The 535,150-nt window shown below is 50.6% G+C and overlaps 13 protein-coding genes and 1 long non-coding RNA gene across 23 annotated transcripts; 6 read left to right on the top strand and 8 right to left on the bottom strand.

The window, feature by feature from the left end:
• Positions 1-46,861: 46,861 nt before the first annotated feature.
• On the bottom strand, positions 46,862-125,521 carry SLC8A2 (solute carrier family 8 member A2). 2 transcript variants are annotated; one of them, XM_084612090.1, is made up of 8 exons: positions 125,421-125,521; positions 103,023-104,856; positions 60,485-60,588; positions 59,291-59,308; positions 52,964-53,088; positions 51,973-52,072; positions 51,389-51,664; positions 46,862-50,242 (listed from the first exon to the last, which is right to left on the bottom strand). In XM_084612090.1, the coding sequence occupies exons 1-8, from the start codon at positions 125,485-125,487 to the stop codon at positions 49,866-49,868; spliced, it is 2,901 nt and encodes a 966-aa protein (XP_084468216.1). In that variant the 5' UTR covers positions 125,488-125,521; the 3' UTR covers positions 46,862-49,865. The 2 variants fall into 2 exon arrangements, with proteins under 2 accessions (XP_084468216.1, XP_084468217.1); XM_084612091.1 differs by lacking the exon at positions 59,291-59,308.
• Positions 125,522-131,663: 6,142 nt separating this feature from the next.
• KPTN (kaptin, actin binding protein) lies at positions 131,664-148,590 on the bottom strand. Its single transcript, XM_084612395.1, has 12 exons — positions 148,201-148,590; positions 145,797-145,879; positions 144,668-144,752; positions 141,759-141,813; positions 140,624-140,699; positions 139,506-139,579; positions 138,884-138,993; positions 137,643-137,738; positions 137,074-137,140; positions 136,448-136,583; positions 134,315-134,524; positions 131,664-132,301 (listed from the first exon to the last, which is right to left on the bottom strand). The coding sequence occupies exons 1-12, from the start codon at positions 148,526-148,528 to the stop codon at positions 132,170-132,172; spliced, it is 1,452 nt and encodes a 483-aa protein (XP_084468521.1). The 5' UTR covers positions 148,529-148,590; the 3' UTR covers positions 131,664-132,169.
• Positions 148,591-151,785: 3,195 nt separating this feature from the next.
• On the bottom strand, positions 151,786-175,550 carry NAPA (NSF attachment protein alpha). Of its 2 annotated transcripts, XM_084612254.1 has the most exons (11): positions 175,399-175,550; positions 167,024-167,103; positions 166,259-166,375; positions 161,390-161,436; positions 160,675-160,752; positions 157,361-157,416; positions 156,350-156,434; positions 155,920-156,024; positions 155,524-155,592; positions 154,270-154,320; positions 151,786-153,506 (listed from the first exon to the last, which is right to left on the bottom strand). In XM_084612254.1, the coding sequence occupies exons 1-11, from the start codon at positions 175,494-175,496 to the stop codon at positions 153,405-153,407; spliced, it is 888 nt and encodes a 295-aa protein (XP_084468380.1). In that variant the 5' UTR covers positions 175,497-175,550; the 3' UTR covers positions 151,786-153,404. The 2 variants fall into 2 exon arrangements, with proteins under 2 accessions (XP_084468380.1, XP_084468381.1); XM_084612255.1 differs by lacking the exon at positions 155,524-155,592.
• Positions 175,551-175,713: 163 nt separating this feature from the next.
• On the top strand, positions 175,714-189,738 carry LOC311511676 (E3 SUMO-protein ligase ZBED1-like). 4 transcript variants are annotated; one of them, XM_084612459.1, is made up of 7 exons: positions 175,714-175,850; positions 179,066-180,817; positions 181,263-181,345; positions 182,210-182,344; positions 183,056-183,360; positions 184,546-184,702; positions 185,684-189,738. In XM_084612459.1, exons 5-7 carry the CDS (start codon positions 183,349-183,351, stop codon positions 187,756-187,758), a joined length of 2,244 nt encoding a protein of 747 aa, XP_084468585.1. In that variant the 5' UTR covers positions 175,714-175,850; positions 179,066-180,817; positions 181,263-181,345; positions 182,210-182,344; positions 183,056-183,348; the 3' UTR covers positions 187,759-189,738. The 4 variants fall into 4 exon arrangements, with proteins under 4 accessions (XP_084468585.1, XP_084468588.1, XP_084468586.1 ...); XM_084612462.1 differs by having other exon boundaries at positions 175,716-175,850; positions 185,711-189,738; XM_084612460.1 differs by lacking the exons at positions 175,714-175,850; positions 179,066-180,817; positions 181,263-181,345; positions 182,210-182,344 and adding an exon at positions 182,836-182,890.
• A 1,159-nt stretch (positions 189,739-190,897) lies between these two features.
• ZNF541 (zinc finger protein 541) lies at positions 190,898-247,003 on the bottom strand. The gene is made up of 16 exons (XM_084612089.1): positions 246,935-247,003; positions 244,154-244,559; positions 242,576-242,819; positions 239,554-241,366; positions 226,318-226,376; positions 222,953-223,112; positions 221,716-221,883; positions 220,311-220,647; positions 218,932-218,995; positions 213,429-213,571; positions 212,815-212,918; positions 209,860-209,935; positions 209,218-209,306; positions 200,123-200,206; positions 192,935-193,116; positions 190,898-191,876 (listed from the first exon to the last, which is right to left on the bottom strand). The coding sequence occupies exons 2-16, from the start codon at positions 244,455-244,457 to the stop codon at positions 191,774-191,776; spliced, it is 3,930 nt and encodes a 1,309-aa protein (XP_084468215.1). The 5' UTR covers positions 244,458-244,559; positions 246,935-247,003; the 3' UTR covers positions 190,898-191,773.
• A 12,104-nt stretch (positions 247,004-259,107) lies between these two features.
• On the top strand, positions 259,108-374,083 carry BICRA (BRD4 interacting chromatin remodeling complex associated protein). 4 transcript variants are annotated; one of them, XM_084612874.1, is made up of 16 exons: positions 259,108-259,179; positions 326,580-326,682; positions 340,404-340,449; positions 342,216-342,258; positions 342,981-343,046; positions 344,532-346,529; positions 349,327-349,644; positions 352,679-353,380; positions 356,009-356,204; positions 357,819-357,946; positions 358,476-358,601; positions 359,002-359,063; positions 360,156-360,304; positions 362,456-362,547; positions 363,360-363,462; positions 364,696-374,083. In XM_084612874.1, the coding sequence occupies exons 3-16, from the start codon at positions 340,409-340,411 to the stop codon at positions 365,895-365,897; spliced, it is 5,226 nt and encodes a 1,741-aa protein (XP_084469000.1). In that variant the 5' UTR covers positions 259,108-259,179; positions 326,580-326,682; positions 340,404-340,408; the 3' UTR covers positions 365,898-374,083. The 4 variants fall into 4 exon arrangements, with proteins under 4 accessions (XP_084469000.1, XP_084468998.1, XP_084468999.1 ...); XM_084612872.1 differs by having other exon boundaries at positions 362,453-362,547; XM_084612873.1 differs by lacking the exon at positions 326,580-326,682 and having other exon boundaries at positions 259,129-259,179; positions 362,453-362,547.
• A 1,885-nt stretch (positions 374,084-375,968) lies between these two features.
• Positions 375,969-388,259, bottom strand: LOC311511661 (calpain-1 catalytic subunit-like). The gene is made up of 10 exons (XM_084612441.1): positions 388,055-388,259; positions 386,816-386,858; positions 384,363-384,416; positions 383,289-383,346; positions 382,334-382,398; positions 381,331-381,399; positions 380,635-380,713; positions 379,091-379,207; positions 377,985-378,043; positions 375,969-376,896 (listed from the first exon to the last, which is right to left on the bottom strand). Exons 1-10 carry the CDS (start codon positions 388,243-388,245, stop codon positions 376,870-376,872), a joined length of 762 nt encoding a protein of 253 aa, XP_084468567.1. The 5' UTR covers positions 388,246-388,259; the 3' UTR covers positions 375,969-376,869.
• A 386-nt stretch (positions 388,260-388,645) lies between these two features.
• LOC311511923 (calpain-2 catalytic subunit-like) lies at positions 388,646-407,140 on the bottom strand (the record flags this gene model as incomplete). The annotated part of the gene is made up of 13 exons (XM_084612871.1): positions 388,646-388,765; positions 389,670-389,848; positions 390,432-390,598; positions 391,362-391,436; positions 392,220-392,305; positions 393,204-393,287; positions 393,945-394,113; positions 394,498-394,631; positions 395,820-395,941; positions 396,502-396,571; positions 403,269-403,536; positions 404,461-404,689; positions 407,014-407,140. The coding sequence occupies 13 exons, from the start codon at positions 407,138-407,140 to the stop codon at positions 388,646-388,648; spliced, it is 1,830 nt and encodes a 609-aa protein (XP_084468997.1).
• Positions 407,141-409,011: 1,871 nt separating this feature from the next.
• Positions 409,012-431,878, top strand: EHD2 (EH domain containing 2). The gene is made up of 5 exons (XM_084612458.1): positions 409,012-410,202; positions 415,834-415,931; positions 423,093-423,505; positions 428,935-429,099; positions 429,356-431,878. The coding sequence occupies exons 1-5, from the start codon at positions 409,805-409,807 to the stop codon at positions 429,890-429,892; spliced, it is 1,611 nt and encodes a 536-aa protein (XP_084468584.1). The 5' UTR covers positions 409,012-409,804; the 3' UTR covers positions 429,893-431,878.
• Positions 431,879-434,618: 2,740 nt separating this feature from the next.
• Positions 434,619-444,443, top strand: NOP53 (NOP53 ribosome biogenesis factor; the record flags this gene model as incomplete). Of its 2 annotated transcripts, XM_084612656.1 has the most annotated exons (13): positions 434,663-434,902; positions 436,186-436,250; positions 437,401-437,485; positions 437,871-438,082; positions 439,069-439,139; positions 439,249-439,344; positions 439,656-439,760; positions 440,530-440,703; positions 441,545-441,720; positions 442,181-442,247; positions 443,522-443,598; positions 444,076-444,132; positions 444,373-444,443. In XM_084612656.1, 13 exons carry the CDS (start codon positions 434,685-434,687, stop codon positions 444,377-444,379), a joined length of 1,410 nt encoding a protein of 469 aa, XP_084468782.1. The 2 variants fall into 2 exon arrangements, with proteins under 2 accessions (XP_084468781.1, XP_084468782.1); XM_084612655.1 differs by lacking the exon at positions 444,373-444,443 and having other exon boundaries at positions 434,619-434,902; positions 444,076-444,136.
• Positions 444,444-447,341: 2,898 nt separating this feature from the next.
• LOC311511795 (gap junction delta-2 protein-like) lies at positions 447,342-453,563 on the bottom strand. Its single transcript, XM_084612657.1, has 2 exons — positions 453,422-453,563; positions 447,342-448,420 (listed from the first exon to the last, which is right to left on the bottom strand). Exons 1-2 carry the CDS (start codon positions 453,490-453,492, stop codon positions 447,601-447,603), a joined length of 891 nt encoding a protein of 296 aa, XP_084468783.1. The 5' UTR covers positions 453,493-453,563; the 3' UTR covers positions 447,342-447,600.
• A 14,758-nt stretch (positions 453,564-468,321) lies between these two features.
• Positions 468,322-474,252, bottom strand: LOC311511785 (thyroid transcription factor 1-like). Its single transcript, XM_084612644.1, has 2 exons — positions 473,836-474,252; positions 468,322-469,460 (listed from the first exon to the last, which is right to left on the bottom strand). The coding sequence occupies exons 1-2, from the start codon at positions 474,083-474,085 to the stop codon at positions 468,913-468,915; spliced, it is 798 nt and encodes a 265-aa protein (XP_084468770.1). The 5' UTR covers positions 474,086-474,252; the 3' UTR covers positions 468,322-468,912.
• A 5,847-nt stretch (positions 474,253-480,099) lies between these two features.
• LOC311511924 lies at positions 480,100-484,754 on the top strand. The gene is made up of 4 exons (XR_014709366.1): positions 480,100-480,395; positions 483,096-483,120; positions 483,673-483,726; positions 484,680-484,754. It is a non-coding gene; the product is annotated as an uncharacterized lncRNA (long non-coding RNA).
• Positions 484,755-491,226: 6,472 nt separating this feature from the next.
• On the top strand, positions 491,227-496,588 carry LOC311511793 (histone H3.3A). The gene is made up of 4 exons (XM_084612654.1): positions 491,227-491,364; positions 493,852-494,007; positions 494,975-495,128; positions 495,900-496,588. The coding sequence occupies exons 2-4, from the start codon at positions 493,880-493,882 to the stop codon at positions 496,026-496,028; spliced, it is 411 nt and encodes a 136-aa protein (XP_084468780.1). The 5' UTR covers positions 491,227-491,364; positions 493,852-493,879; the 3' UTR covers positions 496,029-496,588.
• Positions 496,589-535,150: the final 38,562 nt, after the last annotated feature.

Genomic DNA, 535,150 nt, shown 5'->3' with positions numbered 1-535,150 from the left:
ATGGCCAGGCCCTCCCTGAAAACCCTGATCCTTTTGCTCCATCCCTGGAGGGAAAACTCTTCTCTTCTCCTCCCCTCACCCCCCCCCCCCCCACCACCACCACCCTCGCAAGCTGCCAGCAGCCTGCTCAGCACAGCTCCCTGGGAACATGATTAATGGCCAGGCCAGCTCCCCAACCTCTCTCCCCTCTCCCGTCCCTGGCTCCGCTTCGGCCGCAGCCCCCGCCAGCTGTTGGGCTCACATCTGGGCTGGAGCAAGAGGAGGAGGGTGGAGAAGACTCCGCAGATGAAGGGGAGTAAGACATAGGCTCCATCCACCCACTGGGATCACAGCTCAGCCGCTCACCGAGCCCAGGTCTGCGTCTTATCTCAAGCAGCAAGCCCCCAGCCTCTTCTTGCCTGCTTCCCGTCCCTTGAGACTGCAGGAGGGCCGTGATTGATTTTTCCGAACATGGCACCCAGAGGCTACGGTGACGGGCAGCTGGATAAAACTCCAAGAGAGCTCGTCTTTCCTTTTGATGGTCAGAGAACAAGGGAAGGTCTGATTCCCAGCTGCTCCAGCCCCGTGCTTAAGAGTGGGGGGGGAGGGGTGGCTTTAAAGCCCCTTGCTGCCCTGCCTGACCCATCCTGTGTTGTTTAGAGCAGCCTCAAGGCTGTTCCAGCTCACGCACTACCCCCTACAGGCCCCGGGGGGGCAGGAGAGAATGGCCACAGTGCAGTGAGCTCTGGCCCCGCCCCTGATTTGCTTCCTAGGGCAGGGGCTGACAGGAGCAGACTGGCCAGGGAGGCCCCCCAGCATATGGGGGGATTCTCAGGGGTCCATCACACCCCAGAGGGGCCTGAGGTTGAAGCTGCTGGTCTCAACCTTAGGCTCCAGAGTGGGAGAACCTCCCACAAACCCTGCTCCCCCCCCCTCCAGTCCCCTTCCCCCTTTTTCTCTTCCTCCTCCCACCTCCCTCCCCAACTGACTTTATTCCCCATAAATGTGGGGGTGGGGATAAGATGGGGAGATGCAATTGCAGGCCTAGAAAGCAGCTACTGTCCCTTTAAGGGGATCCCTTCCCCCCTGGTGGTGGGGAATCTCACTCCATCATTGTCAGGCACCCATCCCCTTGGCAGGGAGTGGAAATTAATTCCCATCCAGTTTGAATTAAAATGCAAAAAAAGAAAAAAACAAAAACAAAAAGCCCCATTCCCTCTGACCCCTGGCACTTTTTTTGTTTGCAGTTTGACACTAAACTGGGAGGAGAGGTAGCTACGCTGGAGGGCAGGGATAGGATACAGAGAGACCTAGACAAATTAGAGGATTGGGCCAAAAGAAATCTGATGAGGTTCAACAAGGACAAGTGCAGAGTCCTGCACTTAGGACGGACGAATCCCATGCACCACTACAGACTAGGGACCGAATGGCTCGGCAGCAGTTCTGCAGAAAAGGACCTAGGGGTGGACGAGAATCTGGATATGAGTCAACAGTGTGCCCTTGTAGCCAAGAAGGCCAATGGCATTTTGGGATGTATAAGTAGGGGCATTGCCAGCAGATCGAGGGACGTGATCGTTCCCCTCTATTCGACACTAGTGAGGCCTCATCTGGAGTACTGTGTCCAGTTTTGGGCCCCACACTACAAGAAGGATGTGGAAAAATTGGAAAGCGTCCAGCGGAGGGCAACGAAAATGGTCAGGGGGCTGGGGCACATGACTTAAGAGGAGAAGCTGAGGGAACTGGGCTTATTTAGTCTGCGGAAGAGAAGAGTGAGGGGGGATTTGATAGCTGCTTTCAACTACCTGAAGGGGGGGTTCCAAAGAGGATGGATCTAGACTGTTCTCAGTGGTGGCTGATGACAGAACAAGGATCGTTGGTCTCAAGTTGCAGTGGGGGAGGTCTAGGTAGGATATTAGGGAAAACTATTTCACGAGGAGGGTGGTGAAGCACTGGAACGGGTTCCCTAGGGTGGCGGGGGAATCTCCATCCTTAGAAGTTTTCAAGGTCAGGTGTGACAAAGCCCTGGCTGGGATGATTTAATTGGGGATTGGTCCTGCTTTGAGCAGGGGGTTGGACTAGATACCTCCTGAGGTCCCTTCCAACCCTGATATTCTATGACTGAGTCCCCTCCCATCCTGCTGAGCCCTGGGAGGTGCCAGGCACCAGCAGTAGCCTGGAATAATATCACAGGCGTGAGGGAGCAGAGGGTGGCACCCCCCTGTGGCTGGGGCGCTTATCCCCTGGTGCCGTTGGGCTGCCGGCTGGGGATCGATGTCTCCTGGGCAGGTTGTACAGCAGTGACCCAATGCCGTCTTGTGTTTTCCCAGGTGCCGGACTGTTAAATTTTCTACCTGCTCCTACTGGAGGGGGCAGAGCTCCTCGGCCATTCTGTTGGCCTAGGGGCTGCGGAGTGTTACAGGGTCAGAGGCCCATGGTGCTCTCCAAGGGGACTTGACCTTAGTTCTCTCTTGAGGCTGATTTTCCTTATTTCAAAATGAAAGTCATGCCAGTCTGCATGGCCACATGGAGCATGCCCACAGTGCTCTCCCGCTGGAGCACTTTACTTTAGTTCTTTCTTGTCAATGCTTTTCCTGATGCTGCAATAAAGTTGTGCTAAACTGACAGCACTAAGCCCTCATGATAGTGGGTGTGTGGAAACATGAACACACACACTCTCCTCTGCCTTCAGTCCTTTCTTTTCATGCATTCTCCTTGTTGTAAAATGAAAGCCACGCTAGCCTCAGAGCCCCCGCCTCATTCTGGCTCGACGCAGGGTGGAAATTTCTCTGAGTCTCAGTTCCTCCATCTGTAGAACGGGGGAGATGCTTAGACGGTGAGTTATTTGGGGGCAGGACCTGTCTCCCACTCTGTGCTTATGCAGCACCTGGCGTGATCTTGGTCAGGCCCTCCTGTCCGTCATGCAAATAAAAAAAAATGTATGCAAAGTATTATAAATTCTGAGCAGATCAATATTCCATATTCTGTGTGGCGAGCAGTAGACCCGAATAGGGTGACCAGAGGGCAAGCGTAAAAAATTGGGTAGGGGGTAATATCAGGACTGTCCCTATGAAATTGGGACATCTGATCACCCTAGACCTGTATGCAGCATGTGTATTGTCAGTCAGACAATTTGTACGCACACCCCTCTACATACAGAACCCCCCCCAACCTTTTAAAAAAAGCAACTTACCCATTAGACTGGAATTTTATTCTCTCAGTAGCACAGGCCAGTCGGTGGGATATAACCCACCTTTGCGCCATAAGGGAATCCTGGGACTGGAAGGGACCTCGAGAGGTCATCTAGTCCAATCCCATGCACACGTGGCAGGAATGAAAAGCTTTACACTGGATCCAGGGCCAGGCAGGAGCGCGGCCCCGAAGGCCTGTTGGTGTTACACCCGCAAAGAGATCACTCTGCGCTTTCGCTGGGTCCAGCTCAATCTGAAGTAGCCCAACACGTGAGGGGCCCTGGAAACGAAAAAGGGAAAAGCTGCAATGGTCGATCACTGGCTTTTGAATTGGGGGTGTGGGGGGAGGGGAGTCGATTCCCAGGGCGCCAAAAACCAAGCAGGTAACAGACCTGACTGCACACCTCTGGTGACTGGTGGAGCAGTCCCAGGTCTGCTGCTAATGAGTGTGATCTCTAGCAGAGCCCCCCCCCCCGGCCACCTGAAAGCATGGGGGTCATTCAATCAAAGCAGGGCAGAGTCTCCACCCTCTACATTAGAGCTTTTCTGATATAACCATTCTGCCAACCCTGGCCCACCTCCACCTCCTTGCTTCCCAGTTACACCTTCCACTGCTTCCATGTCACCCCAACACCGCCCGGGGGGGGGCTGTCAGTGTGGGGGGTTGAACCGCAGGCCTTGGGGTCATAACATAATTCGCTACGACTGGAATTAGAATACCTGTCACAGGCACGTCAATGGGCATAGCTTTAAATACCTCCTCCATAGGCCATGATGGAGTTCAAGGGAGGAATTAGACAGGAAATTGCATGCTATGGCCCATCAGGGGAGCTCTGTTCATAAAGCCAGCGAGGGGCGGGGGGGCTGTTTTAAGGGGCAAGTGAGAGCGACGGGTCTCTACCTGCCACGAGGACTGGGCTGAGACCCAGCCAACTTCTCCCCTGCAGGGGAGGTGGGTGATGTGACTGAATCGGTCTAGAACCCTGCTCAATGGGGTTAGCTCTCCACTGGTGACCAAGAGGCAAAAGATTCTGTAGCTTCTTCCAAAGCCTATTGACAGCGATTCATAGATTATAAAGCCAGAAGGGACCATTGCAGGGCCTAGAGCATGTGGGGCGAGAGATGGGACTCAGGACATCTAGCTTCCATTCCTGGTTCTGTCACTGATCAGCAGCAAGTCACTTCCGCGCACCGTGCCTCAGTTTCCCCACCCCACTACTTGTCTCTTTAGATTGTAAAACTCTTTGGGCCAGGGACTTCTTTCACTCTGTGTCTATGCAGCGCCCAGCCCAACGGGGACCCTGATCTCGGCTGGGACCTGTGCAGAGCTGGGACAGCTAGATGCTACTCCGATATATATAACAACAGATTATGTCTTTAAAGCTAATTTTGTCCACCCCCATTTAAAAGCCTTTTTGCCTTGTTTCATATTTCAAATAACCCTTCTCCTAATCCCCTGTGTTGTCTCCCCAAGTCCAGCAACCAAGAAAGCACCATCCCTGGGATACTGCATCGTAAATTACAGGCCTGCCAGGTCATAAAATCAACAGGGCCCGAGTGTTTATTTTGCTGCATTAGACCAGCCCCTCCATTACAGACAAGAAAACATGTAAGGAATGCCCCCTTTGAATTTCTCCGCTGCATAAACGATATTTATTGCATGGCAGCTGTGAATTTAAAGGCACAGCGCCCGCATTTATGACCTCTCGTTACATACAATTTTCAGTTAAAAGAAATCCTTTTTTTTCCCCTCCCCTCTCTCTTTCTCCCTGCCCAATAATTCATTCTGGGGCCAAAAGGGGAGGGAGTGGAAAGGATCACTTGAAGTCTGCGTTGGCATGCCGATAAATTAAAAAGGAGAGCATCTCTCTGTACGGCAACACAACCAAACGACACTGAAGAATGAGATCTAAAAGAGACACACAAAGTGCATAGGTGGTTGCATCTGAAACACGGAGTGATTAGTTTTTCAATTAAAATCTGACGTTTGCCAGCTCGCTTGCCAGCGCTGCCAAATTAATGTGTGCAGAAACAGTGATTTTTTATTTTTTTTGAAAGGAAGAATAGGAAATTCAAAAAGGATGGATGGATGAATACAGAGATAGAGAGGAGTGTGCATTGGGATGGATGGATGGATAGATAGATAGATACCATTTCAAATAAAATGGATTTATACTGGCAGATCCACTAGAAATTAAATAGCCAGATCCCATTAAAAATAAAATGGATAGATAGACCGACGGATCCACCAGAAATTAGGTGGGCAGATCCTAATAGAAATAAAATGAATAGATAAATCCCACTTGAAATCAGATAGACAGTGAGGCCAACCAGAAGTTAGGTGGGTAGGTAGGTAGATAGAATAGATTTAGGAGAAAGTTTTCTATTTCTCAGGTCTGCAGCTTTTAAGGAGAAGAAAATCTCATTAGAACTGTGTTGAAACCAACTTTTTTGTAAATGTGTTAACTTTGTGCCATCCAGAATGAGGGTGTTTGGGGAAGTTTGGTTTATCTGTTAGATTGATTTGGGAAGGGTGGGGGGTGGTTGTTTTGAGTCTTGATTGAGTTTTATAAATTCTATCCCATTTGTCTTTGAAGATATCGCCACCTTCTCGCTAAAATCCAAAGCTTATAAACCCTCCCAGACTTCTATCCGCTGTGTTTCTACAGATACCATTTTATGTTTCTATAGCAGCTTTGCATTTGTGGATCTCAAAGTAATTTAGCAATGTGGCAAATAACATACACGCCGTATATTAAATATCTATTTGCCATGATATATCCTCATGTTTGTTTGCCTGCAGAGACACATATGCAGTTAATTCAGGGATAATGCCACTGATAAATTAAGCAAACATGGGCTAAAGAAATTTATCTGCAATTTGAGTTTATCCATTGGTTGTTTGAAATAACATTGGTTAAAGCAATTTTCCCCTTGGCTGATGCAAAAACGACACTAAGAGCTGGAAGTTGACCTCCTTTTTTAAAAAAATCAAATCTCTAGAGGAAAGTTCTTTGGGTATTTTAAGTATTAGATTCCAAAGCAAGCCACTGGTATCGGATCTAAAGTTCAAAGGCCTATGTCCTTGGTATGGTAAATAGATCATGTGGACGCAACAATGTGATAATCTCCTTCCTTCTCGAAAAGGAAAGGGGAAAGGAATGAAAATGATGATTAGGGTGAAATTTCAGGATCAAATGCATTTTCCAGAGTGGCCCTTTAGGACAGATTTGTTCTTAGTGTGTCTTGTTCAGTTGTTTGTTTCTAAACCCTCTAAAAGCCTTTAAACACAAATATTTGCTAGATACAGATTAAAAACTGAGAAAATAGGCCCCTGGGTTTTGCTAACGTGCCCAGAGCAGCCCTGGGAAGTTTGGAGAACATTTCTTTTTTAATGTCCAAAAAGCGGGTTTTGAAAACAATATTTCAGAATCCTCATTACAGGAAAAAGCACCCCAAGATTTCACACACACACACACAAACCTTCTGCTTTCAGGATTTCCCACCGAACACAACAGACCTGTTTGTCTTCAGCTTGCAAACAAATCGGCCGGCGTGCAAAAGATTTGCCAAGCACACAGTGCAGAATCCAACTGCAATTAATGAGGACTCTGCAGAATTAATGGCAAACCGGTGCCACCGTTTCTGGTTTGAGTCCTTCTGACTGTGTGGGCTCTTTGCCAAAGTTGGATCGTGTGGGGGGTGGGGGAGGGGAGGCGGGTGTTTTGTTTTGTTTTGTTTCAAACAAAGTTTGGATCCTCTTGTAAAAGTGACTTATTTTAAAGACAGACTCAGGGAATCCTTTTTAATGAGGATTTAAAACCCCTCCACTGTGGCTTCCAGAGCAAGAACAGGGCATGTGGAGGGTGAAACAGACAGGCCAGTTTTAGACTATTTAAAGAAGACAGTTGCATTTTTCTACCTCCCCTTCCTTAAAAAACAAATGAACAAACAAGGTGGATTTTAAAGCAATCTGGCCGGGGGAGGAAGAAAGGGATGAGAGAAGCAAAGGAGAACAGAAGGTGCTTATGCAAATAATTCATTGGAACAAAAGGGACACACACACACCCCCGCACCCCCAACGCCTGTAATAAAAGGCTGGAGATTTTCAAACAGGCGGGAATGGGGGTGGGGAAGGGTGGATGGGTGAGAGAGACACCGAGAGAGCTCTCCCCAGCCCCTTCCGTTCTGGCGAACCCACAGAGATCTGCTCACTCTGGCAAGAGGCCGGTTTTCAGGGGTTGGGTTTAGTTGCTGGGTGCTGGCTGGCCTCAGTGCCACCCAGGAGGGTGGACAAGATGACCCGCTTCCGGCCTTCTATCTTTCTTCTCCCCCCGTTGGCTTTAACCGCCTCCCTATTTTAAAGGCCGTGCGTGTGCGTTTCCAGCACGGGGAGGGGGCTGGATTCAGAAGTTGGGGGATATTTTCCACGCCGGGGCTTGGGAAACTCAGACGTGATTTGGAGCCGGGAAAAAATAAACTTCCGAAAATAAATCAGTCGCGCCTGTTACTTCATATGCTCTGTGTCTTTCCGTGCCAGGTGGGGCCCAGGCGGAGAGTTTGTTCTCCAGGGGTAACAGCGACCCGATTAACTGCATGGTGCTTAGAGGGTTAGGACGGTTAACGGAGCAAAGACGTAGCTGACCTCTGGCCCTGGCTGGGATCAGAGCTGCAGCAGCAATCCTTTGCAAAACCCTCCAATTTGTTTTGAATCCTGCATCTCTTCCTAGCGTTTTCCAGCCACCCCCCACCCAGGGTTACCCGTGGTTGTGTTTATTATTGTAGGGTTAGCTAGATTACTTTGCTCTGAAGAGGAAGGACAGAGGTTGAGGCCTTGACGGCCTGCTTTGTTTTCCTATTTATCTAAGGCACCATCCCGGTTGGGGTCATTGTGAGGTCAGATCTGGCCCTGTAAAGATCAGCAGATCTGCAAAGATGCCCCCTTCTAAAGCTCTAATCTCCCCCACAACACCCCCCACCCACCACCGCATGCTGCCCCGAAGCATTGAGGGGAAGACGAAGGATTCAACAGTTCTGTTCGGGAATGTAGATCTGCCATCTTTCAGTCGAAACCCCACAAATCACCACCAAGGAGACCCCCATCCAGGTGAAACATACAAACTGCCCGCTCTCTCTGTGAAACAATTTCCCGGCTTGTTTGCTCTTCATCCACCCTGGCTAAGCTGCTGACACACACTCCCCCCGCCCCCGTGCAATCATTTACATCTGTGCAAAAATACAATGCGTGCCCAGAACAGACTGGGGAGAGCTTGGCTGTGGGGAGAAAGGAAAGCCCTGGGTGCGTGGCAATGGAGAATCGAGTTTGTTGTAATTAACCACCGCAACCCACCAAGGGTCAAGGTGGATTTGCCATCACTGGCCGTTTCTCAATCAAGTTTGGGTGGTTTTTTATTCTATCTGTTGTAGGGCACAAGGTGTTACTTTGGGGCAGGCTTCTGGCCTGGCCGACAGCAGATCCTTCTGCCTTTGGAAGCCGGGAAGTTAGTTTGTATGTTTTCCAGAAACTGAGGGGGGAGAACTTGGCTCATTTGTGTCTCTGCACTCTGAGTGTGTGTGTGCGCGTGGGGTGTTTTAAAAATATTTTAGCGGCTGTTCACACACACTCACTAAACCTCTAAATGTTCACACACACACACAACCTCGAAACAATGTGTTCATACACACCCAATAACTTTAGATAGTGTACACGTAAACACACACACACGCAACCCCTAGACAACGTTCAGACACACACACACACACATTTATCTCACTGTAGCCTGAAACCAGTCAGCTTTTGGGACACACCCACTCCGCTTGCTTCAAGTTTATTGTGCTTCATAAAATTTGCAAGAGAAGCTTCAGCATATTACATTACTCAGCTCCCAGCGTTTGTACAGCGGGGCAGTCGGGGGTTGATCTCCAAAGAGGAAGATCCATTACACTTCAGTATTTCCCTCCTGCTTCTTTGGTGTGGTTTTTACTTATTTATCCCTTCATATGTCCAGTGTTGGAATGTATAGATCTTTCCAATGCCTTGAGGAGGGGGGTTTATGTTTCATGCCTGATGAGCTGCTCAATAAAGGTGCTTTTCATGTCACATCCTGAAAGGCAGGCAGGCAGAAAAGAGTGAGAAAAAGAGAAAGACAAAAGGAGGGTAAAAAAAATGAAAGAAAGAATAGAGTGAGAAACTGAAGGAAAGAAAGAAAGAAAGCGAGAAAATGAAAGAAAAAAATAGTTAGAAAAGGGAAGACTAGAGTGAAAGAAAAAATATGAAAAAAGAAATAGAATGAGAAAATGGAAGAGACAAAAGTAGAAAATAAAATAAAAATACAGTGAAAGAAAAAAGAAAATTAAAAAGAGAGAAAATGAAAGAAAGAAAAGACTCAATTGGGAAATGAAAGAAAAAGAGTGAGTGAAAGAAACAGCAGAGTGAGAGAGAGAAAGAAAGATCAAAAACAGAGTAAGAAAATGAAAGAGGGAAAAACCTGAGAGAGAGAAGACGAACAGACTGAGAAAAAGAAGAGAGAAAAACAAAGCGCATGAGAAAAAGAAAGTAAAAGTGAGTGGGGAAAAAGTAAAAGTGAATGTGAAAAAGAGAGAAAATCAGAAACCGATAGCAAGAACAAGAAAAGAGAGAAAGGAAAAGGTGAGTGAGCAAACGAAAGAGAAAGAAGCCGAGAGAGAGAAAAAGAAAAGAAAGAAAGAAAGAAAGAAAGAAAGAAAGAAAGAAAGGAACCCCCCCCACCCCCCAGCCTCTCCGGGGGCCAGTCCCAAGGCTGTGGAGCGGGCTCAGGGAGCTACTGGGGGGGAGAACTGGCTCTTACGGGAAGGGGCGGCCCGTGGGCGGGGTGCGCCGGTCCGGCTGGCTCAAGGGGGCGCCTTCCACAGTCCCAGCCTGCAGGCTGGGGGGCCCTAGTCAGACCCAGTGTTGGGGTTCTCAGGGGCTGGCTTGTTGTTTTGAAATGGGATTCGCTGGACTTTTGGCTTATTGTGAAAGTGGGGAGGCTTATTTACCGCATGAAAGTTGGCAACTGTGCCCCTGGGTCTCTTTTCTGCCCAGCTCTTTTTCTTGCTCTGTTTCCAAGTCAGGGGGAAGTTTCCGGGTAACGGAGGGATAATTGCAGCTTCTCTGCCAGGCCAAGGCAATTAGCAGCGATTGTGGCTCACACCGGGAAAGATTGGGGGGGAAGGCTCGTTTTGGAAGATAAAATGCCTTAACACTCAATTAATTCCTCAGATCCGGGGCTGATAAAGCAGTGGGAAGTTACAGCCAGGCGATTAAATAAACAAGTGCAGGAGCTTTGGGTTCTGGGGGCAGAGAGAGCAGGTGGGGAGGGGAGTGGGAGGCAGGAGAGATTGGGGGCAAAAGAAGACTTTTGGAAAAGAAAAGAGACTTTGGAGAAGTTGACTAGAAGTGCAGAATACAGGACCGCTAGCGAGTGCCCACAGGGGCGGCAGAAGGGCTGAGGGATAAATCCAGAGCAAAGAGAAGAGGGATCTTTCCCAGGAAACAATATATTCAGGCACTGGGTTCAAAACAAGTGTTTTCTTTTAAGCAGGTTTAAAATAGTCATAATAAATAACAATTAATTAATAATTCCACGATCCTTGCAACTGGCTTTTGCTTCTTCCTCGGAGGCCCCTGCAGTCAGAGAAGAATAAAAAATAAAAGCCAGCAGGAGAGAGATAAATAAGTCAGCGCTAAATGATGGACCTGTAAAGAACTTAAAGCCTAGGGAGGTGATCTGGAGGAGCAGGAAGAAAAGCAGGCTTTGAAGGCTGCTTACCCAGAATAAGCTTCTTCCACAGCAGCACAGAAGGGCAGAGTTAGCTGGAGGTCTCTGAGCTCTCGGTTATTGGGATTCCTCTTGGAATCCGGGGGGCTGTTTTTTTGGCTAGAAACTGGAGGTCCTTCTCCTGGCCTAAAGTGGGTGGAAAGCCGCGCTCGCTCTTTGGGGGAGACGGATGAGTTCCCTCTTTGCCTGACCACAAAAGAACAGCCCTAAGTCTCTTTTTATCTGGGCTAAGTTTACTTGAAAGATTTAGAAAGTAGATTGAATTTGATCCAGTGAAGAAAGAAAGACAGAAAATATACTTCCAAGACTATCCACAGTGCGCGTTAGAGCCGGGCTGGCCATTGTAACGAGAAAAGGACAATATGAACTGCCAAAGCGCTCTTAGGAAGCCTGGGATTTGTTAAGGTGATCAAAATTTTCTTTTCTCCTTCACAGCCTGGATTTATTTTACAAAACACACACAGTCCATTTAGTTTCTCTGCTGGGACCCATAAAGTTAATTCAACTAGAAACAGATTTTTAAAAAAAAATCCTCGCACTGTTAATGGCAAACTAATTACCCCGGATAATATTTTGATCAACAACTCCCCTCTTCTGGCTCGCAATCTGTAGGCGAGTCAAAATAAACTTTAAACAGCAAAACAGCCTTAACGTGTGAGGACGAGGGGCCTTGTAGCTATCCAATTATAAAACGAAAAGCCATGCACAATTCAGATTGATTCAGCCGGGTGGAAGTTTATCAGTAAAAGTAAAAGCAAAAGGGAAACGGATTTACTTTAAAAAAAGAATATCCTCCGCCCTGGCTGCTTTCGTCTGGTGTTTCCGTGGTGGTTTGGGGTTGGCTGCCCAGCGGGTCTGTTAAATGTTGATCAGATTTGTTTGTTTAGAAAGTCGATCAGTGTCAGCTACTTCAGACAAATAAACTCTCATGAGGATGGAGAGAGATTTGGGGGGAAACAGGGGAAAATAATACAGAGCAAGAAATTTCACGACTGAAAAGATCGCAGCCTTGCTCCGAATGAAATATTCTACAACCTGACCGGTCAACCGCCCCCCTCCTTTGGATCCAGAAGGACGCAAGCAGGCCGCAGAGACACCCCCCCCCCCAATAAAGCGAATATCCTACAGTGCTGTGTTAAATGTAAACTACTAAAAAAAGGGGGGGGGGTTAAAAAAAGATTTGAGGAGGGAAGGAACCTGTTTCTGTGTTTGCTCCGTTTACATTGAGGTAGCTAAAAGCAGCCCTTGTCTTGTGCGCAGGGATGTTTCAAAGCCGCATTAAGTCGGGGTTCAGTTGTAAACTTTGGGCAGAAGCCCCCCAGCTTCTTAGCGCTGCGGTTCCAGGGCGCGGCCAGCGATCGGTACCCGCAGGACGCTTTCTGCCTAGAGGAGAGGGCGGGGGGGGGCACGTTTTATAAAAATAAGTTGGCCCAAGACCTCACAGTCACGGGGCCAACGGGGTATAACTAGGGTGGCAGAATTTGATTTTTTGGGGTGCGGTCTCGACAGAAAAGATTGATTATTTGTAAGCATTTATTTTAGATTTGTATCTACTTAAATTTTCACAGCTGCCGGAGATTCGGGGGGAGGGGGGGTCAGACAATTATTTAATTGCGGTAGAGGCTGAGGCTGGAAAGGTGAGAGCTTGATCAGCCGTTAAAACGCAAACCACGTCGGGTGTCAAACTAGGCAAAGTAACCAGCCTTACATCAACCACCCCGGCCTGGTGTCAGGGTCCGTTTGCTGCCCCGCTTTGGGACCTGCCTCCTTCGGCACTTGGACCCGAATATGTTTTCAAGCCGCGTTTTTCTTTCTTTGCCTCGCTGTTGCCGATGGACTCGCCCTTCGCCGGGGTCTGTGCGTCTCCGGGGACATCGACGTTCCCCGGCACAAAAGTCTAACCCTTCCCAGCCGGGCTGCAATCTAACGGAGGGGACGAGCTGTAGGTAACCGCCTGGGGATCAGGGTTTCGGCTCAGCTCACCCAACGGTAATTTAGCCCCTTCCCAACTTGCAAAAGCTCCCTTTGCTGCTGGTGCTTTGGGGCAGGAGACGATCCCCCGGAATGGTTTTGGTTAATACGTTTTGTTTTTGTTTTTTTTTTTAAATCCGGATTAATAATAGAAAGCGACAACGAGCCCGAAACGGACACACGTGCAGTGAGAGAAAGGAGTCGGAGTGGATGGGGCTGGAGCGGGCTGGTGGGAGAGACATTTACCGGTTGTGTGGACTGTCCCACGCATATATTGTACTACACACCAAGAGCCCGATCCCTGTGTGCATCTAGTGTGTGAAGACGTGTGTAGGCTATAGGCGTGTATGTACACATCTGTGTGATGTGTCTGTAACATGGTGCAAACAGAGGACTGCCCCCTTTTTCTTTCTCTTTCTTTTCTTTCTCCATGCACCTCCTCAGTCTATCGATTTATCTATCCCCATACACCCTGTCTGTCGGTCTATCCCCATAGACCCCCTCGCTCTATTTATCTATCCCCATACACCCACCCAGTCTGTCTGTCTATCCCCATAGACCCCCTCTCTCTATTTATCTATCCCCATACACCCAGTCTGTCTGTCTATCCCCATACACCCAGTCTGTCGGTCTATCCCCATAGACCCCCCTCTCTCTATTTATCTATCCCCACACACCCTGTCTGTCTGTCTATCCCCATAGACCCCCCTCTCTCTATTTATCTATCCCCATACACCCAGTCTGTCTGTCTATCCCCATACACCCAGTCTGTCGGTCTATCCCCATACACCCCCTCTCTCTATTTATCTATCCCCATACACCCAGTCTGTCGGTCTATCCCCATAGACCCCCCTCTCTCTATTTATCTATCCCCATACACCCAGTCTGTCTGTCTATCCCCATACACCCAGTCTGTCGGTCTATCCCCATAGACCCCCCTCTCTCTATTTATCTATCCCCATACACCCTGTCTGTCTGTCTATCCCCATAGACCCCCCTCTCTCTATTTATCTATCCCCATACACCCAGTCTGTCTGTCTATCCCCATACACCCAGTCTGTCGGTCTATCCCCATAGACCCCCCTCTCTCTATTTATCTATCCCCATACACCCAGTCTGTCTGTCTATCCCCATACACCCAGTCTGTCGGTCTATCCCCATAGACCCCCCTCTCTCTATTTATCTATCCCCATACACCCTGTCTGTCTGTCTATCCCCATAGACCCCCCTCGCTCTATTTATCTATCCCCATACACCCAGTCTGTCTGTCTGTCTATCCCCATACACCCAGTCTGTCTGTCTGTCTATCCCCATACACCCTGTCTGTCTGTCTATCTATCCTAGGCAATGGTGTTACAAGCCCTGCTTATAATATGGCCCAATCAGATAGAGAATGATAGAAGTGGGTATATGGGGTTAGATGGATGGATAGATTAGATAGAGTGTGTAAATGTAGGGTACATTGTATGTGAGTGTGAGTGTGTGTGTGTCGTGTGACACTGTACAAGAAAAAGTACCCAGTCGTGTGTGCATCTAGTATATACATAGTGTGTATGGCTGTATTTGATTAAAGGGCTCAATCTAATAAATAGATGGATAGTGTTTGTGTAAATGCAGTGTACATTGTAGGTGTCTGTGTACATACACATAGTGTGTTTGGGTGTGTGTTGCTAGACAAGTAAAAGTACCCAGTTCTGTGTGTTCATCTATTATATATGTGTATATATGATTGTGATGTGTGTACCTATAGACACACCTGACTATACTCTGAGGATCCTTTGTATGTGTAGATAGATGGGTGAGCTTGGGGCTATAGAGAGAGTTGTGGCGTACAGTGTGTGTGTTTATAATTAATACACATGTGTATAATCTTACACAAATATAGATGCATATTCTGCACACACGAGTGCGCTGCGTGTGACATGCATACACATAAGATGGTTGAAATACGTCTGTTGTTCTGCGATACGTGATGCATATGTTTGTGAGTTGCTGTATTTATCCTGTGTCTGTTACACACACATTCACACCACGCTGGGGTGGTCTACCGCATGCGGCTCTGTGGCGTTCCTCTTGCAGTCGTGGGCTGGGGTACAGGCTCCTGAGAGCCTTCGGTCTTTTCTCATTGGTAGTCAGGGGCGGGGGGAGTTTGATTTTTTTTTTAATTACAAATACCCCCTATGTCTGCCCGCTCTGCGAAAATTTCCATTATTTTTCTGGTAGCAACGGGAGGCCAGGTTTTATTGTATTAAAAATAAATACAACTTGATTTATCCAGAGGGAGGGAAAAATCTTGCCACCAGATTTCTGAATGATTAAAATCATCCAGGGCAATAAAATTTGACCGAAGGTGGGGGGAAGAACTCCTGAAGGAGATTCCCCTCAAAAACCAGAATAGCCCCACTGCTCTTGGTTTGTTTTGTGTCTATACTATGGGGCTAGGCCGGCATAAACTATGGTGATGGCCCGGTAATGTAGACATGGCCTTTGACAGAGATGCAGTCCAAAGTATTGGAATGGGGTATAACTGGTCAGGGAGGGGCTAATGAGAGGTCAATCAGCCCCAGCCGGCTGTACCTTGGGAAGGTGTCAAACCAGGAGGGGGAAGTTAAAAGCCCAGCTCCGTTACGGTAGCCGGGGAGGAGGAGGGGTACTTTGGAGTTAGTTCTGTGATGGAAGATCCGGCTCGGGCCAAGGTATCCTGGGGGTGGGCAAGCCTGGTGCAGGAACTTTCATTCCCTGTAACCAGCTTGATTCCCCTTTGTGGGTGGCTCTGCGGAAGAATCAGCCTGTACCAAACTCCTAGCTGCTGGAAGCAGCCCAGGGATACAGCAGAGGGTCTCAACAAACAGCCCAGGGTCTAGGCCATGTGGAGTTAAGACCCCATAGATAAGGGCTGGAAGGTCCCGAAGCCAGGCCGAAGCTCTGGCGTGGCGCTGCCAGGGTGTTGGTGAGCGTGACTCAGTTTACCCCCGAAGGAGCAGGACTAAAAGGGGCTGGCGGGCTTGGTCACAGGAAGAGCCAGCCAGACCTGCCAAAGGAGAAGAAGCTGCTGCACCACACCCAGCCCCGAGGGGGCGCCCTGGCAAGGCCTGTAAGCCCTGCACTAAACTACTCCTGGGGGAGTTCTGTGCCACTGTGCATGTGCAGAATTCATGCCCCCCACAGATTTCTTTGCTTCCCCACAGAAAAATGACTTTCTGACAGGGAAGCAAAGGGAAGCTGCAAGAGAAGTGCCACACCATTCCCTAACTGCACAGGTACGTCGTTTCAGGCACCCGGAGCAGCCAGCAGAGAGGTAAATCACCGCAGGGCTGGGGACACCCCTGCCAGTGGCTCCTACCCTGAGCAGGGATAACCGCTGCTAATCCCAGCTGGGCTGGAGACAGAAGAGGATGGGACTTCCTCTCCCCCTGCAAGGACCCAGAAACTTCCCCCAGCTGCAGGAAGCTCAGAATCCTCCCCCTGCTTCCTGCCCCATCGCTCCTCAGCAGTGCGGCGAGGGGCCGCTGTATGGGGAGCTGCTCCCCCATCCGCCCAGCCCCTGTGCTTTCAGACCTCCCATACCCAGACGCCCCTGCCAAGCCTCACCCGGTACACCCAGAACCCCCTGGCCCTCCATACCTGAACCCCACCCCACTGAACCTCAACCCTTGCATCTGGAGCCCCCTGTTCCCAGACCCCCTGCCTCCGACCCCTGCACGGAGACCACCCCCCACTGAGCTCTCTGCACTCAAACCCCCACTCTGATGAGCCCCACACCCCTGCACCACTCTGAGCCCTCACATCCAGACCCCACACCACTGGCCCCCAATTAGTTCCACTCAGACCCCCACCCCACCAAGCCCCACTCCCCCAGCACCCGGACCCCCTCTGCTGAGGGCCAACAACCTTCACCTGGAAGCCCCTGCAGAGTCCCATTGCTCCTCCACCTGGAACCCCGCCCCCCAATGAGCCTCTGTGCATCCAGATCCCCCCACACCGGGACCCCCACACACACTTAGCTGCCTGCACCCAGATTGTCGCACGCAGAATCCTCTCACCCCACACCTGGATCCCCCCCACACTTTCATCCTGCCTGGGGGAACCTGCCTGCCCCACACCTGGTGCACCTGGCACAGAGGGGCAGGGCCCCAGGGTGTTTCTGGGGCAGGCCCAGGCCTTGTGCTGTGTCAGGGTTGGGTGCAGCCTCACCACTGAGTCCATGTCCCCGGGATGGGGAGGTTGCAGGGTGATCTCCCACCTTTGTGCACTGCCATGTGGAGTCTCTGCATTTATTTATTGACAAATAAAACTTGCAGAATTTTAAAATATTGTGCACAGAATTTTTTTATTTTATTTTTTGGCACAGAATGCCCTCAGGAGTAACTAAACTCAACAACTGACAGTGTTGGATTTCCTCTCTCTCTGCTTCACAGGGCTAATAAATCCATTCAAGGGTTGTGAAGCACACAGATGCCAAGGACTGGTCCATCTGGGGGCTGGCAGGAAAACTAATCTGAATTAACTAAAGGTTCAACTGCGTGGGAACCCCCTGTGTGGACACCCTCATTCAGAATTCCAGGGGCCCTGATTCGGGTTGAGTGCTGTAGACAGAGATCTGTTAAAACTGACCTGCATGAGCTCTATGGAGTGTGTGTTTCTTCCATGCGGGTGAGGTGAGGCTGGGCATGTCCCCTATTTCAGAGGGGAACTGCTTTACGGCTGGGCTGTGGAACTTGTGCCAAAGCAACCCCCACCCCACTCCTGGGTTTCTTGTCTACACTTAAAAGTTAATTTGGATTAAGGCCGTGTGTGAAGTCAAAGCCCACTAGCTAGGCCTGAGCGTCTCATGTGTTGATACGCTTATTGTGGAATAGTGCAACCTCCAAAGAGAGCTCCTGAAATTGACCTAAGCTGCAAGAACATAAAAGTGACTCCAATTTTGCAGGATCTTTGAACAACCGCCGCCCCCCCGCCCCCGCTGCCTTTGGTGAACTTTCTTTGAACCTCCTCCTCCTTGCTTTCTCTTTTTGTGAGCATGGACCGTGGGAGGCGTGCCTGTCCTGCTAAGGTAAGGCAAAGAAGCCTTGATGGGAGCAGGAAGGTGTTTCCTTACAATCGGCTACTCCACAAAGGAACCTGAGAAGCCTTTTCCTTAAACATCTGTCTGATGCTCACCTCAGAGCAAAAGCCCCCCGGCTGTTTTATACCTTGTACTGCCCAATGTAACAGGAGTGCGGGGAAACAAAGTGGGATACACCTTTACCTGTCCTTTTTCAGCCAGAAGCCTGCAATCCAGCCTTCTGTCCTCCTCGTCTCCCATTGTTGGCTTGCTAACGAATAGACTAGGGCTGTCGATTAATCGCAGCTAACTCATGCGATTAACTCAAAAAAATGAATCACGATTAATCGCCCTGTTAATGGAATACCAATTGAAATGTATTAAATTTTTTTGGATGTTTTTCTACATTTTCAAATATATCGATTTCTATTGCAACACAGAATACAAAGTGGACACTGCTCACTTTATATCATTATTTTTGTTACAGATATTTGCCCTGTAAAACTGATACACAAAAGAAACGGTATTTTCCCCTTCAACTCATACAAGTGCTGTAGAGCAATCTCCTTAGCGTGAAAGTGTAACTGACAAATGCAGATTTTTGTTGTTCTTCCCTAACTGCACTCAAAACCAAAACCATGTAAAACTTTAGAGCCTAGGAGTCCACTCAGTCTTACTTCTTGTTCAGCCAGTCGCTCAGACAAACAAGTTCGTTTACATTGACGGGAGATAACGCTGCCCGCCTCTTGTTTACAATATCAGCTGGAAGTGAGAACAGGCCTTCGCCTGGCACGGTGGTAGCCGGCATTGCAAGGTATTTACGTGCCAGAGATGCTAAATATGCCTATGCCCCTTCATGCTTCAGCGACCATTCCGGAGGACATGCGTCCATGCTGATGATGCTCCTTTAAAAAAAAAACGTGTTAATTAAATTTGTGACTGAACTCCTTGAGGGAGAATTGTATGTCTCCCGCTCTGCTTTACCCGCATTCTGCCATAGATTTCATGTTCTAGCCGTCTCGGGTGATGACCCAGCAGATGTTGTTCATTTTAAGACCACTGTCACTGCAGATTTGACAAAACGCAAGGAAGGTACCGATGTGAGATTTCTAAGGATAGCTACAGCACTGGACCCAAGGTTTAAGAATCTGAAGTGCCGTCCAAAATCGGAGAGGGAGGAGGTGTGGAGCATGCTGCCAGATGTCTTAAAAGAGCAACACTCCAATGTGGAAACTACAGAACCCAAACCACCAAAAGAGAAAATCAACCTTCTGCTGGGGGCACCTGACACACATGATGAAAATGAACATGCGTGGTGCCTCACTGCTTTGGATCCTTATCGAGCAGAACCTGTCATCAGCATGGACGCACGTCCCCTGGAGTGGTGGTTGAAGCATGAAGGGACATATGAATCTTTAGGGCATCTGACACATAAATATCTTGTGACACTGGAGACAAGAGTGCCAGGCGAACGCCTGTTCTCACTTGCAGGTGACATTGTAAACAAGAAGCGGGCAGCCTTATCTCCCGTCAGTGTAAACAAACTTGTTTGTCTGAGCGATTCGCTGAACAAGAAGTAGGACTGAGTGGACTTGCAGGCTTTAAAGTTTTACATTTTATTTTTCAATGCAGTTTTTTGTACATAATTCTACATTTGTAAGTTAAACTTTCATGATAAATTGCACTACAGGACTTGTGTGAATTGAAAAATACTATTTCTTTTGTTTTTTTCACAGTGCAAAAATTTGTCATCAAAAATAAATCGGAAGTGAGCCCTGGACACTGTATATTCTGTGTTGTAATTGAAATCGATATACTTGAAAATGTAGAAAACATCCAAAAATATGTAAATCAATGGCATTCTCTTATTGGTTAACAGAGCGGTTAGTCAAACAGCCCTAGAACAGACATCTCACATCCCAGCGGCATCGCTTCAACCGGCCGCCCTGAGTCTGGCCGTGTAGACGTTCCCTGGCAGTCAGGACTTCTGGGTTCTGATCTATAGGTGGGAGTGTGAGTGTATACGTGTTGCAGTCCTGGAAAAATGCTTCCCCCCCCAACACAAAAAAAATGTTTTTTACCCATTTCCATGACGCATTGTGCTTTCCACAGACCGGCCCTTTCCTGGTGGAGAAACGCCCCTTTGGGACTTTCCCGACGGGTTCCCCCTTGGCAGCGGCTCCCGGCGCGTTTGGCGGGTGGCTCGGGGCCGGTGCGCTGTGGCGGGCGCTCCTTGCGCGGGGCGGAGGTTAACGCCCGAAGAACCGGAGAGGCAGATGAGCCCCTAGCTTTGAAATGGCCCGGGAGCCCGCTGGCCGTCAGCGCCTCTTGAAGGGCTGCCAAGCCCGTCGCGCAGACCTGGCCCGCTCCGCTTTGGCCGGGGCGCGGGGAAGAGGCCGGCCGGGCTCATGAGGGACACTGAGGGGCTGAGGCTCGTTCACGGTTCCCCTTTATCACCAAATGAGCAACATCTGTCAGCGGGCCTCGCGCGGCGCCGGTTCAGGGCTGACTTCGCCTTTTCACACGAGTCGGGAGACGCCGGTTCGCGTCCTTCCTCCCCTTCCTTCTCCGGAGGGACAGCCCAGGGCTGGGGAACGAGCTGAGGATCTGGGCCGGGTGCGTTTTTTAACGGATCATTTAAAGCAACGAAGTTCGTGTGAGGCCAGTGTCGTGCTGTCCTGGTTTCCCCCGGCTGGGGCTTTCACGCAGTGTTTCTCCCCTGGCTTTACACCATCGGGGTTTACACCGTCGGGGGATGGATCTGTCCCTCAGTAGCCAGAGTTTCTGTTTGAAAAGAGTCCCAGATCTGGTGGCGGATGGCTGGGGCCGGTCCTCTGTTGCCCCGCACCTTGCACGGTCAGGATGGAAAATGCTCCCTTTCCACCTGCCGATTCCTCTTTCCCTCCGGTGTGAAACAGGAGTCGCCGGGCAGAAGTCAGAGCCCGGCGCGCCGCTGGGAAGCCAGAATGAGCGAGAGCCGAAGTGCGGCCTTGATTCGGTAGCCCGCTCACGCCCATTTTGGACCTGGTGTAAACTGCACAAGGCGTGAGCCAATGGAGAATCGGGCCCCTTCCGTGGAATTACTCCTGACTTGCGTTAGTGCCAGAGGTGACCTAGAGCCCCCAGCTCTCTAATCAGGATAGCCCGGGGCTGCAAACACCTGCTACCCGAACAGGAGTGAAGTTATTCGGGCCCAGGCCTTCAAAGGGTCTAGGCGCCGGATTCCTCTGGGAATCAATTCCTGGTTGCACCTCCCAGGGAGATCCGAATCTGGCCCATTGAGTTAAAGGTAGAGGTGTGTCTCCAAAGATCTTTTTTCAAACTCAGTGAATTTAGGGCCAGATTAACGCCATTGATCGCGGATTTAGGACCACGCTCTGTGCTGGTGTAAATCCGGAGTAACCCTGACATTCTTCAGTGACGGCGTCTCGCCGCAAAATGCACCCATCAGGGTAGAGCCCGGAGAGATCATGAGCCAGGTTACTCCAGATAAGGATCTCGGGCCCTCGGATCGGAAGCCAGGTCTGGGTCTCAGGGTCGAGGTAGGGCTGAGATCCCCCCGATGAGCTTCCCGACCCCCTGCTTCGCTCCTGGCTTCGCTTCCATCCGGAGTTTGGGCTGGTCCCACCTTCGCTGTTCAAACAGCATTAAGGTCCCCGTGGCCGGAGCCTGCGGCGAGAAAGGTGAAGCAGGGACCGATTCCCCGCGGCCCCCGCTCCCTTCCCACGGGGGCAAAGCCTCTTCATTGCTCAGCACTAGACTCAGCCTGATTCCCCAGCACTGCCTTCTTCCAACCCCGGCCCACCCTACACGCTGGCAATCAAGGGCCTGAGCCCAACACAGCGGGGCCAGGATCTGTAGTCAGCCCCCAAGGCCCGACCTGCAAACCCATCTGGGGCGTCCCGTTTGATTGCAGGGCGCAGGCGAGCAAGACGCTCTGGCTGGACTCATAAACAGCAGCGCTTGTCACCCGTAGGTCTCCAAGCCCTTTACGAAGGAGGTCGGAGTCATTACCCAGATGGGGGAAACTGAGGCGCAGAGCGAGAGGGAGCAACTATGCCCAAGGTCACTCATTCGGCAGAATCAGGAATAGAACCCAGGCGTCCGGAGCCACAGTCTGCTCATTAGACCGCACTGCGGCTGACTCTGCGCGGCTGGACCCCTGGATTTCTGGGGGGCGGGGGGGGAGGGGGCGTCGGCAGGGGGCGAGGGGGTCTGGTGATCGCTCTGCCGCTGGGGGTGCTCGGCTCACTCTAGGGGGAGCCGGGGGGCGAGGGGCCGGCACAGAGGCGCTGCGTGCGGCTGTCTCTACGCCCGGTCCCGGCGGGGTTTGCCGCAGCCTGGGTCTTGCCCTGACGCGGCTACGCCTCCGTCCGAGGGCAGCTGGTTGATCCCGGCGGGAATTGCGGGGTCAGCGGTTTCTTTAAACCCCCCGCCCCCCAAAAAAAATATTAAGTAAACTTTCGGCATGTCCACTTCTCCACTGATAATAATAATCAAAGAAGCCCTGCCAATCGCCCGGCGCTCCGCGCTCCCAGGGGCCGCTCCGCTTGACGGATGTCCCCCTGGCTCTATCAATAACGCACCGGGTTATCCATCACCCGGATTGATTTATTAGCGGCTAAGCGGCGGGGAAATGAGATACCGGCTGCTCTGCGGAGCTGAGAGGCGAGATCCGGGGGCCTGATTCGGAGCTCCTGGGCGCGCATCAGCCGGGCGTGCGATCCAACGGCCTTACTCCGGATTCGGGCTGCGTCCACACGAGGCGCCAAGCATATGAGTCCCCTGAGGGTGCGCGCGCCAGTTCTCATCAGGAGTGTAAACAGCCGTGGTACCAATCAGAGACACCTGTCTGGGAAAAACAGGCCCAGGGAGATTTGAACTGGGATTTAAGGACGATCAATATGTCCCTGACGCCCAGAGGCTCCCAGGGTTGGTAACTGGAGATTAGCTGCCTGCAGGTGAGGGGCTGGCTGCTTTGGCGAGCAGAGTGATTAGTCTCAAATAAAGTCCCGTTTACTCTGGATCCGCAAGGGGAGCGGATCCGGAAGCGCTGTGGGCTGCAGAATAACTGAATCCACCCTGACTCTTCCCGTCCATTCCCCAGCACAGAGAAGGCCTGGGGGGGGGGGTCCTGCTTTGATTCTCTGATTCTCAGAGTCCTGTGGGAACCGATGCAGAAAGTTGGAACTCCTGGGTTCTCTTCCTTGCGCCAGAGAGGGAGTGGGGTCCAGTGGTTAGATCAGGGATTGGCGTGCAGGACTCCTGGGTTCTCTTCCTTGCGCCAGAGAGGGAGTGGGGTCCAGTGGTTAGATCAGGGATTGGCGTGCAGGACTCCTGGGTTCTCTTCCTTGCGCCAGAGAGGGAGTGGGGTCTAGTGGTTAGATCAGGGTTTGGAGTGCTGGATTCCTGGGTTCTCTTCCTTGCACCAGAGAGGGAGTGGGGTCCAGTGGTTAGATCAGGGATTGGAGTGCAGGACTTCTGGGTTTTGTTACCAGATGTGTGCAGGGGGGTTGTCTCTTGGTGGGGGGGGTCAGGATTCCTGGGTTCTCTTCCAAGTTCTGGGCAGGGGTATGATCTACTGGCTAGAGAGGGGGACTGGGAAGCTCAGGACCCTGGGTCCAGCCATGGCCTCCTAGTGTGACTCTCAGCAAGTTGTTCCCCACCTTCACTGTGCCTCAGTTTCCCTGCCAAGGGTCATTCTCTTTGTCTCCCTTTCCCAGCCATCTCCCCTGGCACGCCATAAACCCTCTCCAGCTCTGCAACGGAGATGCGCACGCCCCAGCTTACTTCGAAGTCTGGGTATGTCCCAGGGAGCGTCTAGCAGCCACCATTTCATTAAAGGCCTCCCGAACAGACTCCTATTAAGCTTGACAGGCCGGTTGACAAATCGCCCAGGCTGGGCCCATTCCCTGCTCAATGACATCATGGCCTTGTGGCTGCAGCTGCCAAGCCCCGGGAATGGAGGCCAGGCCGCTGGGCTGCGTTTAACCCATGCCACCCCCCTGTGGGGTGTGCGGCTGAGCCTGTGGGCCCTGAGTCTAATCCCTTAGTATTAGGGGTATATTACAGTAGCACCAAGGAGCCCAGCTCATGGACCAGGACCCCCTGGTGCAAGGGGTTGTACAAACACAGAGCCAGCCCTTTGCTTCACATCCCCTGCCCGCGCCTCTCCACTGCCCAAGCTCCTAGATAGTCATTACCAGCTTCCCAATGTGTCTGTGGACAAAGCAGGGAGGGGCCCTGATCTCGGTCAGGGTCTGTGTAGCACCCAGCACTCCGGGGCCCTGATCTCGGTCGGGATCTGGGGCCTTGATCTCAGATGGGTTCTCTGCAGCTCCTGGCACAAAGAGGCCCCGAGAGAGATCAGGGCCCCAAATTGCTACTGTAATAGGCTGAAACTCTGGCCAGTGAATCTATCTCATTAACCCTCTGATCTCTGGGGAGTTGCAAGCCTGCCGCACCTCCAAATCTCTCTCCTGCTGCTTAGGGCTGGAGGTTTATGAAGGCCCAACCATGCCTTGTGGCCCCCTGCCCTCCCCCCCCCAAATAAATACCCTTTTATTTCCTGGGCCTGCGGAACTGGTTGCATCAAGATATTAGGGAAGCGAAAAAGCTCAGCACTGACCAAGGGACTCAGTGGTTTCACGGCTAATAAGGGTGACAGCTGCAGGGACGCTAGGGAGGGTAGCAACGTAGACGGGATCTGAACCCTTCTTCTTTGGGGGAGGGGCCCAGCGCTTACTGACGGGACTGGGTCAGGGAGTCGGGGGTTATCAGGCTAGCTGGGGACCACTGGTCTGAGCTGGGGGGCGGGGAAGAGAAGTGGGGCAGGGGGGATATCAGCCTAGAAATGTCTCCCTGTGGGGCTGTTAGTGCAGAATTCAGAGGGGCTCATGCTTTCCTCTGAAACCAGTGGTGTCGGCCACCAACTCACACTCCCCTCCCGGAGCCGGGGAGAGAACCCAGGAGTCCTGATTCCCACACCCCACCTCTGACCTCTACACCCCACTCCCCTCCCCTGGGCCCCTTGACGAGTCACTTCCCTCACTGGGTCCCTCGGTTTTCCTGCTACCTTTTGTTGGTTTAGACCTGAACGCTCTCTGTAGACCCATGTGCCAACCATGAGGAAACTCCACTGAAGTGGAGTAAAGCTACCAAAATTCTACCCTGATGTAAATCAGGAGTAGCTCTATGAGATCAATGGGGTTTGCATGGTGTAAATCAGGACTGAATCTGCTGAAGTCAGTGGTCTAAATGTGTAGGTATGCTACCAAAGATAAGGGGGTAACGTTGATGTAAATTAATGAGGTCACACTGGTGTAAATCAAGAGTTACACCATTTACTTCAGAAGACTCAGACGCCAATGTCACCTCCACTGACTGAAGTGGAGTGACTCCTGATTGACTCCAGCGTCACCACCACTGGCTGAAGTGGAGTGACTCCTGATTGACTCCAGCGTCACCACCACTGGCTGAAGTGGAGTGACTCTGGATTTACACTACTTACTTCAGAGGAGTGTGAATCAGGAGTCACTCCACTTCAGTCAATGAAGTTACACCAAGGTCAAACTAAGGAGAGATCTTTGTCAGGTGTGGAAATTCCTGGCCCCTTTCTCCCCCTACCCCTGCCCTGGTGTCTGCCCCACTTCTCCCTCCGACCCCCCAAGATAAGCCAGCAGCCCCAACAGAAAGCTGCACGTTCCTCCAGAGACGCGGGGACAGGGCCCCGACTTTAAAATTCATGTGAACCACCCGCCTGCTCCCTCCCTGGCTTTGATTAATGATCAGAGCAGGGAGAGAACACAATAAATATCGTAGGTGAGTGGAAAACACTGGGGCATGAAGGAAGCCTGAGTTAACCCTTCCCCGGCTGGGCTGAAAGCTGCAGGAGCCTCGTTGGTTCACTTGGGGGTGGGGAGAGCCTTGGTTCCCGCCCCCCGAGGTAAACTGAGGCCGGATGCGGCACCTTGTGCCGCTGTTTACATTAGATGGAGCGATGGCCTTTTTCACTCCCATATTGCACTGCAGCAAATGGCGGGGGAGGGGGGGGGGTCTAACCATTGTCCTGGGACCCTACACAGCACCAGACTAGAAACCCCGAGTCCCCAGTCCGGTGCCTTTAAACCAGGCTTTGTCCCCAGGCAGGGTGAGCCCCGGGTCTGGCGCGGGGGAGGCTGCGATCTCCGGGCATGGCTGGCAGGTTCCCGTTCTCCGACCCCCCCACCCCGGCGCCCGCGTTTGCCCCGCACCAGCCTGCAGCGAGTTAGAAAAACAGGGGTCTTCCCCCCTCTCGATAAACAGTGGCTTACAAATCAAAGGTGGGCGTGGAGTGAAAGGCAGCTACAGCCCGGCTGGACTCTCTCAAGGGGAAGGGCAGACCCCAGGGGTTTGAAAAACATTTGTGGGGACACACCCCACCCCCCCCCCCAGCTCTGGTTGTGGGGAGGGCTCTCTCGGGGGAAGAAGCACAGATGGGACAGCTAGAACCCAGGAGACCTGAACCCAGTTTGCTGATCTAACCACTAGACCCCACTCCCCACCCAGACCAGGAGAGAGCGACACAGGCAGGGTCTCCCGGGCCAGCCAGAGGAGGAGGGGTGAGGCTGGGGGGAGCAGTGGGGCTGTCTGTGGCAGGTCCCAGCCTCGCCCCCCGAAAGGGTTAAACTAGGATTTAATCAACGGCGGCTAATTAATCCCCTGGCTGACATCAGAGCGCGGGCTTCACGGCTGGGGAGGGGGGATCTAATTCACTCCGCTGATTTCTCCGGGGAGCGGGGGGGGGGCGGCTGCAGCCGCAGGACCGGAGACAACCCACATCAATCACCGCGCCCGGGAAGGGGGCGAGGCGCGCGGGGGCTGCGCGGGGGCGGATCTTGGCGCGTGCGGGCAGGTCTCCCTCCCCGCCCCCATCCCCGTAGGTCGCCTATGGGGGGCCACCCCCTGCATCTGCCTGGGCCTGACACCCGCGGGCCCTGGCTTGTTGGGCCTCCTTCCCCATTGCCCGGCCCAGCTGGGTCTGCCAGCCCCAGGGGGCTCGGGGCAGGCGCGCCAAGGGGGCGCAGCCTGCCCCCTGGCTTCCCAAGGCCCCCCACAGTGGGGAAACCAGGACTCCTGGTGTCTCCTCCCAGCTCTGCCCGGGCACTGGGCTCTGGAGGGAAGAGCGGTGGGGTCGGGAGTCGGGACTCCTGGGTTCTTTGCCAGGGACTCCGCCTGACCTTGGCCTGGTAGGTGCCTCAGTTTCCCAATCTGTACAATGGGGGTGTTGTGTGTTCAGTGCTGGGGGGGTTCTTTATTTTCCCTCCACCTGGCTTCATCCCAGCAGGGCTGCTCTCCCTTCCTCAACAGCCGGTCCTTTCATCCCCCCGCCCCCGGGCCCTAGCTGTCCTGTCCCCCCAAACTCTGCCCTTGGGAGCTGGCTTGGCCCTGGGAGAAATGGCTTCCTGGGCCAGGCAGGATTGGGCAGAAGGAGCAGGGGGAATTGGGGTGCTTGTTTCCCCATGTGAGCGGAGGCGATTGGCATGGGGGAGCTGGGGAGATCTAGGGGCTGGGGTCAGTTTCAGACTCCATCTACCACCCCACCCCACCCCCCCTTCATTCCTGCCTCCTTCTATTAGGAAGATTTATGGGAACCTTTTGATCTGCGGAGAGCAGTCCCTGGAGATAAAGCACCAGTTTCCCATCCATCACGTTGGGGGGCTGTCACGGCTGGGGGGGGGGGCTGGCAGACGCGGGGGGGGTGTGTGGAGAAGCGTGCTCCTAGCCATTCTGCCTTGGAAGGGTTAAGTAAATACACTTTATTCCTCCTCTACGACTGCGTTCAATTCCCCCCCCCCCTCTGCCACAGCCTGGAGACCCCGAGCTGGGACCCATCCATCATGTGGGCCGAGCCGAGCGCCGGCCGGGCGTGTGTAAATAAACCAAGGCAGCGCATGGGAACGGGGGGAGAAGCAGGAGGTTTCCATGGGGAAAGGAGCGGGGCAGGGCCAGTGTCCGAAGTGGGACCGAGAGATGTGGATGAGAGAGAGAATAAGAGAGAACCCAGGAGTCCTGGCTCTCAGGCTCCCCCGCTCTAACCACTAGACCCCACGCCCCTCTGAGAACTGGGAACTGCGGTGCTAACGCCCATTTCACTATGTGGCTAAGGTGGTTTTAAACAGAGAGATGGATAGCAGGGTGTGGGGGAGCCAGGACTCCTGGGTTCCATCCCTGGTTCTGGGAGGGGAGCGGAGCCTAATGGTCTGGGGTGGGGGAGGCGGTGCTGGAACCCAGAATTCCTGGGTTCTATCCCTGGGGTCTTGTGGTTAGAACAGGTGGGCTGGGAGCCAGGACTCCTGGGTTCTATCCCCACTTTGGGGAGGGAAGTGGGGTCCAGTGGTTAGAGCTGGGGGAGGGGAGGGCTGGGAGCCAGGACTCCTGGGTTCGATCCCCAGTTTGGGGAGGGGAGTAGGACCCAGTGGTTAGAGCTGGGCGGGGGCCTGGGCTGCAGGACTCCTGGGTTCTATTCCAGTTCCGGCTCTGACTTTCTCAGGCAAGTCCTTTCCCCTTTGTGTATCTGTCTCCCCCTGGCCCCAGGGGGATGAGGGACGTGGCCCAGTTACTCGGCGATGCCCCATGTCTTGTCCCTTCCTTGCAGACGCGGGATGGCACAAGACTGGGGGGGGGGGATTGTCCTGGTTGCCACGTTCCAACAAGAAAAGGTTTCCCGCCCCCACCTCCTTGAATTGCAGCTCGCCCTCCCCTCTGGCCCGCGGCCAGACCCCGCATTTCCCCGAGAAGCCAGCCCCGGCCCCGCCAGCCCGCGGCGGCCACCCACACCCTGGTTATTTCCTGCGCCCGCGGCGGGCGGGCGAAGCCGCTTCAGCTCAGGGGACTTGGCCCGGGTGAGCGTGTGGCTGGGAGACCTCCGGGGGCAAACCCGCAGGGCAGGACGGGGGCTCGGTAGGGGGCGCCCTCCCCACAGAGTCAGTGCTGGCCTCTGCCACCAGGGGGCGCTGTGCGGGAGGGGGTTGAGCGCAACACCGGGGGGCGGGGGAGGGATGGAGCCCCCCAGGTCCTTGGCTGGCTTTAATCCTCCACCCCACCTGCTTGGAGGGGAGTAACCCCAACCCTCCCCCATTAGAGCAGGCCAAGTCTCCCCCCCGCCCCCGGTTCTGCTCCCGCCCCTGGGGGGCTGGGCGGCCGGGTGCGTGTGTGTGACAAGAGTCCCACTGGGCCGGTGCCATCTCTCCATTGGGGGGCCAGACAGTCCGGGGGAGGGAGGGCGGAGGAAGGGGGTGTCCCTGTTTTCCCAGCGTTGGAGGGGGGGATTATAAGATATTTCAATAATAAGGGGGCTGGCGGTAGGCAATCAGCTGGGGGTCCTGGGTCCAGCAGGACTCTGCTGCTATAAGGGATGGGGGGCAGCGCCTGAAATTGGAGCTGGATTCCACCCCCTGGCAAGGGACTTTGGGTGCCGCTGCTCCCCCCTCAGGGGGGTCCTTATCTCCTGCTACGGACTCAGCAGGGGGAGTCCCCATTTCCTGCTCTAACCGCTAGATCCCAGTCCCCTCCCATAGCTAGGGATGGTAGATGGAACCCAGGAGTCCTGGCTCCCAGCCCCTTCCTGCTCTAACCACTAGACCCCCCTCCTCTCCCACAGCCAGGGATGGAGCCCAGGAGTCCTGGCTCCCAGCCCCCTTCCTGCTCCAACCACTAGACCCCACTCCCCCGATAGAACCCAGGAGTCCTGACTCCCAGCCCCCCCCCCCCCTTCCAGCGCCAGGAATAGACACTCCGAGCCCTGACCCCTAAGCCCCACATGGCACCTACCCCACTGCATCCCTCCGCAGCCAGGGAGTGAACCCAGGAGTCCTGACTCCCTCCCGCAGCTCGGGGCCAGTGCCCGTGGAGACCTGGCTGGCTGGGGCGAGCCCCCCACCCCAGGTCCCCTCCTTTAAACCAAACAAATCTGTCCGCAGCCCCTAAATCCGCCGCGGGGACGGAGCCGCGCCCAGCCCAGCCCCGCGGCGAGGGCTGGGCGCTGGGGGAAACATTTGTCTTCCCTCCCCCCGGCCCCCGGCCGGCTCCCAGTCGCCGCCCCGCCGGGCCGGGCCCCCGCGCACGGCCCGCAGCCATCGATTGCCGCCCGGGCCATCCATCAGCCGCCAGAGCCGCCTTCGCAGGCCTCGTTTGTCATCCGCCTTTCGCCCGCTGCTCATGGGATTTTTATTCAGATTTAATTTGTTTTCGCTCCTATTTCCCCCCCCCCCCGCCCCCTTCCCTCGCCAGCTCGGCTGCTCCCCGCCCCGCGGGGTCCTGATGCTCCCCGGAGGCGCCCAGAGGCGGGGGTGATGGGCCCCCGAGCAATGGCTGGGGTTGGGGGGCACGGAAGGGCGTCGATGCTGTGGGGGCGGGGTCGCTAGACAGAGGGAGGCGGGGGGGTGCCCATGGATTCGCTAGAGGGACCCGGATAGGGATGTCCCACTTTTATAGGGACAGTCCTGATTTTGGGGTCTTTTTCTTATGTAGGCTCCTATTACCCCCCTCCTGGTTTTTCACATTTGCTGTCTGGTCACCTTAGTAGGGACAGGTAGGTCTATAGCTGGGTGGGGGTGGAGAGCTACACGGGGGTGTAGGGGAAGGGGGGCACGGATAGCTAAATAGATAGAGAGGTACCTATGGGGATGGTTAAGTAGAGGGGTGTGTATGGGGAGGCAGGGACTGTGGGGTGTGGGGAGGGAGGGAGGGATGGGGCTGTGTATGGGGATGGGTGGGTGGATAAAGGAGTGGGGGGGTGTATGGGGAGGAAGGGAGGACGGCGGGGTGTGGGGAGGGAGGGGTGTGGGGGGGATGGCTGGATGGCTGGGGGTGTGTGGGGGGATGGATGGATAGAGGTGGGGAAGGTAGGGAGGGGTGTGTATGGGGATGGACGGATGCTGGTGTGTATGAGGATGGATGGGTGGATATTGGGGGGGGGGGATGAGAGATCATAGACTATCAGGGTTGGAAGGGACCTCAGGAGGTATCTAGTCCAACCCCCTGCTCAAAGCAGGACCAACCCCAACTAAATCATCCCAGCCAGGGCTTTGTCATGCTGGGCCTTAAAAACCTCTAAGGATGGAAGATGTGAGGGCAGGGGGGATGATGGAGGGTACGTTTGGGGATGTGGGGAAGGGGAGATGGTGGGTGTGGAGAGGGAGGGAGGGATGGGGGTGTGTCTGGGGCTGGATGAGTGGATAGAGGGGTGTGTTTGGGGATGAGGGATGGGGTGTATGGGAAGGAAGGGATGGAGGGATGGGGGTGTGGGGGGAGGGATGGGGGTGTTGGGATGGATGTGTGGATAGAGGTTGGGTGGGGATGGGGGATGGAGGGATGGATGGGTGTGGGGGGAGGGAGGGATGATGGATGCGGGTGTGTGGGGGGATGGATGTGTGGATAGAGGTGTGTGTGGCGATGGAGGGATGGGGCGTGTGTGGGGATGGGTGGGTGGATAGAGGAGAGTGGGGATGGGTGTGTGTGGGGATGGATGGGTGAATGGGTGGATAGAGGGGGGGTGGGGATGGGGGAGAGAGGAATGGGGTGTGTGAGGGGAGGGAGGGAGGGGTGGGTGTGTGGGGATGGATGGGTGGATAGAGGTTGGGTGGGGATGGGGGATGGAGGGATGGAGGGATGGATGGGTGGGGGGGAGGGATGATGGATGTGGGTGTGTGGGGGGATGGATGTGTGGTAGAGGTGTGTGTGGCGATGGAGGGATGGGGCGTGTGTGGGGATGGGTGGGTGGATAGAGGAGAGTGGGGATGGGTGTGTGTGGGGATGGATGGGTGAATGGGTGGATGGGGGGGGTGGGGATGGGGGAGAGAGGAATGGGGTGTGTGAGGGGAGGGAGGGAGGGGTGGGTGTGTGGGGATGGATGGGTGGATAGAGGGGTGTGTGAGGGTATGGGAGAGGGAGGGAGGGATGGGTTGTGTGTGTGGGGTGGGGTTGGGTGGGGTTGTGTGTATGGGGAAAGAGGGATGGAAAATCTTGGTCATTTGATCTCCCCCCCCACCAGGCCGGCCCCTTTCCGGTGTCCAGCGGGCCTCAGCGCCGAGCTGTCCAAGGTGGCTCGCCGGGCCCTGGCTTCCCGAGGGGGCTGCCCTGTGTGTCCAGGCTGGGACGGCCGAGCGTGTGTCTCTTACACCCTCTGTGCGCAGGTGTAAACGACTCTCCCCGGGCAGGGCACTGAGGCAACAAGTCTCCCCTGGGGTATTCCGGGGGTGTGCAGGGGCCAGCCTGGTCCCCAGTGTAACTCAGAGCACTATGGACACAACAGGGCCTGATCCCCGGCGGGTGTCGCTCCGTGGGAGTCAGTGGGGCCTGATCCCTGGTGGGTGTCAATCGTCCGTCACTCTGTGGGAGTCAGTGGGGCCTGATCCCCGGCGGGTGTCAATCGTCCGTCACTCTGTGGGAGTCAGTGGGGCCTGATCCCCGGCGGGTGTCGCTCCGTGGGAGTCAGTGGGGCCTGATCCCTGGCGGGTGTCAATCGTCCCTCACTCTGTGGGAGTCAGTGGGGCCTGATCCCCGGCAGGTGTTGCTCTGTGGGAGTCAGTGGGGCCTGATCCCCGGCGGGTGTCAATCGTCTGTCACTCTGTGGGAGTCAGCGGAGCCTGATCCCTGGCCGGTGTCAATCGTCCCTCACTCTGTGGGAGTCAGTGGGGCCTGATCCCCGGCGGGTGTCGCTCCGTGGGAGTCAGCGGGGCCTGATCCCTGGTGGGTGTCAATCGTCCCTCACTCTGTGGGAGTCAGTGGGGCCTGATCCCTGGCGGGTGTCAATCGTCCCTCACTCTGTGGGAGTCAGTGGGGCCTGATCCCCGGCGGGTGTCGCTCCGTGGGAGTCAGCGGGGCCTGATCCCCGGCAGGTGTTGCTCTGTGGGAGTCAGCGGGGCCTGATCCCTGGTGGGTGTCAATCGTCCCTCACTCTGTGGGAGTCAGTGAGGCCTGATCCCCGGCACGTGTCAGTAGGCTGTATCTACGTGGGAACCGATGGGGCCACATCCCCAGTTGGAGAATCTGGCCCAACGCTCCCCCTCTATGCCCACTTTGTTCCAAACCCGCTGTCTCCCCTCCCTTACACCAGTGTCACTTCCATGGGGTCTGATGCTCAGGGCCCCTTTCCCCGGCTCAGGGCAGCTCCGTGGGGCTGTAAAGTAGGCATCCTGCTCAGTCTGCTTGCCGGCGCGGTGGAAAGGGACCCGAGCCTCAAGGCTAATCCGTCCTTGTGGCTTGAATGGAGTTGCCTCTAGTGTGGGCCAGAGGCCAGGCCAGGCCTGGGGGGTTGAGCGACTGGTGTTGGCCCGGCTGGCCGTGCCGGTAAAAGGGACTGAACGTGACGCGGGAGCGGGTGGCGGTGGTAGGGGAGAGGTCTGGCGCTGGGTGCTCTCTTGGCTGGGTTTTTAAGGATAACGATCCCATTTTCCAGGAACTCGTGGGAGGCGCGGTGATAATTATTAATTATGCCCTTTAATGGAACAAAAGGGGAACTCGGAGTGGCTGAAGGTCACGCCAGCCTCTCATGTGCCATCCACTTGGAAACTGGAACAGAGCTTGCTATTGCAGTGACCTTGCAGTTCTGGGAAGGAGGGGAGAAAGCCGGGGGGAGGGTGATGGAAAAGAGGATGATCAGACGAAGCTAAGGGTCTAGGTGGCTACTTATGTGGTGCAGTGGCTAGCACACAGGGCTGGGAGGCAACTGACCTGGGCTAGTTCCACCTCTGTCTATCATTCTGGGCAAGTCACTTCCCAGCACTGTGCCTCAGTTTCCCCCACTCTGTGGGGCATGGGCTGTCTCTTGCTCTAGTTCTGTGCATGGAGGGGGCCCTGATCTGGCCCAGGGAGAATTTGCTCTCAGCTCATTATGGGAGTTGCTGGAAATGGGGTTTCACAGCAGGCACGTTGAACAGAACGGGGTGAGGCTTTCCAGGGGAGTAGCTGATTTGCCAGAAAAGGCAATTTCAGGTTGGCTGAAACTATTCACAAATTCGTGTTCATTTCGGGCGTGGGGGGGAGGGAGTTCGAAAAAGTCATTGTTTTTGTTTTGCCGTTTTCAGAACGAAACCTTTTTGTTTTGTTTTTTTGTTTCCAAACGCTGTTTCATTTCCACCCGTCACTGGGTGTGTTAAGGAAACAAAAAAGGTGAAAAATGCCCAAGAACTAAATGAAAATAAAAGAACCCCAGAAAATCAAAACCAACACATGAAAACAATATATATATATATATATGGGGTCAAACGAAACAGTTTGTTTGACCCAAAATGACATTTCGGGGCAGTTTATTTGTTTGGGTGAGGAAAACAACCCAACTTCCCCTTTGGGGTTGACCCAAAATGAAATTTGGGGGGGGAGGGGATTTTTTTGGTTTGGCCACCAGGGTGGAAAAACAAGACGCTGGGCCTGGACGACAGGGGCTGGGTCACGTCACCAACTGCCCAGGCCTGTTCGTTCCCTCTCATGCACCAGCCGCTGTGGGAAGAGGCCACTCGGCTAGCTGGACCATGGGGCTGACCCCCGTGGCCGCTCGGCTGGTGGCCGTGGCTGGTAGGGGTTGGCAGCTCAGGCCTTGGGGAAGGAGAATGGAGCAGTTCTGAGCCCCGCAGGCTGGATGCCCCATTGGCCAAGGTGCAGCCAGGAAAGGACGGGCAACTTGGGCTGCATTTTGCTGGTGTTACGGGGGGGAGCACGGGCCCTACTAATTGCCTCTTTCCCTTCCCCACCCCCCCTCTTGCAGAGAGGAGTCCGCTGGGTACCATAACTCATCCTCTGGCTCCCAGCCTCGTCCCCTCTGAATCATCCCTCCTCTCTTCCCCTCTCCCTCTCTCTCGCGCTCGGTTTTAATTTTCTAGGTTGTGCTCCACTCCTGGGTCAATCACAAACATTTTTCTTCCCCATTGTCAGCTGAGCCGTCGCGCTCAGGCAGAGAGCTGCACAACCCAATCAGCCGCTCTATGGATTAAAATCGTTGTTTACGGGCCGGGACCATTGATCACCTAAATGGTTTTATGTTAATGAAGGTGGTTTTCACTTCCATTTTTCTTAGCCAGACTCTGAAAGCCTTGGACAGGTGCTGCAAAGCTGGGGTTTTTTTTAAAGCCACAGTGTCCCCTCTTTCTTGTCCTTTAATAAAGAAAAAGAGAGCAAGGCTCCTTCGCTCTCAGGCTCAACAAAGAGCGATAAATCCGGAGCACAAGAAGGATTCTGCAAAGTACTTGGGGAAGGTGGGAGCTGAATGGGAGAGAGGGGACGGATTATATCAGCCTGGTGACAAACGAGCGAGAAAGTACAGTGGCAATGGCAAGCCGGCCCTTTGGCTTTAGCTGGGGGAGAGCTTGCAGGCCCGGGTATCAAACCTCAGTGCCGTTCAACAGGCACGGGGGCAGAGAGGTAACATTTGGACTATGGTAGCACCCAGAGACCCTGGATGAGTTCAGGGCCCCTACTGTGCCAGACGCTGCACAGAGCCTGACCGAGATCAGGGGTCCCCCTTTGTGCCAGGCGCTGCACAGGGCCTGACTAAGATTGGGGTGCCCCTGTTTGCCGAGCGCTGCACAGACAGCTCCTGTCCTGAAGGGCCGCGATCCCCCTGTTATCAGCAGAGGAAACGGGCACAGAGAGCCAAGGTGACATGACCAAGGTCATACAGAGAATCCACGGCAGGGGAGGGAATTGAACCCGGGTGTCCTGGACGAGATGCACTGCCTTGCCCACAAGGTCACCCGCCCTTTCGGTGAGCGCCTGTGGGTTGCGGGCCTGCACGCCGGCTGTGTGGCTACGCGGAGCTGCCCATCACGGCTGGGGGGAGGGATAGCTCAGTGGTTTGAGCTATTGGCCTGCTAAACCCAGGGTTGTGAGTTCAAACCTTGAGAGGGCCATTTAGGGATTTGGGGCAAAAACTGGTCCTGCTTCAAGCTGGGGGTTGGACTAGATGACCTCCTGAGGTCCCTTCCAACCCTGATAGTCTATGATTCTATGATCACCCCAGCGTCTGACTCCCACATGACATGCGGTCACGCCCCTGAGCCCCCTCCCCGCTGAGGGCGCCTTTGGAACGAAATAACTCTCCTACGGCCTAAATCCCCTTTGACAACGAGACTTGATGCCTCCGTCCGCCACGCGCGGCAACACCCATGCACCTTTAACCATCCGGGCCGGGGAGCCTGGTTCTTGCTCTCTGCCCCCGGGCCCTTGGTGCGCGTCATCACCGTTCGGCTGCACTGGGGCTTTCATGCTGGCTTTGCCCAGGCGGGACGGGCTGCAGGTGGTGAGCAGTGCCGGTGAATCGGCGGAGCCAAGCTCGGACAGGCCTTGGGGCAAGGAGAGGGGCCTCGGGGCAGAGGGCGGGAAGAGCAGAGGGTGGGGCCGCAGTCCAGGCACCCGAGCCCACAAAAGAGTAATCTGGCCCCTATTTTTTTGGGTGGGTGCTTGAACCCTGGCACACCCATGGATTCAGCGCCTGTGGTTGCAGCCGCTCTGTCTGCTCTTTGCATGTCCCCTGCGGTGTTAAGTCCCCCTCTTGGACTAGTGACAGACAGAGCGATTCCTCTGTCCCCCACCCCGGCATGTTCGTCTCTGCATAACTTTAGAGCAAAAGGTTGTTAGACCCGGGCCTTGTTACACATTCAGCCCCTTTAAGAGCAGTATTCCTTCCACCACCCCAGGCACATGCTTTGGAAGTTTCATTATCCCCCTTTTACAGATGGGGAAACTGAGGCAAGGAGAGCAAAATGATGTGACTGAGGTCTTGGCTGGAGCCAAGAACAGGACCCAGGCTTCCTGTCTGCAAGAATGATTAGAGGCCTGGTGTGTTATCCTGTTACCCCGGGAGGTTTCAGTGGCGTGAGTCCTCGGCCCAGCCAAAATCCGAAAGGGAATTGGCGCAGGGCCGGTGCCCCGTCCCTGCCTCAATTACAAGCTGTTTGATCCCCCTGAGAAAACAATCTGGAAAGAGCTTATGGGTGGAGAGGGCAGCTGATTAAGCCCCAGGGAATTAGGCTGGCCAGAAGCCAAGGAGCAGGGAAGGGGCGGGCAGGGAATGGAAGGATGCAGAGGGGCTCGGGAGTTGCTTGGTGCAGGTGGCAGGATGAATCCGCCTTGAATTTGGTTTATTTTCGCTTCTGAAAGAGGGGGTGGGCTTCTGGGGCAGGGGTGGGGCAGCTGGGGCTGGCTGGGAGGGGCCTAGGCTGGTGGTCGGCTCCCTCCCAGCAGTGGGTTTAAAGAAATCAGGTCAGTGGGTCCAGCTGGTTACTAAACAGTTCGCTGCCTGCGGGGCAGGATGCAGCTAAAATGGGCAAGTAATGGGGCCCACGCTGCTCTGGGAGGCGCACTTAAGTCCCCGGCATGAGGACAAACCCCCATGGGGAACAATGACATGCCCCTGAAATGGCCATTCGCTGGGGGGCGGGGGGGAGCTGCTTTTGTTGCTGCCTAGCTGCCAAGCTCCTAATGCCATTTAGCTTCAGCGAAGGGAGGGGGTGAGAGGCTGGAGGCATCACCATGCTCACTGGGTGACCTTTCCCCGGGTCCCCTGGGCAGGGGGAATCTCCCCAGCTGGGCTACCCCTATCGGCCCTGGATTTCCGTCGCCTTTAACTTAACACAACCAGAGAAACCTGAGCAAAGTTACTGTTGTTATCTGAATTATGATAGCACCTAGGGGTGCCAGTCATGGACCAGGCGCTAGGCGCTGTATATTTTTATTGCTATTAGGTGTATTATGGTAGGGATATACAAAAATACTGCCCAGAAGAGCTATTAGGTCCCTATAATAATAACACCCCCCCCCCCGGCTCTTCTTCAGCTGGAGACCTCAAAGTGCTTTGCAGCCCAGTGTCATTATCCCCTTTTACAGCTAGGGAAACTGAGGCACTGAACAGGGATGTGAGTTGCACCAGGTCACTCAGCAGCCCAGTGGCAGAGCTGGGAACAGCTACTTGGAGGATCGGTATAAATGTGCTGTGTAGTAGAATACTCCCAAGACCATCATAATGGTGCCTTGTCTAGACAGCACTTCTCGGCGTACCAAAAAGATGTTGTGTGTATCAGATACTTCTTGGAGCATCAGCCGCATGGTGTGCGTGACAGGCCTGCTCTAGGGAGCGTAACAGGGCTGTAGCTTGTAACCATCCTAAGATTAGCATAGCGCTGTGTATTAAATCCTCCGAAGGGTAAGTGACCCAAGACAGCAGTGTCTCACGGTGCTATATAGTACAATACTCCCGGGGCTCGCCGAAGGGGCTGGGTGTGGAATACTCCCCGGAGTATTACTCTGAAGGATGCTGCGTGTAACAATACTCCCGGGGCTCTCCTAAGGGGCTGGGTGTGGAATACGCCCCGGAGTATTACTCTGAAGGATGCTGCGTGTAACAATACTCCCGGGGCTCTCCTAAGGGGCTGGGTGTGGAATACGCCCCGGAGTATTACTCTGAAGGATGCTGCGTGTAACAATACTCCCGGGGCTCTCCTAAGGGGCTGGGTGTGGAATACGCCCCGGAGTATTACTCTGAAGGATGCTGCGTGTAACAATACTCCCGGTGCTCTCCTAAGGGGCTGGGTGTGGAATACGCCCCGGAGTATTACTCTGAAGGATGCTGCGTGTAACAATACTCCCGGGGCTCTCCTAAGGGGCTGGGTGTGGAATACGCCCCGGAGTATTACTCTGAAGGATGCTGCGTGTAACAATACTCCCGGGGCTCTCCTAAGGGGCTGGGTGTGGAATACGCCCCGGAGTATTACTCTGAAGGATGCTGCGTGTAACAATACTCCCGGGGCTCTCCTAAGGGGCTGGGTGTGGAATACTCCCCGGAGTATTACTCTGAAGGATGCTGCGTGTAACAATACTCCCGGGGCTCTCCTAAGGGGCTGGGTGTGGAATACGCCCCGGAGTATTACTCTGAAGGATGCTGCATGTAACAATACTCCCGGGGCTCTCCTAAGGGGCTGGGTGTGGAATACTCCCCGGAGTATTACTCTGAAGGATGCTGCGTGTAACAATACTCCCGGGGCTCTCCTAAGGGGCTGGGTGTGGAATACGCCCCGGAGTATTACTCTGAAGGATGCTGCGTGTAACAATACTCCCGGGGCTCTCCTAAGGGGCTGGGTGTGGAATACTCCCCGGAGTATTACTCTGAAGGATGCTGTGTGTAACAATACTCCCGGGGCTCTCCTAAGGGGCTGGGTGTGGAATACGCCCCGGAGTATTACTCTGAAGGATGCTGCGTGTAACAATACTCCCGGGGCTCTCCTAAGGGGCTGGGTGTGGAATACTCCCCGGAGTATTACTCTGAAGGATGCTGCGTGTTACAATACTCCTGGGGGTATCACAGCAGTGGACCCAGGGGTCTAGGAGGAACCAGCCCCTCGCCCTAAGTGGCTGCCGTCGCAAGCACTCGCCCCATCATTGCTCCCCCAGGGCGGAGAACCACCCCCCCACCTGGTGCATGGGGACCCTGACTGCACAATAACCCCATTGAGCAGGGCTGGGGGGATGGGAGAGGTGGGGGCTCTTCTCTTTGCAGGATCCCCCCTCCCCAAACAACTACCCCACTACACCAGTTACGCCGCCCTGTCCAGGCCGTTCAAAGGGGCTCAGGTTTCAGGCTCCGTCTAAATGAGGCTATTTGTCCTGTTTGGCTCGGCTGTTAAGGGGGCAATTAAGGGGGCAGGCCAGGCAGGAGGTGGGCCCCTCAGGTTGTTCCCAGGGTTCCTCGCTTGACCCCACACTTCCTGTATTTAGTCTGCCCCGCTGGCTCCGCGAGTGCAGGGCAATTACTGCGCTGGCTCCTGGAGACCGGCTCATTAGGATGATGGCTTAACACCAACCCCGCCCCCCCCCAGGCCACCCAGCTATAGCCCCCTTCCCGATTTGCCCACCTTAACAGCCAGCCAGCCACCCTCTGTCTGCTAGATCATAACACCCTCCTTTTACATAGGGAAACTGAGGCACATGGTTTGCCCGGGGTGACAGAGCAAGAAAGTGGCAGAGATTGGACCAGAAGCCAGGTATCCTGGTTCTTAGTGCCCTGCTCGAACCAGTCATCCCCTCCCAGAGCTGGGGACAGAACCCAGGAGTCCTGGCTCCCAGCCCCCGCAACTCTAACCACTAGACCCCACTCCTGTCCCAGAACCAGGGACAGAACCCAGAAGTCCTGATTCCCAGCCCGCCCTGCTGCTCTTACCCATCAGATCCTGCCAGGATTTTACCCTGGTAACTGTAACGGGTTACTTTAAGCCAAACTCAGTGAAAACCCGGTAGCAAGAGCTGCGTCTCTCGTGCACATCTGGAGTCCATAAATACCACATGCTGCGGAGGTGAAAGGTCAGATCCGTGGTCTTGTGACAAACCGGGGGGCACGGCCTTTCCAATTCCCCATGGCGTGACCCTCAGCCCCAGGCTCACCCCAGTCCTACATGCCCATCGCAGGATTCTGCTCAGCTGGTGTGAATGGGCAGCGGCCTGTTGCTTTTCCCTGCCTAGCGACTTTAGTGGGAAGCAGGACTGGTCTTCCACGTAGGACCATATCTGATACTTAGCACGTCCCGTCCACAGATGTCAACGCAATGTATCATTAACCCCATTTTTTCATTCCAAATCAGAATGAACATCCAGACGTTTGAAACGTGCCGCAGAATGAAAATTCAAACACTTTTTGATTCAGAGCCACCCGCACGTGTCCTTTCCGTAAGGGCGAAACCTGATCATAGCACGTAAAACTCTGACCTGCCATATCGCCGTAGAAAAGACCTGTCAAAGGAATCCAGTTAGCCATCCCCCCCCTGCCCTCCCCCCGCCCCCAAATATATGGCTGCCACTGCCATGGGCCTGCGAAACGGTTCGGTTTGCAATGGGAAATTGTCCCACGAAACATACTCAGGGCCGGCTTGCTCAGGAGAGAGGCCGCGAAGCAGAGCTGTAGAGGCCGGGCTGCATTTCGGGACGCGCACCGCGCTTGGGGGAGGGGTTACTGGGATTTGGGGGGGGGGGCGGGAGGCAGGGCGAAAGGTTGATTTAAGGTCGATCCTGCCTGTGCAAAGACAACCCTGCAAGAAATCAAGGTCGGGTCTATTTCCGCTATGAGTTGGCTGGCAGTGCTGGGTGGGATCCAGGCCCGTGCTAAGCCGGGCAGGTGATCACAGTGGTCCTGAATGTCGATGGGAAAAGAACCCTCCAGGTGCTCCGCCCCGAAGGAGAGGGACGGGAGCCCAAAGGTCCAGCTTGGTCTCAGAGTGGGGTCCCTCCAGGGTGGGGGGGAGGGGCACACATCGGCGGGGGGCCACGTTGGGGGAAGCGTGCCCCATCCCCAGCCACGCTGGGCCTGTGACAGGGAGGTCAGAGCGACAGATACGCCTGGCACGCCTGGTACTACGGCGATGGACGGAGTATTTGGCTTTCCCTGCCCCCCAGGGCCCGTAGGGGGCAGAGTGTGGTTTAGACCCCCCCGTGCAGAGATTCCTTCGCCCCCCCTGCCATAGACAGCTCTACCCCACCTCTGGCTGGTATCTTTTTGGCCACGGGTCACACTCCAGAAGTGGCTGCAATTAGTAACTGATGCAATCAGGCCTTATTGGGTGGTAATTCTCCAGAGAGGGACAAGGCGTGTGGGACCCAAGGATGGGACCTCTTCCCCCCACCCCAAATCCTCAGGGATTAAAGGGTTCAAGATGGCGGGGGGCGGGGTTCCACCGTTCCAGTGAACAATTCCGCCATGTGTGATCCAGCCCCACCAGCTCTTCGGAGCTGGCATCGTTCTTTATTACGCGCCACTAAGGGGCAGCCTCTCACCCTGGTGTCTGGGCGCTGGGCCTCCCTTGCACACACAGGGAGTAAAGGTGCCTTTGAAAGCCAGGCTGCAAAGGGGCCGTGCTTTCCTGCCCAGAGCGGGGAAGTGCCCACCACAAACGGGAGCGTGAGGCTCAGGGATGAATGAGTCATGGGTGGGTAAAACTGGGGTTTGCTCCTGACGCGCCCCCCCGCTCTGCAATCCTCCCCCTGACTTGGTGCCCTCAGGAGCCCAGGAGTCTCGAGTTCCAGTCCAGAACCCATGTCGGCCTGGTGCAGCTTCCTGACCTCACGGAGAGGGTCCGTGCTGGGACTGCCGGGGATAATCCCTTTGCTCGCCACACTCAAACCTCGGCCCTCTCTGAGGGCAAACGGGACCCTCTTTCGTGTCCTCGCTCCAGCCATGGAGGGTTTGTGTTTTTTAAATGCTGCTTTTATTTTTAGTTGGGGTTAAACCCTGCGCCGATTGGAAGTTTCCAGCCGAACAATGGAGGGGCCTTTAATCAGGTTTGCGCCAAAGACACACAGGCCAGCTTTGAATGCAGGGTTTTAGCAGCCGGGTGGGGAGCGGGTGAGGTGGGAAAGCAAAGCCGCATCAAAGCCGAGGTCCCTTTTGAAGTGGCTAATCCCCTTTGGAAATCATATTCGGGGCATAAAAGGCACACAATGAAAAGAGCCGCCAAGGTCAGACCCGGAGTGTTGGGGGGTCGCGGATCCGCAACGACGTCTCTATTATCCGCCCGGCTCGGATGTGGATCCAAATCCCACCATTGTCGGGGGAAGCAGCTGAGCGCGTTAGCCCAGCCATGGGCGGGGCTGGGGGGGACCGGGCCGGGCCGGGAGAACCGACTCCTCGCAGCCTGCAGCCGAGGACAAAGGGAAGGACAGATGCTGGGAAAGGCCGGAAGGTCCCTTCCCCGGCAGGGGGCAGCGCAGCGCTCACAGGATGTGGGTCATGGTAGCATCCCAGGGCCCCCTTTTGTGCCCGGTGCGGCGCAGACCCAGATCTGAGCCAGCCCCTGCCCCCAAAGGGCTGGCACGTAAAAGCGGGGAGAGACCCTGTGACCCGCCTGAGGTCCCACAGCAGGGGGAGGGGCAAAGCCAGGACTGGAAGGAACCCAGGAATCCTAGTGCTCACTCCCCACTCCTCTAGCCCCCTGCATGCCACTCCCCTGGCCAGGCATAGAACCCAGGAGTCCTGGCTCCCAGCCCCCTGCTCTAACCACGAGACCCCGCTCCCCTCCTGGAACCAGGGAGAGAACCCCGGAGTTTATTGATTCATTTTTCTTTTCCTCTCCTGCTTTCCCTGCCCCCCTCCCGGCAAGCCCCCGGGGTTCAATTTGCACCACAGCTCAGCTGGGCAGGCTGTGCTGGGGGTGGGACGGGGGGGTCAGTCGCTCCTGGCTGGGCGACCACTGGGAGGTCAGGCCCCCGCTGACACCGCGGCCTGGCCGAGCCATCCATCACTGGCTGCTCCTGGCAGGTCAGCGGGGCCGCGGCGAGGCCGGGAGCCGCCGGGGATGTGTCTCCACGCTGGCTGCTAATGCCAGGCGTGCAGGGCCGGGGGGCGGGGGGCGGCCACACGCCATAGGGGCTGGATGTGGGGCCCGCCAGGGATCAGCCAGGGGCTCTGGGGAGACCCAGCCCAGTCACACGTGGGCAGAGGCGGAGAGACGTGGGCAACACACACAAAGCTGGGCTCTGCCCCTCCAGCAGGGGGCAGCGTCTCACACACACACACACAGAGCTGGGCTCTGCCCCTCCAGCAGGGGGCAGCGTCTCTCTCTCACACACACACACAGAGCTGGGCTCTGCCCCTCCAGCAGGGGGCAGCGTCTCACACACACACACACACACACACAGAGCTGGGCTCTGCCCCTCCAGCAGGGGGCAGCGTCTCTCTCACACACACACAGAGCTGGGCTCTGCCCCTCCAGCAGGGGGCACCGTCTCTCTCTCACACACACACACAGAGCTGGGCTCTGCCCCTCCAGCAGGGGGCACCGTCTCTCTCTCACACACACACACAGAGCTGGGCTCTGCCCCTCCAGCAGGGGGCAGCGTCTCTCACACACACACACAGAGCTGGGCTCTGCCCCTCCAGCAGGGGGCAGCGTCTCTCTCTCACACACACACACAGAGCTGGGCTCTGCCCCTCCAGCAGGGGGCACCGTCTCTCTCTCACACACACACAGAGCTGGGCTCTGCCCCTCCAGCAGGGGGCAGCGTCTCTCTCTCACACACACACACAGAGCTGGGCTCTGCCCCTCCAGCAGGGGGCACCGTCTCTCTCTCACACACACACAGAGCTGGGCTCTGCCCCTCCAGCAGGGGGCAGCGTCTCTCTCACACACACACAGAGCTGGGCTCTGCCCCTCCAGCAGGGGGCAGCGTCTCCCTCACACACACACACACAGAGCTGGGCTCTGCCCCTCCAGCAGGGGGCAGCGTCTCTCTCACACACACACACACAGAGCTGGGCTCTGCCCCTCCAGCAGGGGGCACCGTCTCTCTCTCACACACACACACAGAGCTGGGCTCTGCCCCTCCAGCAGGGGGCACCGTCTCTCTCTCACACACACACACAGAGCTGGGCTCTGCCCCTCCAGCAGGGGGCACCGTCTCTCTCTCACACACACACACAGAGCTGGGCTCTGCCCCTCCAGCAGGGGGCAGCGTCTCACACACACACACACAGAGCTGGGCTCTGCCCCTCCAGCAGGGGGCAGCGTCTCACACACACACACACAGAGCTGGGCTCTGCCCCTCCAGCAGGGGGCAGCGTCTCTCTCTCACACACACACACAGAGCTGGGCTCTGCCCCTCCAGCAGGGGGCACCGTCTCTCTCTCACACACACACAGAGCTGGGCTCTGCCCCTCCAGCAGGGGGCAGCGTCTCTCTCTCACACACACACACAGAGCTGGGCTCTGCCCCTCCAGCAGGGGGCACCGTCTCTCTCTCACACACACACACAGAGCTGGGCTCTGCCCCTCCAGCAGGGGGCAGCGTCTCACACACACACACACACACACACAGAGCTGGGCTCTGCCTCTCCAGCAGGGGGCAGCGTCTCTCTCTCACACACACACACACACACACACAGAGCTGGGCTCTGCCCCTCCAGCAGGGGGCAGCGTCTCTCTCACACACACACAGAGCTGGGCTCTGCCCCTCCAGCAGGGGGCAGCGTCTCTCTCACACACACACACAACAGAGCTGGGCTCTGCCCCTCCAGCAGGGGGCAGCGTCTCTCTCACACACACACACACAGAGCTGGGCTCTGCCCCTCCAGCAGGGGGCAGCGTCTCTCTCACACACACACACACAGAGCTGGGCTCTGCCCCTCCAGCAGGGGGCAGCGTCTCTCTCTCACACACACACACAGAGCTGGGCTCTGCCCCTCCAGCAGGGGGCAGCGTCTCTCTCACACACACACACACAGAGCTGGGCTCTGCCCCTCCAGCAGGGGGCAGTGTCTCACACACACACACACACAAAGAGAAACCAGAGGAGCCCCCCCCCATTCCTACTTGTAGCTGCTGGGGGGGGGTAGCACCTGCTGCTCCAAGGGGACTCCTGGGTCCGCAGCACCTCCCTTCTCCCCTGCCCCCCTCCCCGCCCTCCATCCCGCCGAGCGCTGCCCAGACCCGACGTGCGGGAGACGACTGGTGTTGCGTAGGGTGGCCATGCACCCCTCACCGAGCCCCCGCCCCACCCCCCGCAGCCCAGCGCCCCCCTGCCCCCCGCCCCACCCCCCGCAGCCCAGCGCCCCCTAGTGCCACACTGGGGCATTGGGCCCAGCACTGACTGCGAGGGGAGAAGCCCCCTGCTGAGCCCACCCACTATTCCCGGCTGCCCTCTCTTTGGGCTAGATTTGCCCCTGGCTATTTTGGCGGGGGGGGGGTTTCCACTGGCCAGGCTGTAACCGCCCCCCCCCCCCAGCGGCTCCACGGGCTGGTCTCTATTCGCTCCAGGCCCGCGGGCACCAGGCGCCTCGCAGGCCAGCGCCGCCCGCCCCACGGCTGGAGCAGCTGCGCCACCTTGTGGCAGGAAGGGAGAACTCGCTGCATGGGTAGCGTAGAGCAACCCCCGAAATAGGGGCTGCTGGGACCCGGGAGAGGGGGGGGTCCCCGCTTAACACCGGCCCCCCCCCAAAAAACCCCCACAAAGGACTAGAGCCGCAACGGGAGTTGGGGGTCTCACACCCGTTTGGGCCAAGCCGCTGGGCAAGCTGGACTGAGTTGGGGGGGGGGGGGCACGATTATAGGCAGGTCAGGACTCCTGGGTTCCATCCCTCGCTCTGCGGTGGGCTCGTGGTTAAAGCGGGGGTGCTGGGAGCCAGGACTCCTGGGTTCTATCCCTGACTCTGGGGGCTACTGGTTACAGCAGGGAGGTCCGGGGTGGAAGCCAGGACTCCTGGGTTCTTTTCCCAGCGGTGGGAGGGGAGCGGGGTCTAGTGGTGAGAGCATGGGGTAGGGGGTTGGGAGCCAGGACTCCTGGGTTCTTTTCCCAGCGGTGGGAGGGGAGCGGGGTCTAGTGGTGAGAGCAGCGCATCCCTTAAGCAAGGCTACATACAAACGCCTGAGAAAATGCAGAACACGCAACCTCAGGCCACAGCTCGGTTTTCGGTGGTGGCGCGTCCTCTCGTGGCCTCCCTTGGTAATGACACCCTGTGTACTTAGCCAGAAAAGGTTTGTACCTCTCCATTACTCACCCAGGACATGGGGCATTTGGAGGGGGGGCGGCACCAGCCTAGCGGGTCCATTGAGCTGAACGAGGGTGGAAAGGGGGGCAAAGATAGTGTGTCAGATGAGCCCCTTGGTCTGATTGTGGGTGTCCGGAAGGGGCAAGGGAGACCAGGTGAGACGGCAGGGGGGGAGCCCCTGATTGGGGGGTGGGGGCAGCGTGGGAACCCAGCCGAGCAAGAAAGCGACTGTCCCCCTGAAGTCAAAACACAAAGTTCTCGTGTCTCTTTTTTTTTTTTTTTTCTTTTCTTCAAAATAAATGTATTCGGCAAGTCAGCCGGCCGTCCCGGAGGGTGGCATGCATGTTTCCCCACCGCGCTCTCTCGGCCACGAAGACATTAACAGGCAATATTCAAAGGTTTATGGCAATTCGTACAGAAAGAGACCCAGCGTCTCAAAAGGTGACGGACAAAACTACCGACAGAGAAGAAAGAGACTAGAAAGAAGGGGCAGGAGACGGCCTCTCTCCCCGCCCTGGCCCAGGCCGGCAAGCTACAAAATCCCTGGTCTGAAAAGTGTCGTCGTCCAAAAAAACCGGGACATGGTGGTAAGAAATCCAGGTTAAAAACCCTGCCCTCTGCATGGGGCCAAGTCTCCCCATGCAGCCCCAGCCACGTGGCTCATGGCCAGGGCCCACGGAGGGTGACCATATGTCCCGATTTTATAGGGACAGTCCTGATATGTGGGGCTTTTCCTTAGATAGGCTCCTATTACCCCCCAGCCCCTGGCCCGATTTTTTACACTTGCTAACTGGTCACCCTACGCCCACGCCTCGCCTGTGCAAAAATTACAAGGCAGCCAATTGCGAGGTGCTTAAAAAAACCCAGGGCATTTGACAAAGAATACACAGCGGGGCCTGGAAGGGTGTGTTCGTTTTGTCGTCTGGCAGTGGACCTGTGGAGGCTTTTCTCTGCAGCTAGAAGGGCTAGAAACGTGTGTTTTTTAAAAAAATATTAAAGCCAAGATTCTCAGCTAATTCCCCCCGTCCCGGAGCTGGGGTTTTATAAACCACACCCCGCATCGTGAGAGCTGGGAACGTTGGCTAACAACCAGCCAGGTTGAAAAGGACCCATATTTCCTCCCCCCGCCCCCATTTAATAAGGCTTTTTTTACTCCTGGACTTTGGGGATACTTCTCAGAAAGAATAAAACTCAATGCTCTAGCGAGGAGTTCCCCCCCCAACCACCCCGCTTTGAAAGACGCAGACGCCTAACAGGGAAATGACCCAGTTGCACCACCCCGACCAAAGCCACCGCAGGCCCTAATTAGGGCTTGTCACTCAAACTGTTCTTTAGAAAATTGGGTTTCTGACAGACTTGGCTGCGTCCCGCCAAAAACGTCCATGTTTTGGTTTAACACTCCCTCCGAATGCCCCCAAAATGAACAATTTTCCAACCAAAATGAAGATATGTCCCGTCTGATCAGCTGCCGGGGAGCCCCATGGGAGTTGTAGTTTGGGTGCCTTCCTCTCCCGTTCTCTATGGGCAGCGCTCCCCGGCCAGACTTCACTTCCCATGTTGCACCGTGGCCAAGCCGGAAGGCTGTGGTGCTTCATGGGAGATGTAGTCCAAACAAGCAGCCCAATTAAGAATGGAGCTGGGAGCTGAACTACACTGCCCATGCAGCGCTGGACTGGCATTTCAGACTTAAAATAGTTCTGTTTGCAGCCAAAATATTATAATTTAGGGTTTTTTTCACCAAAAACTTGAAATTCAGCATGGAAAAAAACCCCATTTTCCAGACCCCCTGTAATTTTAATATATGCATCTTCCATGCAGCCCCCACCAGCCGCTCCTCTGCCCCCTCCTGCTGGAAATTCTGGAGTGGCCCTTCCTCATCTGGGCCTACTTTGCCTCCTCGCCAAGCTCCGACGTGCAGCCAGTGAGCAATGCGGACCTTCAGCGGCTTTACCTGAGCCATTGGCTTTACTGGAGCTCTCTTGGGAAAGCTCAGCGCCGGGCGAGGGCTCCCTGTACAAACAGCTGCTCTGTCCCACCCCAGAGGTGGCTGCATCTCAGCGCCAGAAAAAAAATCCCTGCTATTCGAAATGATGTCACGTGCCCCCACCCAAGCCAGTTGGCATCACACAGCAGGGATCGGACCCTCTGTCCCCCTTTGCAAACAGCTCCCATCAATGGCTTGACCCAGGTCTGTGGGGGCAAGGACAGATCACAGCATCCCCGTGGGGCCAGGCCCCTGGAGTTCGGGGGTTAATGCAATTTGGGACTTTGATCTCCCCTCAGCTCCACATGGTGACTGACGAGCTACATGGCTGGATCAAGGGACAACCCCTCCCACACACCCCCCCCAGCACCACCATGGGGCGGGTCATGCCCTGCCCCATGGAATGATGACGCCCCATGGCCTGAGGGGATGTGCTGTGGAATGGGGCGCACGAAGAGGCGCTGGGAGAGGGGAATGGTGGAGCAGTGGGTGTGGGTGTGTGTGGGTGGGTGGGTGTGTGCACGGTACGTGTGCGTGTGCATCGCACACACACACACACGTCTGCACCGGGGCGTCAGACCAGGCTGAGGAGCAGGTGGCCCCCCCGTCCACGAGCGGCCGGCCGGCGGGCGGGGTGCGGAGGACACACACCACCGGCCTGGCTGGCTGCCGAGCCCCCCGCTGCGAGCGGCCCCCTGCTGCAGGCCGACATGGGGGGGGGCGCTGTTCTTCCGCCGCAGGTGGGATCCGGCGGCTGGTTCTTGCACCTCTCCAGAGCCGGGGGTGGGGTGGGGATCGAGTCACTCCCGTCCGTTCTACTGCCCCCCAAATCGCCCCGCCAGGCCCAGCCGAGCAGCTGCTGCAGCTCGAGTCCGCGTCCGGCCGGCCAACGCCCCAACCCGTCCCCAGACCCGAGGAGAAGAGCACGAGGCTGAACAAAACAAGTTAAACGAAAACGCCATGGGGGTGGGGGGGGACTGTTGTGGCACTCCCCCCCCCCGTCTCCCCCTTCTCCTAAACCTCCCTGCCCTCCAATCCCCCCAAACCTCGCCAGCCCCTAGGGGTCACGCTCGCTTCCACGCACCCCCTGTACGCTGAGGGGGATGTGCCAGATCCGATGTTCATGGGGATTGTTCATGGGGGGGGGGCGGTGACATCAATCAGGTGCTAAAAATTAGGGGCGGGCTTGTCCCCCCCCATATAATGGCTGCACCCATGACAGACTGGGGCGGGGGACGGCTCCTGGTTCCACACAGACCCCACAAAAACAAAAGAGGACACTCAAAGATCTGGGTGCTGGGATGGAGCAGGACCCCCCCCCCTTTCCCCCCAGGAGGTGTCTCTGGGCAAAGGGGACGGTGGGGGGGGCAGCGTCCCCCCCGCCCCATCCCCCCCCCGACGCCGGGTCAGAAGCCCCGGATGTGGCAATAGGCCTCGAGGCTGGAGAAGAGGATGTAGAGGAACCAGAGGCCCAGGAAGAGGCCGGCGGTGAGGAGTTTGGCCGGCCGGGGGCCCCCCAGCTCGCCCCCGATGCCGGGCCGACGGCGGTACAGGAGCACGCTGATGCAGACGAAGGCGAAGATGGTGAAGAGGGTGACGGAGAAGGCCAGCGTGCCCGTCTGCACCTTGAAGTCCTGGCCCTGGGCGGCCCAGTAGATGGCGGCCACCGACCAGGCCACACCCAGCCCCAGGAACACGTTCACCGCGTTGCTGCCGGTCACGTTGCCGATGGAGGCGTCGGCGCACTGGTCCTGCAGGGCGGCCACCTTGCTGGCAAAGGTGTCTGCCGGGGGGGAGACATGGGGCATCAGCTCGCGGCCACGGAGCCGCCCATGCAGCCCCCTGGCTGGGGGCTGGCCGGTGGGGCTGGCACCTTAGACCCCCAGCATCCCTGCTAGCCCAGCCCTGCCCCCCACCCAGCTCCGCTGGTGCCCCTCACTTCCGACCCACAGCCCCTGCCAGCCCAGCCCTAGGGCCCCTGCCCTGCCGATGCCCCTCACTCCCGACCCGCAGCCCCTGCCAGCCCAGCCCTAGGGCCCCCGGCCCTGCCGATGCCCCTCACTCCCGACCCGCAGCCCCTGCCAGCCCAGCCCTAGGGCCCCCGGCCCTGCCGATGCCCCTCACTCCCGACCCGCAGCCCCTGCTAGCCCAGCCCTGGGGCCCCCGGCCCTGCCGATGCCCCTCACTCCCGACCCGCAGCCCCTGCTAGCCCAGCCCTGGGGCCCCCGGCCCTGCCGATGCCCCTCACTCCTGACCCGCAGCCCCTGCTAGCCCAGCCCTGGGGCCCCCGGCCCTGCCGATGCCCCTCACTCCTGACCCGCAGCCCCTGCCAGCCCAGCCCTGGGGGCCCCCCCAGCTCTGCCGGTGCTCCAACTCTTGTAAAATGTCCCATCACATCTTTAATGATCTTGGTGGTGAAGTCTTGGCTGAAAAAGCCACTGTCCCCTAGCGTCGCCCTGGGGCATTGGGGTCAGCCCTGCCTGCCAGGGAACGGAGCCACTCCGGAGCCCCCAACCCGCTCCCTGCTGCCCAGAGCCCCCTTGCGCCCCACTGCCTGGGGAGAGCGCCCCCTACTGAGCCCCCAACCCGCTCCCTGCCGCCCAGAGCCCCCTCGCGCCCCACTGCCCGGGGAGAGCGCCCCCTACTGAGCCCCTAACCCGCTCCCTGCCGCCCAGAGGCCCCTCGCGCCGCACTGCCCGGGGAGAGCGCCCCCTACTGAGCCCCCAACCCGCTCCCTGCCGCCCAGAACCCCCTCGCGCCGCACTGCCCGGGGAGAGCGCCCCCTACTGAGCCCCCAACCCGCTCCCTGCAGCCCAGAGCCCCCTCGTGCCGCACTCTATGGGCAAAGCACCCCCACAACCCCTGGCTTTCGCCTGGCACTGCCCAGCCCCAGCCCTGTGTAGCTCGCGGGCCGTGCCAGGCTGCATACCCGGGATGGAGGTGCCCAAGGCCACGAACACCACAGCGTTGACGGAGTCCTTGAGGCCCACAGTGCAGCCGAAGTGGGAGGCCAGGTCGCCGATGAGGGCGGTGAGGAGCCCGATCACCAGGATGGAGATGCTGAAGCAGGCCCAGCCGTTCCAGTACTCGGTGGGCGGCACGCAGGCGAAGAGCACCTTCCAGAACACCGTCAGGAAGTGCATGACGTAGTCGAAGCAAGACGGGAGCTTCTCCTCCCGCCCGTCCTCCTCCTCTTCCTCGTCACCTGGCGGGGAACGGCAGCATGTCAGCCAGTGTGCCGGCCCCCAGTGCTGAAATGCAACCACTGCTGGGGTGGGGCAGGGGGCTGTTTATACAGGGATCCCTTGCCTGGCACTGAGATGCAGCCACTTCAGGGGCGGGGCGCGGGGGGCTGGTTACACAGAGACCCCTCAGCTGATGCTGGATGGAGCCACCTCTGGTGTGGGGCATGTGGGCTAGTTATACAGGGATCCCTCACCCGGTGCTGAGATGCAGCCACCTCTGGGGTGGAGCACGCGGGCTGGTTAAGCCCAAGCCAGCCCTGGCACCCACCTGCGCTCACGGTGATGGCGTCCAGGAACTGCTCCCTCCAGGAGTGGGTGCCAATGACAAGGGCCAGGTTGGTTTTCTTGATCAGCTTGTCCACGGTGTTCTGTCGGGGACGGGGCTCAGTCAGTTTCCAGGTACCAAATCAGGGGGGTGGGGGGAAGGGAGAGGGGTGGGACCAGCAAGGTCCACTCAGTGTGCCCCTCCACGAGATGAGTTTGCCAGATCTCAGCTCCAGTCCCAGCCTCGAGGGCGGAACGGGCCTTGGAGAGCCACCCCCCTGTCACCCCCGAGCAGTGGGTCCCTGCACTTGGGCACATTGGCAGGGGGGAGTCACACAAGCCCCGAATTCCCACTGTCGTTTCCCCCCCCCTCCCCGAATCATGTGGCCTCTCGGGGAGTGTGTTGGAGAAAGAAAGAAAGAAAGAAAGAAAGAAAGAAAGAAAGAAAGAAAGAAAGAGCGGCCACCCTGCTGTTCTCCCATAGTGTGTGGGGGGGGCAGTTCTACCCCCTCCTGCCCTGCTCCCGGAGGACGATAGTCCCCCCAGTTTGCTGCTGCCCCCTGGGGGGGTGGGAAGACCAATACACCCTATGTCTGCTCCCCGCCACCTCCTTGCTGGGTGCTGTCCGTCAGGCGTGACAGACGCAAGGTGCTGTACCGGGGGGATGGAGCAGTGTTGTGCTGGGAGCTTTGAGGCGGAGAGGCCTGGTCCCGTTTGGTGCGAGCCGGTTGAAACGAATGTCTCAGGAAGGAAGCACGGCCTAGTAGTTAGATCACTGGGGGGTCCAGATGCCCTTTCTCTGCTCTAATCACTAGCCCAGTGGTTCTCAACCGGGGGTACGCGCACCATGACTGAGAGAGCTTCCAGGCGGTTCATCAACTCATCTGGAGACCCTCCATCCCCTCCCAGAGCTGGGGAGAGACCCCAGGAATCCTGACTCCCAGCCCGCAGCCTGCAGACCACGCTAGCCCGGCGGAGGAGCGCGGAGTCATTGCCTTAAAGTCATACGACTCCTCAATGATGACTTCCAGCCGGCAGTTCTCCCCCAGGATCGGCTTGCCCATCTCGGCGATCCTCCAGGCTTCCTCTTCCTCTGCCGAGAGCTTCTTGTCCCCGTCGACTGGACAGGACACAACCAGTGAGCCTCCCAGAAGCCGCCTCGGTTTCCCCATCTACCTCGCGCCTCAGGGACATCGCTGGCCCCCTCCCCACAGCATCTGAGTGCCCCACACACTCCTGTAACGCCTTTATCCTCCCCACACCCGGGGAGGCAGGGCAGCGCTGTTGTAATACAGATGGGGAAACTGAGGCCCAGAGAGGGACTTGCCAGGCCAGCACCCTGACCCCTACTCTGCCTTCCCTCCCTGGGAGCGACTCCCATGAAGTGGACGGAGCCAGCACCGGTGTGAGCGGACCAGCCCCTGGTCTCGCCTGGGACGGGCTAGATGCGGAAGGTGACGCAGCCCATTGCCCGGGATGTCCCCTCCCGCGGGCAGGGCTCCGCCCCAAGGTCCTGATCCAAAGCCAACGGAAGCCAATATCCCCACTGCGCTTGGTCGGCTTTGGATCCGACAGCCCGACGGGGAAGCTGGGGACAGACTGGAGAGAAGGCACCGGTTTGTAACAGGGCAGGGAACCAGCCGCCAGAACAACTCACCCGGGGTGGCAGCGGGTTCTCCATCATGGGCATATGGACCCATCCATCCATCTCCATACGGACCCATCCATCCATCCATTCCTATATGGACCCATCCATCCATCCATCCCCATACGGACCCATCCATCCACCCATTCATCCCCATACAGACCCATGTATCTCTGCACCCATCCCCATACAGACCCATCCATCCATCCGTCCCCATACAGACCCATCTCTCTATCTATCCCTCCAGACGCTCCGGGAAGCCAAAAGCAGGGAGGTCGGCGCCACCAGCCAGCAGGGGGAAATCGGAGGCCCATGCAAGCAAGCGGCCAGCAGCACATGGAACAGAACCCAGGAGCCCTGGCTCCCAGCCCCCCACCCCCTACTCTAACCACGAGACCCCACTCCCCTCCCAGAGTTGGAATAGGACCCAAGAGTCCTGCTCCTAGACCTCCCCACACACACTCCGCTCCCAGGAAATAGAACCCAGGAGTCCTGGCTCCCAGTCTCTGCTCTGATCAGAACCCAGCACTTGCCCCCTAAAGGTATACATCACGGCTCTGAAAGTTTTGTTCCAATATTATTCCTACATCAAATCCTTTTAAAGGGCAGAGCAAACACCGCTTGAAAGGTTTCGAATATTTTATGCCTCTAATACTTGGCCGCAGCCTGTTTCTTGAGCTGCCCAGGGACCGCTCCATAAACATCTGCTTTCTAATTTATTTTTCATCTAACTTAGCATGTATATAAGCTGGTGCGTGTGTAATTCGTACTTCTATGTGGAGGTTTACCGATGTGTGTGTGGTTACATGTGTGTGCATGAGTCCATGTGTGTGAGGGTGGACACGCGTGTGCCAGCATGCTTTGTGTTGGCACGTGTACATATGTTCGCATATATGGCCATCTGTGGTTATGTGTCATGGCCTGCATGTCTTGGCACGTATGTATAGTCATGTGCTGGGAGTAGCCACTGACCTTCATATGAGACAGCCTTCAGAAGCTATTCAGTAGGGACCCTAAAACAGTAGCGTCCACTCAGAACATGAGCAGATGTCCCTGATGAAAACGCAGACACACGCAAGGCATATGTGGGCAGAGAGGACGCTGTTTTATGAAGGTTTGTGCATGCAAGTGAAAGAGAGGCTGGAAGACCAGAGACACGGAGAGAGGGAAGGAAGCAGTGTTGGTAGGATGGCCCGGAGAAAAAGCTGAGAGAGGATTTTTGGGCAATGTGCTGCCTGGAAAGGGGCTTGGAACTGCGAGCAAAGTGGCTGTCTCCTGTTATTTGATTCCCTCCTGTGTTTCAAGGGAATGGGAGTCTATATGCTCCTTGTAATTAAACAGGACTGCATCAAAGAAATACCTGCCTCTTGCCTCCATTTCTCCTCTTCCCAGAAATCACCCCCCAGAGCCCCAAGTTTTGGTTACCGAACTGGGTCAAAGAAATGTGTGTTTTGCAGGTGTGTTCTGCCTACGTCTGTATGTGGGTTACTGTGAGCATGCAGAGCAGTGCAGGGGTGCGTGGGTGCGTGGGTGAGTGCACACCCACACCAGTGCTGTACTGCAGGGAAAACCCATCCTGACGGTTTCCAGGAAGGAAATTAACATCCAGCCATGTGTGCCATTCGCCACGGGAGATAGCGACAATCTGGTTCCCTCTCTAATTACAATCAGCTTGGTGTGATGTGTCCCCTCCCAATAGCCATCTAAGGGTGATGTTGCCAAGGACACTTCAGGGGGCTGGCACCCTCCCCTGGTTGGCTGGCACCCTGCCCCGCTGGGCTGCCAGCTCTTCCTTTCCTGTTTCAGGTTTGGTGCAATTTCAAAAGAATTCAGGCCGCCACTGAACCTGGCCGAACAGTGGGTTTTCCTCTGGTGACTCATCTCCCAGCGCCTGGAATGACCTTTCTAACCCAGAAAGCTGGGGTTGGAGACCAAGTTTAAGTGACCCAATCAATGGTCCCAGATCCCCAGCTGGGGTGAACTGGCTTTTTTGAAAGCTGCTCTCAGGCTTTGTGACACATGAGGGGAGCCTGTCTTTCCACCTCCGCTTGCCTAATGCCACGTTTCCTGCTCTGTTATCGTCCCGTTTCCATGACAGCGACATCTTCCCTGTATATCGTCTGCTGTCCTCCTCTTTGCCATCTTCCGCCAGGTGGCATCCACACAAGGGCTTCTGTAGAGATGCGGTTTTTTGACATCTGTCCAACATGCCCAAACCACTTCAGTCTTCTTCCTGGAATCACTGGCTCTCATCAGCACCGGTTATTTTACGCCAGTTCTTTGCAAGCGTCACGGAGGGACTGCCTTAAGCTGCCCGCCGGGGGTTTCTGGCATTTGCCAAGTAACCACATGGGGTTCACAACAGCATTGCGAGACTTTCCACAAGAACCTCAGAACTGCCCTACTGGGTCCGATCGGGGGCCGTTCTTCCAAGTGCCCAGTCTCCGACGGTGGCCCATACCAGAGCTACACACTTCTCCACGACAGACACACACACACACACATCACCACAATCCACACACCCAGACCCACAACACACACACACATCACCACAATCCTCACACTCCCACGCTCCCTCCCACTCACACACGCTCTCTCTCACACACACTCCTTCAATTGCTCTCAGTCCCAGCCTGCCTCCCGTCCCCAGCCTTGGTTTCCCTGCCTGCAAAGCTCTCTGCACTATGCAAGCAAGCTCTCCTGGGCAGCCCTCTCCCAGCCCGACACCCGTCCACACCAGGGTGCGTTACTGCAGAGACCCACGGTCACTGGGTTTGAGCTGATGGACTCTCCCCCTTCCTTTGCTACCAAGCCCAGCCCAGCAACACTGACATCACCAGCTGCTCCCTGCAGGATGGAGTATTTTATCTGCCCGGGGGTGCCAGCCAGCGGGCAGCTAAACACACAGCCCGGGGGTGCCCCCTGTTAGCAACCGCAGGACGAGGCCCGAGCAGGGCTGGAACGTTTTTAGGGTGAATAGGGAATTGTCCATCCAAACTTTCCTCCCTGACGGAAAACTGGCAAATTGTCCGAAAGAAAGCCCAGGAAATCGCCTGTTTTTTTCCAATCCGATAATCAAATGCTTTAAAATGGAACATTTTCAGCTGAACATGGGATATTTTGCAGTTTGGGGCCCACTTTTTTTGGTGTGTGTGTGTGGGGGAATGTTGGTCACTTTTGGTCAAAATGTTTGCTGTTTGGGTCTCAAGAGGTTTGGGGTTTGGGGGCTGAAAACAATTGGGGGGTTTTGACGACCAATCAACGTTTTCTGCTGAAAACGGCCCCCGGCTGCTGTCAGAGGTGAGACAACGGGCCAGGGGGCTCCTATGTTCCAACAGGCTGGATAGGGCAGTACCCACCTCTCCTCCACCTGGGTACATCTGCACTGCAGAGTGAGCCTCCCCAGGGCTTAGCTGACGTGCATGCCGACTCACGCTTAACACGCCCGCCTGCAAGGGTCTGCAACTGCACATGCCCACACCCGGGTAGCCACGTCCACACTGGCACTGCCATGACCTGGGTTGGGTGCTAGGATTCGGGGGGCGGGGCCATATCCCAGGGTTCTGAGGGCCTGGAGCTGCTCTGGGAATTGCTTTGCAGTGTATTATGGGAGAACTTTTCTGTCCTCCCCAGACCCCTTTACTGAAATGTTCTTGGCCCACGCTACACGTAGCTGGCTTCCGACTGCGCACAGACCTCACTTCTGTCTGTGCCAGCTGGTGCCAAGCCACGGAGAACATGCGGTAAGCCTCACAACACATGGTAAGCCGTAGGGAACACATGTGAAGTTATGGAGAACAGGTGATAAGCCGTGGAGAACATGTGGTAAGCCTCAAAACACATGGTAAGCCATGGGAACACATGTGAAGTTACGGAGAACAGGTGATAAGCCGTGGAGAACATGCGGTAAGCCTCACAACACATCGTAAGCTATGGGGAACACATGTGAAGTTACGGAGAACAGGTGATAAGCCATGGAGAACATGCGGTAAGCCTCACAACACATGGTAAGCCATGGGGAACACATGTTAAGTTATGGAGAACAGGTGATAAGCCGTGGAGAACATGCGGTAAGCCTCACAACACATGGTAAGCCATGGGGAACACATGTTAAGTTATGGAGAACAGGTGATAAGCCATGGAGAACATGCTGTAAGCCTCACAACACATGGTAAGCCATGGGGAACACATGTTAAGTTATGGAGAACAGGTGATAAGCCATGGAGGACATGTGGTGAGCCTGGAAACGTGTTAAGCCATGGAGGACACATATGAAAGCTGCATTATAGACATTCCCATCCCAATTTGTTTCTACAAGGCCTGAATATACAGGTAATTAACCAGTGGGAAAACGTATCCAGGGGCATGGTGGACTCTCCATCACTGGCCATTTTGAAATCAAGATTGAAAGTTTCTTAAAAAGGGTCTGCTCTAGTCTAAACAGCAACTAATTCGGGGAAGGTCTCTGGCCTGCCTTAGAGAGGAGATCGGACTAGAAGTCAAAACACCCTTCACAAATTCAAGAATTGGTCAGAAATCAACAAGAGGAAATTCAATAAGGACAAGTGCAAAGTCCTTCACTTAGGGGGGAAAAATCAAATACAGAACCACAAAATGGGGAAGGATTGGCTGGGGGGGTCATACGGCTGAGCACGAGCGTGGGAGTCAGAGTGGATCACAAATTGAATATAGTCAACAATGCAATGCAGTTGTGAAAAAGGCGCATGTCGTTCTGAGGTGTGTGAACAGGAGTGTCGTATGTGAGACCCGGGAGGCAACTGTCCTGCTCTGCTCGGCGCTGGGGAGGCCTCAGACGAGCCCTGCCCCCCCGCCCCCCGTGCATGGGGCTGTCCTGTGCCCTGACCCTCCTGCCCCCTGCGCATGAGGCTGACCTGAGTCACTGGCCCGAGCCAGCCGGCTCCCTCTGGGGGGCTAGTGTCACTCACCGCCCTGCACGTTCCTCTGCGCTGGGGTGCCCGCCCCACGGTTTTGTGCAAGTGGGCGTTTGTCCCGTTGGCTCTTGCCAACTAAATGCCCACTTTTGCCAAAAGGTAAGTCAGGATGGCCAGGACAGGGCTTAAAAAGGGGACTGGCTTGGCCCAAACAGGGCGTCTGGTCACCCTTGTGGATGCTGGGTGCCATTCTGGGGACCGCAATTTAAGAGAGAGATGGGGGCAAATTGGAGAGAGCCCAGAGGAGAGCGACAAAAATGAGAAAAGCTTTAGAAAGCCTCGTCACGGGAGGTTTTGAAGAACAAGTTGGACAGATCTGTCAGAGACAGTCTAGATTGGCTTGGTCCTGTCTCAGTCCAGGGGGCTGGATTTAATGACCAGTCAAGGTCCCTTCCCACCCGACATCTCTATGAGTCTATGGTCAGAATGATCCCGTCAGGCCTGGGAATCTATGACGCTACTCATCTCTTCTTTATGTATTTCCCTTCCTAAGCTGCTGTACGTGGAACTGTATCAGAAAGCGCAAGCATGGACCCGCAGGCCTCTCCGGCACTTCCCACTCCCTGGGAAACGGCGTGAGTTCTGCTCTTCCGATGGGCGGCCAACAAGGCTTGGGAGTCCCATGCTCCTGGCCCCCTGGAGACACCCGCACTGGGGCGGGCTGGGGGACAGATGGGGGGAGGGCAGAATGGAGGAGAGGACGAGGTGAGGAGAAAGGGTCTTACCTTGAGTTAGCAAGAGAGCTGCAGAGAGAGAGAGAGAGGGAGAAAGAACATCTGATGAGCCCGACCAGCAGATCAGAGCCACGCAGAGGGGAACCAGAGGGAAGATCCCGGCTGAAGGCAGGAAGCCGGGCTCAGAAGTGGGGTGAGTGGGGCAATCGCCCATAAGCTGGGCTTTTCCCAGCTGGGCTCCTGCCCGCAAGGAACCAGGATGAGACCTGGCAAACTTGTTTCGCTGAACGGGCAGCAGGTTGTAATACGAGTTAGTCACAACTGGCACAGTAACCAGAGATGCATCCCCATCCACTACACCTCTGATCTTTCCTGTCCCATTAACTGGAAGGTTTCTCTAGCCCTGCCCTCTCTCCTATGCTGGGGCCGGAGAAGCTGGATCCGATAAACTGGATTCATAATGCACACACATCAGAATCCATGGGCAAAGCCTCCGGCCAGGCGGGATGCGAGCGAGGGTTGTTCTCCAAGCAGAATTTCTCACGTTGCTCCTTAAAGAAATCTGACACATTTGACGTCTCCCGCTGTGCCCCACAGCCCGGCTCAGCCTGCCCTGCACGATGTCCTGAAATCATCATCACCGCCACCCACAACTGGCAGCAGGACCCAGGAGTCCTGACTCACGCTCGCCCCGATCTAACCACTAGGCTCCCCTCCCCTCCCAAGAGCCAGGAATACACAGAACTCAGGAGTCCCGACTCCCGGCCCCGACTCCCACCCTGTTCTACCCACTAGGCCCCACTCCCCTCTCAAAGCCTGGGAGAGAACCCAGGAGTCCTGGCTTCCCCTCCACTGCCCCCACTCCATGCCATTACCATGAGATCTCACTCTTCTCACAGAGCCAGGGATATAACCCAGTAGTCCTGGCTCCCAGCCCCCCTGCTCTAACCACTTGACACCACTCCCCCCTCCCCCAAGAGCTTTGGATAGAACCCAGGAGTCCTGGTTCCCAGTCCTGCATTCTAAGCAATAGACCCCACTCCCCTCCCTACACCAAAACTGGAACCCAGGAGTCCTGACTGCGATGGCCCCCACAATGGGACATGCCCCCTCTCTTCGCACAGGGACAGGGAGCCGGTGGCAAACTGACCCACCCCGGCTTTAGACCAGGAACACGTCAGGTGGGCGGAGAAGCAGGGATCCCCCAACTCCAGCGTGGCAATGGAAGCAGGTACCCCCCCTTACCCGAGATGCCCCGTTTCAGCCAGCGCGGCTGCCCCAGCTCGATGAAGAAGTTGTCCTTCTTCTCATACTCCTCATCGTCCACAATCTTCACCTGCAGGCTTTTCCTGGAGAATGTGAAAGCAGGGTCAGCAAAACAGGAATCCTGGGCAGCAGGCAGGGGAGAGACAGGCGGGGAGGGAATCGCCGCCTCTCCGGGGCCACCGGAGCCCAGTGGGCTAGTTTGCTTCATTATATTTACTGCTACCGTAGCCCAGTGGGCTGGCTTGCCTTTATTACATTGACTGCTTTGCATTATATTCAGCAGTAATGCAAGAAACCAACTGGCCTGTATCCCGTCAGATATTAGCTTCAGCGAGTTAGCATAAGGCTGGAGGCCTATGAACTCTGCACAGAGAAATGGCCCAATGGGAAAACCCCAAGTATTTGAAAGCTGAAAATAGAGTTTAAGGGGAAGTTCTGATCACCGGTAAATAATTCAACCACAGAAGTGTCCTGGCAATGAACTGACGTACGTAATAGGTACGTGAGATACATTTAAGGCTCGCCTGCTTGCTTGCCTATATATATATATATATATATATATATATATTGGCTCTTATAAGTTTCTTATTTTCTTATAGGTTTATTTGTTTGATTATAACAGGGTTATATTAGGGTATATTTTGGCTGTAACACAAGGGACCTGCGGGCCACATTCTGTATGATCCAAATATGGCTGCAACCTTTCACACAGAGGATGCGTTAAAGCAGGTTGGCAGAGGGGCTTTCGTACGTTCAGACCCTTTCAGCTTCTCAGGTGCCCCACAACTTGGAACTTGGAAAGAAGCGAAAGAACCAGTCAGGACAGAAATAGCCAATGTGATAGCTAGCCACAGAAGGGCCGTGGTAATGAATGGACGTGTGTGATAGTAAGTTGAGATCATTGACATACCAGCCTATCGGAAAAAGACAGCCCAATGTTCGTGAGGTGAGGAAATACAAATAAGGGAAAGGGGGAAACTCCCCTACTGAATATGCATCGAACATAGCGGTGTCCGCGTAACGTGGCATCCCAGCCCAGGGGCGGTAGGAGAGAGAGCTGCCGTCCTTGGGAGCCGCCAGGGTGACGGGCACTGGTAAGGATGAGGAAGGTGATGGCGATGAGGAAGACGATGGCTGACATTTCAGGCTGTTCTAGAGGAGATGGGGTGAGGAGATGGAAGTGCAGACGGACGTTCTGTCCTATCTCAATCGGCCTTACTGCGTTGGGGGGGTCGCAACTGTGCAGTATGTATTAACACACGACATTTGTTATTATAAAAGAGTTCCCTTCGTGGGAGCGGTGCACCTGTGCACGTGGGGGTTCCCAACGAGAGAATAATTTAAATAACACTGGGCCTGATCTTGGGACAAGAACCTGCAAACCCCCAAGGTGATAGTGGGGATTCTTAAGTCATCAATATAACGAACACAGAATCTAAGCTCAGGTTACACCACGCCGTCTTGGTTGCTACTGGCCTGGGCTTTGCTCAGTGCTGCTCAGGATTGGCCCAGACTAAGGACTGGGTCGAGGGTGAGATACTTCAGTGGAGCAAGAGGGTTATTGTTATTTAATCAAACTGTGGGTCAGGGCCCCAAAGTCAGTCTCTACCCCATTTTAATGGGTCACCAGGGCCGGCGTTAGACTTGCTGGGGCCTGGGACTGAAGCCAGTTCCTGACCCCCACCACGGGGGGATGAAGGCGATGCCTGAGGAACCACTGCACAGACCCTGGCCGAGATCAGGGCCCCGTCGCACCAGTCGCTGCCCAGACCCTGACTGAGATCAGGGCCCCGTCGCACTGGGTGCTGCCCAGACCCCAGCCGAGATTGGGGCCCCGTCGCGCCGGGCACTGCCCAGACCCCAACCAAGATCAGGGCTCCGTTGTGCCAGGCGCTGCCCAGACCCCAACTGAGATCAGGGCTCCATTGTGCCTAGCACTTGTGATCTTTCTTGAGATATTTGCTGTCTCTTCCTTCCTTCACAGCGCCCCACTCCCTTTGTTCCTGGGACGAGCCTGTGAACGGTTTGCCAGAGCGGTACTTTAATATTCCACAGGCCCAAGATCTCGTTCGGGAAGCATCTCACTGCGGGAGGCAAACAAACATCCGGGCTAGCAGTTAGCTCCTCGCGATCCTGTGCACCAAACCCTGCCCGATGGGATGTGAGATATGCAGGCGCAGGCCTGGCTGGGTCGGAGGATGGGATTATACATCGGAGGTTTTGGAGGCTGGCCAGCGAGGGGAAGTGTGCTCAGTGTGTGTGCTGATGCACAGGCAGGAGCAGGGATCCCCAGCCCATCTCCCCCCACCTTCAGCGCGCCCAGGTCGGCACGTGAGAGATTCGCAGCCCAAATCCACAAGAGGGCTGGGACGCTGCAACGCTGAGCATTGCAATGCCGGGCTCCGAGGGGCCGAGCCCCCCAGTGGAATCCACAAAGCCGGCGCTGGGCACGCGGGATCTCCAGACAGCAAATGGGACAGGGGCGGGAGACAGACCCCTAGGAGCCTGATCCAGAAAAGCCGCCCCGCTTGGCGGGGAGCTACCCAAGCTAGCCAATAGCAGATGCCGAGGGGAGGGGTTTGTCCTACGCCCCACCCCCTGTGGGGAGTTCAGAACCATGCTACTGTCCTGGGGAGGGGGGCAGTTGTGCACCACCGCCACCTACTGCATGGAATCAGAACTTCTCAGCCGCGTGTCAGGCCCCTACGCCGCCAGGGCGATTCTCCTTTAGCTCAAGGCCCGGGGTCTGCTGGAGCAGGAAGGCCGGGAGTTCGGCCTTCTACTCCCCTCTTGAAAGCCACAAGAGCGAGCTCGGCCGAGGGATTCCCCAGGGCGCATTGGGGCTAGGGTGGTACCAGTCTCCCAAAGCACTGAACATTGCTTGCCCAGTATGGTTCCCGAGCAACCAGAAGCAGGAGTGGCCATGGAAACGGCTAGCGTCTCCCCCCACCCCCACCCTGGTCTGGTGCAAAGAGGGTACCTTAGCGGCTATGGGTCTGAGGGTCTGGGCACCCCTTCCCCATGCACGCTCCTCTCCTTTGTGCTCGGTGAGCTACACAACAGGGGGTGTTGCAATGAATCAGCCCCTGATCTTGGGGGATGCCGCGCTGGGGGCCCTCCTTGGATGAGCACTGTCAGCTGCCTCATCTGGTGTCACTCACCTCCCGCCCCGCCCGGGAAGCCAGTCTGATTAAGGGAAGGCTCATCTGCAGGCAGAACAATCTCCAGGCAAACTGGAGGAAGGAGATAATTTCCCGATGAATAATTTAATCTGCGGCTCTGAGATGAGAGTTTTCGGTTTATGTTTTTTCCACCCCAGAAGCCAAAGGGGGTGGGGGAGACTCTCCCTTTGCAAACCTCTTTCTTGGCCTTCTCAGAACTCTGTAAGCTCAGCGAGGCAACCCGGGGGGCAATCAGCTGCGGGGATTGGTGCTAAGCGGGGCAGGGGGGAGGCGGGCGCTCTTCCTGGGAGAAAGGGAAGGAGAAAGACACTAAATAAAGGAGAGAAGAAAATAGACCTTTCAACCCTCTGGGTTCCTGTGCGATAGCGGATTCTGATCCCCACCCCTCAAGCCTCTGCAACTGGCTCTCTATCACACTCAGACCCCTCCACGCGACTCTAGGTGGGAATGAGCCCCTGACAATTTCCACCCCCTCTGGTGTGAGGGCTCTGCTCCTGGCGTAGGGGGCGGAACAGGGGCGTGGCCAGCGCACACTGCACTGTGGCTATTCTCATGCCCATGTGGGGGAATGGAGTATGTGCTAGAGCAGCCTTGGGGCTGCTCTAATTTACACTGAGGGGGAGGGGGAGGCAGGGTGCTGCACAACCACAGGATGCCGTCAGAGCAATGGAGGCTTTAAGCTCCCACCCACCTTGTCTCTGCCCCAAGCACAGGAGCAGAGAATCAGGTCCTCTATTGCTATATTGTCGCTGTCATCCATTCTTTAAAGCAAGACCCCTTGCAGCTCCCCCTCCACACATGTATCCCTGTTGAACCAACCTCTGTGCTCCCGGAAGCACCATATCCCTGGCACCGCACTGGGGCATTGGGAGGGGAGAGCGACCCCTGGTGAGCCCCTACCCCCTGCAGCCCAGCACCCCTAGAACCAACAGCAATGGGAGTTGTGCCCCAGGACACAAAGACAACTCAGTGGCTTTCCTCCCTGCTTCAGGGCTAAGGTGCAAGAGCCGTGACAGCCTCATTGTTACGGCACTGGGCATGGACTCAGGAGATCTAGGTTCAGTTCTCACCTGTGCGATCTTGCACAAGTTGCTTCATGCCTCGGTTTCCTCATCTGTAAAATGGGAAGAATGACCTTCCTATTTAGACTGGAAGCTCTGCAGGACAAGGACTGGTTCTCAGTCTGTCTGTGCAGTGCCTGGCACAATGTGGGCCCTGATCTCAGTCGGGGTCTGTGCAGCGCCCGGCACAAGGGAGCCCTGATCCCATTTGGGTTTGTCTACATGAGCAAATTGACCAGAATGGCTATTTTGCAATATCTCCCCACTCGGACTCCCTATTCAGACACAAAACAGAGTAATGAATCTGGAAGAAAATCACTTTTATTCCTGCAGAGAATGTCCATGTGGGGGGGTTATTCCCGAAGAGGTAGATTATCCTGGAATAGCCACACTAGTCCTTTCCCCGACTCCGTCAAGCCTCTAGTGACTGGATCTAGCTAGGGCAGCAAACTACAGATGTTCTGCAGTTCAGGAGAGCACTCCTTTCCTCCTGCATCCACTCTAACTCCCTGTTCATCCCAGCCACTCTCATAGCCATCCATTCCCCCCAGATCCCTCTCCCATCCTATATCTCTCCCCTCCGCCCCCTCCCCCACAACCCCTCTGACTCATTTTCAGGTCTATGTTCTCTCTGCGGCTCGACAGAGTAGCTGCTTTTCGCGGTAATTATTCATTGCATCCCACCCACTGTTTGTTATTAAAAAAAAATAAATCGGGAACATCTTCATATTCCTGAGTCATGAGAAACTGCCTCTTCTCCCAAGTGCACATCATTGAAGCAGCAAAGCGCCAAGGATTAGAGGCTGTGTGGTCTAGTAGGAAGGCCAATGGGCTCGGGGGTCAGGACCCCTGGGTTTGATCCCTAATCCGTGACTTTCCCCACTCTGTGCCTCAGTTTCCTCAGCTTTGGACTAGTTAGACCATGAGCTCAGAGCACCAATCTACCCTTGGCCAGTGTCCCACCTCCAGCCTTCCTGGAAAGGCTTAAAAATAAAACAGAATACACTGGGAACATTTTCTTTCCTTCCTGACCCCGGCCGGAGACTGGCCGCAGCCCTGAAGCATGAGATTTTGGGAACATAAAACATGGAGTGGAAGGGATGCCCATGTGCCGATTTCGCACCTGAGAATGCTCCAACTCATTCCAACAGTGCAGAAGCTTGCAGCTCCGGCAGCCTGGATCTCAGCACTCCAGCTGCATCCCTTCGGGAGCGAGAACCCCTTCCCACTCCTTCCCCGCATGATGCCCTTGTGTGTTTGGATGTGGATCCATGAAGCCACTGGAGAGGGAGAGCGCCAATATTTCTCTCCGGCTGCACACCCACGCTGCCGCAGCAGGCTTCACCGCCCAGGCATCATAAACTCAAGCAGGGAGGCAAAAATAATCCAGTTTCCCACACATAACATTTAAAGAGGCGCCCGAGGAAGCAACCTGGGGGTGCTAGAGGAAAGAGCTAGGCCCAGGCTGGGGTGAACCTCATGGGGATTCTCTATGGAGCCTGCTGGGCTCTAGACAGACCCCGGGGTTCTCTCTAGCTCCTAGATGACACCACATGGGGGGCTGGGGCTGCATGGGGCGGGGCTCAAGTCATCTCTGCCCCCAGGGGCCCTGGGGGGGGGCAGAGAACAGCCAAAGCGCAGTGCACCCCAGCCATGCCACCGATGCACCCTCTAGCCAGGGATTGTGAGCCGGTTGGGTGCAGGGCCCCTTAAGCAGCTCCACACTGGCCTGGGAGGCCCCCTGCAGGGGGCGGGGGCAGGATTCTCAGGGTCCGTTTCCATTCACCGTAAGACCCCGTTTCGCTATGGGGACATGACAGAGAGCCGGGCTCAGTGTGGGGCTTTGAGGGCAGAGGGGCCCCTGCCGAGGGGCCTGGTTCGCCACTGGGCCCTGGCCTCCCTGCGATGCTCAGGATGGAGCCGGCCAGCAGCGACTCCGCCCCGGGCTTGATTCCCCAGCAAAAGAGCTGCCACGTTTGGCTTGGCTCTCGTGACGGGCCCCTGGGGGCCACTGCTGGGTTCCCACAGGCACCAGGCCCAGCCACACGCACCCCAGAGCACAGGGAGCATCCCTCGAGAGCTCCCAGCCGACTGAAACACGGCTCCCATTGTGACAGGTTTCAGAGTAACAGCCGTGTTAGTCTGTATTCGCAAAAAGAAAAGGAGTACTTGTGGGGCTCAAGTCTGAAAATCCCTGTAACAACTCCCCTGCTCCCGTTCAGCCTTTGTGTTCGCCAAAGCCATTTCAGTGGCAAACCACTGGATCATCCTGGCTCTCTTAAAACCCCTTAGTGGCAAGCGGCCAGTGTTGCCAGTCCATGTGATTTCACCACGAGTCTTGTAGCGGTCGGTGTCCGGAGTTTCCACAAGGATCTCAGATTTTTTCTTTTTTAAGAAGTTTCCAGCCTTCTGGGTTGTGGGGAAAAGCTGGAAAAATATCAGCCCGCAGACTCAGCAACGAGAAAGCCAAGAAAAAGAACCCTGGGTGCATTCTGCTTTTAAAAAATAATCTCATGACTTTTAAGCCAGTCTCACGATTTCGGGGGCCAGACTCATGATGCCGTGACTCCAAACGCTAAGGCAGCTCATGAGCTTGTAAATTACCTCCCTTTGCCAGGGGCCAGCTTGCATGTTGGCTGCTACCCCATCCGTGACTTTTCGTCTCACTTAATTATCTCATTTCCTCCTCTCTGGCTTCCCCTCTCCCCCCGATTTGTTAGGTCACTGAAATCTGACAGAACGCTCATCAGCTCTGTCTGGAGACAGGTCCAGCCACTGAGGAGTTTGCCATTTATTACGTGGATTACAGCAGTCCTGAAAGGACCAAGCAGAGGATCAGGGCCCTATTGCGCCAGGCGTTGCATATACACAGTGCGAGACAGTCCCTGGTCTCAAGAGAAAGCAGACAAAGCAAGGAGTATTACCCCATTGCACAGATGGGAAAACTGAGGCTGTGAGAGATGCAGTATTTTGCTTGTATCAGCGGCAGAGTAAGAACTGAATTCAGGTCCCCATCTAGTGCTTTAACCACCACGCTCTGGGCCTGGGCTTTGGAACAACGATCGCTGCAGCTGGCTCTAGAGACTCCATCCCCGCATTTACCCTGAGGACGCGGCAGGACTTAGGGGGCTGGCCACTGAAGAGACACAACAGACACTGAGCCAGACCCTCCACAGCTGTCAATTGGTGTAACCCCTTCTACTCCAAAAGAGCGACACCGATTGGCACCGGCTGGAGATCTGGCCCCATTCATTGCCACCAACGGAGCTGCACCGATTCCCAGTGTTCGGCTCAGGATTGACCCCTCTGAGCTCACTGTTCTCGAGTCTCCAGCTGACGTACTGCTTGACTCCAATCTGTCCGGCGCCGCTCGATCTTCCGGACGCTTTCCCAGCAGGTCCTCAGGGGCTGGCGTACTCACTCTTGCCAGGACCGTCAGACCCTTCGTCTGATGCTAACGCAGCTCCCGCGCTTGGCTTTTAGAGGGGAGACAGATTGTTCCCAGCTCCCACTCCCCAGAGATGCGCCTGGCCCCCTTCCCTGTCTGTCTCACCCCTGACGTTACCCAAAGACGTCCTTCTCTGCCTCTCCCTGCATGCAGGCTGCTCAGAAAGGGCTTTTCCTTCTCTTCTCTTCCTCCCGCTCTTCCCAGTTCATCCAGTCCAACCCTCATTATTATTAGTAATAGGTGTATTACCATTCTGTCTAGTGGCCCCATTGTGCCGGGCGCTGCCCAGACCCCGACCGAGATCAGGGCCCCGTCACGCTGGGCGCTGCCCAGACCCCAGCCAAGATCAGGGCCCCGTCGTGCCAGGAGCTGCCCAGACCCCGGCCGAGATCAGGACCCCATTGTGCCAGGCGCTGCCCAGACCCCAACTGAGTGACAGTCCCTGCTGTGAAGAGCTCACAGTGTAAACAGACAAGACCAGGCAAAAGGTAGGAGGCGAAACAGAGGGGAAGTGACTTAACCAAGGTCACCCAGGAAGTTGGAGCCAGGAAAAGAACCCAGATCTCTTGACTAGTCCCCACTACCCACCTACCCCAGAGTACACTGCAGGCCTGATCCCGCGAGGTGACGAGCATCTTCATCAGCTGGGCACGTGTGTTTGTGTGAGCTGTAACTCTGCCCCCTACAGGATGTAATCAGAATTGCTCTAATGTGTGTCACAAGCCCTATACTGCTCGTGGGGGTTTCTCCTTGCGCTTAAGGAGCCGGGGGCTCTTGGAGCAGGTGTATCTAAGTTGTGATGCTGCTCTGAAGTTCCACCGGGCATTGTCAGCCCCCGGGTGCCTCACTCACTGCCTTTGCATTCCCCCGTCCCTTACAGATTTGGCCTCTCCGGCGCAGGAGCCGCCCAGCTCTGCTCCAACTGAGGGGAAATCCAGGTGCCTGTAAACTGGAGTCTTTCCCCATCAGCAGGGAAGGATCGCCATGGCAACCCGCATCTCTCCTCGCTGACATTAAGCCCAGAGGAATCAATTACTGAAGCCGATCAGGGGAGTGGGACGGGGGGGGGGCCATCAATTGAGGCTGTGTGGGGAGGGGAGAGGAGAAGATTGAGGAGCGTGCTGGGGGTAGGGAGTGCTAGAACTGAAACCTGAAGGGGTGTGGAGAGACAGACAGACAGACAGATGGGCCACAGGTGAATGATTCATCTGTCCAACCCCCATCCCGGAGGCTAGGTGCTGGGGGAAGGAGGTGCTGGTGTCCTCCATCCCACCGTGCTCTTCTTCTGAATCCCTGCCCTCAGCGTCTCACCCCATGTGACTTTGCAGCCAGGCCAGCTGGAGCTTCCAAGTGTCCCCACTTTCAGCATAAGCCAGCGCCGCTGCTAGGCCCCTTGCCGGGCAGCAGGATCAAGGCAGGGGCATTGGACCAAATGGGCTTTTAATAAAGTGGGACCTGTCAGGGGTGTAGCCACTTAGCACCCCAGGCCTGCCCAGATCTGAGCAGGGGTGTGTCGTGTTGCTACAGTGGCCCGGAGCGCCACGCGGGCACCTGCAAGCTCTGCGCCCGCCCTTCAGAAAGCTACTCCCTGGCGGCTCTGCCGGGCCACGCGGGTGCCCAGCTCGGCAGGTGAAGCCCTGGGCCTGGGGGCCCTAGGGCCAGGGAGAGGGTGCGGCATCGGGGGAGACGCTGAGCTAGCAAGCGCTCGGGGGCAGCTTGTTGCCCGGCGGCACTCTCCGCACGGCTCATCCCCTGCAGCGGCGAGGCCGGTCTCTCTGCAGCGCTCCCAGGAGAGGATGCACTGAGCGGGGGCGACACGGGGCAGAGTCCGGGGCAAGCTGCGCGCGCAGGTGGGCCCCTGTTTGTGCCCCCCGTGGCACAGCCAGAGCCAACCCCGCGCGGCCGGCAGGAGACGCAAGCCCCCAGCTGAAGGGCAGCAGCCCAGACCCCGCAACGAGGCCACGGCTCCCTGTCTTCCCCTGCAGCCGAGTCAGGGTGCAGCCCAGGGGATCAGCGCTCCCCGCCCCGGCCAGGCTGCACCGCACGGTCCATCCGTGCCCGTGCACCCAAAAATCAGCCCCCACCCAAATTTCCACTCCTAGCTATGCCACTGGGGTCTGCGCCCCACCTCTTTCGGAAAGACCCACCTGGCTCCAGCCTCGTTGGAAGGCGGGGCTACATAGCTCCGCCCCTTTGGGGAGGAGTCATACAACTCCACCCTCTAAGTGTCCTAGTCTCCAACCTCTTCGGGGGTGGAGTCATGTAACCCTACCCCCCCTTTGCGGAATGCGTTGTATGACCCCACCCCTTTGGGGGTGGGGCTAGGTGACTCCCCCCTTTATGGGAGGAGGAGTTTAACCCCGCCCTCTTCATGGGCAAGGGCTATATCGCTCCTCCCCTTTGTGGAGGAAAGTCCTAGAGAGCCCCACCTCTTTTGTGGGTGTGACTATGTAACTCCACCCCCTGTACAGGCAGGATTTAGTCCACCCTCTTTAGGGAAGGTCTGTAGTTTGGGTTGGTTATTACCTGATCCTGGGCTGGCCCCGCTGCTGGGTGGCCGCTGTGCCAGTCGTCCATACCATGGCACTGACCGGCTTCTGATCCGCCTGGAGGGGTGAGACCTACCCATTCCCCGCCTCAGTCCCCTGCCTTTGAAAGGCCTGTAGATTTCTGCCCAGCAAGCATCATCTTCGCCCACTTCTCCCCCGGCTAAATCTCCACAGAGCAGCAACAGGCATCGCCTCCAAGGGCCGCCGCGCCCACCGGGATTCCTTCCTCGGCTCGCCAGCCTGAGAAGGGGGGTCCCGGGGCAGGGCCTGCCAAAAAAACCCCTTTGCAAACTCATCAAGGAGAAGCGCCGAAGCTGCTCCTGATTGGATCCAACCGTCCAGCTATGAGATTTGGGTGTGCAGGGCCCTCAGCTTTCACAGCCTGCAGCCGCTACGGGAGCGCTGGGCTTGCATCCCGTGTGCGCTCCAGTGGGAAGACGCTCAGGGAGAAGCGAGAGAGAAATGCACGATGGAGTGACAGAGAGAGATGAAAGGAGGAGAGAGATCTAGACAGAGAAAAAGGAGAGGGAGGCACTCACAGCAAAAGGAAGCGGCAGGTTCCACGGCAGCTAGGACCAGATGTCCCATTTTATAGGGACAGTCCCGATATTTGGGGCTTTGTCTCATATAGGCCCCTATTACCCCCCACCCCCCGTCCTGGTTTTTCACACTTGCTGTCTGGTCACCCTACTAGCAGCTGAGCCGCTCACAATCAGGGCACCCCCAAGCCATTTGGCTTTAACTACTGTGGGATAGGCAAAGTGAAACCGCTCCCCTGGTGTGGCTGGAGTTATACCTGGATAAATGAGCTTGTACCAATGTAGCAAAGGGCACTGGCAAAAAGCTTTCATAGAGCAGGCTTAATGGATGCATTGATCCTCGCAAGCCTGCCTGCGAGCTAGGGAAGCATTCTCCCCATTGAACAGGTGGGGAAACTGAGGCACAGAAACACTGATGTCTGTTCTTCATGCAGGCTTTGTCCAGTATCATTGTGTCAGGCTAGGGGTGTGATTTTTGTTTGCCGATACTGTTACACTGGTGGATGCCCTCACGGTATAGCTTATTCCCCTTCCTCCACAGGGAGGCAGTCTGGCCCAGTGGATAGAGGACTGGATAGAAAAGTGGGTTTTATTCCCAGCCCCATCCCGAGCTTCGACAAATCACTTCCTCTCTCAGGGTGTGTCTACAAAACACACTCAGCCTGGGCTCTGAGTCAGGTCTGAGCCCAAGCCCCACTTCCATCCACATGCAGATCAGCCTGACTCGGGTCAGGCAGCCATCAGGACCTGGGTCCTGCTAGTGCCGTGGGTCAGAGCCTGAGCCCTGCTGTGACCTGGGTCCAAGCTGGCCATTCTGCAATGTGGACGCAGCTCAAGCCACAGACCCGAGGCAGAAGGTGTGCGTGGCACGGTATGGATGTGTCAGCACGGCTGCGAGACCCGGGTTTACAACACAGTGCGGATGTTCAAGCGTGGGCTTGGAAACACTGAGTCCACAAGCCTGGGTCCCACAGACCCGGGTCTACAACGCAGTGCAGATAGACCGTCTGTGCCTCGGTTTCCCCATCTATACAATGGGTTTAACAATACCAACCTCCTTTGCAAAGCGCTTTGAGATCTGCTGATAGGTAGAGCTGGGGATGATTATTAGAGGCACATTTGTACAGTTATAACTGTGTCCAGACTCGGGAGACGATAGAGCAAGCAGCATAGTTATAGCAGGACGACCGTTGTGCGGAGGCAAAGCCTGAAAGGTCACACAGGAGCTAGACACACGGAGCCGTTTGTGCCAGAGGTGGAAAATCAATCCAGGTCCCCACACTCCCAAGACACATCATAATCCCTAGCTCCCAGATAGCCGTGCATCTCAAAGCACTTCACCAAAGGGGTCGGGATCATTATCCCCACTGTACAGGTGGGGAAACTGAGGCACAGAGCTGGGAAGCAACTTGCCCAAGGTCACCCGGAGGGCCAGTGGCCGAGCCAGGCCTAGGACTCCCAACTCTCCTACTTTATCCACTAGGTCGCACTGCCTCCTACCAAGGAAGCCAGCGGCCGGCTGGACTAGAGATGCAGCCAGCCGCTGCTAAGCCGTCTCTCATTCCCACCAATGGCAATCTGTGTCCTGTTGCTTTAAATATCTTGTGATTAGTCACATCTGCTGTCACCTGTGGGGTTTTTGCTTAAACGCTTCCCAACAATACGGTTTGTTTAGGTGCCAAGGCACCAGCTCCTCCCCCCGGCCCCAGACTCCTGCAGCAGGCGTGAGAGCCCGCGACAGACAAGCTGGGAACGTGGGCGGATGCCACTGATTATTCCATTATTCAAGTGCCGTGTGGTCTGCTGAGATTTGTCGCTTTCACACACACACACAGAGAGCGCAGGGAGACTCACTTATCGGCGCGCCCCAGAAACGCAGCCTCACGGCGCCTGATAAGAGCCACCCTCATCTCCCGATGAACAACAAGCAGGGGGATAAACCTCCCCCTCCCCAGCCATCTCAGCCTGGCACTCGGTACCAGCCAGGGCTGAGGAGCCAGGCGATAAAGGGCTCCCTTGCTATGGATCCAAGTGCTAGACAAATGAGGTAGTGGGTAGTGCAGGGCTCCTGGGTTCTATTCCGCGCCCCCCCCGCCCCGAGAGTCAGGACTCCTGGGCTCTATCCTGGGCTCTGCGAAGCACATGGGGGATCTGGGCTGGTACCGAAGGTGGGGTCTGTTCCCAGCTCTGGGAGGGGAGTGAAAGGACTGGGGGTCAGGACTCCTGGGTTTCATGCATAGCTCTGGAAGGGGGTGGGACTGGGAGGCAGGATGCCTGGGTTCTATTCCGTGCGCTGGGAGAGCGGAGTGATGTCGAGTGGTTAGAGCAGTGGGGTGCACGGCCACGAAGGTCAGGGCTGCTGGATTCTGTTGCCAGCCCTTTCCTGACTCGAGGCACTTCCCTGCTCCGTGCCTTGGTTTCCCCATTGATACAATGAGGATGACACCAACCCACCTCCCAGGGGATGCTGTGAAGATCAATTCATATGTTCACAGACATCACTGCGTGTATCTGGGATTCAGGTGAATCTGGGATAGATACATAAAGGGACCGACAGACCGACCGACAGACAGACAGACCGACAGGGTGCTCTGAGATCGGCCCATAGAAGGGTCTCTAGAAAGGCAACAAGAAGCACAGATTGTGTTACCGATCAGTGTTGCACATGGTTTGTATCACCGGTAGAGGCAGCCAGCGACCCCAGACTACAACTGCTCCAGCACGCTCTAGAAACGCAGCCTTTGATTATCATGTGTATTACCATAGCAGCCAGAGCCGAGTTCAGGGCCCTGTCGCGCTGGGCGCTGCCCAGACCCTGGCCGAGATCAGGGCCCCGTCGCGCCGGGCGCTGCCCAGACCCTGGCTGAGATCAGGGCCCCGTCGCGCCGGGTGCTGCTCAGACCCTGGCCGAGATCAGGGCCCCATCGCACCAGGCAGTGCCCAGACCCTGCCGAGATCAGGGCCCCGTCGCGCCGGGCGCTGCCCAGACCCTGGCTGAAATCAGGGCCCCATCGCACCGGGCAGTGCCCAGACCCTGGCTGAGATCAGGGCCCCATCGCACCGGGCAGTGCCCAGACCCTGGCCGAGATCAGGGCCCCGTTGTGGCAGGCACTGCCCAGACCCTGGCTGAGATCAGGGCCCCGTCGCGCCGGGTGCTGCTCAGACCCTGGCCGAGATCAGGGCCCCATCACACTGGGCAGTGCCCAGACCCTGGCCGAGATCAGGGCCCCGTCACGCCGGGCGCTGCCCAGACCCTGGCTGAGATCAGGGCCCCGTTGCGCCGGGCACTGCCCAGACCCTGGCCAAGATCAGGGCCCCGTCGCGCCGGGTGCTGCTCAGACCCTGGCCGAGATCAGGGCCCTGTTGCGCTGGGTGCTGCTCAGACCCTGGCCGAGCTCAGGGCCCCGTTGCGCCGGGCGCTGCCTAGACCCTGGCCAAGATCAGGGCCCCGTCGCGCTGGGCGCTGCTCAGACCCTGGCCGAGATCAGGGCCCCATCGCGCCGGGTGCTGCTCAGACCCTGGCCGAGATCAGGGCTCCATCACACTGGGCAGTGCCCAGACCCTGGCCGAGATCAGGGCCCCGTCACGCCGGGCGCTGCCCAGACCCTGGCTGAGATCAGGGCCCCGTTGCGCCGGGCACTGCCCAGACCCTGGCCAAGATCAGGGCCCCGTCGCGCCGGGTGCTGCTCAGACTCTGGCCGAGATCAGGGCCCCGTCGCGCCGGGTGCTGCTCAGACCCTGGCCGAGCTCAGGGCCCCGTCACGCCGGGTGCTGCTCAGACCCTGGCCAAGATCAGGGCCCCGTCGCGCCGGGTGCTGCTCAGACCCTGGCCGAGATCAGGGCCCCGTCGCGCTGGGCGCTGCCTAGACCCTGGCCGAGATCAGGGCCCTGTTGCGCTGGGTGCTGCTCAGACCCTGGCCGAGCTCAGGGCCCCGTTGCGCCGGGCGCTGCCTAGACCCTGGCCAAGATCAGGGCCCCGTCGCGCTGGGCGCTGCTCAGACCCTGGCCGAGATCAGGGCCCCATCGCGCCGGGTGCTGCTCAGACCCTGGCCGAGATCAGGGCCCCGTCGCGCCGGGTGCTGCTCAGACCCTGGCCGAGATCAGGGCCCCGTCGCGCTGGGCGCTGCCTAGACCCTGGCCGAGATCAGGGCCCTGTTGCGCTGGGTGCTGCTCAGACCCTGGCCGAGCTCAGGGCCCCGTTGCGCCGGGCGCTGCCTAGACCCTGGCCAAGATCAGGGCCCCGTCGCGCTGGGCGCTGCTCAGACCCTGGCCGAGATCAGGGCCCCATCGCGCCGGGCACTGCCCAGACCCTGGCTGAGATCAGGGCCCCATCGCACCGGGTGCTGCTCAGACCCTGGCCGAGATCAGGGCCCCATCGCACCGGGCAGTGCACAGCTGAGATCAGGGCCCCGCGTTATGACTGGGGCTGGGGCAGTCAGGACTAGTGGTGAGAGCACTGGCGGTCAAAGGCCGGGAACAGCGCCGAAGGTCAGAGCTGGAGTCAGGAGTCAGAGCCGGGCCCAGGGGCCCAAGGGCAAGCCAAGAGGCCGGCCCATCACTCCGGCCGGCAGGGCACCTAGAGGGCCTGGACCAACCAGGGGCCATGAGGGACGCTGTCAGTCCAGCTTCCCGGGATAGCAGTAGTCATCTCTGTGCAACGCACCCAGCCCTGCCGGGGCTGCCAGGGAGTGGTGCCGGCCATCCTGCAGACCCCCCCATCCCCGGTCCATGTGATGCCAGCGACCTGGCTGGCATTTTAACCCCGACGCCCGTTGCCGGAGCAAGTCCCTTCTTCTTTGGTGTTCGGCTCCCCACTAACCAAGCAAAACGAGCCAGAGACAGAGCTCATGAATATTTCACCTCCGGCTAAAATACTGATCCGGGCCCCTCACCTGCTGCCGGTGACGGGAGCTGAATTGAGACATCGGCCGTGCCGGTTCTGAGACAGTCCCGGATTTCTCACTCGGCAGCAGCGTGGGAGGACAGAGATTAAATCCGTGGTGCTGGACTCCTTTCTTGGAGAATCCTGCCTGAGATACTGCCAACCTGTCCAGAACAGCTGCTAGAGAGACTAGTCTCTATGCCCAGGCTCAATTCTCCGTCCTGCTCAGTGGATCGGGGATATGGCTGAGTTCTGAGCTGTAGGGCCCGTCAGGGGCAGCATGGGAGTTGTAGGAAGTAGCGTCCTAGTGTTGGAATGCATTGTACGTGTGTAAGGGCAGGAGTTGTGTCTCGGGGTGTTGGGCAGGCAGGGGTAGCCTGCCTCCGTAGGATTGAGGGGTGTGATGGGTAGGAGTGGCCTGTGCATTAACATTAGGGCTAGCAAGTAGCAGGGTCACCGACATGGAGCGGAGAAATTACAGTGACTCACGCATCTCTCATCACTTTGTAATGGTCATTTCTGGACTCGTTGGGCCTGTTCACTGCCCCCCAGCCCCCCACGAGCCCAGCTGCATTTGCAAACTCTTTGAACTGATGTGAACAATCACCCGGGGGAATTGCTAATAACACTCTGCCTCTCTCCCGTCCTCCCCTGCACAGCGCGATTCACTTCCCGGCTGAGAAGGACGATTGCTTTCCAGGCTCTGTCGATGGTGGCATAAAACCCGTTGGAAGCCGTGCCCCGGCTTCGGCTGGGTGAGACCAACGTAGCTCTTTCACGTAGCTCTTTCCAGCCCCGCAGTCATTTCGTTGATCCTCTCTCACCTCTCCAACCTCCCCTGGCTCACACACTTCAGTCTCCCTCCTTTGCTCCTTTTGGTCCCACCTTCCCTTTGGCAGGAGTCTGACAGCCCCTGGCCTCCATTAGCTCCCTCAGCGACGGGGAGCCACAAGACCTGAGGTCAGAGGAAGCGTTATCGGCGCCAAATCCCGCAGCATGTCCCGTTTCCTGCCTGAGTCGTTTTGGGGGGGCCCCTCCTTTTGGGGTCTTTGTCCCACATTGCATCTCAGGCCTGGGTTCAGCCAATAGCCTCCCTGCTATCGGTACCCAAGTTAGCTAGATTAAAGCTAACTCGGGCACGTCTACCCGGGCTACCATCAATTCTCCGATGGCAGTGTAGACACACCCCTACGCCATTATTTACCTCCTCACTTCTCCTGAGCTCTGTTCCCACACAAGGTTGCAAACTAACCAACCATCAAATCATAGAATCGTAGGACTGGAAGGGACCTCGAGCGGTATTTAGTCCAGTCCCCTGCCCTCATGGCGGGACTCAGTATTATCTAGACCATCCCTGACCTGGGTTTGTCTAACCTGCTCTTAAAAATCTACAACAATGGAGATTTCACAACCTCCCTGGACAATTTATTCCAGTGCTTCACCACCCTGGCGGCTAGAAAGTTTTTCCTAATGTCCAACCTAAATTGCCCTTGCTGCAATTTAAGCCCACTGCTTCTTGTCCTGTCCTTGGAGGTTAAGGAGAACAATTTTTCTCCTTCCTCTTGTAACAACTTTCTATGTACTTGAGAACTGTTATCATGCCCCCTCTCAGTCTTCTCTTCTCCAGACCAAAGAAACCCAACTTTTTCAATCTTTCCTCATCGGTCATGTTTTCTAGACCTTTAATCATTTTTGTTGCTCTTCTCTGGACTTTCTCCAATTTGTCCACATCCTTCCTGAAATGTGGCACCCAGAACTGGACACAATACTCCAGCTGAGGCTTAATCAGCATGGAGTAGAGCGGAAGAATTACTTCTCGTGTCTTGCTTACAACACTCCTGCTGATACATCCCAGAACGATGTTTGTTTTTTTTGCAGCAGAGTTACCCCGTAGCTTGTGATCCACGATGACCCCCAGATCCCTTGCCACAGTACCAACTAGAGAAGCACTAATGATGCAAAACTCTGAGGACAGCTCTGTTTCAATTTTTGCTCTTTGGTTCTACAATGTGAGCGGGGGCGGGGGAGGGGAGAATCAACCCACCTGCCCTAAGCAGTTTATACATTTGAATTAACGAATTGACAAGCCTCCCAAGGAGCTGACACTCCCCGCTCTTCCCTGGATAATTTTCCAAAGATAAAAACACACTTTGCAGGCGGGCGTGCTAGCTGGTGGCTTTCACATGTCGTTAATGTCTCTCTCTCTCTCTTCCTAATACCTGAAGTTCTTTGAGCTTGTCAACTTTAATAACTAGCGTCGGATTGCAATTTTTCTCCCCCTCTCAGAAGCCAGGCAGCCATTAATTTCAATTTGCAAGCAGGCAAGCCCAGACAGAAAGTTATCACCGAGTTATTTGCTCTGCCATTGAATGAGATCCAAGAGGAGTGAAATGCTGGAAATGTCATGAGGATGAGAGTGTGTGTGTGTGTGCTAGGTTGGAACTTGGGAAGCATGAGTTCAAATCCTCCCTGTTGTGTTGGGTACATTACTTTTCCTCTCTGTGCCTCAGCTGCCCACCTGGAAAGAGTTTAATTTGCATATCACGGTGACTCATGGGAGTTGTAGTTCACGTGCCTCGTGTCCCCATTCTCCTCTATGGGCTGGGCCCTGCCAGCTGGACTACATCTCCCATGATGCCTCTGCCTCCCCTCATAATCCCATCAGTGAAGCATCATGGGAGATGTAGTCCTGACCTACAGAGGAGACTAGACCTATGAGGCCCCGGAACTGCGACGCCCATGAGGGACCGTGGCAGCCCTTTCAAATCAAAATATTTTGGGATGAGATACTGACCAGAAATCAGAGGGGCTGAGAGATCATGAGCCCCCTGGGGACACTGAGTTACAGAGGGACCAGGTGACTTGCCCAGGGAGTCTGAGGCAAAGCAGGAGATGAATCCAGATTTCCAAAATCCCAGCCGTGATCATAGCACCTTCCTTCCCTCTACCAATGCCCCCCATAGCCGCATGGGTGAGCCTTTCAAACCCCCCAAGCGCCCTCGGCCTGTTGGTTCCGTACAGCCCCACATGATGCTCCGTAACCAACAGAGCCACTCAGCATTTTCCCACGGAACAAGGCTCTTTCCCCCTCAAAAAACCAGGCGGCGTTCTCCCCGCTTGGCCACTATTTCTGATTTTCTGCGGGGAGCATCAAATTGGTTTTTCCTCTAAAATCCTTGGCTCTTTCGACTTTTCAATTCGAACCAAGATCTCAAGAGCTGAGATTCCCCGTGGGATGGAAATGCCTAGTTTCCAGCCACCCTGGGAATACACAGCTGTTGCTGTCCATGGTGCTGAAAGCAAAAACCCAGCTCCCGTTAGATCTGCTACTGCCAAGGGCGACTTTTACCAGCGGAGACCCTCAAGTGACCCTCAGGGCTGCCCGGCTGGCTAACCCATCCAGGAAACAGCTACATAGGAGTAGGTAATCAAGGAAACCCATCAATCTGATTCCACGCCACGCTTCTCCGGCTCGGCTAAACAGAGACCTAGCCATGGCAGCCGCTGGGCCTTTGACACACCGGCCCCATGGGGTGGAAGGGGTCCTGGAGTTGCTAAGTAACAGCTGATCTTTGTTGCGGGGACTGGATATTTTGGGACGCATGTTCTGCCGGGAGGTGGCAGCTACGGCAGGGAGTTATAGTCAAGGGGGTGAAATGTCTGGCACCTGGGGCTCTGTGACAACCAGCTCTGCTGGCCTGCTTGTTTCCATACACCAGTCTAGCACCATGTCTCTGCCTTGCTATGGAGAAAAAAAACATAGCTAGTGGGTAAGATTAGGGAGAGTGGACACCAGGACTCCTGGGTTCTGTACTTGGCTCTGGCAGGGGAGTGGGATCTAGTGGTTAGAGCAGAGGGAGATGGGAGCCAGGACTCCTGGGTTCTATCCCCAGCTCTGGGAGAGGAGTGGGGTCTAGTGGTGAGAGCAGGGAGGACTGGGAGCCAAGACTCCTGGATTCTGTGGCCAGCACTGGGAGGGGAGTAGGGTCTAGATTACAGCACGGAACAGGAGACAGAACCCTTGGGTGCTATTCTCCATTCTGGAAAGGGGTGGGGGGGTCTCATTATTAGGGTAGGGGGAGACGTCTGGACTCCTGGGTTCTGTGTCCCTGTCTGTGTGAGATGGGGTACACAGGCTGGGCTCCCCAGAGGGCAGAAACAGAACAAGCCCGTGGAGGTGGCGACAACAAGGAAAGCCTTATTGATGTGGAACCCCTAAATCCAGCTCCCAGACCTGGCCCGGGCTCAGAGGGCCCCGATCCCCAGGCTGCGGCTGAGCCATCCCCGCCTGGGAGTGCGAGGGGGCAGAGGGGTTTCCCAGGGCGGCAGTCTGAGCACCTCCTGGGCACCTGCCTGCTTGGCGTGTAACGAACGAGACGGACATCCGACGTGCGTCTGCCTCTGAAACAAGATGTCAGCTGCAGCCAGCACCAGGAGCGACGCCAAGAGCGAGTCGCTGATCAATCACGCTGCGGACGGCCCGCCGTGCAATCAATTTGTTTGGATTCGCAGCTACGCCCAGCCCCTCTGGCAGCACCGCGGGGCCTTAATGGATGTGAGGAGAGCTTCCGGAGCAGCTGCCACAGGGCTCAACACCAGAACTGCTCCCAGCCCCTGGCATAGGGGGTGGGTCAGGTGCATTGCACTGTGGCTATTCTCTGCCCCCCAGGGCCCATAGGGGGTGGATCAGGGGTATGGTCAGGGCACGCTGTGCTGTGGCTTTTCTCTGCCCCACAGGGCCCATAGGGGCCAGACTGGGGGTGTGGCTGGGGCTATTCCCTGCCCCGCAGGACCCACAGGGGGCAGACTGGGGGTGTGGCTGGAGCTATTCCCTGCCCCCCAGGACCCACAGGGGGCAGAGCTTTGGGCCTGCTCTAATTCCCACCGGGGGCCTAGCACAGCCCAGAATACAGGGAGCACAAAGAGGATCTGAGAGCCACCTGCCCCAAGCCCCAGGGCGGCATCACTGAGAATCAGGCCTCTGGTCCCCGGGGCGTCCTTCCCTTTACACCCCCTGGGCCTGGTCCAGTGGCAGCCGGTGCAAAGGCTCTGAAATCGTATCCTCGGGCAGCTGGAATCACAGCAACGTTTTCCCGGCAGAGCACGTGGCCAAGCTGCTGGCTGCAGCCTGAGCTCTTGGGCTAGCCTCCCATCTGGCATTACTGCCACCGGGCTGGCTAGCCGCAGGTGCCCTCGCCCTGAGAGGGGCTCGCCACCCTGTTAATTACTGAGACACTTCCCACCTTCCCCGCCACTGCTCCCTCCGCCAGCTAGTCTCACACGTTGCCTAGAACCGTCCCGGTTTGATTTGGGGATCTGCTCCCAGCAAGCCATGTTCTGCCAGCCCTTCCGTGTTTCGGGCCATCGCATGTTCACAGCAGCCCCCAGACGCACCCTCAGCAGCGATGGATGGCGACACATACAGGCAAGGGCTCCTATCGGCCGCGAGTGGCACCTCGCCCACCGGGGCTCCCAGATGTAAGTCCCCAGCCCACCCTTGGCGCTGGTTCCCTTTCTCAGAAGCTTCTGTTTCTTCCCCCAGGCTTTTGGATCAGCCAGATTTGTTTGACCAGGTGCCATAGATCCACTGTCAGAGCAGAGATTAGATGGAGATCCTTCTTCCACATGGTCGTTACTCAGCCGTGGATGCCCTGGGGGTGGGAGCCTGCAGGGGCGGAGAACGTCAATACTAACCGTGCGAGGGCGAGTGACAGAGAGCGTCTGCACACAGCTGTGGGCTTGTGTGAGTAGCCGTGCTTGTGTGTCCAGCGGTGTCCGCAGGCATTTCTGTGCTTGGGTGCGTCAGTGCAGACATGTGTGTGTACCCGGGTTGTGCACGCATGTTCCTCAGTGCGTGCATGCGTGGGTCTGTGTGCGCTCATGTGTGTCCGTGTGCGAGCAGGTGTGTGCATGTCAGTGTGTGGGGAGACTCCGTCCCACCCACTAGACCGCGCCCTGATCTCTAACAGTTGGAGATTGGCTTGAAGCCCGAAGCCGGAGGTTTAACGTCCCTTCCAAAATGGTTTGCTAGCAATACTCTGATAACTCAGATATTCTTGAGATCCATAAAACTGTCCCATCAAGGTTTGAATCTTACTCAGTTCTCGGCCTCAACAATTTCATGTGACGGGGAGTTCCACCGTTCAATTACGCAAAGTGTCCAGTTGGAACGGACCCCCTTTCCACTTCCCTTTCCCTGCCTGGTCCCTCTGCCGTGTGTTGGGAGACACGGAAAAAGGAAGTTCCTTTCTTCCTTCTCTAGCCCAGTCATCATTTGATAGACTGTTCTCACGTCCCCTCTTCTTTGGGACATTCATGTAAGAGACTTTCACTGTTTTAATTAACCGGCAATCTTCTAGGGCGGAGGCATCTCCCCCGATTGGTGTGGCAAGGCAGAGGAGAAAAAGGTTATCATTTTAATTTCAAATCCTATTCCCCTTAGTAACAAAGCATTAAGTAGACTCATGTTCAGAGGCCCATCGTGCTAACTCTGCACAAGGGCCTTTCCCCCTCCCCACCCCCTTCCTGCAGCAGCTTTTCCTGTCCAATTAAGCACCACGGGGCTCTTAACACTCTTTTAATTGGACACCAGCCCTAATAGGAGCATCAGAGGGAACTGCGATCGGTCCCTCGCCAGGACAGTCCTTGCAGGAGTCTGCAGAGGTCGGGGGCTCATATTAAATGCTTTGCCAAGGCTTTGAGGATGGAGGCTTTCACTACCAAAGAAGCAGGGAGGATGTGGGGGGAGGGAGGGACCAACCTCATCATCTTTTCCCTGTTCCTGATTTGTCCTTAATTAGTTTTCGAGACTGGGGGCTATTGAAGCAGTGGTTACAATTTAAAACTTAAGCAGCTCCTTTGATTTATCGCCTTTATTGGAGGGGGAGAGAACAGATTTTTAATTAAAACAATAAAATAAAGTAAAATAAAATAAAATAAAATAGGGCCTGATTCCCAGTCATGCTCACGCTGCACTGGTAACATCGAGAGGTGGAAGTGGCCACTGGAGCGTGCCCCACATGCTGGGGGATGGTGGCATGGCCAGAATCCACTGCGCTGTGGCTATTGTCCGCCCCCGTGGGCCCATAGGGAGTGGATCGGGGGCCTGGCTGGAACGCCTGGCACTGTGACTATTCTCTCCCGCCCCTCCCTGGGCTCCTAGGGGGAAGAGTACAAATTAGAGCAGCCTTGAGGCTGCTCAGGCTGACACCAGGAGCTGAGCAAGATATGAAGAGCCCAAAGGGAGCTGAAAGCCACTTGCCATTAGCACAGGAACAAGGCAGCTGGGAATCAGGCGCTTGGTTCTAATTAGGATCCAACTGAGGCCAAGCATTTAGTAGGATGCAGAAAACGATCAGACATTTATATGGAGGATGAGACCATCTAGCGTTAGAACAGGAGATAGTTAAACATAAGCCTAAGGTTACAAACCCTCATGCTCCAAGGCATGAGACAACCTCCAACAATTAAGGGTCAGGAGGGAACATGCCCTGGGCACCAAGCTATCCCCACCACTTCCCACTAGGGGGAGCACCTCGCACCTTGCTCTGAAGCAGCTGGTGCTGGTCACTGGGGAGCCGGGCTACCCGGCTAGAGGGACTGGTCTGATCCAGTGTTGCGATGGCTACCTTCAGCCGGCATTTTCCACCAGGCATAAATTCACCCCCCAGAATAACCAAAGGAATCCAGTGGCTCTGGTGAAACGGCCAGGATGGTTTTCACTGACTTTTGAAACATCTGTTCCTGGCATTTCCCAACGTTTGTCTCCCCAGATACGGAGTGGAACCAGGACCGGGTGTAAACAAACACCTCCCCCAACCCTGGATTGGCATCCAAACACGCCCTGACATCCGAATTCAAGAGTAACATGAACTGCACGTGGTGACTGGTGCTGGAATCAGCGTGGTAAGTGCTTTACATTCATACCCTGCCTTATTCTGGATTAACTGCCCTGTGTAAATGAGCCAGAATGCGCAGGGATCCCTTTTCTCTCGTGAAATCAGTTAAACCCGTGACCTGGGTTCCTCTGTTCGGGGAGGCAAAGAATCAAACCACCACCCCTCTGCTGTTCTCCAGATCCGCTCTGCCCCCGGGAGGGATCCAGGCCCCGCCAGGACGGTGCTGTGCCAGCAGGAGCTGGCAGGGCCCGGGGACTAGATCATCCTTCTCTGCCAGATGGAAGGCCCCCGGGTAGCAGATCCCAATAGGAAGAGCCATGGTGGACTCTAAGAGCATCTTCTTGTGGAGGGTGTCACAGCACATCATGGAGGAGAGTGAATTCAGACCCACGGATCCCCCGTTAGATCCCTGTTATCTTCCCCATTCAGCAGGAGCGGAACCAGAGGTGAGGAGTGTGGGAGGGGCTGACCCCAGGCCCCGAAGTAAGTCAGTGCCAGGGACAGGACCCAGGATTCCTGACTCCCAGATCTCCCTGTCTTTAACGCCAAGGCCACAATCGTGAGCCATGACATGCAATCCCCCTGTTCTAACCACTAGATCTCACTCCTTCACAGAGCCAGGGATAGAACCGAGGAGTCCTGACTCCCCATCCCCGCCGCGCTCTAACCACTAGATTACACTCTCTTGCAAAGGCACATATAGAACCCAGGAGTCCTGACTGCCTGGACCGTGCTGAAACCACAAGGCGACCCCTCCTAAATCTGCATTTCGCCTTTGAGTTCAACAGCGTGATGGCCGATTCCCACCTGTTGGGGTGGAGTGCAGCAGCTGACAGTACAGGGACCCCTCACCCACCACTGAGATGCAGCCACCTCTGGGGTGGAGTGCAGCAGCTGATTATACAGGGACCCCTCACCCACTTCCACCATCCATGGATCTGGCCCTAGAAATCCTAAAGATGGGACTTACCCTGATTTAAGCACAACCTGATTGGAAACTGGCTGCTCGTGATAAGCCACAGGTAAGGGCCATTTGTGTGCCTCTGGGCTGCCAAAAACGTCCTCCCAAGGGGAGAGAAAAGCTCAGCTCTGCTGTGGGAAGCTCAGAGCTGGCCCAGCCTGGCAAATGCGGACGTCTGGCCCAGCAGAGTCTCCAGGCAGCTGGTTCTGGGTCGCTGGGAGGAGCCGGGCAACAGCCAGACCCTGGAACTAACGAGCAGGAGATTTCGCACCGTTTGCTAACTAACTCAGCCCGGCAGGGCCAAGGAACTGCGGGGCGAAGCGGCCAGGCTTTCAGTGGGTACAAATTGGCATGGCAGAGCTGATGTCAGTGCCAGTTTGTGCCAGCTCGGGGTCTGGCCCCATTGACTGAGTCACTCAAACCTGGGACTTGACCCCAGCTTTCTAGGTTAGAGAAATGTGATTGTGCAGGCACCCCGCTTCTCCATCAGTGAGATGCAGCCACCTCTGGGGTGGAGCACAGCAACTTTACAGGGATCCCTCATCCACCACTGAGATGCAGCCACCTCTGGGGAGGAGTGCAGCAGCTGGGAGCAGATCCTGGACTAAGAATCACTTGCTTCTCCTCTGGGTTTGCTGAAGAGGGAACTGCAGGTCAGGATGAAGGTGCAGCAGATCAGTGTGTAAGACTGGAATAGCAAGGGGGGGTGGCTGTGGGTTGGGAGTGAGGGGCACCGGCAGAGCTGCGGGGACAGGTCTGGGCTAGCAGGGGCTGCGGGTCAGGAGCGAGGGGCACCAGCAGAGCTGGGGGGAGCGGCTTACCACAACACCTACCTATTGGCCCCTCTCCAGACCCACCAAGGAGCTTTCCTGGTTCCGTTCCCTTTGCTTCTTCACCCTCCTGCTGCTCACTTGTAAGCCCCCAGGCGGCTTGTCCCTGGGTCGGGGGGCCAGGTGTCCCGCCAGGGAGCCGGCCCCAGTAGGGACGCGACCAGACAGCCAGGGCAGGGGCAGGGGCTGGAAGCAGCTACAGGCCTCTCCCTCGGCCAGGCGGGTGCGGGGTCCCCGGGCCCCCTTCCCCAGCAGCAGGGGAGAGATGCTTTTTAATAAAGGAGCGAGCGGCTGTGCTGAGCGTGTGGGCGGGTAATGGCTGGTGTGGGCGGCAGGGCTGGCGGGGACGTGATGTCGGGTGTGATGGGGGTGGGAGAGAGTGGGTGTGTTACGAAATGTGTGTGTGTTTGTTAGTGATGGGGTGTGCAGAGAGCAGGTTGTTCTGGAAGAGGGGTGGGGGGGGGATTTGGTATGCAGAGAACAGGTGTTAGGCAATGGGTGTGCAAGGGGGTGTGTGGAGCACAGATATGTCAGGCAATGGGTGTGAAAGAGGTGCAGGGAGCATGTGTGTCAGGCAATGGGTGTGAGGGGGGTGTGGAGCACAGGCATGTCAGGCAATGGGTGTATGTGTGTGAGACAGGGTATGCAGGGAGCAGGCATGTCAGGCAATGGGTGTGCGAGAGGTGTGTGGAGCACAGGTGTGTCAGGCAATGGGTGTGTGAGAGGGTGTGGAGCACAGGCATGTCAGGCAATGGGTGTGCAAGGGGGTGTGGAGCACAGGTGTGTCAGGCAATGGGTGTGCAAGAGGTGTGTAGAACACAGTTGTGTCAGGCAATGGATGTGTAAGGGGTGTGGCACACAGGTGTGTCAGGCAATGGGTGTGCATGGGGTGTGGAGCACAGGCGTGTCAGGCAATGGATGTTCAAGAGGTGTGTGGAGAACAGGTGTGTCAGGCAATGGGTGTGCAAGGGTGTGGCACACATGTGTGTAAGGCAATGGGTGTGCAAAGGTTGTGGCACACAGGCATGTAAGGTGATGGGTGTGCGAGGGGGTGTGGAGCACAGGGATGTCAGGCAATGGGTGTGCGAGAGGTGTATGGAACACAGGTGTGTCAGGCAATGGGTGTGCGAGAGGGTGTGGAGCACAGGCGTGTCAGGCAATGGATGTGCGAGGGGTCTGGCACACAGGCATGTCAGGCCATGGGTGTGCGAGAGGTGTATGGAACACAGGTGTGTCAGGCAATGGGTGTGTGAGGGGGCGTGGAGCACAGGCGTGTCAGGCAATGGGTGTGCAAGGGGGCATGGCACACAGGCGTGCACTGGTTGGTGGACGTGTTGGGCAGCCGGGGGGCAGTCTGGTACAGCTGCCCAGGGTGGATAGCGCGCACAGAGACAGACAGATGGACACTCCCGGCCTATCCCACAGGCCATTTCTCTGGGATCCCAGCAGGGCCCAGCTCATGGCTCAGCCCCATCCCGCTCTGACGAGCAAACAGCGTTCTCAACCCAACCCTCCCCTGCCCTGCAGCTGGGGGGGCACCCGCCTCGGGGTACATCCAACCCCCCACGGGCCCTCCTCCATGTGCAGGTATTACAGACCCTGACCACCAGGGTTAGTGGGGTTTAGCGGCTAGAGCTGGGGGCTGGGAGCCAGGACTCCTGGGTTCTATACCTGGCTCTGGGAGGTGAGTGGGGCCTAGTGGTTAGAGTGGGGTGTCGGGGTGGGAGCCAGGACTCGTGGGTTCTGTGCCTAGCTCTGGCAGGGGAGTGGGGTCTAGCAGTTAAGGCACACAACTGGGATGGTGGCTTCTTCTTGCCTAAGATCACGTGGCAAATCAAAAGCAGGGCCAGGCGTCGCGATTCCCACACCCCTGCTCCCAGAACCGGACAAGAGACAGGACCAGAAGCCACCCGTTCTGACTCCAGCCTCAGTGTGCTGGGCACAGCCAGTGTCCTTATCCCCCTTGCCCACATTGCAAAGCAGAGGCATGCAGCGGGAAGCCAGCCTGCCACGGGCCGCACAGCGGAAGTGCTGGGAAAAGAACCCCGGCGTCCTGCCTCCCACTCAGCCCAGGAGAACCGCTGTTTACCGACACAAAAAAGAGTCTCTGCCCCAAACAGCTAAGTCAGAGAAAACCAAGCCACTGGGGATCCCCCGGGCCACCTGGAGAGGTTGAGAGGGAGTTTGGGTGGGTGGCTCTTCCAGCCTGGGGCTCAGTGGACCACGTTAGTCCAGGGCCATTTTGTAGCGTGGTTCTTTGTCCCGCTAGAAACCGGCTGCTCCTTTCATCCAGGCCCCCAGCTAACATCAACATCCAACCAGAGAGGGAGGAATGCCTCTGATCGGGACTTGGGACACCTGGGTTCTATTGCTGGCTCTGCCACTGAGACACCGGGTGACCTGGGGCAAGTCACTTCCCCACTCCGGACCTCGGTTTCCCCTCCCGCCCTTTGGCTGCACGTACATTGGGCTCCGGGTTTGTCCAGCACCTTGCACACGGGGACTCCAGTCTCGAGAGGGTACCGTAATGAAAGCTGGGCCATAGGGGAGCTGGGTTTGACTTTGGGCACTGTCCCAGCCAGGCAGCCTTTGAGACTGCAGCTAAATCATCAGTGGCTAGGACAGGAGCTGGGAGGCCACAGGGGGTCCTCGAGATCCGTTAAGCCAGTGGGTTCCCACTCCCCAGTCTATTCTGCAGGAAGAGTAACAGAGCTTGGAGCCAGCCCATGAGCAAGCCAAAGGAAAAGCTAAGAACGAGACTGAGACACGTAGCTGCAGTAGTTCCCCCAGGCTGCAAAATTTACACAGGCGATAACCCCTGGCCAGAGCCAGCTACCCACCGCCCCAGAAGGGAGAATTCTTATATTAAAGCATTAAAGAATTAAAGCAGCAGCAAAAGCCAGGCAGTAATTTCTTCCCCGTAAGAGGGGCGGACGGACTAGATTGGAACGACCACCATCCCAGCCAAGGAACCATCAAGCAAAGACCCGGAGCTGCCCACACACAATCTGGCCCTTTTGCTGCTTAAAAAAACTGCTGGGGAAAACCGATACATACTTCAAAGCTTTCTGTGTAGAGACTGTTCAAGCCCAAATCTGATTTTCGTTAGCTCATTCTCTGGGGGGTTCAGAGTCTGATTTTCACAGAGTTCTGAGACTCCCCGACCTGGAAGTGCAGACTCCTTTCAGGGGTCTTCAGTTGGGCCCCTCAAAAAAAAAACTACTAAGGATTCTTGAAAATGTAGAAAGAAAAGGAGGACTTGTGGCACCTTAGAGACTAACCAATTTATTTGAGCATAAGCTTTCGTGAGCTACAGCTCACTTCATCGGATGCATCCGATGAAGTGAGCTGTAGCTCACGAAAGCTTATGCTCAAATAAATTGGTTAGTCTCTAAGGTGCCACAAGTCCTCCTTTTCTTTTTGCGAATACAGACTAACACGGCTGTTACTCTGAAACTTGAAAATGTAGGTCTCTGCTAACATGGCTTGCCTCAGTTTCCCCACCTATAAACTGGTTGGTAACCGTGCTTGCCAGAGGCGGGGAAAGGTCATCCCGATTGAGTAGTTGAGGTCTACAAAGCGTGTTGATGATAGAGGGGAAATTAATTTAGGTGCCAATTCACCGACCCATACGGCACTAACTACGAATTAGTATGATCATTTATTCCAGTAGTACCTAGAGATCCTGGCCCAGATCAGGCCCCCCATTGTGCCAGGTGCTGCACAGACCCCAGATGAGATCAGGGCCCCATTGTGCCAGGCGCTGCACAGACCCCAACCAAGATCTCAGAACGGATCCCCAACCTTCACCCCAAAACTCAGAATGGACTCCCCAGCCTTGTTCCAAAGATCAAACTCAACTCCCAACACTCAAAAAAACTTCCCCAAGACTTCACCTCAAAATTCAGATCCCCTGGCTTTGAGGTCCCCTCCTTCTCTAATCACTCGACCCCACTCCTCTCCCAAAGCTGGGAGTAGAAGCCAGGAGTCCTGGCTCCTAGTCTCTTGCTCCAACCACTCAACCCCACTTGTTGGCCACATCTGGGAAAAGAACCCAGGAGTCCTGGTTCCTAACCCCCGTTCTTTAAACACAAGGGTAAGTCAAAAATGTGTGTTCCCTGGGACAAACATTTGTGGGGTATCCAGACTAGCATGCACAATCATGTTAGTTAACTCATGTTAACTGGCAATCAGTTAAAACAGGACCATAAACTCCAGTCTAGATGCGGCCCACACTGTGCCAGATGCCCAGATTTGGGTGAGCTCCTCTGATACCTTTGGCCAAGAGATTATAGATGTTGTAGGTGCTCGTGTGTCCTGCATCTAATCCCAGAGGCCCCAGCTCCGGAGGTCACAGAAGAGCCGGTTCTTGGTTTTTATTTCAAATGATATTTCTAACACTTGTGACTGAAAATAAAAGCTTGAACACGTGACCTGAGCTTAACCGATGCCCGTCTGAGTCTGCAGAGAGCCTGAAACGACAGCTCTGAGCAGTGCGAACATTCCATTGCTCATCCCGCCAGCCAATCAGAGCCCCCCAAAGGCTGTATGAACTGCTACGCTGTCAGCAAATCCAAGGGGATCCTGGCTGCTGATTGGCTGGTGGGGAGGCCACATGGTTTTGGAACAACGTTTCTTAATGCTGATGTGAAACCATCATCTCCATCCTCTGGTATCCCGCTCTTCCTCCTTCCCTGTGCATGCTCTGATGCCCACAGTAACTCCAGCTGGTGTTTCCGAACCCTGGCGGAGCCCGGCCAGTGCCATTCACTGCCTGGCAACTGGCACTGGTGGCTGCGTTACACATAAATTAAATATTTAGGGCTGCGTCTGGAGGGAAGGAACCATCTCTTCCAGGATTTATTAGCCAGCAATCTCTACCAGTGCCAGGCCCTTCAAGCAGCTATAAATCCACTGGCTCCGGGTCCCGGCTCAGATTAAACCAAAGGCTCGGCTAGTTTGCCGAGGCAGCCTCTCACAGTAGCCAGCTGACTGTGACCCAGTTATTAGTTTTTAAGGAGAAGAGACGGGCAAAAATTGGCATCCAAACGTTTCTTCGGTGAAAAATGCAGATTTAGCAACACGAAGACATTCCGCAAACATAATATTGACTTTGCCAAAGTGTTTGGTTTGGGGGGAGGGGGAGACACCCAAAGCTTCCTCCCAAAACAGAAAGGTTCTATTTACACATTTTGAAGATGAAAAGTTCGAGTTTTCGATTCTAAATAACTTTTCCGCTCGAAAATGCCCTTCCGCTTTCGTTTAAATCCCTTACAAACATTTTAAAATGCTCAGAATTGAAACCAGCCACTTTCTTCAACCCAGGATGGACACATTTGCCATTCCCTGAAAATCTGCATTTTCAGTTCAACATGAAACACGTTTTCCCCAGAATTACCAGTTCTATCACCCATCCCAAACTGGCCTCGAAACACTGGGCTCTGCAGATCCTGACTGAGATCCAGGGCCCGTCGCGCTGGGCACTGCCCAGACCCCGACCGAATTCAGGGTCCCGTCGTGCCAGGCGCTGCCCAGAACCCAACCGAGATCAGGGCCCTGTCATGCTGCACACACACATAGTCACAGACAGTCCCTGCCCCAAACAGTTGGAACTTGTCCCGTATAACTCTGTCGGGTCAGGGTGTGATTTCTCATCCATGTCCTTGTACCCGTGCAAGCCCTGGTCGGGATGCGGTTATACCGGGATAAAGATGAGCCGGACTACAAATGTTTGCCAGCATAGCTCTGCTGGTCAGAGCGTGATAAGATGTGATCGCGGAGTGACAAGCTTTGTGCCGGCTAATGCCCCCAGTGCAGAGGCAGCTACCCCAGCGTAAACCGGTGTAAGCTGTGTCCACACGAGGAGCACTTTGCTGGTATGGTATCGTGGGAAAGCCACACCGGCAAAGCCTTCCACTTGTAGACCTTGCTCCCGTTCCCTATAGCAGCAGAGCTAAAGCAGTACAAATTTCTAGTGTATACAGGGCTGCAGTAGACAAGACAAATAGTGGGTGGGGAAACTGAGGCACGAAGAGGGGCAGTGAGGGGCCCAAGATTACACAGAGCAGGGATCAGAACCAGGTATCCTGGCCAATGTTCCCTCTAATTTTTGACAGGCCGTGTGCAAAAAATTTCTTCTGTGCAAATTTTTGACAGGCCGTGTGCAAAAAATTTCTTCTGTGCAAATTTTTGACAGGCCGTGTGCAAAAAATGGCTTCTGTGCAAACTGTTGTGCGCGGGGTGTTTCGCCGTGTGCGCGGGGTTTAGGATCTGTGCGCACACACACGCACACAGCTTAGCGGGAACAGTGGTCCTGGCTCCTGCCTGCTGCACCCCACTGACTTGCCCTGAAAGCGCCAATTCTGATTTGACGGCGTTTTCCTCCCGTTTTAGGCCAGCCTGGGGGGCTAGAGGCGCCGCAGGAAAAACGTCAGGCGTGAAGAGCGAACGGGGTTTGCTCCCACTCTGCAGACCTAGGGGAACCAACGCGCAGCGGAAACGGAATTTGATTTTTAAAGGCCTCTCGGTTTTCGTCACTGGAATCGCACAGGTAGGGAGTGTTAAGAGACGGGTTTTAATCTCAGAAAGCCCTTTGATGTGCATCCCCGCCCAAGAGGCAGAGATGATCTTTCTTCCTCCTTCTTCTTTGGACTTTAAGGCCAACATTTTCCACAGAGCTCAGGGCCCTGATGGCACAAGGCCAGCACCCTCTAGCAGGGCCCAGCATGCTCACCTCTTTGGAAAATCTGGCCCTGTATCTTGGTGCCTAGCTGGAGGGTCGTGCTACGGGGTATTCCTGCCTGCAGAGCAGTGCATAGACAGTCCAGGCCAGGCTGCTGCAGGTTAGAGCACCCGCCAGGGTCGCTCTAAGGCCACACACGCAAAACTGTGCCTTGCAAAGATTGCAGAAAAGCCCAGGAAACACAGCCCAGGGCCCATTCGCTGCATCTTTAGGGAAATTCAAGGTCTCCTAACGAGGCAACCCAAATCCCATTGGACATCTGCAGGCTCAGATCTCATCAGCCAGCGAAGATGGGGGGAAATGACTGGCCTTTAGAAGGACGAGCCCAACTGTAATTAATTTGACTCCATTTCGTTTCGGCAAACAAATGGAACCAAATTTTGTCTCCAAAGTTGCCTCTCTCCCTCCCTCTCTCTCGCTCCTAATCCAGGAGGGAGGAACAGTCATTAATAAAACAGCCTGTCAGCACCTCCATAATACCAGGCATTAAAAATTCATGAGCGCCTTTTTCCCTCCAGCTCGCCATCTCCGCAATGAGTAATGCCAATCGAAAGGTGAGAGTGGGGGCAGGGGGGTGGAATGAGATGGAATGAAAAGGAGCCATCCAGCGCTGGGGGCTGATTTTCTGTAGGGCGTGAGGACGCAGGGCAAGGGAGGCTGGGTGGGGGATTGAGATCCACACGCCCAAAACGGCGGCTGTAACTCCAGAGTCCCCAGTGGGCAGGGGAGGCTGGTTAGATAAAGGGGCCGGCTCGGCAGAGCGATTACATTACATCGCCAGTTACTGCCCAGTGGATCAGACTCTCAGTCTGTCTAATTAAGGATTTTACAGAGGCTAATGCCATATGCTTCGGAGGAAGGTGCCAGCCACCCCGCCCCCTGGGCCATTATGGAATAACCAGCCCTCAGGGAAAGACCTTCCTGACCCCAAGAGTTAGAGGTTGCTTTGTGCCCGGAAGCATGAAGGTTGCCACACTTTCATGCGTCGAAAGGTACGAATGGCTGTTTCGCCCAGATTGATTTTTCCTGCCTCTGATGGAGGAGGGGGAGAGGACTGAAGCAATGCTAAGAAAGTCTGGAAAACCTCTCTTGGAAATCACAGAGCCTGAAGAGAAGGGGAAAAAAAACAAAAAAAAAACCCCGCAAGCAGCAATCAGAAATGTCAGTGGCTGTACTATTTGGATGCCAGATTTGATGAAGGGTTTGCAAGACACGCACACAGTAATACATCCAGGGAGAGGATTAATTGCTGCACTGAGGGGCGGGAGGAGAATTACCAGCCCCCACTCGTCTACTGGCATCGAGACCATCAGGCGGGTGGGAATGTCGTCTAGTAGTTGGAATGGGGAAGTGAGAGGGAGGAGGGCCTAGTGGTTATAGCGAGGGAACGGACCTAGGATCTGGGCTCTCGGGGGTGCCGGAGCAGGGGGCTGGGAGTCAGGACTCCTGGGTTCTATTCCCAGCTCAGAGTGGGGCTGATGGGGGTACCGCAGTGGAGACTGAGTCAGGACTCCTGGGTTCTCCTCTCGTGGTGGGGCTCCCTCATCGGCAGTCAGGGAGGAGGAGGAAATCTTGTGCCATCAGTTCAGCTCTCAGCTGCGTTCTCACAAGGCCGGCAGGTGCAGGTGGATCAGCAATCCTCGGAAGCTGATGCCAGGGCAGGCTGCTAAAGCTGAGCAAACACACAGGGCGAGGGCGTGGAGAAAGGCCCTTAGAGACAGGACAGGAAGGAGCTGGGAGCTGGATGCTAAAGGGACAATTCCTCTGTTCAACAGCAAATTTAACATTCACAGAGAGTGGTTAGAGCAGGGGACTGGGTTCCATTGTCCGCTTGGAGGAGGGGAGTGGGGTCTAGTGGTTAGAGCAGGGGACTGGGAGTCAGGACTCCTGGGTTCCCTTTTCAGCTTGGAGAGAGAGCGTGATCTAGGGGTTAAAAGGGGGACTAGGCGGCAGGATGACTGGGTTCTATTCCCGGCTCGGGGAATTTGGTCCTGCGGCCTTTAATGGAGCTAATGTTGATCCATAGCAGCCAGGGATCTGACCCTCTCTTCAGCAAGCCTGGGATTTAAGGACCAGCCCGATGCCCTTTGATCCAACTCTTAACTCCTGTGAAAATAGCGACTGCCCCGAAGTACCTGCTGCGCATTTTGACTCAGCGCTGGAATCTAGCCGAACACCAGCAGGGCGCCTCGGCCTTGGAAGCAGGTGGCCTGAGCCCAGGGAGAGATTTGCCCACGCACATCCACAAACGTCTCTTCTGCCCTGTGCTCTGAGGCGGCTCGGCAGGGCCTCGGGACAAGGCCCGGTTTGGAGCCTGCACCCAGGGAGCCGTTCTGAAATACCTCCGCCCAGAGCCCGACCTTTCACAGCAAGAGAGTTTGTCAAGGGCTCAGTCTGTTTGGTTTATCAAAGAGCGGGTTGAGAGGGACTTGATTACAGCATAGAAGCACTTGCAAGGGAGGCCAATTCCAGGCACCCCAGGGATTCTTAATCTAGCAAAGGAAGGTACCACCAGCCGGACGAGAAAGGCAGACAAATTCCAATTAGAAATCATGAACAGATCTGTATGCATCTGGCTTAGCCAGTCACGATTGTGTCTTTTCTGACACCGCTGGGAGCCCGGGGCCAGTGAGGCGGCTAAAAGCAACGCCTTAACCCGCCCGACACCGGCACGAGTTTGCCAGGTCTCGGGGCGACTGATCAGCCCACTCGCTTCTCCAGCTGTGAGGTTGTGAGGACGAGTCAGCCCCAGAGACAGACGCAGCGGTTTCTCTCTGTGCTGGTCTTTCTCCTGCTGCCTTATGTGTGTTTGTCTAGTTTTGTCTTCTGGGAAACAGGATCAGAGCTTCAACAGCTGCACCTGTCTCACTAACATCGTGTCCCTTCCCCAAAAAGGACAATTACAATGATGAGGACCTTTAATGCCATCTGAACGGTGATCAGACGGGGCGGGTCCTTATCAGGTCTCTCTGCAGCTCAACAAAACAAGGGCCGTCATTGGAATGAAACCCTGACTTAATGCTCTCTGTTTCAAACGCTTTAGGCGCTTTTCTGTCTTTTCAGGGATTATTCTGAAAAGGTTAGAAAGACTTTTAATGGGGCTGTTGCCATGGGACGAAGCAGCCAAGGTTTCTGTATTCAAAACCCCACCCTTGTCTGACGATTCGTGTGGGACAGCAACGGGGTCGTGCTGATTCCCTCTGGGCCTGTTTATTCCCTGGAAGTTAACAGTTAGCAGGGAGGAAGAGGAAGACAACTTCTGATGTGCTCCATGCACTAGAGAGGGGATAAAGTGCCACGTAGCATGTTGTTATTCTTTATTATTTGAACTACCGTAGTGCCTGGGACCCCACTGCGCCAGGCGCTGTACGTTTTTATTGCTGTTCAGTGTATGACAGTAGCACTGTGGTGCCCCAATCATGGGCCAAGCCCCCACTGTGCAAGGCACTGAACAAAACCAGACCTAAGAGAAGATCCCTGCCCCAATCACGCTCTTACAGATGGGGAAACTGAGTCACTGAGACGCTTGCCCAAGACTATTCTGGGAATAAAGGTAAGTGGGAGGCTTGAAAGGCAGGTCCATCGGCAGTACGCAGAGAGCTGAGGTCAAGGCTCCGAATCCAGAACCACCGGGCTCCCAGGCCAGCACTCAGCAGAGCTTGTGGAAAAGAGTCCATCGAAAACAGCTTGTTTCTGTGTTTTCACTGAAAAGTTTTAAAGCTCGAAACCCGCAAAATTGCAATGGAAGCGCTGGAAATTTCTGAAGTAAAATTTTAGCAGAGACGGAAAAAATGATCGGTTTCGTCAAAAAACCGTTCATTCAGGAGAAAAAATAAATCTCTCGTCCGTCAGCGCCATTGCTCAGACCTCCCGCACAGCCTGGGCTTGTTGTCACAAACCCTCCACCCCCACCCCCGTGGGACCAAGATCGCAGAAAAACATTGTTGCTCTGCTCCATCCCACACCCCACTCCCCTCCCCGAGTTATCAATAGAACCCAGGAGTCCTGACTCCCAGACCTCCTCCCTTGCACCCTAGCAACCTGCTGATAGACAGGGAGATGGGATGCTGCAGTGTTCTGAGCCGGGCTCTCAGGATGAGCACGCTGGCCCGTGGGCAGAGCTGGGGCTGGGAGCTCCAGGCTGGGGGACAGCGGCTGATCTGCGCCAACACCTCTGGTGGGCAGAGCCTTTCCTGAGCTCGACCGGAGCATCTCAGCTCTGCCTGCAGCTTGCAGGAGAGTCCGGTCTCCCGGCCTCTCTGCTGAGACGCTGCCAATCAGCGCCCACGCTGGAGACCCCCAAACTCAGTTCGCGCGGACGGCCCAATGGCTGTCAGACGGCAACAGCTGTGCCATGTTCGCACCCCGCGGCTGGCCGGAGAAAGGCAGGAACTGAGCGTCCAGGCCTCTTGTCTGCACTTCCTCCTTTTGAAACAGCAGGTTCAGACAAAGCGCTGAGCCCCGTGTGATCTCCAGGCCCCAACAGCTCCTCCACTGCACAGGGAGAGATACTCCATCACAGCAAGGACAGCCGGCCTCGGGCAGGGGCAGAGTGTGAACAAGGCCCAGCAGGAGGAGAGCAAGCAAAGGAAAACCTTGGGGACACTTTGTGACAGTCAGATCTGCGAGAATCGGCTTCTCCAGTGCTAGGAACTGGGCCACGGGCAGGTGGCCTGTTTGGGTTTCCTGTGAGCTGCCTCTGTCTGAGCCTGCAGCACGGTGGGGACCCCAGTCAGAGGCACTGAGGCAGAGACGGGGCCTGATCTGCAAAGCTCAGAGCCAGACCCCAACTTCTTCCCCTTCTCCCCTGAGACAGGAGCCACCCCTAGCCCTAGGCTGAGAGCTGGGTGCCCCTTGCCCCCCACTTGCCTTTGAGAGACAACAAGGGCTTGCCCCAGAGACAGACTCCTCTGGCTCTTGGCCCTGTCAGGCGCCATCACAGGGTGAGAGATCAGCCGATCAGAGTCGGAAAGCGTCAGTTTCTGGCCCTGAACTCAGCTGATCCCGGTTGGGAGCGCAGCTGCTGGGCCGCAGATAAATCCTCACCCCCCTGCTGCGGTGTCGCACTGAACGGCAGGTGCCAGCAGGTGAGCAGGGCACAGGCGCTGAAGAAACGCAGCTGGCGGGGTTAGATTTGTGCCATCGTTGCTTCTCGGCGAGCTGGCGCAAACAGCACGAGACCTTTGCTCTTTGCCTTTCTCCTTCGCCCTCGCGCCAGCCCGGACGCAGGGGTCTGCCCGAGCACCGCTGGGGACCGCCTCCGTTCCAGGACCGGCGCAACTAGTTGGACTAAGAATCTACCCAGCCTCTGTACGGCTGATTTCTCCTCCAGCGGGAAACTGTCCTGTAAGGCTACCTGTGATCTGCTACCTTCCTGCTCCAGGCCAGGAGGCAACTGCTCCTTGGGAGGAAACACGCTTATAGATGGCACCAGATCTCACGCCCCCCGCTCCCCTTGGAGCCTGGTGATGCAGCTGGATTGGGAGGAGCAGCCCCCTCCTTCTGTTTGGAGAAGCACAACCTCGGCACCCCTCCAGAGCCTCCCACCTTCCCTGCCCACGCAGCTCAGGGCTCACCAGCTCCCGAGTATATTAACAACTCGTTAATTTCCCTGGCTTGTCAGCAGGGCCAGATGAGGCAGGGCTGATGAGCCGGACAATCAACCTGGGAAATCAATAGCAATTTCTTGGTACTCGCTGAGGCTGTACAGACTAGCTGATTGAGCCAGAATCTTCCAGATGGTGAGGGCCCTGGAGAATGGGGGAGCTTTGTGAGCCATGGGGCAGCCTGCCTTCACACCCAGTAAACAGGGGTTCCCCAGGTTTGTAGCACCGTCCGCCGCCCACCAGCCCGGTTCCCAGAGTGACGTGGCCAGCTCGGGGCAGAGAGGATTGGTGGGTTCTGCGCAGAGCACGCTAAATGGGGTTAGGCCTGACGAAATCGCGGGGGGGGGGGTGACGTCCCGCGTTGGTACTGAGCGCAAGGCAGCGTTAGCGGGTGCTGTGCTGCGGGGAGCTGTGCGGATGATACACTAGGGGGGCGCTTTCCCTCCTCAGTCAGTGCTGCGGGAGCATCCGTTTTGCAGGGCAAGTTCAGTTGAGGTCATGGTTAGTAAAGATCCCGTGTTATAAGCAGCTGCCACGCCCCACCCCAGAGCTGGCTGCATCTCAGCGCTAGCCCAGTGATCCCTGCACAAATAGCTGGCATGCCCCACCCCACCAGTGGCTGAGTGATCCCCTAACTAGCCACCACCCCGTAAGACTTAGTTCTTCCGCAGGAAATGCTGCGTAAGGAGTGCAGGGTTCAGACCCACATCAATGAGAAGCCCCTCCGAGGGCTGACATTTCCAGCCCAGCAGGCAAGGTGGCGTTTGCAAAGGGGAAGCCACTTTGGCATCACTTCACTCCAGTGCAGGTGCAGAGATTGCCCGGTTGATCCGTGTGCACAAGCAAGGAAACCCCTGGAGAATCAGTAAGTCTTTGCTAGGGCTCGGCAACCTGTACTTGGGGAGGCTCAGAGGGCACCGAGGGAGCTGGGATCATGCGGGCACAAGACAGACAGGCAGGATACAGGGCAGCACACGGGCTGGGCTCTGGCTAGGGTGGCCTCATGGTGCTCTGGGGTTCACCGGGCCCTGGCTCTGCAAAGTGGGGACAAAACGCGCCATCACCTCACCGCCTGGGGAAACTGAGGCACTGGGCAAGGACGCGCCTTGTCCCAAGCAAGTCTGTGACGCAGCCTGGAAGAGAACTCTGTCTCTAAGTCCCATGCCTTAATCAGAAGCCCCTTCCTCCTGCGGTCTTTTCCATCTCATTTCTGTCATTCGCCCACACAAACGAAGCCTTCTCTTTGTTGGCAGCCATGGCAGAGAGAGGGCAAAGAGTGAGACCAACATTGACGCAGATCTTAGACAAGAGTCTCCCCGGGCAGAGAGGAGGCCCCACAGAGCAGCTGGCCCTACTGCTAGCTACGTGGATCTGTGGGGACATCTGAGGCTCTAGATCTGACCTGACAGCAGCTTGGGCACTAAATACCTGTCGATCCAGCCGGGCAGTGCAACATAGCATTTTAAGGATGCCCGATCTCCGCTTTTGGTGACATTCCCCCCCCACCCCTGTTTGTGGGTGGTTTGGAACAGCGCTCATGCATCCTGACAGGCCACAGATCACAGTCGAGCCTGGGGAAGGGAAATCAGCCCTGGAATCAATAGAGTCCGAACGAAAACACCAGCAGCGAGCATCCCCTAGCATGGTCAGTGCTGCCTGGGAATCCGATTTTCATTCGTGCCGCCCTAGAATCCCACTCGAATGCCAGCTGACTCGGGATCACCACCCTTTCCAAACTCTCTGATAGATAAAGGTTTTGCCCAGGCTACACTCCTGGTGCTAGATCCAAAGTAAGAGAACGTTGCCTTTAAAACTAGCCACTCCCAACCTCACCTAAAGCGTTTCTGAAGTCGCTCTATAATGAAAAAGAAATGTTTCATTCAAAACGAGAGCAAGAACGAGGCAGGAAGGGTATTAATTATGCCGTTAAAAATTCATTGAAAAAGGAGTTCCTCAAGTCGGCGCTATGCACACAGAAGCGATCATTTAGCGTTGGTTTTTCTAGGCAGCCATCCAGGGTTTTGCACTGGTGGGAGCGGTGGGATGAGTGAGCAGGATGGGACACTGGCATTGGTGCATTCCAGCGTTTTTTAAACAGGAAATAGCTACTTACAAATAAAGGATTTCGGGAACGGGCATGGTGTGATTATGATTAATTATTTTTATTAGGGTAACTCCGAGGAACCCCAGTCACGGCCCAGGCCCGCTCTATGCTAGGCCACGGTGCTGTACATTTTTACTGCTGTTCGGTGTATTATAGTAAAAAGAAAAGGAGGACTTGTGGCACCTTAGAGACTAAGGTGCCACAAGTCCTCCTTTTCTTTTTGCGAATACAGACTAACACGGCTGCTACTCTGAAACCTGTATTATAGTAGCATCTCAGAGCCCCAGTTGTGAACCAGGTGCTGCACAAACCCAGAATGGAAAGTCCCTTCCCCAAAGAGCTTCTGGTCTAAGGCCTTGTCTACACTAGACTGGGGCTGGGGGTGCAGGTATACCGGCAAGGTTGCCAATTTTGCCTGGACATATTCCTGGAGGTTTCATCACGTTACATGATCTTTAATTAAAGATTCATCTTTAGTTCCTGGAGGGTTGGCAACCCTATATCCCGCCCGAGCCTTTCATGTGGGGACAGAGCTTCTATTGGCAAAAGTGTGCTTTCTTTGGCACCGTTTAGTACAGTTCCCTGAACAAAATCCGCAACCCTGGCAGAAGGACTTTTGGCTGCTGTAACTGCATCCACCCTGGGGCTTTTGCTGGTATAAACACGTTGTCAAAAACTATCACCCTCCTAAATCGACATTCTCCTCCTGGCAGGAGATTTGGGCACAGACCAAGCCCGAGGAGCAGAGAAGAGGCGACAGCTGGAGACAGGCAGGCAGATGTAGGAGCACTGGGAGACAATGATTTCGTCTCAGATTTATATTCTAATGTGGGAAATCCACAAATTAGCCTAATTTCTATTCCAGTAGCACCTAGAGCCCTCAACTGAGATCAGGACCCTGTAGTCCTGGGCGCTGCACAGACCCTCACAGAGCAAGATTGGGGTCCCCCCACTGGGCCGGGCATTGAAGAGACCCCCCTGAACTGAGATCAGGGTCCCTCACTGGGCCGATCACTGCACAGACCCCCCGCAACTGAGATCAGGGTTCCCGACTGGGCCGGGCACTGCACAAACCACCACCCCCCTCCACGACGGAGATTGGGGTCTCCCACTGGGCCAATCGCTGCACAGACCTCCCCCCCCCGACTGAGATCGGGGTCCCCCACTGAGCCAGGCACTGCACAGATACAAGCGAGAGCACTGGGCCCAGAGAGCTCACAGTCTGCACAGACAGAGGAAGGCTGGTTCTCCCCGCGTTACAAGCCAGAGCCAGGGAGTGATTTGCTTGAGCTCCCAGAGTAAGTCTGGGGCAGTGCCAGGGCTCAGTCCCGGGCCAGGCCCCCCCACCACAGGAGCAGGCTGGTTACACCCAGTGTGAACAGTAGTGATCTGGGGGCGCGCTGCATGACAAGCTCTCACGGAGCCGGCCGAAAAACCCTAATAATACAGTCGAAGCTCAGAGGAGAACTGGGTGTTTCCCCGTGTCAGCCAGCAAAGGCAGACCCCAGCCCACCGTATCTAGGTTCTCCTGCCTTTGCTCTCTGAGCTCTGGCCCTGAGCAGCTGCTAAGCGGCTCCTTTTAGAGTCACGTATTTCACGGCCCTAGCACGAGCCCTGGGAATCTCCTCCCCCACCCCCTTTTCCTGCTGCAAACCCAGGAACTCTTCGGGGAACGAGGGTTTCTTTAGGGCACAGGGAGCTGAGGGCTCCCAGCCATTTGCACAATGTGGCACTCAGCACAGAGATCGCTATACGCACGACTCCCTAGATCGTCACACCTGCTGCATACCAGGAACTTGAGTGGGGCTTGAACCCAGATATAGCCCTTCTCCAAAATCCCAGCCCCCTGCGCTAATGGCGAATCCCCCACAGCTTTGGCAGTACAGGGCATAGGACAAACAAGTGAGAAGTTCTCATTTCCCCCAGCAGAGAGCAATAATACCAGCCAGGGCAGTGCAATGCTTTTTCTTCTCTTATCAAAGAGGACCTGGGAGCAGGAAATTGACACTGATGCCAGGGGACGAGTATTTACAGCTGATGTCTCCCCCTCCCCGACCCCACTCCCCAAAAGTCACCAGAGAGCCATAAGGAAGAGGTGGCCTTTAAAGAGCTAGAATACGAAGGGCCCGATTCTCCCTAGCTCTGCGCCTCCTTCAGGCCCAGCAGAAAGCACTGCCAGATCTGAATTTACACCCACCTGCCACCGTCTGTAGCAGACCCACGTCCTCAATAGCTCGGACACAGTGAAGCAACTCGATCCGCACTGAACCACGGGCTACAAGCAATCGAGCCCACCGCCTTGTCTGCACTGAAGATTTGCCCCAATTCCAGCCACTGGTGGGAAACCCCACATCTGGCACAGATCTTGGCTTTCCACAGTGGCTGGCCACTGAGGGGTGGCATCTCAGTATGGCCAGCCCCCATGCCTTCAAAACTCATTAGATTAAATATATATATATATAGGCTGGGGTTTTTTCCCCACCTTCTGCATTTGGGGCCAGTAGGGGGTTGCATTTTCCAATATTTCTCCCCAACCATGAGGGCTAGAAACTTGCTTTTTTTAACTTTTTCACAATAATGAAAGCCAACATTCTCAGCTAATCCCAGGACTCCAGGAGCTGAGGCTTGACGCGCTCCTGCATGCAGGCACACCCTCACCAGGCTGCAATGCTGGGTGCATCTCCAAGGCGGACCAGGCCGACGGTTCGTACTTACACCGTCTCGTCGTCCTTGAATTCCAGCTCCCCGCAGGCGTCCTCGTAGTCGATCCCCGCTCCACGAGCCGTCCCCTCCACCGTCCGGTAGGGGACGATCACCGTCCCCCGCGCCCCAGAGCTCCGCACCACTTTCACCTCCATGGTGCCCTGGCACTCGCTGACACGCAGGAGCTTGTCCTGGAAGGTGAAGATGCCAGCATGGTCGTCGTCCAGGATGGTGACGGTCGCAATCAGCGGGGCCACCAGCCGTCCCTTGGGGTGGTCGGCCGAGTCGGACTCAAACATGCCCTCGGCGTCCCCCACCCGCAGGTTGAGCAGGCGGACGAAGAAGTGCTCGTCTTCCTCGAAGATGTCATCGTCGATGATGCCAATTTTCAGCTCCTTCTGCGTCTCGCCCGGCTTGAAGATCAGCGTCCCCTCGCTATATTCATAGTCGGAGCCTGCCTTGGCTGAGCCATCCTCCGTCTTGTAGTCCACGTAGAAGGTGTGGTTGCCCTCCCCGCCCTGCTGGCAGGCCACGGTCAGCGTGACTGAGCCGCAGTTCTCCAGGCAGTGGTACAGGCAGGGCTCAAAGAAGATCTTGCTATAGTTCTCCTCCTCCGCCTCCGACGGCACCTCCAGGAGGTTGGATGACTTCTTGGAGAACTCCGAGACGTGTTTCTTCAGGATGTTCCCAGCCCCGGTCATCATGCGGGTGGCTTGGATGCGGTAGAAAGCTCGGCTCTTCTGCTGGTGCAGCAGGGCATAGTAGTTGGCCATCTCCACCAGCTGCTCCAGCTCTTTGTCCGGGTGCTTCTGCTTGAGGTCCTTGAGGATCTGGATCACCTCCTTGCGGCTCTCGTCCAGCTCCTTCTCCTCTTGGGTGGAGGAGGCCAGGGCTGGGGACGCGGAGGCTGTCCCGTCCATGAAGATGTTCTCCCGGTGGTCGTTGGCCAGGAAGCTGCCATCCATCTCGATGTCCTTGGGGAACTCCCCTTCGGTGCCGATGATGATGCCACTCCGAGGATCGGCGCGGTACCTCTTGTAGACATACTTGTAGAAGAAGAGCCGCTTGTCAGCGATCCAGGCGAAGACCACGCAGACCGGGAAGAAGACGAGTGTCAGCAGAGCTTCCCAGACCTGCACCACGCCCGGGGAGATGACCGCCAGGATCAGATAGAGCCAGATGTAGGCGAAGATGCTCCAGGAGGCCGTGACGAAGAAGACCCGCAGGTGCTTGATCTTGCGGCTCTCCCCGGCGGGGATGACGTAAACGCAGATGGCGATCACCACGAACATGTTGAAGGCGGCGCTCCCCACAATGGTGCCGGGGCCCAGCTCCCCAGCTTGGAAGTTGTGTCCGCACACCTCTATGACGGAGAGCATGATCTCGGGTGCGGACGAGCCCAGTGCCATCAGGGTCAGGTTGGAGACCGTCTCGTTCCAGATCCGCACCGTGCCAATGCTGGTCTCGCCGTTGGCCTTGGTGACGGTGATTTCCTTCTCTTTGGAGGTGATGACTTCGATGGAGGCCATGAAGCGGTCGGCGATGATGGAGACCCCCAGGAACATGTACATCATGGCCACGAAGTAGACAATGGCCCTAGCAGCTTTGTCGCCGAAGGAGGGGTTGTCCGGCTGCCAGACGGGCAGCAGCACCCCCGGCTGGCACGTGTTGGACCCTTGGCAGCTCACGTTGCTTTCCGGCACTGTCTCCAAGGCTCCCGCTTGGTGGAAGTTCTCAGCCAGGAGGACGGAGGCCAGCAGAGCCTTGGAGAGGAATTTGGGCAGGGGCTGCCATGCCAGCGCCATGATCTTGGACGTTTCGGTGCGGCTGCCAGACCCGGCAGGATCTAGAGGAGAGAACGAGAGAGATTTGTGATAGCACTCCAGGCTCACACCTCCTTGGGGCTCGGAGCATCCCAAAGCACTCTGCCCTCCCAGAGCTGGGATAGAACCCAGCCCTGGCTCCCAGCCCTTCCCCCCAATCACTAGCCCCCACTCCCCTTCCATTGCTGGGACAGATTGCGCCAGGCTCCTACACTAACCAACCGGCTCCCGCCCCCCCTCCCTTCAGCGCCGTGCTCTGCTCGCTGCGACTCTCAGACCAGCTGCGAGTCGCTGGTACGCGACAGATGGATCCCCCCAAACACAACCTACGAGCTTGGCTCTGCGTTGCAGCCCTCCGGGCGATGCGTCGCTGTTTTTATGCCTTCTTCCTGTTCTGAACGCTTCTACGGAGCTCGCTGCCCGAGGCTCGGGCAGGTGCAGGAAACCCGAGCGATTTGCTTGGGTTCTAGGGGAAGTGGATTTCAGGGCATTGCAGGGGCCGCCCTGGCAGGTCGGACCGAACAGGGCCAACGGTCGCTTCTCCTGACCCTTTATTGGGGCAAGATCCCCCGGAATCATCCCTCCGCTATCCCAGCCCTGGGCTCCTCCTTCCCCCAGGGCCCCTCAGTCCTGGCCCGCAGCTCCCTGCTATCCCAGGCCTGGGCTCTTCCTTCCCCCAGGGCCCCTCAGTCCTGGCCCGCAGCCCCCTGCTATCCCAGCCCTGCCATGCACTCCCCTGACAGTGCCCTTCAGTGCTTCAGCCACCTTCCCAGAGGACAGGCCCAGCCACGCCTGCACCTCTGAGACACCAGCAGACTCCCGCTCAGCAGAAACTGCTTCTCTCGCCCGGCCGCCTGCCACTTTCTGCCCCCCGCGGCCGTGCCCAGTGGGCACCGGGGCAGCAGGGCTGAAGGAGGAGCTGCAGCAGAAGGTCTAACCCAGCTGGGCAGGGTTCAAATCCAGCAGCTGGAGGCGGGCAGCTGATTCAGTTATGGTAGCTCAATAGTGGGCTGGGGCCGCAGTAATTGGCTACATCTGTGAAGTGGGCAGGCTGGGAAGGAGGGAAGGGATAACGGTGGCACTGGCCCCTGGTCCCAGCAGGTCCCGGAGGCAGAATGGGGAGCGGGGTGGGCAAGGCACTCCAGCTCCAAGCTGTAGGATTCGGGTGAGCTAAGTGGAGGCAAAGCTAGCCCTGGAGCAGGTAGGAGACACTTGGTTGCTTGACTGGAGTTACCCCCTCAGTTGCTTGCACCAGGAGTAAAACCCAGCCCCAGTGCCCTCTACTGGAGGGCATCAGGACCGTACCTCTGTGTCTCATGAGCCCTCCACTGCTAACAGTTAGTGAGGATTTTCCTTTAGCTCTAATGGCAGGTGGCTTGGGCTTTTGGGGCTGGAGGGGCTGGGTTTTCCCCCCACTGCGTGCACCAGAGCGCCCCAGAGCTATGGATTTGTTATCGGCCGCACACCGGGGGGTCTTGCTGCCCAAAGGGTGAGCCTTGGAGATGGCCACATGTCTGCAGGGGGTGGGGTGGGCTCAGATTTATCCCAAGCGACTAGTGATGGGGGGACACCTCAGAGACCCAGCACATGCGCTGAACATCGGGGCTCCCTTTAAGGTGTCTTCCTTCAGGCCGCCCAAAATCCCTGCCCACTTGTGAACAGCTTAGCTATGGGCCCTGGATCCTTCCCACCGAGCGAGTCCTGGGCTGGGTCCCACAGGGGAAATCCTGGGGACCGACTCCCCTCTCACTCTGGCTGGTGTAGCTATCGGCCCCCAGCCCCTGATTTACCGCAGGGCGAGCGAGAGGGAACGAGCTCCGTTCACTGCCCTGGAGAGACTCTCAGTCCCTGGCTCCCGCTGGATCCCAGCCCGGCTACCATGCCCCACCCTGCGCGCCCGCGAGAGCTCTGGGCAACGCTGACTCTGTCCCCGGGGGCATCTCCGCCCGGCCCCATTCACGCAGCTACCCGCCACCCGGAGCCACCTTCAGAGCAGTTTTCCGTTCATTAGCCCCGGTGGGAGGGACGCGGCCCCTGACCAGCACCGCAGGATCGTGGCCGCTCCAGAAATGAACCACTGTGAAACAAGCACGGCTCTGCAGCTGCGTTCTCCCGGGAACAGACCGGGCCCGACCCTTTCCTCAACAGGACAGAGCATCAGACGGAGACTGCGACCGGCCCCACCATCTGTAAGCACTTCAGCCCCAAGGCACCGCGCGCTTAATGCCTGAGCTAAAGGGGTACGCCTCTTAGCCAACGGCAGCCGCAGTAGTAGGCTGTTATCCTCTCCATGGCCCATCGAGGAGGAAAAGCCAGACGCACACACGGTTTTGTACACACACACACACACAGAGTGTGCCCGCACACACGAGCACTCTGCACACACGGTTTTGTACACGTCCCCCCACCATGCTATAGACAGATGCAGTTTTGTGTACACACACACACACACAGAGCACGCGCGTACACACACCGTTTTGTGTACACACACGCACGCACAGAGCATGCGCGTACACACACCGTTTTGTGTACACACACACACAGAGCACGCACGTACACACACCGTTTTGTGTACACACACACACACACAGAGCATGCGCGTACACACACCGTTTTGTGTACACACACACAGAGCACGCGCGTACACGCACCGTTTTGTGTACACACACACACACAGAGCACGCGCGTACACGCACCGTTTTGTGTACACACACACACACACACAGAGCACGCGCGTACACACACCGTTTTGTGTACACACACACGCACAGAGCACGCGCGTACACGCACCGTTTTGTGTACACACACACGCACAGAGCACGCGCGTACACGCACCGTTTTGTGTACGCACACGCACGCACAGAGCACGCGCGTACACGCACCGTTTTGTGTACGCACACGCACGCACAGAGCACGCGCGTACACGCACCGTTTTGTGTACGCACACGCACGCACAGAGCACGCGCGTACACGCACCGTTTTGTGTACGCACACGCACGCACAGAGCACGCACAGTGCGAGCACACACACGCACGCTCCCGCACGGTTTTGTACACACAATGCCCCCCCCCCACACACACACACGGCGCCACACCGTTTCGTGTACACAGGCACCAGGCATGCCACATACACACACAGGGCGTGCACACGCACACAGCCGCACGCACACACGGTTTCGTCCGCATGGCTCGCAGCCCACGTTTTCCTTTGGCCGCCCGCTCGGGAACAGTGGCATTAGCCAGGCGAAGGGGGTACTAGCCCTGCAGCCAGAGGCGGGCCAGCCCTCCCTGGATTGGGTCGTCCCAGAGAGAAAGCAGGGGGAACTCAGAGAAGCCGCTTCCTCCCAGGGCGAGACACTAATTAGGTTTAGCAAAATGATGTAAAATCATGCCAGTGGGAGACACTGGTTTTTAACTGCCGTTCTTAATAAGAGATCATGTGGGTCTCCGGCTGCTGCCAGCCACATGCATACATCCATGGCGGAGAGAGGGAGGTAGAGGGACAGGAGATCCCCAAGCTACAGGGGGCCCCCAGTCTTCCCCCTCTCCCGCACCCACAGCAGGATGCACTCGGAGCAGGAGGCAGGAGAACCAGGGATCCCAGGGCTGGCGGGCAGCAGGGGAGTGGGAAGGAGAGAGGGAGTGTTTTCAAGCTGCCACGGACTGGCGAACGGGGCCCATCAGCCCCATGAGAGCCCCACGACTTTGCAGCGGTGAGCAGAGTTTGCCGGCTCCCTTGCCTGCCAGGCACCCTGAGATCCACCAAAAGGACCCTGCCAGCGACCAGCCGCCCTGGCATTGTTGGGGTCTCCTGCCAGCCTAGCACGAGTGGCTGAGCCGGGGAGGGCAGCGCATCCTAGTGATCACAACGAGCTGCCGGCGACACGTCTGTGGCTGCGGATTCCCGGCCCCTCGAAGCTGACAGAGCCGATTCTTTCAGCCGGAAGGACCTCATTAAATCCAGAGGCCTCATTAGCACAGGTGAGATGAGAAATCCCGGGCGACTGTAATAAGGGGGGGGGGAGTGAGCGGAGCTGGGGGGTACCCGGTGGCCAGACTGCTGACCAATCTGCAGCTCTCGCTGGTCGCAGGCCCCCGGAATTACTAGGAGCCAAGCCTGCCACATGCCAGCTGAGCCCGGGGGCCGCACCACGGTCGCCGTGCGTGGCTGGTACAGAGACAGTGGCACCAATCCAGATGCCCGGGGTACAGGGCATTGTCCCGGCGCAAATCCTAACTTTGCCTAATCCCCGAAACCCCTGCCTCAGTGGGCATCCCTGGCCATGCTGCTCTGCCGGAACTGTGTTGTCCAGGAGCAGGAATGGGGCAGTGAGCCAGGGCTGGCACGAAGCCTGGGTTGGCAGTGGCCTGCTACAGACCCACCAGGATCTGCGCTTCCTAGCAACAGGTCACCTAGGGACCAGTCCTGCCCGGCCCCATGCGTGCGGTGAGCCCAGTGGTAAGCCGCCTCCTGGAGGTATTCTCAGAGCAGGGGTTGTAAGAATCGAAAACAGGCTTAGTGGTTAGCATGGGGTGGAGGGATTGGAGAGTCGGGACTCCTGGGTTCTATTCCTGGCACTGGGAGGGGAGTGGGATCTAGTGGTTAGAGGGGGTCAGCAGAGGTTAAGACTCCTAGATTGTATTCCCAGCTCCACCAGCGATTGCTGTGAGACCCTGGGCAAGCCACCAACCCCCTCCATGCCTCAGTTTCCCCATCTGTAAATCAGGGGTTAATGATCCTCTCCTCCTCTGGCCACACACTTTGAGGGCCCCGGGTGACATGAGCTAATTATGACAATGAATCTACAGGCCCAGCCACACTCCAATGCTCCCCTCCACCCTGAGCAGCTTGAGTAGCCGCATGGAGCAACTTCACTGAGCTGTGTGAGCACCAGCCAGCTCGGCACCAAGAACGAGGGGAAGGGCCCGACACAGGGGAGTCAGGGCGGTGTCTTTACACTACCTCTGCCAGATGCCCCCAAGCAGGTCTTGGCCCACACCGGGCCTCCCAGCCCCCTGGCCCCTCCTGGCCCCGGAACCGGCCCAGCCCTGCACTGCTCTGGAAGGAGTTTGTTGTAAATAAGCACAGCAGTTAGAGGCAGGGGTCTAACCATGGGTTCCGTCTGGGAGGAGGGCAAGGCTGGGAGTCAGGATTCCTGGGTTCTATTCCCTGGTCTGCCACTACACCACTGTGTGCACAAATCAAGTCATTGCTCCATACCTCAGCGTCCCCGCCCGTCTCACCCCCACACCTTTCAGGCACTGTGGGGAACATTAAAATCATCTGGTCACTTGGGCAGCCTTCATCCTTCCCCATTGTGCTGAGGCAAACTGAGGCAGAGAAAGATGAAGAGAGGCTCCCAGGGCAGAGCTGGGCATTCTGCTCAACCAGTCTCATCGCACAGGAGCAGGGGGGCACTGGACGAAACTGAAAGGCAGCACATTTAAATCCCACCAAAGGAAATATGTATGGCACCACTGGCCTGTGGGACTCCCTGCCACCAGATCTCAGTGAGGCCAAGAGTGTAGGAGGATGCAGAACAAAGGAGCAGCCACTTATCCGGACAATGAAAATATCCACAATTATAAGCTTTGACGCCCGCGGTCTCTTTTCTCACCAGGTGTCACTCACGTGACCCTGGGTACCACAAGAAAAACAGGCCCAGCTGCCAAATGCGCAGCAATGCACGCCCATGGCTCAGGGCAGGGGAGACGGGGAGGGAGGGGAGCGTACAGAGCTCCGTGGGGGGCCGGGGCCGGTGGGAGCCACAGCAAACTCGCCGGCGCAGCAGCTGCTGGGGACTGGGAAAGTCGTCTGCTGCTCTCGCTCCCGTCTCCTGCCTTCGTTGGCCAGGGGGCATTTCGAGATGCAATCTGCGCTGCACACAGAGGCATAGCAGAGACCTGCGGACAAAGGATGGTCTTTGCACGACCACAGGGGTCTGAAAGCATAAGGCGACTGCCGGCCGCCGTATGCGATTTCCTTCCGAGGGACAAACCCCCCAAAGCTCAGCGCCCCGATGTCTGGTCAATTGCAACCCCAGCTCCTGCACTCCCAGCCCCCTGATCCGCTGTCAGATGCCCTAGGGCTGGGGGGAGCTGTCCTTCCCCGTGGAGCGGTGGCGACTGGACACCCTGGGTGCTGATGACACAGGATGGCTTTGCACAGGCAGGAGGGAAGGGCTCATGGTTAAATCTCCGGCCAGGGACTTGGGAGGTCTGAGTCCAATTCTAGCTCGTGCTATTGGTTCCCGTGTGACATGTGGGGGGGTGGGGGTTCCCAAAGGGACCAAAATAAATCCATTTAATTCCATTAAATCTCTTCCATTTTGGGCCCCACCTCCAAAGTCGCAACACTGACAGTGGGGGTGGGGGTTCCCAAAGGGACCAAAATAAAGGCCAGATTTTCAAGCTAAGCCATTTAAAAATCCAGCACATTATCCCACTAGGCCTCAGCGGTACACTGGGGAAAATGAGCCTTTTATGACGATTATTAATGTATTTGTATTGGGTATAGGGCCTCCTTGCGCTAGGCGCTGTACAAACACAGAAGCAAAAGACAGTCTCATTGTCTATTTTGTCTAGTTAGACTGGGAGCTCTTCAGAGTAAGAACTGGCTCTCACTATCGTGGAGTGCTCGGGACGATGGGGCCCTGATCTCGGTCAGGTCTGGGCAGCACCTGGTGCGACGGGGCCCTGATCTCAATTAGGGTCTGTGCAGCGCCCGGCCCAATGGGACCCTGAGATGGGTATTCTGTACAGCACCTGGTGCAATAGGACCCTGATCTTGATTGGGACGATAGGGCTCCTTCTCTGGGAGACGGGCTCAGTTTTCAGAAGTCTGGACAACACTGGGCTATGAGCAGCTTTTACATGGAAAAGAAACTTAAATCTCTTCCGTACAGTGGGCAAAGTGCCTCTGTTTCAGGTCTCCAGCCTTGTATATTTCAAAGAGTAAGTACCTAAAAGCCTTCCAGTGAAGTGATGTATTATTTACATGATGTGGTTTATTGCTTCATTTAAGGACATAAGAGATGCCAGGCTGGGTCAGACCAATGCTCCATCTAGCCCAGTATCCTCTCTCTGACAGTGGCCAGCGCAGAGCTTCCGGAGGAGTGAACTAAACAGGGAAGCAGGAGTGATCCACATAAGAACAGCCATACTGGGTCAGACCAAAGATGCATCTAGCCTAGTATCCTGTCTTCCGACAGCGGACAAAGCCAGGTGCCCCAGAGATCAGGGCCCGTCATGCCAAGTGCTGCCTAGACCCTGACCGAGATCAAGGACCCATCAGGCCGGGCGCTGCCCAGACCCTGACCGAGATCAAGGACCCATCAGGCCGGGCGCTGCCCAGACCCTGACCGAGATCAGGGCCCATTGTGGCAGGCGCTGCCCAGACCCCAACCGAGATCAGGGCCCATCAGGCCAGGTGCTGCACAGACCCTGACCGAGATCAGGGCCCATCAGGCCAGTGCCGCACAGACACATAGTAAAAGAGAATCCCTGTCCTAAAGAGCTCACACTCTAATTAGACAAAGGGAGGGTGGGGAAACTGAGGCACAGAGCAGGGAAGCGATTTGCCCATGCTCAGTGGCAGAGTCAGGAACAGATGCCAGGTTTTCCAGTAGACCACATGACGCCCTCCCAGCCAGCGGGAGCCGTAGAACCAAAATATCTCAAGTCGGACACTGACAAACTGTAGCCAACTTTAGAGTTCACCCAAGAGGCGCGTGCTCCGAATTGGAGACAAGGTGCTTTTGCTAAGCAAACGCAGGCTCTTAATTTCCTCCCATCTGAATATCCCTGCGACTCCCCGCCAGGTTGTCCCCGGCAACAGCTGCTGTGCGGCAATTAGCGGGGACCGAGGCGCTGATAATCCCGAGGAAAAGGAAATTGAGTTGCACCAGGCAACAGGCACCGCACCCGGCAGCGGGCACAGCCGGACGGGTGGGCAATAGCGCTCCTGCCAGCACATCTGGGACCACGCCGCCCACGCCCACCCGCCGCAGAATCCACTGCCTTGGTGCCATGCTGGTGGGCGAACGCTAGGCCCCTCCCATAGCAACGCCGCCGTTTCCACGGCAACGGGAGACAGGAACGGGCTATAAAAAGGCGAAAGAAACGAAGGAATGTGAAAATAGAAACCCTGATGGCTCACGGGACTGGCTACCCGCCGACACCTCTCCCGCCCCCCGTCCCTCCAGCGCGGGCCCGGGGCTCGCCCCCAGCACGGTCACCACTGAGCTTCCCGCTAGCTTTAATGTATTTATCCTCACAGCATGCTGGGGCCAGACCCCCGGCTGGTGTCAATCCGCCGTAACTCCATGGCAGTCCATGGGGCCAGACCCCCAGCTGGTGTCAATCAGCCAGAGCTCCATGGGAGTCCATGGGGCCAGACCCCCAGGTGGTGTCAATCAGCCGTAACTCCACGGGAGTCCATGGGGCCAGACCCCCAGCTGGTGTCAATCAGCCAGAGCACCACGGGAGTCCATGGGGCCAGACCCCTGGGTGGCGTCAATCAGCCGTAACTCCACGGGAGTCCATGGGGCCAGACCCCTGGGTGGCGTCAATCAGCCAGAGCTCCATCGAAGTGGACGAAGCTTTGCCCACCGACACCAGCTGCGGATTTGGCCCGGGGTCTCTCTCACCCAAGGCAGCTTCCCCCGAAAGCCCAGCCGCGGGGCTGTCCGGTGCTCCCGGAGCCAGGGAGCTGCCTGGGGAAACGTGGCTCCAGCCCCTAGCTGCGCTAGGCCCGAAAAACAGGCATCTCCGTCTCCAGCGCCAACATTCCTGTAATTAATTTAATAGCCTCATTAACAGTGCCAGGGTGAAACATCAATTAAACAGTCCAGGAGGCTCATTCTGCGACAATGGGATTGTATTCGTTTTCCCCCTTTTGGAGTGGCGGGTTCCCGGCTTTTAATAGACGCTTTAATCAGGCTTTGTAACTCACACAAAAGGTCCCACTCGCACAGCCTCAGCTTCCCATCGGGATGTCAGGCCGGGCTCTCTGCACCATGAGCTCTCTGCTTGGGGCTGAGGCTGGGGGAGGGATGAGCTGCATCTGGTCCCATGCAGGGGGTGGGGATCCTGGAAAGCCCTGGAGAGGGGCGATGGGCTGGCACCCCGGAGAGCTGGGTCTGATGCTCAGCTGTGCCAGTCTTTGGACTGAAGCTGGGACTGGATTATGGGGGATGGATCACTCGATAATTGCCCTGTTCTGTTCATTCCCTCTGAAGCACCTGGCACTGTCAGGGACAGGATACTGGGCTAGACGGACCACTGGTCTGACCCACTATGGCCGTTTTTAGGCAAACTCCCCTATGTGACCTTGGACATTTCACTTCACTTCCCTGGGCCTCAGTTTCCCCCCCCGTAACATGAGGGTAATAATTCTCTCTCGTTGAGTTAGATTTGAGGCTCCCGGGGGCAGGGGCTGTGTCTCGCCATGTATCCGTGAAGCGCCTGGCACAGTTCAGGACCTGATCTCAGCTGAGGAGGATTAAGTAATAAAAGCCGCAAGTCACTGCGTGGGTAAGCGCAGGGGCTCCAGAGTTTAAGGAGGGTGTTGGGGGGAGTTCCTATGATCTGGTTCCCACCTGTAGCTTTAATGTGGCAAGGTAACTCCCTGGGAATGCACCTCCCTGTCCTATCCAGAGAGAGCGCCGTCCATTAACAGGTGCTCTGGGCTCCATCTGAGACACCAGGGATTCAAACATCCATTGCCCTGAACATCCCCAGAGCACATGTAACTGGGGCGGGTGGATCAGCGTCGCCGCAGGAAACCTGCTTCCTACCAGAGATCAATAGCTGGTCTCAGACTTGTGCACCATGTTGGACCACATCTTAATAGAGAGATCACCCACCCGCACAGTCTCCTCGCCAGCGTGAATCCACAACGACCTGTGAGCCACCAGGGACGGGGCCGAGACCCACCAAACTACTGCAAGCAGCTGGGAACCTCCAACTCATTGCAGCAGCTAAGAATCAACAAGGCATTGTATACAACTGGGAACCACCAGCTGCTTCCCCTTTGACAGCTATTGTCTCATGCTCTCTGCAGACCCAGGCAGATGCTGCTGCACCGATTACACTCAAGGCAGGTCACATTTTCAATCTTTTCTCGACAAACATGAGGGCTAGAAATGTATTGGTTTAATGATCGTCAAGTGCCTGCCATAATCACGTGACTGCAGGAGCTAGGGCACTAGACACCAGAATAATGACCGTACATTAATCCAGCCCTGCCTCTAGTTATCTGAGACAGTAGCTGTGACGGGCAGAGCTGCCCCAAGTCTAACTGATGCAGGGACATTTGCCTGAGTCTGCAGAGAGCCTGAGACAACAGCAGTGTCATTAGATTGTGGGTTCCTTGGAGCAGGGATGGTCTTCCTTCAGTGTTTGGAAAGTGCCTGGCACATGAAATATAATCAGTCGTGATAATAATAACCATCGCTACCACTATGGACTAGTTAGTAAGTACATTCAGTATCGCCATGGTTACCATACCTCTTCCCTAGCAACACAGGGCCAGAATCTGCCACGCTTGCTCATGCTGAGAGTTACTTTTCCTCCTCAACTAGGGTACCAATCTCCTTGGGAAGACTCAAGAACTAACAAACCACTTGTTCTGAGTAGAGGCTGTAGAACGTGGCTAATAATAAGCCCCAGTTTTCTCCTGATTTGCTGCACGTGCCCCATTACGACGGGCCGGTGGAACTCATTGCCACAAGATGTCACCAAGGTCATTAAAAATGGCTGTTGGTTTTGGGATGCCATAATTGTTGGGTGAGCAAGATGGGATGCCTTAAAGAGGTCTGATTGTCAAAGGGTGGGCACCCAGCACTGCCTGGAAATCTTGAGTGGTTTATATTATAATCATAGTATTTATAAGCACTTGTCATCAGTAGATTGCAAAGCACTTTCAAAGGAGGGTGATATCATTGTCCCCATTTTTACAGAGGAGAAAACTGAGGCCCAGAGCAGGGAAAGGACTCACCCAAGCAGGCCAGTGCTAGAACCCACATTTCCAACATCACAATCCAGTCCTCTAACCACTAGGCCACACATAAATCAAACGATGGGATAACCAGCCCCCAGCCAAGGCAGGTCCCCTCCTGACCTGCGATCGTTTGAGATCAGCCCATGAGCTGAAGCAGGGGGTTTTAGAGCCCCGCAAAACCTTTGGATTGAGTTGGTTTCTGGAATATTTACTGTTCTGGCTCTGAATTTCCTTGTTACCCATACAAACATCCAAACCTTGTTCTCAGAGCTGCTAAGCTCGTACACCATGATTTTCACAAGTGACGAGTGAAAAGACGCACGGGAAGGGGCCAGATATTCGGACTAGCCCTGGTCCTTTGCAGGACAGAGGGCAAAGAGCTAGGAGCAAACGATACTGACAGATCGAGAGCAGCGCCCTGGTTAAACCGCACTTGGTGCCCCTGGGAACAGCAAACCCGACGCGCCATCATCTCTCCCTCTTCCTCTCTAAAGACGTTGCCAGCGACGGACATCCTGAACCAGCTGGCGAGCTGTGGACATTAACGTTTCACTGGGTTTGAAAGCGTGCTCTCGAAAGCCCGAGTAGAACTTGCCGGTGTATTTATAGACTAGGGCGGGGCGTGCCTCCTGCATGTCATGCCAGTTGTGATACCGCCTGCTGCTGGCTTCTTTTCCTCCAGCTTGGCGGTAGCGGCCGGCCTAGTAGCCCAGGAAGCAGACACGGGGCAGCAGCAGTGCGAGGCTTCTGCGTGCAGTTAGACCCTCCCGTCGCAGGGGGATGCAAGAGGACATGCTTGGACGAGCAGTCACCTGCAGGGAGTGAAGCTGGGACCGCTGGATCCAACAGCGCGAGGCACCAGTGCCTGGCCTCAATGCCCCGGCTTCTACAGCGCAACGGCTGCAGTGGACTTGTAAACCTCAGCCAGCCCCTAGAGGGGGACAGAGAGGCACACGGTGTGAATGCAGTTCACGCATGTCCCCCTGGCCGGGGAAGGATCTCTGTTCCTGGATTAGCCACCAGAGAGGGATCGAGAGGAAGGATGGTGCAATGGTTAGAGCACCAGCTGGGGACTTTCCTCGGCTCCAAGGCCAGAAGGAAGCGGTGTGAGCACCTGGCCTGACCTCCTGCGTCGCATCGGCCATCGGAGGCCCACAAAATAATTTCTGGAGCAGATCTCAAAAAACATCCCACCTGGATTTAAACGTTCCCTGGGCTGGAGACTCGACCACGGTGCTGGGTAAGTTGCTCCATTGGGTAATTCCCCTCCTTGTTAAAAACGGACAGCTTTCCTGTCTGAATTTGTCTAGCCTCAGAACTATACATATACAATGATGGCTGGTAACAGCTAATTTAGACCCCGAAGGAGAGATCTTGGAGTCATTGTGGATATTTCTCTGAAAACATCCACTCAATGTGCAGCAGCCGTCAAAAAAGCAAACAGGATGCTGGGAATAATTAAGAAGGGGACAGATAATAGGACAGAAAATATTATATCGCCTCTATATAAATCCATGGGACGCCCACAGCTTGAATACTGCGTGTGGATGTGGTCGCCCCATCTCAAAAAAGATAGACTGGAATTGGAAAAGGTTCAGAAAAGGACAATAAAAATGACTGGGGGTATGGAATGGCTTCCGTATGAGGAGAGATTAATAAAACTGGGACTTGTCAGCTTGGAAAAGAGATGGCTAAGGGGGGATATGATAAAGGCCTATAAAATCATGATGGTTGCGGACAAAGTAAAGAAGGAAATGTTGTTTACTCCTTCCATAACACTAGAACTAGGGGTCACCCAATGAAATTAATAGGCAGCAGGTTTAAAACAAACCAAAAGAAGTATTTCTTCACACAACGCACAGTCAACCTGTGGAACTCCTTGCCAGAGGATGTTGTGAAGGCCAAGACTATAACAAGGTTAAAAAAAGAACTAGGTAAGTTCATGGAAGACAGATCCATCAATGGCTATTAGCCAGGATGGGCAGGGATGGTGTCCCTAGCCTCTGGTTGCCAGAAGCTGGGAATGGGTGACAGGGGATGGATCACTTGGTGATTCCCTGTTCTGTTCATTCCCTCTGGGGCACTTGGCACTGGCCGCTGTCGGAAGACAGGACATTGGGCTGGATGGACCTTTGGTCCGACCCAGTCTGGCCGTTCTTATGTTTTTCAACTTCCAGTCACTGGGACCTGTTAGATCGAAGAGGCCGTGATCAAATCTTGACAGGCCTGAGTTCAAGTCACCTGCTTTCTGGGTCACCCTGGCCAGGTCGCTTCCCTGCCCCAGAAGGGGTTGGAAGGATAAATACGGTAACGGTTGGGGGCTACTCAGATCCTGGGGGAACATGGGCCATTGAAGTACCTTTGATTAGTGGGGAACAGCTCCCTGGGGGGATGCTCTATTCTGAAATGAAAGTGACTTGATTCTGGAATAATTACTCCCATCACAAAGCTCTGATGGAATTGCGTTCAGAATGGAGTGTCCACATGGAGGAGTTATTCTGGATTAGCATTGCCGCTCAATTTTCCCTGTGTAGACAAGCCCCGAGCGTTTAAAGTTTGACACCCTTCGATCTGTTGGGAAACCCCGGCCATTCGATCTGTTTTAGAGCTAGGCAAACTGAAGTGCAGAGTGAGGGGAGTGACCGGCCAAGGTCACATGTGGCAAAGGCAGGATGGAAACCCAGATCTCTTAGGGCCCAGGGCCTTAATCGCAAGGTTGTGCATTTTTATTCCCAGACGTTTCAAAACAACAGCAAGTGGGAGGGAGGGAGGGAGGGAAGGAGAGAGAGAGGGAAGGTGCGTGCCCGGGTTCCTGCAGCGATTTATTGTAGGAGCTACATTTTTCATGCACTTTGCAGGGGGGAGAGGAAACACTTCTCCCTGACAGCTGTTCCTCCCTCGAGCCAGTGGGGGGTCCAAATGTACATCAATTGATGCTCCACAGAGGACGAGCGACCTAATGGTCAGAGCAAGGGACCTTCTTCTTCATTGTCTTGCACCTTGTGCAGCCATTTACCTAGGGGCAAAATGCTCCCGGAGGAACTGGTCGCTTCGGCCCTGCGCTCTGCACCAGCTCAGGGCAATGCAGACTCAGGGCCCAGAGGCTCGGTGCTGTTCTGGACTCTTGGAGGGAGTTATTTATAGCAGAGGACCAGGAATCAAAGCCCCTTGGTACCATTCTGGCTACGAGAGGGAGAGAGGTCTAGTGGTTAGAGCAGGGGACTCCTGGGTTTTAGCATCAGGTCTGGGAGTGCTATCTAGGAGTGGGAGCAAGGGAGGGTTTGGGGAGACAGGACTCCTAGGTTCTGTTCGTATCTCTGCCATGGCAAACAGCTTCCCAGCTCTGGGAGGCTGGGTGGTCATGTGGTTAGAACAAGAGGGGGACTAGGAGTCAGGACTCCTGGGTTTTAGCTCCAGAACTGGGAGCTGGGTGCTGTCTAGGAGTTAGAGCAAGAGAGGTTTGGGGCGATATCCCCACTTCAGTAACGAAATAGGCACCTTCCCGAGACCGGGCACTCTGAAAATCAGCCAGCGCTCAGTCTGTTATTCACGCTCCTGTAAACTGTTCCTCAGCACCCTCTGTGGAGAGAACGCTTGTTGCCCCCTTGACTAGCTCTGCTCGGGCTCCAAAGCCGCCAGATCACCGGCAGATCCTTCAGTTCGTCCTGATCGCAGCACGACTGCCGTGATCGGCTGGGTGGAAGGCCGATTTGGAGCTCAGTCTCCTGATGCAGCCTGCGGTTAGTTTTGGGGGAGCAGGCGCAGGATGCGGGGGGGGGGGCGAAGGTTTAGGCAGGGAAACCTTTAAGCCCATTTGGATCAGACAGCTGGGTGCCAAGCCAGAGGGACCTGACAGCATTTCTCCAAGCACCAAGGTCTAGTCTATAAGGGGCAACTCCACCTTGGGTAGGGACTGAGCTAGGTGGGACTTAATGGGGCTAATTTCCATGACGAGTGGTGGGGGTAAATGAAAGCCAAATTTGGCCTTGGGCGCCGGCTGCTTCGCCCTTCCCTGGTGGGTTTCAAGAAGTGTGTGGGCAAAGCAGGGCGGGATCCTCTCCTGCTGGAGGTCTGGTGGGCCACAGGCTGCATGGCCATGGAGCGTGGGAGCCTGGCTTAGAGCCGAGGGAGTATTACTGTACCACAGCAGCCTCTGTTGAAAAGAGACCAGCTGAAGTGCTAACCTAGGTTTGATTAAAAAGGAAAATAGGGTAGGAACCTGGATTAATGCAAAAAAGCCAGTTGCACTAGATACAACTGGGGCCGGGGCCTGGAACCGTGAGGAGCAGCGGCCGCTCCGACCTACACCTGCCACCCCTTCCCCCTGCCTCCCTGCTCGCTTGGGTTACTGGGCTGGCTGCCGGGGTAACTGGGCGAAATTCCCTGGCCTGTGCAATGCAGGTCAGCCTGGACGATCCAGTGGTCCTGGCTGGCTTCATAAGCTACGAAGCCCATTGGGAGCGGTTCTGCACCTTGTGGAATTATCTGCACCAGCCCACTTGGGACAGGAGCAACCGGGTTCCAGCCCTACTGCACAGCGGTCTGAGGGGCTGTGCAGCGTGGACCGGGGGGAGATCAGAGCCCCCAGCGAGTGCTGTCACTGATAGAAGCAGGAGAGGAAGTGGAGGAGAATTCCCATACTCCGGGAGGAGGGGAATACGGGGAGGCAAAGCTAACTCTGAGATGTGGGGATGGGTCGTCGGCAAGGGGGACTGCACACACCACCACCGCATCTCAAAGCACGAGAGGCTGAGCTGAAAGAGCCAGCTCCCACTGCTCCACGGCAGGGGGTGCAGAGTCCCACTACTGCAATTTACTATCATCCCGGGGACACAGGTGAGGAAGTATTTTGATCTTGACTGTGCCTCTTTAAAACCATGCTTCTGCAGCATAGGACTGCCTCGCTGGGTGCCCAATTACAGCTGGATCCTAGGGCTCCAGGCTACTGTAATATAACTAATGAGGGCCCATATAATGACCGGTTAGTACAGGAGCCTTTCCCTACAGCCCTTGGCACAGTCCTGTTTTATGAAGGTTAAGAGGCGACTTATCCCAGGCTGTAAGTACCTAGACAGGGAACAGAGATGTGATAACCGAGGGCTCTTCCCTCTAGCAGGGGAAGGATCCAATGGTTGGAAGTTGAAACTAGCTGAATTCAGACTGGAACTAAGGTGCAAATGGTTAGCAGTGAGGATACGTAAGCCATGGAACAACCTACCAAAGGCTGTGGCAGAATCCACTTCTCCCTCACTGGGCCTGATTAAATCAAGACAGGTTGATTTTCTAAGAGATCTGCTCTGATTCAAACAGGAATTAATGCTGGGAAGTCGTCGGGCCTGTGTTATATCTAGGCCCGGCAGAATTCCATTTTCGTTTTTTTGCAATTTTGGCAGAGAACATGGATGTTTATTTCTAAACAGTTTTCTGTTTTTATCAATTTAAATGTTCACAGTTCCAGGAAACTATGCAGGGGGGAGGTCAGACAATTATTTAATGGCAGTAGATGTGGAGATTCAAAAAGTAAAGGGCTTTATAACCGTTAAAAGACAAATTGTCAACACATCCAAAGTAAATCTTCTTTGGTCAAACCCAAATAAGTTTTCAAGCAGCATTTTTCTTCCTTTGCCTCTCCATACATTTCTTTGAAATATTTGTCCTCAGTTTGTGTGGATACAGTGAAATCGACACTTACTGACACCAATAAAAATCTAATTTTCCAAGGCCAGTGATACAGGAGGTTAGAGTAGATGATCCCAGTGGTCACTCTGACCTGAGATAAATCTCTCAGAGCGTGGGGTTTCCACCCCAGTGGAAGAGGCTTCCTCCGACACCCGCTCTACGTATTCCCTGTAATGCAGCTGTTACGAGTCCCCGACACAGCCATCATCCCTAAGGCCTGGCGTCTCAGCTAAAACGCTCTGGCAGAGTCGGACTTGCCCACACGCAGACAGCGACAGGGCTAGCTATTCCAGAGTAGCTCTCCCTGTGGATGGCCTAGTCCAGATTCATTCATGCGCTTCCAAAGCGGACCGGGCGATCTCCTGGAACAGAGCGTCCACTCGGGGGAGCTATTGCAGAATGGCCTATTTCACAACGGCTATTCCAGTCAGTGTCACCCTGTAGACAAAACCTTGCCACTGAGAATCAGGTCCCTCACAACACACTCGGATTATGAACACTGAGCTCCTTTAATTCCCTGCCCTCACCCCTTAACCACCCTGGGCTCTGTCCTCCTAGTGCCCCCAGTTTGTCTCCAGCTTGTGTAGGCCAGTGAGGAGCCCACAAGTGAGCAGGGTATTACAGGGGGCGGTTACCCCAGAGAAGGGGCCAACACCTCCACACCCACAAATCGCATTGGCCTTTATCGCATCACACACTCAGATCAAATCTGTGCCCCAATGTCCCGCCGTGAGTAATAGCACAGGTCCAAACCCTGACACTGTCTGTTCTGCCGCAGAGGACCCCCGGGGTGTCACAGAGAAGCCAGCGGATGGATTTCACCCAGCGTCGGCATCCGATTCCTTTCCTGGTTCCGCTAACTCAGGATAACACTGTCCCCCGACACAGAGCAAGCCAGATGCCAATCAGCAAAACAGGCTCTGGTGGGGCCCCAGGATTTTGAAGTGGCTGATGAAACGTTAGCTGCCGATTAAATCAAAGTGTGAAAATGTTGCAAGGACCTGGCTGTGAGGGCAAGTCGCACATATTACACGGGCACAGAATTCAGTGCATTACCATGCCCATGAACCCAGGTCAGTACGTTACACACACGCACACATGAATCCAGTTCTTTATAATACGCACACATCCATAAACCCAGCTCACGGTGGTATTCTATTGTGTACGCGTGGATTCACGAGCATGCATACCACTGCTCTCTACCAGACAGAAGCAGGGCAGCTCGGAGGTGCACCGTAACCCCCATGCTGCTAACAACACCCCCAACGTGTCTCCTTGAGCTCAGGCGGTCGGGCCGGGGCTTTTAGAGCCGAAGTATGAGTGCCCTGTTCCCGCTGGCACTGGGTCTTTCCCACAGGCCGCAGCATGTCAGCGGCCACAGATTTGCTACCATACTTTGCGGGGCACGGCAGGAAGAGGGTGGGTTATTTGACTTCTTCTGAAGACAGCTCGAATCACTAGATGTAATTGCACAAAAAAGGCTCCCACTCTCTGAAAACACATCTGCCCCGATTCCAGCCGAACAGATCCACACGCACCACGTCGAGCGGTGAAGGCTCGTTGGCTGGGGGGGCCGTCGAGGGGAGTTTCCCACAATCTTCACCTCAAGGGACCAAATGCATCACTGGTGTAATCCCAGTGGCGTCAATGGGGGCCAGATCCCCAGCTGGCACAAAGCGGTTTCACTCCCTTGCCAACAATGGATCCACTGGAGCCTGTCTGTGGCTCTAACCCATGATGTTACTCAGCTGTTGCTCTTTTGAGGTCAATGGGGCCAGATCCCCGGCGGGTGTAAATCAGTGCCACGCCGCTGAAGTCAACCCAGCTGAGCCAGTTTACACCATGATTTGGTCCAATGGCTCTAAAACTGTTAGCCCCTACAGGAGCGAAAAAGACCTTTAGCTGTCACCACCGAGTGACAGGTACAGGGCTCTCCTACGCATTTCCAGCTCCCTCCTTTCTGGTCCCCAGGGCGTGGGAAAGAGCTGGCCTCTCTTCCCAGGCTTCGGAGGAGAAGAGGAGTACGCTTCTGTTTCAATTCCGGGCGACTCTCTTTGCTAAGCTGGGTGCTATTTTTTATCTAGCGACGTGGATGTACTTACAGTGAGAGGCAAGCCCATTGCAAATAAACACACAGGCTCAGGCCCGGCTCATTCCTCCAGCGGCACCCGCCAGCCCCAGCTGAGATCAGGGCCCCGTCATGCCAGGCACTGTACAGGCGGAGTGAGAGAAAGAGCTCCCAGGCTAACCAGCCCGCCACGGAAGAGACAGCCTTGAAAACAGGATTTCCGGCTGATCCTGCCGTGTTACCAAAGGAGAATCTCGCCCAAGTCCCACAGACTCCGGGATAATGTCTGGAGACAATGTAACTGTATTCTTAATTCAGGTTGAAGGTGGCTTCCTAAGGTAAAACCCAGTTTTCAGGGAGCCTAACTTCTACCATGCTGTGAAATGTTACCGCCCTCTATCTTCTCACCGTGTAAATGATACGCACGGGGCCAGATCCTCGGCTGGTGCAAAGCCGCACCGTTGTGCTGGTTTCAATGGCACGATGCTGACTTACATCAGCCGGGGGATCTGGCCCCACTGACTCCAGTCGGGTAACACCAAGTTACACCCGCTGGGGATCTGACGCGATTGACTCGAATGGAGTCAGATCCTTTTCACACCAGCTGCAGCTCTGGTCCCACAGATTCCGTGGCGTGACGCCAATTTACACCTGCTGGGAGCTAGCCAGCAGCAAATAATTCAAAGTTATTTCACCTGCTGGGCTTTCCCAGTGCATCTTGGTTTCTATCTTTTGGAGCGTAACCCCTGGAGGGTCGGGTCTGCTGCCTACCACACACTGTCAGCACTTTAATCATCATCCTATTTCTTACGACCTGAATTTCTAAAGCGTGCACCGCTGCAGAGGGGAGGAAACCCATCGGATCTCTTCGGCTACGTTTTCAGAGCTAAATCCCTCTCTGGCCCAGTTCAGCCCGGCCACCACTGACATGGACGGCGCCACTTTTCGCCAGCTGAGGATTTGGCCCCTGCCGGTTCAAAAGCGCATTTCGCTGCCTGGGAAATCAAGCCGATTCTGGCAGAACACCTGTCCCCAAACATAACGGGCACACTGCGGGCCTGCCATGCCGCTCCGTCCCATTCAAATCGCCCCTGTTCCAAACACAGGAACCCTTCTCTGGGGCAGCAACATGCACTTTCCAATCAAACGTGGGCGCTAGCATCCCGCTGGCGAATGCAACGAGAAGACCCATGGGCCGCTGGCATTGGGTGGCCCTCTTCGGAGCAGGGCACAGACTGGACATGGAGCAGGCGGGTAAAGGCACCAGGTGGGTCCAGGAGCCGGGGAAGACAGTGGAAGTTTACAGGGGAATTTTAAAAAATGGATTCTGATTATTAAACGGTCGGGAGGAGCCCTGGCAGGATCCATCCCAAGCCGGGGAGGGAGGGGAGATGGTGGGGGATTGTTTTCTGCCGAGGCATCGGTTGCAAATCTAACACTGCACAAGACGGGGGGGGGGGCAGGTTCTCAGGTGGCGTCAGCTCCCTTTGTGCCAGCTATAGAATCTGCTCCCCCCCCGGGACTATAAGGAGAAACCCACTGAATAGGGGAGAGTGGGGGGGGAGGCGGTAGGTTGCAGGAGGTGGGAAAAGGAGCTGAGATGTCAAGGTAACGGAGAGACAGGGGCACGCAAGTGATTTGCTGGTGGAAAATCCAGCACCCCCCCCACACACACACACAGGGCAGCTGCCCCCCCAGCCCACTCCCCCCCCCCCTACACACCCTGCTCCCAGAGCCTCCAGCAAAGAAGCCAGAGGGAAAACCTGCAAGCACCATCCAGTCACCAGCACCCGCCCCCCCACCATGTGTCCAAGCTGCCCCACCCGCCCCCCCGCATACCTGGGGGTCTGCTCCTCTCTCTCCTCCCCACCTCGAGCCTGGGGCTGACCGCGAGCTCCGAAGGCATCAAGTTACTTCTCCATGATCGCCGCCTGGCAGGGCTGGGGCTGCGTGCGGGGGGGGGGGGGGGGCCGCTCCAGCTGCCGGCTCGCTCCGAGACGCGCCCCCGCCCCCCAGCCCCCGCCCTTGCAGCCGGCCGGAGCCCGCCCAGTGTGGGGGGCGGAGCGCGGGGCGGGTCCTGGGGAAAAAGGGGGCACGGGGAGAGCTTGGACAGAGGCCGGGCGGCCAGCACCCAGGGGCGGGGGGGGGGCGATGCCCAGCACCCAGGGGCGGGGATCCCAGTCCCAGGGGCGGGGATCTTGGCAGAGAGGGGGCCCGGAGCTCCCGAGAATTCAGCACCTCACAGTGCCGGACAGCTCCCCCCCCCACACACACACACCCCGCCAGTGCAGGACAGCTCCCCCCCCACACACACACCCCGCCAGTGCCGGACAGCTCCCCCCCCCCACACACCCCGCCAGTGCAGGACAGCTCCCCCCCCCACACACACACACACCCCGCCAGTGCCGGACAGCTTCCCCCCCCACACACACACACACCGCCAGTGCAGGACAGCTCCCCCCCCCACACACACACACACCCCACCAGTGCAGGACAGCTCCCCCCCCACACACACACACCCCGCCAGTGCAGGACAGCTTCCCCCCCCCACACACACACCCCCCACCAGTGCAGGACAGCTCCCCCCCCCACACACACACCCCCCGCCAGTGCAGGACAGCTTCCCCCCCCACACACACACACACCCCACCAGTGCAGGACAGCTCCCCCCCCACACACACACCCCGCCAGTGCAGGACAGCTCCCCCCCCACACACACACCCCGCCAGTGCCGGACAGCTCCCCCCCCCCCACACACCCCGCCAGTGCAGGACAGCTCCCCCCCACACACACACACACACCCCGCCAGTGCCGGACAGCTTCCCCCCCCACACACACACACACCGCCAGTGCAGGACAGCTCCCCCCCCCCACACACACACACCCCACCAGTGCAGGACAGCTCCCCCCCCCACACACACACCCCGCCAGTGCAGGACAGCTTCCCCCCCCCCACACACACACCCCCCACCAGTGCAGGACAGCTCCCCCCCACACACACACACACCCCGCCAGTGCAGGACAGCTTCCCCCCCCACACACACACACACCCCACCAGTGCAGGACAGCTCCCCCCCACACACACCCCGCCAGTGCAGGACAGCTCCCCCCCCCCACACACACACACAATGCAGGACAGATCCCAGCTTCCCCCCCACACACACACACACAGAGTGCAGGACAGATCCCAGCTCCCCCCCCCCCACACACACACAGTGCAGGACAGATCCCAGCTTCCCCCCCACACACACACACACACACAGAGTGCAGGACAGATCCCAGCTCCCCCCCCCCACACACACACACAGAGTGCAGGACAGATCCCAGCTCCGCCCCACACACACACACACAGTGCAGGACAGATCCCAGCTTCCCCCCCCACACACACACACACAGAGTGCAGGACAGATCCCAGCTCCCCCACACACACACACACACAGTGCAGGACAGATCCCAGCTCCCCAGTGCCCGAGCTCCAAGGCACCCAGCGAACCACGCCTTCCCTGCAGCTGGGGACACTTCTGATTCAAGTTTGCTGGCTTCCCTAGCTGGGCCATGAGGGGCAGGAGAGAAACCCAGCTCCCTGCTCCCCTGGCAGCACCCCGGCTCTAACCCCACTGAGGCAAGGCTCTGCGTTCAAAGCAAAGACCCACCCTCCCTAAGACAAGCCTGGGGCACTTAACACAAAGGGGGGGGAACTAGTTCATGCATTTGCCCTTTGTGTGGCTACCTCCTATCCCAGTAGGCATATTACAGTAGCACCCGCAGGCTCCTGCTGAGATCAGGGCCCCACGGGGCCTGGCGCTGCACACAGGTGGCATGAGAGACAGCCCATCTCAAGGAACTCACAGTGTAAAGAGATAAAGGGAAACTGAGGCACAGAGCAGGAAAGTGACTTGCCCATGCCAGGAGTAGAACCCAGGTCTCCCAGTCCAGTGCTCTACCCACTAGGCAACACTACCTATAACTGGAGCCCTAGACACATTATTTAGGGCCAGGATGGTCAAAGGCACCTACGGAGGGAGGAGGGGCATTTCCAAAGGGGTTGCCAACTTTCCCTCTCTACATTTGCTTTAATATCTGTTGCCTTGTTTCCATCCCCACCCTGCCTCTGATTGCCAGCTTTGCTGTGGCTCTGTCCAGCAGGCAAAGGAAGCAGGCTAGGGGGAGAAAAACAGCAGAGGCCATCTCTAGAGGTTGTTGGGGGAAAATGTTCCAAACCCCCCCCATACACACACTTCCTTTGGTTTCCCGGCCACACAACAATCCGCCTCATGAATATGCAAAGTGCCCAGAGTTTATTGGTTCCAGGCACCGCATGTGTCAAGCGGCGGAGCAAGGGGAAGAAAGCCAGAGCCAATTGGCTCCGCGCAAACTGCATATTGATTATGCTCCATGAAACCTAATGGTGAGAAGGGCGATTAAAATGAAACCTGCCCATTTAAAAGAAAAAATCCTCTTGAGTAACAGGTCCAAGCAGGAAAGCGTAAGGGGACAAATCTCCTTAAAAGAACAGGTCCATTTCCATGTGCCTGTACGAAACCAGCTGGGAGAGAAATTCCATTTAAACACCACCCTGCTCGATTTATTTTTAGCACCGCTTTCTATACCAGTCAACGGTGCAGGAAGTTAGCAAGATGCCTACGGAGAGAGGAAATTAAGATCTTTCGCCAATTACTAAAGACTGTTGCCTTTTGTTTTTCAGGTGCACTGCATAACTCGGATTAAAATATACAAAACTCTTCCAGCTTGGCTGCTGAGGCGAGAACATGAAGAGGGGAGGAAAAAGCAAGAGAAATTCAGTGCTAGTAAGAGTCAATGACTGAGAGCAACTCACATACTGCTGATAATGATCATTCACCTCATTCTAACGAAGGCCAGGCCGCATTGTGCCAGCCGCTGTATGAGACACAGTCCTTGGCCTATGAAACTCTCAGTCTAGCTAGACGAGACTATCCTAGGGGAGAAGAAAGGAAGGGTGATTTATCCCATTTCACAGACGGGGAAACTGAGGCCCAGAGAGGCTAAATGACTTACCCAAGCTCTCACAGGAAGACCACTGCAGGACAGGAACTGGTCCCAAATCTCCTGAGTCCCCATCCAGGACTAAGCAGCGGGACAGCCCAGAGATAGAGAATAACCCTGGCCTTTGTCTGGCACGGTACAGACTTCATGGCGCTTTCAGTGACTCCACCCCCTGCTCTGTATTTATTGGTGGTTCCCAAACTTTGGCCCCCCCATGACCCCTGCTGGGCCCCGAGAACAGCTGGCCATGCCTGTGGGGCTAGTCCATCCTCCGTCTGACTAGCGGGCGCTGAAGAGCATTCAAAGCAGTGTAAAATTTAATAAACTCTCCCCAGGCATCACTGTTCCCTGGCAATGTGCGTCTGCAAATAGGGGCAGGGGGCTCTAAAATGAAAGAGGGAGAAGGTGCAAGGGGTGGAATGAAAAAAACCCCACCCCCACCCCGCTTGCAACCCCATTCGATGGAAGAGGCTAGAGGACACTGACTCCAGGGGGTGCAGAACATTTTCGAAAATCCATCCCTGTGTGTTCAAAGTCTTACCCCAGCCTCAAGCCATATGCTGCAGAAAGCTCCTGCCAGGTCCCAGCGGCTGGCCAAGGGAGGCTGCGCTGGAACTCAAGCTGGTTTATCTGTAGTTAGCAGCTGGCTTCTCACTAAAGAGTTTGGGCCCCATTTCAAGAGCCTGGCGATCCGCTGATTCACATCCACTAACCCATCACTGGGGACTGGAGCAGAGGGCAGCCACCAAAGCCCCAAGATTTGTATATTTCATCATTTGTGTTACTGCAGCACGGGGAGCCTCGGCGAGCACCGGACGCACACCTGGGACAAGACGGTCCCTGCCCCAAAGGGCTTCCATCGTAAGCCAGGCAAAGACTGGGAAAAGGAAAGCCGAGCTCCGAGATGGGGCGTGGGCACCAGCAGCAAAGGCAAAGAACAGAAACAGATTTTCCAATCCAGCATTCAGCCTGCTCTGGCCTGCACCAGAATTCATCCTGATGTTAAAGCAATTCTCACTCTCTCTTTCCTACGCACTCCCCCTGCCATCCCATCCCCTCTCCGCCCCCACACCTACCTGCCATCCCATCACACCCCACCAGCTGCCATTCCACCACAGGGAAAACTGGGGGTGGGAGGAAAGAGTGTCTATCTGGCAGCTCTTTTTAAAGACTTGGAGGTGTGGAAAGAAAAGAGAGAGACCGTACGCTGGAGCCGGGGAGGAGAGAGGGAGGAAGGGCAGGACCAGTGTGGAAGGGGATGGGAAGGGAGACAGGAAGAGGGAGAAGGATTCGGTCTATTAAGGGAGGGAGGCTGAGATAACAGCTCGGCTTCATCCTGGTGTTTCACGTGCCATCTGAGAGCCGCCCACAGAAATCAGAGCAAGGGCAGGAGAAATCCTGCTGAATAGCAGAAAGAGCTTTTCCCAAAGCACGGGGGCTGACGGCTGCAAATGGCCACAGCTCAGAGATGCTGGGTTTTGCTGAGATCACTATTCCCACAACCCTGGACGTTATCGGTTTATTTGTAGTGTATGAAGTGACCGTGTTGTCTAGTGGTTAGAGCTCTGCCCCCAAGCCTGCTTGGCACGTTCCTTCCCCGCCCTGTGCCTCAGTTTCCCCATCTGTAAAACGGGGTAATGAAGCCAAGCTGTTTTGTCAAGTGCTCTGTGATGCACCTGAGAACGGCTTGGTGTCGTGACAGGAGTGCTCCCTAGAGGTCATGCTGTACAGATCTGAGGTAATGAGACGTGCCCGAAGAGGTGAGTCGCGTCCTGAACACAGGACGGAGAAATGGCTCCACGGGTGCCTCCTGTCCAACACCAAGACACGTGCGTAGCCCTTTGCAGTGGAGGGTCTCACAGCATTTAACAAGTGTTCGCAAATTCAGCCTCACAGGTGCCCGGCCTCCTGGGTGACAAGCTCCCCATGCTACTGTGTGAGTTCACGGCAGCGCTGGGAATAAAACCGACATCTCCGGACCCCAGCGCCTCTAACAAAACTTCTCTTCCCCCTTCCGCCCACTCATTCGGCCCCACTGCCTCAGACTGGGCAGCTAGAGAACCCCGACTCACATCTCTGTCCCTAGCTGCTTCCAGCCTTTGCCAACCCCTGCAGCCCCCAAAACCCCACAGAGGAGATTCAGAGGGACCCAGCTTAGAAAGAGTCAAACAATCCCAATAATTCAGCTCGGCTCAGCAGCAACCACGGTTGACTCTCCCAGCCGTCTGGGAAGCACGCTGCTCCCTCTTGGCTGCATTGGAGAAGGCAGAACTCCCGGGTGCCCTCAGGGAAATACGGAGCCCAAGGCCTGCGTGCATCATGCAGGAAATTAGTCAGATATTCCCTCCCGGCAGGCTTTGGAACTGACAAACCCTGATGCTTGCCACAAGCTGGTGTCTAATATTAAAGGTGATTTCTTCTCTGGCAGGGGTATATGGGGCTGCTGCTCTGACAGATGGTCCTGCCTGTCCCTGGCACCTGTGGCATGGCAGGCTGTCAGGTGGTGAGCCAGGCCTCCTGGGGAGCTACTCCCTGCTCTCCCCCCTCCCCTGACTCACGGGGTGACCCCAGGCACCCCCTTTAGAAACTGACCAATGTCCATCTTCCTGCTAGTCGGGGGTTTGCCCCCCTGTTCCGTTCGCGAGGCCACTCCGGAACCCACTTGACACAAAGACAGCACGTGATGGCGAATCCAGTGCCTCCCTGCATCGGTTCTTCCATGGGTTAAAGACCCTCACTGCTAAACACAAGCCCATTTCTAGTCTCCACTTGTCTGGCTTCAGCTCCCAGCCACTGGCTCTCACTGGCCTTTGCCTGCTTAACCAAGGGGTTCTCAGAAATCACTTCCCACTTGCAAACCGCTTACCCTTCTCTGGCCAGGGGACCTGCTCCAAATTGAATGCCCAGGAACTCCTCCATTAAAGGATCGCCTCCAATTTATAAGGGGAGAGCCCCAAATGTGCCCTGAAACGTGGCCTGCAGCCCTGTTAGCAGGGACCTCCAACTAGCTCCACACCCCCTTACCAGGGGGGATACAGATGACAGCAAGACACTGGGTGCATGGGAACTTTTACTGGACCGGGCCGGGGCGGGAGGGGGTGTTAATGTAAACATCCATCCAAGGCAGCTGTGGCCCTCGGTGTCACCGTTCAGGGTCTCTTGTGCCACGGGCTGGCCCCTGGCTGGCTGGCACAGCGTGGGCAAAGGGACTGGAGAAGTCCGATCTTCGTTCTTTGCTCTCCCCAGCAGGAGGGGAGCGCCTGGCACGTGCTGCGTGTACCAGGCATATGCTGCATGGAACTGGCACACGTCCACGTCAGGGAGGCTACAGCACAGCTTCCTGGTTGGCTGTTCCACTCTCACAGACAAAGGTCCGTTAGGGCTGGATCCTCCATCATGTCCTGATCTCGCCCTGCCGCCACCATCATTGTCCCCCTGGCCCTTCCCAGGGCAAGGGGCCTCTCTGACTGCCAGCGCTTCCCGGAGCTCCTGCGGAGAGCAGGATCCTGCAACCAGGCTGGCCAGAAATCAGCTGCGATGTGGCGAGCGCAGGCCGTGCCCAGTTATTCCTCTGTTGCTTCCCCGTCCGCACAGGCATCTCGCACCCGCTGGGAGATGCGGCTGTGGCTCACCCGCCGTGCCACCTCCTGGCGAAGCCTCTCCAGAAGGCACTGAGCCGTCTGCTTCAGGCTATGCTGTGTGGGAGGAGAAGGGAGAGAAGCAGTGACCTGGTGAGCGGGATGGGCACAGAGAGGTTACAGCACGGCTACTGACAACCCCAACTTCCTTCAGGAGCCAGCTCATATCGCCCACCTGCCGGAACTCGCTTCAGCCGACCCGACAGGCCTCCTCTCCCGCCGCTCGACTGGCCTAGCGCTCGCTTCTGCTAACCCTGCACATGCATATGCACAAGAATCTTCTCCTCTGCAGTCCTGCCCGCCTGTCTCGCTCCATGTCATGTCAAATCTCCCAGGCCGTGAGCCTGCTAGGGCAGGGACTGCCTTGTGCGTTCCTTGTCTGGACAGCTCCCATCACAATGGATTCCTAGGTGCTGGCAGAATGATAACCAATCTCCGCTGAACGGATCTGCTCTTTCTTTCTCTGCTAGTTGTTCTGCATCCTGGCTCGTGTCTTTAACTCTGGCAAGCAGCCTGGGGTGCGTTGTGCATAGAACGCACGTTGCAAAATCGTCTGGCATTTCTGACTGCACCCCGATGTCTAACTGCGGGACTCAGGCCTGGCACCTTTCCCTTGTGACAGCTGGGTTTACAGGCGGCGTTTGGGGCTGTTCTTAAGGCCGACCATGGGGAGCCGGACTAGGGCAACTCAGACGTTTGCCTTTTCTCAGCCCTAGAGACAGTCTCCCTCTTCCTTCCTACAGTCAGCAAGGGCAGAAACTCCTGCCTCTGTTTATGAGGCTGCGGCTCTCCAGGAAGATTCTCCGAGAGGACAAAACCTGCAGTACAAGGACCATGGGGCTAGGGCGGCCCTCCCGACCCTGGGCAGCTCCTGTTGGAGCAGTGCCTGGTATGTAAGCTCCCCATTGCTGCATGCAACATTCTGGCTGTGCTCTGCAGCACCTGTACTGGGGACATTTGCCACCACTTGGAAATGGGGTTTTTACACCCCCATTTGCTGCCCTTCTCTGTTCCCCGGCATGCAGGGGCTGGCGTTTCTATTTTAAATGAATCGTTAATAGGCAAAGAGCAGAGAGGAGAAGGGACTCGACTGAGCTACGAATTCTGAGCTTGTTACCCTCAGCCTATACAAGCGCCGGTGGATTCCCAGCAAGGTAAGGCCCAGGGAATCTAGACACGATAAAAGGAAATACTCCTTCGTGTGGTGGGAAGGTACAGGAGGTGGTGTTCACAGCACAACGGATCAGAGGGTCAGTTATCACGACGCTTCTATCACCAATAACATTGGCGGCTAAGATAGGAAGAGCCAAATCTACTGCATCAGCAGATCACTGCAAGGAATCCCGCCTGTCTTCCCATATCGTTGGCCTGTGACACTATCAGAAGTTGGGAAAGGTTTTTTTTCTAAATCATCTTCTGTACCCGGCACTGGGCACTGCTGAATGCTGCACCTCCCGACTGGATGGACCAGTGACCAGAGCCAGTACAGGAAGAGGCAGGAATACCCAACTAGATGGCTCAACAGTCTGCAGAGGTCAAACAAAACCAGCTTCCTACATCCCTCCTCTCCAGCCATGCTTGGCATCCCCAGAGTTCTGCAGTATGGATCTTATCAGCTCTGGGAATTCTGGGAGACTCCCGATTGGCTAGTGAGAGGGGCAGACTCCCTCAGGGTGGAACATCTCACAATTGCAAGGGTGGGAGACCCGATTCCCAGAAATAGGGACCACAAGGATACATCAGAAATCTAACTTTAAAATATGACTCACACATTTCTTGCAGTATATTTCTTCCCCAAAGATTGCAGAGGATTTAAGCCACATACGCAAGGATCACTTCACCTGCCACAGGCATGTAACCACCTCCAGGCTGGGATGTGGCAGCTGTTTAACATCTGCATAGCAACCCCACGCACCAGTTTAGGACAGGAAGTGAGGCAGAACCCCGTGTCCAACTAACAGGAGAGTTTTCAGCCAGAGAGAACGTCATTATCGTTGGCCAGGACACTGGGACAGCTAAAGTCGGAGGGCTACTGAGATCTGCTTGGCCCTCTCAGAGGGGCCAACTCACCTGCAGAACATGCAGCCCCTTCAGACACACCACAGCCAGCTCACAGAGCCCGTCGCAGGTCAGGTCTGCGTACTCCATGGACAGCAGGGGGCTGGGGAAACTCCGCTTCCAGAGCAGCTGAAACTCCCCAGCGGGCTGCGACGAGGCTTCGGCCCCTGCTGCACCAGCTCCGGTAGCTCCCGAGTGCCTGTACTTGTAACAGAGCAGCTCCTGCAACGGGGGAAGAGAGAAACGTGCCGGGAAGCAGGCAGGCAAGTCTGCAGGTGGACAGATGGGCCCTGCTAATGATGGCCAGGCTGTGCGGGCAGGGGAGGGCGTAACCCAGCGGGACGCAGGCGCAGTGTCAAATGATCAACATCTGCAAAAGAGCCAGGGAGCTCCTATCAACCCCCATTTCTGAGCAGCCGTCCCGCCTCCAGCAGGCCTGGCATTTACTGGCCCATTTCAGCAGAAGGCATGCACAGGAAACACACACACACAGTTTAAACCTTGTTAACCAGTAGAACTCCCTGCCACTTGATTTCACTGAAGCCAAGAGCTTAGTGGGATTCAACGAGGGATGTTTGTGTGATTAACAAGAAAATACGGCGTTAGAACAGTGAGGATTTGGCAGGGCTAGAGATTTTCCTGCTTTGGGGCATGAGCTGAACTCTAGCCACTAGGGGGTGTAACAGGGTCTTGCCTTATCTGGTGCTCAACCGGACACTGCCTCAGTTTCCCCAATTTTGCAGCCAAACAAAATCACCACAACCTGGGGCTTTGTACTTTTTATCCTAAGACAGTTCAACTTAAAACCAGGCACACCCAACTTCTGTCTGCAGGCTCACCAGCTCAGGAGACCCCTCCCAAGGGCTCCCATCCTCCACACAGACCAGCTGCCACAGCTCCCCCGCTCCTTTGAATCTTTCTCTGAACTCCAGCTGCCCTTTATATCTGGCTAGGGGGTCATATGGCTGAAACAGAGCTGAGGGTTAGAGGGGATCACAAATCGAATGTGTGTCAATCATGTGATGCAGTTGTGAAAAAAGTGAATAGCATTCCGGGGTGTGTTAACAGGAGTGTCGCACATAAAACCCGGGAGGTAACTGTCCCGCTCTGCTCAGTGCTGGGGAAAACACTTTACTAAAGATGTGAACAAACTGGAGAGAGCCCAGAGGAGAGCAACAAAAATGAGAAAAGGTTTAAAACACCTGACCTAGGAGGAGAGGTTAAAAAAACCTGAGCACGTCTAGTCTGGAGAACAGAGTGAGGGGGAACCTGAGAATAGTCTTCAAGGCTGGTACAAAGAGGACGGCGATCAATTGTTCTCTGTGTCCACTGCTGGTAGGACAAGGAGTAATGGGCTTAATTGGCAGCAAGGGAGATCTAGGTTTGGATATTAGGACAAACTTTCTAACTCTAAGGACAGTTAAGCTCTGGGACAGGTGACCCAGGGAGGTTGTGGATTCCCTGTCACTGGAGGATTTAAGACCAGGTTAGGCAAACCCCTGTCTGGGTTGGTCTAGGTTCACTTGACCCTGGCTCAGTGCAGGGGGCTGGATGCAATGCCCTCTCGAGGTCCCTTCCAGCCCGACATTTTGATGATGCTACGGTATGATTCTATGATCTCCCAGCAGCCCTGAACCTGAGTCACATGACCCAGGGCCAGCAGAACCAGGAGGTGGAAATACTGTGGGAGCGCCATCCCAGTGTAAACTCATGCATGCCCAGCATGGAGGTGGGGGACGATGGAGGTGAGTGGGACCCAGGGAAGTGTCACAGGCCAGAGAGCAGGTAGAAACCTCCAGGACCCCCCCGCTTCCCTGCCTGGAGCCAGCTGACCCTCTCCCCCACCTAGCAGAGTCTCAGTACCTCCCCTAACTCCCCCTATTACCCCTCTGCCCCCCATTCGCAGGGAGCTTCTGCCCCCTGGACTCAGCCTGGTAAAAGGGCCAGGCCACCTTCCTCTGAAGCAGCTGGGACTGGCCAATCCCTCGGTGCCCCATCACAGATTCACACAGCGGATCCCACCTGACACATGCTCTCGCTCCCTGCCTGGGGTCGGCCCTAGACCAGCCCGTTTCAGTGGGTTTCACCATGCAGACAGGGAAGCAGCAGCCCACCTCCAGCAGCCTGCCGTGCCCCTCCACCTACCTGTCCGTATGTGCCCAGGAGTATCTCGGGCGCTCCGTCGAAATCGATGTCCGTCACCAAGGCACAGAGCACGCTGTCATGCCGGTCACTGGCTGGCAGGGTCAGCTGGTCTGCCAGCCCATGGGTCAGGACATTCCTGGGGGGCATGGTGGGGGAAGTTACCAAACACAGAGCAGGGATCTCCCGAGGCCCGGCCCAACCCCCTACGCGCTGGGCCACACTGCATCTCAAACCACCCCCCAGGTAGCCTGGGTTAGGGTCAGGACTGAGGAAGGCTCCTCGGGGGGGACCCTGGCTCCGGGAAAGGCTGCCTGTTGCTGGGCTAGGCGAGCTGTTCCCCTCCTGGTCACGGCCTCATCTCCAACGGAGCTGGAGGGGAGCAAAGGCCGTGCATTCCGCGTTCGTAGGCGCACACGAGACCGGGGATCCTGCCGATCCAAGCTGCAGGTGAGCTGGCGGGAAGGGACCTGCCCCCAAGCCAGCCAGGCTGCAGCGGCTCTCCGATGCTCAGCCCCACGCTCACTCTGCCCTCGCGACCCGGTCATCCCCAGCCAGGGTGTGGAAAGGGCCCTATGGTGGGATGCCGGCAAAGCGCGTCTTGGCACATCCCAGCCCCCAGCACTGACCTGTATACCACGGACAGCTCGATGGTGCTAGTGACGAGAACACTGTAGCCCTGGTCGCCTGCATTACCTAGTGGGAGCAGACATGGCAGGTGGTGACGGGGAGACACACCAGCCAGCGGGCTAACGCTTGGCTCCCAGCCATTGCAGAGCTCGGGGCAGCTTCCCTCTCCGCATCTGTCAGCCAAGCTCATCTGGGCCCTCCTCGACCCCACTCCACCTGCTGCCTTGCTTCAGCCTGACTCCGTTGCTGGGGACAAGTGAAGCGGGAAGCAGGACTCCAGTGGCCTGAACCACCCCGAAATGTGCCCCCCAAGACTTAGGGGCACAGAACAAGTGGCTGTGAGCTAACCCACCTGAACCCCAGGCAGCCCCAAAGGACTGGAAACCGGAGCGAGGAAGGGGGCTGGGTCTGTTTGCGAGGGCGAGGGAAAGCATTCTGTACTCTGCGCTGCAAGGGTTAATGTGCATCAGACCCCACAGAGCACCCCATGAGTTACAAATGAACCCCCCAATGTCCGCTTGGTCAAATCTAAGTCACACCTCCCACCCCCAGCTCCCTTCGCGCTTACCATTCTGGGCAGGGTCACCCCCAGGGGACGGCAGTGTGAACAGCAGGACCTTGGAGATGGGGCCGTCCTGCTGAATGCTCCAGCTCTGCAGCACCTCTGCAACGGAGAGACACAGGGCGCTGAGGGCAAGGCGGGCGACCAGGCGACAGCTGGGTGGGACTTTTTGGACAAAATGTTCTCCCACCGGGTCACCAAAACCATTAGCGGGAAAGGATCAGTTTTGACGAATTTCCCGACTGAAAAAAAAGTTAAAATGTTTCAGAAAAGTTGGGGCGTGGGAGAGGGGGTGTGGGTTTAAAATTTAACGTAGTTTACACTAAACAAAGGGTTTAAAAAAAAAAAAAAAAGGTTGTAATCGAAACGTTTGGAAATTAACAAAACGTTTCCACTGACCTGAATCCAGATTCGTTTTGGTTTGTCAGGCTGTAAAATCTGGGGGAGGATTTTGACTTTTTGTCCCAATTCGGGATGGAAACGGCTTCAAAATCTCCAACTCCCAGCAGAGATGGGAATGCCCATCAGATCCTGTCTGGCCAAGCCCCTGTCCCGAGGGGTGTAGCAGAAAGCTCCCACAGTCCACTCCCCAGGGCCATGCAGAACCTCGGTTCAGATGAGTTCCCCTCCTTCTCGAGCTAATTCATATTCAATCTAACTCGTGTGTTAGACAGTTTGCGTTTTTGTTTATTTACTAGGTAATCTGCTTTGATCTGTTTGCTATGACTTATAATCACTTAAAATCTATCTTCTGTAGTTAATAAGCTTGTTTTTGCTTTATCTAAACCAGTGAGTTTGAGTGAAATGCATGGGAAAACATAGCTTAAGGGACAAAGGCTGTTGCCTAATCCTCTCCACATTGAGGGGGAGGCGAACTGGATAATAAAATTCATACTGATTGGGGTTTGGACCAGGGCAGAATGCCACAGCCCTTGGATCCTAGCTTGGGAAGCTGGTGGTTATTTTGGCTGTAGCCTTTCTACTGTTGGTTCGTGCAGTGGCTAGCCAGAAAGCCTGCAGGTAACTGCAGCTGGGTGTGTCCCTACCTGTGTGAATGCTGGTGGAAGTGTAGGGCCAGGAGCAGGTCTGCAGCTTGTCACAGCAGCTCATTGAGAGAGGGAGCCCAGGCTGGTGGGTCAGAGGGCTCAGCAGTACCCCAGTTCCAGGTGGCACCACGGGGGGAACCCATCACACCCGGCTCACCCACTGATGTCTTACATGCCCTTGGAAGGGCAGCCCTGGCTCACCTCTGCTGGCCTGCTCCACCTGGGCCACCCGGACGTAGCCACTCTGGCACCCAAAGGCTGTGAGACGCCGGCCTGAGCCAGGGATGTTGCAGACGTCCAGCCACAGCACGCTGCGGGGGGAAACACAAGACGTGGGGCTGTGCACCGCCGGGGGGGAGGGGACGCTGCCCCGAGGAAGAGGAGGTGGGAGAGGAAAGGAAAAGGCAGTGAGAGAGAATACGGCGGGGAAGGAGGAGAACGTGTCGGGGGGACCAGGGGCCGCAGGGCTGAGAGTAGCAGCAGGAAGCCCTTGCATGTGAGCACCAGGCTGAGCCATCTTTAAGGGTGGCCAACAGCACAGAGTTCGCGACCACACTTCCCACTTGCTACAGCGGGGGAGGAGGTCCGGCTAGGTGGGGCGGGCGACTGGGCGTGGGAAAGGCTGGGAACCACTGGTGATATCGGGGTATAAACCGTGGGTTAGAGCCGCAGCTGCTGTCAAATGGAAGACTCTGCTCCAATGGAGTGACACCGATCGGGGGATCGGGCCTCTGCCCCACCCACGCTAACACGGACACCTCCTCCCCCACCCTGCCGCTCAGCCCCCCGGGAGAATGCACCCCTAACAAACCATTTCTCCTACTTGCTGGGCAGCTCCTGGAGCTCCGGGAAGAGGTTCTGCACGGGCTGCTCCTCGAACTGGTGCAAGCCTTCATTCTGCAAGGGGAAAGCGGTCCCATCATCAGTCCAGGCCCAGCCAGACACTGAGCTCAGATACACTGGGGGCCAATCCCAGTTACTCCCATTGAACTTGCCCCAGTGTGCCTTTGAGGCAGCATGGCCTAGTGATTGGAACACCACACAGACTCAGGAGACCCGGGATCTATTTCCAGCTCTGCCTTGGCCTGCTGGGCGACCTTGGGCAAAGTCACCTCTCTTTCCCTGTGCCTCAGTTTCCCCATCCCAAAAGGGATGATGAGACCAACCTCCTCTGTAAAGTGCTGTAGGATCTACTGACGGAGAGTACTAGGCAACACTTTTCTATAACCACATGGAACTTTTTTTTTTTTTTAAAAGGGATAGCGCACAGTCCTTCCCCAACGCAGATACCAGCAGCCCTGCATCTCTGGGAAGGAAGTGAACCTGCACCAGGTGTCACACAACAAGCCCCCAGCCGTGTGAGGCCCCGGGGAGGGGAAGAGAGCCACAGGGTGCAATGCAAGTGCAACAGAGCAGGGCTCTTAGTATTAGAGAAGCAACGAAGGGTCATGGTGGATTCTCAGCACTTGGAGTCTCTCTCTCGAGACAGGACATCTCTTCCTAAGAGCTCTGCTCTAGCTCAACCACAAGCTATGGGCTGGAGGCAGAAAGAACAGGGGGAAATTCTTCAGCCGGTGTTATGCAGGTCAGCACAGAATCCCCCATTTCCTGTCCTAAAGTGCTGTACAGATGGCTGGGGAACAGCTGCCAGACCTCACCCCTTTGGGGGCCACATTTGGCACTGCATGAGCGAGTGCTGCCACACCCCACTCCAGAGGCAGCTGCATGGCAGCCCTGCGTGAGGGATCCCCATGTTATCAGCTGCCCCACCCTATTCCAGAGGTGGCTGCATTTTAGTGAAGGTAAGTAATCCCTGTGTTGGAAAGGAAAGGTGCCAGGCCACACAGGAATCAATTGTTCTCCAAGTGACCTCCAGAGCACATGGCTCTGTACCAGGGCAGAACCCAGCAGCAGGCGGCTCCTCCTGGGCACTGATCTCACCTCTTTGTACAGGTGAATGCAGGGGTCGTTCCCACTCAGCAGAAAGACTGTCTCTGGCTGGTCTCCAACATGGACTCTAGAAGAGCAGAAAAGGAAAATAATTACCAGGAGAAGTGGCGATTCCACACACTTGAGGATCCAGCTGTGGGAAAGGTGCCGCTGGAGGAAAGATTTTGCTGCCGACGGATCCCAAAGCACTTCGCATGGGCCTGGTTCTGAATGGTGCTGAGCACCCCGATTCTCAGGGACTTCAGCAGGACTTGAGGTTGTTTAGCACTTCGGGATCCAGCACACACAGTACACCGCCACTGCAATGCAGCCAGCTCTGGGGTGGAACGCTGTAACTCTTTAACAGTGAATGGCAGTGCCATTAGGTAGGTTAGGACAGGGGGAGGAGAAATGAAATTGCAAAGGGAATTTAGGAAAGCAGAATGGAATTTCCCTGGGATGGAATTTGGACTGGATTCTGCCCAGGGCTGACACGCCTAACTCTTCTCAAGAAAAGTGCTATCAGATCTTTAAGGAGCATGAACAATCCTAGGTCTGGTTTACACCTAAAAACATAGGTTAATGTAAGCTGCCTGCATCACCCTATTTGCGCATGTGTCTACACTTCCATTTGTCTCTGGCTGTCATAAACGCCCCGTTACAGCAACGCAGTCCAACCACCTCCCCAGGCAGTCTGGTATGATGGCCAACCTACCAAGATCGAGGCAGGGCGAGCATCGACACTGTGTGACCTGTGCTAATCCTAACAGTCCTCCAGCCGCTGTCCCACAATGCCCCATTCCCTGCATCAGTGACCACTCTGGTCACAATTGTAAACTCCACTGCCCAAGGGTCACGGAGACTGGAAGCCACCCCTGCGTGTTTCTGAAATGCCTTTCCTGGATCACCCGCCTTGTTCTGCACAACTGCCCAGCCGACCATGCCCGTTCCACGTACTAGACACACCCGGGCCCCGAAAGACAGGATGGCAAATCCCAGAGTCTTCAATGTCTTTTTTACAGCTGATGTTTAAAGCAGAGAGGGGCCGGGGGGATGGACGGTCATGCCACGTGGAGCGGTGATTGCTAGTGTGAGCTTGCAGGCTCGTGTATGGGAAGAAAAGAGAATGGCGGAGCGATATACGTACTCCGCATGGTACAGCTGGAATGGGGTGAACTGCAGCTCCAGGTTCAAGCAGCTTTCTGGAGGGGAAGAACAGAGATGAGTAAGAAGGTAAATCGGACACAGAATTACCTGCCGGTTCTCTAACAAAACACCACCACAAATCACACCACAGGCTCTCCGAGAGTCACTGTGTGACCCTGGCAAATCACGGCACCTCTCCAGGCCTCACGCTCTCACTGGAGAGCGGTGACAGGGCAGCTAGAGTTAAGGTTACAGTCAGCTTTCTGTTTCAAGCTGGACTCTTCTATGGCCTCTAAAATCGGCAGGGGAACTTAGATTGAACAGGAATGTGGTGTGCCTCATGGGGGCGCAAGATAGGTTAGTGAGCCGTATTGGGGGTCATGCAACAAAGGGGTTTCTGAGACACAGACACCTCCCCATCCCTCAAAAGAGCTTTTCTTAAGGTTCACAGATTTTTTCCAATACGCAACAGGGTTCAAAGCGGGTTGTGAAAGGATAAAATGAGGGTGACAATACTTCCTTCAGCTTACTGTTTGGCTGCCCTGGCTGTTAGCCTGTACGCTCTTTGGGGCAGGGACTGTCTCTTACTAGGTGCATGTGCAGCGCCCGGCACAATGGGGGCCTGATCTCGGTCGGGGTCTGGGCAGCGCCTGGCGCAAATGGACCTAATCTTGGTCAGGGTCTGAGGCAGTGCCTGGTACAACGGGGGCCCTAATCTCAGTTGGGGTCTCTAGGCATACCATAATATTCATAATTCAAATTAGGCTGGGGAACAGACAGTCATTCTGTCAATCTTGCACTGCCCCCTGCCCTCCTCCCCTAGCTATGGGCTAAACGGGACGTAGCAGGAATTAAAGAGGGGAGAGGAACCTACCCAGGATTCTAGGAAAGCTGAAGGGCCTAAAATTTAACAAGAGCCTCCTGATACTATTTCCTTTTTAACATGTTTCCATAGTAAGAAGACAGGGGGACCCGAATAAATCCATAAGTATCTTCAAGATGAGGATTGCAACAGTGTTAAAATCCCGGCCACCCAGCTCAGTTCTGCAGACAGTACATTTAATCTGACTGAAGGATGCGTGCACCAGCAAAAGTTACACTAGGCAGCCAATTCTAGCAAGAATTCTCTGAAGTAACTTAAAGATCTTCATCTCTGGAACAAAATCTTCATCTCTGGATCATTTTTCAGCACCTGTCAGCTTGCAGAATCCCCAAGGGTAACTCACCTACTGTTAGGATAAAGATATTCAGGCCTGTCTGCAAAGGCCTGTACTTTAAGAATTTAGGTGTATTCTTATCACTTGGCTAGTTCTAGAGGTATAAAAGAAAGAATCAAAATCACCGTCTGCTGGTGTAAGGGCCTTCTCTTACTGTGACAGTCTGAGGCCCTGTTCTTAGGCTAAGGCCTTTGGCTAAGCAGCAGAGGCAGCCATAAGCTAGGAAGCAAACAGTCACATCCTCACATTCCAAACTAGTCACATTGAAATAAGGTGCTATTGGGCTGTTAGGCACTATCAGGACAGGATTGTATTCCTATCACCTCCAGAGAAAGGGAAGTGCCTAGAAAATGTAAAAGGAAACTTAGTTTGATAGCATCCTGTCTGGCAAGAACTCACTTATCAATAGCTGGGATGTGAAATCCTCACTTCTGTATTGTCTTGTCATTATAGTTCCCACTTTGCTATTGTTTGTCTGTATAATCTCTGTCTGGTTCTGTGATTGTTCCTGTCTGCTGTATAATTAATTTTGCTGGGTGTAAACTAATTAAGGTGGTGGGATATAATTGGGTACATAATCATGTTACAATATGTTAGGATTGGTTAGCTAAATTTCAGGAAAATGATTGGTTAAGGTATAGCTAAGCAGAACTCAAGTTTTACTATATAATCTGTAGTCAATGAGGAAGTGAGGGGGTGAAGGGGTGGGTGGGGGAGATGGGAACAGGGGTGCGGAAATTGGAATCATGTTTTGCTAAAGGGGGAAATGGGAACAGGGAATGGGGGTAAGAAAATTGGAATCATGTTTTGCTAAAGGGGGAAATGGGAACAGGGAATGGGAGTAAGGAAGTTGGAATCATGTTTGGCTAAGGGCAGGAATGGGAACAGGGACACAGGTATAAGGCTCTGCGGTGTCAGAGCTGGGAAGGAGGATACTAAGGAAGGAAACTGAAATCATGCTTGCTGGAAGTTCACCCCAATAAACATCGAACTGTTTGCACCTTTGGACTTCGGGTATTGTTGCTCTCTGTTCATGCGAGAAGGACCAGGGAAGTAAGTGGGTGAAGGAGTAAGCCCCCTAACACCTACCACTAAAATGCAGCCACCTCTTGGGTGGGCTACAGCAGCTGTTCAACCGCACACAGAACTGCCATAGCATTGCAACTGTTATTTGCAGTTTATTATTTCGATTACAGCAGCACGCACAAGCCAGAGCCCATCATGCCAAAGGCCGTACAGACATACAGGAAGGGACAGTCCCTGCTCGGAAGGGCAGAAAGTTCCGCAACTGGAACAAACGTGGGAACTTTAGGAAGACAATACATTACTCACATTGGCCAGGACCCCAGGGATGACAACCAGAGCTTTAGGGAAAGCGTGGGGGGACCTTTTGCAACCTGTAACTGGCCAGATTTCAGTTAGGTCTTCTCTGAAAGAGGGTGCCTCACAGGGGAGAGCGCCCACCCTTCAGAGCACTCCCAGTTGAGTCATCAACACCACTCCCTGAAGCACCTGTGTTTTCCCTAGAGGTCCCCCAGCTAAGTACTGAGCCAGGCTGATGCGGCTTAGCTTGTAAGATGTGACAAGATCGCAGCCCTTGGGTTGACTGCAGAAGGCCAATTATATTTACTCTCTGCTGCCCCGCTCCCACCAAACAACAGCACAGAGGTCAGAGGTTAGCTTGGTTACTTACGTGCGATGGAGTCCAGGTTATATTCCGATCCAGGCTCATAGTCACAATAAATGTTCAGAAACGGACTCGCTTTATCTCCAGAGTCCTGGAGAGAGAGAGTGAAAGAGGAACCCGTCTGAGGATCGTCAGCGATGTTAGCTTAGGGAGTAACAGAACCTGTGAGGTTCATTTCAAAGCACAACATTTTTAAAAGGACACATTATCATACCATTTCCGTAAGGGAACGGACAGTTCTGGGGACCAACAATGGAGTCTAAATCCTAGCCCTCTGCTATTATTTATTATATAGGACCCCTGGTCATGAACCAGCATGCCACGGCGCTAGGCAGAAACTCAGAACAAAACCACACTCCCTACCCCACAAAGCTTACAGTCTAATTATCTCACTAGAGACAACAGATGGACCTGGACTGAGGAGTACAAGGGAACAATACCGGCCTGTAGAATAGGCAGCTAATCAGGGGCTCAAAGCTGTCACTGTCATGGGAATAACAGCTGGTTCAGTGGCCTATGTAACGTCAAGCACTTTCCATCAGTAGATCTCAAAGCACTTTCCAAAGGAGGGTGGTATAATTATCTCCATTTTACAGAAGGGAAAACTGAGGCACAGAGCAGGTCTCAGACCTCTTTCATGCTAGCTGTCTCAGCAAAGAAGCCAAGAATTTGGGCTGAGATTTTTCATATGAGCCTAAGGGACTTAGGGACCCAAATCCAATTGAAAGTCAGCGGCAATTGGGCATCTAAGTCATTTAGCCTCTCTGGGTCTCCACTGCCTATCTGTACACTGAGGATAATAGCATGGATCTACCTCAGAGGAGTGGTGTAAGAATAAGCACATTAAAGACAATGAGGAGCTCAGACACTACAGAAATGAGGATCATAGTAGGTCGCTAGATTAGACAGATGTGCATGGAGTTAGTTAGATTAGATCTGCACCCAGGACACATGGCAGGACTGTGTACGCAGCGTAGAAGTTTGCCCTGCTGCTGACTGGGATGAAGCAGTTTTGTTGCTCGCTACATGCTCAGGGATTTCACTTCAGCACCTTCCACACAGCTACATGTACTTTAAAATGCAACAAACTCCACCTGTTGAAGAAAGCGGAGGGCAGGAAAGGAAAAGCAGGTACCTTAATGAAAGTTATTCCCACCACGAGACCCCTCTTCGGCGGCGACTTGCTGAAAGTGTCAATCGAGACAATCTCAGCATCAACTGCCAAGAAACAATAAATCATTGACACAACTGGTTACTATTATTTGTACCAGGGAACAGGTCCCCATGGTGCTAGGGTTGTACAGGCAGAGACTAAAATAACAGTCCCTGCCTTGCAGAGTTTACCATTTTAGATTAACAGTTTAAATTTTTGCCAAAGGTCACAAAGTTTAATGCAATAATAATAAACTTTGCACAATACTTGACTCCTGTTTGCAGGCCTTATACAAACAAAGAGTGTTTTTCCATAACCTCTCAGGTGCCTTTAAAAACAATGGCTACATTTCACCAGAGGGAGGATCTCAAGGCAATTTACAAAGATCAGTCCCATTATCCTCATTCCAGAGACAGAGAGAAACTGAGACACAGGTCCAAGGCCACACAAAGAATCCTCAGGAAAGCTAGGAACAGAACCCAGGAGTCCCCGTTCCCTGTTCTAACCTCAAAACCTCACTCCTCTCCCAAAACCCAGGAGTCCTGACTCCCAGCCCCCTGACCTAACAATGACTACCAGACCCTCCCTCTGCCCCTAATCTGACCTCTCTCACCAAGGAAATAACTGAAAAGGTCCCTGTCACCCACCTCGGGTGGACTCACCCCAACCTGAGTGTGCTCCCTAACCCCTCTCCCCAGGAATGGAGGTGAACTGAAGCACCCCCAACCCCAGAATGACCCCCTGACCCCTCTCACCAGGGGTATAGGTGCACTGCAGTTCCGATTAAGTGAGCTGTAGCTCACGAAAGCTTATCCTCAAATAAATTTGTTAGTCTCTAAGATGCCACAAATACTCCTATGTCCTTTTTGCAGTACCCTTGGCCACCCACCCCTGCGTGACCCCTGGCCCCTCTCACCAGGGATGTGGCTGAATTGCAGCCCCCTGGCCAGCCACCCACCCCCGCGTGACCCCTGACCCCAGAATGACCCCTGATGCTCTCACCAGGGATGTACGTGAATTGCAGCCCCCTGGCCACCCACCCCAGGTGACCCCTGACCCCAGAACAACCCCCGGCCCCTCTCACCAGGGATGTGGGTGAACTGCAGCCCCCTGGCCACCCACCCCTGCGTGACCCCTGACCCCAAAACGACACCCGGTCCCTCTCACCGGGGATGTAGGTGAACTGCAGCCCCCGGGGCCACCCACCCCGCGTGACCCCTGACCCCAGAGTGACCCCCGGCCCCTCTCACCAGGGATGTGGATGAATTGTAGCCCCCGGGGCCACCCACCCCGCGTGACCTCTGGCCCCTCTCACCAGGGATGTGGGTGAATTGTAGCCCCCTGGCCACCCACCCCCATGTGACCCCTGACCCCAGAACGACCCCCAACCCCTCTCACCGGGGAGGTGGGTGAACTGCAGCCCCCGGGGCCACCCACCCCAGCTGACCCCTGACCCCAGAACAACCCCCGGCCCCTCTCACCGGGGATGTGGGTGAACTGCAGCCCCCTGGCCACCCACCCCAGGTGACCCCTGACCCCAGAGTGACCCCCGGCCCCTCTCACCAGGGATGTAGGTGAACTGCAGCCCCCTGGCCACCCACCCCAGGTGACCCCTGACCCCAGAGTGACCCCCGGCCCCTCTCACCGGGGAGGTGGGTGAACTGCAGCCCCCGGGGCCACCCACCCCGCGTGACCCCTGACCCCAGAGTGACCCCCGACCCCTCTCACCGGGGATGTGGGTGAACTGCAGCCCCCGGGCCACCCACACCAGGTGACCCCTGACCCCAGAGTGACCCCCGGCCCCTCTCACCGGGGAGGTGGGTGAACTGCAGCCCCCGGGCCACCCACCTCCAGGTGACCCCTGACCCCAGAGTGACCCCCGGCCCCTCTCACCGGGGATGTAGGTGAACTGCAGCTCCCGGGCCACCCACCCCAGGTGACCCCTGACCCCAGAGTGACCCCCGGCCCCTCTCACCGGGGATGTAGGTGAACTGCAGCCCCCGGGCCACCCACCCCAGGTGACCCCTGACCCCAGAGTGACCCCCGGCCCCTCTCACCAGGGATGTAGGTGAACTGCAGCTCCCGGGCCACCCACCCCAGGTGACCCCTGACCCCAGAACGACCCCCAACCCCTCTCACCGGGGATGTGGGTGAACTGCAGCCCCCGGGCCACCCACCCCAGGTGACCCCTGACCCCAGAGTGACCCCCGGCCCCTCTCACCGGGGATGTAGGTGAACTGCAGCCCCCGGGGCCACCCACCCCAGGTGACCCCTGACCCCAGAGTGACCCCCGACCCCTCTCACCGGGGAGGTGGGTGAACTGCAGCCCCCGGGCCACCCACCCCAGGTGACCCCTGACCCCAGAGTGACCCCCGACCCCTCTCACCGGGGATGTAGGTGAACTGCAGCTCCCGGGCCACCGGCCGCAATTTCTGCCGCAGGTCCTGGTAGCGGAAGTAAATCACCTTCCCCTTCAGGGTGGCCACCAGGAGCCCCCTGGGGCCCCCGCCGCAGGCTCGCCCGGGGCCCGCCGCGCCCTCGGGCCCGGGCCCGGGCCCGGGCCCGCCCGCCGCCTCCAGCCCCGCCTCCCGCTCCGGGCCCCCCCCGGCCAGCGCCGCCAGCCCGTAGACGTTGCTCTGGGAGGCCAGGCGGGTGAAGCTGTCCTCCGGCAACGGGCAGCCCCGGCGCGCCCCCGGGGGCTGAGGCGGCTCCATGCCCCCTCGTCCCGCGGCCACCCGCCCTCCCGGGTCAGGCAGCTCAGCGGACACCTCCCCGCGGAGGGGTCCTCGCCGGCCGGCCGGGCAGGCGCTCGCGGGGGGCAGCTCGGCCAGGCGGGCGGGCCTCGCGCAGCCACGGGCGCCAGCGTCGCGGCCGGTGACGTCACGAGGCCGGGCAGGGCAAGGTGCCCGGAGCCAAAATGGCGCCCGCGGGGCAGCGGGGAGGAGCCGTGCCCCCTCGCGGAGGGGAGGGTGGGGGGTGGTCTGGGTCAGCCCCCCCGCATGCATGGGGTAGGGGACGGGGAAGTCGCCCCATGGGGCAGGAGCTGGGAGGGGTCACTTGAGGCAGCCCCCCCCCCAGGGGCAAGGGGGCCACGCCCCCTCTGCGGGGGAGGGGACAGAACAGTCCCCTGGGGCAGCCCCCCCATGGGGCAGGGGAGGGGAGGGCCAGCTGGGACAGCTCCTCGAGGGGGCAGGGAGGGCTCAGGGCAGCCCCTCACACATACACGGAGCGTTAGGGCAGCAAGGGCAGGTGCCCCACACCTAGGGGGAAGGGGCGCTCAGAGTAATCCCCCTCCCCTATGCAGGCATAGAGTCGTAACCCTTTCCAGGGGGCAGGGCCCACTGTACCCATGAGGGGGGAAAAGGACATGAAGGGCATCTGCCCCCACAGAAGGGGCAGGACTAGGGGCACTTGGGGCAGCCCTCTCCCCCCCCCCCAAGAGTAGCAGGGCAGCCTCCCTCTATGGGGCATGACATTGGGAGGGGAACTCAAAACAGCCCCTGAACACACCTCCAAGGCAAGGTTAAGGGTAGTCACTTGGCCCCAGACAAGGGAGTGCTCTGGACAGACACACACCCAGCTTCCCCCCCCCCCCACACACACACACACACTGGACAGGAAGAGAGGGAAGCATTTAGGACAAACTCTCAACATACAGAAAAGGAACAGGTCCACCATCTTGCCTCAGTTTCCATGCTGGTGCCCTGCCCTCACACTGCAGCAAGTGAGAAGTGATGTGACGCCTTTGCAACAACAGGCATTCTCCACTCAGAATAAACTTAAAAGGGTCTAAACTTCTACCTGACAAGACACAAAGCGCAATCACGGGTGTAGCTCGCTTTTTCCTCAGCAGTGGGGATGGTTTGGAGGGTAAAGAGAGGGTCCAGCCTGGCTGAATTCAGGGTTCAACACAACTGTGATACAAGAAGAGAGTTCTATGCTAAAGTCTGTGTTATATCCACTCATAGATTCTGCCTGGGAAAGTTTTGTAAAAATTAGCACTAGCTTTTTCCATACTGTAGGAGCAGAGGTGGATTTTGTCACTACTAAACCCCTAGTTTGAAGATAGGGACCCTCTATCATAGCAGGTTTCAGAGTAACATGTGTGTTAGTCTGTATTCGCAAAAAGAAAAGGAGGATTTGTGGCACCTTAGAGACTAACCAATTTATTTGAGCATGAGCTACAGTTCACTTCATCGGATGTATACTGTGGAAAGTGTAGAAGATCTTTTTATACACACAAAGCATGAAAAAATACCTCACCCCACTCTCCTGCTAGTAATAGCTTATCTAAAGTGATCACTCTCCTTACACACTATCAGAGGCTCGTTCACCTGCACATCCACCACTGTGATATATGCCATCATGTGCCAGCAATGCCCCTCTGCCATGTACATTGGCAACTGGACAGTCTCTACGTAAAAGAATAAATGGACACAAATCAGATGTCAAGAAATAACATTCATAAACCAGTCGGAGAACACTTCAATCTCTCTGGTCATGCGATTACAGACATGAAAGTTGCGATGTTACAACAAAAAAACTTCAAATCCAGACTCCAGCGAGAGACTGCTGAATTGGAATTCATTTGCAAATTGGATACGATTAATTTAGGCTTGAATAGAGACTGGGAGTGGCTAAGTCATTATGCAAGGTAATGTTTTCCTAACCACCACCCCCCCGCTTTCCTCAGACGTTCTTGTTAAACGCTGGATTTGGGCTGGAAACGGCCCACCTTGATTATCATACACATTGTAAGGAGAGTGATCACTTTAGATAAGCTATTACCAGCAAGAGAGTGGGGTGGGGGAAGGTATTTTTTCATGCTTTGTATGTATAAAAAGATCTTCTACACTTTCCACAATATGCATCCGATGAAGTGAGCTGTAGCTCACGAAAGCTTATGCTCAAATAAATTGGTTAGTCTCTAAGGTGCCACAAGTACTCCTTTTCTTTCTATCATAGCAGCACATTTATCCACCTCCACAGAACAGAAATCGCTGCTGTTTGGTCACTGTAACTTAGGCTGCAGGAGGAGGAAGAGTCCCATTCTACACCCAGGATTTCTTGGGCCTGTTAAAAATGTGGCTACAGCATGGCCAGTTCTCGGACGGTGACCCTGGAGCTGTACCAGTTTACTCCAGCTGACCACTTGTGCTTGTTTATGTCAAGACTTGACCAATTGTTGCAGCTGCTTCAATGTACTAATGAACCAAACTGCTGAGAGGGACCATACCTCTAGCTTCTGAGGAGACAGGCTTGTTAATGAACAGCTGGAACTCTTTAATAGGTTAAGATAGAATGTGGTCCAAGGACAGAAAATATCAACGAAAGCATCAGCTTAGAACAAAAAGATAAATCTCAGCTGTTCATTAATTCATGTCTACCATATGTGCTGATGGATGAATGGCTAAACAGCTAAACTGCTAACAGGGTGATTTTGTGAGGATTCCATGCCCAAGGTGAAAAATAATAGCTCCACAGAGCCCAGACAGATGTAGAATCTACCCTAGCTCTCAATGTGTCAACTGAATTAACTAAATTCTAACTGCAGAATACTTCATTCCGACTCGTCAAGAAAATGTTTGAGAGAGTTCAGGTTCAGTGGGTAAGACTGGAAATCAGCAAAACCACTTCTTTCCCCGTCCAATCCAGTGTTACAAACGGTGACTCAATGTAGAATAGTTCTCACGGGGTTTTTTTTTGGGAGGATAACGGGACTGAACCGAACAGACACCTGAACACACAGGGGGAAGATCTGGCAAATGAAGGTGGGGTTTTTTTTGTTCGCTCCATAGCCAGCGTTCAGAATGGAATCGCCACTTAAAGGGATTGCAAGGTAATGGGAAAATGCAGTTGCAACAAGAGGGAGAGGAAGTGGTGCAGGGAGGATAGGACATGCATGCCCACAGTTGCGCTCAGTGAAGCGGCGTGAATTTAGCTGCAGGGTCACAGTTAGAAACAAATCTGCTTCTGCTCATGCAAAGTTTTTATTTTTCTTGTGCAATTTTTCACTACACTCAGCAAGAGTCGCTTTCTGTTGACATTAAAACATGCAGCAAGACTTCCTGTTTCTTTCAGCAAACAATACAGAAGTGGGGATTACTGCAGGGTAAACCCTGAGCTGCCCCAGCCCCACCCCTCTTGGACTAGGTTTCAAAACCAAGAGAATAACCTAGAAATAAAAACCTTTATGACAACACATACTGTACACACACAATACTGAATGGGAGTAACATTCCCTTCCAACCAGGTGCCATACCCACTGCAGCAAGTGGCCTGCTGCGTACAGAATTCACCCACGCTGTAGAGTCTTCTACTGCCTAATCTGAGATGGGATTAAATTAAAACAGTCACCACAGAAGGGTCTGCGAAGGTTATTCATATACCAGAAGCACAGAATATTTTTGGCTACCCACGCGGTGTGGGAATGACTGTCCAGTCCCGCTCTCGCCTCTTTCGGCTGCACGCGAATGACAGTGTCTGACGCCCCTTAACAGCTGGCCATAGAGCAGCACTACAGCCCTGTGGGCAGGGGGAAGAAATGGGGTTATTTCTCAAGCTAGTATGTTCAGCTGACAATGAGAAACGGGAAAGAAGATAATTGTGATTCAGAGCGAAGTGACACTTCCTGTCAGCTCCTTGCAGAGCTCTGGGGATTGAGAGGATGCCCTGGGAAGTATTTGCTGCCAAGATGTTAGACAAGGGTTGTACGGTTCTTCACTGAAATAAGCAGGAGATAGGAAGTGCCAACTTGTGCTTGCCACATTCTCCAGCTCTCTGGGGGCTAGGAGAGGGCAGAGAGTAGCAGAATCTGCTCTCACAGCTCAGGCCATGGGGGAAGTCACTGCACCTGAAATCTCCCAGCCTAAAGCAGGGTTCTGGGCTTGCTGGAGATACTCAAAACTCAGGCTTCTGAGCCCCTACAGGGATGCGATCACAGGCTAGGGAGGGGAAGAAGTTAAGGGCTGAGGGAAAGGCTCTCCCCATCCCCACTCCTGCTGGTACTGAGTCTGAAATCCCTGCCTGGGATGGGCAAGAACTGCTCCATCTGACAGTCTGGGGCAGGAGAGGGGGCAGTGAGAAAGGATCTGTTCTAAACAGCAGGAATTAGGAGGCAAACTGAGTTTGTGCTGTCTTCTGAAACCAGTGTGAAGTGAGTCAGGGAGAAAGCAGGTTTAAGATCTTAATCATACAGAATAATTGTCATACAATTAAATATCTGAAGAGGGAACAAGAGGGATGGGGAAGGGTGTTAGACCATCACACCTGGACAGGAGCCTGCAGGCAGGTTGGGAAGCTCCGCAGACTAGGAATTCATCTGTTTAGCCCAGGGGGAATGAGCTATGTCACTTCAAGACATCATCTCTAGAGCAGCTGAGGCAGGTGGTTACAGCCACACACCCTGTCTTTGTTAAATGAAGTTATGCTCTTTGGGTTGTGGGGCAAAAGGGTTATGAGACAAGGGATAATAAGTCACTGAAGTCTGAATCCTTCTCCTCCAGGCCCTACCCTCCCCACCCCAAAGATATCCATGCAGACTTCCGTGGAGGAAAGAGTTGACGGTGACCGGGAAGGAAGGGATGGGGTTTAACGTAGGTCCTCCTCTTCGCCCTGGATGGTTTTCTTGATACGGAGGAGCATGGTGGTGAGCCACTGGTCCAGCCGTGAGATGGTATCGTACTCCTTTACCTGGAAGGTCAGGGAGAGAATCAGAATGAGTGAGTGACATACCACATGGCTGTATTCACCTGGAGGCTAATTAGCATTATGGAGCAGGAAACCAGCCATTGTACTCGATAAACTATGGAGCCTGGGATTTCTACAAGAAACAAATTCACTCATGGTAAAACCCAGCTTCTCTTCCCCATGTTCTCCTTAGTCCTTAATGTTTCTAGGTTCCATGTTTTTAACCCAACTCGTGTTCTGAAAATTTAAATTTCCCCTCCTCATCCCCCACCCCCAAAAGTAAACCCACACGTAGTTTGTTGTGGGCTGATCTGCAGAAGTGCCATGCTCCTAAGACTCCTGATGAAGCCAACATGAGCTGCAAACTGGGCTGGCACAGAACAGAAGCCTGGACAAGGAAGTCAAGGCTTCCCGGGCAGGTGGAGGGGAAAGAGCAAATTAGTAACAGCCCTACAGAGAAGTTAGGCAGAATATCTGCCCAATCCATTAGTCTGTACCAAGGAAGGGACAGGAGCCCTACTGGCTGGTAATTTATGGCAAGATGGGACTAAGTCCTTGAGAACACCCTGGAGCGAGCAATCCACTACCAACCCTGGGTCTGGCTAGCACAGCGATCACACAAGGCACGCTGAGCCTTCTTGTTTCTGACAAGGACTCCTCACACCCACGTTTGCAATTGCTACACTTGCTTCCCAAGCAGACACTTCACACCAGTCTCTCTCCGGTGCTGAGCTGCATTAGACGCTTCCCTCCCCACTGCACTTACAGAGTCAGTGTAGCTGTCGATGTTCTGTTCTTCATGAGCTTCCAGCAGCTTCTGAGAGGGGGGAAAGAGAGGAATAAGGATCAGCACAAATCTGGACTAATTTCCACGCATGGCAGGAACTTCCAGTAACCTGCTGCACCTCTGATGCTTAAGCTAGGTCACACATGCAAGCAGAGACTCTATAGCTAAGCCAGCCTTTTTAATGGGAAAATCCAACTGACAGGCAGCTCCAACTGAACAGTTGGCCTGTGTATCAGGATTGGATCTGGCATTTTATTTTAAGCACAATAGTTGATTAAAGCAACAGTTTTAGAGCACTGTCTGTAGGAGGGTAGGAGCTGCCCTAGCAATTCACACCAGTCCAGTACTCACTCTGCAAAAATCCCAGTTCTGGAATAGCCAGCCCACAGGGAAAGAGAACTAGTCCAGGGGCCTTTTACAATCCACCTGGGGCATGGGTACCCTCCTACTTCGTTGTCACTTAGCAACACTGCAATTCAACAGGCTTCCTGCATACTGGCTTCATAATCAGGTGATGGGTTCTCACAGGGGTCATGAACAGAGCAGGATGGCTCCTCACCTTGCTAAAGGCAGGAATGGATTTTGGTATTGGTCAGCTGGACTAGAGAGCTAGGGATTCTAAATGACTGGACCAATAGAAGAGAACCACATGCTCCTCAGACCAGCAGCTCTCAACCAGGGGTCCAGGGTCCCCTGGGGGGCCATGAGCCGGTTTCAGACAGTCTGCCAAGCAGCGCTAGCATTAAACTCACTGGGGCCCACGGCAGAATGCCAAAGCCCCACTATGCAGGGCTGAAGCCAAAGCCTGAGCAACTTGGCTTTGCAGGGCCCCCCGTGGCATTGAGCCCCGAGCAACTGCCCTGCTTGCTACCCCGTAACGCTGGCCCTGGCTTTTATATGCAGAAAAACAGTTGTGGCACAAGTGGGATGTGGAATTTTTACAGAATGCTGGGGGGGCCCCTCAAAAAAAAAAAAAAAGGTGGAAGACCCCTGCCGTAGACCATTAGAAGAGTCCTGTGAATGTTAGTGGAGGAATAATTTCACTCTAGATTTGCAGAGAGTTTGATTTTAAACTTCCCCATCTGGACATTTCTCACACGGGTTCCTCTCCCACAGCACAATACTCTGCTTCTGTGTTGGGGAAGAAGGGGGGAGACCCATGCGCAAATGCACCAGAGATTCTAAGGTCTGAGCCACCAGGCAGTGCAGGGACAATAAGGAGGAGTCACTCACTTTAACCAGTTTGCACTCCCTGGAGTCCGAGAAGGCTGGGAACATCTCTTCGTATTTCTGTATGGCCAGCTGGAAAGACAGAGGAGTGAGAGCCCAGCCTGCGGCTCGAGTGACTGCTCACAAAGGGAGCAGGGGAACTAGACTGCTTAGACTGGAGGCTCCTTGGGACAGGGCTTTGATGGGTTTTCACAGAAGGTCACTGCAGTAGCAACAGAGCTTCCCCACGCCAGCTTCATTGCAGGCCCCTCTATGGGCTACCCTTGCTTGAGACATTTAAATGGACCAATGAGGTGCTGGTGAGAGGGGCGTTTTCCCGTTTTCGGGAGCAGGCCCTTCGGCCCCCAGCCTCGCGCCCCACTCGGTAGCACAGCAGCAGCTCTGTAGCACCAGACCAACCTTTGCGTTGAGCATGTCAATGCAGAAGTGGCAGAGGGCCGCCTTGAAGAAATACTCCTTAGCGCTGTACTTCAGCAGGGGACTGTCCATCGCATTAGTGCCCACCTGCAAGGCACCAAAGTGATCAGATTCCTACTGAGGGACAAATATTTGAGTGCCAGTCCAGAATGTACATGGAGCAGGGGGACACCCCATCTGAATCCTTGTCCTCTACATTAGGACAGGAGCGGCTAGCTTCCTGTACAGACCTGCTGCCTCAAACACACCCAGCCCTGCCACCGCAGGGATCCAAAGGTGAGGTTGCAATTGGATCTCCGCAGACCCAGGGAGTCTCCCCAGGAAAGGGAAAGGAAGGGAGACACCACGAGGGGTCTCTTGTGGGATGACAGCAAACACGCCTGCTCTTTAAACACAATTAAGAGTCCCAGACCTGCTCGTAGATCTCGATGGCTTTCTGGTACTGCTCCAGCTGGGCTGCATAAGTGGCCACTTTCAGTAAACATTTGTTGGCAGAGCTGCAAAGAAACAAAAAAGGCAAGAAACAGGCTGATGGCGTCGTCCCGAAGGCTGAGCTTCCCAGGGGCCATTTGTGAGGATCGTGAAGTGTGCTCCCTTTCCGAGGGAAGAGCGCTTAGCGTTAAGTGAAAGATGGCACTGTCTCAGATACACTCAACCAACCACACAAATGCAGTTTTGCTTTTTTGCCCCCCAAGCAGCAGGAGACCCCAGGATCCCGGCTTTAGCACATGCCTTGTTACTGTTACGAAGGAGAGCTTTCTACGCCAGCGAACTGTGGTGGAGGGTCCAGCCCACAGGCTGACTACACAGGATCAAGCAGCCCCTTTAGGTGTGTTCTGTTGATCTGCCACTGGGCCCAGGTGCATAAGAGTTTTCTCAGTATGATTATGCCACTAAAGAGAGGGGAAATGAGTGGTGTCTGCATCATACCCTTTACGGCGACGATCACCACAGTCAAGTCCTTCCTAAAGGCTCAGCCACAAACCCAGCTGTGCACCAGAGCGGGGAAGCAAGGAGGCACAAGGAACCCACTTTTACTCCCATGTGAGTGATCTGCAATGCCAGAGCCTGTGCAGCAGGACAGCAGTTCTAGCCGGGCTACTGCTCACCCTCCCAGAGAGGCGGGAAGAGCCTTAGCTCTGCTGCCATCATGCATGAGCTAGCAAGCTGCACCAGTGAAGGGGTGACGCAAGCAGAGCAAGGGGAAAGAGACAGGATTGTGACCCAGTCCCAACCAGCTCCTGGCCTGGCCAGCTACATGCTACCCCTTATTTGGGCTGGATGGACGGTTACAATACCCCCTTAGGGGAGCTGTGCTGGAATGGCAACCCGTATGCCTACAGAGCGCAGGCATTAACGCATGGCTGCTATGCTGCTCAGCCATGTTCTACAGCAGGAGGAGGCAAAGCAGCAATTGATTTACCTGTTGGATTCTTCCCCTTTGTAGTAATCAGCAGCTTGCTCATAATGGGCTATCGCCTAGAAAGAATGCAACACACCGTGAGAGCTCCCCAGCCAGTTCACTGGCAGCACTAGCAGAATTGAGAGACCAGACCACCACCTCCCGAGGACAGCACCACACGCCAGAACTGCGGAGAGAATCCTACACACAAAATCCACCCACCCCTTCAGCCAGCAGCGCTGCCATCTGCGAGGCAAGCTCCAGAATGCAGGAGCTGAGCTGAGAGGTGTTGATCACCACCCAGCAATGGAGTCCAGGTTCACAGAGGGAGCCTGTGGCTGGAGCCTCACTAGAGCCTAGAACTTCCATCCTCATCAAGCACTCCTGCAGTAGCGGCCCCAACCAAGACGGGCACTGCATGAACACACAGAGTCCCTGCCTGAGAGAGATTACACAATTTAAACAGACCACAAAAATGGTCATCACCCCTGCACACACACAAATGGGGACCAGAGGCCCAAAGATTAACAGACTCTGGGTACAGCATGCAGAAAGACTGGTGGAGGCAGGAATTGACCCCAGGTCTCTCCAGTCCCCATTCAGTGCCTTAACCACAAGGCCATCCTTCCTCATCTTGTCTGAGCTAGATCCATTAGGCATAGTAAACTGGTTTGTAGCTTTCTCTGAGTCAGTACTGTGAGACTGCCATGGGACCACAGCCCACCACCCCCGAGACAGCCCCAGCACTGTGGATTTTCTTCCCATCAACTCCCAAGTAGAATTTTACAAGATACCCCCCCAGCTTGGTTGTGATGTTGCACTCCATATGCTTTATGGAAATATGCTTATGAATAGGATATAACTGGAATATGCTTTATGCTAAATACCCCTTGTATGGTATCATTAGAAAGCTTGTAATCTACTGAGTGTTCATCCTATGTTTCCATGTATTATTTCTAGGTCTGGAGTTGGAAAAAAGATATAAACTTGTATTACTGATGTAAACATATTAAGTGTGCTTCAGAATCAATGAACTGTGAATGGGTTTATTTACCTGCAAGCCTTCCTATGTATGTGTGGGCCAGCCCCTGGGTAATGAAGAATGAGGTGTCTCAGGGACACGTGACCATGCCATCTGATACTGAAATCCATCTTAAATCTTTGGTTTCAGAGTAAGAGCCGTGTTAGTCTGTCTTCGCAAAAAGAAAAGGAGTACTTGTGGCACCTTAGAGACTAACCAATTTATTTGAGCATGAGCTTTCGTGAGCTACAGCTCACTTAATCTTGTACTTTTCCATTTAGAAGGAGGGGTGGGGGGGGTCAAGCACAGACAAAAGATCCCCACCTTGTGCTAAAGCTATAAAAGGGCGTTAACCTGTAATCAGTTTCTTAAAGTATTAGGTTTAGGCTTAGACAGTGGGGGAGGTTTAGATTGGATATTAGGAAAAACTTTTTCACTAAGAGGGTGGTGAAACACTGGAATGCGTTACCTAGGGAGGTGGTAGAATCTCCTTCCTTAGAGGTTTTTAAGGTCAGGCTTGACAAAGCCCTGGCTGGGATGATTTAACTGGGAATTGGTCCTGCTTCAAGCAGGGGGTTGGACTAGATGACCTTCTGGGGTCCCTTCCAACCCTGATATTCTATGATTCTATGATTCCGTGTTTCTGCTTTATTTTGCTTGGTGACTTACTCTGTTCTGTCTGTTATTACTTGAAACCACTTAAATCTTACTTTTTGTATTTAATAAAATCACTTTTGTTTATTAATGAACCCAGAGTAAGTGATTAATACCTGGGGGAGCCAACAGCTGTGCATCTCTATCAGTGTTATAGAGGGCAGACACTTTATGAGTTTACCCTGTATAAGCTTTATACGGAGTAAAACGGATTTATTTGTGGTTTGGATCACATTGAGGAACTGGGTGCTGGAGACAGGTAACCTGCTGAGCTGTTTTCAGTTAAGTCTGCAGCTTTGGTGGTGTGGCCCAGACCCTGGGTCTGTGTTGCAGCAGGCTGGCGTGTCTGGCTCAACAAAGCAGGGTTCTGGAGTCCCAAGCTAGCAGGGAAAACAGGTTCAGAGGTAATTTCAGCACGTCAGGTGACGGTCACAAGGGGATCTCTGTGATCGAACCTGTCACACCGGTTTTGTCAAAGTTGCGCCAGTTTAACTTATGGAGCAATTTAAACCAGTGCCAAAGGCCATCTAGACACTCATTCCCTTGACACCAAGGGTATTTTGGTTTCGCTTAAATCAAAGCGAAACAGGTTTGAACTAAACTGAAAAAAGCCAAAATAACTGTTCACACGGGTCTAATTTACACAGCGCCAGTTTGTGTGTGGGCAGCCTACAGAATCCCAGAGGCAGCAGCAGACGTTCTCCCTCACAAGGAAGAAAGTTATTTCTCCTGGAGAGCATTTGGTGAATCTATTCCCACAAAACAGGAGCAGTGATCCTAGGGGCATACAACTGGCATCGACTGCTCCTTTGGTTCTCAGACACCCATGTGAGCCACATGCGTTAACCTTTAATCAATTGCAACACGAGCCACGCCAAGTGTCTGCAGAGATTTTTTGCTAGTTGACAGCATCCGCATTCCAAGCGCCTGCTATTTGTTCCAGCTGGCGAATTTTTAGTTTTGCTTCTGTTTATAAACCTGGTAACTGTGTCCTGCCCAAGGGGAGGCTTACGAGACTCAATTCTCCACTGCCCAGCAACTTGTGCAGTCATTTACACAGGCATGGAGTGCTGCCATTCTGATTGGCTGAAGTGTTTTCCACCCATGTTGCACTGGTGAGAGTGACCACAAGGTGCAGGACAATAGAGAACCTGGCCCTACCAGATCCAACTTAAGGCCAGCTGGGACCATCTAATATGACCTCAAAATGGATCACCAGTTGCCAGAGCTCCACCTGGATTTGACCTCAGGACCTATGGACAACCAAAGCAAGATCCAGACCCCCTCGGCTACCAAGCCATTGGCATCCACCCACAATCTCACACTTCTGATATTGACTGGTACCAGCAGCTTCAGAGGAAGGAGCAAAAAAAACCATAATGAACAATTGTAACAACCTGCTACAAAAGCCCTGCAAGGGGATTTATATCCCTAATTACCAAGAAGTTACTCTAACAGTGGGTGTTCTCATTAGCCATGAGTGTGTCTAACAGGATTCAAATGCAGGATTAAGCTCAAGTCCTCGCAAGGCTGCACACCCCAGACACAGCAACAACATCAGGCCAATCACAGGAGACTGTCTGCATTTAATCTATTTCTAGATAAGAGAGCTACAAGGTAGACAGATTCCCTCCTCTCCCCCAGCATCCTCAGGACTTACCTTTTCTATATCCACCAGCTCTGTCTCATAGATCTCCGCTATCGATATGTGATGCTTGGCGGCGATGGTGAATCGGCCCTGGAAGAGGAGGGGGAAATTAACGCACGTCCACCGACTGAACAGTGTCAGCTCCTGTGTCTTTTCGCTTGCACTACACTTGCACTGGGGAGGATGCACTGGCGAACTGCAGGGGTGTGTATGATAATTCCACACTGGAGTTCTCTGAACTGCACCACAGTGGGTATAAACACACCTGCCATGGCAGCCAATTCTGAAGTCGCTACAAACCCTTCTTTTGAGTCCAATACTGGCTTCATTCAGCTGGCAAAACTGCAGCAGGCCACCCTGCTCAATTTGATCCACACACAGGTCAGTACACAAGCTGAATTATGTCTAGGGTGCCCATTCACTGCTGTACCCAAGTGCTAGGCTGTCAGGCAGAGGCACCCTTTGCTTCTGCCTCAACTTGGCCAAGAACACAGTAGCTGAATCACTGACTCTTCCAAGAAGTTTCGTGGTACCTTTAGGGACCACAAGTAGTCAGGGCCTTGAGCGGATGTCTGATCCGGCTGACACCACTTCCAGCAGCACAGCACTACAGGGTTGAGAGCCTAGGGAAGAGCGCCAGCTACTGGATCATCCTCCCTGCTGCAGCAGCCCAGAAGCAAAAGAAAGTTCTGTAGTTTGGTCCGCAGACATGGCGGAACAGACTTACCATGTCTGTGTAGATCTCAATAGCTCTGATCAAACAGTTAATGGCCTCTATTTAAAAAAGAAAAACAAAGAACAAAAAACTTTTTTTAGCATAGGCGCTTGGAGAAATAAAGCCATTCAGTAACTCTTCTGACCTGCCTAAAAATGATGAAAACCAGGTGTTTGTTTCTAGCACAACCCCTCCACAGAGATCAATAGCCACTCAAAAGCTGCTGAGGCTGCAAACCTCCAGGGAACTGAGAGCAGGCAAGAGGTGGTACCATAGCTAGAAGGGGCCTGCAGAGGAGCTAATGAATTGATGAAGATTCCCTCTCTAGTGGTGTTATTTGTCCCCCTGCGCCCCAATGTCTCATGCAGCGTTGTCCAGACCAATCCAGCAAAAGAAAGTCTCAGGGGCCAGAGCACAACACAGCAATGAGTGAGGGGATCAGGAAACTGCCACTGACCTGGCTAGGATGGTAGATATTACTAAGCACACAAGAATCCTACAGTATTCCGGTCATCGACCAGACGCTGCCTGCGAGGAAGCCACCAGCTTAAGCTTTAGGAGCTTGTGCGCGTTGTACCCGTAACATTTACAACACTGTAGCACTTCCAGGCCCCTTGGGCTCAGACACTTCATGAGAGACAGTCCCTGCCCTGTAGGGCTCAGTCTAAAGGGACAAGACACAACAAAAGGGCAGGTGGGAGGTGGAAGTGGCTGGCCAGAGATCCCACAGCAGGTCAGCAGCAGAGCCAGGAGCAGAGCTGACATGGCTGGACACTCAGCGCAGTGCCCTCTCCTCCAGACCATGCTGCTGCTCCACAACTGTGAAAAGACTGAGTTGAAAGATGTGCGCAAGCTACTAGTTTATTTGCCCTAAACGACGAGCTTTGTTCAAGGTTAAGGACAGTCACATGCAAAGCTCACCAGCACAATCACTAAAATAAGAAAACAAGGTGCCTCCATAAGATTTTATGGCCCTGATCCTTCAACTGTCTCCATGCAAGTGAACCCCTAACATTTCCACAAAGCCTCACCAATTTCAGCTAAATCAGGGGTGACCCCTGCAAGTCTAGGATCTAAAGTTCAGAGTTCACTTGACATAAAGCAGGGGGAATTCCCTGCTCTTCAGACAGGATTTTCCAGCCAAAAAGATCTGCCAGGAGCTCATATGAACTATGACACAGGGCTTCCAAAGACAAGGCCACCAGCCTGCTCTGGGTAAATACCTCGCAGTGCGGTGAGCAACACAAGATGGCTCCCTTCACTACTACATTTTGCTCTATTACAAGAGGAATTTCTCTCACCAGCATTCCCCAGAAAGATGTGGGAGGCTGTTTTTTCAGCATATAAATACCAAGCTCTGACAGGCAAATTTTTCCTACTGTTCCCAAATGCCACTTGCATTGCTCCCAACAGGAAGCGGAATGGCTAAAAATCAGCCCTAGGATAAGCAGGTGCAGCTGCCTCTAAACCAATAGGTTTCAGAGTAACAGCCGGGTTAGTCTGTATTCACAAAAAGAACAGGAGGACTTGGGGCCCCTTAGAGACGAACCAATTTATTTGAGCATGAGCTTTCGTGAGCTACAGCTCGCTTCATCGGGTGCATACGGATGCCTGCATCTGATGATGAAGCGAGCTGTAGCTCACGAAAGCTCATGCTCAAATAAATTGGTTCGTCTCTAAGGGGCCCCAAGTCCTCCTGTTCTTTAAACCAATAGGTGTTGCACCCGCTGAATCTTAGACTGCATTTAGACCAAGGGGCCTGGAAAGCTAATGCAGGTTGGGGGGGAAGGAAGAGAGACTGGGAGTAACATAGGACATGAACGGGGGTATTTATCAATAAATCAGGTCAGGTTCCATCCACAAGCATTTAAAAGGGAGAACAACAAGTCCCACATATTGGGCTGGACATAGGAATCATTGGGTGAGCCTCTCTGGCCTGGGTTAGTCTGGTCTGATCTTCTGCATGTCATAACGGTTCCATCTGGCCTTCAAGTCATGAAAATATTTCCTCAGTGCTGTGAGCTCTGGCACCTGGTATCAGTACCCAAGGCCATTTAAGCCTGCCAGACACATTTCCGTCCTGTACATTGATTAAGGGGCTCTCTTCCCCTCTCCATAACTTGGAAACTGTATCACAAGGAAGAAATAGCAGCTGCCCTCGTTTCTTCCCTGAGCTACGTCCAGCCAGGCCCCCAGTGCTGTCCCACAAAGCCAGGGATTAAGAGGGGAATTTGGGCTGGTAGATTTGGGGATTTTTTTCCTTTAATTGGGTTTGCCTGCATGTCCAGTTACTGAAACCTCTAATGCCCAGGGTTTACAGCCAGGTTCTTTGGCAAGAAAACACAGCTGCATCAGAGCCACATAACCAGGCTCTCTCCCTTCTAAAGGCAGGCCAGACTTGCTCTGCCTGTCCAGTCAGCTCACAGCAAAAATGCCACGATGCTAACCTCAGGGTCCTGCTACAGGCTGGGGATGTTGATGCTCTGAGCATCAGAGTAGAGGGCATACTCCTGCTCTTGTGTTCCTGCTGGTGGACAAGGAACTACAGTTGCAGGAATTGGTACACTAGTTACATGTGCAAAATTGTCCTTTTGCCTGGTGTAGGATATCTTTAGACAAACAGAGCTCATGTCTTCTTAAGGGCACTCTGCCCAAGTAATGGGATTTAGCAGAGAGGCAAAAAATAATCCTACTGATGAGAGGGAAAAATACCACGAGCCCCACCGGAACTGGTTAAGATCCCTCTGCCCACCATGCCCAGATACCATCTCCCCCCCACCCGCTTGCAAAAATTACTCTGGAGAACAAACACTGGCTGCTCTGCGGAGAGCAACATGGCTGGATAATCAGAATCTAAATCTCCAAAAGATTAGGCAAATCCCCTAGAGGATTAAATTTGTCGTCTCCTCAGGTTACTTCATTATCTTTTCTCCAAAATCACCACCCAAGCAGATCTAACTGCATGTGCAAAACCCCAGCTCAGATAACCATGGTGTAAGTTATCACCCTCAAAGCATGCAACTTCGAGTAGAATCCCTCTTGTGCTAGGCACTACAAGTAGAGGGACACAGTCAGCACACACTGGTAACTGCTCTGAAGAGGCCTGCAGAGAGTCCCACTGATGTCATGAGGAGTCCACAAGGGTCTGCTCCCACAGAACTGCTGGCAGGCTATATGCCCTTCATCAGCAGAAAGATGTAAAGAATAGTTAGTTCTAAGAACTCATTCAGTTCTCTGCTGCACAGGGAACATTTGTACAGAGCAGTCTCTTAGAAGCTTAATTAGGAGACTTTACACTTTTCTGCATGGCCACACACAGCACATCTCTGTGGGCTGCCCAAGCTACCTCATTTTCAGCTGCACTCCTTGCTGTTATCTCTTTTGATAAGGTTAACCAGCCACAAGAAGCTCCACACAGAATTGAGTCCTAAGCTTCCTGTCTTTGCTGGTTAGGGTCACAACCAGTGTGACTTTGCCATCTGTGAAAGGAGGCATGCTCCCAGATGGTAGGTCAGATTTTATTGAGGTCCCCTACTGAGCAGGGTGGTATGCCTGCTGCATCCTAACCCACTAATCCACATCAGAGAGAGTGGAAATTGCAGCAGTCAGCACTGCAGAACATTCACTCCAGCACAATATTCCAGCTGCCCAGTTAACAGTCACATCTGCAGCTTCAGAGAAAGCCCCCACCAAGCACTCAGAGTCAGGGCAGCAGGAGTAGTATACCTGGAAGCTACTGCAATATTCTAGTAATGGGTTTATCCCAGCGCAACGCAATTCTCTCACACACACCCATCCCCACCTCACATGGATTGTGACCAGGGTGGTTCTCTTAGAACAGCAGCACAACACGACAGACAGGCTCTTCAGGTTGCACAAGGATTTCCACTGAACTAGGAATCTCAACGTGTAACTTGACAGGCAAGCTGGCCAGTGGGGTTTGCTCCCCCAGGCTGCTAGCCACATAAAAACGTCCATGCTGGGTCAGACCAAAAGGTCCATCTAACCCAGTATCCTGTCTTCCGACAGCAGCCAATGCCAGGTGCCCCAGAGGGAACGAACAGAACAGGGAATCATCAAGTGATCCATCCCATTGCCTATTCCCAGTTTCTGGCAAACGGAGGCTAGGACACCATCCCTGCCCATCTTGGCTAATAGCCATTGATGGACCTATTGTCCATGGACTTATCTAGTTCTTCTTTGAACCCTGTTATGGTCTTGGCCTTCATAACATCCTCTGGCAAGGAGTTCCACAGTTGACTGTGTTCTGGGTAAAGAAATGCTACCTTCTGCTTGTTTTAAACCTGCTGCCTATTAATTTCACTGGGTAACCCCTAGTTCTTGTGTTATGAGGAGTAAATAAACACTTCCTTCTTTACTTTCACGCAGGAAAGTGCATTGATCAACTTTTGGTGGTTAAGGGTGCAAATCAGAAAAAGAACGTTTCCACAAAGGGATCTGAAGTCTTTCTTTACCCCTCTTCATAGGGATCTATTGGCCATGATATACCTATGGCTGGAAGATGGTGTGCAAATACAGTACATGAATCCAGCTAAACATCCATTTTATATAGTCCCAGTTAATCAGTGCATTTTATGGAGTTAGTGAATCCTCACCATTGTACAAGAACAGACCCAGATGGAGTTACTCAGTCCTAGCAGACTCACAGCCTGCCAGTCTGTGGCAGAGCTTCAAAAAGAACCCAGGAGGAGTCCTGATTCCCAGCCCCCCTGCTCTAACCCACTGTATCTCATCTCTCTCCCCAAGCCAGGAATAAAACCCAGGTGTCCTGACTCCCAGCTCTTCCACCAGAGCCCCAGCAGAACCTAACCCTCAGCACCTGGAAAGCAGAAGAGGTGAGCAGCAGCGCTGACATCTTACCTTGTGGGTCAGCTTTCTTGAAGGCATTGCCAGCATCCACGAAGTTGGTGGCCGCGTCGTGCTTGCTCTGCAGCTGCAGGTGGAGCTGTGCTGCCTGGCAGAAGGCGTTCCCCGCAGCTGGAAGAGAAACCAGGAGGGTGAGGAGCACAATCCCAGCCATTCCCGAGAGGCCCGGGAGGGTCATTTCACAGGCACAGCTTCCTTTTTCCGAAGTATGCCAGATAGTGAGCTAAGGAACCCAACGTGAAGGTGGAGTTGCACAATGGTCTTTGCCCGCACAGAGGGGACATGTTGCCGTGCTTTGCCACTTCATACTCAAGCTCCAGGGAATCCCAGTTTAGTAGCAGCAGCAGCTGCCTCTTACAGCTGCCCCCCAGTTCACAGGGAAAACTGAGGGGAGGCAATCAGCAAGGTGCTGCTTAGAGAGCACTTCCCCATGGAAGAGGCCATGGCGCTTGTTCTCATGCCAGGAGAGACCTAGCAAGCCTTGGGCCTGATTGTCAGAGTTGCTGATCCCTTGCAGAACCCACTGGCTTCAGCAGGCGTTCCGAGTGCTCGCATCTCCCAGAGATCAAGCCACTGATGCAGCATGGTCCCTCACCGACACCATACCGAAATGATGGACTCTGCTGCTCGTGCTGCCGCAGGCTAGTGGCACAAACTCAGCGTTACTGCTCTGTCCTGCTGGGGGACCCTACCCCTCCCCAAGCCCGCCCAGAATGGAATGGTTAACAGAGACAGCAGCATCGGAGCAGGCGTACATACCGCTCCAGTTCTTGACCATTTTGAACATGTTTGCTGCTCGGGCGTAGATATCACATGCTTCTTCTATCCTGGAGGAGCCCCTGAAAAACCAACCAACCAGACACCACTTAAACTCATCATGCTGGAAAGCTCCAGTCCTCCGCTCACATCACTGGAAACTCCAGTCCAGGGAACGTTTTCCCTCTTGGTAGCAGAAGGTCCCCTGCCCTACAAACAGCAGCTTCTCCATGAACACTGGCTAGAATGTTGGCCAAAGGAGCCCCTAACTCCCCAGGGTGCCAATTTAGGAGAGCTACCCCTCACGCCTTCCTGCCTCTGAACTCCACCAACTCATTCCTGCAGCCAAGAATGCTAGACTCCCCCCCCATGGACAGGAAGGCTTCTCGGAGACCAGTCACTAAAAGCCCCAAAAAACTCCAGAACCCTTTTGCTAGAGAGTCAATGAGAAGCAATCCCTGGAGCCATTTCAGAGACCACCTGAAAGCTTTGCAGAGTACCATGCACACATGTGATATTCCAAGTGTTCAATGGGCCACCTTGCCAGACTGTTCTCCAAAGACTATAAGAGCTGAGAGTAAGTGAGACAGATACCCCATGGAAGCAGTGTCGTTTACACCAAGTAAAATGGGGTCAATGATTCAGAGGGCTCAGCTAGTGGGGGAAGAAAGGAAAAACATGTCTCTTGAATGAAGCCATCAATTCAGCCCTCCTCCCATATCTGTTCTCTACTGTTAATCTAGCAAAACAGATGTTAGTGTGGGACAGCCATAAAAGCCACTGATGAACAACCATAGATCTTAAACCAGCTGCGTGGATCCTAGAAATAGCACATTCCCAAGTGCGCGGGGGGGGTGGGGGGGGTGTTCAGCTGCCAACTGCCAAGGCAGCCACGATGCCAGCCAAGATCAAGAAGCGACTTTCAGTCTGCCCGTTAACCTCAGAGGGGAAGTTACGAAGCTGGGGCAGAGTTAGCCTGCTAAGATAAATCATTCTATATTCAGGCATTGCAGCAAGCAGGCACAGTCCCCCCAGCTGCTGTTAGTTTTGCTAATGAACACATCCACCTATTGAAGTTATTGATTCTGACTAACCACCCTGGACATGAGGTGACAGACAATCCAAGCTGCATCATGTCAGTGAGTTTGTTGTTTTTTTAAAATTGGAAGATCAAAGAGTTTATGCTGCATTTTCCCCCCATTCATAGCTCTGCAAAATTAGAGGTAGCAAGAGACCGCGATGCTCATAGCAGGGAGCTGTTTGCTGGCACATCTAGCAAACAGAGAAATAAAGGCATATTTCTATTGTCCTTCTCACCAGAGAGTCTCAGAGACTCAAAATCCCTGTATGCTATGCAAGTGTCACCCATTTTAAAGGTGGCAGAAACAGAGAAAGTTTGGTCTAACATCATAGTGAGACGGGCCGAGCCAGGAATAGGACCCAGTTACCCCATATCCCAGCTCCTCTCTACCCAAACGTGTGGCTAGGACAAATATTCTGCAGAAGTATTTCAACTTTATCCTACAGATAATTTATATCCTGGGATACAGATTGGCAGATGGCTTCGACCAGCGTGCTTTTGTTTGCAATAAACACTCTGCTTTTACATGACAAGCAAGCATTTCCATGTCTCCCCCAAAGACTGGAGTTTCATTTCCATTTGAAAATTGCTTGCATATGGCAGAGACAGACCTTGCCAAACTGCTGGTCAGAGCCAGCAAGCGTTTCCAGTAGTTTGGATCAGCTTGAGGGACAAAGTTATCCTTAAATCCCGAATCAGTTTCCAAAAAGGGGCCAAAGCCACTACATGGTTGCCATGGAACTCATTAACTGAACACAGGCAGCCCAATTCCCCATTGCCCTGTGTGTTCATTTACACCAAAGACATGGTGAGTGTACTACACTGGTATTACACCAGAACAGGACTGTATTACACTCACTTAACACTGGTGTTAAGTGGCAAGGTGCAGGGCAGTGGAGAATCTGGCCCATAGTTCCTAGCAAGAACAGGAAAGCAACTAACTAGCTAATTACCAACTTAGCTAAAGCTACTAACCTGGAAATAAGATTTTTCACAGTAACTGAGGAGTTCACTATTTGGAAAACACAAAGGCAGTCCACTACCACTGCAAAGGTGTGCAGTGAGCCTAGCTCATGTTTACTCCCCTGAAACCAAACGTTTCAATCCCAGCAGTCAGTTGGGCCCTCTATCCTGCCTAGCTTGATAAAGAGAGTCAACGCAATTTGTCCAGTTCTTTAAGTCGGCCCTTAAGAAGTCAGGCCACCTGGTGCAGTGGATGGTGGCAACGGTTCATTGCGTGTCCTGGTCTCCTTCATCAAGTTATTCCCCGATGCTATGCACAGGTGTCTGCCTTGCAGCAGTGCTGCATGTACAGTTTGTAAGGTGCTTTGGGATCCTTTGAGCTGAAAAGCAGCTATGGAAGTGCGAGGCTGGTGAAGGTTTCAGCCGTATCAAACGTACCTCTGTCACAAGGAAGTCCAATGTTTTAGATCAGTGCTAGACAAGAATATTCTCATTAAATATTTCAATATACAAGGTTTTACCCTCCATACCCTCTTTGAGGTTGGAGCCTCCAACTAGTACCAGAGCGTGAAGACCTTGACAGAGAACCGATATGGTTTAGAGAGGAAGGGTGACCTTGTGCTTAAGGCACTGGACTTTAACTCTGGAGACCTGGGTTCCATTCCCAGCTATGAAAAAGAATTATTGGGTCATAGAATCATAGAATATCAGGGTTGGAAGGGACCCCAGAAGGTCATCTAGTCCAACCCCCTGCTCGAAGCAGGACCAATTCCCAGTTAAATCATCCCAGCCAGGGCTTTGTCAAGCCTGACCTTAAAAACCTCTATCATCTACCTGGGCCTCCGCTTCAACCTGTAAAACAGGGATAACAATCCTTCCCTATTTCACAGAGTCCATGCAAGGAGAAGTAATTAAAGAGGCACACACACTATACTGACAGATAGCAATGTCCAGCATCCAATAAGAGAATCAGCATTGCTAGGTATGTCCTTAAAGGAGACTGCTACAATGCTCTACAGAGAAAAGCAAAATTTAGACTGAGGTTCCAAACCAACAGCAGGAGTGAGTCTGGATCAGCTTCCATGTTTTATTTACAGATGCAAGTTTTAAGCATTTGACTAATGGCAAGCAGACAAGTTAAATCTGAGCAATATGTATTTGTAAGTAGTGAGATTTTGGGGAAGTACACCTTGTTTGCAGACAAGCTACCATAACCACCGAATGCCAATTAGCATTTAGCACAATGGTATCTGATGTTATGTACCAATGACTTGTTTAACATGAGTTGAAAGCATATAATTTATGATGCACACTAAAAACATCACTAGGGAATTTTAGTTGTTAAAAATGTCCTAAAGGGTTTTCAGGGGATAGATTTTTAAAGCCACCTAAGATTCAGAAACACAAATCCCAGTGACTTAACAGGGCTTGCCTGCCTAGATTCTTTGGTTTATTTTTTAAGTCCCCCTTCAACTTTATCTTCAACTGTGTCTCTTAAAAATAAAAGCTTTGTATATGTAAGTGTGTGTATATACACACTCAGCAAAAACTTTTGTCTATCTCAGTGTCTCTTCCCTGTTCTGCTACTCTAAACTGCTTTTTGAGTATACATTTTGTAAGAGAAGAGCTGCACACAACAGTATTACTGTGTCACATGCCAGTATGAAATCCAGGTTCCTAGAACCAGGACATATTGTCTTTGAACATTAGATTTAGCTGACACAATGTGCTGCATTCTCACTTGTTACAGGCAAAGAATTTTAGGAGGCATAATTTAACAGCCTCTTTTGGAGTTTTCCATTTCCTATTTTATTATTAAGAATCATATACTTGACATCAGCCACCTCCTCTCTCCTCTGGATAGCCAGCCCGCCAGCTTCCTCCCCAGCCCCCACTTTTATTTGTGCTGGTTAAAAAAGCGTTATCTATTGCAGCTCCCTGCTCTGGAGACCTTGGGAATCTAGTGGCCCAGATGAGAGAAAACAATGTGCCTTGAGTCACAAGAAGCTTGTCATTTGCTCTTGTATGCCCTCCCCAAGCCCTACCCCTCTGGCAGCTGCTGCTTCAGCTGAGAACCCAGCCTGCAGCACAATCAGATACACATCTAGGACAAGCTGCAGAGGCAAACTGAGCTCTCCCATAGGGCACAGGATTAAAGCCGCTAGCTTTCAACTAACCCTATCTCCCCCAGATGGGACTGCATTTTAAACCCCCCTCCGCATCACCACACATGATTTAGCCACGTGCAGCGTCTGGCCACTCCACTGTCTCTCACACACACAGCTCACAGCCATTCCTATCTGCCTGGGGAAAACTGCAGGATTCTTCCCTACAGAACATCTCTAGTATCCAGTCCAGTTTCTAGACTCCCAAGCAGAGACATTTCTGCAGTAAGGGATCTCATTGCCAGCGAGTTTTCCCTGCAATTTATCCTTTATTTCCCCCTTCTTTTTATCAGTCCTACCCATTGCCCGTGTATCACGTTAAATTCCCCTCATTATTTAGAGACATGACACCCTTTAGTTCGAGGTTGTTTTGCCAAACGACACAGACCTGATCCTTCCCTCTAAATCCAGTTCCTCCTGACCATTTGATTATTGCTGTTCTCCTCAGACCTCCCTTCCAGTCAGTCACCTATGTCCCAGAACTGAACATAACATTCCAGCTATGGAGTCACATGGGGGAGGAGGGGAGGCGGGGGGAATTGTCACATACCTTTTTCTAGTGACATGCTGGCTCTGCAGCACACAGCCTCAAAATTTGCATCTGCCTTTTCTTTGGCAACTCTAGCACATTTCAAGCTCATATCTAATTTGACGCTCACTGTCACCCCTAAATCAGTCAGCCATTGCCTCTTCCTCAAGTCGTGGTAAGCCACTGAGTACTCTCCTAACAACATGCACTTCACTTCATTTACAGAGGATGTTAAGGCCGGTCAGAGGGTACGTCTACACTACAAGCACTACAGCAGCAGAGCTGCAGCAACACTAGTGTAGACACTTTTTACAGCAACAGGAGAGGGTTTTCTATTAGGGTAGTAAATCTACCCCATCAGAAGAATTCTTCTGTCCACCTAGTGGCATCTATACCAGAGCTTAGAGTGGCTTAACTACATCTCTCGAGGTGGGAATTTTTCACATCCCTGATTGATGCAGATTGGTCAACCTAAGTTTTAGGTATACACCAGGCCTAAGTCACAACCACTATCTTGGCAGACACACGGGACTGAACAAAACCTCCAGAGCTAAAAGAGTGAGCTGCGACAGCTTGAGCTAGAGCACCAAGCTTCCCCAGCTGGAGCTGTAACAGACTCCTATCCTCCGCAGATTGGGCAGAGAGAGATCTAAGAAGGATTTGAGATGATGCAAACTGATGAAAAAAATATTTCCATCAATAACTGAAATTTGCAGATAGGCAAAGAAAGAAAAGTGCTGCTTGAGAATATATTGGAGTTTGATTTAAGGATATTTAATTTGGATAGTTTGACACGTGATGTTGACAATTTGTGATTTAAGGTTTACAAAGCTTTAGTTTTTCGAATATACAGTCATTAAATGATTAGTCTGCCCCCCCCCCAATTTCCTGCAACTATGAAATTTAAATTGACTACATTCAAAAAAATACTTGAAAAGAATCAACCAACATTATAAAATAACACCAAGTTCTGCCAAGCGTACCTATACTGCACACTCTGCATGGTGTTACATCTATACATGCACATTGCATCTACTGAACATAAATCAGTTAAAAGACAGGTTTCAGAGTAACAGCCGTGTTAGTCTGTATTCGCAAAAAGAAAAGGAGTACTTGTGGCACCTTAGAGACTAACCAATTTATTTGCGCATGAGCTTTCGTGAGCTACAGCTCACTACAGCTCACTTCATCGGATTGGTTAGTCTCTAAGGTGCCACAAGTACTCCTTTTCTTTTTAGTTAAAAGACAGTCATTTAAAGTATCCATGCAGGGATCATTACTTTAGAACTAGTACAGCCTGTCTAAACTGATAACATTTTACCAATGCAAACTAAACCAATGTAATCCAGACATAAACCACTTGAGGAGCATCCACATACAAAGTTGCATCAGTTCAACATCACATCACTTTATTTCAGTGGAGCCTCAACCATGGACCAGGACCTCCTGGTGCTAGGTGCTCTACAAACAGAACAAAAGGACTGTCCCTGCCCCAAACAGCTTCCAGTCCAAGTAGTTAAACTGGTGCAACTATGTGTTTAGACCAGGCCTTGCGGTCTTTTCTGCCCAGGTCTTCAGCTTCTGCAGCCACACATGGCCCGCAATGTGCTACTGTGCTAGCCTTGGATGTCGTCCAAGATTAGCAACATTTGATTGTTCTGAGTCACTCCCCTAGTGGATTGTCTACACTAGGGAAAACACCCAGATACCAAGTACAGGTCATCACCAGCGGTAGCCAGACACAAGCCACTGTGTAGACGAGGCCTGCACCCTCCCATTCCTTCTGCCGGCCCCCACCCACCGTGATACATTACTGGTCCCAGTTTCACCAGAACAGGCTCAGTCCTCCTAGGAGTAGGGGGGAAGCTGTGGGGACAAATCCAGGCTGGGAACTGACTCCCCCTTGCCCCCAACTCAACAGGTCAGGGTGGACTGGCACTAAAGCACTGCAAGCCTGGCGGTGGGGGGGAACTTGGGGGGGGGGACAGGAGAAACACTCCCCCTGCTCTCCCCTTAGAGACCAGCGCCATCCCCCCCACCAGAGGCCCTAGGAGGAAGGGAGTTGCCTCTGCAGGGATCCTAGAGGGGGAGGCTCCTAGTTCTGGGGTCACAGAGGCTGTTTGGGACACTCCCTGCAGCCCAGCCCCCTTCACCAGCCTGCCCCACAGACCCCAAGCACAGAGCCCCCGCCAGCTACCCTTCCCTTCCCAGCAGCACCCACTGCAGGACACCCCCCACCCCTCACAGGTCACCCCCCCCCGCCCCCGGGACTCACCCCCCCCCGAGCACCTCACAGGTCGCCCCCCCGCCCCCGAGACTCGCCCTCCCCAACACCTCACAGGTCGCCCCCCCCCGAGACTCGCCCCCCCCCCGCCCCAAACACCTCACAGGTCGCCCCCCCCCCGAGACTCGCCCCCCCAACACCTCACAGGTCGCCCCCCCCCCGAGACTCGCCCCCCCAACACCTCACAGGTCGCCCCCCCCCCGAGACTCGCCCCCCCAACACCTCACAGGTCGCCCCCCCCCCCGAGACTCGCCCCCCCAACACCTCACAGGTCGCCCCCCCCCCCGAGACTCGCCCCCCCAACACCTCACAGGTCGCCCCCCCCCCGAGACTCGCCCCCCCAACACCTCACAGGTCGCCCCCCCCCGAGACTCGCCCCCCCAACACCTCACAGGTCGCCCCCCCCCCGAGACTCGCCCCCCCAACACCTCACAGGTCGCCCCCCCCCCGAGACTCGCCCCCCCAACACCTCACAGGTCGCCCCCCCCCCCCGAGACTCGCCCCCCCAACACCTCACAGGTCGCCCCCCCCCCGAGACTCGCCCCCCCAACACCTCACAGGTCGCCCCCCCCCCCGAGACTCGCCCCCCCAACACCTCACAGGTCGCCCCCCCCCCCGAGACTCGCCCCCCCAACACCTCACAGGTCGCCCCCCCCCCCGAGACTCGCCCCCCCAACACCTCACAGGTCGCCCCCCCCCCGAGACTCGCCCCCCCAACACCTCACAGGTCGCCCCCCCCCCGAGACTCGCCCCCCCAACACCTCACAGGTCGCCCCCCCCCCGAGACTCGCCCCCCCAACACCTCACAGGTCGCCCCCCCCCCGAGACTCGCCCCCCCAACACCTCACAGGTCGCCCCCCCCCCGAGACTCGCCCCCCCAACACCTCACAGGTCGCCCCCCCCCCCGAGACTCGCCCCCCCAACACCTCACAGGTCGCCCCCCCCCCGAGACTCGCCCTCCCCCCCCGCCCCGAGCACCTCACAGGTCGCCCCCCCCCGAGACTCGCCCCCCCCGCGAGCACCTCACAGGTCGCCCCCCCCCGAGACTCGCCCCCCCCGCGAGCACCTCACAGGTCGCCCCCCCCCGAGACTCGCCCCCCCCGCGAGCACCTCACAGGTCGCCCCCCCCCGAGACTCGCCCCCCCCGCGAGCACCTCACAGGTCGCCCCCCCCCGAGACTCGCCCCCCCCGCGAGCACCTCACAGGTCGCCCCCCCCCGAGACTCGCCCCCCCAACACCTCACAGGTCGCCCCCCCCCCGAGACTCGCCCTCGCCCCCCCCCGAGCACCTCACAGGTCGCCCCCCCCAGAGACTCGCCCTCCCCTCACAGGCCCCCCCCCCAGCCGGCGGACTCACCCGAAGAGCCCCGCGAAGAAGGACTGGGAGCCGCGGACCTTCCTGTCGGCCTCGGCCAGGAGCTGCAGCGCTTCCTTCTCCTTCCCGGCCGGGTCCATGGCGGCGGCGGGAGAGTGGGGGTCGGCGGGGGGGGGGAGAAGCTGCCGCGAGCGCCGCGCCCCGTCACGTGAGGGCGGAAGGCCTGGCGCCCGCCCTCTTGTCACGTGACGGGGCGAGAAAGCCCCGCCCGCCTCAAGGCTCCCGCGCCACGTGACCCGGGAGCCGCTCGCCCGGTCACGTGACACGGGCGGCTGCCGCCCCTCTGGGAAGGCTCCTGGAGAGCCCCAGGGGGAATGAACAGACCAGGGAGTGATCCAGCCCCTGTCGCCCATTCCCAGCTTCTGGCAAACAGAGGCTCGGGACCCTGTCCCCGCCCATCCTGGCTCATAGCCGTTGATGGACCTAGCCTCCAGGTATTTAGCTAGCTCTTTTTTCAACCCTGTAAAAGTCTTGGCCTTCACAGCATCCTCTGGCAAGGAGTTCCACGGGTTGACTGTGCCTTGTGTGAAAATATACTTCCCTTGGTTTGTTTTAAACCTGCTGCCTATTAATTTCATTGGGTGTCCCCTAGTTCTTGTGTTGTGGGGTGTAAATCACGCTTCCTTCTTTACTTTCTACACACCAGTCATAATTTTATAGACCTCTATCCTATCCCCCCTTAGTCATCTCTTTTCCAAGCTGAAAAGTCCCAGTCTTATTAATCTCTCCTCATGCAGCAGCCGTTCCATATCCCAATCATTTTTATTGTCCTTTTCTGAACCTTTTTCCATTCCAATCTATCTTTTTTGTGATGGGGTGACCACATCTGCATGCAGAGTTCAAGACGTGGGCGTACCATGGATTTATATAGAGGCAACATGGTATTTTCTGTCTTATTATTTATCACTTTTTTAATGATTCCCAACATCCTGTTTGCTTTTTTTGACTGCTGCTGCACACTGAGTGGATATTTTCAGAGAACTATCCACAAGGACTTCAAGATCTCTTTCTTGAGTGGTAACAGCTAATTTAGACCCCATCATTTTATATGTGTAGTTGGGATTATGTTTTCCAATGTGCATTACTTTGCACTTATCAACACTGAATTTCATCTGCCACTTTCTTGCCCAGTCACCCAGTTTTGACAGATCCTTTTGTAGCTCTTTGCAGTCTGCTTGGGACTTAGTTATCTTGAGTAGTTTTGCATCATCTGAAAATTTTGCCACCTCACTGTTTACCCCTTTTTCCAGATCATTTATGAACATGTTAAATAGATAACCTTAGGCTTCCATAGAGAGAAGCTCTTATAACAGTCGACATATAGCTTGAGATAGCCTTATGTTTCTATGCAGAGAAACCCCTACAGAGGTCACTCTAAAGAGCCTTAGATTCTCATGCAGAGGGAGGGACCCTTAAAGAGAGAAAGACACCCCCCCCCCCAATATAGGCATACACACATCTAAATACCTTTATTCCCTCTTGCACCTAGATAGATACACATATAATTTGTATTTATGTGTGGGGGCATATATGGTTATGCAGATCACCTATATGCAACATATCTATATATAGTGTATGTGAGGGAATGTAGGTACTAAACTAAGAGTGCCAGAAAGTGCCAAAGGCAGCCGGGAAGTGGGAGGGTTGGGACAAAAGGACTTCAGTGAATGGATAGTGCTGTCTGATCACTTGTCTGTTTGTTGGATGTTTTCCCCCTTTTTAAAATCTCCCTCTTACAATTTTTTTCAGGTTGGTAACCATGAAAATCTGGGGCTGATGCTTTGCAAATGGATAGGGTAGGACAGGATAGATTCGATTCTGTTCCATGCTAGGGTTGCTCCTTTCCAAATGCTTGGATAAATTAGACCAAATAATATTCTGGGATTACTCCTTTGCAAATGGATACCTAGACTAAATATTTTTTGCCTGAATTTATTCCAGCGCCACCACTTCTGTTACAAATATTTTAGGAGATTGAAAGAACTGTACATCTCAATCCTCTGGTATGGCAAAGCTTTACTAGGACAGACACACTCCATGCCCAGAGTTGCAAGTCACATGCTCATGTGAACTGCACTCCCCCGGAGTCTAAAGCACTGGACAGATTTATTTGCAGACCAGAAGAGCTCATGGTAGCTCGAGAGTTTGTCTCTTTCATTAACAGAGGGTGATCCAATAAAAGATTACCTCACCTATATATCTCTCTCATATCCTGGGACCAGTAACACTACAAACAACTGATTTATTTGCAAACATTCATGTTAACGTTTTCAGTGTGTCAGGTGGTTTTTTGGTTTTGTTTTTGCTTATTTTAATGTCCTCTGCCATTTTTCAGCTGCTACAGATTTCTCTGTGGCAATGAAGACCCCATTTGCATGACTGAGTGCAGACATTCAGTCACTCTGTTTAGCATTGTAGAGGTCAGAGAAACCTTGCCTTGGGAATACTGTAGTTAGGTAGGTCATCATTTCTGACAAGGGAAAGAGTATAAAAGAAAAACAATTATTAAAAAAATGTACTGACAGAAATCTACAATGAATATATGTTAATGTACAATGCCTGTGTGAATCTATTATGTAAAAATGAAGGCCGAATGAATCATTTAAGAATACACACTATTCATAAGCACTGTACAGCTGCAGAAAACAGAAACTGAGGATTCCTTTAATTCTTCACTTTCAGTCCTCAGCTGCTGTACTAAGTGTTGCTGCCCAGCGTTCCAGCCCAGAGGTGGCTACATTCCAGTGATAGTATTAATGATCATTTTTATTTATTATTTGTATTAGGGTAGCACCGAAAGGCTTCAACAGAGATCAGGGCCCCATTGTGCTAAGTGTTGTCCAGACACAAAGTAAGAATCAGTCCCTGCCCCAAAAAGTTTATAATCCAAAGGCAGTTCTTATCTAGCACGCTTCTTCAGTAGATCTCAATGCACTTTACAAAGGAGGCTGATATCGTTATTCCCATTTTACAGATGGGAACCATGAGGCTCAGAGAGGTGAAGTGACTTGCCCAAGGCCACCCAGCAACCAGTGGCAGAGCCATGAACAGACTCCGTCTCCTGAGTGAAGAGCCCATACGCTAACCATTAGGCCACACTGGCTCCCCTGTTACTTTAAGAAAGTCTTATAGCCTCATTTTACAAATGGGCAACTGAGGTCTAGAGAAATTAAGTGCAAAGTCACACAGTGAGTGTGTAGCAGAACCAGGCACTAAACCTAGATCTGAGTCCCAAGCCAGTGCCTTTCCCACAATACCATCCATCTTCTTTAGGCTACAGGCAGATTGTATGTTGCTAGGCTGAACTTGTAAAGTAATTCAAAATCCTTTGGCCATTGGAGTTGTATGCAGAAAACACATATTCTGATATTATGAGACCGTATCTCCATCAACAACAATGCTGACTTCTGGTTAAAAACCATCATTCTTGATGTATATCATGAATATGCATTGCACACTTTGCTCTGGTAGTATGTATCACCTGAACCCTCCTGATGGGATTGTAGCCTTTTTTTCACAGCTGCAGGAAAGATTATCCCTAAATATCCTACAAAGAGATGAGCAGTATCAATTCTCCCTGATGTCACTGTTAGTTGGCAATTCCCAGGATTGGGCCTTCATTAAATATACTCTTTGATTGACATAATAGGTTGGACCCCGCGCCTGCAACTGGATTGACAGCACGAGAGCCTAAGGAATCATTGCACTTGAGGAGACTCGCCATGGATTTTGATGAGGCTTTGCGTGGTCTCAATGATCCTGCCTCCCAGTCTTAAGCCTGGCACAGTGGACCACAGCTATCGCTTTTACTAGCTAAAGGAATATTTAATTAAAGCAGCATGTCCTGTATTCAGCTAAAGCCAAATTCTGGGTTTCACAGACTCACAGATTTTTAACTTAAGAAGGAACCTCTAGATCATCTAATCCGACCTCCCGAATAACACAGACCACAGAATTTTATCCAGTTACTCCTGTATTGAGCCCCCAAATAAGTATTTGGCTAAAGCATTGTTAGGGGGCTTACTCCTTCACCCACTTACTTCCCTGGTCCTTCTCGCATGAACAGAGAGCAACAATACCCGAAGTCCAAAGGTGCAAACAGTTCGATGTTTATTGGGGTGAACTTCCAGCAAGCGTGATTCCAGTTTCCTTCCTTAGTGTCCCCCTTCCCAGCTCTGACACCGCAGAGCTTTACACCTGTGTCCCTGTTCCCATTCCTGCCCTTAGCCAAACATGATTCCAACTTCCTTACTCCCATTCCCTGTTCCCATTTTCCCCCCACACACCCCACCCCCCCCACTTCCTGATTGACTGCAGACTATATAGTAAAACTTGAGTTCTGCTTAGCTATATCTTAACCAATCATTTTCCTGAAATTTAACTAACCAATCCTAACATATTGTAACATGATTATGTAACCAATTCTATCCCACCACATAAATTAGTTTACACCCAGCAAAATTAATTATACAGCAGACAGAAACAATCACAGAACCAGAAAGAGATTATACAGACAAACAATAGGGAAATGGGGACTACAGTGATAGAACAACAAAGAAATGAGGATGAAGTGAGCTGTAGCTCACGAAAGCTCATGCTCAAATAAATTGGTTAGTCTCTAAGGTGCCACAAGTACTCCTTTTCTTCTTAAAGAAATGAGGATTTCACATCCCAGCTATTGATAAGTGAGTTCTTGCCAGACTGGATGCTATCAAACTAAGTTTCCTTTTACATTTTCTAGGCACTTCCCTTTCTCTGGAGGTGATAGGCATTATCAGGACAGGAGTGTATTCCTAACAGCCCAATAGCACCTTTTTTCAATGTGACTAGTTTGGAATGTGAGGATGTGACCAGTCGCTTCCCAGCTTATGGCTGCCTCTGTTGCTTAGCCAAAGATCTTAGCCTAAGAACAGGGCCTCAGACTGTCACAGTAAGAGAAGGACCTTACACTGGCAGACAGTGATTTTGATTCTTTCTTTTATACCTCTAACTAGCCAAGTGATAAGAATACACCTAAATTCTTAGAGTATAGGCCTTTCAAGACAGGCCTGAACATCTATATCCTAACAAGCATCTCTTCCAAAAAGTCATCCAGTCTTGATGGGAAGACTTCACGAGATGGAGAATATGGAGGTGACTTATCTGTCACTGGAGATTCTTTGAGAGGTGTATGCATGCACTCCATGAGACAGATTTCTGGGTAATTAGTGTCCACTGGTCAGTTGTCCTGCACAGTTGTCCTCCTCATGCTCCGAACCGAAGGCATAAAGGGTAGTGCAGACCGACACCTCTCCAATTCCCCTTCTTACCACAACTCAGAAAGATCCAAAGCAGAGGGGAAGGAGGGCAAGTAGTGGAATACAGATATGGACCACACATCTTGAAGCATCTCCCATTACAGGTAAGTAACTTCCGTTTCTTCTTTGAGTGCTGGGCCCTATGTGTATTCCACATATGGATGACTGGTAAGCAGTATTCAAACAGAACAGGGGTGCAAGGATGCAGTTGGAATAGATGTCTGTAATACTGATGTCCCAACAGCTGAATCTGCAAAGGAGGCCTGGACTAATGCAGAATGTTTTGTGAATGTATGGATGGAGCTCCAGGTAGCTGCCCTACAAACGTTTAGTATGGGTACCTCTTGAAAGGATGCTCTTGAGGATGGTTGTGCTTTAGTGGAGTGGGCTCCCATCTGGGGGAGGAATATGTGCCAACTGATAACAAAGAATGATGCAGCCAGAAATCTACGTAGAGAATTACTGAGCAGATAATGGTTGTCCTCGCAATTGCTTCACTATAACGACAAATCACCTTGGTGATTTTCTGATCAGTTTTGTTCTTTGCAGGTAAAATGCCGAAGCCCGTCTGATACCAAGAAAGTGAAGTCTCCTCTCCTCTTTGGAAGTATGAGGTTTTGGAAAGAATACTGGTAAGTGAATAAGTTGATTCATATGAAACTCAGAAATTATCTTGGGGGTGAATTTCGGGTGAAGCTGAAGGGAAACCTTCTCCTTATGAAAAATGGTGTATGACAGGTCAGCCATGAGGGCTCCTAGGTCACTCACCCATCTGGCTGATGTGATGGCAACTAGGAAGGTGATCTTCATGGAGAGGTAGGACACTGAATACATGGCCAATGGTTAAAGATTGGTCTGGTAAGCATTAATAGTACAAAGTTGAAGTCCCATTTTGATGTAGGTTTCAGCATCACTGGAGACCTAACGAGACCTTGCAGGAATCCAGTGGTTGTTGGGTTAGTAAAAATGGAGTAGTCTTCTACCAGATTTCTGCTAGATGGACCCACAGTGAACGAACAGAAAGTCCTGATGTCTTCAGGGACAAGAGATAGTCTAAAATAGCAGGGATTCCTTGAGCTTAGCAGCTCTGGCCTTGGCTCCTGAGCTTGTGCTCCAAGGGGCTCTGCTCATCCACTGAGGCTGCTGTATGTGGGGGAGGAGGCATGTCTCACTGACTTGGATCCAACTGAGGTCTCATGGCCTTCTCCATAAGGTGTTTCTTCAGTTGGAGCTCTTGTCCCTTGCAGGTTTTTTTTGGTGAGGGGGTGTCAGATGCTGTACTTAGCAGAGATGTGACCTCTCCAAGGCAACAGAGGCAGTGTTGGTGTCCGTCTCTCCTGGAGAAGAAGGAGGGGCAGGAGATACGGTTCTTATACCCCAGGACTCAGGGCATAGTCTTTGTCGGCGGGCAAAACTAAGCTATATTAACTATGCTATAATGCTAAAACTCTAACAACACTAAGAATACTAAAAACTATGTACAATTATATTTACAGGTTCTGAAGAAAAAGACACAGAGGTAGTTACAGGCACAGGATTCCAACTCAGACCATGTGGCAGTGAGAAGGAACTGGAGAGGCGTTGATCCACTAGTGACCTCAGTTTAGAGCACAAGGAGGGCAACTGCACAGGTGTGGACCAATGGACACTACTTGCTAGAAATCTCCGGTTTCAGGGGCATGGGGTGCATGTGTACCCACGTGTAGAATATACATAGGGACCGACATTTGAAGAAGAATCACCACTCCCTTTGGTAGTTTTTTCCAGTGGCTAATTATCCACACTTAAAAATTTGTGTCTTATTAACTGGGTATCCAGGGACAGAATTTGTCCCTTGATGTTGAAATAGTTAATGATTAATTGGATTATTTTGCACAGTTCTTTGAAGATACAGTGGTATTATTATAAATGTGAACCATGAGACCCCCCCCCTTCGCCATTTGTACACAAGCATAAGTTTGTATGCAGCATCTGTGCTCTGATGTGCCTGCAGCTTCGTTGGCATCCAAGAATACATCCATTTAAGTTCAGATCACTTTTCATCCCAGTGTGAACTTTTGAGAGGAGCCCTAAATGAATTACTTCCAGATGAAAGGTTAGCTATCCCATTTCACTGCACAGAGCTCAGAGACTGCAAACAACCCACCAGCCTGTATTATGCCCATGGTAACAAAGCAGTGAGTATACACTGTCATATGCCTGCTTGTTTCTTCATTTGTCTAAGCCTTGCTTCAGTCTATGCACGATGTATATTTTTCTGTGCTAGACATAATATCTGTTTTAAAGCAGGGGAGGTAAAATAGTGATTCTTATAGCAAATTAACCTTGAAATTATTTTCCAGGCAGGGCTTCTTTGACTACAGCCTCTGCATATGACCAGCTGGAGGTTTTTAAATGTGACGTCACCACTTCGTTTATTTCCACTGTCACCTTTTTTAACAATACAATGCAACTCTCGATGGCATTGTGCAGCACCTTTCATGCAAACGTCATGTCCTCCCCTCCTCGGAAGGCTTTGCAGAGTTAAACGATGCAGTTGCAGTAATAAATAGCAGCAAAGGACAGGAAGAAATGAGGCGGCATTAGCAAATGAGATAAGCCTGCGTTGGACTTTAAAAAGACTCTTGTGACAAGCATGCTGAAACAGGTGCAAACCGTGCAGAGACTGCAATTTTGGCTTGAAAATATGCCTTGCTCTCTTTTCTTCTTGCTGTCAAAGAAGACCTAGCTTAGGTTTTTATATAAAATTTATCACCATGGTATCTAGTGATGTCATGAGATCTCGTGATTGTAAAATAACAAATAGGTATTCCTTAGCCACCCATGAAATGCTACATAATTTGACATGGAGCTTTCCTCTAAAATCTTCTGCACTATATGGAGCGCATATGGCCAAGTGTTTTATAGGTGACACAACAGATTCCTGATTGCAAAGCTCTCCGTCCAAATGATATTTACATTCATGATTTATGATGCCTTCAAGGCTTGTTGGTCTTTGCAGGTTGTTGCCAGATGGCCCCTCCTCCTTGCATGGAGCACTGCAGTGCAGTTGTAGATAACAGCTGCTTAAAAGATCACCTGTTTAAATAAATGGTTGCTGTTGGCATCCCTTCTGATATTGACATAGATAAAATGCTGTTTTTTAGCTTTTGAATATGACTGAAGGTGGGAGGTAAGGGGGCATTTAGAAGTCAGTATTTCACAGTGCATGACTCAGTGCTAGAAAACCAGAACAGATATCCTTTGCCATTCTAGGAAACCCCACCCATCAGATCTCTTACAGAGGTTTTCCTTTGATTGACCTATGGGTAGCCCTGCTATGCACCTCTTTACACTACTGTTCTGTTTGCTTGGGTTCTTATATTGCTGCCCATCAGAGCAATATCTGAGCACCTAGACAGAACAAACTGCAGTCTTGTCTTCACAGGGAAGAGCAATTCCCTCCACTGCAGGAATTACTGGGTGAAATTCCGTGCCCTGTGTTATATAGTAGCTCCAACTAGATTAGTGCAGTGACCTTAAAATCTACAAATACACGGGCACAAATGTTTACTGTACAATGGGAGTAACGATACTGACTCACTTTGCAAAGAGCTGTGAAATTCATGGATGACAGGCGTTATGTTATCGCTAGTCATTACCTGAAGGTAATAGCCACAGTAGGGGAGAACAATGGCCAGATTCTGATCTTGCTTACACCACTGTAAATCCCATGGAACCAAGAACAGAATCTGGCCCCTATCCAGCTCCCACTTTTTAATTGCCGAAGTCAGAAGTGCAGGGCCATGCTCCTTATTGTTGTTCTAATGAGCTTTGTGTTTCCGTCCTTAAGAGCGAAATGGCAGATGTGAACTCCAAGAGGGCATCTCAGTTGTTGCAGAAATGTATTAAGCCAGAGGACAACGGAGGGGACGCACAGCCCAAAGAGGAGATAATAGAAGAGCAGTCTCTCCCTGTTATCACTCAATCCTACCCTCAGACAGTGCAAGGTACGTGCATTTCTCTGGCCTCTTTCTAATAATGCATTTTGCAATGATGCCATTATGTTGTTGTTATCATCTGCCTCATGTATGGCTGTAAAGAGCCAGGCCCATGTATGGTGCTGTATAAATAATGGTCACACTTCACATGAAGGGAACATTTATAAGTAGTTTGCAAATAGATGAATAGACATTATAACAGTTGATTAACCATTTATTACATTCAACAGGTTGCTCATAACCACCTATAATGCCTTCTATTGATATGCTTCTAACCATCTATAGTACATGTCACTCATGTCTGTAGATGCTTATAACATCTATTAAACCTGTATAAACTATTTATAAATGTATCCTCTTTATATAAAGTGTGACCTAAACAATAATATTAGACCTTCACAACTAAAACTAAAAGATTTTCATGCTGCTTTGTAGTATGATGAGTGGACCTGAGAAAGAGGGTCAGATTTCAGGAGGGACTTAGTTCAGCATGGCACTAAGGAGCTCGGGAACGCTGGCTGAACCAGACTGCTTTCACATCAACTCTAGGACTTCCGCACATAATACTGGTCTCCCAGCCTGTTCAATAAAGATCTCTTTCCTACAACTCTACCATCCACGTCCCTTATTCGTGTTCCTCTGCAGCCTGAGGCATGGTTTGCCTGGTGGGATCATCTGGGCATATCTCACCTAATCAATCCCCTGCCATTGCAGGGGCCTCTGGCATTGGTGGTTACCTTGGTCTCTCCTGTTCTCTGCCTGTGGCACATAGTTTAGTCTCCTGAAGACTGAAATGCTTTGGACTAAGTAAAGTAATTGGGCTCAACATAGCGGTATTTGGGTGAAATGTATAGCCTGTGATATAAAGAAGATCACACTAGATGATCTAATGGTGCATTCTGGCCTGAATCTCTATGAAAATCTATGAAATAATGAAACTACTGTGCTTTGCGGGGGAACTAATGCAATTTTTTTGGGTGATCTTAATAGTGACTTTGGGATTTCTCCTCCTCACAGAGGAAATATCGATGGTGTTCAACACCTACAACATGGCAGCCAACCTTGGCCCAGCCTCCAGGAGGAAGAGGGAGAAAGGGGCGAATCACGATGGCACGAGCACCTCCCTCTATGTTGACCGCCGCAAGTCCAAGGTGTGGAACTATTACACCAAGCTGGGAGATGCCTATGTCGAGTGCAACGTCTGCAAGAAGCAGCTCTCCTTTCACAATAGCACCACCACCATGCGGGAGCACCTGGTGAGGAAGCACAGCATTCGCGACACTTTGCTCTCGCAGCTGAAGGATGACCAGGCTTCCGAGTCTGACTGCATGGCTCAGGAGAACATGATAAAGAGGTCCCGGCAGATGACACCAGAAAACTACCTGTACCATGCCGCGTCCTGCTCGGAACCAAGGACTGATGTGATTCTGGAACTGGTGCTTGAGATGATATTTCGTGACCTCCATCCTCTTTCCGTGGTGAAAGACAAGGGTTTTGGCCTCCTCATCGGGTATCTAGAGCCTAATTTTACCCTTCCATCTCCTATTCAGCTCTCCAGCATGCTGTGGCATAGATACAATGTGGTGAAGCAGCACCTGGAGCGCTATTTGCAAACAGCCCAGTCCATAGTCCTCTGCGTGGAGTTCTGGGTGTCCCAGCCCAACCAGACATACTTGACAATCACAGCCAACTTCATCGACGGAGAGTGGCGCCGGGCAAGATGTATCCTGGAAACCCAGCCAGTGCATGAGACTAAAGGGGAGGGCGATTTAGGAGAGAAGCTCTACAGCATCCTGACAGAGTTTGGGTTGTCGAATAAGTCCATTTTCTGTGTGATGCATGACAGCCTGGAGAACACAGTGATGAATTCGCAGCCGCTTAAAAGGGCTTATGGCTGGACCAGTCTGTGCTGTGCTGCCCACATGCTGCACCTGTGCATCAAGGCGGGGTTGGAGGTCGGGCAGGTGCAAGAGGCTCTGACTGCAGCCCGGGGCATAGTGAGCTACTTCCAACAGGATGCGAAAGCCACCTGCTCGCTGAACAGCAAGCTGGAAGCGATCAACAAGACCAAGTTGAAGCTGGTGATGGACGTGGGATCTCGCTGGATAACTACCATCGAGATGTGTGAGAGCCTCCTGGACCTCAAATGGGCTATCATGTCCCTGCTGGAGGAACATCCCAAAGGGACGTTGGCTGTGCAGAACTTAGCTGACCACCAGTGGAAGCTCTTGCAGGACCTGGTGCCAGTCATGAGGACGATTAAGATCGCCACATCGTTCTTGCGTGAGGAGCAGAACATCTCCATCTCTTCTCTGATGCCTTGCATCCACGGTATCGTCGCTGCCATTGGGCAGCAGTTGGAAGAGTCCAGTGATATCATCAAGATGGTGGTAGGCAATATCAGGTCAGAGCTGATGCAGCGCTGGAGTATATCAGAGGATGAGAAGGTGCTGGAAAGCCCTGCGATTATTGCCTCGTTTCTAGACCCTCGTTTCAAGGAGATGAGGTTCCTGAGTCCCAACCTGAGGAGTGAGCTGCATAAGAGAGTCAAAAATATGCTATCACAGGTCTTCAACCACCAGTCCCCACCTTCTCCCCAGTTCTGGGTGCCGAATTCAGATTACAAAGCAGAGGTAGGAGAAGCAGGGGGTCAGCTGTCTGCTCATAAAGACAGAGGCCCAAGTGGCCAGTCCCAGAGCATGTATGACATCCTTTTGGGGAAAGATCCAACGGAGAGCATGCCGGAAATTCATCAGCAACTGGAGAATTACATTGTGGAACCTCTCTGCAAACGCAGCACCAACCCACTGGACTGGTGGAAAACCAATGAGCACCGCTTCCCCGCTGTGGCGAGATTAGGCAGGCAGTACCTTGCCATACCAGCCACTGTTGTGCTGCCAGACCAGGCCTTTGCTGCCAACGAGAGCACCCTGGAGCATCGGAGAGCTGTCCTCACCCCTGAAAATCTGGACCAAATTCTGTTCTTGCACCAAAATTTTGATTTTTTAGAATCAATGAGAAACAGTAATGAGATACGGGGTAGAAATCTGCATGCCCAGTATTAAAATGCAGTAGGGGTGGGGCTGAGTACAGAGGTGATGTATAACAGTGTTTAACGCTTCCCTACCTTCTGGGTGGGATTTTGGAAAGGTGTCTGCCTAACTTCATTCCCACTGAAATTATCCTTTGATGTCAATGGGAGCAGAGTTAAGCCAGTGCTGAGTGTTTTCCAAAATCCTCCCTACATGTACAACAAACACTGTTTTTGTAACCACTTTGTGATAGTTTCATCCAACTCAAATACAATATAATTCCAGAGCAGAAAGAAAATGTAAGTTCTACCAATCTGGACTTCTTAGCATCACCTCTGAATTTGGCCCTAGGGCATGCTAGTAAAATCCTAAAGGATATAAAAATTCTCATTGTAGCAACCTTTTTACAGAACAAAGGTCAAATATATTAATATATGTAAATGTTAAGACTATTCACCCTGCTGCATGGATCCTACTACTACATTAGTCAAAAGCTGTGAGTTTTTATGGAACAGGCCACTGTCCACTATTTTGAGATGTTATTTAAGTTGCACTGATGTTAAAAGTTTCAGTCCTCAGAGCTACTCTCCTCTTCTGCAGTAGGTTGTTCCTGGTAACAGAGAAGCAGATGGAAATTGTTCACCTAGGGCAGCCCTTAACACATCATCCAGTGGGTCACTAGACTGGAAGACAGATCCTGTCTGTTGCCAGTTTTCAGAGTGTATGCATGGCTTGGTTGGGAGGAGAGATAGCAGAAAACCTCCCATAAGTTCCACATAAAGGGCCAGAGCCTCAGCTAGTACAATACATCAACGGAGCTATGCCGATTTACATCAGCTGATGACCTGGCCCATAAACTTGATTCTTCACTCACACACCAGTTTTAAAGCCATTTAACTCTATCTTCAGTGGAGACACTCCTGACTTACACTAGTCTAAGCAGTGGAAGAATTGGATTATAGTAATTTTGCATCAGTTTACTTAAAGGCAGATTTTAAACTGCTTCAAGCCCCTGCATGGACACTCTTAATTCAGTTTGAACTGGTTTACATCAATTTTTCTTGCATTGGTATTTACAATTTTACAGGCACAAGTTAAATCAATATGACCAGTTTTAAACCAGTACAAGAGTATCCATAGGGTTTGCACCTGTTTAACTAAACCGGTTTTTAACCTTTTTTTAGTTAAACCAGTGAAAATTCTGTGTGTAGACAAGGCTTGGGTGAGTGACAGGCTTCAAAGTAAAGAGCACACTGAGAGGAATGGAGGCAAGTCATGCCAATACCCTGTTTGAGGCCTTCTGTTTGCACTCTCAGAAGACAGCTGGTCATATTTTAAGGGTTTCCTTTAAGGCTAGAAAGCTTTCTTTCATCTTTAACCTTTTTTTTAAAAAATAACACCTTAAATTCTACAGAAGCTAATGAGAAAACTTCCAGGGAAATTGTCCCAATTGCCATGGGTGAGTATGTTTTTCAAGCCCTTGACCTGAACACTGCTGCTTTAGTAAGAGGCGCTACAAGAGCATTTTGACTAGTGTGAGGAAGGATTTCATCATCCAGTCTCGCAAAACAGCCACCAGCCCAACAACAAAATATATTTCCAGTTCCCACACAATGATGGTTGGGGGAAAACCCTAGTTATATTTTACTTGCTGTCCAAGCAAAAGAAATCCAATAACAACTCAACTTTTCAGTTTTGCAAGATTGTATTGCTTCTGCAAACAAAAAGTGATACACAAAACCGGTGCAATAATTTATGACCTGCTATGGTGCTTTAAAATATTCTGGGATATTAACAGTGGGACTGCTAGACAGCTGATAAGATTTATGGCAGATCAAACAGACCTTTAGTTCCATTGCTGGATCTTTCGCCGCTCTCATCACTGTAGTATCTGAGTGTCTTCCAGTGATAAAATAAACAAGGGACTGACATGTAATGAATGTGTGGCTCATTCCATTACTCTCCCCTGGGGGAAAACTGCATGTGACTAAAAATAAAAGGAAGAAAGGCTGATGTGCTGTATGTTATTATTTGTGATGGCCGGGTTGAAGAAGTGAGGTTTGCATTTGAATCGTAAAGTGGTGAGGTCTGAAGTAGCTCTGAGTTCCAACAGAGGCAAATTCCACAGCCTTGAATGAGCCCTGAGAACGTTCTGTCTCCTGCACAAATGAGCTTCATCGTTCCAATAGAGAATTCCAGTGTTCCAAAGGAGCAGAGTGGTCAGCTGTATTGACCTTTTCTTCAGTTTTAATAGTCTAAGCTGCTAAAAAATTCCTTGGTATCACAGCCAATATGGAGATAACTGCAGTAAAAAACAAAATTCTGCTACGATTGGATCTGTTGTGCAATTAAGAAAAACCCTGCTCCATAACTTGCAGTTTCCAATTAACTAATATGTTCAATTTACCCATGGGAATGTAAGACCTGCAAATTTGTTATTCCCACAGAGGCTATTGGCTGCATGAAGGCCTTTTGTTTTAATTTAGCATTCGCTCTGCCTGAGAGAAGCCAGGCTTTTTATTAAACTCCAAACCATGTTAGTTTGTCCTTTACCCAACCTCAGCTCACCAAGCCTGTTACAAGTCTGTAAGGCACTTTAAGATCCGAGCAGCTATAGTAATGATAATCACTTCCCTGTATATTTCACCTACCAAATGACTGTATGAAGCTGGCACAGCATATATTTAGATACACAGATTCACAGACTCCAAGTCCAGAAGGGACCATCGTGATCATCTGGTCTGACCTCCTGCATAACACGGGCCATAGAACTTCCCCAAAATAATTCCCAGAGCAGATCTTTTAGAAAAACATCCAATCTTGATTTAAAATCGTCAGTGATGGAGAATCCACTGTGACCCTTGGTAACCAGTTCCACTGGTTAATTACTCTGACTGTTAAAAATGTACACCTTATTTCCAGTCTGAGTTGTCTAGCTTTAACTCGCAGCCTCTGGATCGTGTTATGCCTTTCTCTGCTAGATTGAAGAGCCCATTATTAATTATTTATTCCCCACCTAGGTACTCATAGATTTTAATCAAGTCATCCCTTAACATTCTCTTTGTTAAGTTAAATAAGACTGATTCTTTTAAGTCTCATGTCCGTGCAGCATGCCCTGTTCTGCTTCACCAACATGGTATAACTAGTTTTGAAATAACCATTAAAAGCGGTATAACAACTTTTACAACTCGAGCTCAAGAACCCAATTTAATAAGCTATGCAGAGAGCACATACAAAATAACAATGCACAGATCATCCCAGGGCTACATATTCAATCTGAAATGCAGGGCATGACCATCACATTTCAGCAAAAAAGATATAAATACAACAGCAATTTCTCATTGATTTTCCTATTTTGACCTTTCTAACAACAGCAACTGAACCCATAAACTGATAGTAAGAAACAAGGGCTATCCACATCCAACGTTTATTTTTAAATGGAAGCAAGAGGGCTTTTTTTTAATTAAACGGAAGCAGAAGTACAGAGCCTCTCCTATTTGTACAACAGCTATTTTACAGTCATTAACAACTACATATTTTTTTCAACCATGCATAATTGTAATTTAATGCCAGGCATGCATACTTAATTGAACACACACGTCTTTGCTGTGTTAATGTAAGTAAAGAGCATTTAATGCCTGAATGTTTCTTTATACTTCAACTTGATGCCAACAATGTTATATTGGTGCTAAATGCTAAAAACATCCAAATAGGCTTTGGCATCCTACCATATACAAACAGTTACAACTCTCCTTTCAATACCTTCAAGTGGAGGTTTCTTTCTCATCAGGTGCTTCTGCACGAGGAAAAACAGTGAGTGTTTTTCTGCAGTGCCAACAATGGTGTAAGCTGAAGTGCAGGCTGGGCACACAGTCACGTCAGCTAATCCTGCACAGAGCTGATCAGCAACTGATCAGATGCTAAAAAACATTTACATATTTTCCAAGCTTAGACAAGACTACCACCACTGATAACCCTGCGCGGTTTCCCAGTTACCATTGGAGAAGGTCAACATCTGAGTTTGATTCTTTCATCTTTGGCTCATTTTTTAATGTTTTATGGGCCACTTAATATTTATCAGCGGCTCCATCTGCTCCTGCACACGGTGGCATTTCATATGAGCATTCCGACTTTTTATCTTGTCAAACACCCTACAAGTTGACAGAAAACAAGGGCCAGTTGTTAGTTTTCTTAATGAGGCTAAATAAAATGGGACTCGCACACAAAAACTTTCCCCAGGTAATGAGCAGAACAGACTCCCTTAATTTTTAGGTGTGCAGTGCACATGGAAGTGAGGAACCAGCATATGGTGAGGTAAAGGTTAGTACTTTGGAAGCATCCCTAGGCAGCTCTGCAATTGCACCTCAATCCTGACCTAAAGCACTGCTTGGTATTCTCCTCCCACAACCAGTTCTGCCAGTACACCCCAGTTCCTAGCTGTAATACTTCCTCTTCCTTTTCAGTCAAGTCCCCACATCTCCTGAACAGGATCTACAAGTAATGTTCCATTGCGGTAAAAGATGCATTTGTTTTGTAGTGAAAACAGATAGGGAATTAGACCTACAAGGAAAGGGAGATGATCACGGATGGGTTGGCAACAGCCAAAGAACCTATTTCCTTTTAGTCATATGATTCTCCCACAATATCAATGGCAGCCATGGAGCTAAATGCCCTACATTCTCTTTAAAAGTGTAGGGGTTAGCCTAGAGATGAAATGGGATATGAATCTACAGCTTCAGGGTTCATTAATTTAAAGGGACAAATGCAACTTTTGTAAAAAAAAAAAATCACATTTTTATCTCAAATCATTTTGCCTTTTACTGTTAGAAATAACACCTAACATCACAACATGAAAGAGATTAGAAAAAGAAAACATTTTCCTCTTATTTTTTCTCATTTTTTTTGCTTTGTGCACAGTCAGGTTTGTTTTTTCATCTTTGCCAATTTCCCATTTGTGTGAGTCTTTCATGCTGAAATGGGGAAAGAAAAAACTATTTTTAAAAAGTTATACGTGGTTGTAAAATCACACAAATTGGCTAGGGGGCTCAGGGAGAAATGCATAATGCATTTAACTCATTTTAAAAAAGACATTAGATTTTGAAGTAAATGGTGCTCCTTTAATTAAGAAGGCTTTGTTTATAAATACACTCTGAATTAAGCAGACATGTAGAAATCACTGAACAATGCAAGATTAATAATAAAGCCATACCTTTCACACTCTTTACATGGAAATGCACCCTGATAGTCTGTGCTCCCAGGCTGGTCTGGAGTTCCCCTCTGACTGCAGGCTGGACTGTATGTCTTGTGTGATGCTTTTTTGTAATTCTTTGACTTTATCTTAAAGTCTTGTCTAGGCAAATAACCATGCATTTTCTTTGGGCTCCATGCAATCTGCAAATTATGGAATATTTGTTAAAATAGCATTCTTTCCCTCTCTTTCCCCCTCAGAAAGGTTTGTATTGTTGTGGTTGGATAGTTAAAAGGAATTGAAGTCAAAGAAAATTAATTCTAAACTTTTTAAAAGCCGCATGCATATGCTTATACACCTGTACACACACACACACACTATGACACAGTGCAACCTCTCTCAGATCCTGATTCAGGAAAGCACTTAAGACCCACTGAAGTCAACAGGAAAATGTATCCATTCTTACCTGAAAATTTCCTTTCATTAAATAATCTGTTCATTCTAACGGTTCCATTAGAATGGGTGCTTCAACCTGCTTGCAGGTTGGGGGGAGGCAGGGGGCAGAACCAGACCAGTCAGTCCCTGGCAGCTGGGAAAAGCCCCACATCCAGTTGAGATAGCTTTCACAGCCAGGATAATGCAAATCTACTTTCTTAAATTACAGACTGTGTTAAATATACTTGGAGGAAAAAGCACAACAATTTCTCCTACTGCAAAGGATAGTAAATTTCACCTATTGACAACAAACCCAAATCACTGGACATCCATTTCCATCTCTATTCCGGACCATCTGTTGTCTCTGTGACTGGATCTGCAGACCTTATCATTCGAAAAAAGGAAATTTTCAGGTAACCATGGATAAATTTTCTGATTCTTCTTCATGCTAAGGTCCATAGATCTGTTACAATGGATTTTCATAACAGTGTGCCTCCAAGACAGGAAGCAAGATCATTCTTGAAATGTGGACATCTACTACAAAGTACATTATATATAAATATCTTCTCCATCATCCCCTGGCACTGAGGTGTGGAGAAGACAAAAGAAAGAAAATGGCACTGAGTAAGACTGGATGACCAATATTGTTAAGAAAAAGTTAGCACATGTGACTCCATTTTGGTTTGGGGCTCACCACAAGCACATCATGCACCAGGAGGAGTGTTCCTTAGATACTGCATTCCTGTGAAAATCCTCCTCCTTCTCTCCAGCCAGCCTTGACTCCCGGTATCTGTTCTTTGTCAGTCCCTAAACTCCCTACTCCCAATCTCCTGGCCTTTGATGTAAGGCCTCCCATCCTGATAATAAAAGTTACTGATGCATGGCTTTAGGACCATGATGTGTAATTAACATACTAGTTTAGCACGAGGAATGCACCAAGCAGGGATAGGTGGTAGATAAGAAAAGGGTTTGTTTATTGGCTAAGGTTTCCGATGCACGAGGGCAACATGCTTTGCTAAAAAGTATATAACCTTTGTATAAGCTGTATTCGGGGTCCCCTCCTGGCTAGCAGGGGGGCACCACACTCGAGCGTAATAAACTTGGTGTTTTTTGGGAACTCGGCAGTTGTGGACTCTGTTTATGTGCCTCCGCCTAGATTCGAAGTGTGCGTGACCTATCAGGTATAATTCGTAGCATTTGTGTGCACGTCCTACCAGGTGTAATTCGTAGCATTTGTGTGCGTGTCCTACCAGGTGTAATTCGCAGCAGTTGTGTGCATGTCCTATCAGGTATAATTCGTAACAATATGAAGAACTTGATGAATTAATGGCTGTCCAGTAGATCTCAAAACAGGAGATATGATTACTCTGTCCTGAGACTGTCAGTGTCCCTAAGGATTTGACTCTTAATGCTTGACTGAAAGTGGCATATTTCTTGAATTTACTTAGAGAATGAACGTTCTAACAGTTCTGAGAACTACTGTTCTGAATAAAAGGTACGATACTAGGTCTGGTTAGAGTAAGCTTCCAACTTCAAATGAAAAATTCAATCTCATTGGAGAAAGTGGCCATCATGAGGCTTACATGAATGGATAGGAAGAATAATGACACCTGCAAAAGGGTGTTTCCATCTAGGTAGTGCAATAAGGAACAAAACAAGGTTCAAAGGTTGAGTGATATCACCCTGCAGCATTGGAATAAAGTGGATGCCCTAAGGAAGCATTTAATGTTGGTATTTGTACATAACTTCCTTTTCTTCAACATGCTGAGAACATTATACTACAGAGATTTGACCTTTTGCTTGGGCACTCTTGTGCATCTACAAGAAAACCCTCCTGGGGCAGGGCTACCCAAGGCTGTTTCACTGGTTTAACATGGTAGTTAAACTGTGGACTTTCCAACAGTCAGTAGACTAAGTTCAATTTGTTGACTTCTCTTTTGGAGTCCATGAGCACAATAATCACTTCATCCAGCTATTCATTTTAAACCATGCCTAGCGGGATCAACCCACGCCTACGGCCAGGTCATTTCCGTATTGATTTGTCCTGTGGCACTCCGCGAAGGTGACAAGAGGAAACTGCAGATTTCATTATTAATTTATTTCCCCTTGAGAATCTGTCCCCAGAATCCTGCTTCAGAGGCGGAAGCTAAATTGGGCTCAGAGATTGCTTTGAAAATATTTCCAGTGGCTAGCAATTTCTCTGTCCTCAAAGAGGCCAAGTCTATTTGTCTCTCCTTCCCCACATGGTTTCTCAGGAAGGCACTGGCCTGCAGCTCAAGGATGGACCCCCCAGCAGCCTCTCTGTTGCATGGGATCCACACAGGCTAGACAGATCTGTGTTTCTCCTGCAGGCCTCAGCAGGAGATTGGATATGAGACTGGATCCTCTGGGGGCAGGAGGGAGGGAGCATTAAAGAGAAGGGCAGCGGGGGGGGGTGTTGGGCCCAAAGATCCCATATAGAACTCTCTGGTGTTAGTAGCTTCTGTGCTGTGTCTGGTGCCCTCCATCTGTGACCCATGGGGAAGCTTAGCCGCTGATTCGGGCTATACGAATTCAGAGGGGATCTTCACTTGGCACGCTGCCCTTTTAGCTTGGCTTCTATCGTAGAGATGGGGGAGGGAGGGCTGCCTGCCAGGGACCCAATTCTTTTCTAATCCTGCCTTCTTCCTTTCTCCTGCGGGGCGAGGGATTGAGGGAATCCTGCCTGGCCTGAGCTGTGAGTCAACCTGCTCTCTGCCCACAGAGCCGCACAAGCTCTCCAGAGAGATGCTCGATAAGTGGAGAAGCAAGAGACATGGACCCTTCCTCTGGCTTTTCTTGGCCTAATTCCCTCCCTGAAGCCTCCAGGGAACCAACGCCCCAGTAGGGGAAGTGGAGCTGAGACAGACAGTTTCTCCCCAAAATCCAATACAGCCCTGGGGCATGGCTGGGAATTACACAGACACATTATTAAGCCCTATTGTTGGTCTTAAAAATTTGAACTGAAGTTTGGAATTTCCCTCAGCAATGCTGCAGCAGGGAGGAGAGGGGAGCTACATGCCATTGGAGGAGGACAGAAAGAACTGGAGAGAACTTGAGGAGATGAGCCATTCCCCTGCTGCCAAGGAGTGGCAGGCTTGGTTCTGCCACCCAGCTGCAAGCAGGCTGAAGTGCTCATTGTAATGGATCTGTGGACCTCAGCAAAAATCTTTCTGCTCAGTCTTATTCCCCACTTGCTGCCATGAAACAGTTCAGCGGCGCCTGTGCTCTGTGTCATGTATGTGGCGGGTTTTTTTTGCAGAATACTGGCATGTCAAAGATGACACTGCCACATCTGCAATGACAAGTTTAATGCTGACAGCATTACTAACAAGGAGCTAGGGATTATTTTAGATGGTTAATTAGGAGCTAAGAGTTTTCTTAATTTTCTTGTTTTAATTAGCAATGGTGTCATAATGTCAAGAGCAAATAGTCATAGAATCATAGAATATCAGGGTTGGAAGGGACCTCGGGAGGTCATCTAGTCCAACCCCCTGCTCAACTGTTATTGTTACATAACTTCCCTGCAAGATTTCAGAGTAGCAGCCGTGTTAGTCTGTATTCGCAAAAAGAAAAGGAGGACTTGTAGCACCTTAGAGACTAACCAATTTATCTGAGCATAAGCTTTCGTGAGCTACAGCTCACTTCATCGGATGCATACTGTGGAAAGTACAGAAGATCTTTTTATACACACAAACCATGAAAAAATGGGTGTTTACCACTACAAAAGGTTTTCTTTCCCCCCACACCCCACTCTCCTGCTGGTAATAGCTTATCTAAAGTGATCACTCTCCTTACAATGTGTATGATAATCAAGGTGGGCCATTTCCAGCACAAATGCGGGGTTTAACAAGAACGTCTTGGGGGGGGTAGGAAAAAACAAGGGGATACAGTTCTGTGGTGACCTAGAATCCTATTTTCGACGTCTCCGACTCAAGGAATATTTCCAACACACCTCTGAACAACATACTAATCCACAGAGACCTCCCTACCAACACTACAAAAAGAAGGATTCTAGGTGGACTCCTCCTGAAGGTTGAGACAGCAGACTGGACTTCTACATAGAGTGCTTCCGCCAATGTGCACGGGCTGAAATTGTGGAAAAGCAGCATCACTTGCCCCACCACCTCAGCTGTGCAGAACACAATGCCATCCACAGCCTCAGAAACAACTCTGACATCATAATCAAAAAGGCTGACAAAGGAGGTGCTGTTGTCATCATGAATAGGTCGGAATATGAACAAGAGGCTGCTCTGCAGCTCTCCAACACCACTTTCTACAAGCCATTACCCTCTGATCCCACTGAGAGTTACCAAAAGAAACTACAGCATTTGCTCAAGAAACTCCCTGAAAAAGCACAAGAACAAATCCGCACACACACACCCCTGGAACCCCGACCTGGGATATTCTATCTACTACCCAAGATCCATAAACCTGGAAATCCTGGGCACCCCATCATCTCAGGCATTGGCACCCTGACAGCAGGATTGTCTGGCTATGTAGACTCCCTCCTCAGGCCCTACACTCCCAGCACTCCCAGCTACCTTCGAGACACCACTGACTTCCTGGGGAAACTACAATCCATCAGTGATCTTCCCGATAACACCATCCTAGCCACTATGGATGTAGAAGCCCTCTACACCAACATTCCACACAAAGATGGACTACAAACCGTCAAGAACACTATCCCCGATAATGTCACGGCTAACCTGGTGGCTGAACTTTGTGACTTTGCCCTTACCCATAACTATTTTACATTTGGGGACAATGTATACCTTCAAATCAGCAGCACTGTTATGGGTACCCGCATGGCCCCACAGTATGCCAATATTTTTATGGCTGACTTAGAACAACGCTTCCTAAGCTCTCGTCCCCTAACGTCCCTACTCTACTTGTGCTACATTGATGACATCTTCATCATCTGGACCCATGGAAAAGAAGCCCTTGAGGAATTCCACCATGATTTCAACAATTTCCACCCCACCATCAACCTCAGCCTGGACCAGTCCACACAAGAGATCCACTTCCTGGAGACTACAGTGCTAATAAACGATGGTCACATAAACACCACCCTATACCGGAAACCTACTGACTGCTATTCCTACCTACATGCCTCCAGCTTTCACCCTGACCACACCACACAATCCATTGTCTACAGCCAAGCTCTGCAATACAACCGCATTTGCTCCAACCCCTCAGACAGAGACAAACACCTACAAGATCTCTATCAAGCATTCTTACAATTACAATACCCACCTGCAGAAGTGAAGAAACAGATTGATAGAGCCAGAAGAGTTCCCAGAAGTCACCTACTACAGGACAGGCCTAACAAAGAAAATAACAGAACGCCACTAGCCGTCACCTTCAGCCCCCAACTAAAACCCCTCCAACGCATTATTAAGGATCTACAACCTATCCTGAAGGATGACCCAACACTCTCACAAATCTTGGGAGACAGGCCAGTCCTTGCCTACAGACAGCCCCCCAACCTGAAGCAAATACTCACCAGCAACCACATACCACACAACAGAACCACTAACCCAGGAACCTATCCTTGCAACAAAGCCCGTTGCCAACTGTGCCCACATATCTATTCAGGGGACACCATCACAGGGCCTAATAACATCAGCCACGCTATCAGAGGCTCGTTCACCTGCACATCCACCAATGTGATATATGCCATCATGTGCCAGCAATGCCCCTCTGCCATGTACATTGGTCAAACTGGACAGTCTCTACTTAAAAGAATAAATGGACACAAATCATATGTCAAGAATTATAACATTCATAAACCAGTCAGAGAACACTTCAATCTCTCTGGTCACGCAATTACAGACATGAAAGTTGCGATATTACAACAGAAAAACTTCAAAACCAGACTCCAGCGAGAGACTGTTGAATTGGAATTCACTTGCAAATTGGATACAATTAACTTAAGCTTGAATAGAGACTGGGAGTGGCTAAGTCATTATGAAAGGTAACCTATTTCCCCTTGTTTTTTCCTACCCCCCGCCCCCTCCTCAGACGTTCTTGTTAAACCCTGAATTTGTGCTGGAAATGGCCCAACTTGATTATCATACACATTGTAAGGAGAGTGATCATTTTAGATAAGCTATTACCAACAGGAGAGTGGGTTTGTGAGGGGGGGTGGGGAGAAAACCTGGATTTGTGCTGGAAATGGCCCAACTTGATTATCATACACATTGTAAGGAGAGTGATCACTTTAGACAAGCTATTACCAGCAGGAGAGTGGGGTGTTGGGGGAAAGAAAACCTTTTGTAGTGGTAAACACCCATTTTTTCATGGTTTGTGTGTACAAAAAGATCTTCTGTACTTTCCACAATATGTATCCGATGAAGTGAGCTGTAGCTCACGAAAGCTTGTGCTCAAATAAATTGGTTAGTCTCTAAGGTGCCACAAGTACTCCTTTTCTTTTTCCCTGCGAGAGTAATGGGAAATGTTAGGCATAGTATAACATGCTAACTATTGAACAGGGTTTGTTTGAGATTTTTTGCAATATTATTCTGTAGGTCTCTGCAAGTTAAAGGGTAGCAACAGAATATTAAATAGGAAGGTGTTTCCTGGAGGGAGCTTGCTACACACATGAACTCCACATCTCCTAAGGCAATGGAAGATCTTTAAATTAAAGAGCTGAATCTCAGACAGATTCCCCAAGCAGTCTTTTTCTACCTTTTCTGCTGTCTCTTCTACCTCATCCTTCTCCTGAATCCTTGAACCCTTTTTTCTATCACTTACTTTTGGTCGACTGAAGTCAAATTTTATTATTTTTTTCCAGATATAGTAATATTCAACACACTGGGACACATTCTTAGTCTGAATCTATTAGGAAAAAACAGAATATAGTTATTTCTGCAAAACACAATACAAAAACTGCATCTGTGGGGGATTTTTTTCATTCCCACCATAATGGGTGTTCAGAAATCACAATGCTAAGGGCCATGTAAGTACCTAGAAATATGTATTTGTGATATAGGCTCATCCCAAGACTGGGAGCCAATCTGAGAGGTTTAATTAATGTATGTTTGTAAAGTGCTTTGAGAGCCTTTCATACAATACCACACTGCTACAGCTGCGATAAGCAGTGGTGCTTGAGCGGGATTCCTCTCATTATAAAAAACAGGAGGCTGCTGACAAGGCATTCCCCTGGAAGGGCTCTGGGAGCAGTTTCCCACCTGGGTTGATATAGCCCAAATCTGGTGACTTCCCTGGCAGGCTGAAAAAGGTGTTTGATAGGGGTTTTTGAGAAGGCTTAGAGTAAGCTTCCCAGAATGATGAATAGATGGAATGGATATTTGGTAAGTGGCTGGCTAAGTTCCTGTTTGAATGATTATTTTAATGCTGCTGGAATTTTCTTGTACTGCTACTTACGCATTACAGCAACTAGTACCTTGTATAGGCATAATTTTATTAGAAAGAAAGAAAGAAAGAAAGAAAGAAAGAAAGAAAGAAAGAAAGAAAGAAAGAAAGAAAGAAAGAAAGAGTTTGAATTCTAATGCACAGAGGATTTGAAATATAAGAGACACTGTAAATTGGTTAAGCACAACATTTGATTGTCCCTGATAAAGAATGCTTTTTAAAAATACAATAGTTAAACTCTTTATAGAAATCATACAAATCACAGAAATGTAGGATGGGAAGGGACCTCACTAGGTCGTCTAGTCCAGTCCAATGCACTGAGGCAGGAGTAAGTATTATCTGCATCATCCCTGACTGATTTTTGTCTAACCTGTTCTTAAAAATGTCAAATGACAGAGATTCCACAACCTCTCCAGGTAATTTGTTCCAGTGCTTAACTACCCTAACAGTAGGAATTTTTTCCTAATGGCTAACCTAAATCTCCTTTGCTGCAATTTAAGCCCATTATATCTTAGCATGTCCTCAGTGGATAAGGAGAACAATTGATCATCCACCTCTTTACTACTTTAAGATAGTTATCATGTCCCACACAGTCTTCTCTTCTGCAGACTAAACAAACCCAGTTTTTTCAATCTTTCCTTGTAGGTCATGTTTTCTAAACCTTTAATAATTTTTGTTGCTCTCCTTTGGACTTTCTCTACTTTGTCCACATCATTCCTGAAATGTGCTGCCCAGAACTGGACAGAGTACTCCAGTTGAGGCCTTATCAGTGTGGAGTGGAGCGGAAGAATTACTTCTCAAGTCTTGTTTACAACACTCCTGCTAATATATTCCAGAATGCAGTTTGCTTTTTTTGCAACAGTATTACATTGTTGACTCTATTTAGTTTGTGATCCACTATAACCCGCAGATACTTTTCTGCAGTACTCCTTCCTAGGCAGACATTTCCTGTTTTGTATCTGTGCAATTGATTAATCCTTCCTAACTGTAGTACTTTGCATTTCTCTTTAATGAATTTCATCCTATTTATTTCAGACCATTTCTCCAGTTTGTCAAGATCATTTTGAATTCTAATCCTGTCCTCCAAAGGGCTTGCAACCCCTCCCGGCTTGGAATCATCCGCAAATTTTGTAAGTGTACTCCCTATGCCATTATCCAAATCATTTATGAAAATACTGAACAGAACCAGACCCAGGACAGATCCCTGTGCATCAAGTAACATGCAGTATGCAAGTCACAGTAACAGCATGCACATGGGAGAAGGGTGCCCTCTTTCAAAGCAAATCACTGCAAACACCACAGTGGTTTGCTGCAAACTGAGGTTGTGGCATTCTTGGAAGGTATCCCATGTTCCTTTGTTTTGCTGTTGAGCAGTGTGCATTCTGGGATTTTTCTCACTGTGCATTGTGGGATGCATAGTGGAAACCAGGTGAGTTGAAATTTTTACAAAATCCCATGATTCATCTGTCTCCGCCCTGTGCTTCCTTTGTGTGTGGACTAGCATCAGTTCTGAATTACTGTTAGCCAGAATGGACCCATCAATGCTCCGTGCTGCTATTCTGGCAACCTCGAATAGGCAGAGGCTGCTTGTGTGCTCAGCACACAAAAATGGATGAACTGGCTTTGGACTTTGCTTGCCTCAACACTGAGCTGATGATGTGGCAGCTGCAGCAGCTTCTCGAGCAGCAGGAGGGTCTTCAGTGGTGGTGGAACTGGGACATGGATGAGAAAGAAAAGGAAGACACCTGGCAAGTGACAGAACAGGACTGGTTCTTGGTGCAGTTTCACAGCATCTAGCGCCGTTTCTGGGCTCAGGAGACAAGCACAGATTGGTGGGAAAGGATTGTTCTGCACACCTGGGATGACCAGCAGTGACGAGAGAATTTCAGGTTGGGGAAGACAGCCTTTTTGGAGATATGTGCTGAACTAACGATAGAGCTGCAGCGGCAGTGTACCAACATGTGATGCCCCATACTTGCAGACAAGCAGGTCGCCAAGGCCATCTGGCAGCTGGCCACCCTGAATGCTACTGGTATGTAGCTAATCAATTCAGTGTGGAGAGATCCACCATCAGGCTCATTATCATGGAGGTGTGTGATGCCATGGAAGAGGTACTACTGCAATGGGTTACAAAACTTGGTAATGCTCAGGAGGTTATCAATGGCTTTGTACATATGGGATTCCCAAACTGTAGTGGGGCAATTGATGGGACCTGTGTGCCTATTGTTTGCCGCTCACACCAGGGCCTGGTGCTGACTAACAGAAAGGGGTATTTCTCCATGACACTCCAAGGGTTTGTTAACCACTGTGGCAGATTTACAAACATAAATGCCAGGTGGTTTGGAAGGGCCCACAATGCCAGGTTCTTTCAGAACTCAGCTCTATTTAACTCAATGGAAAAAGGACTGTTTGCCCACGGAAACACTATGGACATTAATGGTGTGGATGTTACTCCAGATATCTTGGGAGATTCAACTAATCCTCTGTTTCTCTGGTTAATGAAGCCATTCACAGGCTGCTTGAACAGAAGGAAGGAACTATTTAACTACCACCACAGTAGTTGCAGAAAGACAGTGGAGTATGCAATCGGCCATCTGAAAGGGAGATGGAGCTGTTTGTTAAACAGGTTGGAAGCAACAGAAAAAGCATCCTAAAGATTACAGCAGCAAGCTGTATTTTGCACTATACTTGTGAGAGTAAGGGAGAAAGCTTTAGTGATGGGTGGGAGGTTTAGGTGCAAAGACTTACTCAGCACTTTGAGTAGCCAGTGAGGTATCCACTAGAAAACACAAATAGCCATGGCAATATTGTCTGGGATGCCCTTTGTTCTTCTTTTAAGTCTCAGGCCTGAAACTGTGCAGCTGTACATCCAGCTGTTAATGCACGGGGGGCTGGAAAGTGTTGGGAGTTTTTTGTGTGTGCAGTGTTGTTTATGAGCGGTGGAAGCGCAACCCTGTGGCAATCCCTATTTAAACGGGTCTCTTTGCCTACATATGTAGTAAAAACCCAAGAATAAGTGCAAATAATGATTTTCTATGTGAAATGAGCTGTCAACTCCTTATGAATGAAGTTTTCAAGGTTTTTATTATTTCCATGTACCATCTACCATGTAATAAACAGAAAATACATCTTGAAGTGAAATGGTAATGAAAAATGTTTTTAATTATGAAACAATATATTAAAAACATTCTATTACCAAACTACAAAGTGCCCTTTTAAATAGCAGCGAAACAAAACAGCACAGGGCAAGACACAACACAAGCAGTGTAGGGGTTTAAAGTCAAAGGCAAGTATTTGCCCTGGCTCTGCCTCTTCTTCTTGTTCCTAGGTCTTCTGATGTTGAGTGGCAAGGCTTGAAGTTACCAGGAGTGATAGAGAGCTCAAAAGGGCTGGTGTTCCAGCTGGCACTGTTCTCAGTTCCCGAAGCTTGAGTCTGTGAAGAGAATGGCCTATTGGAGCCCTGCTGAGGGTTTACAGCAGGGAGGAGTTAATGTGGTTCCCAGCAGCCTGTATTGTCCAAGGGCTCCATAATATGCCTGTGTGTTGGTTTACAATACTGCACTGCCAGCTGCCCTAATAGTGACATGCGCTGCAGCAGGGCATTTTGGCTTTGTGTTGCCTCCAGGAGTTGCTTCTCCATCTCCCTGTCTTTTTCCATACTGGTTTTGTCCATGCCAATGAGATCCCTGGCAACTGCCATGCTGCCTTTGGCAACCATCATGCTGCCTTTGGCCACTGCAACAATCTCCCTGTCGAGCAGCTTGTCTGATTCTCTCTCCATCCTCAAATGCTGCCTCCACCTCTCCACTATTTTAAATGATGTGTGCGCATATTTCATCGTGAGTTTTCCGTTTTCTCTTCCACAGGTTAGCCAACTGCTCAGCTGTTGGTAAAAGCCCTTCTCCTTGAGGGTCTAGCCAGTGTATATGCCATGATTGTGGGAGTTCAAAAATTCACAAGCAATTACTGTTCATATTCTAGTGAGGCTGAGATAGCATTTTTCTTGTATGCATCTCTGGCTTTCCCTTTCTGAGATTCTTCCCAGTCTCAGGAGAACCTGGGCCATGGTAAGTGGTGTATGTAATGGAATCATAGAATCATAGAATATCAGGGTTGGAAGGGACCCCAGAAGGTCATCTAGTCCAACCCCCTGCTCAAAGCAGGACCAATTCCCAGTTAAATCATCCCAGCCAGGGCTTTGTCAAGCCTGACCTTAAAAACCTCTAAGGAAGGAGATTCTACCACCTCCCTAGGTAACGCATTCCAGTGTTTCACCACCCTCTTAGTGAAAAAGTTTTTCCTAATATCCAATCTAAACCTCCCCCACTGCAACTTGAGACCATTACTCCTCGTTCTGTCATCTGCTACCATTGAGAACAGTCTAGAGCCATCCTCTTTGGAACCCCCTTTCAGGTAGTTGAAAGCAGCTATCAAATCCCCCCTCATTCTTCTCTTCTGCAGGCTAAACAATCCCAGCTCCCTCAGCCTCTCCTCATAAGTCATGTGTTCTAGACCCCTAATCATTTTTGTTGCCCTTCGCTGGACTCTCTCCAATTTATCCACATCCTTCTTGTAGTGTGGGGCCCAAAACTGGACACAGTACTCCAGATGAGGCCTCACCAATGTCGAATAGAGGGGAACGATCACGTCCCTCGATCTGCTCGCTATGCCCCTACTTATACATCCCAAAATGCCATTGGCCTTCTTGGCAACAAGGGCACACTGCTGACTCATATCCAGCTTCTCGTCCACTGTCACCCCTAGGTCCTTTTCCGCAGAACTGCTGCCTAGCCATTCTGTCCCTAGTCTGTAGCTGTGCATTGGATTCTTCCATCCTAAGTGCAGGACCCTGCACTTATCCTTATTGAACCTCATCAGATTTCTCTTGGCCCAATCCTCCAATTTGTCTAGGTCCTTCTGTATCCTATCCCTCCCCTCCAGCGTATCTACCACTCCTCCCAGTTTAGTATCATCCGCAAATTTGCTGAGAGTGCAATCCACACCATCCTCCAGATCATTTATGAAGATATTGAACAAAACCGGCCCCAGGACTGACCCCTGGGGCACTCCACTTGATACCGGCTGCCAACTAGACATGGAGCCATTGATCACTACCCGTTGAGCCCGACGATCTAGCCAGCTTTCTACCCACCTTATAGTCCATTCATCCAGCCCATACTTCCTTAACTTGCTGACAAGAATACTGTGGGAGACCGTGTCAAAAGCTTTGCTAAAGTCAAGAAACAATACATCCACTGCTTTCCCTTCATCCACAGAACCAGTAATCTCATCATAAAAGGCGATTAGATTAGTCAGGCATGACCTTCCCTTGGTGAATCCATGCTGGCTGTTCCTGATCACTTTCCTCTAATGCAAGTGCATCAGGATTGATTCTTTGAGGACCTGCTCCATGATTTTTCCAGGGACAGAGGTGAGGCTGACTGGCCTGTAGTTCCCAGGATCCTCCTTCTTCCCTTTTTTAAAGATTGGCACTACATTAGCCTTTTTCCAGTCATCCGGGACTTCCCTGGTTCGCCACGAGTTTTCAAAGATAATGGCCAATGGCTCTGCAATCACAGCCGCCAATTCCTTCAGCACTCTCGGATGCAACTCGTCTGGCCCCATGGACTTGTGCACATCCAGCTTTTCTAAATAGTCCCTAACCACCTCTATCTCCACAGAGGGCTGGCCATCTCTTCCCCATTTTGTGATGCCCAGCGCAGCAGTCTGGGAGCTGACCTTGTTAGTGAAAACAGAGGCAAAAAAAGCATTGAGTACATTAGCTTTTTCCACATCCTCTGTCACTAGGTTGCCTCCCTCATTCAGTAAGGGGCCCACACTTTCCTTGGCTTTCTTCTTGTTGCCAACATACCTGAAGAAACCCTTCTTGTTACTCTTGACATCTCTTGCTAGCTGCAGCTCCAGGTGTGATTTGGCCCTCCTGATATGATTCCTACATGCAATTTTTGTCTGTGCAATATATGCTGTTTGACTGTGCCTTGGAGGCTGGCCAGGAGGAGAGAGGGAGCTGAGGTTAGGAATGATGTTCCCAGTCTGGCTTTGGAGTTCTGCTGTGCCTTGGTGTTGCTTATTTGGTGTTATAAGGGAGAGTGGGTCGAATCTGGGGGTGAACTGGATAGTAATATCCTCTACCTCCACTTTAGGCTGTCCCACCTCTGGATGACCCGAGGCAGGTGACTAGGAGGTAGAGAATGGACTTACTCAAAAAGATAAAGGGCACACCAGTGAGATGCACAGTCAAGTTATTCACCAAGATGGTCCCCACCCAGAAGTGCTGCAGGAGCAAAAGGGAATCGCAAACTATACCAGGAATAACCATGCAGCTTTTTCTCATAATCTACAAACAACAACTGAGCAATTTCTCAGTCTTACATTTTGCTTTATCTCCCCTGTATGGGGAGACATGGTGAAAGTGCAGAGAAAACTTGATAGGGTTCTACAATGATTGCCTGAAGCATTTGCTTTTACCAGTCTAGCTCTATGTAAGCCTGTGAAAAGCTGTTAAGAGTTTTGCTATCCTCATAGCAAAGCTTTTTTACTGTAAGAATGTGTGTTACAAGGCATTTATACCTCAGCAGGGAATTGTACTCTTTGTAGCTTTATGGGCATGCAATGTGCATCTCTACCTCATACAAAGTGAGAATGCTAACCATACTGCTTTTCCTGTAATCACTGTCTCAATAAACTTTTGCAATTTGGACAAAAGAATGTTTTTTATTATTTGAATCTGCCATGAGGTGGGTGGCGTGGAGGCTGAAGCTGCACCATGCTGTCAACCACCATTTTGAGCTGGAGATTGGGGTTGGGGGGGCTTGCTGGTATGGACAACTGAGGGATGGGCACGTGCCTTCCACGGCATGGGCCTGAAAATAGTTGGTAGTTGGGGTTTCAGCATGAGATAAGAGATCAACTGCCCAGCCGGAGTCACCGCCATTTTGGTAAGGCATATGGGGGAGGGGAGAACAGATAGCATGGGCCGACGGAGGGAGGCAAGGATCTGGGACTCACATCCACCTACAATGGCTGCAGCCATGAGGCACCCAGAACAGAAGCTGGCACAGCAGTGTAGCTTAACAATAATACATTAAAACTTCTATATTAAATTATTAATAATTTTAAAAAACCATACATGCAAGGTTCCCTCCATAGGATCAGCCTCCTCGGTCCTGGTCTGGGTTGCTGTCTCGGAAGTATGGTTGGTTGCAGCAAGGCATGATTCAGGCTTGCTTTCTATCTGGCTGGCATCAGGGTGTGAATCTTGAAGGGACCCTGGCTTTCCAGGGAGATCTCTTCACTGGCCTTCTCATGCTCATCTTCTGATGACTCCTGTTGATCTTGCCAGTTATCCTCGGAGAGGGGTGGGAGGGAGAAAGCAGGCAGCAGGATCCACAGACTGCATGGGTTGGGTGGTCATGTAGTTATGTAAAATCCTGTCCAGCTCCTCAAAAACTGGACAAGTTACATGTCCCCTGCCAGACTTTTTCCTTTATTGGACCAACTTTTGTTGGTGAGAGAGACAAGCTTTCGAGCTGACACAAAGCTCTTCTAAGCTTGTCTCTCTCACCAACAGAAGTTGTTCAATAAAACATATTACCTCACTCACCTTATCTTTCTAATATCCTGGGATTAACATGGCTACAACACTGCATACAACAGATATCTTCCTGTCAACTCTCATTTTAGCATAGGTCCTCCTGACCAGTTTGCTCTTTATCTGGTACTTTTTGACATCATGGTCATGGCCCCTCGAGGACATCTGCCTAACAATGTCAACAAGATCTTTATTCTGGTGGCTGGCCATATGAGCTTCCTGCATTGATGCTTCTCCTCAGAGGGCGAAGAAGTGGGGTCTCAGTTCAGCTTGAAGCAACTGCTCGAGTCATGTTGTAAAGGTTCTGGAGCAGCTACTGTGATATACTCAAATCCAGGCGCAAAAGGACAAAATCTGGCACCTTTCCAGTTTATAAACGGGAGGGAACATCTGACCAAACTGACCCCAGAGCTCGGGAGAGCACACAGGTAAACAGATAGGTCAATAATGGCCGCTTGTGTGGGATATATGTTGGAAGACTCCTAAAGCAGTCAATATATCAGAGGAATTCGAATTGCAGCAAAGTTATTTCACTTTGAAAAAGGACTTCAGAGTTCATGATAAACGTGTCAGTGTGATACGTTGTGTGTACACAAGGATTTTCAAACCAGATTAATTTGACTTAATCCAGTTTAAATTACCTGTCTAGACAATCCCTTAGCCTACTATCTTTGAACTCCCTCAGACAAACAAATTCCATCTATAACTCTTTTTTTCCCATTTGCTTCTGATTCTTTTTGAGAAACATCAAAAACACTTCAAAAACATTTTAACCTTGAGAAAGAGTCTACAAATAACTCCTTTAATTAATTCTCGAAGGAGCTTTAGCAATCTGAAAAAACCCTCTGCCTAAAGGACTTACCTTCTTCTGTATCAGGTAAAAATCCTTCTTATGTAGGCAAAAAGCCTTTTTAAACAACTGCTTCTCAACAGGCGTCCAAACATCTGAACCTAATGGTAATAAGATGCAAATTATTAGATCACATAGCATGCTTAATGGACCATCACACTTACAAAATTAAAACACTTGATTATTCATGTACACATTTTTCTCTCTCAGGGAAACAATTCAAATCTATTAAAAACAGTAATCAGTAATATGTTAGAAAAGTCTGAAAAACTCAAATTACTACTGGCACAGGAAATACCACATACTATAAAACATATGCACCATGGAAAAGAATACCACACAATAGCTAGCATCTGTCATTGCCATGTTTCAGCATACTTCTCCCATTGGGTGTCACTGCAGGGCAGTGCATGGTAAAGAGTCACGCTGTCACAAGGGAACCAGGGAGCTGAACATAAGAAAACAGTGTAAACAATATTAAAATTGACGAGGTGATCACACCGCAGGGCAAGAATCTTCTGTTTATATTTTTTAAAGTGCCTGTGTTTTTAAAAGAAGAAAATTAAAGGCAAATCACAGAGTTACCCAATTATTGCATGTCTATTAGCATCCCAGTTCACTAGTCCCGAACTACAGGTTTTGTTTTCAATTTACCTGCATAACGATAGTCAGCAAGAGGGTGGGATGGAGCTTTCTGAGGTCCTCTAAACAGCAGCATCTCTAGGGCCTCCTGCAACAATTTAATCCAGAAAGTAATCAGAGCCCTCAAAAGAGAAGCAGGGAGGTAAACTCTGCTCTCAGCTATGCTGATGTAAATCCACTGACTTTAGTGATTCATGCCAGCATCACTGAGAGAAGAATTTGCTCCTGTTGGCAATGCTAATGTAATATAATGCTCTCTAGGGGTCTGATGCAAAGCCCACTGAAGTCCATGGGAGACTTTCCCCTGATTTCAATGGCTTTAGATCATGCCTCAAGTGTTTTAAGAAAAAATACATCTTGTGCAAACATCTTGTGCAGAAAAGTAGCAGTGTCCTGCCACATTAGGGGGGTTATTTGTCCTGTGGTTCAGTCATTTTGTGCCACTTATGCCAGCGCATAGCAGTTACACTGCAACCATAAGACCACCCCCAGCCAGGGACACCCCAGGCTTATAAGTCTTCTCTGCCTGGCACTAAGACAGACTACTCCCCCGCAGGAATCCCTGGCATAGAAGTATCATGGGGCATCTGGGTCACACTGCAGGAAGGAGGGTGTGGCCAGAGTATTCCCATAAGAGCCACTGTACCTGGGCCACAAATGAGTGCAAACCCCAAGGCTGCTCTAACCTGTGCGTTAGGTGAACCAGTAAGCCCCTGCAGGATGCACTGCCTTCCTTCTCAGTCTTTGCACTAGGCTCAGCACTGGCTCAGAGATGACTGAGCCCTAAACCAGTAGACTTTGGAGAGGTTTGCCATTGACTTCAATGGCAGCAGGACGAGATCCTAGTATGTTGGTTATCACAAGAGGAGGGACATGATAATATGTCTCTTAAAATATGTAAAAGACTGTTATAAAGAAGATAGAGATCAAACATTCTCCATGTCCACTGAGGGCATGACAAGAAGTAATTGGCTTACTGTTTACAGCTAAACAGATTTAGGTTAGCTATTAGGAAAAACTTTTAACTATAAGGATAGTTAAACATTGGAACAGGTTATCAAGGGAGGTTGTTAAATCCCTGTCCTTGAAAGTTTTTAAGAACAGGTTAGATAAATACCTGCCAGGGATGGTCTAGGTATACTTAATCCTGCTTCAGCACAGGCAGATGGACTAGGTAGGTGACCTCTTGAGGTCTCTTCCAGCCCTACATTTCTATAATTTTATGTAATCATAAACAAACGAGAGAAAATATGTTGCTGCAGATCAAACAAATAATCCAGCGCTCTTCATATGGCTTCCCTCACAGCTGGGCATTGAGGCACTGACCAAAAAAAAAAAGGCTTTGATAGTTTAACTTACACTGTCAAAGAGAGATTGTAAAGACTGGGACTGTTTAAAAAGAGATTGTAAAGACTGGGACTGTTTACCTTGGAAAGGAGATGAATAAGAGGGGACATGATAAAAGTCTATAAAATAATAGATGGCATACAGAAGGTAGATCAGGAACTTCTGTTCTCTCTGTCTCACAACACAAGAACAAAGGGAAAGTCAATTAAATTAAATAGTGGGAAATTCAAAACTGGTAAAAAGAAATACTTTTTCAAACATGAAATTAAACTGTGGAACTCGCTGCCACAGGAAGCTGTTGAGACCAAGAATTTAACAAGATTCAAAATGGAACTGGATATTTATATGGATAAAAGGAATGTCCAGAGTTATAAAAAAATGACAAAAATTTTGGAAGGGATATTAAACCTTGTTCTTCAGGTCTTAAACCAATCTCCGACTCTGAGAGACTGGGATGAGACCTATGTGGGAAGCAAATTATCCCACATCTTCTGACTGCAGGATTCTTCCATCTTCCTCTAAAGCATCTGGTGCCAGCCATTGGAAGAGACAGCATACTGGACTATCTACCTTGGGTTTCATCTAGTCTGGTGATTCTTAATTTTCAGAATGGGAATTACATAACCTTTTTATTAAAATACATTTAAAACACTTTTAAAGTAACAAAATAATGTATAGCTAATTAATATACCAAAATTTTAAAAAATTTAAATCCTATGAACCAGTGCCAGACAGGCTTAAGTGTAATGATAACAAATATGTAGGGGATAAAACTGAGCGCAATTTTAGGTTAATTTGAAAATGGCATGGCAGAGGCTCCCAGCTACTAAAACTTGTATTCTCTATGCCCTTGAACTCTAAAAATGCAAGACTTGGCTTACAGATGTTCTTGAAAATACGAAAACGGTAATGCTCTTTATATTTCAGTTTTACACTTGAGCAGTGTAGCTCAAACTCTGTGACACAGAAGGTCATATTGACAGCTGTCCAAGCATCTGAGTTTGGCATCTAATGTGCACAGAAATGTACATGGGGGTAAAAACTAAAATCTCTCTTCTCCCAATCATAATATCTACACTTAAGCTCATGTGTAAATTCATCCCTGTCCAGGAAAGCACATAAATACAATCCCATTGACTTCAATAGAGCTTAAGTACAACCTTAAAGTTAAACACGTTCACGTGTTTTCTTTCAATAGGAATGCGTTCCTGAATCAGAAAGGAACAGAAATGACTTGTTAGTTGAACTGCAGTGAAAACTCAAAATAATATTCACTAAGCTACTAAAGTGCAATAGCAAATTTGGGGGGCTGATCCTGCATCCACCGAAGTCAATGGAAGGTGAACACTATTTCCAATGGAATCAGTGATAAATCTTTCTTGATGGCCTGTTAGATATGGATGCACCACCAGGGGTGTTTAATAATTCTAAGATACAGAAATTCAGACAGTAACAATAGGATTTGGTAGGCTGCATTTAAATTTAGAGACACCGGGTCAAATTTTACTCTTAGTTACAAGTGGTGTAAGCCTGGACAAAATGGAATTACTTCCAATTCACACAAGTTGTAACTAAGAACAGAACTTGGCCAGTTATTACCTATGACTAAATAGCTCTTACCAGAATATTGCCTTGTGCTTCATGCAGACAATGCAGGGCTAGTTCTAGATTGGTCCCTCCCCCTGGCATCGCACTGGAGCAGGCCACATTTAGTAGTCCTGTTACTGCAACCACAATCAGAAAGCAGAGTCAAGTTCCATGATGGAGGTAGGAAAAGTGCATGAGAACATTACTTTAAGGAAAAAAGAACAATTGCGATACTCAAATGGGCCGCTAGTAAAACACAGAAAGAATGGCGAAATGTCTCATCTGTTTTAAACATGGCTATCTCACTGATAAACCAGTGTGCTTAAGCAAAACATCTCCTCTTTCAAAGTCACTGTAGATGAATGGAGACTAATGGAGATGTTCATGACTATTTGTGATGAGGAGATGTCACTGGGAGCACAACAGCTGTCTAATTTGTTTACTGCTTCAGCTCTCCCAAAACTAAGCAAATCACTTCCCTGTAATGCAACTGTGTTGAGAAAGAGGTCAAGAAAATTAACATTTTCCACAGCACAATGCAGTTAATAAGGGAGAGAATTAAAAAAGAACACAAGGTTGCAATGACAGCAAAACAATTTCTAAACATAAAATCTTGGGATAGTCTTAGGATAAAATTTTTAAGACACCTCTGTCCTGTGTTTCCTGGTTGGTTGCAATGTCTCCCCAGGGTTTCCACACTAACGATGCTGCATGTTCATCATTTTCTAAAAATGCTCTATCCTGGAGGTTTGGTATCTCTGCCTGAAACCGGTTTCCAATGTTAATGTGTCTAAAATAAAAAGTGGGGGATGGGAGACAATGAATTGGGAACAAATACAACTCAGTAAGTCAGCAGATACACACAAACACACACAGAGCAACACAGCATTTCAGAGGATACAGATGAACAAGGTGCAGTGTGATAAATATGTCATTTATGCTGTGCACAAATGCATCTGCAAACCATACTAGTGCACCTTATCTGTTCCCAAGTAAACAGCAATAGACAATGGGTATGTCTACAATGCCAGCAGGAGTGAGCTTCCCAGCCCAGGTCGACAGACTTGGGCTAGCAGCTTTTGTGCTAGCAGTCTACAAATTGCTGTGTAGACTGCTTGAGCTAGAGGGGGTTGGCTTCAGAGTCCCCTGTTCCAGCCCATTCCACAACTTCCAAGTGTTGTCTACACGCTTATTTTTTGAGCGCTAGCGTGAGCCCTGCTAGCCTGTCGCTGTTGACCTGGACCAGGAAGCTTGCTTCTGCGGGCCGTCTATACCCAATAAAAGCCTGACGTACTGCTGCATTATTCCAGTTTCGTGTCAATGTAATATCGTCTAAAGCAACGGCGTTACACCGGTGTAAAATTGGAGTAACCTAGCAGTGCATCAGGCCCTGAGCAACTACAAAATTAAAAGTAGGTCACTAACCCTGACTTTCAGCTATTCAGTGGCTTATATGAAACATAATTGATTATAACTGGGCAGGTACCCACATCACAAAAACTATCATCAGAACAGGTGTCCTTGTTGGAAAACTCAGCATTGAGGCCAAGGAGTGAATGAGCCAAGGAGACTGAACACCTTATACCTACTGGGAGTACCTCTGCAGGCAAAGGTAAGTTGAAGCATATTGGCAGGACAGGGAAGGAAAGTCTGAACTGAGGTGCCCACACCATCAATTGTCTGGGAAAGCCATAACTTCAGTTCTCCTGCTGCCAGTCTTGAAATTATGAGCTGGTATTTTATATATAAGAACAATACAGTTCAGAGCTGTAGATCATTCCCAGTGAGAGACATAGCGATGGGCTTAATATCTTCCCCTTGGCTGGATCAAAGAAGGCTTAGAACAGATGTGTAGTCTCAACTGATGGCCCCATAATGAGCATTCGGTGTAACGTGTATGGTTCAAGTATTCTGTGTGCCTAAACTACGTGTAAAACTCTTAGGACATCAAGATCTTTTTCACCAGTATTACTTTTATCCTCCTTAATTCTCAGTCAGCTCTGCCGACTTGTGGTTTTCACAGTTTCCCCTTATGCACTGCTCTAGGGTTTGCCTTTACAGTTCTTGCTCTTGTAAATGGCATGAAACTCTTCAATGGGTTGTCTTATTGCAGGATAATCCTGTTATAGATTATCTTGTTACTACGTATATTTAACCCACATGGTGCAATCTTGTTAACAATGCCCCCTTCCGGATATGTTACCAGATCTTAGCTTTTCATTAGATGCCAAGCTACACAACACTGCTGTATTCACTGCAAACAGAATTAGTCGTCTTTGATCAATCTTACTTCATTGTTCCACAACTACCGTAGCACTGTCACTGTTTGTCCACGTTATGCATTCAATGACAATCAGAGAAGACTCTGTCCTTCCTTAGCTAATCAGAGCCCAAACAAAAGGAATCTAATACGTATATAGTCCCTGTTCACCTTTTCTATTTTACAAGAACCACAATATCACTCACGCTATTAAACTCACTCCATACTAAAATATTTAAAATTGCTAGCCAAGTATTTAAGTATCATCATCTGTCATCGCTGTTGACAAAAATACAGTTGACAGAATTATAGCTGTTAAGGATGGACATTTATATGGGTAACAAGAATACTCAGAAAGAAAAGGAGGACTTGTGGCACCTTAGAGACTAACCAATTTATTAGAGCATAAGCTTTCGTGAGCTACAGCTCACTTCCTCAGATGCATATCGTGGAAACTGCAGCAGGCTTTATATATACACAGAGAATATGAAACAATACCTATTCCCACCCCACTGTCCTGCTGGTAATAGCTTATCTAAATACTTATCTAATACTCAGAGTTATAACAGTAAGGATTTTTTAAAAAGACAAGCGTTTCAGAAGCGCTGTAAGCCCTCCTGCTTCAGGACATAAGCCAATCTCTAACTAATGGAGGATCTGGAAAAATCTTTCCCTGGTGTCAGGTTATGCCATAACTACTTTCTGCATGGTTCTTACACCTTCCTCTGAAGCAGCTGGTATTGGTCATTCTCAAAGACAGACTAATAGACTAGGTGGACAACTGATCTGATCCAGTGTGACAATTCCTATGTTCCTAGATCTTAAAGATGGAAAAGACCTAACAGGTTTCAGAGTAGCCCAGAATAGCCCAGCTTGATTGTCATGCACATTGTGTAAAGAGTTGTCACTTTGGATGGGCTATCACCAGCAGGAGAGTGAATTTGTGTGGGGGGGTGGAGGGTGAGAAAACCTGGATTTGTGCTGGAAATCACTTTAGATAAGCTATTACCAGCAGGACAGTGGGGTGGGAATAGGTATTGTTTCATATTCTCTGTGTATATATAAAGCCTGCTGCAGTTTCCACGATATGCATCTGAGGAAGTGAGCTGTAGCTCACGAAAGCTTATGCTCTAATAAATTGGTTAGTCTCTAAGGTGCCACAAGTCCTCCTTTTCTTTTTGCGAAGACCTAACAGGTAACTTGTTCTACTTCCCCTACTATATACAGGTTTGAAATCTGACTGATTGCCTCTAGTACATTAGATTCCTTGTAAATCTGGCACTGCAAAAATGTTTAGATTCCACTATACAATCATCATTTTACAATCTGAATTAAAACCATGTATTAATCCACACAATCCAATCTCTCCCTCGTGAGGTAGGTATTAGTACCATTTTGTATATATCGTGTGACAGGGAAGGCCAGATGGCTATAGGAGAGTAATTTTTTTTTAACCTAGAATGGGTTTAATGAGTTTTATTTTAGACAACCTACATGACAGGCAGATATATTAGCCCCAGGCTAAGTAGGTCCCTTTCCCTGGGTAAGGTAACAGGGAAGGTTCCAGAACAATCAGGAACCTTCTGGAGACAATTAAGACAGGCTGATTAGAACACCTGCAGCCAATCAAGAAGCTGCTAGAATCAATTAAGGAAGGCTAATCAGGGCACCTAGATTTTAAAAAGGAGCTCAATTCAGTTTATGGTGTGCGTGTGAGGAGCTGGGAGCAAGAGGCATTAGGAACTGAGAATGAGAACGCAGACTGTTGGAGGACTGAGGTGTACAAGCATTATCAGACACCAGGAGGAAGGTCCTATGGTGAGGATAAAGAAGGTGTTGGGAGGAGGCCATGGGGAAGTAGCCCAGGGAGTTGTAGCTGTCGCACAGCTGTTCCAGGAGGCACTCTAGACAGCTGCATTCCACAGGGCCCTGGGCTGGAACCTGGAGTAGAGGGCGGGCCCGGGTTCCCCCCAAATCCTCCCAACTCCTGGTCAGACACAGGAGGAGTCGACCTGGACTGTGGGTTCAGAAAAACGGCCAAGCTGAGGGCTGCCATGAAGCTCCAAGGCGAGCAAATCCGCCAATAAGCGCAAGACCCACTAAGGTAGAGCAGGAACTTTGTCACAATCAGAAAACAAAGGGAGATAGATTAAGTGGGTTGTCCAAAGCCTCAGAGGGAATCATTGTCAGAAATATTATCAGAATTCAGAAGTCCCTGGTTGGCTCCTAGTCCTGTGCTCAGACCACACCTCTCCACCTGCCTCACATTCATTCACATGAATATACTACAAAGAACTTGCATCCCTTGATTAATCTTAGCAAATTAACCTCTTTGCTCTTAGATAATCATGGAGTTATCACAGGAATTAATGTGCCCCTACACAAATAATAAACCAGGCTCTCCCTCCTAAATTTCTGATCTGTAAAGTGAGAGGCAGAGGGTGAAATTAACAACGGATAACAAGAAAGGTGGCTATGACAGATGACAGAGCAGGATGTCTAAACAGCCTAAGAAAAAATGAAAAGGCAGAGCAATCTTTATTTATTATGCTAGCCTCATGCATAACCCAGTCCATGTTTAATGGGGATAGCACTGGATATTTTGTAGCAACTTCATTTTGGCCAGCATCTGACATTATCTGGCCAAAAATGCTATTAATCCAGCCAATGATGCAAGACAGTGAGAGAGTCAGCCAAATGACGGATTTGTGGGTGGGTGAAGGAGGAGGGAAGTGGATAATGTTATCTTAAAAGGCCTTTAAAACATTGTAGTTGCAATAGCCAAGATTCTCAGTCTCCTAAAATTGTATTTTCCTCCACTATTAACATTTTCTGAGTTCCTTTATTAATGGGGAGTGTAGAAAAAAAGGGATGCATTAGATAGAATGACTTGACCAAACATCATGAGTAACACAGTCAAACTTTGTTTAAATTGATGCAGTAACACTCCGTATTTATACAGTTCCTTTGCTCCAAACATTGAGTGCTTTACAACCATTTAATTAAGGGTTACAACACAAACGTGAAAAAGCTATCTGTGTTACTATTCCTATTCAGGGATCAATAAACTGAGGCACAGAAAGAGGAAGTGAAATTTAAGCAAGGGTAAGAACAGCATGGTATAATAGTTAAAGCACAAGAACATACTTCCAAATGAGAATATTCTCTTTATTAGAATACTAATACTAACATAACTCATATGGCTGTTTTGAAGCTTTATTCATTCATGTTTGTAAAGCACTTTTCGATCCTTAGACGGAATGGTCTAGTGAAGTGCAAAGTAGGGACCAATTCAGCATGGTTCTTAAGAATGTGCGTAACACTAAGCACATGAGTAGTTCCATTGAAGTCAATGGTCTACTCATGTGCTTAAAGTTAAGCACGTGGTGAACTGGTGTCTGAACTTGACAGCAAATTAGTGTCTGAGTCAAGAACTGAACCCAGCAAACTACTCCTAGACCCTTCTTTAACCCCTGAACAGCACTCCATGCATTTAAAGCACTGCTTTCCATTCCATTCCATGTATTCATGAATTCCATTCTCTCTTGCCCCTGGCATTGTGCTGCCCGCTGACATTTCAGAGTCAAAAGAACAACTTTGTGTCTATGGAATTACAGAAAACCCACAGCCCCATATGCTAATATTTTGCCTATGACTAGCTTGTACGGTGGGATCTGTCTTGCATTCAAACTTTCTCACTCCTTCCCTCAGACCAATGGTCCAGCTAGTCCAGTTATCCCATCTTCTGCAGTAGCCACTGAAGGATACTGTAGAGGGAAGGAAATAGCTCTATTCTCATAATGATGTGTCCAGTCACTTGTTTAAAGCTACAATACTGACTAATGGAGAAGCATGACATTTTTTATTATTATTATTATGCCCCAACTTACGGCTTTATGCTGATTTTGGTGTTATCTTTCACAAGACAGAATCCAAAGTCTCCATCCATTCTGCCTAAAAAAATATAAATACATTGAAGATAAATGTACTCACAAGACCCTTCCCCTTGGCCTTACTTGCCATGCTCATCTAAAATCTCTCGGCAACTACTTTTGCAGATATTTAATTCTTGGAACTCCCACCGACTTCAGTGGAACTACTCACATGACTATGTCTTTCAAGAAGAGGCCCTCAATATGGAACATCCTCACACAATTTTTCAGTTTTGGTTTTTTTGACCACTCATCACAAGCTGTCATCCCACAGGCATAACAGGTCTTTATTTTGGAATCATAAACAAAATCTAAATACCATACAATATTAAATATAATACATCTCTACCCCGATATAACGCAACCCGATATAACAAGGGTTTGCATACAACGCAGTAAAGCAGCGCTCTGGGGGGCGGGGCTGCTTTAATAATGGAAACGCTCGAGGCCAAAGCAAGTTCGATATAACATGCTTTCACCTATAGCGGTAAGATTTTTTGGCTCCCGAGGACAGCGTTATATCCCAGTAGAGGTGTATCTGGAGCCAAATTCTGGCAGGTGTATTCCTCCTTTCAGAAATCAGCAGCCAGTACAAGAAGCACAAACCGGAAGATGTCTGCTCCTATTCTCCCTGGCTGTCTGTGACAGGAGTTGCAAACTCTTGGGCAGCACTACGTTGGGTGTTGGACTAGATGACCTCCTGAGGTCCCTTCCAACCCTGATATTCTATGATTCTATGTACACCCCTAACTCAGCAATGGCCCCTAAATATAACTCAACCACAGATTATACATGCTTTTAGCAGGAATAATCAGACCTTGGAGGAGGGAGAGCTGTGCACGGGGCTGCAGTGTTGGAAAACACAGGTGTATACTGATGCATATTTTACACTGTTTTGGAGTAAAGCTGTATATAACACTGTTCTAGGATTGGTAGAATTTGACCCCAGGAATGGGAACATATATAATGACTGAATTTTGATGCCTCTATACTAATATTTGTACATTTTGGTGTAACTGTCAAATGCTTTTAACGCTTAGACCAACACAACAGAAAAGTAGTGCAAGAAAATTAGTTGAGCAGTTTTCATTCTTAACTTACATTGTTGGACATATAGGTCCAGATTTTCCATTGATCTTTACATTGTGTCATTGACACCAGTGCAAAAGTGTGGGCCTTTCTAATGTAGTACCAATTAAGCCCATTTTGCATTGTAGTAAATATCTGCACAAAGGTCAGGGCAACAGACAATCTGGGCCCATACAACTAATGATAGCAAACTGGATTTCTTTCTATTATTATTATTAGCTGAATGTGAACACTGTGGTTTTTGTTACCTAGAATGGTACTGTACAACTTGTTGGGACCAGCATTAGTAGAGGAAGAACAAAGAGTGTTGAAATAAAGCCCTGATCCCTCCCGTATTGGGCTGAGCATAGGAGGCGGGGTATATGGAGAGTTTTGGAATAAGTCTCTCAGGAGGTGGTCAACCATGTAGACAGGTGATCGAAGATTACTCTCATGGCATCCTCCCATCATGGCTGGCTGCATCTCAGCACATAAGGGAGGTGGAGGTGGGATAAAGAGCGATTTGGGACGAGTCTGTCTCTTCCTCTTTTTTTGGGGCAAACTTTTCCTGAGGTCCTTCTCATCCTGGCTTTCCTTTTCATTAACCTGAGGAGACATTTCATTTGGAATTTTAATTGACCACAGGAACAAGTGTAACAAGTGTGAGTCTCTGGCATTTAAGGTGTGTGGCATATGACCAACATGAAGCACTTAAAATCATTTAACAGAGGAGGAAACTTGAAATTACATGGGACTCATGTCGTTTGCATGTTTGGGTTTTTCTAGCATCTCACTTTGGTGATTCATCATTTTTGGGACTAATAATTAATAGCAAACATCAAGATTTAGAGCAGAGTTAAAGAAAGGACCCTCTTCTGCAGCCCTTACTCATGCAAGTAGTCCCGTTTAAGTCAACGGAAGTATTCACATGAGCAAGGAATGAAAACTAGAGCTCTATGTAAGTTTCCTTGTAATCATATAGAGTTGAGTTATTGAGAATCCTTCCTAAAGAGTTCAGATATACTCTAATTTGCTTTAAACCAAATGATTATCCTACACAATAATCAAATTCACCAACTAGTGCTGATAGCAAAGTAAGTCTGTGAAATTCCTTCCTAATAATTTTTCTAGGAAAGCCTATTTGCTAACTTCTTAGCTAAAATATTCACTTGCTACTGGTGACAAAGAATTACCAGAGAAGGCAATTACTAGCAAGAAACAGAACAAATTACTTTTTTTCAAATCTAACAAATTAAATAAACTCAGTTAAATGTTGCCTCAACTCTGTAATTGTAAATATTTATTTTTTCCACAAAACCAAAAGCCAAATACAAGGCTTGCATCATAATTCAGACATTTCTCACAATCTTCAAATGTTATGCAACTCAAAGTGGTTTACTGCATTAAAATATTTATATATTTCCAATTGATTAATCTCACAGGTCCATATGAACCCCTCACATTGCAGTGAAATTCACTGCTGTATAGAAAGCCGCCACTGAAATGCCACTTAAGTTTTATTTTAAGGGTTTAAGTAGAACCTAAGTGGTGCATAGGCTTTTTGCTAACCATCTGAGCAGGGAGGGATTTCACATACTGGTGCACAATTGCTCACAGAAGTTGTCCCATTAAAGTCAATGTATACCATGTAGAAGAACACAAATCACAACCCACTTTGTTCCTGGTCTGTTGGTTCATAGCTGTCACAGGTACAGAGACTGGGATCACAAGAGGTGCCACTGTTACATCTTCTAAAGGTTTCTTAATTTCTGATGGAGTGTTTCCATCTCCTATTGGCTTGAGTGACAATTTCTGAGGGTTTAAGTTTTCTGCATTGTACACCTTAACACAAAAAATTCTAATAAATAATAATAATAACAGGCATATCTCATAGCATCTTTTCATCTGAGGATCTCAAAGTGCTTTGCAAACAATTAATTCTCACAATATCCTTCTGCATTAGAGCACTATTATTATCACTATTTTATATATGGAAAAAATGAAGACCCAATGATTTAAATGACTTTCTCCAAAGTAACATAACAAGTTAGTGACAGAGCCAGGAACAGAACCCATAAGTCACAGTCCCTTATTCTAACCATTATGCCACACTCCACGCCAAACTTGGCTCTCAAACCCTAAGACTGTGCTACCACAGTAGCATAGGCACTGACTTCTGCTCCCGTTGGTGGGTGCTTGACCCCCCTCTATGCCCGGCCTCGGCCTCGGCCCCGCCCCCACTCCAACCTTCCATGAGGCCCTGCCCCATCCCAACCCTGCCCTGCCCCAACTCCACCCCCTCCCTGCCCCTATTCTAACTCCTTCCCCAAATCCCCAACCCAGCCCCACCTCTTCCCTGCCTCCTCTCCTGAGTGCGCCACATTCCTGCTCCTTCCCCTCCCTCCCAGCACGCCACCAAATAGCTGTAGGCGGAGGAGCAGGGACATGGCACACTCGGGTGGGGAAGGTGGGGATGCGGGAGCAGCTTGGCTGCCAGTGGGTGCAGAGCACCCATTAATTTTTCCCCGTGGGTGCTCCAGCCCAGGAGTATCCACGGAGTCGACCCCTATGCACAGTAGACGCACTTAAAAAATTCTATCTTATAAAAAGAAAGTGACCATTTTCAATGATATTCCCTGTCTATATAGTAGAAAATTTTGTGGGAAATAGCACTCTTTTGAAACATTACAATTGTTTAAGAATGCCTACTGAACAATAACCACTTGAAGGGTGTCTGATAGTTCCAGAATTCTAGATTCTATCCTATTATTCTTAATTTTCAATACAAAGGTTAAGGTGCTTCAAGGTATTTTTATCCCCATAGGCCAGGAACAGGTTTTAAAGAATCCTTGTGGCTTTAATTCATACTCCCATTAACTAACAAGCACTGAGGGATTCAATTTCCCTTTACCTGCTGTTCCATTTTCCCTGGTGGCGAATGCCATTGTTCACTTTGGAAACACATATGGCTGTTTAAACCTTTCTCAGTATAGAACAGCTGACCGCAGGTCTTGCAAACGAAACCACTTGCATATTCGTTCCCATCTGCAGGAACACCACTGGTGTTATTACTAAGCGTGAAAAGCAAGGTAAAAGGATGGAAAATTAACATTATGAAGCTGAACTACTCTTTGCAATTTAGTCTCTATCAACATTAGGTGCATGCTTGCATTCCCGTCTTTAGTTCTCATTTTATGTCTAGCTAGAAAAGAAGTCTCTACAGTTCATTTATCAGCAAACTATGTTAACCAGAGAAAAATCCCCACTGGGACATAAATCATCCATGTTAGAAAGATAGTTTTAAACAGAAGATGCAATGAAATGCCCTCTTGGGTATTTACATGCAATTGTACCTCTGTTACCAACTATGTAGAAATGCCTTTTCCAAAAAGCAACACACAAAGTGGGTGAGGTAGTATCTTTTACTGGACCAACTTCTGTTGGTGACAGAGATGAGCTTTTGAGCTTACACAGAGCTCCACACCACTTCCTCTAAAAATGATGGCCTGCATTCAAATCCCGCAGAGCATTTTCTTAAGCCATCCATTAAATATACCATATGGAATTTCTGTAATTGAGATGTTGCCATCGGAAAACATGTGTTACATGTGGGTTGTTTTTCCTTTTATTTTTTTTTCCCCTAATGAATTTTTTGCTGATGAATGGCGACAGATTGACAGCTCTGGAGACTCAAGTCCTCTATCCGCAACACAAACAAAGCAAAGGCAGTTCAAGCTTTCCAATACCCACCCACCTACCACCCTAATGTGGAGGGACCACCTTAAGGGTGAGAATGAGAGATGAGTTCAGACTCTATGGTCCATTCAGTCCTTGGCTCCTCTCCTGGGGCTAGAAATGGAAGATGGGGAGAGAGAGAAGGAGACTACCTTGATGTGTGGGTGATTTTTTTTTTATGTGGACACTTGCTCACTATGAACTGTGACTTTCAGTCATTACGGACCAGGAATGGATTCTTCAGATTCTTAATAAATGTCAATCAATTTCTTAACGATGGAAAATTATTGGCGTATCTATCACGGTTAGTGGCATTGTAGGAAAGGCAGCTGTTTGTGCAGTTTAAATGAAGAATCATATTAATCTGCGCCATGTCTACAGAAGAATTAAATCAGTGGGCCATATTCTACTCTCAAGCTACACCCGTGCAACTTCATTGAATTCAACTGAATTTCACTAGATTGAACTGTAAGGCTATGACTCAGCAACCTCCTTGTGCCAACTGGCAGAGAACCCCCAGGCTGCGTAGGGATGCATAGGAATCCCTACGATGGTATATGATACCAAAGAGTGATATGTGAAGTCTCTATCAACAACCACTGATTATTAGTCACTCTGTAATGTATGTTTGAGTAATATTTAGGAAGTTATGTATCTATACTGGAAATTATGTTCTTAAAGCCTTGAAGTTAAAAGCAGGTCACCAGGAGGTAACCAGCCTTGGATAGATTCTGTTTGGTCAGGGGATGCTTCTCTCTCTTTGATTGGCCAAATGTGTATTGTGCACCGAGTGTCTCACAAGGTAAGCCTATGTGCACGTGGAGCCAGATGCTAATTAAAAGATTGCAAGGTCAACAAGAGGGGGAGGCCACAGGGAAGAACAATAAGCAGGAGGGTGACCTGTTTATGAATAAAGATCAAAGGACTGTTTGGATGTATCTGGGATTGCAAAGAGACACAGGGGATCTCTCCACTGACAAAGCAAGAGGACAACATGACTTGTCTCATGAACAGAAGATTACAGCTAAGACTGGCTATAATACACTGCAAGGATTTTGGGTGTGCTTTCCTTCTATATGACATGATAATGTCTTGTTAGCTAAGTTTAGCCGCTACAAAGCATGTTATGATTTTATTTTATATGTAGCCATTTGTTTCTATTAGTTCTACTTCCTTCTTCCCAGTCTATGTTCTTTGTTAAATAAACTACTTCAAGGTTTTTACTATAAACATATCTAAGTGCTGTGTGTTGATCAGAGTGGCGATTCTTAGCTGTAACTGCTACACTGGGGTGTCCTCTTCCTTGGGGAGTAGCGGATCTATGAATTCTGTGAGTGTTCAGTGGAACAGGTGCTGGATACTCCAGGGGGATGCTCAGAGTTCAGAGTTGAAGTGTGCATATCATTAACCCGTAAAGAGAGGATGGGGCCTGCAGAAGCCTGAAGGTAGTGCTTGTGTCACCTGAGGCTTGTGGTGTCAGGGAGCTGAGCCTTGGTGGGCACAGACAAGGCTTCCTCCCGCTAAGAGCTGGTGGTAGCAAGGTGCCTCAGAGCCCTGGGTACCACAGATAGTGTCACAAAGGCTCAGACTTAAGCATGGGGCAGCACATAGCTGTATCACCCAAAGAGGAACCCCAGGAATGAACTGTGACCCTACGTCACAGCTCCTCCCCTCCTTCCCCAGGGAGGAGTAAGCTCTGACACCCCCTTTCAGGGAACAGCTTACTTCCTCATTTAATAAATAATCAGCTCCACTGGCTAACATATGGGAAGATAGACCATGGCTTACTTGCGGAAGGAATATCAGGAGTGCAGTCCCTGCTCTCTACACCAGCACCCAAGCTGTGATGCAGATAGGTTTTAAGCAGCTGAACAGAAGGAGGGGGAAAGGTGTTTACTTCCCTATGCAGCCACTGAGGACCAGGGCACAAACTTGCCGTAAATAAATTACTGGTCATAAAATTATCCATTCACTTTTAAACATCCAGCTTCAGTATTTGACTCTCTGTTCCTACAATAAATTTCAAAGGCTGACTACTCATTGTGGATGAAACTCAGCACAAGACCTGTACTCAACTTAAGACCCACTGAAGCCCTTCTTGCCCAGAGGTGAATCTCATTTAATTTTATTCTAAATTTGCCTTCCATTCCTTTCATTGTGAACCCTCATTCATTATGGTAATGTGTGAAAAGAAAAGGATTGGTCAGTTTTTATTACCATATTAATAACCTTAAATACCACACTCAAATATCCCTCTGTCATACTTAAGTTAAGTTGCTATATGGCTTTCATGCTTGTGGATTAGAAAGTAGTTTTATGAAAGCCTTGTGGCTCAAATTCAAACACCTATTAATTAGCATAATCTCAGAGCTAGCCAAAAAAAAGGGTTATGTAAAAATCCAACCCTAAGGGAGCAAATACATCATTTGGACTCTTACTGCTAACACAGACATTTGAAGCCAAACCTAAAAGTAAAAATAAAAATCTGTGTGACATTACTTTATCTGAAGCTCTGTCAAGACTACAGTGTACCCTGCTTACCATCCAGCTGACAAGTTTTCTTCCCTCACTGCATTAGTAAGGCTGTAGATATTTCCACCCTGAGTTTAAAAAAAAAAAATCAAAAACAGATGTTATGCTGTCCATGATTTAAACTTACAATATAGTTATTCCATACTGAAACAAGACATGGAACTTCAGAGTTCTTTCATTTCTAAAAATAACACTTTGCAGTTATATGGTTTAGAAACTTTCTTTACAGGATCCCAAAGCCCTTTACAAACATTAATGAATTTATCCTCATAACCCTTGTGTGCATATACAAATAACATGAGTTCCAAACAACAGCACTCTTATATCATAAGTTGCTTACTTCCCATTACAAGACCCTCTAAAAGAGAGAGCAATCATCAGCACAGAGAAAGTAACCTCCTGCAGAAGAATGCCAGAGAGGGAGGATCCTCTCCTCCTACTTTCCAATCTCTTAGGCTCCTAATGCATGGTGCCCACATGCAGGGATTTGGGGAGGGAAGCAAGACGCCCCATATAAACTTCAAGGAGTTAAGAGAGTTCCTATAGCTTCTGAGCCCCGTGCAGGTTTCCTAGTGCCGGCATTCCTCTGGCCCAGCCAGCATCTCACTCCTCCCACAGCAATGGCAGGCCCCTTCCATTACAGAGAGCCTTCTGCAAGGTCCTAGGGGAAGGCAGGGAACAGTACAACAGAGGTGGCTCAGCACCTGCCCCCACAGTATGGAGTAGGGGGGATTCCTTGCACAAAGGTTCACCTCAGTGCATAGATGACAGGCGACCTTCTGGCCAGCAGAAACAGCAGCAGTTTGTGCAAAGCCTGGACAAAAGCATGCATATGAACTCTCCATCAGAGTAGTGCATGAGGGTGAGATGTCAGCAGACTGCATGGGGCAGGAAGTGCAACTAATAATCAACACAACAAAAATGACTCTCCACAAAACCTTGGAGACTCAAAACTCCTATTTATCCACAGAACACGTACAGCATGGGCAGCACTATTGCAAGCACCTTCCCTACACAATTGCATCAATGTGCCTCATCTGTGACCTGAAAGGACTATCTCTAAGCTCTGGTCTACACTAGGATGTTAGGTCGAATTTAGCAGCGTTAAATCGATGTAAACCTGCACCCGTCCACACAATGAAGCCCTTTATTTCGACTTAAAGGGCTCTTAAAATCGATTTCCTTACTCCACCCCTGACAAGTGGATTAGCGCTTAAATCGACGTTGCTGGCTCGAATTTGGGGTACTGTGGACACAATTCGATGGTATTGGCCTCCGGGAGCTATCCCAGAGTGCTCCATTATGACCGCTCTGGACAGCACTCTCAACTCAGATGCACTGGCCAGGTAGACAGGAAAAGAACCGCGAACTTTTGAATCTCATTTCCTGTTTGGCCAGCGTGGCAAGCTGCAGGTGACCATGCAGAGCTCATCAGCACAGGTGACCATGATGGAGTCCCAGAATCGCAAAAGAGCTCCAGCATGGACCGAACGGGAGGTACGGGATCTGATCGCTGTTTGGGGAGAGGAATCCGTGCTATCAGAACTCCATTCCAGTTTTCGAAATGCCAAAACCTTTGTGAAAATCTCCCAGGGCATGAAGGACAGAGGCCATAACAGGGACCCGAAGCAGTGCCGCGTGAAACTGAAGGAGCTGAGGCAAGCCTACCAGAAAACCAGAGAGGCGAACAGCCGCTCTGGGTCAGAGCCCCAAACATGCCGCTTCTATGATGAGCTGCATGCCATTTTAGGGGGTTCAGCCACCACTACCCCAGCCGTGTTGTTTGACTCCTTCAATGGAGATGGAGGCAATACGGAAGCAGGTTTTGGGGACAAAGAAGATGAGGAGGAGGAGGAGGTTGTAGATAGCTCACAGCAAGCAAGCGGAGAAACCGGTTTTCCCGACAGCCAGGAACTGTTTCTCACCCTAGACCTGGAGCCAGTACCCCCCGAACCCACCCAAGGCTGCCTCCTGGACCCAGCAGGCGGAGAAGGGACCTCTGGTAAGTGTACCTTTTAAAATACTATACATGGTTTAAAAGCAAGCATGTGAAAGGATTACTTTGCCCTGGCATTTGCGGTTCTCCTAGATGTAGTCCTAAAGCCTTTGCAAAAGGTTTCTGGGGAGGGCAGCCTTATTGCGTCCTTCATGGTAGGACACTTTACCACTCCAGGCCAGTAACACATACTCGGGAATCATTGTAGAACAAAGCATTGCAGTGTATGTTTGCTGGCATTCAAACAACATCCGTTCTTTATCTCTCTGTGTTATCCTCAGGAGAGTGAGATATAATTCACGGTCACCTGGTTGAAATAGAGTGCTTTTCTTCAGGGGACACTCAGAGGAGCCCATTCCTGCTGGGCTGTTTGCCTGTGGCTAAACAGAAATGTTCCCCGCTGTTAGCCACAGGGAGGGGAAGGTTGAGGGGGTAGTCACGCGGTGGGAGGAGGCAAAATGCGACCTTGTAACGAAAGCACATGTGCTATGTATGTAATGTTAACAGCAAGGTTTACCCTGAAAGAGTGTAGCCACTATTTTATAAAACGTGTCTTTTTAAATACCGCTGTCCCTTTTTTTTTTCTCCACCAGCTGCATGTGTTTCAATGATCACAGGATCTTCTCCTTCCCAGAGGCTAGTGAAGCTTAGAAAGAAAGAAAAACGCACTCACGATGAAATGTTCTCCGAGCTCATGCTGTCCTCCCACACTGACAGAGCACAGACGAATGCGTGGAGGCAAATAATGTCAGAGTGCAGAAAAGCACAAAATGACCGGGAGGAGAGGTGGCGGGCTGAAGAGAGTAAGTGGTGGGCTGAAGAGAGTAAGTGGCGGGCTGAAGAGAGTAAGTGGCGGGCTGAAGACAGGGCTGAAGCTCAAATGTGGCGGCAGCGTGATGAGAGGAGGCAGGATTCAATGCTGAGGCTGCTGCAGGACCAAACCAGTATGCTCCAGTGTATGGTTGAGCTGCAGCAAAGGCAGCTGGAGCACAGACTGCCACTGCTGCCCCTCTGTAACCAACCGCCCTCCTCCCCAAGTTCCATAGCCTCCACACCCAGACGCCCAAGAACGTGGTGAGGGGGCCTCCGGCCAACCAGCCACTCCACCACAGAGGATTGCCCAAAAAAAAGAAGGCTGTCATTCAATAAATTTTAAAGTTGTAAACTTTTAAAGTGCTGTGCTTAAAGTGCTGTGTGGCATTTTCCTTCCCTCCTCCACCAGCCCTCCTGGGCTACCTTGGTAGTCATCCCCCTATTTGTGTGATGAATGAATAAAGAATGCATGAATGTGAAGCAACAATGACTTTATTGCCTCTGCAAGCGGTGATTGAAGGGAGGAGGGGCGGGTGGTTAGCTTACAGGGAAGTAGAGTGAACCAAGGGGCGGGGGGTTTCATCAAGGAGAAACAAACAGAACTTTCACACCGTAGCCTGGCCAGTCATGAAACTGGTTTTCAAAGCTTCTCTGATGCGTACCGCGCCCTCCTGTGCTCTTCTAACCGCCCTGGTGTCTGGCTGCGCGTAACCAGCAGCCAGGCGATTTGCCTCAACCTCCCACCCCGCCATAAACGTCTCCCCCTTACTCTCACAGATATTGTGGAGCACACAGCAAGCAGTAATAACAGTGGGAATATTGGTTTCGCTGAGGTCTAAGCGAGTCAGTAAACTGCGCCAGCGCGCCTTTAAACGTCCAAATGCACATTCTACCACCATTCTGCACTTGCTCAGCCTGTAGTTGAACAGCTCCTGACTACTGTCCAGGCTGCCTGTGTACGGCTTCATGAGCCATGGCATTAAGGAGTAGGCTGGGTCCCCAAGGATACATATAGGCATTTCAACATCCCCAACAGTTATTTTCTGGTCTGGGAATAAAGTCCCTTCCTGCAGCTTTTGAAACAGACCAGAGTTCCTGAAGATGCGAGCATCATGCACCTTTCCCGGCCATCCCACGTTGATGTTGGGGAAACGTCCCTTGTGATCCACCAGAGCTTGCAGCACTATCGAAAAGTACCCCTTGCGGTTTATGTACTCGGCAGCTTGGTGCTCCGGTGCCAAGATAGGGATATGGGTTCCGTCTATAGCCCCACCACAGTTAGGGAATCCCATTGCAGCAAAGCCATCCACTATGACCTGCACATTTCCCAGGGTCACTACCCTTGATATCAGCAGATCTTTGATTGCGTGGGCTACTTGCATCACAGCAGCCCCCACTGTAGATTTGCCCACTCCAAATTGATTCCCAACTGACCGGTAGCTGTCTGGCGTTGCAAGCTTCCACAGGGCTATCGCCACTCGCTTCTCAACTCTGAGGGCTGCTCTCATCTTGGTATTCATGCGCTTCAGGGCAGGAGAAAGCAAGTCACAAAGTTCCATGAAAGTGCCCTTACGCATGCGAAAGTTTCGCAGCCACTGGGAATCGTCCCAGACCTGCAACATTATGCGGTCCCACCAGTCTGTGCTTGTTTCCCGAGCCCAGAATTGGCATTCCACAGCATGAACCTGCCCCATTAGCACCATGATGCATGCAGTGGCAGGGCCCATGCTTTCAGAGAAATCTGTGTCCATGTCCTGATCACTCACGTGACCGCGCTGACGTCGCCTCCTCGCCCGGTATCGCTTTGCCAGGTTCTGGTGCTGCATATACTGCTGGATAATGCGTGTGGTGTTTAATGTGCTCCTAATTGCCAAAGTGAGCTGAGCGGCCTCCATGCTTGCCTTGGTATGGCGTCCGCACAGAAAAAAGGCATGGAACGATTGTCTGCCAAAGCTCTACAGATATAGAGCAGGTTGCACAGAGGAGCCAAGAGGCCAGTGAAGAAGCTTGGCAACATGTGACCTCCAGAAGAGGTAAGCGGAATGTCCGGGTTCCAGTAACACAGACACAGGTAACTAACCGCTTTCATGTTCTCTCCACAGGTATCGTTGCGGAGAGTGGACCAGATGATATGTCTGGGGCGAGAAAGCAGAAGGAGACTCTGCTGGTTGGAAGGCATGAGATGCGCTGTCCTGAGGTTGGGGGTTCCACGACCACCACCCCCAAGAGGAGAAGGCGGGTGGTGGTGGTCGGGGACTCTCTCCTCCGGGGGACTGAGTCATCTATCTGCCGCCCTGACCGGGAAAACCGAGAAGTCTGCTGCTTGCCAGGGGCTAAGATTCGCGATGTGACGGAGAGACTGCCGAGACTCATCAAGCCCTCGGATCGCTACCCCTTCCTGCTTCTCCACGTGGGCACCAATGATACTGCCAAGAATGACCTCGAGCGGATCACTGCGGACTATGTGGCTCTAGGAAGAAGAATAAAGGAGTTGGAGGCGCAAGTGGTGTTCTCGTCCATCCTCCCCGTGGAAGGAAAAGGCCTAGGTAGGGAGCGTCGAATCATGGAAGTCAACGAATGGCTACGCAGGTGGTGTCGGAGAGAAGGCTTTGGTTTCTTTGACCATGGGATGGTGTTCCATGAAGGAGGAGTGCTGGGCAGAGACGGGCTCCATCTTACAAAGAGAGGGAAGAGCATCTTTGCCAGCAGGCTGGCTAACCTAGTGAGGAGGGCTTTAAACTAGGTTCACCGGGGGAAGGAGACCAAAGCCCTGAGGTAAGTGGGAAAGCGGGATACCGGGAGGAAGCACAGGCAGGAATGTCTGTGAGGGGAGGGCTCCTGCCTCATACTGGCAATGAGGGGCGATCAACAGGTTATCTCAAGTGCTTATATACAAATGCACAAAGCCTTGGAAACAAGCAGGGAGAACTGGAGGTCCTGGTGATGTCAAGGAACTATGACGTGATCGGAATAACAGAGACTTGGTGGGATAACTCACATGACTGGAGTACTGTCATGGATGGTTATAAACTGTTCAGGAAGGACAGGCAGGGCAGAAAAGGTGGGGGAGTAGCACTGTATGTAAGGGAGCAGTATGACTGCTCAGAGCTCCGGTATGAAACTGCAGAAAAACCTGAGTGTCTCTGGATTAAGTTTAGAAGTGTGTGCAACAAGAGTGATGTAGTGGTGGGAGTCTGCTATAGACCACCGGACCAGGGGGATGAGGTGGATGAGGCTTTCTTCCGGCAGCTCACGGAAGCTACTAGATCGCATGCCCTGATTCTCATGGGTGACTTTAATTTTCCTGATATCTGCTGGGAGAGCAATACAGCGGTGCATAGACAATCCAGGAAGTTTTTGGAAAGCGTAGGGGACAATTTCCTGGCGCAAGTGCTAGAGGAGCCAACTAGGGGGGGCGCTTTTCTTGACCTGCTGCTCACAAACCGGGTAGAATTAGTGGGGGAAGCAAAAGTGGATGGGAATCTGGGAGGCAGTGACCATGAGTTGATTGAGTTCAGGATCCTGACGCAGGGAAGAAAGGTAAGCAGCAGGATACGGACCCTGGACTTCAGGAAAGCAGACTTCGACTCCTTCAGGGAACGGATGGCCAGGATCCCCTGGGGGACTAACTTGAAGGGGAAAGGAGTCCAGGAGAGCTGGCTGTATTTCAAGGAATCCCTGTTGAGGTTACAGGGACAAACCATCCCGATGAGTCGAAAGAATAGTAAATATGGCAGGCGACCAGCTTGGCTTAATGGTGAAATCCTAGCGGATATTAAACATAAAAAAGAAGCTTACAAGAAGTGGAAGGTTGGACATATGACCAGGGAAGAGTATAAAAATATTGCTCGGGCATGTAGGAATGTTATCAGGAGGGCCAAATCGCACCTGGAGCTGCAGCTAGCCAGAGATGTCAAGAGTAACAAGAAGGGTTTCTTCAGGTATGTTGGCAACAAGAAGAAAGCCAAGGAATGTGTGGGCCCCTTACTGAATGAGGGAGGCAACCTAGTGACAGAGGATGTGGAAAAAGCTAATGTACTCAATGCTTTTTTTGCCTCTGTTTTCACTAACAAGGTCAGCTCCCAGACTGCTGCGCTGGGCATCACAAAATGCGGAAGAGATGGCCAGCCCTCTGTGGAGATAGAGGCGGTTAGGGACTATTTAGAAAAGCTGGACGTGCACAAGTCCATGGGGCCGGATGAGTTGCATCCGAGAGTGCTGAAGGAATTGGCGGCTGTGATTGCAGAGCCACTGGCCATTATCTTTGAAAACTCGTGGCGAACCGGGGAAGTCCCGGCTGACTGGAAAAAGGCTAATGTAGTGCCAATCTTTAAAAAAGGGAAGAAGGAAGATCCTGGGAACTACAGGCCAGTCAGCCTCACCTCAGTCCCTGGAAAAATCATGGAGCAGGTCCTCAAAGAATCAATCCTGAAGCACTTGCATGAGAGGAAAGTGATCAGGAACAGCCAGCATGGATTCACCAAGGGAAGGTCATGCCTGACTAATCTAATCGCCTTTTATGATGAGATTACTGGTTCTGTGGATGAAGGGAAAGCAGTGGATGTATTGTTTCTTGACTTTAGCAAAGCTTTTGACACGGTCTCCCATAGTATTCTTGTCAGCAAGTTAAGGAAGTATGGGCTGGATGAATGCACTATAAGGTGGGTAGAAAGCTGGCTAAATTGTCGGGCTCAACGGGTAGTGATCAATGGCTCCATGTCTAGTTGGCAGCCGGTATCAAGTGGAGTGCCCCAAGGGTCGGTCCTGGGGCCGGTTTTATTCAATATCTTCATAAATGATCTGGAGGATGGTGTGGATTGCACTCTCAGCAAATTTGCGGATGATACTAAACTGGGAGGAGTGGTAGATACGCTGGAGGGGAGGGATAGGATACAGAAGGACCTAGACCAATTGGAAGATTGGGCCAAAAGGAATCTGATGAGGTTCAATAAGGATAAGTGCAGGGTCCTGCACTTAGGACGGAAGAACCCAATGCACAGCTACAGACTAGGGACCGAATGGCTAGGCAGCAGTTCTGCAGAAAAGGACCTAGGGGTGACAGTGGACGAGAAGCTGGATATGAGTCAGCAGTGTGCCCTTGTTGCCAAGAAGGCCAATGGCATTTTGGGATGTACAAGTAGGGGCATAGCGAGCAGATCGAGGGACGTGATCGTTCCCCTCTATTCGACATTGGTGAGGCCTCATCTGGAGTACTGTGTCCAGTTTTGGGCCCCACACTTCAAGAAGGATGTGGATAAATTGGAGAGAGTCCAGCGAAGGGCAACAAAAATGATTAGGGGACTGGAACACATGACTTATGAGGAGAGGCTGAGGGAGCTGGGATTGTTTAGCCTGCAGAAGAGAAGAATGAGGGGGGATTTGATAGCTGCTTTCAACTACCTGAAAGGGGGTTCCAAAGAGGATGGCTCTAGACTGTTCTCAATGGTAGCAGATGACAGAACGAGGAGTAATGGTCTCAAGTTGCAGTGGGGGAGGTTTAGATTGGATATTAGGAAAAACTTTTTCACTAAGAGGGCGGTGAAACACTGGAATGCGTTACCTAGGGAGGTGGTAGAATCTCCTTCCTTAGAGGTTTTTAAGGTCAGGCTTGACAAAGCCCTGGCTGGGATGATTTAACTGGGAATTGGTCCTGCTTTGAGCAGGGGGTTGGACTAGATGACCTTCTGGGGTCCCTTCCAACCCTGATATTCTATGATTCTATGATTCTGACGGAGGGAGGGGCGACTGACGACACGGCTTACAGGGTTGGCTTCAGGGAGCTAAAATCAACAAAGGGGGTGCCTGTACATCAAGGAGTATTTCAGGCAGGACTGCACGGAGGGTTCCAATAAGAAATGGTGCACCTAAGTTATCGTTCTTATTGGAACAAGGAGGTTAGCCTGGCCTCTGATTGATACATGGCTAGATTTACCTCGCTGCACCTTCTCTGTGAGTGACTGCAGTGTGATCTAGAGGAATGAGTCCCCTAGACAAGGGAGGAGGCAAATGAGTACAAAACAAATCTGGTCTATTTCTTGTTCTGACCCACTCCATCTATCTTTTACATCTTTGGCTGGCAGCAGACGGTGCAGAAGGACTGCATGCCATCCACATCTCATGGCTGCTCGGCAGAAGATGGTACAGTACGACTGCTAGCCATCTTCATCTCTTGCCTGCCTGGCAGAAGATGGTACAATACGACTGCTAGCAATCCTCATCTCTTGCCTGCCTGGCAGAAGATGGTACAGTATGACTGCTAGCAGTCCGTATCGCCTGCCCGCTCACCATAAGACGGTTCAATAGGACTGACTGCAGGACTAAAGAGAATGACCTGGTCAGGTCACTCCAAATTTAGTCCCTGCGCCCATGTCTGCCCAGGCGCTCCCAGCCGACGTGGCCAGGAGCACCTCGGACACGACGAGGACGACTACCAGTCGTATTGCACCGTCTGCTGCCAGAAGGCAATGGGTTGCTGCTACTGTGCAGCAAAGCCGTACCGCGTCTGCCAGCACCCAGGAGACATAGGGTGACGGTTACCTGAGCGGGCTCCATGCTTGCCGTGCTATGGCGTCTGCACAGGTAACTCAGGAAAAAAGGCGCGAAATGATTGTCTGCCCTTGCTTTCACGGAGGGAGGGAGGGAACGGGGGCCTGACGATACGTACCCAGAACCACCCGCGACAATGTTTTAGCCCCATCAGAGTGCTCCATTGTGACTGCTCTGGACAGCACTCTCAGATGCCCGATTGTTTGCTGTTGCTCTGACACCGGGAGGGGCGCTTACAGGGTTGGCTTCAGGGAGCTAAAATCAACAAAGGGGGTGGCTTTACATCAAGGAGTATTTCAGGCAGGACTGCACGGAGGGTTCCAATAAGAAATGGTGCACCTAAGTTTTTGTCCTTATTGGAACAAGAAGGTTAGCCTGGCCTCTGATTGACACATGGCTAGATTTACCTCACTGCACCTTCTCTGTGAGTGACTGCAGTGTGATCTAGAAGAATGAGTCCCCTAGACAGGGGAGGGGGGGAAGCAAATGAGTACAAAACAAATCTGGTCTATTTCTTGTTTTGATCCACTCCATCTATCTTTTACATCTTTGGCTGGCAGCAGACGGTGCAGAAGGACTGCATGCCATCCACATCTCATGGCTGCTCGGCAGAAGATGGTACAGTACGACTGCTAGCAGTCCGTATCGCCTGCCCGCTCACCATAAGACAGTTCAATAGGACTGACTGCAGGACTAAAGAGAATGACCTGGTCAAGTCACTCCAAATTTAGTCCCTGCGCCCATGTCTGCCCAGGCGCTCCTGATCGACCTCACAGAGGCGACCAGGAGCACCTCGGACATGACGATGATGGCTACCAGTCGTACTGTACCGTCTGCTGCCACAAGGCAAGGGGTTGCTGCTACTGTGTAGCAATGCCGTACCACGTCTGCCAGCACCCAGGAGACATAGGGTGACGGTTACCTGAGCGGGCTCCATGCTTGCAGTGGTATGGTGTCTGCACAGGTAACTCAGAAAAAAAGGCGCGAAACGATTGTCTGCCCTTGTTTTCACGGAAGGAGGGAGGGAACGGGGTCCTGACGATATGTACCCAGAACCACCCGCGACAATGTTTTAGCCCCATCAGGCATTGGGATCTCAACCCAGAATTCCAATGGGCAGCGGAGACTGCGGGAACTGTGGGATAGCTACCCACAGTGCAACGTTCCGGAAGTCGACTCTAGCCTCCGTACTGTGGAAGCGCTCCGCCGAGTTAATGCATTTAATGCACTTAGAGCATTTTCTGTGGGGACACACACACTCGAATATATAAAACCGATTTCTAAAAAACCGACTTCTATAAATTCGACCTTATTCCGTAGTGTAGACATACCCTAAGGGTGAGAAGTTCATTATGTATAACTATTTAGCCCCTTATCTCTCTGCTGATGCAAGCAGTTAGGCACTAATTACTCCCAATTGAGAAAGTGATCTGTGCTATATGGACATCTGTCCATTATTGTACTGACTCATTTCACACAGCTCCCTGAACAGTCTGATGCTAGCAATATTTTATTACTGACCAGAGCCCAAGTTGAACCAAGAACCTAGGTGAAAGACTTTACAAAGCATCCTGTGAGACTTCATCTTGTTAAATCATTTTTAAACCTCTGACACTGGATTAATTAGTTTTTAATGCACTTTGAAATATGTAAAGTGCCATGTAAATGCTAAAGATTATTTTTGGTGAGTCCAAAGTTGTCAACACTAATAAAAAGATTTTAAAACAGGGGTGGGCAAACTTTTTGGCCTGAGGGCCACATTAGGTTTCCGAAATTGTATGGAGGGCTGACTAGAGGAGGCTGTGCCCCCCCCAAACAGCCAGGCGTGGCCCGGCCCCCGCCCCCATCCGACCCCCCCTGCTTCTCATCCCCTGACGGCCCCCCCCAGGACTCCTGCCCCATCCAACCCCCTGTTTCCTGTCCCTTGATGGCCCCCCCGGGACCCCAGCCCGCCCCCTGCCATCCCATCCAACCCCTCCTCTCATTCCTGACTGCCCCCCTGGAACTCCTGCCCCATCCAATCACCCTTTCTCCCTGACTGCCCCGGGAACCCCTGCCTCTGACTGCCCCCTGCCACCCCATCCAACCCCCCCTCTCCTTCCTGACTGCCCCCCCGGGACCCCTGACCCCATTCAACCCTCCTGTTCCCCGCCCTCTGACTGCCTCAACCCCATCCACATCCCCGCCAACTGACCACCACCCCGAACTCCCCTGCCCTCTATCCAACCCCCCTGATCCCTTTCCGCACTGCCTGGAGCACCAGTGGCTGGCAGTGCTACAGCCGTGCCACTCAGAGCACCAGGACAGGTTGCCGTGCCGCCCGGCTGGAGCCAGCCATGCCACCGTGCAGCACAGAGCACCAGGTCAGGCAGCAGCTCTGCAGCTGCACTGCCCAGCAAGAGCTCGCAGCCCCGCCGCCTAGAGCATTGAACTGGTGGTGCAGTGAGCTGAGGCTGCAGGGGAGGAGGAACAGCAGGGAAGGGGCCGGGGGCTAGCCTCCTGGTCCAGGAGCTCAGGGGCCGGGCAAGAAGGTCCCGCGGGCCGGATGTGTCCCATGGGCCGTACTTTGCCCACCTCCAATTTAAAAAAACACAGGGAAACAATGAAATCCAATAGCTAAGGCTCAGTACCTAGAGTTAGGAACCCTAGGTTCTATTCCAGACTGCAAATTAACTTAAAACATCACATAACATCTCTGTGTCCCAGTTTTCCAAACTATAAAACAGAGGTAATGTTAACCCCCTTCATGAACAATTATAAAGTATTTTCAGATCTCAGGTTAAAAGCACAGCTAACTGCCCCATATTTTTATTCATAATAAAACAAAAAACATAATTGATGTGCTGTTTAAAAGAATGTTGGACCCACTTTACCACACCTTTCAAGATGAAGTTTAATACAGCAACACTGACAAATAAAGTACAAGAAATAAGGATCCTGTCACACTACCAAGTGTGAAGGATGTCAGACTAAGCTTTACTGTTTTTGATTTATGAAAAGCAAAGAAATATTTCAGTGCAACCCATGGGAGCACTGAAAGATATCTTCACTGATTAGTGACTAAGCCTCATACATAATTCACTAGAAGAACTGAATGAATTATGAGCATTTCTCCCACATGTTAAAATAATGTAGTAATATGATCCTGACAAAGACATCTAGATCAACAGTAACTGTGAAACTATTTATTTATCCTGTGGAATACTAAATATTTTCAGAGCTGGGGATTTTTTTTTTTTTTAGTCTGAAAAGAAGTTTTATTCTGCAACTACATTAACACTTGCTTTTGGATGAGCTGATTAGAGTCCCATCTCAATCCAGAAGCAGATTTCAACTTGATTCCTCTTGGCAACAAGTTATTAGCATAGTCTACTAGCACAGCCCTGTTAAAATGTGTGAGTATTTCCATTATAAACTGCAATCTTCTATACAAATTTGGTACAGAAGGTCTTAGTTTTAAAATAATTTCCCCTATATATTTACACCCTAATTTTCAAAAAGACTAGCTTACATGGTGGTTTGGTTTTGTTTTGTACCACAAGGGTTACAATAGTGGTTTCACTTCTCAGCTAAAAAATGGAGCCTTGTGTCACTGCTCCAATAATGTGTCACAACTTCTCAAAGGTTGGTAAATATCATTATCCTCATTTTAAAGATGGAGAATCTGAGACACAGAGGGCCAAATTTACAAAGTTATTTAGATACTTAAAGATGCCAAAGCACCCAAATGAGTTAGACACATACCTCCCAGTGACTTTCAATAGGAAAAGCCAGGATTTCTGACTCCTAATTCCCTGCTCTAACCATGAAGATGCCATCTCTGTTTTCTATTTATTTATTTAAAAGTTTTTATTTTATTCGCTAAAAAATAAAAGAAGATTTGAACATACCTGAATCCTATTAAAAATTGTTAGTTTGTGTTTCTTTTCAGTCACATGACTTGGTGAAGTACCAGGTAATGAAAAGGAAGCCATGGCCACTTGACTTGGAGAAGCTGTGCAAGACAGGTCAAACTTTAGCTTCTCTTTTCGGACACTGGACAAGCGGCGAGGCCTACCACTGCTGGACTGTAGTTTTCCACTTGTTCCTTTGCAATATCCTTCATTCTTCTCTTTGTTGCTATATACAGAAGTGTTATTTTCTCGCTGACGTGATTTCCCATAAGTAGAGTTTCCCAGGGCCTTATCACATACTGCAGTCTGGGGTTGGCTTGGGTTGTCAGTATCTTTGAATCCCACACACCCTTTCAAGGGTCTAGTCTGCTTGGCAGAGTAAACAGAGTCTGAATTTATGAAAGGGTCAGACAGGGACCGAGAAGACTGCAAAGTAACTGCTGCTTGCTGCCTTCCTATTTGGCCTTGTTCCTCACTAACAGATAACACATCCTTCTGATACTGGGTCAAAGTCTTTTGCATATACATGGGAGACCCTCCACGTTGTGTGTGCTCTAGAAGAGAGTGAATCACGTCAGCCTGCTGCTGCTGCAATACATTTTGGAGTGGTTTTTCTACAGCCTGTTTCACCTCAGAAGTTGCTTTCTGTGATGGAGCCACCACCTGGGTGTGGGACAAAATGTGTTGAGATTTGGTGAACATTTGGAGCAGGTGCTGCTGCACTTGCAAATGCTCCTGGTTCACGGAGGATTCCATGAAAAGCTGCCTGAAGTGTGGGTTAGCATCATTCTGTAACACATTATGCTTCTGAATGTTCTGCCAGTGACAAGAATCAATGTCACATTCTTGTCTTTTTGTTGGCCTAAAGGCTTCCTCAAAACTGCTGAGCTTTGTTTCACCTGAGATTTCCCCTTGGGTCTTCAAAAGTGCGAATGACACAGCATCTGGACACTCATACATCTGTGCAAACGAGTCGAATGCATGAGAAGGTCCAGGAAACCCACCTGAAATATTCTGAGCTGCAACAGATGGATTGTGATTAATATAAACACTATTCCCTTTGCTTTTAGTACAAACTGGCATGTTTCTGATCCACTGAAAATTACTGCTTGACTGATGGGAGGAGTTTGCAGAAATCTTCTGACCTCTGAATAATGGAAAACAAGGTAAAGTGCTGTTTGGCCAATAATCCAGCCCTGTAGTCTCTAAAGGAAACTGTGATTCTGAACGCAGGGATGTATCAGTCAAACTGGTAACTATGTTTTCTCCTGGCGTGATCACAGATAAATTACCAGGATTTATTATGGCATACACATTAGAAGAGGTGGCATTCTTTTGGCAAGAATAATGCTCCTTCACCACGTTGTCACTCGTAGCTTCAAATAGTGCAGTCGTGCTAGATGGGATGCAAGAAACCTTATCAGCTGCAGAGGAGCAAGACTGCAGTGAACCTTTCAAGTCCCCTGCAGACGATGCTGGAGTTGTTGGAAGCTTCTGATTTACAATGCTGCTAACAATACATTTCAGTAGGTCTCTGTTGGGCAGGACAGGATTTGGAGATTTGGATTCAGAGTGAACAGCCAGCCTCTCCATTCTCAAGCTACCTTGTCCTCTTTGGACAAATGCATCATGAGAAGGTGATGAGACCTTACAGGCATCTTCATCACAGGTGGCCTCCTTCAAGATAGACAAGCCGTGTTGCATTTCATAATGTCGAAGCAACGACCGATGGTCACAGTAACTCTTATTGCAACCCTGTTCTATACACATAAATGGTTTTGTTTTCTGATGTGTTAGCATGTGTCCACTCCTGAGGTAAAAAGACAAAAGACAGAAGAGAAGACTCATATTAAAATGACTAGCAGAAATTAAATCATTTCTTTCCTGAACTATTTCAGTTCTCACTTCTATGGTTTTATTAAATCCTGAAGGTCAAATTCTGCACTGACATATCCAGTGCAACTCCTACAGAACTCACAGGGGTTGGACAGAGTGTAAAACAAGGCACAGTTAGGGCTCTCTAAAGCAGGAGGGGTCCACACAGCTGCAGCCCGACTGCTTTTTTTTTCACTCTAGGAAGAAGGATTGCATCACTCCCACCCTCCATCACCTGCACTGGCTGCCTATCGCTGAATCCAATTCAAAACTGACCTTCTCAAAACTCTCAGGAAAGATGTTTTTTAACTGCCAGCACTGAGAAATTCAAAATTTCAAAGCAAATTTGATACAGAAACCAGTGACAAACAATGAATATGGAACACCACAATGCCCTTTCTACAGAGACACTTTTAGGGCGGAACAACATTTTAAAGGACACATATTAATTCAAAATATAGTAATACGGACTGAAACCTCCAGCCCGTTCCCTGGGACTGGCATTTGCACTGGTCCGATGTCTTGGACTTGATACAATTAGTCTGAACCAGCACTGCTACATCAAGAAACCAGAATAGACCACTGAAGGTCCAATACTTCAAGAACAACTAGAGATAGAACAAATGCCATACAGCATTTGAAACACTGAATCCCAGTTATTAATGGTGTGAAAATTTAATCTTTAACTGCAGTTCACAACATATTGGCTGCTGAAACCACACAAGAATTGGCTGTCCAGTACAAGTACTTCCAACACCAGTAAGCTTTTCCCTGGACCACTGAGCAGAAAGAAAAATAAAAGGCTCTTAGTTGCTATTGCACAATACAAGCTTACCAAGTCTTCTGTAGCTGAACTATGTCTTATATGGCTAGTTGAGGCCCTTCCTGCACCAATATGCTCTGGAAATGCTAGAACTAACTTGCTTCTGCTATTGATATAGCTTTGCAATGTAATTTGATGGGGTTTGCTGGCCTGACAAATGCCCACACCAAAGTACCAAAGTAGGGTAACTGTGCGTCTAAACCAAACTGAAACAGGAAAATGAAGTACTACTGAAGTGGATACTATCCACTCTGTTTCAAACATACAAACAAACAAACTGAACATAGTTTTATGCCTTTATATTAGTAAACGCCTACATACAGGTGGTCCTGCCGTTTAAAAGCCTTGCTGCAGATTTTACAGATGTATTTCCGTTCCTGGCTGTGAGTCAGGTTATGTTTGCTAAGAGAGCTGGCACTGCTGAACACCTTTCCACAGAGACTGCAATCCAGAACAGGATTTTGAGGAGAGCTGTGCTGATGCTTCCCTTTCCTGGCACTACCAGAATTGGACTTTCCTTCTTGTTCAACTTCTTTAGGTGCTGCTGGGACAGGAAGCCCCAATTCTAAATAAAGGGTGAAAGTTATACTCATTAGGTAACACACAGTATCTTAGTAAATTACCCCAATAATGTAAGGTTTCATAGATTTCTCTTTTTAATTCCCCTAAATTTTCTGTTGGGAGCCTAGTTACAGGGCAGGATAACTAGTACAAGCATGATGCACCACAGGTTTGTGTCTAACAATGTAGCCTGTGATCTGCAACACCACTGCTTTTCCAGGCCTATGTCCTCACCCAGCTCTGACAATGCACCTCAGTTGTGGCTTGCTATTTCAGTCCTGAATCTCTTGAGCAGTGTCAACTGACCTGAATTCTGCCACACTGTTTCCGCTTTTTTGGACAAAAATGGACACAGGAGACTCCTCCGAATTATTTTGCACTTGTGACCTTATCAATATTTAAACCAAGGTCACCAGAGATGACTGACTAGTTAATAAATTCATTGAGCCACTAAGCTTACATTGTTTTCATAAATCTAAGATTAATTACCTATGAACCAGAATGAAAAAGGAGAGAGGTAGATATACTACAAATTTTATCAGTTGGCCTAATCAGTTAAATAAAAGCACCAAATTTTATAAAAAAAATTCTATCATTCTCTTATTTGAGCACTCCTGCTTGTGTTTTTTTGTTTTTTCTGTCTTCAAATTTCCTTGAACTTTTGCATGATCACTGATCTGCATTAGCAGTGATGCTACCCTGTTCTTTCAAGGACAGTATTTTACTCAGGACATTCTCCTTTTAACTTCTAATTGCAAATTTTGGAGAAAGCCCATTCTTCTAAATCCATTTCCCAGAGAACTTGAAATGCAAAAATTAAACAGAATGTCTCTTCTATGCTTCAAGGAAAGCTAGTAATGTAAACGTTAGCAGCATATTTAGCAAATCTGTTATCTTAATGTTTTTAAATTTTCCATTTGCAGTTTTGAGATCAAGTTGCAAAGACTTTGAACAGAGAGTGTATTCCTAGTCATGGTACAATTTTAAGGAAACAGAGTCGTAGGGGAAATATTCCTATCCTATTTAATATTACAGTAATTATAAGTAACTATTTTCTATAGAGCTATAAATACACATGACAATTTATAAGACAAATAAAGACGCAAAATTTTCAAAAGCACCTAAGTGACTTAGAAGTCTTAAGTCTCATTTTCAAAAGGCACTTGAAATTGGGATTTAGGCTTCTCGTCATTTAGGGGCTTTTGAAAATTTTACCCAATGTCCCTGCCCCAAAGAGATTATCACTAGGTCTACTTTAGCTTCTAAATTAACTACTGAAGAATTTCTGGCTACACTGAACTGTAAAATTATAACCAAAGGAGATTCCAATGTACTCACCACACAAAGAAGGCTGTGAGCCAAAGTCAGACTCATCAAGGAGTTTAACAAAATCACAGTCCTTCACAGAATACAAAGACAGTGCATCTAAATTGTCCTCCAAAGTGTCATTAGCCATATCTGCAGCTGAAAGGCTAGGATCCATATCTAGGCTGCTTAGGCCAGTATACATTATGTCTCTTGTATCTGGACACAGCTTAAGGTTGAGAGTGTCACTACAGTTCAGCCCTTGACTCTCTGAAAATCCAGGAATATGCATCTCTGATTGGATGAAGTTTTCATCACTGAGGTGGTACTGGTCCATGTTTACCCACCTTTAATGTTTGGTCAGGGAATATGCTTTGGTTTCTGATAAACTAGGACAAGACTCAGAGCTTGAAAACTGCATTAGTGTATAGCAAGATTCCTAAACAAAAGGTAACAGGAAAAAGTTAGATAACAGAGATGAACAGATAATACATTTTAAAATGAAAGCAATACCAGTATTGATACATTAGCCCATATATATATAAACCAATCCTTATTATATAGTATTCTAGATAAATACTTCTGGTTTGTATTTTAGATGGAAATATGTGTTCAAATTAAAAGTGCTTTCAAACAACTGGAACTTTGTATGTGTGGTTAAATCCATTTTGCTCTTTAAGCTACACTGATCATCAGGAACAGATTTGGCAGAATTCATATTTTTTAAATATAAATTTGAGGGATAATATTGATGTTTATATTTAAGCATTTTTAATTTTTTATCAATTTAAATTTTCACAGTTGCACAAAATTATGGGTTTTAAGCATTGTTTTCTATTTTTATCTATTTAATTTTTCATAGTTGCAGGAAAATATGGGAGGGGTTAAGACAATAACTATTTAATGACCGGTTTCAGAGTAGCAGCCGTGTTAGTCTGTATTCGCAAAAAGAAAAGGAGTACTTGTGGCACCTTAGAGACTAAGCTACAGCTGTAGCTCACGAAAGCTTAATCTCAAATAAATTGGTTAGTCTCTAAGGTGCCACAAGTACTCCTTTTCTATTTAATGACAGTATATGTTGTGATTCAAAAAGTTAGTTTTACACCAGTTAAAACACAAACTGTCAACATCACATATCAAAACGTACAAAATAAATATCCTTAAATCAAACTCTAATATGCTCTCAAGCAGCAATTTTCTCACTTTTTCTATGCATAAATTACAATTATTATCAATGGCAATATTTTTCATACATTTGTGTATGTATGGTGAAATTGACATTTACCAATAAAAATCTAATTTTTCCAAGCCTAGTCATGAACAAGTGAAGTAATTTAAGCCTGGTTTGCCTTAAACTTGATTGATGAGAAATTTGATCTTGATGATATTATTTTAGGAAATGCAACCTGCAGAGAAGATATTCAAACCAAGTCTACACACTGTATATGAAAAAAATTCATGCACAATTGCACACAGCTAAATGCCAATAAGTGTATGTACCAGAACTAGTCCATAATTAAAATATGCCTGAATTATCTATGAAACCTGAAGTTCCTTACCAGCATCCAGTGCTGCTGCAAACATGAAAAATGTTACCATTTATTCACTACATCATTCCTAAAAAATCACTGAATCTCATGTATTTCAATGGGGTCAAAAGATGGTGGGACAACGACCCTGTTTATAAGTTTGTAACTTATGGTGCTATATGCCTAGAAAAAAGTAGGTCCAGGTTACAGAACCTGCAGAGAGGTGAATTTCATCCAGTCTGCAACATATCTCTCTCGAACAGGACATACAGATCTCAGAGGCACAGTTTTCACAACCACCACAAAAAGAATAGTTTATTGCTGCATATCTGAGAATAAAGAACTTCCTCATACTACTCTGACCAAGGGCAATATTATTTTCAAAGAATAGGTTCAAATTTTACAGGAGATGGAATAGTAAAAATGACACCTAATTTTTTTGTTATAAATTCTTTTTAGCTGTACATACAGCAATGTATATGTTGGGTATCCTTCCTTTGTTCCCCACTCTCACACCTTGAATAACAGGAAAATATTTAAATGCTCCCCAACCCCCAATTTTTAAGAAATATTTTCCTTTTAAAGTCAAATGCATTAAATTTCTTTTTCTTAAAAATGAGTTCTTCACCCTCTATATAGAAGCTTTCAATTGCTTTTCTTTCTTTGTTTTAAGAGACAAAGAAGGCTGGAAAACTGATTTTAATTTTTTTGTAATAATTTAATAAAGCTACTAAAATTACATCTAACGCTTCCATAATGGGTCTGCTGCTCAAGCAAAGCTCTCATTTAAATCACTGGGAATTTTTGCCCAAGTAACAATGGCAAGAACAGGGCCAAAGAGTTAAGAAAAAAAATTATTTTGTTAAAACAGGGGCACTCAAATTTGCAGAACAGGGGGTAAAATTAACTTCTATTTCTATCTGTAGAGTGCCCATCACCATAGCATTTAATGCCCAGTCCTGCAAAATTTATGCTTAACTTTATGCAAATTGATCCCATTGATTTCAGTGAGACTACTCACATGCATAAAGTTAAGCATATGCATAAGCCTGTACACGATCAGGCGCTAAATTTGCCAGGAGCAAAAGCACGACGGCTAATTTACAGATAAAGGGCCCAGACATGACCACATTTATATCGGCAAAGCTACTCGTGTGAATCTGGGCTCAATCACATCAGTTTTTTAAACTACCAATAAACACACATAGCTCTAATAATCTGCTGACACTCTAATCTATTTTGTTAGATTAAAAGCCAGTTGCCTCCATTAACCAGCAATCAAAACCTGAAGCTGATTGATTTTGTCTTCACACAGCTACAGATAGAAGGCAGCTGTGGACTGCATTTTAGAACTCTTCGGTCCACAGGTCGCAGTTTTAGGATTGTGAGCTGCTGGGTCAAAAGAATTGAGAGAATTTCAGTTACACACAGTATTTTTTAAATTCATCCTTTAAAAAAAAATTGGGGTGATAAGGAAACAAAATACCCTTAAAATCCACAACATCATTTATAATGGGTAGCGGGAGAATAAATACTTTTTAACGTTGTCTCTGAGGGCTGAAGACTAATAAATACATTATAATTGCAGAGCTGTTTGGAATTTTTGTTGTGGGGGTCTGAACTGCATATCAGTAAGAAGGCAGAGCACATTATAACCAGGGGGTTGTAACTAGGCAATTGAAGCAGCATGATAATGGGAGAACAGGGTATTAGGGACAGAGAAACATGACAGAAAAGCTGAAGTAACTATGTTTATGCTGTCAAGAAAGAAGATCCTGAGTTTATCCTAGGGCATGTCCTCCTCATTCTCACACGAAGAATAAGAGAGATGGTGGAAGCTGCCCTTGTTTGAACTGAGGTGAGGAAAGCTAAGTATTAACTAGCCATTGAACTGAACTAGTTGAATAAACCCAACGGAAGAAAATATTCTCTCTGCACCTGAAAAGGCTACTGCTGTCAAAAGCTGGCTCAGCATGTCAGCAAATTCTGGTTCTAGGTGCTTAGTCAGCAATTTCCACCAGTTCGGTGGTTTGACTTTAAACTTCAACAGCAAACATGTACTGCTTGAAATTTTTTGTATGTAGTTTAAATTATTTTAATAGATTATAGTAAATTTATGCCTTAATATAGGCTGACAATTTCAAATTTAATTTTCAACAGGTTTATTTTAAAAAGAAAAATGCATTTAATTTAAATAAAAAAATCTGAATTCAATTTCAAAAGAATCAAAAAATTTTAAATCCATTTTTATCCACTCCGACCCCTGGGCCTATGCCAATAGAGGGTAGAACTCTGGCACTGCTGGGGATGAAGTGGGCGGTGATCTACCTCCTGGCAGGGATGGGGGGTTGCTTTCTACCTCTGGGCCAAGGTGGGGGGGTGGGGAATGCTCCTGCCCCTGATGAGGATGGGGAAGACTGCTGTCCATGGTAGAGAAGGGGGGAAGTTCCTGCTTGGGTAGGGATGGGGGCTGCTCCTGCCCTGGTGATGACTGGTACTACTCCTGGGGAGACTGCTCCTGGCCCTGGTGGGGATAAGGCTGCTGCTCAAATTGGGGGGGGGCACGGCTCCTAGCTCTGATGGGGATGCTGCTCCTGCCCCTCATGGGCTGGGTGCCTGACCATGATAGAGGGGTATCCCTACACCTGGAGGAGATGGATGGGGAGCTCCCTGCTCATGATAGGGGGAGGGTCCTTGCTCCTAGAGAGAATGGGCAGGGCATCCCTGGACCCTAACCGCAATGGGGGTGACGGTCCCAGTATGTGGTGGGGGTGAGGGGGCAGGGTGGTCCCTGCCCTGGATGGGAGGGTCACTGCCTCTGGTGGGGATGGCCGGGGGGGCCCCTGTCCATGATGGGTGCCCAGCCCCTGGGGGGGTCTCTGTCCATAATGGGGATCCTTGCTCCTGGTGGGGTTGGGCGGGGGGTCTCTGCTCCTAGGGGATAGGTGGGGGGTGCCTGCCCCTGGGGGGGTCTCTGCTCCTAGGGGGATGGGAGTGGGTCCCTACCCCTGTGGGATAGGTGGGAGACCCCTTCCCCTGTCCATGATGGGGAGGTCCCTGCTCCCGGCGGGTTCGGCTGGGGCTCCCTTCCCCTGGGGGGATGGGCGGGAGGTCCCTGTCCATGTCGTTGATGGGGGGTCCCCGCCCCTGGGGGGATGGACAGAGGGTCCCTGTCGTCGAGGGGGGGTCCCCGCCCCAGGGGGATGGGCGGGGGGTCCCTGTCGTCGAGGGGGGTCCCCCGCCCCTGGGGGGATGGGCAGGGGCTCCCTGTCGTCGAGGGGGGGTCCCCCGCCCCCAGGGGGATGGGCGGGGGGTCCCTGTCGTCGAGGGGGGGGTCCCCCGCCCCTGGGGGGATGGGCAGGGGCTCCCTGTCGTTGATAGGGGGTCCCCGCCCCTGGACGGATGGGGGGGTCCGCGCCCCTGCGGGGATGGCCTGGGGTCCCTGTCGTCGATGGGGGGTCCCCGCCCCTGGGGGGGATGGGCTGGGGTCCCTGTCGTTGGGGGGGGGGGTCCCCGCCCCTGGGCGGATGGGGGGGGTCCCTGTCCCGGGGTCCAGCCGTGTCTCCGAGCCGGGGGCACCGCCCCACAGGAGGCAGCAACTTTACCCGTCGCCTCGCGCCCCTTCCCGCCGGCCCCGGCTCCGGCCCCGGCACGAGGCGCCCCCGCCCCGCCCCGCCCCGCCCCCGCCGGCGGAGCCTCGCGCCGACAGGGGAGGGGCCGTCAGGAGGAGCGGCTCCGCCTCGGTCACGTGGCGCTGGGACAGCCTGGGCGGGAAAAGGGGCGGAAGGGCGGCGCCATTTTGTGGGAGGGAGAAAGGAGGGGAGGTGTGAGGGGACAGGGAGGGGGTATACCGGGAGCGGGAGGGTTGGGAGGAGGGGGAAGAGCGGAGTGCGGGGATAGGGAAGTGTATATGAGACTAGGGAAGGGAGGGGAAGGGCAGGGCTTGAGGGGAGGGAGGATAGGAAGGGGTATATGGGGGAGAGGTTGGGGAGAGACATATGGGGAAAGGGTGGGGAAAGGACTTGTGAGGGGATAGGGACGGGAGAGAAGTCAGGAGGGAAGGTGTGAGGGGTTGGGGAGAAGTGAAGTGGGAGATATGGTGGGGGAGGGGATAGGGAGGAGGGTGATGGGGAGTGGGAGGTAGGGGAGGGAATAGGGAAAAGTGGAGTGGGGGTAATGGAGGGGATGGGGAAGGGGGATAGGGAGGAGTGGGAGGAGAGAGAGGGAGGGGATAGGAGAGGAGGGCCAGAGGATATATGGAAAGGTGGGAGGATATGAGGGGACCGGGCATACAGGGAGAGGATGTGTGAGTGGGAGGGGAGGCGTGAGGGTGTGGAGAGGCGGAGATGCAAAGGAGAGGTGTGAGGGGAATATGGAGGCAGGAAGAGGTTAAAGGGAAGGTGTGTGATGAATATAGGGTGGAGGAGCTGTGAAGGGGAGCTTAGGGGGAGGCATAATGGAAGGTGGAGTGGTGTTGGATGAGTGAGAAGAAGTGTTTGGGGAGTGAGAAGTCTGAGGGAGGTGTATGGAGAAGGACTCGTTGAGGGAAGGGGTTTGCTCTATAATGGCACCATGGGAAAAGAAGCGTGAAGAAGAAAGTGATTGCTTAGAGGAAGGGATGGAAGTATGAGAGGGCTGTAGGGGGGAGTGTAAGGAGAGAGAAGAGGTTTATGAGGAGGAGGAAGGGAGAAAGTATAACAGTGTAGTTGGGAGAAGGTGTGAGAGAGGAGAGAGAAGTGGAGAAAAAGCCGATGAGACGGTGCTGTGACTGTTTCCCTAACTCCACCCCCCCCCAAAAAAGGTGGCTACATTTACTTGTCCCCTGAACATCTTGCTAAGGCAACAGCACATCACGAACCAGAAAAACAGAAAACTGTGATGAACTTACCCTTGCTTGAAATCGGGGTAAAGTGTACTAATTCTAACATTGGTTTATGGAGGTTTACTTTGTCTACGGTAGGGATTTGCTCTCGTGCAACTACACTGGTGGCTGAACATGAGGCAAATCACGAGTGTAGGCAAGGCTATAGAGGAGAAGACTCGTCTTTTGTCAGCATGGATTCCAATATTCCATTGTGTTACAGGGTGATATGTTGCAGGAGGTGACAAGAGAGAATTGTACCATGCCTCACATGATTGCCAACAGTAAATTGGTTAGTCTCTAAGGTGCCACAAGTCCTCCTTTTCTTTTTGCGAATACAGACTAACACAGCTGCTACTCTGAAACCTGACACAGTCATGAAACTGGGCCTCATTCAGGACTACTTTGCTCCTTGTGTAGTTATGAACAGTAGTGCAACGTGTAAGTAAAATGCCATTAGATCAAAATGGTAGTTTTACTCCCCCTTTCAATAGGTGTACATAGCTACACCAAGTGCAAGGGAGTGAGGAACCAAGCCTAATGTCTTTATTCATGATCATGGTTATTAGCCTTGGTGTGCTAACTAAATTTAAATTTGGGTGTTACAATTCTATCTAGTAAAACCCTTTTTGACAGTTTCATTTGAAGAAACAGCTGGTGTGTTCCATCCGTCCCAAAGGGGCTGAATTTCAGTGGCAGGTAAGGTGAAATCTGTGTGCATACTGATCAGTGAGATAAAACTAGTATTAAGTTGATACTCAGTATTACATGCTTGACAAGTGGTCAAAACTTTGGTTTTATATTTCAACAGCTATCCCTTCACACTGTAAATTTCTCTAATGTACTTTGGTTTTCAGCTTAAAACAACATCACCAAGAGAGATGTGAACTTCCACCATTTACCTTAATACAGTATCATGTTCAATTTATTTCAGTTCAAATTTAAACACTAATTGTGACCAGTCAAATAAAGAACAATGTTAACTGTTTCAGCACTTGAACAAGCACATCAAGTTAATGCACTTAATATAACAGGACCTATTATAGTCTACTATTTCCATGGATATGAAAACACATTCTATGTCAATAAAGCTGCAAAATGAGAACAAGGAAATAATCAAATATTCTTTTGATTATATAATTGTGACATTTGATACTATCCATCGCAATTAAATAAAGGTAGATTTCAAAGTACTATCATCTTCATAGTTTTGGGACTGCCATGATGAGGTTGGCAGGATTATGTGACATTTTTATATAAAGCCCATTTTGCACTGATGTAAATGACAACATAGAGTGCAGGGTTGTCCTGAATTAGGCTCAGTTTCATTACTGTGTCAGTTAACCACAATTGTTGGCAATCATATTCAGACATGGTACAATTCTGTCAAGTAGGTTTGGCTGAGAGTGACTCCCTGAACTTGAGGATGCATAAGGAGGCCCCAAGCTTCCTATCTCCACCCCAGGTAATCAAGCTCAAAGCCTTAAAAAGTTGCTAGACACATTTCAGAAGAAAACAGATGGCACCTTACTCTAGATAGAAGCTGGACATAGAGTTTTGAAAATATAAGACATGCCCTGTGTATGTTTTAGTGTTTTTAATTGTTTGATTTGGAGTTTAAAGCCTATTAATCTGAACAAAGGGAATGTGTCCAGAGATTTTTTAACCTGTTTTATTACTGGTTGCACCAGAAAACCTGCAAATAAACCTGTAGTCCAAAAAAACTCCAATTTGTTTTGAGCCATGTGAACCATACGAAACCACATACGTTAATCTCAATAGTTAAATTGTATATGTTCAGGATGGAGAATAGCTAACTTTTTAAAATTACCATTTAAATGTTTTTACTGTCAAGTTAGAAATCATACGCCAAATTTATTCCTAGTGCGACTCCAAATCAGGCATGAATTTGGACCTATATATATTTAAAATGTTCCTATTTTCTGATATCACCGCTGAGATGATTAAAACGGAAGAGATTTTAAATGGCTTGTTTACTTGTCATCACTATGTTTTTGGAATAGCCTTCTGTCCCAGAATGTGTTCTAAGGCCACTTTTGCTACTAATATTATAGTCCAGGTCATGCTGAGAGAAGAGTCTTCTGGAATCACCTGAATCTCAGTAAAATAACTCAGAAGAGAAAAGAAAGGGAAAAAGATCACAGAATTGAAAGTATGTCACCTACAATGCTTTTAAAACTGCAGTGACCCAGTACCCGCCTACTGTTACTGCAGTCTATTGGTTAAAGCAGGAACAATTTATGATTAGATAATTTGTATTTATAATTAAACGCTCAATCTTCATGTGAGATCCTCTCGTATGTGAGTAGCCCTATTAAAATAGGACTGAAGATGTATTAGAGGTGTCCAGCAGTGTCAATTGTCATTTTAAACTTCGTTATTTTAAAAAAAGCACAAACAAAAATGCTCTTTTGGGACATTAATCCACATGTTGTATGACAAGTCTCACTTTGGAGTAAATTTTAATTTCCCTATTGTAAATCTCGGAAGATACAAGGTTTATAAAACTCCTAGCTCATTATTTACTGTTTTATTAGCAGTACTAATGATGCTCATATATATATCTATAAAATTTATCCCATTTTACAGAGAGTTAAACTGAGGTACAGATGACCTGTTTCATCATTGCACTGCACCTTGTATAGTCATTTACACCAATGGAAAGTGGGTATAAAATGCTTCTGTAGCATTTTTGACTCACTTTGCTCTGGTGTAAATGACTGCCCAAGGTACACAATAATGGCGAGTTGGGCCCAGAAAGATTTACTGATTTGCATGCTCTACAATGGGACAGTGACATTTTAATTTATTGTTTAAAAGGACAGATCTTTAGCTGTGAAATTGGTGCAATTCCATTAATAACAGTGGGGCTGTGTGAGCATTTGCTTTATTTGAGGATCTGGCTTGAGGTTTAAAAAGCTGTTTAAGATTTTTATTTTATGGGAGTTGGTATGACCTAGTGATTAGAGCACTGGACTGTGACTCTGGAGACCTAGGTTCTATTTCTGGCTCTGCCATGGGTCTGCTTTGTTAACATGGACATGTGACTTCACCTCCCTATGCCACGGTTTCTCCACGTGTAAAAAATGGGCATAATGATGCTGAGCTGAAAAAGAGCTCCATATAGCTGCCAGCTTTCTGACTGCAGAAAATCAAATACCCTGTCATGTCCCTTTTCCAAGGCCCCACCCCTTCTCTGAGGCCATGCCCCCACTCACTCCATTCATCTTCCTTCCCTCGCTTGCTCTCCCCCACCCTCACTCACTCACTCATTTTCACTGGGCTGGGGCAGGGTGTTGGGGTGCGGGAGGTGGTGTGGCTCTGGGGTGGGGCTGCGGATGAGGGGTTTGGGGTGCAGGAGGGGGCTCTAGGCTGGGGGTGTGGGGCCGTGGGTTTCAGAGTATGGGAGGGGGCTGCAGGCTGGGGGAGGACTTGGGCTTTGGGAGGGAGTACGGGCTCTGGGCTGGGGGTGTGGGCTCGGGGGGGGGCAGAAATGAGGGGTTTGTGGTGCAGGAGGGGGCTCCGGGCTGGGGCACGGGGTTGGGGCATGGGAGGAGGTTTGGGGTGTGGGCTTCAGGCAGCGCTTACCTCAGGTGGCTCCAGGGAAGCGACCAGCGTGTTTCTCTGGCTCCTAGGTACAGGGGTGGCCAGGGGCCTCCATGCACTTCCCCCAGGCTAGCCAGTGGGAGCTGCAAAGCTGGCGTTTGGGGCGGCGCCATGGGGATGGGCAGCACACGGAGCCCCCATTACTGCCCTTGCGCCTAGGAGCCAGAGGGACATGCAGGCTGCTTCCAGGAATTGGAAGTTGTGCACGGAGTTGGCCGCTTTTAGCGGGACATTTAGCAGGGAGCCACCAGGTCCCTTTTTGACCAGGCGTTCCAGTTGAAAACCGGATGCCTGGCATCCCTAGCTCCATGTGACTCGAAAGCCTGTCTCTCTTACCAACAGAAGTTGATCCAATAAAAGATATTACCTCACCCACCTTATCTCTCATTTTTAAAGCACTTTGAAAGGTGCTGCAGAATTACAAAATATTATTGTAACTTGTCCCTTTCTCTAGTTTTGAACAGTGGATTTGTTGGCCAAATTCTCTGCTGGTGTAAGTGAGTGACACTGTCCTGAAGTCAGTGGAGCTGCTCTAGTTATTCAGAATGGCAGGACCTAGCTGTGGGGAAGCCTCCTGTCACTCTAGTAAGTTTTTTTTGGGGGGGGGGGGTGAGGTGGGGGGGGTTGTGTTTGTTTATTTGGTTTTTAAGTGTATTGAAAAGAGAAGGGGAAATGACTGTAAAATTAAGGAAATGTAATACAATTTTAAAATATGTCTTTCTTTAAAAAAATCAATATCACCTTCTTCACATGTGGAAATGTGCCCTGGGCATGAAGAGCTTGGTTGATGGTAACATCCTTTCAAGAAGGAAGTTGGTTTGAGCTATGTTGTCCCATGTGTAAGCCTAATTAGCAATTTTTGTGGCTTCTTGCCAGGATTTCTGGACAAGATAGACTTCATTATACCTATTAAACTTTTCAGGTTGAGGTGGAAAAGCTCTACATAAAAATATTGTTCATGTGTGAATAAGGATTCATTTCATTACTTAAAATTACTCTATAAGCAGTTCTGATTATGCAGAATGGAATGCAGGTATGAAAGGGGAACAACAACATCCTTCATCTTTATTTCCTTTCACACACATTTTAGTCAAACTATTTTGTGTTCAAAATTCCTGTACAAATTTGACAATAGAAGCCATTGCATGGCCCTGTGTCCTTCATTAAACGTTACATTCCTGATTAGGTTAGCTTTCAGCAGTTTGGCAGGCTGATCGCAAGGCCATTTACAGCCAGGAAATAGTGATGATGCTTTGGCTGCAGGCGGCTATGCAAACCCCTTTCTCTTTCCTCCCTCTGTTAAACTGTCACTGCACTCAGTTTGCACTGCACTTTTATAGTGTAATGCACCAAAATAAACCCTTCCATAGTCCCACCCAGGTATAAACAGAATGTATATCTAATTCAAATTCAGCCAATCAAAGGGTATAAACAAAGCAGAAAGCCCTGCCTCTTGATTATTAATTACTCACACTGGTCAATCACATTTAACCTGTCTAATCAGGATGCAGGGTGATGCATATAGCCCTTCCCATTCCTTTCTGAGCTGCTCCACTTTTGACCAATCAGGAAAGGTCTTTCTCGCTCTGGCAGAACCAGTTTTTAATTGGTATGCTGAGGACCCTTGCTTGAGCTGTACTTTGTGCTGCCTGAACACAGAGCCAGTTTGAAATTGTGCTTGAATGTACTGTAGTGCTAGTAGAATTCAGTATATAAACTCAAAGTATATTGATTGCTTAAATGTGCGTGCTCTCAGTGTATGTAGCTATGCCTAATATCCAAAACAGTCATAAGATTTTGCTGGCTACTTTGGCTTTCATGGCCAACTATAAAAAAAACAAAATATTGTTAACATGTATAGTGAAATGAAAGACATTTTATTTTTTGTCTTAGCACTAATTAAGGACCTGATCCTGCAAACATTTACTACCTAGCACAGTGCTTACTCTTAGTGGGAAGTCTTTGCAGAATTTGGCCCTAAAACTGTAAATAATTGAGTCATTTTTTTTGTTAAATATAACTTTTTGTTTTAGATCAAAGTCAGTATGTTCACTTGGTGTTAAAATGTTAAAGAGGACATACATTTAAAAAAAAATCCTTCCTTTCCCTAGCGAAATTAGGCTTGTAATTCCTTTTCATAGTAATTGACTCCCCTCAGGAAGACTGGTGATATTACAGTGCTTCCTCAGTTTAACCTTTTAGCCAGTGATACCATTACTAGAAGGGGATGGGGAAGAATTATTTTTAGTACCTAATTTTCCCATTAGCCTGCTGAATGTAACTGGTCCTTGCTCAATAAGTGAGAACCCAAAGTATGTGATTAGTTTATCCATAATTTCTCTAAATACTAAAAATCATGTTTTCAATCATTTTGATTACGAAGTACAGTTATAACAAAAATTATCATTTAAAACAACAGACTACTGTGGCAACTACAAATGGTTATGAGATGTAGTTTTCTGTTCCATACCTATAAGCTTTTTTGAAATCAAATGGCTGGGCAATCTAAGAATCACAGTAATTAGTGTTACTTGCCTCCAAGGAAACCTTTCTCTATAGTTAGAAAGAAGTACATCCCTTTGTAACCACCTGTGAAGTAACAAAGGCCACAATCTCATAAACACTTATGCACATGCTTAATTTTAAACACATGTGTTAAGGAAATGAATGTTTCCAGGGCTGGAGCTGATGGGATATACCAGGAAGGCACAGTATGAATATAATTAATAATTGGTAATTAGTACATACCAGGGGTAAAATCCTGGCCCCATTGAAACTTCTACAGACTTCAGTGGGGCCATGATTTCACTCCAGATCTCATCTAAATCAAGATATTGTATGGTGGGAATTAGCTGATGAAATTTATTTTATAAAAGTATGATTAATAATTACCCAAGTCCAGAAAACACATTTTAGGGGAGGAAAGCAGCAGTCATTAAATATTAAAGGTGTAAATAAATTAAATTTGTATTTACTTGCATGATATTTTGCTTTGCTTTCACAGAGCAGTGGTGCATTTGTGTTGTCTGTTGTAAACAGGTTAGTTTTAATAAGTTTAGTGTTTTTATGGTTAGTAATAGCATTACTACTTTGCACTTGTTCATGTACCTTGTGCATCCATTAAAATGATTAAATACATTTTTATTGGTTTATTTATCTGAGTCACTTTATTGCTGCTACAGAAAGATGAAGTGATTATAATCCAGAGACTGAATTACATCAAAAGTTTCTATAACTACTAACCATTCCAGTTTTCACTGAAGTCATATTTTCCTCTTAAGTTGAGTGAGATGTATCCAACTGCATTAATATGGTGGGCTGAAAACGTTGGTGCTTAATAAATAACTGTAGCAGGAACATTTTAAACTCAGTAATAATATTGATGTTAGGATCTCTTACAAACTATGCAAACTACAGATACATATTTTAAAAATTAAAATAATAATGTTTAGCATATATATTTTTATAAAGCACTATACAAACATTAATAAGCTTGTTCTTACGACTCTTAGGTCTTGCTTCCGTAAACACTTATATAAATGTTAAAGTTTTAGCACGTGAGTAGTCCTGTTGACTTCAGTGAGACTACTCAGATGCTTGAAGTTAAGAATGTGTATAAATTTTTTCCAGGATCGGGGCCTTAAACCCTGATTCTGCAGTGAGCTCTACATGGATGCATTCCAGGATTGGGGCCTAAGAGCTAATTAAACAATAAAGACAAGACAATAATAACTATCAAGTTGAAAACCCTCAAAGAGGGATTGAACCTGCTACTATTGAAGTCAGTGAAAAATGCCTATTGATGTTAATGGGATCAGGATCAAGCCGTTAAAGTACATCTACCTTTCCACACACTCCCATTAAAATGATGATTGACCCCATAACCAAGAGAGAGAGTAAACTTGCTAAATTTTATTGATTTGAGGCCCAAATTCAAGAGGTGTTGGTCACTCTCCTATCCCACTGTAGATGGAACCCTTTAGGCCTTGTCTATTTTAAGAAAGATTTTGGTGGGAGCCCTAGTGTAGAGATCCCGCCATCTGTGACATAATTTTCAGAACCATGTTGAATAGACTTGCTTCCAGAAAAGTTGGAAGACAGTGGGCCCCAATCCTGCAACGAGTTGTGCCCTGGATTGTGGCCTATATCATTTGACCCTCCGGGAAGCAAGTCTGTTCCACACTGTTGAAACTGTGGGGGTAATTAGCAGGCTGTCTACCTTGGGTTGCTAACATGGGTGTCTGCAACGATTAAAAAAAAAAAAAAATCTTTACTATAGATGGGGTCTGAGAGAGAGACTTTCATTTTGAGCTCGTTTCAAAGACAGTTTTAAAATTATCTGTTTGATGAAGGGATTTTGAAGTGTGTTTTGTTGAGATCTTCAGTGGGGCATGGTCTAAGACATTTTAATATGGGTGCCAGTGAAAACATCTTTACATAAATAAATATCTTTTAATCTCTAGTGATACTGCCTGAAGCTGCAACAATTTGGAGCAGTGAGCTTAGCTTTTTAAAAATATAAAAAATAGGTTTTTAAGTGTTCTTGAAATAAACACTCATATGTATCCAGATGCTGCAAAATGTTTCCTCATGAGGGAGATGCATTATAAACTGCCTTAAAATTACATTTGAAAAATGAACGAGATTTGGCACGTCTGCCTCTTTAAATCTTACTCATTCCAGGTTGACAGCCCTACGGTGTTTCTCTGCCGTTCTCACTTGTGTGTGTGGCTATTTTGAAAGAGGGGGGTGGGGCATCACAAATGTAAATCCTTTGAAAGAGGTGGGGGCAAGTTATACCTGATTTTCTTTTCTTTTTTTAGTAGAGGTGCGTGAATTTTTTTTAAAAAATGAAATAGAATTACAATCGTTATTCTCCCTCCCTTCCTTCTTCCCGTGTTTTGCATTTTAGGAAGCTCTGTTGAAATGTAATCAGGCAGTGAGCTGAACCTCTATGTGTCTGTGCCTGCCGGGGTCCTGCCTCCGGAGCCCGTGCGGGGATGTCTCGGAGACCCCGCGCTGACTGCTGCTCAAACATCACGGTGAGTTTGTTACAATGTAGCAATTTCTCTTTAAATCTCTTAACTCTCTCTACCTGCAACTCAGGGCTGTGACAGGGCGAAAAAAACTGGGGAGGAGGGGGGAAAAGGGAGCCTTGCACCCCTCCTAGGGTAGCATCCCTGTTCCCTTTCCATTGCTCCCCCAATCCAGTTCCCCCCCAAACAGCCTCCTGTTACTGCGTCTGCAGGTCACGTCTACAAGAATACAATGTAGCTTTATAAAACGACACATAACGTTCTATCGTTCCCTGCACAGACAGAGCAGTGGAAGGAGGGGTGCTGGGTGCCCCTTTCTCAGATCCCCACAACCTTCTGGAATCAACCTTCTCCCCCTCCCCCAGTAAAGGGGTGGGGGCTTTGGGGAGGAAAAAAATGAGCAGTTAGTTTGCAGTGTTGGATGGTTATGACTTGGTTTTGATTTCTCGATTGAGGTTGTAAAGCCATCGTCTGTCTCTGTTACCCCACCCCCCACTCCTCTCAAGTAAAAACCAAGAAGGATGCCCACAGATGGGTCTTATCTTATGCTCGATTTTAAAATAAATGTTTTAGTGGAGAGGTGAAGCAAAACAGATTTGCAATGTCAAAATAAGGAAGCCTGATCTTTATGGTTGCTGCTCTGCAAGGTATTACAAAAACGGTACATTGGGATTTGACATGGTATGGTAAAATCAAGCCTGGAGCTCCACTGTGGAGAGAAGACCTGCCAGTTAAGGGTTATCCTTCACTTGCTCCTCCCTTACGAAATTTCAGACTTGTGTTTTTGGTATTGTTTTGCAAACCTGTGTGTGTCTGCTCAGCACTGATTGATTAAAAAAAATGCAGTGCAACTTGGTTACAGTGTCTGGTAAAGAAAACTAAATGAACATTGTTAACCTTTTTTGCAAATGGGTGTCTCACTACTTTTTTGTGGTCCTGAAGTTTGGCTGCATACATTTTAAAAATACATTTGGTAAATAAACCTGCAATTGATTATATTCACACACTCCACATTTTCCATTTGTGTGCCTATTTTGGCTTGACTTAAATTTTAGGTAACAAAAATATTTTTGAGAGAGCATTGCCCCTATTTTGGGGAGTGGAGGGACATTTTAGTATAACACACAATATGTTCTGCTCAGTTTTTTCTTGTGTTTTGCATATCCTTCTCATTGTCAAATCTGTTAAATTTCTGCTAGAATTTATCCAAATATCTGTATACTTAAGGTATTATTGGTAAACAACACACATGCTTCACTGAAAAGTAGTTGAACTTTGGTGAGGTATATAAACTTATTTTAACGCAAAGTATAAGTAGCTTTTCCAAACCAGTTTAGATTGACTGGGACTGAGTGTGTTGCATTGACTGATTCTTTCTCTGTGGTTGACTCAAAGGGTTCTGGTCAAACTCATGTTGTGTGTATTTCTCTGCAGTGGTATTTCTGTGAGTACAGGTGGTACTTATCAAAACTGTCTGTTTACCACCACGTACACAAGGAAAAGTGTTTAGAAATATCTTTATATGGGGCTGAGATGCACTGATTCTGTTGTGCTCAGGTTAGGTTTTAAAATGGCATTTGAAAAATAAGATCACAGTATTGTGCTTCATCATCCACTGAAGTGTGTGTAGGGTATTATTGCTTTTCAATGCTAACTAAAAATATTTTCAGTTTTGCAATCAGTATTTTATTATTAAAATAATTGCACTAAACATCCATGATCTTTCTAGAACAAGAAGTCAAAGTGATATGGGTGGCTTTATTTCATTTGTTATTTAGCCTCATTTATTGGTGAGCTTCAGAATAATAGACATGTGGATGTTTCCTTTTTAAGTGCTTGAGCAGTCAAGTATTTCGCTGTAATGAATCTACTTGTGAATTTTTACAGATTACATCATTTAGTGTCAAAATCCTACAGTAGTCTCTGCATTCTGTTCTTTGTTTGGTCTTCTTGCTAAGCAGAGCATTCAGTTATTACTGTAAGAGTAATGCAACTTTTAAAATTGATCATATGCAGCAGCTTTGAATTTTTCTTTCTTCCTTAAAGAGTTCTGATTCCAAAAATGAAGAGTGTAATTGATTGTTCAGGGCTGCTATTTTCATGGCTGTAGTTTAGGCACATGTGGCATTTGCATGAATGCTCCTTAGCAGCGCCAAAGTTCCTGTCTTTTGCCAATTATTATTTGCTTCTTTGCCATTTGGTGCAGATCCACTGTACTGTGCCAAGTGGGAGATGAAAGTTCATAATTTTTTTTTTTTGTTCTGTTCCAGGAGTAAATGTATTTCTCATACTACAGCTAAGAATGGTTTGGGAGAATCAAAGTTAATTGAAAACATTTAAAATATGGTGGTGTTCTATTTTATTTGGAACAGAATTACCATAGCATCCTTTTTCTTAAAACCAAACACTGCTCTGTTTCAGAGCCTTACTATGTGAAATATAAAACAATACACTTTTTTAGGTTCCCCCTTTTTTAGGTACCCCACTCCCCTGTTGTAGTTTCAACCTGAGTATGGAGGCTAAAAGCAAAAAAAAGCCTTTACAAATATTATTTACAAAGCATAAAGGAAATATTCAGTGCCTGGAGAAGACAGCCTTGGTACATCCCTCAAAGTTCATAACCCCACCTCTGTTTTATACATGTGCCAAGGTTTAGGTACTAGGGACAGACCAAGTAATTTGAAAGTGCACACTGACTTCTCTACTTTTAACAACCTGCTTACTTTTGACCCAGAATTTTAATTCCAAGATTTTTGTAAAAAGTCAGGGGGAAGTCATCCAAAGTCTCCATTATGTGCAGAAAAAGAAGGAAATTATTTATACAGCATCCAAAGTGCATTCTAGGTGCTTTACAGACAAATACAATAAATGCAACTCCCTGCCCTAAAAAGCTTACTATCTCAACCCCCCAGTCTGGTGGTGTGATGTGGCTGGAAAGACCGCCTGTGCTCTTATAGAGACTCAGCAGGTTCACTAGGATTTTGGATGGGTGTGGGAATCTGTTTTCACTGTCCGCTTCCCGTCAAGTTCCAGCATTGGGGCCTAAGGCCTTGGTCCTGGAAACATTTAGGCATGACTTCACTCATGTTTATCGCCATTAATTCAGTGTGACTGCTCACTGAGTAAAGATATACACGTGCTTAAGTGTTTGCAAGATCAAGTCCTAGTTACAGACATAACTCCACAAGTGGAAGTGATAAATTATATGAGGGAAATAGGATGGATGAAGGAAGGACAAGGGTTATTGTTTGAACTTCTTGGTCACATACATTTTATATACTCATACATAAATATACCTTTTTATATTGTGATAAACTTAGATATTTTTAAACTGTAGTATATTCATTTTAGTATAATCTTGGAGAGTAAGTTAAGGGTTAGGATGAAGCTTTTTGGCAAGGGAATTTACATGTATAAAAAGAGACAGTTGCCTTTTTTAAGACTGAGGGAGATTATAGATAATGTAGCATGCTGTTTAGATTTCACCCCTCACAGTTTATTTAAAAATATATGAAAATGTTACACCCCAAGTCTTTAAAGGATTGGTGCTAAATAAAGAATAGTTCTCCAAGTCCAATGGAAAAAATATGTAGATGGTGATAGATTTGGAGCTTTTAGAAAAGATGAAGATGCCACATTTAGTGTTAGTTTTCCCAACTCTGGCTTTTTCCTTTGTCATGCGTTTTCCCTTCCAGTGTATGTCCACGGACATGGTTTGTTTTTCAAATAGCTATCTTCCTCCTTTATTTTCCCTAAAAAAACTACTGCTTCTACTTAGAACTATTTATAATTAGTCACTTGCCCTCAATTGATATGTTTGCATGTATGGTAAATCCAGTGAATGTTAATCTGCATCCATTGGCTAGAGTTGCCAATTTTCTGATTGTGCAAAACCGAACACCCCTGCCTTGCACTGAGCCTCGGCCCCTGCCCCGCCCCTTCTCCGAGGCCCTGTCCCCACTCACTCCATCTCCCCTTCCTCTGTCACTCGCTCTCCCCCACCCTTATTCACTTTCACTGGTCTGGGGCAGGGAGTTGAGGTGCGGGAGGGGGGTGAGGGCTCCAGCTGGGAGTGCGGGCTTTGGGGTGGGGCCTGGGATGAGGGGTGTGGGGTACAGGAGTGGGCTATTGGGGCAAGGGGTTGGGCTGCGGAGCGGATTAGGCTCTGGTCTGGGGTGCAGGTCCCAGGTGGGGCCAGAAATGAGGGGTTTGGGGTGCAGGAGAAGGCTCCAGGGCAGGGGATTGGAGTGCGGGGGGTGAGGACTCTATCTGGGGGTGCAGACTCTGGGGTGGGGCTGGGGAAGAGAGGTTTGGGGTGCAGGAGGGGGCTCCAGAGTGTGGGAGGAGGTGTGGGCTCTGGGGTGGGGCTGGGGATGAGGGGTTTGGGGGTAGGAGGGGGCTCAGGGCTGGTGCAGAGTGGTGGGGGGTGGGCTCCGGGAGGGAGTTTGGGTGTGGGAGGGGACTCTGGGCTGGGACAGGGGGTTGGGGTGTGGGAGAAGATTCAGGGTGTGGGGTCCCAGCGGCGCTTACCACGGCTCCCAGGAAGCAGCCTCCAGGTCCCTGCAGCCCCTAGGTGCAGGGTAGCCAGGGAGGCTCCGTGCGCTGCCCGCAGGCATCGCCCCCACAGTTCCCATTGGTCGCGGTTCCCAGCCAGTGGGATCTGTGGAGCTGGCACTAGGGGAGGGGGCAGCGCGTGGAGCCTCCCTGGCAGCCTATGTGCTTAGAGGCCACAAGGACTGGCAGCCGCTTTCGGGAGCCCCACGGAGCTGGGGCAGGCAGGGAGCCTGCGTTAGCCCCCAGGCCCCTGCTGCGCCACCGGCAGGACTTTTAACAGCCAGCCGGCAGAGTCCATTTTCAACCATGCGCCTGGCAACTCTACCATAGGCAGGAGACTAGACCCTTTAAACTAGGCTCAGCTTTCCTTGGGTTCTCTCACCCCTGCAAAAGGTTGACACCAAATAGAGAAGTCCTTTCAAAAAAGAAGAATATGCAGAATATATGTGTTCAAATGTCACATAAAGACTGCAGAATCTGCTTATAGTGAATTTGAATCTAGTTACATTCTGTTGTGCACAGAGTGAAAATCCTGAATTATTTCATATGTGCAAACTGCAGTGCCAGTTATAAACTACTTCCCTGTTGTTCTGCTGTGAATTTTCACTAGGATTTCACTGTGCCGTTAATATTTTTCTATGTACTGGTCAGGCTATATGTGCATATTCCCCCATTCACAATACTTTGTTTAAAAGAAATATCACAGCCAATTCCCAGTGGGTAATGCCTCATCTGCACTAGACAATTATACTGTGTGCTGTTAAAATGTTAATATTGGCCTGTGTGTGACTGGCACAGTTCAGAGCCTGAACTGTATGTCCTATTTCAATTGCATTTATCCCCTTGTCCACACACCTTTACAGTATAGTAAAACAGTGCAAGCACCTAGCCTCCTGGAAACCTATCCCATCGTTCCTGGCACAGCCATAATGCATAGTAGCTTGTGGGAATACAGAAAACAGACCAAAAGTTTCCAAATGAGTGACCAGTATACTGTGGGACTGTGGAGGACTAACTGTAATGTGCTAGCTAGTTTACTAGCGCTTCTTGACTTTGTTAGCACTGTAACATCACAAGTTAGTACTGGCTAAGAACAGACATTACTTAGACTTGTAGAAGGCCCTCCCCAAAGCCACATTCCCCCTGCAGTATAAAGGACTAAAAAAGTTGTGTATAAACAGTTGTGTATAAACAGTATAACTAAAATATGCCTTTAGATAGTTTGTACATGTGTTTGGCATAAGCATATTACATAATGTTATGTAATATGCCAAAATTCTCCACTGTGGACAAGGCCTTAATCTTCATGGTACGAGAGCCACTCCCATATATTGGTAGTCTCAGTAGAGAACCTGAATTTTGTTGTGGCGACTGATCTATTTTCTTATTTCCTGAGGTGTTCCTTCCAGGTGAGGGTCAAGCCAATTGGTGAGGCAGTGCAGAGGAAGTCTCTGAGGAAGGTTGAGGTAGGCTAAATAGGTTGAGGACTTTAGTCTTCAGTGTTGTCAAGCTACAATCCTTTGCTGTTCCAAATGCAGTTACACACCACTCACAAAAAGCACCATTACTAATATCTTTTTGTTCACCCCCACCATGACTCTGTTACTTTATATACTCATAATTTCTGTATTAATTTTTTGTATTGAGGGATCCACAGTGATTTACTGGCAGTCATTAGAATAATCAGGAAGGTAAACATACTCTGTTACACAGTCTAGAGGGGTAACTTCATAAAATCACTTACATTAGGGACTGTCTCTTTCCATGTTGAGTCTCGAGGGAAGGAGGAAATTGTGCCTTCATCTGTGTGCATGACTCCCATTAAAATAAATAGAAACCTTGCCAATATGCATTTGAAGGTAGCATTTGTCCCTCAAAGAACAACTGTTTCAAGGCAGTTCTGGTGCTGAGGCAAACATACGAGCAGTGGTACAATACTGGCTGTCATTCAATAGTAATTTTCAGTTATCAATAATCTCTGCAGGGTTGTTTTGTCTTTTCCTTCCTTTCTTTGAGTAACATTTGATTTCACCTGCATTAGCTGTTAACCATCGGGGGTATCAGTTCAGCCCCAAAGCAGTGTTGCCTTCTCATTATTTGTGGTTGGAACCCATCCACTATTGCATTCTTGCTTTCTCAAAGCTGGGGACTCACACATCTGTTCAGTGTCTTCTGTTTGAAACAGTCAAACAGGTTGATGGCATATCATAGACTCCGTTGCACATGACAACTCAGAATACACCTTCAGAGTTTCCCCCTGCCCTCAGGGGCTTTGGAACCTCAGCTATAATTGTCATCCTTTCCATATCTGTCTCATAGCAAAGGAGTTTGCACAAGACTAACCTTTTAATGCAGTAAACAGATATACAGTCAGCCTTCTCACACTCCCCCCCCCCCCCCGCCAACTAGAACAAGGACAGCCTGTTTTTGTAAATCATCCTGGTCACCACTAAGATGCATAATCACATAATTTTCATCAAAAGTATAAATCACAGATTTGAGATATTGTGTCCACTCTTATCCCTTTTTAAAAAAATAATAAAATAACCCAAGCCGCCTTTATCATTAATGGGTTTTATATGTTGTATAGAGATATTGGAAGATGGTTGAGATCTTATCAACACTGGGGTTTGTCCTGATCAAACCCCAGTGTTGATAAGATCTCAACCATCTTAAGTGGATCTTATCCACTGGTGACCAATCACTGAATAACTACACTGGTATAAACCCCTAGCATAGACCGGAAAACCCACTGTTACACAGAGTGAGTTTACCCCTCCTTGATACTAGGGTAAGCTTCACTGATGCAAATAGCAGACTTCCCTGTCTACACTAGGGGTTTGCACTATTGTAGCTATGGTGGTTGCTGTCCACCAGTGGCTGAAATCCTCAGTGGACTTCAAGGACTTTAACAAGGCTTAAAAATTTTACCTGCACTTGCTTCCTTAGGACTAAGCTTATTAGTCAAGATGAAAAATACCTGTGCTATCCCCGGCCCTCCCCAAAGCCACATTCCTCCTGCAGTATAAAAGACTAAAAAAGTTGCGTACTGTATTTAATTGTAACATATTGTTAATCAACCTTGTGTTTAACAAGTCTTTTCAAATATAACTTGCTACCAGAACTGATTGAATAGAGAAAAAATGGAATATATTTGCTGAGTTACACCAGTATTAATGTAGCATTATATTTGCCAGACAGGATTTTTCCAGCTATAGAGATGGTCTCAGTACCACAAAAACCCTAGTTTTGCCAACATTCATTTTAACCCAAACTAAAACAGTCAAATAATATATTTACCATATCTCATTCAAACACTCCTACTTACTACATTTCTCTTGCTATTGTTTAGTTTCTTTCCTTTCCTGTCTCCGCTCTCTCTTTTCTATAATAGTTCATGGTATATCTTTTCCTGAGTTGTCTTTGGTGTGTTTCCTGCACCCTAACCCTAACCCTTTTTCTTTCTCTCTCCTCTATTCACTTTCTAATCATTGTGTTGTCCATCTCCTCTGATATATTTTCTTCTCCCTCCAACTCTTTCTTTACTTCTCTTTTTTTAACATATTCTGTCAACCTCTTCCTCTTTCCCAGCCCCATCCATGCATGAAGAGGGCTCGAAAATTTTACCGGACCACTAACAGCAAGATGATTGCTGCTACAGATGGATATGAAGGAACATGCGCAGAGTGGGGGATGGAAGGGGGAGGGAAAGGGTGCCTCCACTGTTCAGGACAACTTTACCCCTCCATGAACTTTCTGGCTACTGCAGGGAACTGTTTTTGTCACTCCATTTCCCCAGCCTTCACGTTTTAGTACCTGACTCCACTGTCTGTCTCTGCTTTTACTCTTTGCTTTGTCAAGCATCAGCAGAGTGAAATTGACCTGATTCTTGTCATTTTCATTGCTGCCCAGAGAGAACTGAAAACCAGCCTGAACTGAAAAAAGATTCTGCTCAGTTTTCACTCTGGTGCAGTTAGTGGAAGCTCTAAGCAGCAGCAAAGGCAGGAAGACAAAAATTATTGGTTTACATTCAGGTTAAAGTTTTCTTTGTTCCCATAAGCAGCTGAAATACCTGAAAGATGATGCATGTACCAGACAAAGTTCCCTACTCATCCGGGACAAATGGATTTTTTCAAGCCTTGGTTAGAAAAGTAACATGAAAATGGTGAATAGCTTAAAAAAACAGTTGAAATCAGTTTCAAGTCAGTGGTGGTCAAAAGTAATTGCTATCTGGTCACCCTTCAACCATCTTCTGTGTAAGTAAACTATTGGTTTTAGCCCATTTCCTAGAAGGGTGGGTGTCCATCTCTCTCTCTCTCACACACACACACACACACTCTCCCTCTCTTTCACCCACCTTAATTGGCCTACGTGGCTGCATCTACATTAGCAAATAATGTGGTCCATAATTCATCTTCACTGCAGCTGTAGACAAAGGTGCTAAAGGTGATCCATACAGGTTTGGGATGTAAGGCACACTGTCAAGAAAGCCCACATTACTCTGTGGATCAAGGACATTAGTCTCCAAGGACTGTCATTCTGGCACCTTTCACCATCATAAAATTCACTTAAAATATTTTTGACAACCAAAATGATTAACAATCTCTGCTAATGTATTTGAACTAAGACTTTCTTAAGAGGTGGGTCAGAAAACAACCCAGTGTTGCTCATTGTTTAGGCAAATCATGATGAGGGTTTTCAGACTCAAGGAAGATTTCTGCCCTGCACACAGCAAGTGCAGAGGAAGGCATCCCTCCCTCTCTCTCTCTCTCTCCTATCCTCTGAAAAGAGAACACTTTGCTTTCTATTGTACTCCTCCTCCTGCTGTGGTTGAGGGAATGTGAGTCTGGAAGTGATTTCAAGCAAAATGTTACAAGTAAATATAGCATGTTGGGGGAGGGGGAAGGAAGGGAAAGGAGAAACAGAGGGCAGTCAGGCTCAGAGTTCCATTGTTAAAAGGAAGGTCCCCTGACCTAGAAATGAGACATTTCAGTCACCACCTAGGGACATGGCAGCATCAACCAGACAAGAACTGAACATTCTTTCAAACAGCCTTGTCACATCTTTTTAAAAAAAATATGTGGTATCTTTCTAAATATGGTAGAGAGAGAATTCATACTTAAAAATATTTCTTCTCATGTATCCTAATTCCTCCCATCAACCTGGGTTATAATTATTAAGGACATTTCCATACAAAGGACCAGTCATGCCTCCTGGAAGCTCCCCACCTGAAGTCATCCTTCTTCTGGGAGGGAGTGTATTTTACTATTTGCAGAACTAGGACAGGTAGGTCTAGGCCTGCTCAAAACTAAAGGCCCATTCCCTCAACTAAGTGAGAGGAACCAGTAAGCCCAGACTGCAGTTGAGTAGGTGGGACAAGGAAGGAGAAAACAGGAATGAGAGTGAGGTCAAAGGTTAAAAGTGAGGGAGCCAGAGAGAGAAACTGAGCAGAGAATCCTGGATAGCGCCCACCACTCATCAAAGTCATCTAAGGAGTCATTGGACACTACCCACAGGGTATAGATGCCGATTTCCTCTCTATCTGGGGAGTAGTGTATCCTCCTTCTGCCCCAGGCCCACCCTCACTCCACCTAGGGTTCCCAGTCAAAAAGAGACCCTGGAGGTTGCAGTCATCACTGCTGACCAGGCTGTTAAAAGTCTGGTTGAAGTGGGGCTGGCAGACTCCCTACCGGGTTCCTCACGGCTCCCAGGCAGCAGCGACATGTCCATCAGCTCCTCGGCAGAGGGATGGCCAGGGGCCTCTGCACATGCTGCCACCACCCTGAGCACCGGCTCCGTAGCTCCCATTGGCCAAGAACCGCGGCCAATGGGAGCTGCGGGGGTGGCGCCTGCGGGCAGAGACTGCACACAGAGCTGCCTGGTTGCACCTCCGCCTAGGAGCTGGAGGAACATGTTGCTGCTTCTGGGAGCCGCCCACACCCCAGCCCCCTGTCTCAGCCCTGAGACCCCTCCCACACCCAAACTCCCTCCCAGAGCCTGCACCTCCTTCTGCACCCTTACCCCAGCCCTGAGCCCCCTACTGCACCCAAACTCCTTCCCAGAGCCCTCACCCCAACCCCCTATCCCAGGAGGTGCAGGGTCCCTGTGCAGGAGGTGCTGGGAGGGAGGGGGAGGAGTTGATCAGTGGGGCCACCAGCAGGCAGGATGCACTAGGGGGAGGAGGGGAGCTTGGCTGCTAGGTGCTAAGCACCCACTAATATTTTTGGAACACTCACAGAGTGGGCGCCTATGCCACAAGGAGTCTATTCTAGTGCTAGAGCAGGGGACTGAAATTACAGTACATAGGTTCTATTCCTGTTTCTGCCATTAACTTACTAGGTGACCTTGTTCAAGACCCTGGTCTTCTCTATACAAGTTTCTCTTTTAAAATAGAGATATTACTCACCTTTATAAAGTGCACTAAACTCCTAAGATAAAATACACTGTATAAGTGCAAAGTGTTACTGTGAGAAATGATTGACATCATAAACACTGGATCATGTAATCTCTTTTCCTTCCCAAATTTAACACCTTTGCAGCCCACACAGGGGCAACATCTGTATGGCTGGACATGGACTTCATTTAAGAGTTAGTGCTACACCTTAATTGGTGGAGGATCTGCTCTTGAGCATTGCATGGCATTCTTTCGTACTCCATAAGACTGAGCATACTGCCAACATAGTGCTTCCATTGCCTACCAACGTGAGGAGGGACTAGGACCAGAACTGAACCATCCTCTCCCACCTGGATAGTTCAGCACCTGTAGTTTCTTTATTGTGCACACCAAAAATAATCCACATGTAAAAGAATGTTCTCTAAAACCACCCAAAGCATAGCAATTCAGAGACCAGTCTGACATGATGTGTGTCAAGATGTGTATCATCAGTTTGTTGCAGCCAGTATGGTATCAGATGCTGGTCTGAGACCTCTGCAAATAACTGGAGAAAAAGGGGATGTGCGCTGAGGACCAAATAACTTTGAATCTCCTTTGGTTGAATTGTTACATCTTCACTGATGCTCATACGTTTTGGTGTACTTCAATTCCTTAATATTTATTTTGGCCAATAGTTTTCCTATATAAGTGTGTTTACAGACTTTAAGAACATTGTGTGTGTGTGTGTGTGTATGTATATATATATATATGACTTCTGGGAAGGTGAATTATTGCTAAATATCATATACTGAGTTGCACTCTTTCATCCCCTCCTTTAGCCTCAAGTTTTGGTGTATAAATCCTGTTGATATGCAAAAATCCTTAAATGTGGTAGCTTCTCAAAACTTCCTCAAAATTAAACATCTGTTGTTAAAAATAAAATGAACCCAAAAAATTTCCACCCAATTGAAAAAGAAAAAAAATCATTCCAGTGTAAAATAGTATCTTTAAAACCCATATGGCCCAGGCTATGAAGAGCTCAGAACTGGATACTCTAGACCAGGGGTAGGCAACCTATGGCCCGCATGCCAAAGGCGGCACGCGAGCTGATTTTCAGTGGCACTCATGCTGCCCAGGTCCTGGCCACCAGTCCAATTTAATTTAATTTTAAATGAATCTTCTTAAACATTTTTAAAACCTTATTTACTTTACATACAACAATAGTTTGTTTATATATTATAGACTTATAGAAAGAGACCTTCTAAAAAGGTTAAATTTATTACTGGCACGCAAAACCTTAAATTAGAGTGAATAAATGAAGACTCGGCACACTGCTTCTGAAAGGTTGCCAACCCCTGCTCTAGACATACTTCCTTCTGTGTGTTTCTTTGACTGGCAGTGTGGAAAACCTCATCAATCTGAGGCACTGTGTACGCTACAGATAAAATTGTATTTGGGACCCCCCCTTCCAACATCTTTGCCCACTAATGAAATAGCTTGAGAACTCCTGCCTTAGTCCTCTGCCAAGTTGCCCATAGTCCTGTTTTGTAGCACTGTTCTCAGGAAAACAACAACAGGTTTCAGAGTAACAGCCGTGTTAGTCTGTATTCACAAAAAGAAAAGAAAAGGAGTACTTGTGGCACCTTAGAGACTAACCAATTTATTAGAGCATAAGCTTTCGTGAGCTACAGCTCACTTCATCAGATGCATAATGAGCACAAGTACTCCTTTTCTTTTTGCGAAGACAGACTAACACGGCTGTTACTCTGAAACCTGTCAAAAAGAAAAGAAGTACTTGTGGCACCTTAGAGACTAACCAATTTATTTGTACTCCTTTTCTTTGAACAACAACAACCACTCTCTGTCCATGCAGGTTAGGGAAATTATGCCAGAACCTTGCTAGCAAAATCTGTGTGTGTGTATCTATATTTGTGTGTGTATGTGGCTTTAAAAATCCATTTAATGTTATCTGGGGCCATAAACCCTAAAATGCCTTAATACAAATTGTATGATTGTTGCATGGTGTCCCTACAGGGAAGAGTTAAGGTTGTTTTGAGTGCCTTAAGTATGCCTTTCTTACCTTAGTGGGTTTAGATTTCTTTTAAGTGTAACCTTGACTCTAAATTTCCTGTTTGTAATGCTTGTTCTTGGGATAATTGTAGCATCTTTGTCATGTTCATTTACCCTTAAATTGCTCTCAAATGTTGCCCATTTTAATGTAGTTTTTGTCTGAGAATTTTATTTATATATATATAAAAATAAAATGAGTGTGTTTTTGTGTTAAATGTGTGTGTACATATTGGTGAACCTTTTTTATAATTTGTACATTACTAAAATTTGCCTCCAAATGGTTGTGGGAGCGCCAGGTTTGAACATTCTGCAGATATTTATTGTTACATTTCAAACCTGTCTTAAAATTTGGGGTTGACAATGGCAATGTTCAGAGTGGCATAAGTGCAATGCAATTGTCATTAATGTAATTAGGAATGAGAATACAGTATTCTATCATCTTCAGTTTTATTGTAATAAACTCTACATGCATTAAGTCATTGTGCCCTGATAGATTTTTATTATTATTTATTTTTTTAGGCGGGAGGGAGAAGGGGGGAAAGTGTTTGAAGGCTAACTGTAGAAATCAGCATAGGGGGATTTTTTTAAAAAAATACTAAAGTACAGAAAAATGGCTATATACAATATAATGTTACATTGTTTTGGGTTAAATATATTTATGTAACACTAGTCGTTTTTTTTGCAAAGTATCATCCTCCATAGTGCCAACGTCAGGGCAGCTGTATTTTCTAGGGGTTCTGGGAATCAGGCTTCTAGGTTCTCTTGGTCACTCTATAATCATGTATAGGTCACTTCCTCCTCACCCCCCACTGCCATTTTTAAAGGAGCCTGATGAAGTTAGACACTTAGTGAATTTCATTGGAAGTTGGGCACCTGACTCCTTTAGGATACTTCTAAAATCCCAGCCCCAGTCTATAATATGGGTATAATGATATTAAGGTACTTCACATTGTTTGAAGGGTTTGAGGCTAACTAATTAATTGAAAATCACTTCAGGATCTTTAGATGAAAGGCACTGTGGAAATCATTATCACAGTGACTTTTTGCAGCTGTTATGGATTACAGGAAAAGAAATGGCGGAGGCAGTTAATTTTTTTTCTTCGTTAGATATTTAGTCTGAATATAAGCAGAATTGTGTGGACAATTTTAGTGTTTTGTTAGCATGTTTGGCAGCTAATAGTTAAATTGTAGGTTTTGGATGCATTGTTTATAAATAAAACATCATATTCCAGCTGATCAAGTCCCAGTTTCCAAAACAGATAAACTGGTTTTTTGTTTTTTATTATTTGAACAGCAGAAGAAATGTTTTGTGGCACAAAGTATCTATACTTTTTTATTAAGGATGTTATTTGGGGAACTAATTTTCACACCCCCTCCTATCCCATCATGGTTTAAGGGAATGTAAATCGTCCTTCCTATTCCCCTCTACACCCAATATGATTCTGCAGTGAAGTCGTCATAACGTTGATAATCTGATACATTCATTTCCATGGCAGCAGACTCATGTTACAAACATCATGAAAATTTCCCTGCAAAATCTGTCTGTTTTATGTTCAATGTTCTTATGGCACCCATTGCTATGCTATTTGAGCATCACGCATGAGAAGCTGGCCTCTGTGACACTAGACCATTATTCAAACCATAGAATTGGAAAATTAAGCTTATTTAAAATTTAGTTTCCTTTGCCTTAATAAAATCATTTGCTGTTCTTCTAGAGCACCTTTCATTTGAGGATCTCTGTGCTTTACAAAGTTGTTAAGTGTTGGTATCCCTATTTTACAGATGGTAGAAATTAAGGCACAGAGAAATGAATCCTCTTGTCCAAATTCACATAGGGAATCCTCCTCTGGCCACTGGATATTTTTGTTCTCTATTCTGGTTCGGGAAGTGCAGATGCATGGCATCACTGAATATTGGCTCACTGGAGTCCTGACTCCCATGACCCTGTTTTAACCATTAGGTTACCCTGTCTTCCTTTAAACTACTGGTAATAGAAATTGCATTTCAAAGGAAAAAAAATACGAATGTCAAGTAATAGATCTGGACAAGGTGGGAAGTTTGCACAGGTAGTTTCATGTTTGAAATGTTTTTCTTTTACCTAGTTTTAGCCTAATATGAGAACTACTTTTTCATCTCTAGGATGATATGCATTATAAAGGACAGATCAGTCCAACTAATTTTAGAATGCAAGGGTTTTGAATTTTGAGAAAGTAATTCAAAATTTTGGGTCCCATTGTTGGAGGTACTGAGTATCCTCACCTGCCCTCTGCACCTTATAGGATTAGACTCTTAGTGTGTTGGGACTATGTCAACATGCTGTTTTTTTTCATCTCCTGTTATAGTTGTCTTTGCTAATACATGCATGCAGCAAAATTTTTGCAGAGCATGTCAATCTGCCTATGTCCCTAAAGTTAAAACTAAATATGTTTCCAGTCCCTGCTATCCCTTTCCTAAGAGATAAAATTATAGTTCAAAGAAGGCCCACAAATAGTTTATAGTACTACAAGTTTCTTTTGGTGAAAACTAGCTGATGTCACCCAAAGTAATCAGTGAAGTAGGGTGGCGAGGCCAACAGATTCTAAAAAGAAATGTTGCTATAGAAAATCAGCACGGATGATAGTGTCTCGTAAATGCTGTAAAACCTTAACCACTGCTCTCTCCCTGGGTGATTTACATTCCTTTCAAACTTACTGGTAAACATAAATGAGTGTGAAAACAAATGAAAGCAAAAACAAAATGAAAGCAAAAGCTAGACCTGGACAAGACAGAACATTTTTAAGTTAGAACCATCACGTGTAGGTTCTGGTTTGGCTCTCAAAGCTAGAACACTGGACTGAGCTGTTAAAATTTGTTATGCACACCATATGGAAACTATGATATCTAAAATGACATGGCACACATTAAGGTTACTGTCGCCACCAATTATTTAGAGTCAGAGTCAATGAAAAATAAACTTTCTTCAACATCAGGCGAGTCAGAGCTGGCCACAGCAGTGTTCATCTCTTTATCATTTAGTCCATAACACCTCAATCTAAAAGTGCTCAAATCTAATCAGGTTCAGGCATGCTCCAAAGTCCATTTATTTATCCAGGGTTTGAGGGAGGGAGAGGTAAGGTGAAGGCTGACCATAGCTGAGGGGAGTAAGATACCATTTGGAGGTGAGGAGTGGTTGCTAGTTTTATTCTTGTATGTCATATGTGTTTCAACATACGTTAAAAAAAACAGTCAAACACCTGGATCCATTAACTTGCTTTTTCTTTCTTCTTTTCATTATGCAGTGAAAGAAAAATGTTTAAAAATCATCTTGCCTGTTTTTAATGGAAAGGCCCTACTGTTGAGAGCTACAGTGTTAGAGGTGTGGATGTTTGGGGGAGGGAGATTTGACTTCTTTCCTGGGGGTCAGGGTTACATCTCACAATCCTTGTATCCATGACAGCATAGTGCATCCTTGGCATTAGTACTCATCGCCTAAATAGTTTACTAACACCCCTTATGAATAGAAATTAATGTCAGAAAGAAATATTCTATTGTACAACCTCAGAGTTCAGATTTTTAAAGAATTCCAAAACCCAGATAGGCATCAAGTGTCAACATTTATGCCTTTATTGAAAGGTCTGTTCAGATACAGTGACAGGGCTGGATAATACAGGCACTGATTTCTGATTTATAAACAGATTTTATTGGTTTTTGGGACTGAGAACTTACTACGTTTAGGAATGGGTCAAATTGATCCACTGCTAGTAAAATCCCTGCATTTACCTCCTGTCTGTCTTCACAGTTAGGACACTCAGAGGATAGTTTTTATAATATTATTGTCCTTTTTATTTCCCTTTTTACAATATGACTTCACACTACAACTTTATTTTGTGTCTCATCTTTCATATAAAGCCTCTGTAAATACTGAGTTAAATAAAAGAGTTACAGCAGTAGTGAGATTGTGTGGAAGAGCAGAGAGGACACCAGTGATAAACGAGCCTTAGAAGTGGTGAGGGGAATATAGAGCAAGATCTCATTTACACTCTAATAACTATCATGTTAGGGGAAACAATAGTGTCTCCTCTTCCCACACTTCCCTCTCGGAACATAGTTAAAACATGACTTGATCTTGCAAGGTATATGGGATTGAACTGAATCCTGTTCCTGAATCAGGGTGCATAGGGACTGTGTGGGAACACAGTTCAAATATGATTGGTTTTGTCTACATTGTGAGTCCAAACCATGTTTTAATTGCGTCTTGGGAGGGTGAGGACTGTGGTCTATCAGTATGGTGGTGGTAAGGATATAAACAGAAAGACACTCAGCATTCCTCTCACCATTCCTATAGATCATTTAGTGTTGGTCTTCAAAATGGTTTTCAGTATTTTCATTTCAGAGTGGTAGCCGTATTAATCTGTATCAGCATAAACAACGAGGAGTCCTTGTGACACCTTAGAGACTAACAAATTTATTTGGGCATAGGGTTTCGTGGGCTAAAACCCACTTCATCAGATGCATGGAGTGGAAAATACAGTAGAGAGGTATAAGTACACAGCATATGAAAAGATAGGAGTTGCCTTACCAAGTGGGGGGGTCAGTGCTAACAAACCAATTCAATTAAGGTGGAAGTGGCCTATTCTCAACAGTTGACAAGAAGGGTGGAAATCACTTTTGTAGTGCTAATGAGGCCAGTGTAATCAAGGTTACCCATTTCAAACAGTTAACAAGAAAGTGTGAGTATCAGCAGATGGAAATTAGTTTTTGTAGTGACCCATCCACTCCCAGTCTTTATTCAGGCCTAATTTGATGATGTCCAGTTTGCAAATTAATTCCAGTTCTGCAGCTTCATGTTGGAGTCTGTTGAAGTTTTTTTATTGCAGAGTTGCCACTTTGAAGTCTGTTATTGAGTGTCCAGGGAGAATGAAGTGTTCTCCTACTGGTTTTTGAATGTTATAATTCTTGATGTCAGATTTGTGTCCATTTATTCTTCTGCATAGAGACTGTCCGGTTTGGCCAATGTACATGGCAGAGAAGCATTGCTGGCACATATCACATTGGTAGATGTGCAGGTGAACGAGCCCCTGATGGTGTGGCTGATATGGTTAGGTCCTATGATGGTATCCCTTGAATAGATATGTGGACAGAGTTGGAACCGGGTTTGTTGCAGGGTTTGGTTCCTGGGTTAGTGTTTTTGTTGTGTGGTGTGTACTTGCTGGTGAGTATTTGCCTCAGCTTGCGGGGCTGTCTGTAAGCAAGAACTGGCCTGTCTCCCAAAGTCTGTGAGTGTGAGGGATCATCCTTCAGGATAGGTTGTAGATCCTTGATGATGCTCTGGAGTGGTTTTAGTTGAGGGCTATAGGTGATGGCTAGTGGCATTCTGTTACTTTCTTTGTTGGGCCTGTCCTGTAGTAGGTGACTTCTGGGTACCCTTCTGGCTCTGTCAGTCTGTTTTTTCACTGCCATGTTGATACTGGATCCTCCGGTATAGTCCTAGAATCATAGAACTGGAAGGGACCTCAAGAGGTCATCTAGTCCAGTCCCCTGCAATCATGGCAGGACTAATTATCTAGACCATTCCTGACAGGTGTTTGTCTAACCTGCTCTTAAAAATCTCCAATGATGGAGATCCACAGTCTCCCTAGGTAATTTATTCCAGTGCTTAACCACCCTGACAGTTAGGAAGTTTTTCCTAATGTTCAACCTAAACCTCCCTTGTTGCAATTTTAGCCCATTGCTTCTTGTCCTATTCTCAGAGGTTAAGAAAAACTAATTTTCTTCCTCCTCCTTGTAACAACGTTTTACATACTTGAAAACTGTTTCCATGTCCCCTCTCAGCCTTCTCTTTTCCAGACTAAACAAACCCAATTTTTTCAATCTTCCCTCATCGGTCATGTTTTCTAGACCTTAATAATTTTTTTAATAAATTGGTTAGTCTCTAAGGTGCCACAAGTCCTCCTTTTCTTTTTGTTAATAATTTTTGTTGCTCTTCTCTGGACTTTCTCCAATTTTCACACATCCTTCCTGAAATGTGGCGCCCAGAACTGGACACACTAGTCCGGTTGAGGCCTAATCGGAGGGGAAGAATTACTTCTCATGTCTTGCTTACAACACTCCTGCTAATACATCCCAGAATGATGTTTGCTCTTTTTGCAACACTGTTACACTGTTGACTCATATTTAGCTTGTGGTCCACTATGACCCCCAGGTCCCTTTCTGCAGTACTCCTTCCTAGGCAGTCATTTCCCATTTTGTATGTGTACAACTGATTGTTCCTTCCTAAATGGAGTACTTTGCATTTGTCCTTATTGATTTTCATCCTATTTACTTCAGACCATTTCTCCAGTTTGTCCAGATCATTTTGAATTTTAATCCTATCTTCCAAAGCACTTGCAACCCCTCCCAACTTAGTATTGTCCGCAAACTTTATAAGTGTACTCTGTATGCCATTATCTATAGTGATAGTTGCTGTATAGATGGGACCAGAGAAATAAGGTTTATGATATTGGTTAGATCAAGTCCATGGAAGGTTTTAGAAATGAGAGCAGTTTTTAACTGAATCCCCCCAAATGGGTAGGTGATGGAATTATTTGAGGTTGGGAGTGATATGGGCATGCTCATTTGAACTCTATCCATTTAAAAAAAAACTCTTCGAAATATGAACAGAACTTCATTTATTAAGAAAACAGTCCAAATACTTAGCCTTACTAACTATGTATGATAGCCATTTGTAGCATAAAAATAAAATTTGTATGTAGACTTTGTTTGGCAGCAGGAGGGGGAGTGTTTAGAAATTTGATTCCTGCAGAAATCACCTGTAAGTTCACTTTTTAAAAAATCCTGTCCATTGCAAAAATATAGTGAAGGCAGCTGGGAAGGGTGGAGCATTCCTGCAGATCCTTCAGCAGAGTATGCATTGAAATGGAGATTTCCTTGATTCCCTGCAGGATTCTTGCAGATTCTGCAAATCCCTCACTGCAGACCCTACAGGGAAATCGTAATTTTCAGCTTTCTGCACTGTGGGATGCTTTGTTGTTGTTGTTGTGGGGTTATCAGACCACCACCCCCGTTCTTAGTGCATAATAGAAAAACTGTTTATTGTGATGTTGGTAGAGGTGGTTGACACAGAGGTGAAAGGTGGTTATTTCCTTTTTCATGCGCATGTGTGTAACTCCTATTGTTGCTAATGGTATTTACGCATGTGCACTGAGGTGAGAAGAGACGCGCTAGATTTTTTTTTCTCCCAGAAAATTGCTATGATACATCTTGGACCTTTCCTAGCTTTCAGATCATACTGGCATGCCACAGAATTACTGATTGTGACATAAAAAGGAGACAAGCAGGGCTCTTAAAGGGAAGGAAACTATAAATTGGTTAGTCTCTAAGGTGCCACAAGTACTCCTTTTCTTTTATCTCAAAGGAGTCCTCAATAATAATACAATTGAGAACCGTTAAATATTAGCCTACATTGAAATTTTAAAGTACAAATAAACCAGTTATGGCAGTATTTATAAATCTGGTATTGCATTATATCTCCACTTTGCGACTGTACCCTCGTATAAATTCAAATTTCCTTATCTCAGTGTAGCTCTGAGTTGACAGGCCTCAACAGAAGGAATGTCTAAAATTGATGGTGAGAAAACCTGGATTTGTGCTGGAAATGGCCCAACCTGATGATCACTTTAGATAAGCTATTACCAGCAGGACAGTGGGGTGGGAGGAGGTATTGTTTCATATTCTCTGTGTATATATAAAGTCTGCTGCAGTTTCCACGGTATGCATCCGATGAAGTGAGCTGTAGCTCACGAAAGCTCATACTCAAATAAATTGGTTAGTCTCTAAGGGGCCACAAGTACTCCTTTTCTTTTTGCTAAAATTGATGGTAATTATTGTAGAGGTTTTTCAGTGGTCCTGGGAATAATTTGGCCATTGAAATCGGAGGCAAACTAAATCTTACAAAGTAACACAAAATCTGTGAGTGAAAAATTTAGGCAGGCTCACTTTGTTTGAAAGGATTATTTTTCTTGTTGCTTTAATTTGCTTTTGTCTCAGGAGGCTAGTGACAAAAATAACTATAGATGCCTTAAGACAGAGCACTAAAACTATATTTTGTACATTTTTGTTTTATGTAAATCTGCATCTGAGTGTTTTTAGGTGTCATCTGTTTCTTATGATCCATGATACTTTGCAATTAACTTTATTTTTATTTTGAAAAAGGAACAATGAATGCCATATCCTATATTCATTGCAGACTCAAAAGTTCAAGAACTTGTTTCATCTTTTTAACATTAAGTAAGGTGAATGGAAGCCAGAGAAAATTGGAGTTAAAAGTAAGAAATTAAACTTTAAAAAAGATTAATTGATGGGGAGGATATAAACCCAGAGGCACTGTGTGTAATATGATCCCATTCTTCAAATCCCTCTGTAGTAGGAGAGTTAAACACAGACTGGAGAGAATGAAAGATTCTGTCTAGAGAACAATTTATTTGGACATATTAGGTAAAATTTTGAAAAGTGCCTGTGTGACTTAGGAGCCTAAAGACACTAGTATTTAGGCTCCTAAGTTGGTTGGGCACTTTTGAAAACTTTGCCCATCTTGCCATAAGATAAGGGATGAACAAAACACCAGATAATACAGTGACTATGTTTTAGGTGGAATGTCAGGGAGGAGAGCAAGTATATGCTAACAGTAAGGTGTCTATTAGATGGTGTAATAGACTTCCAAGGAAAACAGTAGGAATATGTACAACTTGACAAAGCCCTAGGGAATAGTTTGGAGGGGAAGCAATCCTGCAGTGGTCAAGAGGATGGATGGTCCAAATGTCCAGCTGTGATTTCAGTGACATTATGGTCTTTCCATAGTTAAGGTTACAATTAGTTTCCCAGTATAAATCTGGTTTGGTTTTAGTGTCAGAGGAAGTGTGTATAAATTACTTAAATTTAAAATTTCACTTGCTGTATCTTATCCCAGGGTGTAATATTTTCTGAAACTTTGGGAGAAATCACACAAGGCATCTTGGAGAAAGATATTTTTCTAACATCCTTGCCATGTTTTTAAAACTGTGTCATCTACATACTTAAAACTTAGTTTCTCCTGCTGGGCTAAGGCCAATCTTTCAGGATTCTGAGTATATCCTGCTTGATGCTAAGTACTCTGTGGGAATTGTTGGTACCCAGCACTTTGGCTGACCAAGCCCTATATGAGAAGTAACTTTTTGCTATTTTGAGAAGAGTTTGTTACTATTACGTAGTGGTAAAACGTGGTTTTCATGTAAGCACATGCGTACAGATGCCACATCCAGGGGGTAAACAGGTTATATCCTGAACAAACAAGTAGTAAATTGCCCTTGTGTGGCTGTGGGCTTCCCAAGACATTTCATACAGGCAGAGAAAAAAATTCACACACACCTTAGTGCATATGGTCAAAGGCTGTGTGCATCTCAAGGCCTCAGACTTTCATTTATGCTGAGAATTGGGAATTGTAAACTATCCTTCCCTACCCCTAACTTAGCCAGAACCAAACCAATCCACCTGAAATTTTATGTATTTGACCTTTCTCCGGGTTGATCTTTTTCTGGGATGTTTGAAGCAATAAGACATTTTGAATACAGTGGGGTTCAAAACTGAGTTGTCTTTAGTTTCTTGAAGATTTTTCCTAACTTTATGTTTTTGGACTTGTCTTATCTCCAAAATGACTTGGCTTAGAAACTTTTTTCCTGTTCCGTTGTTCCTGCTGAGGGGAAATGCTTTTCATATGTATTTGGGCGATTGTATTCGGTATTATTTATTAACATTACTATTGCATGTATTGTTATATTAAATATGCTTCCAGAGTGCTTTTAAGTGAAAGCCAAATCTTGGGAAAAGTATGCACTATTAGTAATTATTACTCATAGAATCAGGATAATGTGGCCAGCAAGGTATTGTATTGTGTAATCAATGTGTTTATAGTGGTTAGAGCAGGGATTGGAAGTCAGGCCTTTTGGATTGTATTTTTAATTCTGTCAATAACTGTGACCTTCGGCCCACATTTTCAAGTGTCCAATAGCTATTTTTTGAGTATTCAGCTTGAGAGACCTAGGACCTGATTTTTCAGAGCTGCAGTGTCCCATTGATTTCTGTAGGAGTTGTGGGTTCACAGCGCATCTGAAAATCAGGTCCCAGGTATCTTCAAGTAGAAACTTTGTTCTTAGCCACTCTGTGACTCTGTTTGTCCATCTATATTTCCCTCACAGCAGTGTTGGGAGGCTTATTTGTCGAGTTTTTTCAGAGCCCTGTATGAGAAGTGCTATACAAGAGCCAAATATTTTTATCCTCATTCCTCCATGGTTTGTTCATAACCAGCAATCTAGTCATAACCATATAGTGTCTTGTTACAACTCTCAGCATGACATTTAATTCTGACAATTCTTTGTGGATTTGGAGTGCGAAATCTTAAATACATGCTTCCCAGTAATATATATATAATACTGAGAATGAAGATGTCTGAATCCAGCTGTCGCAGATGAATTGTCTCACTATTCAGTGTAATAGAGATATCACCACTGATTGAGTCTCACTTGAAAGGTCTACTACAACAAGATAACGGGACCCAGGTGCTTGGCTAGAAAACTAAACAATCTAGATGTTCTGAAATAATAACTGAGACATCAGAGACTTTTTATTAATGATCTTTGTCTGTTTCACCAGACTGTGTTCAGTGCTTTTTACAGAAAATGTGGTTGACCCCATGATACTTCTGTTGACCCCGGTTCTTTCTTTGTGTAGATACAGCCCTAGAGGGTTGTTATACAAGTACGCACCTGTTCTTTCCAGTGCTTTGAATAATTGCATCATGTAGCAAATGCCAGACCTGAAAGTTCCACTAGGATAAGTTTTGTAGCTGTGTGGGTAGGTCAAACTGTCAGAACCTAAAAGGACTTGAGACTTATGTTATGACTATATGATGAACACATAATAAAAACAATTTGTGAAAATTTAAGAGACTGCTGTATTCAGTGTTATAAGTCCTGCTATGTTGGCGGCTGTTTTAATTGGGGGACAGACTGTAAGTTACTAATGAAAGCTCCAATAACACTGATTGTCAAGGTTCTCAAACTGGTTGAGGTATGAATCACACTATGGAAATAACGAATGTCTTCTAGACCCCTCCATTCCTATTTGCACTCCTGTGGCCCACCTCCTCTTCTGTTCACAACTCAGCAACATCCCTGTGGTCCTTTTACAGCCAGACAGATTGTTTTGCAGTGATGTAGATGTTTCTAGAAGCAAAAGGAAGTTGGAAACCGCAACTTGTGATCTGCCACCTCTCTTGACTGCCATTGGACTACAACATTTTGAGAATTGCTTAAGTATTAGACCAGATTGGCTCTCTGGGCATTTGAAAATCTGGTGCTCTTCTTGGACAAGAGTGGCTGCCAGGGGTGACTTCATATAAATAGAAAAGGAGGACTTGTGGCACCTTAGAGACTAGCAAATTTATTTGAGCATAAGCTTTCATGAGCTACAGCTCACTTCCGATGTGAGCTGTAGCTCACGAAAGCTTATGCTCAAATAAATTTGTTAGTCTCTAAGGTGCCACAAGTCCTCCTTTTCTTTTTGCGGATACAGTCTAACACGGCTGCTACTCTGAAACTGTTCATAGAAATAGTTGCTCTTCTGACATCTTGGTGTGATGCATTATTTCAAATCAAAAAGAGATTTGTTCTCCATCGGCCTTCATTTTGTGCAGTAATTTACACTAGTTCAAAGTGGATGTAAAATGCTACCAATCTGATTTAATAGCATTTTTATGTGTGCTTTGCACTGGTGTAAATGACTTCACAAGTTGCAGGATGACGGAGAATTGGAGCTACTGTGTTTTTGCCCTTTATTCATTTTACTGGTTCTGCATATTCCTTGTTCTGTGCAATCCCTCTCATCCTGAAAGTGTAAATGACAGTGAGTTTCACAGAAGAATTTAATAATCTGTTCATTTCAGTATACTCGAGAAACAAGTATGCTCTTGCTTCTTAAACTTGGATTCTCATCTCCAGTGAAACTTGTTGAATACATTTTACTAGCATAGTTCTTCAGCTCTAAAAAGCTGTATTTAAGAGGATTCCAAGTGAAGAGTTATGTTATATATTACCTTTCCACAAGCCCTTTGTCTCTAAATGTGCTGCTTCTATATTTTCTTTCCCCTCTCCATTGGTTTAAAAATGAATTAACTCAAGGATTTCCATATTTTTATCATTATATCCTGATTGTATCAACAGATTTATTTTTGGGGCAAAGAAAGGTGAAATTGAAAAGCCCAATTTTATAGACCTTTCTATCCTGATTTTTGATACTGGGTTGCTGATGCTGTGTGTCATCTTTTACATTAAATGTTAAAACCAGGGTTTCAACCACTTGTGATCATTAAAGATCCCATGGCACTTTTTCAAAAGGGCAGGCATATTAGCCTCTGTCCTTGCCAAATTCCCACACATGTAATTATTTTCTACCTTCCTATATTCCCAGTTAGATGAAGGATTCTTCTTGGCTTCTTGTACTAACCTGTTCTAAAGTATTGTTCAGTATCTTAAAGTTGCCATGTTTTACCCCGGAGGTATCTGCCTTTAAGTTGGGGGTGAGGTAATTCCTTTTGAAAATGCCCTTTAAGATTCTTCAGAATGAAATGGCTATAGAAATGTAAAATAGTTTGTTATTGGATACTAATATCTGTAGCTATAACTGTCAGTATCTCATCACTCCCCAGCATGACTCTTGCAGAAAATGATGAACAGGTTATGAGCACTATTCTGTGGACAGTTTTCAGGGAGATTTCATGCAAACCAAGGTTTTATTAGAAAAGTATCACCCCCACCTTCACCCCACCCCCCCGCAGCCATGTTTTTACCGGTAAATATTGATTTAAACTTTAAAAATTTTGCACATGCATTCTGACTATATTTGTTTGGATTTCTACTCTTTGCATTGTGTATAGAGATCTGCTGCTGCTATTTTTTTTTTAAAAAGGTATTAACAAACATAAAACCAGAAGCTCTAATGTTATTCTATTTCAGCTTTTAAAGATGGTATCTATCAAGAGCTTTGGGTAAGCAACATAAAACTACCTCACTAGCTTCAGGATATAAAAGAGCTATGGTCCAGCTAAGGACCCATATTTTTTTAAGCACTTTTCAACGTCTGTTGTGTTATCCAAGTGTCAGTAGTGTCAGGTTATTTATTGCCTCAAAACAGACATCTAGAGTGGTAAAGCTACATTTTCTAAACATAAAAGCTAATTCTGCTTCCATATTTATAACAGGATTAGAAAATCTAGTTTTCAAACTCAAATGAGACAGACACGTAGATTCCACAGTAATGTAGCCTGGCATTTCAGGTGTAACTTTGTTTTCACATTTTTGTCCCAATGCTGCATGCTGTTACGTAACTGAGGCTATCAGGCGTAGAAAGGGACATACCTTCTACAAAGTTTGTTTCATTTAAATGGGAAGACTGCAAAGAAAGGGAGAACTGGGGGGGAAATTATGCTACATAGTCTGTCAATTTTTGGCTCAGGAGAAGAGAGAACTTTTTTCCAATCATTTAGTAAACAGTTTTCAACCTCAGCTACAAAGTTGTTTGCACAAAGTGATACCGTGCCTTGATTTTGAACAATCTTCTCTGAATGCCACTGAAACAGACCTAGAGGTGGTTCCAGTGTTTGTGTTTACTATTGTTTAGTTGTGGAATATTGAGTTAACAATATAAAAAGTACTTTTTTCCTTCATGATAATGGCTATTACTAGAGATAATGGCAGGGCCAGGAAATAAAGTCTAAAAAGTGGTAGGAAGTATGGTAGTATATTGCTGTAAAACTTGATCATTATGTATGTTGAATTTCTTCCCATTACTAATCATCTGCCTGCGTAGCCTTTTCTAGCTGTAGTTTCCTGCCAGTAGGATGGAAATGGTATTAAGTGTGACCCTAAATAAGGTTGTTGCTGCCCTGCAATATCAAAGAGGGTTTGCAAATGACATGTTCAGGACCATAGATTGACCACTTGGATATAGGTGTCCATTCTCCTATTATTGTGCAGGGGATTCACATGGGTAATTGCTGTTAATGCTATTAAAGTTCACACTTATAAAAATGCTGCTTTTCAGTAGTATTAAACACTTCTCCACATAATCCTGTGAACTGAATTGCTCATAGCCTTAGAAACACGTTTCCCTTTGCCTTGCAAGATTCATTTGTGGCTAGAAGCCAGTAACAGCTCATCGTTCTGGCGGCAACCACCAATGGCATTTATCTGTGTACTGAAACAGCTCAAATTTTATAGCAGGCAGCTAACTTCAAGAGTTGATAGTCTTCATGTACCATGCTCATGTAAAAACATGTCTGAAGTATTGTTCGCTGCATGGGTTCCCAAAGAATTGGTTTAAAGGAAAATTCCAGAGTAATATAAAATATATTCTCATCTCTACCTCTAATTACAAAGACAGGTAAATGACTGAGGAATAACTTTTATATTATTTTAAATATAATAAGAATAATGAACAATTAAACAGCAAGCTGCTGAATGGTTTCAGAGTAACAGCCCTGTTCGTCTGTATTCGCAAAAAGAAAAGGGGTATTTGTGGCACCTTAGAGACCAACCAATTTATTTGAGCATAAGCTTTCGTGAGCTACAGCTCACTTCATCGGATGCATAGCTGCTGAATAGGACTCAAAGGGCCTGATTCTCAGTTGCCAGCTTATGGTTTTGTGCTTTTAATCAATAGACTGCACTGCCTTCCACAAAATAGGATTTGGTAGAATGTTGAATGTAATTTTTCACTAATATAAATGATAGTGCAGGACAACAGTCAGTCAGACCCAAAGATTTTCACATTTTCAATATAGATTTTTATTTAAACTAACAAAGGTATTAGAGATAATCACAGCCATCTTCCTATAAGTAGGATGAGGATAAAATAGCATGAGCTAAGTGCTGCTAAAGAAGAAAAGTCTTTCAAGTAGATCTCAGTTTGTTGATCTGATGGTATGACAGGATGTTGTTGCTATTGCTCAGAAATAAACATAGGCCTGGTTCTCCTCTCACACCAGTTGTATAAGGTGTAACTCCACTCACTTCATTGTTGTTTTGAGAAGACAATCACATCCAGTGACTCCACAAGGGGAGTAAAATAACTATATTGTGAACAGAAACATGGAGAGACGGAGACTTAATATTTTAAATGAGGCTGTTTATTATACCTATTTTAACCTTTTTTTGGTACGTTAAATTATGTAGAGTAGAGTAGGAGGGAGAGAGGTTGTTTATAAATCCTGAACATGATAAAGCAAAGGTTACTATGACTGGCAGGTTAAGTGAAATATAATATCCTGGATTTCTCCTTGTAACAGTATTGGAACCTATGTCCACACTACTTGGGGCTGTGAGCATGAGTTCCAGTTATATTACAGATGCATTTGTGCTTTGCACAAAATTCAGTAGATTAACCTACTCAGTTTTATTTTATAATAGCGAGGCAGTGTAGTCTAGCGGTTAAAGTATAAAACTGAGAGCTAGAACTCCGTGGGTTCTAGTCCCAACTCTGTTAGTGTTTTGCTGTATGGGTTTCAGTAATGCATTAAATCTTTCTGGGCCTCAGTTTGCCTACCTGTAAAACAAGTATAATATTAGTACCAAGCTATGAGGGGTCTTTTGGTTAATGTTTGTAAAGTACTTTAACCCTTGACTCGATGGAGCGAGGGAAGTAAAATAATTATTGTTAGATAGTAGTATTACTTATTATCTCATTTTGGAATCCAGTGTTTAAATGAGATACAAGGATTTTGCTGCTCACAAACTTTTTTTTAATAAGGTAATTTTTGTTGTTATTATTACTTTATTCTGTTTTCTGCCATCCAAATCCTAAATGAGTGAAACTCAGCAGGTACATATTGGCTTAGATTTTTTTTCCTTTTTGGAAATGTTGGTACCCATTGCGTATAGTTCCTTTACATCCAGAAGGATTCAAATTGATCTACAAACCTTTTTAGCTCCACCATTGCTTTGCAGTGTGGATGTTGCAGTAGTGGCCGCATTTCTTTAACAGAATGCAATAGTTAGAATAGTAAGTGAAGAGTACTGTATCCAGTAAAAACTGCAGGGACAGTTTTAAAGGGGGCAGAATTTAACTTCAGGATTAATATGGACGTGCAGCCTGGAAGGCCACAATAATTAGTAGATCCCCCCTCCAAAGCCATTTTGCCTTTTGTCATCTAGGAGTTTGTTGTCCTTGCTTGTCCTTTGGCAGAGGAAGAAAGCAAGCACAGAGATTGTGAATTGTGAGGGCACAGTACATGTTGTTTGTTAGACTGAAAGTGAAACTCACACTTTCACTTTCCTTTATGACATCGGAAATGGCATTATGGCTGAAAGGCAAGGTTATAAGATTTCTGCCACTGAAACCAAAGGGTTTGCATATGTACTAAAAGGAAGCTATGCTTGAACAAAAACAAGGGCTCATTTTCTTTCCCTTCCTGCAAACAACTAAGCAGAAACATTAACCCTTGTTCCCTTTTGGGTGACCTCGATTTTTACAGTGTCATCTTTTTTAGACTGTAGATTCATTAAGAGATGGTTACTTTTCGGCTTGTGAGGTTTCACTGGCAGGACCACTTCAGGATTAATTAGATATTGGTGGTGTTGGCATATGCCTTAGGACGGAAATATAACTATTTATATCTCTTCCACCTCAAGGTATTTTTTTAAAGAGCGCTCTGAGATGTAGAGTTCGTTATTTTCCCTTCAGAATTGCATCTGGTATGTTTCTGTTACCAGAAGACTTTTCTTTGCATCATGTTACCATTCCCAGCTTCTCCTGTGTGTGTGTGTGTGTAAGTTCTAAAAATAGACTAACATCAAAGGACTACATATATCTGACAAAGTGGGTATTCACCCACAAAAGCTTATGCTCCAATATGTCTGTTAGTCTATAAGGTGCCACGGGACTCTTTGCCGCTTTTACAGATCCAGACTAATACGGCTATCCCTCTGATATTTAACATCAAATGTTATCCTACCGTAAAATCAAGTCAGACCTACTGTTGGCAGAAAGCATCCCCTGCTTAGAACAGAATGAGGATCGCAAAAGAAATTGCAGCTTAGCTTCTAATATTGTTGCAGTCAGATCAGCATGCCGAACACAGCTGTTACTGAAACATTTAAACATCTCTTTTGCCAAAAATATGTTCTTCTGTGTTCTAATAAACAAAACGGGGAGAAATAACATTGAATGTAGAAGGAAAATGTGGCTTCAGAACATTTTTCTTTATTAGGAACAGAATATACTTCTAAACACATTTTGCCATATTTATTGAAAGCTTTAGTTTTTGTTTTTTTTTCCAAATTAGCAATCATTAGATCAGGGGTTCTCAAACTGGGGGTTGGGACCCCTCAAAGGGTCGTGAGGTTATTACATGGAGGGTTGCGAGCTGTCAGCCTCCACCCCAAACCTCGCTTCGCCACCAGTATTTATAATGGTGTTAAATATATTAAAAAGTGTTTTTCATTTATAAGGGGGGGGTGTCTCACTCAGAGGCTTGCTATATGAAAGGGGTCACCAGTACAAAAGTTTGAGAACCACTTCATTAGACGAAGAATAGGAACTATTCCATGCAACCTTTTTAAGGGAGATTTAGTTAATTTCTCAGACATCACAATGTTTTAACATAAAGGGTTAATTTTAGCATGGGATGATACACTGAATGCAGCATTGTTTTCCTCTTACAGCACTTCATGAAGCTCTTATAAAGAAGGTGGTGCTATTTTTTTGTGTATGCTTTAAGAGCTTGTAGGCTTTTGTGAAAGTGTCACTCTGCTTACCAGATGCCTATTTTTCAGATTATTTACAAAGTGTGAGTAAGCACAGTTGTACGTGGTTCCATGTGAGTAATACAGCAAATCCTCCAGAAGTGACATCAGATATATTTGAGTGTGGCAGTGAGACAGGATCAAAAGTTGTAAAAACGCAGAGGGGAAATTGCAGCAAAATTAATCTCTACGTGTTTAAAAAGAAACAATGTAAATAATAATAATAATAAACAACTATATAAATAATAACAAAATCCTTCTTGAATTGTATACTCCAGTAAGCAGTTTGTCTCAGTTAAAAAGAGATGTAAACATCGCATAAGCTTTTATCCAAACAAAATGTGCCTTTTGCCTAATTTTTTAAGCTTCCTTGAAATAGAACATCGTTTCCTCCTCCCCACCCCCTTTCTTTTTAGTCTTAGTTGATTTACTGTGCATATAAGCCCTTATTTGCCTTTTTATTGTAATTCTTAGTTGGATCATAGCGCTGCTAACTCTTCCACAGTTAAGGGTATGTCGGCATTCCCTTTTGGAAACTCCCCTATTTTCCAGAGAAACTGTAGATGTTCCCTGAAATATTGAGTGTGTAATCTCTTGTGGGATGTTTAACATGGGGGCTTTTTTCTTTTACAACTACGTTATACATAAGTAAAATCTACGTTGAGGTAATATTTCCTGGCTCATTCTGCAGCTCCTATACAAATGTTTGATTCATCACAGTTCTCAAGCTCCCTGAAAGAAGACTTGTGATTAGGTTAGTACAGCGGTTCTCAAACTGTGGGGTCAGGACCCCATTTTAATGGGGTCACCAGGGTTGACATTAGACTTGCTGGTGACCGGGGCCAAAACCAGAGCCCCACCACTCAGGGCCAAAGCCCGAGCTGGAGGGTTTCAACCCTTCATGGCAGGGCTCAGGTTACAGGCCTCCCCTCCTGGGGCTGAAGACCTTGGGCGTCACTTTGTCCCGCCCTCCCCCACGGCGGCAGGTCTTGCATTTGGGCACCTTCTAAGACTGCACTCGGGCAGGCTCAGTCTTTGGTCACCCCTCCTGGGGTCGTATAGTAATTTTTGTTTTCGGAAGGGGGTTGCGATGCAATGAAGTTTGAGAACTCCTGGGTTAGTATAAGTGCAGGTTGGTTTACATGACTAATTCATAGAGTTGTCTGAAACTTGTATGAGTGTGTTACCTAAACTTAATCATATACAGTGAAACTTGTGTTAAGTGACCGCTCAAAGGACCAGCAAAAGTCAACTGTCTAATATAGGTGTGTGTGCGGGGAGAGCTATTATTATTTTAAAGTAAAAGACAAATTACATGGAAACAACACAGATACAAAGCAATAGGAAATGCAAATGGGTATCTTTTCTCTGTGGTAAATTGATGTGTTATCACCCAACAAAACAGTACAATTCTGTAGTATTCAGGACGTACTCAAGGGGGTAATCGTGAGACTCTATCTACTATGAGTTGTGAACTGTTGGTTTAAACGAGATTTAAACTTTGTTGCTGAATTCAGCTTCTTGCCTACAGTCTTCGAATGAGGTATAAAATGTGGGTTTGCCTGTTGCAGTGGGTCATTGGTTACAGATTTTTATATATATATATATATATATATATATACATACACATATTTTAGAGCTGTCAAGCGAGATTAAAAGAGTAATCACGATTAATTGTGTGATAAATTAATAGAGTGATTAATCGTGCTGTTAATAATAGAATATTATTTAAATATTTTGGATGTTTTCTACATTTTCAAATATATTGATTTCAATTACAACACAGAATACAAAGTGTACAATGCTCACTTTATTTTTGATTAAAAAAATCAAAATTGAACTTAGATTGCACTACAATAGTTGTATGAGGTGAATTGAAAAATACTGTTTCTTTTGTTTATCATTTTTACAGTGCAAATATTTGTAATAAAAAATAATGTAAAGTGAGCACTGTACACTTGTATTCTGTGTTGTAATTGAAATCAATAATATTTGAAAATGTAGTAAATTTGCCCTTCGAAGAATCTCTGTGTTGTTGACTTTATCCTACCATTTGGTGTTGAGTATGGGGCATAAACAAAGTAGGTGGAAACTGTTTAACCTTTTCTCCTGATGGGCATCAGTTGTCCATGTTTCCTCACCATACATGAGAGTGCTGAGGAGGCAGGCTTGGTACACTAGCGTTTTGGTCTTGATGGTCAGCTTTGAGTTGTTCCATGCTCTTTTAGTTAGTCTGCTAAACATGGTGGCTGCATTTCCAATGCGAACATTTAATTCTTCATCCAGTGAGAGGTTGGTGGTCACTGTAGAACCTAAATAGCTGAACTTTTGGACTACTTCTAGCTGGTTTGCATTGAAGGATCTTGTGGAACCCCCTGTCCTAATACAGCCGTTTCCTTGATGCTAATGGTAACATCAAATGGCTGACAGGCGCTTGAAAGGTGGTCCATGAGTTCTTGTAGTAGATCTTCATTGTGGGCTGTGAGGGCAGCATCATCAGTTTTTAGGTCCACAAACTTTGACAGAGCTCCCTTTAACCTTATTTTTAACATATGGGCAACTGTGTATGAGAGAGAGAATTTTTTTCTGATACTTCTTTCCCTCCACAAAAAGAAAACTGGAATGAAAAACTCCCAATTAGGATAAATTACTTGCAAAAGTTAAAAAAAACAACAGTCCACTCCTTTTGCATTTGAAAGACAGGAATAACCTGAACCACAAACACTGTGCATTCAAGAAAGAAATATCAATATTTTATTAAATGAATCTTCTCGGTAGTCTAGGAGTGTTTTCACTGTTTTTGTTTGTTGTTTCAAGTCATGTTACCATGAGGTATGTTTTAACTTGTCTGGAGAACTTTTGTTTCAGTTGCAGGAGACTATTAGGTTCATGGAAGGCAGAGTCATAAGGCCACAGTTTATTTTTGGCTTTGCTCAACATACAATGTCAAATTGGTGACTTACTGGCTTTGGAGAGTAGTGTGTTTCTGAAAATAGTGGGAACCTACACTGCAGTCTTGAAGCTACTTAATCTGCCATCCATTATTTCCATATTCATGCCATACTCTTAAATTAGCTAATCTCAGTTCATCAAGAATGATATTGCGCCCCTATATAGGGCTCAGAGTAGCAGCCGTGTTAGTCTGTATTTGCAAAAAGAAAAGGAGTACTTGTGGCATCTTAGAGACTAACCAATTTATTTGAGCATAAGCTTTCGTGAGCTACAGCTCACTTCATCGGATGCATAAAGTGGAAAATACAGTGAGAAAATTTATATACACACAGACCATGCAAAAATGGGTGTTTACCATACACACTGTAAGGAGAGTGATCACTTAAGATGAGCTATTACCAGCAGGAGAGTGGGGTGGGGAGAGAGAGAACCTTTTGAAGTGATAATCAAGGTGGGCCATTTCCAGCGCATTTCCAGAAGTTAACAAGAACGTCTGAGGGGGGGGGGGAGGAATAGTTTTACTTTGTATAATGACTCAAAGAAAAGGAGTACTTGTGGCACCTTAGAGACTAACCAATTTATTTGAGCATGAGCTTTCATGAGCTACAGCTCACTTCATCGGATGCTGTAGCTCACGAAAGCTCATGCTCAAATAAATTGGTTAGTCTCTAAGGTGCCACAAGTACTCCTTTTCTTTTTGCAAAGACAGACTAACACGGCTGTTACTCTGAAACCTATAATGACTCAACCACTCCCAGTCTCTATTCAAGCCTAAGTTAATTGTATCCAATTTGCAAATTAATTCCAATTCAGCAGTCTCTCGTTGGAGTCTGTTTTCGAAGAGACTGTTAGGGCTGTTCATTATAGATCTCAAAGCACTTATAAAATACTGTAAATGTTGTTATACTGATTTTAGTGATATGGGAACTGAGGTGCATGGATTTTAAGTAACTTGCTGAAAGTCATACTGTGTTTTGAGAGTAGATCCAAGGTCTCCCTACCTCTCTTCCTGAGTCCTCTCCACTGGAGCATGTTCCCTCTTCGGTACTCGTGCCAGCAATTCTTGATGCATCCATTTTGAGCAAATGGACATTATGCTATAGAAATCCAGTTCCCAACTTGACACCAGTGTGTGTTAATATTATTTAAAAAAATAAATAAATAATGTAATGAGACGTCTGGAGAAAATTAGTTTAATGTGTAATTATACAAAACAATCAACTGTAGTTATATACATTACTCAGTTTCTTAAAAGAAAGGTTTCAGAGTAACAGCCGTGTTAGTCTGTATTCGCAAAAAGAAAAGGAGTACTTGTGGCACCTTAGAGACTAACCAATTTATTTGAGCATGAGCTTTCGTGAGCTACAGCTCACTTCATCGGATGCATGCCGTGGAAACTGCAGCAGACTTTATATATACACAGAGAATATGAAACAATACCTCCTCCCACCCCACTGTCCTGCTGGTAATAGCTTATCTAAAGTGATCATCAGGTTGGGCCATTTCCAGCACAAATCCAGGTTTTCTCACCCTCCACCCCCCCACACAAATTCACTCTCCTGCTGGTGATGGGCTATGAATTTGTGTGGCGGGGTGGAGGGTGAGAAAACCTGGATTTGTGCTGGAAATGGCCCACCTGATGATCACTTTAGATAAGCTATTACCAGCAGGACAGTGGGGTGGGAGGAGGTATTTTTTCATATTCTCTGTGTATAAATAAAGTCTGCTGCAGTTTCCACGGCATGCATCCGATGAAGTGAGCTGTAGCTCATGAAAGCTCATGCTCAAATAAATTGGTTAGTCTCTAAGGTGCCACAAGTACTCCTTTTCTTCTTAAAAGAAAGCAGTCATAAGAAGACCATGACCAAGACAGGGTGACACACCACAATTACTTCAGTTTTATTGTTAATCCTGGTATTCTGGTAAAGTTCCAGGCTGGGTAACTGCATTCTATCTACCTAAAATTCTTCCTTCAGTTTCAATTGGTTACGATACTATGCTTTATTTCCTTCACTGAGCTACTATGTAGCATTGCAGTGAGTGGTTAAACTGTTGTGTTCCAGCCAAAAGGTGGCTGCTGCTCAGGGTCAGGCAAAAATGATTCCTCTGACTATGTGTATATAAACAGAAACTTGAAAAAGAACCAACTCTTCAACATGCAGTCCCCTGACTTACGTGACCACTGAATCCACAAGCTTTCCAGTACAGTAGAACCCCATGTATCTGAGCCTCGATTATCCGGTTCTCTGAATTAACCGAGCCACCCCTGAACCCATCCTCCAATTTATCCAAATTTTTGATTATCCAATCTGGTCCTGATCCCAATTAGATTGGATAATCAGGGTTCCATTGTATAATGTTTGACCTTCAGTTAAAGATCCACACCCTCTGATGATTCAAAGGAACTGATTTTTGCTGGTTACTGTGGTGGCCATTTAAATCAGGTTTCACAGTAGTTTGTAAAGCGCTTTTGGAATCCTTTAGTGTGAATTGTAGGATGGTTTTACTGATTTTAAATGTGTGACAGAGATATAGATGTCAGAATAAAATAAGCAGAACACTCTTTTGAGAGTGAAGGAAGTTTTTAATTCATCTTTTTTTCTGTAATCCGGACTTTAAGGAGCATTTGGGTACTACATTGATAAGTACTATGGGAATATCGCTAGGTAAATAATAAATTAAAGCGGTGCTTTAGAAAAAGTATCCACTCTGATAATAAAGTTTAAAATCCAAGCCCTTATTGTATGAAACATGCAGTTAAAAAAATAGAGGCAAGCTGTAAAACAGCCCTATCAGCTTTTTAAAAAAATTTCACGCTTTTAAATGGATACTGTCAAGTAGTTTATAGTTATTAGGGCCCAGTTTTGATCTTCCCTTAATTTTTTATAATCTGGTGGGAAATTTTTTGCTGATTTTTTTTAAATGAATTATTTTAAGAAAATCTTGAGAAATGAACACTCTAGATGGTGTTTATAGTCTGCAATATTTAATGCTAACAAAAGTCTCTATGGTTAACTATCAAAGCATCTTCTTAGATCCACATCCATTCCAGCTGACGACCTTGGTGATCTTGTCATTCAAACAGGAGAAAAGGCAGAAGAGAGAAAGTCCGAGCATAAGTTGTGATCCTGATTGCTTAATTTATCTATGCTCCAATTTTTCATCTGTAATAATTCCTCCCTTCACATGTGTTATGAGGATGAAAGTCTGAAAAACACTTTGAAGAATAAAAGTACTCTATAAGTGATAAATATTATTTGGAGCTATGTTGGCTTGTAATTCATAAAAACAAAGAGTGTGTATGTGCATGCAAAAATTACTAAATGGAACAGGAAAAAAGATTAGATGTCTAGGTTTTAAAAGGCTACTATAATAAATGGGAGAGCATTTAAAAAATGTGAAAGCAGTTTCTTTAAAGTAGTGGTAGTCAGGTCCCTTTTTAAAGCAAAATAACAAAGGATGCCTTGTAAATGAACTGCTGCTGCAGAGTGCTAGGAGTTGCTCAGTGTGAATCCTGCTGACATGAAACAGGAAATACAGTAGCATGAGTCAGTTGTTTCTTGTGCTACTCCCCCCTCTGTGAGAGTGGAAACCTTAATCCAGAATCTCCATGCTTCTAAAAACTGGCACTGCTAGCCAACCTCATAATTATAACCCTGTTCTTTTTAGGCGGTCACCTCTTGGCAGCTCTGATTTTTGTTTGCAAAGATATCTCTGCCACAAAGGTGCACTGCAAACATCTGCACAACTTTTTAAATTTTGAAGCTCAAATGTTCATCTTTTAAATTCTGATCTTTTTTGGAGTTCTGTATATAAAGTAGCAAACTGAGTTTGAAAGGATGTTCACTTATTTAATCATTCTCTGCACTTCTGCAGCATCTTTCATCTTGGAATCTCAAACCATTTCATAAATGTTATTTAATTAAACTTTGCTTTGTTGTTATGGTGTTGGTCAGCATTAGCCCAGCTTCACAGATGGGCAAACTGAGACGAAAAAATGATTCAGTGGCAGAACTGGGAATAGAATCAAGGAATACTTATTTATAGACATTTCCATAATACAGTTCACTGAAACTCTTGAGGCCCCAATTTTGACTATCAAACTACTGCTCTAAACAGTGGTCTTCACTTTCAGTATTTCATTTTTCTTTCTCCCCTTCATTGTCTAGAAATAATCCATTGGAAAGCTTTTCTAATGCTGTTAATTTTGTAGTTTCCGATTTCAGCAAGCAGTGTTTATTCTCTGCATTGCCCCCTTCACCTCCAGCCCAAAATTTCCCTGTGTTTTGAATGGAGCTGAATTAGAATACTGATCTTTGCTTAATAACATGTTTTAAACATCAGTTATCCATTGATGTGAGCAAAGCTCTAGACAGATTGTTTATTGACTGATGTTGTAGAGCTGTCTGACAGCTGGAAACATTATTATACGTGTTGTATTATCTAACTAGTATGTTGTGCTTTATTAATTTCTTAATGATAAACAATTTAGCAATAATAGGTATGAAGAATGCAAAGGATTTTCCCCATCAGATAACAATTCTAAAATGTAACAGTAGGTCAGATTTTAAACTTGAAAATATTCGTGTTTCTTAAGTGTAAGACATTGAATCTTCTACACTGAAGCATCTCTAGCCTATGATCATTCAACCCACTTTGGAATTTCATCCCCTTATCACTGCACTACCTCCCCTTCAAAAGCTGCTTGATGCCAGTCACTGAAGAGGCATTTATAGATGGATGAGCATCTCAAATGTTCCCCCTGAATAAAAATGCTGCTGAAATTGATTATCCACTGATTCTGGGGTCCTGAAAGGAGAATAGGGGCAGCTGGCAACTTAGTTGGAGAGAATCCCATCTATATTTTTTATAACACCCTCCTCTCCTCTCTTAAGTGTCTTGCATAATGACAGGTTTCAGAGTAGCAGCCGTGTTAGTCTGTATTCGCAAAAAGCTTATGCTCTAATAAATTGGTTAGTCTCTAAGGTGCCACAAGTCTCTAAGGTGCCACAAGTCCTCCTTTTCTCTTAAGTGTGTTATATATAGAGTTCAAGTATTATTTGTGGATGATGTTCTTGAAGCTGGACAAGACACACTGATATCCCCCAGGAGCTTACACTCTAAGGTCCTGATCCTGCATTGAGCTCTGCATGCACAGACCACCATTACAGCCAGTGGGCTCTGTGTATAAGTGCAAGGAGGTCCACTTGTACAGGCTCTTCACAGAACTGAGGTCTAAAGTGCATCAACAGATAAAATGAGGTGCAATGGAAGATTAGAAGAGGGTGGTAATTTTAGAAAGTTATCTTTTTCTCTCCCCTTTTCCTTTCCTATATATCATTCTACCTCAATATAATCTTTCTTCTGCAGCACTCATAAAATGTGAGACAAGGGTTGTTATAACAAACAGTGGGGTGGAGGGAATGTTTCTGATAAACTATGAAAAATAACTTGGCAGTATGCTTTCTGCAAAACAAAGGAACCTTTTGGAAATTACAGTACTCAAATGTTAAATAAAGAGGAGTTATAACAGTAAGAACTCTTACTCTGGTAGATTATACTTTATTCCTGTTGAGCTCCTCATTTGATTTATGAATGATGTGTTTTTTTCCCCTCCTTAACACAGAGCTATTCCGTGTATATTTCCACTGCTCTGTAAATTAGATTATAAAATTTCCTTGTCTTCCAGTATGTATGTGTACTGCCTAGCACAATGGAATCCATTCCTGATTTTTGGGCTGCTGGGCCCTACTGCAATATACAAATGATAATAAATCATATTATAATCACAAGGGATGTAACTAGAAGTATTATTCTTTGTATTATGGTAAAGCCTATAGGCCCCAGTTGCTATGGAGGTCCCACTGTGGTAGGTGCTAGTTTGGTGGTGGGTGTGTTGTTTTGTTTTTACATCCCTCCCATGCCAGTGTTGTTGTACAGGGCAAAACCCAGTCTCTTTCATTCCTCTCTGGCATTGGCTGCTGCTTCTGTGGGCTCTATGGTGTTGAGATTGACTGTTCTGCCCTCCATCTTTGTTTCCTTATGCCAGTTGGTTTCCACTTGAGAGCTTTATATGGGAGTCAGGGTGGCACCTGGAGATCGTGCCCCAAATATGTCCAGTACTTCCTTCTGATTTGATAGAAACAAGCTGCTGGTTGGTGATTTCTCAGATCTCTTAGTTGGTGAGGAAGTCTTTCCAATAAGTGCCTGAGTCTGTCGGAGGCACTTATTTTCAAAGGCGTCCAGTTTTCTGTCTGACATTTTAGTATCTCTCCAGCTCTTGCAGCCATATGTTAGCACCTAGATGACATTTGTATGGAAAATTCTTAGTTTTGTTCTGGTGCTGTGTATCTTTGTTTTCCATACGTTGTTGAGTTTAGTAACATCTGTGGATGCCTTTCTTGTCTTTTATGTCACTTCCTTCTTGAGGTCTCCATTGACTAATACGGAGCTTCCCAGCTAGATGAACTGTTCTACTTTCTTGATTTTTTTTTTTTTGCCTTCTAATGTGAAGTTACTGCTTGACGTCTGAGTTTCAAGCATGTTTGTTTTAGCATAACTAATTTTAAGCACCACTTGAACTGCTGTTTTTGCCAAGTTGTCTGTAACTTTTCAGGGGTGTCTCTCAGTTGCCTAATAGCAGCAGCAGAGTATAGGTCTTCTAGGCATTTGCCATCTACTCATGCTGTTACTGGTGTTTGTGTTGCTAATATACTTCTTTATTATCCAGTCTATGGCAATGCCAAACAGAGATGAAATGCAACCCTGTTTTATGCACACTGAAGTCCTCTGTTTGGTTAGTGTGCAAACACATAATAAGAGAGATTCTCTTAATGGAATGATAATCCATTGGATAATCTTAATGGAATGATATTAAGAAAAAGACAATTTAGGCTGCAAAACTAAAAAACTTCCTGAGATGAGATCCTGTACAGGCCAGGAGGAGGAAACATTTGTTTGATGGTGCATAAGAGGTCTTTTCCATCTTTAATACCTATGATTTATCTCATCTACCATCAAATTAGTCTCAGGATCCACCATAATTCTCTGCATAACGCATATGCATTTGATAGCCAAATGTCTACAAATACATCCACCTGGTCCTGTCATTCTTAAAAGATTTGTTTCACTCATCATTTTGTTGTTGGCATATTTTAACACACAGGGCATCTGTCGCCAGAGCCTACTGGCTACTAGTACAAACATGCTGTTAAATTAGTCAAGTGCTAGATATTGGCAAGTTTAGAGTCTTTTAACTGTTAAAAGAAAAGGAGTACTTGTGGCATCTTAGAGACTAACAAATTTATTTGCGCATAAGCTTTTGTGAGCTACAGCTTACTTCATCGGATGCATGCAGTGGAAAATACAGTGGGAAGATTTTATATACACGGAGAACATGAAACAGTGGGTACAGATTAGCACCTTTCCTAATCACTAAAACTCACTATTAAGAACAACGGAGACAAAAGTACTCTAAATAAACGGTTGTTAAATTTTCAGTTGCTTATGCTCCTTCAGTGTTCTCCCATATCAACGACCCTTTCATCTTCCTAATTTTAAAAAGTTTGTGTTTGGAGACCTCTTTTTCGCATGGAAGACTTAGACACGTGTCAGGAGGTGGCAGATTTTTGTGAAGAAATTTTTGGGTTACTGGAGATCATTAATTGCTATGTTTTATTTTAAGCTAAATAAGTGGTGGTAGGGTTTTCTTTCACTCTCCATAAATCTGAAATGGCTGAAGGGTTTTCCCTCAAACTGTCTCTGGAGATATCATCACTCTTGGGCTAATTTAAGGCAAGTTTCAGCCCAAAGAAGAATTATTGAGAAAATTATGAAAATAGAAGGAAGATTATAAAGTCTGAATATAACCTTTACCAAAGGTTCGACAAGAGGAAAAAGCAAACCTAATATAGTACTTAGTTACTTATCAGCAGGTTGTGAGGCTTTAATGTTTAAAGAGTTCTTTGGGATCACTGAATGAAAACTCTAAAGAAATGCAGAACATTGTGGGGCTTTGAAAAGTCTCTACACACAGGACTTACTTGTATTAATACAGAGTAAATGATGATCTCACAGATTTATTCTTTTCTCTGGTCTTCATTTAAGTAGGCTTATTTGCTCACCTGACATCTTTGTGACTTTTACACACTGCTGATTTTAGTGAATTATGAGTCTGACTGGCTTTTATGATTTGAAATGGTGCTGAGTTGAATGGTGCCTATTCTGTTCCTCTGTAGCAAATTTCCTGTCATTTATTTTAAATTGAATTATTTCACACTTTTAGTATCAACAGTCAGAGGGGGGAAAGCTTTGGAGAGTTACCCTAAGTATTATCATATTAATTAACCCTGGGCATGAGACAAAATTGGGTCCTCATTTTGCTGATATCTGCAGTTGTTGCACAAAAGCTACAAGTGTTAGCCATCTGAGAACAAGGGCAGCTGCTCCTATTCCCTTGTGCATTTAATCTTACTGACTCAGAATATGGTTTTGTAAGCAACTGTTATTTTATAACCTGAAAATGAGATGGTTCTAGAAAGGTATTGTTATTGTACAGTACCACTTTTTGTGGATGTGAATTTCTGTTGCTTATTACTGAGTAGGACTAACAAGACTGATTACAACAAATCCTGTGCAAGTTTCTCCAACCCTTCTGTGCTAAATCATCTCAGTTCTGGTGAGCAGCCTTTCTTGCTGACTTTGGTTCGGTCAGCTATGGCAGACTGGTGCTTTTGTGATGTGGAAGTTCCATTAACTCACTGTGCTATCCAAGGCTCGAGTTTATGTTGTTAAAGTTAGCTACAATAAGAAACCTGGGTGTTTGTATTATATATTAGATTTATAAGGGAGGAAGGATGAACCAGTGGTCAAGATGCTGGTCAGGCACTATCAGTTCCCTGCTCTGCCACAGATTTATTTTGTGATTGTGGGCTAGTTGTGTATTATTTGTATTACAGTGGCACCTAGGAGCCCTATTCATGGACCAGGACTCCACTGTGCTAGGCGCTGTACAAAAACAGAACAAAAAGATAGTCCCTATACCAAAGAGTTTACAGACTTAGGTATAAAAGAAGAGACAACAGGGTGGATACAGACATGCAAATCTAGGACTACAAGGAAACAGTGAGACAGTGCTGTTCAGCATGATAGACTGTGGTCTTAACACAACCATGGCCTAATGGTAAAGTTTTTCGTAGGCATCATTAGAAAGGGAGATTTCTTTTGCTGTCTCAGTTCCCCAGCTGTAAAAGCGATATTGTTACATTGCATAATCATTACATTCATATTTCTGAGGTGCTCAGATACTACAGTGTTGGATGATATAAGCACGTAAATAGATAAATACTATTATTTCTGTATTATACAATTGAAACGTCATGGTTCCTAAAGTAGGTCTGCATTGTTAAGGATACTTGCCTCTATCCCAAATGATGTCTAGTTACTTAAAAAAACTTGAATTGGTTATGTCTTGCAGCACTCCTGTGAGTAGGTAAATATATTCTCAGGGGTAAACTGAGCCATAGAGCTGTGAAGTGATATCCCTAAGGGCATGGAGTCAGTGACACAGCCAGGAGCAGAATCCAATTTTCACTCCCATTCCCCAGTGCTAAGCACTAGAACATCCTTACAGAACTGAGAAGAGGACTTGGCAGTCCTGACTCTCAGTCCCCTGCTCTAGCCATTAGATCGCAGTTATTCCCTTCCAAAGCAGTGAGACACAAAATATATTCTTGCCTTCAACTTTATTTCATACTCCTTTTTCATTCTGAATGTGGACAAGAGCTATAGCTGGCTTGTCTTCATTGGCAGTTTCAGATGATGGAGGATTGATATTTCCAGGCAAGCTGAGTTTTGAGGTTTTTGGATTAAACCATATTAATTTGGTTTTTGCAGCGGATTGCTAAATTGTGCCTGCAAAGTAAGTAGGATAATAGTGATCCAAACCATTTTCAGCCTGTCCAGTTGTTATGTTGCACTAGTTCTGAGACCTCTGATCTACTAAGTCATGCTAGCTCCTGAATCAAACAGGTAGTGTGTTTACTTCCCCCTGTTTTGGTACAATAATTCTAAGCATTAGAGCATGTTTGTTATCTAAAGGTTTGATATGTCTAAAACAGGTCCCTGAGGATGATACAGCTTCCAGTATTTTTCGTTTCTGATTAAAAGTGACCATCATATCAATACCTGATTATCTTAATCACCATTTGTACTTTTTTAAAAAAAAATTAATGCCACCTAGATGATGAGAAAGACAAGTCTGTTTCGTTATCTTGATGTCATGCACTATCAAAACATGCACATGAGCACACAAAATATATGTACACTCTACAGGTTCCATTTGTCAGTTGTTATTGTTTAAACAGTAAGTTCTTGCTTTCCCCCAGCGCATCTTCCTCAATCCTGTGGTGAAGATGCAGTTCAGAGTTCATGACGACACATTTATTTCTATGGCAACAGATTGTTGCCTCAAAACACAGGGTTATGATAATATTAAACTCTTCTAAACCACTTTTCATTTGTCTAGAGCTTTGAGATCTAAAGGAAAGTAAGTACCATTATCCCTATTTTACAGATGGGCAATTGAGGCCAATAGCCAGCCTCTGTTACCACTGCCTAGCATGATTTTCAATATTGTCTCTTTGTTTCTTTGTATTCCCATCTATTTGTCTGTATCCATCCACTGTCTCTTGTCTTATACTTTGAATAGAAGTTCTCTGGGGCAGCATGTCTATTTAATCTGTGTTTGTACAGCACCTAGCACAGTGGGGTCCTTACTGCTATGATGCTAACATTATTAATACTGTAACAACAATAATAAAAGACTTTCCCAAGATCCCATTGAAGTTCAGTGACAAAGGCTGGAAGATGAAACTAGGTCTCCAGACTCCTAGTCTGGTCCCTACCGAAGCTCTTTACTGTGGTCCCCTGAGTGTCTCACACACCTCCTGGAATGACAAATTGAGAATTAATTAACTCTTTAGTTCCTAGCTTGAGGAAATCCCTTCTGTGCCAAGATTTCTCTGAAGAAAAATTCTTCCTGAGACTAGAAAAAAGATCTCTAGCTTCTAATATGATTATTTTGCCATTAAGACAAAGAAGAAAGTTTTTGCTAAAGATAAAACCTCTGTTACACTGAACTAATCCTGAACTAATTAATGGTTTTTGCATATCAAATCTCTATCCTGCCTCCCCCGTCTGGTTCCATTATTGAAATGCATTACCCCCTCCAAGATTGTTGAGTTTTTCTCCCATAAACACAAGGCTTACCGTTACAAAAATTTTAAAAGAAAAATTAAAAAAAATTAGTAACCTATTAGGAGACAGACCTCAAAATATTTTGTTCAGGGCTTGTATGGCATTACCACAGATTGTCTCCACATACAAACACCCTAGAAATCTTCTCTAGTAATCCTTTCCAAAAAGATATTTGCACACTCTGCTTATTTCAAAGATTTTTGAAATTACTGTTATATTTAAAGTTTTAGACTGAGGGTTGTCTCCTACAAAAAGACGAATGCTCCACAAACTGGCTTTAAGCACAATTTGCCAGACCAGTGTGCATGAGTCATAACTGCTTTACGGATTATGAGCTTGATCCTCGTTTACACTGTGGCCCTTTGATGCAGCTAGAGTGGCATAAAGGGGCCTTATCATAAATGATGAGCTGTGAGTTTTTTTTAAAAATATTAAAAAATATTTTTTTTTTTTTAGATTAGCAGCTAATGGAAAAAAATGATAGTGACTAAAGCATAAAACTGGAAGTTGGGAGATCTGGATTCTAATCCCAGATCTACCATTGATTTGCTATGTGACCTACGGCAAATTGCTTAATTTCTAATCTCAGTACTTCCTCCTCCAGCCTTAGTCCAATCTATACGGGGTCAGCTCTTCAAATCCTTCTCCATTCCAGTTTGTCTTAAAGCAGTTCCTTGGAAACTGTGGACCTAATAAGATCCTTCTATATGGCATCCTTCTATATGGCATCCATCCATTCGTCTAGTTTTGGATCTTCCAACCCTTCTCTTACCCTCCCCTTCTAAGTTTAACACCCTGTTTCCTATATATTCTTCCAATTTTCTTTTCATGTGACCAAAGCATCTAAGCCTGGATTCCCTCAGCTTTCCTATAATTGGTACCATCTTCACACTTCCCCGAATTCATTCGTTCCACAAATGGTGTCTCTTGCCTCGCTTCTGACATCTATTAAAACTTGTGAAATCCTTGTGATCCTTGAACGGAAGTTACTGTAGAAGGGCCAAGTGTTATTTATTCACATTAGTATAAAGTGAAATGCACCACAGTCATCTGCTGAACGTGGAGACTTAAAAGAAAGAACTAGTTTCAGAACTGGTTATTTTTAACTGGCAATCTTTCATGATTCCATTTGGCGTTTAGTTCAGCGGCTCCCATTGCTGGTGCCCACTGTCAGCAATGGATAATTTTCGTAGAGCAGACGAGGCTTAAATTAGCATACAGGTTTTTTTACTCTAATGTCCCAAATTGAGATTTCCTCAGATCACTGGTCCACATAAAAACCACCTCACAATTTGATGTGACTGACAGTCACTGCTCGTTACAGCCCTACATACTGAACTAGCACTGGGGGATTGCCAGTCAAGAATTGAGATGCCTTGGCAGAGCTGTAGATGGAGACAAAACTAAAACAGCAACACCGTCTGCAGGTTAGGAGTGAGATGCATTGGCGGAGTTGTTTAAGGGATATTTGCACAACACTTGGCCATGCTGCATGACTCAAGGCAATCTTAAATTTCACACTTGACTCTGTGCTGAATTTGCTCCTATGAATGATGGGGCATTCCCTCCATAATAAATGGTGTAAAATGCTTTGATTTTCCTTGCAAAACCTTCAGCAGCCTGCAGGACCTTGTCTAACAGAGCCCCTGTGCAATTATCCTTTGTGGCATTTTTCTCCCTCCCTCTTCCTCACCCCCAGCTGTAATTCGGCAGGCAGCCTTACAGCTTTTGAAGGCTGTGTAATTCTTCTAACCCACTGCCATTGGTCAGGATGGAATCACAGGCAAGCTACAGTGGGGGAGAGAACCATGTGCTAATATACAGTACCAGATGCTGGTCTCTGTGGTGGGGAAGCCTTTTTTGCCGTAGGCATCCTTCATTGTTCAGCTGCCTGTAGAGAGGTTGGAATAAAGGGTGTGATGATAACTGAAAGAAAATGTAAACAGGGAGGATTTTCTGGGTTCCACATGTAAACTACCATCACAGAAAAAGCCATTAGCTGAAAAGATGTCATGCTGCTGCTCCTTTCCAGGCTGGTTGGATACTTCAACAATTCTTTGCTGCAGTGAATGAAGTCTGCGTTGTTGTGATGCTCTTCCTATTCATGATTTGCTTTATTTCTTCATACGACGATGCTATTCTGGAAAAAACATGTTTATCTTTTATATATGTTGTATACAAGGAAATTTGATCTTCCAGTCTCTATCTCCAGGTATACATCCTTCTCTGTGGGGACTCTCTTAATCCCTATCCTATAGTGCAAAAAGAAAAGGAGTACTTGTGGCACCTTAGAAACTAACCAATTTATTTGAGCATGGGCTTTCGTGAGCTACAGCTCACTTCATCGGATGCATACCGTGGAAACTGCAGCAGACTTTATATACACACAGAGAATATGAAACAATACCTCCTCCCACCCCACTGTCCTGCTGGTAATAGCTTATCTAAAGTGATCATCAGGTTGGGCCATTTCCAGCACAAATCCAGGTTTTCTCACCCTCCACCCCCCCACACAAATTCACTCTCCTGCTGGTGATAGCCCATCCAAAGTGACAACTCTTTACACAATGTGCATGATAATCAAGTTGGGCCATTTCCTGCATAAATCCAGGTTCTCTCACCCCCTCACCCCCCTCCCAAAAACCACACACACAAACTCACTATCCTGCTGGTAATAGCTCATCACTAGTGTGGGGAGGAAAAACACCCAACAAAAGACACCTTCATTTAGAAGCCACTCTTAATTAATAGCCACACCTTTACCATGGCAGTTTGCTAGCATAAGTAATTATATATAATTATAATCACTTATTTTTTATTTGCTTTGCCAGTTAGGATTGAGACCCCATTTACACTAGTATTGTACAGATACCTAGAAAGACACTGTCCTGCCTCAAAGAACTCTCAATTTAATTTGACTGTAATTCTGATTTAGTAGAAACTGCTCTCAATGTTACATTTGTTGGGGAGCAGAATTAATTTTTTCCCCTTCAGTTTTTAAAGATGCAAGTTCTTGCAGACTAATCTGGTACAAAGGTGTAATAAAGTTGAAACAATATAAAATAAAAATTATTTTACAAATAGCGTATCCTCATTTGGAGCTTTTTAACCTAGTTTAGCTAAATGGCATAGAGGAAAGTATGGGCACGGAAAGATAATTAATCAATACTCCAATATGCCAGTGACAAGCTAAGTTGTGTCTCACCTGAAAATAACCTAATTATTCAAAGTAATTGAAATCAAAATAGGGATGCACTGCTAATTAAAGAGCAACATTTCTGCTCCTGAGTCTTTCTGTGGGAAAACAGCTTTGAAAGGAAATATTTGGCTCTGGCTTGCTGATTTAGTGAGAGCCAGATTCCACTCACCATTAGTCATATTGATGCTTTCCTCTTGAGCAACTGGAGACTTGAACTTGTGGGCCTTGAATAGCTTGGCTTTAGTGCAGCCACAGGTACAGTTAATTGGCTTCAAGCATGGTATTTTTCATTACTTATGGGTCTGTTCATGGGATTATAAATCCAAGTATGTTGCATGTTTTTAAAGGAACTTTAAATAAAAATCTAGAAAGCTTGCCACCAATTTCTGATATTTTCACAGCTCAATGTTAAGCACTAGACTTTTTTTTTTTCAAAAATCACCCATTGGTAAAATGCACTAGTTAAAAAAAAAGGCTTAAGTTCCTTCAGGAATCTTGAGCAAGAAAATTTATGTGTCAACAAAGGATGAGTAGAGAGAAAAAGGCAGGACCCAATTCTGCTGCAGTTTATCACATTAAATAGTTTCTTACACATTCAGGTAGTCCAAAGGATTTTCATGGGATTACTTGAATAAGGCTGGCAGAATCAAGTTCTTCAGAATCAAATGCATTGATAATCCTTTTGGTAACTAATTAAAGTGTCCAGAGTTGCTTTGTGATGGAAAGAATGAAGACACACCAGTTTATTTTTCTGCTGTTTGGAGTTGCTAGTTCTGTAAAATACGCGTCTCTGCGAACCAGGTTATTGGTTTGTCTGCCAAAGTTTTGAGCTATTTGGAGTGAATCCACAAGAAATCCAAACGGAGGGAAAGGCTTTGCTAAAGACCTCCCTTGTGTAGGAGTTTTAGCATGTATGAGAAAAAGCAGAGTTGTCTACTAGTTAAAGAATAAGACATGGAGCCAGAACTTCTGGCTTCTCTTCCTGGCTCTTCCAGTAACTCTCTGTGTGACCTTGGACAAGTCACTCTCCTTCTCTGTATCAGTTTATTTACCTCTCTCATACTCAGTATTTGTTTGTAAAGCACATTGAGAGCTGTGGATAAAAAGGCATTATATGAGTGTAAAATAGCATCTATAATATTAGGGAAAAGAAGTGCATCTGAGGTTTCTTATAGGCCTCCCTGTGCTGCTTGGAGAATTTTGTAACTTCATTCTTACTGGCCTACAGAAAATATAAGTGTAAATGACGATAAGTAGAAGTACTGTTAAAACACTAGCAGCGGAGGGGGAGGGCTTGTGGCCATCTGACTGAGGTGCTGAGTTGTACTAGGAGACCTCCATTCTGGCAGGAAAATCTGTTGTGTTTAAAAAGCTCATCTAATTTCCAATGTCTGGTTTTTTATAAACTGGAAAGAGCCAGAAGAACTTTATTGGCCAACAAACTTCATATAAAACACTTTAAAAAACTGTGACCAGAACTCATGTGAAAACTAATGCCTTGAGTCTTATTTAACATATACAGTACACTCCCAAAAGTTTTAGATAATTAACATATGGCTTTGTTAATTCATGTTGTTTTAATCTCTGTTCCTTTTTTACATTTGTCCAGTTGACTACATGCTAAAGTATGTGGCTTAGAGCAAAAGAAGGCTTTTTATCGATTCAGATACATAAATGGTGGGCCTGATTCTCATTTACACCAGGCCCTATTTACACTGTGAGAGATGTGTATAAAAGCCTTAGCATAAATGAGAATCAGGCTCTCTATGTATCCAAGGCTCTGCAAAGGCCAGAGCAGGTGGGAAAGATGCACATTCATGCTCTCACACACAGGCTGGGAAAAGAAAAATTTTGTTTTGTTTTCTGTGGTAGCATAGGTCAGTTCCCAGGATTTCCATCTTTTTCGAAGACTTAAACATCCTCTCATCTCCCTCCACTTCCCCCCCACCCTGCAACCTTCCCCCAAGCTCTTTCTCTTGAGGCTCTTGTCTAGGGTTGCCAACTCTGACTGAAGCTATTCCGGGTGATTTTTTTTTTCCTAACATGATATAATGTCATTTTCTTAAAATATCCTATTAAAATCTCCCGGATTGCTTTCAGTAGTCACCAGGAGATCAATGCTGATTCTAGGAGACTCCAGGCCAATCCTGGAGTTTGGCAGCCGTACCCTTGTCATGACCACCATTTGTATGAATATAGGAGTTGTCAGACTGGATCGGACTAGTAGGTCCATCTAGCCCAGGGGTTCTCCAGCTGGGGCTCAGGACCCCTCAGGGGGTCACAAAGTTATTACATGGGGGGTCGCGAGCTATCAGCCTCCACCTCAAACCCTGCTTTGCCTCGAGCATTTATAATGGGGTTAAATGTATAAAAAGGTGTTTTTAATTTATAAGGGGGGTGGTGGGAGTTGCACTCAGAGGCTTGCTATGTGAAAGGAGTCACCAGTAAAAGAAAGTTTGAGAACCACTGATCTAGCCCCATGTCCTATCCCTGAGACCAGTACCAACTGCTTCAGAGACAGGTGCAAGGAAACCTGTCGTGGATAATTAAGGAATAATCTCTCCACATGGAAAATTTATTTGCAGCTACTGATAGTTAGTGATTCTTTTCAGTGTTCTGAGCCTGTGAGTATCTTCCTCATGGGTGGAGTCACTAATGCTTTTTCTGTGTGCATGTGTTTATGTTCCTTCCCACCCCAGAGAATGCACAAGGGACTCCCTTTTTGGAAGCTATCAGTGCTACTCTTTAATCATCCAGAAAGACTGTTGAGCCACACAAACCATCACTCCTTTATTTCATAGGACGAGCATGCTGCCTTTTACAGCATTCCCTTACTAGCTCTGAAAGCAAGTAAATATGTCATATGGCAACGCAGAGGCCTTGTCTACTTTAGAAAGGGTTTGCCAGTATAGCTATACAGGCAAACCCTCCTAGTGAGATGCAGCTTATACCAGCAAAAGAATGCTTTTGCCGTATAACTAACACCAGTTCCTCAAACAAACTAAACTATCTCAGCCAAAGGACTTTTTGCTGGTATAACTCTGTTTACGCTGGGGCATATGCTGGCATAGCTATGTCAGTTAGGAGTGAGAATCCCCCCCGCCCATATTCCTAGCTGACATAGCTGTACCGGCAAAACTTTAAGTGTAGGCTGGCCCAGAGTGTTTCCATGGAGGCCACCAGGCTGACACGACCATTCTGTTTTGATTTATAGAAAGGTGAAGTAAAGAGTAAAGTAGGTTTTAAATGCTTACATTAGGAACAGAACCTTCTTCAGGTGCTTAATTTCATGTCCATGCAACCACTGACTGCATCTGTGAACTTCTGTATTACATTATATATAACTTCTATATTCATCACAGGCATGTTTGACGTTAAAGTTCTGTTAGGAGAAGGGGTTAGTAAAAATTGCCTCATCATGATCATGATAGCGCAGTGATGTTCTGCACACTGGACATGTTTGTTCCTCTGCTTTGTTGTTTGACATTAAAGGTGGGATTATTAATTTGCCTTTAGCCTACATCGGTGATCCTTTTTTATTTATATTTATTTAAAGCAGACTGCTCTCCCAAAGAGAGAGGATTCTCAAAAGTGGTGTAACTGGATTTGGCCAAGTCCTGTAAATCAACATGAAAGAGGTGGGCAAAATATACTGGTCGCTGGCAGGAGTTAACCCAGTGGGTTTTTTAACTGAATTTAGTGCTCAAATTTAGACAGTGTAGTGAAACACAGGGGAATTTAAAAAAAAATGAGATTTGAACTTTTGGTCTCAAAAGGTGCTAAATTAAACATGTTTGGAAACTGAACGCTGCTTATCCCCAGAATAAGTACAGCACAGGCAGCATTACTACAGACTTACTTACACTTGCTAGCATGCCTCAATTTTGATCTGGAGAGACCCCTGCTATGTGAAAAGAGGAGAGTTCAATCTCCATGGACCATTCAGTTCTTGGCATCTCTGCTGTGTGTCCTCTGCATAGCAGTTACTTCACGTCCCAGCAGCCAAACATAATGTCACCTGCTTTTGTGTTTTCTCCTGTACAGTTCTATGGGCTTAAGGGCCAGAGGAAGAGGAGGCTCAGGAGCATCAAAAGGCAGAGCGAGGTGAAGCCTGAGACAGACAGGCAAGCAGCGTCAGGAGCGTGAGGCAGTGCAGTGTGTGAGTGAGAGCAGCAGAGTCATTGCAATGTGTCAGTAAGAGAAAGCTCCATTGCTCAGGCAGATGCAGCCAAGGTACTCAGAACAACTGTGCCACCCACGTGCCAAAAGTCTGTCATCTGTACCAGAGACAGCATAATTCTAGCGAAGGTCGGTGCTGCATGGGCTTTCCCCCAGTAGTGCTTTGATAATGCACCTTCATTCTGATTTGAAATCTCTCTGCTGCACTATTGAGCAGACTGTCAGTGCTGTTAAAAGAAAGGGAGGACTTGGGGCACCTTCGAGACTAACCAATTTATTGGAACATGAGCTTTCATGAGCTACAGCTCACTTCATCCGATGAAGTGAGCAAGCTTATGCTCCAATAAATTGGTTAGTCTCTGAGGTGCCACAAGTACTCCCTTTCTTTTTGCGAATACAGACTAACACGGCTGCTACTCTGAAACCTGTCAGTGATGTTGAATTCTGTCTGTGAGTTGTTGTTTTGTGATGTGGTTAGCATCTAGCAGAGACCATGAGACTCACTGTTAGCACTCAGATATTACAGTGATGAGGGTGGGATAAGAACTTGAATGAAACTGAGTCTTACTTGTGACTTGGAGCTCCAGAAGTGAACATCTGGTATGTTACAATGTTCATGCTTTACTCCTATAGAGAAGATTCAAAGTATTTGAGACTCATGCAGTTTTCTCTGCACATTTGCCTATGAAGAGAGGTTATTGCATGCGATAATGTCCCAAAAGAAAATGAAAAAGGATTTGTCACCTCTTAAGACAGGTAACTTTTTTTCTTTTTAAAGTTTGTTAGTTATCTAATCTTTTGTTGCTAGAGCGGATGGCTTAAAGAGCTGAGTATTAGATTTGGAATACCCTAGACTGTTTGGAACAAGTCCTGGGAAGGGTAAATCTACCCCTTTATTCTAAGTGGATCAACAGAGTTTCCTGTAGCTTAGTCTGTGAGAGTCTTTTCAGAGGAAATCTTCAAAACTGAGATATCTTCAGCGTGTGGGTCTCTTGGTTTCTTTGCCAGCATGTCCACAACTTTTTATATTATATAAAATGCAAGCACACTTAGCATAGCATACCTTGTTTTGGCTGTTGCCCTCTTAATCCAGAGGTAGTTGCTTTTCAGTTATTGTGTTTGTATGTGATTTGTGGTGCACCTCAGGAACTTTGAGGCTGACATGCTATGTAAATATAAAATATTATTGGATGCATAAAGGTTTCACATGGCCCAACCTTTGCTGCAAGTTTCAGTGAATGTAATGTACCACATTACATCATAAAAAGGAAGAAGTCTTAGGGAAATGTGGCCCCTACAATTGTTCTTGTTGGTGAACAATCATACAGTTCTTTTGGAGTGAGGACTGGACCCCTTGAATTAAATCTTTTTGCCTGTAGATGGGAAATGTTCACATCTTGTTATCAGAATAGTTCAGAATGATTCCCCCCACCCCCTTCTTTTCCACTGGGGAAGCAAACCTGTGTCTCAAAAGTATATTTTACACCAAGGTATTAGCTCTTCAAGATACCAGTAGGTTACTCACATAAAGTGTGGATCTAAAATTTCAGGAGCAGATTTCACTCGGCAGCAATCTTTCATCTTCCTTTTGGGTTATGCGTTAGTGTTGATTTTAATAAGTTTGTGACCTCTCCAGTTGTTTACCTGAGTATTTTGATGCAAAGCAATGTATTTTGCCTTGGAATCACTAATTCTTGGTTTATTTAGCAGGGTAGGAAGACACAATGTAAACTGAAGAAATAGCAGCTATCTTTGGTAGCTATCCCTAGACTTTATCTTTGTTCTTGGTGTTTGTTTGAAGGTGATCAGAGCAATTCTGGTTAGTCCCTCACTTTGCCCTCTCAAAGACAGTAGGCCTGATTCATCATTGACTAGATGACCTCCTGAGGTCCCCTACAACCCTGATATTCTATGGTTGCCCTTCACTATGTTGCAGTAATTTAGACTGGTGCAAAAAAGGGTGCAGAATGTTTCCATTTGGATTAAGTAGTCTTACTCAATTTGCATTAATGCAGAGTTTACACATGGAGCAGGAGAACAGACTATGAGGCCTATTCACTGTATAAGTGTTGCATTCTTGGTTTAGAATGTAAACTCTCTGGGGCCAGGACTGTCTTTTCATTGTAATTATGTATTGTGCCTAGCACACTGGGGCCCAATCCAGGATTGAGACCTCCATACTCTGCTGCAATACAAGTCCTATATCCCCACTTATTTTAAAAAATAAAATTGTTGATAATCTCAATCTCCAGATTTTAGTGGGATGTTCATAATCCGGCTGGGTAGTGAACAGTTTCCTCAGCATTAGGACAAGCTTATAAATGGAGGCCACTATTCTGACCCCAGGTAAATGTTGTTATACCTTTGCTTCCTATGGTAGCAAAACACAATTCCCCTGATGTAACATATAAAACTTTCCAAAGCTCACAGACAACCATCTAGCTGTCATTTTTGGAAATGATAGTCCACATTAGTGCTTCCCATCTTGTTTGAAGCAGGCATCTTCCTTCTACCTTCATTCTAGATTATATAGATAATGGTTCACCGATATCCTTTTAATGTGTAGGGATCAAGAGATATCTTACTGCTATCTCTTGATTTCTAAATCCTCTCTCCACTACAAGTTTCTTCATGTTATATAGGGACAGAAGGGGGTACGGGAATTAGCTAATTTATTTAATGGCATCTCTTAATGCCTTTTGATCAGCTAATGAATAAACGCACCCTGTCAAGCTGTCATTTTTACAGATTTGTGCAAATAAAGTCTTTTATAAATAAAATTAATATCCCTCCAGGGAAGTCTGGACTTTTTGACCTTGACCAGTTATTGAAAATTCAAACACAGAATTCAGAAGGATTTCTCTCTTCTGCTGACTGTTAAATACCTCTGGTCTCCTGATAATGTCAGTCACAAGGGATTGCATTGCTGGGAAGGAAGGTATCATGCTATGTTTCTCAGTTATGATGTATGGAGTGTCTGTGATCTCTGTCACATTAGTCTTTGGAATACTGTGTAGCAAATACTTGATATGGAGCACAATAGAAATTCACAACACATGGCTTATTTTTGTACTCCCAGTTTTATGTGGGAAAAACAAAATGTGACCCAGGAAACTCCAAATTTTATGGGAAGTAAGAAGGAGGTCCATTAATTCATTGTGTCTTGGATATGCCCATTGTAGAAAACACGGTGCACATGATGAAGCGTTCATACATACATTTTAAAAAGCAGGGGACTATAAACAGGAATCTTCAGGTTTAAGGCAGGTGAAGCTTGTGTTTTCAGGTCTCAGTCCTTATCTTCAAGGCACTTAATGATCTGGGCCCAGAATACCTAAATGATTATGCAGAGTTCTAGGACAAGGATTCTGTTCAATAACTCTGCTCCTTGGGCACAATGTAACTGTCTACTGTAAGGGTTAAGTTCATTTGTGCAGGAGACAGAGCTTTCTCAGGCTAGTCTACACCTATGAAACAAACTCCAGGAGATCACCACAAACCTTAGCACCTTCCTTTCCAAGTGCAAGGTATTGCATCAGCCTTGCATTCACTAGTGTAAGTACACAACATATCATACATTCAAAGAAAATTAAAAAAACAGTCTACATGTAATTTTCTCCCTGAGGAAAGGAGAAAGAAGGAAACCACATATGACAGATGCTCGTCACATACCTTAGTACACTGCTGAAAATTGTGCAGATACCAGAGTGGTTTGCTTGCTAAAATAATCTGAATAAACAGAATAAAATTTCTCTACTTGGTAACCTCTCTGTACTGAGAAATTGTCATTGATTAAAATAGTAAAATTCATGTTGCATCTTATATTACTCTGTGCTTCTGTAGCACCTGTCATCCAAACACTTGAAAAACATTACCTAATTCCATCTTTGCAAATGTTCCTGTGACATAAGTAATGGATACTTGGAGATTAGCTGCCACTGAAATGCAGCCATTTCTGGGGTGGTACGTCATAACTGTTGAAAAGTGCAGAACAGCAACCCTAGACAACAGTTTAGGACTGAAAGTGAGGAATTGTGTCTCGCAGAAACTAGGTGGGATATAGATAGGCAGAATGTAATTGCCAGAGTTGAAATTTAGCTTGGACGGTAGGATTCAACACCAGTCCTTGGAAAAAATGCATTTGAATTTTTGATGAACATAAGTGGTCAAGACTTTGGTTTTGCATCTCATCTAAAAGATGGACAACATGTCTTTCCCTAAATCAGTCCTATCCTATCTTATTTCTTATTTTATATTTTACCCTCTCAGTGTATCTGTGTTCCTAGTGTGCCTTTTCCCATTATACCTAGGTGCCAAAGGGTTGACATTTTTCAAATCTCAAAAAAAGGTCCTGTTTAGGTTCTCTTTGATTTTTGAGCAAAGGTTTGGGACAGTTATTATTTTATCTGAACTGGTTCATCCACTCTGCTGAGAATCTACTGGGATCAGAAGTCTTGCTCTTTGTTTTGTACTCTGACTCCTACCACTTAGAAGTACAGATACAGTTCAGTATATTTGTTTGTGAGTATTTGAACTAGTGCTGGGTTTGACCATCAGAAGTCTTTTTCCTTTATCCCTGAGTTGTGAAGGAGTGACTAATTTGATTGACAGAGATTTAAAAAATTTTTTTTTTAAAAAATCTCATTATAACATGCACTGCCAAGTCTCCGTAAGAAGAAGACATTTAGCTTTTTTAAACTTAAAATTAATTTTGGGGGGAAGGAGGGAGAGTCTGCCACCAGATAGATGAGACTTGACAGGTCTGTTATCCACTGATGCTCTAGAACTGTCAGCACCACCACACTGAATGACACACCTTTCTTTCACTAGCCTGACTTTCTTGTTATTTTTAAGTGTCCCCGTTGTGCCTGAAGCTGCTAGGTAGAAGTGTAGAGAAAGCAAGAGTCATGACGTATCCTATTTATGTAAGATCAGTATGCTTCCACTATGGGGGGGCGGGGGGAGGAGTTGGGAGGAAAAATATTCTACCACACATTACTGAATCTTAACTTATTCTTTTGCATTCTATAGCTACAGCAGGCAGAAGATGTAGAGTGTTTTGCCATAAGATTGCAGTACTCAAAATTTCTATCTTGGTTGTCAGAGAGACGAGGTGGATGAGGTAATATCTTTTATTGGACCAATTTCTGTTGGTGAGAGAGACAAGCTTTCAAGCTTACACAGAGCTCATCTTCAGGTCTGGGAAATGTACTCAGAGTGTCACAGCTAAATACAAGGTGAAACAGATCGTTTAGCGTACGTAGTTCACACACATTTCAAAGGACCATTCAAGGTGAAGTGTCCCATTAACACCTCTCCAGTCACTGGGGCAAACTGGAGAGTGGGGATTAAGTGGTTTACAGGTTGTTACAGTAAACCATAAATCCAGTGTCTTTTTATACAGGTTATGATTCTTAGTATTTAGCAAAGTTGTGAATTTGAGCTGCCAGACTCATCTTTTGAAGGTATTGTGCAGGCTTCATTTGAGGATGAGGACTGAAAGGTCAGATATAGAGTGATCACTTTGGGAAAAGAAAAGGAGTACTTGTGGCACCTTAGAGACTAACCAATTTATTTGAGCATGAGCTTTCATGAGCTACAGCTCACTTCATCGGATGCATACTGTGGAAACTGCAGAAGACATTATATACACAGAGAAAAGTGTTCACTCACAGGTGATAATAAATTTGTTAGTCTCTAAGGTGCCACAAGTACTCCTTTTCTTTTTGCGAATACAAACTAACACGGCTGCTACTCTGAAACCTCACAGGTGATATGGCATTTTTATCTTTTATCATTTTTCTGTGTGAGTTTGCCTCGTTTCACCCACAAAGTTGTTGTTGGGGCATTTAGTGCACTGGATGAGATATGTAGCGATAGGGATGTGTAGGACCCAGGGATCTTGAAAGGTATGTTATTAGGCATCTTGACCTTCGTACCAGTGGAGATATGTCTGCAGGTTTTGAATCTGTCATTCTGGCAGGGTCTGGTGCTGCTTTGAATTGGTGTGTCCTGGTTGGTAGGGATGGTGAGGTGGGAGTGGTTAGGGGGTTCTTTAAAGGGAAGAAGAGGAGGTTCAGGAAAGATTTATTTCAGGACATGTTCTCCATTGAGTATGTGTTGTAACTGTCTGATGATATCCCATGTGGGAACATTAACGCACTAGCATCAGCTTCCTGGACCCAGTGATCGGCATCTGCAATGGAACCGTACAAACAACTGTATACAATAAACCCATGGAGCACCACACCTACCTTCACAAATCCAGTAACCACTCCAAACACACCAAGAAATCTGTTATCTACAATCAAGCACTCAGATACCACAGAATATGCTCAGAGGAAAAAATCTGGGATATATTCTTTAACATACTTTAAATGGCCTTCACCAAACAAGGACACTCCACCAGAGAAAATTAGACACTCACGTCTGGCCCATGCCAGCTGACTCGGTCTCTTGGGGTTCAGGCTGTGGGGCTGTTTAATTGCAGTGTGGACTTCCTGGCTTAGGCTGGAGCTCGAGTTCTGGTACCCTCCTGCCTTGCAGAGTCCCCGAGCTTAGGCTGTAGCCCAGGGGTGGACAAACTACGGCCTGGGGGCCACATCTGGCCCTTCAAATATTTTAATCTGGCCTTTGAGCTGCCACTGAGGAGTGGGGTCCAGGGCTTGCCCCACGCCACGTGTGCCATGGCTCTGCACAGCTCCCGGAAGCAACAGCATGTCCCCCCTCTGGCTCCTACGCATAGGGGCAGCCAGGGGACTCCACACGCTGCCCCACCTCAAGCACTGCCCCCGCAGCTCCCATTGGCTGGGAACCACAGCCAGTGGGAGCTGTAGGGGCACCGCCTGCAGACAGGGCAGTGTGCAGAGCTGCCTGGCCGGAAAGGAGCCAGAGGGGGGGGACATGCTGTTGCTTCCAGGAGCTGCTTGAGGTAATCGCCACCCAGACTCTGCACCCCTGACCGCCTCCCCTAGCCCTGATCCCCCTTCTGCCCTCTGAGCCCCTCAGTCCCAGCCCAGAACACCCTCCTGCACCCCCAGCCCCACCCCAGAGCCTGCATCCCAACCCCCAATTTTATGAGCATTCATGGCCTGCCATACAATTTCCATACCCAGATGTGGCCCTCGGGCTAAAAAGTTTGCCCTGCTCTAGCCTGAGCCCGGAAGTCTATACTGCAATTAAACAGCCCCGCAGCCTGAGCCGCGCAAGCCCAAGTCAGCTGGCACAGGCCAGCTGCAGGTTTTTAACTGCAGTGTAGATATACCTGCTGAGTGCGTTTCCCAGACCTCAAGAAGAGCTCTGTGTAAACTCAAAAGCTTGTCTCTCTCACCAACAGAAATTAGTCCAATAAAAGATAATACCTCACCTATGTTGTCTCACTAATATCTTGGGACTCAATTCAGCTACAATAACACTGCATATATTGCTTGTTCTCAGAATGAAACATTGTGAGAACCAGGCTAGAGAGATTTGGGGTGTTTGGTTCATGAGAAGGGTGCACAGTCTTATGAAGTGAGCCACAGAACGTAAAAGCTGGAGAACCACTGCTCTAGGAAGTCACAAAATTATAATAAATAACACTTCGTCCAAATTAATCATAAGTAACACTTCATCCTGCTCTAACACCTTCTATCTGAGGATCTCAATGCGCTTTACAATTATTAACTAAATCAGCCTCAGTGTTAGGGATGTAAAATACTAAACAGTTAAACAGTAAGCATTAGTCTTATCAGTTAGCGGACCTTAACTGTTAACCCCCAGCCTTGGGGCCAGCTGGAGCAGCCTCAGCCCCAGGCCGGCCCACCGACCCCAGAAACACTGGCCCACCGGAGCGGCCCCAGCCGCTCACCCTTTAATCGGTTAACCGATTAAATGATATAATTTTAATTGTTTAAACAGTTAACTTTTTTAATGGATATTTATGTCCCTACCTCACATCATCCATATGAGGTGCTTTAGGAGTACCAGCCCCATGTTATGGATGAGAAACTGGAGCACAGAGACAACAAGACTTGTCCAAGACTATGTTGGAAGTTTGAGGTATATTCAGGTCAGAACCTGTCTCCTGCTTTCCACTCCTGTGTCTTAACCACAAGATCTTCTGGCCTGATCTTTAGCTGCATAGCACTTGTAGTTGACATTGGCTTCAGTGGGATTTGTGGGTGGTTGGCATTTTTGAAAATCAGGCTAATCTCTCCTCTTTTTTTCCTCCACCAATGTGCTTGAAAATAGCATTTCAGTCAACAATGTGAAAGCGCTTACAGAAACTACAATCAAACTGGACACATCTTTCAGTCCTTTTAGCCAAGTGCCTGTAGTCCCCGTTTCAAAGCATTGCTAACAGTGATGCATCTGGAGCAAGCAAAGTTTGATCTGTGTGTAGAACTTTTTATTTAATTAGCACATGAGAAACTATTTGTTTCTATTGTATCTGTAGTCTTGAAACGTGATTATGTTTAAAGTGTGGACAGCTCTGTATAAAACAGAAATCAATAATCTATGAATCCTGAGAGGTTGGGGAAGGAAGTCATGTTAGGCTGCTTTGCTCCAAAGTGTCCTCCATTGGAGGTTCCTTTATTCAGTGATCTTTGATATTTGATTTTCTGCTGGACCAGAAAATTATATAAATGTGTAGACTTTGCTGGCTGATTTCATTTGATGTGCAAATGCAATGGACAACATCTATCCCAGCTAAAATGGACCTGTGCTACTGTACTTACTGTCAAGATGCACCTTTGTGTGAAGGGAATAGGTGGAGAGCTCGGAAGAGTAAAACTGCAATAGAGAGCAGTAAAATCCTCCCTGCTGCCTATGAAAACAGATCATTCACATTCATTTAATAGCACTCACTATATTTTCCAAAATTGAGTAGCAATGTTAGAATAGTCATATTAATACCTATCTTCGGTATCTACTGCTTAAATATATCTATTTTTAGATTCTTTTGTTGTGATGTAAAACTATGATCATTGCCAGTTTCGGCCAATAGGTTGGTAATTCCATTCTGCCTTGCTAAATTCTCTTTACAGTTGGTTGCATGATCCTTTTTCACTTCCTGCCCTAAATTGTTATGTGCTCTTGCAGCACACTGATAACAGCTGCCTGATTTCCCCCCAGAGGTGGCTGCACATTAGTGGCAGGTGAAGCAGTTTCTGTATGTATCATGTAAATCAGTTTGTAAAGCACTTCAGAATGCTTTGGGATAGAAGGTGCTATAAAATTCAAATTGGCAGTATGTTATATTCTAGCAATGTCTGGCTTGGGTCTTTACCATCTGTGTTTGTAATATATATAGTAAGCTCCTCAGAGCAAGGACCATGTCAGCTTCAGTGACTTTTGCAGCCTTGATTACACTAGTGCTTACTGAAAAATAAGTAGATAATTAAAACAAAGGGCAAAAACAAATATAATTCTACAGGTTAAGAAATTGTTGGTATGGGGGGAGGTATGTGTTGCAAAGAATTCCCCATTGTGAATAGTTCTTTCAAACGTAGAAATAATTTGCTGTAGTTCTCTGCTAAATTTCCCTGTGCTGATTTTATAGATGAGAGTCCATGACAGCAGATAAAGTCTCATAGTCCCATGTTTCGAACACCAAGAAGGCTAATTTTGCAGCTTTTAGTGCCTCTGTGTGTGCTATTAACACTTCATTACAGTTCTTACAGCCTCCATCTACTCCCTGTGGTTCTCCATTAGACAGCCCCTCTGAATCCTGTCTTTAGTATATTCACTGCACGGTGAGAAGCAGGAATTCAGTGGAGTGTACCACCACACTTAACGTGTATGCTATAAGGGGCATCCTCTGTTCCTGTGAGTCTGGTATTTGACACACATCTGCAAAGTGAACAAGGGAGGGAAATGTTAGGGTCAGTGGGTGACACTCATTCTGGCAGAGAAACCAGAGAATTGGCAACTTAGATTTCTTAGGACCTTAGAATTGGTAATTATCCCAAATTTTTCTAAAACCACAATTCTGATAACCTCCCTCATTTTAAAAATGTCATAAACTTCTACCCTGTTTTGGAATATTTAAAAAAAAGCCTTTAAAAATGTAGTCTGTCTGTTTAACCTACGGTATGCCTCTATCAGAGGTCCTGTCTTCCTTAGGGAAATTAGCAGTGGTATAACTGCACTGATATGTTTCAGAGTAACAGCCGTGTTAGTCTGTATTCGCAAAAAGAAAAGGAGTACTTGTGGCACCTTAGAGACTAACCAATTTATTTGAGCATGAGCTTTCGTGAGCTACAGCTCACTTCATCGGATGCACTGATATATTCACACTGGTGAAAATCTCTAGCATAGACACACACTGCACCAGTGCACAGCAGGACTTGCACCAGTGGAACTTACCTAGTAAGTCTCGTCAGTGCCTGGCACGTTTTGCTCTAGTGCAGCGTTTCTGCATTAGGGTCTTGCACTGGTTTAGTTACACTTGTATGAATTTCTTTGGACTGGCACTTCAGGACCTATCATCCATTGTAGGTAGGCACTGATAATAATAGGGAGGAAGAAAGGGAAGAATAGTAAATATGGCAGGCGACCAGCTTGGCTTAATGGTGAAATCCTAGCGGATCTTAAACATAAAAAAGAAGCTTACAAGAAGTGGAAGGTTGGACATATGACCAGGGAAGAGTATAAAAATATTGCTCGGGCATGTAGGAATGATATCAGGAGGGCCAAATCGCACCTGGAGCTGCAGCTAGCAAGAGATGTTAAGAGTAACAAGAAGGGTTTCTTCAGGTATGTTGGCAACAAGAAGAAAGCCAAGGGAAGTGTGGGCCCCTTACTGAATGAGGGAGGCAACCTAGTGACAGAGGATGTGGAAAAAGCTAATGTACTCAATGCTTTTTTGCCTCTGTTTTCACTAACAAGGTCAGCTCCCAGACTGCTGCGCTGGGCATCACAAAATGGGGAAGAGATGGCCAGCCCTCTGTGGAGATAGAGGTGGTTAGGGACTATTTAGAAAAGCTGGACGTGCACAAGTCCATGGGGCCGGACGAGTTGCATCCGAGAGTGCTAAAGGAACTGGCGGCTGTGATTGCAGAGCCGTTGGCCATTATCTTTGAAAACTCGTGGCGAACCGGGGAAGTCCCGGATGACTGGAAAAAGGCTAATGTAGTGCCAATCTTTAAAAAAGGGAAGAAGGAGGATCCTGGGAACTACAGGCCAGTCAGCCTCACCTCAGTCCCTGGAAAAATCATGGAGCAGGTCCTCAAAGAATCAATCCTGAAGCACTTGCATGAGAGGAAAGTGATCAGGAACAGCCAGCATGGATTCACCAAGGGAAGGTCATGCCTGACTAATCTAATCGCCTTTTATGATGAGATTACTGGTTCTGTGGATGAAGGGAAAGCAGTGGATGTATTGTTTCTTGACTTTAGCAAAGCTTTTGACACGGTCTCCCACAGTATTCTTGTCAGCAAGTTAAAGAAGTATGGGCAGGAGGAATGGACTATAAGGTGGGTAGAAAGCTGGCTAGATCGTCGAGCTCAACGGGTAGTGATCAATGGCTCCATGTCTAGTTGGCAGCCGGTGTCAAGTGGAGTGCCCCAAGGGTCGGTCCTGGGGCCGGTTTTGTTCAATATCTTCATAAATGATCTGGAGGATGGTGTGGATTGCACTCTCAGCAAATTTGCGGATGACACTAAACTGGGAGGAGTGGTAGATACGCTGGAGGGGAGGGATAGGATACAGAAGGACCTAGACAAATTGGAGGATTGGGCCAAAAGAAATCTGATGAGGTTCAATAAGGATAAGTGCAGGGTCCTGCACTTAGGACGGAAGAACCCAATGCACAGCTACAGACTAGGGACCGAATGGCTAGGCAGCAGTTCTGCGGAAAAGGACCTAGGGGTGACAGTGGACGAGAAGCTGGATATGAGTCAGCAGTGTGCCCTTGTTGCCAAGAAGGCCAATGGCATTTTGGGATGTACAAGTAGGGGCATAGCGAGCAGATCGAGGGACGTGATCGTTCCCCTCTATTCGACATTGGTGAGGCCTCATCTGGAGTACTGTGTCCAGTTTTGGGCCCCACACTACAAGAAGGATGTGGATAAATTGGAGAGAGTCCAGTGAAGGGCAACAAAAATGATTAGGGGTCTGGAACACATGACTTATGAGGAGAGGCTGAGGGAGCTGGGATTGTTTAGCCTGCAGAAGAGAAGAATGAGGGGGGATTTGATAGCTGCTTTCAACTACCTGAAAGGGGGTTCCAAAGAGGATGGCTCTAGACTGTTCTCAATGGTAGCAGATGACAGAACGAGGAGTAATGGTCTCAAGTTGCAGTGGGGGAGGTTTAGATTGGATATTAGGAAAAACTTTTTCACTAAGAGGGTGGTGAAACACTGGAATGCGTTACCTAGGGAGGTGGTAGAATCTCCTTCCTTAGAGGTTTTTAAGGTCAGGCTTGACAAAGCCCTGGCTGGGATGATTTAACTGGGAATTGGTCCTGCTTCAAGCAGGGGGTTGGACTAGATGACCTTCTGGGGTCCCTTCCAACCCTGATATTCTATGATTCTATGACAGTAAGTGTGCTAGTGGGGACTCAAGAGAATCGGGTTCAGTTCCCAGCTCTGGGACAGATTTCCAGTGTGAGCTTGGACAAATCTCTTAGGGCATGTCTACACTGCCTCACAGTTTGACCTAAGGGGTGTGTGACTAGCACATACACGACATATAGTCTTTGAAGAGGACTATATTAGTATGAACTCCAGACCTTTTGAGTTCATGCTCACAACATCCATATGGGGGAGTTACAGCACAGCACTTTGGTATATGCTGTTGTTCACTCCCCCTTTTCTAAACTGCAGGGCAGTCTAGATATACCCTTACATTCTCAGTGTCTTAGTTCCCCATCTATTTTTTTTTACTCCTGTGTAGCTATGGTATTTCCCTTACTTGTTTCTTATGAACATGTGCCTCTTCCCAATGCAGAGTTTTATCTGGTAATATGCATAATCAGACAGAGAAGCACTGTGGGGGCTGAATGGTTCTCTACATGCAATCAGGCATTAATTTTCTGGAGAGTAACTAAATACATAAAATATAAGTATGTGTAAATAAGCTTTTTAAATTTTGTTTTTCACTGAGCAGAGAAGCCCATCCTTCAGATCTACCCCAGCTTGCAGACTTTTTGTTTACCAGATTATATCCAGCAGTGTCACCCAAGTTCAGAGACAGCACAGTAATGCTATTGTGAGTTTACTGTTGTTTCCCTGGGAGCTTCCAAGTGGGCGCTGTGCAGTACTAAGGATATTACAGCTGCTTAGGCTTGTTACTGCAGTACATTTTGATACGTGTACCTTACTACTCGGTTGTTACATTTATATTAGCTCGGGCTGTTATCATGTCATATCTAATAAGTTAAGCATGAATGGGCCTAGTGAGTACTTGGATGGGAGAGCTCAAAGAAACACCAAAAGTCCTGGAAGAAGCAGTGTTTGTGATTCATTGAGGGAACCTCTTCCTTTTGTGTCAGTTCCCAACCAGTGCTGTAGCAGAGTGATGTGGGGACTCTATTTTCTGAATGAGCTATAAAACTGAAGTGAATTATCTGTGAGGATTAGACATTCCCATGGCAGTTTTCATAGAAATAGGGGTATCAATCCCATTACCTCCTTGAATTTCAATTTAGGTAATTACATATTACCTTTCTAAAAAGAAAAATTGACGCTTATGATTTCAAATGTGGAAGTTACTTTTTTAGCCCCTGCTGTGTTGTGGTGTTCGTACAGCATGGCTGTCATATTCTGCTCTACACATGGCTGCATTTCAGTGGTGGGTGAGCGGTGCAGTCTGTTAGAGGTTTGAGATCCTTCTAGATTAAAGGCCCTGAATATATACAGTTGTCATTATTACTATAGCCTGTTCATGGCACTGTAAACAAAGTAAACTTCAGAGGGCAAGGGTTGTTTTAAAATTATATTCTTGTTAATAAAAACTGGTCCAGCAGTCCTTTGGAGTTTCCTATGAGCTTAAGGATACACCTTTTCCATCCTAAAAATAATTATGTAAAGAGGACTCGTAAGTGTTAAATCCATACCGTCTAAACATACAAACCTCAGTCTCCCAGAAGTACTGATTTCCTCCCCTCTGTTTCTATGGAAGTGAGATGCACGTAGTCTTATCCTCAGTATACAATATGTTAAGCAGCTGAATCTTTTTTCCTTTTTAGTTCTGATTTTTTTTTTTTATTAGCAGGATCACATTAGGGGGTTTCATATCACAGTGCCTTTAAACCCTGCCCAGATCACAGCTGCAGTGCAGATCTGAGCACAGGGGGGGGGGGGAAATCCCTTTCCAGACCCAGTAACAAAAAAAGGGTTTGCCTAGGGGTGGCATGATGCCAGATTTGAAGTTTTCAGAAGAAATTCCTCAGTTTCACCATTCTAAGCTGAAAACTTCAACATGTGCTTTGCCAGGATCTGCATAATGGCTCTGTGCTAAAGATTAATAAATATAGGATGTGTTTAAATGTATCTCTTTAAAAATTAAAGATTTAAAATGTATGGCCAGTAGGTAATTTGATATAACTTCCTGCTGTTGCAAACACCTGTTCATTTGAACCAGTGCTTACAGCGATGGGAATCTTTTTGTAAAATACCTAGTGAAGACATAGATGAACTGGGCTTGATTAATAGGTTCTCCTCAAGAGAGCCTCAAGACTGAGGTGCACTGCTGGAGGGAGAGAAGGCTTTTATTGAGCTTCACCATTCTAGAGTATGCCTGGCCTTGAGCAATGCTCTTAGTCCCTCAGCTCCCAAGAACCAAATTTAACCCTTCCCAAAGTTGGAAAAATTGCAATTGGAATATATCATAGTTAAGTCTAAAAAGAAACCAGAGCAACCAAGGTGGGTATAAAGAATCCGATTAGAAGGTTTTGTTTTCTTGTTAAATAAAATCTGGTGAGGAGGGTTTGACTAGTCAAATAAGCAAAAGTAAGTCAAAAGCATGATTAGCAGAGCAAAAAGAAATACTGAATGTTGAACTAAAGCTAACATTTTATCTCACAATATAGGGTTTTTCAGATGCACTCATAGATGAGAGAAACTAAAGCAGGAAGAAAACCTACCTACTAAAATAAATGCAATGGGAAATTGAAGACGGCGGATAAGTAAATGGTAGATTTGTTAAACAGTTACTTTGTTTTTATCTTTGAGATCAAATTACATGGTACAATTTTGAGAGTTGTTAGCCATATGTCGTAATGTGTGATTATGCAAATGATAAACGGAAGACCTGAACATTTTTTTTTCTTCAGGCAGGTAAAATAATTGGTCCAGAAAATATTCATCACTTCCCAAGGGTTTCAGTCATAACACTTGCTGTTCCCAGATAACGTGTCAGATTTGTGAGTGACAGACATAACTCCATGATTAAAAACAAGTAATGATAAGTTATAGACTAGTCAGTTGTTGAAGGAAAATTTGGAAATGATCTTGAGAAGGGTGTTATTGAGCACACCTTAAAAAAAATTAATTTGATCAGTGCCAATGTAGATTCATAATTAAGAAGTCTTGCTTAGCTAGTTCTTATTTATATTCCTGGAAGAATATTCCTGCGGCCATGTTACGCAAAAGAATTGGGGTGAATATCATATTGTTAGATTTCCATGTAACATTTGACTGAAGTTCTACATTGAGGTTTCTTTCTTGTGCTAAAGTCTACAAATCTGTTACAATGGATACAGTCTCCTTGCAGGTTGGGACAGAACCAGACCTGTCAGTCAGTAGTAGCTGGGGAATCCCTAGCCGCTTTGACTTGTCTCCAGATTTTTCTTTACCTACAGAGGCCTGCAGCTCCCCTCCGTGCTGCAGAGTTTTGCTGAGGAAAATTCTAAACTTTAGTTCATATTTTTAGACAAAAAATTCAGTTCAGTAACGTGTCCATCTGATTCCCATTGCTAAGTTTGATTTTTGGAGCGAACACACACACACCTTCCCCTCCTCTCGCCCCCCCCCCCCCCCCGACACCCAGCTCTGTGGACAAAGAGCAATTTCCCTCACAACCTAGTCTGGGAAGGGTTGCCATGGCTTTTCCAGGCAGGAAATGAGCCAGGCAGGGTTGGAAAGACCTAGCTGTGGGGCAAGCAGGTCCCTTGCCTCCATTTCCATAAGGGGAGTGAAGCCAGAATAGCAGCATGTATATATCCCTCACCAGCAGCCACACCTCTGACTGGAACTCAGCCTCCTTTCTCTCCCTTTCTCTGCTTCCCCTTTGATTGAGTCATTGGTGGAGGGCACTGGACATAGCACAAGTTCTGCCAACACCAGAGAGTGCCATAAGGGTCCTTCAGGCGCAGCCCCCTCCCCCTATTGCTGCTTCAATAACAGGCTTCCCCCCCTACCCCAGGGGGTCCCAATTTGTATCCCAGGCTCAGATCTCCAGGGGAAACACATGCCTATCTGAATCCTGTGTAACAGAAAGGGATAGAGCTTCTGGGGAACCCATCCTTGAGCCCTAGTCCGGCACCTTGCTGAAAGACCCAGAAGGGGCCCACGGAGGGGAGCGGAGACTCAAAGAGGACAAGTGCTAGTCATATTTGAAATATTTTCAGGTATTTCTGAGCACAATTTTACTCGCTTCTCTGAAGGAGGCAAACTCTCAAGGGGAACTAAATGCATAATTAAATGAACATTGTTTCTCCTCACCGACACAGAGTACAGTGTGGCAGGTTAATGCTGGAAAGACTAGGCCTTAGATATGTGGTCTTTCCTCTATAATTACATTTCCCCTCCTGCCCCGCCTACCACCTCCTAGGGAATTCTTCCTCCTTACCCGAGGAAGACTAGCAGCCCATAAGAGTTAGGGCAAGTCTGCTCATACAGCGCTGCAGGGGCACAGCTGTACAGATGCAACACATCTGGTGAAGATGCTCTATATCAATGGGAGAGAGCTCTCCCATTGGCATAATAAAACCGCTTCCATGAACAGCAGAAGTTATGTCAGCAGGAAAAGCTTTCCCACCGACATAGCGCTGTGCACATGAGTGCTTGTGTTGGTGTAACTTATGTCGCTCAGGGGGGTGGTTTATTCACACCCCTAAGCGATCTCAGTTATGCTGACGTAGTCTGTAATGTAGATATAGCCTTAGTTAATGAAATAGTAAAATATGTTTTAAAACAAACAAAAAGAAACTAAGACACACGGGATAGACTCTTTCATGCAAAAGTATACTGAATATTGTGAAACTATGCTTAGAAAGTCTTCAGCTACTCCAGACAATCCATAGCTATATATCTCTCCTCATTCTTCCTGGACAGGTGTGATAGTGGGGTAATGCAATAGTAGGCTAATGGTTTCCTGCCACCCCTAAAAGATGGGGAAAGTATTGCATTATAATTCACAGCTGCTGCTGTGGGTCGCCAAGCCCTAACTATTGGGCTGTCTCTTTTGCTCCCAGTTTCTGTTGCAGGTCACCATTCCTCACCTCTGCCTCCTCCCTTCAGCAGATGGCTATGCAGTGAAAAGAGAGACAGTAGTCCAGAGGTGGAAGAACTGGCAGGCAGTAAAGGACCTCTTGGCATGCCATTTATTTCCTTGTACCCCAGTTTCCCACCCTGGCCCCTATTATATAAGGTTCCTCAGTGTGTACCCATCAAAATTTAACCTGCTATCACTACAGAAAATAAATGTGACTATTTTCCCCAGTGGTCAAGAACTTGATGTTTCTAACTAGGGGAGATTTTACTTGTAAGAGAGGCCTGTTCACTATACAAGCCCTTCACAGGTAGCCAAGCCCAGGCAGACAATCACAGCCCTTTCCTTTGGATATAAAATGTCTCCTGGTCCATCAGGCCAAAACAAATAAACAAACAAATATGAACTATCATCTGAAACCCTGCGTGCCCGCGCATGCTTTCACAAGGAGTGCTAATGTAGGTGGACAGTATTGCGAGTATGGTTCCTCTCAGCCTAAAAATCATAGAGTCTCAGGGCTTCTCCCTAGAAAGAAAGAAAGGGATTCAGATCCATTTATCCCATGGCTATCTTGGCAATACAATGGGAAACTTTATGAAAAGCTGAGGCTGTTCAGAGTGTAAGAAAAGTTGATTTACAATCCTGACTCATGCCAGAAACTATAGGAAGGAATACAGGTCATATGGCAAGTTGAAGGAGTCTGAATTACAACAGGAGAAAATGCCTCTGTGCAAGTGGTAGCTAGAAAAGTGCATGGTCATTAGCTGTTTTCTGTTGCCTCAGGGCTATCTAAGGGTCTTCTAACCAACCCTGTCTATAGTAGACCCCTGATTGGTGCTAGGCTCTTTCAATTTGGGAGCAAAAGTGCTTTAATCAATTAAGGTCACTGGATGTTGTCAAAATTGGGAGCTGTGCAAGAATTTCAGGAAAAGCTTGGTCCCATTCCCAGTCTCAGAAACCCATGGAAAAGGCCATGACACAAATGAAATAATCCACTATATACTTTGACTGGAGCACTACAGCCTCTTGTCCATCCTATTTCTAATCTCTGAGAATTGGGAACAAGCAGAGCAGGGCCTTGTCTGTAACATCCAAATAAATTCCTAAAGGAGGCTCATCTTCAAAACACTCCCATTTCACCATTCTCAGACAATTTGTATGTTTTGTGAAGAGCTTCAGTGGTCCAGATGTCATATGATACTTTGCCAGTAATTCTGGGTATCTCCTCATCTCACTCTATCTTAGTCATGGACAGAAAACTAGCTCCAGTTGTATATTCTCCACTCCCACTAGTGAATGCAGAGAATCAGGTATTTTGAAGGGATCCTTCTGGTTCAGTTCAGGGAATGGGAACCAGAAAGAGAGAGCCCAGCATCCACCAGCTGGGACACAGTGGTTTATTGAGCTCTGAGAACACTGCCCTCCATGGATAACAGACCAGATGACTTCCTGGTGGCAAGAGTCAACATGTCTGATAGTTTTCATAATAACTGGGAAGAACACAATCAGTTCTACCCCAGAGAGAAATTATTCTGTCCTGGGTGGAGCAAAATTTCCTATCTCCATACATTGCCCAAGGGGGAGAAGAACTCCAAGGCTTACCTGGTAGAAGGTGGATTAGCAGAGTGGCTCTGACACCCAGTAGTATGTTGCTCATCATGTCAACTTAGTGAGTTGGTGATTGACTTCTTTGCATCTGGAAACAATAAATAAAGTGCCCTTCAGTCTGTCTGAGTGTCAGGATCAGGGGGTGGAATGACCTCTCGCAAAGCTGGGCAAGGTCTCCACTGTGTCTTCCCACCTTTTCCAGTGCTCCCCAAGATAATACAAAAGATAGGAATGAGAGAGCAACAGTGATGCCATGTATGCCTTTCTGGCTGAAAAGGCTTTGGCTGCTGGGCCTGATAAACCTAGCATTGGGTTTTTAGGTGTTGCTGTCCCTCAAAGGAGGTTTGGAATTTCAAAACCGATCCTCCATCTGGCACCAGACAGATTGAAAATAAATGCTTGGATGAAATGATTATTGCTATCATGGACTCCAAAAGAGAAGTCAACAGACAGAATCTATTCTACGGGCTGGTGCAAAGTTCACAGTTTAATTACCATGTTATACCAATGAAACATAGCCTTGAGTTTCTCCTGGAAGGTTTTATTGTGGATGAATGAGTGGCCTAACAAAAAGGTAGTATCTATAGTATAATCTCAGCATATTCAAGAAAAACAAGTTTGTACAAATCCCAACATTTACCGCTTCCTTAGGGCATCAACCTTATTCCAACTCTGCAAGGTCATAGAGCACAACCTTGGAACCTCAATCTGCTCCTTACAGCCTTGCCTAGAATAAACCTCTTCAGGAGATGTCATTATACTTTCTATCCATTAGAGCAGGCTTTCCATTGGTGGCTTTCTCTCAAGAGACTCAGTATTGTACTTTTAATTCAGACAGGCGGGCCTCACAACTGTCATAGAATTCATTCCCTAGGTAAATTTCAAGAAATATTCCTCCTTTGGTTAAGCATGTAAGTCAAGTCCTTAAGAACATGGAAAGTCTTAGGTCAGAGTAGACATGTCTCCTATTTTGAGATCTGCTAGATGGTCATATGGCCATCAGCACATACTTTCACTGAGTTCTGCATATTAGTCATCCGATCTTAGCCAGTGCCATTTCCTTTCTTTTGGCAGAAGTCTTCTCCACACCTCAGTGCCCAGGATATGGTGGAGGAGATAAAATATATATACACGCGCACGCTATCACATTTTGGATGTCCACTTTTAAAGGATGATCCTGTTTCCCACCCTGAAGGCACACTGCTATGAAAATCCCATTGTAATGGATCTATGGTCCTTAGTGTGAAGAAGATTAGGATAGTTTATCTGAGCTTACTTTAAAATTTTCTTTCTTCAAGTAAGAAGTCCCACAAACCTGACCCACCCCAGAGACAAACAATCATTCATAATAGAGATGGAAATGGACATTCAAGGATTTGGATTTGTTGTCATTAGATGAAAATTACCATGCTCTGGAGTAGAAGAAATTGTTATGCTTTTTCCTCAAAGTATATTTAACACAATCTGTAATGTAAGAAAGTAGATTTGAATTATCTTGGCTGTGAAAGCTGTCTCATCTGGATGTAGGGTATTTGCCTGCTGCCAGAGACTGACAGGTCTGGTTTTGCACCCAACCTGCAAGGATGTGAAGTACCAATTGTAACAGATCTGTGGACCTTATTACTTGAAGAAAGGAAATTTTCAGGTAAGCAAGGACACATTTTCCTTTTACTGGCTACTGTAAAGATCTGTGGGATAGGGTTTAAAATAAGCCTGTTGCGTAAATTACAGCAAGTGTCTGTAAATAAGGCTGTAAGAACAAGTAAGTCAACCTTTTTAAATTTCACTGCAAACTTGAACTGAACCTTTTTTGATCCAGGACAAAAAGGTTGGATAATTTTTATACTCCCCTCTCTTTTTTTTTTTTTCTCATTTTCATGATGTCCCTGCCCTTCTAGGTTCAGGCAAATGAAAGTTTCAGAATACCATGAGAGGAGCAGTTCTTTCAACATTTCCAGCCCGAAAATAAGCATGAAGTATTGGAAATCACTGAAAAGCCAGTTTCCACAAGAACTGTAACACCGAGAGGCTTTGGATAAACATTAGAATGTTTAGGTGCTTATCAGTGCTTCCATATGCTTTCTGGATCTCCCCACCAGTGCTATAAATAGTCACTTCTTAAATTAAGAAGGTAGTGCTTGTGGGTACTGTACACTTTGTTGGCCGCTTTTCCTGTATAGATAAATGACTGTCTTTATTGTTAGCTGTGGGGATAAAGGAGCACAGTTTTGTATTGGATCCTGTTGTTTCATTTAACTCTTCAGACATAAAGTTCGTTACCGTAGAAATTAAGAGGAAGGTTAGTTTGTATTGCTGATTCTTGGCCTCTATGACTGTGGGTCTTTGTTGATTGTCTCCTTCAACTAAGTCTTTTTGTTTTATATAGGGAACATCTTTGGGTATGAATCTTCAAAAATAATTAAAAACTGCTGTTAATATTATGAATTAGTACATTCAGATTTCATAGAAAAGTGACAATGGGAATTGTTCTGCAGTCCTAAAAATTGAACTGAGAGCAACATGTAAGAGAATTTGGTCTTTATATTGCATTTCCTATTAGTTTACCCCTTCCCTCTGCAGCTCTACTTTATATTTTTAGCATTACAAGGTGACATTTATGGCCAGGAAATGCCAAACCTTTCTGGTATATGCCCATCACAAATTCATGTGTGTCAACAAAGGAGGGTGGGAATGTTTTTCTGTCCATAGTGTTCCCCATAACATCCCAAATTACCCAGGGTTGTAGTAAATTCTCCATCATTCGGAGTCTTTACATCAAGATTGGATGTTTTTCTTAGAAGCGATGGTGTGCTTCAACAAGTTGATGGGCTAGATGGAAGAATCATTGGGGGTAAAACCTACAGCCTGCATCATGAAGTGAGGTAGGAGTACATGATCCTAATGGTATCTTCTGGCCTCACAATCTATGATTCTTAGCAATATGATGGCCATCAGCAACAACAGTGCAACACTAATAAGAGTTATAATGCTCCTTCCCTATGCATTCGGAAAGATAAATGCCACTAGGACCTTTGAAATGTTGTAGAGACAAGATATGTAAATGTCCTACAGAAACCTCTACTCAATTATAAATAAGACAGTCACTGTAATCTGTTAAATTTACGCTCTCAAGCTACATGTATTGCCTAAACTAGCACACAGTCTTTCTGTTGTCACATTCATCTTCCAATCCCTTAACTCCATCTGGAGTTGTTCACCTACATGTGTTGCTTTTATCTTTAAGGAGACCTAAACGACTTTTTTTTTTTGTTTGCTTTTTGTTTCTCTGTGTTTTTGACCTTAGAAATATCAGAAATGTAAAGTCTAGTTTTCCAGTGTTTTTGTAGGAGGATTTCCTGAGAATAGAGGGTGTCTCGGGGAAGTTCGTGAGCTCAGTCGCATTAACTTAAAGCATTGTTGTTGACAGTGTCTCTTTATTTCTCCAAAATCTTTAATCAGTCAATGAAGGTAAATACATGTTAACAAAAATAAACAAAGTGGCTTAAATAGCATTGCTTTCCTTCTCAGCTGCTCAACTTCTACATTCTCTTAACATCTTTTGGTGTCATAATTTCACGAAGTCTCTAGTCACTGTAGATTGTACCAGGACCTAGATTTTTCATGTAAAACGCAAACCGTAAAGCAAAACTTTTCAAGCCTTCTTTCTGCATTATCCAGGCTTGTTGTTTGGGTTTTTTTTTTAAATTCTTCTGCAGGTCACCTTTAACTGAGATTGTAAACTCTCCTCCAAGCTGATGGGTAGGCCCCAATACAGCAAGGAAAATTGTGCATGCATCCATCCATGCAGAGCCCCATTGACTTCCATGGGGTTCCATGCAAGCAAAAGGGAGTGCCTGTGAGATTCTCATTGTGGGTTGGGGTCCTCACGTTAATCTGTAAAGTACCATTCATGAACATAAGAATGGTCATACAGGGTCAGACCAATGGTCCATCTAGCCCGGTATCCTATCTTCAGACAGTGAGCAATGCCAGATGCTTCAAAGGGAGTGAACAGAATAGGGCAGTTATCGAGTTATCCATCTCCTGTCATCCAGTCCCAGCATCTGGCAATCAGAGGCTTAGGGACACTCAGAGCATCGGATTGCATCCCTGACCATCTTGACTAATAGCCATTGATGGACCTATTGTCCATGAATATATCTAATTATTTTTTGAACCCTGTTATAGTTTTTGCCTTCACAACATCCCCAGGCAATGAGTTCCACAGGCTGACTGTGCATTGGATGAAGAAATACTTCCTCTTTTTTGTATTAAACCTTATGCTTATTCATTTCATTGAGTGACCCCTGGTTCTTGTGTTATGTGAAGGGGAAAATAACAATTTTTCTCCACACCATTCACGATTTTATAGCCCTTTATCATATCTCCCCTTAGTCGTCTCTTTTCCAAGCTGAACAGTCTGAGTCTTATTAATGTCTTCTTATATGGAAGCTGTTCCCTGCCCTTATGTTTCTTTGCCCTTTTCTGTACCTTTTTTCATTTCTAATATATCTTTTTTTGAGATGGGGTGACCAGAGCTGCATGCAGCATTCAAGGTGTGGACATACCGTGGATTTATATAGTGGCATTATGATATTTACTACCTTTCCTAGTGGTTCCTAGGTTTTTTTTTTTGACTGCCGCTGCACATTGTGGTAGTTCTCTGAAAACATCTGCTCAAACTATAAATAGTGCTACAAACTAGCCATGTTTGTGGCACTAGTTAAATAATAACCTAAAGAGTGGTGAGTGTGGGGAAGAAGCACTGACACCAAAACAAAATCATTTTGCCTTTATTTTTCTGTATCCCTTTGGCCGAATTATTCATTCCAATGGCATTTTGTTCCCTCAATCATCTCTTTTCACTACAGCTTCTCCAGCTCCTACTACAGTGACCTCATAATCTGGTGGTTATGCCACTGTCTACTCCTCTTGTGGAAAAAAAATAGGGATGACATAAATTCAGCATAGTGACTAATGAAAACAATGGCTGTCGTCAACTCTCATATGATTTTATCACAAGCCTTGTGATATTTGATGTGTTTCATAAAGCCCTAGCTCCTGGAGTCAAGTGAATACATGAGAATCTCAGCTTTTTTAAAGTAAACATATGGACCTCCTGGTTATGGAGAAAAGCTTATAAACATGACCTCTAAAGGTCTGAAAAACAGAAGGTAAATCAAAATAACTCAAACTGTATTATGAGATTTAAAAAAATTTTAAGTAGTCTCATGATTTTAGGAGTCCTGCCTTGTGAATTGGAGTTGGAACTACTGGAAGATCTATGAGAACGTCTACGCTTGAATTGGGAGGTATGATTCCCAGTTCACGTGGTTGTACCTGCACTAGCTTTGCTCAGGTTAGCATGGATACATGTGTGCAAACTGGGAATCACACCTTCCAGCTCAAATATAGGCGTATAGTCAGGAAAAGGGTTAAAGGTCAGTTAGCTCATATAGTAGGTTTAAGCTACCCTATCATAGTGGTAATTATGGAGTCTCTGATTCCTCCAAAATATTAACATATTCTCAGTGAACAGCAGTGGCCACTTCACTTAAGCCTGTGTTTTCCAGTGAATTTGCATTTAAAACAGACAAAGCTTTAGTGAAGTCCTTATTTGTTATACTTAAGATTATTTGTGGGTGCAAGGGTGAGAAAAGAAACAACATTTTCATTCATAAAACCCTTAAATGCTCATAAAACTGCTTTGCACTAGAATGACAGAGCAGAATGAAATTGTTAGACTTTTTAATTGGATAATAATCCATGGTTATATAAACTTTTTAAAAGATTTTCCTCCTTTTCCCCTCCTTCTTTCCATCCCTCCCTCCCGGTATAAGGTATAATCATGATGGTTTTATTTGTACACCAAATCAGTCAGTGTTTTGAGACCTCTCGCAGTATAATACAATACAATTTTGTTGTATGCTTTAGAGAACTAAAAATACAATTAGAATTAAATAATGGCATGGGCGGGAGGAGGAGGAGGAAACTATGATGTAACAGCAGTAGAGAAGAGTTATGCTTTCTGATGAAATTTTAAATGAGGTGGTGAATTTAATAGGTAAAGAGCTACAGGAAGGTTGCCAAGGAGAAGAAGGTTCTTCCACCCAGAATGGCAGAGATTTGGTGAAGAAACAGAGGAGTCTAGTGCTAGTTGGTTGGACGAGTGTTGAAAGGCATGGTCTGTCTGATAATTTGCTCCAGACTAACAAAGAGTTTTTTAAATCAAAGGCAATTTTGAACGGTGTCTTGAAATGAACGGGAGAAAATGTCTTCGCATGTTGTGTATTTGAGAAGGCAGCAGTGTTAATCTATACGTGCTGGAGTCTGGAGAACTGCGACTTTGCAATTGCTTTTTCCATACCATTCCAGTAAGGTGAAAGGAGATGAAGGCTTGCATGATGGAGTCAAGGCCACGTTCCCAAATGCTATTTGTTAAACCAACAAAGTGTGCTCTCCACTCTGAGATGAATGGGCAAAAATGATGATCGGTGACTTAGTCATGTCCAAAGAAGTAACAGTCACTGTGTGCTGTTGTCTGAATATCTCCATGCAAAGGCCGTTCTAAATCAATGCTTTAGTGCTTTCTTCTTTCCTTAAAATTAATCAACCCCAGCAGTCCATTGTTCATGAGCAAACCTAATAAAAACAAAACAGCATGTTTTGAAAGGGAAAATTATTTGTTAATGGCCCCAATTTGATACCCTTATTCATGTTGAGTAGCAGCTCATTCTATGAATAGTTCCATTGAAATCACGAGTAGGTCCTTACTCCTTTAGCAGTCCTTAATATGAGTCCTTATCAGAGTATGCCTCTCAGGAAATATTTCTTCTTCAAACTTCTACTGGATTCTAATAAACAGTGAAGAGGGGAGAATTTTAAAAATTAGTTGGAAAGTTATCCTATTTGTGTCCTTTTGAAATGGAAAAGATTCTGCCTTCGGTATAGGACTTTAACACTTTCTTTCAGAATGAAGAAAGGTATGTTTCTTCTTCAAGTGCTGGTCCTATGTGTATTCCATTGTGGGTACGCATGCACTCCCCATGCCTGGAGCCAGAGGGTTTTGAAAGCAGTGTGTGTTGGTCCACAATGTGCCCTGGCTGACCGCATTCCTCCAACCAAGTTGATAAAGGGCAAGGGCATACTGACTGCATCTCCTGTTCCTTCTACCCACCGCATGGTCTTGGTCAGAACTTCCAGCCGAAGCTTCGGCTTTCTGTTTTATCTGTGAAAATATATTTAGATATCTAAATCATTTTTATATTCTAGAGTTTTAAAATTTTTATCTGATATTTTTAGTGAGGTTTTTTTAGTTATTTAGTCTCCCTGACCTAGGGAGAACCCCCTGCCCCATACCCTGTTTGGGTATTCGACTATGTCCAAAACTCCAGGGTTCAAAATCTGTGCTTTCTGCCCACGATCCTTCTCAGTCACTGATGACCACCAACTCTGCTTATACTGCCATGGGGAAGTCCACATCGTGGCAAGATGCAATATCTGCTGTTCATTCCCAGCTGTACCTGGGAAGGACGGGAACTTGCCTTAGGAAGCACCTTATGAAAAAGGCCATGAGGCCACAATCGGATCCAGGCTGGGGACACCCCCCATCCCTCAGTATGTCAGCCTGACTCAGCAACGAGTGCACTTCCTGCCACGAGGTCCAAATTAGGAGCAAAGGAGTCTGCCTCCCGCAGATGTCTCAGCAGGGTCTTGTTGGGAGAGCAGGGAGCATTTTCATAAGCATGAGGGTAAATCTTCCTTCAAATCCACTTCAGAGAGGTCTGATCCAGCCCTGCCTAAATTGAGCACTAGCTCAGCCCAAGAGAACTGAATACATCCTATGGTGCAGTGGCGTGATAAGAAAGCCACAAGTCTAGGACTCCATTGGCACTGGGTCAGGAGGTGGTGGATTCAGTGCCTCTGGTACCTCCCAAGCACAAACCTCAGGGTCCTCCACACCAACGAAGACTGATCACCAAGAGTATCAGTCACCAGTGATTCAGTCTTTGCCTTCAAGGGCTGTGGCACAGACTGTCCCTCCTGCAGCTTTCTCTTATATGGCATCTTATTGCCAAGGGAGCCACAATGTAGCCTTTATTTAATGTCCTTCATGTATTTTAAAAAAAAAAAAGGCAAAACTCAAACCCCCTTGAATTAAAGTGTGTTCACAGCAGGAAACTGACTTCTGGCAATGTGATTTGATATGGAACTAATGTGTGCTGAGGACTACTCATTAACATTAATAGAAGTAGCATGTACATCTGAAGGGGTCAATAATATAGTCTTCAGTGTTATGTGTACTGTACTGTAGCAGAGTGTCACCACTGGAGTGTTAATGGTTTTCTAGCAGTTGTCTAGTTGCAGCTGACAAACCAGCTTCAAGCCCCTTTAAGACAAGACAGCTCATTTGTTTCTGTATGGAGAGCTGTGTGCACCCCATCCTGTACACCTGCCTCTCTTCTCCCCCCTTTCACCGACCCTGGGAATGTCCAGATGCATCCTGCACCTAGTGTTTTTTGAGAGGTGGCCCCCTGGTGTCTAGAGCTAGTTAAAATGTGATATCATATATTGGCTGTAAGTCACGTGAATCCCTTTTGAGAACTTCTTGCAGAAGATCAAACCATGACTGCGAAGTCAGCTGGGATGATTCTTCCCCCTGCACGCTCAACCCAGTCAGGTCTGAGGCAAAAGAGACTTGTGATTTAATATGCAAAACAAATGTCCAGCACACGGCGTGCAAAAACTAGGAGGAAGGATGTTTTATCCCTGTAGTGTAGAACTAACCTCTTAAACACAACAAAGTAATTCTAGTTACTTCTGTAGCAAATGTCTGCAAGATGTTATATTCAATCTGAAGAGCTGAGTTCTAATATGGTTAACGTCTTATCATGGGTTTCACTTAATAGTGAATCAGTTGAATTTATTTGGCCCCCATCTGTTCTGAAGAGGCCCAGATGAGGTGAGGGGTTGTTATTGTGAGGGATAAATTTGCAAACAAACACCTGAATTCATGCTGCCAGCTGATAGCAAGGGACTGATTTTCATAAGCATTAATTTTAAGTAAGTGTGTGTGAGTGAGAGAGAGAGAGAGGCTGCCTGATGGACTGGAAATGGAGCTGGAACCTTTCACTTGTAGGTCACCATTTCAAATCCAGCCTATATCAGTAGTGACTGAAAGTTATTGATGGCTCTTCAGTATCCAGTGGACAAGTATTCACATCAGAAAAACTGCAACCATAAATTGGACTAGCAGTGTGCTCCTCCCTAGTCTCAGCCGGGAAGCTAAAGATTGAATGGAGGCTGATACGTACATTCCCCATAAGTATTGTAGAGGCTTGGGGTATGTTGGTGAGGCCAGCGCATGGACCTGCAATTTGACTTGTCACTGTCTCTCTTTGAAGAAATAGGGGACTTCAAACTTCAGGGGCTGGCAGTCTGGCTCTTTTAACCAGCACCAAATTACACAGCAACATAAATAATAAGAATGGAATGTGCTAACACGTGCATTTATGCTCTAAGGTTCTGAAGCCCAAAGACCTTTGAGCACCTAAGCAATGATCTAACTAACAGATTACTCATCTGCCATAAGCAGGATAAAATGAGGTGTATATATTGGGTCTGTCTGTGAAAGAAAGACCTTTTGAATTGCAAAATGTTGTTTTGGGGTTTAAGGGGTGGATGGGGGGTTGTTTTTGTTTGGTTTTGGGGGGAGGATGGGGATGGGAAGGCAGCAGTTAATAAGTACAGTTTGTGCTGCATGGCACAGCTGTATTTTTCTAATTTTAATGCAGTCTCTCTCCCTTCTTTTCAGTTGACATGGATGATGAAGATGGCCGATGCTTGTTAGATGTAATTTGGTAAGTAGTACCATCTCCTGAAGCAGACCCCATGCTAATTCGCTAAGTTATCATCTTCTGTACTATTCTAGGGTATCGGGTGGGGCGGGTGGGGGTTAAATACTTGAGATTCTATGTTTGGAGTTAAGAGCATTTCCATGGAATTCATTTTTGCATTCATTCTCAAACAGTTGCCTCCATGCTTTTTTCCATACAGTTCAGTCTGCATGGTTCAACCTCCCTGAACTCCTCTTAAAGGCCCCTGCACTGCCCACTTCTGCCATGCTTTCCATAGTGAATCTTGTTACTCCCCTTCCCTGACCCCTGTCTGTCTTAGATTGTGAACTCTTTGGGGCAGGGACTATCCCTTCTTTGCTGTGCTGAAAGAGACTACCACATTGTAGACTCTCCTGCAAACAAACAAACAAATAATAATAATTTTTATGTGAAATTTTTACAGAAACCTTTGTGAAACTAAACAGGGTCTCTTCGTAGGGACCCCTGCAGGCCTTTTCTTTGTTTTTAATCTACTTGTATCCCCTGGATTTCACTTTTAAATGAATCCAAAATATCAATACAAAACTCAAAGGCAAAGTTTCAGATTAAAGTCTGTATTGAAATCATGAACCATCACTGTGTCTTAGGTTTGCCTGAAAGGGTTTCTAAGCGACAGGAAGTTTTTTGGCTGAACCAGCTCTGATTTTCTTGTTTGAAACATTTGTGGTTTCATGTTTTGTTGCACTTATTTTTTTTGTTTGTTTGTTTGTGTAGGTTTAATTAAGAACATTTTGCACAGCTGATTTTTATAGGGAAATAGACATTAACAGTAGATTAACTCTGTACATTCTGTTTTTCATTTGTTCCATTTAATGCATATGTGGATAAATCTATCTAATTTCTGTAGTGTTTTGCCAATAACTATAGCATCTAGGCACTGCACACGCTTAAAAATGTACAGCTATAGTCCGTCTCACAGCACTGTTGCAAAGTGCTTGGTGAGAGAAGTGCCTGGTGAAAGCTGTCATCAGCACTAGTTAGCTAGTAGCCTGAGGTTAACTCAGAACAGTTAATGTTTTGACAAACTACTTGTTAACCGGCTAATTTTCCGAAAGGGATTATTGCAATTATAGAACTGTTGTCAGTGACTTGATAAGTAGGGCCCTGCAGAAATGACAGAGGAGGGGGAATAAGAGCATGTTAGTGACAGAGTAGGCTAAAAAGAAAAATCACCATTTACAATCAGTAAAGTTATGTAATCAGTATATTTATGTGATATAAAAATAGAGTATAAAGCTGTGTATGTTGTTGGTCATTTAGTTTTAGACGGTTGAAATCTTGTATCAAATTTAAATTTGTAAAAATGTTCTAGGGTACGGGACCTAATTGTTTTTATTCAAAATGCAGCCACATTTGATTCTGTCCCTGAGGTGATAGAGCGGCCAAATGGCTCTCAGGTCCATATTGACACATTTCATTCACCAAAATGCAACATTTTTCATGATAGAATCTCCTGGCTTTTCTGTGCTCCTGACAGGACAGGGCATGTAAGGAGTTACTGGCCTTGGCAGAAGCAATATTAACTGACTGCTGCCCACACTAGTGCAGCTGAGGAATGACTGTCAAAAAAATAACAGCGATCCCCTAGCAGTGAACTGAGATTTCCACCGGTCAGAGTGCAATGGATGTCCAGTTATGTGAATATATTCATTAGGGACATGTATTTCTTTCCAGATTAAAATTTGGGTTGTACATTCTCTCCTTAAACAATTTCATATGTTGTTTTGCAGTGATCCTCAGGCTTTGAATGATTTTTTACATGGATCTGAAAAGGTGAGTAGTGGTTTTTACTTGTTTTGTTAATCAAAATATTAAAATTCAAACATTTTTGACAGTGAAGTTTAAATTAAAGGGGAAGAAACCCTAACTTGAATGTCTCTCTCTCTCTCTCTCTTTTTTTTTTTTTTTAAGGGAGAAGGGATTGGGCAGCTCAGGGGGTTGGTAATAGGTTCTCGAATTTTTTGTCTCTAAGGACCCAATCCTGCAAACTGCTCCATGCAGAGCCACACTGAAGTCATTAGAAGTATACATGCACAATCGTCTGCACAGAACAGTTTACAAGAATGGGCCCAACTTAGTCACCTGTGTTGCTAGCGATCATAAATCCCTATCTTCTAGTTATTGTTTGCTGACCTGAGCAAAATAAGTTTGTCTGTCTCCTAGTAGGTGAGTGTCTACCTTACAATATCTGCTGCTACAGCTGGTACTTGTTTGCCCCTTCATCAGAGAAGCCAAGTATTGAATAAGCCCAGGAGAAAGAACTACCTTCCCACCTCTAGATTTGGGGCTCTCCACATCAAGTTTGAGGCATGTTGGCAGGGGGCAATGCCTGTGAAGGAAGCTTGCCCAACTGCTACAAATGGTGTACCAGCTCTGTGGCTAGGGAGAGCATTCACCTGTCTCCAGTGACTGCCAGTCAGCACCATTCACAGTGTCAGCACTAAATTCAGTTTAATTCTATTTAAATAAAGTAAATAAAATATTTTTAATTGCAGATCGACAGTGATGATCTCCTGGACAACACAGGAGATGCAGCCAGTGCCTTCTTTGACGGTGCTGGGGTATGTATTTATAATGTTTTTTTTAAAATTGTTACTTGGTAAATTCATTTTAGAAACCTGTCTTTTGTCACAAGTTTGTTTTTAATAAATCTGTTTTCCAGGGTGAGTAAATTACACAGGATGCATGGATTAGTCCCCAAAATCTTAAAGAAGAATTGGGGCAGGAAAGAACAAATGGGTTCAATGTGTGCCCCATATGTGTGGGGGAGGGGGAAATGGGTTCATACGCACACATCTCTCTCTGTCTGTGTTTTGTTTTTCTATAAACTTGGGAAAACTTTAAGGACAGAGAATACAGAGGAGCAAAAAAAGGAAGCATGATGAGACCACTATCCTTTAAAGACTGTGGGGAAAAGGGGGCTGAATGTTACAAAGAAATTGTAAGGAACATGTAGCACCTTCTTAGTTCTTTCCTCTAATGTAGGATTGGAGTTGGGAGTGCTCAGTTTTGTTTACAGACAGATAGATAGGATAAAGTTGAAACAGGTGGATATGACCCTGGAAATCCTCGCTTGATTATTTTGCACAAATCTGACTGGAATCATGGGCAGTATTTTTTATTTTCCACCAAGTATGCTGTTTGTACTTGCAATATAATAGAGAGCTTAGTGACTTTTTTTACCCTTTTCTTAATACATTGAACTTGTTTTTATTTAGGAAAAGCCATTTATTAAAGCTTCTGATGCTTTATGGTACTTGTTGGAAAGCAAAGAAGCTTTTCCAGGAATTTGGATTTAAATGTTAGATTTTAATTTCAGGTAGATCCAAAAACAAATGGAACCAAAATTGCCTCATACAAAACATTGACATGATAAAGCCAATAGTGCCCACTGTGTGGTAGGCACTTTCCAAACACTCAAGGACAGTCTCTGCTCTGAGGAGCTCACCCTCTAAGGTCAGTCAGTGTATTGAGGCATATGTCTGAGCTCATTTGAATGTCAGTGGCAAGAAACAATTTTTCTAGTTTTGGAATATGGAGATCTCAGTTCTAGTTCCAATAACAATTTTATTCTACTTTTTAATTAATTGATTAATACAAAGGCATTATATTTTCCAAACTCTGTTGCTATTACCTCTCTTTCTTATGTTTAATCTCTATAGAAGTCTAGTGGCTAAAACAAAGGAACTGTGAGTTTGCTCATGTGGCATCTCTTACCAGCTGTTCCACTGACCCACAATGTGACTTTATGCAAGGCACTTAATCTTTGTGCCTCAGGTTCCTTTTAATAACATCATGCATTTATTTAGCACCTTGTGGGGACGGCAAGATGGTTTACAAATGTACTTAGCAAATTGAGACACAAACTTTACATTGGGATCACTTTGCCCAACACTGAGATGCAGTCAACTCTAGGGTGGATCACAAAAGCATTTTAACAGGTCCCAGTAAGGGTGCACAACCATTTAGCACAGAAAGATTAAAAACTCTGTTCCATGGGTTTGAATTAAATGCTTTTCCCCCCACCCCAATCTTAAACCTTTTAGCTGCATGTACAAGAATCCTCTGGCAACCATCTGAACGCTGAACAGAATCAGAACACAACAAGCGTTGACCTAGACTTTTTAGAAGATGACATCCTGGGGTCACCATCTGGTGGTGGGGCGAATCTTCAGAACTCAGACCAGCCCTGTGACATTCTCCAGCAGAGCCTGCAAGAGGCTAACATTACAGAACAGACTCTGGAGGCAGAGGCAGAACTGGACCTGGGGTCTTTCCAGCTCCCTACACTTCAGCCAGTGGTTCAGACTGCCTCTGATGGCACGCCACAGATTTTCTCCAGTGGGGCTGACCTAATTGGGTTGCAGCAGCCTGCAGTCCTGACGCATCAAGCACTGGTGCAGCAGTCAGTGGGAGCAGACGTTGTTAATAAGGCCATCAGTGTTCAGCCTTTTCTTCAGCAGGTTGGCTTGGGGAATGTTACCATACAGCCAATTTCCAACCTTCAGGGCTTACCTAATGGAAGCCCAAGTGGGACATTGGGAATTGGGCCAATTCAAGTAGTTGGGCAACAGGTGATGGCTATTAACCAGTCAGCTCAGCAAATCATTGCAAAACAAGTTCAGCCCTCCCAAGTGGCCACTATGCCTGTTGGCAGTTACATCACCCAGACAGCACCTGAGCAGCAGCAGGTTACCCTCGCTTCCACGGGGGTGTCTCCACAGAATGCTGGCCTTGTCATCCAGAAGAACCTGCCCTCAGTGGCCACTACCACGCTGAATGGAAACTCCATGTTTGGGAACGTATCTGCCACCCAAGGCTCCCAGCCTCTCACAGTCACATCGAACTTAAGCAGCCCATTGGTGCAGGCCCAAAACGTGATCATCCACAGAACACCCACGCCAATTCAGCCCAAACCCGCAGGAGTCCTGCAACAAAAGCTGTACCAGATCACCCCCAAGCCATTTGGTCCCAATAATACCACCCTGACCATCCAGAACGAGGCTGCCCTGCAACAACAGAAGGCCCAACAGAACCTGACTTTTATGGCGGGCAAACCAGGACAGAATGTGGTGCTGTCTGGCTTCCCGCAAGGGCTGTCTGCCAACATGTTCAAACAACCTCCACCACAGCAGCAAGCCCTCAGCAAACCCATGAGTGTCCACTTGCTAAACCAAGGCAGCAGTATTGTCATCCCTGCGCAGCATGTTCCTCAGGCCATGTTACAGGGTCAGAACCAGTTCCTTCTTCCTGGGCAGTTAGCAGGTGCCTCTGCTGTTCAGATACCCCAGCAGCTCTCAGCCTTGCAGGCTAACATGGGAGGACAGATCCTAACAACTTCACACCCTAGTGGCCAAGCCCACATCATAACTAGCCAAGGGCCTGGTGGACCGCTGATAACCAATCAGGCTTTGCCTGCCCAAATCCTCACCAATCAGAACATAGCTAGCCAGTTGAATCTGGGGCAGGTGCTTACATCACAGAATGCGCATGGCACGGCTCACATTCTTTCTGCACCTATTCAGCTGCAGCCTGGTCAGGTGGGTCCGCCAACTTTGTTCCAGATGCCTGTCTCTCTAGCTGGCAGCTTGACCACTCAGAGTCAGCCCTCTGCTGCAGCCTCATTGGCCAGTGGTGCCATCAGTCAGACTGGGCAGACAGTTATCCAAGGTGTAACTCTGCCAAATCAAGTTGCTATGTTAAATTCCACTGAGAACCTCAACCAAGCTGTGAGCATTCAGGCATCTGCCACCACCAGCAGTCAGAGTCCAGGCCTCATTCAGCCGCAGCCCGCTTCTGGCACCAGCCTCCTGCCAAGCAGTGACCAGTCCTCTATACTGACCGTCCAGACTGCATCCCAGCCTCCAGCTCCACCTCAGCTTCAACTGAATGTGCAGCAGCAGCCTCCTCAGCAGCCAGCACAGCTACCTGTGACTTCACAGCCCAGCCCTAACTTGGCGTCCAGTCCAGAGAAGATCATCTTGGGCCAGACAGCTGCTGGAACTGTCATAAACCAAGATTCCATGCAGATGTTTCTGCAACAGGTAAGTGAAATATTTTAATGATCACATTAGTAGTGTTGCTAGTTGGCTCACTTATTTTACCTATTGTGAGGAAGGCAAAGGAGAGTTATAGGATTCAGGCTGCATAATCTAACCTTTCCTCATAGACTGGGCACTCTACAAATGCTGTATTATAGCAAGAATTATTTTTTTTAAATGACGTTTCAAAGGTGGTTATCCCATCATAAGACTACTCTCTTAGTATGTGTGTTTTAATTTAAAACTGCTAGAAGAACTGGGTGGTCTCAGGGGTTTGGTAATGAGTATGTAGCCTTTTACCTACTTTGAATCTAGCCTAGGTTTATAGTATCTGGCACCTATTGTCATCTGCTGTCTATTCGATCACTTCTGTGGAATGAGTAGGTGGGTTAGTGGTACGTGCATCCAGATCACAAAAGCTCCCATCATGGCTGGCAGTCACAGAAGAGAAGCTGATCAATAAACATGCCGTGTTGACTGAGTTCCCGTGGCTCCCCTAGATTTTATCTCCAATTCTCTGCTGAGGCGAATTAGTGAGGGGAGACTTGTCCTGCCACTGCCAGTGTTCTTCTGTTTGTGGATAAGAGTTCAGTGTCCAGGCTTGCCAGTTCAGCATCTCCCACTATCACAAGTGTTGAGGCAGTCACTATGTACACGGTTAAGGAGTGCAGACACAAAGCAGCTAGGACTCATCTCATCTGTTTATATAATATCAGATTAGATCAGGCTTTTCCCTTCTTTTGGGTATCAGTTTAAACCATCGTCTTTTTTATTCTTTAATTCAAAAAAAGATGAAGGCTTGATCTAAAGCCTGTTGAAGTCACTGAATTGCATTAGAGAGAAGATGGGGGTTTACAGTTTTTTTTTTAAATTCCTCGTAAATAGTACGTAAAAGTAGTGTTATCAGTTTACCATAACATCCTCACACATGCCTTTCTCCAAAAGACAATGGGCCAGATTTACCTCTGACACAAATGGACAAAATACTACTGACATCATTTGAGCTGTGCCTCCCCCATACTAGGGTTACATTTGTCTCAATGTCACTAAGATCCTCTGGCAAGTTACAAGATACAAAACTAGGGTCATCTGTGATTTTTCTTTGTTTTTATATTCCTCTAAATATACTTGCTTCACCAGTATGATACAGTAACTGCATAATCCATTTAAAGTGGTCACTGTCAGCTAAGTTGGGCCCCAGATGGAGTGGTAGTTTAAAAAAAGTGGGAGGGGGGGATTTTTGGGGTTAGGGGTGTTGCATAACCTATTATAAATAGAAAGGTTTTTATCTTTTTTAATTCAGTTAAAGTTGTTTAAATTAAAAGACAGTCTCCTGCAGTTGGAACACAGCAGCATCTTAAAAGTGATTATGATACTAATCGTACATACCTGTCTCATAGAGGTGGGGATTCATTAGGTAATGTATGTAAAGCAAGTAGAAGGGCAGAGAGTTAGCAATCATAATCAGTTTCACTTTGGGGTTTACAGAACATGACTAATAATATTTAAATTACCTCTTATATAATGCTCCACCTTTTCAAAGCACTGTAGAAACATTTAAGTAATTAGCTGTTACAACACTCCTATGAGGTAGTTGAGACAGTATTATTAGCCCCATTTTACAGATGGTGAATGTGAGATAAAGAGGTTAAATAACTTTCCCAAGGCTGCAGAGCCTAGTTTAGAGCTCTGCCTCGGGAAGTAGAAACTAATCAGTCTCATTTCATTGGCCAAAGTGCAAAAAGTAAACAAACAGCATCAGTGATGGTGAACAGTAAAGGGAAGCTTGAAGTTATTTAATTTTTAAATTTTTTTGGATGTTGTTAGTAACACAGGTGAGGACATTTCATTTTAAATATAAGGCTTTGATCTTGACAGTAACCCTTTTACACTAACATTTACTACCATATTCACTGTTTATTACTATATACAAGAAAAGAAATGTACAGATGTTAAAGTAACTTGAGGAGAGAAGTGTCACTGAGATCCTAAAAAATTCACAAAAGCTGTGATCTTCAGAGACAAAAATGAACCCTAGCCTACTCTCTTCTTGCTGGGTAGTACTGTGAGGAAAAAAACCCTCACATGTCTAAACCATAAATGACTTTCTATGAATCTTGCATGTGCTGCACTATCTCAGCACAAGGGTGGGGAATGGCAGTAAGAATGGGAAACTCAGACATGGCTCCCAAAGTCTTGGCTTTGAGGTTTTTTGTTTTTATTTGCAGTTTGATAACACATCAAATTCTATTATTGTGTAAAGCTACCATCCAGTAGAAATGTTCTCTGCATTTCACATTAGGTCTCTCGGTAGGGCATAAACTGTTGCTTTGATACAGTTTACTCCTGAGGGCATTCTGTGCACAATATTTTAAAATTCTGCAAAATTCTGCAAATTTTATTTGTCTAATAAATATGGAGGCTCCAGCATGGCACTGGGGAGCACAGGCCACTGGCTGTACAGAGGTGGGACAAATAAAATTTGCAGAATTTTGAATATAGACTCTTCCCATCTTCAGAGGAGGTAGTCTCATTTCCGAACAGTAATTTGGATCTGCCTAGTGCCTGTGAAGAGTCCTGAAAAGTATTGTACAATATCTGGGGGTGGGCATGATGAAGAGCAAGAGCAGAAACGATTTGCTTTTGACAACTGGTTGAGGTACTGTTAATAGAGTATTAGTATTAGTATTAGTAGCAAAGGCCTGAATGAATATGGGGGTTGGATGGTGAACAGCAACAGAAATAAAGAAGGAGAAAGAACCAGAAATCTGGTCAATGCTAAATTTGTTGGAAATTTCAGAAGGATCGGAGCCAGCAGCAGCAGCAGTTTTATCCGGCATCCCTGAAAATGCAGCAGGAGAACAATCTGAATCAGTCCACAGTACCACCACACCTTCCAATGCCTCTGCCCATCTACAGCATAGCCACAACAGCTCTCAGCACCACAAGCAGTGTCCCAGCATCAGTGATAGTGAGCAGCAGTGCGGGCACAGCTCTGCAGCCGCCTGCCAGCCGAGAGCTGACCCAGAATCAGAATCTGGCAACGGTGGAGTCCAAAGGACCGAATCTTATACCTCAGTTCTCAGCCAGCCATTCCCAACAGGCACTGGCTTGCCAGGTAGCCCTTACCTGTTGTGATTCCACACAGCCTGCTTTGGCCTATCTTCCTTTCTTGCTTCTGTCCTTAGCGTCTGTCTAATCTGTTTGGTCCTTCCTCTTAGAGTTCCCTTTTGCTTTTTGCTTCTCTCTCTCTGCAGGAGGGGAGGGACCAATACACAAGGACAAAATATTAGCATATCTCTTAGGTGTACACTAGCATTTTTCAAATTTCAAAACAAACCTGGATGTGGGTGGTGGTGGGGTAACCTCTATAGTAGTAACAGAAGTTGCCCTCTTGTGGTGTAATGCAAAAAATGTGATGGGAAAAGAATTCTGCTTCTGGCACGTTTATCTTCCTTCTAACTAGGGTGACTTTTCATGAGGAGTCTGAGGGCAGGATTATGATTTCAGTTACATTGGTGTAAGTTTGTAGTAACTGCATAGACAGTGAGTCTGCCCCTGAATCCATGTGTTATAAAACTCTTTGTGTGAGTTTCCCAGAGAGATATTTTTGACTGGCCTTTGTGCTATATAGAAACGTGGAAACAAGCAAGCATTCTTTCTTGGTGGCAATGAGGTTTGCCAAAAAAAAAAAAAAAAAAGTTAAAAAGGAAAATTGTTAATAAAATGTATGCTTTTTAAAATGTTTTTGACCAGTCTCAAATGTAATCAAAAGTTTAAGTTCATTATGTGTGTGGGTTTTTATATTTTATATATATATACACACACACATTTTATCAAATGTGTATATAAGTACGCATAAATATTCATAATCCCATTTCTATAGCAAAAGAATTGTGGTGCATGATACCATCACATGTTGGCAAAGAGGTGGCTTGGATGATGTTGTAATAAGTCTTTTCCATCTCATATCTCCATGATTCTAATATTTATAGCATCCAAATTCAGCTCTCTGGTTCACTTTTCTATGGTGGATCTATATAGCTAGGAGAAGATGAAACAAAATCCAGCTGCACCTTGTTTTAAAATAAAAGCAGCTGCATCCCTGTTTTTAGAACAGCCCAGAAACAAAGGAAAATATAACTTGTTTTTATTCTGAGAAGAAAGCAATAAAGGGAGAAGAATGATGTGCATGGGTCAGGGTTCCAAGGTGTGGTTAGCAGACTTCAGGCAGAATCCAGGAACTTGGTAGCCAAAGTGATCAAATGGACCTGAGTAGTTTATCACCTGTGATCATTATGTGAGCAGCCTGGAGAAGATGGGAGTTCAGTTTGCAATTTAGTTCAATTTGGAAGTTTCCAGCCAATATATAAAACATCAGCATTCTGGGTTGGGTGAGTTACAGATGTTTTCACACCAAGGTCTGTGACTGAGGGAATTGCCTTTATAATCGGAGACTGGGACATGTCCAGGCATTGCTGCATCAGCGGGCCTATTGAATCTTTCTTTCCCCTTCAAAACATACCCCCTTCTGGCCCTTGTTGTCAATCTGTGGCACTTGCCCGTTTGTCTACTCTCTGAATTCCTGCTGCTCTTGCTTGCTTGCCTGCAGGTTCTCACCAATGCTGGAAGCTGCTGCTGTCTTGCGATGCTTTTTCTTCTTCTGTCCTTGCACAGTTGCACGCTGCTGTCCTGGTACATTTGTGTTCCGGCCAGAGGCTTTATTGTTCTTTTATTCTTTATATTTTAGTAGCAAATGGTTATAATAAGGGCTGTGGTAGACTTAAAGTGGTGTGTTAGTCGAAAGGCTCTTCTTAGCCATAATAAGACTTGAGAACTTGACTTTATAATAGATCAGTTTCACCCCCGTAATTTTAAAAGAGCGTGATATTGACCTAGCTCTCATATCAGGGGACTCACAATGGCCAGTGCCTTCATAGGGTTAGCACCATTAACAATGCTTGTTGGCTCTAATGTAGTGGTCGTACAATACTGTACTATGCGGGGAACCAGTGGACTCAGGCTTTGGGGGGAAGGCGTTTTAATTTTGATTAGATCCTATGGGAAAGGAGAAAAAGGTATGCCTAGGGTTCTTCTAAGCAATTCAAAGAGAGCATAGGAAGGAGCTAAGATGGTGCAATACAGAGGAGGGTAAATAAAACCATGGAGGTTCTTGTGCCCCACGAGGGGCTCATACGAGGACAGGGGCTCTAGGGAAGGAACTTAAATACATTTTCAAAATAAAGCTGGACGCCCTCTCCCTCCCCTTTTTCATGGTGTCACAGTTGTGTGGCAAAAGGGCTGGGCTTTATTTATATTCTCACACACTGGTACAAACACTCTAACCCTGCAGTAAGGCTTTCTAGGGAAAGGTTGGCTACACTGGCTGAGACTTGGAGCTGTTTTCAGAAGCTTAAGGAACACCCATAGAAGATGCCTTTCAAGTTTTATTCCCAAGTTGTTTCTTTTACTGATTTTAAAACATTTTTGAAGGTAGCTTCTAAGCAGACTAGCCAGTGCAATAAATCTACAGATGATAGTACTATGCCCACAAGCATCCCTGGTGGAAGGTATGAGAGCTGGAAACTGTGCCCCTGAAATCTCACTCTACGTATGCTCTGGTTAGCTCAAAGAAACACTTCTCTGGAATAAACCGGAGGAGGAGAGTGGTAGAAAGAGCTCAGTTCCTCAAGCTCTTTTTGCCATAGGCAATGCCTCTGTAAACCCCTTCACAGAGTGACTTGAGTTCAGTGGGCTTTCTGGACTTAAAAGCAGTTTGGGAGCCCCAGGCTTTTTATGTTTCAAGAGTGGTTTGCATTGCAGTACAGTCTAAGGGTATGTCTGCACAGGCAAGCCTACCTGGTTTGGCTTGAATCCAGATAGCACAAGTGACAGTAGTAGTGAAGAGAGTGCAGCTTGCGAGCTGACTACGTACCCAGGGTCTGTACTGGATTTGTACTCCTCGCGCTGGAGCCTGAACTGTGCACTCGTCACTGCCCGCGCTAGCTGGATCCAAGCTAGCTCAGGTGCACTAGTCCTTGTAGAGCTTCTGCTGTGTGGACATACCCTAAAATGCCTGAAGAACATGCGAAGATTGTGATAAGACACATCAGCCCTAACTAACTTATTTCCTGTTTCGTTCTTTGTTTCAGTTACCCGCAGGGCAACAGAAGCTCCCTGGAGCCTCCCCGTCCCATTCGCTACCTCATCCTCCAATGGGGGAGAGTCCCCAGCTCCAGCCTGCACACCTCTCACAGATGCAGTCCCCCCACCAGTCCCGTCCTCCATCACAGCCACAGCCACTTTCCAGACCACCCTCCCGGCCTCACTCAAGGCCTCCCTCCCAGCCACAAACTTTGTCCAGGCCTCCTTCTGAACCCCTCTCCCGGTCCTGCACCCCTCAGACGCAAATGCAGAACTTGTACGTGATACAGAATCAAATCACATCATCCCCCCACGGTCCTACCCAGCACCCCTTACGACCCCCATCGCAGCCTCAGGTACAGTTCCAGCCACCACAGTCTCAGGCCGAAGGGCAGCCTCAGCTGGCAACACTTCCACATGTGCAGCTACAAGTTCAGCTTGCCACTCAGATCCAGTCCCCGCCTGAGACCCAGGTGCAGGCACGGCTGCAGTCCCAGATCCAGGCTCCAACCGAGTCTCAGCATACGCATTCTCCACACTTCCAGTTCCCTTCCCAGAGCCAAATCAAACCGCCAGTCCCAACCCAGACCCTTCACCTAACGCCAGAACAACAGAGAAGTTTTCAGATGGTCCCAAATCAATTCCAGACACTCTCTGCAATTCCAAATCCTGCTCCTCAGCAGAAGCAGCTATTGGACAGGTTCCAGCAGGTAAATAATTGCCATCAAAGAGGGTAAATTAAACTTGGCCTGGGTCTGTAGAAATATAATTCTATAGAAATTAAAAATACACTCCCATATATCAAGGAAAATGGATGGGTTAGAGGGATTAGAAATTAGAGATTTTCAGCCTACCTTCTTCTGGACAGATATGCAAATCGCAAAAGTCACCACCTTAAAAAACTATCATCTGGACTACCAGGGTTATATCTTGTTTTGTTTGTTTTTATAATAGTACTCTGGGAAGGAATTATCTTGACCTTAGTATCATGGGGACATTGTCAACCTTTAGGAAACAATAACAATGTAGAATAGTTTTGGAGCTGTTTAAGGGCTTGTCTAGATAAACTTTTAGTTTGCAGCAAGGTGGGGTGTGACTGTACCCCATGCTAGCGTGCTGCGGACGACCTGTCCATGTGGACCCTGCTGCTGTGCATTAACAATTTTAGTTCACTTTGATAATCCCATTTCAAAGAGGACTAGATTAAAGTGAATTAACTAACTCTTAATGTACGTTAGCACCGCAGCAAACTGGTGCAAGATAGACTGACACCCCAGCTTACCACAAACTAATTCAGGTTTCAGAGTAACAGCCGTGTTAGTCTGTATTCGCAAAAAGAAAAGGAGTACTTGTGGCACCTTAGAGACTAACCAATTTATTTGAGCATGAGCTTTCGTGAGCTACAGCTCACTTCATCGGATGCATACCGTGGAAACTGCAGCAGACTTTATATATACACAGAGAATATGAAATATTACCAGCAGGACAGTGGGGTGGGAGGAGGTATTGTTTCATATTCTCTGTGTATATATAAAGTCTGCTGCAGTTTCCACGGTATGCATCCGATGAAGTGAGCTGTAGCTCACGAAAGCTCATGCTCAAATAAATTGGTTAGTCTCTAAGGTGCCACAAGTACTCCTTTTCTTTTCACAAACTAATTGTTCATGTAGACAAGCCCTGAGTGTATCTTTGCTACCAACTACTATGTAAATAGTACATAAAATAAACAATTATTTAGTATTTAGGATTTACAGGGTTAGGCCTCTTCCAAGTTCTTTAGCAACATGAATTACTCAAGAACCAAAACAGGAAGAGAAATTTTTGGACAAAGAGAGAAAAGCAAACACATGTGAAGCTCCTGTGAAAAGTACCCCTTGGGATCTTTCCTATCCACGCAGAGCAGACAGAGCAATAATTCAACCCTGCTGGGGTCTCTGCCTGTTTCCAGGGAGTCTGAGGGCTTGCCTGCACTACAAAATTAAGTCACCTTAAGTCAAAGTACAGCTACCGCAGTAATTAAAGCAGTGGTTCATGTCCACACTTGCTCCTTCTGTCTGTGGTGCGTGTCCTCCCAGGAGCACTTCCACTGACTGAAGTGGGGCACTGTGGGACACTCGACAGCTGGAGCCTGGCAGCTCTGGGGCTGACCGCCTCATCTGTAGGCAGGGAGCTCACAGCTTCCTCCCCCCGCCATTAGACGAGCGCTGGCTCACAGCTGGGGCCCCCACCTGGACAACCCGAGCTGTCGGCCCAGCAGTCTCACAGCTGTGAGTGCCCCCACCGTCCTGCCCTGGGGCTGACAGTGCAGGGCTGGATTTCACAGGGGGAGGCTACCAGCAATGAAACTGACATTCTCGTCAGTTTCTCAGCTGCTATTATTTCACTTTTGGCTAAGGCTGTCCGCTCTATGTGGGGCTCACAGCTAGAACCCCCCCAGAGAGGGATTGGGGTGAGGGGGAGGAGAACCTGAGCCCAGCTGCCTCCCCACCCCCTGCAATCCCTCACCAGGAGGTGGGGAAAGGTGTGGGGGACTCACAGCTGTGAGCCTGCGCCCCACTGACAGCTCAGACTGTTAGGGCTGGGGTGGGGAAAGGGCTCCAGCTGTCCGCCCCTTTGGGGTGTAGTCACTGTAGTGGGCCACTTACATCAGCGGAAGCACCATTGTAGTGTAGACATTGACATAATTAGGTCATTGTAAGCTGCCTTATGTTGACCTAACTATAGTGTAGACCAAGCCTAAGTATTAGTACTTCGAACTTTGAGCCCTGGAGTTGTAGGTCCCAGTCCATTCCCATTCATGTTAATAGGTTGATTCCCATTAACTTCAGTGAGAGTTGGCTCAGGTCTTATGTCTAAGACAGCATCAGACAAATTCTTTACAATCCACATTCCAAATATTGTCTTTACTGTCACTTTATCTGCAGGGGAAAGGGGAGCCAAACTCAATTTTTTAAAAAACTGCATATTAGAAATAAATTTCCCTTGAAAGAACTTAGTCTGGGATCAAGTCTGCTGTATTTCAAGCACACAGGGCATGTTCATGGGATTTTAAATTCTTGTTACTGACAGACCCGGAGATTCCCACTGCAAAGCAAAGACATTTTTTGTTTCCTTTACATTCACCGCCTAACTCTGTGAGATCCTGGGGCTATAGGGTGGAAGCCAGTGGACTGTGTTGGAAACATGAGAGCAAGGGAGGGTCCCTTTCTTCCCATGTTTTGCTGCTGGGTAGAAATATTTACGGTACATAGCAGATTAAAAAGGAAGGTAAAAGGATGAAATGTGCCAAAAGATGGTGCTAGGACATCTTTTCAGCCTCTGTCATTTATCCAACTCAGGTGCCCCAGGGGATTATCCTGCAAACGAAACACCAGACTTCCACCAGCCAGGTGTCATCAGCTCTGAGCCACTTCAGCAGTCAGCCTTCATCTGTCCTGGTTAGCAGCCAAGGACAGTCAGTAGCAGTGACAGCAACGCAAGCACCAGTCCACAGCCACCCATCTGTCCCCGCTGCAGTCCAGCCTTCTACTGCAGGTTCGAGTGAGGTGGCTCCTGTTCTTGGGAAGGACCAAGTACAAGGAGGGAGTGGGAGGAGATGGTGGTATTGGAGGAGGGCAGCCGGCATAGCTCGCAGCACTGCTGCAGCAGACATCGGTGTTGATCAAAACAAAACAACATCAACGTGTAAGCTGCTAAAGCCATGCCTCCTGCGTGCTCAGAGAGGGGAAGGGGAAATTCTGTTACATTTGTGTTGGACTTTCAGCTTCCTCTTTCTCCCCAGTTTTTCCCCTCCACACTTCAAAATGCATATACAGTAAGAAAAGTTATTCTAAGAATGATGTTCGGAAGTTCATCATCTTTCTCTCTAGGGGCCTGATTCTGTGAGCTGCTGAGTGCCCTCAAATTTCATTGAAGTCCAAGTGCCAAATGCTGCTCTCATTCACAGAGTATAAATCTGAAGTAACTCAGTTGATTGGGGGCCAACATGGTGGAGCAGATATGGGCCCTGGTTGGAGAGTCAAGACATCCTTAATACCAGTTCTGCTACTCACCTTCTGTGTTGCTTTGGCCAAGACACTCACCTCTTTCAGCCACCAGTTCTCCATCTGAAAAACAGGAATAATTATATTTACCTTCTTGTGTAAAGCTCTTTGAGACCTATGGGTGAAATTCACTCCATGCAAAAGGCTAGTTTAGGGTCAGTGCAGCACTTAATTCTCATTTAAACCCTAGTTTAAAGATTTAAGTGGGACTTAAATCATGTGCAGGCCTTATGCTCATCCGCTATACAGGGATGAATTTTAGACTACAGGTGCTCTGTATTTCTCTCCCGCGGGGCCCCCCCCCCCCACCCCATGTTTACTTATTTAGATTGATACACTGTGCCTATCAGTTATTTTAGGCACCTGTCAGCTGCTTCCATGCATTTTCACAAACAGGAAATCAATAAAGTTTTTAATGTTATGCCCATGGTACACTGAACAAACTAATCTGAGGTATTGAAAAAAAGTCCACATATTTTCATTTGTTAAAAAAGAAAGGAAAAAAAATACATATTTACGGTGTGGTGGTATTTTGATTTTCAGTCACTCTCTGCTCTGCTGGCAGTAATGATTTTTGCATGGGTATAAAACTAAGATTTTTCCCACTTGTAGTTGTTAAGATCCCCTGGTGCATGTCTCAAGAGTAGAGGTGGTTAGCCCTGGTGTCCTGATAATTGCATTCTGCTTCCCTACAATCCCCTGCATTAGTATTCAATTGAATTAGGTGGTGGTCTTTTTCACTTCAGTTGCTGCCCTGTTGTGGAGTGTTGCTGTGTGCTGTTAAACAGCTGGCAGAGGTGGTTGCATTTCAGTGATAGCTGAAGTAGTGGGCAAAATTTTCAAAAGCACGTAAGTCATTTAGATGCCTTTGAAAATTTTCCCAATACCTCTAAAAAAAGGAGTACTTGTGGCACCTTAGAGACTAACCACAAGTACTCCTTTTCTTTTTGCGGATACAGACTAACACGGCTGCTACTCTGAAACCCAATACCTCTAGATAGTCTATAAAGATTCTTCAAGGTGGAATATGCTGCAGGAATCCAAGACATGTTGCTATTGTTGTTTAAACTTGGATTTCATTTTAAAATCTGCTTATATTTCCTAGGTATAGCTGCTCCAGTTCCTGCAGAGAGTAAAACATTTTCCAGTGGCTCCACAGCTGTTTCTGGGGGGAAAGTGACTACAGTGCCAGGGAAACCAGGAACACCTCTTGCCGTACAGCAGCCAGTTCAGGTGAGAGCTTCATTTTTAATGTTTCTTCACAGTAGTTTGTCCATTTCAAGGATGAACAAAACTTAGTGAGTTTCACTCCAGGTTTGTTCTTTTTGTGCGGGAAGAAGGAATTAAGTTTCAGAGACCATTTGACTTTGGCATATAATTATTTGATTTTATAAGTACTATGAATTCTTAAACAAAAAGAAAACAAATAATTATCCCTATTAATATTAATTAGACCACTGGGGAAGAGAGCTTTGTTCCTCTTCCTTGAGGGAATTAATGTGCTTCCCAATTTATTTAATGGCATGCAAATACTGTTGGGATGTACATTCTAGAAGTGCAAGTTAAAATAATTACGCATCAAAAAAGATTTATTCATAGATGTTTGCATATCAACACTAAGGAATTCCATCCTAAGTCATTTCACTGATGACTGACATCCTCTTGGCGAGTAGTTTCTTGCTGTGTGTTTTGGTAATCAATTTGTAGTCGTTACATTCATATTGGGATCCCAAATAAAACAGATCCTTTGTTTCTTCTGCAGGCCAAGCCTGGAGTGATTAGCTCCATCTCTGGCCTGAATCTTGGAAAAGGTCCCTTGCAGATCCAAGTAGTTGGGAAAGGATTATCACAACTCATGCCCTCAGTCCCAGTCCCATCCCAGCAGCAGGTGAGTTCACACAGATGTTTATTTCCTTCAAATAATAGCTCAATTTTATTTTATTTTTTACTATTCTATCAGTGAGGAATTTCAAAAGGAAGCGGTATGTTTTCTGCTACCTGAAAGCTGCCATGTTTAAAGTGAGCAAAGCTGTTTTTGTTAGAATCGTCAGCAAGAATTATCCCTTTTTTTCTGCACTTTGTCCAGAATCTCCAAAATCATCTAACTGATTTCCTCCAGCCTACAATCCCATTTTATTCTCCAACTTCCTTGTACTAATTTACTGAACAGAAAGAGTTCTCTCTAATGTGAGCTGGATGGTTCCTCTGTTAGTTCATCATTCTCTGCAGAGTAAAACTAATCTATTGATTACTCATTCCTTTCATATGCATTTTTTTTTTCTTACCAGTATGATAGTAAGCTTGGAAGTCTGAAAAAAACTCCTACACTACAGCCCAGCAAAGAAGCTTGGTAAGTGTTTGCCAGAGAGCGTGTGTTGGAGGCTAAGAAGTTAAAGAAAGCAGTGTACGGGTAACAGTAACATCACATGCATAGTAAGGTTAAAGTTTAATAGAATATTCTGCATCTGTGTTAGCTTTGGAGTCATGCAGTGTTGTGCATCGCAATCCACTCTATTGGGGAGGAAGCATGATACTTTATCATGGCATGGCAATTCTTGGTAACATAGCATGCCCTTCAGTGCCTCTCCAGAGGGCCCCATGGGTGACACTGGTCGAATGTACATTTCACACTGGAGAGAATAATTCTTCCAGAATTTTGCTGTGGTTCTTTTCCTGTATGGTCAGTCATTCTTCTTTCTCTCTGATTGCACTCATTCTCCTTTTGTGTTAGTGTGTTTAGCATGTGCATACACACACACACATGCACCTATAACATAGCCAGCTATGTATTACGCTGCTTTCGTTTATATCCATGTCTGCACATAGTACTTCACACATGCACATCAGACCACATTCCTTCACTGCCCATTTTAGCTCAACCAACTTTATTGTTAGTGTCAGGAGGATGAGACTATTTAACTTGAAGATAAATTACATTTTCCTTAATTAGTAAAACTGTGTAGTAATATAATTTGAAGGCTCCCAGGGGGCACTTTTATAATTGAGTTATAGGATGTCTGAGTCACATTCCATGTATCAAAAGAACCTTTCACCTGTTCTATGATCCTCTTGCTGCTGCCCAGAAATCTCACAAGATGCTATATAATTCAGTTATGAGTACCCTTTGACAACCATAAAACTACATACAGTATTAGCAGTGATCAGTAATATTGTGTGTGGGTGTGTTCCTTGTGTGTGCACATGTGTATTTCATGTTCACACACACAAAACTCATTTTCTGCAGACAGCGAAGGTAAGCCAAAGAGCACCTCTTTATATCATGCTTCAGTCACTGCAAACAGCCTATATATATTGGAAGGAGGAGCAATTAGAATTTCAACCACTCAGCATAATGCTTTTATAGCTATCTTTGCTTTTGAGTCTGTGATTTCTATACACTTTGTACAACTGTCTGACTTGTCCTTTGTTGTTGTTTTTTTAGTTTCTTGGAACAGTTACATAAACATCAGGGAGCAGTGTTGCACCCTGACTATAAAACTTCATTCCGATCATTTGAAGATGCCTTACAAAGGCTTCTACCCTATCATGTCTACCAGGGGATGCTTCCCTCTACCCACGACTACAGAAAGGGTAAGTTCAGCTGTGTATACAATGAAGGATGATAACTAGTAGTCCTAGAACTATAGAAAAGTGTTTTAAACTTAGCAGGGCTTAGCTAAGCAACAGAATGGAGGTGGGCCTAACCCTCAGGAAGTAAACTGAGGCCTCTTCTTCTGATGTTGGCAAAAGAGAGATCACGGTTGGTGGGTCACGGGGAAAAATGGATTTGTCCAGCCGTGAAAAGAAAGAAGTAAGCTGCTCTGCTTCCACTCCAGAAAAAAGATAAAATCCGCAAAACCTGAATAAACTTCTTGGAACCACATGTTTGAAATCTGGCAGTGTCTCAGCCCTTTAATCTTTCAAAGCTAGATAAACTGAGTTCCATCACAGGCTTCTGTGTGTGGAGCTTTTGGATGAGACATTAAAAAAAGAGTCCTTGTCTGCTTATTAAGGCCACTAATGATTCCTTAGGGTTTTTCATAAGAATTGGAGTTTACCCTTGTATCCTTGGTCAAAATTTCTCTTTCCCCTGTTGCTGCTTTGCTGTTCACCATCTTCCACCCCAGAAGTGGCAGGATTTCATGGCTTCCAAGGCCAGAAAGGACCCTTGTGCTCCTCCAGTCTGACCTGTATAACACAGACCATAGAACTTCCCCCAAACTAATTTTAGGAGTGCTGTGCATAGTTTGTAAAAGACCCCTTGAGCATCCAGGCATTGTATAAGAGAAAACGACGAGTAGTTTTAATACAGAGTGCTGTACGCTTTCAAAGTTTATTACAAATATTAAGTAACAATTTTAAACTCACTCACTCTATCTGTGTGGTATATGTGCCTTATGAAGTTTTCCACATTACCAGTTTGTGCAGGGAGTTCAACCTCTTCTTCCCATGTAGTGGTATCATTCTTCTCTTTGCAAGGAGTATTACCTCGCCCACCTTGCTTCTCTAATGTCCTGGTACCAGTACAGCCACGACAATACTGCATAGTGCTTTGTGAGGAGTGTCATTCTTTATTTATTTCCACTAAGAAAAATGATCAACCTGTTGATTATAATGTGCATTTGAAGCAGGAAGGATCACTTTCCCTAATGTTAAAATTCAGGAAAAAGCATTTTTATATCCATTGTCTGCAGGCTGTAATTTTCTTTTTCTTTCTTTCTTTTTAAATATCAGTATGTAAAATAATGAACAGTGTAGAGAATGTGAATCAGGTGCTCTTATTTATCCTCCTATAACAGAAGAATAAGGGGAGCATTTTATTAAATTGAAAGGCAGTACATTGGAAACTGATAACATATATTTATGTGCTACGCATAATTAACCTATGGAAATCATTACCACAAGATATGATGGAGGCCAAAAGCTTAGCAGGAATCAAAGGATTTATCCATGTATATGAATAATGAGAACATCCATGGTTACATTAGACAGGATACAAAATATATTATATGGACATAACCTCTTCTGCTTCAGGGCATAAGCCAGCCACTGACTGACTGGGGGAGGGAGGAGATTAGGAAGAAATTTCCCTATGGGTAAGTTAGTCCGTAGTTGTCCTTTTAGAGTGTTTTGTGTCACTTCCACTGAAGCATCTGGTATTGCCCACTGTCGGAGACAGTATATTGAGCTAGATGGGCCTTTGGTCTGATCCAGTCTGGCAATTCTTGTGTTCCTCAAAACTGTCTGCTGAAGCACTCTTCTACTCCAAATGTCGAGTTGATTCACTGCCTGGCTCTGTACTGCAATCCAGACATACAGCCAGCTCCTGGTCTGGCAATGAGCTGCAGTAACAGCAGGCAAATCCTGAATGTGTAGAGATAGTTTAAAACAACTTGATGTTACATAGAGAAAAATATCTGTTGTCTCAATAGTTCCTTGCCCCTCTACGCTATGGGACCAATCACATGATCATGTGAACAATTAAAACTAGCCACATACTTTAGGAAGAAGCCTAAGCTGACGTGGAAAGCACTTGAAGGAGCAATCACAATTGCTGCTGCTGAGTCCTCTAGTAACACTAATGTTGATATAGAACGTTAGTCCTGTTTCTGCAGTTACCTTGTCGTATAAAATGTCTTTCAGTGAATGGAGACTTTCCTTTCAGACCTAACGAGATAGCCTCAGCAATGCCTGTATACAAAAAAACAAATAGCCTTCTTTCTTTACCTCTTCTTTTAGTAGATGAAGAGTTTGAAACAGTGTCCACCCAACTGCTGAAACGCACACAAGCTATGTTGAACAAATACCGCCTGCTGCTCTTAGAGGAGTCTCGGGTAAGATTGGCCTTTATGCGCTACTATGCTCAATGGTATAATGGTCAGCATGGTTATTGGTCTGCTCTAATCTATCCTATGCATTTGTAATGAGAGTTTTTAAATTGCAGTTTCACTTACAAAATATGACTATGCTGAAGTTTAAGGGCTCAGTCCTGCACTGTTGAAGTCAGTGGGAGCTTTTCACTTGGTTTCAGTGAGAATAGGATCAAGCTGTAAGTAGGGGAGACTGGGGAAAAGGCTTTTACCTTTGGGAGGAACGCATCACAACTATGTAAAGTAATGTTTTATTTTACTTTTAAATTGAAACAGGACATTTCAATTTAAAAGTAAAATAAAACATTAACTTACGTAGGTCCCTTCCAGTCCTATGATTCTATGATTAACGAGGGGTAATTTTCCAGCAAGCCTGGAACTTTTTTTTTTTAATGGGAACAGGAACGCTTGGTCACCCCAGAAATATGACACATTAACTTATATTACAAGTTTATATTAAAATTGTGGCTCCTTATCTGTGCTGTAAGAGAGGCAGAGATTCCATACTATAAACCACTACCCAAAAGCCCTTCCCAAATGTCTAAGTGAGGAAAAGTGCTTTCCAGTGTATGGGTAAGACTTGTGCCAGCTCTATGAGAACAAGCACTATTCAGTGACATGTCAAAGTAATTCACCATTGTGTTAGTGCTTGGTTCCCTAAAGCAGAAGCTGGAGAGGCTTGTAGGTTAGGATTGGGTCCCTAATTTCTGTACTGTGGTTACTGTGCCTTTCTTTTCCTCCACCTCTCACCTGTTTTTTTCATTTTTGGTCTGCAGAGAGTCAGCCCTTCTGCAGAGATGGTGATGATCGATCGAATGTTTATTCAGGAAGAAAAGACCATGTTGGCTCTTGATAAACAGCTAGCAAAGGAGAAACCAGGTTGGGGAGACATTATTTCTATCCGTGCACCTCACTTATTCATATGCTGCTCCTCCCACCTCTCCCTTTTAGAAACTAGACAAGGTATTTTTCTACCTTTTTAAGTTACTAAGGCAGGAGTGGAAAACTTGTAAACCAGTGAGCTGTTCCGTGCCAGCTCTCAGCCAACTTCATCTGAATACAGAGGGGTCAGTCTGCAGAGACTGCAAGTCCCATTTTACAACACTTCTGTATGATCTGAGTGGAAGGCTGCTCAGAGCAAGATTGAGCAGTGTGTGTTGGGTTCTGTAGGCGCCTCCATCTGTCCCACTGTATCAAAGAAGTCAGTGGCTGCAGTCTTCTCCATTTTATACAAATTAGGTGCAGCCTGTAGGCTCCTGATAAATTGCTTACAGGTCTCAAGTGCCCTAATTTTGGGTGCCTTTATACTAATGGGCTTGTGTAAATTTATGGCATCTTTTCACAGTAATATATATTTGCTTGGCTCAACTTGAAAAAGCTGGAAAGAGCCTTGGAACAAGGAGAAAATCTGTGCAGCCTAGAGAAGAAAGAGCAACTAGGCAGTGGTGTCTGTAACATGAACAGCCAAATTACCAGGGCTCTGAAATGGTTCCTGCTGGGCACTCATGATCAAAGGAACACAGGTGGCTTTTTGAATGATTGTGTTCCTCTACTTGTGTGTTCAGTGAAAGCACATGGGGAAGGCTGAGCCAGTAAGGGACTAAGCCATATAGGAGGCAGAAAGAGAGAAAATTAGCTAAGAGAAAGAGAAGAGGGGCTGAGAAACAGAAGAAGCAGCTAGCAAGGGGGTAAAATTACAGAACAGAAAATAAATCCCAGCTGCAACAGGGTAAGTGTTGATTGTAAAAATTATTTTATTTAATTTTGTTTACAAAAGTAAGGAATTGCTGAGATGCCAAAATGCTCCTTTCTCCTGAAGGAGAGACTACCTAGTGATTGAAGAAAGGGAGTATGAGTCAGGATTTCAGGGTTTCTAATCTCAGCTCTGGTGGTGATTTGCTGTAAAATAGGGATAAAACTTCCCTGATGGACTATGGGATTTTTTAGGATGAGTTAATTAATTAGGGCAATTGTTAGATGCTAGGGAAAGTCAGGAATTGTTATTAGTTTTATGGTTGACACACACACTTATTGTTATCATTTTTATCATTGTTATCATGTTATCTCAGTGTGCTGCTTTGGCTGGACTGTGACATTGTGTTTTTGTTGCAGATGAGTATGTTTCATCATCTTCTCGCTCACAGAGCCTCACTTCCTCTCTGGCTCTAGCCTCTGTATCCAGTCTCACCCCAGTTTCTGAGAACCTAAAGGTGCCTCCAGTGCAGACAGCCACCCAGATCCACCCCACCAAATTGGTTATCAAGCACAGCGGCGGCTCCCCTTCTGTCACATGGGCAAAAGCTTCGCCTTCTTTGGATGGAGATGAGGATGCCCTACCCTCAAGGAGCAAGCCCCCAATCAAAACTTACGAGGCACGGAGCCGGATCGGGCTTAAGCTGAAGATCAAGCAGGAGGCTGGTCTCAGCAAGGTGGTGCACAACACTGCCTTGGACCCAGTTCACCAGCCGCCTCCGGTGTGCACAGTCATCAAGACAGCTGACCAGCACTCTTCAGCTGCCACCACCACCACTACCACCACTGCTGGGCAAATGAACGGGACTATTGACCATGTAACCTCAGCACCTGTGGAGAAAAAGCCCATTGTGACCTACTGCAGGCTTCCGCTTCGTAAGACTTACAGAGAGAACGTGGATGCTTTTATAGCAGATAAAGCCACTGATGCCTGTCCGAAGGGAGGCATCCCAAAGGTCGATACGATCCCCAGCACCCTTGTGATCAAGCAGGAGGATGGCTCCAAAGGCGTGATCACCTCTCTCAAAACCCATGAAACCCCAACTGTGGTGGTGGCAGAGAAGAGCAAGCCGGAGGAGAGCTCCAAGCTTCTGTTTTTCAACAGAAGCGATGCCCGTTCTCTGGTGATGCAAGACAGCCCTGCCCCTCCGAAGACCGATGACTCTACCAGTGGCCTTATGAAGGAACTTGCAGAAGTAGAGGATGAGTTTTATCACGGAATGATAAAAACGGAGCCCCCTGACCACAGCTCTGGCTCGGAGCTCACCTGGGAGGTTCCCTTGCCTCCAGCCAAGCGCAGGAAGTCGGAGTCCTTTGATGTGGATAATGCCAGCTTCTCCAGCGACAGCCCCCAGGATGACTCCCTTAATGAGCACCTACAGAGTGCCATTGACAGCATTCTCAACCTGCAGCAACCTCAGACTGGGGGTCAGAACGTCCGGACACCCTCCTCCTCTTACAACTCCTCTTCCTCCCCTTTCTCTTCGCCTGTCCATCGTACAGACACTTACCTTGCCCCTAATCACAATGGCGGCCTTGGAGCAAGGACGTTGAACAGATAACAGAAAACCAAACAGAGCAGAAACTGAAAAGAAAGCAAGGACCGAAGAAGAAGCTCTTGCTGGTTGAAATGCTCGAGCACCATGGGTGTGAGTGGTGCTGCCTACCCAGAGACCCGATGGCTCGGGCCTGGCACCAGCAGGAGTGGGGGAAGAGGGTGTCCTAATGATGCTTCCTCCAAGTGTTTATATGATGGGTTTTGGATGTTGTAAAGTACAAGCTGAGGCTGGATTTACAATACACTCGTCTCATCAAATGCACCCTATAACGGCAAGTGAGAAGCAACCAGGCGGGTGGGAGGGGATTGATGGGGCCCATAGGTAGTGCTGGCTGTGTAATTTAGGTTCTGTAACAAATTGCTAATTTGAATATCTGATTGATCAGTTTCCCCTCCTCCCGCCCCATCTTAAACTCTGAACAGATTGCAAGTCAAGCCAGTGTGAGGCAAAAGGGTACTCTGCAGGAATTTCCACAGGGGCAAAATTTATTGTTCGTTTTTAACTTATTTCAAGAATCGAGCATGGGCTTGTGGAACCTCTCATTGGTCAACAAAAGGCAAAAAAATAGTCAAGAAAGGAGATGCAAACACTAATCATTAAAAAGAAAGAAAGTTTACAAATCTATATGTTTTACTCCTAAACTTGAAGAGAAACAATTCCCCTGGGAGTAGCTGTGGGTAGGACTAGCAGGAGCAGCACAGGGGAGATGGGGGAAGAGAGGAATATCATGCAGTCATTTACTCTGAGGGGGGTGGTTACATTGCTTTATGTTGTACTCCATGGCAACCTGATATTTTGGTAGCAACCAGGCAAAGTGTATTCAAGCTGTGTTAGGAGTGAAGCTGGCCTGGCATTTCCCTGCAGCATTCCAAGGCAGGGGGTGTGCTGATAAGAGAACAGGCTGGGGCCAAGGCATCCTGTTGCAGTGTTCTGCTTGGAAGTAGGCAAAGGCAGAAAGCAAAAATGCCAAATGAATGTTTACATGTTTTACATTTCTGCTTTTCATCATTTGTTGTTGTTTAAATGTTTTCTTATACTCTTCTTCCATTATCTCAGTTACCTTCATCTTATTGCTTTCCCATACGGGTCCCCTGTTTCCTTATTAAAGCATAAGGGATGGGGCTGTTTTTATAGTTTGTACTCTTGAGACTCTGTGTCATGACCATCGACCTCCTAAGGAGGACTGGATGGGGCTCCCTTAGGGGCCTATCAATGCCTCCTCCTAATCAGTTAGAAGAGGAGACTGTTGAATGATACAAGGTACTCCTTCCTCTCCATGTTAGCAGCATTACTAGCCCCAGGCAGTCCGGGATGTGAGAGTATTAGACTGAGTGACAAACCCAAATCATCCTCTTCTTTTACTATGCCACCAGGCCCACTTGTCCCCCTGTGTGTTTGTTTTTGATCAGTTCCTGATTTTACTTTTCCTTTAGTTCTTCCCATTCTGGCTCTCGCTCTCAAACTCAGAGGCATACAGGGCGGTTTAGAAGCCCTATTAAATTTATATGAGCAGGTGGATGCTGTGGTCGATCAGATACCAGGCCTTTTGCTGACAAACTTCCAGTGGCTTTGTCAAGATTCGAGTTCTAACACCTGCGTGGGGCTAAGGATTCCAGCCACAGTCTCTGTAGAATTTACACGTATACTACTGCTGCCACTTTTCTCTCTAACCCTAGATTTGTCAGTTAAATGCTGCCTACTGCAATTAACATCAGGGCGTGTTATCACCTTTGTTTCAGTGCGCGAGGGCTCTGTCATTCCAGTTCAGTCTTCCTGTTCTCTGATGCGGGCTTATCATCATACTCATGGTCAGTCTCACACCAGGCCAACACATGGATAATGGTTGAGAAGACTGTGATACAGAGAGTGCCAGGAAATGTGAGCTGTGCTACATCACATTTATTTCACTACAAATAACAGACATAAACCCTTCAAAAAATTTACATTGACTAATACCAGAAACCCTGAGGAGGATCTATTTATTCCCACTCATGCCTTATTATTTCTTTACCCAAATGTGTTGTGACAGTGGAAATACATGGTTTCTTTTCACTGTTCCCCCACTTGGGTGTGTATGTAACCATAACTTAATTGTGTGTATGTAGATGCTGTAACCTGTATGTGTGGCATTCATCCCATTAGAGCTTTTTCACTGATTTTACCTCCATTTTTTATTGGTGGTAGTAGGAGTTAGGGCTTTGCATCAGTGCCATCAAGTATTTGTGATGTGCCATTAGTCCTGTTTCCTTCAACAGCTTATTGATGTCATTCATTACCACACCATAGGCATGGTATGTACCATACAAATGGATTGCAGTATCAGCACACTACCTGCTTGGAGTCTCTCGTGTTGGCAGGCCTCTGCTGCTTTAGATGGGATCCCACAGTTCAATCCAGGATGGGAGAATTGGATTTGTGAGGGAGTGCATCTCCTCTTGCTGGTCTGGAGTGTACGTGTGTAAAGGGGTGTCACTCTGCATAAGAACATCTCCTTTTCCATCAGTAGGCAAGACAGATAATGATCAAAGGTGGAAGCCTGGATAAGGTGATTTTCACTCCACTCCCAGTGCTCTTAGCTGCCCAAAGTGGGGATTAAGAAGTGGTGAAATATCAGGAGGGTAACAATAAATGAACAGGAAGTTAAAATAAATACACAATAAAAATCAACTGGGTGAGAATCTCAGGCTCCCCTAAAATACATTGCTCACAACTGGGTTGATACAACACTCTGCAGTTTTAAGTGTTATTACAGCCACTGAGGGATTCCCCATCCCAAGTGAAAGTGTGAGCCTGTTTTCTAGCACCTTTTAGTATTTTTGATCCTTTACAGTATTTCTTTCTTCAGTTTCTTCTATGCACTGAGTTCTATAAATTAATGGGTTTCAATACTCTTAATAGTTATCTCACCGATTGTATTTTTTTTTTAAAACAGATCCTCCTTTTTGCCTTCAGTGCTGAAATTCCCTTTAGAGAACATCTTCAGAGCAGGGCATTCAGAGGAAAACAGGTGTCAGCTACTACCTTGTCTGGCAGGCTTACTAAAAAATTGTAACTATGGAGGTAGCACAGAAGTGGCACTTATCTGTGTCCTTTGCTCTTATATACACACACCTCCCACCATATGGCTTGACAGGTAACCTGCAAAACCCAGAGTAGTTCATGAGATAATGTAGAATTTTCTGTGTTGTGTGCATATATAAGAGAGAGAGATCTCACTGAGTGAAAAATCAAACTTAAAAGATTGTAACATTAGCACAGACGTACACTATTCTGATATCAAAGTCTCTCCTGTTACCAGACCTATGGAATTTGCAAAAGTGTCCCTGAGGGAGGGTGGGAAAGGAGGGCAAACATATCTTTGTGAACGTGGAGCCAGGTACCTGCCTGTTGGCGTTACCATCCTTTTGGATGATGAAGTAGAGAGTTAGTGAACAGAAGAGGTGAAAAAATCGTCATTGTTTTCAGTTAGAGCCATTTGAATTTGGAAGTTTTTCTGCTTATTTTTTTTCCTTAAACTGATCTACAGTTTTACCATCCGCAGCCCACACCCGTAATGAATGCCCTGAATTGCAGCTGCTCTCAGACTCCTGTAGAAGGAAGCCTGTTAGCATTGTGTGCTGATTAGCCATAAGGGGCCACCACCTCCTTTGTTCTATGGAAGTTTAGTGTTTTCTTTTCACAGCAATCCCCACAGCAGGGTTTGAATCTTAAAAGGCACAAGCACCACACCAGTCCCTCCACATTTTGGTCTCTCATGTATTGTATGCTGGGGTTCAGTATATCCCAATGAATTCCTTCCTAGGGCCAAATTGTGGTTCCATTGAAATCAATGGTAAAACTCCCATTGACTTCACTGGACGAGGGACTGGCCTCCTTGAAAGTTTGCCGACTCTGGAGGCATTAGAACTGTGAGTCTGCAAGTGCGCATGTGTCTCTAGCAGTGTTGTTGGGGAGATATTTTGTGAGCATAAAGGCTGCTTCCACAAACGCGGGCGGGGGATTAAGATTATCCTGGGTCCAGATTCCTCCAAATCTTTAGGCTCACACCTATCTAACATTCCTCCGCCAGCCATCAATGTGCGCAGCTCGTGCCCCATGAGTCAGAGCAGCTGAGCACCCAGTCAGTGCCTGTCCAGGGTCATAGTATAATATGTAACCTGAGGAGCCAAGTGAGGGAGTGTCACAGTTCGGGGTTCCTTGGATTCCTTGCTGCAAACAATCCTCACACATTCCTGGGGAGGTTGGCCATCATGTGCTTTATTTACAGTGTACTATACAAGTGTTTGATCCCCACAACATAAGCTTTTCTTCAAGTCTTTATCTACTACCAAGGCACAGGGAGAGAGAGATCTCACCACTCTGAAATCCTGAGGTCCTTTGCCCTTCCTTCCAACCTTCCGTCCTGTCTCTCTCTGAACCATCATCAGCAGACAGCTGAATCCCCTTGTTGATTGGTTAACTACCTGGTACTTGATTCATTCGATTTACAGTACCAAGTGCACAGAGTGGTGAGTCAGCCTCAGGATACTCTCGCTCTATCACAGGAGACCCCTGCGTTGTGTGCGCTGGCATTAGTCACCTGTTGTGAATCTCATTGACCTGCTGCATCAGTGGGTTCTTTCAGGCTGCAAGTTCTGGATCTTTAGCCCTGTCTATTCTGGCATTACAAGGTTAATCAGTTTTTTAACATGGCAGGGCAGCCAGGGTGCATGGGCCCATGCTTTGTTAAACCTGTATTGTTAAGGGGGAAAGATAATATTTTAAAAGGTTGTGTTGTAGATTCCTGACTGGGCTGGAGCAGATTTACTGTTTGACACTGTCAACATTGGCCAAACACATTGTTAAACCCCTTTTTGGCCACTACTAAAATTGGTTGCACTGTGACTCTTACGGTTGCCAGAAATTCCCCTAACCTTTCTTCTGTCATCTCTTTTTTTTTAATTATCATTACTTATTTTTAAAAAGTAGGCCTAAATCCTTTTCTACACACGCAATACCCTCTTACATATTTTAGAGGCTCCAGTTCGTCTCCTGAACGTATGCTTTAAGAGACCGAACTGTTTGGCCTCGTTCTGGGAGTTACCTAATAAGTAGCTGCTTTATATATTTCCAAATCCATGTTATTTTTCCTGCTTTCTGCATGTGAAAAAAGAAACACATGGTCAGGCTGCAGATTAAACACAGGCTACCCCCTTGGCTAATGTCCCAGTGTTTTACCAACAGAACAAGTTAGGCCCAGCAAGTTGTGCTGGAGCTTAGCTGCTTGAGCTCTTGATAGGAAGCCAGATGAACTGCATTCATCCACTAACTATAAATCTTTTATTATTTTTTCTTTTGCTGCTTCCCTTTCTTTCCAAGAAGAAATCATAAATCTAATTTCTGGGGCCTGGGAATTAGCCATAACTGCATTCAAATTCCTACATAGTCTCATACGCTCATTACAAACAGACTTCAAACTCAGTCATTGAGGATATGTGAATGTTTGTAAATCATCACGGTATCTTTTCCTTTCTGGACCAATTTTTGGTGGTTAACATTGTCCTAAAATCTGCAAACTCCATTTAAAATTCAATAGCCTACTCTTGCATTATAGCCCAAGAGACTCAACTAGAAATATAGAAAGTCAGCAACTTTTCTTTTTCTCCTTCTGCGAATAGATGTTCAAGATGGCTCACATTTAGGCATCTAAATGAAATAATTTGATTTTCAAAAATCCTCAACACCCAGCAGGTCCCACTGTTCTGGATGCTGAGGGCTTTTGAAAATCTGGACCCTGTTACTTTCCTCTCTTCCTCTCCTCCTCATTTCTTACTAAAAAGAGGCCTTAAAAGTATTTATATGCCCCTCATTACTCCACACCAAGAAATATAAAAAGGGGAAAGTAATTCATTTAGAACTCCAGAGGCAGCTATTGCAATTCAGTGGATGGAAGCAAGTATTTTCCAAGAATGAGTTTGGCTTAAAAGCAGTGGGGAAGAGGAATTGTTGTGGCAGGAGGACTGGTGGCTTGAAGCAGTAAGTAATTGGATCCCTTATGTGAACACAAACCTCCTTAAGAAATGTGTGCACTCACTCTTGAGGAGTTTTGAACATACCCAAATCCCCTTTTTGTTCCTTGTTTTCAATTCTTATAGTTAGTGTTCATTTTGCACAATCATTCTTGCCTCTGCCACCTCCCTGCCAACTCAGTACATGCTCATTAGGTCAAAAATACTCAAGACATTTTATAAACCAGCATATTTCAGAGTGCATTTAACGCTCATAGCTGTGAATGCACTCAACAAAGAGAATAGAAAAGCTTATGCAATCAGGTCCTTCCAGCTGTGAAAGTACAGAATTGACACACATGTTCTAGTCCAATGGGAGATGAATAGCTGGGAATGGAACGTCACATGCAGGCTCTCTCTTTACCACCTGGCCTTAGTGTCACTTGCACACCTTTTATTAGCTAATCGCTTTTTGCCTGTGACAGAAACACTGAAGTCCAACTTAAGTGTTTGTTACCATCCTATTCACTTCCAGCTTCTTTATGCACATAATTGAATGTCCCCATGTCCCCTGAGGTATTGTCCTTGTTGGAAAACAGCAATATAGGAAAAGACATCACCATTCTTTACACCCCCAAACGATAATTAAAAGACTGCTGGAGAAAGTAGAAAGTTTTGGACAGTGACTGCTCACCCAAACTATTCTTCAACATCAATTTCTTCTTCTTTAACCCTTTACGTGTCTTGTGAAGTAGAAAAAAAGTTTGTGTCTTAAGGAAAATTTGCAGTTTAATGAAGACAATTTTTAGGGGGCATAATTTAACCAAAAATGAAAAATAAAAAGTTACGGTCTACTTTTTTCTTTGACAAGAGTGTTTTAACATTGGACCATCCACCACTGATGTAGGTTTTTGGATAGTTCTGTATCAGGTCTGTACCTCTGTGCCCACAAGTTTTTCTAATAATATTTTATTAAAAAAAAAAATTAGCAGTGTTGCTTTTCCATTCGCTTCATGCTGTGTAGCAGTTCACAAAACTGCCTGATGAATTTTGCCTTTGTACCAGGTGTATTTTAATTCCTCCATTTGGGAAGCCGCCTCAATCAAACTTTTCAAGGTTTGTTGCTTGTGAACTGCCTTTGATACATTCTGAAACACTGTTGTACTTAAGAAGGGAGGTCTCCTGTTTTATCACAGTAGCCTGGGCTTGTTAAAAGACAAGCAAACGGAAGGTGATTGATTTTTTTATTTTTATTATTATTACTGAGATTTTATTTTTGCGTTTGAACACTGCTCTGTGGCACAGAGCAGGAAGATAAAAAATCCAAGGAGAGAACCCCCTTTTGGATTGGCTTGCAAACACTAGAGGTCAAAGCGCTCAGTGGCCCCTCTTAACCCTTCATTTTCTGTGATGAGAGGATTGGTTAGGCAGCAATAAGAAATGACAATTCCCAGCCTAAAATATTTGGCGTTTTCTTTTTTATATATACATATATATATATAAAAAAATGTGTATTAAATTGTTTGGTTTTTGTTTAGTCTCTACTTTTCTTTAATCTAAAAGAAAGTGTGGCTTGGGATCATTAGAGCATTATTTTTTTTCCTTTTTCTGCAAGATGGATAACTTTAAAACCAGAGACTCCCCTTTTGAACAAAGGCTGATGCGCATTGGCTTTCTCACTGTTACGGGGAAGTATACGCGAAAAAAAAATTTGTAACTTCCCAGTATTTTGAAATGAACTTGAAGTGACCATACCTTTTTCTTTTCGCAGCAAGGAGTGGGGTTCTTTTCACCCCTTTTCTGCACATTTTAATTTACACAGTTTTGCAGGGGGACAGCTAACGAGTTTTTACTCTCAGCTGCCCCCTATCCACGTCAGCTTGTCTCTGATGTAGAATTAAGAGGAAGAGGAAATGCAAAAAAAAATCATGGCAAAAAGTAAATCTGTCATCCCTGACTGTTCATTTCCTCCCCCCAAACCTCCTGAAATAAGGTAACACTTGCAAAAAAGGAGAGGGAAAATTCCCCACCCCTTAACCAAGTAAAACAACCCCCTTTTCTTTCTTGCCCCGCTGGTACCAGTGAACGCTATCACAGTTCGAAACAAAATATAGTACTATAAAATAATTTTGTACTGTATTTATTGTGTATAACAATTTTTTTAAAGAATTATGTACATTTAGTACTTCTGTGTAAATTAAATTGCTCTTCTTTTTAAATACTGTATATGAATTGTTTTGTGTTTCTTTCCAAAGACCTTTAGAATACAGTTTTGAAATATGCAAATGAGCTCTTGACTTTAGATGGCTTGTTTATTATTATTTGTATTACCGTAGCCTTTATTTGTAGTGCTTTTGCTTAGCAAGACAGTCTGATGTTTTTCCCTTTTGCAAACCACCGTAAGCAAGTTAAGCTTTTATGTCTTATAAGTACATGTAGGTACCTGATCGCAACTCAGCTGGTTACAAACATGACCCAACGTTTCTGTCTGAGGAAATACGGTTGAGGGATATTCTGCCTCACAGTTTGGAACCATGACCCCAGTCGGATCCTCGCAAGCATATTCTTGGTTTCTCTTTGGGCCTCGCGGTTTTCACTGGGGCAGTGTGGCTTCACATGGGTGTATGAGTGTGCTTGTATAAGTCTGGTTGTAAGATGAGGGTCCATTTTTGTAACCAGGTTGGATTATAAATTAGTTCCTGGGCATAGCAATATTTGGGTTTCTCACAATCTTGTAGTGCTCATGGTGTGTTACAAATCTGGCTCCCACAGCAGCAAGAATGAGACTAGTCACTCAATGGGGCTTACATCTCCACCTTGTGCGGTCATCTTACACCAGTGCAAAGTGAGTGTGAAATGACTGCACCAGATGCCAGGTCAATGGAGAATCAAGCCGGATCATTTCTAACCCTAGTACTTATTAAACAGGGTCTTGGCCTTGGAAAGTTGTGAACAGAAAAGAATTGATACATTAATAACCATAGTAAGGTCTGCAGGCTTGGGCTTGAAGGCTGGGGTTCAAAAGAGCCTCAGGTTAGGCTCCCAACTCCCAGTTAATTTTCATGGAATTTGGACTCCTCTAGAAGCCCGCAGCTTAAATGTTTTTTGAGGTCCTGTTGGCTTGCTTTTCCCATCTGCCCACCCTGCCCCATCCCAGGGTATGGAGATATCCCATTGTACGATGGTTGTAGCTTATTGCTTCGTTACATCTTGGCATGGCTGGACATACTGTAGGATTCTAGACATACCAACAGAAAGGGCCTCTCTGCAACCCTTGATTTGCTGGCCTCTGCTGCACCTTTCTGCATTTCCAGCAGGGTTTGAAAGTCATTACCATCTCATGGCTGTTCAGCAAACTGTGTGGAATAAGGGTGTGCTTTTTGTCTCCGCAAGTGCCATCAGATTTGGCACCTGGAACTGAAGGAAACTTCCATCAAATGGCTTTTTGGTCAAACAACTTTGGGTGGGGTGAGGGGTGTTTTCATCAAATTTTCAGGTTTTAACTGGGAAAAATATTGTTTTTTCAACATAACCCTGAAATACTTAAAACCAAAATTGCTTTAATTGAAATTTTTTTGCAGGGGAAAAAAGTAATTTCCCACCCAGCTCTATTGGCATTTTCAGTGGTTAGCCAAACCCTGAAAGGTGTGCAGCATTTATGGGGCTATGGTCCATGACTTGAGCTCTTGGAGTTTGTCTCCACTGCATTTTAAAACCGTCAGCAGCAAGTCTCGGAGCCCAGGTCTGCAGACTCGGGCTTGCGCTATGCCACTAAACACAGCTGTGTAGACATTTGGACTTGGTGTGGAGCTCGGGCCCTGAACTTCCCCACCCGCCTCAGGCATCGGAGCCTGGGCTCCAGCCCGAGCCTGAGTGTCTACACAGCTGTTTTTAGTGCTGCAGCGTGAAACCCACAAGCCTGCGTGGGTGGACCTAGGATCTGAAAGTCACTGCCATAGGGTTTAAAATGCATGTTGATATACACTTAAGTGCAACCAGAATATATATTTGTGCTGGTTGTTTTCACCCACTGTAAATAAATCCACCTTAAACATACACATTTTATACATTTTTTAATTAGGTGCTCATTTCAGCTGCTGAGATTCCAGGAAGCAGAAAATTCACAGTTTTGACATCTAAAAGCATTCATCATCTTGGAAACAGCTTGTCAGTAACCCCTCGTAGCCACAAAGGGCTGAGCAACACATTCCCCACCCCTCTCCCTTCTCAGGTCCCCCCTGCACTCTTGGGAGCTGGATGTTGAAAAAGGGATGTGGAAAAGGCAGGGCCATGCCCCAGCAGAGCAGTCTGCAGAGCTAGGATCGAACCTGCTTCATCCCAAGAGATGAACCAGTCCAGGTATATTTGGAGAAAGTGCAAAGAGCCACAAAAATGATTCCAGGGCTGGAAAAAACACTTTACAATGAGAGACTTAAGGAGGTTGATCTGTTTAGTGTATTGAGAAGATCAAGAGGTGACTTGATTATGGTGTATAAGTACCTTCCTGGGGAGAAAATTTCATATTGCTAAAGGGCTCTTTAATCTAGCAGAGACAGGCGGAACAAGAACGAATGGCGGGAAGTTAAATCCACACAAATCAGAGTTAGAAGGAAGGGAGATTAACAGGGAGGGTGATTAACCACGGGAATGAACTCCCAAGGAAAGTGGCAGATTCTGCATTTCTTAAAGACTTCAGATCATGGCTGACTCTCTGGAAGAGAGACTTTAGCCAGACAAATTATTTGGCTTAATACAGAGATAACGCTGAACTACTCTGGCCTGTGTGATACGGAAAATCAAACTAGATGATCTAATGATCCTTTCGAGCCTTGAATGCTATGGATTAGTGCAAAATGATTAGTGCAACATTATCTATTCAATTTCTCCTAATGCATCCCCCTTAATTGATGTTTGTTTGTTTTTTATTGCCTCTTGTTAGGTATTTGTTGCTGATCCTCCCGGGAGACGATTCTGTCCGTTCTTCCAGGTTAGGTGAGGGTAGCAAGCTCCAGCCACTGAAAGGCAGAAACAAAACCGAACCATTTAGCAGGCAACCCAAGTCTTTGTGTATCTTCGATGCTGTGTGTCAAGATAAGTGCTGCCAAACAGAACCCCCCACTGGAAGCTGCTTTAGGAAAGATGGTTGCATGGGTCATAGGAAAGAGAAAAGCAAGGGGTGGGGCAGAATTTCACTAGCGTTTTTTATACTCTGGGGTGGGTCAGGAAGCAATTCTGCCCACTGCAGAGTGTTCAGCGGGGCCCTACGGTGGCGGCTGAGTGATGCATTGGGTAAACATGCTAGTCCTTTGCCACCGGAGTAATGGCTGGCACGGTTTGTCCAAGATACGCCCAAGCCCGAAAGGGCAGTATGGTGATGGACAGCATTGGTAGATCTGTGTGTCGGAAGCCTGGGGTGGAATAGCCAAGATTGAGGGACATCAGTAGAGGTGGTGGGGTGGAGGCAGGAGTGTAATAGCAGGGATGGGAGGCTGATTGGGACCAAGGGTGTTAAGAACAGCTGTGGGGAAGAAGCCCGGAAGGGGACGAGAAGGGGAGAGGGGTTGTGGTTTGGGATTGCAGGTGGACTTGGGCTGAGATAGCAGTGGGGGCTGCGGATTGGGACTGAGGAGCACCAGCACGGCTGCGTGTGGCAATCTCCGAACTGTACTAGTAGGTGTCAGGATTGAGGTGTAGTGGCCAAGCTGTTAGAGACCCAGGAGTAGCTTGGCACTCGGCAGAGCTGAGTGGGAGAAGTTTGTCCTGCTCCTGTCTGCACTTTACTTGGCTCAAACCAGCCCTTCTTCCTTCCACTGCTAAACAGGTGCTCCGAATGCCTTCTCTTGAAGGACAGGACAAGGGGGGGATTACGAGGATGATTACGAGGATGATTTGGTGCATGCCCATCCCGACCAGACCCAGCAGTGGAGCATGAGATGGTACAGCACAACAGGTCAGGGCAGCCGGAACACAGAAGCTCGTGAGCATGAGCCTCAGGCTTACTAAATGCTGCTGCAGAAGGAATAGGGGTCTCGGCTCAGTGCCTGGCATTGGGGCAAAGAGCAGCAGCCGCTATGAGCGAGAGACAGTAACCCATGCTTCTCACCTCCTTCTGCGTCATGGTGATCATCCCATCACCGGTTTTGTCATACGCTCGGCACTGCCCTGCCACAACCAAAAGAAAGCGAGACTTAGGAGGCAGCTGTTGCCCACGTAACGCTCCCACCCCAATGCCTGCGTGCACACAGTAGGATGCTCCTCTGCCCTGCAATGTGCACACTCGTTTGCACCAGTGCAAAGCTGGTGTCAAGTGCTGCCATTTGGAATTGGTGGCACTTGGCGTGGTCGCTTTGCACTGGTGTCAACGGCTGCCCGGTGAGCACGGAATGGAGACACCGACCCAGGGAACATCAGTCTCTGTTGCACACAGGAGCCTGAAGTTCGGCCCTTACATCCCAATTTGCATCACTGACTCCACGGTGTTTAAATTCAGCAGTCCCATCGTGCCCTATAGTTGACATCGCATGCCCATAACATTCAAGCAAGTGGAGCGTTCTGAGCCATTGTTCCAGTTTAGATCTGTTTCCAAAACCATGTGGCCCTCCACACAGATTGCTTTTAAATCCTCTTCTTAAATGAGCAGCTGGAGTTACCCACTGATTAATACATGGAGCAAAAGCTTCATGCCCTGCTCTTCCAGTGTCTCCCCTCTGCTGCCTGGTCTCATGCTGGCTTCCCATCTCTTGCTACAAGACACACCCCAATTCAACAAGAAACTGGGCTCGCTATAGGGATCGCTGGGTGAGATCTCTGGCCTGTGCTGTACAGGAGGGACAGACTGGGATGGTCAGAATGATCCATTCTGATCTTAACATCTCTGAATCTCCTGCATGGGATTCAAACCTCTTCTCCTCCCCTTCAGCCCCCTTTAAAATTCTCCATTTTACATCTCTTCTCCTTCCCCCAGCTAGCACCCGGTTTACCACCGGGGCATGTTGCAAGGGCTGTATTTCTCCCGACTTGTTCTGAGGAGACAGATTGGATGAAGTGGAAAGGTGGGGAGAAGATGGGTTACGAATGGTTGCTGACACTGGGGTGTTCTTAGCATGTGATTTGTGCATGTGGCTCTGTTGCTGGAGAGGCGTGGATCCGCACAGCCACTCGCGGCGGAGCTGCTCATCATCTGTTAGCCTAGCTGGAGACGGCGCTTACTGAAAATGGCTTCCAGCTGCACCATGCAGGACAGGAAGCTGTCGAAGTTGATCATCAGGTAGCAGTCGCGGTATTTGCTTGTGATGACCTCCCTCAGCTGGTGGTTCAAGTGGAAACCTGCGTGCAAAGGGCGAAAAGGACAATGAAAGCCTGAGATTCACACGGTGTTCGGACTTTCACCGGGGCTTGTTGTTGCAGCTATTACCCAGGCTGATCTTGTCTTCTCCAGTTTAACGCGCCTCAATATCTCAACAGACACCTACTCGAAGCTGGGGGCACTCAGTGGGTGCCTCCTGTCCTGGAAAGGCTGTATGGTCTAGGGATTACAGCACAGCCGTGGGGACTCGAGAGCACTGTGACCTTTGCAAGTTACTTGATTTCACAGAGAGGCAAAGAGGCAGTGAGGTTAAGAGAATCCCTATTTAATTACTCTAAATGGCTTTGAACTCTTGAATGGAAGATGAAAGCATCGTGCTCATGACCTGGCCCTGGGTCAGTTCCTGGGGCTAATGTTTAGCACTCCTGGTGTCAGAGCTTTTTCCTGCTTGTATTTGTGCCAGTTGCTGTACGAACAGCCCTGGCAGGAGCATCCAGTCTAAAGAGAGGAAACAGGGGAGGGGAACAGAGGCGGAGGAGGGTGACTTGCCCAGGCCCCCAACAGGTCCATGACCGAGCTGAGAGTGTGGGCTCCTGGTCCTAGTTTAAAAACACTGGGCATGTTTAGTCTTGTGAAAAGACAACTGAGGGAGGACCTGAGAATAGCCAGGAAGGGCTGTTATAAAGAGGGTGGGGATCAGCTGTTCTCCGTGTCCACTGAAGGGAGGACAAGATGTGATGGGCTTAATCTGCAGCAGGGGAGATTTAGGTTGGATAGAAGTAGAAACTTTCTAACCCTAAGGGGAGTAAACCTCTGGGACAGGCTTCCAAGGGAGGTTGTGTGATCCCCTTCACTGGATTGGACAGACCCCGGTCAGGGCTGGTCTAGGGTTACACGGCCCAGCCTCAGTGACGTCTCGAGGTCCCTCCCAGCCCGACGTTTCTCTGATTAGAGGATTGCTGACTCTATTGCACAGCGGGTCAGGCAAGCACCCCACGTTTTCCTCCCTGTCCCCAGTGGCCAGGATTTCCTGAGCTTGAGAAATGACTGCGACGCTTCAGAAATTGGTGGCAGCATTTCCAAGTTGCGGGGTGGAGGAGGTGGGGGACACCTCCAGGTCTTTTTATCAGAGGGTTAAGCCCCATTTTTGCACTCAGATCTGCACACACCCCCATTTAGGGTAGCTCTCTGACCGTATGCCTTGTCTCTATCCTCACACATGTCTGAGCAGAGTTCCACAGCGGGGGGGCCCCCCCTTGATCCCTCTGCAGCAGTGTCCCCCGCAGCTGGCCAGCTGCTGTTTCCCCTTAGACCCCTCCACACCTTTGAGGCTTCACCCTTTTGGCAGGCGTGGTCAATGCTGTTCCTGCATCCCAACAGAGGTCACAGAGCCCCAACCGTTTCCCTGCTGCTCTCCTTTAACTCCTGACACCGCCCCTCTCCTTACCTGCTGCATCCAGCGCCAGCTGCATTTCATGGATGTTCATTGTCCCTGTGAGGTCCACGTCGTACTCGATAAAGACAGCCTGTCAAATGGGAGCAGAAGAGTTAGGATCCAAGAGAGTACACGGGCTTAAAATCACACCCTGCCCCATCCCTGAGCCAGAGGCCAGCACCAAGAGGAATCTAATTCAGGGTTTCACATGGAGCCCAATCCACATGCAGCCCCCTGGTCAGTACATTTTGTGGGTCTCTGACCCCAGTCAGCACTGGGAAGCGGCAGCTCTCCCTGACTTGGCTGGAAGTTGTGACCCCTTGGCAGCTCTGAAGATCAAGCCCAGTGCCAGAGGCATTAGCTCAGAGAGGTGTGAACTGCCTCTGTCCCTCTCGGGAAAGGGTGAACGCAGAGGCCCAGTGATCATTTAGGTGTCCGATAACTATTTCGTCACTGATTTAAGAACGGGGAGGGAGGTTCACTGAGCCATACAACGTACTGTGAGCGATGCCTTATTTTGGTGACTCGCAAGGGCAGAGCTTGGAAGAGTACCAATCTTCCCCTATCCCCTGGAGCCCCTTTACTGGGCAGCCTACAGAGATGGGGATTGTTTGCTTCTCCAGAAGGGCAGCATGGCTAATAACCCAGCCGCTGCGTCACTCTGGGGGGGTGGGACTCGAACCTGTGACTTTCTGCCACCATGCGTACCTCCCATTCTTTAATTTTGCTCCACAGGTGCTTGAACTCTGGCAGCGTCAGTTTGCCGGTCTTGCTGTGCTGATGCCGCTCAGTGAAGGGAAAACACCAGCCCTGCGCCAGGAGGAGATGCGCAGCTCTCTCCGATTCCTGTTTCCCACCCGGCTGGCTTTTGTAGCAAAGGGGAGCCTGTCTCAACTTCCCCTGTTCTCCCACCACCGTTCCCCATTCACAGGGCAATGGAGAGCTTGGTGTCTGTGGGCTGCGCCCAGAGCGGGGAGCCCCATTGGGGTATCCTCCGCAATGAGGTGAACGTGGCTCTTTGGACAGTTTTACCTGTGGGTAACCCATCCTAGGTTATCAGGCTACTACAACTCACGCCTGTGGGCTGTAAGCCCTACATCTCAATGGGAATTAGGTGCCTTAGTACCTCTGAGGAGCTGGGACAAACTTCTTTAGCTCACACTTTGGTAGGCACGTGCTTCTAGGTCCAGGGTTCAAACCCCACTGACCCAAGTGGGATTAGCACTTTGAGCTCATTGATGGGGTTTCCCAGCAGGAGGGTTGGCAATCCAAAGTCCTAAGATCCCTTCATCATAGGAGAGCCGGACCCCAGAGGCACTGCCCCTTCCTTATTCATGCAAACAGCTCCCTCCTCCCCAGTGAGGTCCTGTTCCCAGGCGGCTCTGGGGCTCAGCTCAGGCCAAACCCACCCATAGAGCAAACATAGGAATTGCCGGAAACCAGGGAACCAGCTACTCAAGTTTCCCATCTCCAACAGTGGCCAGCTCCAGAGAACAGTGGAAGAGCCACACAATCGGAAGATACGGGACAATCTGCCCCTTTGATCTGTAATACGCATTGCCAGCAAGAGAAGACGGAGGCTGAGCATTGCTATCCCAGTTACAGCTGAGTTCCCTCATGCCAGGGCCTCGTCGTGGGGTTACCCTGTCCTGGGCCATGTGATGTTTTTTTCTTAACATCTCCCACCCTAGTTTTCTTCTCCAAAGGATACATCAAAGTGCTGGATGATCTTCTGGCAGAGCTCCAGGCCAAACCCATTCGTCTTCAGTTGACTCTCTGCAAGGTACGCATGTGGCGATGTTAGATAAAGGCTTATCTCATAACGGTGGGCAAGACGGGGGTTTGCTGGGCCTGCAGCTGTCAAGAGGCACCGAAGCAGCCTGAAGTGTTTGCCATGCTCCTGGAGGGGAGGGGAGTCTAGTGGTTGGAACAGGGGAGTCTGGGAGTTACGACGGCTGGGTTCTGTCCTTGGCTCAGGGAAGTGGATTCCACAGAGCGGGTTGGGAGTTATACAGTGGTTGGAGCAGGCGGCGGGGGCCGGGGGGGGGTCAAGCCTCCTGGATTCAATTTCTGCTGCTGGGACGGTATGTGACCTAATGGTTAGAGAGAGGGGACTGGGAGTCACCACTGCTGAGCGATATTCTTCGCTCATGGTGACTGGAGGGGTTGCGGGGGAGAGTGTGTTGTGTTGTCCAGTGGTTAGAGCAGGGGACTGGGAGCCAGGACTCCTGGCTTCTCTTCCTGCCTCTGCCGCAGACTGCCTGTGCAACCTTGGGCATGTCACTTCCCCTCTCCTGTGCCTCAGTTTCCCCATCCCTCAAAGGAGGAGAACTGTACTACCTTACCTCGCAAGGGGGAAAGGCCAAGTGTTCCACTTGCAGAGACACCTGCCGGACAGGTCCTGTCTGAACTGGTCAAACACTGGCTCCCTTGGTGCTGAACTGTTTTATTTCCATTGTGACCAGACCCTTTCCCGTCTCGAGAGGGAGAAAGCCTGGGACAGGCCAACTTTCCACCCTCTAAGCTGAGTCCATTGGAGGTTGCAGACAGAGTCGGGGATGTTTTGGGATTAAAGCTCCTCTCTGGGACAGCAGGGCTAAGGAGTGCAGGGAAGGTAGAACCAATTCCCTGGTTCCCTCGAGAGGTGATTGTGCAGGGACACTCACGCTTTGCCGTGACCTTGTTCAGGATATCCTGCAATTTGGCAGTGTCGATCTGCTTGTCCTGCCAACCAAGCAACACAAGTGGATTTAAATGGGGTTTCCCAGAAGCGGGATGGATGGTCCAGGGGTCAGCGAGCTAGCCTGGTACTGGGGTCAATTCCTTGCTTTGCCACAGACTCTGTGTCAACCTGGGCAAGTCACTTAGCTTCTCTGTGCCTCAGTTTCCCCACTGTACAATAGGGGTAATCACACTTCCTCCTACCAGCCCCTGCGAGGTAGGGATGAGAACATCAGAGCTGCCACACTTGGTCAGACTAGGGTCCATCTTGCCCAGGATCCTATCTCTGACAGTGGCCCATACCAGAGCTTAAGGGGAAGTGTACAGAACAGGGCAATCATGGAACGATTAACCCCTGGCTTCTGGCAATCAGAGGTGTAGGGTTGCCCCGAGCATTGGGTTGTGTCCCTGACCATCTTGGCTAATAGCCATTGGTGAATCTGTTCTCCATGAACTTATCCAGTTCTTTTTTGAACCCCATTATACTTTTGGCCAACCCCTGGCAATGAGTTCCACAGGTTAATTGTGCATTGCATGAAAAAGTACTTCCTCTTGTTTGTGTTAAATCTGCTGCCTATTAATTTTACTGGGTGACCCCTGGTTTTTGTATTGTGGGAAAGGGCAAATAACACTTCTCTTTTCACTGCTTCCACACCGTTCGTGATTTTCTAGACCTCTATCATATCCCACCACCACCCCCTTTAGCTATCTCTGTTCTAAGCTGAACAACCCTAATCTATATGAAAGAGCATGGGGTGCTCAGATACTGTGTTAATGGGGGGCAGACAAATACCATTGGATTGGTTGATTTCCCCCCATAGAGAACACTGGAAATAGCCAGTTGTCTTTTCCATCCTTGCAACCCCTGTGTGGCTTCAGTTCATCTGAGGTCAGAACTTGGCCCCAAGAGCAAATCAAAGCGTTCGTAGGAAATCCAGAGCCCAGCTGTGTAGAAAAAGAGCCCAATAACCCATCCCATTCAAAACATTCAAACCCAGGATCCTCCCCACCCCACTCACCAGTCCTGCAAGCTTCAGGAAGGTTTGCTCGAATTCCTCCTCGTTGGGGATTCTCTGGGGAAAGAGGGTCAGGTTTTCAGGCCAGCTGCCTGTGGCATTTTGCCTAAAATATTTTCACCTGTGAAGAAACTCGGTGGAATCTTTGCCTGCAACACAAGAGGCTCTGCTCTGGGTGCCGCTAGAGGGGGCCAAGGAATGAGGGATCATTGGGGTGAGACGTGGTAGGAAAGCTACCCCAGCGTGAAAGGCTGAGGAAAAACCATGCCCCCAATTTTCCATTTAGTTTCGGATCATTCCTAGGTTTTTAGTCCCTCCGAGGGAAAATACTAGGGCTGTTTTTTCTCTTTTGCATTTCTAACCTGCTGCAGATGGGGGGCAAATGGGTTGTCAATGCACAAATCCGCACTCGTTTCCTTACAGCCATTTGGGGCTTATTGACACATGAACCGGAACCAGATCCCTTGTAATTCACACCGCCGGTTATTTTGGTGCCCATCTGTGCATGGACATTTTGGTTTAAGAGCACTGTAGGCTGCTAGCTGGTCCCCCTAGCTTTGGAGAAAATCAACACCACACCCAGAGTCTTGGTGCACCGACACCTTCAACAAACCCAGACAGAGGACAGTTCAGCATAAATCCAGTCACTAACTTTCCACTGAACCAGAGTCTCCCTTGCCAGGGCTTCCCTGCTCCTGGCAACTCTTCCCAGTCCTCGCTGATGCCTGATACTCCCCTCTGCCAGGCCCAAAGCCCTGTTCTTAAAGGGGTGCTGCTTCAGGACAGAACTGGCGAGCCCCAGCTCTCTGGCCCTTAGCCATATGTCTACACTGCAGTAAAAAACCCTGCCTCACTGTGTCTCAGAGCCCAGATCAATTGCCTCAGGCTCGGACTATGGGGCTAAAAATTGCAGTGTAGACATTCAGGCTTGGGATGGAGCCCAAGCTCCGGGACCCTCCTCCTTCACGGGGTCTCAGGGGCTGGACGCCAGCCTGAGCCCGAACATCAGGGAGCGGAGGGATAGCTCAGTGGTTTGAGCATTGGCCTGCTAAACCCAGGGTTGTGAGTTCAATCCTGGAGGGGGCCATTTAGGGATCTGGGGCAAAAATTGGGGATTGGTCCTGCTTTGAGCAGGGGGTTGGACTAGATGACCTCCTGAGGTCCCTTCCAATCCTGATATTCTATGATCTACACGGCAACCGTTAGCCCCATGGCCTAAGTCAGCCGACCTGAGCCAGCCACGGCTGTGCTGCAGGGCTTTTACTGCCGTGTAGCCGTACTCTAAAGGGGCAGCCCAAGTGCCATGACTTGTATTAAATTAGAGATAGGAGGTTCCCACGCTAAAACCAGTGTCGACACGCTGACTGACAAGAGGTGGTGAATTACCTGAATTAACCGACCTGTGTGAACACTTGTTTTGGTTTCTTTTCATAGGCCAAAAGGTGCCTTAGAGGATCTCGCCTGACCTCCTGCATAACACTGGCCAGCCAGTGCATTTTATCCAGATGCCCCTGTACCGAGCCCAACAAGGTATGTTTGGCTAACGCATCTCTTCCGGTGTCCGGTCTGGATCTGAAGACACCGCGAGATGGAGAAACGACAACTCCCCTTGGGAGTTTGTCCCAGTGGCTAATCACCCGCACGGTTAAGAAAGTGTTGCCTGATTTCTGAGCCGGAATTCATCTGGCTTAGGCTTGTTAGCATGAGCTGAACTGACCTCAGCCTGATTTACATGGAAATCAAAATGTCTTAAAAATTACAGCTTCAGTTACCAACCCTGCCACTGCGGGATGGAAGCAAAGAGCAATTGCACAGTCTGGTAGTGTCTCGTCATTAAGAACATCCCTAGTTTTTTCCCTTTTCTGGTTTCATTCCACACCCTCTAAATTCTCCTTTCGGAGGGGATCACCCCAAAGGGCTTTGGGGCAATGGAAAGAATCCCATTGGCTTGAATGAGCCTTGGATCAAGCCCTGTGTTAATATCGTTTATCCAACATGGTGTCCGCACGACTCCCTCTGTACACTTGTGGTCACGTTGATTGCAGTGTGTAGCCACCTACAGTTCGGAAGAAAGGCTGCTATCTTTCTTAGCTTTGGCTTATGTTCATCTATAAATCCCTTTAACAGCAGCTGCGTGCATTCAGCCAGGAACAACCCTGGCTACATTTCAGAAGGCTCCCTTCCCCGACCCCGCCCACCCCCTGCCCCTTCCTCCACCTGAATCCACATGTATAGTGGCTGAGTTTGTCCTGCAGAATGTTCTCAAGAGCTGCTGGCTGATGGTTTTTGTGCTTCCTGGCTAGGTGTGTTTCACCAGCGAGTGGACTTAGCCCTGCGTTGGGAACGCGGAAAGGACGGTGTTGAAAATTCCTTGGAAGCACATTGAGATGCTGGGATGGAACGTGCTTCACTGGTAAGCGTGACTGTCCACAGTAAGTTAGCCGAGATGCTGTTACCTGAGGGGGTCTCATGTCTGCTCTGATTTCATCATCGATTTCCCTGGAAGTCACAAAAATATTACACAATAGCTTGTTAAGATGGGCACTCAGTATTTGTCTATCTGAGGTACTTCGATCGATGGCCCTCTGTTACTGGAGAACTGAGCGCCTCACCCTCTTTAGTGTATTTATCCTCATACACCTGTGAGGTCGGGAGGTGCTGTTCTCCCCATTGTACAGACGGGGGAAGTGAGGCTGTGAATGGCTTGCCCATGGTACAGAGGAACGCTTTGGCAGCCCTGGGAATTGAATCTCCTTATCCCTTCCTCCCAGTATCGGGTTGTTTTCTTTACTCTTTTCCTTCTCTCTCTCTTCTTTAGCATCTTCCTTTTGTTTAGCCATTTAGAGTCAGCGTTGCAGCCCTCTCTGGGACAGCACTTGAGCAAATGCTTAATACGCTTAGACGTGCTTAAAGTTAAGCATGTGCTTTCGAAACAGGGATGGATTTAAGCGCTTGCTTAAAATGCATTGGTGATCTGAGGCCTTAAACTGTGCCACGCCGCCTGCTGCTGCCATTGCACTGGTGTCCGATAGAGGGCGCTATCCCACTGGACCACACCCACACCCCGTTTGATCCCTTGCCCAGCTCCAGTGTTAGGAGACCACTCTGCAGTGGCAGGGGTTGAAAAGAATCGCCATGCAGCGGATGGGAAATGCATGCAGCGCCTCGAGGTACCAGGCTGCTGTATAACGTGGATTAGACGTCACACACCCCCTCTGGTGACCTAGGTATTTAACTTCATTGTAGGGATGCGGTAACTGAGGCACAGAGCAGGGACACAACTTGCCCAAGCTCACACTGGGAGATGGGGGAAGAATTGGGAAAAGAATCCCAGTCTCTTGAATCCCAGCCCCTGTGCTCTGACCACTAGCTAATATTCCCTTGGAGATCCAGGAAAAGAACCCAGGAGTCCTGACTCCCAGCCTAACCATTAGCCCCCATTCTCTTCCCAGAGCTGGGAATGGAACCCAGGAGTCATAGCCCCCCATTGTTAACTTAACCGCTCCCCGACACATCTGGGGCAGGGCCCCCACAGTCCTGACTCCCAGTCCCTTCTTTAACCCCTCAGCCATGCTGTCGATGGGCGTCAAAGTGCAAAGCACTATTAAACTGGATGCGCCAAGCCCACACCGTGCAAACCCCTGTTCACGGCTTCTCTTTGCAAGGCCCGTGGGTGTCAGGGAGCTGGGACTCACAGGAACTTGTGTGCCTTCTCCGTGAAGATGCGCAGGATGAAATCGGACTCCTCCATCGGGTAGCCAGTGCTGGGGATGATGAGATAATCCCCTGGCGGCAGCCTGTAGCGGCCGGTGACATCCCTCATAGGGATGTGCGAGGTCCAACACACAGCATGGAGAGGCTGGAGCAGCGCCCTCCTCTGGGACATGGTCTTCTGCTCCAGGTACTGCGGGGAGATGGGTCTGAAATCAGTGGGAGTTGGGTGCCGAAATAACTCTGAGGGTCTGGGCCAGTCAGTGTGGAACTTGGTCAGTGACTGGGCTTGTAGTCTGCTGGGGCGGGCTCCAGTTGTTGCAGAGGTATTGGGTTTGCTTGCCTCCTAGCCAGTTCAAACCAGCTGCGTTCCAGGGAAGCCAATGGAGTGACACCCGTTTAGATGGGCTGGCGATCTGGCCCCATTGACAGCACCCAAAGGAACAACGCCAATTTATACCACCCGGGGATCTGGCTCTGTTCACTCCTTTTAGATCCCATTCATTGATCTTTCCCGCAGTTCCCAACATGGCCCAAGCTGCTCTCTGAGCCGTCCCCACCAGCATCCCCGTGTTTTAACCTCTGCGAATCAACCGCCTGGCCACAAGCTGGGATGAAAGTCTGGCCCATGCACGGAGAGCCAGGGCTGATGGAAAGCCCAGCTTCTCTCTCTCGCTAGTTACCTCCTTGGGCATCTGTAAGAGAAAAACAGCAGAGAGCGACTGAGCAAGAAACCCTGGTGGTCTCTGTGGTCCTCCCCTCCCTCCCCAGGGCTCTTCTGCTCCCTCCGCTGGGACACAGAGCAGGCTCTGACAGGGGGCTGCGCACACCATGTCCCTACAGCGTCACTCACGAGGAGCATCGGGGTTCCCAGCAGGATGCAGAACCTGCTCCATTCCCGCTGACTGGAGCAGGCAGCTTCCTTACAGCACCACCCTGCCCTGCCCGGGGCTTCTCAAGGAAGCCGTAAGAGGCTGCCGCAGCCTTGTGGTGAAGGCAGGAGACTGGGGGTCAGTTCGCGTCTCTCTGGGCCTCCCTTCCCCGCCTGTCGCATGGAGGAGAACGCTCCTTCCTCCGTCTATTCAGGGGCTGTCTCGCTTGACTTCTGCGCAGCACCTGGTGCAACAGGCACCCCGATCTTGGTGGGGTTCCAGGCAGCGCCCAGCATGAGGGGGCCTTGACCTCAGTTGGGGCGTCTCACTCCTCTTTGACCTGTCCCACTTCCCAGCACCCAAAATCCCCCTTGCTAATACCACCTTCCTCGCCCCTGACCCCAGTCCCAGGGTTGACTCTTCTGGGGGGATTATTTGCCTCTGGATTTAAGGGGGCCAGGGTCTCACCCTTGGCTGTCACTGCAAATCCAAGCGCTGCGGGACAATTGCCCCAAGCCCCTTGGCCAGGGGCGGGTAGCATAGCCGCTGGCACCCCCTTGGGGCTGTCACTCTCCGTGGGCGAGGACGCCCCAGCAAGGAGCTAGATGGAGCCCGCTGGGTGGGCAGAGAAGGGTTGGTGTATTGGGCCAGTGAGCTCAGTGGGAGGTGCTCCAGCTGACCCCAGGGCGGAGCGGGGCCCCTTACACTTCCCGGGGTCAGCCCTTACCTTCAGGATCTCAAAGCCAATGGGCAGAAAGTCCTTTCCCCTCTTCCTGCCCTGGCGCCGGTCCTTCTGCATCAGGGAGACCAGCAGGGTGCAGCTGGGGTCCAAGCGCTGCTTCCGCAGGTTGGACTCATCCGCCTCCAGCAGGCGGACATTGTACTGGGGGTTCATCCAGAAGTTGTCTGAGGGGGCGAGGCCAGTTCAGTCTCAGCATCGGCGTCGGGGGAAAGGGGGAGAGGGGGAGGTGACATTGCTCTTTATGCTTTGGGGGGGGCAAAGAACCTCCCCCACCCCTAGGAATCCCTGCAATTGCTTCAGCATGCAACAGCCCCCCCCTGCTGCATCCACTCCCCCCAGCCCATGTGGGGGGCTGTGGGTGGAAAAGGCCCTGTGGATCTGCCTAGTCATTGATCCCCCAACCCCATCCCAGGTTCTGCCCCTAAGGCCCCTGTGTGCACCAGCCGGCAGGCCCCCCCGCCATACACAGCCGCTTGGCTCCTTCAGGGGCTCCTTGTGCCCTGCCCCACCCCCACCCCCCCCCGGATCTGCTGCAGCCCCTCAATCCCGACCCGCAGCCCCCTGTAATTCCAGGGCCAGCTGACATGTTGAGTTCTCTCTGTGCTCCGTCTCAGGGGGGTTTCTCAGTGGGGACAAGCTGTGGGGCTCAGGCTGAGGATCAGCAGCCTTTGTTCACCCTGACCTAACCATGAGAGGGCTCATGAGCCAGTCCCTCTCCCCACTCCTCCTTCGGGCAGAGGCCTTTACCTCGAAGGCCCGAGCTCCTGCACCCGCCGGCGGTATAGCCGATGCTCCAGCGCCCCTGGAAGGAGTGAACGTTCCAGGCGACCTCCTTCTCCTCTTCCAGCAAGTCTGGAGTCAGGCTGCAGATCTCCAGGCCGTCAAAGTACCGCAGGAACTCGTCCATTTGCATCCTGTCCGTTGAGACAGACAGAGAGAGAGCAGGGAGGTGCAGACACAATCTAGTACTGGTCTGTCAGGAAGCCCTGGAGCACCTGGCTCTGAGCAGGATCCAGCGGCCCAGCTCCCCAGCTGGCAGAAATCGGTTCAGTCCTGTCCACTCCAGTGGAGCTGCACCAGTTTACACACCAGCTGGGGACTGGGCCCCATTCTCTCCCCACGCTTGTAGAGACTCACACGTGGCCTAGCCTGTCTCTTTACTGCATCCCTGTGCAATAGCAGGGATTCCATCTAGCAGGCCAGGGCACCAGACAGGGAGCCCCAAGACCTGGGTTCTATTCCGAGCCCTGCCACTGACCTGCTGGGTGATCTTGTGCCAGGCGCGTCCCCTCCCTGTGCCTCAGTTTCCCCTCCCAACGTTTGTTTATTTCAACTGTAACTTCTCTGAGGCAGCTCCCAGCACAAAGCGGGCGCTGATCAAAGTTGGGGTCTGTGCAGCACCTGGCACAACGGGGCCCTTGTTCTTGATCAGGGTCCTTGCAGCACCCAGCACAATAGGGCCCCGATCTTTGTCAGGGTCTGTGCAGCGCCTGGCATAACAGAGACCTCAATCTCGGTCGGAGGCCTGGGCACTACCATAATGCTACTGGTAATAACACTAGTAATGCGAAACAGCGCCGCCTGTCATACTTGACATGCCCTGCGCTGCCCTTTCCTACCCCGGTATCAGCTCCCCCAAATAGTCCCCTTTGTTGTGTGTGGGGCTGGGTCTCTTACCAGAATTCCCCGTCTTCCTTTCTCACTTGTAGGCTCTTCTGGAGCTGGGGATCCAGCCCTGCCCACAGCGAGGAGCTAAGCAGAGAGGAGAAGGGTGCAGGGGTTAGATGTGCTACCCGGGACTCTGCCACCCAGTGTCTGGGCCATATAGACCCTGCACCTGCCCCAGAGTTACTGGCTCAGGTCCTTTAGCTCTGGCAGCTGAGGCTTGTGCTTTGAGATGCAGAGTCCCACTCCAGGCATGTAGTTGTGATGGGGGGAGTCACCAGGTTTCACACAGCCTTACAAGTTCTTCGTGTGTGAGCAAGGGTTCAGTCTTTGAAGAAACACCGCGTTGACATTAATTTCATTTTGAGGCCCTCTGGCAAACAGCCGGGGAGTTTGCGCTCCACCCTCACTCAAGTCAGCTTTTGGGGGTGGAGCCGGGAACCGCGTGGTGGGGCTGAGATCCCTGAACGAGGGGCTCACCTGAGTGCCGCGTGGGACCAGCCTTGCTCCAGGACTGGCATGTCTAGTGTCAATAAATAAGTTGTACTGAGAACATTCCCTGATGCCACATCCCTGATTTCTCTTCCAGTGGGAAACTAGCCCCCCAACGCCCCGTACGCTGCTGCTTGCAGAGGGGTGACGAGCTAGTGAGCACGGGAAACTAAGCTAACGGAGCTGGGTCTGTTAGCTCAGGCTGGGAAGGCTTGTGTTTCCTAGTGCAGAGACCCTGGGTGTAATCGCTGCTCACCCATAAAGTAACACAGCCTGGGGGTGATGTATGTTGCAAGCAGTTGTCAGAACACTGTCGTGTTCCTCATTAAAACTCTGGTGTGCCCCTCGGGTCCACCCCACTCTTTGCCCCACACTCACTGGTCGCTCCACCGGCCGTTCCACTCCACCTTTCCCCAGGGGTTCCTCAGCCGCAGCAGCTTTAACTTCTTGCCCCTGTGATCCAGCTGTACAAAGGCACACGGGGAAACAGGCTTGAATCGTGGCATGTGGTCGGCATTCAGGAAGGTTGCTGGGACCCTGCCCGGCCCATCACGCTGACCAGTCATGGCTCATTGTTTCCTTGGGCCCTGTCTGTGTCTACCTGTCAACCCTTGTGTTATTCGTTGCCGGTACCCCAGTCTGTCTTTCTGTTCTCTGTTTGTACAGCGCCTAGCGCTGTGGGGCTCTGCGCTGTGAAAGGCTCCCAGGTGCTACGGTGATGTGGTAATTATCGAAGGATGGTTGAGGCGCTTGCCTGGAGCTCCCCTGGCCTCAGTTTCCCCATTTGTATAATGGGAATTTTGTGGGCTAGTTAGATCAGTGATGGGCAACTGGAAGGTAGCAGAGGGAGACAATATGTACTAAAATCCTTTGGGGGGGGGGATTGAGTCCTGACAGCCTGTCACGGGGGCAGGGGTGGGATGCCCTGGCAGGGGGCAGTTAGCAAACCCACCCCGCAGCAGCAGGTCCTGTCGTGCAGGCTGGGCCCAGCTCCCCCTCCAGCCCGTTGGCTCTCACCAAAGTATCATGTGACCTGCACATCCACATGCAGGCGGGGAGCCCCCCAGGATATCTCCCCGCTGCACTGCCTGATCACCTGCCGGGGGTGGCCACCCAAAGAAGACGACGCAGCGGGCCAGGCCGGCTCCCTGGTTTACAGTGGAACCCCACTGCGGCAGGGATTGTCTGTGCAGCACCTGGCACGATGGGGCTCTGATCTCGTTGGGGGCCTTTGGGGGCTCCTGCGATACGCTTCACAGAGCTAACCAGGCTGTGTCTCTGCCCCCAGAATCCCCGAGCGCCACCCGGCACTACGTTCTGTGCTCCCTCAGCCAGTGGAAGGAGGGGTGGCTACGGGCCCACCTTGCGAGCAGCCGTTATGGAGTAGGCGTGTCCCTTCACCAGCCCCTCTGGCATGAGTCCCTCCATGTCCTCTTTCTGGGAGATCTAGGGGAGAGGGAAGAAACACCCCCCCCCCAATCAGGCTTTGCCTACGCTACGGCAAGGTACTCCGCTGAGAGACTTGGGGTCCCCTTGCCGTGCCTGCTACGCCCACTCCCGCCAAGCGCCCCCGGTGTGTGCCAAACCCAGCCGGGTTAGAACCGCAAGCAGCACGGGCTGGTGGGTAGGATTGTGCACTGGGACCCTCAGAGCGCAGGGTGTTGCTCCCACCTCTGCTACTCAGCTGGGTCATTCCCCATCCTGCCTGTTGTCTTGTCTGTAGAACGTCAGCTCTTTGGACTCTGCATTTTACAGAACCTAGCATAATGGGGGGCCCTGATCTCGGCCAGGGGCTGGGCAGCGCCCGGCCCCGACGGGGCCCTGATCTTGGCTGGTATCTGCAGCACCTGGCACAACGGGAGCCTTGATTTCGGTCAGGGTCTGTGTAGGTCTGGTAGCCAACATCATAGTAGGCTCCTAAACAGCTGTGTGGCCCAGCCACCACTAGAAGGAGCCAGAACCACACAGGAGAAGTGCAACCCTCACACATGCCAGGAGCTGGTTAAGATCCCAAGGTCCTGGGTTCAAGTTTTGCTCCTGGTGCTCCACCGGGGGCCCAGCATTACATCAGCTGCTGAGAGGAGAGATTCTCCCTACACTCACCTTGATGTGTGCCCCCATCAGAGACCTCTTCCTGAGGGCCACGCGGATAACCTTGAAGAGCTCTGGGTTGGGCATCTTGAGCTGGTAGCTTTCGCCGACCCCGCCCGTGAAGTCCACAAAGGCCTCGTTCATGTACCCACCGTTCATGGCCTCGTAAGAGCCATTGAGCCTGAAACAGATATTGGGGCAGTGAGTGGGAAGGGGAAACAGAAAGGGAGCATGCAGGATTGGGAGGCAGGACTCCTGGGTTCTGTGCCCAGCTGCAGGTGGAGAGTGGGGTCTGGTGGATTAGAGCAGGGGGGGTTGGGACTCAGGACTCCTGGGGCCTATGCCAGTGACTGTGTGGTTTTGGACAGGCTCTGTGCCTCAGTTTCCCCCACTGTCAACTTGGGAAAATGAACCTTTCCCCCTTTTCTCGGCTCTCTGAGTTCTCTGGCCAGCCAGTGCGACATCAGTACCAAGGATTGCTTTGTTCCTCAGCTACGTAGCCTCATGGCAATGCAAGGCTGGGGGCAAAGCTACCCGGCTGTAGGGCAGGGATGAGCCAACTCACTTGGCATAGGCTTTCTCCAGTAGGGGCATCCAGAATTCATTGCTCTGGCAGGAGCGCACGAAGACCAGTTCTCCGTTCTTCACAGGCAGCCGGTCGTCAACCACCACATCCACCCACTGCCCGTACTGCCAGAACTGGAGAGTAAGAACCCATTAGCACAGTACATGCTGCTACCGGACCCAAAGGCCAACACGTTTCCGTCAGTGACTCCACTATTAAGCCTAATAGTGTTGGTCCCTGAGATCTCCCTGATCCAGTTTAGGAAGGCAGAAGCCAGTCCCTGGTATCCAAAAGGTTGAGAAACACTGAACTGAAGCCTTTCCATTCAACAGTGCCACTCTGGTGCCTTATGGGAGGAGTTGTTCAGTCAGCTTGTGTTCCTAGTCTCCTCTATGGGCCAATCCCCCTGGTTGGACTACATCTCCCATGATGCCCCATGGCCAGGGAGGCCTATGAAACACGCCCTCGAAGAGGCAAGATGGTGATGCATCCTGGGAGATGTAGTCCAAACCTGGGAGCCCTGGCCATGCAGGAGAACAGGCACATGAGACCCTGGAACTACAATTCCCATGAGGCACCATGGTGGCAATTTTTTAAATCAAAATATTTCAGGTTTTCGGGCATTTGGTGGAAAAATTTTGGTCAGGCCCTCAATCCGGGATCGGCCCCACAGCAGCACCCTCATATTGGAAAGTCTCCAGCACAGAGCACCACTGGTCAGTGCCATGAAGTTCTGAGCCAAATTCCCCATGCGTCTGAGGTTGTTCAGAGCCAAGGTTTTGGCTTAGTCCCGATTGATGCTTTGGGTGGCGGGGGCAGGGGACACTGGTTTGCTGGGACATCGCATGCTTGGGAGCTCAACCTGAATGACCCTGCTTGCTACTTAGGGGAGATTGGAAACAATTGGGGGGGAGGAGTTGGAGACTAGGGGCTAGGAGAAGGTGAACAGCACATCCTGAGCGAGAGATTTCCATGACAGCATAAGGAGTGACATGGAGCAGAACGCAAGAGGTGCGGAAAGTGGCCAGGGCTGAGCTGTGGGTGCCTCTCGCTTCTGACAATCGGACCCTTCGTCCGTTTGGTCTTTCTGCGTTGAGGTTGGACAGCACCTAATGCATTGGCACCTGGGGCCCCGCAATGTGCCAACCCTGAAGTAAAGGCTCCCTTTCACTCCTAATGCACAGCCTAGGCTACGATCCTGCAACTGCCCTAGCCACCCCACCTCCCCCCCCGGCCAGGTGGGGAAATACCCCCTCTGTCTACCACCATCCGCCAGCTCCTCTGACCAGCCCCCTTTTGGTCCCGCAGGTCGGGCAACCCACCTGGAAATGGAAGATGCCAGCATAGTCCTCTCGTGCAAAGCTTTGCTCTCTGGGTACCACCCTCTGCATGAGCCGTGGGTAGAGGGTGAGAGACGCAGCTGCAGCCAGGAACCAGCAGTTGCCTGTTGGAGGGGTGAGCGGATTGGGACTGTTCTGTTGCACTGGATCATTTGAACCCACGACCTTTGGTGCTAACAGCTTCAGCTAAACCAGCTGCGCTGGCTCGGAGACGGACTCGCATCCCACAGAACTCTGTTCACCTAGTTAGCAAGCTGTTTCCCTGGAAGCTCTTCACACTTTCCAAGGTTTGCATTAATCTGTTGCAATAACACACAAATGCTGGCATTTCTAATGCAATGAGCTCCTAAGGTGCTTATGTTAAACCATATTGAATGTAGTTTAATTCAGTAAGATTTGTCCTGGCAGTGGCAGGAAACTGCAGGGAAATTCTCTCTTGTGTCTGTACGTGGGTTAGCCACTGGAGAGCAGGGCTGTCCCCCACGTGTGCCACTCCGGGCCAACAGGAAAGGCACAGCAGTTGTGAGTGTGCAGCTACTGCCCACGTGTGGCGTGAGGGCTCTGTCAGCAGGGCTAAGTTTGCAGCCCACCTCTTTGCGCATTGTCGAAGGTGGAAGATGAAACCACGTGCAGGGCGCTCAGAAGGGGAGGAGAAGGTGCTTACCCAGCTGGCCCTGTTTGACATCAGTCCGGCTCATTTCCTCTTCTACGAACTTTGGGGACCTGCAGATTTCCTGCAAGACAGAATAGAGAAGGGAGCTTTCTGGCTTGAGGAGCAGAGTCCAGCACGGATATTCTACAGCAGGAGGGGAATGAATGGTTGACTGTCATTTTTTTATACCGCGAGGGCAGGCGTCACCAGGTGGCGCTGTTACACGAAGTCTTCCGAGTTCTGAGTGTGTGAGCAGGGTTTGAGTCTCATGCAGACATGCTGTGTAGTTTGGGGTTTGCACAAGGGTTTTGTGTAGCGGCAGCTTGGGGAGAGAGGGAGCTGGGAGAGTAGCCAGGTAGTTTGCGCTCTGCCTTTCACACTGTTGAGTGTCCGTTCCTGAGGCAGAGTTGCTCCTTGAGCTTTGGTGTTGGTCTATGATTCCCAGGACAAGGTATCACCCTGCATGCTGTTTGACCATCTCACATCAAGACTGGGGCATGGATGTAAATAAAGCAAGTTACACCTAGAATAGACACACACTCCACATCAGTGATTTCTCCTGCAATGGGAAGCCAAACTGCCGGGCTCCAGACACCTGCTGCCATTCAGCACAGGGGCAACAGTGGTGTCAGTAGTAGGATACTAGCGGCAGAAGAAGGGGCAACACTACAGATGTTGAGTGTTCTCATCTGAAAGCTATCTAGCCCTGTTCCCATCCCTCTGTTTACAGTGCATTCTTCACTAGCAACCGTAGCTTCAGCCACAAACGACTTGCCACTCTTGTGGGGGCGCAGTAGAGATGGGATGTGGAGGGCGGGGGGGCATTAGGCCGGTCTCAGGACCTTTCATCCATTCCAGCTGATGGGAAATTTCCCATTTGCAGCTGAGCTTGCAAGATTTCCACCATCCCAGGCCAAATCGTTGCCAGCGCATCTTGCGTGGAACTCAAGCCCTGGTCTGGACTCAATTCGGTACTGGGATCCCTTTGACAATGGTGTGAGAGCCTGCCTCAAGCAGTCGGAGCGCTTGTGAGCTCATGATCAGTGCTCACTGCGAGACACACCTGGGTACAGGAAGAATAGGCAGCCTAACCTCTGCCCGACTCCGGTTTCTGATTAGTGAAACAAATCACTTCTCATTTGGCTAATCGTAAAGCAAACAACCTAGAAGCTACACTTCTGCCTATACTGCAACAGGGACTGAGAAGAGAGCTCCAGGCGAAGAAAACAAGTCACCTTCTTAATTAGAGACTTGCATTCTTGCCCTGTTAAGTGACAGCTTTGTTTGTGCCCAGGGCTGCTGCAGCCACCCCTCTGCCGTCCCAATTCCCGATGAACGAGACGCTGTGGTTACTTATTGCACTAGCTCCTAGGGATCCATTTTGGAGCTAGGGAAACTGAGGCCCAGAGAGATGCAGTAACTTGTCCAAGGACATGCCGGAGGCAGTTAACCAGGATTTGAACCCTATCTCCTGAGTCCACATCCAGTGTCTTAACCACAAGACTAACCTTGCTCAGCTTAGATGTGGGGACTCTCTCACTTGGTGTGTCTACACCTGGTGCGACAGGGCCCTGATCTTAGTTGGGGTCTGGGCAGCGCCCGGCGTGACGGGGCCCTGGTCTCGGTGGGCGTCTGGTCAGCGCCCGTCACAACGGGGCCCTGATCTCGGTCGGGGTCTGGGCAGCGGCCGGTGTGACGGGGCCCTGATCTCAGTCGGGGTCTGGGCAGCTGTGACGAAGGGGGACTGTTCTTAATGGTTCCTCTGAATAGTGTGGGGGTGCCTCAGTTTCCCCTGTGCAGTTCTTAAGTATTTAGGTGGTGGGATGAGGGTGTATGATCATTGCAGAGCCCTAGAGGGCAGGTGTGTGCAGGGGTCTGGACACAGAGAATGGCCGACACCCTGTTTCCTGGCCACTGATGGCCTGGGCCCTTCCCCCCTGCAAGGTGAGAGCTAAAGGGTTGGAGAACAAAGGAATCAGGTGACCTCCTGGCCCGGGAAAAGGGACAAAGCCCAGAGGAGGAGGGGCTGGAGGGAGTTTCAGTTGTGGGCTGGCTGGAGACATGGAGTGAAGGGCAGATGTGGTTGTCTGGCTCACTGCCCCCCAAAATGGACCCAGCTGAGGGGTCCTGTTCTCTGGACCTGCAAGCTCTGTGTTAGACCATGTTCCTGTCGTCTAATAAACCTTCTGTTTTACTGGCTGGCTGAGAGTCCCGTCTGACTGCGAAGTTGGGGGGCAGGACCCTCTGGCTTCCCCAGGACCCTGCCTGGGCGGACTCGCTGGGGGAAGCGCCTGGAGGGGCAGAGGAGGCTGAATGCTCCAAGGTCAGACCCAGGAAGGTGGAAGCCGGGTGAGCTGTGTGTCCTGCAGACAGGCTGCTCACAGGAAGGCGACTGCCCCAGAGTCCTGCCTGGCTTCATGGGGAGCAGTTCCAGAGCATTGCCCGCAAACTCCGTGACAACTGGTGGCAGAAGTGAGATGTACTGCACCCCATGGATGGCGCTTCCTGCAATAAGTGACTGGGAAGCAGTAAAACGAAGGGGGATTGATGAGGACCAGGCGTGCTGAAGAGGAGAGGAGCGGTTTCGGGGGGCGGTTAACCCCTGGGAGTGTGTGACCAGCGAGAAGGACTGTGCAGTAATGGGGTCCCCCTGGGGACTGCGGTGAGCAGTTTCAGGGGCGGAGGAGCCTGCGGCTTGGCCCTGGGAGAGAGAAGGACTTTTGCAGTAACAGGGTTCCCCGGGGGATTGCAGCGAGCGGGGGATTGCAGAGAGTGGTCGAAGGGGTGGAGGAGTCTGCCACTCGACCCTGGCAGAGAGGTAGTGACCTCGAGAAGGGCTGCCACACGAGGGGTTCTCCCTGGAAACCGTGGGGAGCTGAGAGCACACAGGCCTGTGAGTCCACAACTTGGGAGGAGCGGCGTGATGGCCTGTCACCGTCTCCTTAAGAAGGACACTGTAACCCTGTGCAGAAAGGGAGGGTTGAGCATTGGGAAGTTCACCAAAGCACAGTTCATCGTGCAGCTGGAGGAGGATGACGGCTCTAAGGAACAGATTCCTGACCCCAAATGGGGCTATAGCAGGATCTGGGAGCAGCTGGAGTGGGAGCCAGGCATCCCCAAGACTACTGTCCCCAACCAGACGGGGCTCTTCACGATCGGGTTCCCCATCGGGGGATCGAGACGGACGGGATTGGAGCTGAGTCCGAGAGAGCCAGAGGACCGTGGGAGACAGCGAGAGCCCGAGAAAGAGCTGCAGAAGCAGCGGCAGCATGAACTGGCGATGGGGGAGCGGAGAGGCCTAGGGGACCTCCCCGGGGTGAGTGGGGATAGACCCCGGGGGGCCAGTTCCGCAGGGAACCTCGGGACTAAATTGCTGCCCCTAGTTAAGGAGGGGGGGATGCCCACCTCACTGCCTTTGAGCAGGCTAGTGATTTGAACCAGGGGGACCCTGCGGAAAAGCCCCGGTGTCTAGCTCCCTTGCTGGGTCCCAAGGCCATAGACTCCGTCAGCCAGATGGGTGGGGAGGTGGACAGGCTCCCACTCCTGGCCCCGGCCTATATGTCTGTGTGGAGTCTCCTGGGGCCAGGCCCCTCGGACCCCCAGTGGGAGAGGAAGGTGACGGTCAATGGGGAGACATTCCTGGGGTGGCGAGATCCTGGAAAAAAGAGAACTGTTGTCAGGCCCAGGGTGGTGCAGCCTTAGATGCGGAGGGGCTGTGTGAGGGTCCCAGGGACGAAGCCCCTCGCCCTGCCTATGGCCCAGATCCCTGTGCAGACCCAGGAAGGGTGGGGCTGGCTGGTTGTTGGGGTTCTCCAGGATATCGGCTGCGAGCCCCATTTTGTGGGGTGACTGTGTCTCTTTGGGACAGGATCCAGGCCCTGCTCCTGTAACGGCCAAGGATTTGAATTTGAATCCAGGGAACCGATCAGGTGGAGAGGGAAATGGTCAGTGAAAATGCAGATGACCTGGGCTAGCAGCGGGGAGGAGCTGTAGGCTCAGGCTATCTGCCTGCCTGTAACCAGACCCCTGGGGCTGGGTGGGACAGAGAGATGCTCCCCCCCCCCCGCCTTGCACACCGGAGAGGGGGGCTCAGGCTGGCTCTGATGCAGTGAGGAAAGCAGCGAGCTCGCTGCCTGCCCCCACTGGGACAGCAAGGGCAGCCCTGAGCACGGGGGGAGCTGAGACCCCAGCTGAGTGGGGGGAGACACAGGCAGGGCAGGGGATCTGTGGGGAGGGGCAAGGTGCTGGGTAAGGAAAGTCTGGCTGAGCCTAGGCAGCCTTGTGAGCTGATGGCTGTGTCTAGTCAGCAGGGTGGGAAGGTGAGGAGAGTGGAAGATGAGTGTCCCTGGACCTTACCTGTTAGCTGGGTGGAGAATTGTGACAGTGAAGGAAACGTGTCTGTGTCTGTCAGGGGTATTGACTTGCCTATGGAGGGAGCTACCCTGATCTCCAAGCAGTTGTCTGTGACCAGCCTTGTGTGCTGGGACCAGGGGAAAGAGATCCCAAGCTGTGTGTCTGGGAGAGGAGAAAGTGTGTCCGGCTCTTCTTTGTCTGTGGAGCAGACAGAAGGGGCCTTTCAGCCTGTGACGGTTGAGGGTCGTGCAGTTGTCTCAGAGTTGGTTCTGGATTCAGCTAAAGCCCAGGAAGGGAAGGGTCCTAAGTTTGTGTCTGCTCGGGAGAATGGCCCTGTAACTAGGTCGCATCCAGTTAGTGTCCTAGCAAAATCCCAGAGCCCAGACAATTCTGGTGCTTGTATTTTGCCTGTTGCTAGTGTGTTGTTGGGAAAGGGTGTTGCAACTCTGTCTAATCAGGGTGAGATCCTAGCCAGGGCACAAGGAGAGTCTGAAGGTGATTTGATTGTGTTACCTACTGAGGGTGTGGAAACCTGTAGCAAGAAGGAAAAGATTCCTGAACTTGTGTGTGGCAAAGGGAAGGAGAAGGCTTCTGACCTTTAATCTAGGAAGTCTGTGAGTTTGCCTGAAAGGGGACTGTGTAGGAATCCGCCTGATGGGCCAGAGATGATTCTGGGTGTAAGGGAGACCAAGAAAGAGTCTGTTGTTGCTCAGGAAAGTGTTCCTCTAGAGCAAGCCCTAGGTGAAGAGGGTAAGAGCAGAATTTCTGTGGGGGTGAATTGTTGCATAGAAAAGCCCTAGGGAAAGGAATCCTCATGGAGTCTTTGCAAGCAGTTTACTGCAACTGAAGGGTGTGAAAGTGATTTAATCAAGAAAGCTTCAGTTCCTAACAACCAGAAATTTTCTGTTGTAAATGGATCCACTGACTTTCCTGTTGAAAGATCCAGTGTGGATAGCTTTGAGAAGGTCTCAGATGAAGTGAAAGCTGTTAAGAAAGTTAAACAGTCCGATAACCAAGTGGCTGTGTTTGGCCAGCTTGCTGGGGAGAAGACCCAATCCCAGTTTGACCCCCTGGTGTTTTGGGGTGGCCAAAGGGCACAGGCCACATAAACCCCGCATAAACCTTCCCACATGCGGCCTGCGAGTGCTATCAACCACCCCCGACCTAAGGGAGGGCGTGAAACTGGAAGGGCCTGGTGTAACTCCTACCAAGGAATGGGAGAGATGCTGGGGCATCCATGGGAACATTGGTGGCTTTGAACTTCCCTAGGTCACTGGCTAAAGTGACCCTGCTCAATTCTATCTCGAAGGGGGGAGAGATGTGACGAAGGGGGACTGTACTTAATGGTTTCTCTGAATAGTGTGGGGGTGCCTCAGTTTCCCCTGTGCAGTTCTTAAGTATCTAGGTGGAGGGATGAGGGTATATGATCACTGCAGAGCCCTAGAGGGCAGTTGTGTGCAGGGTCTGGACACAGAGAATGACCGACGCCCTGTGTCCTGGCCACTGATGGCCTGGGTCCTTCCCCCCTGCAAGGTGAGAGCTAAAGGGTTGGAGAACAAAGGAATCAGGTGACCTCCTGGCCCAGGAAAGGGACAAAGCCCAGAGGAGGAGGGGCTGGAGGGAGTTTCAGTTGTGGGCTGGCTGGAGACATGGAGTGAAGTGCAGACGTGGTTGTCTGGCTCACTGCCCCCCAAAATGGACCCAGCTGAGGGGTCCCGTTCTCTGCACCTGCAAGCTCTGTTTTAGACCATGTTCCTGTCGTCTAATAAACCTTCTGTTTTACTGGCTGGCTGAGAGTCACGTCTGACTGCGGAGTTGGGGTGCAGGACCCTCTGGCTTCCCCAGGAGCCCCACCTGAGTGGACTCGCTGGGGGGAAGCGCACGGAGGGGCAGAGGATGCTGAATGCTCCGAGGTCAGACCCAGGAAGGTGGAAGCCGGGTGAGCTTTGTGTCCTGAAGACAGGCTGCTCACAGGAAGGCGACTGCCCCAGAGTCCTGCCTGGCTTCATGGGGAGCAGTTCCAGAGCATCGCCCGGGGACTCCGTGACAGCAGCATCCGGCGCGACGGGGCCCTGATCTCAGCCGGGGTCTGGGCAGTGCCCGGCGCGACGGGGCCCTGATCTCGGCTGGGGTCTGGGCAGCGCCCGGCGCGATGGGGCCCTGATCTCAGCCGGGGTCTGGGCAGCGCCCGGCGTGACAGGGCCCTGATCTCGGCCGGGGAGACTAGGCGCTAACAACACCACCCACTGCACCTGGCTCCCTTTGCTTCCTGACCCCACAGAGGCAGCAGTGCGGCATCCTCCCATCCTCGGGAGACTCGTGGGGATTCACATCTTGCCTCTCCTCAGGGAGGGGGCCAGTGGCAGGGGGACCCCGGCGCCCTGCCTGCAGGGAGCGCTGGCTGGCTGCGAAAGCGTCTGACCTACCTGGGGCCTCTTCCACTCCAGCCCCTGGATATTCTCAGACCCACGTCCGAATTGCCAGTATCCAAGCGAGCTGGGGACGGCGTCGAAGAGCGGGTCGGTGAAGAGGCTTCGCCGCTGCAGACATTGCCTCTTGAGCTCCTGGTACCACTGCCCCCAGTGTGGGGCGGCCTGGGGGGGCCCCGCGCTGGGGTCGCCGATGAGGCGGACGGTGATCCCCGGGGAAGCCATGCTGGGCCGCGCCAGCCCGGCACTGCACCAGGCACTTGTACTGTCACATGGGCGTGTCTGAGTGAAACCCAGTCCTGGGCTGATATTTATCAGCCTTTGTCAACAGTCACCGGGAGGAAGCTGGTTATTGATCTGAGTCCCCGGGCAGGATGGCCGCTGTTGACTCTTTGCGGGGCTGGGGGTTGGTCCCATCCTGCCCGGGGCAGATGGGCTGTCACGAGGCCTCCCGTGTCCTATTTGACTGTTGGTTTGGGTGTTGAGTGGTGGAGGGGAGGGAAGGCTGGACTAGTGGTTAGAGCAGGGGAGGGCAGAAGCGCAGGACTCCGGGGTTCCATTGACACGTCTCTTCTCTGGACTTCACTTTCCCCATCCACCGGCAATGTGCAAAAGGGCCAAAGTGTTCAGAGCCGAATGCCTAAAGTAAGGCTCTTTGGTCTGTGTCTAGGCGCCACTCACTGCCAGTGCCCACTGTTTTGTGGGAGCTGAGCGCCCCCAAATCACAGGGAAATCAGTCCCACGCCCAACGCAGACCCAGGCATAGAACCCAGGAGTCCTGGCTCCCAGCCCCCCCCTGCTCTAGCCACTAGAGCCCACTCCCCTCTCAGACCCAGGCATAGAACCCAGGAGTCCTGGCTCCCAGCCCCCCCCGCTCTAGCCACTAGAGCCCACTCCCCTCTCAGACCCAGGCATAGAACCCAGGAGTCCTGGCCCTCAGCCCCACCCCCTCAAAAGCCCACTGAAATAAATGAAAACACCCACACACACACACACGGTCTGTAAATTTTGGCTCAAGATATAAAAGGATTAATTCCTTATCTGGAACATATCTGATGATGTAGGGGGCTGGGGCAATCTTTGCTGTTGAGCTCATAAAACAAGGCGTTGTCAGGCCCATGTTGCCTATGTGTGTGATCTCAATGGAGGAGGAGTCCCAGCCAGGACCCTTGGCCTGTGCCAGCCCTACCATGCGCTGGAGCAGGCTGGAGTGATGCTGACGCCCGCTAGGTTTGCTTTGCCTGTGCTCACGACACAGCACGAGTGCCTGGGCTCGAGACGGGAGCCAAGTGCAGCCCGGCGGCCTGCATTAGACAGCAGCTGCTGGTCCCTCCCGGCCTCCAGCTCCTCGAATGGAGGAAATAACCGAACTCCCTCACTAGCTACGCGGCCTCGCCGCAGACGCGCACCGGGCTGCTCTGGCAGGCACGGACACGGGAGGCTGGGAGGGGGGCTCCCCGCTACGGCGAGGGTTCCGACCCGGTTCCTGGACCCTGCAGGTCTAGAACCGTGGTCCCCGGAGCCGAAACCCTTGGAGCGATTGGTTCCATTTTGCTTTGTTCTGGGTAGTTTCCCCACGGGGGGTGCCCAGGAGTCCTGGCTGACCCCCACGTGCTCCGATATCGCAATCCAGCACCTAGCAACCAAGGAATCAATGGTCACAAGTTGCAGCGGGGGAGGTCTAGGTTGGATATTAGGAAACACTATTTCACTAGGAGGGTGGTGAAGCACTGGAATGGGTTCCCTAGGGAGGTGGTGGAATCTCCTTCCTTAGAGGTTTTTAAGGCCCGGCTTGACAAAGCCCTGGCTGGGATGATTTAGTTGGGGTTGGTCCTGCTTTGAGCAGGGGGTTGGACTAGACACTTCTTGAGGTCCCTTCCAACCCTGATAGTCTATGATTCCAAGCCTTAGCTCTGGAAGTTGCTGGTTCAGTTCCAGGGGGGCAACTCAGATAGTGGCTGTTTATAGTGGCTATTGGCCTCGTGGAGGAGGGACTGTTGAAAGCCCTTGTTCAAGTGCTGCTCTCCACCTGTGGGTAGAACTGGGCTAGTTTCCTGACCCCTGCGATTCCTGCAGTGTTTTAACACAGCTGCATGTCAATACATCTAGGAACAAAAAATGCAGGCCATGCGTACGGGATGCGGGGACGGGGGGGGGGCTATTGTGGGAAGCAGGGACTCTGACAGAGATTTGGTGGACAATCAGCCAAACATGAGCTCCTGGTGTGACACCGGGGCCATAAGGGCTAATGCCACCCTGAGATGATGCATCAACAGGGGAATCTCGAGTAAGAACAGAGAGGTTTTTTTCCCTCTGTATTTGGCCCTGGTGTGACCACTCCTGGGATCTTGCGTCCAGTCCTGGTGCCCACAACACAAGAAAGATGTTGACGAATTGGAGAGGGGTCAGAGAAGAGCCAAGAGAACGATGAAAGGATGAGAAAACCTGCCTTGGAGTGATAAATGGATTGAGCTCCTTGAGTTTAAGTTAACCAAGAGAAGGGTAAGGGTAACTTGATCACAGTCTATAAGTACCTACATGGGGAACAAATATTCAGTGATAGGCTCTACAATCTAGCAGAGGGAGGTCGAACATGAAGTTGTAGCGAGACAAACTCAGACCGGAAATAAGGTGGGAACTTTTTACGGTGAGAGTCATTAACCATTGGAACAATTGACCAAGGGTCATGGTGGATTCTCCATCACTGACCATTTTGAAATCAAAATTGGCTGTTTTACTACAAGATCTGCTCTGGGAATTATTTCAGGGCAGTTCTCTGGCTTGTGTTATACCTAGGTCAGACTAGATCACAGTGGTCCCTCCTGGCCGTGCAACCCATGACTCCTCATAGAGACCATTTGCTCCAGCTTTTGCTGAGACGACCAGTTTCGGATATTTAAAAATTAGACCTGGCTGGAATTTTTTTTTCACCCCTGTGGAAAATTTTGCCTTTTTGTCTGAAAGCTTTCAGGTTTAGGGTAGAAAATGATGTATAAAAAGGTTTTCCCCAAAAGAAAATTAATTTGTGCGTTGACCAAACGAAAATTTTCAGAACAAGTATCTGTTTTTGCAAAAAGCAGAATTCTTCTTCCCTTGATTGCATCCTCTGAGCTCGGGTCGCTGTGCGAGCATCCAACCACCTTCATCGCTCCAAGGTGGAACTAAGATCCATCTTCGTTAATGCAATCTAGCTACTGCTTCCTTTCCATTTGTCTCACGACACATTGGTCAACTCACAACTGCGCTCAACCATGTGCATCGTAACTGGGACGATTCACCCCACACCAGCACCACTGCTCCCCGTGTTAAGAAAATCACTCCTTTACACATCCTTCGTGAGGATGCTCCAGGCAGAATGGCTGAGAAGATCAGGACAAACCCAAGCCTACCCCTGTAGACAGTTCTCTTTGACAAACACGCTCTTGAGTTGTCATCAGGGCGCCTGCTGTGAGCCCATTTGTCCAGCCCAGATTTCTTGTGGCACCAAGAATGGTCTACAGCTGACGCCAGAAACCAGACTCGTAACTGACCCGGCAACGTGTGTACCAGGCTTTGATTTGCCACGCCACCCCCAGTTCCTTGTGAACGGATTTCGAGTGGGCCAGTGTCAATGCAGAGCCTGCTTTCACACCTGGGGCCTGTTAAAGGATCCCACATGCGGCTGCGGCCAAAGACAGACAACGTCGTGCATCACTGACGACTGCCCTCGGAGCAGATTTGACATGGTCTGTGGGGTCTGTACCTCCCTGATGAGGCTGCTGCAATAAGAAAGCAACTGCTTCCGTGGCTTTCCTCGGTGTCTCTTTCCTACCACCGTCTCCTGCCATGAGGTCTTCACCAGGTTCTCCTTGCTCCTCCTCCATAGGCATCGGAACCAGCAAAGTCGCGCTTCCTGGATTTTGTCAGCCACTTCCCGGACTCTGCCTTCCATCCGAGTTTTATGGCACAAGGCGGTTCAGAGAGAAGCAGATTTGTCCCACGAAGATCCTTGGTCAAAAACTCAACCGTCAGAGGTGGGAAGGGGGGAGACTTAATGGAAAATGTACAACCAGGCCCAGTAAAAATAAATTGCTCGGGTGTCTCCGTACACCCCCTCTGTCAGCTCGCCACCCACCCCATCTGCTCCAAACAACGTCCGCTGAGCTCTGTGCGATGGTCCTGGAGTGCCAGGGAGCTTTCAGTGCCTGCGATTAGACGTTGCTAGCCAGGTGCGAGCAGGTTCCTTTGCTTAGTAGGAAGTGACTGCGTTGTTAATAGGGGATGGTTGACCACCCTGTAGCTCTGTGTGGGAAGCAGCGTGGCTCAGTGAGTAGACCACTGGAGTGGGACTCAGGGGAGGTAGGTTCGGTCACTGGTCTGCTAACAGAGTGTGAGTCACTGAACTCACTCTGAACCTCAGTTTCCCCACCTGTGAAATGGGGACAACATTACCGACCTTGTTCGTAAAGTACTTGGAGCTCAACTGATGGAAGGCACTATAGATGAGTGAGGCGTTATTGTTGGATGCCTCTTGTCTGCATGGGATTTACTGCCAGGTTTAATTAGGCTTTAGTTTTTCCTTATTATTTGTATTAGGGTAGCACCCTATTGTGCTAGATGCTGTACAAATGTAGGACAGCAAGACAGTCTCTGGCCCAGAGAGCTGAAGGATGGCTACTTTTAAATCTGTTATTGAATGTCCAGGGAGATTGAAGTGTTCTCCTGCTGGCTTTTGTATGGTACCGGGGGTTGGACTAGATGACCTCCTTAGGTGCCTTCCAACCCTGATATCCTGTGATTCCTGATGTCTGATTTGTGTTCACTTATTCTTTTATGTAGAGATTGTCTGGTTTGGTCAATGTACCCGGCAGAGGGGCGTTGCTGGCACATGATGGCATCTATCACATTAAAAGTAGCCATCCTTTAACAAAAAAACTTCAAAAACAGACTCCAAAGAGAGATTGCAGAGCTACAACTCATTTGCAAACTTAACACCATTAATTTTGGGCTTGAATAGGGACTGGGAGTGGCCGGCTCACTACAAAAGCCATTTTCCCTCTCTTGGTATGGACACCTCCTCATCAACGATTGGGAGTGGGACCACATCCATCCTGTTTGAATTGGCCTCGTCAGCGCTGGTTCTCCACTTGTGAGGTGACGCCCTTCTCTTCCTGTGCCAGTATATTGATGCCTGTATCTGTAACTTTCACTCCATGCATCTGAAGAAGTGGGGTTTTTACCCACGAGAGCTTCTGCCCAAATAAATCGGTTAGTCTTTAAGGTGCCACCGGACTCCTCGTTGTTTTTGTGGATACAGACGGACACGGCGACCCCCTGATCATTATCATGAGACTCGTGGCAAAATCATGAGAGTTGTCCACAGGCCCCTTGAATTCTGCACAAGGCGTGTCCCCAGTGGGGCTCGGGGGCAGGGGGCGGGAGGGGAGAGTAACTGATCCCCTGCACGGTCACACTGGTGCTGGTGAATTTGGGTGAACTTTCCTGAGCATCCTGTGACTGGCTGCACCTGGTCCCTCCTTTTGCTTCTGGCAGCAGATGCTTCAGTCCCCCGCTTGGTGGCACCACAGGCTGCCTGTCCAGCCCACAGTCCTGCCTTCAGTACAAACCCTGTTCGTACGCCTCCCCGCCCCCCGCAATATTTGTTCTCAAGTTCCCCCCACAGCCCCTCTGTTAATTTATGTTAATATATTCCGCTGTCTGCCTTGTGTCATCTGGCAACTCCTTTACCCTTAGGCAGCCTCCCAGCCCCTCCTCAGATGTTCTGCAGGATCTTCTGCAAGTTCACTGAAAGATTTTTTCCTCCTTTAGGAAAAAAAAAAAAAAATTGCACGGGCCAGAGAAGGAATTTTTCTCTGCAAAGCGCCATTAGCAGCTCCGACCCTGCTGAGATTGCTCCTAGCGCCAGCTTTCTCCGTGCCGCTCAACTTTGTTTTTTGAAGGGGGGAAAGGGGAGCGCAAGTTCCTTCCCAGACGGCACCAGAAGAACCCACCCCCCATGCCAAGCTTATGCTCCTGGTTTAGGAGTGATTATACTTGGGTTTCTTTAAATCGAGCAGCATACGCAACACTGTGCCTTTAAATTTCATCTGATTACCAAATCCAGGTCTGGAGATCACCCAAGAGATCCACCCGTCTCCCCACGAAAAAGATCTATCCATTTGGATCTACTGATCAGAGATCTGCTGATTCCCGAGCGGTCTATTGGTTTCAGATCTGCCAGTCTCCCATTTTCAAGATCTTTCCATTTGATCTCCCAGAGATCTATCCATTTAAAGATCTATCAACTTTACATCTGCTGATCTCCAAAAGACCGTGGCTCTTCCTGGTTCTCGACGGGGTTTTCAGCTTGGATTAATTGATCTCTGTATCGGATCAGTTGAAGTATTGACTCTCGGATCTATTGATCTCGGAAAGATCTATCAACTCCGAACTATTGATCTCAGAAAGATCTATTGATTAGGATCTATCGATCTCCCAAAGGAGTCCCCATTGCCCTGTTTCTCCCCAGGTGTGTACGGCAGGACTAGGGGAAGATGTTCAGCTGGATGAGGAAGAACGAGAAGAAGACCCCTGAGGTGATCCACACGGTCACCGAGGGGCTGAAGAACCTCTACAAGAAGAAGCTGCTGCCCGTGGAGGAATTCTACCGCTTCCATGACTTCCACTCGCCGGCCCTGGAGGACGCCGACTTTGATAACAAGCCCATGGTTCTGGTGGTGGGGCAATACTCCACGGGGAAGACCACCTTCATCAAGTACTTGCTGGAGCAGGACATCCCGGGCAGCCGCATTGGGCCCGAGCCCACCACCGACTCCTTCATCGCGGTCATGCATGGCGAGACCGAGGGGATCATCCCAGGCAACGCCCTCATCGTTGACCCCAAGAAACCCTTCCGCAAGCTCAACCCCTTCGGGAACACTTTCCTCAACCGGTGAGTGCTGGCCCCCCGCTCGTGGGCCCCCTGCTGCCAGCGTCCCCATGAACTCGACCCCCGTCCCCACACATGCACAAAACCCCATCGCTCGTGTGATGGCCAGCACAACTGGGCCTACTGGGCAGCCCTTGAGTGAGCTTCCCTCTACAGCCACTTATCTCGGCCCAGGCTAGCCCACCACACAACGATCGAGGGCTGCTGGTCCTCCAATGCCTTTCCTCAATGCTCCCCGGCCACCGCTAACTCAGGCCAGCACTGCCCATCCAGGGCTGCTGCTAGTCCTCCAATGCCTTCCCACAATGCTCCCCGGCCACCGCTAACTCGGCCCAGGCTAGCCCGCCACACAACGATCGAGGGCTGCTGGTCCTCCAATGCTTTCCCACAATGCTCCCCGGCCACCGCTAACTCGGCCCAGGCTAGCCCGCCACACAACGATCGAGGGCTGCTGGTCCTCCAATGCTTTCCCACAATGCTCCCCGGCCACCGCTAACTCGGCCCAGGCTAACCTGCCACACAACGATCGAGGGCTGCTGGTCTTCCAATGCCTTCCCACAATGCTCCCCGGCCACCGCTAACTCGGCCCAGGCTAGCCCGCCACACAACGATCGAGGGCTGCTGGTCCTCCAATGCTTTCCCACAATGCTCCCCGGCCACCACTAACTCAGGCCAGCACTGCCCATCCAGGGCTGCTGCTAGTCCTCCAATGCCTTCCCACAATGCTTCCCGGCCACCGCTAACTCGGCCCAGGCTAACCTGCCACACAACGATCGAGGACTGCTGGTCCTCCAATGCTTTCCCACAATGCTCCCCGGCCACCACTAACTCAGGCCAGCACTGCCCATCCAGGGCTGCTGCTAGTCCTTCAATGCCTTCCCACAATGCTCCCCGGCCACCGCTAACTCGGCCCAGGCTAACCTGCCACACAACGATCGAGGACTGCTGGTCCTCCAATGCCTTCCCACAATGCTCCCCGGCCACCGCTAACTTGGCCCAGGCTAGCACTGCCCGTCAAGGACTCCTGGTCCTCCAATGCCTTCCCACAATGCTCCCCGGCCACTGCTAACTCGGCCCAGGCTAGCACTGCCTGTCAAGGACTGCTGGTCCTCCAATGCCTTCCCACAATGCTCCCCGGCCACCGCTAACTTGGCCCAGGCTAGCACTGCCCGTCAAGGACTGCTGGTCCTCCAATGCCTTCCCACAATGCTCCCCGGCCACCGCTAACTCGGCCCAGGCTAGCCTGCCACACAACGATCAAGGGCTGCTGGTCCTCCAGTGCCTTCCCACAATGCTCCCCGGCCACCGCTAGCTCACTGTGGCGCAAGAGAGGGCCGCTTATTCTCCAGTGCCTTCCTGCAGGGACTCTGTGCCACGGCCTTTCCTTGCCATCTACAAGTGCCTCCTCTTCCTCGTCTTCAGCCCACACCCGTGCCAGCCCAGGCTGAACTGGCCTGGGTCCTGCAGCTGTTTAATCGGCATGCTCCAGGGCGTGAGCAGACCAGCTCCATGGAGGGGTCAGGAATTTCCCCCATGGGGTAAGATGCCACAGCTGGCTACCTCACGGTCCTCAGGAGTGTCTGGCTTGACCCACTCTCTCGTGGACAGGAGACCTGGCTTGATGGGCCTTTGATCTGGTCTGATGTGCCCATTCCCAGCTCCTTTTAGAGTCTCCTCCTCTCACTTGAGCTTAAGCAATGGGACGTGACATAGGAATGGCCAGCAGGTCCATCTAGCCCAGAGAGCTGTGGGGTAATCTGGCCACTAGGGGATGCTTTCCCCAATCCCCAAGACTTCAGCTCATGCCCTGAAGCTTGGGGACTTATATCCCTTATTAAACCAAAAACGCAATCTGTCTAATAAATGTTCTCTTTATCCCCAGCCCTTGCTTGAGTCCCTGACCACATGGCCTCAGAGCTTGTAGCAGGGAGTTCCACGGGCTAATGCCAGGCTGCATTTCCTTTCATCGGTTTAAACAGCTGCCATTCAGAGTCAATGGGCGCCCCCTGGCCCTTGGGACAAGCGGGGGCAGCCCGTTCCCCTTCTCTAGCCCCTCCCATCCCCAGCTCCTGCCCCTCGCCTCTCCCAGCCCCGATCTATCCAGCCTCGCCCCTGGGCGGAGCCCTGGATCATTTCTACAGCCTGTCTCCACACTGGGGCTCTGCCCCTCCTGTGTGTGTGTGTGCAACCCAGGGGGGGGGGTGTGTGTGTGCATACATCCCTGCACGCGTGTGTACGCATCTGGGCGCAACTCAGTGTGAGTCCATGTGCGTGCATTGGGGTGTGTGTGTACACCCAACATGGGGAGGGGCAGGGCACTGCGGGGGTGGTTCAGATCCAAGCCCTCCTTTCTTAACTTCATACACGCCCGTTAACCTGGGGGAGCGGGCCTGTGGGTGTCAGTGATGGAATTTGTGGCTAAGCCCCCGGTCCTGCTTTGTAAACCTCTCCCATCGAGCCTGTCACGAGTCTCAGAGTATCCCGTGGGGCTGCTCCCCCGACCCGCACTGAACTGCAGCTGCCTCTGGGGTGGAACATGGCAGCGCTTCAGTGGCAGCATGCAGCAAGTCAGGATGATAGCAAGGCCGCATGAGCTTGTTGTCAGGGCTCCTGGGTTCTTTCCCTGACTCTGCAGAGCCCTGCACATGTCATTTCTCCTCTTCGGGTCTTACGTCCTACAGAGCTGGGAACAGGCCCCAGGAGTCCTGGCTCCCAGTCCCTCCCTGCACCAGCCACTCAGACGCCCCACACCTTTGCAGAGCTAGGAACAGAACCCAGGAGTCCAAACTCCGATGTCTAACAGCTAGACCCTACTACTTTCCCAGAGCCAGGGATCGGCCCCAGGAGTCCTGGCTCCTAACCCTCCCTGCTCTAACCACTAGACTCCACTCCTTCTCTGAAAAGTGGAGATCCCTTGCCCCATCTGGCACAGCCCTGCCTTGGCTTCCTGCCCTCACCTTGCTCCACCATTGCAAACAGCTGTTCAACCCTGCATGTCCCTGCCCAGCCCCTTGGGAGAAGCCTGGGATGTTGGGTTTGGCAGGGGAGGGGCTACACCTGGGGGACCGTGGGGCTGCAGCTGTAAGGAGGGAGGTTTAAACAGCAGCAGCCCCCTGTGATGTGCATCCAGCCTGGCCTTGTCTCGTGCAGTGCAGAGGACACCTGTTCCCACCCAGCCCTGGTCTGTGGTGGGGGGGCCAGGCTGGGGGCTGGGGCTGAGCCAGGCTCTCAGGAATGCAGGGCCTGTGGCCCAGTCCCCTCCCCATCCCGGGCTGCCTGGAAAGAAGGCGTCATGGCTCCAGATGCGCTGGCGGCAGGAAGCCATGGGAGGACAGGCCCCTTCTCACGAGATGGCTGGCAGGAGGCGCCTGGGGCGGGCAAGCTCAGCTCGGGGCTGAGCTGAGGGGTGCAGGCGGGGAAGATGGAGTGAGGGGGGCCTTGAGGAAAGGCTGGGGCCCAGGAGATAGGGGTTCAGTATCTGGCTCTGTCACAGACTCACTGGAAATCGCATTGTGCCTCGGTTTCCCCTGTCTGTAACATAGGGATAATATGTCTATGGGGGACTGGCTCTCACTCTGTGTCTGGGCAGTGCCTGGCGCGACAGGGCCCCAATCTCGGTCGGGGTCTGGGCAGCACCTGGCACAATGGGGCCCCGATCTCGGTTGGGGTCTGGACAGTGCCTGGCGCGACGGGGCCCTGATCTCGGTCGGGGTCTGGGCAGCGCCCGCCGCGACAGGGCCCCGATCTCGGTAAAACAAAATGAATTTTAACTCTGGAAACACTCTCCTTTCTAGACAAACAGGCCAGGACGCCTAGGTTCTTTTCATGGACGGTGGCGGGTTTCCCAGGGAAACGGGCCCTGGAGCCCAACCTAAAGCCCACTGAGGTCAGTGCAACGGCTCCCGATAGCCCCCTGGCTGGAGCAGGCCCCGGGAGACCATCTGGCCTGAAGCTCCAGCCCCTGCTTGGACACAGCCACAGCCGAGCTGGGAGCCCCCCGCTACCTTCGCTGCCCGGCTCAGCTGGGCCTGGGCAGGGCTATTTTTAGCGTCGTGTTTATATCAGACCAGCCCGACTTCCTCCAGCATGGAGGAGTTTGTAAACACGGGCTCCTCCCCATGAGCCCCCCACTCGCATGCCACGGCCCGGCTTCCTGCTGATGCTGGGCTGCTTTCCTGCAGGCTCCCCCACCCTCCCAACCCGGGCCAGGGAGCGTGGGGCAGCATCCCCCCATCCTCTGCACCAGCCCTGGCTCGCTCTCCTCTTCCCAGATCCCCCAGCCTGCGTCCGGGCTACTCCTGCGTCTTGCTCCATCCTTCATTCCTTCTTCCCCTTCCTTTCCGCCCAGCCCCCCCACCCCCAGCCTTTACCCTGGGCCCTGCCACTGTGGCCTGTCTCTCTGCCCTTGGCCCGCAGTCAGCTGTCCAGCCTCCGTCCACGTGTCCGGTGCCGCTGTGCCCCCGGGAAGGCAGAGTGAGGGAAAAGGCGTTTTCCCGCATGAGCTGATGCACCGGGCGCTCTGCGGTTGGGGGAGGCGCAGAAGAAGGGCGGCCCCAGGCTACGTAGGAGGCTGGCACAGAGGCCAGGGGGTGTCTGCTTGCACCCTGGGACTGAGGGGGCCGGATCCCCAGGCCCGATGCAGCTTCACGGTGCCACCATCCTCTCCAACCAGCTCAGGGCTCCCCTGAGGCTGCTCTACTGTATGTGGTGGGGTGACCTGGCTCCCCAGCACCGCCAGGGCCCCAGGGTCAGGGGAAAGCAGGGACTCCCCAAGGCTCAGGGTTCTGTGATTCCCCCTCCCAGCACCTGGAGTGGGAAAAGTGGCTTTAAACCCTCTGAATCCTGGGAGCTGTCTGACCCTTAGTGCAAATTACAGCAGCCTCAGGGCTGCTCTAACTCATCGGTGGGACCTGAGGGGCAGAGAATAGCCACAGCGCAGTGCGGTCCAGCCAGGCCCCCGATTCATCCCCTGTGTACTGGGTGGGGGTGGCAGAGAATAGCCCCAGTGCAGCGCGCTCCGGCCACACCCCCGATCTCCTCCTTACGCAAGGAGAAGGGGGCTGGCAGTGGGGTGGATGAGCTCTCTTTAAACAGTAACTGTTTTCCACCTGCTTTCTCAGCAGTAGAGATCAAAGGTCATGGGATAAACCTGCCAACACCCAAACACAGTAGCCCCTGGAGTCTCCAATTACACCAGGTGCTGCACAGACCCTGACTGAGATCAGGGCCACATTGTGCCAGGCGTTGCCCAGACCCCAACCGAGATCAAGGCCCCGTTGGGTCAGGCGCTGCCCAGACCCAGACCGAGGGGACTGTCCAGAGAGAGTGAGACTGTCCCTGCCTGGAAGAGCTCCCACTTTAACTCGGCATGGGCAGGGTGGGGAGACAGGCACCAGCGGGGAAGAGACTTCCCCCAAGTCCCAAAGCAGTTCAGTGACAGAGCCATGCCGTGAACCCAGGAGTCCCGACTCCCAGCCACCTGTGATCTGACCACTAGACCCCGCTCCCCTCCCTGCAGCAGGATAGGACCCAGGAGTCCTGGCTCCTCGTGCGGAGCCCTAGCTGCTAGGCCGAGCTGCCCCACTCCTGTCCCACGTGCTGCCATTGCTCATTGCTGCTTCCCTTTCCTGACAGGTTCATGTGTGCCCAGCTGCCCAACCAAGTCCTGGAGAGTATCAGCCTCATCGACACCCCGGGGATCCTGTCGGGAGCCAAGCAGCGCGTGTGCCGGGGTAAGGCCTGGGGCGGTGGGTAGAAGGGGACAGGGATGGGGCGAAACTGCACTGGCTCAGTGCTATGTGGCTGGAGCAAGGGGCGGGGGCTTCATCTTGCCACATCTGTAACCCCGGCTCCCCCCCCCCCGCCCCGTGGGGATTCGGTCGGGGCACGTTGATTGCCAGGGTGGGTGGAAGGGCTGCGGAGCCCAGCAGGTCAAGCCAGGACTCCTGGGTTCTGTCCCCAGCTCTGGGAGGGGAGCGGGGGCTAGTGGTTAGAGCAGGGGGGCTGGGAGCCAGGACGCCTGGGTTCTCTCCCTGGCTCTGGGAGGGGAGTGGGGTCTAGTGGAGTAGAGGGGTGGGGGGCTCCCTTCAGACGGGTGTGTGTCTCCATGCACCCCGGGCACCAGGACACCCTCGCTGCAGAACGCCGCCTTTCCCAGCCCCGCCCTGTCGAGCGCACACTTGGCTGGGAGGCCTGTTGCTGCAGGAGCCAGGCCTGGGCCAGGGGCATTTTTTCACCGTGAGTCATCGTCGCGGGATGAAACCACCCGTTGTTGTCGTAATTCGCTTGAACAAACTGTTTGTGCATGTCGGTGTGTGTACGCGCCCCGCGTGGCAATGCGTGTGCCCTGGCTGTGTGCAGGCCCAGGGCTCGGGGGGGGGGCCCTTGGGCACTTGCAGGCTGGTGCGTGTGTTCACGGGCGCCCACGTTTGCATCTGTGCCTGCAGGGCGGGGCATGTGTGTGCCCGCTTGGCAGGCCGTGCGTGCGAGTGGTTGCCTTGTGGGTGCCATGCACCAGGGCTGAGCAGGGCCCCTCGCTGCCCACTAGTGGGTGTGACTGGGCTTGTGGCTCCCAGATTGACGTGGCCCAGCTCCCCCCCAGGTTGGGGGATGACAGTGGCGGGAGGCGAGAGGCCAAGCCCCAGTGGGGATCCTCCCATGTGGGATCCTGGCCTGGGACAAACGTGGGTATTGCCACACTGGCTTTGGAGGTGGGGCTGGGGCTAGGACTCCTGGGTTCCCAAAGGGGAGCGGGGCGGGGCATGGAGCCATCAGACAAATACATCTCAGGCTTCGTCTCTGCTCTGTCCTTGGCCCTGCCATGCGAGCGGCCGGGTATGTTCCTGGCACGGGGCTGGCATTGCCCCCCGGGCTCCAGCCGGCCGGGAAATACTGACTCAGTCCTAGAGCCCGACTTCACGGGACACGATGCAGCAGGGCTGATTCCAAACAGGGAGCAGCTTGGGGGGCGGGGGAGAGTGGGGGCTGCATTATCCGAGCCCCCAGCGCCTCCAAAGGGCCAGGGCTGCCGATGCTGCTGGGCGAGCGCCATAGACAGGTGGCCCAGGGGTGGATGGAGCAAGGGCGCTGAGTTACTCAGACACCTGCTCCCCGAGCTCCGCCAGGACCCCAAACACCCAGCCTTGGGCTCCCCTGCCCCCCACAGCTCTGACAGTGCCCATCACTCTCAACCCGCAGCCCCTGCTAGCCCAGCCCTGGGCTCCCCGAGCTCTGCTGGGGCCCCTCACGCCCGACCTGCAGCCCCTGCTGTCCAGCCCTGGCTGTCTCTCTCTGCCCCAGCCAGACACAGAGCGAGAGCCAGTCACGGCCCCACGGCGCTGCCGGCTCAGCAGACCAGGCCAGCAAAGGGGAGAGGGGAAACGTAACCCACAAGCAGGGACGTTTTCTTTCTTGCTCTCGTTCCTGTACCCCTCCCTCCCCCCTGCTGGTTATAAAATCATTCCTGGAAGGAAACGATTAGCCACCACGGGAACAAATCCGTTACAAAGGAGGGTATTGAGTGAGAATGAAATGTATCAGGGCCGGAATCCGGTGCAATAAGTAGCCTCAAGGCACGCAACTCGTTAGTGAGCCTCATCAGTGGAGCAGGAGGCATCCTGCAGAGTACCGCCTTTGGGGAGCTGGGGGGTGATGCTGTGTGAGGAGGGATTGGTCCTCAGATCAATGGGGGCTGAGATGCAGGCAGCCACCTCTGGGGTGGAACGCGAGGACTGTTTATACGGGGACCACTCGCCTAGTGCCGAGATGCAGCCACCTCTGGGGTGAGGTGCAGGGCCCTGTTTATGATTCAGCAATGCCAGTCAGCCGTTCGGGGCAGGAAGTGAGGGAGAATCCTGTCCAAACGAAGCTGGGCGTGCAAACTGAAGGAGGCCGATGACATCGCTCTGCCATGGGATCCGACTGGGCCTCGGAGCATAACCTCCCAGCCAGGGCCGTGACTCTGTTTGGGCTGGATCCCCGTCAGCTGAGCAGGGGCTGGCTGTTCCCGCACTGGGATGCCTGCCAGGGAGCATGAGGCACGGAGGAGTTGGCCCCGCGTGCCAACAAAGGGATGTCCAGGCCTCTGGCCCTGCTGGGCAGGGAGCAGCTGCGGGGGGAAGGCCCTGGGAAAACCAACAGAGACACTGGATAACCTGTTGCCACACAGCAACCCACACCGGGTGTGCGGGGCCATCAGCTCCCAGGGAAGCTGAGGGGCAGTGGCTTCCCAAGGGCAGCTGGGGAGAGAACCCAGGCGTCCTGGTTCCCAGCCCCCCACCCCCGCCCCGCTCTAACCACCAACCCCGCTCCCCTCCCAGAGCTGGGGATAGAACCCAGGAGTCCTGGCTCCCAGTCCCGGTTTTGGACCATAGGACCAGGCTTTGATGGCTATTCTAAACCAGAGTGCAATGCTGGTGTGTAGCAGCTGCTGCATGCCACCCCCGAGGTGGCTGCATTTCAGTCCTGGCTGAGGGGCTCTCTGTATAAACAGCTGCCAGGGCCCATCACAGAGGTGGCTGCATCTCAGTGCCGGGTGTGGGATCCCTGTACAAACAGGCCCCCGCCCTGCACCGCAGAGGCGGCTGCATCTCAGCGTCAGGGACCAGGCACCCGTTACAAGACGGTTTATCACAGCACCGTGAGGCTCCTGGCAGCCCAATTTCAGAGGCACTGAGCACCTGCCCTCCCAGTGACCCCTGGCCCCTGCGGGAACGTGCCCTTCCTGCCCTAAGCTGGGGGGTCCCCGGCCTGGATGTACCCTGGCTGGAGGAATGTAGTGGGGGGCGGGGACGTGCTTTCCCACTGACGTGTCCGAATTCCTCGTTGGGATTCCTCCCCTTTGAATTCCTCGCTGGCGAGCTGCCAGGGGCTCCCGGGGCCCATGTGGGGAGGGGGCTGCATTCCAGGAGGGGTTCACCCAGCTGCTAGAACACAAGAGGCCCCCCCCCGGGGGGGCTCCCTGGCCCAGCTGCCCACCTGGCACCCTTTGGAGCTGGAGGGAGCGCCATGCAGGCGGTGCCCGGAGGCATGCAGGGAATCCAGCCAGACCCAGGGGCATGGCGGCTCAGTAAACACCCCGATGAGTCCAGGGCACCCTCGGCTGCTCGCAGCTGTCCCGTGTTCAGCTCACTCCTGTGTGCAAACAGCCCGCTGGGACAGGCCCAGCTGTGCATCCCAAACAAAACCGATCTCCCTCTAGCAGGCAGGCTGCAGTGTTATCGTAGGGCCGCTCGGAGACGGCACGGGCCGGTTCGTTATCGTAGGGTCGCTCGGAGACGGCACGGGCCGGTTCGTTATCGTAGGGTCGCTCGGAGACGGCACGGGCCGGTTCGTTATCGTAGGGCCGCTCGGAGACGGCACGGGCCGGTTCGTTATCGTAGGGCCGCTCGGAGACGGCACGGGCCGGTTCGTTATCGTAGGGCCGCTCGGAGACGGCACGGGCCGGTTCGTTATCGTAGGGCCGCTCGGAGACGGCACGGGCCGGTTCGTTATCGTAGGGCCGCTCGGAGACGGCACGGGCCGGTTCGTTATCGTAGGGCCGCTCGGAGACGGCACGGGCTGGTTCGTTATCGTAGGGTCGCTCGGAGACGCCACGGGCTGGTCACACTGGTTCGTTATCGTAGGGCCGCTCGGAGACGGCACGGGCCGGTTCGTTATCGTAGGGCCGCTCGGAGACGGCACGGGCCGGTTCGTTATCGTAGGGCCGCTCGGAGACGGCACGGGCTGGTCACGCTGGTTTGTTATCGTAGGGTCACTTGTGAATCCTGCACCACTACATTGGTCTGTTATTGTAGGGTTGCTCGTGCAGCCATGCGTCCCCACGAGCGGGCGTTGCAGCTGCCCTGGGACTGAACCCAGGAAGTGCCCGATGGGGCAGTTCGGTTCAGGCCAGGTCCCTGGTGTGCTGTTTCTGGGAACAGGGTGGGATCTGAAATCCCCCAGCAACCAGCAGGGCCAGGAGAAACAGAGGAAGAAGCTGTTAAAATAAAGCAGGTGATAAGCCAGGGCAGGGAGGTTTTTGTGGGCAGGATCAGCTGAGCCCCATAGCAACGGGATGGGTCACAACACGCTGAGAAATCATGCCCGTCCTGCCAGTGGGGCTGTGACAGCAGAGGGGAGCGCGGCGGGGGCAGGGCGTACGTCCTGAGGGCGTGATCGTGGGGGAGACGGGGGACAGCGCACGTGAATGGGAGCAGCACAGCCCGCTTTGACATGGGGGCACCGGGAGCATTGCTAGTGAAAAGCTATGGCCAAGTCGACCCCTGTGAGGCCAATCAGTGCAGTTCTCTCCTTGCTTCACAGTTGGGGAAACTGAGGCACAAAGAGGCGGCAGAGACTTGCTGAAGGCCATTCAGTGAATCACTGAACCCAGGAGTCCTAGCTCCCCTCCCCCTACTCTAACCACTAAATTCCACTCCCCTCCCAGAACCGGGGACAGGAGTCCTGGCTCCCAGCTGCCCCTCCCTGCTCTAACCACTAGACCCCAGTTGAAGATAGCTAGTGGCAGTTTTTCGGGGGGAAGGAGGAGGTCCCCTGAGGCAATGGAAGCCCAGAGCCCCGTCCCCTGGTGAACCCCATCACCGAGACACAGCAACTGCCCAGGTGGGCTGCCCGAGGACTGAGCCAAATGGGCCAGAGCGCAGAGGAAATTCCTGCCGTGAGCTGGCACCATCTGGATCTCAGGGTGTTTCCCACGGGGTGAGTTATAGCCCTGCTCCCAGGGCCAGCTTCCCAGCCAGGCCTGAGCTGCATGGCAGCTGTTTATACAGAGATCCTTCACCCAGTGCTGAGATGCAGCCACCTCTGGGGTGGGGTGCGGGGCCTGTTCAGACAGTGCACCATAACCCACCACACAGTGCTCCAGGCCTGCAAGCGAAGGCGAACCCTGCAGCTCGTGACATTAGGTGCAGGGCACCGTGAGATCCAATACACCTTGGCAAGCTGGTGTGGGGGAAAGGCCAGCGCGGCTGTCGGGTGGGCACAGGGTCTGGTCCAGCTGCCGTTCCTGCCCCTCGGGCCCCCCTCCCTCTCTAGAGAATCCCCTGAATCCCATCTGGGCTGGACACACAGCTCAGCCGCGGCTCTCCAGCCGGCCCCAGCCTCCCCTTCCCCATCCCAGCTCAGCGGGGGAAGCAGCCCGTCGCCGGGAGCCCCGGTCCTCCTCTGGATCGGCTCCCGATCGGAGGGCCGGGCGCCAGACCTGGAAACTCACTGGCTCCTTCCCTGCTTGTGTAAACAGCAGGGGACGGAGGAGTTCGCAGGACCCGATTCTCCCCCCACCCCATCACTGCAGCCAACAGGGCCAATGCCTGCTCCCCGCCACCCCAGAGAAGCCGGGGGCCAGAGGAGCGGGGAGAACGTCTGGCTGGCTGCAGCAGGCCAGAGCCCCTCGCCCGGGCAGGGGGCTGGGTCACTGGAAAGCCCCGTGCCCTGGTTTCGCTGATTCCCCCTGGCACGGGAGGCCACCCCAACCTTTCCCAGGACCCCCCGGCCAGCGGAGAGACGCCCGGAGGGGGTTTGCAGCAGCCCCGTCCGGTCCAGCTGGGTTTTTGATTCACGGTGGGGCCCCGGCTGGCTCAGACTTTCCTCTGCTCAGTCTCAAGGCTTCCTTTTTTGGTGCTTTGGAGACACTGGCCGCCTTGGGCTGCCAAGTGGGAGGGCCGGGGGGGGGAGAATCTGCTGGGCTCCAGCAGCAATCCTCAGCGAGGCTGTTAGGTTTGCTGGGGGGGATGTAATGAGACGTCTCTTCTCTCAGCCCCTGAGCCTCCCCCAAATACAGGGGACCCCGATCTGGGTTGGGGTCTGGGCAACGCCCGGCACGATGGGGCCCTGATCTCAATGGGAGGCAGTGGGGGGTGAGGGAGGCAGGGTTGGGGGTACACTAGGGGAGGAGCAGAGGGTGGGGGAGGGGGTCTGTTGGGGGGAAGCAGGGGCGCCTTTCCCTCTCTCAACCCATGAGCTAGTCCTCTGGGCCCGGCGCCAGCGGAAGGGGTCAAGGAACTTGCTGCCTAGGGACCCCAAAGCTGGCAGCGAGGTCCACGGGCACCCAGTACACTCTGCAGGGTACGCCCCATGCCCTGGCAGGGCAGTTGTGGGGCACAGGGGCTGGGGACTGGAGGGGCAGGGCTGTGCTGGGCATGGGGCGCAGGGGCTGCGGAGTGGGGGGTACGGGGGTGTGGGGCACAGGGGCTGGGGAGTGGGGAGCAGGGCGGGCATGAGGCAGGAGGGTGAGGCAGGGCGGGCAGGGGGCACAGGGTCTGGGGAGTGGGGAGCAGGGCTGTACTGGGCACAGGGGCAGGGGGGCAGGATGGGTGTGGGGCACAGGGCAGGGGAGTGGGGAGCAGGGCTGTGTTGGGCACAGGGGCAGGGGGGCAGGGCGGGCATGGGGCACAGGGCTGGGGAGTGGGGAACAGGATGGGTATAGGGTGCAGGGGCTGGGGAGTGGGGAGCAGGGTGGGCATGAGGCAGGGGGGCGAGGCAGGGCGGGCGGGGGGCACAGGGTCTGGGGAGTGGGGAGCAGGGCTGTACTGGGCACAGGGGCAGGGGGGCAGGATGGGTGTGGGGCACAGGGCTGGGGAGTGGGGAGCAGGGCTGTGTTGGGCACAGGGGCAGGGGGGCAGGGCGGGCATGGGGCACAGGGCTGGGGAGTGGGGAACAGGATGGGTATAGGGTGCAGGGGCTGGGGAGCAGGGGGCATGGGGGGCGTGGGGCACAGGGCTGGGGAGTGGGGAGCAGGGCAGGCGTGGGGCAGGCGGATGGGGCAGGGCGGGAGTGGGGAGCGGGGCAGGCGTGAGGCGGGGGGGCAGGGCTGGCGCGGGGCACAGGGCAGGGTCTTGCCCGCCGGGCCCCGCGCCCGCCCCTCGGGCCCTGACGGCATCTCCCCGGCCCCGCAGGCTACGACTTCCCGGCCGTGCTGCAGTGGTTCGCGGAGCGCGTGGACCGCATCGTCCTGCTCTTCGACGCCCACAAGCTGGAGATCTCGGACGAGTTCTCGGAGGCCATCCGAGCCCTGAAGGGCAACGAGGACAAGATCCGGGTGGTCCTGAACAAGGCCGACATGGTGGAGACGCAGCAGCTGATGCGGGTCTATGGGGCCCTCATGTGGTCCCTGGGGAAGGTGTTCAACACCCCTGAGGTGCTGCGTGTCTACATTGGCTCCTTCTGGGCTGAGCCGCTGCTCGTCTCCGACAACCGGCGGCTCTTTGAGCTGGAGGAGCAGGACTTGTTCCAGGACATCCAGAACCTGCCCCGCAACTCGGCCCTCCGCAAGCTCAACGACCTGGTCAAGAGAGCCCGGCTGGTCAGGGTGAGCGGGGGGACTGGGGGGCCGAGGGGGTGGGGGAGCTCTGGGGAGATGTGGGGGGGGGGGCACTGAGAGGGACAGGGGGATCTAGGCGGGTCAAGGAGGTGGGAGGGGGATTTCCGTGGGGACGGGGGGACTGAGGGATGCAGGGGATCTAGGCTGGCAAGGGGACCGAGGGGCGTGGAAGGGGGCTCTGGGGAGGGGGTTGGGGAGCACTGTGGGGATCTAGGCGGGCGGGGGGACTGAGGGGGATGAAAGGGGGGTTCTGGGGTCATGGGTGGAGGGCACTGAGGGGGGTGGAAGGGGGCTCTGGGGTCGTGGGTGGTGAGTACTGAGGGGGGCAGGGGGATCTAGGCAGGTGGGGGGACAGAGCGGGCAGGGAAGGGAATAATAGGGGGTGAGTGGGGGGCACCAAGAGGGACAGGGGGGACTGAGGGGACAGAGGGAGCAAGGTGAGGGACCAAGGAGCCCCTGGCCACCCAGGTGGCAAAAGCGCCTGGTTATCATCCAAGCCACCAGGACTCCTGGGTTCTATGCCTGGTCTAGCGTGGCATGGGTGGCGTGGGGAGGGGAGAGGTCTAGTGGTTAGAGCAGGAGGGGCTGGAAGCCAGGACTCCTGGGTTCTATTCCCAGCGCAGAGAGGGGAGTGGGGGGGGGGTCTAGTGGTTAGAGACCCCTTGGCTGCAGGAAGTCTTACATTCTCTGCTAGCTGGTGGGTCTCAGGCCCATTGCGGGCCCTGCACCCCCGAGCTTGGGGCGAGTCTCTGAGGGCAGCTTTTGGGGCTGCGTTTCCCACCCCCTGCCCCATATCGTCTCAGGGCTGTGACCCTCTTAGGCAGCAGATGGCTCCAGACCCCCAACAACAGCGTGGCTGTCCTGCGCTGAACAATGCCCCCCCCCGGGGGTGTGCATGTGTCCTCATTGTGTGCAGGGGAGGGGCCGTTACGGGGTTTGTGAGCCCCTCACCCCGCATCCTGCACCTGGTTTCCTCGTTAAGGGTTTCCCATGCGGCAGAGCCTTCCGCAGCTGTGATCGAGTAACAATCCTCCCTGCCCCCCCCCCAGTCTGAGAAATGGGGACTCCCTCCCCAGCAACGGCCCTCCCCGGCTCCTGGCCTGAGCAACACCCCCCCAGCCTGAGAAATGGGGACTCCCTCCCCAGCAACGGCCCTCCCCGGCTCCTGGCCTGAGCAACACCCCCCCCCCAGCCTGAGAAATGGGGACCCCCTCCCGAGCAACGGCCCTCCCCGGCTCCTGGCCTGAGCAACACCCCCCCCCAGCCTGAGAAATGGGGACCCCCTCCCGAGCAACGGCCCTCCCCGGCTCCTGGCCTGAGCAACACCCCCCCCCCAGCCTGAGAAATGGGGACCCCCTCCCGAGCAACGGCCCTCCCCGGCTCCTGGCCTGAGCAACACCCCCCCCCAGCCTGAGAAATGGGGACCCCCTCCCGAGCAACGGCCCTCCCCGGCTCCTGGCCTGAGCAACACCCCACCCCAGCCTGAGAAATGGGGACCCCCTCCCGAGCAACGGCCCTCCCCGGCTCCTGGCCTGAGCAACACCCCCCCACACACCTGGGAAATGCCTCTAGCCAGATCCCCTAAAACACCCTCTAACTAGGGATGCCTCCATGAGGGGTGGGGGGCACTGATACCTCCACATGCCCTGGGCCTGGTTCCCCAACCCCCTGCTGCTGCCCCCCATGCTTGAGCCGACGCAGGGGGGGCTGGGCATCCCCCAAGTAGCAGGCGCCCACCTTAGCACCTGGCAGGGTCCGGGCTGGTCCCTGGCCCTGTGCCTGAAGGGGGAGCCCCCCTCGCCAGGGCATGTGGTGCCAGGCTGGGCTGGGCAGGCAGCTCCGAGCGACCCAGCCCCCCCATCCCACCCAGTCCTGGCAGCTGGATTCCAGCCATGCCCCGCCCGGGGCCGGACGCCGGTGAGCGGGCAGCCGTTTTGCCCCAGGTTCGGAGCTCACAGCCCCCCCGGCACGATTTCTCTTTGCTTCAGCCAGGCTGGGGAGGGGGCAGCCCCTGGGTGACTCGTGGGCTGGCGGGGCTCAGTCCCAGCACCCCCGGGCACAGCGAACTTCCAGCCCCCTCCATTGCAAGCACGTTGGTAACCCGGAGGGGAAAGGCCCCGGGCTCCTGGCCCCAGCCCCGCGGCCAGAGCAGGGCCAGCGCCCCCTAGGGGGGAAAGGTCCCAGGACCCCCACCCTGGAGCCAGTTCAGGGCCAGCGCCCCCTAGGGGGGAAAGGTCCCAGGACCCCACCCTGGAACCAGATCAGGGCCAGCGCCCCCTAGGGGGGAAAGGTCCCAGGACCCCACCCTGGAACCAGATCAGGTCCAGCGGTCCCAGGACCCCATCCTGGAGCCAGTTCAGGGCCAGCGCCCCCTAGGGGGGAAAGGTCCCAGGACCCCCACCCTAGAGCCAGATCAGGGCCAGCGCCCCCTAGGGGGGAAAGGTCCCAGGACCTCACCCTGGAGCCAGATCAGGGCCAGCGCCCCCTAGGGGGGAAAGGTCCCAGGACCCCCACCCTGGAGCCAGTTCAGGGCCAGCGCCCCCTAGGGGGGAAAGGTCCCAGGACCCCACCCTGGAACCAGATCAGGGCCAGCGCCCCCTAGGGGGGAAAGGTCCCAGGACCCCACCCTGGAACCAGATCAGGTCCAGCGGTCCCAGGACCCCATCCTGGAGCCAGTTCAGGGCCAGCGCCCCCTAGGGGGGAAAGGTCCCAGGACCCCCACCCTAGAGCCAGATCAGGGCCAGCGCCCCCTAGGGGGGAAAGGTCCCAGGACCCCACCCTGGAGCCAGTTCAGGGCCAGTGTTCCCTATTCTAACAGGCTTTTGGAAAGCAACACCAACCCCCCCTGAGGGCGCGGCCCCCTCAGTAACGCAGGTTCCTCTCCCCGTGCCCCCGGTGACGTGGGGGAGTTTTAATGAGGCTCCTCCATTGGCCCGAGAGGAAGCGCCAGATTGGCTTTTGCAGCCTCTTTCCCTCCCTCGCGGCCTTATCTTTTCCTGCCACCTGCTGGGCCGGCTCCCCGGGGCCCTTTGTGCGGCCCGGGCCCCTGAGTGGCAATTTCCTCCCGGCCCCGGCCGGAGCCAGGGAACAGAACGTCCATGGAACAGCCCCTGAGCACTTTCCACAGCCGGCTGCCAACAACCGCCCAGGTCACGGAGGCTGGACGCCCGCCCCTTGGCCCCAGCGCTCGCCCGGGGCAGGGCTGGCAAGGGCCAGCGTCACCATCGAGCTGAGATGTTCATCTGCCCCGTCCCACTATGCCAGGCGCTGCCATGACCCTGTCCCCCGTTGTGCCAGGCACTCACAATTTAACTAGACAGAAACCAAGGCACAGAGCGGGGCGGTGACTTGCCCAAGGTGGCCAAGCAGAGGCAGGAAGAGAACCCAGGAGTCCTGAGCCCTAGCCCCGTGCTCCTAACCACTCAGTCATGTGGGTTCAGCTGCCATCTGAGCAGGCCGGACCTGGGGTCCCCCCCTTCGGGGGATCAAGGGGCAACATTCAGCTGGTGTTTGCTCCAAGAGCAGCTGTCTGCGGCTCCCTTCCCGTGGTGGGGGTCCACTGCCCTGCCCGCATGGCTAACGTTCACTCAGCCCCCAAAGTCCACCCAAGGCTTTGGGGCACAGATTTTCCTGAGCCCCTCTTTCTCCGCAGAGGGAAGGCAGCGAAGTGCAGCAGCAGGGGGCATGAGGCAGCAAATTCCCTGACGTCTCCGGGCTGGCACGTGGCGGGGGGCAGTGGGGAAAGGCAGGCGGGATGTGGTCCGGGGGGGGGCAGGTCCAGGTCCATGGAGCCAGTGCTGGAGGAAGGTGGGGGCAGAGGGCCCCTGCCCCCAAGAGCTCATGGAATAAACTCCCTCCATGGGGGCTGCAACTGTGGCCCATAGTCCCCCACCCTGGTGTATTTTAGCTGGATTTGGGTTGTTAAATCTTTCCTTATAAATCAGTTCCTCAGCCCCCCTGCTTGTTACTAGACCCCCCCCCTCCTCCTAGAGCAGGGGACAGAACCCAGGAGTCCTGGCTCCCAGCCTCCCTGCTCTAACCACTACACCCTCTCCCTTCTCCTTCTAGAGCTGGGGATGGGACCCAGGAGTCCTGGCTCCCAGTCCAGTGTCCTGGGCCATGCTGGGAGCCAGGCTGGGGGGCCTGTCCCGGTGTGAGGGTGGGGACTGAGCGAGCGCCCCTGCCCTGCCCTGCCCTGCCCTGCCCTGCCCAACTGCCCCAGACGGATCCTTCCTGCGGAAGCCGAGGGAGCGAAGCTCTGGGTCAGTGCAGGGCGGGAGAGGGGGCCCGGCAGGAAGAGCTGCTGGCGGGGCCCACTGGTGCTGCGGGGGCGTCCGAGCTGGGCCGGGAGGGGACTGGTGCTGGGCCAGGCTGAGCTGTGGGCTGAGGAGGGCGATGCTGGGCCATGGGGGAGGGGAGGAAGATGGGGTTGCGGAGGAGGGTGATGCTGGGCTGGGGGGGAGGGGAGGAAGATGGGGTTGGTGGGGAGGGTGATGCTGGGCTGGGGGGGAGGGGAGGAAGATGGGGTTGGGGGTAGGATGATGCTGGGCTGGGGGGAGAGGAGGAAGATGGGGTGGGGGGAGGAGGGTGATGCTCAGTTGGGAAGGAGGGGAGGAAGATGGGGTTGGGGGGAGGGGAGGGTGACGCTCGGCTGGGGGGAGGGGAGGAAGATGGGGTGGGGGGAGGAGGGTGACGCTCGGGTGGGGGGGAGGGGAGGGTGATGCTGGGCTGGGGGGGAGGGGAGGAAGATGGGGTGGGGGGAGGAGGGTGATGCTCGGCTGGGGGGGAGGGGAGGAAGATGGGGTGGGGGGAGGGGAGGGTGATGCTGGGCTGCGGGGGAGGGGAGGAAGATGGGGTTGGGGGTAGGATGATGCTGGGCTGAGGGGAGAGGAGGAAGATGGGGTGGGGGGAGGAGGGTGATGCTCAGTTGGGAAGGAGGGGAGGAAGATGGGGTTGGGGGGGAGGGGAGGGTGACGCTCGGCCTGGGGGAGGGGAGGAAGATGGGGTGGGGGGAGAGGGGAGGGTGACGCTCGGCTGGGGGGAGGGGAGGAAGATGGGGTTGGGGGAGAGGGTGACGCTCGGCTGGGGGGAGGGGAGGAAGATGGGGTGGGGGGAGGAGGGTGACGCTCGGCTGGGGGGGAGGGGAGGAAGATGGGGTGGGGGGAGGGGAGGGTGATGCTGGGCTGCGGGGGAGGGGAGGAAGATGGGGTGGGCGGGGAGGGCGCTGCTAAGTGGTGGGGGGGAAGGGAGCTGGATAATTGACAGCTCAGCCAGCAAGCCCGGTGGCCCCTAGCAGCGGGGGCGGGAGCTGTGGTGGGCACCGCGGGGCGGGGGCATGCCTCCTCGCTCTGGAGGTGGGCCCTGCGGATGGGTCCCGTCCCCTCCAGTCCTGGCTGATGCCCGCTCGGCCCCCCCAGGTCCATGCCCACATCATCAGCCACCTGAAGAAGGAGATGCCCTCGGTGTTCGGGAAGGACAACAAGAAAAAGCACCTGATCGCCAAGCTGCCCGTCATCTTCGCCAAGATCCAGCTGGAGCATCACATCTCGCCCGGCGACTTCCCCGACTGCGGCAAGATGCAGGTGAGAGCCGGCCCCTGGCGCCGCTGGCTCCTCGGCCCCCTGCCACGGCGCCCCCTGCAGGCTGCCCCACGCCCCTGGGGACAGGGGCGTGGGGCTGGGCTGGACTTCAGTGTGCGGAGCTGGGAGGTGATGGGCCAAGTTAGGCGGCAGGGGAGGGACGGTGCCAGGCTGGACTGGGCCGTGGGAGAGGGGGCGCCCGGCCGAACTGGGCCGTGCCCTCCCCCCCGGCTGCTGACCACCCTGCCCCCCCCCGCAGGAGCTGCTGATGGTCCACGACTTCACCAAGTTCCACGCGCTGAAGCCGCGGCTGCTGGACGGGCTGGACGAGATGCTGACGAGCGACATCGCCAAGCTGATGCCCCTGCTGCGCCAGGAGGAGCTGGAGATGCCGGAGGGCGGGGTGCAGGGGGGGGCCTTCGACGGCACCCACAACGGCCCCTTCGTGGAGGGCCTGGCCGAGGGCGCCTACGAGGGGGCGGACGACGAGGACTGGGTGGTGACCAAGGACAAGCCCAAGTACGACGAGATCTTCTACAACCTCTCGCCCCTGGACGGGAAGCTGAGCGGCACCAAGGCCAAGAGCTGGATGGTGGCCACCAAGCTGCCCAACTCGGTGCTGGGCAAGATCTGGAAGCTGAGCGACGTGGACAGGGACGGGATGCTGGACGACGAGGAGTTCGCCCTGGCCAGCCACCTCATCGAGGTCAAGCTGGAGGGGCACGGCCTGCCCGCCGACCTGCCCCGCCACCTGGTGCCCCCCTCCAAGAGGAGGCAGAAGGGCTCGGCCGAGTAAACGGGCCCCAGCTCACACCCGCCCCGTGCCAGGCTCAATTGCTCCAGGAGACCCTGATTCCGCCCCCCAACCCGTGCCAGGCTGAACTGCTCCAGGAAACTGCGATCCCCCTGCTCCCCGTGCCAGGCTGAACTGCCCCGGGAGACCCCGATCCACCCCCAACCCGTGCCAGGCTGAACTGCTCCGGGAAACTGCGATCTCTCTGCCCCCATGCCAGGCTGAACTGCTCCAGGAGACCCCGATTCCCCCCCCCCCATGCCAGGCTGAACTGCTCCGGGAGACCCCAATTTCCCCCCCCATGCCAGGCTGAACTGCTCCAGGAAACCCTGATCCCCCCGCTTTCCAGCATCAGCAAACCAGTCTCACCCCTCACCCCCCCGGTGAGGGAGTAATTTAGGACCTCATGGATGCAGGATCAGGCCCTCCTCCCCCGCCCCGCCCCGCAGCATCCCATCTGAGCCAGCCGCCCTGGGATACCTTCACCATCTCCGTCCCGCCCCCGGGGCACGAAGCTGCAGCTGGCTCTGTCGAGGTCAGCAGCCCCCGGATCCCCCCCCCCCCCCATGTTACGTGTCCGCCGGGAGAGAAGAGAGAGGCCGCGAGCTGGACCCACTGCCCGGACCTCCAGCTGCCCCAGGTCATCTGGGGGGAGACCTGACGGACCCGGGGCCGTCACCATGTTAAAGTGGGGGGACTTGCTGTGCTCCCAGATCCCCAGGCCACCAGCCACACTGGGTGGGGATCGAACCTGGGGCCTGCCAGCCATGAGCTGCTCTCCCCCACCCCGCCCCTGGGTAGGGGGGCATAGAGCCAGGCTGGGTTAGCACAAGTCACATCCTGGCACTGCCCCGGCATCCTCCATGCCCATGTCCCGTCTGCGATCTGTGGTGCCAGGCTGGGGGCCAGCACCAGGCCGCTGGGACCCAGATCCGGCCCTGAGGGCTGCCTGGGGCAGAGCTACCCTAGGAGTTTGGGGGGTTCTGAGCCCAGTGCCCAGAACAGCTGGGCGGGCTGCAGGTAACAATCCCCCAACAGCAGGGGGCAGGGCCTGCCAATTGGCCCCATATATCCCTGTATGGCCCTGCCACCTGCCTGCCCCCTGGTGGCAGCCTGGGGTATTACAGCCTCAGTGGACTGCAGCCCCGCTAGATGCCCCCTCCCTAGTGGTAGCAGGCAGTACTGCACCCATATTGTACCAGCCATGCAATCCACTCAGGGTCTGGGGGGCCAGCTGCCCTGTCTGAGCCCGACCGGGTCCATTCAGACCCATCCGGGAAGTGGGGCCCAGTCAGGCAGGGTCTGTGAGTCGTATCTTGGGGGGGGGGGCGCATTTCCCCTCCAGCCACATGCTTTGTGTATATTGACCCCTTGTATCAGACCAGCCACCCTGCGCTTCATGCCCCGACACACCCCACTGCTCCCCCCTCCCGTGCGCTGGGGGGGGCAGCCCCTTGGTATTGTTATGGCAAAACGCTCATTTACTCTGCCGTTAAACCAGGGCCTACTGGGGGCAGAGCGTGAGTCACAGGAGCACTGGGCCCGCTCTAAGTTACACTAGCCGCCCCCCGCCCATCCCATCCCCAAGTGCACGGATGGGGCAACCGAGATTCAGGCCCTCTGTTCCCCATCCCTGGGGCAGGATAGTGGTCGGAGGGATGTGGGGGGGCCCTAATGCAGCCCTGGTCAGGTGACCAGGTTGGGGGGTTCCCCCTGCAGGCCACATCTCTCTCCTGGCTGTTGTGTGAGGTCAGCCGAGGTGGTTACCATCTCTCTGGATCTAGGGTCAGATACGGCTGGGAACTGGCCTTGGCCCATTGAGGGCAACACGGGGCCTGAGCCCAGCTGGAGCCCCAGGAGGTCTTTCCCCCTCGGTCTCACTGGCCACCCCTGTACGAGCCGGGCTCCAGGACTCTCTGTATGTCGTCTCCTCTGCCCCCGGGGCCGTATTTATATCGGTCCTTCTGCAATAAAGAGATCTCGCATTTATCTGCTGACGTGGGCCCCTGATGCTCGGCCCCCGGAGCCAGACGCTGCCTGGAATCGGAGCGCGGCTAGTGGCCCAAAGCCTGGCCCTCTGCTTCTGGACCCAGGGCCCATCATCCAGGTACCCCTCTTACCCCCATCAGACCAGTGGCCTGCTTTGCCCAGCATTCCTGCCCCCCACTTCCTCCTCCTCCCCTGTCTCTGCCACCCAGATCACACCACTGGGCCCATCCACCCTGGTATCCTGCCTCCCCTCACTGGATCGGCCCATCAATCCGAACCCCCTGGCAGAACTAGACCTCCTGTGCCCTTAAGGCCAAAGAGCCAGGCAGAGGGGGATGATGTGCAGCCACCCCCTGCCCCCCCCCCATTGTGGGCACATTCTCAGCCCCCAGGTGGGGTCCCCAGGAGCCAGAGGTGGGTGGGATTAGGAGGCTGCTCCCCAGCTCCTAATCTGCCATCCACTGGGAGGTGTGGAGACCCCGGCCCATGCCCCTGGGAGGAGGCAGGTCCCGGGTGGACCCTGGGCGGGACGAGGCTGGGCTGGGGGATGTGGGACGGACGAGCCTGCAGCCCCGTTGGCTGGGAGCTGCCGCGGGAACAGACTGTCCAGCATTCGACTCCCTCCTCACCTTTGCACCGCAGGGTGGAGCGAGCGTCTCTGGCTGGTGACTCACCCCCCTGGGTGGCTGCCAGGACCCCGGAGCCCCGGCCAAGGGAAACTTGCATTCCTCAGTGTGGCTTGGGAAAGATGGGAGGGCTGGGCTGGCAGGGAGTGCAGGGGGTGTCCATGCAGTGGAAAGTGTGTGTGGCGGGGAGGGATTGGAAACCCTCCATCCCCACCCCAGCACCCTGGCAGTGCCTCCCTTGGGTGCCTGTGGGGGATGGAGGCTGAAGCCAAGAGGCACCTCTGGTCCCTTTCGCCCCCCTGAGTCCCCTCCAGCATGGCCACGTTCCCAGCCTTGCTCAGTCAGGGCACTTCGCCCTCCCCCGGGATCTCAAATCCCTGGGCACATGCAGGTTGGGTTCCCAGCCCCCCACCGGCACCCCGCTCTAACCACTCGACCCCATCCCCCTCCCCGAGCTGGGGATAGAGCCGGGGAGCCCTGTGCTTTAGCCACGGCTCCATCATTCTTTCCCTTCAGACCCGGTTCTCTGGATTTTCCACCCCAATATTTACAGTTTTCAAGAGCCCTGTGTGGATGTGAAAAGTGAACAGGAGGACTTGTGGCACCTTAGAGACTAACAATTTTATTTGAGCATGAGCTTTCGTGGGCTACAGCTCACTTCATCGGTGTGAAACACAAGTTGGGGGGGGGGAGGGCAGCCCTGCCCTTCCATGCCACCCCCCAAGCACCCACCCCAGTGCCGGCAGACCCAGTGGGGAGAAGGGCCCACCCTGGCTTTGGGAAACATCTGTGGGTGAAGCCAGGACGAGCGTCAGCTTGTGAAAGGAAGCCGGGGTGGGGGGGTGTGGATCCCCTGCTTCTGACGAGGCTGAGCAGTGTGTGTGGGTACACACGTGTTTTCTGTGTGTGTGTCTGTCTGTCCTTGGGCTGGGTTTTGCGTGTGTATTTTGTGTGCTTGTGGCTTGTGTGGCTGTAGGCTGTTTTGTGTGTGCATGTTTTTTGTGAATGTGTTTTGTGTGTGCGTGTTGCATCGGTGTGCGTCTGTTGCGTTGGTGTGTGCACGTTTTGTGTGGGCCTGGTGTGTGGGGGTGCGTGTGCGTTCTGTGATTTGTGTGTGCAGGTTCTGGTTGGACCAGCCGGAAGTAGTTTTGTGTGTGTGTGGGGGGGGGTGTTTTCTGTTACTACCTGCAGCCTTGACCCCACCGTGTGCAGCCAGCTGGTTCTGCGGGGGGGGACCCCCTTGGTTTTGACACACACCCCACACCCGCCCTCGCAGCATCACCCCACCTGCCTCACAACTACCCGGCACACAGCGCCCGCTGGCCTGGCCAGAGACACGAATCAGACAAGAATCAGGCCTGACTCTGTGCACGAGGGGGGGGATCCTCCTGTCTTCATTTCCAAAAGTGGAAACTCTCCCATGAAAACTGTTCGACCATTCACGAGGGGCAGGAAAAATAGGATCACAGCCCCCGGCAGGGCTCCACCCAAAGCCCAGCCCTGGGAGACCGGCACGAGTCGGGTGGTCCTGCCCCCTCGTGGCTGACCAGAGAGTTCGTTGTGAAGTTGTTCTGCGTTTACACGGAGAACGGAACACGGATTTACAACGGGAAATCTATGCGCGGAGGGGAGGGGGGTCTGAATTTGCACCCAGGCATCTGGGGTATTAATCTGGATTCCCACCAGGGAATCTGGGGGTGAATCTGAATTTACACCCGGGAATCTGGATGCCCACCGGGAAATGTAGGGAGGGGTGTGAAACTGGATTTATACCCATGTAACTGGGAAGGGGATCAGGCTGGGAGGTGCAATGACAGCCCCATTATTCCCCGCCCTAGTCCAGATGTTCCTGGCCTCAGCCCCACATCTGCCCCCTGCGCAGCCTGTCGGGTCTCTTGAGCGGTCCCAGAAATGGGTTGGGGTGTCGAATCTGCTGATTCCAATACCAATCCAGCGACCAAAAAATTAATCGCCCCGTAGTCCGGGTGAGGGGGCGGTGGTGCCATAGGAGGCGGGGATTTTTTATTATTATTATTTATTTATTGATGGAGGGAGTGTGGAATCTGCTGATAAAAACCCTCCGCCGGCGCCCTGCCTCTTTCTCCTATACCAAGATGGCGGGGCCATCCGGAAGTAGTTTAACTGGCACTTCCGGCCCGGCGTTTCCTTCCTTTACCAAGATGGCGGCGCCCCCGGAGACTCGCGGCGGCGCGGCCGCCTCCGGGTTCCTGGGCTTCCGGGCCGGGTCCCGCGATCCCGGCGCCCCCGGCAAGCGGCGGGTCCGGGGCAGCCGCAACCGGAAGAAGAGCTGGAAGCGATGGCGGGGGCCCGAGGCCCAGCTGGGCCGGGAGCTGGGGGCCTTCCTGGAGGACGTGGGGCTGCAGCAGCGCGCGGCCGGGTGAGGGGCGGGGGGGGCGCCTGGTGGGGGGGGGGCGCGAGCCCGGGGGGAGGGGGCGGTGCGAGCCCGGGGGCGGAGCCTGGGTGGTGGGGGGGGGGGGGGGCGCGAGCCCGGGGGCGGGGACGGGGGGGGCGCCTGGGTGGTGGGGGGGGCGCGAGCCTGGGGGGACGGGGGACGGTGGGGGGGGCGCGAGCCCGGGGGCGGCGCCTGGGGGGACCGGGGGGGCGCCTGGGCGGTGGGGGGGGCGCGAGCCCGGGGGCGGCGCCTGGGGGGACGGGGGGGCGCCCGGGTGGTGGGGGGGGGCGCGAGCCCGGGGGGGCGCCTGGGCGGTGGGGGGGGGCGCGAGCCCGGGGGCGGCGCCTGGGGGGACGGGGGCGGCGCCCGGGTGGTGGGGGGGGGCGCGGGGACGGGGGCGGCGCCTGGGGGGACGGGGGGGCGCGCGAGCCCGGGGGCGGCGCCTGGGGGGACGGGGGGGCGCCCGGGTGGTGGTGGGGGGGCGCGAGCCCTGGAGGATGGGAGAGGTGGGGGCTGGAGGGCTTGGGCAGGGAGGGGGGGCATGGGGAGAAAGCGGAGGGGGGTGGGGGCTGGAAAGGGGGCAGGCTGGGGGCATTGGGGCAGAGGCGGGAGGAAGTTGGGGCCCTGGGAAGGGAAGAGAATTGGTGGCCCCTGATGGGGTGAGGGGCTGGGGGGAGACAGTGATGGTTGGGGTGAGTATGGGGGCCATGTGGGGTGAGCTTTGGGGGGCCCTGTAAGAGAGGGGGTGATTGCTGCTGCTGGGGGATGTGCGGGGACCCTGGGAGGGGTCGGGAGGCTACATGGAGCGGGGAAGCTTGGGGGTTGGAGAAGATCTCATGGGTTTGGGGGTTGGGGTGATGGAGAAACTGGGGGCAAAGGCGGGTGGGAGACCTTGAGGATCCTCATAGGTGCTGGGGGGGGCAGAGAGGACCTCATGGAGTGAATTGTGGGGGGGGGCTGCTGCGTTAGGGCTGGAGGGGTGTCAAGAGGGCCCAGAAGCGGGGGGGAGGGGCAGAACTGGGGAGGGTCTAGAGAGAGGGGTGGACCTGGGTAGAATTTGGGGAGGAGAAAATGGGGGACTGGCAAGGGAAAAGTTGATGGGGGACCCTTGGGAAATCGGGGATGAGGAAGGGGAGCTGTGAGGTGGGTGGGCACTTACAGTCTGAACGGGGGCGGGGGCATTTTGGACCCGCTGAGGGCATCGGGGCTCCCTTGGTCCTTCCCCAGTGTGTGGGAGTAACGGGGCATCTCTCCCCTTTGCTCCCCAGGGGCCTGGTGGCCGAGAAGCCGGACGAGAGCCTCTTCTTCCTGGACACGGGGAGTGAGGAGAAAGGTGAGGGAGTGGGGGGGGGGGAGTTAACCTGTGCTGTGGGGGTCCCTGAGCTTTGGGGCAGAAGGGCAGCGTCCCCCCACCCCCCAGTCGGAGAACCAGTGTGGGGGGCTCCCTTGGAGTCCAGTGTCTGCCTCAGCAGAGGGGCTTAGCTTCTGTTCTGCTGCTTTGCGGGGGTCCCTGGGGGGCAAGGCTGAGTCCCACTTGGGTGGGGGGGACCAGTCCTGGGCAGAGATGCAGCTGCTTTCCGTGGTGGCCTGGGGTTCAAGTCCCAGCTGGGCCACTGCCTGAGCAGGTTACCCCTGAGCAGGTCCCCGTGTCTGTGTGCCTCAGTTTCCCCATCTGTAACGGTCAGGGGCTGCATGCAGCGCCCGGCGCCGATCTCCAATGAGGGGGATCGCCTTAGAGGGGGGCTGAATTGCAGAGCTGGGGGGTTCACCGCAGCCTGAACATCAAGCCCCTTAAGAGATCTGGAATCAGGGGGCCCCTCCAAATCACGAGCAGCTTCAGGAAGCCTTGCCGCGGGTCGGTAGGCGAATCGCTCGCCATGCGTAGCGAACCGGGGAGCAGCTTGGAGGGAGCTGTGGGGGGCGGCTGGATGCTCTAGCTCAACCACAAGCTAAGGGCTGGGCGTAGGAATCCCACAAGGTACCGGGAAGCCAGGTGGCCTAGTGGGTAGAGCACTGGACTAGGAGTCGGTGCCTCAGTTTCCCCGTGGTTAAAATGGCGCTAACGAATAAAGTGCTGTGAGGGACAACTCGGCAGACGGTGAGCGCCAGGGAATGGCGGGGTTTGATGAGACGCAGGCTCCAGGGAGGGTTCTCTGGCCCGGGTTACGCAGGGGGACAGACTAGACGATGGGCCATGGCCTGCGGCTCGAGCTGCGTCTGGCACGTTGGGCTCTGTGCCTGTCGGAAGCCGTGCCATGCACGCCAGCTGCTTGGGGGAGACCAGAGCCGGGTTGGGGGGAAAAAAACACCCCGGTTGGCGCGTCCCATTCCGTGTGGACACGGTGGGAGCCGCTTGCTGGCTTTGGCGATGCAATACCCAGGGGCGGGGGCAACGCCATCCCTTTTTGGGGCATCCTCGCATCTCCGGGGTGCTGCAGAGTGAGTGGCCATCCGTCCATCCGTCTCTCCCCTCCTCGCCTCAGACCGGAAGCTGAACCAAGGCAAAGAGAAGCCCTTGCGAATAGACCTCATCCTGCAGCCGGATTCCAAGGTGCCTGCTCCCAAAGAGTGAGTGTCCCGCCCGGGGCGGGACTGGTGGGATGGTATCGGTGGCTCCCCGTCTCTCCCATGTGTAGACGGAAGCGTGCCAGGGAGCCGTCCCTGCGGGGATCATGGGTGGTTCTCTGCCTGGGGGACCTTGGGCACGGCTCTGTGCCTCAGTTTCCCCATTGGTAAAACTGGGATAATAGCCATGCAGAACTGGGGTGCTTGGTTTGGAAGAGAAGTGGGGTCCAGTGGATTAGAGCCTGGGGGCAGAGAGCCGTGACACCTGGGTTCTATCCCTGGCACTGGGAGGGGAGTGGGATGTAGGTCTCACACGGAGGGAGGCCAAGCGCCCCCTGCTGGCCCAGAGGCCTGAGCCGCCCTCATCCTGTCTCACTCCCCTTGGCAGCATTTTGGCCCACCAGGTCCCCAACGGGAAGAAGCTGAAGCGGAAGCAGCAGCTGTGGGAGAAGCTGGCGGAGCGGGGCGTGGTGCCCAGAGAGCAGCGCCTACTCCAGGCCCGGCTGCAGAAAGCGCGGCCAGCAAGAGCGGAGGCCGCACACGGCCAGGGTGCGGGGCCCGAGCCGGCTGGGGACTTCTACGACATCTGGTCGGACGCAAGTAAGCAGGGAACCTCTGTGGCAGGGGAGTGGAGTCTAGTGGTTAGAGCATGGGGTTTGGGAGCCAGGATGCCTGGGTTCTCTCCCCAGCTCTGGGAGAGGAGTGGGGTCTAGTGGTTAGAATAGGGGGGTGGGAGCCAGGGCTCCTGGGTTCTAGCCTGAAGCCGGCCCAGATTCATGGTTTCCCTTTTTTGGGGGTGACTTTGGCTAAGCTCAGCACAACCGCTGAGCTGTGAGATCTCCCCCAGCTGACTCTGGCCTGTGGCAGAGGGTGCAGCCGTGGGGTGGGGTTGGGGGGTTCTGTTCTGTACCCGGCGGCCCTCCATTGTGCAGCGCTCCCACTGGGGCCCAGGCCTGGCTGCTGCAGGCATCTGCTTGCTGGGGGTTTGTCCAAGACCCAGGAAACTCGCTGCACAAATGGAGCCACCCCCCATACTTGGAGGGCTGCTCCTGATCGCCCCGAGTGGCCTAGACTCGTGTCCCTTGCCTGGCTGGAATGCTCCCCAGAGCTCATCAGAGCTGTGAGTACCGCGGGAGGGGAGCATGGGGGCCCTGCCCCAGGTCTCTCTGGATCTCCTTGAGCTCAAAGCACGCTACAGACCCGGCTCCCCCTAGGGAAGGAGATGTCACCCCAGCTGCCCCCTGCATTAACTACTAGACTCCACTCCCAGAGCTGGGCTAGAGCCCAGGAGTCCTGGTTTCCAGCCCCACTTCCCCCAACCCACTAGACCCCACTCCCCTCCCAGAGCTAGGATAGAACCCAGGTGTCCTGGCTCCCAGCCCCCCCCCACCCCACCGCTCTACCCTACCCCACTGCCATAGGCTGGGAGTAGAACCCCGGAGTCCTGGCGCTGTCCCCAGCCTCTAACCACTAAACAACACAGAACCCAGGCATCCTGGTGCCCCCCGCTCTGACCCCTAGGCCCCACCATCTCCGTGGGTGGTACCGTTGTGGGACTGGTGGTAACAGTGCCATTCTCCCGGCAGACCCGCTCGACCGGCCGCTGGCCGGGCAGGACGCCTGGTTCCTGGAGCAGACCAAGAAGCAGAGAGTGCGGGTGAGCGCTGGGTCCCTGCGGGGGGGTGGGCACGGACCCCCTGGACACATGGTGCCGTGCGCGGGGCGCCAGGCCCTTCCCTCCCGGCTCACCCGCGTTCTCTCCTCAGCGCCCCGCCAGGCTGGAGAAGAAGCCGTCGGAGCTGCCGGCCGTGGAAGTCATCCCCGCTGGGGGGTCCTACAACCCCACGTTCCAAGCCCACCAGGTAGGGGGCAGGGGAGTGCCCTGGCTGAGCCCCCCCCCATGCCACCACACATGCCCTGGCTCAGCCTGCTCTCGGAGCATTTGCAGCAGTGCATGCTGGGAATGGAGCAGCCGTGGGGGCGGGATTTGTGGCCCCACTCTGGACTTGGGGGGCAGCTTTCCTGCCCTATGGTGATTAGGGCTGGGGGGAGGGCTATGTGGGGGGGGGTCCCAGAACTCTGCTGAGCTGGGGATGCGTGGGGGGTCCCAGGGCCCTGCTGAGCTGGGGGTGAATGGGGGGCTGTTCCTGCTGACCCCTGTGTCTCCCCCCAGGCGCTGCTGCTCCAGGCCCATGAGGTGGAGCTCCGGCGGCAGAAGGCCGAGGAGAAGCTGGAGAGGCAGCTGCGTTTCCCCACGGCGGCCGAGGCCCCCACCCAGGTGAGAGCCAGGCGGCCGGGAGCCCCTGGGGGGCAGCCTTCCTGCAGGGCTGGGGGGCAGGCAATGCCCAGCTAGCTTGGGGGGGCTCGGGGGCCCCCAAGGCTGTGGGTGGAGAGGGGACATGGCCAAACCCACCAGTCCTGCCCCCCAGCCTGGGAGTCGGGAGGTGCAGGGGCACGTGCCCAGCCCTCCCCCTGTCCTTGGCTGGCGGCTTCCCCGCCCCCCACCCACCCGATCCCGCCATATTTAGTCTCGTAGGGAATCGCTTTCAAAGGATGGGCTGGCCCGCAGGACACGGTCAGTAATGCCACCCCAGTGCCAGGGAACCCCCAGACTCTGCCCGGGGAGGGCGTGAGAGGGGCCCTGCCCTTCCCGACTCACTGCGGGTGACCCCGGATGCCCTGCGGGCCCAGCAGTGCCAGTCGCTGAGTGCCACGTTCCCCACCCCTGTAACGCCCCCAGGGTCCAGCAGCCTTGGCAGCTCGGGGTCAAGCGAATCCCCCCCCACAAAGCTCCCTAGAGAACTAGGGTGTTTCAGCCCATGTCCCCTTGCAGCGGTGGGGCACATCAACCCCCCTCCCCCCCGCCTCCGCTGGGGCAGCTCCCATGCAACAGTGATGGAGTTTCCTTGAATAGAACCCAGGAGTCCTGCCTCCTTCCCCCTCCCCAGCCCCACTCTAACCCCTGGGCCCTGCTCCCCTTCTGGCGGTGGGGCCAGAGCCCCATGTGTCTGTCCCTGTCTCATAGCCGTTGCTCGCTCTGCCTGCAGGAGACGGCCTTCCGGGAGCAGTGCGAGGGGCTGCTTGAGGAGTCGGCAGACGAGGGGGGTGACGAAGAGGCGCCCGATGAGCCCCTGGCCCCCGGAGCCCCCCCACCTCCGGCCCCCCTGCGCGAGAAGAAGACGGAGCAGCAGCGCAGGAGGGAGAAGGAAGCCAAATTCCTGGTGCCTAATTCCCCTTGGCTTCCGCTTGCGTGGGGGGATGGGTAATCCAGCCCCAGTCAATAGTGACTGGCTGATGGCAGCTGGCCAGTGCCCTCTGGCCACGATCCCATGGGGCGGGGTGTCTGGGATGAGCCCCCCTGCCATTGTCTAGGGCCACCCCAGGGCCCCCTTACCCCGTGCTGGGATCCCCCTGGGTCTGCAGATCGCCCTTGAGAAGCGGCGGGGTAACAAGCAGCTTGTCCGCAGCCTCCCGGGACCCGTGCCAGACGTGAGCTTCATTCTCGGTGCGGCAGCGTGGGGCCATCTGCTGCGCCCAGCCAGTGCCATCTGCTCCCCGCGCCGGCTCAGCACCAAAGCCAACGGGGGGGCTGGCTCCAACCCCCCTGCTGGGGCCCCACGCTGGGGGCGGGGGGCAAGGGAATGAGCACCTGGGAGGGGCAGTTGTTAGGAGCTGGATATGGGAAGGTGCAGCACCGGTGGCTGGAGGAGCCAGGACTCCTGGGTTCTCTCCTCAGCCCTGGGAGGGGAGCAGGGGGGCTGTGATCCAGGACTCCTGGGTTCTCTCCCAGCTCAGGGAGGGGAGTGGGGGCTAGTGGTTAGAGCAGGGCAGGGCAGGGCTGGGAGCAGGACTCCTGGGTTCTTTCCCAGCTCAGGGAGGGGAGTGGGGGCTAGTGGTTAGAGCAGGGCAGGGCTGGGAGCAGGACTCCTGGGTTCTCTCCCAGCTCGGGCAGGGGAGTAGGGCCCAGTGGTTCGAGCAGGGGGGTAGGGCCAGGCTGTGGGGGCTGTTGCCAGGGGGTGAGGGGCAGCGCCCCGCCGGATCTGACCCACTCGGTCCCTGCAGGCGGCCCGGCAGCTGGGCGAGAAGGCGGCACGGTGCCGGCGGCAGGAGCTCTTCCAGCTCCGCTCCATCCGGCTGCAGGTGAAGCGGCGCGAGGCCGAGCTGGCGTGCCGGAGGCGGGTGCGGCTGGCGAAGAGACGGGCCGAGGCCACCAAGCCCCGGCGGCTGGGCAGGCTCAAGTGAGCAGCGAGGGGCCGTCCCTCTGAGCGCGGCGGGCCCATGGGCACGACTCTCCTGGGTGGGGGCGCGGGGGCGATTTCCCGGGTGCCTGACCCCTGGGGACCCAGGAGAGGAGCAGGCTGTAATTGGGGAGTGAAGGGATGGCTGAAGGGGGGGGTGCAGTACAGGGGTACAACAGGGAGCTGGGGGGGGGCCGGGAACTAGGGGTGCTGGTGTAAAGGGGATGCAGGGAGCTGGGGGTGCTGGGCCTGGGGAGGAAGGAGGCGCTGGGAACTGGGGGTGCTGAGCAGGGTACGGAGGGGGCCCTGGGGTGAAGTGGGCGCAGGGGGCTGCCACATAAAGGGGGCTCCGGCGGGGGCTGTTTCTGGGTGGGGGAGGGGCTCTGTTTTCAGGGCAAGCATGTGGGGGGGCTGCTCCTCTTCTAACCCTCCCCCCACCCCCGGGGTCTCTCTCCGGCAGGTACGAAGACCCCGACCTGGAGGTGCAGCTGAGCACGGAGCTGGCCGAGTCCCTGCGGACGCTCAAGGTGGGCGCGTGCACCAGCGGCCATCTCCCTGGTGCCTGGGCTGCCCTTGGTGCCCCCGGGGGGTCGGTGTTTCGGGGGGCGGAGCCGACACTGGTGCCCCGTGATGAGACCCATCCTTGCGCTAGGAGGATTCGCAGCAGTGCATGCTGGGAATGTGAAGGTCACCCGGGGTTTTCCCGGGCCCTGCCCAGTGGGGAAGGACCTGGGGACTGAGGGCACCAGATGTAGCCTCCTTCTCGTCCTGTGCGCACCGACAGACAGGCCAGCCACCCAATCGGCAGCGGGCACCGCCTCCCGTCGGTCCAGTCCGGTCCCAGCCTCCGACAGGGGCCGGTGCCACGTGCCCCCCCCCCCCCCGTGGATGATTATGGGATAACCTGCCCGCAGAGGCAAATCCTGCCTGACCCTCGTGGCTGGCAGCTGCCCCCTGCCCTGGAGCATGAGAGTTTATAGCCCATAGTCTAATCAGGGGTGCCCACGGATGCCCCCGTTATCATGGCAGCAGCTCACACACACACACCCCCCTCCGTGGCCACATTCCTCTGCCTTAATTCCACGTCCGCGTCTGCACCTGTGGGCCCTGGCGCAGATCCAGGGCTGGGATTTCACCCAGCCGGCGCCGTGCCGAGGCCTGACGCTGCTGGGCAAGTCTGGGAGCTGCTGCAGGGTCTAGAGACCCCTGTGGCCCCCCGTTCCCCCACCTCTGCACCCCCTCCTTGCTCTGTCTCTACCACTGCCCTCCTGTGCAATACTTCTGCAACCCGGGGGGCCCCAGCGGGTGCCCAGGGTGCAGCGTCCCCCGCTCTCGTTCGCCAGGTGTAGTTTGCGGGCCTCAGCTGATGGAGGGACAGGAACCGGCTTCCTCTCTGCCCTGTGGGGCCCCCCAGTCTGGGGCAGTGGGAGAGGGGGCTGCAGCCTCCCAGCTGTGGGGTGGTCCCAGCTGCCCCCCAGGGCAGGGATGGGGCTGATGGGGGCGGCAGCTTAGCACTCTAATTCTTCCGGGGGGGTGGGGGGCATCTGCTGCCTCGGTTTCCCCATCTGGCTGCTCTGAGGGTCCCCTGTCCGTCAGTCCCGTCCCCCCACACGTGTTGCCTCTTGAAGCTCAGTGAGGGGGTCTCTGCAGAGTTGGGGCTGGGGCGTCCCAGCCTAGCGCTGAGATCTGAGGCCGGGGTGAGGGGCGGCTGGTAAATGGGAGCGAGTAGATTCCCCTCCCCGTAGCCAGAGCACAGACTGAACCCCCCAGCTCTGACCAGCTTTGCCCGTCTCTCGCTCAGCCCGAGGGCAGCATCCTACGTGACCGCTTCAAGAGCCTGCAGAAGAGAAACCTGATCGAGCCCAGGGAGCGAGCCAAGTGAGTGGGGGCCCCCGCACAGGCCTGGGGGGCCCCACGGCCCCGGGCAGCCTGTGCCTGCTCTGCCAGGGGGGAGGTTGGCAGGAGAACCCTGCCCAGAGCACACGTGGGTCTGGAGGGAAGGGGTCTCTGCCCCTTAGCTGGGGCAGGGCAGGGCTGACGCCCTGGGACGGTTCGGGCAGGGTGGGCATCGCTAGCCATAAGCGGTTCATTGAGGTGCTGGACCCAGCACTGGAAGAGGGGGGGCACAGGCTCCCCCAACCCATCCCCCTCCCCCATAGGTTCCCAAATCAGGCTCCGGCATGGGGTGGGGTAGGGGGTGTTCCAGGGCTCTGGGGAGCAGAGGGGGCGGGGGAGGATCAGGCAGGGCTCATCCTGAGTCCCTCCCCCTGGTTGGTGGGTTTATTTGAGGGGCCTGTACCCCATTCGTTGTGGCTGGGATCTAACCCCCCCTTTCTCCGCTGGCCCCCCCACCAGGTTCAAGAGGAAATACCGTTTGAAGTATGTGGAGAAGAGGGCCTTCCGCGAAGTCACGTAAGTAGGGGGTTCCGGGGGGGACCCACGGGCTGGGGCAGTGGGGGATGAGGGGGGGCGTGCCCGGTCTAGCAGGGTGCATGGGACCGGTGCTGGCCCCTCCCCCCGGGGGTTACACCCTCTTCTGAGGATAAAGAGTTCGGTCTCTGGGATTTCACCAGCAGCAGATTCCCTGAATGCCCCGTTCCTGCCCCCCACCCGCGGCCGAGCCCCCTAACCGCCCTCTGCTTTGCCTTGCAGATTGTAGCACTGTCCCCAGCGCCGGCCGTTTGTACCGACCATCGGATTAAAGCCCTGGGCATCTCCTGTCACTCCAGCTCCTCGTTTCCTGCACGGCCCCCTAGCACCCCCCGCGTCCTGCCCCAAATCCCCTCCACGGGGCTGGCGTTTGCAGGGCGCAGCGCTGTGATTTGATGTGCATGGTTTAGCAACATCTGGCTTCTATTCAGGACAGTATCCCCCCCCCCCCCCATCACCCCCCAGCTGCTGGGGATGCCAGCTTGGCTCACAGCTTCTACCGCAGCATCTGCCAGCCAGCTCCTCTCTGCCCTTCCTGGCCAGCACCTCTGGGAAGGGGGTGGGGGCTGGGAGCCAGGACTCCGGGGTCCTCTCCCTGGCTCTGCTGCTGAGTGGACCCTTCTGGCCCAGCTCCAGTGCTGTTGGGCCTCCCCTGAGAACCCAGGAGTCCTGGCTGTCAGGGAGTCCTCCATCCTCACTGGCTTTCTGCCTCAGTTTCCCCCATCACGTTACCAGTCTGCTTTGTGGAGCTGGGGCCCTCTCCTGGCCAGGGGATGGTGGTTGAAGATTTCTAGCTTTGGTGGGTCTGTTGCTGCCCAGGGGTGACCCTGCCCCCCCACACCGGTGAGGGACTCTGCCTGGCTAGCAGCTCCCTTCCCGGCGCCCGCAGCGGCTGGCTCTGGGGGATGTGCTGACGCGGCGTCCCGGCTCCCATGCATAATTCAGGCCACCTAATGCAGTTTCGCTGTCCTGGGCTGCGGCCTCCTCCCAGCCGCCTCCGAAATGGAAACAGCCCCAGCCTGGTTTGGCTCTCAGCTGGCCTGGTGACCCACTGGGTGCCAGGCCCTGCTCTGCCTCTAGGCCCATCTCACCCCACCCAACGCTGGGCAGCCCTCATGCTCTGGGCATGGGTCGGCGCGGCTGTGGGGTGGGGACCCCTGGAGTCGGGGGACAAAGCCCCATGCACCAGTGCGGAGCCCAGGAGGCCTGGCAGGCTCGGGGTCTTGTTCCTGCGTGGGGTGGCTCCCCCTGGGCTGGGGGGCTGAGGAGGGAGGACGTTCTCCTGCTGCCGGGGGGGGGGGGGGACTGTGGGACACTCAGATGCCAGAGGGGGGCACGTGTGTCCTGGCCAAGTGCACAGATCAGGAAAGAGGTGAGGGGAACTGAACTCAGAAATCCTGGCTCCCAGCCACTCCCCCCCCCCCCAGCTCTAACCATTACACCCCACTCCCCTCCCAGAGCTGGGAGAGAACCCAGGAGTCCTGGCTCCCAGCTCCTCCCCTGCTTCCTGGTGCCCTGCTCTTCCCATGCTCTGTTAATAGAGGTGTGACTGGGAAGGAGGTGTCCCCTCCTTGGTGCTAACGAAGGGGGGCGGGGGGGATGCTGTTGCCAGAGGGCCAGGTCCCCTGCTCACCTGGTGCTTCCCCCCCACCCCTGTGATCCCAGCACAAGGGGCACTGTGGGATCTCAATGGGGGCAGGTGCTGGGACCACCCACCCATCTGGCTGGCTGCATCTGCCTTTGCCCCCCCCACCTTCTGGGCCTGGGAGGGGGCTGTGGCCTGGTCACCCCTGCCCTCACCTCCCCCTTCTGCCTCCAGTCCTCATGGGATTTCTACCCACTGCCCCCCCCCCGCCAGCTGTCCCTCCCTTCATCCCTCCTCCCACCCCCAGGGGTCACCCACCATCTGCCCCAGTGGGGGCCAGGTGCTGGCCATGGGGAGGGGTCACCGTTTTAATGGGGCTCTGACAGCCCCCAGCGGGCGCACCCCGCCAACAACACCCCAGCGGGCACAGCCGCACCTGTACTCACAACCCGCCCCCAGCCGATGACGGCAGCCCAAGGGCTGTTTGGGGTCGGGGGGAGCCTGGGGCTGTCACGGGGCGGCTGGGGGTCCGTGCTGGGCTCACACAGGAGTCACTAGGGTGTTGTTCCCCTTTGGGCCCCTTTCTCTCCCCCCCCACCCCCTGGGGCCGAGCCACGGGGGGGGGTGGTTTTGTTCAACAACCCGGAGCTTCAGGGCAGTGAGGGGCTTAAAAGGTGAAAGTACCGGGTGGGGGGGGAGATGATGGGAGAGGATTATTAAAGGGAGGACACAGAGCTTGGAGGGGGGCTGGGAGCTAGGACTCCTGGGTTCTGTCTCCAGCTCTGGGAGGGGAGGGGTCCCTCAGGGTTGGGGGGGGTGGGCTGGGAACTAGGATGCCTGGTTTCTATCCCTGGCCCTGCTGGGTGATCTTGGCCATGTCTTGCCCCCTCTCTGTGGCTCAGTTTCCCTCTCTGTAAATGGGGATGATGTTAACATGGCCGGGGGGGGGAGGCAGCAGGAGACTGCAGCCCTCACAGTGCTTTGAGATCAGTGCTGGCAAAGGGCCAGACCATTATCTACAGGGGCTGGTTCTCCCCCCCATGCAAAGAGCCCAGGGAGGGAGGGGATACGGCCAGATGGTCACAGCCCAGAGCAGCTTAAGGGCTGAAATCCCCATGGGGCGGGGGGGTTACTGGGACTGGCAGTGGGCGCTGAGCCAGAACCAGCCCCTGGCACCTCCCCCAGCCAGGCACGCAGGGCCGATGGGATTGGGGGGGGGGACAGGACTGCCCCCTTTGCAGTCCCATCTCCCAGTCTCTGGGGAGGGGGGGTGCTGGCGGCAGGGAGCTGTCCACCCAGGGACACTTTGCCCCGTTTCTCTGCAGCCAGTGTCCCCCTGCCCCCCTACAAGTGAGACGGGCCAGGCCGGACTGCCAGGGAAGAGCCCCCCCTTACTCCCTGCAGCCCAGCCCCGCCCCATCTACCACCCAGCTTATTTCCAAATGATTAAAAACTGCATCTGCTCATTGGTTTCCTTTTTTATTTCCAGCCCAAGGGCTGAGAAAAAGCCAGGAGCCGTGATCTGCCCGCCCCTTCTCCCTGCAGAAACACAACCAGCCCCCCCCCCATTTATTCCCCACCCCTGGCTGATCCCAGGGCTGGAAAAGGCTGATGGGGGGGGGGGGAACCCTCCCCCCAGCTTGCACCATGTTGGAAGACTTCGAGGAACAATAAATAACTTTTGTTTTTTTTAAAATGCCTGGGAGCTTCCCTCGCCCCGCCCCAGGCTGGATCTGGGGGGGGGGGGTCCCATGTCTCCCATTCAGCCCTTGCAGCAAACCTGCGGCCCGCCCCCCGGTCCGGAGGGGGCGCGGCGCGAGAGGCCCCCGCCGGCGTTCGCACTGGAAAGCGGCCGGCCCCGGGGCTCAGACGTAGGCGGACTCGCTGGACTGGGTCCGGCCCAGCGGTGGCACCTGGGCCGGGGCGGCCGGGTCCTTCTTGCGCCCCTCGCAGACCGACTTGCGCCGGGCCTGCACGCCCCGCACGGCCGTCCGGATCTTGCGCCAGCCCAGGTGGTTGAGCTCGGCCAGGTTGAGCAGCACGCAGATCCCGCTCACGGCGAACATGAAGAGCAGGAAGACGGTCTTCTCGGTGGGCCGGGAGACGTAGCACTCCACCTCCTTGACGCAGGGGTAGCGGTCGCACTCGAAGGTGGCCGGCACGTGGAAGCCGTACAGGACGTACTGGCCCGCCAGGAAGCCGATCTCCAGCGCGTTGCGGAAGACCACCTGGATGATGTAGAAGCGGGAGATGCCCTCCTGCCGCTTGACCTTGGCGCTCTTGGGCGGCCGCCGGGGGGCGCTGGGCAGCTCCTTGACCTCCAGGCAGGCGGGCTCCTCCTTGGCCGAGCCCTCGGGGTTGTACGCCAGGAGCCCGTTGACGCTCCGCGCCTTCCGGGCGTCCTTCTCCAGCAGCGGGTGGAGGAAGGAATAGCGCCGGTCCCGCTGCTTGGCCGACTGGTGGACCGAGTAGGTGATGAAGCAGAGGCTGGGCGTGCAGACCAGGATGATCTGGAAGACCCAGTAGCGGATGTGGGAGATGGGGAAGGCCTTGTCGTAGCAGGCCTGGTTGCAGCCGGGCTGCAGGGTGTTGCATGTGAACATGGTCTGCTCGTCCTCGTACACCGTCTCGCCCACGATGGCCACGATCAGGATCCGGAAGATGACGACCACCGTCAGCAGGATCCTGCGGGGGGCGGGGGGAGGGACCCAGCTGGGCGTGGCGAGGGGAGCAGGCCCCACTCCGCCGGGAGCCCAGGCTGCGGGGGGAGTTCGTGGCAGGCAGGAGGCCTGGGTTCTTTCCCCAGTGCTGGGAGGGGAGTGGGGTCTAGTGGTTAGAGCGGGGGAGGCTGGGAGTCAGGACTCCTGGGTTTTAGCCCTGTCTCCAAAAGGGCACTGGTGGCTAGTGGTTAGAGAAGGGGGGATCTGGGCTCCAGGACTCCTGAGTCCTATTCCTAGCTCTGTCGTTCTCTTGCTGTAAAATCTCTGGCCAAAGTCCTTTCTCCCCCCGACCCCTCTGTGCCTCAGTTTCCCGCTCTGTATAATGGGATGCCTGATGCTCACTCATCTCCCATCCAGTGCATTAAATTCCCTCAATATTTACAGCCCCTGCCCGCCAGATCTCTTGCCCCAGAGGTGGGGGGGGGCGGGGCAGGCTCTCTATAATGTTTGGGGATAAACAGCTGGGGGTGACTGTCCGGAGCACCAGAAAGTTTAGCAGCGCTGGGTGATTAAAGCCAGCAGCCTGGCCTCCTCTACACAGCCCAGCTGTGCTAACGGGGGGGCCCTGTTGCCCCCCATTGGGGAGCTGCTGCCCCATGCCTGTCACGTGGGGGGAGGGGGGTGAAGAACGCCAGGAGGCTGGGGTGGGGCAGAACTCATGGGGCAGGGGAGTGAATTGAAGTGGGCCCGAGTTGCTGGAGGCAGGGGAGAATCAAGGGCTGGGTTGTGGGGGGATGACAGCTCCAGCAGCGGGGTTCACAATCCCCCAACCCAATAAAGCTGGGTGAGGGGACAACACTAGCCCCCTTCCCCCCCAAGCCCTCCAGGGCTGGGCAGGGGGCATTCACCCATCACCAGTCACCCCAAGCTCCTGGCGGCATTTCAAAAATCTCTTCTGTCTTGGGGGGTCTGAGACAGGATCGCTGATCTCTGCAGGTTGGCAAGACTGTGGGAGCTACATTCGGGGGAAGGGAGTCAGGACTCCTGGGTTCTATCCCAGCTCAGGGAGAGGAGGGGAGGGGGGTCTCGTGGTTAGAACAGGGCGGTGCTGGGAGCTAGGACGCTCGGTGGCTTTCCCTGGGGCCTTTCACGCCCAACCCTGCACCCTTAGAATGCAGCTACCTCTGGGGTGGAGCGCCGCAGCCAGCAAACCCCAGCAGGCGAGGGGTTAACTCCGTCAGGAAGACAAAGCCCACCCCAGGATCTGAATCGGTGGGGCCAGAGACACCCCCTCCACATGCCCACCAGCCGGGGGGGCAGGGGGCAGCACACGCAAACCCCACAGGGCTGAAACCAGCATCCTCCTGGCCTCAGTGATGGGGCAGCGGCCTCGCCTGTCTCTCCTCCCTCGGCACCGGTCACAATCTCACCCAGGGGGCTGGCAATGAAACACTGGGCGTGCTCCACCAGAACTGGCCCCCCCTTGGGCCGGGCGCTGCCCAGACCCCGGCCAAGATCAGGGCCCCATCGGGTCGGGCATCGCAGACCCAGCAGGAGACAGTCCTTGCCCCAAAGAACTCACCATCTGAGCAAAGGGCAGATTTTTCTCCCACATTACAGCTGGGGAAACTGAGGCCCAGAGCGATGCAGCGACTTGCCCAGGGAATCAGGGCAGAGCAGGGATTAGAGCCCAGAGTCCCAGGGCATTAACCCCACGGCCGTGCCCTTCTGGGCCACTGACCTGCAGGAGAGCTGGTCCACCATATCCCCACTGCCCCAGCTGCCTAGGGCCCTGCCTGGAATGAGAGCCTCACGCCTGTCAGGGGATCGATCCTCGCAGCCCCTGAAAGACGAACCTGCTAGACCCATAGTACAGACAGGGAAATTGAGTCAGGGGTTTCCACAAGGCCACCCAGGAACATAGTCACAGAGTAGGGGATGGAACCCAGGAGTCCTGGCTCTCAGCTCCCCTGCTCTAACCACTAGACCCCACTCCCCCACAATACACCATGCCCAGGGGCCCTTTAATGGAAGCTGATGAGTCAGATGATGGGCATAGGCTCACATGTGGGCCCCTCCCTCCCTGCAGTAAAGCCCCCAGGGCCTTCACCAGCCCAGTGACTCTGGGCGACGGGCCCCCACCGGGCCCCTGCCAGACGCCATGCGCTGGATTCTGCCCTGACGCAGGCTGGGGCCACCTGCTGCACCCCACTCCAACCTGCCCCCACGGCCCAGCCCTGGACCCAGTGGAGAGGAACTGAGCGCTGCCGAGGGCAGCGTTACCGGACGGCCGGGCATCAGGGCTGTGCCTGGTGGTGGGGTGGAGCGCACGAGGCCTGGCTTCCATTCCCAGAGCTGCCACAGACCACCCGAGTCACCTCGGGCGGCTCGCCCAAGCTCCGTGCCTCAGTTTCCCCAGCCGTAAAATGGGTAGAACAATCCCTCCTCGGTCTACCTGGGCGGGGAGGGCTATGGGGCAGGAGGATGGGGCGTATGCCCCACACCACCGCTGAGAGGGTCCACTAGGAGGCGCCAGGGAGCAGGGATTGATTAATCAGCCAGGAGGCCAAAGCCAGGGAGCTGGCAGCCGAAGGAGGCTGCAGGGAAGACCCAGGCTCCCCTGCCGGTGGGATTCTGATACCCCCCCGGGAAGGGGGAACCCCGGAGACAGCCGGCCAGAGGGCTGAGTCCCCAAGAGGAGGCTGCGGCTCCGGGAGCGAGGGGTCCGCGGGGTGGGACGGCTCCGCAGGAGATCAGAGCTAATCCCCAGAGCGTGCAGGAGATCGCTCACCGCAGGTGATGCTGACCCGTGACGAGCAGGGCCTGTCTCGGCTGGGGGTCTGTGTGGCGTGACAGGGGCCCCCCTGGTCTCAGCCGGGGGTCTGTGTGGCGCCCCCCCCGATGCCCCGCAAGCTGGGATGACGGGTTGTTGCAGCACATGCCAGGGGACCCCTGGGCTGCTCATGTCCTCTCTGATCTGGAGGCCGCTTGTCCTGCCCCGAGGCCAAACCCGCCGGACCGCCCGCGAGCATCAGCTGGGAACCGTAGGGTGGGGAGTGAGGCTGGGGTCTGGGCCCTCAAGGCCCCACCCCGCTGTGTCCCGCTCGGGAACCCCTCCGCATCCGAACCCTCCTGCTCATCTCCGCCCCGATCCCGCTTCGCTCGGCCGAGGGGCCCTAAAACACCGTATGGGCCCAGCCCGGGCTCCCAGCCTGCCAACAGGGTCCGGAACATGCAGCCAACCAGAGCCTGGGACCAGACCCGACAGCGTGATCCTGAAATGGGGGTCAGTCCCTGCTGGGAAACGGCCCCCCCGACATGAGACGGGTGCCCCCAGGAATCTCACAGCCTGGAGTCAGCGTCCCCCACCATCCGTCCATCCTCCCCTGTCCCTCTCTCTCCTCCCGCCCTGCCCGTCCTGGCACTGAGCGCCCAGCTCCGCCCGTCCCCTCTGCCCCTTCGGTCCAGAGCTGCCCCCTCCGCCCCCCCGTGCAGCCTCCTCCCGGCCCCACTGCCTTGGTGGCTTTGTGCCAGAGCTGGAGGTTGCTCCCCCCCCCAGTTTTCCCTGGCTGACCTCTAGGGTCAGGCTGGCGCATCTGCCCCCGGGGCCTGCGGGCAGGGAGGGGACAGCGAGCGTGAGCAGCTGGCTGGTTCCCCCGGCACTGATCCGCAGCCCCGCGGGGAGGGCAGCTACCGGCTCCTTCATTGCCACCTGGCAGAGGGGTTGCCGAGTCGGAACAGGGCCCCTGGCGCCCCCCACACACATCGCCCCATATCCACACACACCCAACCCCCCCCCACCGCAGTGCAGGGTGGGTGCTGGGTTTGCTCTTCACGCGGATAGCACCTCCCCCGGCCGGGATCCCACAGCACGCAGTCTGCAAACCCCCCATCCCGTAGATCCGGGGCCGAACCCGCATTCTACAGAGGGGGAAACTGAGGCAGAATGAGGGGATGGGACTTGCTAAAGATCACTCGGGAAGGCTGTGTCCGGAATAGAACCTGGATCCTGCCTCCAGTCCCCCGGCTCTAACCACTAGCCCTGCTCCCCTGCCAGAGCTGGGAGAGAACCCAGGAGTCCTGGCTCCCCTCCCACTCCAGAACCCCAGCATCCTGCTCTAACCATCAGACCCACTGGGCTCTCCCGGCGGGTAATTTGGGCACGTGCCTCTCCTGCTGCTACAGCTGGCAACCCTGGCCCCAGCTCCTTGCAAGGGGCCAGTGCCCCCCCCCCCGCGGCCAGCCCCCACGGCCGGAGGGCTCAGGGGTGCTGGAACTCGGGGTGCCTCCGCTTGACGCGGCTTCCATAAAACCCCGGATTTACCGTTCGGTTCAATGGCTCTCGGCACCCCCACGACACAAACTCTTCCAGCCCCCCAGGGAGGGTGCATGTGCCCCCTGGCTCCCCTGTGGCCAGCGCCCGCTCCAGAGCCGGAGGGTGCACGGGGTCAGGACCCCCCCGCCCAGAGCCGGAGGGTGCACGGGGTCAGGACCCCCCCCAGAGCCGGAGGGTGCACGGGGTCAGGACCCCCCCGCCCAGAGCCGGAGGGTGCACGGGGTCAGACCCCCCCCCAGAGCCGGAGGGTGCACGGGGTCAGGACCCCCCCGCCCAGAGCCGGAGGGTGCTTGGGGTCAGACCCCCCCCCAGAGCCGGAGGGTGCACGGGGTCAGACCCCCCGCCCAGAGCCGGAGGGTGCAGGGGGTCAGACCCCCCCCGCCCAGAGCCGGAGGGTGCACGGGGTCAGGACCCCCCCCCAGAGCCGGAGGGTGCACGGGACCAGCCCCCCCCGCCCAGAGCCGGAGGGTGCACGGGGTCAGACCCCCCCCCCGAGCCGGAGGGTGCACGGGGTCAGACCCCCCCCCCAGAGCCGGAGGGTGCACGGGGTCAGACCCCCCCCCCCAGAGCCGGAGGGTGCACGGGGTCAGACCCCCCCCCAGAGCCGGAGGGTGCAGGGGGTCAGACCCCCCCCCGCCCAGAGCCGGAGGGTGCACGGGCCCCCCCCGGGACCCCCCCCGCCCCGCGCACCTGCCGATCATCGTCGAGTGCTGCTGCACCGCGGCCTCCAGCAGCCTCTCCAGGATCGTCCACTCGCCCATCGCGGCGGGACCCCGGGCCGCTCCCCCGGCCCCGTCAGCGGCGGGGACCCCGGCGTCCGGGCCCGCGCCGGGCAGCCCGGCCCATGGGAGCGGGGCTGGGGCGCGCCCGCCGCGCGCGGCCACCTGCGCCGCTGCCGAGGAGGCCGGGGCGGGAGGCGGCGGCGGGGGGGGGCGCGGCCCCCCCGGAGCGGGACGGGCGGGTGGCGGCGGGGGGGGCCCGGGGCGGCGGCCAAAGGGACGTGGGATCGATCCCTGCGGGGCAGCGCCGTGTGAAGGCGCCGAGGCACAAACACACACACACACACACTGCAACAACACACACCCATCACACACACACTGCAACAACACACACCCATCACACACACACACACCCATCACACACACACTGCAACAACACACCCCCATCACACACACACACACTGCAACAACACACACCCCCATCACACACACACTGCAACAACACACACCCATCACACACACACACCCCCATCACACACACACTGCAACAACACACACCCATCACACACACACACCCCCATCACACACACACTGCAACAACACACACCCATCACACACACACACACCAATCACACACACACTGCAACAACACACACCCATCACACACACACACACCCATCACACACACACTGCAACAACACACCCCCATCACACACACACACACTGCAACAACACACACCCCCATCACACACACACTGCAACAACACACACCCATCACACACACACCCCCATCACACACACACTGCAACAACACACACCCATCACACACACACACACCCATCACACACACACTGCAACAACACACACCCATCACACACACACACACCAATCACACACACACTGCAACAACACACACCCATCACACACACACACACCCATCACACACACACTGCAACAACACACCCCCATCACACACACACACACACTGCAACAACACACACCCCCATCACACACACACTGCAACAACACACACCCCCATCACACACACACTGCAACAACACACACCCATCACACACACACACACTGCAACACCACACACCCATCACACACACACTGCAACACACACCCATCACACACACACACCCCCATCACACACACACTGCAACAACACACCCCCATCACACACACACACACCCATCACACACACACTGCAACAACACACACCCATCACACACACACACACCCATCACACACACACTGCAACAACACACACCCATCACACACACACACTGCAACACCACACACACCCATCACACACACACCCATCACACACACACTGCAACAACACACACCCATCACACACACACACACTGCAACAACACACACACCCATCACACACACACACACACTGCAACAACACACACACCCATAACACACATTGCAACCACACACACATACACACACATTGCAACAATGCCCAGATACATACACCGATAACACACATTGCAACAGTGCATAAAGACGCGCGCACACACACATTGCAACAGCATGCACATATTGCAACAGTGCGCAGACACACACATTACAATGTACACACATTGCAACAGCACACACGCACTCATTGCAACAATGCACAAAGACACACACATTACAACGCACATACATTGGAACAGCACACACTTCGCAACATTGTAGATACATACAGCCATAACACACATTGCAAACACAATGCACACAGACACACGCACATTACAACAACGCACACATGCACACACATCACACACACTGCAACAACACACACTGCAACAGTGCGCGTGCACACATCGCAACAATGCACACATACACACACATTGCAACAACACACTTTGCAACAATGCACACACATTGCAACCACACACACACATACACCTATCACACACATTGCAACAACACACACAAATACACACATTGCAACAACGCGCGCACACACATTGCAACAATGCACTCACACAAATATTCACACATCCCAACACACATACACACACATACACATCCCAAGCATGTGCGCACACACAGACACACTCACAAATTGCAGCACTAAACACATGCCACAACAAAGCACGCACACAAATCACAGTGCAACAATATACACGTCACAACAATGCACCCACACCCAGCTGTGAAGAACTTAGAGGAGGAGCCTGGGTGAGGAGGCGGCGAGGTGGGTTTGTTTTTCCTGTACACACACATTGCCGCGTTGCAGTGTTCCCACAAACAGCCGTGAGCGGGAACGCGCGGCAGGTTTGTGTGCTGGTGTGTTGAAGTGTCACGCGCACACACAGGTGTCTTGCAGGACTTCGGAGCCGGCACGCAATAGCCACACACCCTGGATGCGATGCGGTATCCCTGCACACACACACTTCTCTCTCCGAGGCTGTTCTCAGCTCCCATTCCCCCTGAGGGTCACTAGCAGGGGGCTGGGGCTCAGGGCTGAAGGGCACCGGCAGAGCTGGGGGTGGGAGCGGCTCCACGGCGAGGGCAGAGAGGGAAACTGAGGCACAGAGCGGGGCAGTGGAGAGGTCGGTGGCCGAAGTAGAGCCCTCGGCCCGGCCCGGCATTGCTCCGCACTGTCTGACGGCCAGCTGTCTGTCGGTCTGTGTGTCTGTCCCGTGCTCATCCCACAAGGAGCCGGGAGGGGGCATTTCCGTTCCAGGGGGAGCTTCATAGGATGAGCCCCCAGACTGGGGAGATGATTGGGGGGGGCAGTTATTGGCGATGGGGGGGGCAGTTATTGGCGGTGGGGGGGCAGTTATTGGCGGTGGGGGGAAGGCTGTGGCTGATGCTGGCAGAGCCCCAGGCCCACGTCCCATGCTGCCCCCCCCCGGCGGGGTCTGTCCCCGGGCGATCCCAGCCAGGGCACCCCGCGACTCCCTCCGCCAGCGCCCCGAGGAGCCGCCCGCAGCAGTGGGTCAAAGGCAGGGGGCTGGCTCAGAGCAGGCAGCCTTCTATGTCCCCCCCTTAGTGATGCCCCAGCAGCGCAGAGCAGTGGGGTTCAGGGGTGACCGAAGTGGGGGGCTGGTTTAGGTTCGGCTCCTGCATGTTTTTGGGGGGGTAGATTTGGGGACCCCCCCGCAGGGTTGGGTTGTTTTGCAGCATCTGCTACAAAGCAGCCCAGGGGAGGTTCAGGGTTGTGTGATGAGCACTTCCTCACCCCCACCTAATGGCCACACCGGGTATTGCAAGACCTGTCTCTGGCAGCTGGGAGTTGGTTAATTAAGCAGGTTCGCTAATTACCCCAGCCCTGGTTGGTTATTGAACGGTGCTGGAGCTCCTGCAAACCAGGGCCGTGGGCTGTGGTATGAATCTCCACCGTGCCAGACTGCCCCCCTCTGCGTGGTGCTCAGCATGGGGACACGGCTTCCTGCAGCCCCCCCCCGTACACGCTCACACCCGCACACGCATGCGAGTCTCGACAGCCCCTGCCTCGGAGGTCAGGGCTCCTGGGTTCCATGTCCCCCTCTGCCGGGCAATGCCAGGCAAGCCGCTTCCCCGTTCCGTGCCTCAGTTTCCCTTCCCACCCTTTGTCTGGTTAGACTGGCAGCTCTTTGGGGCAGGGACTGTCTCCCGCTCTGTGTCTTTGCTGCACCCGGGACAATGGGGCCCTGTGCCTGGCCCGACGGGGGGGCCCCGATCTCCATCGGGCTGTGGGCACCAGTCATGTGCCTAATAACTGTTTAACAGCGTCAGGATGCGATGCATTCTCCCTCCCTGGGGAGCGCTTTCCTCGGAGGGCTGCTTAGCTCAGCCTCCGGCATCTGGACTGGAACCAGGGACCCGCGGGGAGGTGCTGGGGGGAGTCAGGTGCCCTTGCCTAGCGAGAGCCGCCCAGCGCCACGCTCGGCCCTTAAAAGACATGGCCCCGATCGCCCTCCCTACCCCGTTAGCCGCAGGGCGTCGCTGGTTGACGATGATACAGGGCCCGCACGCCCGCTCCCTGCCGTCGGCCGGTTCTGTCCTCGCGCAAAGAGCTCAGCGCCCGGGGGGGGGTCGACGCCGCGGGCCGGGAGCCCATTCGCTAGCGGAATGGGGTTAGCCCAGCCGTAGCCTCGCTCCCGGCGCCCCCGCAGTGAACTAACCCCATTGCCATCGTAGTCATCAGCTCCCCCCCGCCCCATCGCCTCCAGCTCACGGGCGGGAGGGGGCCGGCGACGTGTCCGGTGTCTGACTGGAGGCTCAAGACGTAACACGCGGCGCTGGGACTGGCAGGGCGATGTACAGGCTGGAGATGGGTAAGCACGGGGCGGGGGAGGGAGGGAGGTGGATGTTTGTGTCATGGGTGTACTCTGCGTGTGTGAGCGCACACGCACTGGATGGATGTTGCATTGGGTGCGGCGTGCATGTGTAATGAGTGTGTGTTGGGCACGCAAGGTGTGGAATGAGCATGTGGGGCGTGCAATGAGCGTGTGTGGGGCGTGTAATGAGCGCCTGGTGGGCATGCGGGGCATGTAATAAGCGTGTGCGGCGAGTGTAATGAGCATGGAGGGATAGCTCAGTGGTTTGAGCGTTGGCCTGCTAAACCCAGGGTTGTGAGTTCAATCCTTGAGGGGGGCATTTAGGGATCTGGGGCAAAAATTGGGGATTGGTCCTGCTTTGAGCAGGGGGTTGGACTAGATGACCTCCTGAGGTCCCTTCCAACCCTGATATTCTATGATTCTATGTGCGGGCATGTAATGAGTGTGAGTGGAGTCTGTGGGTCATATAATGAGTGTGTGGCCATGCAGGGAGTGTAATGAGCCCGTGTGGGGTGTGTGTAATGAGCACCTGTTGGGCATTTGGGGTGTGTGGCATGTGTAATGAGCATGTGCAGGCGTGTAATGAGTGTGAGCAGGTTATGTGGGTCATGTGTGGCTGTACGGGGCGTGTCATGAGCCCGTGCGGGGCGTGTAACACCCCCAGCCACTCTGGCCCATGGCTGTGTCTAACCAGGGCCCAGCTGTGCCCTAGGCAGGCCGGGGGAGAAACAAGGGCTGGCAAAGTGCCACACTGCCTGGCCATGTCTCCCTGCCCCAGAGACAGCGGCGGGCAGGGAAAAGGGTTGTGTCCTGGGGGGACTTTTGGGGCTGGATTGTTAAGGGGGTAGAGCCCCCCTCTCTGCCCCAATGCACCATACTGGAAATGGGTGTCCACAGATAAGAGCCTACTACTGCTGCCAGCTGGCAGAGCTGGTCCCACAGCAGAGCCCCAAGCTCTGGGGACAAAGGCAGCGGCTCCAGCAGAGGCTCAGGCAGGCAGTGACGGAGGTTCGGTTCCTGGCACCACTGCAGATTGTGTGTGGGACCTTGGGCCCAGCGCGGAAAAGGAGACAGTGACGCTCCTCCAGTGAAGGAACGTGTGTAAACGCTCCGGGAGCATCTGGGTGCCCAGTGCGGGGCCGGCGCTCTGTGGGGGGCGGCTAGCTGGCTCTGAATGCAGCTCTCTGGGGGTGGCCAGCAAGGTTTATTGCAATGATCCGTTTCTCCTCCTCTAGGAGTGTAATATCCCTGCCGCGATCCTGCCACCAGGGTCGATCTCCGGCGCCCCTCCTAGCACGGAAGCTGCAGCGGAGATCAGAGCTGTTTGCTTTGCTGTGGTTACAGGGACTTGCCAGCTGGCCTGATGGGCTGGAAATCCCACGGCCGCCCTAAGGTCATGTGTGCAAGGAAAAGGCCCCTCTAGCCCTGGGTCCTCTCAACCTCCAGAGATAAGTTGGTATCAAGCACAGCGGCCTCCAGACAGCTATTTATGTTGCTGTAACACTTGATCGAGATCAGGGCCCCGTCACGCTGGGCGCTGCCCAGACCCCAGCCAAGATCAGGGCCCCGTCGCGCTGGACTCTGTCCAGACAGCGACCAAGATCAAGGCCCCGTCGCACCAGGCTTTGCCCAGACCCCAGCCAAGATCAGGGCCCCGTCGGGCCGGGCGCTGCCCAGACCCCGACCAAGATCAGGGCGCCGTCGGGCCGGGCGCTGCCCAGACCCCGACCGAGATCAGGGCCCCGTCGGGCCGGGCGCTGCCCAGACCCCGACCGAGATCAGGGCCCCGTCGGGCCGGGCGCTGCCCAGACCCCGACCGAGATCAGGGCCCCGTCGGGCCGGGCGCTGCCCAGACCCCGACCGAGATCAGGGCCCCGTCGGGCCGGGCGCTGCCCAGACCCCGACCGGGATCAGGGCCCCGTCGGGCCGGGCGCTGCCCAGACCCCGACCGAGATCAGGGCCCCGTCGGGCCGGGCGCTGCCCAGACCCCGACCGGGATCAGGGCCCCGTCGGGCCGGGCGCTGCCCAGACCCCGACCGAGATCAGGGCCCCGTCGGGCCGGGCGCTGCCCAGACCCCGACCGAGATCAGGGCCCCGTCGGGCCGGGCGCTGCCCAGACCCCGACCGAGATCAGGGCCCCGTCGGGCCGGGCGCTGCCCAGACCCCGACCGAGATCAGGCCCCGTCGGGCCGGGCGCTGCCCAGACCCCGACCGAGATCAGGGCCCCGTCGGGCCGGGCGCTGCCCAGACCCCGACCGGGATCAGGGCCCCGTCGGGCCGGGCGCTGCCCAGACCCCGACCGAGATCAGGGCCCCGTCGGGCCGGGCGCTGCCCAGACCCCGACCGAGATCAGGGCCCCGTCGGGCCGGGCGCTGCCCAGACCCCGACCGAGATCAGGGCCCCGTCGGGCCGGGCGCTGCCCAGACCCCGACCGGGATCAGGGCCCCGTCGGGCCGGGCGCTGCCCAGACCCCGACCGAGATCAGGGCCCCGTCGGGCCGGGCGCTGCCCAGACCCCGACCGAGATCAGGGCCCCGTCGGGCCGGGCGCTGCCCAGACCCCGACCGAGATCAGGGCCCCGTCGGGCCGGGCGCTGCCCAGACCCCGACCGAGATCAGGGCCCCGTCGGGCCGGGCGCTGCCCAGACCCCGACCGAGATCAGGGCCCCGTCGGGCCGGGCGCTGCAGAGATACAGCTGGAGACAATTCAGCTGAGTGACCAGCGTGCTTAGCCCAGTGAGCCTACAACAACAAACCTGCTTGAGCAGTCCCAGTGCTCCCGAGAGACCCTACAATAACAAACCGTGTGCATAGCTCCAGCACTCAGGAGGGACCCTGCAACAACAAACTTCGCTTTCCCTGCCACTTCTTGAATTCCCCACTCCCTTGCCTCCCAGAGCTCTCCTGCTCGCTGGCTGGTGGGGGCGCGGGTGTTAAACCAGTGGAGATGGGTCGGGGTCCCCCCCCGCCGCCTCCATGCATGAGGCGGGCTAGGAGTGCGAGAAAGTCGTTGCCATGGCGACGCAAGGTGGCAGGCGGGTTGGCTGTGACCTCGTTAAAGCTGATCGGCGTGTGGGACTTGCTCCGTCGTTAGGCAACTTAGGGCTCAGCGGGGGATTTGTGTCCCACCCCAGGTGTCCCGGTTATCCCAGGGCCCTGCCGGGCCGCTGGTAAGAGCTGCTGGCTGCCCGCTGACCAGGGGGTGCTGGGCACCCAAGTCACTGAGAGCTGTCCTTTTATCTTCGTTAATCGGAGCACGGAGAGCTTGAGGACCGGCAGCATAGCTGGGGCAAAGGCTGCCCTGGATGTGGGGCAGGGGGCATGCAGCAGGCAGGGCCTGGGCATGGCTGGCTAGCAGTCCCGGACTCCTGGGTTCAATTTCCTGCTCGTGGAGGGAGCAGGGACAGTGCAGAGGGTGGGGATGGGATGAGGCGTCTATTCCCCGCTCTGCCGTGGGACTGCAGGCAGCTCCCTTCACTCTCCGCACGACGGTTTCCAGTTTTGCTTGCTTAGGCTGGGGGCTCTTTGGAGCAGGGATTGTACCTTGGAATCTGGGTGGTGCCCGGCCCCATGGGGGCCCCAATCTGGGTCCTGAACAGAGACTCCCTGAGTCCCCAGTGCACAAATCCTCAGATTAATGGGAATAAGGAGTGTCTGTTCTTAGAGGGGTGGAGCCCAACCCTGCTCCTTTCCTCCATATTTCACTCCTGGCTGCTTGCAGTGGGAAAGACCCCTAGGGGTCTGTCCACACTGCGCACCAAGCCCCGGCTCTGACTCCAGTTTGAGCCCACACACAAATTCGTCTGACTCGGGTCAGCTCAGGACCCAGGTCCAACTAAGGACCCATCTGTGGGGGTCTGAGCCCAAGTCCTGCTAAGACTCCGGTCTGAGCCCTGCTATCCTGCAGTGTGGACGCGGCTCCAGCTGCAGCGCCGAGGCAGAAGGTCTGTGTCATGCAGTCTGGATGGGAGACCTGGGGCTGGCAATTGCAAGCCCAATGCAGCGTGGACCTGAGTCCACCTGGGTCCCCCAGACCTGGTTTTACAAAGTAGCGTGGACATATTCTAACTCCCGCCAATGCACTGTACAGGAGCCTGAGCACCTGACGCCAGGCTGAGGGGCTCAATCACATGGCAGGGCGCCTAGGGGTTAGCTGTTGCAGGGTCTTATGTCCCTCTGTGGAGTTTAGCTCTCTCGGGCTTTTGGAAACACAACTCTCTGAGCCCTTTGGTGGGCTGCGGACGAGAGGAGAATCCTGTGGCAGCTGTTTCTTCCGTCACAAAACAAGCTGGGTGCAAATCGCTACCAACCCACCAGCCTCCCCTCCTGGCCACGTTGTCCCAGATAGCTGAGCCCAAACCTGCTCTCGTTACCGGGCAGCTGACATCTGAGTTATCTGCAGACCCAGCGCTGCTCCAGAGGAGGGCAGACGGCTGTGTTGATGCTCTGGTTAACCAGAAACAGGTACGGTGGGGGGGCAATGGGAGATCAGTGTTGGAGTTAATGATGCATAAAGAAGCTAGCAGTGTGAGATGTCTCCTCCCAGCACCCAGAGACCTGGGGGGAACCCAACGGGCCTGCTCTGTGCTGGCCCCCAGCCACCTGCATCACAAATCTAGGTGCGTCTTTTTTTAGATCCTGTGAGAGCAGCATGATTTGATCTAAGGGACTGGGCATGAGGCTCTGCGCCCGGCCTCCTGAGTTCCCCACTTTGAGAGCTCGAATAGTGCAAGGGGACTGGGAGTCAGGATGCCTGGGTTCTGTTTCCTGTTATGGGAGGGAGGGTCATCGAATGGTAAGAGGGACTCAAAACCTGGAAAATCCCCCAAAATGAAACTTTTTTTTTTTCCTGAAAAAAACCCCACAACCAGCCAAACAAAAAAAAATAGTGTGTTTGGTGGGAAAGGACTGTTTTGGGTTGGGAACAAACAACAATGACAACTCACTGCAGCCGACAGCCTCCCTAGGAAGGGTGGGGCCGGTAGGAGTGCTTTCTGCTCCATGTTTTGGCAGCAGGTAGCTCAGTAACAGGCCATGGCTTTTACCAGTGGGTCTCAAAGACCTTGACAAAGGAGCGCAGGGTCATTATACCCCTTCCACAGATGGGGAAACTGAGGCAGAGGGTTTGATAAGGTCACCCACAAGGCCAATTCTCTCTTCACTAGGCCACGTTGCTTTCCCTTTCAGGCCATACGTTATAACACCAAATGAGCTGATTCCTCACCTCCATGCTGGGGTACCCTGGGGATGGCACATGGGCAAGGTGGGAAGGTTTCTCTGTTTCTGTCTGAGCCCTACCTGTCCTGTGGAAAGAAGACATTTGTCTCCAGAGCTGTCAGTCAGCAATAGATTCCCCCCCCCCCGCCCCCAAATACAGGCTAGATCAAAGGGGCTTGAGGGTGGGGGGTGCAATGCCTTTGAAACCTCCCTTGTCTTTGCTCTCCAAGGGAAGCCTGTTGACTCGAGCTCCTGGAATGTTAGTCCTCAGGGCCCAGCTGTTTATCTAGCAACTGAAGTGTGCAGGGGTTGGGGAGAAGGTGGGTTTTGCCAGCTGGCTTCGCTCTGAAATGTGCGCCCTGTTGCCCTCGGTTTGGCACCTGCTTCCTGGGGAATGGACACAGCAAATTATTAATGAACTCAGGGCAGGCAGGGCACTGGCCACTCCAGCAGTGAGTCATCCCTGAGCAAAGGGACGAGCATGTGGTAAAAATCACCTGGGAGATGGGGGTTCAATTCCTCCCTGGGTGACCTCGGGTCTGCATCTCCCTGGGCCTGAGTTTCCCCAGCTGTAAAATGGGTTCCTTTGTCTGATTAGATTGTAAGATCTTTGGAGCAACGACTGTCTCTGGGTCAGGGCAGCACCCGGCCCGATGGGGGCGCTGATCTTGGTTGGGGTCTGTGCAGCGCCCGGCCCAGTGGGGCCCTGATCTTGGCTGAGGTCTCTGTGTGCTACCATATTAAAGTAAGTTGTTTTGCCAAATCAAAAGCCCAGATCCAAACAGTTCTCCCTAGCACCTGAGAAAGGCTTGAAGCTGGATCTGAACTTCCAGCAGGTCTATTCCCTCCGCTGAAATGAACCACACCCTGGAAGTCTGGATCAAACTTTAGCTGCTGGCACAGTCCAAAAGGAAATCCCAGCTCCTGACAGCCACGAATTTTGAGCCCAACATTCCTCTCTCAGACTCATCCCTAAGTTAACTGGGGGCTTTTTGTGCTGGACACACCTAAGAGTCCAGCACAAAAAGCCCCCAGTTAATTTAGGGCTACATTTGCAGGAGGGGATGTGACAGAGAAATCAGTAGAGAAACCTGCCCTTTACTGAGCAGATTAAGCCCTTTAACTACCTTGATCAAGCTGCCTGGCCAAACTCAGGATCAAACAGCTACTTCTACTAATCTCAGAAGCAGAGTCAACACGGCTTGTTTTCACTCCTGGCGCCACACGGGAGCCTGTCCCTGTCTCTGTCTCTCGAGGGGCTCCCAAGAAGCAAAGCAAACCACAGGCTGACTCACTGAGGGGTGGGCAGACAAGGAAGCTGATAAATCAATATTGACCCAAAGCACTCTTGGCACACAATAGATCTGCAATAGATGAGGTCATTACCTCTCCCAGAGTGCCGAGGTGGCTGGGGGTTTGAACCAGCCCTCGGAAGAGGGGGGAAGCGCCCTGGCCCCCTTCGGAGAGATGAAGGAGGAAAACAAATAATGATCTTTTGGGTCAGCTTCCGTGGATGGGGCAGCTGGGGCCATGGGGACTGGGATCCGCCTAGATGGCGAGCACTAGGAACTCCAGGGAGGAGGGCTTGTGGGACAGGCTGGCTCAGGGGCGTGGGGAAAGGGACTCTGGGCCTTTCTCTTCTAGAGGGTCCTGGCTCTGGTCTGGCCGCAGACTGGGGGCATAGGCGGGCTCAGGGAATAGGGGGTCTCTTCCCCCCTAGGGTAGCAGTTTCAGTCTGACCCCAGGTCAGGGAGGGAGCAATTGGCATTGATCCTGGGGGGGGGTTGCCTTCCTCTGCCACATGGGGCACAGGTTAGTTGCAGGTTTAAACTAGTGTAACTGGAGGATTCTCTGTCACTTGAAGTCTTTAAATCCTGATTTGAGGGTTTCAGTAACTTAGCCAGAGGTTAGGGGTGGGTGAGGTTCTGTGGCCTGCAGTGTGCAGGAGGACAGGCTAGATCAGGGGTTCTCAAACTGGGAGCTGGGACCCCTCAGGTGGTCGCAAGGTTATTACATGGGGAGTCGTGAGCTGTCAGCCTCCACCCCAAACCCCGCTTTGCCTCCAGCATTTATAATGGTGTTAAATATATATATATAAAAAAAATTATGTGTAAGGGGGGGTTGCACTCAGAGGCTTGCTGTGTGAAAGGGGTCACCTGTACAAAAGTTTGAGAACCACTGGGCTAAATGATCATGATGGTCCTTTCTGGCCTAGTTCACAGCTTCCAGGCCTAGTTCAGGATTGAGCATGGGGGTCTAGTGGCCAGCACAGGGGACTGGCAGCCAGGATTCCTGGGGTTCTCGATTCTGTGTGTGACCACAGGCAAGTCACGTCCTCTCGCTGTACCAGGCTCCCACCATGTGTAAAACACTTACCTCAAGGGGCAGGACGATTTGCCTTAATAGTAGGAAAGTGCTTGGAACCGTGCGGATAATCAAAGCGTTCTTGAGGTGCCGCCAGATTCTGTGCAATACCCTTTTTCAGAAATTCAGCAAATCGGTAGCATCAGATCCCAAAAACGCATGCTGGGGAGAAGAGATTGCTGACTGTTAAGTGCGTAATAATACACAAACCCCAGCCTCGGTACATATTTGCCTGCGAGAACAGAGTGGTGCAGGTACATAACCTGCGTTATATTGATTTTAAAGGCATGAATGGTATTTACTCAACCCAGCAGCATGGCTTCTCCAGCATCCAGCAAATAACAGCAGGTCTTAACACAGAAACACACCAAAATATTTACCTGGCAGCAGAAATTGTCCTGATCTCTCAGCCAGGTAAGTTATAAGGACCTGGTCCCGAAGGGCAGCGCTACCAGCTTTCGTAAGTCTCGCTGCATTTTGTTGTTTTCAGATCCCCAGCTCTTGGAGTCACGTGACTGCTTAAGAATCTCCGCTTTCTTTTCTTTTGTTAACCAAAGGTCATTGTCGAGCCCTCCGGGTTGCAGAGAAACGCTTAGAAACGTGATCTGAGCACCCCGAAAGGAACTGCAACAAATACAAAGATCCCAAAATTCATTTAAAAAAAAATCTCCTGAGTTTTTTTATTTTTAAAACAGTCTCGTAATCTTTGGCCATTCAGAGTTGATCCTCTGGGGTAGCAAAGTCAGAGTGGAGTGTAAATTAGCAGGATTGCAAATGAACATCAGAATGGCCATAGTGGGTCAAACCAATGGTCCATCTAGCCCAGTGTCCTGTTTTCCGACAGTGGCCAGTGCCAGCAGCTTCAGAGGGAATGAACAAAACAGGGAAGTTATCAAGTGATCCTTTCCCTGTCGTCCACTCCCAGCTTCTGGCAGTCAGAGGTGTGGGGATGCCTAGAGCATGGGGTTGCGTCACTGACCATCGTGGCTAATAGCCATTGATGGACCTGGCCTCCAGGAACTTATCTAGTTCTTTCTTGAACTCTGTTATGCTTTGGGCCTTCACAACATCCCCTGGCAATGAGTTCCACGGGTGACTGTGCATTGGGTGTAGGAGTTTTCTTATGTTTGCTTTAAACCTGCTACTTATTAATTTAATCAGGTGACCCCTGGTTCTTGCGTTCTGTGAAGGGGTAAATAGTATGTCCCTAGTCACTTTCTCCACACCAGTCATGATTTCATAGTCCTCGATCATACCTGCCCCACCCCTTAGGCGTCTCTTTTCTAAGCACCGTCCAGCAGGGGTCAGAATTAGAGGGGTCAGGTTGGATTTACACTCCTATGGGTGAGAGGCCAGCACATTAGGTACCTGTTTCCCACAGGGACAGATTTTACCCCAGGGTCCCTTGATTTGGATTGATTTGGACCAAAGGAAAATCAGACACTGAAAAATGACCACAGGGTCACCAGATTGGTGCATGATGGGAGACGTAGCCCAAGCAGGGAGCCTGGCCTGGGGGTGAATTCGAACTCTGTGCATCGTGGCGACATTTCAGAAGAGAGAGATTTTTATTTTCAATTTGTTTTACTGAAAACGTGAACATTGCCCTGAAACATTTTAATGAAAACAAAACAATTTGTGTGTGTTTTGTCTCAATTTTCCAAGGAGGAAAAAAAAAATTTCCAACCAGTTTTAATGGTACGGCCAGACAGGACCACTGTGATCATTTGGTCTACTCCAACCCCCTGTATAATACAGGTGTTGGTACTTATATGCCAGATCTTTCGTTTTCTTAATTCTACTAAACGCTTAGCTTCAATGAGATCCTGTGGCAAGGAGTTTCAAAAGCTAATTATACCTGGTATGAAAATGTATTTCCTATGGATGAATGGAGAAATACAACCAGAATTGTTTTCTTTTTTTAAGCAAGGTAGCAATATTTTATTTAACTCTTTGCCTTTTTCCTGTCTCTAAAGAAGTTATAAAATATAAACACAGGTGTGACATGAAATATATATATATGAGTGCACAGGGAGATTCCAACTGCAAGTGTTTAGACTGTCCCTGATTTTCAATATTATTCTAAGAAATGAAACAATCAAGTTAAAAAATAACCAATAGCTTTTTCCAATCTCTACATTTTTCTTTAAAGGCGAATAAATAAATGGATTTGGAATGCATTATTAAGTACAATTAAAAGGATTATGTGATGATTGTGATCATGTTAGAATTGTAATATCTAGTTCTGATGCAGTGCATTCCATCTGTAGATCTCCAAGCTACAGCCTGTTAAAAAAACAAAACAAAAAAAATTTATTTTCCCAATAAAAATGGCTTTTAGACCAGAATGAACATTTGAATGGAGAATTTTCATTTAAGCCAACATTTTCTAGTTTTTTTTTTTCATAGATTCCATGGCTAGAAGGGACTGTTGTGATCATCTAGTCTGACCTGTAAAACACAGGCCCGAGAACTTCCTCAAGATCATTCCTAGAGCAGATCTTTTAGAAAAACATCCAATCTTGATTTAAAAAGTGTCAAGTGATGGAGCATCCACCACAACCCTTGGGTAACTTGTTCCAATGATTAATTACTGTCATTGTTAAAAACGTGCCTTATTTCCAGTCTGAATTTCTCTAACTTCATCTTCCAGCCACTGGAGAACGTTACACCTCTCTCTGCTAGATTAAATATTTGTTCCTCATGTAGATCCTTATAGACTGTAATCCAATCACCCCTTCACCTTCTCTTTAAGTAAATAGATTGAGCTTGTTTGTTTCTTTGTTTGTTTGTTTTGTCAAAAAAAACCCCAAAATCCTGACATTTTTTTAGCAAACATTGTCAGTTTCGGGTTCAAATGTTTGTGTTTTGATTTTTTGAAACCCAAGTATTTTTATCTAAAACGTTTTACAAATTAGCCTTTTTCAGGAGGAAAGAAATCAAGAAAAATTTGGCAGAGATTAAAAAAGAAAAAACTTTTTTTTTTTTTTCAAAATGAACAGTGAAAACTAACTGGCACTTTTAAGACCAACACAATACCCAGCATTTTACAAAGGAGGTAAGTGTCGCTAGCCCCCGCTGTCCCCCGCTAACGCTGCCATGTAGTCACCGAACCAAGCGTCTGTGCTAAAAAGAAATGCCTCATGGTTGTGTTCTTTGTACCCTGGAGAGAGCAGAGTGGAGTAAATGGGAGGTGTGTTGTGAACAGCTCCGTTGGGGTCTTTATTCTCAACCTTTGCAATCAGGCACCATTAGCTACGTATGCCATGCCAGTTCTGAAGGCTCCCTCAAATGTCGGATGCAGCCATGGCCTAGCCCACTCCAAAGTACCACCCAAACCTGCAGGCAGGAAAGTTTGGGGAAAAAATGGTGAAGGCTAGAGACTTGGGTTCAGTTCCTGCCTCTGTTGTTCCCCGTGTGACCTTGGACAAGTCATTTCTGTCCTCAGATCCCCAGCTGTAAAATGAGGTGCATCAGGCCTTCTTAGAACTGGGGAAAACTGTTTTTGGCTGAAACTTTTTTTGGTGGAAAACTGGAGATTTGGATCGTGCGAAACATTCTGTGAACTTGTGGAATTATCTTGGTTCAGGAAAATAATCTCCCCAGATGAAGCTACCACGACTTGCTAAACATGAGGCTTCTGTTGCTGGCCTTGGGCTGACAGTCTGCAGCAGTGTTGGGGCTCATGGCCAGGCCTTGGCCTCTGAGACCACCTTGCTCAAGTCCGGGGAGCTTGTAATGGGCCTCTGGAGTGGATTTATTCTCCAGCTTGGGATCTGCAAAGCTATAGTCAGCGTGGGAGGTGATGGGGCTGCTGGCACAGGTCTTGTGGAGCACTGAGATTGGGCTAGGTGGCTGCTCCAGGTCCCGCTGCTTGGCTTGCCTCTTCATCTTGTAGCGGTGGTTCTGGAACCAGATCTTCACCTGGTTGGGGGTCAGGTGGGTGACCTTAGCCAGATGCTCCCGCTCAGGAGCAGTCAGGTATTTCTGGAGCTCAAATCTCTTCTCCAACTCGTAAACCTGAGCCTGAGAGAACAGCACCCTCCTCTTCCGCCTGGACATGTTCTGGAGGAAGAGGGTAGATTTGGCCGCCTCGCCAATATATCCCAGGCAACCAGTGCTGGGCATGTTAAATCCAGGCGGTCCCATGTACCTAGAGACTGGGAAAGGAACGAGAAAGTTGGGGTCACTTTGGTGCCGATTCTGTCAATGGGCCCCTGCTCCCGGGCAGATCCCCAGTGAAATCGATGGCCTCCCTATAGGATGATGTCAGACTGGATGGGGCAATGTGTGTCATCAAGTCTGCTCTCCTGGGTTCCATCCAGGCGGATCCGGAGCTAGGACTGGGCCCTTGGTTTTAGAAGTTCATGTAAAAACAGCTGGTGGCAACATCACTTTCAAATAGTAATCAGAATTATTTAGCATAATAATTAACTGCTCCCAGTAGCTAAGGAGCAAGGACAATGGGAAGCATCCCGCCATTAGGTTCAGCCAGGGCTTAATTTGTGCCAGGGCTGAGCCCCAGAACCGCCAAGCTCGGCAGTTCACAGCGCCAGCGCCTCGGGGCTTGGTGCGTCACTTACAAAAGTAAAAAAGTGGCTGGAGCCCAGGAACCTCTTTCATTAGAAATGAAGCCCTGATTTCAGTGGAGATTTCTGTTTAAAAATCCACCACCCAAGCAATACTTGGCAATTGCATAGGGTAACGTTTTTTATCCCAAGATCTCAGAGCACTTTACAAAGGTCACTCGGTGCCATTATCCCCATTTTACAGATGGGGAAACCGAGGCGAGGAGCAGCAAGTAGGGGATAAGTAGCATTAACTCCTGAAGTGAAACTAGCTTAAATGGACACAAACCAGATATTAGGAATGGCAATATACAAAAATCTGTAGGAGAACACTTCAATCTCCCTGGACACACACTAGCAGATTTAAAGGTGGCCATCCTGCAGCAAAAAAACTTCAGGACCAGACTTCAAAGCGAAACTGTGGAGCTTTAATTCATCTGCAAATTTGACCCCATCAGCTCAGGATTAAACAAAGACTGAATGGCTCGCCAACTCCAAACGCAGTTTCTCCTCCCTTGATGGTCACACCTCAGTTGCTAGAAGAGGGCCTCATCCTCCCTGATTGAACTAGCCTTGTTATCCCTAGCCTGATTCTTGCTTGCATATTTACACCTGCCTCTGGAAATTTCCACTACATGCATCTGAAGAAGTGGGTATTCACCCATGAAAGCTTATGCTCCAATACGTCTGCTAATCTATAAGGTGCCACAGGACTCTTTGCTGCTTTCACAGATCCAGACTAACATGGCTACCCCTCTTATACTTTCAATCTTGGGCTTTTTAAAGTCGAAAAGAACTGCTGGAATCGCTGTTCTAATCATACTGAATTTTAAAAAAAGCTTTGATGGTAACATTTTAAATATTAGGGTTTTAAGTTTCATTGTTTTTTAATAATTGTTTTAAATCTGTTGAGTAGAAAGGATTTTAGAGCACTCAGAAAAACCGGCTGTTGAACAGCAAAGCTGGTTTAAACCTTAAACTATAGAAGGGCCACTGGAACAACTTTGGTATCATTAGAGTTTTATTTTAAAGCAAATCATGTGCCTGCCATGCAAATAGATTCAATGTTACACTGGCGTATGTAGCTGTGTGAGAGGTGACTGGAAACGTAATTATAGGGTTGCATTTGGGGGAAGTAAGGAAATACACAAGCAAACGTGCTGAGTTATTATTTGACACAGTTTGTTCTCTTGGAGATGACAGTGGATTCATGATAGATTCCCAGGTCAGAAGCGGCTACTGCACTCATCCAGTCTGACTTCCTGTTTTACACAGGCCAGAGATAAATAATAAATAATTTCCCAAAATAATTCTTGTTTGAACGGTGCGTATCTTATAGAGAAATAGACTTTTATGCTTTCCATCCAGTTTCCTCGGCCCACCACCAGAAGGAATGCTCTGAACTGCCTGGCAATTATTTCCAGGTAGCCAATTCGATTCCCTTTTTGAATGTTCCAGATCTGACAAGCAGATCTTAAGTATCGGTTTTAAATATAGAGCCATGATGGGTTTCTATTGGGAGGGGGGAATGAGTAACTGATTGTTCTTAGGTAAACAGCAATAGGTATTAGCTATTAGGTAAACCCTGAGTTACTTAGCCAGTGTCAAGGAGATTGGGGGGCAGATTCCCAGCCCCATTGACTGTGATTTTACACCAGCTGAGGATCTGACAGTCGCCCTTATTGGTTTCATGGGTGTAAAATGCGACTTTGTTCTGTTGATCTCTTTGAAATTTGCTCCAGAGTCACGCGGCTGTGAAGGAGATTGGAATCTGACCCAAATATTAATTTCTCACCCTGAATCAGCAAGAGACACACGCAAACACATACGCCAAAATATCTCACCAGTGCCCTAGGAAATCTGCACCGCTCAGCTGGGGAATAACTTGGTCACTTTCCTGTTTCAAATGGCAGCTAGATTATAAACCTCAGGGGAGAAATTAACCTTGATACATGCCTTTTAAGCAACAGGATTTTAAAAGAATGAGAACCCAAACTGTGCATCAGCTGATCTTAAATTGTGGCTTCTGTTTTGAAGGGAACACATAATTCTATGGCATGGGTTATACAGGTCAGATTACATGACTACAAAGATCCCTTCTGGCCTTGGAATCTATGAATTATATAAATCCTAGTGATATACTTAGCAAAGCAGCATATGATTAGAATCAGTTTCCTGGGGATCAGATAAATGGGGAAACATTTGGACAGGAAAAATTCAAAATATTCTAGCTGGGTGGAGTAAAAGCTGATTTGCTGCTGCTTCTTTCTTTATTTCTCAACATCAGTTTCCCTTAAAGTTTAATATGATCACTGAATACAATTTAATAATTTACAGGTTGTATTAATTGTGCTTCCATATTTGATTGCTACATATTGCTGGGGGTTTGCTTTATATGTACATGTTAACATGCCACTTTAATAACAATGATTAATAATAAAACCTAGCTCTTGTATAGATTCATAGATTCCAAGGCCAGAATGAACCACTGTGATCTAGTCTGACCTCAGGCCAGAGAACTTCCCCAAAATGATTCCCAGAGCAGATCTTTTAGATGAACACCCCGTCTTGATTTAAAAATTGCCAGTGACGGAGAATCTGCCATGACCCTTGGTCAGTTGTTCCAATGGTTAATTACTCTCCTTGTTAAAATTAATATAGTGCTTTTCATCAGTAGATTTCTGCTAATCAAAATGCTAATGTTTGAGCTAGTTTTCCTCTTGCAAGAGGACTTGTTAAAATCTCTTTTCTTCAACCAAGTGAGATCTTCAGTTTTATGAAGTAATGTTAATGTGCATATGTTAATTTTCATTAAGATTTTGCAGAAACTGGGTCAGGTAATTAAACGTTCCCATAAATTATACACAAATCAGTGATCATAGTGGATTGAATTGGAGAAATCTCACTTAACAGCTAATTGTTTGGAATTTTCTTTTTTAAAAATTACTGGGATCAAGTCATTTGCAATCTAACCATTAGAGACGGACTTTGGAGTTTTAGGAACAATCCTGCAAACTATCCAGTACCCAGCATAACACTTACTGCTCAATAAATCTATTAACACCAACGTCCAGATCTCCAACTGCTGTAAATCAAAGTCAAGGCAACTGTGTTGATTTATGCTAGCTGAGGGTCTTGGCTAGGAAGCTTGATTCTCTGCTCACACTGGTGTAAATCACAAGGAACTCCATTTAAACCTTTGGTGAAGTGAGCAGCCTATTGGCTTCAGTGGTGCAATTCCTTTTTGTAGCTAGCCTGACCGTACAGGGCTGAAGTTTGTTTACTGGGGTAGCAGCACATGTGGGGTGTTCTTAAAAACTGGAGGACCAAATCCTGACACCTCTACTCAGGGCAAAACTCCCTTTGACCTGAAGGAGTATTTCGCTACATTTAGTCAATCCAGGGCTTATATTTCTTCATTCGTATTTTTTCACATGCCGCGTGAGGACTCACAATTAGGTGCATCTGAGATCTCTCTGTCTCTTTAGCTATCTCTCTATCCATCCACATACACTGTATCTGTCCTAATGCACACACTTGTCTAATCTATCTATCCCCATATACTGCCTCTATCTATCTATCTATCTATCTATCTATCTATCTATCTATCTATCTATCTAATCTGAGTTATAAAATCAATGTGCGTTTTTCAGAGGCAGGTGAATCAAAAGTCCTTTTTTTTTTAAACCAGAGGAGTTTACTTTGCCTTCTTAATCAAGCAAAAATCAATGTTATGGGGCCATATCATGCAATTTAAAGCAATAGCCCCAGTGCAACAAGGGTTCAGTGCGGATTAAGGCTAACAAATAAGAGAGTTCTGATTTCCAGAGCCAAACTGTGTTCACCTCAACTCCGATGAGTGGCTCCATTGAAGCCAAGTCATCTGGGGAAGGTGAGCTGATATTGATCTGGTATTTCTAATGGGCCGGAGGCTGTAGCATCTATAATCTGTGTTTCTTTCACTTACTTGGTGGGTACGGTCCGTCCTGCGTCTGCCCGTACCAGTCTCCGCTGGTGACCCCATTGCAGTAATTGTCTTGGTGGTAGGTTGGTAGGTCAGCAGGGCCTGGGAACGTCCCAGCACAGTAACCTCTCATGGAGCTTTGAGAAACGCAGTGAGTGACGGAGAAGCCAGAAGGTCCCAGCGCAGGCTGAAGACAAGGCTGGTGAGTGACCTGCATGAACTGCCCGAACCCTTCCATGCATGAGGTTTCCATGGCTAAAAAAACCTTTTCGGCTCCTCTGTGGAACTTGGCTTGGTAACTAAGTTAAACTGGCTGGTCCCAAGAGCTCATGTGAAACTTGCCGGTCCTGAGACCTCAGAGGTGACTTTTTCTTTTTTTTGCTTTGGTGACTGTCATAAACCCCAGACTTTTGCTGGAGGTTTCAGGGTAAACCCAGCTTCTCAGCTTTCATCTTGTGCACACACCTTATCAGGGCTTATGGGCAGCAGACGCCACAAGGAGAGGAGAGAGAGGGAGGAGGAGCCTTCCTCTTCAGAGCTTCAAACAATAGGGGTGAATATACCATGAGCCTAAGTTAATTGCAACTCTGATCAGTTTAAAACTATGTAAGGCAGTGGGTGGGGGAGTGATGAAACGCAAGGTTATCCAACGTCCAGTGGAGTGAAATTGCGGCTCAAGGGAAGAGGAATCAGAGAAATCCTCATTTAGGATCCTGGTGCCAGATCCTTAGCCAGTATAAATTGTCAGGTTTCAGAGTAACAGCCGTGTTAGTCTGTATTCGCAAAAAGAAAAGGAGTACTTGTGGCACCTTAGAGACTAACCAATTTATTTGAGCATGAGCTTTCGTGAGCTACAGCTCACTTCATCGGATGCATACTGGTTAGCTGGTTAGTCTCTAAGGTGCCACAAGTACTCCTTTTCTTTTTATAAATTGTCGTAACTCCATGGAAGTGAAGTGAGTGGCACTGGGGATCCAGCTCATTGATTGCAATGGAGGGACCCCAGTTTGCACTAGCTGGGGATCTGGCCCAATTAGGGTGATCAGATGTCCTGATTTTTATAGGGACAGTCCTGATATTCAGGTCTTTTTCTTATACAGGCGTCTCTCACTCCCCCCACCCCCTCCACTCCCTGTCCCGATATTTTCTCACTTGCTGTCTGGTCACGCTCGGCCCCATTGACTCCACTGCTGCGATCGTGATTTACGCCTGCTGGGGATCTGGCCCCATTGACAGAAAATGTGAGAAGGGAAAGATCATGTAATCAAGTTTCAGAGTAGTTAGTCTGTATTCGCAAAAAGAAAAGGAGGACTTGTGGCACCTTCAAGACTAACCAAGCATTGCTCAAATAAATTGGTTAGTCTTTCAGGTGCCACAGGTACTCCTGTTCTTATCATGTAATCAATGCACTCCCTCTTCGATGAGAGGTGGGAGTATGGAGATCACTTGTTCAGCGCAGAGGCATTTGTCATGGCATTTGTCTCCTTGAAAATGCTGCACCTTTGGGCTAGTCTATGCTGAAAACTGGCATCAGCCTAGCTATGTTGCTCAGGGGTGTGGAAAACCCACAAGAGCCAGAGCTATGCCAGCCTAACTTCCGGGAGCCAGCACAGTTCTTCTGTCTCTGGGAGGTGGATTACCGCCCATCACTGTAGCGAGGGTCTACACTGAAGCACTACACCAGCGTAGCTGTAGTGTTTTAATTGTAGACAAGGCCTTCGATGGGTTTTGTGATTTTTTCGGTGTAAGGTAAAAATAAAAAAAGGGATTAAAGGTTGGCTAAGTTTCCACAGAAAGGGAAGACCTTAATTTTCCGCAACTCAGGACTGAATCGGTCTTGTACACTCTGTGCATAAGAGAGCTTGTGTGTGTGAATCTGTTTTGTGATGTGTGTGCGTGAGAGACAGTGTGTGAATCTGTTTTGTAGTGCACGCAATGGTAAAGTCTGAGTCTGTGTGTGCTTAAATCTATTTTGTAGGGTATATGTACCTATGGAGTGTGTGAATTGTACCAGAAGCCACATGCAAAATGTGGATCAATTAATAACATGTGAAAATAGACACTCTTTGGAGAGTCACGAGTAAATGATTGAAGTGAGAACACTTTTTCCCTGGATGTGGGTGAAACACCCCGTGATCATCCTTTTGACATACACCATAAAAAGTGACTGTGAATGATAACAAATGATTGACCAGGTGACTCGTTTGGTAACATCATCCCTTGGGTTGCACCCTGGCTCTGGGATGACGTCATTGCGTGGGAAGACAATCCTAAATTCTTGTTTGATCTCATCAGAATGGTCTTTAAGGGGCGGCTCTCCCTCCTGGACTGGGTTTGTATTTTTAACAATATGCAAATGGAAGTATTTAGTAGTTATCGACGCATAAGGCAGTGCCTACAAACCTTTCATTTGCTAAAGAAGCCCGTGTTGGATGGGTGTTCAGGTTATCAGGGCTCAGATGATGCAACTGATCACAACTGTTTGTGCACTGTTGTTTGTTGCAATCTTGCTAAGACAAAAACTCTGCTTGTGTATTTAGGCCTTGGCTCAAGACAACACTTTAGCTCTTGCTTAAAGTCAAGCTTTGGCTTAATGGGGATGCTAATCAGATTCACACACTACTTTGTCACTAGATTTAGCGACTTTTTGGTTTGCCTGGTGAGAAAATAAGTGTCAAACAAAGTGACCAGTGACAAATCTAGTGACTTTCACTGCCAATCACAGTGACATTCAGAGAAAGAAGTCACCAATATGTATACTCACAAAATCATTCTCAAGCAGCTCAATAGTGTTATTAAAATCCATTCCATGCTCTTCTTACTACTTTCTTTTGCACACCAAGTCAATTTCATTACGGCCCAATTGAGCATGTCCTCGGAAGGAATCACATTCCAGGGCTTCTTGGGCTGAGATCACTATAATCTGTAGGTGAGGAAAAGAAGTTTGTGGAGGCTAATTAAATACTTTGCTAAAGCCAGACACACGTTGGAGAGATTTCAGAGTAGCAGCCGTGTTAGTCTGTATTTACAAAAAGAAAAGGAGTACTAGTGGCCCCTTAGAGACTAACCAATTTATTTGAGCATAAGCCCACTAGTACTCCTTTTCTTTTTACGTTGGAGAGAGCAGCATATTAGCCAGTTTGTTTTTAGCCAAATGTTCTTTCTCACCCCTCCATAGTAGATAGCACACCCTGTGATGCAGGGAAAGCTGGCTAATGAAGTGAGCAGGGTGGGGGAGGCAGGCTAGCCAGCGAGGAGAGCTGCACAGATGGAAAGTGGGGTGGGATGAGACAGAGCCATGTGCCCCAATAGGGCAGGGGGCGCCATGCCTGTGGGAAGGAAGCCCTTACTACAGGATCAAAGGTGGAGCTAGCTTGATTTTGGCACCCCTTTACTCCTTCCCCTGGCTTGGCCTGGGGTTAGCTGCCCAGCTGTTTTCAGAAATCAAACCCTGGAAGCGTGGGGAAGGGGTCCGGCTAGCGGATTTTTGTTTTTAAATCTACTTTCTTGGCTCCTTGCAGTGCCGAGCTCAGGTCAGCGAATGCCCTCTTCCCCAGGCTCTGGGCTCTCCCTTTCACTAACCTGTCAGCTCAAATCCAGGCTGGCAATCTTGCTCATTCTAAGTAAACGTATGAGCTTTTGAGTTACCAGATACCTAGAAAGTGGTGAATTGGATATGGGAATTGTTCTTTGCTTTCTGAGATTTCATGAGATTGGCGTAAAATCATGAGATTGTTTTTAAAATAGTAATAAATATTGAGCTCTACTTCATCTTCCGCTTTCTCCCCTTTTTGGCACACGGTGGTCATGTTTCCGAGCTTTTCTCTGCTACCATGAGAGCTAGAAACTCTTATTATTATTATTAGTCACAAGCTCAGATTCTCCTGACTCCAGAAGCTGGGGCTTTCTTCAGAACACCAGCTGTCCCAAGCCTCATGACCAAAGGGTAAGAGCTGACAATGCTGATGTAGGATGGTATAATTTACACCTCCCCACAATGGCAACTGCAAAATAAAAAGGGGACTTGACTGTTTCTTCTGGCTAATATTTGCCCAGTGCTTTGAGGATTCAGAAGGGGCCACGTGGGCATGGAGTGTTATATCAGGTTGAGTTTAAAAGGGGAGGAAATGAATTATTCTCCACAGTTCCACTAGGAGGGGGTAGAACCTCTGGGTTGTTTTATGGTCACCGTTCCTGGTCACTGCAGGCGATCAGGCTATTCCGCTCTGGGGCTTGCCACCCTCCTAATTGATTCAGCAACCCAGGGCATCCCTTGGGGCAAACAGGGCCCTGTGAAAATTCCCACCAGAGCCGTACATTCAAAGCCATTCCACAGCCAGCGGGCGGTTTGATCTCATGATGCCGTGAATAAAGGGTGCTCTGATTTAGCATAGGACATGGCTGAGTCAGATTTCCCCAAGCCCCCTCTCCACCCGGAGTTGCAAGCTAATCTTGTGACAACAGGGGCACGGACGCCACCTGTCTCCTGTTCTGTGTCTGCTTGGTGGGTGATATTCGCGTGGCCTGCTCAAAGCCTAATGAGGTGGCGTCCATGGGCTTTGGGAATGTGAAACCCATCACCCTCCCCACCAACCCTGGTGCCAGGACTGCACTGCCCCTCTCCCAGGAGGACCCCTGCTCCGGTGTAGGGCTGTAGCCAATGTTCCTTCTAATTTTTGACAGGCCGTGTGCGCAAACAATTTCTTCTATGCAAACTTTTGACAAGCCGTGTGCGCAAAAAATTTCTTCTGTGCAAATTGTTGTGCTTCTGTGCAAATTGTTGTGCGCGCTGTGTTTCGCCGTGTGCGCGGGGGTTTAGGATCTGTGCACAGCTTAGAGGGAACAGTGGCTGTAGCCCCAGCTTCTCTGCAGCACTGGGGCCATGGGGTTCCCTGTTCTTCTTGCTAAAGCCTTCCGTAGGCTGGGAGATTGCTTGACTGATCTGCCTAGTCACGGCTCCACCAGCCTTGTCCCCAAATCTTGCTTCGTGCTACTGTCCACCAGATTGCAGGCCCTGGCAATGGGGAATTCTCTGTGGCCTGTCTGCCCCTGGGCAGAGAGGAAGGGTGGCCTAATGGTTTGGCTGATCACCTGGGACTAGGGGTGAATCCCCTGCTCTGCACAGCCTCCCTGTGTGACCGTGGGTAAGTCTCTTAGCCCAGATCCTCAAAGGTATTTAAGTGCCTGACTCCCATGGGCTATATAAGTACCCTCTGACGCAGGAATGGCATTGGATCTGCCCATGGAGCGTGGGGCAGTGTTTGTATAGCACCCAAGAGCATGCTGGGAGCTCAAATATGGTCCCTGCCCCAGACAACCTACAATCAAACTGCAGATGCAACGCAGAGAGGAGAAGGCTTGTCTTGTGGCTAAGGCACTGGGCTGGGACTCTGGTGATCGAGGTTCAATCAGGGGCTCTGCCATGAACTTGGCATGCCTGAGCGGGGACTAATGTCAGTTGTTGGGTTTAGCAGGCAGGTGGTGGTGGTGATGTGTGATACGCAGGAGGTCAGACCAGATGATCTGGCGGTCCCTTCCGGCCTTGAACTCTGTGACAAATGTGGCTTTATGCTACATTTCCATCTGCTTGATCCTGCAGCCAGTTCATTTCCCTCAGTAATGTGGAGCAGCCTAAGGGCTGCTCTCAAATCTGCTGGTTTGTAATGGCCAGCTAAGGCTCATCCTAGTCCCCTTGATACGCCCTTTCCCTCACAAGGAAGGCAGAAGGAGGGAGTGGGAGAGAGACAGTTGTAGGATTCCCTTGCCCTCAATGGATAGGGGGATTTGTGGGGTCAAAGCAGGACAGTCAAGCCAAACCCAGGACTGGTGGAAGGTCTGCGTGTGCCCATTGAACTGTACCCATGCCCTGGCCCAGGAATGCTGCTCTTGCACAAGTCTGACTTTGATCGCCGTGTGGGGAAGGAGCAGGTGTTGTGGGGAATTCATTTTCGAAACCCTGAGTTTAAGGATCTGTAAGGCCGGAAAGCTTTTTCTCCCTTGCAAAGAACTGCCCTAGCCTCTGGATTGTATAGGCTCCTCTCTGCAACGCTTTCGTTATGGGACTGGACCTTCGTCCACATGTTCAGGGCAAAGTCCTAGCTCTGGGTAGGGGAGGGAGAAACTTCTTTCCTAAGGTAATTGCGCGTTAGTAAAATGATTGTCAGGGAAACACCAGCGAATTTCTCCGCCCCCCCCCCCCGGTTAATGACGCGACAGGGCGCGCCTGGGGCCAGACCACTGCAGCGCAGGAGACAGGGGGAGTCTTATGCGCCATTACCAGACCGCTGCAATCACTTCTACACCCGTTTCCCACGAAACACAGCCCTAGTTGTGCCGAACCCAGCGTTCCGGCGGGCGGAGGAGGGAGCAGCTAAGCGGACTAGGTTTAACGTGCGGGGGAACAGAGGTGCTGTCCCCCGTCCCCCCCCTCCTTTGCTGCCCGCCGGTGGAGGCGTCGGCACGGCGCTGGTAAAAGCGGCCCGTTCCGCCTCCGCACGCGCCAGGTGCCGGGCTCCCCGCGCGAAGGCCGCGGCCATGGCTCTCCGGGTCCGCGTGCTGTACTGGTAAGCGCGGGCGGGGAGCGGCGGGCCGCGCGGTTGCAGCCCCCTGGAAGAGCGAGGAAACGGGTCCGCGGCGGCTGCGGCAGGCTACGCTGGCGGGCGTGGCCCCGGCCCGACGGAGCTCGAGGCCGGCCGAGCGATGCGCGTGTGGACGCGGGAGTCGCAGGAAGCGTCTGGCCGGCGTTAGGCTGCGGGTGTTGCGGGCTGGTTGCCTCCTCTCGGGGCTCGTCTCTCTCGCCAACAGAGGACGGTCCCGTAAAACGTGTTAGCTCCCAGGCCTCCTGGGCTTCGTAGCAGAGCCGAGGGCGGGGTCGTGTTTTCTGGGTAGCCCTGAGCACCCCGGTTACAGGGTGGGTGGCAACGCCCCTTGTTCCATGCTCTCTGTGTATGTGGATCCCCCCGCCCCCCGTGTTCGCCACTGCCTGCATCCGATGCAGCGAGCTGTAGCTCGCGAAAGCTTATGCTCAAGTAAACGGGTTAGTCTCTGGGGTGCCCCAAGTCCCCCTGTTCTTTTTGCGGATACGGACTAACCCGGCTGCTGCTCTGAAACAGATACACGCAATCTGCTAGCCCTGCGTTGGCCCGGGGTGGGGTATTTTAGCAGACGCCCCACGGGCCGGGGAGGAAACCTGCTGATCTAGCGAAGTATCCGTTACAAGCGGCGAGACCGGGGGATAACTCCCGCTTCTTGCCCCAGCTGCTTAGTGGTCCTGACCCAAAGCCCCTTGAAGGCAGTGGGAGGCGCTCTGTTGATTTCGGGCCCTTCGGGTAAATCCTTGTATGCTGTTACTGGCCAGGCCACAGGACAAACTGTGGGGAATGACCCTGTGCTGCCCTCTCGGGGATGGTCTGGCTGGGGGCCGGTTTCACGCCCCCTTGAGATCAGTTGACCGGCTTGGAGGGTAACTGGGCTGATACCGTGGCTGTTTTGGGCTTAAACTGAGAGCTCTTTAAGAAACCTGCACGGGTGTTGTAGGGGATTAAGCTGCTTCTATCCCACAGGGTGAATGAAGCTGCTTACAGCCTAGCACGCACTGGCTGAATGGTAGGTGGACTAATGTCGCCTCTGTGCAGTCAGGCGAGTCCTCGTTTATATTTGGCACTTCTGCTGCAAAGTGGCAGCTTACACGCCCTCTCTGCCCACATTCAGTCAGCCAGAGCTTGAAATAGGTATTGTCACCCTGGAATAGACCGGCATCTCTCTTGCTTAGTGCAAGACACCTTAATCCTGACCTGCTGCAGCCTTTTCTAAGCGAATCCTCTGACAGGGTGCCTCTGTGCTGATCTGCATCTCCTCCTTCTGCTAGAGTAACCATGGCCTCCCATATACACAACTCATGCCCCTCAAGCATGACCCACAGCCCTCCATGCACCTATAGGTCCGGCCTCCCCAGGCACGGCTCCCCAGTATCTCCTGCTACTCTGACCTGAGCTGCCTCGCTTTCGGTCCATAGACTTCAACTTTCTAACTCGCCTCTTGCAGCTTCGCCTGTCTTCAAGAACGTGCGTAGTCATGGTAGCTGTGTATCCTCTGGTTATCGCGGCATAATGAAAGCGCCAGAGCAATACTGAGTCTTGTGTGCTGTGGAAATGGAGGGGTTATTCCGTGCTCATGGGGCAGCGGTGAGAAGTGACTGCTCAAGCTGGGGTGGAGTTTAGGGGGGAGGGGAAAAAAAAAGGGGGGGGGTAGGAATCTCACCTCCTTGCTAATAAAATAGTTTTATCCTGCAGAGTTAGTTGCTGTGACTCTAGGGCTTAGCCAGCTCTGTGATGGTGTTACAGAACAGCATTCGGGGCCTTCTGAGAGGTTTCTGTTCCTGGCAAAAAGCACCCTCCTGCTCTACATTCCCACGCATACTAGAATGACTTCTGGAAGCGCTCTCCTCTGTTCCCTGAGCATCTAAAATAGACACAGGAAGGGCTGGTATGACTTCCCTCTTTCAAAGCTCTTTCTCAGCAGCCAGTTGCTCTCTTGCACCTCCGATAGAAGGTGGTTAGGGGGCCAGTTTGTCCCAGCACCAGCAGGTGTGAGCGCAAAGTTCATATGCGCCCTATTCCAAATAATAGCAATTAGCGTCTGTGGATAAAGTCAGCAGTTGACTGTTTCTTGACACAATCTAAATGCAATGAAAGTAACCGCATGGCAAGAAGGCTCCACTTCAGTCTTAAGTTTCTAATGAAAACAACTAGCAACAATCAGCATCGTTAGTGGGGTTTTACCCTCCCCGTGATTTGTAATTATCACTTTCTGTGGACCAACATCGATGCTCAAAACCCAGGGAGATGTCCTCAAAAAGGGTGTCATGTTCCCATCTACTGTCTTGTCCCATAGAGAAGACAACAGCCTACTACTTCTGGAGGCAGCATGGCCTTGTGGACAGAGCACTGGCCAGGGTTTTGGGATTCCCAGCTCTGCCACTAACTTGCTTGGGTGTCCTTGGACACGTTCCTTTCCCTTTGTAAAATGGAGCTACTTGATGCTCCTTTGCAAGGCACTTTGAGATCGGTTGATGGAAAGCACTGTAGAAGAGCTAGGTGGTGGTATTATTTTCAACCTAATGTCGTTCCCCTTCATCTCAAATAGCAGGAGTCCAGGTGGGATTAAAGGAAGCTAGGTGCTCAGCTCCTGTTTGAATTTCAGCCTTTGTTCCTTCTTTGGTTAGTGTCTAGATGCTGAAATAATTCTTCTTTGTCTCCCTGCAGCGGGGCCTGAGGCTACCTTCCCAAGGTAAGCGACCAGCTTCCTCGATTCAGTTCCAATTATAACTCTAGCGGTGGTGGGTGAACTGGACTGAGGTGCTCTAGGATCCCATTCCTGTTCCCAGCACTTGGTCCAAGTTACTGGCCATCTGCAAGGAGAGGAAGTTCTGCTCCAGAGAAAGTTGGGCCATAGCATGTCATTGGATCTGCTCCTGGAGCATCCCCAACCCTTTGCCCCAGCCTGACCCAACGAGAACTGCTGGGCTTTTCCTCCCCCTTCAGTCCCCAATTGGCTGCCTGGGCTGTCTGAACCTGTGCATGAGGAGGTATAAATGGAGTTGCACTGGTGAGAAAATTGGTGCAAAGGGAAGCAGGAAGTTGGGGTAGAAAGGGCTCCTGTACTCGCAGCAGGCCACATGGCCTGGCTGTGTGAGGCTTGGCTCGCTAGCTGGTATTGTTGCCAGCTGTTTTTTTAGGTGCGTGAAGTAACAGCAGAGCCAAGATTCAGCTGGGGCAAGTCCTGACGAAGACTTCTCAGGCATTAACTCTGGGTTCTGCCTTTCCCTTCTCTCCTCTCTAGTATCAACAGCTCAAGAAGGAACTTGAAAAACAGTTCCCAGGCAAGCTGGAGATCGTGAGTATCCCAGGACTGTCCAGTTTGTGCAGAGCACGTAGCTTTTGTGTCTGTCTGACTCCCAGTCAGAGAATATGCACAGCCAAGGAATGGCTGTGTCCTCTAAAGCTCCGGTTCTATACTCTCAAAACTCCTGTTGCCTTCAGTGGGAATCTGCGATGCAGGAGGCTCTAAATAAGTCCCTCCTCATCTGGTGGGACCTGACTGAGAACTGTTGGACTAAGAGCATGTCATGTCCAGCATAAATCTGGAACATAGTTGTCAGATCCATGGTTCCTCTAGTCTAGTGTCTTGTCTCTGAAAGTGACCAGTGCCACACGCTTCAGGGGAAGCGGTTAAACCTCTCAGATGGGCAAACAGGCACAAACATAACCATGGGGAAAGCTTTGACCTGATCCTGGGCTGCTGCTGGTTGGCTTACAAAGCATGCCCCGTGTGGTAGAGGTAAGGGAAGCCTTGATCAAGGAAGCATGGAGAGTGGCGTTAAGGTGGAAGGAGGACGGTCCTGCAGGACTGAAGATGTTTGGACAATCTAGTATCATGTCCTGGTTTCCTTGTGCGCTTCAATCTATATATACTCTTCTAGATTATAAACTGTTCGGGATAGGGATTCTTTGATATGTTCAGCACCTGGCACAATGGGATCCTGGCTTCTAGAATACAAATTAACTTAATAGATTCTAAGGTCAGAGAAGGGCCCATTATGATCATCTAGTCTGACCTCCTGTATGACTCCAGACCAGAGAATCCCAACCTGTCATTTCTGCATCAAGCTCACAACATCTGTTTGCAGATGTATTCTCCTCTCTGGTGAGAACTGTAGGGAGCACTCCTGTTGAATTAGGAATCTTCAGAAGAAACTAACATGAAGGGGAGAGCTGGCTGCTTAAAATAGCCCAGACCCCCTTGGGGCTCTTCATTCTCAAGGTGACTGACTCCTCTTCTCTGCTTAGAGTGGCGAAGGGACCCCTCAGGTCACAGGATGGTTTGAAGTGACAATTGCAGGCAAACTGGTGCATTCAAAAATGGTGAGTGGTCTCTTCCTCCCCTCCCATCTAGTTCCTAACCGAACTGCTCAGCTGATAGTCACCAGGGCGGGCGATGTGCATGATCCAGAAAGACTCCTTCATAGAGATGTTGTGAGCACAAGGCTGGGAGCCTTGTCTGGGCTGACATCTGTAGCCAGAGTCCGCTGTTGAAGCTGGAGCAGTAGTCCTGTCTACAGTTGTACCAACTTGTACAATGATCCCCTTAGAATCTGCATGCCGAACAGGGATCGGGGGGGCGCTTCTAAGGAGCACTCACTGTGGGTCAGCAGGTTGGTACTCTTCCTTCGGTGCTGCTGGAGATGAGACCTAAAACACATATCAGCCACTAACTCCTACTAGCCCACTCACTGGGCTTGCTAGTGTTAACTCAATGCCGTGTTCATGTTGCAATAGGAGTAACTTATCTTGACTCTCTAAACTTTCTCTGCAGTTGCAGTAGTATACAGGCTGTGGTTTTTTATTCTCTCTTCTTCTCCCACCCCTTCTTCTAATAGCTGGCATTTTCCACCTCAAAGATGGCTGCATTTCAGTGGTGGATGAAACCTGCATCCTTTATCGCCAAGGATAGCAAATTGAAATGTCTTATTAGCAGCCACCACTGCTGACCTTCACAGGAGGAAAAATACAGCTCCTTAGAAAACCTCTTTGACGCTAAAATAGCCTTTGGCTCTTGCAGCTGCTGATGCTGCAGGTCCGGGAGGGTGGGGGGATTAGAGCTGTTGGTCCTACATTAAAAGTTCTTCCACTGTCGTGTCAATGTGAGGTGGCAGGACTGTTGAGCTCTGTGTCCTTAAGGATGTTCCAGGGGCCTGCTGAACTTCAACTGTCCTGTATGTGACACCTTCTAGAAGCAGTTGTGTTTGCCCATATTTCTTGGCAGGGGGAAAGGGGCTGTAAGTTTCATCTGAGCTTTTTTTTTTTAAAGCTAATATTTTGTTTGAGCTCTTTGTGAGCCTGGGTGGTCCAGCAGCAGAAACAAGCTTTCTGCGCTCGCTGCTGTAGCCAAGGAGTAGCTGTGAGGTTTTTCTGAGGCCGCTTTTCAAACACTGCATAGTCCCTCCGATCCTGGCGCTGCTGTCCTGTAGAAGGCATCTTGCTGAGGAATACTCTTAAATAGGAGTGGAAATCTCCGTGGGCATAACTCTGGACACAATCAGTGGCCGTGTTACCCTGGAGAATTATAGAAGCTTTAAAACATAAAAACGGCCATACTGGCTCAGACCAAAGGTCCATCTAGCCCTGTATCCTGTCTTCTGACAGTGGCCAATGCCAGGTGCCCCAGAGGGAATGAACAGAACAGGGAATCACCAAGTGATCTGTCCCCTGTTGCCCATTCCCAGCTTCTGGCAAACAGCCTTCTCATGCTCTGACTACTTTGAGCCTTATGGGGCATGTTTGGGGGGCAAGGGGGGGGTTCAGCTGTCCCCTTGCTAACTGGCTCCTCTCTGGCAGAACGGAGATGGATTTGTGGATAATGACACCAAGCTTTCCAAGATTGTGGCAGCCATTAAAAAGGCGTTGGCTTTGGGATAGGAACAGCAGAATGCATCGGTGGCTCTGTACATAGCACAGGTAAGTTTGTGGGTCTGGCTATCCCAGTAGTCCTCTTTGTCATTCCTCCTTGGATAAACGGAGCCTTGCTGCATGTGACTTTCTAGGAGACCTTTAACCAAGGTCCTATCCCCCTCGGCATGGGTATTATAAATATGATGGGGCACCCGAAAGAGCAAGGACTTGCCACGTTATGGTTGGTTAGAACGTCACCCCACCCCAACCGCTATTATGCTGACTGCTGGGGCAGCTGTTGTGCTTCACCCCAGAGATAGCTGCATTTCAGCTTATATACATAGACAAGGAAACACTTGGGAAAGCTCTCTGTTAAAATGCTGTAATGCTGCAAATCCTAAAGCTCCCAGCCACTCTGGTTATGCTGGCAACCACCAACAGGGCAGAGCATTCATGGGAGGCAAAAAGATTGGCAAAAGGGGGTCAGAAAATGAGCATGGCTCTGGTTGGCTGAGGTGCTGTGAATCCAGGTGGTGATGAAAGCAGATTTGCCCCCTTGGTAAATCATACATGCAATCCCCAGAACCAAAGCTAGAACCCTGGTCTGTTGGATCCTAAAATGCACCCTTTGCACTGCCAGGCTCCCCCCTCCGCCCCCGACTTCCTTAATTAGTCCTACGAGGTCTCTTGTCCTCTGTGTGGCGATTGTGTTATCTTGGGTTTGTCTACAGTGTTTTTATGTAAACAGTAGAGGGCACGGTTATACTTGCATGATGTAGCTGCTGCTTCCGGTACATCAGACTGGAAAGGGCCTTTCTGAGCCTTCAGTCCACTGCTCTCACAGACGCTCCAGCATAAAATTCTGGACGTAAACTTATCAGTCTCCATCTTCAAACTAGCTCGCCCCCACTGCTCCGTTTCGGAGGCTGTTCCAGACCCTTGGTTCCTAACCGTCAGAGGAGCTTCTCGTTTCCAGCCTAAACGTATTCACGCTCAATTTGTAGCCGTTTGTTCTTGTGCCAATAATGCCTTGAGCTGGTGGTTTTCCCCACAACACCCTGGTCTATTTAGAGAGAGCAATCAGATTTTCCCCCTCTCAGCCTTCACTTGGCTAGGCTAAACAAGCCAAGCTCTTTCCATCTCCTCTCCTAGGATGGGCTCTCCAGCCTCCTGATCATCCTAGTAGCCCTTCTTTACACCTAGTCCAGTTTTATTTTTAAATTTCAAGTTTAACTATATATGTTCCTTTTCTTCGTCTAGCTTGATGAGCATTTGCTTCATTCAGCTTGGCCGAGCGCTTGATGATGGGAGTTGCTGAAATGTCCTCTGGAGCGTGGCCATTCCCAGAAGTTTTTGCGCAGGATGCTGGTTTGAACGAAGGCAGATGAGAATCCAGTTCTGTGCTTTGGCATGCTTTATATCTGTATGCAACACCTGTCTAGAGTTGAAACGGCCCCATTAACGTGCCCTGTTAACACACTATGTGCCATTAAGGTGCCTCTAACTTTGAATAATTCTTGAGTGAGTTTCACTGTTCAACCTTACAGAGAAATCTGTCTTAGTGCTGATATAGCAACAGCAAGCTCTTTGTCTTTGGGATGAAGGCTGTCAAGTAAGGGAGGGTTACCATCTGGGAATCCCATCAGTGTGGGAAGAGGAATTAACTGCTCATTGTCCGGTATGGGGGGAACTGGGAGGGAAATGAGATAAAATGTTTTAAGGAATGACTCAGTAGTCTGTTTATAAAACTCCTGAGTTTTAATTTAAACTCCCTATGTTTTCTTAAACTGGTGTCAAAACAGTTTTTCCCTCTTCTGCAGAACCTTGATACAGTCCTGACAAATCACATTGAGATGTCCCAGCTAGGCAGTGGAGCTTGCTCACAAAACGTAACCTCTAAATCTTGGCATTTCTGAATCGTGATAATGCACTTCCCCCTTCCAGGGTCACCCAGTGTTTTTAAAAAAAAACCCAGAAAGACAGTTTTGCAATTTTGCTGTATGATTTAACTTTTGTTGCACTTCAGAAAGGTGTCTGTCAAATAAAATAATGAAAATTTGTAAACTGGTTGTGTAGTGGCTTCTTTCTAGTGCTTGCTATCTGACCAAAGACAGAGCAATAGCAGAATCTCCGTTCCCTTGCACTAGGGGGTATAATTCTTCTATACCAGTACTCCGAAACAAGCGGCGAGTGGTCCAGCGCTTCATTGCAGTGTGACGATCATGAAAACAGCATTCCAGGTCCTATATCCAAACCTATCAAGCTCCTTCCATCTACACACTCCACTCCAGCAAGCCTGATGCAGTTTTCATCTTTCCAGACTTCTTTGCAACCTCAGTAGTGGGGCTACTATTGAGATGTCCTAACTAGGCAGTGGATATTTTTAAAGAAGCCAGGACCTTGCTTTTTGTGACAAAGTTCTCCTGCTACATCTTCAGGATCTTGTTACAATGACTTTGATCCACAGTCCCCCAAACCTTGAAACAAAGGAAAACTGGTGGCATTTGCAGACCAATTCTGTATTGTGACACCCCCCGCTTCAAGCTACAGTAGCAGAGAGTGCTGCAAGTCAAGATTGTGGAGCAGGGCAGAGCTGGGATGGAGAGTGGGAAGTGTACTAGCAGAGATAGCTGTAAATGGGGACTGAAGTACATCAGCTGTGTGCACAATGCCTACCCTCTGCTAATATGTTCTTAGTCTCATTTTCATGAATACTAAAATAAACCTCCATTTAAAAGAAAAATTAATCAGCTTGGCACAGTTACCCTTGTAACTTGTACCTATTATGAAACAACTCTTGTAAGTAACCAGTAAAGGAGTAAATCCTCTGTCTGTTGGGGCCAGGCCAGTAAGAGTTCTCTCTGCTGCATAGGGTGAGACTTATTTAAAGCTCTGACCTTCCATTGCCGGGACAACTTGATGCCCTCTCCTTACCTCCCCAAACACCGTTTTTTGTAATAATTTTACCCTTTAATCCAACAGGCCTGTTTTTGTTCTTCCACAATTGATTTGACTTAATGGGGAGCCTAGGAACCCATGACCATCTCTGTAGTGTTTAGGGATTAGCTCAGAGCCCCCAGATTTCCAGTAGAGCGGAGCTAGTTGTAAATGAGTTCTCTCACATCCTGGATGTCTCCTATATGAAAATAGTTTAAGATAATGCACCTTGGGGACGGTCTTAATTCAGATCTATTGTCAATCGGAACTCTCCTTTTTAAAGGAGGTCTTAAAAGGAAAAACGGTGGTCTTGTGGCTCAGGCCTAAAACAGAGGTTCTTGTTCTGGGTGTGCCAGACTTGCATTGTGACATCACCTCTATCTCCCATTCCTCATCTGTAATATCTATCTTGCCAGAAGCAGCTGAGGTCAAATTTCAGTCGTGTTTGTAGTGTTGCAAGAGTCGGGGTGGAGGGATGATAGGGGAGGACAAAAAATACAATTTATTAAAAATTAGTTAAAAAAATACACAGTTTAGTCCAGTTTTTAGCAACTCTGGTGAGGGTGACGAGATACAACTGTGCCCTCTGGTGCCCACAATGATAAATGCAGGTAGTATAAATTAGTGATTTCCTGGTGGTAGTTTTCTGAATATCCTTGCAAGACAAATCTAGGAATTTATGGTTTATTTCTAGTGGGGTAATGTCCTGAGGAGCCTAGGCAGCATCAGATGCCTGACTGTGCTGGGCTACTGTAGAAACACTCAGGGAGAGATGGACGCTGCATTTAGGACTCCTATATCTTTGAAGAATGAGGCATCAGAGTGAGTTTTGAGTTGTCTAGTAACAGTGGGCCTTAGTCCAGTTTGAGCAGAACTGGATCACGCAGCCACTCCTATCCGTTCTCTGCTGTAATTGAGTTTGTACCGGCAACCCCTTAGAAATTATTACCAGAAGGCCGCAAGCTTTGCTGCTCATGTAGGCTGAGTTTTGTGGGTTATCCAAGTGCAAATGGAGGCCCAGCTGGATGGGCTGCCGAAGAACAGGGGCCGTTATGTTGGGTATTTCACATTCATACAGTAGGAGATAATCCTACCTCAGAGAGCTTATATATGTTTCACACCATCTACCGTTGGACCATCTTTTGAAAGGGATCCATTGTTCTTCATAGCCCCTGAGGGTAGCACAAGAAGTAATTGGTTTCATTTGTAGCAAGGGAGAGTCACATTGGATACTAGGGCAAACTTTCTTAGGCACCGGAGCAAGTGACCCAGGGAGGTTGTGGAGTCATGTGAGGGTTTTATAGTGACATATGTGGCTAGTAGGCATGACTTGGCATGGCTTATACTGGGAGGTTCATATGACTAGTGCAAAGGGCTTGATATAATTTGTCCACTGGAAGGAGTTGCCAAAGCTTCTGCAAGGGCCTTGACATGGTATATGTTGGAACGGTTGGTGTAAATATGCGGGGGAGGGGTTGGCATGTTACATGTAGGGAAGGTTGGCATGACACACATGGGGGAGGCACTTGGTGTGATATGTGCTGGGGTTTCGCATGTTACATGTAGGCAAGGTTGGCAGGATGCATGCTGGGGGGCGCTTGGCGTGACTTGTAACAGAGGTTTACTGTGTTACATGTAGGCGAGGTTGGCGTCACACATTCCAGGGCTTTGGCGTGTCACACGTAGGCATGGGTTGGTGTGATGCACATGGGGGGGGCACCTGGCGTGACTTTGTGCCAGGGATTTTACATTACATGTAGGCAAGATTGGCATGACGCATGGCAAGGGTTTAGCCTGACTCGAGGGAGGTCTTAACGTAACTCACGCAAGGGGCATAAAATGCAGTAGGGTGTGTGGTTAAATGAAGGCTCCCCCTTGCCAGCCCTGTGACTGGGGGGAGGCAGGGGCAGCCTGGGTGGCGCTTACAAGATGGCGCCTACACAGCCTGGTTCACCTCAGCTGACCTCCCCACCCCTCCCCTCTGCCCCATTGCATGATGGTTAAATAGCCCAGCCGGGGAACCCGCCATTTTCTGCTAGGGCTGGCGGGAAAGGCGGGAAGGGAGCGAGAGCAGCGCGAGCGCCGGCGCGGGACTCCCAACGGCTCCAACGGTCGCTGCTGCGAGGGGCGCGAGCCACACACACAGGTAATAAGGAGGCGCGAGACACCCCCGTACCCGGGCTTCCCCCTCGTCCGAAAAAAGGGGGGGTGAGTAGAAACCGAGATCGTCTGAGGAGCCCCTTCCACCAAGTAAGTCCCGCCTTCCGTCTGTATCCTGCAGCTCATTGGTCGGGCGATGCGAGAGCACGGTGGCCGCGCTGATTGGCTGGAAGCCCCTGAGGCAGCCCCGAGGTCGATTGGTCATGAGCCGCGTCAATCACCGAGGAGGCTTCGCGGCTCAACCCCCTTTCTTGTCAGGTTACATACCGGTTGGCTGGCGACGCTGGCCAATCGGGAGAAAGCCTCGGTTAGCCTGGGGAAGCTCACCTGACACTAGTTAGCTAATCAAACCCAGACTTGGCGCAAAGGCTTCTGGAAGATGTAGTCTTTCTTTAAAAATAACACTTTATGTGGGTAGAGGGGGGCCACCTGGGGCGGGGACTGGGAGCTGGGACTCCTGGGTTCTCTTTAAAGCAAACTCTGGTGGCTTTGCAGGGGCTGCATATTGGCCATGGAGGTGGGATGCCATGGCACAATTTGGTATGGGGTTGCTATTGTCCTTGGCTCCATCGCCATGGCGCCTGGTTACCACGATCGCCATGGCGCCTGGTTACCACGATCGCCATGGCGCCTGGTTACCACGATCGCCATGGCGCCTGGTTACCACGATCGCCATGGCGCCTGGTTACCACGATCGCCATGGCGCCTGGTTACCACGATCGCCATGGCGCCTGGTTACCACGATCGCCATGGCGCCTGGTTACCACGATCGCCATGGCGCCTGGTTACCACGATCGCCATGGCGCCTGGTTACCACGATCGCCATGGCGCCTGGTTACCACGATCGCCATGGCGCCTGGTTACCACGATCGCCATGGCGCCTGGTTACCACGATCGCCATGGCGCCTGGTTACCACGATCGCCATGGCGCCTGGTTACCACGATCGCCATGGCGCCTGGTTACCACGATCGCCATGGCGCCTGGTTACCACGATCGCCATGGCGCCTGGTTACCACGATCGCCATGGCGCCTGGTTACCACGATCGCCATGGCGCCTGGTTACCACGATCGCCATGGCGCCTGGTTACCACGATCGCCATGGCGCCTGGTTACCACGATCGCCATGGCGCCTGGTTACCACGATCGCCATGGCGCCTGGTTACCACGATCGCCATGGCGCCTGGTTACCACGATCGCCATGGCGCCTGGTTACCACGATCGCCATGGCGCCTGGTTACCACGATCGCCATGGCGCCTGGTTACCACGATCGCCATGGCGCCTGGTTACCACGATCGCCATGGCGCCTGGTTACCACGATCGCCAGTGACTTCAGCCTGGTGCCCAACGTGATGGTGCTCATGTGGAGCCAGCGCCTCAGCGGGGTCTCACGTGGCATGGAGCCGGCTCTGAGGCCAGATCTCTCTCGCTCTTTTCGGGCCCAGAGCAGCCTCCGCTCCAAGAAGGGTTAATGGCCCCTTGCTTTTTGCAGCCTTGCCCCCCAGCTTCCAGCCAAGGTGACCCTCCCCACAACAATCCCTTTTCCAGACTCTCACTCATGCCATTCCTAGCTGGCTCCCTCCACTGCCTTCACTTCCCCAACCCCACATGTCTTCCCGCCCTGTTTCTGAGCGATCGGGGCAGCAGGTTCTTTCCTCCCCCGCCCCCCAGCTGGCCCCACTGATCAGTGGGGACCCTCAGGGGGGAAATCAGTGACTTTTTCTCACTGTTGGGAAATATCACTTGTGGGTCTGTGCAAAAACTGGCAACTGCAGAGGGCGGAGAGGAAAAGAACCCAGGAGTCCTGACTGTAAATCCCTCCTGCTTTAATCCACTAGACCCTAGTCCTTTGCCAGACCTGGGACTCGAACCCAGGAGGAGTCCTGGCTCCCAGACCTACTTCCTAATGTAATCACTGGATCCTGCTGCCTTCCCAAGCTGGGACTAGAACCCTGGAGTCCTAGCTCCTAGTCCTAAGCACTAGACCCCATCCTCCTCCAGAGCTGGGAAGACAACAGTTCTTGTCCTCTTCCATGCTGGGCAAATCAGGTTACTGACTGAAATGATCATTTTATATTACAGCAGAAACAAAACACAGGTTCATCTGTGACACTCTAGTCGGGCACTGTTATAAATGAAGTAATTCTGAGTGAGCAGTTGTGGAACTAACAAAAGCTTTTCAGGGATTTTCTAGTACTTTTTTTTTCTTTTTCTACCATATAGTGCCGGAAATGTTCCTAAACATTTATATGACGACCTCTAGGGTTTCCATAGTATCTGAGCGTCTCACAGTCATCAAGAGATTCCTCTTCCCAACACCCGGGAAGACAGGGCAGTGTGACTAGCTCCATTTTACCAGTAGGGAACCACATTGGCTTAGTGACTTGTAGGTCACACAGGGAGTGATGGGACGCGACCCCAGGTCAAGCTGTTCTTGAAAAGGTTAAACTGATTTCTTCCCCTTTTCCCTGCAGATTTCTTCTGCACTAAAGACCGTCCAGAATGGCCCGTACCAAGCAGACTGCTCGTAAATCCACTGGTGGGAAAGCCCCCCGGAAACAACTGGCCACTAAAGCAGCCAGGAAAAGTGCGCCTTCCACTGGGGGAGTGAAGAAACCTCATCGTTACAGGTATTTGGAGTCACGCTTTCTCTGCTGGTATGCATGGGAGACGTAAAGGGGAGTTTTGCGGTTTGCCATTATGAGAAAAAAAGTAACGTGATATGTCATAGTACATAAGAATTAAGGCTATGTCTGAGGGAGCATGGGCTAGTAGTTAGGGATTCAGATGCCTGAGCTGGAGTTCTCTTTGCCAGCCATGCCACTGACCTGCTGGTGTGGTCTTCGGGAAGTCGTTTCCCTTCTCTGTGCCTCAGTTTCCACTCTCATCCTTTGCCAGTCTCATCTACTTAGCATGTAAGCTCTTCAGAGCAGGGACAGTTTCTCACACTGGAATGGGTGCGTACGGGGCTGAGCCCAGAGAGGCCTCGACTGAGATCAGGGTTCCGAGCGGCTACTGTAATTAGAAATAATAAATAATGTTTGTAGTGAGTAGTTTTATAAAATATTATCCTCTTGGCTGGCTTATTAGAACAGAAGCGTAAGGGACAAACGCGTGCATACAAAGGCGCTTGTAGTCAGCTCAGCAACCCATGTTTGATAGGGCTCCTGCCCAGCGGTTGAGATGTCATCATTGTTCCAGTCCTTGTTTGGAAGGAGCTGCTAAAGTACTTAAAAAGCCACTTAAAAAGAAAAAAAGCTTAGATCTACCAGTGGCCTAATATTAGGGGCTGTCAACTTTTGTTGATTCCCTTTAAATACTGCACTTTATTTTGTAACAGGAAAGTTTGTGAAATTGACAGCAGTGAAATAGGCCAGCTTAACAACCATGGAGTCCTCTTTGTCCCCAGAGACTGTGGCAGGGCAAGCTTCTTCTATGCACTGTGTGTGTGTGTGTGTGTGTGTGTACAGCTGAGACACTTGCAGAGGAGAAGGGAGTTCTGTCTGCAGTCCTTGGGACTCTGATGTCTGGGTGTGGTTGGGATCATTGGGGTTAAATTTGGAGCCCTTCAGGTTATGTCTTTGAAATCTCTTCCAGGCCTGGCACTGTGGCCCTTCGAGAGATCCGGCGGTACCAGAAATCCACCGAGCTGCTGATTCGCAAGCTCCCTTTCCAGCGTCTGGTCCGTGAAATCGCTCAGGACTTCAAGACGGATCTGCGGTTCCAGAGCGCAGCCATCGGAGCCCTGCAGGTAGGTGACTTTGTCTCTCTTCCCCGCCGGGGAGACAGAAGGAAACTTGTCTAACTTGCCCCCAGACAGTGGGGAAGTACCTTCCAAAGAGTGAGCCCGACCTGCTTTGCACTCATCAAATCTGTGGAAACTAGACATGGAGGCATCTGCAGAACATACCTCTGCTGCTCAGAGCCTCTGGCTTCAGAATGTAGAGTCTAAATTCACTGTTGATGTCCACAGATTACTGCTTTTGCCCCGAGGGGCCACTGCATCCTAGTGGGGGTGGGTGGGTGTGTGTGTGTGTGTGTGTTTTTACAGGCAGAGGAGAGACACTGACATTAGTGACTGCTGCAGTGCTCAGCTTCTCTGTCATTCCACTCACTCGTGGCAGGGGAAAGCATCCATGTCTCAAAGCCGCTGGCGTGGGGGTGTTGAGCACATAGCCTTAGAAAGAGCTGCCACATTTGAGACTGTGCTGCTTGCTAGTGTAGATGGGTGGGGCATGAATTTGGGATCTCTGAATTGGTTTCCTCACCTGCCAAATGGGGTTCAGCTGACACTTGGGAAGCCCTTGATGCACACAGAGCTGGGTAGGTGCTAAGCATGTAGGGTCAGTTTTTCAAGAGCGCTCAGCCCCCCTTTAGACATCAGAATAAATGGCCAAATAAACGTCACAGAGCAGTAGGAAAAATCTGGCCCTCTGTACAGTGGGAGCATTTGGATGCCTCCGAAAGAGACTGTTGCGAAACAAATAGAGCTGTTACTTCTGTTGTGGTTTTTCCTTGGTAGGAAGCCAGTGAGGCTTATCTCGTGGGTCTCTTTGAAGACACCAACTTGTGTGCAATCCACGCCAAAAGAGTCACCATCATGCCAAAAGACATCCAGCTGGCGCGTCGTATCCGCGGCGAGCGGGCTTAACTCACTGGCGGCTGATATCTGCTCTCACAGTGTATTAGAGTAGACTCTAGGTTTGTGTTTTTTCCTACTCCTGTTTGTAGTGGCTAGGACACGGGGAGATGTTATAAACCTATCTTGGCAAGATGTAAGCCATCAGGAGAGTTGAATCCGTTTGTTCATAATGTACAAGCAAAAAAAAAATTTGAGAAATTTACAAGACTTGGATTTTTTTGTTTTGTTTTTGTAAACTTTTTTTTCAGAATTGCAAAAAAAAAATATATAAAACAAGGGGGAAACATTTTTGAAATGTCTGGTTTTATACACAAAACTAAAGTAGATTTAGGCATAACATAAGGAGCTTTTGGTCTTCGGTTTGTAAAAATATATCTGCAAAAGATCACGCTACACTATATTTTTCATTATTTGATTTCTTTTTTTCCTTTATATCTAGAATGGGCATGATATTTAAACTTGTTTTCTTATTTCCATCTGTCTTGTGAAATGTGACTTGGACCTTTGTAACTTTCAGGTTTCTTCACCCTGTGGTGGGAACAAAAAAAAAAATAAATGCTGAACAATAACCTTTTTGCTTCCTTAATCTTGTATTTGCTGTCACACTAAGACAGGGGTGTCCTCCTCTACAGTAAATCAAAGCAACGTACTGTGTGCTGACACAATGTCCAAAGTTCTGTAGCTCCTTTTAAGGATCTCCGAGCCTTTCTGGGAGCATTATTTAAGCCTTTCAGAGCCTTGAGGGGAAAGGAGTGTTAGATCCTTTTTGAAGATGTGGGAAAATAAAACTTAAAACTTAAAAAACTGTTGTAAGTGACTGGCCCAAAACCACAGCAAGCCAGTGGCAGAACCACAAATAAAACCCCGGAATCTGGAATCCCAGGTCCCTGCTCCAGCTAAGCGACGGCACATCCAGTTACTTGATGTGACACTATATCCTGCAATTTGGCTTCAGGATACAGAGGAAAGAACCTCCCCCCTCCCTTTTCCTGTTGTAGTGTTCACTTCATGCAGTGGGATACAGAAGACAGGGACTCAGGACTCCTGCGTTCTTGGGCTGACTTGCCATGACCTTTGGCACAGCAAAGCTGCCTGTCTATCTCCTCACTGGTAACTCTGAGAGTGACACATCTGTGCCGGTTAGGTAATATTTCTGAAATGCTTTGGGCTCATCAGTTTGAAGGGTACTACCTAACCGGTAGGTGCAGGGGTTATTGAACGCTGATAGATGATAAGCCTTTGTTTTAACAGCCCTTTGAGAAGATGATGATTTAGAATTGCAGTGTACTTGTAAACACCTACTATTTCAGCGGTCATGTTCCATGCAGGCCGGGCTGTCTTTTGCTCTGGGGGTCAGATAGTGGGGGGGAATTACCTATGCTGATAGGGAGACCCCCCTCCTGTCACTAGGTAGACTCCACACTGAAGTGCGACAGCTGTTCTGCTGTTGCATTTCAAGTACTGACAAACCCTTAATTTCACTGCATGCTCTTCCTGCCCCAGAGAACTCTGATGGCACGCAACTGGGCCCTGCTTAAACTCACTGAGTCAAATTCTGCTCTCCGCTGTACACGACAGTGACTTCAGTGGCGTTACTGCAGTGCTACAAAGGCATAGCCAAGATCAGAATCGGGGCCACTGCACATTTCCAGCTCATCTCTGCTGGTGAAGGGTTTGGAATTTCCCATCTGTCCTTTCTTGAAATGCCCTCAGCCACCCAACTGGATATTTCGTACTTGTTTTCCAAGAGGATCTGTTCTGATTGGAGCAGTGTCTTTGCCTTTAACACATACTGCCCTTTAGAAAAGAGCGGCGGGCCTCTTGCGATATGCATGGAGGGAAAGGCTTTCTGTAGGTTGAGGTGGTGGTGGTGGTTTTGCACTGACCTACTTTTTGCATAGGCGTTCTGTCCTCTGTAGGATTTGCTTGGGAATCTTAGCGTCTGACTCCATAAGACACCATTAAAAAAGCACTTTCCTCCCACGTGCAGTTTTGGATTGCTGCTGCCATTCAGTGCCCACTTGCTTAATGTCTCGGAAAATTCAATCGCAAAATTACCGTGGTGGGTGGGTCTGTATCTGAAAGCATCATAAGTTGAATAGAAAACGTAGCAAGGGTAAAATAACGTGCCAGTAAAAAGTTGGAATATCTGTAGCTTTATTTATCTATTTCAAGTATCTTCTCTTACAAATGCTAATGAATTTACACCTGGCAGTGTGCCTGGGAGGTAGATCTGTATTACAGTCCCTGTTTTTTAAAGAGGGGTAGAGAGAGATGAGTGTCAGTGGCAGAGTGAGAGAAAGAACCCAGGAGTCCGGACCTACTGTCTTCTGCCTGGAAGTGCCAAGCCAAGCACAATCCAGACCTGGATTCTGTTCCTTGGCAAAGTGGATGTAAAATGCTCACATTCTGCTATAAGTGTCTTTCATTCACTTTGCAGTAGGGTAAATAACTGCAAGGTAACATCCATTCAGGCCCAAGATTTCTGCTGCAGGCTCTGACCTGTGTCTTGTGCATTTCCAACCTTACTGCTCCCACTTATTCTCTTTCAGCTGGGGTATGGAGGGAACCTTCCATCTCTTGGTACATCTGTTCTGTCAAATCACCACAATGCAGGTGCTAAGGGCTCTGAGCAGATTACCCTGCAGCGCTGACTTGATTGCACTTGACAAGTTTACATTAAATGTAGAGACAGAGCGAAAGCCCTGTTTTAGCCACCTTAAGTGGGATTACAGTGCTGGTGTGTCAGGGCTGCTTTATTTTTTCTGGGGTAGCATAGGCAGATGGGCCTTTGAGGACATGCAGTCCCCTTTGCTTAAAAAGGACAAGTGTGTGGAGTTTGCGGGGGGGAGGGGGTGTTTTTTCTTTCTTTCTTTCTTGTTTGCAAAGCTCTTAATATCTCTGTATCTTACAGGGAGGCAATGTGGGCTAGTGGTTAGAGCAGGGGGGGCCGGGACTCAGGCTGCTAACAGTTCTGTTACCTGCTCTGAGGATACTGATTAGAGCAGGAGATGAGGAGGCGGGACTCCTGGGTTCTGGTCCCTGCTCTGGGTGGGGCGTGGGGGGGGACAGGTTGAGCAGGGAACCACAGAGTGGATTTTCTGATTTCTAGTCCTGAGCTGGCCCCGACTCATTCTGCGTCCGTCAGCAATTTGCACCCCCTCCCTCGGGCCCTCTGTAAGATGAGGATAAAAGTGCCTACCCTACAGAGGGGGTTGGCCCGGCTTTGTTGTTAGCAGAGCACTTTGTGAGCGTGGGTGACAATGCTACTCAACAGCCAAGTATTTATTATTAATAAACAGCCTTGTCAAAAGGAAAGGTACAGCGCTGTTAGGAAGCCAGCACTTATCCTCTGCATCCCAACAGACCGTCCATCTAACCAGTTCCTTTCCACTCTGCCTTAGGATCTGTGTTGAGTGGGAGGCCCCCAATAAAGGGCATGCTGTTTAGGGGGAGCCGGTGCCTGGTGGGCGGTCAGGACACAAAACCTGATGAACTTCTATGCTTAAAATAGGGCCGCTGCTCTTTACCACCTCCTCAGCCCCCATCTGTGATCATCCAGTGCTGCACAATGTGATCACTCAGACTTCATAAGAATGGCCATACTGGGTCAGACCAAAGGTCCATCGAGCCCAGTATCCTGTCCCCTGACAGTGGCCAATGGCAGGTGCCCCAAGGGGAATGAACAGACAGGTTATCATCAAGTGATCTGTGCCCTGTCACCCAGTCCTAGCTTCTGCCAAACAGGCTAGGGACCATTCCTGCCCATCCTGGCTAGTAGGTCCATCAATGGCTATCTTCCATGTATCTATCTAGCTCCCTTTTGAACTCTGCTATAGTGGTGGCAGTGGGAATGGAACCTGGAACCCCCTCCTCCGAAAGCCTAGGCCTGGTTCTAAAAGAAATTCCCATTAGCTGGAAGTTCTGATTCTGTCTGTCCGAGGGCACACCCCAGCAGTGGGCCGTGAATGTCCGGTGATCTTTCCCTTCTAAAATACCCAGGCATACTCAAGCCCCGGGGTCTGCTTATTGTGAACCCCTAAAACACCAGGCAGGATATTTGACTTGTCCCACTGGTATTAGCTTTGTATAATCAGTATCATTCTTGCCAGCCCAGCGAGGACCGAGGACTTTGTGTGTGCAGTGATCTGCCTTGTCAGATTCAGCCAGGCCAGTGAGCAGAGTAATGTGTTAAGGCCCAAACAACCCTCCTAGATAAATATTGTTAAAGGAACTAATTATATCCTCCCCTTAAAAGGGGGGGAATGCAGAGCACCAGCCCCCTCATTCCAAACATCTCCCCCGTTATATGGGATGGGAGAGCACCGACTGGTCTGATGTGCTTAGGACAGAAGGGGGTGAGTTAAGGAGGCAGCTGGCGGCCTGTCAAGGCTGACAGCAGACTCTTGGGAGCTCCCGGGAGAACAGGTCAGGAGACTGGGAACGGAGGGATTCAAGTTCTAATCCTGAGCCCTGCCCCTGGCCCGCTGGAGCAACCCTGGGATTAGAACCAGGCAAATCACAGCCTCAGTTCCCTAATCTTTTAGTGTCCCAGAAATATCACCTTCTCCAAGGCATTTCACGGATTATGAAGCCAGACTGCACCACTGTGATGGTTTAGTCTGGCCTCCTGTGTACCATTGGTCATAGGCCATCCCAGCATGAATTCCGGTTTCAGGTCCAATAGCTATGATTGGATTAGAGTTGATCTTTTACAAAAACATCCAATCTTTTTTAAATGTTTCCAGTAATGGGGACTCCACCGCGACCCGTGCTAGGTTCTTCCAGGTGTTAATCACCCCAACTGTTTAAAATTTTGCACCTTAATTCCAGTCTGAATTTGTCTAGCTTCAGTTTCCAGCCACGGGATCTTGCTGGACCTTTGTCTGCTAGATCGCAGACCCTCTGGCATCATCAAAATGTTGTTCCTTCTTTAGGTACTTATACCTTGGGATGAAGTTACCCCTTCACCTTCTCTTTGATAAGTTAAACAGGTTGAGCTCCTGGAGTCTGTCACTATAAGGCATGCTTTCCACTCCTTTAATGATGCTTGTGGCTCTTCTCTGGCCCCTCCAATGTATCAACCTCTTTCCTGAATTGTGGGCACCAGAACTGGACACAGGATTCCCACAACGGTCACACCAGGGCCAAATAACCTCTCTGCTCCTATTTGAGATTCCCTTTTTCGGTGGGGGGATCGCAACCCTCCCCTTACCATGTTGCTACGTGCGACGGGAGCGGGATCCCTGTAAGTGGAAGAGGGTCATGGCCTGGACAAAGTTGAAAAGCACCAATTCAGATTGCAAGCTCTTTGGGAGCAGGGTATGTCTCTCACTCTATGCTGCACCTGGAGCAATGGGGCATGGATCTGTCACTTTTAGGCGCTACCATAATTCAGATGCTATTAATTTCAGCATAAGAATTGCAAATTTATGGATGTCGCTTGCGTCCATTGGGAACAAATTTTGTTTTTTTCCCCCCGACCCAAAGGAATTTCAGATTCAAAAATGTAAACAACAAATCGTGTGTGTTTGCACTGAGAGAGGATCATTTTGAAGGAGGAGAGTTAAAGACACACTTGGTTCTGGAGAAATTGGTAGAAATTTCACTGCTGGCAAATGAAACCAGTGTCTTGAATCTCTGGAACGTAATCTGACAGGCACAATTTCTAGTCCCCTTGTAAAGAGGCTTAGTGACCATGGGAGGGCAGTGGTGTGTTAGCTAAGAAGTGTATCCTCGAACCTTGGCTCTAAACCGAGCTGTTCATTATCAACAACCATCTGTTGTTGGAACCAGGTTTAAGTCACAAAAGCTTATACTCAAATAAATGTGCTCCAAGGTGCCACAAGTACTCCTTTTCTTTTTGCGGATACTGACTAACACGGCTGCTACTCTGAAATCTGGTGGGAAAGCAACTTTGGAATTTCCCTGGGTTGGAAATTCTTCAATCAACCAGCCCTAAAGTGGATCCTTTGCCTTTCCTTTCCGGGTGGTGTCTTGAGAATGAACAGGACCTTTGGACTGAATGACTAATGGGAGCTGCTTTGTGTCCTGTTCTATCCAAATATCTTTTTTTAAAAAGAAGGCAAAGTTGGTCAACACCAGCCATGTAGGAGGAAGGGTGATCTGATCTAGTGGTTAGAGCCAGGACTGGGGAAGCCAGGCTCTATTCCCAGCTCTGGGGGGGGAGTGTGGTCTAGTGGCTAGCAAGAGAGAGGGCTCCTGGACTCCTGATTCTGGGGAAGGAGTGTTATCCAGTGGTTAGAGCAACACTGGTAGTCAGGACTCCTTGGGGTATTCCTGGCTCCCCGTGTGACCTTCATCTCTGTGGGCCTCAGTTCTGTTGTCTGTAAAAGGGAGATAAATAATCTTTTTTTTTTTTTTTTCCCCCCTTTCCTCAGTCCTGGCTCTTTTGCCTGTGAGCTCTTCAGGGCAGGGCCTGCCTCTCACTCCTGGTTGGAGATGCTAGGTGCTGCCATAACACAGATGAGAGATACACTTGTTTGCAGCAAGCTACACTGGTGGCAAAAAGTTTAGTGCAGGCAGGGCTTCATGTGGGTTAGGAAGCTAACAGGCTGGGAAACATTGGCCTATTCAAGAAGACTTTCTCCCCAGGGACTTTTCATCTTTAATTTGGCTGCGATTCGTTTGTGTTCCTTCCCTCCCCTGCACTCTGCAAATGATTCCCACGTGGCTGGAGATGCACTGCGCCATTTGAGGTGAGGTTAGGAAGTCAGTCTTTCAATTAGGGCCGCTCTGCCATGTGGCCACAGCTCAGGTCTGGCCTTTGACCCCGGGGCAGGATTTGAATTAATGTCTTAAAGGTTTGGAAATAGCTGCGCGTGGCGCCGCTTCCCACTGGGCTTGAAAAAGCACTTCTTGATTTCTTCCACCCCCTCCCCCTCCTCGTCCTCTCTCTGTCAAATAGGACAGATCCAGGCTGTAAATATGCCCGGAGGAAGATGTTACTGACTGTGCAAAAAGAACTAGTTTGCTTCTGTTGCTTGGCTTTAAATTCAGCCTGTGCTAGCTGAACACAAAGAGTCACCGTGTGGCTACACACACAGGGCATGCAGCTTGTAAAGAACTGATTGGATGGAATCAGAATGGCTTGGCTGTGTGTCATACCCCCTCTATGGCCAGCAGTTAATGGGGATTCTCCTTTAGCTCAAGAGGCTTGGGCCTGAGCTTTCAAAATAGGAGCAGCAGGGTTCCAGCCCTGTTCTCAGCAGCCAGGGCGTACGCTGATTTGTTACACTGACACTATGAATCACGTCCCCATGCTGAAATGCAGCCACTCCTGGGGTAGGATGCAGCAGCCGCTGGCTAGGACAGGAAGTGAAGGCCACTCTCCAGCTGAGGCAGAGGAATTTCAAATGCCTCGAGGTGGGGAGTCTGGAGCGAACACCTTTCCTGCAGCATGAGGTTGAAAGGGCCTGGCTTTCTGGAAAATGGCACACCAAGCTGCCCCGGGGGTCTGAGCACGGACTGCGAAGGGACAGCGCCTCCTCCTGACTCCTCCACCCCACTCCCTGCAGCACAGCGCCCCCCGGCACCACGCTGGGGCTGGGGTGGTTGGCACTGACTCCAAGGGAAGAGCACCCCGTATTGAATGCCCCACAGCACCCCTGGATTTCCTTTGCACTCTCCCGTCCAAGGGCTGGCCAGACCCTCCCCAAGCAGTACATGCTACAACTAGGGCGGGGGAGTTTCTCGTGTGAGGCGGCTAGTGGCCCTGAGCTGCCCAGGGCCCCGTTCGTTCCTGCCTGTGCCTCTGCATGGCAACGAAGTCGACAGGAGACCAAACAGAAGCGCCGCTAGCGAGGCCAGGCCCAGCACTCTGAGGAAGCAGGCGCCGCGTTCCTGAAAAATAATCCTCTTAGCCGGGCAAAGGCTGTCTTTGTTGGGCTTGTGCTCACAGCCTCCAGAGCAAACCCAGAGCCGTGTGCTGGGCTGCAGACATGGGCCCAGAGCCTGGCTCTTACTCCGGGCTGCCTTCTCTCCCGGTACATCCATTCCCCTCTGCCACAAACGCCCCGCGGCTTACACCTCTGGCCAGCGGCAGGCCTGTCTCTGTGTCTCTTGGGACCGGCCAGCATCATGCGGCTGTCACACCCCTTCCGAGTAAAGGCTCTGCCGACGGGCTCATTTATGTAACGGCTAGAAGAGACCCACTTCTGGATCCTTCTAATGACAGATCCAGCTGGCCGGAAGAGCGAGCAGACTCTGTGTGTGACCGCGCTGGGCAGAGCTGTAGGAGAGAGATCTTGATGGAGCATACCGAGAGGCCGGTGTTAGATAGTGAGATGTCTGTGTTGGCCTGAGAGCAGCCTGACCACCAGCTGGCATAGCTGAGCTCCAGCTGGCAAGCTCAGCTAGGGCCCGGCTGAAATCAGACCCTCTTGGTTCAGCCCCACTCGTCCCTCCACCCCAGGGCAGTGGATAAGGCAACGGGCTGGGGCTCGGGAGATTTGCGTTTGGTTTCTGCCTCTGCTGTAGCCACCCTGTATGAACTTGGGCAAGTCACTGAACCAGCCTGGACTTCGGGTTCCCCATCTCTACAAGGAGGAAACTCACCCTTTCCCTATTTGCACTGGCAGCTCTTTGGGGCAGGAGGTGTCCCTCGCTCTGGGGTCTGGGCGGCGCCCGGCCCGAGGGGGCCCTGATCTCGCTCGGACTCTGGGCGGCGCCCGGCCCGACGGGGCCCTCATCTCGCTCGGTGTCTGGGCGGCACCCGGCCTGATGGGGTCCCCATCTCGCTCGGGGTCTGGGCAGCGCCCGGCCTGACGGGGCCCTCATCTTGCTCTGTGCTCTGGGCAGCGCCCGGCCCGACGGGGCCCTGATCTCGCTCTGGGGTCTGGGCGGCGCCCGGCCCGACGGGGCCCTGATCTCACTCGGGCTCTGGGCGGCGCCCGGCCCGACGGGGCCCTGATCTCGCTCTGGGCTCTGGGCGGCGCCCGGCCCGACGGGGCCCTGATCTCGCTCTGGGCTCTGGGCGGCGCCCGGCCCGACGGGGCCCTGATCTCGCTCTGGGCTCTGGGCGGCGCCCGGCCCGACGGGGGCCTGATCTCGCTCTGGGCTCTGAGCGGCGCTCGGCCCGACGGGGCCCTGATCTCGCTCTGGGCTCTGGGTGGCGCCCGGCCCGACGGGGCCCTGATCTCGGTTCGGGCCCCTAGTTGCTGCCGTATTAATGATACACTGGGTAGCAGCCCAGCTGGCTCGCCCTGGCCTGGCAAATCCTTCGTTCTCTTGAAGCAGGTGGGACTAAAGGAGCCAGATGTCTGTGCTGTAGCAAAGAGGAGGCTCAGGAGGCGACTAATAAGGAATAATGCCCAGAATCACTGTTGAAATGGCATAGGGATCCTGCCTCTCGGGGCTGCCACTCTGCCGTGGCACTCTGTCATCGCAGCGTTGTAATGCTGCAAGGCTGCATGGGAAGGGAGGGTTTACGGAAAAGCTGCCAGGCCGGGGGTCCCTCTGGCTCAGTCCCCAGGAGCGTCCAGTGCTCATTCCACCTCCCATCTTCAGGACCTGATCCCCTCGTGATCCAGAACTCCACAGCGCCCCCACAACGGGGGCCTGATTCTGAGGCAACCCTGAGTTCGGGTGGAACCAGAGCCAATTAGCAGGGGCCTCGTGCAACTCTCTTCACTGCAGATATTACGAAAGGGCTTCAAGCCGCACCTGCGCTCATTCGCAGTGTCAGGCAGGCGTGCCCCAGCCTCTGCATTTGCACCACGGGATCTTGGCAAATCTGGCCTTTTCTGTCTTTCTAAGCTCCTGCAGCAGTGAGTCCCCCAGGGGAGCGTTTCCTCAAAGGGCATGGGGTGGGGATCTAAAGGTGACATGGAGCATTAGGATGGCGGCCAACTCGGACGCCTGGGTCCATTGGGAGAAGGCTGGGGGGCAGGACACAGACACCCGTGTGTGTGTGTGTGTGTGTATAACTCCAGTGCATGTGGGCTTCCATCACACTGAAAGGATTAGGGCTCACCAGCTCCAAATCCCTGCGTCTAAGAAACAAACTAATCATCAAGATTTCAGCACTCTCCACCCAGCTGCTCCCTGGAGGCTCGGGGACAGCCTCGGTCTAGGGGTGGGCAGTGGGTGAGGGGAGTTGAAGGCGGACGAAGATGGCCACGGTAATATTTCCCGAGCAGAGAGATGGTGGTGGAGCAGAATTTGGACTTCGGCACCTTTTTCTGCTCCGTCACCCCCACCCTCGCCGCCCGCGGCAGAGAGCAGGATGGATGCTCAGTCTGCTCTGCAGATGTCTGCTCTGCGTACGTGAGGGCCGCTCTGTCTAGCCGCCGATCGGGCTCAGGGTGTTGGCTGGATAGATGGTGGGGGCTGATCCTGCCCTCCTGGGTTGCTCCCATGTTTCGATTCAGTGAGGCCCGAGCCTGTCACGGCCAGTGACCCCTAACGGCGGCGTCTCCCTGGCCCTGCTGGGAATGGCCAGGAGGGACCGGCCTCCTCCCGGAAGGTGCAGCTCATTGCCCAGGGCATTAGCAGCCGCTTGGGATTCCTGCGGGGATTTGCCAGCTTGGCTCACAAGGCCCGCTTTGTGCGCTGCACTCACGTTGAAGCACTCTCCCGGCTGACACACCGGCCCTGGGGCCCCCTGCCAGGGCAGCCCCGCTGCACCCAGCGGCAGGAAAACCAGACACGGATCGAAGCTGGGAAGTTCAGAGTCCCCCGGGGCTCAGGGTGGGGAGGGATTGGGGGCGGGGGCAGGAGGATTAAATTTGTGGGGGTGCCAGCTCAAAGCAGCCCCCCGGAACCAGGATCATCTCCCTGGCTCTACGGGGTGGTTCCCACTTCCCTAGCAGCGCCCTTTGTCTAGGAACGTAGGAACTACCAGAGTGGATCAGACCCACAGGGCCATCTAGCCCGGTATCCCGTCTCCCGCAGTGCCCAGCTGCGCTCGGCTGTGAGAAGAGAAACTGCCCCAAGGGACGGTTGCCTCTTGACCCTGATGGAGGTTTATGGGCCCCCCACTTGGTTCCCATTGCCTGGATTGTTCATGCCGTGCTGGCTTGTTCAGGTGGAGCTGGAGTCGTCTGAGCCAGCAAACAAAGTACCCAGTGGGGCGCATGCTCCAGGGCATAAATCCAGCTTGAGCCATCGGGGGTCAGAAGGGTTCAAGCAGCCGGTGCTGGCCAGAGATGGGATCCTGTTCTGATCCAGCTTCGCAGTTGTGGAGCTGCGAAGTAACGGAGGGTGTGAAGTGACGGAAGCTCACTCCTCCGCAGTGTGTGTGTGTGTGGGGGGGGTTGTGCTGCTCAACACCCCCCTCGTGGTTTGATTTGGGGCGGGCATTTGGGAGATGGAGCAGTTTGATCCATCAGTCTGGTGCCCCACCTCCCCTACATCCTGATGGCTCCATTCTCCAAGAGCCCAGTGAGCCTGTGGCAGCTCAGCCACCGACTCCAAGGGGTTGCGGGGGGTCACCACTGAGGTTTTCCCCTTGTGAGAGGCCCACCCCCTTTATGGTCCCTGTCCTGCCTGTCCCCCAGACCCCACAGTCGCCCTCCAGCCCCGGGAGCAGCGAGGGGGGCTCCCCACCACAGGCAGACAGGTACCATCCTTCCCCAGCGCGTGCAGGCCTGGCCTCAGATGCAGACAGCTGTCCCACAGAGGATTAGCCTCCCTCACACTTGATCCCCTGCTGGAGTGGAAATTTCATTTCCTTTGTTCAGTTCTTTTCTGTGAGTCATGCACAACGTTCGGGGAAGCATAGTACAGGGGCATCACCAGATCCCTAAGGCCCCGGGAGAACCCCTTTCTCCAGGAGGGCAGTGCAGTCTTGTGGATAAAGCCCAGGACCTAGGATGCCTGGGTCCTATTCCCAGCCCCCTTCCCTTTTCTCTGCCTCGGTTTCCTCTCACACCCTTCATCTGTTTAGCCTTTGTTTGTGCGGCGCCTGGCACAACGGGGCCCTGCTCTGTGGCTGGGGCCTGTGATGGGGTTCCTACCCTACACAGGTGGGGAAAGGGTGAATGTGGGCCAATTAAAACACCTGGCTGCACCTGGAGGCTGATCAGAGATGACCTCCAGCTGGCTCCTGACAGAAAGACAGGAAGTCCGGAGCAGAAGGGAAAAATTCTGCAGTCCCTGCTCTTAGCAGTAAAGTGGGGAGCCCCGGGGGGAAGAGGAAAACTTCAGGGGGATGAGGAGGAAGGTACAGGACTGGAGCAAGCTCCTGTGGGACTCGGAGGGAGCAGGCCGGAGAGGAGAAGCAATGGGGGACCAGGCCTGGAGAAAGGCCAGTGATGGGAAGTGGTCTGATGGATCGGCCTTTGTCTGCTCACGTGAGGGTCCCTGGGCTAGAGGTGGGCGTGAAGCCCCCGATGCAAGGGGATAAGGATGACTTAAAAGCCCGGAAGGGAAGGGTGTGAGGCCCACAGGGCTGGGCATTTGGGGCTAAGGGTCCTGGATTGTCTGAGAGACTTGCTGTTACCCCTGGAAGGAGTGGAACAAAAACGTGACCTGGCCGAGGCATGAAGGAACAACCTGGGACCGAGCGACCGTCTGCGGGGGGCACGAGGGAGGAAAGAACGGCTATGCCCTGCCCTGTCGTGCCTTTGGTGAGTCCTCCTTTCTATGGGGTCCCTGCAGCCTACCACAGTATAAGCAGTGCTCCATATTCTCTCACGGGGGGTTGCAAAACTGGTCAGTCAGTGACGATCCAACCTCCAACCTGGCTCCCTTCAGATCTCTGTGCCTCAGTTTCCCCAAGTGGGGAACTACTCTGGAAGTAACCTGTGCTTTGAGATCTGCTATTGGAAAGTGCTGTGCAAGGTTTCAACTAGTGTAAATGGCGCATTTCTCTTGTCACTTGTGGTCTTTAAATCCTGAGTTGAGGGTTTCAGTAACTCAGCCAGAGGTGAGGGGTCTGTTACAGGAGTGGGGGGCGAGGCTCTGTGGCCTGGGATGTGCGGGGTGGATTGGCCGTTATTTAGGGAGAGGGTCGGTATATCAAGACTGGGTGTCTTTCTAAAGGAAACACAAGACTGGAGCATTCCTCCCCAGCTTATACCTCCTGTTGTTAGTCCCAGAAGGCAGAGCAGAGAATGGAACCCAGCCCCCCTGGCTCTAATCACCAAGCCACACTCCCCTCCCAGAGCGGGGCACAGAACCCAGGAGTCCTGCCTCGCAGTGACTAGGCTAGACTCCTGTCTGCTCACCAGCCCCTCACCCGAATGAACTCCGTCTCAGCCAAAAAAGTGCAAAGAACAAACCCCAGCCCCGGAGCAAAGTGGCTGGTTGGAGAAGGCCCCTGCCCAGCTCCTCGCTGGCTTCGTGCTGGGTCTGTGCAGCGCCTTGCGCAGCGGGAACCTGGTCCAGGAGTGGGGGGCTCCAGCTGCTCCCCAGATCTGGCTCCAGCCCTGGCTCAGGCACCAAGACACTTCCCACTTCTCTGAAGGAAAACAATTCCTGTAGCTTCCCTCCCCCTCCCGCCCTTGTTCCTACCTCCCAGCTTCCGCCCCTGCTCCCTGTAATCACGGTCCCGGCTCTGACAGCAGCGCCGGCTCTGACAGCAGCGGGGGAGCAGGGCCTGCAATGCTGGCGTGCTGCGTAGATGGGGCACTGCTTAATTCGACAGCCTCTCCAGGCCATGGGGCAAATTGGGGGCCTGCCCCCATGCCTCTTCTTGCTGGTTCTCTCCTTCTGTCCACTAGAGGGCGGTAGACACAGCACTACTCCCCCTCATATTTGATGTGGTTGTGGGGTGTTGTTGAGTGCCACAAAATCGGCCTTTGGCTTGGAAGGGATCTAGAGGGCGTCACAGCCCAGGGTGTGAAATGCACGCCGGTTTTGCAGGCCTATGTACGAGAGTCTGCGTCAGTGCAACCATTGGCAGGACTTGCGTGTCCAGAATGATGCGTGTCAGTTTGGTCACGCAAAGACAAGCACCTGCCCAACCTTTCACACACGCTAGATCACGCAGTCATTTGCACACACATCCAATCACATGTGCAGACACAAGCACAAGCGGAATTGTGCCCTCACAGCTGGTCCTACAGCGGCAGTCCTTGGGCGCGCCCAGAGCGATGCACGTCTCAGAAACCGAAATTCTCCTGTAATAAGAGTGTTAAAAGCAGGGTAGACGGCTGGTTGCGGCTTTGGGGGCCTTTGTCCCATTCACAAGGGTACCAGCGTTCTGAAATATCAGCCTTGTTCTCAATCCAAGCGGGAATTTTCTGATAAAAGTTTTGGTTTTGGTTTTTTTGGTCGGGAAATAAAACCGCTTTGGAATGGTCAAAACAGGCCAGGTTGATGTTTTTGGAACAAAATATCAATCAAAATGACTTTTCTTTAGGGAACTGGAGTTCTTTTATACTAAACAGTTTTTTTAAAAATTAAAGGTTGTAATTGAAATGAAATGTCTCAGTTGAATTTTTTCCCCCTGGATTATCGGTTTGTGAAAATTTTTTAGAGTTTTTGTTCTTCCTAGTTCTGTGTGGGACAAAATCCCCCAAATCTTGCAAGACAGAAAACCAGCGTCCAACCCGCTCTGACTTATTGCAGGGATCTGGCTTGGTGAATTTGATGTTTCCCTCTCGCACTGGATAAAGGAGCTACTCCAGATTCTAGCAGCAGACACAGAAAAGCTTAGTGTGTTTGGACACCGGGCTGGGTTCTCCTCCCAGCACCCCAAGGTCTGAGGGATGCAAGCTGGTTTGTTCTTCCATGGGGGAGAACGTTGCAAATTTCCAAAGTCACGGGTCAAGGCCTCCCAAAAATCTCAAGGTTGGTGTCAGAACCGTGAGATTTTTTTAATGGCGCCTTTGGGTTTGTTCTTTGCGATTCTGGTTCCCTGCTTTTTCTCCGCACTCGCACAGGCGAGACCCATTTTTATTTATTTTATTTGTTAACAGACGCAGAGATTCCCAGGTGGTCCCATGATTCCAGGAACTGGGGCTTGGAGAAAAAGAAGCCTCTCTCACTTACCCCAGCTGCCCAGGGACAGTGCCTCAGGTACGTCCGGGCTCCAGTATTGTGCTCAGGAACACCCTGACTTCCATCGCTGCAGCTCAGAGAGCAGGGAAGGGCATGTGGGACTGAGTGGGGGGGTTTGGGGCTGCAGGCACTAGGGATGTCACTGTGACCCATTGCCACAGCTTTGCTCCCCTGGGGCGATTCAGATCTCACTGCCTGCAGCAAGTCACGTGAAAGCTGGGGATGAACGATGGATGGTGCAAACATCTTCCCGAGACGAGGCGAATCCTGAATCTCTTTACTTTACTTCCACCTTTTCATGTTCTCTGTCTGTATAAATATCTTCTTACTACATGTTCCATTCCATGCAGCCGATGAAATGGGCTACAGCTCACGAAAGCTTATGCTCAAATAAATTTGTTAGTCTCTAAGGTGCCACAAGTCCTCCTTTTCTTTTTGTGGATACAGACTAACACAGCTGCTACTCTGAACCTGTCTGTAGGAAACATCGCACAGCCTTCCTCTCTGAGAGCGCCTTTCCACCATCAGCGGCGCTCACGATCCCAACACCATGCCTCTCCCATGCTCCCCTTCCCCCCCCAATAGCCCCTACCCCAAGCTGAGTTCTGACCCCTAAAGGGAGACGAGCCAGAGCTCCTGCTAGGGACTTTGCTAGTGCCATTTATTGTACACGGAAGATGCCCAGATCCTACGGTGATGGACAGCCACATAAAGGTAGGGAATGATCCAGTGGATCGCCGTAGCAACTGAGCCAAGGATACATGAGCATCCGGAGGGGAAACTGAGGCCCAGAGAGAGATGTAGTGACTGGCACAGGGAAATGAGCAGAGATCTCCAGCATCCTACTCCAGTGCTTCGGCCTCTTGTCGACTGTTCTGCTGGGGCCCAGTGGGAGGTCTCTTGAAGAGGGAAAACTGTGTTTCTCTTAAAATGTCAATTTCATCTGCTGTCGGAGGTGGCGGGGGGGAGGCTGCCATAAACCCCACCCCTGGCCAGGCTCTAAACACCAACGTTGTCCCGCCTGTCTCCATCCGACGCTTCCAGCCACAACACGACCCGAGCGAGTCCTAACCATCCCCAGCTGGGCGGCGAGCACAGGGTGGATCCAGCACTTGTAGGAACATGCCGGCGGCTTGGTTTGTAAAAAAAAAAAAAAAGGCAGATGGGGAATAAAATGGAGACCAAGGGTCGGACCGGGATGCTTGCCTAAGAGCAGCTGCGGGGGAAACGGGTCGGCGGCGGGGTGTTAGCCTGCCATCGCTGCTCACGGTTGGTAGCTCGTCTTACTGAGGCAGATTTGGGGTTTGTGCATGGGGGCTGAGTCTCCCAGGATTGGGGCACGAGTCTAGGGTGGCAATGACCCCCCAGATGTGATGAGAGATCGTTAATAATGGGGCCTCTCCCAAATTGCTGCCAAAGCAGCACCAGAGCCGTCTGCAGATGCAAATGCAGATTAGCAATGGGATGCGGTTGTTCAGTTTGTTTTGCTTTGGTTTTGGAGTGGGCGTAACCATCGGAAGACAGGACCAAGGGACGGGGTGGCTTGGCCATCATTTCTGGGGGCTGTAAATCAAGACTGGGTGCCTTTCTAAAGGAAACACAATGGTCCCTTCTGGATTTAAACCTTCTGCATGGATGCAAGGTGCCAGGACTTAGCCAACCTTCCGAGTGGGTTGGAGGGGAGGGCTGGGCTGGAGGATAACAGAGTTTCATCCAAATGGTTTTTCCATGAAAAATGCCAAAAGGTTTGGAGAAAAACACGTCAATTTTGAAATTTCATTTTGAAACCTCCCCCTCCTCCCTTTCCCGAAAGGCAGCGGTTGGGTTGGGCCAGACATGATGCAGAGATTCACTGGTTTTGTATTTTAAAAAATAGAAGGTCAAAATCTGAACAAAACGTTTTTGTTCAACCTGAAACGCTTTGGTTTTTTTCCCACCCTCCGAATTTGTTTCATGGGACATTTCTAAATGGTGTTTGTTTGTTTGTTGCTTGTTTTTCCTTCTGTTTTGGAATAGGAAAAGGTTTGCAGTGGCAGAATTTGACACGAAACAGAGTCTGTGTTCTCGCCCGCGGCTCTGATGGCCGAGCGGATCCCCTTGCCCCAGGAGGCAGGTAACCAAAACGAAACGGGCCAGAGGCTCATCCCAGCCAGTCTCTCTGCCATGGGTTAATATCATCCGGCTGTGAATGGAGTTGGCGGGGGTAGGGTGACCAGACAGCAAATGTGACAAATCAGGACGGGGGTGGGGGATAATAGGAGCCTACATAAGAAAAAGACCCAAAAATTGGGACTGTCCCTATAAAATCGGCACATCTGGTCACCCTAGGCGGGGGGAAGCTGCCTTAGGGAGGGGTGCTGTGAGGAGCAGGAGAAACTGACGCAGCCCCATGCCCCAACGTCGCCCAGAATGCATGGAAAAGGGGAAGGAACTGACTCCTCGGACTTTAACCCCTGGCTGGGGGCCACCCTCCCGGTGCCGGGGGGGGCGCTGCAGGTTTGGGCCCTGGGGCTGTACATGGGATGGGGCTGCTAAGATCTGTTTGCATTTGGTGACTCACCTTGGGGGCGGGGCTGGGCTGCACCCCTGACCCCACCCTGAGCCCCCAGGGCGAAGGAGGGTGATTCCAACCCGCTCAGGAGAGGGTGGCAGGGAACACCCACCACCGCCCACCCCGCCCTGTTGCTGCAGGGGTTGGCAGGCATGCGGCTTGGATGGGAGATGAGTTAAAGCAGCAATAAGATTAATCGTGGCTTTTACCGGAGTCTCCCTGGGAGACAAAGGAACAAAGCACCCTCCCATCCCGTGAAGCAGCAGCCCAGCCCAGCTGTAAAAGCAGCAGTTCCAGGAAGGGAGCTGGCCCAGGCACCCAACCCTGTGCCCCACAGCCAGCGTTCAGGGGGTGGGAGGGGGGTGACTCCTGGGCTGGCACCCAGCCCGGGAGAGCCCTGGGGTCATTTCAGCCCTCGGATATCTGCCTTGTGCTGGACGCCGCCGTGACAGCTCATCATAGTCATGCGGAGCTCTCGCCATGAGTGCTCATTCTCCCCATTTCACAGATGGGGAAACTGAGGCACGGAGGGCAAGTGACTTGCCCAAGGTTACCCAAAAGCAGAGCCGGGAATAGAGCCCAGGAGTCCTGAGGCCCAAGCTGGTGCATTAGCCACTAGGCAACACTGTCTGTAACAGGGGGTTAGTTTAGGGATAAAGGGCTGGATGGATAAGGAAGGCGCTGAGCTGGGCCTCAGGAAATCTAAGCTCCCTAAATGAGTCACATCATTGTGCCATGCCTCAGTTTCCCCATTGTGTGTGAGCTGAAAGGCCCCACTGAAACAGGTTTTTTGGGATGGCGGAGGGGTGGCAGGTTTTTCTGCTTAATAACTAAAAAGACATGAAAAGCCAAGTTCACTGTAGGTTTTTAGCTCTGTCCAACGTGTTATCGTTACCGACTGAGAGCAGGGCCCCCATCATGCTGGACGCCACATGGACAGTGGAAGAAGACCAGGAGGGCGGGGCGAGGGTGGCGTAACCCAGCTCCGTTATGCAGGGAGCTCTGTCCTGGGTGCTGGCTGGGCCACACTTGAGCCTTCTGCAGCCTTGGCTTTTAGTTCAGGCCGGAGAGACTTGTGTTTTAAGATCCAGAGAGTCCATGTTTGATCTCCCCTGCCCACTGCCAAAGGGGGTCAGGGTCTCAGAGAGACCCACTCGGCTCCCCTCCCACAGCCAGGAACAACCCAGAAATCTTGATGCCCTGCTGTAACTGCTAGACCCCACTCCCCTCCCGGAGTTGTGGAGAGAATCCTGGCTCCCAGGGATGCACAAGGAGACACTAATGCTCAGGTCCTGCAGGTGCCTCCTTGAGGAAGCCGCCTGCCTGGTGATAGCTGCTGGGCCCGTGGCTAACACCAGTGCTTCCCTGTGTAGCCATGGCTTAGGGGGCCCCAGGCAATTGTGTCCCCCCACCACCTAATTAGGGAAGCCATCAGCAGGCCCATTGTGTGGGGATGAGGGTCATTGATCGGCAAACTCTGCCCATTGTCTGCTAATGAACCACTCTAATGAAATCAACACCCCCTCCTCACAGGGATAATTACCCTGCCCCAGCCACTGTCTGCTTCCCTGCCTGCCCCCCCCCCCCCCGCACAGCCCGCTCCCCCAGGGGTTATTGTGTTGCAGAATCTAACCTCCGCTCCCTTCTGTGTCTGTTAATAATAGGGTGCTTCTAGGCCAAGGGTCTTTCCTCCTGTGCTTTACAGAGTGTGTGGGCATTGCCTGCCTGAGATGCAGCGACCTCTGGGGTGGGACTGTTTCAATGCATTCTAACGGCAACATTGCTAGTAAATCTCTTTCCTGTTCTGTGCCTCAGTTTCCTCATCTGTAGGGTACTGACCTGCCTTTGCAAAGCGCTTTGAGATCTAGGGCTAGGGAGGGTCTAGGTTTGGCTGTATGGAGTCCACCCAGTCCATAGCCTAGACCCAGCAGACCCCCCACCTCTCGGGGGCTGCCAGATTAGCAAATCTGAGGGGAAAGGCATGGACATGGCTGGACAAACCCCCGTATGTCCCTCCAGGCTAATGGCGGGGGTGGGCAAACACGTGCCAGGCTGAATGATTTGCTGGCTGCATGGCCTTCCTCTGCCTTGGGCCTATGCTTGGGAGCAGGCGAAGCCTGGAGGCTAGGGTGATGGGCCCTCTGGAAGCATCCGCCAGGGCTAGGTCATGAGAGCAGCAGGTACACGGAGGGTGCGGGGGTGGGGATGGGGTAGCAAGTCTGATGGGGGGAATTTGTATAATGGGTGTGTGCATAGGGTGTGTACAGTGTAGGTGGATTGGTGTGTGTATGTGGTGTGTCAAATCGTGTGTAGTGTCTGTGTGTACGGTGAGTGGTTTGTGCACATGGTCTGTACAGTGTGTGCACATGATGAGTGGTGTGGGTGTACAGTGTGTGTGTGTGCATGCAGTGAGGTAGTGTGCGTTGTGTACTGGGGGCGCATCGGGGGCTGTGTGCATGGTGAGGTGTGTGTGTGCATGCAGTGAGGTGGGGTGTGTTGTGTACAGAGGGTGTGTAGGGGGCTGGGTGCGTGGTAAGGTGTGTGTACAGTGTGTGTGTGTGTGGTGATCTCGGGGGTGTGTGCACGTGTGGCGAGGTGTGTGTGTACAGCATGAACGTGTGTAGTGAGGTGGGGTGTGTGTGTGTGTGTTGTACAGAGGGTGTGTAGGGGGCTGTGTGAGCGGTGAGGAGGTGTGAGCGGTGAGGAGGTGTGTGTGGTGAGGTGGTGTGTGTGTGGTGTACAGAGGGTGTGTAGGGGGCTGTGTGAGCGGTGAGGAGGTGTGTGTGGTGAGGTGGTGTGTGTGTGGTGTACAGAGGGTGTGTAGGGGGCTGTGTGAGCGATGAGGAGGTGTGAGCGATGAGGAGGTGTGTGTGTGGTGTACAGAGGGTGTGTAGGGGGCTGTGTGAGCGGTGAGGAGGTGTGTGTGGTGAGGTGGTGTGTGTGTGGTGTACAGAGGGTACGTAGGGGGCTGTGTGAGCGGTGAGGAGGTGTGTGCGGTGAGGTGGTGTGTGTGTGGTGTACAGAGGGTGTGTAGGGGGCTGTGTGAGCGGTGAGGAGGTGTGTGTGTGTGGTGTACAGAGGGTGTGTAGGGGGCTGTGTGAGCGGTGAGGAGGTGTGTGCGGTGAGGTGGTGTGTGTGTGGTGTACAGAGGGTGTGTAGGGGGCTGTGTGAGCGATGAGGAGGTGTGTGTGTGGTGTACAGAGGGTGTGTAGGGGGCTGTGTGAGCGGTGAGGAGGTGTGTGCGGTGAGGTGGTGTGTGTGTGGTGTACAGAGGGTGTGTAGGGGGCTGTGTGAGCGGTGAGGAGGTGTGTGTGCGGTGAGGTGGTGTGTGTGTGGTGTACAGAGGGTGTGTAGGGGGCTGTGTGAGCGGTGAGGAGGTGTGTGTGCGGTGAGGTGGTGTGTGTGTGGTGTACAGAGGGTGTGTAGGGGGCTGTGTGAGCGGTGAGGAGGTGTGAGCGGTGAAGTGGTGTGTGTGGTGTACAGAGGGTGTGTAGGGGGCTGTGTGAGCGATGAGGAGGTGTGTGCGGTGAGGAGGTGTGTGTGTTGTGTACAGAGGGTACGTAGGGGGCTGTGTGAGCGATGAGGAGGTGTGTGTGTGGTGTACAGAGGGTGTGTAGGGGGCTGTGTGAGCGGTGAGGAGGTGTGTGCGGTGAGGTGGTGTGTGTGGTGTACAGAGGGTGTGTAGGGGGCTGTGTGAGCGGTGAGGAGGTGTGTGTGGTGAGGAGGTGTGTGTGTGGTGTACAGAGGGTGTGTAGGGGGCTGTGTGAGCGGTGAGGAGGTGTGTGCGGTGAGGTGGTGTGTGTGTTGTGTACAGAGGGTGTGTAGGGGGCTGTGTGAGCGATGAGGAGGTGTGTGTGTGGTGTACAGAGGGTGTGTAGGGGGCTGTGTGAGCGGTGAGGAGGTGTGTGCGGTGAGGTGGTGTGTGTGTTGTGTACAGAGGGTGTGTAGGGGGCTGTGTGAGCGGTGAGGAGGTGTGTGCGGTGAGGTGGTGTGTGTGTTGTGTACAGAGGGTACGTAGGGGGCTGTGGTGTCAGCTGTGCAGGTATTCGGGGTGCGAGCTCGTCCTCCCCGCCCCAGTTCCCGTGCGGGGGGGCCTGGCCTGGCCATTAGGGGCCTCGTCACCCCAGGAGCGGAGGGGAGACACACACAGCAGCACGTGTCGTTAGCGAGCGGGTTTGCATAAGGCCCAGCGTCATGTGAGGGCCCCCCCCCCGTGCCCTCCCACCTGACATAACCCAGAGATTTACAGACTCCCCCCCGCCCCAACCTGGGAAGCTTTATCATATTATTATTGTTAAATCACCTCCTTTGTTCTCTGTCCCCCTTCCCGGGGGCTGGCCACATGATGGGCACATGGCCTGGTGGGGCGAAGCTTTTCCAGGATTAGTGCATTCCCGGAGCCAGGGGCTGCCCCCTGCCCTGCTGGCAACGCCCCACGGGGCTGGGGGAAACGAGCCTTCGGCTCGGCTTCCCTGCTTTGCCTTGGGCCTGGTATCACAGACGGGCCCTCTCCCCTGGGCATCAGCAGGCACCAGCCCCAGCCTGCCATGGAGCTGAGCTCCCCCCTCGGCCCTCCCAGTCCTGGGGCAGCCTGTTCCTGTCTGGGGCCCTTGTGTGCCCTATGAAGCCTGGGCTGGGGGCGGGGAAAGTGTTAATTGGCCCTGGGTGGGGAGTGTGGAATTAGCCCCCTGAGTGTTGATTCGAGTTAATTAGCAGGGAGGAGCCGGGTGACAATAGCAGCTTGTTTGGAGAGGCCACCCTGGAGCAGGGAGCTCATTAAGGGGGACAGGGAGGGAGGTGGGGGGCCCGGGGCGTGATTGGAGTTTGCTGATGATCGGCCAGGTGGGGGGAGGTTTTGCTTAGTCCAGATTCAAAGCTCAGAGTTAGGGATGGAGTTCCAGTTATTGTTTATTAGGTGGTTTATGGTAGTTCGTACACGTCCCAGTCAGGGGCTGGGGTCCCATGGTGCTAGGCACTGTACATTTTTATTGCTATTAGATGTATTATGGTAGCACCTAGGGGCAACAGGCAGGGACCAGGGCCCCATTGTGGTAGAGGCTATACATTATTAGGTATATTACGGTAGCGCCTACAAGCCCCAGTCAGGGGCTTCATGGTGCTAGGCACTGTGCATTATCAGGTGTATTACGGTAGTGTCTACACACCCCAGTCCTGGGCTGGGGCCCCTCGACACTAGGCGCTGTGCATTATCAGGTGTATTACGGTAGTGTCTACACAACCCAGTCCTGGGCAGGGGCCCCTCGGTGCTAGGCGCTGTGCATTATCAGGTGTATTACGGTAGTGTCTACACGCCCCATTCCTAGGCTGGGGCCCCTCGGTTCTAGGCGCTGTGCATTATCAGGTGTATTACGGTAGTGTCTACACACCCCATTCCTAGGCTGGGGCCCCTCGGTGCTAGGTGCTGTGCATTATCAGGTGTATTACGGTAGTGCCTACGTACCCCAGTCCTGGCCAGGGGCCCCTCGGTGCTAGGCGCTGTGCGTTATCAGGTGTATTACGGTAGTGCCTACGTACCCCAGTCCTGGCCAGGGGCCCCTCGGTGCTAGGCGCTGTGCGTTATCAGGCGTATTACGATAGTGTCTACCCTCCCCAGTCCTGGGCTGGGGCCCCTCGGCGCTAGGCGCTGTGCATTATCAGGTGTATTACGGTACTGTCTACCCTCCCCAGTCCTGGGCTGGGGCCCCTCGGCGCTAGGCGCTGTGCATTATCAGGTGTATTATTGACAGACCCCTGTGCTGGTGGCACCATGACCCTGTCCAACGCCCGCTCGTTTGTCTCGCTGTGCTGAACGATCTCAGCCCACTATGCCGGACGACACAAAGAGACTGCGAGCAAGGGGCTGCGGCGCTAATCTGGCGACTTGGGAGACCTGGTTCTGATTCCCTGCTGTGCCACTGACTGCCTGTTGGACCATGGGCAAGTCAGTTAACCGCTCTGTGCCTCAGTTCCCCCATCTGCACAAGAGGGATCACAGCCGTGCCCTGCCTATCCCTGAGGATCAATACATTTGCAGATTGAGTGGCGCTCGGACCCTGCAGTGATGGCGCCATGGGGAGCTGCCAGTGCTAAGCCTCCCAATCAAAGGATTCAGAGCAGCAGCCGTGTTAGTCTGTATCCGCAAAAAGAAAAGGAGGACTTGGGGCACCTTAGAGACTAACCAATTTATTTGAGCATAAGCTTTCGTGAGCTACAGCTTACTTCATCGGATGCTCAATATATTTATGCTCAAATAAATTGGTTAGTCTCTAAGGTGCCACAAGTCCTCCTTTTCTTTTTGCCAATCAAAGGAGCTTTTCTTAAAGCCTCAGCACCTGGAGTCATATGAATCTTAACTTCTAGTTAAAAAAATACATTACTACTCTCCTGGTCACAGAGAGAACCTTAAAGGCTCCAGACCCATGCAGCAAATAAAAATAACCCTAAAATGTATTTTTAGAGTGAAATCTCGTGATTTGGAGCCAAATCTCATGGTTTTTATGCCAAATCTCAGAGGTTTTACACCAATCTTGTGATTTTTTGGGCGGGACCCAATCTCATAATTTTAGCAGGACCAGACTCCTGCTTCGCTGGTGTTGCTAACACACTCTGGTTCCAAACAGGCCAAACCTGGGCCTAGCTCCCAGCCTGCTCTGTGTAAGACTAGGTACTTCCCAAGGATGCTTAGTAGGGAAAACACAACCGAATACAGGCTAGTTCCAGGTGGTATCTTTAAGACCTGAACCAGGGCCCTGCCCTGTGCCAGGCGGCATTTTAAACATCCGGGTTCAGTCAGTTTCCCCTGTTTTCTTTTCAATTTCCCCTAAGCCAGTTGGACAAATTAAATTGTAAGTGTCTAATTGCAGAGGGTCGCTCCATGCGTTGTGCCTTTGCTGGGAGGGATTGGCAGGGGGATTAAGGACGCTGGCAATCCATTTTCATCAGCGTTTAATACCTTTGGACGTGCTGTTTTAGGGACTGGCTTGCCAGTCACCACTGCCACTCTGCTCAGTAATTGCAATTTCTGTTTGGGGTCAAAACTACCATAATGTCAGGTTGAAGCGTCCCCCACCCCCACCCCGGATTTATTCTGCGGCGGAGCCGTGTCGCTGCGTTTCTTCGCTATAGGGTCTTCGGTCTCCGGGGGTACGTTTCCGGGGGAAGAAAAGAGGCAGATCTCTAGGACTAACTTCACTGCCTGGGGCAAAGGGTGAAGATATGGGGACAAATCTCATAGCTGGGGGTAGAATTTTAGAAACTCAGTGGGATTATTCGAACCACGCTGGGGTTTGGCCTGGCCGCTGCGGGTAACCAAGCCTCTGCTCCTGCCAAAAGTTCCCACCAAGTCTTTGATGGCCGCAAGCGGCCCTAGTCTGGTCTCATCTGCAAAAGGCAGCGTGGGCAGCAGTGACCTTCCTACCCGTGCCCCCTGCCCTGCCCCCTGCAGCACAGCGCCCCCTGCTGAGCCCCCCACCCCGCTCCCTGCAGCACCCCCTAGCACTGTATGTGGGGAGCACCGATTCTCTTGGCAAATTCTTCCAGGCTGATTTCCTGTTCCCTTTCCTCTGACGCCCCCTTTGCCCGTTTTTAAATGAGACTCTGGGCGATGCCGGATTTGGGCCGGAGGCCCAGGGGCAAGAGACGATGCGTCTGCAAAGCCACTTCAAAGGGGCCTCTTCCCATCCAATGGGGGTTAGCCCAGCCCAGCTGCATCCACTTGGCGTGCGGCGTATATAACCCGGCCGCTGCTCGGCCCTATGGTACGGCATGTAATCTCCTCCCTGCTTCTATTCCAAGACTGGGGATTTTCAATTAAGAATACTTACGGCCTTCCTCTCCTCTTGCTGCTATTTCCCTAATGAGCAGTGGCTGGTAACAAATTAATAGCCCTGACAGTGTGACCCTAATCCTCCTGTGTATTATAATTAAGAGAGGGAAGGCCTTGCTTCGGTCCAGCCTGCTGTGTGTAATTAATCAACCCGTGGCCCGGGCAAGGCTGGGGATTAAAGAAACCCTTTAGTTTAACTTTTCTCTTTCTGGACTCATTACTGTAGCCCCCCATCCCCGACCCAGGGGGAATTATTAAATACAGCCCTGGGCCCGGCCCCGCTTTGCCGGCCCGGCTGCTTTTCTGCGAGGTGGCAAATCCCATTGCTTTGTTTTGGCTTGGCCGGGAATTAATGGTAATTAAAAGTGCATTGTTGTCCCGGCTTCCCGGATTGATGACAATGGAATATTCCTTTCCCCTGGCCTCATTTTAAGTGCATTAGCTAAAGGGGATAGGCGAGCTAGAGTCCAATTAAACAATGGGCTTGGAGATGGCAGGGAGCGAGGAGTTAAAAAGGAGGTGGGTGGTGAGGGCAGGACTCCTGGGTTCTATCCTCGGCTCTGGGAGGGGAGTGGGGTCTACTGGTTAGATCAGGGGGCTGGGAGCCAGGACTTCTGGGTTCTATCCATGGCTCTGGGAGGGGAGTGGGGTCTAGTGATAGGGTTGGGAGCCAGGACTTTTGGGTTCATGCTGCGGGCAGGGATGAGGCTTCACCTCTTGTGAAAAGGCTTCCTTGGGGTGGTATTTGGGAGGCGGCGGGGAGTCATCCCTTCTCTGCCCCCGCACCCCAGATCTGAAGCAGATGGAATGAGCCTTCTAATTACTGATTGCAAACGGAGTATTGGGTGGGGCCATGAACCCCCACAACCAAATGCCCCCAAATTGTCACCCCACACCTTGCCCGGGGCACTGAAGCCCCATGCTGAATCTCAAGCCAAGCGCCTGGAGGGAGGGGAGAGAATCCAGCCTGGGTGTTGACATCATCCCTACAGCTGGGGTCTGGGCCTGGGCTGCCCCCAGCCCGGCTGGGGCCCTGGTCATTTAGAGCCTAGGTTCTATTGTGGGGGTCTGTAGTGATAGATCTAGCCCCAGTTTTCCCTCTGGGGCAGGCTCGGCAGTTATAGGGGTCGCTCCCTGTGGCTGGGCCGTGTGGTGTGACTAGCCAGGGGCCGGGAGAGGGGGGCTGGGGATGAACAGAGATGGGGTAGTGAGCTGCTCCCAGATGAAGAACCCAGCCTCACTGCGGGTCTGGAGCCCTGGGAGCCCCCTGCTTCAAGGAACAGGACATGGAGGGTTCTGAAGAGAGATAGGGGTGCAGAGCTACTGGGGAAGTGCAAGAGAGAAATCACAGCATACGCTCCAATCCAAGGACACACCCTAGCCCCATTGACTCCAGCAGAGCATAGCACGTGAGTCTGTTCTGTCCTGAATCGGGTCCCTCCCAAGAAGGATCCTGGCTGGGAACACAAACTCTCGAGGTCTCCCTGCCGCCTTGGGGCAGGGACAGCGTCCAAAACACAGGTACTGGCCCCAAGCGTAGTTTGTAGGATGATCCTATGAATGGAATTACGGTAGCACCAGGGGGTCCCCATTGTGCTGCGTGCCCACACAAAGGGTGGGAGGGGAAACTGGGGCCCAAAGAGTTGCAGTGAGATGCCACAGCAGGTCTGTGGCAGAGAACCCCAGAGTTCTGAGTCCCAGAGTAGTGGGGGGCTGGGAGCCAGGACTCCTGGGTTCCATGCCCCGCTCTGGGAGGGGAGTGAGGTCAGGACACAGGCCAAAGCTGGCTCTAAATGATCCCACGAGGTTGGGGGGAAACTGAGACTTGGGTCCTGATTGCCTGGGAGATTCTCAGGCTGACTGGCTCTGCCACCCAAGCAGCTGCCCCTCTCCCCGTCCATGCCACCCTCTGGGCTTGCGGAGAGACCCCCTTTCGTCCCGGGGGATCACGTTTAATTGCGTCTGGCATTTCGGCCGCGGATTAGCTACTCGCTGCCAGCCGGGCGGACTGTCTTCCCCAAAGTCACCTCGCTTGAGTCCACCTCCGACCCCCTTCCCTGCCACCCGCCCAGGATTAAGGGGTGAAATATAGACAATGACAGCTGACATCACAGCCTCCCTTACTTAAATCTTCCACATGTAGGTGGCCTCTTCCTCTTCTATTCCTTTCCCCCCCTCTCTCGCTCTCTCTCTCTTCCTCCCCCTCCTCAAAGTCTTCGCCTCCTGGAGTCGGCACACCCAGGTGAGTTGCTAGCAAGAGAGATCAGCTAGTCTTTTTATTGTGTGCGACGGGGAGGTATGATTATTTGCCACTGATCCAGATTTAGGGCAGGGTGGGGGGGTTTAGCGCTCTTGATAAAATTATATCTAATGATTTAAAGTCTTTACATTCGTAATGCCACTCGTCTGGCTTTAGCGCGCTTAATTCAAGTGCTGTTGGACTGGGGAAGGCCTGCACGGGTCCAGTTCTTCCTCCAAATGTTTTGAGGTGGTTCTTTTTTTGGAGGGACGCAGATGATGGGAATTTATTGGTAGATGCTGGTGGCGAGCTGGGTGTGAAATGTACGCTGGCATGTGGAGCGGGGGATCGGTCTGGGTTGGGTCAATTGTTGGGATTGAGTTTTAAAATGGGAAGCGAAGAACTATTGCGTGACGTGACCATCAGCCACTTAGTTATTTGTGCTGTCTCTGGAGCTGGTTTTGTGCCACTGGGCAATGGAGAAGGGGCATCTGCCTTATCATTTCAGAGGGGGACTTGGCTGGTAATTAGGAAACCAACCACAAATAACATAACGGTTGGCGTTAAAACCACACTGGGCTTGGAGATGAACCGAGCGCGTGTGCTGGGATGCTGGTGTCTTTCCGAGTTCTTTTTGCAAGAACAGGTGACAAAGAGTTCTAGGAATCTGCGCCGCCAGGAGAAATTCAATATTTGTTTCTTCCTCTGGGTGCCGTTCTGAATAGCGAGCGATTTTCATCATTCAAATTGATTGGCTTTGGAAAAACAACCCGACAGTAATGTGTAGCATTTCAGACTGGAACAGGAGACTAGATTACCCTGTGTAGACAAAACAGATGTTTCTACCCCGGCGTTCCGACTCGTTGTAGGACAGCACCGTCCGTGTGTCGAATGAGGGACAGGAGCAGGTGTACAAGGACTATCTCTGCATGGAGTATTTCTATTAACGATAGATCTGCAATTATGCAGCATTTCTCAAATGCGGCTACCAGCGGCTTCTCTTGCGGCCACGGGGCACAAAGCTGCAGCCTCTCTCCTTCCTGTTGCTCCTGGATGTGCCGCCTGGGTGTTGGTTGCTGGGGCCGCCAGCAGGAGTCACCCTGCGCCTCCCCTGGAGACATGTGGGGCACAATGCCGGGGGAGCATGTGGCAGGTGGCCAATGGGTTCCTGACCTACCTTCCTGGGAGCAGTGAGGCTCAGGCTTTGGGCACTGGCCCCGGGTCTTCGGGCCTGTCCTGGGGCTCAGGCGGTGGGGTTCCCCCATATCGCCCCTGGCCCCCATTGCCTCCACCCCCACCCACCCATCACCACTGATCTAGAGCATATTTTACTTTGAAACTACCAAGCCAGTATTCTGTGAAACTTTACTTTAGAACCAATCAATTGGGTGATAATGGATTTAAATCTTTAGATTTAAAAGTGCGGCTGCACTGAAATTTCTCGCAGATCGAATTCTCTTTCGTTCTGGTCTTTATAGAGTGCACTGGGGCGGTGGGGAGGGGGGGGAGCGGGGATGTTTGCAAGGACACAAGGCCTTGGGCAGGCGTTTGTAGTCACAGGCAGACTGTGACACAGGGTAAATGACTGGACAAGGGACAGGATGAGTGAGTCTCTGCCAAGGGTCTTAAGACATCTACCAAGTGGATGGGTTTCTGGTCCTTTTAATCCAAAAGTTCTCAAACATCAAATGGAAAAACAAACAAATGATTCTGTGGAAGCTGCTTGGTTCACAGTCTGGCTCCCCCGAGAAAGTTGTGTTGTCAGGGTGCAAAGTCAATCTCCAGTTTCCTCTTTATTTTATTGTGCAGCTACCTTTTTTTCTATTAACATTTTATTAAACAATTTAAAATCTGCCTCGAAAAAACCAGCGTAACCAAACAAACGGTTCCGAATACGTCCACTTCTCATGCTAGCGTCACCATTTGCTACCTAACCTTAAACATTTCATGCTGTATAATACAAAGGGTTTAAAATGGAAATCAATTCTTTGTATTACACAATTTACAAACGCACACATTACACTTATAAAAATCCCCTGGTGAAAGGCCAATGATTACAAGAAGCTAAAGACTAGAAGCAAAGTTAAAGACAAAGGAAGTTGGAAACTTTTGGAAATGGTGTGAAACTAGGCCGAGTGCTGTCATCTCTTTGTTACCTTGTGCTTTGTCGGTCTGTCACCACCTAAAAAGAAAAGGAGGACTTGTCGCACCTTAGAGACTGACCAATTTATATCTCTAAGGTGCCACAAGTCCTCTTTTTCTTTTTGCGAATACAGACTAACACGGCTGTTACTCTGAAACCTGTCTCCACCTATTGTCTCGCCTCTTACCCTTATCTTGTAAGTTTCTCGGGCAGGGACTATCTCTTTCAACATGCGCCTGATGCCACAAGGCCCTTGGTTGTTAGTAAAACTCCGACACAACAACTAAACTTCTACAGGATAGGCACGCCACCCTTGAACGCTCTTTGGCCTTTGCATTTTCTTAGCTGCAAAGTGAAAACTTAATGTGCTGCAACCCCCCTCGGTTTGCAGATAAAATAAGGGGAAGAAAGTGGGGAAAGCAAGGTATTCTCTCTCTCGGGTACTGAACTGTATGGAAATGAATCCAACTTTCTCCCTGAATTTTATTTTTGCCTCTAAGCTTCTTAGGAGAGTAATTTCAGCCGAGCAATCCGAGCGCTCTTGAATGAAATTTTTGGACCTTGTCTCTAGTCTCATCAGCTTGCTCAAAAGATTGTTAATCTCCTACAATCTCTCATTTTGCTGCCTTTGCAGAGTGTTTTCATTTGGTTATTTGTTTATATGTATATATAAAGAAAAGAGATTGGAGAAGGGGGAAGAGGAGGAGGGGGGGAAGGATCCTATCTTCTTTGAGGATGCACAGCTCTGCAGAAAGGAGCTGGTCTCTTCTGCTTGTAGCTGTTTGGATCTTCGTGATTAGAGACACAATTCAAATATGAATATTGGTTCCTCTCTAGAGGCACACAGTGGCTTGGTTAAAAGTGGCGCCTATAGATTGCAAAGAGATCTTCCTTCCCTGAAAGCAGTACAAACTTTTTAAACCAGAATTTTTGTTTTTTTAGTACTCTAGTTTTTTTTTTTTTAATTGACACTGCTTTAAATATTAGAGGGAAGAATGCAGAAGTGAAATAATACTTCGAAGGTTGATTGCTACCGAAGCACTTTTATGCAAACTGCATTAGCCTGAATGTAACAAAAATGAGTGTTCTTTCTGCGAATATGTTATTTCTCTCTGTTAAATGTTTTTTAATCCAAGTAACCTCAAATATTAGCTTGCTGGTTTTAAAAATAAACACAAGATTGTTTTGTATCTTTCTTTGAAACGTGAGGCTTATCTTTCATGCCTAGATTTGTGGTCTTTTAAAAGCAATAGATTTGGGTTATCGTTTTTTGAATTATTAGGCCCTAATCCGCAAAGGTTTCTGTGTATGATTAACTAACGAGGAGCATTCCTACGAGATTTGACATTTTCCACACAAAATATTAGCCTGCTGCTACAGTACGGTGTCTTCTCGTTCTTTTTCTAAAGTTCCACCTATTGAAATTGGAAAATGAATTAGATGAATTAAAATCCAACACAGCTGCGATCTATACTTTCTGACTGCTATTTTTGCTCACAAACTACCCCAACATACACCCATCTTGATCAAAGTCAATTTCAAGCCAAAGTGAAACTTTAAAAGGCAGCTCCCCATTCCAGACATGGACCTTCTCCTTTGCCATGTTCTCCCTCCAGAAGGAGAGCAAAGACCTCCAGAGCCATCTGAGAAAAACAATTCCCCCGGATATTAATCTGCAAGAGGTCTGTTGTTATAATTCCTATCATGTGAGATCCTTAAGGCAACAGCTGAGAATGGACGTAGCTTACACACAAAATTGTTTTGAGCAAACACTCTTCCCCCCCCCCCGCCCCCACTCCTGGGGCTTAGAGGAGAAAATCCCAAATCTTCAGATCTGAAAGCACAGAGAGACAGGGAGAGGAAAAGTCTGCTGAATCTACTGCGACCGCTCTAAATCTGCTCTCTGATTCAGGTTAAGCTTCTCTTTTTATTGCAGATTATACAGCTCGACTCCTCTATCTCTTCTCAAGTTATCCTTTTAACACATTTTGCTCTTTCTTGCTGCTTTTTTTGGGGGGTGGCGTGGCATGGGTTTGCTAAAGATTTGCACATCCTCTTCTGGTGATCCAGCAGCAAACCGGTCTCTGTTATGTTTTCTTCCAGCACCTCCCAGCACTGTTCAGTCTGGACCCTTTGGAAGGACATTTGCTTGGGCAAAAAGGTAAGAAGACCTTTGGTAAAGACGGGTAGGAATTTTTTTCTGCCTCCAAAGCAGAATTTGCACACCTTGACTGCCAATGCCAGAGGTGACTTTGCTGCTATGCCATTCGAGCCCTCTGCTCACTAGCCTTGCTGGGGCAAGAATTAAATCCCCAAAGAAAACCCCAAAACTTTCTTTCTTGGGATTACCAAGGTAAGGACAGTTCAAAAAGAAAACGACACAACTGCCGCAAACGTGCAAATCTTGCTTATTTCTTCCAGCCAACAGGATAGATCTAAAACAAGGCATTCTTCTTTGGTTTATTCTTATTTCTTAACTTTCTTTTATAAATTCTCAGCAGGAAATCAGTTTAGATTAGAATTTCCCTTATATTTTGTTTGTACGCTGGAATCTTAAGTCAAATGAGTTTCACAAAATATATCCACAGGGACAGATTTTCTTTTAAAGCCACCCGCATAGGTAGCAGCCATGCCGCAGTCTCTAGGGCTGGGGTTGTTTTAAATGGAGAGGGTTGTAAACCTGTACTATTCATGCTTTTGCACACTGTTTTAAACAAACTGGAATTTAATCTTTGCTTTTTCCTGTTGCAAAGATTGTAACCTGGCTGTGGACAAGATGGCTTAAAGTGGCACCGAAACCTGGGATGTTTTTAGAACCAATTGAAAATGAAGTTGTGATTTTTTTCCCCTACAGATTCAAACATCTGATTCATGGAAATTGAGTCAGGTTTTTTAAAAGGATCTTAAACAAAGTTGTTCCTATAATTATAATGACAAAATGATAATAATAAAGTCAGTGTGAAGGGGCCAAAGTTTTGTACTGAGTGATAAGGGACCAAAGAACTTTTTGTAGGGTGATTTGTCATATTCGCACAGCCCAGGCTTAAACCCACAATTTGCCCCACTGTCAACGGATCACACTGAACTGGAAGAAAATTTGGCCAGTCATCACCACAGCCGAGTTGTGGGTCCATTTGTATATTTCACTCAGCCTAAGAAGTTGACAACAATATAAGTTTAGTTACAAATTGGCTTACTGACAAATTTCATCAAAAATATTAAGGTTGGATACCGCTCTAGAAAGCAGTTACATTCCTTTTCAACATGCAAAAGCAATAGCCAGTGCAAAATGATTCAGTATAAAACCTGGATCTAGAGAAGAGGGGAAAAAATATTTCTCTTTTGTTTTGCTATGATCAACACCCTAAAAGAACTACGTTCAAAGGTGGTAACCTGCCTTCAGAAATGGATCAAACCAGGAATAATGTTGTCGGTTTCATTCCAACTCATGTTTTAAGTCATCACCATTAGCCTTAACAAGGTCCCTTCTAATTGTTAAGTTACCTTCAATACATAAAACGCAAACGAAAAATGATGCATAAAAAGCTCTTCAGAACTAAATCTTTATTATTTTGTTTTAAGGTCTAACTTTAAACTCTCAGGGAGATGTGATTTATCTAAATTCCTATTAATTAACTGAGAGAAGGGGAAAGAATGATCAGAATATTGGTTGCACGCAATTGCCTTGCAATGATTTGTAACAATATTCTAAGTTCAGCTCAGTTACTATGTTTGCTTCCTAACAAAGGAGGCATGCATCTTGCTTTTTTCATTTAAATAATAATTATAGAATTCCAGTGAGTATATTTCAATATGTATATTTAACATAAACAAAACTGATGATTTTCTAATAATAATAATGTGTCTATATATAAATATATATACATTGTGATATATCTCTAGAGAGAAAAATACATTCATACATTTTGGGATCAAATTGTGGCATTTTTCAATTCTTCAGCGATTCATGGCTTGTTTTGTGCCAGAAACAAGCTAAATGCTACCAAAACATTTCAGACACAACACTGCTAAAATGTCTTTTATTCAATTATTCCTTTTGGTAAAATAACCGATTATCCCCACAAAGAGGAAAACTTGATTTCGCAAATCTCTTTATGAACTAAGAAGAAAAGATCTGAATGTAATTCATACAGGTTTTGCAAAATCATCAAAACCACTTTCAAATGCTTTGAGCTATTTAAAGTGTTTTTTCAACACTCAAAAACATGTTTTCTTTGCCCCTGCCTGGCCATTCTGCAAAATCCATTATTTTAAATCGATCTCAGTGCTTTCCCAGATTATCTATCTCTAGTGGTTTTAGTTAAAGTGGATTTTGTTGACTTGTCAGCGAAATCACCAGAATTATTTGTATAAAAGGTTTGGAAGAAAAAACATGGGCATTTAAACTGGTTCTGTTTGGGGAAAAATTTATTAACAGAATCACCTTAGCTCGCTGTCATTTCAGATTTGAGAGCTACTGATGAAAAGTGCTATATAAGAACTAGGTAATAATGATAATTCATAACTCAGGATCACATTTTCAATAGCACCCAAATGACTTTGACTTTGGGGGCCCTTTTGAAAAATTGTACTTTAAATTCCTCTATCATTTAGACGTTTTACAAATTTTACCGTACGTTTGTCGGCCAAAAGGAAAAAAAAATTTGTTCTTGAAAATACATTCCAATGCATTTTAAGAACGGCCACACTGGGTCAGACCAAAGGTCCATCTAGCCCAGTGTCCTGTCTGATGCCAGGTTCCCCAGAGGGAATGAATAGAACAGGGAAATATCAAGTGATCGAAAGAGTTTTCCCCTTAATACATCAATTTGTTCTAAAAGGCTCTTTCTGGATTTCCCTCCTCTAATGGGCTCTATTTTTGATGTATTTGTGGTGGGATTTTTTTGTTTGGTTTTAGTTGTTTGGTTTTGGTTTTTTGCTCAGACTTGTTTTTCCTCTGATCAAATCTGGAAGTGCAAAAATTCATCAATGCCCTGTTTACAGACTTCACTCCAGAGTCAACATGCAGCATTAGAAGCCGAAGGCTGCTTAGTAAGGTGCAAATGAGTTGCTAACTGTGAGTCTATCAGTTCATCCCCCACTCTCCCCAATCCTCCACTTGTTTACAAGTGCCCTCAGAAATTTACCATGCAAGGCAGCTAATGACTGAGGATGGCAAATTGCAATCAAGGGGCTGTTTTAGGAGGAAGTTTGGTTCAACCCTCATTATTTTGTTACTTTACCCACAGTTTGTTTTCATGGAGAGAATAAGGAATTAGCTGGATCCCACTGTCCCCACCCAGCAGCTCCATTAAGAGATGCAAAATCAGTACAGGCCAGAAATCCTGGCGCAAGGCAAAAATAGCAGCCCCCAGATGAATAAAGCTCCATCGTGGTGGCATTTCAGGATTTATTCTGAGGGATAGGTTTTAAGGCCAGAAGGAACTATTAAGATATTTTTTCAGAGTAGCAGCCGGGTTAGTCCGTATTCGCAAAAAGAACAGGAGGACTTGTGGCACCTTAGAGACTAACCAATTTATTTGAGCATGAGCTTTCGTGAGCTACAGCATCCGATGAAGTGAGGAGCCACAAGTCCTCCTTTTCATTAAGATCTTGTGACCTACGCTTCCCCGATCCGAGAAATTCAAGCAGCAATTCCCACACCAGACTCCATAACTGGTGGGCGTCTTTTAGAAAGACACCCCAGCTTGATTCTAAGGTTCTAAGGAAAATCCCCCCAGTCGCTTGGGAGGGTGTCCCACCGTGGCCAATCTGCAGTAGCAGGCGCTTCCCTTAAAAACTCCACCCCGGGAATGAGGTGGTTTTTCCGTGATGATGGGAATTCGGCTTGCCGGTTTTGTTTCTAGCTCGCAGGGCTCCAGAGAACAGCCTGTAAACATGACCTGCAAAGGCTCCCACCCCAGAAAATGAAACAAAAAGGCCCCCACATCCTGTGGGGCTTTGAAGATCTCGTGATTTCTTAAGCCAGTCTTGTAACTTGTTTCGGTTTTTTTGGAGCCTGATGCCTGATATTTTGAAGGCTGGGGCTTGGCGATTGTAGGTTAACTGCTCTTGCTGTTAAAAGGTGTCCCTTGTTTCTAGACAACTTTCAGCCATTGTATCTTTATTGTGATAGCCCTTGGGGCCCCAGGCATGGACCAGACCGCTGCTGTGCCAGGCGCTGTACATTTTTGTTTCTATGAGGTGCATTATGGTAACACGTAGGCACCCCAGGCATGGGCCAGGCCCCTATTGTGCTGGGCGCTGTACGTTTTTATTGCTTTAGGTGTATTATGGTAGCACCGTGGCCCAGGCCCCATTGCGCCAGATTCTGTACGAATGAAGCCAGGGATTTTGTCCTTATCTGCTAGATGAAAGAGTCCTCTGCTCTCAGAGATCTTTCCCTGTGGGCCTTTTATAGACACCCCTCCTCCCCCCCCCCCCCGATCCAAACCAGAAAGAAGGGAAAATCTGGGATGTGTTTTGACTTTTCAAGTCCAGCTGAGCTCTGGACCCTGACTGAGCCGAATCCACAAAATGTAGGAAGCTGGAAGGAGAAGGGGGGTGGATCCTATTAAATGGCTCCCCTCCTATGGAAACTTCCCAGCAGGCAAACTCAAGGGGAACCTCCCCGCCTGGTGAAGGCAGCCTCGCCACGGCTAATTTTGTTTTATTTCATTTGGTTTTGCCTGTTGAAACCCATTTATCTGGGCTCTAGTTCTAGACCCGGCCAAGAAAAGGTGTTGAATTCGTTCGTGATTTATGAGCGTTTTCTGGGCCGTGCTCGTCACCAGCCCTGTTATTAACCGGAATGAGCGCAATACAATGTGGCTTGGCCTGGCACGAATTCTCGTGTTCCCCTGGAGGGAGTTGGAATGGCACAGACAGAGGAGGTGGCAGGGGTGGCACGGTTTTCCTCTCCTTTCCTGAATCCGTCTGGGTATAGAATGGCTCAGACGACAGCAGCTAGTTAAGGCAAAAGGAAACAAGAAAGCAAGTTCTTGTCTACACTAGCAAAACAGCCTCCTCGTTTTCAGCCGCTGGTCAGTGCTCAAACAATCGTGAGCCGTTTGCACTAAGTGCTCGCACCCTCACGCTGTGTCCGTGACAGTGATGGGTAAGGAATTAGACCAAAGCCGCCTACACAGCATTGCCGTGATCAGATCTGCTCCGAGCAGATGACTCTAAAATGCTCAGCCCCACGAGGTCTCCCAAAGTTGTTACCTCTTGGGGGGAAATTAACGTGGGGTGGGCCAGGATGGGATATATTGGCTATATTTTCTAAGGGAAGGCCAGCAATAGTGGGGCCTTGTCTATAGCCTGGCAACAGCTGCCTTTCAGGGAGAGCTCTTCTTAGATTGATTGCCCGAGGGTTTTCTGGCATGGAACTGATTTATTTGTATTATGCTGGCCCCTAAAAGGCCCAGACCAAGATCAGGGCCCCGTCGTGCCAGGCGCTGCCCAGACCGCGACCAAGATCAGGGCCCCGTCGTGCCGGGCACTGCCCAGACCGCGACCAAGATCAGGGCCCCGTCGTGCCGGGCGCTGCCCAGACCCCAAGCGAGATCAGGGCCCCGTTGAGCCGGGCGCTACCCAGACCCCACCCGAGACCAGGGCCTCGTCGAGCCTGGCGCTACCCAGACCCCGACTGAGATCAAGGCCCCGTCGAGCCTGGCGCTGCCCAGACCCCGGCCGAAATCAGGGTCCCGTTGTGCCGGGTGCTGCCCAGACCCCGACTGAGATCAGGCCCCGGCCGAGATCAGGGCCCCGCTGTGCCAGGCACTGCCCAGACCGCGACCAAGATCAGGGCCCCGTCGTGCCGGGCACTGCCCAGACCGCAACCAAGATCAGGGCCCCGTCGTGCCGGGCACTGCCCAGACCGCGACCAAGATCAGGGCCCCGTCGTGCCGGGCACTGCCCAGACCGCGACCAAGATCAGGGCCCCGTCATGCCAGGCGCTGCCCAGACCGCGACCAAGATCAGGGCCCCGTCGTGCCGGGCACTGCCCAGACCGCGACCAAGATCAGGGCCCCGTCGTGCCGGGCGCTGCCCAGACCCCAAGCGAGATCAGGGCCCCGTTGAGCCGGGCGCTACCCAGACCCCACCCGAGACCAGGGCCTCGTCGAGCCTGGCGCTACCCAGACCCCGACTGAGATCAAGGCCCCGTCGAGCCTGGCGCTGCCCAGACCCCGGCCGAAATCAGGGTCCCGTTGTGCCGGGTGCTGCCCAGACCCCGACTGAGATCAGGCCCCGGCCGAGATCAGGGCCCCGCTGTGCCAGGCACTGCCCAGACCGCGACCAAGATCAGGGCCCCGTCGTGCCGGGCACTGCCCAGACCGCGACCAAGATCAGGGCCCCGTCGTGCCGGGCACTGCCCAGACCGCGACCAAGATCAGGGCCCCGTCGTGCCGGGCACTGCCCAGACCGCGACCAAGATCAGGGCCCCGTCGTGCCGGGCACTGCCCAGACCGCGACCAAGATCAGGGCCCCGTCGTGCCAGGCGCTGCCCAGACCGCGACCAAGATCAGGGCCCCGTCGTGCCGGGCGCTGCCCAGACCGCGACCAAGATCAGGGCCCCGTCGTGCCGGGCACTGCCCAGACCGCGACCAAGATCAGGGCCCCGTCGTGCCGGGCGCTGCCCAGACCCCAAGCGAAATCAGCGCCCCGTCATGCCAGTTACTGCACAAAGAGTGATAGACAATCCCTGCCCCAAAAAGCTGACAATCGCAATAGACAAGGAGTGGGAGGGGAAACTGAGGCACTAACTGGGGCAGTGACTTACACATCAGTTCACTGGCAGAGCTGGGACTAGAACCAGGATTTCAGCATCTCCATCCAGGGCCCTGCCCCTAGAGAACTGGTCCCATCCCACAGGGTCTTGGTCCGGTCAGCTGACCACATTACATTATTCCGTTAGCAAAACCCTGGTCTTCTGACTTTGTACATTTCTTCACTAGCCTGTGCCCTGGAGGCCCTGATGACCCTGGGCCCAGACACACAGCTGGCATAAATCGGAACAGCTGCATCCCCATTCTAGACCCTCAGCTGGTGTTAACGAGCGAATCTCACACCAGCTGAGGATCCGGCCTGGTACAAATAGCCAAAACCCCAATCTGCCCCCATGCTTCCCCCCACACTTCGTCAGCAGATCTGTGCTTTACATCTCCCAGGAACTGGACTGTACAGAAGTTTCCACCCTACTGTAATGGAAACTGACCGGAGAGCTTCTTTCTTATAGGGGTCGACTTAACTGGTGCGGTATGGACTGATGTTGCAATGGGGCAGGGAGGCCTCTTCCCGCGCCTTTCCGGGGACGCTGCTTTGTATCTCTAGCCCGGGGTAGGCAACCTATGGCACACGTGCCAAAGGCGTCACTCACACTGCCCGGGTCCCGGCCACCGGTCCG

This window comes from Lepidochelys olivacea, assembly GCF_965140295.1.
Source record: "Lepidochelys olivacea isolate rLepOli2 genome assembly, chromosome: 23".
Lineage (NCBI taxonomy): Eukaryota > Metazoa > Chordata > Testudines > Cheloniidae > Lepidochelys > Lepidochelys olivacea.
This window is presented reverse-complemented; position numbering and strand designations above follow the sequence as displayed.

Excerpts from the sequence above, each read along its gene's own strand:
- SLC8A2 (XM_084612090.1), bottom strand. The coding sequence starts at position 125,487 with ATGCCTTCGGAGCTCGCGGTCAGCCCCAGGCTCGAGGTGGGGAGGAGA. Across the intron at positions 60,589-103,022 it reads TTCAAGGACGACGAGACGGT|GAAAAGCCTGCAGGTGAAGA; the intron begins GTAAGTACGAAC and ends CACATTCTCCAG. Across the intron at positions 52,073-52,963 it reads AGGAGTCGTATGACTTTAAG|AACACCGTGGACAAGCTGAT; the intron begins GCAATGACTCCG and ends CGTCCCCGACAG.
- KPTN (XM_084612395.1), bottom strand. The coding sequence starts at position 148,528 with ATGGAGCCGCCTCAGCCCCCGGGGGCGCGCCGGGGCTGCCCGTTGCCG. Across the intron at positions 139,580-140,623 it reads GCATTCACCTGTACAAAGAG|AATGAAGGCTTGCACCAGTT; the intron begins GTGAGATCAGTG and ends TTCCCCTTGCAG. Across the intron at positions 134,525-136,447 it reads TCCTGGGCACATACGGACAG|GAGCTGCTCTGTTACAAGTA; the intron begins GTAGGTGGAGGG and ends CCCCCGTTGCAG.
- NAPA (XM_084612254.1), bottom strand. The coding sequence starts at position 175,496 with ATGGACCCGGCCGGGAAGGAGAAGGAAGCGCTGCAGCTCCTGGCCGAG. Across the intron at positions 167,104-175,398 it reads TTCTTCGCGGGGCTCTTCGG|GGGCTCCTCCAGGATAGAAG; the intron begins GTGAGTCCGCCG and ends TTGGTTTTTCAG. Across the intron at positions 153,507-154,269 it reads TCGACAGCTACACTGACTCT|GTAAAGGAGTACGATACCAT; the intron begins GTAAGTGCAGTG and ends CTGACCTTCCAG.
- LOC311511676 (XM_084612459.1), top strand. Across the intron at positions 184,703-185,683 it reads CTACCCTCAGACAGTGCAAG|TGACTTTGGGATTTCTCCTC; the intron begins GTACGTGCATTT and ends TGATCTTAATAG.
- ZNF541 (XM_084612089.1), bottom strand. The coding sequence starts at position 244,457 with ATGGACCAGTACCACCTCAGTGATGAAAACTTCATCCAATCAGAGATG. Across the intron at positions 220,648-221,715 it reads ACCAACAGACCAGGAACAAA|GTTAATGAAAAGGAAAGCCA; the intron begins GTGGGTTGTGAT and ends ATGTCTCCTCAG. Across the intron at positions 213,572-218,931 it reads ACCAAAATCAGCATAAAGCC|ACACATTAACATTGGAAACC; the intron begins GTAAGTTGGGGC and ends TTTTTATTTTAG.
- BICRA (XM_084612872.1), top strand. The coding sequence starts at position 340,409 with ATGGATGATGAAGATGGCCGATGCTTGTTAGATGTAATTTG. Across the intron at positions 346,530-349,326 it reads TGCAGATGTTTCTGCAACAG|AAGGATCGGAGCCAGCAGCA; the intron begins GTAAGTGAAATA and ends TGGAAATTTCAG. Across the intron at positions 353,381-356,008 it reads TATTGGACAGGTTCCAGCAG|GTGCCCCAGGGGATTATCCT; the intron begins GTAAATAATTGC and ends TATCCAACTCAG.
- LOC311511661 (XM_084612441.1), bottom strand. The coding sequence starts at position 388,245 with ATGTCCCAGAGGAGGGCGCTGCTCCAGCCTCTCCATGCTGTGTGTTGG. Across the intron at positions 384,417-386,815 it reads CAGACATGAGACCCCCTCAG|AGAATCCCCAACGAGGAGGA; the intron begins GTAACAGCATCT and ends CTCTTTCCCCAG. Across the intron at positions 376,897-377,984 it reads TCACCATGACGCAGAAGGAG|TGGCTGGAGCTTGCTACCCT; the intron begins GTGAGAAGCATG and ends TCTGCCTTTCAG.
- EHD2 (XM_084612458.1), top strand. The coding sequence starts at position 409,805 with ATGTTCAGCTGGATGAGGAAGAACGAGAAGAAGACCCCTGAGGTGATC. Across the intron at positions 410,203-415,833 it reads GGGAACACTTTCCTCAACCG|GTTCATGTGTGCCCAGCTGC; the intron begins GTGAGTGCTGGC and ends CTTTCCTGACAG. Across the intron at positions 429,100-429,355 it reads CCGACTGCGGCAAGATGCAG|GAGCTGCTGATGGTCCACGA; the intron begins GTGAGAGCCGGC and ends CCCCCCCCGCAG.
- LOC311511795 (XM_084612657.1), bottom strand. The coding sequence starts at position 453,492 with ATGGGCGAGTGGACGATCCTGGAGAGGCTGCTGGAGGCCGCGGTGCAG. Across the intron at positions 448,421-453,421 it reads CACTCGACGATGATCGGCAG|GATCCTGCTGACGGTGGTCG; the intron begins GTGCGCGGGGCG and ends CGCCCCCCGCAG.
- LOC311511785 (XM_084612644.1), bottom strand. The coding sequence starts at position 474,085 with ATGGAAACCTCATGCATGGAAGGGTTCGGGCAGTTCATGCAGGTCACT. Across the intron at positions 469,461-473,835 it reads GGACGGACCGTACCCACCAA|TCTCTAGGTACATGGGACCG; the intron begins GTAAGTGAAAGA and ends TTCCTTTCCCAG.
- LOC311511793 (XM_084612654.1), top strand. The coding sequence starts at position 493,880 with ATGGCCCGTACCAAGCAGACTGCTCGTAAATCCACTGGTGGGAAAGCC. Across the intron at positions 494,008-494,974 it reads AAGAAACCTCATCGTTACAG|GCCTGGCACTGTGGCCCTTC; the intron begins GTATTTGGAGTC and ends AATCTCTTCCAG. Across the intron at positions 495,129-495,899 it reads CAGCCATCGGAGCCCTGCAG|GAAGCCAGTGAGGCTTATCT; the intron begins GTAGGTGACTTT and ends TTTCCTTGGTAG.